The sequence below is a fragment of the Phascolarctos cinereus genome, unplaced genomic scaffold (assembly GCF_003287225.1).
Source record: "Phascolarctos cinereus isolate Bilbo 61053 unplaced genomic scaffold, phaCin_HiC Scaffold_4;HRSCAF=312, whole genome shotgun sequence".
NCBI lineage: Eukaryota > Metazoa > Chordata > Mammalia > Diprotodontia > Phascolarctidae > Phascolarctos > Phascolarctos cinereus.
The window spans coordinates 728,668,133-729,118,856 of record NW_027555847.1 but is presented as its reverse complement, the minus strand read 5'-3'; the positions used below and the strand labels follow the sequence as shown (position 1 = coordinate 729,118,856).

Here is a 450,724-nt window from a genome sequence, read left to right as displayed (position 1 = left end):
GGTCTCAGTGAATCCAAGAACATGGAAGGAAAGAGGAAAAGGTTTAAAAATAATGGTTTGTTGCTTATGGAACAGGCATTCCAGAGAGTACATTAGAAAGGGTGAGCGCTACTAGGGCTGTATCCCAAAGAGTGCATACAAATGGGAAAAGGACCCATATGTACAAAAATATTTACAGCACTGGAAATTGAGGGGATGCCCATCAATTGGGGAATGGCTGAACAAGTTGTGGTATATGAATGTAAGGGAATACTACTGTGCCATAAGAAATGATGAGCAGGCAGATTTCAGATAAACTTGGGAAGACTTACATGAACTGATGCTGAGTGAAATGAGCAGAACCAGGAGAACATTGTACACATGAACAGCAACATTGTGGGATGATCAACTATGATAGACTTAGCTCTTCTCAGCAATGCAATGATTCAAGACAATTCCAAAAGATTCATGATGGAAAATGCAATCCACAGCCAGAGAAATAACTATGGAGTCTGAATGCAGATCAAAGCACACTATTTTCTCTATTTTTTTCCTTTGGTTCTGATTCTTCTTTACAACATAACTAATGTGGAAATATGTTTAATATGATTGTGCATATATAGCCTTATCAAATTACACACTGTCCTGGGGAGGAGAGAGGGAAGGGAGGGAGAAAAGTTTAGAACTCAAAATTCTATAAAAGTGAATGTTGAAAACTAAAAACAAATAAATTTTAAAAAATCTTTAAATGAACATTGAAATTGTCTTTACATGTAATTGGGAAAAATAAAATACTATCAAATTTCAAAAAGGTGAGTACCTTTAAAGTAGTACTTTGTTGGGGTTGGGTTCAAAGGGATAGGAATAAGGGTTAGACTGGCCAGTGGAATACTGGGAACAGAGGTTTTGAATAACAGCAGCAGAGCTTCAGAATCATTGTTAGCAAGGGAATGATGGGTGACAGTGTGGTAATCATTGAGGAATAAGTCTAGGTAGGTTATCATCCATAAATGTTCAGCCTTGGGGTACTGAGTGTTCAGGCAGGACTAGCACCTCTGGTGTGAGGGCTTGCTGAGCCATTTTTGGGGCTGCTCACCCACCTTGGGCGGCCACCTGTCACCCAACTCTCACCTGTGGCTCCAGGAAGCCATAGCATGCATAGCAGCCACACCCCTGTAAAACCAACAGGCCTCAAACTTGTCAGTGAGTTTGGGGATGTCTACCCCAAGCATGTGAAGACTTCCCTCAGCAGAATGGGTGGATAAGAGCAATTTGTTTCAGCAGCCATGAAGGCAGCTGAAGGAGGCACTGTGGAGCACTCAGAGCTCAGTCAGACATGGACAATTCCAAGGGCATCACTGCATCCTGGCCATAGCTAGCTGTCCTGACTTCTGTCCTGCCACTGGACTTCGATGATTCTGGAAGACTGAGAAGGATGACTTTGTGCAGCTCTGCCTCACTTAAATCCAATTCATGTCCAAGTTAAGACGGCACCTTCATGATGATCAGTCCTCTTCAGAAAACAAAGGACAAACAACACTAGTCTCGGAGTTTTAGGCAGCAGTGTGCAGCTGGAAAGTGCGTGGGGAGGGAGGTGTGGAGGATGCCCTGGTGGGGGCCAGACTCTTTCTAGGTTCATTTTTGTTTTATTCCTAACCTAGGCCAAGCTTCTTCTGTCTCTGAGGTTAGGGTTAACCAGTAATAGCCCCACAGAGATTTAAGTGGTGAAATTTAGACCTTTAGGACCTTGCCAAGACAGGGTAGCATGGTAGAAATAATATCTACTGGGGGATCTCTTGATGCGTTGGCTAGGTTAGATCTTTCGCTAACAAGAAAATAATGTCTCCTGAACCTCGATTAGCCTTGATGGCGAAGGCTCAAACCATGTTAGCACTGATGTGGCTTCCTGGTCACCTGACAGTATAAAAGAGGCTAGCCCACATGGGATGTGTCCTTCAGAGCTTCTGAGTGGGTTCAACTATCATCTCCATGAAGAGGATTCTCAGAACTACATCTGGGCTGGCAATACCAGCTACCATTTGGGTATTTTGAATTATATGTCCAATAGATCTGTTAGTCAACATGTCCAAGACGAGAGCTGTCTTCTTTTCCCTCCAAACTTCCCATCATTACTGAAGGCACTACCGACCTCCCAGACACTCAGGTCCCGGCCTCGTTATTACCTTTGACTTCTCTCTTGCACTTCCTATAATCCATCTATTGTCAAGTCTTGCCATTTCCATCTCCATGACATTCCTCGCACATGCAACCTTCTGTTTAGTCACCACGCTGGTGACACCCTCTTCACCTCCACTCGGACTATCACAATGGCCCGTTGGCAGTCTTCTTGTCTAACTTTACCCCATTCATCCTCTACACAACTGTGCCTGAAGCTCAGGTCTGATCATATCACCCTCTTACTCAGCAAACTCTAATGGCTCCCTATTATGTGCAGGAACAAATACAAAATGTTCTAAGACCCTTCACAATCTGGCCCTCTTCTCTCTCCAGTCTCCTGAAAGTTCACTCCCCTCCACACTCTATAATCCAGCAACTCTTGCATTTGTGACGTTTCTCGAACATGACACGCCAGTCCCCAACTCTGCCTTTCCCTGGCTACTCCTCCATGCCAGGGAGGTGCTCCCCTCCTCACCTACAGGCTTCCCTAGCTTCTTGCAGGACAGGCCAAAGTGCACCTTCTTCAGCTCTCTCAGGCCTCTTCCAACCCTTCCTCTCCAACTCACCCCTCAATGCCTTTGCTGAGATTACCTTACATGGATGTATATGTATATCTATACTTATGTGTGTGTGGATAAGATATAGAAAGTAGGTACATAGCTGATTGTATTGTCTCCCCCAATAAAATATTAGCTTTTGAGGGCAAAGACAATGTTTTTGCCTTTCTTTGTATTCCCAAGACTTGGCACAGTGCCTGGCACATGGTGCTTTATAAATATTTGACAGACCGAATGCCCCATAGTGATGAGTCATCATGCCCTGCCCCAATGACAAGATATGCTTCTGTACAGAGATAAGGGAGCCCACACATACTAGAACTACCGCTACATCTGCATCAAGAACCTTTTCCACATTATTACTAACTTTCCATTTATTAACTTTTAAATGATGTTCCAACTCTTTCTTTCCAATCTTGAACTTGTGTGACTGGCCAAATCTGAATCAGGCTTGGCCAATATATTACTGACTCCCAAACACCAGGACCCTTCATCCCTCTACTACCTTTTGTTCTGGGGTGAGTCTGAGCATTTCTGTGTCGTTGAGGAAGCTCCTAATCCCTTTCTCAATTAACAGTCTTCAATGATCAACTATAAATTTAGGGACTTGGGGAGAGAGACCTGAGGAGGTCAAGGGAAAGGAAAAGATATAAAATGACCACTGTGGGAAACTGGATACGGATGTGCTTCACCAGCGCCATGGAGAAACAGTGTAATCTACTTGGAAAAGTTCTGAACTTGAAGCTGACTCAGGTACTGAAGACCTGATTGTGTGCCCAAACAGATGTGTCACCATGGGCAAGTCACTTACTACTCTGCACCTCACTGTCCTCATCTCTAAAATGAAGACAACATCTATAGGTTTTGATAAGGCTAAAGTGCAATAATGCATATATGTAAGAGTGGGGGCCCACCCCGTTTATCACAGAAGCCCAAACATCCCAACTGAATCAATCAAAGGCATATTAGGTATGAATAAATCCTTAATTAATTTGAAAAAAGTCATAGGGTCACTAGATAAAGACATGACACCTCCTAGGAAATATCTTGGTTAAAAATCAAGTTTTTCTGTTGAGCAACATATAAAATCAGCAAACTGTTTCAAAGCCAATTGATTAAGTGGCAAATTCAGGAACTAAGGATGCCAGCCCCTTGAAAGGGATGACTCTTAGGGAGGGGGGAAATTCCCTTCTTCCCTCTCCATTTATAATGTTACTAGGGAGAATTTACTAGCAGGAGACAACACGTCTAGCTTGGAGCAAAGAGCAACATGCTGAGGGCAAATAGATCTCCCAAGGAAACATATCCAGAGATGGACTGGCTGTTATAACCTTGACAACTGCAAAGTTCAGGAGACCCAAGTGTAGACCAGAGGACCTGGTCTACTGAGGACCAACTAGATACCCACCGAGGAAAGTCAGAAAAGGCACTGATTTTCAGGGCCCAGCAAAGCTGCACAAAGGGAGAGAAGAACTTCCAGGAACCAGGAGTGATGAGCTTACCATTTGACATATGTGATTCCTACACATACGTCTCACTTCCATTTTACTCCACATTGGAGTTCAGTCTCCATAGAGAACTTATGAGATCAAGGGCAGAGAATGTCCTAGGTTGGGGGGATTATTTCTGTGACAACTGCTTTTGCTATACCTGCTTAGTCAATGCCCTTTTTAAAAATGTAATTAAGTCTGATAATCCCATCAATGATCAATAGTACTAGAAACTGCAGCCCTCCAAGGTTACTCCTAAAATCCTGAAAGGAAGAGTCAGCCACCTTCTGGGAGACCCAGCTGGACAATGCTCATGGAAGGTGGGAAACAGCCTCAGAAAGGCTGTTATATTTGTAAAGGGCTTTGCAAAATTTAAAACTTTTTTTCTTTTTTTTTCGTGAGGCAATCAGGGTTAAGTGACTTGCCTAGGGTCACACAGCTAGGAAGTGTCAAATGTTCGAGGCTGGATTTGAACTCAGGTCTTCCTGACTCCAAGACCGGTACTCTGTCCACTGCACCACCTAGCTGCCCCCAAAATTCTAAACTTTACATAAATGTCAAGTATTATTGTAAATATTATGATCTGCAAGGTTCTCCTTTAGCTTAATTTTTAAAATATTAGGCTGAACTGCTGAAATTAGCAAAAATTCTTCCCACATTTGTAAGGATTTATTATTCAAAAGACTTCAGATATGAATTCTCTGATGTCGAGTAAGTTGTGTGCTCTGGCAGAATGCTTTCCCACATTCATTGCATTTATAAGGTTTCTCTCCAGTGTGAATTCTCTGATGTACAGTAAGATATGAGCTACAGCGGAAGGCCTTCCCACATTCCTTACATTCATAAGGCTTCTCTCCAGTATGAATCTTCTGATGCAGAGTAAGATGTGAGCTACTTCGAAAGGCTTTTCCACATTCAGGACAACCATAAGGTTTCTCTCCACTATGAATTCTCTGATGTAGAGTAAGGTGTGCACTATGACGGAAGGCCTTCCCACATTCATTACATTTATAAGGTTTCTCTCCACTATGAATTCTCTGATGTACAGAAAGTTGTGAGCTTTGACAGAAGGCCTTTCCACATTCACTACATTCATAGGGTTTCTCTCCAGTGTGAATTCTCAGATGCTGAGTAAGTTGTATACTATTTCGAAAGGCTTTCTTGCACTCATTACATTCATAAGGTTTTTCTCCAGTGTGAATTTTCTGATGTTCAGTAAGGCCAGTTCTTTGGCAAAAAGTCTTCCCACATTCATTACATTCATAAGGTTTCTCTCCAGTATGAATTTTTTGATGTCGAGTAAGTTGTATACTCTGGCAGAAGGCCTTCCCACATTCATTACATTCATAAGGTTTCTCCCCAGTATGAGTTCTTTGATGTACAGTAAGTTCTATGCTCTGTCTAAAAGCCTTCCCACAGTCCTTACATTCATAAGGTTTTTCTCCAGTATGAATTTTCTGATGGACAGTAAACTGTGTATGTGTGCGGAAGGCTTTTCCACATTCACTACATTCATAAGGTTTCTCACCAGTATGAATCTTCTGATGTACAGTAAGGTCTGTGCTACAATGGAAGGCTTTCCCACATTCCTTGCATTCATATGGTTTTTCTCCAGTGTGAATTCTCTGATGTACTGTAAGGTAGGAGCTATAACGGAAGGCCTTGCCACATTCGATACACTCGTAAGGTTTCTCTCCACTATGAATTCTGTGATGTAGAGTAAGTTGTTCCCTCTGACGAAAGGCCTTTCCACATTCATTACATTTATAAGGTTTCTCTCCAGTGTGAATTCTCTGATGTACAGTAAGATATGAGCTACAGCGGAAGGCCTTCCCACATTCCTTACACTCATAAGGCTTCTCTCCAGTATGGACCTTCTGATGCACAGTCAGTTGTGAACTACTTCGGAAGGTCTTCCCACATTCATTACATTCATAAGGTTTCTCTCCACTATGAATTCTGTGATGTAGTGTAAGCTGTTCACTTTGCCGAAAGGCCTTCCCACATTCACTACATTTATAAGGTTTCTCTCCAGTATGAATTCTCTGATGCACAGAAAGTTGTGAGCTCTGGCAGAAGGCCTTGCCACATTCACTACATTCATAAGGTTTCTCTCCACTATGAATTCTTTGATGTAGACTGAGTTGTGAGCTCTGGCTAAAAGCTTTTCCACATTCATTGCATTTATAAGGTTTCTCTCCAGTATGAATTCTCTGATGTACAATAAACTGTGTTCGCTTATGGAAAGTCTTCCCACATTCACTACATTTGTAAGGTTTCTTTCCACTGTGAATTGTCTGATGAACAGTAAGGTCTGTGCCACACTGGAAGACCTTCCCACATTCCTTACACTTGTAAGATTTCTCTCCAGTACGGATGCTCTGATGTTCCGTAAGGTTGGAGCTATAAAGGAAGGCTTGGCCCCATTCAGTACATGCGTATGGTTTCTTGCCACTATGAATTCTGCGATGTAGACTGAGTTGTGAGCTCTGGATAAAAGCCTCTCCACATTCATTGCATTTACAGGATTTCTCTGTGGAACGAATTCTCTGATGTACAACAAACTGTGTTTGCTTGTGGAAGGCCTTCCCACGTTTGTTACATTCATAGCATAGCAGTGCTCTGGTGCAAAGTTTCTGATGTTGAGGAAATCTTGCCTTCTCGGGGAAGGCTTGGCCACATTCACTACACTCACAAAGTTTCTCTCTGGGATGAATCTTGCGATGGCCACTAAATCCTGTTCTCAGACCAAAGACCTGTCCCCATTCGTTACATTCACAAGGTTTTGTTCCCACAGGAAGCATCTGAGGCTGCGTAAGTTGTTTGCTCTCAAAGACGACCTTCCCACATTTATTACATTTTGGAGGTGTCTCTTCAGCTTGAATTCTGTCATGGGAAGAAATGGATGAACTATGGTTAAAGCCTTTCCCACATTCACTGTACTCGTTAGGTTTCTTGTCAGCATTTAATCTAGAATATTAAACAAGGTCTGAATTACAATTTAAGAATTTCCCACATTAATTTTACTTAGAAAAACACCTGCTTAAAGCAGATGATTATCTTTCCCTGGGTCTGAATAGACTTCACAGTTCTTTATCAGGATATCCCATCTATGGACTGCTTCTGATAGATACTCTTGACTACAGAAAAAGGATCTGTCCTAGACTGAAGCTTTTGCTATATTCATTACTCCCACTGATCACTTCACTGGAAGTTCTGATTGGGTGAGTTTCACTTGCCTAGAATGTCTTTCTTTACTGCTCTCTATCTGCTGCCTCTTCAACCTGGTACCACCTTCTGAAGCTTCTTCCAACTTGGAAACCCAGGGCCAATCCCTGGAGAGTTTTTCTTTAGATAATCCTTCTCTAGGAATGACAAGCATCCGAGTTGATTCTTTGGATTCAGGCAGTATCTCAAATTCTGAAATTAAAACAAAACAAAACAAACAATAAGTCTCACTTCCCTGCCAAGAGAAAGGAAAATACAGTTGTATTGCTGAGTTCAAGAAAGAGCAAGAAGGCTGGATCACAGACTGTATGTAGAAGAGTAAGGTGTAAAAAGAGTGGAAAGGGTGAGGGGCAGCTCAGGAAGGGCTTTGGAATATTATTATTATTGTTATTGTTATTACTATCATTATTATTATTATTATTATTATTTTGTGAGGCAATGGGGTGAAGTGACTTGCCCAAGGTCACACAGCTGGCAAGTATCAAGTGTCTGTGGCCAGATTTGAACTCAGGTCCTCCTGAATCCAGGGCCAGCGCTCTAGCCACTGTGCTGTCTAGTCAGACAGAGAATCTCACATTTGGTCCTGAGACTCCAGGCAGCACCTGGAGTCATTTCACCATGAACGCTTCCCAGTAATCTGGCGTAGGCCCTCTTCTCTTCCCTCCCTTCTTTCTCTCTCTTGGAGAACTCTTCAGTTTCTATACATTCACTATCTTCTCTCTCCCGATGGCTCCCAGATCTCTGCATCCTGCCCCAGCCTCCATGGTACCTCACCAGCTTCCCCAGGACGTGCCAAAGACACTTACAAGTCAACATGTCTGCTCCATTACCTTTCACCATCAAACCCGTCTCTCTCCCAAAGTTCCCTGCTACTGTGGAGGGTACCACCACCCTCCAGTCACCCCATCTCCTGCCCCAAAGACTCAGTTTTCAGATCTCCCACCATCTTTTGCTCCCATCCCTGCCTTTCCATTCAGACGGCCACTATCCTAATTCAGGTTCTCTTCACGCTTGCCTGGACCATTGCAATAGCCTCCTAACTGATCTCCTTGCTTCCTCTCCCTGCTGCAGGCCATCCTCCATTCAGCTTTCTCCTCATGTGATTTTCTTAACCCTAAATTCTCCCTGCTTCATAAATTCCTGGTGCCTCCCTTATTGGTCCCAGGATTAAATATAAATTCCTGTGTTTGACATCTAAAGCCTTTCACAGCTTGACCTTTCTAGGCTTACTACACATCATTCCCCTTTATGGATAGGACAGTCTAGGAAATGGACTTTGCCCAACTTCCTCGTTCATAACAATTCATCTCCCACCTCCATGTCTTTGCATCAGCTGTCCCCTACATGCCTGGGATGCATTCCTTCTTCACCTCCCCTGGCACAGCTCTTCATGCCCACCTTCTATCTGAAGCCTTTCTTGATCCCACCTCTCCCCACTTCCCATTATCAGTGCCTTTCCCCCAAAATGACCTTCTATCTACCCAGATGTCTACACTGTCACTCTGAACCAGAGTATAAGCTCCCTGAAAGGAGGGGCTGTTCACTACTTCTTTGTGTTACCAGGACGTAACAGTGGCTGGTGCAGAGTAGGCACCTAACAAATGTTCATTGACTGATGGGATACAGCTGAGAAGGTGTGGTGTAGATGAGTTCTGGAGGGTGTTAAGTACCACACTCACAATCTCAGAGATAACACGGAGCCATTGGATTTGAAGAGGACAGTGACACTGTGGTCTGTGCTTGGAGAAGGACAGTTGGACAGCTGTGTTAATGACAGTCTGAGAAAGGAGAGGGCTGAAGTAGGAACACCAACAGGAGACCACCATTTCAGGCAAAGGGCAATGGTAGTGGAATTACATGTGAAGAGATGTCAAATCTGGGGGAGCTGATGAGGTGGGTGGCTATGAAAGAGCATAAAGAGAAGAGCGCCCAGGTCAGACCCCTGGTTAGGGGTGACCAAGAAGGAATGATCAGGCAGGAGAACCAGACAAGGGCAGAGTCGTGAAAAAGGAGAGGATGCTGCACCCAGGAGGAGGGGGTGGCCAGTGGATGCTGCTGAGAGGTCAAGAGGGACCGGACCCCTGCCAGCAGCCTCTGACTGCAAAGCCCTCCTCCCACCCCTCACCCCTTGCCCAAGAAGCCTCCAGCCCCTGCAAGGGTCAGCTCCAGGCCGTTTCTAAATCCCCCACTTGTTTATGCTCTCTCCCCCAAGTCAGTTGTAATTACTTATCTGTGTATGTTTCTCCCCCAGTAGAGCATAAGCTCCTTGTGGGTAGGAAATTTTTCACTGTTGTCTCTGTATCCCCAGTACCTAGCATAACACCTGGCCCATGGAAAAAGGAATTAAGAGGCCCTTTGAAGAGGGTAAAAGAGGAGAGCGTAAAAGCTGGCTTGAAGCTTAAACTAGGATCCTGGCAACTGATGTCAACACTTCCTGGCAAATAGAGGAAGAAGACGTAGAAGTCTTAGATTGAATGTTCCTGGGCTCAAAGACCCCCGCAGGTGGCCACTGCAGCCATGACACGAAAAGACGCTTGCTCCCTGGATGGAAAGCTATGACAAAAGTAGACAGCAGACTGAAAAGCAGAGATGTCGCCTTGCCAACAAAGGTCTGTATGGTCAAAGCTATGGTTTTTCCCATAGTGACGTATACCCGTGAGAGCTGGACTCTAAGGAAAGCTGAGCGCCGCAGAATCACACTTTTGGATTGTGGCGCTAGAGAAGGCTTTTAAGAGCTCCTTGGACAGCAAAGAGATCAAATCAGTCAATACTTAAAGAAGTTAATTCAGGCTATTCACTGGAAGGTCCAATACTGAAGCTGAAATACTTTGGCCACATAGTGAGAAGATGGGCCTTATTAGAAAAGAGCCTGATGTTGGGAAAGATTGAGGGCAAAAGGAGAAGGGACGGCACAGGAGGAGATGGATGGATGGTGTCATGGAGGCGACGAACGTGAGCTTAGCCTGACCGGGGGAGATGGTGGAGGACGGGAAGGCAGAGTGCTGGGGTCCACGGGGTCACGAAGAGTCAGACACGACTCAACAACAACACAGAAATGATTCACAAATCCTTCCTGAACATAACTGGGTATCAGTTCGATGACGCAGATGGGCAGTACAGCACACAGAGTGTTGGACGTGGAATCAGAGGCCTGAGCTCAAAGCCAGCCTCAGACACTGACTCCATGACCCTCAGCGAATCATGTAACCTCTGTCTGCTTCAGACTCCTCATCCATAAAATGGGATAACAGCCCCAGCTCGGAGGGTTGCTGTGGGGCTCAAACGAGGCACCCTGTGCAAAGGGCTTTGCAAACCCTCAAGGACTGCACAAACACTACCAATCATTATGTTTCAGTGTGAGGTCCTAGCTTTATCCCAACTTAACCCAAGTAAGAATTAGCCTGATGATCCAGCACGTCAAGACTTTGGGATCCTTGCTCAGTTACCCTATGTCTTCACTACCTTCCCCCACTTTCCATCACCCAAAAATCTGATCAACCTGCCAGCCTTGCTTTACCGTCACAGCCCCAGGCCATCAAACACAATCCCTGGGAAACCCCAGTGGAGAAGCTAACTGTTAGATTAACACCCCACCACAAGGGACACCACGCTGACGTCACGCCTTCGGTGGCTCTCAGCCAGGTCTGGCTTTTCCATCTGGTCCCACACGCCTTCAATGCTACTGTCATGGCTACAGCAATCTCCATCTCTGTCACAAGAGCATTCAGAGCACTGCAAAGTGCTTTGTTAGAAGGAGGAAAAGCATATCCACAGACTTCTCCTGAGTGACCCACAGAGAAACCATGACCAAAGAGCACAGCCCTTCCTTGACGAGGCCTTCTGGCTCCATCCTCTCTGCTTCCTGACTCCTTCCAACTGCTCTGTAAAGCCAGGCAGGACTCTGCCCAGGAGGCTGTCAAAGTGTGCGTTCTGCCTCTGGAGATGCCAGCGAAGGATCGCTGGACCCATGGAAGCGGACAGGATCACTGTGACATCACCGGTCCAGACTCCTCCACTCCCCAGCACACACACATGCGAATTCCTAGAAAGATCACGCGCTCGTGACACTGATGTGATGGATGAATGAAGCGATCCTCATCCAATGGAATTCTCTCTTGGTGATTCTCATGGCTCCATGGGTCCAGTGATCTTCGCTGGACATCCTTTTGGACAGTTTGTCAGCACACAGAGCTCACCATATCTCTTCCCAAACCCACAACTGCTCCAGTCTTCCCCGGTTCTACACGTCTCACTCAGGTTTGTAACATCAAAGATACCCTTTACCCTGTTTCTGGCGCACACAATGGCTCGCTTGTCTGATTCTCACTCACTCACCTGCACCGCTGCTCCTGGGGCTATCTCCTCCGGCCATCCAAGGCACATCTCCTCGTTCTAGCTGGCCGACCACGTCTGGTCTGGAAACTGCCAGTCCTGCTTGGGGGAAGTGGGAAAAAGCTGGGAACTCACTATGAGCCCCTTCTCTCTTTGGAACAAAGACAGTATGACAGGCAGACTCAACAGATGGTACCCAGGCCCCCCGATACAGTTCTGTGTTGTGTTCACAGGCAGTGTGGGGTGTGGGTCACTGAGAGAACAGAAGGCCATGAGATCATGAGCCCTCCTTGGGAAGAGCCTGGGGCCCAGGGGAGCCTCCTTACCCAGGCACACCAGGTTCCTGTAGTTCTCCAGCGTCACCTCCCGGTAGAGCTCCTTCTGAGAAGGTTCCAGGTACCCCCACTCCTCTGGGGTGAAGACCACAGCCACGTCCTCGAAGGTCACTGACCCCTGAAATACCAAGGACACCTGCGCTTGCCCCAGAGGCCACCTTCCCTATGGCCCTGGGACAAACAAAGCAAGTGGACCTCACACCATTCTAAGGCAGCTTGGGGGTGCAGAGGATAGCGCTGGACTCCAAGTCAAGAAGATCTGCTTCCGACAAACACTTGTCTGTGATCCTAGACAAATCACTTCATCTCTTTAAGCCTTAGTGGTCTGTAAAATGGGGACAAGGACAGCACCTGCCTTCCACAGTTGTGTGAGGATCAAGCGAAATCACAGGGGTATTGTGCTGACTCAGCATAATGCTTGGTGCGCAGGAGGTGCTTAGACAATGCTTGATTCTTTCCCCCGCCCCCGCCCCCAGTCAGGCTGCAGATGAGGAAGCGGACTCCCCAGCGTGAAGGCCCCAAGGAGTCCGCGTGGCCCAGACCTGCATCAGTGTCTGCGCTACAGCCCCTGCTTCCCCTTCAAGGGGGCCCCACTGGGTAGAAGGCTTTTCCTGACAAGACTAGACAGGCCCTCCATGCCTCTGCCCCTTGGTCTCCCCCCGCCCCAGCAGAGCCGGCTGACCTAGGCCATCTCAAATCCAACACTCCCCCAAAAGAATCCTTTGGGCCAGCTGGCCTCACAGCCTCAGAGGCATCCTCAGCTCCGGGCCCTCCAGTCACATCCGTTCCCTCCTCCCCTCCTCACGCAAGCCTTCAGCCTCTCTTCCCTGGACCGCCGGGTCTCCCTCATCCTTCAAAGGCCCCCTGGGGCCCCTCTTCCCTCAGCTTTCGTCCTCAGTCCTGCTTTTCAAAACCAACCTCCACTCTCCGCTTCCCCTGCTTCCCCCTCTTAGCCCCTAAAGTCAGCCTTGCTTCCATCCTCCCCCCAAATCTTCTGAATCTCTGCTGACCACCCGCCCTCTCCTGCTCCTGAAGGCTCCTCTGTCTCCTTTGTTGGACTCTCCTCCAGGTCTCACCCACTCATGGTGGGCTGCCCCTCGCCTCTGCCCGGAGGGTGGGTCTCCTCTCCCCTCTCTGTGCTGTCCTGCTTGCTGACCTCATCAGTTCCCGGGGGGTCACTTTTCTCACCACTGCATCTCCTGCCCCTAAGTGGCCCTCTTCTATCCCCTGAGCCCCAGGCCCACCTCCCCACTAATCGCCCACTGGACCCCTTTGCCTGGGTGTCAGGGGTGGGATGAAGGGGTGGGTCACAGATGCTGAGGAGGTAGGTGAGCCGGGAGGCCTGGGGTTGGTAAGGACTTTGCTGTGTGCAATGACACGGGTTAAGGAGGGGAGGCTGTGAGCCAGGGGCCAAATTCCTAGAGAAAAAAGCCTGACTAACTTGGGGTTGGTAGATGACTGAAACCAGGATCTGGAGAGGGAGAGATGGACAGAATGAATGGGGGCCCGGAGCGGGCTGGAAGAGGCCTGGCCCATCCAGAACGATGTCCTCCCCTCCCTCTGCTCTGGTGTGACTGGTTCTGGAAAGGCCTCCATGGGGCAGAGTCTGTGCTAGGGGGAGGCAGGTTTCTGTGAATAATACTCTCAGAGCTGGGAGAGGGTCCACCTGATCCCACCGGCCTCCACTTTGGAACAGCTCTCAGGGCGGGGACATCTTAAAGCGGCCTTCCTGTCACTTCCACCTATCCGTTGCTCTAGGGAAAAGACAGAGGCTGCTCACTAAGAACGTCGCCTTCTCAGAGCACATCCCTCAAAGCACTTCTGTGTCTCCCCTTCACCTCCATCCCCCAAATCCATTGGCTGTCACCCTCTTGCTCTCCTCTTCTCCCCATTTGAACAGCTGGAGGTCACCTACAGCAGGGCTCCTCACGCCGCTGCAGTCCAGTCACCTCCTCTGACCCAGCACTTTTTTACTGGAATTTGCCCAGTTCACAGAGCATCCCAAGCCCTTTTCAGTCGTCCCTGGAAGTCGCCATCAGAATTCTCTGTCCGCATACTGCTCCTCTCGACTGTGACTGGCATGAGCTCCGCTTCTCTGGCTCTGATTTGAACGTGTGGCAGAGTCTTTATTTTCCTCACCCAGGCGCACATCCTGCTCCAGAATGGGAGACTGTCAAGGATGGCAGAGCTGGAGGAGACAGCCTGGCTCTTTCCCACAACTACCCCGACTTCCCAATCCAGGAAGAGAGCCAGTCTGAGGAATGATTAGGAAGTCTCAGGAAAAACCACAGCTGCCCACATCTCCAGTCCAGTGTTGTGAATCTGGCCCCCAGGCATGGACCAAGGCAAGGGGAAAAAGGGACGCCTGTGATCCCAGACAGGGGGTGAGGCTTCAGGCCCCGTGTCTCTGGGTCTGCAGAGCCTTCCAGCCAGCTGACAGAGGCCTCGGGTGTGTCAGAGCTCCAGCTAGGGGCAAGCCCGTGGGTGTGTGGAATCAAACTGGTGGCAGGAGCCTGCAAAGTTCAGACCAGGAGGGCAGTGATCAGTCACTGCCCCCGATCAGACAAACCTGGGGCATCAATAGCTTGTCAGTCCCTTTCCTGAACCACCCCTGTGATCTTCAAAGTACACAGTGCTCAATGCCTGGAGAACAGGCAGGACCCCAGAAAATACAGACCAGGGCAACACAAGGCTCCTTCCAGAAGTGCCCAGAGCCTGGCACTAACACAGTGCCCCAATGCAGGAAGTAGGGCTGGCAGATAAGCAGTTCTGGACAGGCCCAAGCTGCAGAGCCAGAAGAACTCTACAACACCCAAAGGCAGAGCCTAGAAGGAGACAGCCAGATGTGAGCTGACCAAGAGCTAGGACCTCGCATCCCTGGGGCGTGAGCAGGTACTTAACAGGTGCTCACTGTCTGACCTGCCTTAAGGTGCAAACAGAAGTTAGATCTGCTGCACAGAGCGGCAGCGACTTGTGAAGAGGGAGAAGGACTGGGGGTTGGGCTAGGCCACCGTCAGGCCAAGGCCGGAGGGGCCTCAGTGTAGACACCTAGATGACAATCAGGAGAGCCAAACAGCCTTACACGATGCCAAGCTTCTGAAAAGGAAGTCCTGGTGTGCCCACAGAACCGGCTACCTGGAGAAAGATGAACATTTACCTAGGCAGAAAATGGAAGGGAACTTGGGAACGGTCATTAGGTGGATGGAGAAGGTGGTGAAGGAAGGCAGGAGTGCCCCTCCAGGTCACCACGTGGACAAGGGGAAGCAGGTCTGGGAACAAGAATTTATCTGGGCCTACTACGTGTCAGGCTTTGGACAAATGACACCTTGTCGAAGAGCTGAGCGCTGGCGCAGCCGGCGATGGCATTGGGCAGGTTCAGGCTTCGTGTTGGCATGAAAGGACACCCTGACGTCCACCAAAAATGTTTGCTTCTCAAAACAGACACATCTTTCCAAGGGCACAGAGCCATTTAATCTCTCTAGACTTTGTCATCAGGACAACTAAACCAGACAAGTTTGAGGCACTAGTTCATACTCTAACATAAGGTCTATGATTGCGCCTGTGTCTGAAATGAAGCATTCTGGAAAGCAAACATTTACTAATGCAAACACTCTTAAAAAAAAGTGAGATACAATGGAATTACTCCAGCAGTTACTGGATGGGAAAAGCTAGGAGCATGCATACTTCTTGGCACAGTAAGAAAAATTTACAAAAAGTCCCCAAGATTTAAGACGTGAAAACCTCAAAAACCCTCCCGGCTTCCTTCAAGTCCCACCGAAAATATCTTTTACCAGAAGCCTTTCCCAATTCCTCTCAATTCTAATGCCTGCTCTCTGTTAAATTACTTCCTATTCATCCTGTCCATAGGTCCTTTGTTCATATTTGTTTGTTTGTTGTCTGCTCATTAGCTTGTGAGCACCCTGAGGGCTGGAATTATCTTTTGCCTTTCTTTGTGCTTAGCACGGTGCCTGGAACATAGCAGGCACTTAATAAATGTTTGTGGATTACTGGTTGATAGAGAAGACAATAAACACATCTTTTACTGACCACAATGTAGTAATTAATACACTCCAGAGAAGGACCATTGAAGAAAGGATTAAAACAAATTGTAGGCTAAATAACACAATCCTAAGAAATTGGTGGGTCCGAGAACAAATCATAGAAATAATAGATATTGACCCAAAAAAATGACAACAATGAGACAACATAATAAAATTTGTGGAACAAATTTCAAAGTTCCAAAATAAATGCCAAAATAAAAGTTCTGAAAATCAAAGCAGAGATTAACAAAACTGAAAGCAATAAAAAAAAAACTCCACTGAATTAAGAAATAAAACCAGACACTGCAGAAAAAACTTTGTAACAAGTATCCTTGATAAAAATCTCATTTGCAAGATACAAGGAATTGATTCAAACTGCTAAGACAAAGAGTCTTTTGCTAAGAGTAATTCCCTAATTGATAAATGGCCAGAGTAAATGAACACAGAGTTTGCAAAGCAAGAAATCAATTTGCAAAGGAATCAACAGCAATATGAAAAAAAAAAACCAAACCCTCCATATCACTAACAATTAGAGAAATGTAGCATAAAGGAACTGTGAGGTTTCACCTCCCACCTATCACGTTGACAAAAATGACAAGAAGCAAACAGGAAAATGGGCCCCTTCCTGTGGCGTTAGGAAAGCAGTGGGCTGATATTCCAGAAATCAGTCTGGAAAACCACCACTAAAGTCTGCTTCCCCTTCAATCCAGCAATACCACTAGACCTGTACTCCCAAGAGATCAAAGAAGGAACCCATATCAAAACAATGTTAGAACAGTTCTGTTTGGGGTGGCAAAGCACAGGAAACAAGGGGATGGCCATCAGTCGGGGCTGCACAAATCATGGTGTCTGAGGGTGATGGAACACCATGGCGCTGTAAGACATGATGAAGCGGATGGTTTCAGAGAACCCTGGGAAGACCTGTATCAACTGATGCAGAACTGGAGCAGAATCCGCAGAACAATTTGTACAGTGACCACACTAAAAGAGAAGCAACTGGGAAGGCCTCCAGGATTGTTCACCGCACAGACCAAGCCCAGTTCCAAGGGAGCAACAATGGTGCGCTGCCCCTCTCCTGACACGGGGGGGCAATGGCCTGAGACTGAAAGACATAGTTTCTAGTAATGGCCACTGAGGGGAATTGTTTTGCTTGACTCTGCACATTTGTTAAATGGTTTTACAAAAGATGTGTGAAACTGCAGGCCAGGGGCAGCTAGGTGGCCACAGTAGATAGAGCACCAGCCCTGGAGCCAGGGGGACCTGAGTTCAAGTCTGGCCTCAAACACTTGACACTAGCTGTGTGCCCCTGGGCAAGTAACTTAACCCTGACTGCCTCACAAAATGAAAGAAAGAAAAAAAGACAGACAGACAGACAGAAAGAAAGAAAGAAACTATAGGCCAGCCAGGCACAAAACTCTTCAGTGCTACTGAACCTGATTAAAATATGTTTGAGTAATGTTTATCAAAATAAGTAAAAATACTATACAACATTAAAAACATTCATCTGTGGTTTTCAAAGTCAATTAGATTCTTTCCTATTTGAATAAGACACCAGAGGTTTACAAGAAATGCTCCTTTGTTGGAAAAAGAATTTTTAATGAAATTGATGACTACAATGGGTATAAAAAGAAACACCTCTGTCCCTTGAGGCCAAAGAGGTTACTTGGGAAAAGAGGATTCTGCTCACCTGGCCGGGTCTTGTCAGGAGCAGCACTGCCATTTCTTCCTCCTCCTCCTCCTCCTCTTCCAGGGACTGGGGAGGGCAGAGTTCTCTGGAGACCAGTCTGGGCAAGAAAAGTACCATCAAGGGAATGGATGCTTCTGGCCTGCCCTGACCACAGGCCCAGGCTACAAATGCTACCACAGCATCCTACCGGGGGAACACAAGCATGGCTGATACGGAGGTGAAATTCAATGTAAAAATGATTGGTGAAACCCCCCAAAAGTCACTGCAAGGAAGCAAGTTCTGCCCTCCAGGAGGTTGGTCCACTGGCCAGAGACATGCCCCCAGAGAAATCTAGACAAGGATTCTGGAGAGCCCAACACTGGGGACAGGAGGTGGTGGCTGAGAGGAGGAGGCCTGAGGAATGGTTTGTGAAGACAGGAAGGCCGGGAACAGGCCCGGACTGGAAAACAGATGAGGGGAAAAGGAGTAACCTAGAACCTGGAACCAGACCACGGAGGCTTTCAACACGGGGCCAGAAACTTCTGATTTTGAACTGCTGAACAGCACATGCACTTTGGGTCTCAGTCCAGCCTCAGACACTTCCTAGCTCAGGGACCCTGGGCAGGGCACTTCAGCCCTGGCTGCCTCAGTGTCCTCATCTGTAAATGGGGATAACAGCACCTGATTCTCAGGGCGTTGTGAGGCTCAAAGGGCGCACACATTATAGGCATTTAGTACAGCGCCCGGCATGGCGAGCCTCCACCAAGGTCCCTAACTGGCCTCGGTCTTCCCTTTCCCGGTCACTGTGGAGGGTACCCCCACCCCCTAGCCCCTCGGGCCGCCCCCCGCCCCAACATGGCGCCATTTCCCCGGCTATCCCCTCCCCCCCTCCCCCCCCCACCACTCCCCGGGTGGGTCCTTGGTCCTGGGCGGGGGGCAGGCCCTCTCTGCCCCGGGCCTCTCCCTGGCCCTGCCCCCCCTGCCCAGCTTCGGGCTTCAGCCTTCTCCCCTCCTTATCCCACCCGGAGCTGGCTCCATCCGCATGTGTTTGCGTGTCCTCGAGGGCAGGAACTCTGCCTCCAGCTCTCTCTCATCCCCTGGGCTCAGCTCAGTGCCCCGGGTAGGCAGTAGGCACTTAAGCAATGCTCCCTCTGCCTGACCAGACTAAGGGTAAGCACTGGAGGGAAGAGGCCGGCTCTGTCCCCTCTCAACGTGGTGCCTTTCTTGGGCGGAGCCTATGGAGCTTGTGGTCCACTTACAGCTGCTGATCTACCGCCCAGCCCCGAAGCTAGAGTAGCAAAGGAAAGGGCGTGGGGGGAGGGGAGGGTCGGCGACGCCGCTGATTGGCTCTAGAGCCTCGCCACCGCCCCCGGCCTGACCAATGGATGCGTCCTCACTCACCCGGCCAGGACAAAGAGCTCTGGCCCCAGCTCCAGCAGAGAAAGAAGGCACGGAGGCGGCGGGAGCGGAAGTGACGTGTTGGGAATCCCGAACAGGAGCCCCGCTCCGAGCCGGGGATGCGGCCGCAAAGCCGCCTGGGAAACGTAGTCCGAGGACGATGCGCATGCTCAGAGTCCTTGCCGGCTTCAGGCTCCTCCCGAGGCCCTGCCCTGTCCCAGCAGGCTCCGCCCAGGGGCAGCCCCCTCCGGGCAGCCTGCTCAAAGTCCCTTATCCAGGCCCCCCAGGCCAGCCTAACCACCGCTGGCCTTTCTTCCTCTTCTAGAGGTTCGGTGCCCCCCCCCCCAGCAGACCTGGGAGGAAGGGGAGCCTTGTCCCTGTACTACCTTGGGGTTAGGAGCAGCATTAGGAGGACCTGAGGGCCACCTCAGGCAGGAGAGGACTCGTTTTCCCGAGTTTAAATCCGGCCTCAGACACTTCCTAGCTGTATGATCCTGGGCAAGTCACTCATCCTGTTTGTCCCTGTTTGGCCCAGTTTCCTCATCTGCAAACTGAGCTGGAGAAGAAAAGAAGACCGCTCCAGTATCTTTGCCAGGAAAACCCCATATGGGGTCACAAAGAATCAGACAGGACTGACCAACACAAACGACAACACTGGGTCTCGCCTGCCTACCTTGTGCTATGCTGTAGGACAGGACAATGATAAAAGGATTTGTTCTATGAAGTCTGGAGTCAGGCAAAGGGCCGCACTTGAGGACTAGAGGGCCACGTGTGGCCTGGAGGGCTCAGGATCCCCACCCCTGACTAGGAGCTATGATAAGGGCCAAGCTCTGTCCTTTCCAGCTGCTGAAGGACCCTGTTCGCAGCCAGGCATGGCATACGGCTTCCTTAGGTCAGTTGTGGATGTGTTCTTACTTGAGTCTGCAGGGGCTGGAACCTGCCCTGGAAAAAGCAGTAGAGAAGATGTGAATGGGGGTTGTGGGCAGGGTTCACGAAGCCAGTTTTACAAGGACCGAATGGTGTGACAACAAAATGGCCAGCCTGAAAAAGACCTGGAGGTTTGGATGACAGACACAGTGAGTCAGAATGTGTTCTGGCAGCAGGTTGGGAGCAGGACCTGCCTGTCCTAACCAATCTCTTCCCTGAGATAGGAAGAGCCACGGAGTCATTGCTGGGCACTTCTGGTAACCACACTTACCAACCTGAGCACAGTCCCCTGGTACACACATTTTCAGCAAACTTAGTCTTTAATTACATCATCAGGATGGAGGTTTGGGGTGCTGGGACCCCAAGACTGCCGTGTGGGCCCTGCCTCAAGGAATTCCACCCAAATCTTCTTTCAGCCAGAGAAAAAGGTTTATTAGAGATAAACCAGATAGACCAGGTGATGCCCATAAGGACTAGTGGGCAAGAGAAAAGCTCAGCATTTAAATGGAGGCCAGTACACTAAAGTAACTTGGGTGACCAGGGAAGGGGCTGGGAAACAGTCTAGGTGAGAATTCCAATTGGAATGTCTAAGAGATTGAATAGACGATGGAGATAGATAATGAGAGGAACTGGGAGGAAGAAATTTGAAAGGCATCTGAATAAGATCAAAAGGTGGGGCTAGGGCTTTCAAAGGGAGATAAGGGGAGTGGATAAGAACCTTTTGAGACCAGAGTAAGAAAAGTTCAAGGGTTTTCTGGGGCCTGTAGACAAATGGGAGCCAGATTCTTTTTAAGACAAGGGGTAAAGGTACATCTGAATAAGAACAAAAAGTAGGGCTAGGGCTTGCAAAGGGAGATGAGGAGCTGGGGACTATAGACAAATGGGAGTCAGATTCCCTTTGTGACAAGGGGTGGAAGATCTCAGCTTGGGCCCATACCCCATGAGATACAGTTGAAATTTTATGGAGTTCTATGGGGAAGGTAAATATTTACGTGTCCAAGAACTTATAGCAGAAGGGGAAACCGTTGTCCAGTTTCCCCCTCTTTGTGACCCCATTTGGGATTTTCTTGGCAAAGACACTGTAGTGGTTTGTCATTTCCTTCTCCAACTCATTTTAAAGATGAGGAAACTGAGGCAAACAGAGTAAAGTGACTTGCCCAGGGTCACACAGCTAATAAGTTTTGGATTTTAACTCAGATCTTCCTCATTGAGGCCCATTGCTCTATCCACTGTGCTACCTAACTGCCCTGCAAATTTGCATACTCAAAAAAGACCCCTGGGAAGCATTAGCTTAGGACAACAGCTAATAGAAAACCCAAGAACAATAAAAATGATATCCCCTAAGGAAACAAACTTAGGCAGGCTACTGATTGAACTACAGAGAGCGCTCACAAAAGACTAATCTTGAGAGGGGAGGTTTACATGTCACCAAGGTAACTTCAGCAAACAAACACCATGAAACCAAAGGCCAAAGCACTACAACAATGATCATCAGTAATCAACATCGAGTCTCCTTGTACCCCAGTAACCCCCTCCCAACACCCACTTGAGCAGCACATTTTGTCTTGAGTCCCAGACGTCCCATGTAGTTGTCTAGTCCCTACAAATATCTTCTCTTGGACAGTCTGGAATAGACATCATTCTCAAGACAGCTATGAAGGGGGCTCTGCTTCTCCAGTTCCAAGTCACAAGCAGAAATTCCTAAATAATTCTAAAATCTTCTAATAACAAGACTTAATACAATTTAGTACAACTCCTAAATTTGGCTTGCCAAACCCAAAACTTCAGAGATTTTCAGTTTTCATATACCTCTTGCTGTTTCTCTCTTGACCTAAAACACTGTGTCTGATATGGAAAACGCTTTCAACACGCTGAAAGAAGAATCTTTAAAAAAAAATGCGTAAGTGCCTGACTTGGAAAATGAATCCTTTTGTTTCTTAAAGCATATATTTCAAAATAGAAAATGTTTCACTATCTTTACAATTATCAGTGCAATTTTATATGTAAAATCCTTAATCGAATTTTGAGAAATTATACTCAAAGCCTGAATTTTCCAGTAGAATCATTTGGAAGCCAATCATATACATATGTATATATCCTAGAAAACAATTTATTCCTGTTGCTTTGTCAAAATTTACTATTCCATTTAGTTAGAAAAGTTTTACATTACATCTTTCTCTTATCACTTTGTCTAGTCCCCCCCCTCCCCCTTAGGAAGATATCATCCCTATATTATAATTTTACCACAAATACAGATTAAAATTGTAAGAGTTTTCATACTTTTATTCTATTACAGTAACTCAGAGATGTTCCAGTATTAATCTATTAGATTTAATATTGTACTTACAAAACTTCTACAATTCATAGCTGTTTATTGAAATTTGCTACAAAAGGAAAACAGAGGGACATAACAATGCCAAGATTGTTCCATCAAGGGCACAGACTGACCTTACATATACCATAATGGGAAAACTCCCTTTCTTCAGTCGTGTCAGTCATGTCCAGCTCCTTGTGATCCTATCTGAGGTTTTCTTGATGAAGATACTGGAGTCCATTCTTTCTTCAGTGTATTTTACTGATGAGGAAACTGAGACAAATAGAATTAAGTGACTTATCCAGTCTATTTGATTCCAGGCATGAGTCATATTTAACAGCCAATCATGTAACAAAGCTCCACATTATTCACAGATTATCAAAAGCCAGGCTCATGATTAACCAGGTAGGAAATTCTCCTGTTCAGAAGGCAACATCATCGTAGGGAAATCGAGTCAAGAATGCCATATGGTAGAGTCCTACCTTAGGGCACACCAAGGTCATCCCTTCAACCCCCCGTAGCAGTCTCAGACTGTAGCAAAAGCCATTTTATAGTTGAATGGTGGACTACTGGCTTCATGGCAATTCAGACAACCATCCCTGAAATCAAAGCAAAACAATATCAAATTATAGTCCCCCAAATTTTTACCTCAGATAGCAAAATTTTACTAATTACAACTTAGGGGCTTGGATAGTATCACTTTTCTCATGTTTCCCTAACAGATACATGTCTTTATCATTCATTTATAAATAACAAATAACCACATTCTGGAGCTCTTCAAATTAAACACACAGTGAATACATGATAGTTGACTCATTAATGTATTGAAGTTATATCTTTAAGCCACCCTATACATTTTCATAATTTTTATAGGTGGCAGCCAAATAATTTTGGATGAAAATTGACTCTTTATTGTATTAAACATATATTTATACGCTGTCACTCTGTACAATATTTTCTTGCTTCTACTCATTTCACTTTGCATCCATTCATGTAAGCCTTTCCAGGTTTTTCTGATAACTGCCTGCTTATCATTTCCTATAGCACAATAGAATTCCATTACATTCCTATATCACAACTTGTTCAGCCATTCCCCAATTGATGGGCATCCCCTCAATTTCCAATTCTTTGCCACCACTGAAAGAGCTGCTATAAATATTTTTGTACGTGTGGGTCCTTTTCTCATTGTTATGATCTCTTTGGGATACAGCCCTAGAAGTGTCATTGCTGGGTCAAAGGCTATGCACATTACCATAGCCCTTTGGGCATAGTTCCCAATTGCTCTCCAAGATGATTGGATCATTTCACAACTCCGCCAATAATGCATTAATGTTCCAATTTTCCCACATCTTCTCCAGCATTTGTCATTTTCTTGTTTTGCCATGTTGGCCAATCCTTCAGAGGGATCTTGAATGCCCTTGTATCAATTCTTCTGATCTGCCTACCATGAGTTCTCCATAAAATACTCTTAGGCAAATATATTTTTGTCATTCAAACAACATGACCATCCCATTGGAGTTGCATTCCCGGAAGTAGATTTTGAATGCTTGGCAGTCCAGCTTGAGAAAAGACCTCAATGTCAAGTACCTTATCCTGCCAGGTGATCTTCAGAATCTTCCTAAAACAATTTAAAAGGAAGTGATTCAGTTTCCTGGCATGGCACTGGTAGACTGTCTAGGTTTCACACGCATAAAACAATGAGGTCAGCACAGCTGCTATGTCCCTGCCTTTCTTCTCACACAGCAAATTCCATTGATAAGGGCAAGTGTAAAAGAAGATGAACCCTATTGGTGATTTTTGATTAACTAATATATGCTAGTGGGTTATTTAGTTTATAAGAGACCATCCTGGGGCATTCTTTCATCAGGATAATATAATTAGTAGGAGATGAGACACAATTTTCAACTCATTTTCCAATTCAGGCCCTCATGACGCAACAATTGAAATTCTCTAAAGTTTCATAGATTAATACTTTCAATAGGATTTGAGCTATTCCGCCTACAATTTTAGTCCTTCCTAAAGTTAATATGAGGATAATTGGGTATTTGATGGAAGAGTTTATGGGACCAGATTGTTGTTCTATTAATCATTACACCTTAAAACAGAAACGTCTTCAGTTGTGGTTTAAAGAAGAGAATGTTAAAATCTCTGGTGTTACCTAAATGGGAAAAGCCAATTTGATTTGGGTTTTTATTGCTACCTGAATGTTGAACATGTCTTAAAAGGCAAACATGTTTTATTAAATAACATAATGTATTCAATAAGCATTGTCTTGAAATTGACTATTCAATGTATTTATACATCCCATTCCAGAACTTTTTGCTACCATTGAAATTATTTTGGCAACACTTAAAGGAATTCAATTGTGCATCAGGGGCCTGATGCATCTTATTAAAAAAAAAAGTGCTGTTAAAAATTCCATAGTAAAATTTCATTCTGCTAGGGGAGGGATGAACAGCTAAAAGAAAATAGCTAGAAAGGAAAATAGCTGAAGTGAAATTTTTTCAGTTGGTTTTAATAAATAGTTGTAATAGGATTAGGTAATTATATAGGCCAAATATAAAATGTAGGTTCCGAATTTTTTCATTTTTCTGTTCTTATTTGAATTTGCCAACCTAAAAATGTAAATTTTCTGGTCTAGTAATGTTCCTATTAGTGCCAGTAAAGGTTTGAGCTAGCTCTCACTGCCTGACCTGGTATTGTCATAACAAACTAGAATTGTACTAAGATTTATTTTGTCAGAGATTAACAGAGAAGGAGATCCCTGCAAGTGACCTGAACTGGAGAAGCAAATCCACTGGAAGCTGCTCTGGAGCCCACTGATTCCAGTCTAGGAGGAGAGATCTCCAGAGGACCCCAGGACTGCATCAGAGGATGTTTCAAAGATTGGACAACTGTATGATGTGGGATTCATCTTCATCATCCTCTCTACAAATGGTTCCTAATCCATGTCTTCCTGAGCCTGAAGTGACTGGAACCTCAAACCTCCCTTTCAGTCTCCCACTCTGGTTTTTGCTCCACCGCTGACGGCAATGACCGATAATTCCTTTGTTCATGGAACTCAACTTACTCTTTATTTTCCTGCACTCCCTGTGCTCCAAATATCTAGATCTGATTGTGTTGTACACAAGGATGTTGCCTCTCATCACCGTAATGGGGAGGATGTTTGCCAAAACTGCTTGAATAGTTTTCATAACTCCAAAGATTTCCAGAACCTGTGTGCAGGGCAGACAGTGCTTGCCTCACTACATGTGAACAAATGCCCTGTGGTCCCTCAATTTTCATGTGTCGTAGGAGGTACCTGTCCCTCATGGTTCTTGGTTAGAGTGTCATCTCAGACGTCTAGTGCATTATGAGTTATTGTTTAATTGAATGGAACACAATCAGTATAAGTTACGCCATTTCCCTCTTAACTAATGTCACCTTTGCCCCTCAGTGAGGGGACTGCCCCCTTCTGGTTTTGTGTTGCCCATGAACTGCCCAACATGCATTTAGATGGTAATGATCCAGACATAGATGGGTCTTTCTGTGGATTGAAGGGGAGAATGAGAAAGTTGATTCATTGAGGACTCCTACTCTATTCCAGTCAGTATCAATCAATTTTATATGGTTCTGGAGAGGTAGTGATTATTTTTCTGCATCCTATGCCCCAAAACTGTGAGCTGCAGATTGCAAGATCACTTGCTTAATTATAGGAAGCTAGCTAGAGGCCCACCACTTTGGGCCTCTGTGTCACGGTGATCAAGCCCAGTGTGGCCCTTACAGTCTGAGACAAATGAAAAACTCAAGAAACATAGCTTCTGGGTAATTAACAATCAATTTATTAATTAGGCTAGCTAGTAATCAATAAATTGATGATCAGTGGTTTCTGTTAGAAAACCAGACTCCCAGACTCCTAATAGAGACACTTAATACTTTAAATACCTTTGTAAAAGGAGATGCTGTGGTAAGTGACAATCACCCTGTTTGGTGGCCTTTTAATGAGGAGGTGAGCCAGAAATCTTTAGCTCCTCCTGCTGAGAACATGGCTTAATCATGAGACTCAGCCACCTCCAGCAGTCTGGACAGAGGAATCCATTTCCTTCCAGACCACTCTGGTTGGTTTTCTCCTTCATAAACTGAGTCATCCTAAATTCTAATGGAGAGGTAAAAGGATAAGGCTGTTCACCTTGGAGCAAGAACTTAACCACCTGCATTCTGTTTACACTCCCCCCCTTATCCTGATTGGGTGGGGTTGGGCCCAAGATTGAGAAGCATGTTCCCTGAAGGTTAGGGACATCTCATCAATGAATGACTGACCTTCTACAGGGGCTGAGCCCAAAATGAGGAAATAAAGGAGAAAAAGCCTTGATCTCAATTTAATAATTGGTTCTTAATATAATAGCAAAATAATTTCCTTCCAATCTGACTTCCAAACTGATCGCTGCACTAAAATTGTTCTCTCCGAAGTTACAATGATCTCTTAGTTGCCCAATCCAACAGCCTTTTCTCAGTCCTCATTCTCCTTTGGCCTCTCTAGCCTTGGACATTCGATCACCCTCTTCTCTTTGATAGATCTCTTCTCTCTGGGTGTTTGGGCCACCCTCCCTGATTCTCCTACCTATCTAACTGCTCCTTCTCAAGTCTCCTTTGCTGGATCTTCATTCAGATCTCACCCTTTAACCATAGGTGTCCCTCAGCATTCCGTCCTGTACCCTCTTCTCCCCCTACACTATTCACTTGATCTCATCAGTTCCCATAGATTCAGTTATTATCTCTATGCTAATGATCCTCAAATCTACCTTTTCAGCCCTGACCTCTCTCCTTACCTCTAGTTTTCCATTTCTAAATGTCTATTGAAAACCTAGAATTGGATAGCCAGTAGACATCTTCAACTCAACATGAGCAAAACTGAACGTTTTCCTCATTTGCCACTACTCTCCTTGGATGCTGCCATCATGGTGCAGGCCCTCATCACCTCAATCCTGGACTACTGCATTAACCTATTGGTGGGTCTGCCTGTCCCAAGTCTCTCCTCAGTTCAGTCCACCCTTCCTTCAGCCACTAAAGTGACTTTCCAAAAGTGCAGGTCTGAGCATGTTACCCTTCTCAGTAAACTCCAGCGACTCCCTATTGCCTCCAAGAGCAAATACAAAGTGTTTTGTTTGGCATTCAGAGCTTTATAACCTAGCTCCCGCCTACTTTTCCAGTCTTCTTATGCCTTACACACTGACACATACTCTTCAGATTAGTGACACAGGCCTCCTGACCATTCCACAAACAAGAAACTCCCTCTCTCAGCTCTGGGGGTTTTCAGTGGCTAGCCTCATGTCTGGAATGCTCCCCCTCCTCCCCTCTGGCTGCTGGCTTTCCTGGCTTCAAGTTCCAACTAAAATCCGACCTTCTACAGGAAGTCTTCCCCAAGCCCTCTTAATTCCATTTATTTTGTACACAACTTGTTTATACATGTTTGTTTGCAGAGCTCCTTGAGGGCAGGGACAGTCTTTGGCCTCTTTTTGCATCCCCAAGGCTTAACACAGTGCCTTGCAGATAGTAGCAGCTTAATACATGTTTATTGATTGATTAATAGCATATCTGGATTGCAGAGTATGTGGAGGGGTATAAAGTGTAATGAGACTCAAAGGTTAAAAGGTGTCAAGTTGTGGGAGCTTGAAATGCGATTTGTATTAAATCCTGCAGGTGACAGTGTTAGAGTTTAGGGCTTACAGGGGCAGATTGGTGTTTAGGAAAATCACTTTGGTGACTCTGTGGAGGAGGAATTAGAGAAACAAGACTTGCACCAGGCAGAGCCACCAGCAAGCTGATGAAACAGTCCAGGCATAAGCTGATGAGGTCCTGCACTAGAGCAGTGGCTATGTAATCATAGAGAAACCAACTCGTAGGAGAGATATTATGGATATAGAAGGGAGATGGAAGAACTAACTGGCTGTGTGGGGTGAGTGTGAGAGGAGTTTAGGATGACACAAAGGTCATGATCTCTGAGTGATACAAAGGAAACTAGTGCCCTCAACAGAAGTGAATATATTTGGAAGACAGGTAGGTTATTTGGAGAAAGATAATGAGTTTTGTCATGAGATTCCAATCCGGTTCAAAATAGTCAATTAGCAGTTTTGTAATGTGAGACTGGGGCTAGATACATTGATGTGGGAATCATCTCCATAGAAATGATAATGATGAGGTTTCTAAAGAAGAAGGCCCTGGACCTCGGGGAATACCCATAGCGTGTTGGCATGATGTGGACAAAGATCTACAAAGGATAGGGAAAAGGGTCAGACACACAGAAGAACCGAGAGAGGAAAACCCAGAAGAGACGGAATGCAAGAAGTGGGTGCAGATATCAAAACTATGAGAGTGTGTGTGTGTGTGTGGGGAGCGTCATTAGATTTGGCAATTAAGAGATTGTCAATAACTTTGGAAGAAACAATTCTGCCTGAGAGATAAGGTCAGAAGTCAGACTGTGTAGATTTGTTGTTCAGCCTGGTTTCCAAAGAAGACCAATGATGTCACGGGATGATGTCTCGTGTGAATGAACTGGTTATAAGTGAGGCAGCACTGCACAAAGTTGTCTGCCTCACATTCTCTTCCAGAGTCATCAAAGTCCAGCAGGGGGACAACAGTGAGGTTCTTGGTGATGGATGACCTTGGCGTCTTCAGTGTCTGACTGGGCTCTATGTGCCCCCCAGCACCTGCTCCAGCCATCTTCACTGCAGTTGGAACAAACTGTTCTCACCCACCCATTCTGCTAGAAGTCTTCACCTGCTTGGGCAAACTGGTTTGAGGCCCGTCAGTTACTTCAGCCTGGTTTAGCCTGTGTGCTGAGATGGTTTTACTGGGGTGTGGTCGCTGGACATGTATAGTTTCTTAGAGCTTCGGGTGAGAGTTGGGCCATAGATAGGTGGTATAGATCCCTCCTCAAACCATTTTGAACTCCAACACCTAAGAAAGGCCTAAAACTTAGATGGGCCAATCAGGAGAGACATTTCAAGCTTAATCTACCATAATGCTTTGTGTGTTCTGGACATACATTGGTGCTCTCTGAGTGCACCCAGAATGCCCCTTCCTGTGTCAACAGCTGAAGCTGACCACCAGCATTCTTCTGTTTATGACCACTAAGGCGCCTTGACCCAGACACTACCTTGAATGACGGCACTTTTTTTATCTTAGTGTTTTATGGACATACGCTATGCTATGCCACGTTAATGGTAAAAGAAACAGATATCCTGGATCTATAATTTCAATTGACACTTTAACACTTCTCCTATCTTATTGTAGTTACAATCTATTCACTTAAGAAACTCCTTTCTCATATCATGGTTAAACGTTTGGAGACTATAATTCCGGCTGGCATAGGCATCCTGAGCCAGGAAGGGAGGGAGGGAGGGGTGACAGGGAATTGCTCTGAATACAAAAATCCTCTTTGTCCATCCTTGGGTTCATTGTCTTACTCATGCATATCTTCATATGCAGGTTCTGCAAGCTTTGAGAGAAAGGGCATTCACAGTGCAGCCTAATTTCCTTTGTCCTTCTGGCAAAGAACTCAGTAAAGGTTGCCAGCAGACACCCAAGGCGGGGCAGCAGCCCTCATAGCCCTTGGCTAGCCCTCCCAGGAGGTGCTGGCCTCCCCGCACACCCCATACATCCCAGTAGGGGCTGTACAATTATCCGACTGTCTTTCTGAAGGCAGATCCAAGTGTCAGCCGTCTCACAGGTAAGGCAGTTGGAGCTTTCCCCGGGGCCGGGCTTCGGAGGGTAGGCACAGCCTTCACTAGCTAGGCACAACAGAGCCTGGTACCCCTTTGCCAAGACTGCTAGTCTGGCCAGGAGGATGGCAGGTGCCTGGGACTCGCATGGGACAACCAGGCAGAAGGGGAGAACTTCCCACTCCCGTGAGAGCCAGGCGCCCTAATCCGGGGGCTGTTCCTCCAATGGGAATCTGCCGCGCGACCAGCACCCCACTTGGAAGTGTGGAGTGAAAGCTCCCTGCGGGCAGGCACCAGTGTCTTCTTCCTCGGTAAAATGGGCCGGGGAAGGAGACGGGAATACACAGCAGGGGCTGAATAGGGGAAGCCTCCAACGTGGGGCTGGGGAGGCAAACACAGTCATGCGCACAGGTATCCGGAGGGTCGACCCCAGGGCGGAGGGCCAGCGTAGGAGCGGTAGGGGTGGTGGAATCCTTCCCCCCCCCGCCCTCCAGCAAGGCAGCACCAGGGACTGTCTGTAGAGCCTTTAATGGAAGCTACCCTTTGGGAGGCTGCCGTGGAACATTCCCATGTGAGGAAAAAAACCTGAGGGGATGCTGTAGGGGAATCTGAGCAGAAAGAGGAATTCCTGGGACTCTACTGACACGCCTGGCCATCGGCTGGGCTCTCCCCCTCCCGGCTCTCAGACCAGTGTTCTTTCCTCTGCCCGCGCTCTCCAAACTACATTTCCCAGAAGACGTTTCGAGCGCGACTTGGGCTCCGAGGTGACGTCACGTCCGTCCCGCCAGTCTGTTCCTTTTCCTGGCCGCTTTGGCTCTGTTCACCCTCAGGTGCCGTCGGAGCCACGCGTCCCTCGGCCCTGGGCTGAGGTGAGTGAGTCCCGGAGGTGGAGGGAGGACGTAGAGCCTAGTTTCGGAGCCTTCGACAGGGTGGGGTGCTGGGGGAGAGGAAAAGGCAGAGGAGGAGCGGGGCACCTGACTACCCGCCTTCCTGCCACGCCCTCAGCCGCATCGCTTCCGCCAGCGGACTCCTTCCTTGCTCCTCCTTGGGAAGGGGGCGTGGCGAAGTATGGCAGCCAATCAGCGGCAACGCTGCTCCTTCGCTGGCCCAGGAGGCGGCACGTGCGCAGAATCTCCTGGGCTCTGACCTCGCCCCCTGCGGGCCCTCTGTCTTCGTGGTCTCCACACGTGGTTTCCACAATTGCGATTGGCCAGTGCCGACAGGGGCGTGGCCGCCCAGTCCCGCCCACTTTGGTTTGAGAAGTGCGGCCTCATGCTCTCATTGCTCTTTTCCATCCCCAGGCTCGTGGCTGAGGCCGAGGGAGGAGATGGCCCCAGGCCCCCCGCCCGCGGCTCCTGCTGCCCCCACCAGGGTGAGTGAAGAAGTGGGGCTCCCCAAGCGGGCAGGCGCTGAACAAGGGTCAAGCGCTTGCCCTGTGCCTCGGGCAGCCGTCGCTGACCTGCGAGGCTCACGGCGGGTGGCCGAGGCGTGTCAGCTGCTGCCTCAGTTTTCTACTCTGTCAGGCCCTAAAGAGATTATGTCTAAGTGCTTGACCCAGGGTCGGTGCTTAAGAAAGGCCTGTTTCCTGACCTTCCTTTGGGTGGGGAGAGGGCTTCCCTGGTCTATTCCCCCCACTGCAGAAGGGGGAGCATTCCTGGGCCTGGCTGCAGGGCTAGGTGCGGGAGGGCACCATGACCAGAGGTCTGAGCCCTGAACTCCCCAGGATTGGGGGGGGTTTGCATTTTCTCCAGGCAGCATGCCCCAACCCCCAGGAACTTGAGGTCAGCCCAGAATTCAAGGAGAATCCCAAATTTGAGAGTGGGGGGTTCTGGTCTTAGGGCCCCTTAACCCTCTTAGAACTAATTAGGGCAGCTAGGTAGTCAGTGAGAATCAGGAACACTCGTGTTCTGGAGTTCAAACCCGGCCTCAGATGCTTACTAGCTGTGTGACCCTGGGTAAGTCACTTTACCCTATTTGCCTCAGTTTCCTTATCTGTAAAATGAGCTGGAGAAGGAAATGACAAACCACTCCAGCATCTTTGCTAAGAACACCCCAAACAGGGTCATGAAGTGTCAGGACGTTGCAACAGCAACAAATTATCGAAGACCCCCCCACCCAAAGAGCTTTTGTGTGTGGGGGTTGTTACCACATTAGACGTACATCCAGCTTCTCACATTCTGCCAACTTCTGACCCCCCCCCCACCTGTTTTGTTTTGGTTTTTTGGCAGTGGATTAAGTGCCTTACCCAGGGTCACACAGCTAGTAAGTGTCTGAGGTTGCATTTGAACTCAGGTCCTCCTGGGCCTGCAGGGCCAGTGCTCTATCCACCTAGGTGCCCCCCCCAACTGGTCTTAGCACCATCCATCCTCCTAGATAGGAGGAAGCTATTTGAATTGATGTGCTTGGGAGGAGGGGGGGGGGATATTACTTATTCTCCTGCCCTCTGGGAGAATCCAGCCTGCCCAGCGACCTGGGGAATCTGGGAGACATTACAAGACCGTCCAGTGGAGCTGGCGGCCAGGGCTCTTGGAGTGTTCCTGAGGAAAATGTCCCTCCTGCCCCCAGGTGAAGCCAAGCCACCTTGAGAACCTGTCCTGGAAGCGAGGAACCTCTTCCAGGGCCAGGAAGCCAAGTGGGTCGGGCCTCTAGAATTGTGTCCATGTCCTGTAAGCCCAGAGTTGTGGGGAACAGCCACGGTTAAGAGGCATGATGTGGGCAACCTGGCAGACATAAGGGGCAGTCAGAGAGCAGGGTGACTTGGGAGGAGCAATGAGGTCGGAGCTGGATTGTGAGGAGACGTAGACAGGGCGTTCTAGGGAGTTGTAAAACCGGGTGCCACCGTGCTAAGCCCTGGGGATGCAGACCCAAGTAGAAAGACAGTGTCTGCCTTCAGGGAGCTTACCATCTAATGTGGAGAGGAATCTGGAGTGAGCATGGGGAGGAAGAGCTGGGCCTTGGGTTAGAAAACAGCAAGGTCACCTGAGGCGTAGCAGGTGCAGCAATGATGTTCTGCAGGATGGGGGGGGCGGAGAGGAACCGGTAAGTGGGGGAGGCTGGAGAATGGAGAGAAGAGGGCAGGATAGTGGGGGAATCTGGGGCACGAGCGGGGTAAAAGACATCATCTCCTCATCTGGGCCAGAGCCAGAGGAGAGAGTAAGGGCCGAGGTTGGTGGTGTGGAGATATGCGGAAGGGAAGGGATGGGGCTGATGGCACAATCTCTTGTGTGAGGTGAGGTCCTTGGCCAGGATGGATGGAGGGGACAGGGTTTGAGCCTCTGTGATGGTGAGGTGACCCACCAGGAGAGTAGATGCCAAGGATTTGTCACATTTTTCTCCCAAAAATCTTTTCATGTATGAGATAAGGAAGCAGGGCCGGACAACAAACAGCCCCTGCAAAGGTGGCTTATCCTGGGCTTAAATTATTTGATCTAATCTAGTGAGATAATGTTTGTTAGGGATAAGTACAACCTTTGAGTCTGACACTTGGGACAAAATGCTCAGCTTTATGAGGAGGAGGACGGCAATGTGTGACTGGACAGAAGATCTGAAAAAGATGGAGGCCCCTGGGGGGTGCCAGAGCGCTGGGCCTGAGTCTGGGAGACCCGAGTTCAAATATGGCCTCAGATACCAGCTCTGTGACCTTGGCCAAGTCTCTTCACTTTCATCTGTCTGTTTGCTCAACTGTAAAGTGGGGATAGTCAATCAGTAAACATTTATTAAGCTTTTACATGCGTACCAGGCGCTATGTGGAGTACTAGGCATACAAAAAGAGGCACAAGACCATCCCTGCCCTCAATGGAGCTTACAGTCTAATGGAGGAAACACTGTGCAAATGACTATCTCCCAAGTGAGCCCCAGACAGGATAAATAGTAAATAATTGAGAAAAGGCACTGGAATGAAGAGGGCTTGGGGCAGGCTTCCTGTGGAAGGTGGGGTTTAGCTGGGAACACCACCTGACACCCAGGGTTGTGAGTGTGAAACAATCCACGGGACACTTGTGAAGTGCTTTGCTAGCCTTCAGACACTGTGTAAATTCTGTCTGTTACCGTCTGGAGGTCTTAGTAGATTAGAGACCGCGTGTCAGCTAAGAGTGGCATGTGGCAGGAGCCAGCAACACCCATACTAGCTCCTCTGGCCTCCTACAAAGTGTCCAGGGCCCGGACACCACCTCCTGAGCACTGTGTGGTCCTGAGTATTGTGTCCGAGAGGATGTGGATACAGTCAAGAAGGCAGGGGAATGCTTGCGGTGGTGGAAGGACTTGAGGAGGAGCTAGAATGGAGAGAAGATGATGTGTACGGCTTTATGTCATGTCTTCGCTGGGCCTGGCACTGTGCTAAGCGAGGGCACAGACTGGTCCTTCTTTCTAGCAGATGACATTCTAATAGGGGAAGCTGGAAAGTGGGTGGGCACTGACATTCTGTAGTGTTGACTTCCAGGGAGCGGAGCTGGAGGGGAGGGAGTTTGGTCCAGAGGGGGGCCCAGGCACCAAGGGCAGCCAGAAGGTGGTGAGACTGGAGCTGAGGCAGGTTGGCCACATCTGGAAAGCCAGCAGAGCCAGGAGGGATGTTCCAGGGGGAGTCACAGAGTGGGGAAGGGCCCACAGAAGAGCTGACTTACACTGCTTTCCAGTCTGTGGAAGAGGAAAATAAGCTTGCTCTGCTTGACCCCGACAGCCAATCAGAAAGCACTTGGGAAGCACCTGCTGTGTGCCCAACACTGTGCTAAGTGCACATGGAGCAGACAAAGAAAGGCAGAAACTGGCTTCTGCCCTTGAGGAGCCAGAGGGCTGCTGGGGGAGCCAGCGTGCAAACAAGTAAGCTCTAGGCAGGATAAATGACTTTATAATCCCGAAAGGGACCAGGAAGGCTTCATACAGAAGGGGAGATGCGAAGGAAGCCAGGGAGTCTAGTCCAGGGGACCGACGGTAACAGTTCCTGGAATGGGGAGGGGGCATTTCCAGTGTCACAGGATCAAAGAACACGTGAGACAGGGGGGTGGTGGAGGAGGGTGGAAAGGAAAGGGGGAAGGTGTAAGGAGCCTGGAAGGGTGGGGGGCTAGATTGTGAAGGGCTTTGAATGCCCATTGGAACTTTCTGTTGGCTTCTGGACCTGATAGGGAGCCCCTGGAGCTGACTTGGATCTGTCCTTTAGGAAGAGGAGTCTGACACGGGAGCAGAGGATGGACTGGATGGAGCTTGTGGCAGGGCGACCACCCAGAAGGTCATGGCAGGAGTCCAGGCCTCACGTGATGAGGACGGTGGGAGCGTCAGAGGAAGGAAGGGGGGGATGGGTACGAGAGGTGTTACAAAATGAAGACTGAGAAGCCATGGTAATAGATTGGACATGGGAGTCGAGGGAGTGACATTGAGGTTTTCAACCTGGGTAAGCGGGAAGATGGCCGTGCCCTTAATCGTAATGAAGGGAAGCAAGTTTCGTTTTGGATATGTTGAGTTCAAGGTGTCTATGGGACCTCTAGTTTGAGATGTCTGGGGGGCAGGAGGAAGCTGGGAGACAGGTTTGGGCAGGAAAAGTAGATATGAGAGTCATGGCGGCCAATGAGATCCCCGAGGGAAATAGTTTAGGGGGAAAACAGAAGAGGGAGAACATCGCTGGTTAGCAGGTATGAACTAGATAAGGTCCAGCATGAGAAACAGGGAGGAGGAAAACCTGAATAAGTTAGTGCCACAGAAACGTAGAAAGCAGAGGGTGATTGATGAGTCCAAGGCTGCAGGTGGAGCAAGAAGAATGAGGACTGAATGGAGACAGCAGTGGAATGGTGGGGTCAGAGGCCACTGTGAGTTAAGAATGGGAGGATGGGACCAGGAAGCCCTTGGAGATGACCTTCTCTGGGAGTTTAGCCCCCCAGAGAGAGGAGAGATGAGGTAATAGTTGGGCTGGGTGGATCAAGTGAGGGTGTCTAGAGGGTGGGGGAGAAGACATGGGCATGTTTGTAGGCGGTAGAGGAGTCAGGAGACAAGGGGAGATTGAAAATGGCAGAGGGGGCAATTTGTTGGAGGAGAGGGGATCCCTGAGCCGGGGGAGGAGCTGGCGTGGTGAAGAGGAGGGCTGCCTCTTCCTGTGCGATGGGGAGAGGGGGAGGGGAGGGGCTGGGCAAGAGCTGTCAATGTGAGGTCAGTGTTGGGGAGGGGACTTTGGGAGCTTGGAGCAAGGATGAGAAAGATAGAGAGTCTTTGAGGGATATATGAAAGGATTGCCTTCAAGAGAAGTAAATGATGTGAAGAAAAGCTTGGTAACCGCTGGGACTGCCGAGTTTTGGAGTGGAGGCCTTCACCACACAGGGAAGCAGGCTGGACTCTTGATTATTGCCCAACCCAGGTCATATGGCCTCTTACGTTGCCCCTGGCCTTAGATTTTGCAGCTTTCTCATCTGTCAGGTGGGGTGACGTCTTCCGTTTCCTGCCTAACAGTTGGCAGTGAAGTACTTCGTCAGCCCAAGGGGGGCTGTTCATGTTCTCCATTTTGTTGCATGGATCTAGTACAAAGAACATTGGCCGGTGGGCACGCCGTACCTGTTTGTCTTGGTCCAGTGCTAATCCCGAACAACATAAGGACTAGTCCCTGTGATTTCCTGCCGATTTACTTCTCTTGCCAGGTCCAGGTGAAGGATAGGCCCTTGGTAACCACAAATGTGTTTGGTGTTTCAGGAATCGGTGACGTTCAAGGATGTGGCCGTGGCCTTTACCCTAGAGGAGTGGAGGCAGCTGGGCCCTTCCCAGAAGGACTTGTACAGGGATGTGATGCTGGAGAACTATAGGAACCTGGTGGGCTTGGGTGAGGATGGCTTTCCGCTGTGATGATGTAGATTCTGCCCAGGGGAGGGGCTTCATCTCCTCACATAGGCAATATGGCAAGGTGTCTTGAGTGCTTTTCAGCTATTCGTTGGCCTATGGAAACAAAAGATTCCTGGAGGTAGGTTGGTGGGCTGCCTGGTAGTATACCAGTCTCCCCAGCCAGGGAAGGGTCTTCATTTTGTACACTGGAACTCGGCCCTGGATGGTATTCTCCCTGAGGCCACCCCTCCCCCACTCTGTTCCCTCAGGTCCAGGATTCTGGTGTGGTGTTCCAGATAGCTGGAGACATAGTAGGCATTTACTAAGCACCCGATATGTGCCAGGCGTGTGCACTGTGTACTGGACATACCGAGAAAGGCACAGAACGCCTGCCTGGTGTCCACATTCTAGATGGGGAATCCCACAGTTTTCTTTCTGAGCCCAGATCCTCTAGGGGGGCCCAGATCTCTATGGGTCCTTGGAAACATTCTTAATGAGCTTCTTTTAGAGGCCTTTTGTCCCAATTCACTGGGTCTGCCTGGATGGCGTTTTTTTTTTTCCAGAAGAGAGAAGGAATTAAAATTGAATTCTGAAGGGGCTCTCTGTCCATAAAACCTTTCCATGTTCAATGAACAGGCCTGGCCATTTCCAAACCATATGTGATCTGCCAGTTGGAGCAAGGGGAAGCCCCTTGGATGCCAGAGGGAGACATCCCCCAGAGGCACTGTGCAGGTGAGTGAGGAGGCGTGGCCACCACCAGCTCGGTTTGCTAGTCTGTGTATCCTTTGTGGGGAAAGTCCTGTTAAAAGAATGGCCTGGCAGCCAGCCACCTTGTTGCTGCCCCTTCAGTGTGCAGTGAGTGAGCCTGTTCCTGCCCCTGCTGCTGCCAGTGCATCCATTGAAGAACAGTCTCTTCTCTCAGAAGAGGTGGCCTTGAGGGATACCTCCTTCCAGGTTTTCAAGGACATGAAGTGTTCCTTAGGAAACTGGAAGGAGGCCTTCAGTGGAGAGATGAGTCAAAAAAGAGCGGGCAGTCCCAAAGAAATCCCAGATGGTGTCCGGAGGCTGGATGTGGGACAGGGGAGGTTGGCCCTGAGAAGTCTAAAGAAGGACGGCTCATTCTCTAAGAGATGCTGACTTGGGTCTGTGTGGGCTGAAGCCCCAGGCAGGGTCAGAGAAGGTGACTTCCTGCTCAGAGGTACTAAGGCAGCAGCTTCTTGACGGTTCTGTTGTCTTCCTGGGGCATGGGTCCGACATGTAACAGAGAAGCCCATTGCTGGTAATTCACATGGGCACAAGGGATGCTGCCATGATGCACCTAGAAGGTCTTGCCAAAGTAACGTTGTCTTGGGTAGCAACTGATGACCCAAGGCTCAAGGTGTTTTCATCCACAAAAGCCTGACTTGGGAAGGAGGAATTGGTGATTAATCACTTAACCCAGCCATGTGCTAAACACTGGGAATACAATTCCAAGCAAAAATAGTCAGGAGAAAAGTGAGCAAAGCTAAAGTTCTGGGCAAGAACTGACCAATCCGAGAAGGATGGAGCCTTCTCTGGGGAGGAGGCTAAAAGTCTTGGAAAATAAGGAGAAGAGATGACGTGGTGGGTCTGGGCCCTTCCTGGCATGGAGATAGTATCTGAGAATGGGGTGGGGATTTCTGGGTTGACATGTACCGAAAGCCTGTAAGGACCTTCTCTTCCTGGTGCCTCTAACCAGAGTGGGGATGGTGAGAATCACCCACGGGTAGCCACCAAGCAGATACCAGTGAGAGACTCAATGGTCAGTGTAGCGAGGTACGTGACTGTGGACGTGTACAGACGCCCAGGAAATGTCTTCTTGCTGAGAAAGGAGGCAGTAGAGAGGTGGCCTGATATCAGCCTCACATACCAGTACCCAAATACATGAGCCTAAATAGCCAGTGAGATGAACCAACTTTGGACTCGGGGATTAAAACCCAGAAGTAGGCTTTGGATCCGAATGGGTCAATCTTAACGGCAAAGGTAAGAGGAGAGGGGCGCAGCATTGTTGGTTAAGGAGGGCTCCTTGTGAGTGAATCCAGGGACCAGGAGGGAGCATTTGGGTGAAGATAAAAGGAAGGAAAAACCAGTAGCTTTGGCATCGGAGGGGTCACTCATTGAAGCAAAGGACCTGAAAAAAGCTGATGTGGGAAGGGAGCAGCAGGGCCCAGAGACAAGCACATGAGTGTTTCATGAGTGCTAAGAACTGGAAGTACACATGACTTCTGGATAGAAAAAGGGAAACAGAAGGAGTCTGGGAAATAGGTCGGAGTATGTGACGACTTCTGGGTTTGTCTTAGTGCTGATCTTGTCCTTCACAAGATGAAGAAGCAAATGAAGGGAAGTTCTCTTTAGGATCTGATTGTTACTAGCAAGTAGATGCTGGTTGACAAATAGTATAGGTATGTTATACACACACTCATATCATCAATGTCTTGCTAAGTGTGCTGAGTCTCTTATGCTGTCCAAACAGACAGGATGGAGAGGTAGACATTAGACAGGGGTGGAAGGTTGTTCCTGGGCCAGGACACCTCAGGTATTGAGGGAGATTCCAGGATGAGCTAACAATAAAGAGGGCACAGTGTTGAAGTCCAGAAGCCCCTCTGTCTTCTTCCAGAAGGTCACCACAGGGGATCCCCCCAAGAAGAGGTCCAGAAGGGTAATGAGAGAAGGTCCAGTGGAAAGGATCACAGACAGAGCAGAGCACAGTTGATGATAGAGACAGGAGGGGATGGGACCATGAATGGAGGGAGGAATTGGCCTTGGCAAGAAAAAGGGCCACTTTTCCAACAGAGATGGGAATGAAGGAGAGACAGGCAAAATGTCATTGGGATGTCAGTAGAGAGTACCAATGGATGGCCTCCATTTTTTCTGTGAAATAAGAAGAGGAAAGGTCTTCATCTAAGAGGATGGAGACAGAGTACTAAGGGATCCTTGTGAGCAGCCATTGTGGTGAGTGGGGGAGAGAATGAATTAGGGAAGAGTAGAAGAGATTGCCTTGCCCCACTGAGGGCCCATTTAAGTTAGAGAACAAAAATTGTCCTGGTTTTGTGACTTCTCTTCCCCCTTTCTTTTTTGGCTGACCAGAACATTTGCTCTTTTTTAAGAAAAAGGAGATGGGCCAATCTCTTTGCCAGAGCAAGGGGTGACAGATGGGTCCCAGGGTTCTTCACTAGTCCTTTTGTATAAGGAAGGCCCGATGGAGGGAATCCAACGGGGTGAACTTCTGGGAGAAGATGGAAGGGCTTCAGAAGCTTTTGGGTGAAGGACCTAGGGATATTTAAGGACAATGTGACCATAATTCAAGTTTTTGAGAGGCATCTTAAGAAAACCAGAAGAAAAAAAATTCTTTTGGAGCAACAGGATTAAGGATCTCAGGAATGAACAATGGAAAAGCATTAGGAAAGCAGAAACAAGCATTTATTAGGCACCTACTGTGTGTGATTCCCCCTCCTTTTCTGTAAACAATGTACGTACTGTCAGCTTTTTCCTGGTGAAGTACTATGCTTTGATGGGCTAGCAAAAAAGAAAACAGGCATACCTGGGAGGAAGAATGGCCTTTCGCTGACCCTCCTACCAGCCTCAGGAGAAGCACTTGTGTGGATATTACCTCCTCCGATCCTCACAACAGCCCCTGAGGCAGGTGCTTTTGTTACTGCTGTTTTACAGGGTTCATACAGTGTCTGAGGATTTGAATTCAGGTCTTCCTGACTCCAGGGCCCCCAGCTGCCTCTGAAATTCATACACTTATGGGCTTTGAGACCGTGGACAAGTCACATAAGCCCCTTTGCCTCAGTGCCTCCTGTGTAAAATGAGCTGGAGAAAGAAATAGCGAACCCCTCTAGTATCCTTGCCAAAAGAACCCCCAAATGGGGTCATGAAGAATCAGACGCAACTGAAATGACGTTTTCAAAGCCTTGTGCGGTGTGTTTGGGGTACAGATAGAGAAGAGGGCCAAACTCTGCTGGGGGAGACGGTACATAAAGGAGGGGCCAGCATTGGAACAAAGGAAGGGCCAGATGGTCCTTGGGTAGACCAGCAAGACAAAAGGTAGCACAGCTGTTGTGTCATGTTCATGGATGTTGTCTTACTCCTGATGGTGCCAAGGACTCTGGGAGCAGAAGCTTTTTTCCTGTGCCTTCAGGGACTGGGTCCTGTAGAAGTCAGGGCTGCCCCACCTGCAGATACAGCTGCAACCAGGATTGCTCCCTGGACAGCGATTTCAGGGATGGGGCTGGAAAGAGGGCTGGTGGTTTGGCAGCAGTGCTGTTTCTGGGACTTTGGGGCCAGGGTCCTAGAGAGGAGGTGGTCTGGCCTGCCTGGTGCCTGACAGTGCCAGGTCTCTCCCTCCCAGGATGCTTTGCTCACTTCTACACATTCAGAAATAGTGTCTGCAGACTATAGGCTCATAAACTTAACTTGGATTTTTGAGAAGATTCTAGAATGGGCACTAATAAGGTGGCCAGTGAGCATATATAGCTAGGGGAGTGGTTCAGTTGAACTGGGACATCTGGCATTGTCTGTGCCAAGCAGCTGGCAGTGCTCGTGATTCTTTACGTGTAGCTCCTGCGGATCCCATGTGACTTCTACTCTTAGATTTCCTCTGATAAAGTGTGCTGCTTTTGCTAAAGGGAAGTCTAGTGAGGTAGAGAGCCTTTGAGCCCAGGAGTCTGCTCCCAGTTTTGCTGCTTGGCAGTGCCACCTTGACAAGAACTCCAACCCCCCTCCCCCCCATTTAGAAAGAGCATCATGGACTTGGTCATCTCATGAGGCTGGTAGGAGGGTCAGTGAAAGGCCATTCTTCCTCCTAGTTATGCCTGTTTTCTTTTTTGCTAGCCCGTCAAAGCATAGTATGTTACTAGGAAAAAGTTGACAGTATGTGCATTGTTTACAGAAAAAGAGGGAAAATCACAAAACTTTATGTGAGAAAAGCTAGTGGATGGCCCTAGGCTAGTTTTAATGTGATTTTCCCTTCTTTTCTATAAATAATGTAAGGCAGATACTAAACAGTGCCATTGCAGCTCAAAAAGAGACTTGAACTTGTTAAGTAAGGAACTTGGGAACCAGAAAACATGAGAGAAAGGGGCAAGGAGCCAGGCAGTCATCAGGAAATATCTGCAGTTGTCATGGGAGTTAATGAAATGGACAGAAAACAAATAATTTCCTTGTTTCCCTCAAGCTGGTGTTTGTGATATTGTGCATTTCTTTCAGATTGGGAAGTGATAGTTGAAGCCAGGGAGCCCACTCCAAAGCTTGACACTACTTTGAAAGGATTCTGGGAGGAAAGAGTGCCGCGGCATCGCCAGCCCCATGTTACCAAGCTGGGAGAAGCCTTAGAATGTGATGCCATGTCAGAGGGAAAGCAGAACAACAAGGATCAGTCGTCTAGGCAAGTAAAAATCACCCCTGAGGAGACTGTCAGTACTGTAAGACTCTACAACAGTTGCAAGTAGGGTGGGAGCTCACTTCTTGGGCCAGTCCTTTTTCTACCAAAGAGATTAGTCATCAGAAAGTCTCCCTAGATGTGCTACTTAGAGAAAATACTTCCAAGTTTATTTAGACTGAGTAAAGATATCTTCACAAATTAGATATTTTCTAATTGTAATTGGGTTGGGAAATCATTGTTAGAGTTTAGACTTTATTTTAGTGTCATACTGGAGAAAGTGTATGGATATAGTAAGTAAAGGGAAAAGCTTTAACTATAACTTACTCATTACTTCCCATCACAGATTTCATGCTGGAATGAAACTTCATAAATGTAACAAATGTGGGAAGGCCTTCTGCTGGCGCAAAGGACTTAATGTACATCAGAAAATTCATAGTGGGGAGAAACCCTATACATGCAATGAATGTGGGAAGGCCTTTCTTCTCAACACACACCTTATTCAACATCAGAGAATTCATAGTGGAGAGAAACCTTTCATATGTAATGAATGTGGGAAGGCCTTCAGGCTTAATGCGCACCTTACTCTACATCAGAGAATTCATAGTGGAGAGAAACCTTATGAATGTAATGAATGTGGAAAGGCATTCTCTCAGAGTTCACAACTTAATCGACATCAAAGCATTCATACTGGAGAGAAAGCTTATAAATGTAATGAATGTGGAAAGGCTTTTAGCCGGAGCACAGGACTTACTAAACATAAGAGAATTCACACTGGAGAGAAACCTTACAAATGTAATGAATGTGAGAAGGCCTTCCGTCGGAATGAACAGCTTATTCGCCACCAGAGAATTCACACTGGAGAGAAACCTTATAAATGTAAAGAATGTGGGAAAGCCTTTCGTCAGAGTTCACAATTTAGTCAGCATAAAAAAATTCATATTGGAGAGAAGCCTTATGAATGTAATGAATGCGGGAAGCTCTTTTTAGAGAAGAAACAACTTACTCGACATCAGAAAATTCATACTGGAGAAAAACCGTATAAGTGTAGTGTATGTGGGAAGGCCTTCCTAGAGAGGAAACAGCTTACCCAACATCAGAGAGTTCACACTGGAGAGAAACCTTATGAATGTCAGGAATGTGGGAAAACCTTCCGCCAGAGCTCACAGTTTAGTCAACATAAAAAAATTCATGCAGTAGGGAAGCCTTATGAATGTAATGAATGTGGGAAGGCCTTCCTAGAGAGGAAACAACTTAGTCGGCATCAGAGAGTTCACACTGGAGAAAAACCTTATATATGTAATCAGTGTGGGAAGGCCTTCAGCTCTAAGTCATACCTTACTGTACACCAGACAATTCATACTGGAGAGAAATCTTATGAATGTAGTAAGTGTGGGAAGGTCTTCTTTCTGAAGATGTACCTTACTCAGCATCAGAGAATTCATGTTGGAGTGAAGCCTTATCAATGTAGTGAATGTGGAAAGACCTTCCTAGACAGGAAACCGCTTAGTCACCACCAGAGGATTCATACAGGAGGAATTACCACCTTATTGTAGCAAATGTGGGAAGACCTTCGTAGAGTGGAAGCAGCTTACTCAACATCAGAGACTTCATAAGTGTAGAGAAACCTTATGAATGTTCTAAATATGGGAAGGTCTGCCTAGAGAGGAAACAGCTTAGTCAATACTTGAGAATTCATAAGTGGAGGGAAACTTTTATGAATATAAGAAGGCCTATCATAAGGGCTCCCAATTTAGTGAATATAAAAATAATTCATGCTTATGAGAAACTTTACGAATGTGGAAAGGCCTTCCTAGAGCAAACATCAGAAAACTCATTGTGGCAAGAAACCTTGTGAATATAACGAATGTGAGATGACTATGAGAGCAAAGAGTTTGATCAGTATCAGATAATTAATACCAAAGAAAAACTATAGAATGGCGTTCTAACAGTGTAGGTCTCATTCAACATTAGATAAATTGTAACTTCTTGAATTGCAAAGCTTTATGAAGATAACAAATGTGAGAAGGATTCCAGCCAGTGCACACAACTGAAATTTAGGCAGTTCAATTAAAGGGGAATTCTAAAGACCTGGTTGGCACACTATGCCCTGGGACCCTGGCTGTTCTTATTGGCCTAGGAAACTTTATCTTACAGTGTAAAAACCTTTCTTGGCTCTGGGGTGGGCCAGATTTGGCCCTTGGGTTGAAGTTTGCCAACCCTTTCTGTAGATGAAGCAAATATCTGCCTAGTTTGCTACAGAGACTTCCCTAAGGCTGCTAATCTGGTTTTAATTACCAGATTTAATTTAAGAGTAACAAAAGTAACAATAGCAGGTATCTCTACATAGCACCTAACTTATTTGATCTTCACAACAACCTTAGGAGGTAGGTGCTAATGCCCTTGTTTTACAGTTGAGGAAACTGAAGCAAATGGGTTAACTGACTTGCCCAAGGTCACATAGCTAATAAGTTCTGAGGTAGGATTTGAACTCAGATCTTCCTCACTGCCGGCTCTTTATATACTGTACCACCTAGGTTTGGCTAGAGTCATGGGAGACTACAGCTTTTGAAGGATTGAAATTGAGGATCATCCAGGGGACAGTGGAGAAGCTTATGATAGACATGAGTAGGTTGTATCCTATTACAAATTATGGGGAAGTGGTTTAAAGGATGTCCTTATTGTATGACCAGGAAAAAAGGAGGGACTGATCAGATAGAGAGCAAGGAATAATCAATAGATAACCTGTTCATTAGTGTTAACTATACAAGTCTAGCCCAGTGAGTGGATCCTTTGTGACTAATTTAGGAGGACATGATCAAGAGGTGTACATGAATAGACCAACACTTTAAAAATAGCATTGGCTATTCCTCCCCCTATTTGCATATCTTGCAAATATGGCCATTCTTAGCACTTAAATGGATTTGTGATCTTATTGAGATATTTTCTCCTGTGAAAGAGAAGCTTATTCATCCTGTAACTCTTGCCCTTAACCTCCTCTAAGTTCACCACAAGGGTCCATCCAATGTGTTGGGATCCTTTTTTGCTTTTATTGATGTTACAAGGATACTGGTGGAGCATGTAGACTGTCACAGGCCATATTTTTTTCATGTGTATTTTTATGATGTCCTTTAGGTTCTCTTTAAATTTTAATGCAGTCTGATTAAATTGCTTAATTTCCAATTTTTAATCTGTGCTTCAAAGGCCTTTTTTTGAATGTAATTTTTGTTGCGTTGTGGTCCTAAAAAGGTACATGTAATATTTCTGATTTTCTTAATTTGTGAGGTTTTTATGCCCTAATACATGGTCAGTTTTTGTGAAGGTGCAATACATAGCTGAGAAATAGATATGCTCTTTTCTTTTCCCATTCGACATTCTCCAGAGGTCTATTATGTCTAACTCTTATAAAATTGTATTAATCGCCTTTATTTTATGTTTAGATTTATCTAGGTCTGAGAGGGGTAAATTAAGGTCCCCACTAACATAGTTTACTATTTCCTCCTGTAACTCATTTAACTTTTCCTTCAAGAATTTGGATGTTATGCCATCTGGTGCATATTGAAATATGGTCAATATTGAAATCAATTCATTTTCTATGGTATCTTTTAACAAAGTATGGTTTCTCTGATTATCTCTTTTAGTTAGGTATATTTTTGCATTTGCTTTGTCTGAGATCATGATTGCTACCCCTGCCTTTTTTTACTTCAGCTGAAGCATAATAGATTCAGCTCCAGCCCCTTATTTTACTGTGAATCTTTCTGTTTCAAGTGTGTCTCTTGTTAACAACATATATTTGCGTGCCTCTTTTACGTTAGATAATTTGCCTCAATCTTCCTCTCCTTTCCCCCTCCTCTCAGTGCACCTCTCTTTCTCATCCTTCCATTCTTTTGACATAATCACAACATAAACTCACACCATGCCCTCTAAGTATGCTCCTTCTAACTGTGCAATGATGATAAAGTTCTTAGGGGATTACAATGCATCATCTTCTCTTATGGGAATGTAAACAGTCTAACTTTGTTAAGTCCTATGTGATTTGACTCATGTTTACCTTTTTGTGCTTCTCTTGAGAATGTTTGAATGTCAGAATTTCTATTTAGCTCCAGTCTTTTCATCAAGAATGCTTGAAAGCTTTCTCTTTCATTAAATATGCATTTTCTGTCCCAGAACATTATATTCAGTTTTGTTGGGTGCGCTATTTTTTGTTGTAATTATAGCTGTTTTGCCTCCTGGAATATCATATTCTAAGCCCTCTAATCCTTTAGTGTGGTAGCTGCTAAATCTTGTGTGTCCTGACTGTGGTTCCAAGGTATTTGGATTGTTTCCGGTTGCTTTCAGTATTTTCTCCTTGATCTGGAAGCTCTGGATTTTGACTGTAATATTTTTGGAAGTTTTCATTTTGGGATCTCTTTCAGGGGTGATCAGTGGATTTCTAAAATTTCTATTTTGCCCTCTGGTTCTGAGATTTTGGGGCAGTTTTCCTCTAAAATTTCATGGAATATGATGTCCAGGCCCCCTTTTTTTTTTAAATCATGGCTTTCAAGTAGTCCAATAATTCTTAAATTATCTCTCCTCTGTTTTCCAGGTGAGTTTTACCTGTAAGATATTTCACATTTCTTCTCTATTTTTTTTAGCCTTTTGACTTTATTTTATTGTTTCTTGATGTCTTATGGAGTCATTACCTTTTATTTGACTAGTTCTAATTTTTAAGGCATTATTTTCTACAGTGAGATTTTGTACCTCTTTTCTTATTTAGCCAGTTGTGATTTGTGTGTTATTTTCTTCAGTAATTTTTGTGCATCTTTTAACAAGCTGTTATTTCTCTTTTCATAATTTTCTTCCACAGGTCTCATTTCTTTTCTCAATTTTTCTTTGCTGTTATTTGATTTTTAAAATCACTTTTTAACTACTTTTGCCCCTTTTCTGTAGGTCTTCTAGGAATTCTCGTTGGACTTATATCTAATCCGCATTTTTCTTTGAGGCTTTGCTTGTATTTGTTTTCAAGTCATTTTTCTTCTAAGTTTGTGTCTTGAGTTTTCCATTCACCTTTCCAATCACTTGTTTGTTTACTCATTTTTATAGCCTATTTCCTGACTGGATTTTATGTTAGAAACAAATTTAGGGTTAGAGTGAGAATTAGAAATGAATTTATCTGTTCCCTCTTGGGATGGTGGTGAGATCTGGCCCAAGTTTCTGTCTTTTATATCCTACTACTTTTCAGTGCAGGCCTGTAAGTTTTCAGTTCTTCCAAGTAGTACATGATTCTGGTAGAGGTCTGGCCACTGCCTTCCTGGTCTGCAGAATTAGGATCAAAGTTGGGAAGCCTAACCTTATTCAGGTAGGGTCTTTGTTTCCCTGCAGCCATGCCTGCTCTTCTCTCTACCCTGGTACAGTGATCTGAACCTGGGTAACGGGGGCAGCCAGGCTGCCAGATGGCCCCGTCCCTGCTCCCAGAGGCTCTCTATGATCTGGCAGTCAGTGCCCTCGCCCTTGACACAGCACTGCTCCTGTTGCTGCTGCCACCATAGCCCCCCCCCCTTGGTGCTGCTTGCAGTGCACGGTTCTCCCAGCCAGCCCCCACCCACGTCTGCAGGCCTCTCTTTCTGCCTTCCTAAGCTCTTCTTAGCTTTCTTGCTCAGAATTGGGTTTGGTGTGTTCCTGGATTTGCTGCAGAGGGGTGTGTGGGTAGAGCTGGGCAGAAGCGCTGGCTTCATTCTGCCCTCTTGGCTTCGCCTCCTCAATGTGCAGCACACCGCTGTGTCCTTCTGAATGTCCTACCTGAGTGATGAGCCTTACTGGTTTTTGAGTGGTTGCAGTGTTTTATGGGCCACAAGCCTGCAACTCCTATGAAATGCTGTTGCTTAAAAAAAGTCGGGCCTTTGTCGTAGGGAGAAGTTTGAGGTTATTAGAAGAACATGGCAATTTCCCAAAGGCATTTGTTCATTTGCAGTGTCTGTCAAAGGTGTATCTACTGCTGGACAATCCGCCCATTATCTATATTGGTTTGGAATGGAAATATTACTTCAAAGATGGACAAAACTCAGAGGAATTTCTCAATATGAAGCCAAAGTTTTTCAGAAAAAATGATATACATTGTATTAACTAAGTAAGATTGAACGCACATAGGTGTGTAGTTCTTGATGGCTGTACTAGGAGCTATTGGATTAGAATCTGGATTATAATTAATCGATTAGGAATGACACCAAAAGGTAAAAAAGCCACTAAAATACCAGCCACACTGGCTAATAAAAGGGTATTTAACAAAAATGACAAACATCCTTCTTAAGGCCTTTTCATGGTCCTACAGTCATAGAAGGCACGTTGGTGACTGAATTCACCAGCAATCTGACACCTTCAAGCACAGTCAGTAGCCACGGCGTAGGGGTGGTGATCCTGAATCGTTTAAAGTGCAAGGCGCTAGAGTTGATGAGTGAACTCATAACATGGCTCGTAACTTTTCATTAGAGAAACCTTGAATCTCAGAGCGTGGCCTGTCCCATGGGAGTGCATCAACTTAGAAACAATCGTTATGAAAAGGGGGGACCTTGAGGCTGTCCACTTCTCCCAGACTCAGCAGCAGATTCATTTGTGTTGGGTCAGAGGCCTGTGGGTTGTTCTGTTGTCCCAGCCAGTTATCCCTTTGGGGCCTTTGTTTATCCAGACTGCGGCTGAGGCTGGTTCTGTCCTGGAGATGGCTTGTTCAGTCTCCTTTACCTGTCCTAGAAGATAAACACTTGTACAAAGGGTGTAAAGCCGTACCAGTTAGGTGGGTGCCCATTGGAGCACTTTGGGTATTCAGAAAACACGAACGCTCTCAAGGAAAGGGTCAAATGACTAGTTCTTAACGTAGATAGCACTTCGTGCTGTTTGCCGTTCTTCTCTTTCCCGGGGTTCATGAGTACTGAAGCTGTTGGGGATATAATGTGAAAAGGCTGCGGTGAAGGGGCTTCGGGGTGGCGCAGTAGGTAGAGCATCGGCCCTGGAGTCAGGAGGACCCAGGTTCAAATCCGGCCTCAGATACGTAACACTTACTAGCAGTGTGACTCTGGGCAGGTCACTTAACCCTAATTGCCTCACCAAAAAAAAAAAAAACGCAAGTTCTGGTGAAGCAGTATCATTGTCACTATGCTACCAATGTTAGAGCTGAAAGTGCTGTGTTTGAAGGTGTGGGTGACAGAATACCACACAGAAGCAGCTTCCAGGCCATCACCGCTCCTTTAGGAGCGATATAAAGAACGGTAAGGTCAGTGGAGTGGTTCTGCTGCGACCCATTTGTCTATCAGAACACGTCCAGGTGAGGTGGGATGGCCTGGCCCCTTCCTCTGAGCTTAGGATTCTCCCTACGAGAGGGTTGGTGGGGCAGTGGGGGTGGCCCTGACAACAGCCCCCAAGACCTTCGTTACTGCTCATTTCAAGGGTGGAGCCCCAGCTAATCTCTCCACTGCTTCCCCTTCATTGTGGACCTAGGCCAGCTCGGCATAACGTTAATGGTGACACGGACAGAGGTCTTCTCTTCTGGTCCAGTTAGGGATAGAAACGGTTGAAGGTGCAGCCCATAGGCAGAGGAGGTGTTGGTAACTAGGGGAGCCTGATCTCAGTCATCTTGTGTGATTTTTACCTTTGGTGTTTTAGTTTCTACAAAACTCGAGGAGAGTCTAGCCATGAGCAGAAAGGCACTGCTTGGAGCTAAGCCTAGCATTTTGTCCCTGAAACTGTAGCATTCTCTGGTGTGACACATTCATGGTCCGCAAAGAGGTGGGGTGCATGGTCACTCTGCCCCTCTCTGCGGGGCCATACCTAGGTCCAGGATTAAAGGCTGCCCACGTAGCACAGGGCCCGAGGTCCCATTCAGCAGGGCTCCAGAGCTGTCCTCTTTAGGAGGTCAGGGCTGGAGGCTGGCACCTCCTGGACTGAGGCAGGCTTTCCCACTGCCTGGGGGTGCTCTTGGCCCTCAGAGGCATCCAGCTGTTTCAGGCCAGTTTTGGCACCAATCTGGGGGGCACATTGTCAGGATGCGTGTCACCGTGGGGAGTGACCCGATAATGGGGAGACAGGGGGTCTGGCAGCCACTGGAGCTGACTTCGGAGCCCCTGCTGACAAACCTACCATACGGGATAATGGTCACCTAACCAACAGAAGCTCGGCTTCCCCTTCTTGTGGCCTGCGCCCTGGGCTCTGCCATCTGTCCTGGATTCCCGGTGGGTCTCCCATGGTTTCCACGGTGACCCGCAGGCGTGCTTGACCACCAGGCTCGCATCTCAAGCCCAATGTCCTAGACATTTTTTTGGCTAGGCAATGGGGTTAAGTGACTTGCCCAGGGCACACAGAACTAGTAAGCGTTATGTATCTGAGGCTGCATTTGAACTTCGGGTCCTCCTGACTCCAGGGCCAGTGCTCTCTCCACTGCGCCACCTAGCTGGCCGTTCTACAATCATTTTAAACTGCTGTACCTAAAACCGAACTCTGTGTTCTGGCTCCACGCGCTTCCCTTAAGGGGGCGGGGCCAGCTCTGGCGGGAGGGTGACGTCATGGGGAGGGGGAAGGGAGGTCCGGAGCAGACCCTGAGGGGCTCATCCCGCTCTCTCGGCAGCCCGGGGTAGCAGACTGGGAGGACAGAGAACCAGGGAAGTCTCAGAGGCTGGCCAATGAGGACGGATGGCTCGGGTCCTTTTGGGCCTCCAGACCCTAGCGATGGGGCGCCCGCAGCGCAAGCGCATCAACCATTCCCTGGCACTACTATTCCCAGAAGGCTTTACCCTTGATTCGATCCCGTGACTTCCGCTTCCTTCCATTTCTCCGGAAGTCGGCAGTTTGTCGCAGGGCTTCTGGAGTCCAAGGAAAGCAGAGCGGGCAGAGAGCGAGGGTTCGGGCTGGGCGTCTGGCCACGCCTCTCCCAGAGGCCTGGTGCACGCATGCGCAAGGTCCCCAGTCCCGTCACCTCCCCTGCCGCCACCGCCTCCAGGCCGCCGTCCGGGATGCCCACTCTCTTCCTGGCCACAGCCCGGGCTGGAGCCCCAGAAGATGCTCCTCGGGGTTCAAGCACTGCAGCCTCTCAGGTGGGCCCGGGACCCGGGGCTTGGAAGGGTTGAGGGAGGAACGTACGGACTGGGAAACTGAGGCAGCACCGGAAGAGAAGTTTCCCGGGCTGAGAGCTCAGCCACGAACTTGTAGAAGGGTCCTTCCCGGAGGTTCCTCCCCATGTGACAGGTGGGGAAACGGAGGCAGCCCAGACAACAAGAGGGTGGAGCCTGAGATCCGAGTAAGGCCGGGGAGCACGTGGGCTGGAGGGGGCCGAGGGTGGGGAAGAGCACCAAGTCTGGCTTCCGGTGTGGGGGCTCCAGGGTTGGGGGGGGGTTAGTGCAAAGGGGGCGGGGCCCGGGGGTGACCCTGCTTTTGCCCTTTGGCCCAATCCTGATGGCCCCCTCCCCCACTCCCACGATGCGGGGGTTGGGGGATTGCAGGGTCAGAGGTTGGTGCAAAGGGGGCCGTGACCCCGGCAGTGACACAGCCTTGCCCCTGTCCCCCAGCAGAAGCTGGTCTGGACTGGCCCGCAGGGCGCCCGCACTGCCCGCGGCCCTGGTCAGCGGTGCTGGGAAGGACTCTGACACTGTCTGGGGGGGTGACCTGGGGGTTGTGAGCTGGCTGTGCGCTCCCGTGGGCCGAGCTTGGGCTCTGGGTGCGAGGCAGTGCCCCGGGCTAGGAGTGAAGGAACCCCGGCTCACTGCCCTCCCCCCACTTCCAAAGTGTTGCCTCATCTGTAAAATGGGCGCAAGGAGCCTTTGAGCTTGCTGCCTGCCTCAGGCGCCTGGGCGGGAAGGACTTTTTTGGCCAGAAGGTGATGCGGAAAGTGGATCTGGAGGAGAATGCGCCTGACCTCCACTTTGTCCAGTTTACTGTCTTATATTTCTTTGCCTTGTGTGTTATCTCCTCCTGCACCCCCCCTTGCCCCATCACTTCAGGATTCCTAAAGACTTTAAATAGTCCAGAAACTCACCCCCTTCTCTTTAGCATCTTTTAAGATCTGTAGTGGTGATGGGGAGATCTGGACCCCTGAAAGGAAAAGCCCTGAACTTTGTGGGAACGTTCAGGGGCTTTTTCTTCCAGGGGTCCAGATCCCCCCAACTGCAACGTTGATTTGTTACCAGACCAAGAAAATACCCTTTCCTTTGGTCTAGCGTGAATGGCCATGCTAAGGAGCCTGCTCTGCCTTTTGTAATAACTTAAGCATCCTCCTTTTATAAATCAATGTGCCTTTTCTGCCCCCAGCCCCATCTTGCCCCAAACTGTTCTGTCTGAAGCATCTTGGTAGCTGAGGCATTCATTGGGAGGCACAGGTGTCCATCCCTGACTGATGGGGAGCGCATAAACTGCAGCAAACCTGCCTGCCCTCTCCTGTGCAGTGACCAGCAGGGTGTCACTGGATAGAAGAGAAGGTAAGGGGAGTGAAGTGTAAGAAGATTGGAAAGGCAGGAGGGGGCCAGGTTATTGAAAGGCTTTGAATGCCAAGCAGAGCATTTTGTGTTTGTTCCTGGAGGCAATAGGGAGCCACTGGAGTTTACTGAGTAGGGAGAGTGATGCGGTCAGACCTGCACTTTGGGAAAATCAGTTTGGAGGCTGAATGGTGGATAGATTGGAGGCGCAAAAGCCTTGAGACAGGTAGATGCCTTCAAAAGTTATTGCCATAGTCCAGGCATGAAATGATGAGGGTCTGCAACAGGGTAGGGGCAGCATCAGAGGAGAGAAGGAGGTGGGTTGGGGAAATGCGACAGAGGTGAAATGGACCAGAGATGCAACGGGCCAGAGGTGAAATCCATCGGAGATGCTGTAGAGATGAAGTGGATCAAAGATGTAGCAGAGGTCCATTGGAAAGGCCTTGAGGCCATGTTGTGTAGGGGGAGGTGAGGGAGTGAAGAATCTAGGATGACTGAGGTTGGGAGCCTCAGGGATTGGGAAGGTGGTGGTGCCCTCTACAGTAATGAGAAAGGTAGGAGGGGGGAGGGCTAAGTCAGTCAGGAAACATTTCTTAAGCACCTCCTATGTGCTGAGCAGTGTGTCAAGCCCTTTGTAACCTTGGGGTTATGAAGAAAGGCAAAAGACAGTCATTGCCATCAGGAGCTCACAACAGCTTGGGGGTAAAGTGAATTCAGTTTTCGATGTATTGAGTTCAAGACGTCTAACAGTACATTCACTTTGAGATATCTAATAGTCAGTTGGAGATGCGAGTCTAGTGCTTAAGAAAGAGGTAAGGGCTGGATAAGTAGATCCGAGAGTCATGCGTGATGATAAATAAATCTGTAGGAGCTGACGAGGTCACTAAACACAGTAGTTTAGAGAGAGAAGAGAAAGGGCCCAGGACAGAGGCTTGTGGCAGTGTTCTGACCCACATGAAGATCTGGACAAAGAAGGAGCAGTCAGGTAGCAGGAGAAGCAGGAGGGAGGGGTGACAGATAGTCACCGGGGAGACGAGGCTGTTCTCTCCCCTTTAGCTGTCCTACCAGCTTCCTCCTCTTACCAGGGCAGTAGAAATTGTGGTCCATTGTGAGTGCGAGTGTCTTTGGTTTTGCAGGCCTCCGTGACGTTCCAGGATGTGGCTGTGGACTTCACCTGGGAGGAGTGGGGGCGGCTCGCCCCTCCTCAGAAGGAGCTGTACCGGGATGTGATGCTGGAGAACTACCAGAACCTGGTGTGCCTGGGTGAGGAGGGCCACCCCTGGGACCAGGATACACGCTGGGGAGGGTATCAAGTGTTGGGCGGGTCTTGGGTGCCCTCGGACGCGAGAGATCCTTGGGACCCAGAGACGGGACACTGATGCTTCCTGACCCCAGGTGCGCCTGGAGCCTGGCAGCCTGATTACGTCAGCCTCCACTCTCTGCCCCATCAGGTCCAAGAACCTCCCCTCTCAGCAGGAAGTGGGTCCCGTGAAGCCATTTTCTCTCTGACCTCTTATCCATTTTGGAAAGGCTGTCACTCAGTGGTCTTTTCTCCTGCCCTTGGGGTCTTCCTGGTGTGCCCCCCTGCTCCTCCAGAGACAGGAGCTAGGATTGACCCCGAGGTGGGAGGCTTTCTGTCCTGAGCCTTTCCCTGTGTCCAATGGACAGGACTGGCTGCGTCCACACCAGAGGTGATTGTCCAGCTGGAACGAGGGGAGGCGCCGTGGAAGCCTAAGGGAGGCGGTCTTGGAATCCATCCTCCAGGTGAGTGATTCGGCCCAGGCGGGAACTTTAGTTTTGGGACCTTCAGGGTGTTGGGACATGTCTCCAGGCTTAAGGAAAGGGGTGCCCCAGGAAGGATAGATGTTCTCTTTCCCCTGTCTTCAAGGCTGAGTACCTGTAGCCATTCTCTCACGTCCCCTTCCTCATCTGCAGATAAATCACATGCTCATCCTGGATGTCTGCTTCCATGCTGCATTCCCATGTTTTTTCTCGACCAGCTTGTGGTCAGTGTGGCCCTTTATGGCTGTCTTTGTTCCGGGCTCTTCCCATAAGCCTTCCCATCCTCCTTTGCATTCTCCAGAGGGTGTGACCAGAGCGCCTGCAGGCCCCCAACCCCACACCCAGTAGGGCACAGGATGAGGGAGTCAGTGGGGATGGTAGCCCCTTGGGGGCTGGCCTTTTCTCCCCAGTGGATTATTATTAAAGGCCATGAATTTCCAATTCATCCATCCCTCTCTCTTCCTTAGCCTCGCACATCTTTACTTTTCTTTATGTAATTGAAATCCATTTCAGTAATTTTATTCTTTCTTTGGTGGCAACGGGAACGTCACAGGTGCGCAGACAGTGTTCTTTCATCTGGGCTTGCAAAGGCATCATCTGCTCCACTTGCTTTAAGTGACTTAGCTGCCGATTCACCTGGATGAGGCCGTCTGAATCTTCTGAACAGAAGCAGCAGGAAGGGAGGCTTTCTCTAACTTAGGCCTCCTTCTTTCCAAGTTGTAGAGAAGAGTTAGTAGTCGCTCAGGTGGATAAGAGGCTTCCAAACCTCAAGCAGAAAAACATCTTGCCGTTTTTGGAAGAGAACGATTTCTTTTCTTTTCCTTCACTCTCTAGAGGTGAGAGTGGTAGAAGTGCCATATTTGTGCGAAAATTTCACCAAGTGAAATCCCAGGGGATTGTAACCCCTCAAACCCACCTGGACCTTTTTTCATTTAGAAAAACATTCCAACCTCCACCTTTCCTCTTCTCACCCTGTCTCTTTGCATTCCCTGCAGAGATGGTCAGTAAATGTTTCTTAAGCACCTACTGTGTGCCAGGCACCGGGCCAAGCGCTGGGTATACAAGAAGAGGTCCCTGCCCTCAAGGAGTGCTTAGCTTGACATTTTTGGCAGAAAAGTCCCCTTTCCTCCCTGATCTTAACACTCATCTCCCACTTAAGTTTGGCCACAGGGTCAGTTGAAGTCCCCGTTTGTTGCGTCAGAATTGGCTGTTTTACTCTTTGGGATTTGTAGAAGGTCCCATGCAGGGGCCCGGATTGTTGGCCTTCGAGATCACCAGAGCTTGGCCAGGGCGGTGTTAGACCAGCCCTTCCTGGGACTTGTTTCCAGTTTGCTGGAAGCCTGAGAGGGCTTTTTCTTTGGATCTCATGGATTAGAACCACTGACCACTCCACGGCAGAATTCTGTCATTATTGGGCCAGGAAATACAGAGGGTCTGTTCAGGAAGATTGATTACTCAGGTCGGAATTGAGGCTTATGTCTGCTCTCTATTGTCAGTGATGGGAGTCCTGCTGGAGGCTCCTTTAGCTTAGACACAAGCAGAGATTTAGACGGGGGAGGCTCCACGGGTCTGGTGATCACACGCAGACGGGCAGCTGTCTGGCTTATCTGCCTGCCAACGCTGGCTTCGGAAGAGTCTGGAGCAGACTTCCCCTCCCCCAGAGGGACCATCGTCTGCGGGTGGCCCGCCGCTGGCCCCGGCGGCCTTCCTCACCCGGCGCCCACCGTGGTCTCCTCGCCGCCTTCTCTTCCCGTTCTGCTCCTTCTTGGTGACCCTCGTAACCTCGTTCTTCTCGGATGTGGTGGTCTGCGCCCATCAGGCTCATTTTGGGCGGATGTTGGGTTCTTTATTTTACTGCCATGTGGTCAGCCCAGTGGCTCCCTGTCACCAAGTCCTTTGTTGGGCCCATTCCTACATTTCCAGCCTTCGCTCCCCTCCCCTCACTGATCCCAGCTCTGACCCACCTGCTGATCTTTGTATGTGGGGACCCCATCTGCTGCCCCATGCCTTTGTCCCGGCTATGCCTCCTGCCTGGAATGCCCCTCCCCCACACCTGGCTCAGGAAATCCTGACTCAGCCACTTGCTGTCTGTGACACTGGGCAAGGCGCTTCATCTCTGCCTCAGTCTTCTCAGCTGTAAAATGGGAGTCCCAGTAACTTACCTGCCAGAGTTGTGAAGCATTTAGCACAGTGCCTGGCACATAGTAGGGTCTTAACAAATACTTGTTCCTTCCCACATCACACTGTATCAGTCTTTTATCTTCTCAGTCAGCCATCAGTGAGCATTTAAGGTCCTACTATGTGCCAGGCACCAAGCTGGGAGCCGCAGAGTTAGCATAGAAAGAATGAGGCACATCCTGGGTCTAGAGAGTGGTGGTGGCAGGGAAGGTCAGAGGAGGTATCTTGTGGAGCATGAGCCTCGGAGGAAGCTAAGGGATGGTGGCGAGGGAAACAGCCAGGGCAAAGACCCGGAAACGGGGAGCCATGTGTACCAGGCAGAGCGATTGGGCATGGAAGGGCGCGAGGTGTAGGGAGGCTCCGGGGGGTGAAGGGCTTTCAGTGTCAAACAGCATTTTGCATTTGGGCCTGGTGCAGTAGGGAGCCTCTGGAGTTTAAGAGCAGGAGGTGACAGGGTCGGTCTGGCGTTTTAGGAGAGTCACTCTGGTGGCTGACTGGCGGATGCACCACAGGGGGCAGAGCCTGGAGGCAGTCAGACCCCCGGCCCCAGCAGCTTCTGCAGTGGTCCAGGAGTGAGGTGATGAGGGCCTGCGCCAGGAGGGAGGTGAGAGAGGAGAGGAGGGGGTGGTGTATTGGGGAGATGACGTTAAGCCAAGAGGAGGAATTGAGAATGACCCCAGGGTTTTGGAGCTCAGCCCCTGGGAGGGTGGTCACCTCTCTGACATTAATAAGGAAGTTGGGAAAGAGGGGAGGGGTCATTGTTGACTGTCGCTTGTAAATGACTGTGTGTTTTCCACTCTTCTTTTAAAATTCATACCTTATTTTTTAAATTAACAAGCATTTTTTTTCTCTCTCTCATTGGAAAGAGAAAGGAAAAACCACATCCTAGTAACACGTGGGTATTGTCAAGCCTGACCATTCCCTGCTGGCCACGCGAGGAAGTGGACTTGTGCCTCAGTGCTGCCCTCCTGGGCGATGCCAAGGTCCATGCATCGGTGACCCTTATGAAGATTTTGTGTAGACAGGACAGTGGGCACACCCGTGTTCTCCGTGACTGTTTCACTGTCCCGGAGGTCCCTCTGTTCCGTCCCCCTCCTCCTTCCTTCTGTCGGCATCCTCCCCTCCTGGGATGGAGGAGGGCTCTCTTTCCACTGGATCCAAACCTGCTGCTTCTCCCCTCTGGGTTCCCTCGAGTGCTGGTCCTGTCTTCCCTGTAGCACCTCAGGGATCGTTGGTCAGGGTCCAAGGGGAGTCATTCGGCCTGGAGAGAGGAGACGGCTCCTCGGCCTGACTCACATGGGTCTCTTCCGTCGGCCTAGTTTGTGGTCCCACCACCATTTTGTCCGTCAGTGCTCCGGATGAGGCTTTGCTTGGCTGTGTTGCCAGGCTTTCTTTGGACTGGTTTTGGGTCCCCCCACCCCACTTTTCTCTGCTTTTTGAGATGCCCCCCCCATCCTTCTTTGTCACGTTTCGCACGAGTTCACATTCTAATCCCTGTTTCCTCCGGCAGCCCCTTCAGTCCATTTGGTAACTGCGTCAGAGGCTGGCTGCCCAGATCGTTCTCTGGATCCTCGTGGCTTTATGCTGGTCAAGCTTTGGTCTCTCTTTGTTGGTTTTGTGTTTCATTTCAGCTTTGAAGCAGCTCTGCATGAGTTGTTGGGTTGTGCGCCACGCCGCCGCCTCCGCCTCCTCCTCCCGATCTTTGGTCTGACTCTTCACAGATCAGGTTTAGCTCGCCCAACGGGAGCGAGTCTCTTCCTGTGACCTTGTTGGCTGCTCCTTTGGTGCCGGCCAATCCTCGTCTCCAGAAAGATGTCGAGATGGAGGCTTCAGTCCCTGGCTGCCTTCATTCCTTGCCACAGCTGTGTTGTCCGGCAGGCCTTCCCCCTTTGTGCCAAAGTCTCCAAGTATCAGTGTCTGTTGATTTGGAGACTCTTCTCCAGGTTTTCCTAGGATTTCACTCAGGAGTTAGGGAAAAAATTAAAGAATTGCTGAGTAGCAATGACAGTATGGTGGAGATAAGATAGCGTACGGTTGTAGTGGACCTAGGTGAATCGCTTTCTCCAGGAATGTTCAGGAGTGTGAGAGTAGGCCTGGAGGAGATGATGGTAGGAATAATCCAGACCTGGAGTTCTGCAGGTTCTACCTGGAGATAAGACAAAGGGCAAAGCATTGTAGGGTGGTAATGTTGTGGTGGGACTGGTCAATTGTAGAGTCAACTGTGCAGGTAGGAGTGAGGCCAGAGAGGGGCAGGTGGCTCAGGAGAACTCAGGGGAGGGGAGACTGAAGGCCATGGTGATGGCAGATGGGTATAGGAGGGGTGAGGCAAAAGGAGAGAAGGTCGTGGTCAGAGGGAGGACTTGCCTCGTTTGGGATCATGGAGGTAGAACAGCTGTGGGGGATGGCCATAACGTGACTGAGTGGACAAAAGATGGAGGTCACGGGAGGTGGGTGAACTGGAAGGCTAGAGTCTGACACGTGTGCTGGAGCTCCGCATGGTTGGGTTAGTGAGGAAGACCATCTGATGCCAAATCTCCTGAGAAGGAGCTGAATAGAGGTGGGTAGAGCAAACCTCAGAGGAGGAGAGCTTCCTGCCTGATGTGGACAGAGGGCCAGTTTGGGGGTGGCATTGGCACTGAGGGAGAGTGCTTTCTCTTCCTCTTCCTCTTTCTGGCCCAGGAATCTGGGAACACGAGGAGAGGAGTAGCTGGTCCTGCGGGCAGGTGCCAGGGCTGCATTGCTTTCTGGGGAGAAAGAACCTGGAATGGTTTACCGTGTGGCTCACAGTAATTTGGGAGGTTTTTTTCCCCCCGTAACTGCCTTGTTTATATGCTTTCAGCATTTATCCTTTGGGAAATATTTCATAATCTTAGAAATTTACATCAATTTATTATAGCTCTTAAATGTTAGGTTTGAGCAGAAATATTCCAAAAAGAGGTTTTTATTGATGTTTTGTTTTTACATCCCCTATATTTCTTACTGCTTTCCTCACCCTACCTCTTTGCAGCGAGTCGGCTCATCATAAAGAAGGAAAAAAAGGGAAAAAACTCTGGCAAAAGCTAATCTCCATCTTGAAAAAGTCAGACGTTGTCTGCAGTCTAAGCAGAGCCTGGAAGAATGCTCGTTGGGTCTGTTATGGGAGAGGTCGATTCCTTTACTTACCGATTGGACCAGAGGCTTTCAAGGGCCTCCTGCCCCCAGTTCTGGGCGTGTCTGGACCCCCACTTCATTGGGTGAGCAGAGGGCAGTGTCTTCTCAGGTCCCTTTGGGGCCAACCCTGTCATCCCCATTTCTCAGCATCCAATTTTGGGAGGCTTTGGGGGGGTCGTTCTTTGCGTTTGCACTGTGCTCATTGTGTATGTTGGTTTCTTGGTTCTACTTACGTCTCTTGTAAAAGTCTTCCTAGACTTCTCAGTATTCAGTACATCGGTTCTTAAAGCGTAGTAATCTTCCATTATGCTCATGGATGGCAATTTGTTTAACTGTTCCCCAGCTGATGAGCATCTACTTTGTTTCCAGCTTTTTCCTACCACAAGTCACTTAACCCTGTCTGCCTCAGTTTCCTCAACTGCAAAATGATGTGGCAAAGGAAATGACAAACCCCTCCAGTTTTTTTGCCAAGAAAACCCCAAATGAGGGGCAGCTAGGTGGTGCAGTGGATAGAGCTCCAACCTCGGAGTTACCTGAGTTCAGATCTGACCTCAGACATTTGACACTAGCTGTGTGACCCTGGGCAAGTCACTTAACCCTGATTGCCTCACCAAAAAGCAAACAAACCAAAAATCGAGTATATGCCTGTGTGCTCTTTGGGTCAAAGGGTATGGCCATCTTAGGTACTTTCTTTGCATTCTTCCAGATTTGCTGGCCAGTCCACCAACAGTGTATTTTTAGTGTGTTTGTTTTTCCATGGTTTCTCCAACATTGACCCTTCCCATTGCCAATGTCTAACCAAAATACTGATGGCAAAGATTCCTCCTGTAAGATTATGGACATGGTTGCTTCTCCCACTCCTTATGATTCCCTTTTATCTTCTTGTCCATTTATTCTTGTTATTACTTGTTGTCTGAAGAAGCCTGCAGGCATCTGGACCTTGTTCTGGTTGAATCAAGCCCAGAAACATTTCAGAGCCTCCAGAAGAGCATTGTAACCACTCCCAAAGAGTCAGGTCTGACCGTTCCAACAGCAGATGAAGAGCGGTCCTTGTTCTGAGGATGAATGACCTCCCATTCCTTAGCCCAGGGCCAGAATTAAATGCTAGAAGGAGAGGGTGTGGAACCTCCTTCGGAAACTTCAGCGGCTTCAGGCTCCTTTTAGAGACAGAATCTGCCTGTTTAACACCAGTGTTCTGCTGGCGAGAAGCAGGAAGGAGGGGAACAACCAGGCACTGTACTAAACACTTGCAAATGTTTGACCTTCAGGACACCCCGGGAAAATGTTCTTATCCCCATTCATTAGTTAAGGAAACTGGGGCAGACAGTTAAGTGACTTGCCCAGGATCATATCTAGTAAGTCTCTGAGGCTGGATCTGAACTTAGGTCTTAGTGGGTGGAGATGTAGCCTGAGGATCGGGAAGACCGGGGTTGAAGTCTCTTCCAGTATATCCTGGGCAAATGACTGGAGCTCAGGTGATCGAAGGCTGTAGGTTGCTAACTGAGTACTAGCCTTTATTGGCTGAGGGAGGGTCCACATTTGTCAGTCCCTGTGGATGGTTGGTTTGTTTTGGTGAGGCAGTGGGGTTAAATGACTTGCCCAGGGTCACACAGCTAGTAAGTGTCAAGCGTTTGAGGCTGGATTTGAACTCGGGTCCTCCTGACTCCAGGGCTGGTGCTCTATCCACTGCGCCACCCCGCCGCCCCTGTCCGTCCCTGTGTTGATGAAAGGTCTAATTCAGACCCTATGCCTAGTCTGTGAGTGCTGATAGTTGCTGAGTACTGGAAAAGGAGTCACCCAGAAGGGACCGGAGGCCTGTGGTGATGTGACCTGTCTACAACTCATGACAAATGAGGACCTTTGAAGAAGAGGTGTAAAGGGTGTCATCAGGAAAGCATGTGGTTAAAAAAAGATGGAGTGGTCACTTAAGGGATCACAGGAGGACCACCTGAGGGCACCACCATCTTCTCACCACGTTAAGAGACAGAGAGGGAAGTCCCAGCATGTTGGCTCTCTGTGCTGAACTTGGGGATGCCATGGAGGGGAGGTCTGTAGGTTGGACACTCTCCAAGGGTCTGGTTTAACCATCCCCAAAGGAAACACCAAATGGGTGAAGAACGATCATTGCTCTGACCTGCAGCCGGATGGACGGCTTATAACGCATCTCCTAACATCCCAAAGCAAGGGAACACTTTTGGCCCCCAGCAAAGATGAGTGTGTATGGGTGTGTGAGTGGCCTGGGGTCTGCATTACTGAAGGGAACATCTGCATTCGTGAGAGCGCAGACCCACTGGAGCATATTCCATTCCTGGGCCAGCTCTTCCCATTTGAGTAGGGCTTTATTCTTCACTCATGTATTCATCCTCACCTTGCAACATTGGGAAACAAATTGCTTCTTAATCAGGTCCTTTTAAAAACGTCATCTGTGGGCCATGTGCTGAGTTTCTTAATCTGGGTTTCAAATGAGCCTGGGCCCCTCTGGAGGACAGAAGAGCGGCCCAGAAATGAATGCAGGCACACGAAGAAAATATCAAAATGCATGCCACAGATATATGTAGTAAAGGGTAGATTAACTGAATGCAGACAAAATTATCGCCTGGGGTGGGTGGAATTAATGCAGGATTGATTAGCAGTGTTTTCTTTCACTTTTTTTAAACTCTTAGTTGTTCATCAATGATGAGGAAGGAGAATTTAGAATAACAGAATCTTGAAATCACGAGGATGGTTGGGTTAACAATGAAGTTTAGCTCATTACTGAATGCAGTAGTCTTGTCTCCATCCACCCAATCTTACTTCTGCTTCATAATCTGGCATCTACCAAACTTTCAGCTTTATTTCCTTTCTTTTTAAATTTTCATTCTTATGCTTTTTTAAAAATATAACCTTTACTTCCAGATAGGTGTCCCTCCCTTACCTACCTCAGGCTTTTCACAGCTATCACTGGGGGAAGATTATGAACAAAACAAGATATAGAAAAGGTCACTAAAAAGAAAGTAGATAGAAAAGTAGAAATCAGAAAACTTGTACATAAGCAAAATACAGGGAGGATAGAAAGGGAAGATATTTAGCGAAATGTCTTTCTATCAGATATCTCTGATTAGGGTCTGATAGCCAAGATATCTAGGAATTTAACACAAAGATTTAAGTCCAAGAGGCATACTCCAGTGGACAAGGGATAAGAGATCAAAGGGTATGAACAAAACCATTAACCGTATCAAAGATGCAAATTATTAATGACTAGAGAGATGCAGATCAAGATGAGTTTCCCAAATTGGTATTACTCTCCTTCACGCCACGTTCCCTTGTTCACTTTGACCAGTCCAGCACCTTCTCTCTCCCAGGTGGTGCCTTTGCAGAAAGAAGTCTCCTTGTCTCTGGTGTTGCACTTCCTCACCTCAAAGAACTGCCACAGTTCAGGTGTTGGCATCTACACAAGACACTTCCCAGGCTCCACACTTCCACTGGCATAGTTAGTTTGCATAAATGTGTGTATACTTATGCATGTTGCATTGTCCTAAGTCAAATGTAAGTTCCTTGAGGGCAGGGGTGGTTTTGTTTTGGCCTTTTGCACATAGTAGGTGCTTTATTGGTGTTTTAATCTAACCTCTGCTGAACTCTTCCCTTATACTTTAGTTTTCTCTTGTGGGTGGGTAGGATAGTATGCAGAAAAGCCACTGGGATTGATGTTAGGAGAGGCTGATGGAGTCCTTTCCATGCTTTCATGAGTATGGTAGCTATGTGATCTTTGGCAACTTGTTTCATCGCCGGGACTCAGTCTTCTTGGCTATAAGATGGTGACCTTGGTTGTTTTCTTTGCTCCTGATTGTGAGTGTATTTAGTCTGCACCCTACCTGACCTGTTGAGCCTTCCCTTGCAGCCAAGAAGAAAACCCAGAAACATCCATACAGACTCTTTCTGATGGGGTTTAGAATGTTCTGGCCTCATCATCTCCCCTCAAAGAGAGGCAGTCTGGGGGTACCCCTCCTCGGCAGACCTTTACTGTCCTTTCCATCGCTCAGGGTTCAGTTCCCTCTTAGCAGGCTCTGACTTCTGTTATGGTTGCTATTGCTTATTCTTCTTAGTTCTGATTTTTTCTGAAAAGCTGAAAGTGGCCCCTGCAGCTTCTATTGAGGTGCCGTTCTTTAAGAAAACATGCGGAACAAGCATGCCTCCTTGTATTGGGATTTGTGGTGCAGTAGCAGAAAGCACAGTGGACCTGCTCTTGTGGTGACCCCAGCTTGGACTGGCGCTGTCCCCTGGTGCCAGTCTCAAAATCTGTAAGGGGCTTCTGTTCCTCATCAGTTAATATGATAACTGACTTATTTACTGCAGAAGTCTGAGGATCATTGTGAAAGGTTTATAAATAACTTGTGACTAATAAAAGTCTTCAGATGGATCCTAGAGCCTGAAGACACTTCAGAGGCAGTCTGGTCTGAGGCCCTTAGTTTAGATGTGAAGAACCGGCTGGGAGTTTAAGGTCACTCATCATGGTGGGATTTGAACTCACATCCTCTGCCCTGAGCCAGTGTTCTTTTTAATGTACTGCACTGCCTCCCTTCTGCATCGATTTTCAAGTCCCTGCTAGTAATGTAGATCAAAACCCATCCATGCCTCTGTCCACTATGGTTGTTAGCCACGTCCTCCCATGAATGCACCATGTAGGGGTTCCTGCCACATGCTGAAGGCCTTCCCTGCTTTCTCTAAAGAATCCCACTGGAGCATTCGGGCCATCTGCCCCTCACTCCTTGCTCTTGATGTATTACCTGGTCATCTTTTCTTCCCGTCCTTAACCGGGCTCTCTGAGTTATTCATGCCCTCCCCTCAGAGAAGGTTTTTCCTCTGATCTGTGTAGATCTTGTATGTACCGGATACACGTTTGCCTCTTCATCAGAATGTGAACTTCCTGAGGGCAGGGACAGCTTGTGAACTGCCTTTGTTTTTATCCCCACTGCTCAGTGCAGTGTCTGTCATGCAGTAGGCACTTACTAGATTCTTGTTGGCTGATTATTGAGTAATATCTTGTTATTCCAAAAACCTTTCCTCATCACAACCCTACAAACATAATGGGTTTTCAGTATTTCTCACTTTTAGTCAGTAAGCATGTTTTCTTTTAAATAGTATCTACTTTTTCCAGTCACGTGTAAAGACAATTTTTAACATTTGTTTTTTAAATAAAATTTTGAGTTCCAGGTTTTCTCCTTTCCTCTCTCCTCCCTAAGATAGTAAGTGATTTGATGTAGGTTACATATTCTGCGTAGTCATGTAAAGCATATCTCCATATTAGTCATGTAGTGAAAGAAGAAACAGACCAAAAGGAAAAAAACCATGAAAAATAACAAAAAAGTGAAAATAGTGTATTTTGATCTGCATTCAGACTCCATAGTTCTTTCTTTGAATGTAGATAGCATTTTCCATCATGAGTCTTTTGGAATTGTCTTAGATCATTATATCGCTGGAAATTGCTGAGTCTCTCATAGTTGATCTTTGCATGATGTGGCTGTTACTGTGTACAACATTCTCCTGGTTCTGCTCACTTTACTCATTATCAGATCATATAAGTCTTTCCAGGTTTTTCTGAAGTCAGCCTGCTCATCATTTCTTATAGCACAATAGTATTCCATTACATTCATATACCACAACTTGCTCAGCCGTTCCCCAGTTGATGAGAATCCCTTCCATTTCCAATTCTTTGCCCCCACAAAAAAGCTGTCAGTGTGCATTTATTGAGCAGCTGCTATGCTGTGCTGGAAATGCAAACAAAGGCAAAAAACATGGTCTCTGTGCTCAGGTAACTCGTGTTTTATGCGTTTCAATCATTTTTCCTGATTGGTGAGACAGAAGACTGGACTATGTGTGCAGCGATAGGAAGAGGGGATATTTTACCTGTTTCTTATTTCTTTCAGTTTGGGAGATTGGGCCTGAAAAGGAGGAGTCAGTTACCAACGTGGGCCTTTCTCTGGAAAAACCATTTTCAGAAAGTTTCATAAATAGTGATGTCTGTGTCTCCAAGTTGGGAGAAACCTGGGTATGTGCTACCAGGTTAGAAAGGCAGCAGAACAATGAAGATACACCTAGAATAGTAAAAAGTACCCCAGAGAGACCTCTTAATGAAGTGAGGGGCCACGACCATACTCATTGTGCTAGAAGTGCACATCTGGGACCAGTTCATTTTCCCCAACAAAGAATATCATTAGGAAATAGTCTCCCTAAATGTGATACATATGGAAGGAGCTTCAGACTATACTCAGCCCTCAGAAACTGTAATAAAATATGCTCAAAAATTTTCCCTAAGTATAATGAGGGTAGGAAGTCCTTCAGTTATAATTCCAACCTTATTGAAAACCATAAACTGCATACCGAAGAAAAGCCTTATGAATGTCATGACTGTGGGAAGGCCTTCCGGTGGAGCTCACATCTTGCTCAACATCAGATAACACATACTGGAGAGAAACCCTATGAATGTAAGGAATGTGGAAAGGCCTTTGGCTTAAGTACAGGACTGACTCGACATCAGAGGATTCACACTGGAGAGAAACCTTATGAATGTAATAAATGTGGGAAAGCCTTCCTTCTGAACACAAACTTTATTGTACATCAGAGAATTCATAGTGGAGAAAAACCTTATGAATGTAATGAATGTGGAAAGGCCTTCAATAGGAGCACCCAACTGACTGTACATCAGAGAATTCACACTGGAGAGAAGCCATATGAATGTAATGAATGCGGGAAGGCCTTCCGACAGAACACAGTTCTTACTGAACATCAAAGGATTCATAGTGGAGAGAAACCCTATGAATGTAATGAATGTGGAAAAGCCTTCCGCCAGAGCTCACAGCTTACTCAACACCAGAGAATTCACACTGGAGAGAAACCTTATGAATGTCAGGAATGTGGGAAGGCCTTTCTTCTGAGCACAACCTTTGCTGTACATCAGAGAATTCACACTGGAGAGAAACCTTATGAATGTAATGAATGTGGGAAGGCCTTCAGCTGGAGCACAGAGCTTGCTGAACACCAGAGGATTCACACTGGTGAGAAACCTTATGAGTGTAATGAATGTGGAAAGGCTTTTTGCCAGAGCTCTCAACTGGCTCGTCATCAGATAATCCACACTGGAGAGAAACCTTATGAATGTCATGAGTGTGGGAAGGCCTTTCTTCTGAGTACAACCTTTGCTATCCATCAAAAAATTCATAGTGGAGAGTAACCTTATGAATATAATAAATATGAAAGAGCCTTCAATTTGAGCAGTGACTTTACTCAACATCAGATTGGATAGTATGTAATTAACTGTGTGAATGTGTGAATGACTTTGAAAGTCATCAACCAGAGCATACAACTGTACATAAGATGTTCCACAGTAGGAAGCTTATTATAAATGAGGAATTATAAATTCCACAGCTAATGCCTTCTCAGTATCGGTTTATACTGGAGAAAGAACATCTTCAGTTAGTGAACAGAGCTTACTCAACATCCTGAATCACAACTTGCACAGCAGATAGGGAAGAAAGCTTTATGAATGTAGTGAACTTGAGAAAGATTTCGGCAAGAGCTAGTTTTTGACTGAAAGTGAATAAATGCAAACGATAAGGAGACCCTATATTGGAAAATCTCTAACTTTTACTGTTCTCCTAACCTTGAGCTTGACCTCAGCCATCTCCTTCTCTTATTTGCCATATTTGCAGCGGCTGATTTTTGCCCGCACACTCTCAGTAAGTTAGGATTTTGTCAGATTAGCTCCATTTCTCCGAATCATGAGCCATTTTCCCCTCCTTCCTTCCATTCCCAGAAGAAAAGATATACTTGCTGTTTGTAAAGCAGATTCTTTTTCTTGATCCATCCTCATCTGCCTGTTCCAGCAAGCATTCCTTTCTTGTGCTTTTTCATAACTGACTCGGGTCTCCTCAGTACTAAGGGGAAAAAGACCATTCCTGCCCCTCTAGTCCATCCAGACTGTTCCATCTCCACTCTCTTCCTTTTTTTGCATCTATCATCTGAACATTTAGCAATTGAGTCTCTATCCCAAACATTTCACAGAATTAGCTCAAGAAATGTAAGACTCTTGGGGGCAGCTAGGTGGCGCAGTGGATAGAGCACTGGCCCTCAGGAGGACTTGAGTTCAAGTCCAGCCTCAGACACATAACACTCACTAGCTGTGTGACTCTGAGCAAGTCACTTAATCCCATTGCCTAGCCAAAAAAAAAAATGTAAGACTGAGCAAGTGGCTGAATGAGAGGTTGTCTAAGCTCTGCTCTCCTCCATCACATGCCAGAATTAAAGAATAGCCAGATAAAACACCACCTAAGAAAAATCATTGGGATAAATAGCAGAAATGCCAATAACAAGAATGATTCAGCAATCCCAAAGGGCTTACAATACAAGGAGTAACTGCTATTCAGTAACACAGAATCTTTTGAAGATGGAAAATGAGAGGGAAAGCACTACTGTAACTACCACAAGGTCTCTCAAATCAGGGAACAAGGAAAAAGGCTTCCAGAATGGTTTCAGAAAGGCAATTTTAAAAAAAAGAATAAGGATGGAAATTAGAGTAGAAATTAGAATTCTCAGAGATATAAAAGACTGACAAGAAATAGGTAACTTAGAGTAAACGGAGATTTTCTTTAGAACTGTTGATTCTCTGAAAAAGAGAAACACAGATCTGGAACCCAAAAGGGAAACAACGGAAGGATTTCAGAACAAAATAAGACTTCTTGTAAGAATATCTAGTTTCTCTAGAAGCCATAGTAACTGACCTTCAAGAAAGGATGCCCCCAAATAATCTGAGAATTAGAGGTTTTTCATAAAATCACAATGAAATAAACTTCCTGAAAACCATCTTTTAGTAAAACAAAGATGAAAACTGCCCCCCCCATACTGAAAATGGAGTCAAGTATGGATCGGTAGAATCCATAGATTGTTACAAGAGAAATTTGAATTTTAGTTTCCCAAGAAATGTTTAAGTCTAGCTTCAGAACTCCAACATTAAACAAAAATTCTTGCAAGCACCCAAGAGGAACCGTATACATTTCTAAGGAAAAGCAAACTGAGTTGCACAAGACCATTTTTTATTCACAAGAAATAACAACAAAAGGAATATAATACTCTGAAAAGCATAACAGATTAGTTTGCACACCCAAGTAACTGTATGCAAAATTGAGTTTGACCATCAGTGAAAAGAGGTTGACTTTAAGCAAAAGAGGGGAATTGGAATTTCCTTCTGGAGAAGCCATGGGTGAGCAAGACATAGGTGTGTCAATTGGTTCACATCCCTATCAAAGAAATTTGATGAGTCAGTGATAGATGGCATGATGTAATGCATAGAAGGTTACATTTGGACTTAAAAGAACTGGGTTAGTCTTCTAACATTTTCTGTATGATCTCAGGAAACTGTGTCCCAGGTAACTTTAATGCTGAGTTTTTCTTTAATTGCTGATCTGCATCCATATAACAAAACACTAAAGAAGTAAAAATTTTTATGTCTACAGAGCTAAAGAAGACTATTTTTTAAAAAAAGATTATATTATTTGTGGCATTTTTCTTGGCCAGTGCCTTGTGGGACTACGGCAGCCCACCTCAGCATTTCTTGTGACATCGACATCTGAATTTCTGCCTGTAGAAGTAAGTCCCAGCAATGGGCGGGGCCCCTTTATAGGTATGGATACATTTATTACTGTATCCTGGAATTGATCCAGGCCATGCCTCATTTTGAGAGATTCACTTCCTAAGAAGGAAAAAAAAACACTTGGATTTTGTGTAATGTATTATAAATCTTTGCATGTTCGGTTGTCTTTGAAGAAGTTCCTAATGACTTGTGAGCTCCTTGCTGGCCTATTAACAGTCCACTAGGTATTTTTCTTCTGTTGTGACTTGTTAGAAGCCATATTGGCTTTGAGCAGTTCCCCTTCTTAGTTCCTCCACACACACATGAAAATGACAGTAGCTTTTTCTATAATCAGGCTCCGGATAATTATTAACATCTGCTCTCTGAGGGCATGCTGCCCAACCTAAGATAACAGCTTCCTTTCAAGATGTCTCATCTTTAAGGTAATTCTAAACACTGGCCCAAGACAGGCCTTCTGTCCAGATAATAGCCACCTGTGTCTAGGACTACTGAGGATGTTGGTTGCAAGCAAGGGCTGAGTTGCCTTAAAGACCAGTTATTTTGGAAAAGACAGACTATAGGCTCAGGTACATGTATCCTGGTCAGTGTGGTCTCCAAGTCTTCAAGGTCAAACCAAAAGGTGAGAACTTGTCTTCAGAAGGTGAGAAATGAAGGCTTTTCTCCAAAAGAAAGAGTAAATCAGGCTCCTATAATGCTGCTGAAGATGCATTGTTGCCAAAGCTCACTTTGAATGACATGAAAGACTAAACCAGGAACCATCATTGGCTTCTGGGGATTATTGAAGGTTGTTGCATTTCAGCAGTCAACATCATTTTGGGACCCAGCTGCCTGCGCTACATCCTTCAATAAATCCAATTTGAATCCTACAGTTATGTGTGGTATTGGGATTTGCTTTTGTGGATTTAGTGGTGTTATTCTAAGAATTCATCCATTTAGAGAGCTCTTGCTGCTAAGTTTTGGGGAGTGAGCAGAAGAGACTGATCACCCCCATCCTTTGAAATTAGAGCCCCACCCAACCCTTTTTTTCAGGTCTATTGAGAGAGCATTTAGGGGTGAATTTAGAAAAGCAGGTCAGACAAAAGGGAAAGATAGGAAAGGTATACAAACTGAATAGTCATCAAACTAGAATTCATATTCTTATTTGAGAATTTAAAAAAAAAACAATTTATTGACTTACACAATAAGCCTTACAACTTTGTACATCTTTAAAATACAATTTGTAACATGTTCTCTTTTTGCTGCATTCACTCATTTTACATTTAGACAGAGTCCATAAGATTTTGACACATTCGCTAATTTTTCAGCAAACCACATTTGTATCACATTGGATATTAAGTGTTCTTTTGAGAAAGTCCATTTTCCCAGGCTTAATCTTGATTTTAGCCCACAGGATTTTAAATAAATTTATTTTTATTTTGAATTTAAACAACAAATAAAATGGGTATTTTCATATGCAAAGTAGAACAGAAAAAGAGGATTGTCCTCAAGCTGTAGATCACTATTATGTACTGTTTGCCTTTTGAGAATAAATTCAACCTTTGGCTTTCAAAGCTGTCCTGTTTATCTGTGCTTCTTGCTTTATATTCTTTGCATTTAAAAAAGATCCTTCCATAACCTTTTTGATTTTTGCTACTCTGTCTCTTCTCCCCTTCACTGCCCCCCCTCCAATTCCTTCATTTATGGATGATTAAAGCACCATCCCCTAGCACCTTTCCAAGTTTATTATACCACCTTTGCCTGGACCAATATCTACTAGAGTCCCTTAACATCTGGGCTGAGCTAGGTCTTTTACCTGAAAAGCTTTGGAACTGTCTTCAAGACTTAATTGGTCATGTGGCTAACAAGATGGAGGATTAAGTATTTTTTTCTAATAATCAGGATCTCAAACCTTTCCAACAAAAGGAGATATACTTAAGAGACAGGCAATATCAGCTGTCTATACTCCAGCTGTCTACATACCAAGAATATGAGATAAAAACCTGAAGGATTAATACAAGCAGCACCAGGACTGTGATGACTGTGACCCACATGACACTTGTTCTGCAACACAGGTCAAGGTCATCTGTGCAGAGGCCCAGTGCCGCTGCTGACACCAAGGCTTTTCCTGTGCCATTGGTGTTCCTTGGCCCACCAGCAAGGGCATCGCCTTCCCTAGGCTCCTCTACTGCAGAGCTTCCCCCTTTTACCTACGGCCTGGAGCAGCCTGATGGGTCTTGCTTCTGGTCCCTCCCAGTCCAGTCCATCCTCTCAGCTGCCATCGTGCTCTCCTTAAAGTGCAGATATGACCGTTGGTGCCTTCCTACTCAACTCGTGCTCCTTGCAACTTCCAGGATCAGATGTCAGCTTCTCTGTTGGGCCTTTAAAGTCTTTCATAATATGCCTTCATCCTATATTTCACTATTTCCATTTGGCACGATTAGCCAGCTCATCTTTTTGGTTCTTCCATTCCCTAGCAAAACAGTACAATCTTTATGGGGGGGGGGGCGGCGGTGTATTTTTACTGAAATAGAAGACTTCCTAGCACTCCTGATGAAAAGAACAGAGCTATGTGGAAACCCTGAAGTTCAAACACAGGAGTTAAACACAAAAAGGGCAGGCGTTCAACACCAAACAAGGACTAGAACAGGGCCAAATAAGAGACAGGATTTTGGAAGGCAAAATGGACAATTATGATTACATAAACTGTTTAGAGAGAGAAGGGAGGGAAACAAAATCTGGAGAGACATTTTCACACGACTAACATAGGATTTATTTCACCTTTTACGTAGTGAGAGATGTTTTTGTTCTTTTTTAATTTGCTCAGTGGGGAGGAGGGAGTAGTAAGAATGATACTGATTTTAAAAATACTTGTTACCTGAAAAAAACAATTGAAATAAAGAATTTATGAGAGAGACAGGAGAGGTGAGAGGGGGAGAGACAGAGATCGCCGTCTTGCTCAGCTCTGATCAAGCAGGCTTAGTTCTCCTCACCCTACGTTTAATCTCACATCGATAGCAGCGTTTTGGGAATCATAAAGAACTGGAAGGAAAGTAGCTGTCTACGAGTCACGGACTATTCGGACCAACGCTGCCAGATGAAGCTAGCGGAACGTTGCTGCGCCGCAAAGGATCCACGTGAAGCCTCCAAAGACACCGAGAAGCCTCGTATGAACCGATGCAGTGAAGCTGGCAGAAACAAGCCACGCAGGGTCCACGACTAAGACTGAAGGCTGGGAGCACGCTGATCACTCGCAGTCCCACACCCACCCCTCACCACATATACATGACCCCACGCGCGCGCGCGCGCGCGCACACACACACACACACACACACACACACACACACGCTCTCTCAACAGGGCAGGGTCGTCAGCCGGCTCGGCAGATCCCCGCCCCACACCAGTTCTACGCCGGGGGGTCTGGGGGACGGGCCTGGCACCAGGCACGGGCACTGAATGGTCAGTGGAGAGCCATCTCCTGGGGCCAGAAGGACCATTTGTACCTGGGGGGGGGGGGGCATCCAGGGGGCGGGACATCCGGGGGCTGACTGGCACCTCCTTTCCCTGCCCCTCCCTGACCACTGCCCGGCCCAGCCCGGCCGGCGCCGCTGCTCGCTCCCTCCCAAACCCTGCCGCAGTGGACGCGGGAGGGAGGCCGGGCCTCGGCGGCCCCCGGGGCCCTGGCTTCGGGCCGATGAAAATCCGAGGGTCGGGCGGCTTTCTCGCGCCTAGGAGTCAGAAATCGCGCCCCGTCTGCAGACTACGTTTCCCAGAAGGCCTTCCTTGCCCACTTTGCTACGTGACTTCCGCCTCCGGAGGCTGTTCCGGAAGTTGGTCCTCAGGCCCCTCCCCTAGGTCCTAGAGTAGGCCACGCGGGGGTCGTGGGCCCGCTGCCCCGGAGGGGGGCCTGTCCTGAGCCAGTTGAGGCGCACGCGCAATGTCCCGGCGCGCACGGCCCCGCCCCTCCTGGAGGGTCGGCGCGCGCGCGCAGGACCTCTAGTCACGCCTCGGCGTCCCTCTGTCCATCTCTCCTTTCCCACGGCCGCCTCCTCGGGCAGCCCTCCCAGATGCCCTCTCTCTTCCTGGCTCGAGGCCAGGCCGAAACCCCAAAGGAGGCAACGGAGGGTCCGAGTGCGAGCATGTCCGCCGCAGGCCCCGAGGTGAGCCCGGGACTGGGGGAGGTGTGCGAGGGGTACAGCTGGGGAAAGTGAGGCAGCGCCGAGCGGGGGGGGGGGCCATCCGGGCGGGTGTGTGAGCTCCGCCCTGAGCGTACAGGAGAACTCTGCCTGGAGGCTCAGCCCCCAGTGACAGGAGAGGAAACTGAGGCGCAGCGCAGGGGCGTGCCTTGCCCGGGGCCCCACAGCCGGCGAGTGTCTGAGGCTGGATTCGAACCCAGGCCCTGCGCGTGTTGAGCGTCGGGGTGCCCCCTGGAGGCCTCTAAGGCACCCGAGGGAAAGGGGGACGCTGAGGCAGGCAGGGATGAGGGATGAGAGATGAGGGATGGGCCCCTCCCCCACTCCTGCAGAGGGGGGGGGTCGGGGACCCCGGGGTGACCCTGCCTCGCCCCCTCCTGCAGAAGCCGGTGCGGTCCGGACTGGCCCGCCCCAGGCAGCGCTGTCTGGGGCGTGAAGGGCAGGGCCGTACGCTCCTGGGGGCCGAGCTTGGGCTCTGGGTGCGAGGTGCCCTGGGCTGGGAGTCGGGGAACCCCGCTCAGTGACTCCCTCCCGCCTCCGAGGCGATGTCTCATCTGCGGAACGGTCGCGGGGAGAGCTGGAAGAGGCAGGCGGGAGCTGGGCTGGACGCGAACCCCGTGCCCAGACGAGGCCCGAGGGCTCCCCCTTGCAGGGCTCCCCGAGCAGACTGAGAGGACGGAGAATGTGGAGCCGGTGAGTCCGATGGAGTGCGAGTGTTTGCGCAGAGGAACCGACACAGCCGGGATCGGGAGGCGGCGGGGGCGCTCCGGCGAAGGCTTCTCCTGCACATGGAGAGCCGGGTCGGGTGCGTTAACGTGCCAACGTCCCCGACCCGTCAGCGTCAAGGTACTCGGACGTGCGGCTTTGTGACAGAGGAGCCGGCCATCTGCGGTTACCGGGAAAGGGCCCTGGATCAGCGCTGACCAGAGAAACAGCGATGGAAGTGGCTCTGGGGCCACCTCGCACCTGGCCCGTTGGCCAAGGGGACGAGCCGGGAGAGGGAGAAATGCGGCGGAGGGTGTGGGGACATTGGACTGCTAGTATCTTGTGGGTGGAGTTGTGCACTGATGCAACCGTTCTGGAGAGAGGCTTGGAGCTAGGGCTATGAAAACGTGCAGACCCTCGCAGCGGGGTGGCCAGAGCACGGCCCTGGAGTCAGGAGGACCCGAGTTCCAATGCGGCCTCAGACCAAACACTTGACACTGACTAGCTGTGTGACCCTGGGCAAGTCACTTCACTCCAATTGCCTAAAAATAAAAATGTGTACACCTTTGACCCAGCAACAGCACTTCTAGGGTTGTATCCCAAAGAGAACATGAAAATGGGAAAAGGACCCACATGTAGAAAAATGTTCATGGCAGCTCTATTTGTGGTGGTACAGAGTTGGGGATGCCCATCAGCTGGGGAATGGCTGGGCAAGTTGTGGTGTATATGAATGTAATGGAACACTGTTGTGCTGTAAGAAGTGATGAGCAGGCAGACTTCAGAAAAACCTGGAAAGACTGGTATGGTCTGATGCTGAGTGAAGTGAGCAGACCCAGGAGATCGGTGTGCATGGTAACAGCCACACTGTGCGATGATCACCTAGGAATGAAGGGGCTCTTCTCAGTCACACAAATTTCCCAGACAACCCCAAAGGATAAGTGGAATACTACCGGCCTCCAGAGGAAGAACTGACATTGTTTGAAGCGGCTCGTTTTCACTCTTTCCTTTTTTTTTCTTTTGTTCAAGTCTTCTTGTACATTTTCACTTAGTTGCAGTGTTTAACCTGCACCATGTTGCTTACTGTCTCCGGTAGGGGGGCCAGGGCAGATAGAATTTGGAACTTAAAACTTTAAAAATGTTTGGGGGGGAGTGCAAGGAGTCACTGGGCTGGCTGCCTGTCCCGGGCTTGTGGGCAGGAAGGACCTTTTGGCCAGATGGTGGGGGTGGGTGCCACCCACTGTGCCGCCTCTGCCCCTGCCCCCTGGACCAGGGCACACGCCTTTGTCTTCCAGGAGTCTGTGACCTTCTGGGACGTGGCTGTTACCTTCACAGAGGAGGAATGGGGGCGCCTGGCTCCTTCTCAGAGGGAGCTGTACTGGGAGGTGATGCTAGAGAACTACCAGAACCTGGAGTGCCTGGGTGAGGACCCTCGGCGGCCCCTAGTCCCAGCCTTGCCTCCCTCCATGAGTGACCACACTGCTTGGCAGTCTCACCCCTCCCCTTGGGCGTCCCGGGATGGGCCTAAGGAGGTCACTGACACCCCTGATGCTTTGCCCTCCCACCTCTCTGTCTCTCAGGGCTCCTCAGCACTGGGCTGCTCTCCTGAGACAGGGGATTGTTCCCTGCCCTCCAAGGCGGCTTTCTGTCCTGAACCCTTGTCTATCTCCCATGGGCAGGACTGGCCACTTCCACACCAGAGATGATTGTCCAGCTGGAGCAAGGGGAGGTGCCATGGAGGCCCGAGGGAGGTGGCCCTGGAATCTGCCCTCCAGGTGAGTGACGCTCCCCTTTCGCTGTCCCGGGAAGGTCCTCCAGGCCCAAAGAAGGGGCCCCACAGGCCCTTGCTTTGGGCTTCTGCTGTGGCCAGGCTCCTGCCTCCCTCCACCAGGTATTAACAAGAGAACAAATGAATGAATGGGTGGATGAACGAATGAACGAGACAGCCTTTATGAAGTGCTCTGTGAGCAGAGCACTGGGCAAACAGAGAACGGGGCAGCACCGGCCAGCTTGCTTCCCTGTCCCCTGCTGACATTGTCCTCTGTGCTTTGTGGCCTGCATGTGGTCAGTCCCTCCTCAGATTCTGCTTTCTTCACACTAGTTCTTTTTTCCTTTTTCCAAGACATTTGTGAAGACTGGGATAGGCGGGTTGAGAAGTGTGTCCTGGGTTCCTGTTTGTTCATAACTCAGTCCTTCCTTGGGCTTACTGGTCTAGGCTTTTCCAGCAAACATTGAAAACCTTCACTAGAGAGGTGGCTAGGTGGCACAGTGGAGTCAAGAGGACCACAGTTCAAATCCGCCTCAGACACTTGACACTTACTAGCTGTGTGACCCTGGGCAAGTCACTTAACTTCATTGCCTCCCAAAGAAAAGCAAAGAAAAGAAAACCCTCGCTAGATCCCATTGTCCTAGGTTCCTCTCTTCTAGCTAAACTCCCCTGCCCTGCCCGCTCTTCTCACCTCTTTGAAGCCTCTGTCTGAGGCTGCCACAGATCCCTCAGATCTGGTGACCTTTCATTAAACCTCCTTGATCCTGACCGGCCGCTGGTCACCCCCACTGGCTACGTCATTCCTGGGGTTTAGTCTGACCACTGTTCCTCCCCCTCCTCCCTTGTTAGACATCGTTCCCACCGCACTTCCTCCCCAGGGTCTCTCAGGGCTCTGTCCAGGCCCTCTCCCTCCGGTCTGTCTCACCTTTGTGGCCTCTGGGCTGAGATCCCCACACTCTGCTGTCCTGCAGCATCACGTCTCCCTCGGCCCATTGGACGTCTCCAGCTGGAGGCCAGAGACACCTCAGACCCAGCCTGAGATCCAGCTTGCTCTCTTTCCCGCTACCCCGTCCCCCCTTCCAGACTTCCCTGCCCCTTCTCCCCTCAGCCCCCCAGGCTGTCCACCAAGGAGAGCCCATCAGTCACCTTCCACCCGGGGTTGCCAAAGCTTGGAATTTGTCCCTGCCCGAGGTCCTTGTGTCTGCTCCCATGGCGTCCCTTCTCTCACATCTGGCGTGTTTTGGTCCCCACCTCAGCTCTCCCTGAATTCCAGCTCATCTCCCACTCATCTGCCAAAATCTTCCTAAACTACACCCCTGGTCACATCCCTCCATAATTTTTTTTTGTGAGGCAGTTGGGGTTAAGTGACTTGCCCAGGGTCACACAGCTAGTAAGTTTCAAGTGTCTGAGGCTGGATTTGAATTCGGGTCCTCCTGACTCCGAGGCCGGAGCTCTATCCACTGCGCTGCCTTGCTGCCCCACGTCTCTCCACACTTGATGGATTCCAGCAGCTCGCCGTTACTTCCAGGCCCAAATACCAGATCCTCTGCTTGGCGAGTAAAGCTCTCACATATGACCCCCCCCCAAGTCTTCTCATACTTTCCTCTCCTTGGTGGACTCTCTGACCTTCCTGCTCCTCCTCGCACATCTCTGCATCCTTGCCCGGGGGAGGTCCCCCAATGGCAGGAATGCTCTTCTTACCTCTCTGGGCTTCCATCTCGAGACTTGGTTCAAGCATCAGTTTTATACCTGAAAGGTAAGAGGTGTCCAGGCCTAGGGGGCTTTAAATTCCAGGCTGAAGAGCTTGTGTTTGGGGTAGGGGAGGAGATGTGGTCAGGTCTGAGTCTTGGCCATGTGGAAGGTCCATTTGAGAGCCTGATGGAGGCCAAGAAGATTACATGGATGGACACAGAGCTAGGGTCGGGGCTCTGCGGCCTTGTCAGCCCATTGGACATGGGGGTGATGACAAGGGTAGAAGCAGAGGGAATCCAGCAACAGAGGGTGGAGGAGCCCTTGGGGATGGGGGAGCCTTCTGGGGATGGTAGCACGGTGGATAGAGAGCTTCCTTCCAAGCCAGGAGGACCTGGGTTAGAGTCTCTCCTCTGTGAAACATTATGAACATCAGTTTGCTTCTCAGGGCTTTAGGCCAGAGGGCCCAAACAGTCAGCCCACCACTGTCCCTCGTGAAAATGTCACTGAGAAATATTTAGCACAGTAAATAAAATGCAGGAAAACACAGCAATATTAATATGTGGTTTTCTAAGTGAACGTGTGGCCCACAGGATCCTTTTGTACTCTTCAGTGGCCCTGTTTCTGGGTGAGTTTGACACCTTTGTTCACCTGCCTTCAGGAAGAATGTCTCTTAACAAAACCACAGGCCTGTCGTGGACATGCTGAGTGTGAGACACCTGCAGGACATCTGGGGGTGGGGGCCACCTGGTGTGTGCTGATGCTGGGCCAGAGGTTAGGAGCAGAAGTGAGGCTGGACACAGGGGTCTGGTGTAGGGGATAGCAGACTCTGGGGGCTTCTGAGCATGACACAAGTGTAGAAGAAGATGGGCATGAGCAGGACCTGGATGGAGAAGGAAGATGAGGCCGTCACTGCAGGAGCAGGAGGGAGGATACTGAGAAAAGACCATGAATTGGGAAACTTGAGGCCTTGGAGTGAGCGATTTCAATTGAATTGGAATTCAGACTGTAAGTTTTTAGAAGTGAGGAAATGGATACAGCAGGTGTAGACAAGTCTCAAAGAGAAGCCAGCAGGTCGGAGAAGAAGCATGGTGTCATGGGACCCAGAGAAGGGGGGTGGGTCACCAGTGTGAAAGGCTGCAGAGAGGTCAGACTGAGGAAAGATGGGCAGACTTGGGGTTTGCAAGATCCCTGGTGACTGGACAGAGGCCAGAAGACAGACTGCAAAGGCTTCAGAAGTGGTCAAGGCCAGCGGGAGGGGAGGCACCAAGGATAGATGCCTTCCTTAGGAGTTTGGTTAAAGAAATGTCATGGTCAGGTCAAGACAAGAGTCTTCAAAGATGCCAGAAACCCGGACATGTCTAGAGGCAGGGGCAAGGAGCCAGTGGAGAAGGAGGGTTTGCAAGGGGAGAGAAGGGAGCAAATAGAGGGGGGAGGTGGAGGGAGGAGAGAGAAGAATGATGGAGGGGAGAGGAGAGGAGAGGAGGAGAAGAAGAGAGGAAAGAGCAGGAGAAGAAAGAAGAGGAGGAGGGAGGGGAGAGGAGGGAAGAGAGGAAAGAAGAGAAGAGGAGGAATGAGGGGAGGGAAGAGGAGAGGAGGAAGTTCACAGGGCAGCCCTTGGTGAGGAGCCAGCAGGGCTTGGGATGCTGGGCACAGGTAGCGGGGTGGGGGGCTTAAGTCTGCCATCCAGGTGAGGAGGGAGAGGGGAAGCAGTAGAGGCAGTGAGGGGAAGCTTGTTCTAGAAGCTGGACAGTGACAGGGCCAGCTAGCGGACAAGAGCTGGAGGGGTGGCCACTGGTCACAGTGACCTTTATGAACCTCTCCTTTGTGCTGGGCATTGTAGGCTTAGGAATACAGAGAAAGGCAGAGGCCCTGTCCCTGCCCTCCAGGAACTCCCATTCTACTGGGAAAGACATTGAGAGCATCTGCCTTGTCCTCTACAAGGGATAGACAGCGGTGATGGAAGCTGACCTTGGCAGGCTCGGCTCTTTACCTTTTTGGGTCCCCTGGACCCCTCTGGCAGTCAGTCCATGAAGCCTGTTTCTATGGAAGAATCCAGTTTCAAAAAAATAATCAAGCTCCTAAATGCATAAAATAGAATTGCAAAGAAAATCAGTTATATTGAAAGTGTTATCAAAAAAAAATCTTTTTTACAGATCACAGGCACCTTTCCTGGTAACTGTGGGGACCTGGGAAGGCTTCCTTGAAATAGTGGCATTGAAATGAAACTTGAAGGAAGCCAGGGATTCTAAGAGGTGGCAGTGATGAGGAAGGGCACGCCAGGCACTGAGGACAGCCAGTGCAAAGGCCTGGAGAGGGGACGTGGGGAATTGTGCCTGCAGGGAGCAACAAGGTGGCCAGTGTGGCTGGATTGTAGAGTGCAGGGGTGGGGAGCAGGGCGTGAAGAGACTGGAAAGGGAGGAAGGGGCTGGGCTATAAAGGGCTGTGAACCAGAGCATTTTCTGTTTGATCCTGGAGGCAGTAGGGAACCACTGGAGTTTATCGAGGGTGTGTGTGTGTGTGTGTGTGTGTGTGATATAGATAAGACTATGCTTTAGGAAAATCACTTTAGAGGCTGAATGGAGGATGGATGGAGTAGGAAGAGGCTGAGGCAGGCAGATTCCCCCAGCGGCCATTGCAGCAGTCCAGGTGTGAGGAGATGAGGGCCTGCACCAGGGTGGGGACGGGGTCAGAAGGGAAAAGGGGTCATATTGGAAAAGATGCTGCAGAGGTGAAGTCAACAGGTACCGTATTGGTTGAAGGGGGTGAGAAATGGTGAATTCAGGAAGATGACAAGGTTGCAAACCTCGATAAGAATGGTGGTGTCAGAGTTGTGCAGAGGGGAGGTTTAGGGGAGAGAATTCAGTTCAGGATACCCAAGAGGCAGTTGCTGATGTAGGACCGGAGCTCAGGAGAGAGTTAGGGCTAGATTTATAGATCTCAGAAGAATCTGCAGAGGGATGATCGTTGAAGCCATGGCAGCTAATGGGATCGCCAAGTGAGGTAGTATAGTGGGAGAAGAGAAGAAAGACCAGCACAGACCCTTGGGAAGTGGCCATGACATGATGGCCGAGCAGCAAAGGGGATTGAGAAGGAGCGGTCAGGCAGGAAGACAAGGATCAAGACTGTGAGGTGTCATGAAACTCTTAAGAGAGAGTGTCTAAGAGAAGATGGTCTATAGTCCAGTAAAGGATTTTCTTTTCAAGAATGAGGGACACCTGGACATATTTGTAAGGTAACCATCAAGCAGACAAGGAGTATTTATGAAGCACCTACTGTGTGCCAGGACCTGAACTAGGTGCAGAGGATACAGGTCCAGAGAATAAAACCATCCCTGCTCAAAAGGACTCTGTAAGAAATACAGGAGTGTAAAAAAGAAAGTGAATACAAATAATCACAAGGGAATTAAATACAAGGTCATTGAGAGTGTTGGGGGGAATCAGGAAAAGGTTCTTGCAGAAGGTGGTACTAGATCTGTGCCTTAAAGGAAAAAAGGGAGCGTATTCCAGGCCTGAGGGAGAGGTGCAAAAGCGTGGAGATGAGAGATGGAGCGTTATGGGTGAAGGACAGAGAGAAGGCCCATTTGGGAGATTGCAGTGGAGGAGGGAAAGCATATGGTGTCAGGCCGGAAAGGGAGAGTAGAGTCAGGTTGTGGGGCTTTAAAAGCAAAACAGAAGACCTTGTATTTGATAGTGGATGCCATAGGAAGCCGCTGGAGTTGGGTGGGGTGAGATGGAAGGGGAGAAGAGGGGGCCGGATCAGGAGAGGAGGGCACCTCTATGTCGGAGATGGGCATAAAGGGGGAGCCAGTGGGAGGGGTGAGATGGAAGGGGAGAAGGGGGGCTCACTGTGGATGGCCTTTATCTTCTCAGTAAGCTGAGAAGAGGTCCTAAGCTCTGAGGGCAAGGTGGAGGGCCGTGTTGGCTTGGGGTGAAGAGAGAAGTTCTGGTCACCAGGAAAATTGTCTTCCCTGTTCTGTCCCTTGGTTATTTCCTACAGATCTTCCCACATTTCTCCGGTCTTCACATTTGTTGTTCCTTGTGGCATAATCATATTTGATTACGTTCTTAGACCAGTTTGTTAAGTTGTCCCTCATTCAATGGCATCTCCTTTCCTTCCAGGAACTTGCTGTAACAAACTCTGAACATTTTTTGTATGTATGAGGTTCTTCGTATTTGGAATATAATTCTACTAGTATTGTTTGGCTAATGGTATTATATGGGACACATCCCTCTTCAGGGATGGGAACTCAGGATCACCCAGGAACGATGCAGAGGCCCAAGGTGGGGGTGAACTGGCTGCAGCCTGTCAAAGAAGGTGTGTGGAAGAACAGGAGTAAAAAATGTCCTCGGGAAAACATGTGCCAGGAAAAGGAGACGGTCAGGGATGGCAGACAGGTAGACAGCCAGAGGGCTCTACTGGTATCCCCAGACTGTGAGGAGAAAAGGGGGAAGAGCCCGCATTTTGCTGGACTGCTTTTGGGGAGAACACAAATGATCCCCCAAGGGGGGCAGGCATGGATGGTTTGTGGTTTGTGTTAGTCTGGGACCTGTGGTCTTCCTGAGTCACAGGGTGTGCGCAGCTTCATGACTTTCACACAAATCCAAATGATTTTTCAGAGCAGTTGCACCAAGAGGGCATCCGTGTGCCTGTCTTCTCCTATCCTCACCATCATGGATCATCCTTGTCTCTTGCCAGTCACTGGTGGTGGCGCGGCAGTCAGTTATCCGTAGGAATGGAGCGTATCCATGGAAGCCTGGCTGTGGGCGCTGCTGGGGCACCTGAGAGCTCTCCCTCTGTCCTCCTCCTTCATCTCGTTGGGCTTTCCAGTTAGCATCTTGGCTTTTCTCTGTACCAGTGCCCAGCTTGCTCCCTCGGCTTGCTCCAGGAGTTCTGGACGCGGCTCACCATCTTCACCTCAACTTATGATCTTACCTTGGGAACTCGAACGTACCTGTTCACATTCTCTCAAACACCTCTGCCTCTTTGGTTCACCAACTTCCTTAACCCCCAGAACCTGCATACACCCTCCGCTACACACCATGGTGGCCCCACCCTTGGTCTCACAAGAGTTTCATTTCGGTGATTAAGAACTGAGATGTATGTCCCACACCAAGCCTCTCTCTCTGCCTCCTTTCCCTTAAAGCTCTTCTTCATCCTCACGATGACTTCCGGTCCTGCCCTTCCTCAACACTCTCCCGACTATCAGCCCTGCCCTGGCTTCACTTTCTTCCTGTCTCAGCCTTGACACCACAGTGGCCAGTGCCATCTCTGAGGAGGCAGGATGACGCACTTGGAATCTGAAGGCCAGCTTTGACCTCCTGATTGATTCTTGTGTTATCGGGTACAAGTCACCGACTTAGCCCACATTTGTAGGCTAATAACTGGCTGGAGTAAGTTTGGGGTGAGAATCACTAGGAAAAATTGTGTGAACTGTAGGTGGCAGCACTAATAATAATGTAATGCCTTAATATTTATAGAGTACTGTTCTGATAACAAAACAAAAAGTTGTTTTATGCATTTGTTCCTTTATTTATTTAATTTCAAATTATCAGCAGTCACTTCCATAAGCTTTCGAGTTTTAAATTTTTCTCCCCCTCCCTCCCCAAGATGGCTTGTAGTCTGATATAGGCTCTACATATACATTCCTATTAAACATATTTTCATATTAGTGGTGTTGTAAGTAAGAATTAGAACCAATAAGAGGAACTACCAGGAAGAGGAAACAAAACTCAACAGAAGAGAAAAAAGATAGCAAATAGTATGCTTTGATCTGCATTCAAACTCCATAGTTCTTTCTCTGGATGTGGATAGCATTTTCTGTCATGAGGCCTCGGAGAGGTCTTAGATCCTTGTATTGCTGAGAAGAGTTAAGTTTATCAATATTAGTCATCACACAATGTGGCTGTTACTATGTACAACATTCTCCTGGTTCTGCTCACTTCATTCTGCATCAGTCCATACAAGTCTTTTCTGAAGTCTGCCTGTTCATCATTTCATATAGCACAGTAGTATTCCATTACATTCATATACCACAACTTGTTCAGCCATTCCCCAATTGATGGGTATCCCCTCAATTTCCAATTCTTTGTCACCACAAAAAGAGCGGCTATAAATATTTTTGTACATGTGCATCCTTTTCCTATTTGTATGATCTCTGTGGGAAGTGCTATTGCTGGGTCAAAGGGTATGCACATTTTTATAGCCCTTTCGACATAGTTCCAAATTGCTCTCCAAAATGGTTGGATCATTTCATGACTCCACCAACAATGCATTAGTGTTCCCACGTCTTCTCTAACATTTATCATTTTCCTGTTTTGTCATGTTGGCCAATCTGATAGGTGTGATGTAGTACCTCAGAGTTGTTTTGATTTGCATTTCTCTAATCAATAGTGCTTTAGAGCATTTTTTCATATGACTATAGATGGCTTTAATTTCTTCATCTAAGAACTGCCTGTTCATATTCTTTGACCATTTATCAATTGGGGAGTGACTTGTATTCTTATAAATTTGGCTTAATTCTCTATATATTTTAGAAATGAGGCCCTTATCGGAGACACTGGGTGTAAAAATTCTTTTCCAGTTTTCTATTCTCTCCTAATGTTGGTTGCATTGGCTTTGTTTGTGCAAAAACTTTTCAATTTAATGTAATCAAAGTTATCCATTTTGCTTTTTTTAATGTTCTCTATCTCCTGTTTGGTCATGAATTCTTCTGCTCCCTATAAATCTGATAGGTAAGCTATTCCTTGCTCTCCCAGTTTGCTTACAGTATCAGCCTTTATATCTAAAACATGAACCCATTCTGACTTTTATTTTGGTATATGGTATGAGATTTTGATCTATGCCTAGGTTCTGCCATACTCTTCCAGTTTTTCCAGCAGTTTTTGTCAAAGAGTGAGTTCTTAAAAGCTAGGGCCTTTGGGTTTATCAAATAATAGATTACTATAGTTATTGACTACTATGTCTTGCATACTTAACCTATTCCACTGATCCACCAGTACCAAGCAGTTTTGATGATTGCTTTATAATATGGTTTAAGATCTGGAATGGCTAGGCCACCTTCCCCTGCATTTCTTTTCATTAGTTCCCTTCATATTCAGGACCTTTTGTTATTCCAAGTGAATATTATTATTTTTTCTAACTCTATAAAATAACTTTTTGGTAGTTTAATTGGTATGGCACTGCATTCGTTCTATCTTTAGAATCACTTTTATTAATTTTTGAAAGGTAAGTGGCATTTTCCCCAAATTACATGTAGTTTTCAACATTGATTTTTAATAAGATTTTTGGTTCCAAATTTTCCTCCCTCCCTCTCGCCTCCCGAAGATGGCAAGCAATAGGCTATACATGAATCACTGTTATTAATGAAGCAATTAGAAAACAATATTATATCTACAGTATATTTTATTTTTTATATTTCTTTCAGATGGAGGGACCAAGGGTTCAGGCAAAATCTTTGCCTGTCTCTAGAAGAATCATCCAAAGAAAGACTCACAGATACTCTCAGAATCTGTCTCTTCAAATTGGGAAAAGCCAGGGAATATGATGCCAAGTTAGAAAGACAGGAGAGCAATGAAGAGAAATATTCTGTACCAGTAAAAGTTACTCAAAGGAGACCTCTAAATGAAGTGAAAAACCATGAATCTGGTCAGTTTGTCCAAAGCTTTAGTTTAGGGCCAATCCTTTTACCACAACAGAAGTTACCAGGAAGGAGTCCCCTTAAATGTGATAAACATTTAAATGACTTCAGGTTGTACTCAGACCTAAGAACATCTATTGAAATATGCTTAAAGGGGACAGTTTGTAAAGATGGTGAATGTGGAAAATCCTTCAGTTATAACTCAGACCTCATTGAACATCAAAGACTATATAAAGGAGAGAAACCTTATATATGCAACAAATGTGGGAAGGTTTTCCAACAGAGCAGAAACCTTACCAAACATCAGAGAACTCACAGTGGAGAGAAACCTTATGAATGTAATCAGTGTGGGAAGGCCTTCAGCCAGAGTGGATACCTTACTAAACATCAGAGAACTCACAGTGGAGAAAAACCTTATGAATGTAATCAATGTGGGAAGGCCTTTTGCTGGAGCTCACAACTTACTCAGCATCAGATAATTCATACTGGAGTGAAACCTCATGAATGTAACGAATGTGGGAAAGCTTTTGGCCGGAGTACAGAACTCACACGACATCAGAAGATTCACAGTGGAGAGAAACCATATGAATGTAAAGAATGTGGGAAGGCCTTCCTTCTGAGAACAAACTTTATAGTACATCAACGAATTCATAGTGGAGAGAAGCCTTATGAATGTAATGAATGTGGGAAGGCCTTTGGCCGGAGTACAGAACTTACTCGACATCAGAGAATTCATAGTGGAGAGAAACCTTATGAATGTAGCAAATGTGGAAAGACCTTCAGGTGGAGAAAACAACTCATTCAACATCAGAGAATTCACACTGGAGAGAAACATTATGAATGTAGTGAATGTGGAAAGACCTTCAGTCAGAATAAAAACCTTACTCAGCATCAGAGAACTCATGGTGGAGAGAAACCTTACGAATGCAATGAATGTGGGAAAGCCTTTCACCGGAGTACAGAACTTACTCGACATCAGAGGATTCATAGTGGAGAGAAGCCATTTAAATGTAATGAGTGTGGGAAAGCCTTCAGACAGAGTAGAAATCTTATTCAACATCAGAGATCTCATAGTGGAGAAAAACCTTATGAATGTAATGAATGTGGGAAGGCCTTTGGCCGGAGTACAGAACTTACCCGACATCAGAGGATCCACAGTGGAGAGAAGCCATATGAATGTAAAGAATGTGGGAAGGCCTTTCTTTTGAGGACAAACTTTACTGTACATCAGAGAATTCACAGTGGAGACAAGCCTTTTGGATGTAATGAATGTGGGAAGGCCTTCAACCAAAGCACACAACTTACTCGACATCAGAGGATTCACAGTGGAGAAAAACCTTACGAATGTAGTAAATGTGAAAAGGCCTTCAGATGGAGAAAACAACTCACTCAGCATCACAGAATACATACAGAAGAGAAACCTCATAAATGTGAATGTGGGAAGGTCTGTTGTCAGAATTCTCAGCTTTCACGTCATCAGAGAAATCACACTGCAGAGAAACCTTATGAATGTCAGGAATGTGGGAAGGCCTTTCTTCTGAGCACCACCTTTGCTATACACCAGAGAATTCATACTGGTGAGAAACCTTATGAATGTAATGAATGTGGGAAGGCTTTCAGCTGGAGCACAGAGCTTACTGAACATCAGAGGATTCACACTGGTGAGAAATGTTATGAATGTAGTGAATGTGGGAAGGCCTTTTGCCAGAGCTCACAACTTACTCGTCATCAGATAATTCACACTGGAAAGAAACCTTATGAATGTAATGAATGTGGAAAGGCCTTCCTTCTGAGCACCACCTTTGCTTTACATCAGAGAATTCATAGTGGAGAGTAAGTAACCTTATAAATAAAGATGCCTTTGAAAACATTAAATCTTCTGAAGTCTTAGTACAAAGAGAGTTTTTAAATATAATGATTGAGAATATGATTTCCTCCAGAGTCAACACCTTATTCAACATCAGTTCACACTGAGGAATTACAAATTTCCAGCTATTCCACAGCAGTTTCTGAACATTAAAAAAAAAAAAACATATTCAAGAGGGTAGCTCTAAGAATGTGATGAACATGAAAAGGATTTTACCCTAGAACTACAATACTAGTGAAAATCAGGGAAAACAAACTTAATGGAAACCCTATAGATGAAGTCCCTGTAAAATTTCTTATTGCAAGACCACTAGAATGTCTCGGAAAAATAATAGAATTAAGGAAGGATGAAAATTTGGGCAGATGCCATAAGTATTGATTAAAAGAATCAGAAAGGCAACGGATAATTTGGAAAACATGGGGAATCTCTCCAGAGAACTCTGAAAGTCTCTCTGGAAAAAAAGACAACAAAACACCTTAAAAATTCTTTTCAGAACAAAATCAAAAGACAGTAAAATTGAAAGAATGCTGACTTCTCTATACAATAAGATGTCTTGACAATAGAATGTATAATGATCATCTGAGTTATAGGTCTTCCAGAAAAAAATGAAATAAAAGTTTGATATTTTAGGAAATCATAGTGAAAATTACCCAGACATCCTGAAAATAGAAGGCAAGGTATAAATAGAAATCATAGATTGCCAAGTAAGTTAAACTAAGTATGACTCCCTGAGAAATGTCTCAATTAAGCTTCAGAATTTCACCATTAGACAAATCTTTTAAACAGGAAACTGAGGAAAAACACTCTAACACACACAACTATATCTTGTTCACAGGAAATGAAGAGAGCAAATTTGAGTATTCTGAAAAACAAAGAAAATTGGTTTGCATCTCAATGTAACATCCAAAAAGTTGAGTTTAGCCACAAATAAAAAAAAGATGGACTTTGATCGAGAGGGGATTTTGAATTGCTTCTTAAGCCAGAGGCAAGCAAGGCAGTATGCATGCAAATTCATCAAATAGAAGAAAGCTAGGATAATAAACCGGTGAGAGTCAGCATAGCATACATAATGCAATTAGAAGTTTAGCCTTGTTGTCAGGGAGAGCTGGGCTCTGGTTGTGCTCTGGCACACACTAATATCTGCACCGTAACAGCCAGTGAGCCGCTTTCCGGCACCCCAAACAGCTGTTTAAAACTGTACATGGCAGAAGTGTTGCAGGCCTGCATCTTTGGTGGGAGGTCCCCACACACTCATCAGATCACAAATGCAGACCAAAAACAGAATAAGCAGTTAAACCAGTGTTTTAATGTTCCTTCTAGAGAGGGCTATTTGGAAACAAACAGACACCACCTTGTGTTTTGTATGGTCTTTTTTTGGGCAGTGCCTTGTGTGACTGCTACAGTCCCCTGCATGCTTCAAGGACTAATAAAGCTGGGATGGGTCAGCTTCCAGTGTGGGATCGACTCCATTGTTTTCTTAATCCTGAAATTACTAGTGCAGTCCACAGTTTGAAAAACTCCCTTCCTAAGTTGAAGAAATATTTGTTAAGTATTATTGGTATTTCCTTTCAAGTAGATGGAGTGCTTATAACCTATTTCAACAGGCTTTTTACCCCTCTGTAACTTTTGCCAGTAACTTTACTGGGAAGCTTTGCACCCTACCCCATCCCAGCTATCTAAGCTCCAGCCCAGGCCAAGATAATGGTAGCTTCTGCCAAGCCCATTCTCAGTACAGTTGTTAGTATCTGTGAGACAAGTGACCCATCACAAGATAGAAGCTACCTACAATGATGACTCAGTGTTTCATTCTTTAATGATGAGAAACTAATATAGTCTGCCCGTCCAGACAATAGCCTCCTGTGTCTAAGGCTACTGAAGGTTCTTGATGTGTGCCAAGGCCCCATTTCACAAACAGACCAACTATGAATTTAGAAGAGGATGCCCATGGACTCAACAGTGTGTCCATTTTCCAGGCACTACCCCTCAAACCTGGAAGATCATATTAATAGGCAAGAAATGCCTGATTTAAAAAATATATATATCGTGAACATAAACACCAAAGAACATTTCTGTATGCACAGTAGAAACACGAGCAGGATTCCTTCTGAAAGCATAAATCTTTTATTTCATGCCAATTGCCTTTACCCGCATTACCCAAGAGGAGTGTCCATGTAGAACATTTCTGGATCCCAACGTCATGGGTAGAGGAAGGGAATCTTCACTTCCCCCACACCATGATCCTAGAGAAGGGAAATTTATTGGGCATCACTAACCTTGGGTGATGCCTTGTAAGTAATTCCACATTTAATAGTTTTGTGATGTAGCATTCTAGGGAATGGAGAGTCCTTAACAGTGTGACTCTTAAGAGAAAAAAAACAGGCTTTTCCGTGTTCCACCCCACCCCCAATCCTAGCTGGAGAAGCAGTAAGGAACTAAAGCTACATCTTAAAGGAAACAGGAAAATTGTACTTAACCTTCAGCTGTTACTGATCTGATGGTGAGTTAGCTCCTAAGCCCCAAAGTGTTTTTATCTGGTAGGAGGACTCCAAAGAGAAGGATGGCACTATAAGCTTTGGGGGTGGGGGTGGAGGTGGAAGGGGCCCCAAGTGAGAGAAGGATTTCCCTGGAGTGTCAACATGTTGCCTTGTTGGTGACCTCAAGTCCCTTTTGAGGCAGGGCCACCTGGGGCAGTGAAATGACTGATGGATTTGGAGCACTGAATTTTTAATTTTAATTTTAGGATCTCAGTTCAAATTAAAACTCTGCCACTTACTATACAAAGGTTTTCTATCGATCGATCTATCTACCTATATCTCCCTCTCTGGGCCTCAGCCTCCTCATCCGTAAATAAGGGTGTTAGACTAGATGACCTTTAAAGTCCCCTCTATTTCTGTGATCCTACAGTGAAGGAAGGAAGCAAACATTGCATGTGCTATGTGCCCAACGCTATGCTACCTGCTTTACAGATACCATCTCATTCGACAGAGTAACCCTGGGAGGGAGGTACTATTATTATCCTCGTCTTACAGTTGAGGAAACTGAGGCAATCAGAGGTTCAGGGACTTGCCCAGGGTCAAACAGCTAGTAAGTGCTTGAGGCTGGATTTGAATTCATGTCTTTCTGACTCCAGGCCCAGAGTTCTGTGCACTGTGCACAGCCCCATCCCCCGCCACCCACTCAGCTGCCTAATGCCTAGTGAGCACTTCACGTGCTGTCTCTCCCTATGGATTCCTGTGAGTATTTTGCTGTCTTTGTTATTTTCTGTAAAATAAAGACTGACCTTTACCTGTATTATTGCGTGTTCCCTTGGATGTTTCGTGGGAATCAGGGACCCTTTTACACACATCTGTGGAAAACTAAGTATGCCCCATAGCAACGTGCATAATGGCCGAAGGGTGGTCTTGTAGCCGTCCCCTCATGCCTGGAACTTCTGGGCCGTCTATGCATTTCCGAATGTTTAGTAAGTGCCAACTGGCTGCAGTTTAACTGGAGCAAAACAATCTGATTTAATACCCCCCCCATCTTACAGAAACAACATTAACATCCTTTTTTTTCAAGTTTCGAGCTCCAAATTCTCTCCCTCTCCCTCTCTCCCCTTCCCCTCTCATTGAGTAGGCAAAACATTTGACACAGCTTATACATGTGCAGTTTCAAGCAAACCAATCTTAACAAGAAGGTTGAGGGTGCGCAGAAACCCCCCAGGCAGCAAACACTTTTCAAAAGCAAAGCTAACGTAGCCGAGGACCCACCAGATTAGTCGAAAACCTACAAACAGCACCTCCTGGGAAATCTCTAGGGGTCACCCCAAGGCCTACAAACGTGCCTAGAAAGTCAGACAGAGAGGCAGCTAAGCCCAGTAGCCTCCGAAGCATCTCCAGCTGAACCCAGGCCGGGCTCACGATGCAAACCACGGTGGGGCAGGGACGGTCCACGCCCTGGACGGCCCGTGCCTTTTTAGGGTTACTGTGAGGATCCAGGAGATGCTATTTGTCAAGCGCTTGGTGCGGCAGCCAGCCCACACCGGGCGTCCGATGAGCGCGTGTTTCCAATCCCGCGGCATGGGGACGGCCGCCCTGCACAATATTAGACGAGTGCCGAGGCTCGCCAGCCTCCTAAGGGGCGGCACCAGCGCCGGGCTGCGGGCAGAATGCTGCTTTTTTGGCCAGTTACCCAGGAAACAGAGGCATGCAAAATGGCCTTCATCCCTTCCCTGCCCCATGCCACTCTGGAGGGGCTACGGAAGATTAAGGGAAATGAAGCCGACCAGGCTGAACACCCATCTCTGGGCCACCTGGAAGCACTGTTAGCTCTTACAATGTTGAACGCGACATCCTTGCCCAATGAGCTTCGTGGGGAGGCACATACAACAGGGGCTTTATCATGCTCTGAAGGGAGCAGGAAACCTCCCTCACTTCGTGGGAGACGTGCCCTAGGGACAAAGGACGGAAGCAGGACTCGGGGACCCGCCCCGCTTCGCTGCGCCCAGCTAAAAAGCCTCGGCAGGCGCCCCCATCCCTGGTCGCTCGCGCCTGCGCGGAGTCCTCGCTCCACCCCCAACCGCCCCCTCCTCTTCGCCTACTCCAAGCGGCTCGCCTCACTGCCCGAACTACATTTCCCATAAGATCTTGCGCAGCTAACGCCTCATCTTGTGAGGGTGGGTGAGCCTCGAACACACATTACTTCCGCTTCCGGCGGCGAGTCTTTGGTGACTGTGGCCTCCTGGGCTCTGCTGCAGCCGCCGCCCCCGGGACCGAGTCCCGCGTCCCGGGACCCGGGTGAGTGAGGGGTCAGGGCCGGGGCTCTGGGCCGGGCGGAGGGGAGCCGAGCCGCGGCGGGCCTGCCTCAGCAGCTTCCGGGGAGGGAGGGAGGCGCAGGTGAAGGTAGAGCCGCGCGTGCGTGATCTGCCCTGGGCCCGCCCCCTCCGCCAGCGGGCGCGCCCATTGGTCAGTCCCCAGGGGCGTGGCCTGGTAGCCAATCAGTGGCGCCTCCTCCAGGGGATGGTCAATTTGTCCCGCCCCCCGCCCCATGGAGGTGGTCACTGCCCTGCTCACGTGCTCCCTGTGGCTCCCCAGTGCCTTAGCCTCCACCTCCCCTAGCTAGGCATTCAAGGCTCCGCAGGCAGGTCGCAGCATCTCCCCTCTGTCCCGAAGGCGGGGCTGCTGCAGGCCCCCCCCTCCCCAGCACCCCCATCCTAAAGCCTCCTCTTCCTTCTGGGCTCAGCTTAGAGACGTCCTGGTGGATAAAGTCCCTCCACCAGCTCTGGGGCAGCCCCTCTGAGCCAGCTTCTGCACACCAGCTGGTCAGCACTGATTGAGCGCCTACTGTGTGCCAGCACTGGCGATGCAGAAGAGGTACAGGGGGCTACCCCCTCCGTGCAGAAGATGCAGGGAGCTGGGGGGGCTCTGGGCCCCAAATACCAGGCAGGCTCTCCCGGTATGTGGAGGTACCCACTCCACCTGGGCTGCCAGACACTACCAACACGTTTGTTGATTGACTGGTTAAGGGTAGGCTGGTCTTCTTTTGTGTCTCCCAGGCCTGCTGCAGAATGAAGAAATGAATGAAGGAAGGAGTGAATGCACAGCCTGCGGTCTCCATCCAGCCTCAGCCCAAGCTGCGCACCCTGGCCCTCTCCTGGCACCCTGGAGGAGAAGGAGGAGGAAGAGGAGGGAATGGCTCCCGGGTCCCCCCAGGTGAGAAGCCCCCTGTGGAGCCTCAGAGGAGGAGGCTGAGGCTGGGAGCATTTGAACCCAAGTGCCCCAGGGAGATGCCCCCTCTCTTCTCCAGCCCAGGCTCAGTACTGAGCTGGCTGCGCAGGGAGGTATGCCAAGAAGCCCCAGTACCCAGAGTACATCCCTTCCTCGCCTCTGCCTCGTGGCCCTGTGTTTCCCTCAGGGCTTAGCTCAGACACCCCTAGATGAGCCTCTTCCTGTTTCTACACGCACACACACACACACACACGCACACACGCACACACTGCTCCTGGTGTTGCCTCTCCTGAAGCTACTGTGCTTGGCCCTGCATGTGTTTGCATGCACACACAGGGCACAGTGGGGCTCCTCGAGGACAGGTGGTCTCCTGGTGTCGTCTCTGACGCCCCAGCCCCAGTGCAGGGCCCGGCTCAGTCAGTGTTAAGGCAGGGCAGGGACGGCTGTGCAGATGAGAAGAATGGCCCGTAGGGGCCGGGCAGGGGCGCCCGCCCCCACAGGGCAAAGGAGGCTCTGGTCTCCCGGAGGATCAGAGCTGCCGCTGAGAGCGCCGGGGTGTGGTCTTTCAGGAGCAGGTGACGTTCAGCGACGTGGCCGTGGACTTTACGGTGGAGGAGTGGGGCCGGCTGGCCCCTGCCCAGAAGGAATTGTACAGGAGCGTGATGCTGGAGAACTACAGGAACCTGGTGTGCCTGGGTAAGGAGGCTGCCCCGGGAGGCCTGAGGGGTGGCAGAGGCCAGGCTCCAGGTGTTACCCTTGCCCCTGCCCTTTGTCTCACATTCGCTGTCCCAGAAGTCCTGGTGCAGAAGCTGAAGACTTCACGGGGGCCTGAGCCTTAGCAGGGAGCGGACGGCCTCCTGAGAGCACGTGCTGAGGGCCCTTGGAAGCCCTGAGACCCCTGGGCCATTTCGGAAAGGGCTGGGGCTGACTGCTCTACTGCTCCCTGCCCCCAGCACATGCTTGTTTCCACTGAGCAGGCCTGGCAGCGTCCAGCCCAGATGTGATTGGTCAGCTGGAGCGAGGAGAAGGACCGTGGAGGGTAGAAGGAAAAGTCCGGAAAGGCCTTTGTGCAGGTGAGTTAGACCAGCAGAGGCGCGAGCCCCTGGAGTCCCAGTCAAGGCGGTCAGTCTGTCAGTGGGTCCAGGGGGCTCTCCTCAGAGCAGCCCAGGCTGGCGAGTGGGTGGCGGGCTCCTAGTAGGTGTCTGCTCCTCTCTTTTTCCCTCTCTCCTCCCTTCCTCCTCCTTCTTTCTCTCCCTCCCTCCCTCCCTCCTCCTCTCTCCCTCCATCCCTCCTTCCTTCCCTCCTTAGCCTCTTGCTCTTTCCATAAGACCTGTTTCCTTGTCCTTCCAGGTCCAGTGGGGGATGGCCCTTTCTCTGGGCCCAGCTGCCTCCTGGCTCACTGTCTTTCACTGTTGTTGTTTTGAATGCATACGTGAATTTTAAGAAAATGTCTTTTGTGCTTCTACATCCTTTTTTGCTCTTTGTCTTTTGTTGACTTGTAAAACTCTCCCATACGCTTCCTGCTCTCCTCCCATGCTGCCATCCCCTGGTGCAGACCCTCATCCCTCAGGCCTGGACTACTGCAGTGGCTGCTGGGGGTCTGCCTGCCTTGGTCTCTCCCCCTCCAGTCCATCCTCCAAAGGGATTTTCCTGAAGCACAAGTCTGATCATGCCACTCCCCTCCTCCGTAAACTCCAGGGGCTCCCTGTGGCCTCCAGGAGCAAATACACAGTGCTCTGTTTGGCGTCCTGAGCCCTTCCTAACCCAGCCCCCTCCTCGTGTCCCCTCAGCCATGCACTTCCATCCGGTGACCCCAAACCCCTCCACGTCTCGGCTCCTGCATTCTCCCTGACTGTCCCCTGCCTGGAACACCCTCCCTCTTCCACCAGGCTTCCTCTAAGTCCCACCTAAGATCCCCCTCGTTCAGGAAGCCTTCCCTGGCCTCTCCTAATACTGGGCCTTCTCTTTGCTGCGGATCTCCTGTTTGTCCTGCCTAGAGCTTGTCTGTACACATTTGTTTGTCCATGGTAAGCTCCTTGAGGGCAGGGCCCTTGTCTTCCTTTGTCTCTCCAGCACTTCTCATCCCCTGATGCAGGGGGCTGGGCAGGGGAGGCCGCTTAGTCCCTGTGGGTCAGCGTTACTGTCCTCCTGTGCGCAGCTTCTGTGCTCTCTGCACCAGCATGCAGATCACACCAGCCTTTCTCTGTCTCTTTGAACACCACGCATCCGTCCATCAGCTCCTGTGGGGAGGCAGGTATCCACCATTCTCACACCCATTCTATGTATGGGTTCTGGGGTGTCATTACTTTGTGTGTCCCTAAAGTGAGGTGTAGCCTTCACAGGCCAGCCCTGCCCGCTCTGGATGAGCCCCCGTATTGGGGCCGCGTCCACCGTGGTCGGACCTTGACACAAGACGGGGGTCTGTGGGCAGTGCCTGTCCTGTTTTCTGCCGGTCTTGCCTTCTTGGTTTTCCTGATGACAGTGTGCTTTGTCTGGCTCTTTGAAGATCCGATTTTGTCATGTGGTGGTGCCTGCTGGCTCTGTCACTGGGGCCCTTTTCCATTGTGGCCCAGGGTGGTGCTCCTATGGCTGGGCATGCCCTGGGTTTTCAGGTTCATGCAGTTCAGCATATTTTGTTAGAGAGGGACCTTTTTCTTTGACCACCTTGGGGTATGGGCCTCCTGTGGGGAATGGCGTTGCTGGGTCAGCGATAGTAACTTTTCTCATGTAATTGCCCTGCGTTTTTTCAGAATTATGGGATCGTTTCACAGCTTTGCCAATGTTAGCATGGGCCGGCCTTCCCAAGGGCCCTTCGTCACTGGCCCTTCCCATCCCGTGTTTGATCGTGTTGTGAAACCTTGGAGTTTTCACTGTTCTTAATAGTGATGCGGGACAGTCTTTCGTAAGACTGACAGTTCTTTTCAAAAACATTTGTTCATGTCCTTCGGACATTTATTTGCCAAGTGGATCGTGGTCTTGTAAATTTTTGTCATTTACTTATATATCTTGAATAATAGATGCTTATCAGAGGTACGTGAAGGAAATATTTTTCCCATTTGTCATTATTTCTAGCAACATTGTCTTTGTGCAAAAGCCTTTTTAAAAAAAACAACTATAGTCATTTATTCATTTATTTATTTATTTATTTTAGGTCCTGAGTGTCAAAATCAGAACTTATTTATTTGAAGAATTTTTGTCAAAGAATTTTTTTAAGTTTTCAACATTCAATTTTATAAAATTTTGAATTCCAAATTTTTTCTCCCTCCCTCTCCTCCCCCTCCCCAAGATAGCATGCAGTCTGACATAAACTATACATGTACAATCATATTAAACATTTCCACATTAGTCATGTTGTGAAAGAAGAATCAGAACAAAAGGGGAAAATCATGAGAAAGAAAAAACAAAAAAAAGAGAAAATAGTCTGCTTCGATCTGCATTCAGACCCCATGGTTCTTTCTCTGTGTGTGGATAGCATTTTCCATCATGAGACTTTTGGAGTTGTCTTAGATCCTTGTATCACTGAGAAGAGCCAAGTCTATCAGAGTCAGTCATCCCACGATGTAGCTCTTAACTGTGTATAGCGTTCTGCTCACTTCACTCTGTGTTCATGCAAGCCTTCCCAGGTTTTTCTGAGAGCATCCTGCTCGTCATTTTTTACAGAACAGTAGTATTCCATTACATTCATACAGCACAACTTGTTCAGCCATCCCCCAGTTGATGGGCATCCTCTCTGTTTCCAATTCTTTGCCACCACAAAAAGAGCTGCTACGAATATTTTTGTACGTGTGGGTCCTTTTCCCATTTGTAGGATCTCTTTGGGATACAGACCTAGAAGTGCTATTGCTGGGTCAAAGGGTATGCACAACTTCATAGGCCTTTGGGCATAGCTCCAAGTTGCTCTCCAGAATGGCTGGATCACTTCACAGCTCTACCAGCAATGCATCAGTGTTCCAATTTCCCACATCCTCTCCAGCATTCATCATTTCCAAAGGCCTTTTGTTTTGTGTTTTGTGATCCTCATCTGTCTGTTGCTTGGTGACGACTAATTATAGTTGTGAAAGCTCTTTCTGCTTGTTTATCTTTAGTATTTTTATGATGTCACCTTCAGAATTTAGATCGACCGTCTCATCATGTCTCAGTGTGTTGTAATAATAATGATAGCTCCCATTTACATAGAACTTTCGGGGTGTTCACGGTGTTCTACACAGACCCTCACAACAAACCTGCTGGGTAAGTGCTGTTAATGTCTTCATTTTACATATGAGGAAGCTGAGGCAGACAGTGGGTAAGTGACTCGCCCAAAGTCACACAGCTAGGAAGCATCTGAGGCCAGATTTGAACCCAGGTCATCCTGATTCTAGGCCCATCTGGCTGCCTCGAGGTTACACAGCATCTCAGGCTGGTTTCCTCCTGTTTTCTGCCAGACTGCCCCTCAGTTCTCCTAGACCTTCTTTTGGTTGAAGGAGTCCTTTCAAGAGGCACTTATTAAGACCTGCTGTGCCAAGCACTGTGCTGAGGACCGTGGACCAGCCCCTGCTCTGAGGGCGCCCTCAGTCTGACGAGAGAGACCACGGCATCTCCCCGCATGCTCCCATGGTGTTAGCACGATGTTGTCAGCAATGTCATTGAACACTTTCAGTGAGGACAAAAATGGCATCATGGTCAGCTACGCCACGCTAGTATGTTATCTAACTTGAAAAGGCTCCAAGCAAAGACCAAAGTGGAGGGAGAGTTGGTGCGTGACTTTTTGTTTGCAGATGATTGTGCACTCAGTGCAGCCTCTGAAGCCGAGATGCCCCTTCCCTTCCCTCAAGATCCAGCTAAGTCCCGCCTCCCTCATGAGCACTTTATCAGTGAGCCCGCACTAGCAGTGCCTCCTCCTCAGAGCGTGGTCCGTCTTCTCTCTACGCATCCTGAACGCACGCACACAGCCCTGCTTCTCTCCGTTGGTGACTGGGAAAGCACGAGAGCATCGTCCATTATCGAGAACCAGTGCAAACACGCCGTCATGGCACTGACCTGCAATGCTGATTAACTTCTCCAGGCAGCCCAATCTTGCCATGATCTTCCACAACCCCTCATGATTGACAGAATTAAAGGTCTTGGTCAGATCCACAATTTTGTATATAGACTCTGTACTGCTTCTGGCATTTCTCTGGGAGTTGTTGGGCAGCAAACACCATATTGGCTGTTCTTGGCCCTTTCTGAAGCCACACTGGCAAAGGATCAGCCTGTTAAGGAGGACCCTGGCAAGAATCATGCCAGATTGTCACAGGACAATGTATTTCCCTTTCCTTTGTACAGGTGAATAATGAAGATACCCTTGAACTCCTGGGAGATAAATCCCTCTTGCCATGTAGCCCAGAACATTTCCGGCAGGTTTGTATGAAGAGTGCACCCCCTGCCTTGGAATAGAATCAGCACCAGACATTTTACATGGGAGGAGCCTGATGGAATGCAGACCCTTTTTTTGTTGGACCTTCAGCTAGGGAGGGATTGACTTCAATCTAAGGTATGCAGTCAGTGGCTTCAGCATTGATTGATGATGGTCTATGGAAGTGTTCAGCCCATCTCTCCAGGATCGTGTCCTTATCACTAATCGACATGGCTCCATCAGCACTGAGCAGTGGAGATGCGCCTGAGGTCCTTGGCCCATGAATAGCCTTTGGGGCATCATAAGAGCATTTTGGATTATTATTATCAGCATAAAACTAAATGCCATCTGCCTTCTTACTGAGCCAAGAGTCCTGCATCTCTCTAAGCTTTCCTTATACTTTTGATAGAGTTAAACTTCTGTAGAGGCAGATGAACTATCCTGCTGGTAAACTCTGTGGAGTTTTCATTTTTCATTTAGCAGTTTCTGAATTTCCTCATCATGTTTGTCAAACCAGTCTTGATGTTTGCAAGTGTTGTGACCCAGATGAGCAGATGCAGTGCTGTCCACCAAATCTCTGGAAGCTGCCCACTCCTTTTCCGCCCAGCTGTGTGTTGGCTCAGCTTTCCCTCCAGGTTAGCAACAAACTGTTCCTGCTCAGAGAAGAGTGCTAATCTGTTGACATTAGTTTGTACTTGATTTTGCTGGTGGGTGATTCTTGGTGGTAATCCTAGCTCTTTTGCCCTCCAGAATGTCATATTCCAAGCCCCCCCCCTTTAATGTAGAAACTGCTAAAGCTTGTGTTATCCTGCTGTGTTTCCACACTACTTGAATTGTGTCTTTCCAGGGGCTTGCAGTACTTTCTCCTTGACCTGGGAACTCTGGAATTAGGCTACAGTATTCCTGGGAGTTTCCTTTGGCGATCTCTTCCAGGAGGTGATCGGTGGATTCTTTCAATGTCCATTTTACCCTCTGGTTCTAGAACATCAAGGCGGTTTTCCTTGATAGTTTCTTCACAGATAACGTCTGGGCTCTTCTTTTGATCATGTGCAGTCTGTCCCCTCTGCCTGGAATGCTCCTCCTCCTCCTCCTCCTCTCTGCCTCTTAGGATCTCTTGTTTTCTCCTACATGAAGCCCTCCCTGATCTCTCCACACCCCACCTAATTTTTGTGCCTCCGCCCCCCCAGCAGAATTTCCCTTGTGCTGGTTTTGCCTTTTCCTCTGTCCATGGTGTCTCCCTCCATAGAACATCAGCTCCTTGGGGGTGTGCGCTGCTTCTTGGTAGCACAGGACCTGGCATGTGGCAGGTGTTGAATAAATACTTGTCGATGGACTGGTTTCGTCTCATGCTCCTTTGTTGTGGTGGTCGCTGAGAGGGGCAGAGAGCAGTTTGTTTTCTTTCTTTGAATCCTTTGGCCTGTTTTTATCCATTTATATTGTACTTGAGAAAATCCTAGGTTAGCTTTTGTTCTTACTCTGTGTTATTCTAGTACATTTCTGGCATTTTCCCTTTATGTCTTTTAATTAATAATTTTTTCATTCTTGCTTGGCTCATCTTAAGGTCGACTCATTGTTTAGTGATCCTTAAAAATGTTGTTGAGTATTTCCAGACTTTCTGCCTCTCCGAGGACAGTGTCCTCTGGTTTTCTGAGGGTGATATCTGCTAGGAGCTCTCACTGCTTCTGGGAAGACCTGATCCCATCTTAGAGCCAGGCAGAGGGCTGGCCAAGAGATCTCCCGAGAACGCCCACAGGACTTGAACTCTTACTTCTCCCAGGACTGCGGCCCACTGTGGGAGGTTTGTACCGAAAGCTGGTGGGCCTCTTCATATTCTTAAGGAGAGGAAGTTTGCCTGGAAATCACAAGAGAAGTGCTCCAAGGAGGAAACAAGAAAAAGATTAGAGAAGGCCATGCTCACTTCTGTGAGGAAGCCATCTCCTTGAGACCTCTGTAACTGAAGTGACGCATTGGATGGCTCAGGGAAATTTAGCACGTTGTACTCTGAGGCCTGCTGGTGTGTACATGCCCGTGCCTCAAGTGGGAGGTCACCCTGGATGGTTGGAGAAGAGAAGAGTGACCCTGCAGCGCCCTCTGTTGACCTGACATCAAGGAGCCCTCTTGTCTTTCCAAGTCGTGTGATAGGACATGGTCTAGATGAAGGCCATCCCTCCTCAGAATCATCGGTCTGACAGCCACTTCCTGACTTTCCTGTGGAGCCCACAACACCCCCAGCGACAAAATCTGTGGCCTCAGAGGTCAGTTGATGAAAGGGCAATGTCTCTTGACAAAAGCAGATGAGTTCCTAATGCAAGGAGGCAAATTTGAGATCAGTAGATAATGTTGAAATCCATGGCTAGAACAGGGTCCTGTCTGAGATATGAGCAAGTCACCTGACTTCCCACGGCCGATATGGCATTGACTGACCTGCTTCCTTACCCCAATGGGAATAGCTTTTTTCAAAAGGAACAAAATAGGTAAAATCAAAAGCTATGTGGTACCTATTTAATACACACTGAGTCATTTAATAGGTACTGAGAGTACCAAGACAAAAGCAAAGCGGCTGCTGCCCTCATTTTCTGCCCCATCCCCTCCAGAAGTCCCCCCGACCCAGGAAAAGCCTAGCGCTCCTCGGGACTGCACCACTCACTTTTCACTGCGCCACTTCCCACCCTGCTGCTGTAAACATTCCCTCCCTTCCTCCTCCCATCCCTTGGCTTTGATAACTGGAATGAAATGAGTACTACCATTAGGAATGCTTCTTGACTTGATTAAATGACTGTTGCTGCTGAAAAGGGCCTGTCAGTGGACTGCTCCGTGGCTTCACTCACGGAGGAAGCTGGGTGTCACAGCCCTGACCTGGAGGCAGGAAGACCTGAGTTCAAATACAGCCTCAGACACGTGCTGGCTCTTTGACCCTGGGCAAGTCACAGCCTTTCACTGCTTCAGTTTCCTTGGAAATAACAGCACCGTTCTCCCAGAATTGTGAGGATCAAGTGTGATGTTTGTAAAGTGCGATGCCAATGTTAGGGCACTGTGTAAATTCTAGTTCTTAATAGTGATTTCGCAGACCAGAACTCCCTTCTCTGACCATTGAGCTCCCTGTATGTGTATGTGGCAACTACCATTTACATAACTCAACAGAGCTGTTCTTCAAAGGAAGATAGAGACCAGCCAACAGAGCTGTGAGAGAGTAGATGTGGTAGTACCAGGTCTTAAACTAGATGATAAGGCTACATGGTACTGTCTAAGAAATGCAAAGTTAGATCAGTGGCATAAAATAGATATACAATACATAGTACTAAATAATTGTAGTAGCCTTGTGTTTGACAAATGTAAAGATTTAAGCTTTTGGGATGAGAATTTATTATTTGGTGAAAAATTGTTGGGAAAACTGGAAAGCAGTCTGCCATTGACCAGTATCTTACACCACTTACCAAGATATGGTCAAAATGGATACACAACCTAGATATAAAGGGAAATAACATCAGAAAATTAGAAGGACATGGAACATATTACCTAGCAGACTTATGGATAAGAGAAGACTTTACAAATAAATACAATAAAGAAAATTGTGAGGTGTGAAGTGGGTAATTTTGATCAGTTAAGTTAAAAAGGTTTTTTACAAATAAATGTGGTCAAGATTAGAAAGAATGCAGAAAATGGAGGGGGGGATTTTATAGACAGTTTCCTAGATAAAGATCTCATTTCTCAACTATATAGAGAACTTTGTCAAATTTATAATAATATGAGTCTTTCCACAAATGAGAAATGGTCAAAGGATATGAACAGGCAGTTTTTGGATAAAGAAATCAAAGTTATATATAGTCATGTAAAAATGCTCTAAATCATTATTGATTAGAGAAATGTAAATTAAAACAACTTTGAGATATTTCAAACCTATCAGATTGGCTAAAATGATAGAAGTGGAAAATGACAAATGTTTGAGGGGATGTAGAAAAATTGGGACATTAATACACTGTTGGTGAAACCATGAACTGACCCAACCATTTTGGAGAGCAACCTGGAATTATGCCCAGAGAGTTATAAAACTGTGTATATACCCTTTGACCCAGAAGTACCACTAGTAGGTCTGCTTCCCAAGGTGATCAGGGAAAAAGGAAAAAGAAAACACTATGTTCTAAAATATTTAAAGCAGCTTTCTTTGTGTTGACAAAGAACTAGAAATTGAGGGAATGCCCATCAATGGGGAATGGCTAAACCAGTTGTGATATATGATTGTGATGGAACGCTACTATGCTATAAGAAATGATGTGCTGATACCACTTCTAGGTCTGTATCCCAAAGAGATCATAAATATGGGAAAAGGATCTGCATATACAAAAATATTTATGGTAGCTCTTTTTGTGGTGGCAAAGAATTGAAATTGAGGGAATGCCCATCAATTGGGGAATGGCTGAACAAGTTGTGGTATGTGAATGTAATGGAATACTATTGTGCTATAAGAAATGATGAGCAGCCGGACTTCAGAAAAACCGGGAAAGACATATCTGATCTGATGCTCAGTGAAGTGAGCAGAACCAGGAGAATATTGTACACAGTAACAGCCACAATGTGCATGACTAACTTTCATAGACTTGGCTTATTTCAGCAATGCAAGGATCTAAGACAGTTCCAAAAGACTCATGATGGAAAATGCCATCCACATCCAGAGAAAGAACTATAGAGTCTGAATGCAGGTTGAAGCATATTATTTGCTTTCTCTTTTTGTTTCTTCTTTCTCATGGTTTTCCCATTGGTTCTAATTCTTCTTTACAATATGACTAATATGAAAATAGATTTAAAATGAATGTAAAAAAAATGATGTGCTGGTTAATTTTAGAAAGACATGGAAAGACTTGCATGAAATAATGAAACAGGACTAAGGAATGTTGTATACAGTAATAGCAATATTGTTCAAAGAATAACTGTGAACAACTTATTTATGTTATTTTGAATATTATAAATACTCAAATCAACTACAAAAGAACTGTGAAGGGAAATGCTATCCACCTCCAGAGAAAGAATTGATAAATAGAAGTATATATAATATGGCTTTATACACACACACACACACACACACACACACACACACACACACACACACACATATATATATCTGTGTCTAATGGTGACCTTCTCTAGTGTGGGGAGGGAGGGAGAAAAAAATAAAACATGCATAGCAGAGAACAAAAGAAAACTCAGAAGGGGGCGCAGAAAAGCAGGGTAGCTTTGAAAACAATGTGTTTGGTATTTATTACATAGGTTGTTTTTTAAGTATACAGTATGAAATGGCAATTCATGGTTCCATCTTGAATCTTCATTTTGTGTTGGCCTGTGTATGTAGAAATGTTTCCTTTTTGTCTTTTTGTACTTAAATTCAGAAATTTTTTTTGAAGGAAAGAGGTGGTCACAAAAAGCCAACCTGGCTTGATGAAGAGCATACTCTCTCTTGTTCTCCACACATTCACTTTTTGACAGGGTTACTGACCCGATGGTGGAGGGAATGCTGCAGATTTGGTTCATTGACATTTTAGCCAAGCAGTGGATGCAGTGTGTCATACTCCTCTCGTGAGATGACCTGGAGGGTCAGATGATAGCACATTTAGATGGGATTCAGGACTGGCTTAGTGACTGGACTCAAAGTACTCATTGAAGCTTCAAGGTCAGGTTAGAGGAAAGCTTCTGGTGTAGCCCCCCAAGATCTGTGCTGGGCCCTGGCTGTTTGACAGTTATTATCAGTGACTTGGATAAAGGCAGATAGCTAGTTTATTAAATTTCCATATAACCCAAAGCTAAGAAAGATAGTTAACACACTGAATGATAGGAAGAGGTCTTGACAGATATTGGGCTGAATCTAATAAAATGAAATTTAAAAGGGCTAAATCTTAAAGTCTTATACTTGGGGCCAAGAATTTAACTTTGCAAGTACAAGCTGTACGAGATGAGAGTTGATAGTACTTTGAGAAAGATCTACGGATTTTGGTCAACTGCATGCTCAATGTGAATGAACACTTGTATGGCAGACAAGAAATCTCACGTGACCTGTAAGAGGCATAGCTTCTGGAGATGCAGAGGTAATGCTCCAACTGTAGTCTGCCTTTGTCATGCCATATCTGGAATATTATGTTTAATTCTGGGCAATGAGCTTCAGCAAGGGTTATGATGCAATGGAGACTGTCCAGTGGAGGACCCATGGTATGAGGAAGAGCATGGCAAGGCCATGCAATAGGGAGACCAAGTAAAGGAGCTAGGGATGCCTCAGCCCAGAGAAAAAAAGACTTGGGAAAGATGAGAACTTTTCAGTGATCTAAAGGCTGCTTTGTAGAGAAGAGGTCAGTTTGTTCCGCTTGAAGTCGGGCATGATCGGGAGCCACTGGGGCTTAGGAAGGCTCTGAGGCTTGATCTTGGGGAAGAGCCCTTATGGTCAGGTTCCAAAGTGGAATTGGCTGCCTGTGGAGGCAGCACAGTGAGTCCCACTTCATCGGGAGTCGTAGAGCAATAACTGAGTGATTGATTGCCCAGGCTGCTTAAAGAGGGGATTTATTTTCAGGTTTGGGTTGGGCAGTATGATGGCTGCAATCTCTTTCATCTCTGAGAAGTCTGTAATTCATGCGTTGAGCCTCCTCTTTTACCTCCTAATGCAAAAAACCTTCTCCTTTTTGTAAGTTTAGCTTTCTTCACCAGCCTCGGCTCATTCCAGACTTTAACAATCCTAACATCACTCTTTCAGGACATTATGATGTTTTTGTATTTTATCTACACCTGGGTAGCATGGTGGATGTGGGCATCTAGGTGGCACCAGAGTGCATAGAGTGCTGGGCCTCAATTCAGGAAGACTCACCTTCTTGAGTTCAGATCAGCCTGAGACACTTACTAGCTGTGTGACCCTGGGTAAGTCACTTAACTCTGCCTCATCTGTAAAAACTGACCTGAAGAAGGAAATAGCAAACTACTGCAGTATCTTTGCCAGGAAAATACTAGATGCAGTCGTAAAGAGTCAGACGCAACTGAGATGACTGAACAACAAAAGCACAGTGGTCAGAGCACCAAATCTGTGTTCAGTCGCTTAACCACTGTCTGCCTCAACTGTAAAGGGGAGTCACAGCAGCACCTCTCTTGGGGGGCTGTTGAGAGGATCAAACTGTGTTTGTAAAGCGTTTAGTACGATGCCTGGCATGTGGTGAGGTGATAGATAAGTGCTTATTCCCTTCCCATTCTCCTTGCATCTGTCTTCCGTGCCTGTCTTCTACTCTTCCCTGAGGGTCCCCGGCTGCTCTGTGCATCCATGGGTCTGTTTGGACAAAGTTCCTTTTTCACGTGGTACCAGATTTAGAACTGGCAGGGAGCTTAGAGCTGTCAAGTTTCATCCCCTCATTCTACAGAGAAGGAGACTGAGGCACGTAGCGATGACGTGACGTTCCTGAGTCACCTGTAGGGTCTGAAGTGCTCTCACCACTTTGCTGCCTTTGTATCAGAAGCGTTTCTTTGTTTTCTGAGAATTTCATTGAGCGTTTTGGGCTGAATTCCCCACCGGGATCTGACTTATCTCCTCTCTGAACCCTTGAAATATGCTCTCCCCAAACTCTGTCTTTCCTCTTGTTCTCTATCTAAACATGCCTAGATAATTATCACTTGGCCATTGCAGAGAAGCAGAAACCCACATTCAGTGCAAGTCACTGCAGCCTTTTCCTAAGTGTTTCCAATTTGTGGAAGAGAGTTCTTTAGCTATTTTTCATAGGAACCAAACCTCAAAAGAATTAATTCTTTACATTATTTTGCTTCATATTATATAATTATTATATTGAACCGATACTGGCCCTCTTTGGAGTTTCCTTTGATTTCCTCTGGTCTGGCCATTTAGAACTATTCAAAACCAGTATATTCACGTGGTAGAGAAGGACTGTGGGGTAACAGAAAGAGCACCTCGCTGCCTCACAAAAGGCTACAGTAAGCTTCTGTGTGAAAAGCTGCTGTGAGCAGGAAGAACACCAGGAGCAGTACGTAGTTATAAAATGACACGATTGTACTGACTCACATGTGTAAGCCTTAAAGGCTGGGAATTGCTTTCTTCACAGCAATATTACAAATATCAGGTTGAATTATTATTGGTTCTGCAGTTTAAAGTTTGACAGTTTTATAATGATGATTTGATGATTGCCACTATTTATATAGCACCTTAAAGTTTATAAAGTCCTTTGCAGCTATCTCATTTTATCCTCACCACAACCCTGGAGGTGGGTGCTGTCATTATGACCATTTCACAGATGAGAAAACTGAGGCAAACAGAGGCTAAGTGACTGAGAGTCACATAGCTAGAGTCACGTGGCTGACACTGGACTTGAAATCAGGTCTTCCTAACTACAGCTCCAGAACTCAAGCCACTGACTTGTCTAGGTGCCTCAGTTTTTCTTGGTGAAGGAAAAAACTACATGTACAACTTTGGGAGCATGGGAATTTATGTTTTTAATTTCTTTCAGATCAGAAGACAAGCAATGGAACCCAGGAGATAACTACAAAACAAGGCCTTTCTATCGAAGAGTCATCCCAAGAAAGAATCAAAAATGACATTTCCTATGTCTCTCAGTTGGGAGAAACTTGGAAGTGTGATGTCGTATTAGAAAGACAGCAGGACAATGAGGAGAAATATTCTGGACGATTAAAAATCACCCAAAGGAAAACTCTCAGTAAAGTGAGAGGCCAAGAATCTAATACATGTGGAAGAAGCTTCAGTTTGGATTCAGTCCTTTTTCCACATCAGAGAGTATCCTTAGGAAAGCATCTCTGTAAACATGATAGACACAGAAAGAGCTTTAGGATATATTCAGACCTAAGAAAACGTAATAGACCTTATTCAAAGAAGATTTTTCCTAAGTATAATGAATGTGAGAAACCTTCCAGTTATAATTCAGACTTGGTTGAATATCAAAGAATCCATGCTGCAGAGAAACCTTATGAATGTAATGAATGTGGGAAGGCCTTCTGCCAGAGTATACAACTTAGAATTCATCAGAGAATTCATACTGGGGAGAAGCCTTATGAATGTAATGAATGCAGGAAGGCTTTCAGCCAGAGCTCACAGCTCATTCAACATCAGAGAATTCATACTGGAGAGAAACTTTATGAATGTAATGAATGTGGGAAAGCCTTCCACTGGAACTCACAGCTTATTCAACATCAGAGAATTCACACCGGAGAGAAGCCTTATAAATGCAATGAATGTGGAAAGGCCTTCCATCAGAGCACAGTACTTATTCAGCATCAGAGAATTCACAGTGGAGAGAAAGCTTATGAATGTCATGAATGTGGGAAGGCCTTCCACTGGAGCACACAACTTACTGTACATAAGAGAATTCACACTGGAGAGAAACCTTATCAGTGTAATGAATGTGAGAAGGCCTTCCGGCGAAGCTCACAGCTCACAGAACATCAAAGAATTCACACTGGTGAGAAACCTTATGAATGTAATCAGTGTGGGAAAACCTTCCGCCAGAGCTCACAGCTGAACCGACATCAGACAATCCATACTGGAGAGAAACCTTACGTATGTAATGAGTGTGGAAAGGGCTTCCACCAGAGTGCAGGGCTTACTCAACATCAGACAGTTCATACTGGAGAGAAGCCTTATGAATGCAATGAATGTGGGAAAGCCTTTAGCCTGAGCACACGACTTGCAGTACATCAGAGAATTCATACTGGTGAGAAACCATATAAATGTAACGAATGTGGGAAAACCTTTCGCCAGAGTGCAGGACTTACTCAGCATCAATCAGTTCATACTGGTGAGAGAGCTTATGAGTGTAATGAGTGTGGGAAAGCCTTCCGACAGAACTCACAGCTTACTCGACATCAGGTAATCCACACTGGAGAGAAACCTTATGAATGTAATGAGTGTGGGAAGACCTTCCGCCAAAGCTCACAGCTTACTCAACATCAAATAATCCATACTGGAGAGAAACCTTATGAATGTAGTGAATGTGGGAAGACCTTCCGTCAAAGCTCACAACTTACTCGGCATCAAATAATACACACAGGAGAAAAGCCTTATGAATGCAATGAATGTGGGAAAGCCTTTCGACGGAGCACAGAACTTACTCGACATCAGACAATTCATACTGGAGAGAAGCCTTATGAATGTAGTGAATGTGGGAAGGCATTCCGCCGTAGCACAGGACTGGCTGAACATCAGAGAATTCATACTGGAGAGAAACCATATAAATGTAATGAAGTGTGGGAAGGCCTTCCGCCTAAGCATTGGACTTACTGAACATCAGAGAAATCATACTGGAGAGAAACCATATGAATGCATTGAATGTGGGAAGTCCTTCACCCTGAGCACACAACTTAATCGACACCAGCGAATTCACACTGGAGAGAAACCTTATGAATGTAATGAATGTGGGAAACCCTTTCGACAGAGAGCTCACCTTACTCAACATCAAACAGTTCATACTGGTGAAAAACCTTATGAATGTAATGAATGTGGAAAGGCCTTTAGCAGAAGCACAGGACTTTCTGAACATCTGAGGATTCATACTGGAGAGAAACCTTATAAATGTAATGACTGTGGAAAGGCCTTCCGATTGAGCACAGGACTGGCTGAACATCAGAGAATACATAGTGGGGAAAAACCATATGCATGTGAGGAATGTGGGAAGGCCTTTAGCCTAAGCAAGCACCTTACTCAGCATTACAGGATTCACACTGAAGAGAAGCCTTATGAAGGCAAAGCTTTAGGAATATAACAAAGTGTGAAGGATATTGGTTAGATTACACACTTTGTGGGAAATTGGATAACTCGAAGTACAGGGAAATCTTATAGATTGATTAAATCCTTGTTTAATTTCCCCCAGTGGCTGCATCTGATCCTTCCCCTCTCAGTCTCCAGCTCCCTCCTTCTTCCAACTCCCCACACTTATAACATAATTTCTGCTCCTAGTTTGCTGAGAATATCGTGGCAGTCTTATTGGAATTTGCTTCTTTAATTCCATTTCTCAATAGCTCTTAGACTTGCCAACTATTCTTTCTTCCTTGCTAGTGTCACCGAAAAGATCTGCCTACTCTTTATTAAAGCCGTTCCTTTGCCTGTGCCTTTGACAGATTGCCTCCTGCTCACTCCATGGTTGTCTTCCAGCAGCCTACTGTTCTCTGACATGTATCTCAAACCCATACATTGGCTGTTTCCTAGCTGACTACAAAACATAGTCAGGTATTCCCAATTTATTGTGTCCCCAGTCATGCTATTATCTCACCTGTTTTCTCCCTTTCATTGCCAAACTCATTTAAAAAGTTGACAATAATAATAATAACTGACATTTGTAGTGTTTTAAAGATTATAGAGTGTTTGTTCTATTGCAAAGCAATTCTTTGATCAACATTGTGAAATCAGTGCCTTGTTATCTGTATTTTACAGATGAGACCATGGAGGCTTTGAAAGGTTCAGTGAACTGCCCATTGTCACACAGCTGTTCTGCCTCCAATTCTTTATCACTCACTATCTCAATGCCATGCAATCCATTTTCTGGCCCAACTCCTTTACTGAAATAGCTTTGACAAGTCACTGATGATTTGATGAGTAAATACAACAGCCTTTTTGTTCAATCCAAATCCTCCTTTACCTCTGTGGACTATTTGACATAGTTATCTGTCCTTTTCTTCTGTATACTTCCTGCATCATTTTCTTTGTGATACCATTCTCTTGGTCAATAGTAATAATAATACATCTAAACTGCCAAGCACTCATCCTACAAGTCGGTAATGCAAGTATTGTTGCTTCCATCTTAGAGCTGGAGAAACTGTTGCACTGAGGAATTAAGCCATTTCCCCACGAGCAAACAGCCTGTGAGTGTCCTGACTCCAAGTCGGGATAATGTAACCTCAGACTGTATTAAGAGAGACAAAAGATTCAGAAATTCAGTCCCTCTGTCCTCTGCCATGGTCCATCCACATCTGGAGTATTGTGTTTAATTTTGGGCACCACAGTTTAGGAAGGACATTGATAAATGGAGTGTCCAGAAAAAAGGAACCAAGATGATGAATGACTTTTGAGTCTTTGAGAGCTAGTTGAATGACTTTTAGTCTATGTCTTACGAGAACTAGTTGAAGGAACTGAGGGTGTTTAATTTGAAGAATATTGAAGAATGACATGATACCTGTCCTCAAGCATGTGAAAGGCTGTCATGTGGAAGAGGCATTCAGTTTATTTTGTTTGGTTCCAGAGGTTGGAATGAAGATGTAAAGAATCAGATGTAGGGCGGATATAAGGAAGAACTTACAATTAGAATAATCTATAGGTAGAATGGATTGCTTTGGGAATTAGTGGTCTTCCCTTCATTAAAAGTCTCCAAGCAGAGACTAGATGACCACCTTTCAAGTACATGATGAAAGGGATTATTTTGGGGTATTGGTTGGACAGATATCTCTGCGGTTCCTTCCAGTTCTGAAGACCTATGATTACACTACGCCCCTCTCTAGAGGTTTCTGACAAAGGTTGGATTCCTCCTGTAGGGTATGATAATAATCGATAGTATTTATATAGTGCCCTACTAAGTGCCAGACATTGTCCTAAGCATTTTACAAATATTATCTTATTTGATCTTCATGACAACCCTGTGAGGGAGATGCTAGGGGCTTGGTGAACAAATGTCTCCTGAAAGAAAAGACCACCTGTCACTGTAAATGACCACATGAAAAATGATTCAATCTCAATCAGATCCTCAGAATAAAGCAATTAGAGATATAAAATGCCATCTATCATCCACCAAACTAACTAGGTCATTTAAAGTGATAAATTCCAATAATGGTGTAGCCAGAGTAATAAGCACACAGTTCCATTGCCTGGTAAGCTGGGGGTGGGTGTTTTCTGCAAAGCTATTTGGCATGAGCTATAAAACCATCCATACCTCTTTGGCCCAGTGACTTGTCTATGAAGACAGTCAACCTTGAGGATATTTGTGATGGGGGGTGGTGAGGTGGGAAGATACCTGCTGCTATAAAATTATTCTTTGAAACACAATTCATGAGAATAAAAACCTGGAAACAACCCATATGTCCAAAGATTAGGGAATCAGCTGGGCAAATTAGTACATGACTGTGACAGTGATGCTATGAAGAACACAGAATTGTGTGGGAAGCCTTTCATAAAGGGAAGTTAGTGAGAAGGAAACAGAATCTGAATAGCAATGCACACACTGCCAACAACTATGTAAATAATAGCACCACCCAGGCAAATGTGCAGAAGCAAAGAGAACTTTTGAGATGCTCTGTGGTAAACATCAAGATGTTTAAAAAATAAACTAAGTTTCACGTGTGAACAGTCATTCTTATATTGAGTATTTTGTTGATACAGTGTAGAATAAAAATTGTTTTCCATTGAAAATGTAATGTTTAATTTGAATAGTCACTATAATACCAGGTTTTCAGAATAAGGTTAAAAATGCTGAGGAAAGGACCCCAGATTGTCTTCACAGTACTGCTGGCAGGCTCCCCTGTTGATATCAATTCAATTTAATGAATATTATTAAGTGCCTTCTACCTGCAAGGCATTATTCTAATCTCAAGGCTTAGCCCAATTCTTTGTGACATTGACTCTGAGGCTACCAGGGAATGCTAAATGTGTGTGTTATGGGGGTTGCCTGGTCCCTGGGCTAGGTGATGATTCATCACCTTGCTTTGTTCCTAGTACCTTCAGTGAGATTCACTCAAGGCTTTCCCCAGCCCCTTTTCTATTAGCATAGGTTCAAGCCCTAGCGATGGACCCAGGGAGGAGCTGGGAACACCCAGTAGGCTGTGGGTATGGAGAAGGAAAAGAAAGGCATGGGGAGACCCAACAAGAGATAGGGGATTTTCTTTAGGAAATGACCATCTTAGGGTTGTTTCCTTCCCTACTGCTTTTAGACATGTCCATGTTCAAAAAGCCCTCCGTTCATCCTTCCATTCCTTTTAAGTATCACTAACCATCTTCAGCTGTCGTCTCTGCCCTTTGTGGCAGAATTCCTTGGTCTACAATAAAAGTGGTGCCTCCACTTTCTCTCGTATTCAATTCTTAACCCTTTACAATCCATCTTCCAACCTCATCATTCCATTGGAATTACTCTGCAAATCTATCAGTCATCTCTTAGTTGCCAAATCCCAAAACCTTTTATCTATCTTCATTCTCCTTGACACTGTGCAGCCTTTTACAGTGTTAATCACCGTCTCCTGGATATTCTCATCTCCTGGTTTTTCTACCTCCCTGAATGCTTCTCAGTCTCCTTTGCTGGATACTTTTGCAGGTCACCGTAGGTGTCCCACAGGTTTCTGTCCTAGTGTCTCTTCTCAATCTACTTCAATCAACTTGGTAATCTCATAACCTCCATGGATTTAATTACTAGCTGTATGCTGATGACTCTACCTATCCTGCCCAAAACTCTGCTAATCTCCAGTATCACATCTCCAACTGCCTTTCAGACATCTTGAACTGGATGTTGAGAAGACAACTTAAAAATCAAATGCCCAAGGCAGAACTCATTACATTTCTCCCTAATCCCTGTCACTTTGACAATGAATGCAAACCAGTAGGAAACCCTATATTTGAGGGAAACCCCTAACTTCTTACCATCCTTTATCCTCAAATTCCTAGCCGTCTGCCATTCCTATTTCACATATTTGTAGCTGCTGATTTTTGCCAATGTATTCTCAGTAAGTTAAGGGTCTCTAACAGGGCCCTATCTCACAAGTTTTCAGCTTCATTAACCACTTTTTACTCCTTCCTTCCATTCACAGAAGAAAAGTGATCTGCTTCTTGCTGAAGCAAATTATTTTTCTTGTTCCCTTGATCCCATCCCCATCTGCATATTCTAGGACTTTACTCCAGTAACCCTTTCTCATGCAGCCCTCACCTATCCCTCCCACTGGCCCTTTCTTACCTATGTACATACTGAAGTCTCCCCAGTGTTAAGGGAAAAAGACTATTCCTGACCTTCCATCCAGTACTGTCCTTTCTCCCTTTCGTTGAAAAAAAAAATTGAAAATTCTTGTCTTTCTACTTTTTTCATATCTTCACACCCAACATCTGAACACCTTGCAATTGAGGTTCTATCGCAACCACTTTAAAAAATTAGCTCTCTCAAAAGTCTAATTTTAAGACTTCAAGCAAATGGCTGAATGTAATATTGTCTAAGCTCAGCTCTCTTCCACCATGTGGCAGAACTAAAGAACAACCAGATATAACACTGTGTAGGGGGAAATCATTAGCATAAGTAGCAGAAAGACAATAATAAAAATGATTCAGTAACCCCAAAGAGACTATAATACAGGGAGTAACTATTGTGCAGTAAAATAAAATAATTTGAAGATTGTAAATGAGGAGAAAGGTAGTACAACTAGTACAAAGTCCCTCAAAATATGAGAACAAGGGAAAGGACCTCTGAAATAGTTTTAGAAGGGCAATTTTTTTTAAAAATTGAAAGAGTTAATAAGGATGGAAATTAATGCAGAAATCTGAAAGATATCCAAAAAGACACCAAGGAATAGGTAACAAAGCATTTGGAGAATTCCTCCAGAACTGCTGATTCTCTGAAAAACTGAACCACAGATCTGGAACTGGAAAGCACAACAATGGAAGGATTCCAGAACAAAGTAAGTCTTCTTGTAAGAATAACTGACTTCTCTGGAAGAAGACAAAATGCCGAACGATAATCTGAGAATTGTAAGTCTTTCATAAAATCATGATAAAATTCCTAAAAATCATCCTTCAGTAAATCAAAGATGAAAACTGCCCCAAACCCCTAAAAATAGAGGGTAAGGCACAAATCAGTAGCATCCATAGGTTGCTAAAAGAGAAATCTGAAGTTTAGCTGCCCCAGAAATGTGCAAGTCAAGCTTCAGAACTTCAACATTAAACAAATATTATAGAAATCATCCAGAAGAAGCATTTTACATTTTCAAAGAAAAGCAATCTAAGTTCCATAAGACCATTCCCTGTTCACAAGAAATGGGGGAAAAAAATGAAATTGATCATCTGAAAAGCAAAGCAGATTAGTTTGAGCCCCAAAATAACATCATGCAAAGTTGAGTTTGACTATCAGTGAAAAAAGGTCAATTTTAAGCAAAAAAAAAAAAAGGGGGATTGGAATTTCTTTCTGAAGAAGCTGGGAGTGAACAAGACATTTGACATGTACACTCATCAAAGAAATTTAAAGAAGGTAAATCCATGACAGGTGGCATAGAATAATGAATAGAAGGCTACCCTAGGAATTTGAAGCCTTCAGTTCAAATCTTGCTTCTGATGATATATTTTTCTGTATGATCATGGGAAAGTCACTTGGTCTGAGTGTCACAGGCAACTGTATCACTAAGGTTTTTGTTTAACTACTGATCTGTATCTTTGGAGGAAGTTCTGTACAGTGATGAAATCACAGGTTAAGGCTAAAAAAAATTGCACATAACAAGAAGACATCAAAAAAGTTTACCTAAAGCTAAAGAAGACTAAAACAAAATAACTGTGGTGGCCTTTTTTCTTAAGTAGTTCCTCGTGGGACTACTATAGCCCACTTCCCCATTTCTTGTGACACTGACATCTGAATTTCTGCCTGTAGAAATAAGTCTAAGTGATGGATTGACCCCTTTATAAGAATGGATACATTTATTACTGTATCCTGGAATTGACTCAGGCAATGCCTCAGTTTGAGAGATTCACTTGTTAAGTAGGAAAAAACACTTGTATTAGTGTAATGAACTAAATAGAAATAAAAATAAAAATATAAACATTTGCATGTTGAGTTTTCTTTGAAGAAGTTCCTAACCACTTGTAACCTCTTAGCCAGCCTATTATTAATGCAATAGGTATTTTTCTTCTTTTGTAACTTGCTAGAAGCCTTATTGGTGCTGAGATGTTCCCCTTCCCATTCCCCTGTTTCTCCCCTGCACACATAAAAATAGCAGTAGCTTTTTCTGTACTCAATCTCAGGATAATTATTAACATCTGCTCTCTGAGGACATGCTTCCCAACCTGAGATAACAACATCTATGTCTCAAGGTGTGTCTCATCTTTAAGGGAATTATGAAAAGTTACCCAAGACGCACCTTCCACCCAGATAATAGCTGTATGTGTCTAAGACTGCTGGGCATGTTGAGTTGCCTTAAAAATCACTCATTTCAGAAAAGACTGGCCATAGGCTCAGCTACATGTATCCTGGTCAGTGGGTGGTCTCCAAGTCTTCGAGGCCAAACTCAAAGGTGAGAACTTGCCTTCGGAAGATGGGAAATGAAGCCTTTTCTCCAGAAGAGAGAGTAAATCAGGCTCCTGTATCACTGCTGAAGAAGCATTGTTGCCAAAGCTCACTGTTGAAAGATAGGAAAGACAGAGCTAGAATGTCATTGACTCTAGGGCATTCTTGAAAGGAGTTGCAGTTCAGCAATCATCATCATTTTGGTGCCCAGCAGCCTGTGCTAAATTCTTCAGTAAATCTCACTTGAATATGTAAGTTATTGTGTAGTGTTGGTTTTTGCTTTTATTTCTTTAGTGGCATGATAGCGATACCACACAACTCATCCTTTTAGAGAGCTTTGGCTGCTATACAGAGGATCAGTAGAACATAAAACCATCTTAAAGGAAGTTTGAAATATTTAAGGCATGCGTGACTCAGGTACTGTGTGGGAACATGCAGTCATTCACCAGTGATATTCAACAATGGACCACATCTTTGCCATTTCATAATGAACTGAAATAATATATTATTAACATAAGAACCCATTGTGATTGTTGATGACCAAAAAAATGATTCCATGAAACAGATGCTGCTTTACCGGCTTGTTTTTGTAGTTGTTTTACAAAAACGCATCTCCCATCTGTACTCAAAGACCATTCAAGATTCCTTGGAAGACAGAAAAAAACCAAAAAGACTCCTACTCAGTAGCCCTCCAGTGGTAAACATTAGAAGAGGCATGGAGCAGAGAGCTAGGCTTGCCCAAGGTGTTTGCCACCATGTAGGAGATTGGTGCAAAATTCAGGTTAAAGAGGGATTTCATGGGGAGATCCTTGTGGGGCTCCGGTCTGTAGAAAACAGCATGATGATTCAACCAAACCCCAGAAGATGGCATAACCTTCTGTATTTTTTTGTCTAAATTTATTTATTTTTAGTTTTCAACATTCACTTCCATAAGATTTTGAGTTTTAAATTTTCTCCCCCTCCCCCACACAGATGGTGTACAATCCAATATAGGCTGTACATATACATACCTGTGTTAAGCATATTTCCCATTAGTCATGATGTAAAGAACAACTAGAACTGATGGGAGGAACCATGAGAATGAAGCAATGAAACAAAACGACAAAGGAAAAGGAGAATAGATAGTCTGCTTCCATCTGTACTCAGATTCTATAGTTCTTTCTCTGGGTGTGGCTATGGCATAACTTTCTGGAAGAAATCTGTAAGACAGTAAGGGAATTTGGGAGAAAAGAAGATCTTTCCCAGATGTGGATTGACACTCTATTGTCTGTCCATCTCTACGTCTGTCTGGGACAGACAATGCAGATGGATGAGTGGGCTCTGAGACTGAACAGTAAGAGGCAAAAGGGCTATGTTGCCTTCAGGAAATCACAATGCTCCTTCAATGACCTTGTTTCTCATGAAAACGAAGATCTGTATTTTTGACATATACATTTGACTGGTGTTGCCATGGAGTAGTGAGAGGTGGAACACCCCTGCATGTGAAGAACTTGGTATGAGCTGTCACATGAAGGGTAATGAACAGGACTAGTTGAAGGAGAGGAGAGGAAGGTGGAATATATTTGACTGAGGGGGGGGGAAGAGAAAGAATTAAATAACCAGATAAGAGCTAAGAAAATTAACCAAAGGGAAACAGGTAACAAACAGGAACTAGGGAAAGAGGTAATAAACAGGTGATGAGAGGGAGAGCCAGAAAGAATAGGGACCACTGTCTGATTATAGATATCTGTGTATATGTATGCATATGTATATATGCATGTATATGCTTGTGTTTGTGTGCATATATATATGCATATGTGCATGCGTGTGTGTGTGTGTGTGTGTGTGAATATATCCACACTTAACTGTAGCCTTCTTTGCAGAGAAGGAGAGGTGGGGGGGGGGGGGGAAGTGCATAACAGAGTACATAAAACCAGCAAAGAAAAGAGGGACAGCTCTGAACACAATGTGTAGTATTTGTTATATAGGCTTTCTTGAAATGGAAATTTATTGCTTTATATTTTGAATCCTCTCTTATGACCTGCTGTGCACATGGCAATGTTTTTTTCTTATTATATATTTAAGTTATAATATTTAAGTTTTTTAAAATTTTATATTTAAGTTTAAAATATCTCTATCAAATTGCTTGACTCCTCAAGGGAGGAGAGTTGCAAAGTGGGGAGGGAATTTGGAATTCAATTTAAAAAAAAATCAATGTTAAAATTTTTACATGTAATTGAGAAATGTTTAACAAAATAAAAAATATATTTAAAAAAAGAGAATTTAGCAGAGAATGACTAAATAATGATGACTTGGGAGAAACTTTGGGAGGAGCAGTGAACTAATTTACTTCCCTTTTTTCTTTGTTTTATTGCTACATGTGTTCGTGGGCATGGTTACAGCAGCAAGCATTTACTAAGTACATGTGTGCTAAGCTCTGTGCTAAAAAACTGGGTCTGCAAAAAAAAAAAAAAAGCAGAGTCCCTGCTCCAAGGAGTTCATAGTTTAATAGAGGAGACAACATGCATGCAACCATATAAAAACCAGATATATACAGGATAAATTGGAGATAATCAGAGAGGGAAGACTCTTCATCAAGCAGGACTCAGAGGAAGTCAGGAGGAGGAGGAGATGAAGAGGGAGAGATCTCCAAGCATGGCAGATAGCCAGTGAAAACACTCAGACTCCAGAGATGGAACATGTTGTGCAAGGAACATCAAGAGACCAGTGGCACTTTGGGGAAGAGGATGTGGAAGACAGGAAGGTTAGGAAGGGCTTTAAATGTCAAAGAGGATTTTACATTTGATCCTACAGGGAGTCGGGAGCCAGTGGGGCCGATTAAATGGTGTGGGGGTGGGGCCATGGTCAGACTTGTTTTAAGAAGATCAGTTTGTCCTGATTCCTTTTCTTCCCGATTCTTACGTCTCTCTGCCAGATTACCCACCATTCATGTCTCACCTCTAGGAAGTGATGGCGAAGTGGAGAGAGTGCTGGACATGGTGTCAGGGAGACCTGAGTTCAAATCCAACCTCAGACACTTACTAGCTGTTTAACTCTGAGCAAGTCACTTAAATTATGTGTCAGTTTCCTCCGCTGTAAAATTGGGATAACAAGAGCTTCTGCCTCCCAGGTTGCTCTAAGGATAAAAATAACACGTGTGAAGTACTTTGTAATGGTTGGTGTCAGTATTGGGCAACGAGGGGGTGCACTTGAAAGTGCTGGACAGGTAGTTAGGCTACCCCAAGTCTGAATTCTGCCTCAGATACTTACTGTTACCAGGGACAGAGGGGACAACACCAACACCTGCCTAACAGCTGGTCTGAGAATCCAGTGAGATTATGTTTGTAAAGTGCTTTGCAAACTTTCAAAGTGCTATAGAAACACTCGCTATTATGCACCACAGGCCTCTGGTGATCCCAGCTTATCTTTGACTACAAATAATGTTGCAAAGAACATTTCTGGATAGGAAGCTTTGCTTTTGATAACACTCTAGGGATCCGTAATTCCTAAAGGGATGAGAGAGGCAGACTGGCCAGGTCACACAAACAGGAGCTGGTTCGAGTAGGAGTGACCACACCACCTGGGAGGTTATGTTTAGACTCATGGCTGGGACTGAGGAAAGAGACCTTTGTGGTCTGGGTGACAGAGGGGAAAGCAGGGAAGCACCTCAGATATAGGGAGGGGAGTCGTGAATCTTCTGGATTTGAGAGGAGTGGGGTGAAGGAATTACAAAGTCACTGTTCTCAGAGCTACATTAAGGAAGCCTTCAGTCCCCAGGCTCTTCTCACATTGGGCTTAGGTGAGGGAGGGGAATACATTGGTGGTCTCCTGAAGGCAGGAGTAGAGGGGGAGGGCTGGGCATTTGGGAGGCCTCAGAGAATGTCAGGTTGCAAAAGTCTCAATCGCCTGCTGTGTGAGGGAGGGAGGTGGCTGGGAACTAGACAGCTTGGGAAATGGGTTAGAACAACCCCCATGGGGAAACTAGACAGGGAAATGCCTTATCTGTAGGGCTTCCACTTAGGTTAAATTCTCCCAAGTGGCTCTGGCTGAATTTGGAAGAATTTGAAGAATTGAAGAATACTGGACTTGGAGTCAGAAAATCTATGTTCAAATCCACATTCTGCCACTGACAACCTGGCTTCACATCATTTAAACTCTTTAGACCTCAGTTTTCTCATCTTTAAAAGGGACTGGACCAGATCTCCAGGGCACTTATAGCTCTGCATTTGTGACAATCCAAGGAATCATGCTTCCCTCCAGTTTGAATTACCTGACAGCCAGTGAGTTCTGTGTTCTGGAAGAAGGCCTTTCCTCAATCGTTACACTGCTACAGTTTCTCACCATTATGCATTCCTCAATGTTGACTAAGTCCTGTTCAACTGCAGGCCAATATTCAATTAATCAACAAGAAGTTATTGGTGGTGGTGGTGGTGGTGGTTTGGATTGGAAACATGTACACAGTGCTTGTAAGGTTTGCTAAGCACTTTACAAATATTATCCATTTTAACTTCACTACAATACTGAGAGGTGGGTGGTAGTATCATGCTCATTTACAGATGAGACAATTGAGACTGATAGAGATTAAATAGTGACTTGCCCAGTGTCAGGTAGTTGGGAAGGTTCAGAGGCCAGATTGGAACTCAGTTTTTCTTGGTGCCAGGTCCAAGGGTCTATCCACTACGCTACCTTGCTGACATTTCCAACCAGCTGCCTACTATTCTTACATTCATTACACTCAAAAGTTTCTCTCAAGGATGCAGGTTTCAATTTCTGTTGAGAGCTCTGGGCTCTTTGGAAGCCTTCCCACATTTGTTAGAGTCATTGGGTTTATCTCTAGCATGAATTTTATTATGTCGAGTCAGCTGGGAGTGCTGGCGGAAGGCCTTCTCACATTCAAAGCATTTATAGGGCTTCTCTCTAGTATGGATTCTCTCATGCCGGCTAAGTTGGGCACTTTGGGGGAAAGACTTCCCACATTCACTACATTCAAAAGGCTTTTTCCCAGTATGTATCATCTGATGGCGAGTAAGGTGTGAACTATGGCGGAAGGTCTTCCCACATTCATTACAGTTATAAGGTTTTTCTCCTGTATGAATTCTCTGATGTTCACTCAGTCCTGTGCTCAGGCGGAAGAACTTGCCACATTCCAAGCATTTATAAGGTTTCTCTCCACTGTGAATCGTCTGATGTACAGTAAGCTGTGTGTTCTGGCGGAAGGCCTTCCCACATTCATCACATCTATAAGGTTTTTCTCCACTATGAATTTTCTGGTGTACGGTAAGTTGTGTGCTCTGTCGGAAGGTCTTCCCACATTCATTACACTCATAAGGTTTCTCTCCAGTATGAATCCTCTGGTGCAGGGTCAGTTGTATACTCTGCCTGAAGGACTTGCCACATTCCTTACATTCATAAGGTTTCTCTCCAGTGTGAATCCTCTGATGTAGAGTAAGTTGTGAGCTATGGCCAAAGGCCTTTCCACACTCAGAACATTCATAAGGTTTCTCTCCAGTATGAATCCTCTGATGTTCACTGAGTCTTGTGCCTAGGCGGAAGGCCTTTCCACATTCATTACATTTATAGGGTTTCTCTCCAGTATGAATTCTCTGATGTTCACTAAGGCTTGTGCCCAAACGGAAGGACTTCCCACACTCATCACACTCATAAGGTTTTTCTCCAGTATGAATTCTCTGGTGTGTAGTAAGTTGTATACTCTGGCGGAACACCTTCCCACACTCACTACATTCATAAGGTTTCTCTCCAGTGTGAATTGTCTGATGTGCAGTAAGTTGTGTACTTTGTCTGAATGCCTTTCCACAAACTTTACATTCGTAAGGTTTCTCTCCAGTATGGATTCTTTGATGTTGAGTAAGCTGTGAACCATGGCGGAAGGCTTTTCCACATTCTTTACATTTATAAGGTCTATCTCCTGTATGAATTCTCTGATGTTGAGTAAGGTGTGAACTATGGCGGAAATTCTTTCCGCATTCATTACATTCATAAGGTTTTTCTCCAGTGTGAATTCTCTGATGTTGAGTGAGATGTGATCCATGGCGGAAGGCTTTCCCACATTCATTACATTTATAAGGTTTCTCTCCAGTATGAATTTTCTGATGTTCAACAAGCCCTGTACTTAGGCGAAACACTTTAGAGCATTCATTACATTTAAAAGGTTTTTCTCCAGTGTGAATTGACTGATGTTGAATAAGGTGTCCTTGCTGATAGAAGGCCTTCCCACACTGACCACACTCATAAGGTCTTTCCCCAGTATGACTTCTCTTATGCTGAATAAGACACATCTTCTGAAAGAAGCCTTTCCCACATTCATTACATACAAAAGGTTTCTCTCCAGTTTTTTCACTTTCATTGTTACTGAAGGATTCCCCGCATTCTTTAAATTTAGATAATGCCTTCTTTGGGCAGATTTTCTTACATTTTCTTAGGTCTGAATACATTCTGAGGTTCTTTCTGTGTATATCATGTTTATGGAGACTCTTTGTGGCTGATTCTCTTTGCTGTGGCAGAAGGGCTGGTTCTGGACTCAAGCTTCGGTAACATTTGTCATGCTTGGGGTTCCTCACTTTACTGGACCTTTTCCTCTGGATACTGGTTTTCTGTCTGGGAGGCTGCTTCTTATCCTTTTGCTGCCTCAATAACCTGGTGTCTTTTGCCTGGTTTTTTCCCAATCTGGACATGGAGGGACTATTCTTGGTGAGTCTTTCCTGGGATGATTCTTGCACAGAAAGACCCAGTTTTGGAGGCGACTCCTTGGTTTCAGACCTAGCTTCCCAGTCTGAAAAAAATAAAAAACATAAATGCTCTTTACTCAGCCAGCTTTACATGTAGTATCCTATTTTCTGTCTCTTCCATCAATAACTAACAATCTTTATGTGACAGAACACTGCTCCTACTTCTGCCCTTTGGGACCAAGAAAAAACAAGTCAAATCATGAACATGAATTGGCAGAACAGGGGGCCACTAATGAATTTTAAGGGATACTAATTAAGGATTAATTTATTTCCAAAAGTTATGATGAAAATATGAGCCATGGAGTGAAGAACAAGGCCTTACTTTGCTATAAATAGCTGTGATCTGAATGGAACAGGGCACCTAGACAGAATACCAGTGAAGTCTGTATGGCTTCGACTCAAGGCATCACAAATGAAGTCTTGTACTTTACAGTGAGCACAGGAAAAGGGACAGCTGAACACAAATGACAAGATCAATCAGCCCAAGAAGGAGGAGAGACAGAAAGGATTACGGGGGAGCAGGCACCTCCCCCCACAGATGCAGGCCGGGCCCTTCTTTGCAATGGTTGGCCTCAGGGCACTGCCTGTGTCACTGAGGGGCTGAGGGTATTGTGCCGGATCACACACCGTATGTGTCAGAGGCAGAGTCTGACCCCACATCTTCCTGGTTCTCCATACACCATGCTGCATGACCTTTCTGACCAGGAGAGGTTTTTTCTACTTGAATTTATTCTATACTTTTCCTTTTTCTTCTTTTTATAATTTATTTGTTTTTAGTTTCCAACATTCACTTCCATAAGATTTTGAGTCCCACATTTTCTCCCTATCTCTCCCCTCCCCTCACCCCAAGATGGTGTGCAATTTGATATAGGCTCTACATATACATTCATATTAAATCTATTTTCACATTAGTCATGTTGTAAAGAAAAATCAGAACCAATGAGGGAAACCACGAGAAAGAAGAAAGAAAAAAAAAGAGAGTGCAAATAACATGCTTCGATCTGCATTCAGACTCCATAGTCCTTTTTCTGGATGTGGACAGCATTCAGGACAGTAGATTTAGGAAAACAAGGCCTTGTCAAGGTCTAAGATTCCTTCTACTTCCTGCCTCTTCATCCCAACCCTCACATAATCCTTCTCTAGCGCAGGCAGAATTGTTGCCTCCCATACCTCCAGGCTCCCACACCTCACTGTCTTTTCAGTTGTGAGCTGAGCCTTCTAGGACCTCACTTGCCTTGAGGCTGGACCTCCACACAAGACCCGGAACAGTTTAACTACCTGGCTCCCTCCAGTCCTCTCTCTAACCACTGAAACTGCTTGGAATCACTCCTGTTTCTCCTCTCTCGATCTCACTCATTCTCAACCACCAGCTGCTATCATACACGTTCTCCATCCCCACAGCTCACGTTCTGTCGTCCACCACAACCCAAGGCCCTCAGTGTCAAGCTCCAGACCTCCCCCGCTTTCCACTGTAACCTATGGACTGCCTGCTCAGCAATGAACATTTTCACTTTAATCCTCTTCCTTTATCCATTTCCATCTTCTGGCACCCAGAAAGCGCCTCCCCTACTCTTGACAATGCTTCCTTTTCACCTTTTCTGGTACCCCCTGACTTGCTGGTCAAGGTGGGGAGGACAGAATCCTCCGTGCTCCCTGGGGCCACTTCCAGATTCTCCCTCCACTACCATACCTAAGTAACCTCTATAATTTGGAGGTTCAGCCAATCTGGATCCTGGTGGCCACACTCTATTACCCCCAGGATTCCCTCCATGAGTCCAGCACCCTGTTTCTAGTCTGTCCACCTCAAATCTTTCCCTCATCACAAAGAACTTCAACACACACACTGATGCTCCCTCAAGTACTTGGCCTTCCCAGTTTGTCAGTCTATTCCACCCCCAAGGCCTGTTTGGCTACACAAAAAGGCAGTCATACCCAAGGTCCTACCATCACCCACCCCAAGCATTCCACTCCCACAGGCAAGAGTTCAGTAATTCCTTTGTCTGATAAGAATCATTTCTCAGTCCATTTCCCCTATGACTTATGACCTGTAACTCTTCTTTGACCTCACCAGGAGCTCCACTCCCCCCACCCGTTTATTCTCAGGCCCCCATTTCTGCACTGGCCACATTCTCCTCTCTTCTGTCTTGTGACCCATTGGGGAGCTGATTCAATTCTATCCTCTCTCCTCCTCTGAGTTCCCTGTCCTATCACTTACCATGCCTTGCTAAATTCCAACCCTAGATTGGTTTCACCATATGCCTCCTTCACTCATACCCACAGGCTACTGCAGGAAGCTAGAGAAAGTCACAGAACCACAATGCCAGGGTCCCACACAAATCAATGCTGAGTCTCATATGGGTGCTCACAGCAGCAAGGACATCCCTCTACTGCCCCACAGTCAATCTGCTATCCCACCCTTCACGGTAGTTGCTCCAAATGTTCTTGTTCCCCTTAAACCTTACCAATGTGCCCCTTTTTATTCCCCTCTCAACTGAGGACCTCATCACATATTTCACTAAAAAAAAAATGAGGCCCCCATCCCCATTCCTCCTTAACTCCCATGGCTCAGACATCTTCCTCCACTCTCTCCTACACTTTACTCCTATCTTACATGAAGAGGGGGCTCGTTTTCCTTGCCAGGGCCCTTGTTCCCTTCCTCTGTAGCAGACTGCACTATCATCCTACTCTGTCTTCAATCTCTCCTGGCTCCCTCCTCACTGCCTACAAACGTGCTCGTATGTCTCCCCCCTCTCAAGCAAAAAACTCACCTGATTCTCTCATCACAACCATCACCCTCTACCTCATCTGCCCTCTGTGACCCTTGAAAAAGCCAGCTACACTCAGGGCATGGGCAAAGATGAGACCTTCTGATGGTCTCTTTAGAGAACCTATGAATTCAACCCAAAATGAACTGGAACAATAACTCTGGCAAGGTAGGAGGACATAAAAAAAAAATCTAAACCATCTGCTCTATAAACTCATTACAACTTTCAGCAGGAAAAGATGGAAAAAGTCAACCAGTCAGTGGCCTATCTAAAAAGCCGTAGAAATGCCAGGACGTGGGCAGACACTGGCAGTCCCAGAAGCCCCCTTGTTCCCCGTGACTGTGAAGCAGACTTCTCTGCCTTCCACAGGAAGAGGACAGACACCATTCCACGATGCTAGGGAAACAAGGCGACTGCCTCCCCATCCCCATCCTCTCTCATATCTTCAGTTCTGTCCTTGTCTAATGGTCACTGCATTGTTGCCTTCACACATGCACATGTTTCTCTCATTCTAAAAACCCATCCCTTGAAACATCCATCCACATTAGGTATCTCCCCTCTCAAAGGCCCATCAAGTGGGGAATGGCTGAATACGTTGTGGTACATGAATGTAATGGAACACGATTGTGCTGTAAGAAATGACAAGTAGGACAATTTCAGAAAGGCCTGGAAAGACTTACATGAACTGATGCTGAGCGAAATGGGCAGAACCAAGAGAACACTGTATACAGGAACAGGAACACTGTATGGTCACCCGTTAATGACTTAGTTCTCCTCAGTAATGCAATTATTCACGACAATTTCAAAGGTCTCAGGATGGGAAATGCTATGCACATCCAGAGAAATAACTGATGGAGTCTGAATGAAGATCGAAACATAATATTTTTCCCTTAATTTTTTCCATGGGTTTTTTTATTTGGGAAGGGTAGTTTTACAACATGACTAATATGTAAGGTGTTTTGCAAGATTGCACATGTATAACCTGTATCAAATTTCTTACTGTCTCAGGGTGAGGGAAGGAAAGAAGGGAGAGAGAGAACTTGGAACTCAAAATTTTATTTTATTTTATTTTATTTGTTTGTTTGGTTTTTTGGGGTTTTTTTGCTAGGCAATGGGGTTAAGTGACTTGCCCAGGGTCACACAGCTAGTTTTATGTGTCTGAGGCTGGATTTGAACTCGGGTACTCCTGAATTCAGGGCCGGTGCTCTAGCCACTGTACCACCTAGCTGCCCCATGGAACTCAAAATTTTTTTTAAAATGTTAAAAATGTTTATGTGTAATTGGGAAAATAGCAAAGTATCATTAAAAACAAAAAAAGACACCTCCCTTCTGCCCCCTCCCTTGTGAGGCTAAACCCCTTGTTAAGGATATCTACAAGTCCCTCCACTTTCTTTCTTTTTAACTTCCTACAGTCTGGCTTCCAATGTCATCATTGCACTGATCTGCTCTCTCCAAAGCTACCAAGGCTCTCTTAACTGCCAATCTAATGGCCTGTTTTTCCATCCTCATTCAGCATGTCCTTAGGCAGCCTCTGACACTGTCATTCCCTGCATTTCCCTGAGCCTGCTGGTACCCTTGTCCTTCTCCCTGCCCGCTCCCTCCTTCTAGATCTCCACGAAGGTCCCACCCACTAACCATAGATTCCCCAGGCTCTGCCCACTTTTCTCCTTCCATACTATTTCACGTGGTGATTCCATCAGCCCCCCAGTCACAATTATTATCTCTGCTAAGGATTCTCAGAATCTACTTATCCAGCCCTAACCTGGCCTCCAGGCTCACATCTCCAGCTCTCCTTGGCCCTCTCAAACTGGATGCTCTACAGACGTCTGAAATGCAGCTCATGGCCCTGCCGCCAGACGCCCCCCTCCCAAACGTCCCTGTTACTGTTGAGGGCACCACCATCCTCCCATTCAGCCAGGCCCACCCAAGGTGCCATCCTCACCTCCTCAATCTCATTCACTCCACTCTATCCAACCAATTGCCAAGGATGGCTGATTTTATCTTCCTAACCTCTTGCACATGTGACTCTTCCTCTCTTCTGAAGTAGCCGGCACTGTGAGTGATGCAGGCCTTTGTTACCTTACACTCACCCCACTACCACAGCCTGTGCACTCTCTACCTGCCTCCAGCCTCTGTCAAACCTCCATTCAGAAATCTGCAGCTCAAACAGATGATCCCCGGCGGTCAGGGCCTTTCCCCTCTTCTGGTGACCCTGGCCTCCTGGATGGCCCTTGAGTGGGACCCTGGGCGTTCTGTCTGTCCAGCCATTCTCCCTCCTTCTCTCCCCATCCTGGCACCCCTGGCTTCCTTCAAGTTCCAGCCAACCTCGCACCTCCCACAAGAAGCCTTTGTGATCTCCCCTCTACTCATTATTATCTGGTACACGGCTTGTCTCCCCATCACACTGGGAACTCCTTGGGAGCAGGGATGGGCCTTTGCCCTTCCGAGTTCCCCAGCACTTAGCACAGTGCTTGGCACATAGCAGGCTCTTTGATACATGCTTACTGACCGACTTACTGACTACAAAACACTCTACAAAAATAAAGACGGATCTAAAGAAAACTATAGAAATATTTGTGCCCTTGGCTAGGCTGTGCCAATATAATAAGAAGGACTGTACCATATATGTTAATTTACTCATTCAGATTTCATACCATTCAAATGACCAAAGGCTGCTATTACACAACTGAAAAGATGATAAATTCCTCTAGATGAATAAAATATCAAGAATCCCCAAAAAAGGGGAAGTTGAGAGGGACAGCAGTGCCAGATCTCAAATTAAAATACAGTGGTCTTCACTAAATTCCTTTAGTATTGGTTAAAACAGAGACAGATGAACACACTCGCACAGCCTGATAAATCCCTTGGGTAGGGCTCACTCTTCACCAGATGCGGCTAGGAGGAACAGAAAGGAGTCTGGCAGGAGTTCACACTACATACCACAACTAATTCCCAGGAGATTTATGGCTTCAATAGGAGAGGACACACTGCAAACAAATCAGGGGGACAGGAAGGGAGTTTTTGCCACCACAGATGAGGGAAGCATTCTTGACCAAATAGAGGACAGAAAAGAACACAGAAGACAAAATGGACAATTTGGATCATATAAGATTGAAAAGCTCATGGACAAACAAAATCAACGTGGGTAAAATTGTAAGAAAAACAGTGAACTAGAAACAGAAATCTTTACTAGTCTCTCTGATTAAGGTCTGATATCCTACATATAGAGGAAACGTTCAAATAGAGAAGCAGGGCCATTCCTGAGATGATAAATGGTCAAATGATGTGAATGGGCAGTGCTCAAGTGGAGAAACCCAAACTATCAAAAACCATAGGAAAATAACTATTAAATAATCTACTCAAGTAACCACATTAAAGGAAATGCACATTAAACAAGTTTGGGGTGTCACCTCACGCCCACCGGACTGCCCAAGATGAGAAAAGGAAGATGATTCTTGCTGGACTGAAGACTCGTTTAAACCTAAACCCCCTGACTCAGTAATTTTGCCCCCAGACTGAATGGGGAAGGACCCCTATCTACAAGAATACTTCCAGCAGCAGGAATCAGAAATGCAGCAGGCCTCCCCCGACTGGGGGTGTGAGTGTGACAGACTGTCACCATGCAGTGAATGTTCCTGTGCCTGAAAATGAGGGAGTCCTGGACACTCAGTGGGCCAAGGCGATGACCATCCACAGGGATGCAGAATGAAGGCTGTTACTCCCTTCTCGACACAGAGCGGTTGGATCCAGGTACAGACTCACACACATCTGTCTCGTTTGTTCGAAGGGCTCCCTTTTTCTTGGTTTTTAATTGGAGAGGCGGGAAGGTTTGGGGGAGAAAGGGTGGGAATTAGTGGTGCAAAAAAAAGAGAGAGACAGAGAGAGGGCCCCTGAAACACGATAAAAACGCACACAATGGAACAGAAGGAAATGCCAGGCAGGATTCCAAGTCACATGGGGAATGTGAGCCATTTTTTGTGTGGTTCTGTGCCCATGAATATACTCTGTCTCTTTGGGGATTCAAGTTCAGAATGAAAAATAAAATTGAAGAGCAAAGAGAATGGTTCTCCCAGTGCCCTGAAATTCCATGTTCTGCTGTTCTACTGGCAACCCTAAAACTCAAGGCTCAGCTTTGTTCCCAAGTTTCATTGAACATAGGTAGACAATGCCTTGGTTCAGAGAGATCTGCACCAGAAGATGAAGCTACGACTAAGTCATTTTCGGGATGTGACTGACTTACTCTGTATCAATCCACACAAATCTCCTCTCTTCCTCTGCATCCTCCCCCTTCATCACTGCTCAATGGCACAGGCACCTCACACCCCAGTATTTTTCCCACCATCCCCCCATGGATGGGCACCCCATCTGTTTTCCATCCTTGGCTGCCCCAGAAGGATTTCTAACACTCTGATGGACCTGGGACCTCTCCCTGCATGGCTGATCTCCCACAAGGATACATCCAGCACGACAACTCCCGGTACAAAGGATATGGGCACTTGAGGAACCTTCTCATGGGATTCCAATTTTTTTTTGTTTGTTTTTCCCTCTTGGTGAGGCCCCATTGGGATTAAGTGACTTGCCCAGGGCCGCACTGCTAGTAAGTGTCAAGTGTCTGCCAAATGGTTTTTTAGGTTGGAAGGACTAGTTCTAAGCTACAGCCTGGGCCTGACTGGACTCATCTCCCCAAAGTTCTCACAAAAGTGACTACATCTGTCTCTGGGATCCTTACAAATACTCTCGGTAAGACATGAATTGCCACTTGTCTTAATCTGTCTTTCTGTGAGTGATTCAGAACATCCTTCTACAGCTGAGAGCCCGCAAATCTTCATTTTAAAATGGCGGGGAATGGGTAGTTCTTGGGAAAAGAAGCTGAAAGGATCTAAGACCGCAGGCTACCCCATTCAAGTTTGGAGCAATCAGAGGCATGCAAGTGAAATGAGCAACGATGCCAGAACAGGACTCAGTGCCGGCCCAGTGTCCAAGGCATGGGGCTGCAGGAGAGGGAACCAGCTGGTTGTGGGAAGGACAGTTGAGGGGGTCTCCCCTGCCCGGGGCGCCCCACTCACCTGCGTGGCTGCCTCCTGGGACATCTGCCTCTGGCCTCCAAGGGGCTTCCCCTCGCTCCAGCTGCTCAATCACGTCAGGCTTGGAAAGGGCAAGTCCTGCTCGGGGAAATGGGGAAGGGGAGCTCAGAGACACGCCCCACTGGAGGGGAGATGGGCCCAGAGCCTTGCAGGGTGCGGGGCCTGGGCTGGGACTTCAGGGGAGACGCCGCAGGGGGGTGCGCCACGGGGAGGCCCCCGCACCAGGGCTCCGAGGAAGGTCCCATCTCCCGGCGACCCGTGCCCTCCCTGTGGCCGGCCCTGCCAAGGAGCAGCGGGGGTCCTCACCCAGGCACACCAGGTTCCCATAGTTCTCCAGCATCACTTGGCGGTACAGCTCCTTCTGAGAGGGCCCCAGGTGCCCCCACTCCTCCGGGCTAAAGGTCACGGCCACGTCTCTGAACGTCACCGGTTTCTGAAACACCAAAGAGTGTGCTGAGCTGGAGAACCCTTTCTTCTGCCCCCAAGAGCTCACTCCACTGAACCGTAGTCATTTCACCTGGGAAATGCCGGCCAAAAAGCACACCTTGCCTGGCCTCCCAGAAGGCTCCCATCCCGGGGCCTGGGGTCAGTGCGGCGTGCTCGGGCCTGGACAGGCGAGGGAGGGCCCACTGAGGGCCCGGAGACTGGAAGGTCCGCCCTGGCTATGCCGCCCACCTCCCCGGGGACCTTCCCTGACCCTCTCGGGACCACGGGGCCTCCCCTCCCCCAGAATGTGGGGCAGCTCTCAAGCCCCGGGCTCCGCGAGAGAAGGGCCACGGGTAGACAGGCGGTCACTCACTCACCAGGGGGGTCCCTGTGGTCTGGAGCATGGGTGCCATGTCCCCCTCCTCCTCTGGGGCCGACTCAGAGCTGAGAATGGAAAGGGAGCCATGAGAAAGCCAGGATCGTGTGCCCACCACCCCGGGGCACCACGGGCAGACCCGGGACAGGCTTATGGATGCCAAGGATGTGGGGGAGGGCGTGGAGAGCGGCCAGGAAGGAGGGGCATGCAGTCTGGCTGGATGTGGCCATGGGAGGCAGGGAAGTGTGGAATGCCCAGGGAAAGGGGGCTAGCCCTGGGGGGCTGAGGGGGCTGGGGTCTCTCCTAAGGCACTGGGGAGCCATAGTGGATGGAAGAGGGGGAGCAGTGTGGGGTGCCCTGAGAAAGGAGGCTGGCCTTGGGGGGGGGTCTCCCCTAAGGCACCGGGGAGCCATTGCAGGTGAAGGAGCCAGACAGTGACTCACACAAAAGCCCGCATCTGGGAGGTCTGTAGCATAGAACTCTCCGTCCTCTAGCGCACCCATTGGACGACCTGAGGCCGTGGGAGCCAATCAGCAGTGTCTCTGCTCCCTGCACCCGCCTATTCTTTGTCCCCTTCGCGAAGCCAGCTAGGTACCTGCACTCCCATTAGGAGGGGCAGGGAAGCAGCGAAGTCGCTGATTGGTTCCTGGGCCCAAGGGCCAGCCAATGAGTGCTCCTCCTCGCGGAGGGACGTCGCTAAGGACGCTGCTAAAGGCGGGGCTAGGTGTCAATCGCCGGTCAAGGCCGGTGATTCTCTAAAGTCCTCCCCCACACCACGCCCACTTTTCCTCTTTGTTGGCCTGGGCAACAGGTGCACAGTGCCCGGGGCCCAACCCGGTTCCCCCCGTCCGCTTGGCTCCGGCCCTGGGCCCGGCTTCCACTTACCCCGGCGCCAGCTCTAAGGCTCGAGCCATGGCGGCGGCTCAGGTTGAAGCAGAACCGAGGCTGCGGGACTCGACCTGGATGGGTGCTGCCAGTTAGGGGGCGGAAGTGCCGTTGCCATGGAGACCTTCCCGGAAACCCGCCCTGAGCTTCTGCGTTCTCCCTTCTGGGAAATGTAGTTTGCAGGCCCCGAGCGTGTCCTGAGAGAATTGTGCGTTTAAGTGGGCAGTTGCTGTTCTGGAGCTCGTCTCTTTCTGTAACTTGGGCTATTCAGAGTCAAAGCGTGTAGTTGAGTCCCTCTAGAACTTCTGGATTGCAGGCTGTGTTAGGCTTGTAGCAAAGACTGTCCTTCCTCTTCCCCACCCCCTCCATGAAGCATTGGGGTATCATTGGTGGTTCAGAGGGAGGTGGAATAGGAATATCCAGCCTCTTACCCAGCCCTTGTCTGCCGGGAGGCCGGGCAGGAGGTCGGAGCCAGAAGCTTGACCCTTAGACATTAGTCTGGGGGTGGAGTAATCAGGTTCAATCTAGCTTCTGGTCATTGTTTCATTCATTGGAGGAGCAGCTCCCCAAGCTTTATATTCAAGGCGTAACTCTCACCGCACCAAATGCCAATACACATAGGAAGTAGCAAAAAGAAAAATATCCAAGTCCATAACAAACTAGAAGTCAGAGAAAGGATACATAGGAGAATATATGCCAGGCTCTGCAGAGTGAAGAAGCTCTCCCGTTGGAGAGAGCTCATCCGAGAGAGAGTCCCAGATGAAGTCTCCAGCGTATCAAGCTGAGGTTTGGGACATGATAGAGACTGCTGGCTCCTCTCATGTCTGCTTCTTCCAGGCATGAGGAATAGCCAGACAAAATGCTCAGAGTCTGATGATGGAGTGCCTTGTTGGTGGAACGTCAAGAAGGCAAATGTTTGAAGAAGTTGTAGAAGGGAGTAAGGTGTAAAAGGATTTGAAAGGGAACGCAAGTTATGAAAGGCTTTGAATGACAAAGAAATCATTTTGCATTTGATCCTGGAGGAGACAGAAAGCCATTGGAGTTTATTGAGTTAGGGGTGGGGGATGTCGGCCATGTGCTTTAGGAAAATCACTGTAGTGACTGAAAAGAAAATGGACTGGAAGGGGAGAGACTGAGGCAGGCAGACCCCCCCCAACCCCACCCCCAAGGAGGTTATTTATTGCAGTAGTCCAGGTGTGAGGTGATGAAGGTCTGCACCAGGGTGGGAAGTGTCAGACAGGGGGAATATTGGAGAGATGCTGCAGAGGTGAGATGGACCAAAGGTGCAGCTGAGGTGAAATGGACCAGAGGTGCTGCAGAGGTGAAATGGTCCAGAGATGGTGCAGAGGTGAAATGGACCAGAGATGCTGCAGAGGTGAAATGGACCAGAGATGCTGCAGAGGTGAAATGGACCAGAGATGCTGCAGAGGTGAAATGGTCCAGAGATGGTGCAGAGGTGAAATGGATCAGAGGTGCAGCTGAGGTGAAATGGACCAGAGATGCTGCAGAGGTGAAATGGACCAGAGGTGCTGCAGAGGTGAAATGGACCAGAGATGCTGCAGAAGTGAAATGGACAGGCCTTGGCAACAGATGTACGAGGAAGGCTAGAGAGAGTGAGGAGTCTAGGATGACTCATAGGTTGAACCCTGAGGCACTGGGAAGATGGGGGTGCATTCTTGTTGTTTTCAGTCATTTCAGTCCTGTCCAACTTTTTGTGGCCCCATTTGGGGTTTTCTTGGCAAGATACTGAAGTGGTTTGCCACTTCCTTTTCTAGCTCATTTTGCAGATGAAGAAACTGAGGCAAGCAAGGTTAATAACTTGTCCAGGGTCATACAGCTAGTAAATGTCTGAGGCCAGATTTGAATGCACAAAGATGAGTCTTCCTGACTCCAGGCCTGGCACTCCATCCACTATGCCACCCATCTGCCCCTGGTGTTGCTCTAGATGGTAACAAAATAACAATAATAGCAATAGCTAACATTTATATGACCTTTACAATGTGGCAGGCATTGTACTAAGTATTTTACAGTTATCTCATTTGATCCTGTCAACAACTCAGTGAGGTGGATGATATTATTATACCCATTTTACAGATGAGGGAACTGAAGGAAACAGAGGTTAAGTGACTTTTCCAAGTCCACACAGCTAGGAAGTGTCTATAGCTGGATTTGAATTCAGGTCTTCCTGACTCCAGGCCAGCACTCTATACACTGTGGTTTCCCCTAGCTGCTATCAGTAATAGGGAAGGTGGCTGGGGGAGAGGGCATCAATGAGAGTTTAGGGGCTAAGAGAACGACTTTAGTTTTGCACACGTTGAGTTTCTGATGTGCACTGGATAGATGTCCAGTTGGAGCTGTCTGAGAGGCAGCTGGAGATGTGAGACTGGAGGTCAGAAGAGAGGTGGGGGCAGGATTGGGAGATCTGAGAATCATCAGCAGAGAGACGTTATTAAATCCGTTGGATTTAGGATTAGAATCAGATTTGGTTTAATCCAAAACCATGGAAGAGAAATGTGTCCTAAAGGGATTGGATGCTTTTCTCCCTACCATAGGCTGAGACTTGTAAGAAAGGCTTTAGGGGGTTGGGCTTCCACAGCAGGATAAGAAATTCCAAGATCTTGTGGCTAGTCCCTCAGCCAATCAGAAAGTGCCCCAGGCATTCTGCAAACAGTGAAATCCTTAAGAAAGGGCCCTGGAGGCTAAACTGGTTGCAACCCATCAGGGTCAAGGACGGGCCTCGACAGGGCAAAGGCTTTTCTCCACTGCACTTGCTTAATAAACTTATTGAATATGAACTGACACACCCATCATTTTTGAACATGAGACGCATGAAGTAGGAGGAGTTAACAGAACATGGAGGAATGTGGGATGGGCTGTCCAGGAAGAGTGTAACTCAGATGAACTAGACCAATCCTAGCCCTGGTGGGTGGAGTATGGATCTTACTATTTTAAAGTTGATTCTACCACTGAATCAGCACCCAGGTACCTGCTTCTCTCTCGAGACGCTTAATAAAGGCTTTCCTTCACTCACTCCTGTATTAGATTTTAGTTTCAGATTTTTCTAACAATTCTGGAAAATGTTCTGAAGCCTACATGTGAATTCTGAGAAGTTTGGTCCCGTGAGGACGACATTCGCTTTTCATCCTGGAAGAAGACAGTCGGCAGTCAGAGCCATAGACCGTGTGTTCCCTGGGCCAGGAATCTGAAAAAGAGACAGAAAGGAACTAAATGGAACAGAGCAAGACCATTAGCAGGAGGAAAATGGCAGGCAGAGACATCTCTGCATGTCTTTGTCATGTGGATTCTCAGACTGGAAGCTGATGACTTGCTTCCCCACTCCTGAACTCCTGGCTGTTTGTTTCCTGTCCCTGGTGAGGGCTTCCTCTCCTCTCTAGGGCTCCTGAACCCCTTTGGTGCTGGTGAGCCAGGGGGCTGAAGGCTGCTGACTCCTCCCCTCTCCTCAGAGTTCTGGGTCTCCAAGGACCTGGAATGGTGGGGGGAGGTATTTGACTCCCACCAATATTCTTCCAGTTGGCGATCTATTGGCTAATAGATTCAATCAGCTGCTTTTAGCAAAGGTGCTTGCTAAGGTGGTATATTAGGAGCAGGTGAAATGAGACATTTAGTCCCAAAAGCCTGGGATGTATTACCCACAAATCCAGTGAAGAGTGGGCTTCACCTTAGAATATAATGGTGGTGGGGAACACACATGAAGAGCATGGGTGGCCAGTGGGTAAACTCACAATCACTGGTTCCTGAAGGTCCTTTCTTGAGGCCAAAGCCAACATTTTTCATTTCAGTTCTTTCTATTTATTTAGTTCAGAGAGTTATATGCCTTGAAGCTATTTCTCTTCTTGTGGCTGTCTTTCTGCACCTTTCTATGTCCCTGTTTGTCCTCGACTGGTCTCTCCCTGCTCCTGGCTGCACATTTTCTCAAACTCTTCTAGTTATTCTGATGCTATGGACCCTGGGGGAGAGCGTAACCCCCTTCTGGGCTTAATGTACCGCTCCCCTCAACTTGCTGCCCTTGGACACAGGCACAAGGGTCCGTGTCCTCAAGGGGCTCCTGAACCTGGAAACACTTAACCGTTTTGGTGCTGGACTGAGTAACTTATAAACTCCTCTGCTTTTGAAAATGCCCAGAGGCATGGTCAGATTATTTGCTTACTCAAACGTGCTCATCACGTCTTGACTCTTCTTGAGATGGCCACCCCCTTGATCTTCCCATGGCTCATGAATGTTTGACTTCCATATGTATGAACTCTGAAATTTCTTTATCAGTCAATAAGCATTTGCTACACAGTACTGTGTGCCAGGCACTGTGCTAAGTGCTGGTAATGCGAGCAGAAGGAATAGTCTCTGCCCTCAAAGAGCTTACATTCTCATGGGGGAAGCCAACACATACAGGAAACTTAAGGGGGGGCACCTAGTGCAGGAGCCCGATGGAGGAGGTCCAGAGAGTAGCCCGGAGGCTCTGGCCGGCCTGGGTACCCTCCTTGAATGAATTCTGGGAGGAGCCATCCAATCAGAGGGGGAAGCCATAGGGCCAGAAGGTGCTTGTGTGAGGCCCAGGGATGGGGTGAGCTACCAGCATGAAGGGGTTTCTGGCGGAGAAGGTCTGGAGTGCACACTAAAGACGAAGGGTTTGTCATCCTTTTATCACTCTCATAATGGCTTGGAGGGATTCCCACCCCTGAGCCAGGAAGGCACTCTTCCTGTGTGACTCTCAGGCTGCAAAGATACACCAGGACATAGAAGGTCTGGGGCCAACCACAGGTGTTTACGAGGAATGTCACTAAATCCCTCAAGTATATTCTTTGCCAGAACAGAAGCCCACCACGTGTAGAGGAGAGGCATTGGTTGTCTGCCTTAGTTCTCGAAGAAGACCAAAATGACATCCCTGTGCTGGGGTCAGGGGGCCCCTGTGCTCTTGTCTGTTTCCTGTCAGCACCCCTTCTATCAGACTGAGTGCTGCATCCACAGACCTCTCCATTGAGGGGTCATCTCTGAGCTGGAAGAAGAGAAGTGTAGGTGTTGTTGGCCCTGACCGTGCTGCCCTCTCCTCTTTTTTGTCCTGCTGTATATAAACCCCCTGCCCTCCACTCCTGATCTCCTGCCTCTTACTCTTCTCCCAAGCTGGGAAGAGCTGTCACTCCCAGGGTCCTGGCAGTCAGCCACGTCTTGCCACAAGTTACTACAATTCCATCTTTCCCTCTGCCTTATGACCCTAGCCCTGTTCATCTTAGGTGACAGGGCATGCACAAAGCTGGTTATGTATGCATTTGAAGCATTATTCTGAGGAGTCCATAGGCTTCACCAGACTGACACCAAAGGGCTCCATGACATGCAAAAAGGTTAAGAATCCCTAAAATTGGAAACTTCCATGACATACTCTCATCATCCCAAGTAGACAGCTAGATTTGCCTTGAGGCAGAGGGGAGTAGAGACCTCAAAAAGAGGTCCATGCCCTGAGCCAGCCCCCAGTGTGCTGACCTGGGCTGGGCCACTATTGCAGGGGAGAAGGAGCTAGCACACACCTGGTGAGTGCAAAGCAGAGGAATCTGCCTGCTGTGGGCACTTGCAGGAAGGCAGTCCCTAGTTTCAGTTTCAGGGCAGAAAGGACAGCTGTATTTTGCAGCCACCAGAGGGTCCACAGGGAGCTAGATCATTGCAGGATGGCATGGCTAGGGGTCCTGGCCCTGGCTCAGGAGTGGAGAGGAGAGCCCGGGGATGCACCTCAGAAAACAGCAGTAAGACTGGCCTGAAGCTTGGGACATCATTCCCCATACCTCAGGACTAGAGCTTGATTACAGTAACAGCTGCTAAAAACAAAATGAGTAAGCAAAGAGGAAGAACTCAACCATACATAGCTACTGTGGGCCAGAGAAGATCTGGGTTCACATTCAGAAGAAGATAATGGAGCTAAAAAAGCCACTTTTTTTTTTTGATGAGGCAATGGGGGTTAAGTGACTTGCCCAGAGTCACATAGCTGGTGAGTGCTATGTGTCTGAGGTTGGATTTAAACTCAGGTCCTCCTGCCTCCTGTGCCACCTGGCTGCCCCACCACTTCTTTTTCAATGAGGAATGTCAAATGATCCCAAGCACAAAAAGTGTTTCTGAAAGAACTTAAAAAAGAACTTAAAAATCAAATAAGAGAGATTGAGGAAAAACTAGAGAAAAAAATAAGAGCAATCCAAGGAAATTATGAAAAGAAAGCCAACCAACTTGAAATAGAGAGCCAAAAACTTTAGGAAGAAAATAATTCCTTGAAAAAGTAGAATTGGGCAAGGGGAAGCTAATGACATTCTAAGACACCAAGAAATAATAAAACAAAATCAAAAGAATGAAAAAATAGAAGAGAACATGAAATATCTCATCAGAAAAACAAGTGATCTGGAGAGATCAAGGGGAAATAATATAAAGAATGGTCACTTATAATTTAAAAAAAAACAATCTTGATACAATCTTACAAGAAATTATCAAGGAAAATTGCCCTGAAGCTCTAGAACAAGAAAGCAAAGCAGAAATAGAAAAAAAAAATCCACTGATCACCACCTGAAAGAGATCCCAGGAGAAAACAAATAGGTATGTCCTAGCCAAGTCTCAAAGCTCCCAGGTTGAGGAGAAAATATTGGAAACAACGAGAGAAAAAAAAACCAATTTAAATATCATGGAGCTACAGTAAAGATTATACAAGACCTAGCAGCAACTATGTTGAAGGACTGTAGTAGGTCTTAGAATACGATATTGAGATATAAATATATATATTTGGCAACTGGGGTCAAGTGACTTGCCCAGGGTCAGACTGCTAGTAAGTGTCAAGTGTTTGATCTGAGGTCGGATTTGAACTCAGGTCCTCCTGACTTCAAGGCTGGTGCTCTATCCACTGCACCACCTAGCTGCCCCTAGAATACTATATTTCACAGCAAAAGAGCTAGGGTTATGACCAGGGTAACTTACCCAGCAAAGCTAAGTATAATCCTGAATGAAAATAAAAATTTACATCTGAAGAAACTGAAAAATTTCACATATTTGGGACAAAAACAGCAGAACATAAGGGAAAATTTGACATGTAACATCTAGGAGAAATATAAAGTAAGCATTAATGACCAATTATAAGAGACTCAATAAGATCAAATTGTTTAGTTCTTATTTGTGAAAATATTATCAATGACTGTCATCATTATTTGGGTAGTTTGAAATAAAGGCTTAGGCTGAGCTGAGTATGACGGGGTGATTCTAAAAACTAAAACTGTATGGAGAGATAAAAAAGGAGTAATTATATCATACAAACGAGGCATAAAAGGAAAAACTGATACAGAAGAAGCTAGTAGGGGAAGGTGGGTAGTTCTGGAACCTTATTCTCATTGGGAATGGGTCAAAGAGGGAACAAACATATATATCTAGAAGGGTATAAAAGTCTCCTAAATTCAGAAAGAAATAAGAGGGCAAAGGGATAAGGGGGAGAGGATAAAGGAGGGACCCTTAGAGGTGTGGGTAGGTTAAGGAACAGGAGAGTAAGGTAGTGAATAGAAGCAGATAAGTGAAGAGGGATAGGTAAAGAAGGATAGTGAGGAAAAACAGGAAGTCAGAAAATACACAACAAATAATTGTAGCTTAGAATATGAACAGGATGAGTTTACCCGCAAAATGAAAAGTGATGACATTAAAATTTTGAATTCACAATATGTTGCTTTCAGGAATTGCTATGAAGATGCAAGATACACACAAAGATAAAATAAAGAGCAGGAGTAGAATGTATTATGTAAAAAAAAGGAGGGGTGGTAATCATGATCTCACACAAAGTTAAAGCTAAAATAGATTTAATCAAAAGAGAAAAATAGGGAAATTACACTGTGTGTCAGCAATATTATTCAATATTGTTTCAGACCATTTATAATAACTAGACAGCATAAAATACCTGCGAGTGGTCCTGTCAAAACAGACACAGGAACTATATTAACATAAACATTAAACACTTATACAAATAAAATCAGATCTAAATAATTTAAATAATATTTATTGTTCACAAGTAGATAAAGCAAATATAATAACAAATGACATTTCTACCAAATCTATTTATTTCATGCCATCCCAATTAAATTACTAAAAATTATCTTACTGAGTAAGAAAAAATAATAACAAAGTTTTTGGAAGAACAAAAGTTTAGGAACTTCAAAGAAACCAGGGGGAAAAGATGTAAAAGAAGCAGATTCAGTAGTATCAGACCTTCAACTGTACTATAAGGTGAGAGCATTGTCGAAGTGTAAAATGGATAATTTTGATTACTTTGAACTTAACATTTCTTGTAAAAATAAAATCTATGCAGCCAAGAATAGAAATAATGCAAACAATTGGTGGAGGCCGGGGCTGGGGGTGGGACAGACACTTTCATAGACAGTCTGTCAGATAGGATGTGACTGGGTTGGAATATTGCCATGGTGTAGGAAATGATGAGCTGGGTGATCTAGAATAACACAGAAAGACTTGGACTTATGAAGGAAGATGCTATCCACCTTTAAAGAAACAAATTACAAGTAAAAATAAGCATAGTATGGTTTTACATATGTGCTTACGAGTGTATTTATGTATATATTTATAGATATCTATATCTATATATTTATGTGTGTGTGTAGATATATATATGTGTGTGTGTGTGTGTGTGTGTGTGTGTGTGTGTGTATATCTCCACACTTAACTGTAGTCTTCTTTAGGGAGGGTGGGGGAGATGGGTGGAAAATAAAGTAAAAAGTGCACAGCAGAGAACAAAAGAAAACCTACAGGGAAGCAAAGAACAGCTGGACAACTTTGAAAACAATATGTAGCATTTATCATACAGGCTTTCCTGAAATGGAAATGTATTGTTTTATACTGAATCCTCTCTTATGTTCTGCTGTTTACATGACAATGTTTTTCTTTTCTCATTTTGTATTGTTTAAAATAAATTTTAAAATAAAAAAAGAAACTAGCAAACTGCAAATCAGAGCCTTATTGTTTTGTTGAGTGTTGAAAGCAATGAAGTTATGAAAGTTAAGAAAGTGATGAAAAAAATGTTACTAATGCAGAGTAAAAGTAAAAGTGTAAAAAAAAAAAAGAAAATCAATTCTGTCCATTTCTCTTGGGTGGGGGAAAGGGCCCCGGGGGGTGGTGAAAAGTGCCCTAAACTGCCTTTACAATGACCTCTACTGGGTCCCCCCCAATATTTTACTGATACTGTTACGTGGCAGCTACACGTGGAACACTTGTCACCATTGTTTATCCTTCAGTGTCAAAGAGGACCAATGACATCATGGGATGATGTATTGACTTGCTCCTGAATTGGATTGAACTTCTGTCTGGGACAAACTAAAAATGAGTTCACAGATGATACTGGAGAGGCACATGGCAGATGTGGACAGGATGTACCATGTATCCAATTGGGGATTTTGAAGAGCAGGAGTAACGTATCAGAGTCGTGTGCAAGGAAAAATAGAAGGGCTGGTCACATGGTAAGAGCAAGGAATGAGGCAGACAGCTAAAGGGCCCCACTGGTGCCCTGGTCATGTTGGCAGAAAACACAGCAGTACTCCAGCAGGCTGGGTGGGGACCCTACAGATGTGTGTTAGAGCCAGCTGAGACTGGTGTTGTTAGAGCTGATTGTTAAACTTTCAGTTTGAGCATTTGCATTTTGGAAATTGGCAAACACTTTAAAACAGGGCTTGACTTATTGTTTTGTGGACTGCCTAAACTAAATGTGATAGAGCAATTATTAATAATGCAAATTAAACTTTAAAGTGTGCTGTGCCATAGTCTGTGGGATTTTAGGGTGGTTTTTGTTAATTTTGAGAGATGGTTGTTAAACATTTACCAGCACACCTCTGGCCCCCTTTATGAGATTTTTAGATGACATGAACAGGAGCCACACAAGATGGGCTAGAATAGATGAGTTGAAATCTTCATTGTTGGAGGGAACTCATGAATGGATTAGATCACAGATCCATTTGAGTTCGTGAATAAATGTCAATAGGTAATATCTTAATGCATTGCTTCTAAAATATGTATTTTTCTATGCATTTTGTTTTGTTTTTACAGTTGGGGTTAAATGACTTGCCCAGGGTCACACAGCTAGTAAGTGCCAAGTGTCTGAGGCTGGATTTGAACTCAGGTCCTCCTGACTCCAAGGCCAGAGCTCTAACCCCTGAACCACCTCGCTGCTTCAATTTATTTTGTTTTTAAATCACTTACATTTTCCACTGTAGCCCTCTCCCCAACCTGTTTGAAGCCATTCCTCTTAAGTTTTTGAAAGGGGAAGAAAATAGAAGTTCTGTAAAGCTAACCAATATTTCTTTCTTTGTGTGTATGGCATTTGGAGTTAAGTGGCTTGCCCAGAGTCACACAGCTAGTAAGTCTTATGTGTCTGAGCCTGGATTTGAACTCAGGTCCTCCTGACTCCAAGGCTGGTGCTCTAGCCACTATGCCACCTAGCTGCCCCAAAACTAACCAATATTACCCAAAAAGTCTGATGTTCTAAGTAGCAACAGCTAGGGCCCTCTGCTTCTGCAAAGAAGGGGCACATGTCTTCTCATACTTTTGAAATGCAGAACATTATTTTGCCATTTAGGTAGTAGGGCCCTTTAAGCCATGGAAAGCAAAAATTGGTGCTTAATCTTGCCCCAGACCTCTTTCCTCCTAAATCTAAACAATAGCGAAATGTACTCTTGCATAGCTCAGCACAGCCCATACCTCCAACGCAAATGGATAAGAAAGCTTGCAATATAATTGCTTTAGATAATTATGTTTATACCAGAGACCAGGACACCTGGTCTGGTTAGTGTGATCTCTGACCTGTAATGATGGGGTGCTTGGGTGCTTGTGCTTGTACTTGTGCCCCAATTTCTCCCTAGTCTCAGAAACAACCACCCCCCAGCCCAAGGACACTGTGCCTAGCAGTTATTCATGCGTGGGCCTCAGCATGACCTTTATCTCTCTTCTTGGTACAGCTACAGAGCTGGGCTGCACAGGCCCCAGCCCTCAGATCATGTCTCTGAAAGCCTCCCAATTCCTTAGTAAGTTCTGGTCTTGTAGAAAGCTTTCCCTTGTTGCAGAGCATTCTCTCATCAAGACAGAAGTTGGGGGTGTCCTTGGTCAGCCCAAGGACTCTTCCTCCTGCCAGACTCCAAAGATCCATACCTTTGTCATCTCCCTCCCTGTCTGGTATACTCCCTGTACTTTCCCATCCATACCCTCAAAGACACCTGCACCTTTGGATTACCTCATCAGTGTTCCTGGCATTTCTTTCCCATGCTCTTTTCCATATAAACCCTAGCTCGACCCCTGATCGGGGCTGCTTGACTTGGGTATGCATACCCCTTGCAGCCAAGCGCTAATAAATCCACATTTTAAATTACATCTGGGTCTTGCTCGCTGATTTCTCGGTACAACACTTTTGGGTGGGGACTACTTTAGTCATAATTTTGCATGAGCTTCAATTATTTTGTTCTGCTTTCTGTTTACATTCTTGTACTCATTGTTTTCCTGGCTTTTCCTTCCCTTTTTCTCTCTGCATTCATTACACTGCTTCTCACAGCTCAGTAATGGTGCATTACACTTCTGTGCAACCACTTGTTTAGCCAGTCTTCAGTCATGGGCGTGTTTCCCCCCAAACTCCCCCCATTCTGAAATTCTTTCTTACAAGGAGGGGCACCACTCCCCTCCCAGTCACCCAGGCTCACAATGCAGATGTCATCTTCAACTCCTCACTCTCATCCTGCCTTATCCAATCTGTTGCCAAGTCCTGTCAATTTTATCTTCATAAAATTTCTTGTAAATGCCCCCTTTTCTCCTCTGACACTTCCCCCACTCTGGTACCAGTCCTCACCACCTCATGCCCAGACAATTGCCATAGCTCCTGGTTGGTTTTTCCCATCCCATCTCTCCCTAGCCTGGTCCATCGTCTGCTCAATTGTCTAACCAATCTTCCAGAAGCACAGGTCTGGCCATATCACCACCTCCCCCACAAGCTCCTTTACTTGATGCTGCAGGATTCAATATAAAATCCATTTTTGTAAAAGTGCCATGGGAGGACAAGAAACGTGCATTCTTTCACGGTCCTGTTTAGAAGGTGCTAGAAATCTTTCAGCTCTAAATTCTCCAATGGCTTATTCAAATATACATTTTCCCTTTTGTTTATGTTAGATATGTTTTAACTCTGAGATAGGGGAACATAAAAGTTGAGGAAGGAAGGTGTTTAGACTGTTCAAGGCCCTTCTCTGAGGTCCAACCTCATAGTTAGTGATGCTATGTTCCATAAGGCCCAGGAGGGCCCAACACAACAGGGAGGAGCTAACAATTTGGGGGCAGGTCTGATTCCAGAAAGGCCTTAGGAGCCCCAAGGAAGGCCCTGGGAAGAGTTAATATGAACTGTTGAAAATATCCAGCCCTCCATACCACTGGTCACATGACCTGGAAGTTATTATTTGATACCTATTTCCTATTTATCTATGTAGATACTGCATATAAATTATAGACTGTAAGAACCTCATAAGCAGGGATTGTTGCATTTTTGTGTCTGTATCCCCAAAACACAGAACAACACCTAGAACAAAGTAGGCACTTAAGAGGCCTGCTATTAATCATCCTCCTTAACTGGAACAAAGTGGCTCCTTGAATTATATCAAAGTGTGCTAATCAACCTGAAAGGTAAAAAATGTGGGACATGCAGCTAGAGCATGTGTCACGGACCCCTTTGGCATCCAGGGAACCCTACAAAACCTTTCTCAGGAGTTCATAAAAACCAAGTTTTTATGAAATTATTTAAAAAATAATAAAACATAGGAAAGCAAAGTAAACCTACTACATTGAAATACAATCCGTGTGTGTGTGTGTATAAAATTTTTTTAAGTTAAGTCACAGACTACAGGTTAAGAACCCCTGAGCTATGAGGCACTTGGTCTGAAAACAGTCAGGGGGTTTGAAGTGAAATGTAAGTTCAATAAGAATCAGCAGTGACCAATGAATCAGCATGATGTGACAGCCAAAACACCTAATACCATCTTGGTCTCTGTTGAGGGGCAGGAAAAAGGGCGATGACAGGCCCACTGTCCTGTCACCAGACCTCCTCTGGTGGATTGTGTTCAGTTCTGGGGACCTGCTGAAGAATGATACTGACAAGGTGGATGGCACTCAAAGGAGGGCAGACAGGATGGTTATTGGCCTTCAGTCTATGACATGAGGATCAACTGAAGTAAGTGGGGGTCATGTTCATCCTGGGAATGTCTCAGGGGATATAACTGTTTTCAAGTATCTGAATGACTATCACATGGAAGAGGGATTAAGTTTATTCTTTTTGGCTACAGAAGGCTGAATAAGCAGTGATGGGCTGGAGCTAGAAAGAAGTTAATTTAGTTTTGATACTAGGAATAACTGTAATAATTTTAGTCACCAGACCTGCCATGAGAAATGGTAGGATCCTCCTCCTGTAAGGTTTTTGAGCAGAGGCTGTTTAAAACATCATAGTGGGGATGCCTTGTGACTGCATTGGAACAGACGGCCCTGAGATCACTTCCAACTCTCAAATTTTGTGCTTCTGTGACCAGATGACCTTAAAAGTTCTTTACAACTTCAAAGCTACAGAAATCCTAACAATCAACCTTTTCTCCAGTTGGAACTATCTCAAGATCAATAAGTTGTTTGGGCTGAGTCTTTTTCACATTCATTATATTCATAAGGATTGTTTCACTAGTATAAATTGATGATAAGAAAGGTATTTCCTCTGCAGAAAAGTTCTCCCTCAATCATTACATTCATAATATTTCTTTCCATTATCAATTTCCTAATATTGAATCAATCCTATTTAAAGGCAGGCTTTGCTACATTCATTAAAATCACAAGATTTCTCTCAAGGATAAATTTCTGATATTGAATAAGATCTCTAGTCTCTTAGGAAGCCTTGTCGCATTCCTTCTATTCAAAAGGTTTCTCTCTAGTATGAATTTTCTGATGTAGATTAAGGTATGTGCTAACACGAAAGCCTTCCCACAGTCATTACATTCATAAGGTTTCTCTCCAGGGTGAACTCTCTGATGTCGTGTAAGCTGTGAACTCTGGCAGAAGGCCTTCCCACATTCGCTACATTTATAAGGTTTCTCTCCAGTATGAACTCGATGATGTCGGGTAAGTTGAATGCTGTGCCTGAAGGCCTTCCCGCATTCATTGCATTCATAAGGTTTCTTTCCAGTGTGAATCATCTGATGTCGAGTAAGGTATGAGCTGTGGAGGAAGGCCTTCCCACATTCACTACACATATAAGGTTTCTCTCTTCTATGAATTGTCTGGTGTACAGTAAGTTGTGTGTTCAGGCGAAAAGTCTTCCCACATTCGTTACACTTATAAGGCTTCTCTCCAGCATGGATTCTCTGATGTTCACTAAATCCTGTGCTCAGGCAGAAGGCCTTACCACACTCATTACATTAAAAAGGTTTCTCTCCAGTATGAATTCTCTGATGAGCTGTAAGTTGTGAACTCTGGTGGAAAGCCTTCCCACATTCATTACACTGATAAGGCTTCTCTCCAGTATGAATTGTCTGATGTGCAATAAGTTGTGTACTATGGCGGAAGGCCTTCCCACATTCATCACATTTATAGGGTTTCTCTCCAGTATGAATTCTCTGATGTTTAGTAAGCTGTGAGCTGCCTTGAAAGGCCTTTCCACATTAATAACACTGATGAGGTTTCTTTCCAGTATGAATCATCTGATGTCAAGTAAGACACGAGCTATAGCGGAAGGCTTTTCCACATTCATTACATTCATAAGGTTTCTCTCCAGTATGAATTTTCTGATGTTCGATAAGTCCTGTGCTCAGGTGAAAAACTTTAAAACATTCATTACATTCATAAGGTTTTTCTCCTGTATGAATTGACTGATGTTGAATAAGATGTCCACTTTGGTGAAAAGACTTCCCACATTGATTATACTCCAAAGGTCTCTCTCCAGTATGACTTCTCTTACACTGAATAAGACACATCCTTTGAAAAAAGCCCTTCCCATATTCATTACATACAGAAGTTTTTTCTCCATTATATATTCTATGATTTTCCATAAGGTCTGTATCATTGCTGAAGAAGTCCCCATATTCTTTAAATTTAGAAAATATTTTCTTTGAGCATATTCTGTTACCTTTATTTAGGGCTGAATATAGCCTGAAATCCTTTTCATGTGCTTCCCACTTATGGAGGCTGTTTCCTACAGGTTCTCTTTGTTGTGGAAAAAGGCCTGGCCATGGACTGATGCTTTTGCCACATTTATTACATTTATGGATTCTTGCTTCATTGGAAGGTTTCCTTTGAGTGACAGTTTTTTGTCTAGTATGTTGCTTTTTATCTTTCTGCTGTCTCTCTCTTTGTTTTTTTGCTAGGCAATGGGGTTAAGTGATTTGCCCAGGGTCACACAGCTAGTAAGTGTTATGTGTCTGAGGCCGGATTTGAACTCAGGTCCTCCTGAATCCAGGGCCAGTGCTCTATCCACTGCACCACCTAGCTGCCCCTCTGCTGTCTCTTTAATCTAGCATCATTTCCCCAGATTTCTCCCAAGCTCGAGACAGAGAGACAATGCCTGGTGAGTGTTTTCTGAAATGTTTCTTCCATATAAAGGCCCCACTGTGGAGATGACTCTTTGGCTTTGGCCCTACGCTTCTGACCCGAAAGAAACAAAAAATGCAAACATCTGCTATTCTTGACATTTTACATGAATTCTCTTATGTTCTGTTTCCTCCTTCAATAAAAACTAAAAATCTTTACATGACGGAACACTGCTCCAACCTCTGCCATCTGTGGTCAAGAAAGACAATATTAATCAACCTGACTTGTGCCAAAGAATGGCAAAATTTGAGAGAGTTTTGTTACCTAAAAGGGTCATTGATTAAGGCTTACTTTACTTCCTAAAGCTATACTGAAAATACAAGCCATGGAGTGAAGAACAAGGCCTTACTTTGATATAAATAGCTGTGATCTGAATGGAACAGGGGACCTAGACAGAATACCAATGAAGTCTGTGTGGCTTCGACTCAAGGCATCACAAATGAAGTCTTGTACTTTACAGTGAGCACAGGAAAAGAGACAGCTGAACACAAATGACAAGATCGATCTGCCCAGGAAGGAGGACAGAGAGAAAGGATTACTGGGGAGCAGGCACACAGATCTCTCTGGTGGTGACCCAGGAACCTCCCCCACAGATGCAGGCTGGGCCCTTCTCTGCAACGTCTCGCCTTAGGGAGGGGCCTTGACCGCAGGACTTGACCTCAGCACGACCTCTCTGACCAGCAGAGCAGATTATGAAAACAAATGAGGATGAGAAGAAATGTCCCAGAATGAGCAGAGTTTATAAAGACAGTCAAGGATGAGAAGCTAGGCCCTCTTCATCTCAGGACTGTCCACGGGCTGTAGAACACCATCTCCAGACTTTTATGTCTCCCCCTTTTCAATCCATCTGGCAAACAGCCACCGGGTGACCGCTTTGCACCCAGAACCCTGATGGTCTGTTCACTCACCAGCCTAGCTGCAGCACGGCAGACGCAGAGGAGCAGAGGGCGGGAGGGCTAGGCCTCCCAGCATCCCTTCCACCACATCCCCATTAGGGCTCTCCCCCACCCCAGCTCTGCCTATGGACCCCGAAGTGGAAGAAGACCAACTTTCTGAGGCAGAACAGATTCTCCAGAGCTCAGCTTGTCAGAAACATTGTCCGAATCTGCCTCCTCCAAATGACTGCTGGTGCTGCTTTCTGGGGCCACCAGGAACAAGGCCAATCCCATCTTCATGCGCGTGAGGCAGCCTTCTTCTTCCCTCTCAATATTCTCCTCCGGCTGAAACCTCCCGCTCCTTGCACAAATGCTGGTCTGGCGTGCTCTCCAGTCCTCCCCAAGTCGGTCACCTTCTTCAGAAAATGCTTTGGCTCGTCTGGGCCTTTGCTGGGGTGTGGTGCTCCAAACTGAGACACGTCTCTCCAGCCAGGGCCTCCCCAGCACAGACCCCGGCTCCGAGGCTGAAGTCACTTTCCAGAAATTCCCTACTTCTGCCAAGGACCCAACACCCTTCTGGCGATGGGGGTTTGCGAGGCAACCTCCTCCTCCACGCCTCACCCTCATCCCACACTCAGTCGCTGCCTCGATGCCCTCTCTCACGTCGCCCCTTCTCAGCTCTCACAAGCTCACCACGCCCAGTGGGTTTTCATACCTTCCTGATCCACTGCCTTGCCTTAAGTCTCTTCCCGTCCTTGTCTCAGCTGCCAAAGGGATTCCCCCAAATCACAAGCCTGACTGCATCATTCTCCTGCACAGTGAAATGACCCCAACTTACTGAGTCCCTTTCCTTGCATCTGTGGACACTGAAAAATCAACCTTTTCAAAAGGACATGGACTGAGCTTCTGAGAGAAGCGTACTCTCCTCTTCCTCCTGATAACCAGGATTCTCAGCTCCTCACCCGCCCCCGCACCACACCTGCACTCTCTCAGCCAGTTCGGCCTTTCTATTTTCATCACCTCCTCCCTCATTTCCTCTGCTACAGCCGTACACTGCATGGTCTTCTAGGCCTTCCCCTCTCCAGCCTCTCCTCCACTATGATTCCAAAGGCATAGATCCGACCAAGTCAAGGCCTCTCTGCTCTTCCACCCAATAAACTGCAGTGCCTTCCTATGCCACCAGAACTGAATGTGAGACAGTCCACATGGCAGCCACAGCCCCTCACCAAAGCTCTCCAGCTTCCTTCACTTCACTCTCCTCCACACATTCCAGGAACCAGAGGCAAGGGCCTCCTCACTGTCCCTAGAATGTGATCTTCATCTCCTGCTTCTGTCTGTCTGTGATGTCTGGAATGCATTCCCTACTCATCCCTGCCTCCTGGGGTCTCTGCCAGAAAAACCTCAGCACAGATCCCACCTTCCCAATTCCCCCCTCCTCCACTCTACGATTCCCTTTGGAATCAGCCCATTTACGCGTAGGGACGTAGCTGTTTGCACATTGCCTCCCCCTTTAGAATGTGAGCTCTCCACACCTCTCTGCATCTCTAGCCTTAGCATGGCGCCTGGCACACAGTAAACACTCATGAGTGCTTGTCCACTCACTGGTGGAGCTGGGCACTGGTGCCATCTTTCTGAAAGCAATAGGGCACGTCACAACATCAGTGGAAGCCCCTGGCAGGAAGGTGTGAGCGCAGCCCAATGTTTCAGACCAGAGCCTAGACACTACCCACGTGCCCAAGGAACAGGGCATGATACAGAAACAGAGGTGCCAGTGAGCACAGCCCGACTTGGTGTGCCTCAAGTTGTATCAGCAGGCATTTGGTAAGAGCCGACTGTGTGCCTGCCAGGCGCTGTCCCACGTGCTGGGGCTACAAAGGAAGGCCAATCAGCCTGGCTCCCAAGAAGCTCACAGCGAGCAAGTGAGCATGGACAAGGAGGAGGTATCAGGGTCGCTTGGAGGTATTCTCAGGCAGGCTGCACCTGTACTAAGGGCATTAGGGAAGGCATCCTGCAGGAGATGAGACGTTAGCAAGGACCTGCAGGGCTGAGGTGAGGTGAGAGAATGCTTCAGGCATGAGGGACTGCAGCAAAACCTCCCAGAGTTGGGGATGGAATGTTCTCTTTGGAACAGCCAGGCAGTCAGCATCACTGGACCATGGGGTACTGAGAGGGCATAAGATGTAAGCAGGCTCAGAAGGTGGGAAGCGTCAGGAGGAAGGGCTTTGAATGCCAAACAAAGGACATTAGACCCGGCCCTGGTGGTGATGGGAGCCCTGGAGTTCACTGATGAGTCTGAGGGCAGGTCAGACCTGCCCTGTGGCGGCTGAGTGGAGGCTGGAGGGAGGAGGGGAGACGCCGAAGGCAGGCAGACCCCAAGAGTTGAGGAGTGGGATGATGAGTCCACTAGGCGGGCGATGCCGAAGCAGCAAAGGGGGCAAGTACAGGAGACGTTACAAAGGAAAACCATTCTGCAACAGGACAGCCACGGGGAGCGAGAGACAGGCATGGGGGATGTCACCTTGCAGGTGAGCCTGGGGAGGGAGGAAGGTGCTGCCCTTGGCAGGAAAAGACATGGTGGGGTGAGGGGAATGAGCCCGCTCTGGACCTGCTCAGCTTCCGGGGACCCCGGGCAGGGAGAGGCTTGAGCCCGGAGGGTGGCAGAGGCTGGGGCAGGAGACACAGCTGGGGGATCACCAGCCCAGGTACGGTCGCTGAATCTAGGGCAGTGAATGACGTCCCCAGGCCCCACACGTCAGTGGAGAGGAGAGGGCCCAGGACAGAGCCTTCAGGCCACCAACACCCCGGGAACAAAGTTCCTACAGGAACACGTCAGAGACTGCCACCGAGGACATGTGGGCACATGCTGGCACAGCCCCAGGCTCAGGGGAGGGAGACCCCACAGGCCAGGGAGCTGCAGGAGAGAGAACCAGCCAGTCGTGGAAAGGACAGTTGAGGGGGTCTCCCCTGCCCGGGGGCGCCCCACTCACCTGCGTGGCTGCCTCCTGGGACATCTGCCTCTGGCCTCCAAGGGGCTTCCCCTCGCTCCAGCTGTTCAATCACGTCAGGTTTGGAAAGGGCAAGTCCTGCTCGGAGAAATGGGGAAGGGGAGCTCAGAGACACGCCCCACTGGAGGGGAGATGGGCCCAGAGCCTTGCAGGGTGCGGGGCCTAGGCTGGGACTTCAGGGGAGACGCCGCAGGGGGGTGCGCCACGGGGAGGCCGCCGCACCAGGGCTCCGAGGAAGGTCCCATCTCCCGGCGACCCGTGCCCTCCCTGTGACCGCCCTGCCAAGGAGCAGCAGGGGTCCTCACCCAGGCACACCAGGTTCCCATAGTTCTCCAGCATCACTTGGCGGTACATCTCCTTCTGAGAGGGCCCCAGGTGCCCCCACTCCTCTGGGCTGAAGGTCACAGCCATGTCTCTGAACATCACTGGTTTCTGAAACACCAAAGACCTTTATGTTTGCTGGCATGCCCTCCTTCCCGAAGCCTTGGAGGGAGGCATTCTGGTGCTCATACCGCCCTCCACATTATGAATCACGCCACAAAGGAAAGGGAACAGCCCTTTATCTGAAATCAAGTAAGCAGGCCGCCAGTCATAGAGTCTGGGAAGGGAAGGGAATCAGCATGCATTATGCACCGACTGTTTGTGGGGCACTGGGCTAAGTGCTTTGCAGAGAAGCTGACAGGCCCTCAGGAGCCCCCAGAAAGGAATGCTCTTGTAACTGCTCTACAGTCTGGGCAAGGCTGGCAGCCAGCAAGGTGCTGGTACAGCCAGGCCTTCAGGCTCCCCTCCACCACTGGCGTCCATCCCTGGGGGCCACAGCCTGACTTAGAAAGCCACAAAGGAACATTATCTAGGCTTACCACATTTTTACTTGTTTGGTCTAATATTTCCCAATTACATTTTGTTCTGGCATGGGTGGCCCTTGGGAGTGCTGATTCAGAGGCAGCATCACCACATATGTATTCACGGTCACCTTTGTCCGTCAGCTCCCCAGGAGAGGGATGGCAGAAGTAGGAGAGGGGAGGCCAGGAGGGTTGGGTAGGGGGGCCAGGGGAGGCCGTGGGAAGGGGCAGAGGAGGTCAGGGGAACCGGGGGAGGGGCCTGGGGAGGCTAGGGGGGGTTAGGGGCATCAAGGGAGGCTGGTGAGGTCAGGGGGTGTTGAGGGGGTCAGAGGGGGCTGGGAGGGCCAGGGGCATCAGGGGAGGGAGTTGAGGGGGTTTAGGGGAGGTCAGGGGAAGTGTGGCTGGGGTGGGGCAGGGGCATCAGGGGCATCTTCTGTAGACTCTGGTCCCTTCTCCTATCACCTACTGCACAGCACTGATGCTGACCTCATAAGCAGTGTGGCCAGTGGCCTTTCCCTCTCCGCCCTCTCTGATCTCCAATCCATCCCTCGGCCGCTGCCAGAAGGATATTTCTCTGGCATGGGGCAGATGACGTCCCTTCTTTGCTCAAGCACCTACAGGTGGCCCTGAGAACCTCTCTTCTTCCACGCACTGACCATTCTCCCTACAAGGCCTGCCCTCCCCTTCCTTCTGTCTTTGGGGTCTATCCTGATCCCCTCCCCCACCAATCATCAGTACTTGGTCCCAGCAGAAGCCATGAATAAGCCCCTTGAGGGTGGGGCTTGCTGGGAGGAGGAAGCCCCCAGCCCCATTTCCCTCAGGCTGACTCACTGCTCCGAGGGCCTGGGGGGGCATTCACCAGCTCCCCTCCTCCTGAGATGAGGCTGCAGCAGCCTGGGGCAACCCTGCCTCAAGTCACTACCCCCCATTCACCAGCTCCAGCGGCCTCCCTCTCACCACCAGGATCAAATACAAAACCTTGTTTGGCCTTTGAAGACCTTCCTAACTTGCCCCCTCCTGTTGGACTCCCCACCACCCCCTCTTCCAGCCACTGCCCCGGCCTTCCTTCACTCCCAGGCTCTGGCAGCCTCTCTGGCTGCAGGCTTGGTTACGCGGCAGCCATTCTAGTGGGGACATCCCTGCCACCAGACACAGAGGGGGCCAAGGCCCCAGTGGACTCAAAAGCCAAACCTCTCTCCTCCTCTCCTGGCCTCCCAGAAGGGGCCCATGCCGGGGCCTGGGGTCAGTGCGGTGTGCTCGGGCCTGGACAGGCGAGGGAGGGCCCACTGAGGGCCTGGAGACTGGGAGGTCTGCCCTAGCTGTGCCACTTACCTCCCCGGGCACCTTCCCTGACCCTCTCGGGACCCCGGGGGCCTCCCCTCCCCCAGAATGTGGGGCAGCTCTCAAGCCCCGGGCTCCGCGAGAGAAGGGCCACGGTGGACAGGCGGTCACTCACTCACCAGGGGGGTCCCCGCGGTCTGGAGCATGGGCGCCATGCCCGCCTCCTCCTCTGGGGCCGACGCAGGGCTGAGAATGGAAAGGGAGCCATGAGAAAGCCAGTATTGTGCCCACCACCCCGGGGTACCGCGGGCAGACCCGGGACAGGCTTGTGGATGCCAAGGATGTGGGAGAGCGTGGGGAGCGTCCAGGAAGGAGGGGCATGCAGTCTGGCTGGATGTGGCCATGGGAGGCAAGGCAGTGTGGGGTGCCCTGGGAAAGAGGGCTGGCCCTGGGGGGCTGGGGTCTCTCCTAAGGCACTGGGGAGCCACAGCAGGTGGAGGAGGGGGAGCAGTGTGGGTGCCCTGGGAGGCTGCTGCTCTCAGGGAGATAGGTCTACAGAACACAGCCTGCTGCCCTCGCCCCGCCCCTCCTCCGCGAGCAGGTGCACCCATTGGCCCGCCTCGGGAGCCAATTAGCGGTGCAACTACTCCCTGGCCCTTCCCACCTGCTCTCCCACAGGAGAGCCGCTGATTGGCTCCTTCACCTCCAAACAATGGGCTGGCTCGCTCGCGGAGGTGATGGAGCTGAGGGAGAGACCGGAGGCGGGGCTAGCAGTCTGACAGCTCAGGTGCGGCTCTCTGCACCCTTCCCCCGCCCACCTTCCTTCCCTGCAGGCTCCCAACTCAGGCTCCCAACTCCCGGGCGCCCGGGTCCAACCCGGTTCCCCCATCCACCCAGCTCTGGCCCTGGGCCCCGGCTCCTTCTTACCCCGACCCCAGGGTTCAATCCCCAGGGACCGACGGCTGAGGACGGAGCAGAACTGAGGCTGTCGCGAACGCGCGCCCACGATGGCTAGGAGCAGAGGGCAGGAAGTGTCTTCGCCGCGGAGATCTAGCCGAAACCCCGCCCGGAGTCTCCACGCGGGCCTTCTGGGAAGTGTAGTCCTGAGGCCCGGGCGGCGTGTGCGCACGCGCGGAGTCCTTGCAATGGGCGGGAACCTGGTGGAATCGGGGCGGGGGGAACAAGCACTCAAGTTCCAGTACCTTTAGGGAAAGGCCTTCCTTCGTGGCAAATCTCCGTCACCCCCCTCTGTGCCTGCTCTTCCGTCTCTCCCTGTCCTGGCTCCCCTTCCCGCGATCCTTCCGCGTTGCCCCAACTCTGGTCCCCGCTCTCGGGGACTCGGAAAGACCGTTCACACCGTCTACACCGCACCCCTTTCCAGCTCATCCTCATTCTCATCGGGCTGGCTTCCAGGGAAGCTATCCGGCCCAGGTTGACCAGAGAGCTCTCGGTGGACTCAGAGAACGCGGTCACGAGAAGCCCCCAGTGGGCTAGGGGCGCGTTGCAAAGGGCCGTGAATGTCAGACGGAGAAGTCAGAGCTCTTCTCCTTTCCTCCTGCAGTAACTGAAGCCGCTGAAGCAGAGGGGAGGGGGCCGCGGCTGGCCAGGCTTGGGGGATTGTCTTGGCAGCCGGGAATGGTGGGAGTCCAGCTGGGAGGCTACTGAGAAAGGCCTGCATGGGCACCATGGCTGCGGGGGGGAACGAATGAAGAAGCATTTATTTAGGGATTGCTCCGATACAAACTAAAACAGGATGCACCTGCCCTCCAGGGGCTCACATTCTAATGGGGGAGGGGGGAGAAAACCGCACACGGAAGGTGTCCACTACTGGTCAGATGGAGAGGTCCCGTGGTCCCTAGGGTACAGCCGCAGATCAGATGGTCGGGAGTCTTTCTTAACATCATTTCCACTGATAAAATAATGTGCATTTCCGATGCTGAACCATTTGTACCGAGGACTTTGGTAAGAGACATTTCAGGGTCTTCCATAGCTGCTGGTGGGGAAGGGGGAATACAGAGGTACTTGCTGGGTTACATCTCTAGGCTACTCCCCAAGATGGATGGCCAAGCCAAACCAGTGATCTGGGGTGGGGGGAGGGGGAGCCACTACTCCAAGGCTCCTCAATTTACCCACCTGTTAGAAGTGAGCATTTGGGGCAGATGTTGACGAGGGTACTGAGTCCCTTCTCTGTGAGGACAGCACTCCACAATGTGGCAGCAGAGGTTAGGATGGAAGCAGGGCTGGTGATCCAGGGGGCATGGGTATTCCTGGGGCTCTGGGATGCAGGGTCTTGGATCTGACATCACTTGTGTTGTCTCAGGAAGCCTTGAAGTCTGAGATATTGCGCCAACATAACTATCAAGACTTGGTAACCGAATTTAAGGAGGGAGAGAGAAGAGAGAAAGACTCAAGCTGTGGTGCCCTCAACAGAAACGAGGTTGGAAAGAGGGGTCGGTCTGGGAAGAGAATGAGGTCTGGTCTAGACATCTGACACACCTAAGGGACAGTGGACTGGAGGAATCGCTTAGGCAAGTGGTGATGCCACGTTCAATAAAGACAGTAGGGATGACAAAGGAATCTGTGGGAGCTCATGGGATGAGAGGGAGGAGGGCAGAGCCTAGGGGGCATGCCACGGGCGAGACATGAGCAGCCACAGTGGGGGCAAGGAAAGCCAGGCAAGAGTGGTCACAAAAAACCGGGAAGTAGAGTATATGCACAAGGGGGATGGTCAGAAGAACGTGGGCTGAGGAAAGCCTGGGGAGCTTACCAAGTAGGGTAATAATCTTGGGAAGAATCATCTTGGCTGAGTGGGGAAGGGGGAGAGGTTAGCCAAAGTGGAGGCGGTGAATCTGCGTGGTTGATTTTCAGGAATTCGGCTGTGACAGGGAGAGGAGATGAAGATGGCAGCCTGAGGAGCTGGCAGGGTTAGGGGAAGGTACACTTTGTTTCTAAGGATGGAGGAGGACTGGGACATCTGTAGGCAGCAGTGAAGGAAAAAATGAAGATTGGGGAGAAAGAAGGAACATTCCAAGGGGATGAGATGAGGGAGAATGAGAGGCAGAGCTGCACAAAGTCAGCCTTGATCTCTCTTCCTGAGTCATCAGAGTCCAGTGACAAGACAAAACTGGATGACTGGTGATGGCCCGGGATGTTCGGCCAAGCTCTAAGCACTCTACGGTGCCTGCTTCAGCCACCTTCAGGGCCCATGAGAACAAACTGTTCATACCTGCCTGTTCTGCCAGCGGGAGCAGTCTTCACGTGCTCGGGGCAGACATCTCCCTAACTCACCAACGGTTTGAGGCCCATCGGTTATCCTCAACCTGGTTTAGCCATCTGCCGAGATGGTTCTGCCAGGGTGTGGCCACACTGCACGTGCTACAGCTTCTTGGAACCACGGGTGAGGTGGCCACCAAAGGTGGATGAATGGCCCTGGAAGGGGCTTGGCAAGCCCGCACACCAGTGGTGCTAGTCGTCCATACACCCCATACACCCCTGACCCTCAGCAGGACTCCAGAGAAGAAAGGTCCAAGGAAACAATGCAGGACTACTGGGGAGTCCCTTCTCTTGGGCTTCTCCATACCACAAACGCCGTGATGCTCAGTCTCCAGACAACACAGGAAACAATCCTTATGCCTTTGTGGAGTTCTGATGGTGAGCTTCTTGAGGGCAAGGGCCATGTCTCTGACTTTCTTTGTATCCCAAGGGCTTAACACAGTGCCCAGCACACAGCCAAGACCAGTTCCTGGGGTAGAAACCAAGGACAGAGGAAACAGGACTTGTGGATGCAGCCCAGACATAACCCGTCAAAGTGAGGTCTGAGGGGCTGATGAGGATGTTTGAGTCTCATGGGCTTCTAAATCCACGTGGAGATGTGGGGAGGGGAATTCCAGGATCTTGGGATCCACGACAGGTGAAAGAGACTTCTGGGGGACAAGAAGGGCCTTGTGTTGCTGAATGTCAGGGCATAAGGTAAGGCCGGGAATGAGGTTTGGGAGGATCTTCGAGGCCAAAGGACAAAGGGGTGAGCAGTAGCCACAAATTTAGGCTGCTGTTTGAGGAAGATTAGACCAGCAGAGTGTGAGGCAGACTGGAGGGGAAAGACGGAGGGCAGGCCAGAAAGGAGATGCTATTCAGCAGTATCACCCAGTTGAGGGAGGGGGACCCACTGTGGGGCACTGGCAGGGATGGGGAGACTCGGTAGCTGATTGGATGTGAAAGGTGAAGGAGAGAGGGTGTTTCTGTGTCCCCAGCACTGAACACAGTCCCTGGCACTTATCAAACGCTCACTAAAGGCTTGACTGGTCCCTAGGCATAAGCTTGATAACTGTCTCTAAAAGTACAAAGGGGTCCTATCCTCGAGTTCCCCAGCTGCTTAGGCCACCTTGTCCCTTCTCCAAGGAGTGAATGAGATTCCTAAAAGAGGGAGCAAGTAGAGAAGAGGACCAAGGGGAGAACCTCAGGGGACAGCGAACTTTGAGTGCATGAAAAAGACAGAACCGGGAAGAAACTAAGAAGGTTCACTGTATGGGAGGAGGAGAGGAAGATAAGCAACCCTCCCAAAGCACCCAACGCACTGAGTGATCAGAAGATCACTGAAGACTCTTTTACAGCAACTTCAGCAAAGGGGTTGAGAAAGAAACCAGGGGTAAAGGATCTAGTTTTGGCTAGTCTGAAGGCAGGTGGGTAGAGGCAGAAACAGAGAGACAGAGTGAGAGACAGAGACACAGAGACACAGAGAGAGACAGAGACACAGAGACAGAAAGAGGGAGACAGAGACACAGAGAGAGAGAGAGAGAGAGGACCTTACTAACGGCCGAAGTAAGGTCCTCCAGGAAGAAGGGCAGGTGATTTGGCTTCAGCAAGGAGGGGGAATACTTCCTCTGTGGTAGAAGGGAAGGTGAAGAGTGAGGATAATGCTTCTGAAGATGCCTGAGGAGTGCTTTTGAGGAAGCAAGTGCCTGTCAGATTCACAGAGAACACAGTAGTAGCTGTCTTTGTCTAAGTTACCTCCTGATGCGGTTGGCAGGCGTCTGAAAACCTGAAAAGAAAAACAGCTGCTGTAGGACACTACACAGGGGATTTCTTTATCCACAGGGTTTTACCTAAGTTTGAATTCTCTAAATTTCAGCGTGTGTCCTGACTGAAATCTTCACATTCATTCACTTTACAAGGCATTGCCACTCAAAAGGCTTCACCGTGAATTCTCTGATGTTGAATAAGATGTTTGCTCAGGCGGAAAGCCTTCCCACACTCATTACACTCGAATGGTTTTTCTCCTGTGTGGATCCTGTGATGGGAAGTAAGAACTGTTCTCCAGCGGAAGGCTTTCCCACATATGCTACACTCATATGGTTTCTCCCCAGTGTGAATCCTGTGATGGGAAGTCAGTCCTGTGATCCAGCGAAAGGCCTTCCCACATTCGTTGCATTCATAAGGTTTCTCTCCAGTGTGGATACTCTGATGTTGAATGAGGTGTGCACTGAGGCGGAAGGCCTTCCCACATTCATTACACTCATACGGCTTCTCTCCAGTATGAATTCTGCGATGGGAAGTAAGTTCTGTTTTCCAGCGGAAGGCCTTCCCACATTGATCACATTCATAAGGTTTCTCTTCAGTGTGAATTCTCTGATGTCGAGTAAGTTGCTTGCTCTCACGGAAGGTCTTCCCACACTCATGACATTCATAAGGTTTTTCTCCAGTATGAATTCTCTGATGCTCAGTAAGTCCTGTGCTCCGACTGAAGGTCTTTCCACATTCATTACATTCATATGGTTTCTCTCCAGTATGAATTCTTTGGTGCCGAGAAAGCTGCTTGCTCTCACGGAAGGTCTTCCCACACTCATTACATTCATAAGGTTTCTCTCCAGTGTGAATTTTCTGATGACGAGAAAGCTGTGTGTTCCGACTGAAGGCCTTTCCACATTCTTTACACTCGTAAGGCTTCTCTCCAGTGTGAATTCTTTGGTGCCTAGAAAGCTGTGAATGGTGTTGGAAGTTCATCCCACACTCATTACATTCATGGGGTTTCTCTCCAGGACAAATCCTGTGACAGGAAGGAAGGAGACAAGCTGTGGTTTAAAGATGTTCTTAACTCATGACTTGTCAGTGTGTACTCTATTCTGTTCAATAAGTTCTGAATTATAATTTCACGGTTGTATTGCAATGGAAAGACTCTGGGACTGGAGCTGGAGGGTCAGGGTTACAATGACCATGGGCTAGCCAACTCATTTCTCGGAGGCTAATTTAAATGGTCTGCAAAATGAGTGGGTAGTGGTGGAATGAACTAGATAATATCGAAGGTTCTAAATCTAGAATTTTCCACTTAAAATATCATTTGTGTGCATAACTGGGCCACATGGTGGCACGTGGAGAAAGCATGAGACTTGAAGTCAGGGAGGCCTGAGTTCAAATTCTGCTTCTGACACTGTTTAGCTGTGGGACCCTGAGAAGTCACTTCACCTCTCTTTGTTTCCTCATCTGTAAAATGGGAACAATCACAGTATCTCCTTCCCAGGGTTGTTGTGAGGCTCAAATGAGAAGATTTGCAAGGGCACTGTCAACCTTAAAGTGGTATGAAATTGTCAATAATAAACAACAATAATTAAATTTTAATTTATCATCATCATAGATCTGAAAAGCCTCTCAAGTTCTTTCTCTAGGCCCCATATTTGTGGAGATCCTTTTCCACTGCTACTGGGGACTGCGGACAAAGGGCTGATCTAAGAGACAAGCTCCCGCCATATCTGTTGGATTTCCTTCAGTTGACTTTGACTTGCCTCCACGGCTTTTCTTCAGTGTGCTTCTGCCTCCCCATGGTGGGAGTGGGTTTGGAAGCATGTTTCAAACTGGAGCCCAAAAGACGATCCCTGGCACGTCCTTCCCGAGACGAGTCTTCAACTGACATTCCCAACTTTGAAGCAGATTCCTTGGCTTCAGCTGTCACCTCACCATCTGAAAACAATAAATTAGATGGCTAGCCAGACAGGCAGACAGGAGATAGAGAAACGGTACTTCCCCCTTCTGGGGAGAAGGGGAATTGCACTTTCCTTCATCTTATGTTCTGTCTTTTCTAATTAGGAACACAATTTTCAAGTTTTGTAGGCTAGAAAAAAATCATGAAAATGCTGTTTTATATCTGCATAGCCATTTGCGGTTCATAAAAACCTTTCCCATGGATCCTTCTGAGATTAGTTATTACTTTTCCCATTGAAGAAGCCAAGTAATCTGCAAATTTATGCCCAAACTGGGACAAAATTCAAGGTCCTGTGATGCTCCCCATCCTGACCGGTGGACTCCTCACATGTCCCATATAATCCAGGTGGCCCCAGCCAGACTTCACATTACTTCTCCTCACCCCCAGCTAATGCTGTCCACTCCAGAACAGAAACCATGTCCTGGAGGACATAACCCTTTTATCTGCCCCAACTCCCTCCCGTCCTGACTGCCAAGTGCCTCAGACTGCAGACCACATCGGTCATCTCAAAAACTTTCTTACAACCAAGAGTGTGCCCTCTTGGGTGCAATCGGTCCTTCTTTTCTAGCTCTGGAAACATAACGGATCAATACCTCTACTACTACTGGAGAGGGTCTGAACCTACTGGCCTATAGCACCACTCCCTTGCCCTTTAACTGCTCACACCCAATTATTCCTCCCTGGTCAGCATCCTCCCCTATAGCTTGCCTGCCTCTATTAGAGTGGGAGTTTCTTCAGGACAAGGACATGCTCCACTTTAGCACTGCGATCCCCCACCCTCAACAGAGGCCTCAGTCTATAGACAAGGGCTGAATGAGTGAGTTTTCATTCATTCCTTCCAAGTTCAGAAAAGGCAGCATTGTTGAATATTAATAATGGGGGACTTGTCTTTTGTATTTATATCTCTAGTGCTTAGCACATAGTAAGCCTTTAGCCTTAATGCATTCCCTTTATCAATTATCTCCAATGAATCCTGTCTACAGCTTGTTTCTACATACTTATTTGTATGTTGTCTCCCCCACTACACTCAGCTCTTTGAGAACAGGCAAAGGGTTTTTTGTTTAGGTTTTTTTGCCTTTCAGCCTTAAACTACCCCCTCCTATTTGTTACCTCTTTCCCCCACTCGTGGAGCCATAGTAAGCATATCAATCATTTCTCCTTTCTTCCATTGACCTAGTTATCTAATTCTTCGCCCTCTTTTTTTCTCCTCAGTCAAGTAAAGTACTATTTTTTCCCTTCAACTTCTTTTGTTAGGTTTTAAATTCATTTTCTGCCCCTTTTTCTAAGAAATCCTCCCCCGCATTCTCTTCCCCTTCAGTCTATTCCAGACTGTTCTTTTAAGTCACGGTTCTTCTACTTTAGTCCTCCTCTAGGCTCCATTTTGTTCATGGGATTAAAGCTCCCAAATTGCCTACTTTGGCTTCCCTCTTTTCAACAAGTCAAGGTTACTGCCTTGGAGATCTCGACTCTGCCCTTTTGGCTGCTGTCTGAAGCATCGCCCATGGTAGAAGCTTCTCTGTGTCCCTGATCATGTACCAATCCACCCCACCATCATGTTCCTTCCCATTCGCCACCAAACGTCCTCGCTACGTCAAGGCCTTCCCATCCTTCTGGATGTCCGTCACCCCCTTGGATGGGCATCAAAAGTCCCCGGGGGCAGGACAAAGGGTCTCTCTAAGCACCAAGTTAGCTGGTTGTGGCCACTGTCCAGGCCCCATCTCCCATCACAGAACCCCTCTCTCCAGCCACGGAATATTATCTTATGCAGTGGGGCCCCTTCTCCCCACTCGACAAGGTCCCTGCCTTCCTTTTCCCACGTCAGTTCCTCTCTTTCCCACCCTGGCCACTCTGCCATAGCCCTTTTACTTCGAGAAGACTAGAGGAGCTCCTTTCTTTTCCTTGTTACAGCACATCACCTGCTCTCCATCTCCCTCCACTCCCACAGATCCCTATAGGCAGAGTCAATTCTCATGACTGGGGAGGACTCTAGTCCTCCCTCTATACTGCACAGAGATGCCTCAGGCCTCCTTCTCTACCATCACGTCAATCACCAGACTCCCAGAAGACCATGATTTAAGAAACAGTCTGGACACTCTATTTCAAGAAATCCTAAATGAACACTGCCCAGGTCTACTAGGGCCAGAGGGCAAAGCAAAGATATAAAGAATCCGCCAATCACCCCCTGAAAGGAAAAGTCTCCAGAATATCACAGCTCAAATCCAGAGCTTTCACATCAAAAGGAAAAACTACTGCAAATATCCAGAAAACAGCAGCTCAGGCACCAAGGACTGACAGTCAGACAGGATCCCATCAGACCTGGCATGCATGAGAGGAGAGCTTGGAATATTCCAAAAGGCAAGAGAGGCTGACAACCAAGAACTTCCATCCTTCAGCATTTCTGAGGAAAAGACAACACTGAGGAGGGGGTGAGAGACAAACACAAGAGTCTAGAGAAAGCCAGAAAAAGGAGCGTGTCTGAGCACTGGAGGAAGCCCCATGACACTGACGCTTAGAAGGGGCAGATGAGGCTGAGATGCCTCAGAACCTGAATGCCTCCCAAGGTGCCTAAGAAGTAAATAAGAAACACAGACATGGAGCTTGGGACAGAAGAGACGTGAGGACAAAAGCAGGAGAATGTTGGTGGACAGGGAAGAATGGGGCAGAACCTGCAACTTCTCATAGCCGGGTTTGAGAGAAGATGGTCCTAACAGGGTTGTGGGGGGCTCCGTCCTACCCTAATGGGGTTGTGGGGGTCATGGGGACCTCCCTCCTACCCCAACAGGGTCGTGGGGGCCTTCGTCCTACCCTGACAGGGTTTTGGGGGCGTCCCTCCTACCCTCATGGGGTTGTGGGTCCCTCCCTCCTACCCTGATAGGGTTGTGGGGGCCTTCCTCCCACCCTCATGGGGCTGTGGGGGTCGTGGGTCCCTCCCTCCTACCCTGACAGCGTTGTGGGGGCCTTCCTCCTACCCTGACGGGGTTGTGGGGGCGTCCCTCCTACCCTCATGGGGTTGTGGGGGTTGTGGGTCCCTCCCTCCTGCCCTGACAGGGTTGTGGGGGCTTCCCTCCTACCCTAATGGAGTAAAGCTAAACAGAGAGGGCAGGAACTCCCCAACGAAAGGGAGAAGAGACAGACTAGATTGAGAGGCAAAAGGAACTGCACATTGCTTACAGGAATCACTTTTAATCCAGAAAGACCTAACCTGATTCAAGACAAAAATTCAGTTCTGGCTTTGCTAACAGATATCAGGGTGGGGAAGAGAAAAAGATGGGGTGGAGTGTTGTCAGGGGCTGCAAGGGGCACCACAGTGTACAGTGCCAGGCCTGGAGACAGGGAAACCTGAGTTCAAATCTGACCCCGGCAAGTGACTTAGCTTCCATTTGCCTCAGTTTCCCCCTCTGTAAAATGGAGAGAACAGTAACAGCACTAAGGTGGCTGTTGTGCCCAGTACCTGGCACACAGTAAGCGTGTGCGATCATCATCACCATCATTAAGATGACAACTGACATTTACCACGTGCTTTCTGCATCTCAAAGCACTTTATGCACCTTGTCCTGCTCGCGCCTCACAGAATCCTGAAGACAGAAGAAGAAACTGAGGCTCAGAAAGGTAGACTGGCTGACGGTCACACGGCACGTGTCAAAGGCAGGACTCAAACCCAGGTAGGTTTGGTTTCAGCCCTGGCACTGGCTCCGACCTGTGGCTGCCCAGCGCTACCCACCCTGGAGTCGCCAGGTTGGTGCCACACGAGGCTCGCCCCCACACCGGATGCTCCCGACCTGGGTTTGATTCACGATGTCTCAGATAACCTCAGGGCTAAACAACATCACGGAGCCTGGCTGTCTGTGCCTGGGAGGCAGATGGCGGCACAAGGCGGGGACCCCAGTAGCTGCATTTTACTGCATTTTTATTTATTTTGTCAAATAGCTCCCAATGATGTTTCCACTGATTTGGGTCACACTGGCCTGCAGGCTGTGCTCGACCCCTCTGGGGTAGAGGAGAGCACTTTGGGCCTGGCATCACAAAGACAGGAGTGCGAATCCTGCCAGCCTTGTGGGCTTCTGGTGAGGGTCACACTATTCCTACAGCCCTCCACCAACCTTGAGTGCTCTCAACATGAGCTCTTGTCATCACTCTGCCTGAAGGGAATGCCAGGGGCTTCTCACTCACCTGCACAGGGGTTCCCTGGGCTGGCCCCCTCGGGCATCCAAGGCACTTCCCCTCGCTCCAACCGGAAGATCACAGGGGGCCTGGAAACTGCCGGTCCTGCTCATTGAAAATGGGAAAGTGCTGGGGGAGGGTGGCCAGCTCGGCCCAGGAGAAGCCCCCTTCAGATCCTGCCTCCTGCACTTTCTAGCTGTGACCATGGTCCAGTCACTTCACCTCCCACCTGCCTCAGCTTCCTCATCTACAAAATGGGGATAACAGCACCAGCCTCCCTGGCTGAGGGTAGGCCCAAACGAGTTACCCAGCTGCTCCACAAATGCCAGCCAGACAGGTGTTCTCTAACTACTTACCATGGGTCAGAGAGCTGAAGACAAAAGCGGCTCCACAGAGGAAGGGGAGCGATGACCCAGAGTGCCCAGGGAGCAGGCCTGCCGTCAAGGCTGGGGGTGCTGTCCCCCAACCCACCCCAGGGCACCCACTCAGGCTCCTCTCGAGCCTCTGGACACCCTGGTCAGGCTGCCGCAGAAGGACGGGCAGTCTGCAGCCTCGGCCCCCACCCCCACCCCATCTCCCGAGTCCAGCCCAGAGGCAGCCCAGCTCCTCACCCAGGCAGGAGCCATTCCCATAAGTCTCCAGCACCGCTTGGTGACACAGCTCCATCAGAGAAGGGACCAGCTGCTGCCACTCCGCCTGTTCCAGAAGGTCCCCGACTCCTGGAAGTCAGAATACACGTGTGCTCGCTAGGCCATCCCTGGGACTGGAGCCAGGGCCCATGGGGCCATGCCCATGCCCCACACCCGCCACGTGGGGGATCCAAGTCAAACATGGTGCAGCGCTGGGGCGATGATGAGAAAAGCGAAGGTGAGCAAGAGGCAGAGAGAGCCGGAGGGAAGGACAGCAGCTCCCCACCCCACCAACCCTAGGGCATCAGCTTCCGTTGGGGGACCCCTGGGCAGGGCTGTCCCTCTCAGGGAGATAGAAGCCTTCTTCCTCTGCCCCCACAACTCCCTTGAGGGGTCCAGTGACCACCTCTTCCCTGGCCTGGCCCCCTAACCTGCACATGCCATCCAGCCTGGCGGTGTCTTTCCTAAGGATGTGGTCAGGCCCAGAAACAGACGATGGGGACGCCCAGCCTGAGCGCCGGGCCTCTCTGTGAGCAGCTCCTGATGACCTTACCCAGCCTGGATGCGTGACCTCTCTATGGGCGGCCCCCCCACCTGGCCTGGCCCGGCCTCTCTATGGGCAGCCCCGATGGCCCCTCTGCCTACACTGGCTGCCCCCACCTTGAGCCTCTGCCCCCTGCTCAGCCCCCTGCAGCTCGGCTCCCCAGCTCATCCTCCCAGCAGAGTGACTGCGGAGATCCAGCGGCCTTCCCCCTCTGTGTTCTCCTTGACTCTGTGCAGCCTGGGCACGGCCACTGCCTCTCTCCTTCTGACTGCCCCTTCTCAGTCCCCTTTGCTGGATCTTCATGCCATCAACCAGTCAGTCAATAAGCATTTCTTGAGGGCCTACTGTGTGCCAGGGACTGCGCTAAGCGCTGGGGATACAAAAAGGCAAGGACAAGCCCTGACCTCAAGGAGCTTCCGATCCAATGGCGAGAGAGAGAACGTGCAAACCAACAGACACACAGCCACCTCTAGACAGGCTCAAGAGGCAGCAATACAGGGAGGGAAGGTGCGAGGGGGCGCCAGAGGACACGGCGCAGGGCTCGGAATCAGAAGGCTCTGCGTCTGCCAGCTGGGGACAAGTCACGCTCCATGAGCTGGAGAAGGACACGATGAGTCAGACACGACTAAGCCACCGAGCCCCGAATCCTGGGGAAGGCTTCCCGTAGGAGGGCATCTTCGGGGGTCGGCAGGGGGCGGCCCCTGCTCCCTTCCCTCTGGACTGGGTGACCTTCCCTGAGCTGAGGCCAGATCTCTCGGCCTCAGGCTATCTGCTAACGCAGTCCTCACCGCTCTGCTCTGTGGTCCCTCCCCACCCTTGCGTCCAGGCGCCCCCTCCTCCCAGCCTCCCTCCCTCCTCACTGCGTCTCCCCCCAGAGCCAAGCCGGTGCCCAGGCCTGTGGATGCACCTCTCTGACCCGCCCCCAGCCTGGCGTGGCCCCTTCCCCTCAGCCCTGGAGGAGGCGCTGGCTGCTGGGGGGTCTGCCTGCCTCAGTCTCTCCCCCTCCAACCCGTCCTCTATGCAGCCACCAAAGCGAGCTTCCTAAAACGTACGTCCGACCCTGTCACTCCCCACTCGGTCAGCTCCGGGGGCTCTGTGGGGACTCCCGGACCACACAAAGTGCTCTGTCTGCCCTTCAAAGCCCCTGCTGCCCCGTGTCCTCTTCAGGCCCGTGAGCACGGCCTCTGGCTACACCCAACTCTGTCTGGCTGACCCTCACTGCTCCCCTGGGGCTCTGGACCTCCCTGGCTCCAGTGGGTCCCAGCTACAAGGCCACCTCCTCCAGGAGGCTGCCCCACCCCCTGGACCTTAGGGCCTTCTCCTGGTTCATTATTTCTCATTTATCCTGCACAGATACACACATGTACACACTGCACGCACACACACCATGCAACCACATGCATACACCACACCCCCTAGACAGATACATACACACACTGCATGCACACACCATGTGTACCACATGCACACATGTGCCTACAGCATACAACACACATGTACACACTGCATGCACACACCACAGGCACACACACCACGCAACCACATGCACACACCCACACCCCCTAGACAGACACATGCACACACGTGTACCACATGCACACACTGCACATATGCACACACTGCATGCACATGTGCATGCAGCATACAACACACACACGTACACACTGCATGCACATACCACAGGCACACACACCATGCAACCACATGCACACACCCACACAACCCAGACACATGCACACTGCATGCACGTGTGTGCACACTGCGCACACACATATGCACACACAACACACACACACACATGTACACACTGCGTGCACACACCCCAGGCACACACACATACATACACTGCACACCACACACATACACACATGTACACACTGCATGGACACACGTGCACACACCACACACCCGAGATAGACACACGCACACACACACATATGCACACAACCACACATCCCACAGGCACACACACACACACCAACACCACACTCACATGGGTGACACCCACACACTCTGCTGGCTCAACAACCAGACTTACTGAATCATGTCTACTCCAGGAACTACTACGGGCACACCCCGCTAGAGCCCGCCGGGGGAAGCCCCCTGGGTCTGGAGTCAGGGCACCTGGGGATCCTACTTTCTGACAATTCCAGGTGAGTCACGGCAGCCTCTCCAGGCTGCCTCAGTTTACCTGACTAGGTGACCTCTGAGTCGGACAGCTCCAGAGACAGAGTGCTGGGCCTGGAGTCAGGAAGACCTGAGTTCAAATCCAGCCTCAGACACTTCCTAACTGTGTGACCCTGGACAGCTCACTTCACCTCTGGTTGCCCTAATCCATTGCAGAAGGACGTGGCAAACCAAATGGGGCCACGAAAAGTTGGACGCAACCAAACAACCGCAAGAGGTCCCTCCTTGGCCCTAGAACTGTGCTCTTATCATTGGTGATCCACACCAGAACTTGGCAAAGCCCCCCAGGTCTGCTCAACATCCAAGAGCCGGGGGTCCCTCACCTCTGTGAGGCAGGCATTCTGAACATGCAATCAGCCCATTCACAACTGAAGAAACTGAGGTTTGGCAGTGACTGGGGGCCAGCTGCCGCCCATCCCCTCAGGGCTGACTCTGTCCAGGGAAGGGCCTCCCACGGACCGGAGTTCCCAGACAGTCCTGCTGGATGAGGGATGATTCTGCCTGCAGACCACCCCATGACCCACGAGGGAGGCCCAGGAGGAAACCAGGGCCCAGCTCAGGCTTCACACACTGGCCCAGCACGGGACTCTTAACGCTGGGCAATGCACCATATGCACTCTTCTTGACCGCCCTGTCTTGGGAGGAGAATCCAGACAGGGCTCCCTGGGGCTCCCCCCAAAGCCTCGAAGGCAGAGGCCCCGGGGGCTCCTTTCCTCTGCTGCCTGTGGGAGAGAGCGCCCCAGAATGTCTGCCCTTACTTGGCTCCAGGGGCTGCAGGAAGAAGCTTCGGAGGCCTCCCTCCCAGGAGGGGGGGTCTGCCTCACTCCACTTTTGCCCAAGACTGTGAGTTGTTCCCTTGGGCCATGCCACACTTCCCCTAAGAAGGCTTTGGTCCCAAGACCTGGGTTTGAATCTTGCTTCTGCTGCTCACTAGATGGGGTCTGAAGGTCCTTCCACTTTTCAATATGATTCTACGATGGCTTTGGTTTCTTGGGGTTCAGCACCCTGAGGGCAGAAATGCCATTTGAGAAAGAAGATCACGTGTACCCGGTGGGCCCCTGCCGTCAGGACACGGACCGTTTACTCTTCTTCTAGGCTCTCTCCTGCTGGGGGATGACAGAGTCCTCAGGATGCCAAGCCGGGGGAGAAAAGGGGAGCATGAGGGGCTGCAGGGAGCTCGGGGGCTACCCCGAGCATAACTCAGCCCATGGCGACAGTTTCACAAGGGACCCGTGGGGCCGCAGGGTGGAGGAAGGGGGCACCCGCCCGATCCCAAATCTCAGCCCCCAGCCAAGCCCCCAGGAGCCTAAAAGACAAACCCAGGCCTAGCCCCTGCCCTCAGGGAGCTTCCCTGATCAGGACTCCATCCACTTCCACAAAGTGACCACTGCACTCCTGCCTCTGCAGGGGAAACCCGGAGAGAAAGGATGTGCCCGGGCCGCCCCACAGCTTCAGGATCCCAGATCCTGAGCCCTCACAGGCAGACATGGAGGCACTTCTGAGGGACGGAGGCACAGAGAGGAACCATCCTGCCACCCTGGGGTGACGAGCAGGCGTGGCCCATCAGAAGGGGCTGGGGCCAGGAGGAGCCCCAGCAGGAATGGGGGGGCAGGGACTGTACCCCCACATAGAAGGATGGGAGAGACAGTGGGAAGCCCCATCAGGTGTGTGAGGGGGCAGGGACTGCACCCCCACACAGGGGAAGGATGAGGGAGTCAGTGGGGAGCCCCAGCAGGTGTGTGAGGGGGGCAGGGACTGCACCCCTATACAGGGGAATAAGGGAGACACAATGGGGAGACCCAGCAGGTGTGTGAGGGGGACAGGGACTGTACCCCCACACAGGGAAAGGATGGAGGAGACAGTGGGGAGCCCCAGCAGGTGGGGGGGGGCAGAGCCTGAGGTCAGAGGTCAAGCAGATTCTCCCGCCCAAGCAGGGACAAAGCTCTGCACGGGGAGAGAGAGGAAAGCCACGCGCAGGGGAGGAGCTAGGTAGCAGACGCGCCGCTGATTGGCTCCTGGTCGCGCCCCCAGATGCTGACCAATGGGCACACCCGCTCATTGATGGGGCGTGGCTCCGACCAGACCATGGAATTGAACTGCGCAGGCGCAAGGCACTCCAAGACGAATCACCTCCCGCCCCCTCCCTCAAGGTTCCGAAACCAGGCGCCGGGAGTCTCGCCCCCTCCGCCCAGTCAGGCCTCGGCCCCACTCACCCCGGTCCAGGACGCAAGGGTCAGACCCTGGTGGCGGCGGCAGCGGCCGAGGACAGAGTGGAACCGAAGTGGCCAAGAGCGAGACGAGGATGGCGGGGGCGGAGGGAGAAGAGGGAAAAGCGGAAGTGATGACACAGGCTTCCACTCTTCTCCCGCCTCCTCAGTTCGAATTTCCAATCCAAGAAAGACTCTCTGATTTCTGGGCCTACCATATCCGTTTCCATGACAACTACGCAAGCGAGGGACGCCTAGCTTTGAAAGGCAAAGACTTCTGGGAAATGTAGTGCCGAGGCTCGGGAGGGCGTGAGCGGGAGTGTGCGCATGCCCAGGATCCTGCATTTCTCCAAGCCTCTGCCTTGAAGGGTGCAGCCTTTGCCTTGGCGCAGCTTGTCTTGAGAGGAGGAGATGTAAATGTATTCAGAGCGTTAACCAAGAAGCCAGCGAGCGTTTAGCAAGCACCTGCTGTTTGCGGGCACTATGCAAAGAATCCTCGGAAGCTGAGAGCCTCTGGCCTGTGGCCGCGGGGATGGACAGTCTGCGGGCGGGGGAGGGGGAACGCTTAGGAGGGTGCTGGCATCAGTAAAGGTTAAGCACCTACTGTGTGCCCCCGCTTGTGCTGAGGCTGGGGGAGGAGCTGGCTCTTAGGAGGGCGTTGGCAGAAGTAAACGTTAAGCACCTACTGTGCACCCTCGCGGTGCTGAGCCTCGGGAGGGGGCTGTACCCCTTTCCACTTGGCAGAGGACCAGTGACATGGTGGGGTCAGTTAGATTAAAGTGAGGCACAGCTGCGCACTCTCTCGTCCAGAGGCATGGAAGTCCAGTGGCAGGCCAGAAGTCAGGATGCCCGGCAATGGCCAGGATGCGGCGGTGACCTTGGCGTCTTTCGTGTCCGACCAAGGTTCGCGCGCTTCAGCCGCCTTCGTGTTCCTGGGAACAACCCCTAATTGCCTTCTGGCTCTTCCATTCCCGGGAGTCTTCCCACACTTGGGGCGGAGGCCTCTAGCTCACCTTGGCTACCCTCACCCTGGTTCAGCCTATCCCAAGCCGGTTCGCAGGGGGCGTGGCCGTCGGAGCGCAGGTGGACAGCGAAGGCGGATGGGAGACCAAGCACCAGAGGTGCGGGCAGTACATTCCGAGGCTGGGGACGCCAATGCAGAAAAGGAACCTCCCCTCCACCCCAAAGAGCTTAGTCTGGTAGGGGAGACCTCACCCAACAGGAGCCAAGGGGGGAGGAGAAGTTCAGTCAGGGCAGCCAGGTGAGAGATGGGGGTCTGAGCTGGCCTCTCCCCAAGTGGAGGGCAGAAGGTAGTGATGAAGAGGGGGCCCAAGGCTGGTAAGATGTCCCGACGCCCAGGTTATCCCAGTCAGGAGCTTTCTGGTGCGTGTGGAGAGGTCAGGCGGAGAAGTCCCTGAACTAGTTATGTTGGCTAGGAAATGTTCGTCCGTTAGCCGGGGGGGGGGGGGGGGGAGTGCAGGAAAGACGGCCTTTTAAGACGTGTTCTCCATCATTAAAGTCTGTACAGTCACAAGACAAAGCCCAGACTGATTTGCCAGCTGTAAATGCTCCCACCGCAAATTTAAAAATCGGCTCCCAGAGCTGATAGGAGCTGCCTCCAGCAGCCCCTGTCATTGCTGGTCAGTCGCGGCTGACTCTTCATGACCCCATGGACCCCAGCAGGCCAGGCCCCCTGTCCGCCACTGTTTCTCTAGGTCTTCCCAAGTTCGTGTTCTTTGTTTCCAATGTATTAGCTATCCACATTTCTCTTTTTACAGGGTTACTAAATTGGAGGGTCAGGGGAAGGCTGTAGATGTTGTTCATCTAGTATTTAAAAATTTAAATCTCTTTTTTACACAGCTTCTGTTTTTATATCATCTTCCTTTCTGGTTCTACCCCTCTTTCTTCCCCCGCCCAGACAGCCACCCCTTGTGAGAAAGATGAAAAAGCAGTTCCACCGAATCAAGCCTCATGCAGTCCTATCCTAGAGTATATGCAGTATTGCCCACTGATAAGTTCACCCCTCTCCAAATCAATCCACATGAATAGAGTAAGCACCCAATATATGCCAGGTGTTGTGCGAGTGTTTGAGGATACAAAGTTATAAAAAAATAGCACTGATCGTTAATCAGTCATCAAGCATTTATGCAGTGCTGGGTGTCTCTGTAATTGTATTGAACCCCCTGAACGACAGATGTGACCCACGGGAGTTGATGAGGTCACCAGGTGAGAAAGTATATAAAGGAAAAAAGGCCTAGGACAGAGCCAGTGCTAGTGAGTATAGCACAGAAGAACCAGCAAAGGAGAGGGAGGATGGTCAGGCAGATGGGAGCAGAACAAAGGGACCACAGAATCACAAAGCTCGGGAAAGAAGAGTGAATCCAGGAGCAGAATGTGGTCAAGAGTATCAAAGGCATTGGAGAGTCAGCAAGGATGATGACTGAGGAAAATCCACTGGACCCAGCAATTAAGAGTCCCCTGGTCATTTTAAGGGGGGCAGTTTCCATCAAATAATGAGTTACAAAGCCCAAGTACTGAGGGAGAAGTAAGCAAAAGCAGAGTAAATGCAGATACAAAGTGTAGATGGCTTTTTTCAAGGAATTTAGCTATGCAGAGGAGAAATAGGATGATACCCAGCAGGGACAGCAGTGCTGAGGAGACCGGTGTGTTTATAGGAAGCAGGGAAGGCACATTTCCTCAACTGTTCTCTGGAGTCAAGATTGGTCATTGTAGTCATGTGGTCTTTAGCTTTGCAGTTCTTTCTGCAGAGTTTGTATTCATGCCAATGGTTTTCCTAGTCTGCTCACTTCCCTCTGCATTGTTCATGTCTCCCCATTCTATGACATTCATATTTTCTTACAATTCAGTAATATTTCATTAATATACAACTAGTGTTGGGTAGGACACACCAAATCAATGGCTTCTACTTTGTTTCCAGGTGTGGTTTGTTTTTTTTTTTGGGGGGGGGCAGGAGGCTAGGTTGTTTTGCTGCCTCAGAAAGTGCTGTTGTATTTTTGGATGGTTGTACATTTCTTTCTGTCCTTCGACCTCTTTTCAGCTAGATTTTGGTGGCACATTTGGCAAAGACTCTTGTATTGTTCTTGTAGAAAATATGGACAAATGAGGGCTAGATGACATTAGAACTGGATAGATTTAGAATTCTCTGAATGTTGGACCTCAGAGAACAGCTATTAATAGTGCAATGTAAGTCTGGAAGCAGATTTCCTTTGGAATGCCTCCGAGATCAGTGGTTGACCCTGTTTAAAAACTACATTTTTAGTGATTTTTTTGTTTTTGTTTTTACATTGCTTACATTCTCCCAGTATCACTTCCCCTCTCCCACCCAGAAGCCATCCAATATGACAAATAATATTTCTGAAGATGAAAAAATCATCAAAACTTATTAATATGTCCGAAAGTCCTAAAAGCATATGCAGCATTCCATAACCATGGAATTCTTACTTCTGCAAAAGAAGGGGACGGTGTCTTCCCATGTGGCACGTTTTTGTTTTTGGTGATTTTTTTGTAACATTTTACAGCTTCGTGGTGGTTCTTTCCATTTACATGGTTGTAGTCATTTGTATTGTTTTAGTTCTGCTGACTTCACTTTACATCAGTTCATTTAAGTCTTTCCATGCTTCTCTGGATTTATCGTATTCATAGTTTCTCATAGTAATATTTCACTGAATTCATGCACAAGTTGTTTAACTATCCCCCAATAAATGGGCAAATTTACTTCATTTCCAGTTCTTTGCTAGAACAAAAAATGCTGTTGTATTTTGGTATTAGCTAGGACTTCCTTTTTTAGCTTGACTTCCTTGGGGTATATGCTTAGTAGTGTAATCTCTGTGTCAAAGGGTAGAGATGGTTCAGTCACTTTAATGATACAGTTCCAAATTGTTTTCTAAAATGGTTGTACTAATAATTCACAGCTTCACCAACAATGCACTAGTGTGCCTACCTTCTCATAGCCCCTCCAAAAAATTTCCATCTTTTTGTCATCTTTGCCAGTGTGCAGGGGGTAAAGTGAAACTGCTGAGTTGTTTTGCTGTTTTCTTATTATTAGTGGCTTGGAGCACTTAATATGGTTAATAGTCTGTTATTCTGTTTTGTTTATGTGTTCGACCACTTATCCATTAGGGGATGGCTTTTGGTTCGTACATATGTATATGTGTATGTGTGTATTCACACTGGCTATGTTTTGGATACCAAATTTTATCCAAGATATTTGATACAAAGATTTTCCCTAATTCCACTGTTTCCCTTCATATCCTAAATTGAGTTGTTCAGTCATTTTTTAGTCACGGCCATCTCTTCATGACCTCATTTGGGGTTTTCTTGGCACAGATACTGTATGGTTTGCCATTTCCTTCTCCAGCTCATTTTACAGGTGAGGAAACCAAGGCAAACAGGGGTAAATGGTTTTCCCAGAGTCACACAGCTAGTAAGTGTCTAAGTCCAAGATTTGAACTCGGGAAGATGAGAGTTCCTGATTCCAGGCCTGGTGCTTTATTCACTGTGCCACCTAGCTGCCCAGATGCATTAAGCAGCTTTTCAACTCCATGCAATCAAAATAACTGATTATCTTTTGTAATGGCCTCTATCCCTGTTGCCTCAAAATGCATCTCTTACCTATAGCTGTGAGCATATGATCTAATTTTTTAAATGGCATGATCTTTAATAATAGGTCATGTATCCACTTATAATTTGTAGAAGATGGTGTAAGGTGCTGGTCTAACCCAAATTTCTGCCAGACTGCTTTTTGGGCTTCCAAGCAGTCATCAGACAGGGGGTCCTACAATTTAATATGTTTTATCAGTGACTTGAACAGAGGTACAAGCGTGTGCTCGCCAAAGCTGCAGATCGCGGGGAGGAGAGATAGCTAACACCCTGGATAATACTCAGGTTGCAGGAAGATCTTGACAAACTAGAAAACAGCTGAATCCAGTAAGATTATATTTAATAAAGACTAATACAAAACTCTTACACTGATTGTGGATACTAGTTTGTCTACCAAAGATCTGGCTCTGTTTACCAAGGTCATCTCCACACATCTGCCTGACCTCTGGCCATTGTGCTCACTGCCCCCCAGCCCCAACATGGTCATGGACTCTGGCAGCTGGGTCTCTTGGCTTCGATAAGCTTTGTCATCCCTTGTCCAGAATATCGGACTCCATGACACTTCCTGGCCATTTTCACACCATGCCACCAGGGGCCTACTTGCCCCTTTCTAGTAGCTCTTCATATGTTGTCTTCCCTCATTAGAAGGTAAGCTTCTGGAGAGCAAGGACTATCTTGTCTGTCTTCTCATCCCCATGCTTAGTCTGGTGCCCAGCACACAGACCATGTTTAATCAGTACTGTCTGTCTGTCTAAGGCCTCACAACTGGGACTGGTTTTCCTTTTCTTTTATTCCCTTCCTTTGGGCCTTCATGTATATCTCCCTGGATATCCTCAGTCTCAGTGTTTAGGTCCTAAGGTTTTGGAAGGGCTGCTGACACAGGAGTCTGTGGGAAGTGGACAGATGTGTAGATCACTCCGTGGGAGAGGACAGTCAGCCTATAAGCATTACTAAGCACCTATTGTGTGCCGGGCAGTTTGCACAGCACTGATATAAAGGCAAAAGAGAACCCATGCTCTCAAGAAGCTCAAAGTATACTCAGGGAGTTAACATGTGCTTGGCATGGTGCCTGGCACATAAACATAATACATTCTTATTGAATTAAAACTGTACAAACAAGATATATGCAGGACAAATTGGAGACAAGAGGGAAGGCGCCAGCATTAAGGGGAGGGGGTTGGGAAAGGCTTCTCATAGAAGACTGGATTTTAGCTGGGACCTGCAGGAAGCTAGGGAAGCCAGGAGGTGAGTCTAAGGAGAGAATATCCAGCCATAGGGGACAGCAAATGAAAATGCACAGAGGCAATGGATGGAATGTTTTGTCTTAGAAACAGCAAGGCCACTGTCACTGAATCACAGAATCCTGGAAAGGTGTGTGGGGTAGGGGGGAGGAGGTGTCGGATTGGGAGGGGCTCTGAATGCCAGGTTTTCACATTTGATCCTAGAGGTGACAGGCACTGGAGTGTGCTGACTAGGAGTGAAATGGTCAGATCTGTACTTTGGGAAGATTAATGTGACCGGTGAGGGGGGGATAGATTGGGGTGGGGAGAGACGAAGCAGGGAGATCAACCAGCAAGGTACACCAGAGTTGTTAGAAAGGCAAAGCCAACTGGACTTGGCAACAGATCATCTATAGGGTGTGAGAATAGAGGGTAACATGTTGGTGGTGATCCCAGATGACTGATAGCATTACCCTCAACATTAAGAGAAATTTGGGGGTGGGGAGGCCCTGGGGGAAGTTAATGTGTTCACTTCGGGGCATGTCAAACCAAGATATCTATAGAACATTTAGTTCAAGGTTTCTAATGGGCAACTGGAGATAAAGACTCCAGGGGCTGGACGAGTGGATGAAGAATACTTCAAGTCATCAGCAGCAGAGAAGATAATTAAAAACATAGGATCCAGCAAAATAGAGGGAGAGAATGGTCAGACAGGGAGGAGAAGCAGGATAGAGTGTCACGGAAGCCCAGAGGTGATGCCAGCATCAAAAGCTACAGGGAGATGAAGGATGAGGACTGAACAAAGAGCATTAGATTTGACAATTAAGAAATCATTGGTAGGTTTGGCAATGGCAGTTTCAGCTTAACAATGAGACCAGAGGGTTTATCTACACTGGGGAAAGATGCAGGACAATGACTATCAGGGACGGGTCAGGCAAGAGTTTTATGAAGATGGTGGAAACATGGGTGTGTGTATAGGCAGAAAGAGGCAGCTAATATGCAGGGAGAGACTGAAGATAAGTTAGAGGGGTACGTGCTAAGAGGAGGCACTGGGCCAGAGAATGGGATCACTTGTGCATGTAGACAGGTTTGCTTTGGCAATGACCACCTTTCATGTGATAAAGGGTGAAGGGAAGGAATAAGCATTTATATACACCTACTATGTGCCAGGCACCAGGCCAAGCACTTTATAAATACCGTCTCATCTGATCCTCACTACCCTGGAAAGTAGGTGCTGTCATTATCCCCACCTTACAGCTAGTGTCCAAGGCTGGATTTGAACTCAAGTTCTTCCTGACTCCGGGCCCAATGATCCACTGCACCACCACCTAGCTGCCTTGGAGGAGGCAGGGGGAGAAGGCACCTGGGCAAGGAGATGAAATGAGGGAAAAAGGAAGCACTCAGTGAATAGCCTCAATTTTTTCAGTGAAATATGAGGCAAGATTCTCAGCTGAGAGGATAGGAGAGGGGAACCATGGGAGGTTTTTAAAGGATAAAGTGTGTTGGAAGAGCCACTGTGGTGAGTGGGTTAATGAGTCGTTTAGGAAGGTGTAGAAGGATTGGTTGGCACAATGAGGATCTGCTTGAGGTTATGTAACATAAAAAGGAGGTTTTCAACTTGACTTAGCCTCTTAAAAGTTCAGACCCATTTTACTCCCTGGTGGCCTGACACTGTTCATAGATGACTGAGACTTGTCCCACTCCTGCTGTATAGGTAGTTTGGGACCACTGAGAATCTCAGGTTTCAGATTATCTGTAAACATCGACTTATCCTTTCTTCCTCTAAATGTGAGATCCTTATTCAGTGACCAAGAAGTAGACACACTACTGGAAAAATAGTCTTGATATCTCCCTATCCATAAAACCAGTGGAAGGTAGTTTTAGCTCAATTGGAAAATGGCCCATAGGCTGTCCTTAGATGCACGTAAGGACATTGGTGGAGTTGGTTTTATCATGTACCCAGGCAATCAGAAGTAGTGGCTCACGCAGGATCTTTGGTCATCTCACATTGTAGTGCCACAATAAATTTGTGAGAAGAGGCTACAACAAGAAACATTGCAGCTTTTGTATCATTTATTGGAAAGGATGAGGAAAGTTCTAAGAAGAACACAGGAAGGCTCTCCAAACTAAATTAACACATACTTGGACACTTGGCGACTTCAGTGAAAGGGGAAAAATGGGTGAACAGGACATAATACCCAGAGGGCAGGAGATTATATGGTAGCAATGAGAAGGTTGCCACATGTTGCAATCAGGGAATTAAGAAAAACTGGAGTACAAGGTGGCATGAAAACAATGGATGAGCAAAAATAAGTAAGGGCTGGTCATGTATTGAATACAAGAGAAAAGCAATCAGACAGCCTCTTGGGCTCTACTCCATCGCTATCAACCCACTGACTAATAAGCAATGTTTGAAGTGCTTACTATGGGCAAGATGCTCTAAGTGCTGGGGACATAAAAAAGACACAGTAGTTTCTGCCCTCAAGGAGCTCACATTCTGGACAAGGAGACAATGTGTACCCACATGAGTACATAAATACAAGATAATTTGGGGGATGAAGCGGGAGAACCAGGAGCTGAGGGCCCGGGAGAAACCGGTGGTATTTGAGCTGAATCTTGATAGAAGTCAGGAACTCCAAGACCCGGAGGTGGAAGGAGTGCATTCCAGACATAAAGACCAATGACGGAACACCATATGTGAATGGTAAGTAGGCCAGTGTGGTTGGACCACAGAGGTGGAGGGGATGAAAGCAGAAGATGACTAAAAAGGCAGGAGTGGGGTAGGTTGTCAAGTGGGAAAGTCTTTATTTGATCCTCAAGGCAAGAGAGCACCATTAAAGCTGGCTGAGGAAGGTGTGAGGTGTCATGACAGGCCCTGAGCTTCAGGGCAGTCACCTGGCTGCTGTGCAGAGAATGGACTAGAGTCAGGCCAGCCAAAGAGGAGCTTGCTGCAACAATCCAGGTGAGAGGTGATGGGAAAATGAACTTGGGTGGGCTCTCCCAAGGGTGAGATCAGAGGTCCAGCTGAGAATTCAAATGACGTTTAGAGCTTATTTTAAAAATGTGGAACTAGACAGCAAGTCACGTATCTCTAAAACTCTTTTGTGTCCCTTGGAAGGCACTATGGAGTAGGGAAAGCCAACTGGCATTTGGAATCAGAGCACCTGGGTTGGAATCCTCACTTCTTTGGACTTTAGCTTCCTCATCCATAAAATGGCAGGCTGCACGGGGCAATCTCGAAGGGCCCCTCTGTGGCCAAGTCTGTGCTTTTTCTTTTTCAAATTAAACATTGTTAGAAACTTAATATCCAACATCAATGTAAATACCCAAACTTGCTAAATAACTATTTTCATTTAAATTTACTTAACTGCATAAAGTACCATAGCCTTTTATCAGTCTCTCCTTATAAGCAACGATCAGGATTCTTTTCCTCCTACGATCACTGCATCATTAATAATGACAGCTGACATTTAGATGGCATTTTAAGGTTTACACAGCATTCTACACATATTATCTCATTTCATTCCCTCAATAGCCCTGGGAGGTAGGTGCTGCTATTATCTCCATTTTATAGTTGAAGAAACTGAGGCAAACTGGGGTAAGTGACTTGCCCCGATCACATAGCTAGGAAGTGTCTGAGGCCAGATTTGAACTCAGGTCTTCCTGACTCCAGGCTCTGTGCTCTATCCACTGCATCATGTAGCTTCCAATTTCCTAGTTGTTTTTAATCTCCTTTATAATATTTTATAAAAGTCTTTCTAGGTTTCTGACGTTAAGATTTTTGCTTCTGAGGAAAGCATTTCCCCAATGAAGACATTCGTTCAATCCATTATGAGTTTTTTGATGAAGAAAAGTTGTGATTTCTGGGGAAAGGTCTTCCCAAATACATTATACTCATAAATTTTCTCATCTGAACACAACATTCCCTGATGTTGTTTGAGACGAGAAGTGTGGTGGAAAATTTCCCACAGTTGCTAGAATCATTTTTTTTCTCCACTGCAAATTTTCTGATGAACATATTTTGAACTCTGATGAAGGTCTTCCCAAATTCAATACATTGATAAGTTTCTCTCCACTATGAATTTTTCTGATACTCATTAAGATGTTTGCTCTCTCATAATCACGATGATAAAAATGTTTCTCCCCTTTCTGAGACTAAGAAAGTTGACCCTGAAAGAAGGCCTTCACACCTTCATAATGTTTCTTTCCAACGTGAATCTCCTGACATGGATTAAATTTTAAACTCTGGTTGAAGACCTCTATATTCATTACACTTAAGACATTTTCCTCTGAAGTTCAGTTTTAAAAAATTCTTTTGGAAAGCCTTCCCATATTCAACACACTAATAAATCTTCTATGTAATACTCTGCTATTCACTTCATTTTTTACTTTCTCAGAAGTTGTTAGCATAACTTATTACATGGACAATGTTTCTTTCTACTATAAATTTTCTGATGCCCAGAAAGTTGTGTGCTTTGGCTGGACTTCCCACCTTCACAGGGTTTTTCTCCAGTATGAATGCCCTAAGGTAAAGAAAGCCTTGATGTCCTCAGATGGAAAGTCTTTCCACATGAATGATTGTTCTGTATGTAAGAATTTTTTAACTGAGAGCAAGGTGTTAACTCTTAAGGAAAGACCTCCTAGATTGATTTCATTTAAAAGATTTCTCTCTAATGTGACATTTCTGATGTCGAGTATGTTGTGTCTTCACACTGAAGGCCTTCCCACACTCATTACATTCATAAGGTTTTTCTCCTGTATGAATTCGCTGATGCTGGGTGAGATGTGAGCTCTGGCGAAAGGCCTTCCCACATTTTTTGCATTCATAAGGTTTTGCTCCTGTGTGAACTCTCTGATGTCGAATAAGTGCTGAGCTCTCCAGGAAAGTCTTCCCACATTCTTTACATTCATAAGGCTTTTCTCCTGTGTGAATTCTCTGGTGTCTAGTGAGCTGTGTCTTCAGACGGAAAGCCTTTTCACATCTGTTACACTCATAAGGCTTCTCTCCACTGTGTATTCTCTGATGTACAATCAGTTGTTTGCTCTCATTGAAGGCCTTCCCACATTCGCTGCAAGCATAAGGTCTCTCCCCTGTGTGAAGTCTCTGATGCACAGTCAGCTGTGCACTACGGCCGAAGGTCTTCTCACATTTGTTACATTTGTATGGCTTCTCTTCAGCGTGAGTCATGTGGTGCTGAACAAGCTGCTTCCTCAGGCGGAAGGCCTTCCCACATTCACAACACTCAAAAGGTTTCTCTCCAACATGAAGTTTTTGATGGTGAATAAGGTCTGGTATCTGGTGGAAGACCTTTTCACATTTATTACATTCATAAGATTTGTCTGTACACTGAATTCTCTGACATACCGGGAATTCTGAGCTCTTACAGGCCTTCCATTCACAAGGCTTCTCTCCAGTATGCGTTTTCTGCTGTTGTTTCTTTAGATTAAATTCTTTGCCACTGGATTCCACACATTCAGAAGGTTTTTCTCCTGTATGGACTGTTTGAGGTTCAGTAAACTGTTTGCACTCATAGACAGTCTTTTCATAGTCACTGGATTCGTGAGCTTTCTTTCTCTTATGAATTCTTTGATGTCGAACAAGTGCTGAGCTCTCCAGGAAAGTCTTCTCACATTCCTTACATTTATAACACTTGTCTCCAATATGAATTTTATGATGTCGAATGAGGTCTGAACTCTGGTGGAAGCCCCTCCCACATTTAATACATTTATAAGGCTTCTCTCCAGTGTGAATTCTCTGATGTCGAATAAGCTGTGAGTTCTGGCGGAAGGTTTTCCCACATTTTTTGCATTCAAAAGGTTTTTCCCCGGTATGAATTCTCTGATGCACAATAAATTTGGAGTTCTCCTGGAAGGACTTCCCACACTCATTACATTCATAAAGTCTTCTTGCAGGACGGATTTTCTGATGCTGGACAAGTTGCTTGTACTCAAGGAAGGTCATTCCGCAGTCATTACATTGATAACGTTTCTCTGAAGCACGAACTTTCTGGTGACGAATAACTTTTTTACTACCTGGAAGGAAGAACAAGGAGGGAATGATTAATGCTGCCTCTCTTCCTCCACTCCCCAAGAACTGCTCACAGGCTTTAAGAGCCTTTCTCCTGCCTGCTCTCTTGGGGTAGGGGAGGAGAATACAGTTTCATTTGTCTTTGCATTAGGGTCCTCGGTATATGTTACATAAAGGTATGACAGCAGATAATACAGTTAAATGAATACAGATTCAAGATTACATTACTTCCAAGAACAGTAATAAAAGGATGAATGTTTGATTTATGAACAAATCCTTACTGCAGTGTAAATGGCTGATGTGAACAAATTAAGGAAAGGAAAGAGAGCATCTACAAAGGGTTAAAGGCTTTAACCGCTTGCAAACATATCCCCCTTGGGGGGGAGGGGAGAGGATAGGATGGAAGGAAGGATGAAAACTAAACAGAACAATAAAGAGAATGGATGTGGGGCTGTGGGCGTGAAGGAGTCCCAAAGTCACCAGGGGCACAGACTTAAGAGAAAGATGAGGAGTGAGCAACAATAAAGACAGGATGGAATCAGCCTCTGATCAACTCACAGCATGGCAGCGTGGCCTCCTGGTGGTGGCTGTCTCAGCCCTTCCCCTTCCACCACCCAGCGAGGCAGCTGGATTCATCTCCCTACAATCTCAGTGACGTCAGGGCAGGGCCTGTCGGACATCCTCTCCTCCAGGACAAACGCAAACTTCCTGAGGCAGACACCGCAACGCCCCCATCATCCGGCTTCCCCTAGGTGGTCACTCCTCACTCTCCACTCCGAGAGAGGACCCTAAGTCCACTCTCCAGCTGGCCCCGAATGCTTTGCATGAATGCCACAGGAGGTAGCCACCCAGCCTGGTCCTGGACGCCGTGCCACTTCCCCTCCCATAACCTTCCTGGATGCCAGGTCATGCTTTTGAATTACATGTAACTTAAAGTCTTTCGTTACAGAAAGATGGCCACTTGGCTCTGTGACCATCTTGTCTTGTGGACTTGATGTCTGGCACCGAGGTGTGAGGCCTGCCACTCACCCCTCTTAAATTCCCTCTCAATTATCCTGGCCCTGTGGCCTGACTCTGTCACCCCTCAGGTCTGCCCTTCCTTCGAGATCTGAGATCTGAGAACCTTCTACTGTGGTGTATTTATTGCAATTGTGGAGAGGAGGGAAATTCTTATCCATTCAACAAATAGAAGAAATTCTAGGAGACAAAGAAGATTAATTAGATTATAGCAAGCTGAAGAGTTTCTGTATGACAAAAAGCAAGGTATCCAGGATAAAAAGGAAAGAAATAGATAGAACGAAAACATTGCTGCCTTAAATATTTCTGCTAAAGGTCTGATTTTCAGACTTCATAGTAACCGAATCAAATTTTAAGAGATCAAATTCCAAAAACCTAAATGGTCAAAACAGGCATTATAAATTATTAATAATAATCTAAAACATTAGTCAAATTCTCCAATAATCAGAGAAGTTAGAATAAAAACAGAATTCTAAGTTGCCACAACATGCTGATGATATAAATAAAGACAGTTAAACATGATAAAAGTGTTGGTAGAGCAGTAGAGGACTAGGCACATCTTTTTGAAAAGCGACATGATAACACATGACTAGTGCTTCAGAACAGACCGTGCCAGAACGGTTCTGCCCCCGGAGTCCATCCAAAAAGTGCTAGCGAAAGGAACCAAGACCTCTGTCTCTCAAGAAGTATTCACAGCAACTTCATGGGAGCTGGTAAGATCAGGACACAAAATCAGAGGCCCACAGTGGGACTAGAATTGAACGACTTTGGCCAGACGGAGCTGGTGCTCTGCCTTCAAAGTGCCATAGAGGCCCAGCAGTGTTGGGGAAATGTGGTGAAGTGACTTGGCTTGAAGGAAGAAGGACAAGGATGATGATATTTTTTAAGAACAGCAGCAACATCCGGAAACATAGGAAAGATCAGAAGGAGATGCAGAAGCAAAAAGTGCATTTACAAACAGAGAGAATGAGCCGACTGATGCAGGTGGAACACGAGGATGGCTGCTAAAGATAAGGCACGTCCTCGACTCTATGAGGGGCACAGGAGGTGCCATCAGCATCCTCGCTGAATGAAAGATGGAGCTCTGGGAAGGCAGCCTCAGCACTTGCCCACGGGCCTGGCGCACTGTGGGGAGGCCTCTCCGTCCCCCACGCTGCCAATGCTTCCCCCAAATGACCAACAGAGCTGCCCCGTCTCCATGAACTCACCTGGAGATGTGCTTTTTGGGTGGTCTCCCCTTGGCGTCCAAGCCGCTTCGCCTCGCTCCAACTGGTCGATCACATCTGGACTGGAGACAGCGAATCCTGGTCATTGAAAATGGAACAATGTGGGGAATGGAAAGCTGCATCAGAATTCCATCCTCCAAGAAAGACACAGTCCTTCCTACTGGGGCGGAAGGGTGGGGCTGTGGCTTACACCACCAGATGTGGCTGCTATGTTGCTGGCTTTGTCTAAGTATGTGACCAGTAGGAGCTCCATGAGACTGGGCTAGGGCTGGCATTTCAGGAAAAGATGAGAGCATTCTTTAAAAAAGCATTCATAAAAGTGTAAGAGAAGAATTCAACCACAGTCCCATCTCTGTGGAGCGAAAGGAGGCCTGCCAGGAAGACCAGAGGATGCTCCGGACTGCCAAAAGATGCTCTACATTGCCTTGCTAGGAAACACAAATGAGTGACTTATGGGGTTGGGCTCAGAAATAAAATCAGTTCTTTTGACTCACCCCTTGCTAAGACAAGGGGAACTTTTTACATATGAGATTAGGCCTGGGACGGTAAGGGAGAATCCTGGACCTGCAGCACCAGTGAGTGGGAAGGCACATTCCCAGACAAGTCAAGCTCCCCGTGTCCAGTGGTACCAAGCAAAACTCATTCCCTTAAGAGGCAGTTCAAATGCCCTGTCCCTTTTTGTCTCATGAAAAGTGAAGGCCTCTGATTTCTGCTCATCAAACAATAATTGTTCATAGCTCCAGACTCCAGCCCCTCAATCACTCATTAGGGAGGAGGCATGGAGTCAGATTCTGACTAGGGGGCAGCCGTCCTTACCTAGGGTGACCATGTTCTGATAGTTCTCCAGCATCACGTCCTTGTATAACTCTTTCTGAGATCGATTCAAGCTTTGCCACTCCTCCCGAGTGAATTCCACAGCCACATCCTGGAATGTGACTGATTCCTGAAACACCAAAAACATCTGTATTTACCCAGGAATCTTCCCACCTGCAGCCCTGGGACAATGGCAGGGAGTATAGGGCATGGGGCTCACAGGAAATGAATGAATGAAAAAGCATTTATTAAGCGCTTACCATGTGCCAAGGACTGTACTAATACATAGTGGGGATACAAAGAGGAAAAAAAGCAAGGCAGTCCTCACCACCAAGAAGCTTCCATTCTAAAGGGGGAATCACACGTATGGGGGAGCAGTGATCTGGTTTGGGAAAGAATGGGGACCATGGCTAAAGAGAGCCACTAGCTGGCTGACTGACCTGCCCTTTCCAGCAACAAAGGGGGCAGGCTTCTGTAGCAGAGAGGACGGTCAGAAGATGACCAGGGAAATGCAAAGCGCTGCTGGGGCCAGCTAGGAAAGGAAGGCCACGCATGTCAGTGAGGGGGGCTCCCCAGTGAGGACAGCCCTCATGGCACCAGGCTGGGAGTTTCAGATCCCCGAGGGCAGGCAGCTGGAGGTCAGGTGTAGGGCGGATGACCATGATTCAAAGGCATTCTAAGCCAAATGCTTTTTGAGAATATCCTGTGTGGCCAAGGTTGTCCTGGGTTCTGAATCACACAACAGTGAGGCCATTAGTGGCTCAGATAGACAAGTTCGGTTTGGGTGTCCTGCATCGCAGACTTCCTCAACAGAGGGAATTTCTGGCGGTACCTCCCGCCTGGGCTGACAACTCACCTGCTGACTTGCAGGCTGAGAGAACTGTCTGGGGCTCTAAGCAATGACTCAGCCTTGCTTCCACAGACACGAGGCCCCCAACTCGTAAGCCAGACTTAGTAACTAAGGATAATAAAGCTCCATCAGGTAGATGCTGCAAGTAGTCATTATTCCCATTTTACAGATGGGAAAACTGTCTGAATTCACTGCATCAGACTCACACGGAGATACATTTCCACACTAAGGACTGCGTAATAAAAATGATGTCACTGTGAACAAATGAATGAATGTCACAGCATTTAGGGGCTTACTACATACCAAGCACTGTGCTAAGCTCCCAGAGGTTTTTTCTATGCCCATCATAAATTGCTAAGTGGAACTTTATAGAAATAGTTAAAATCATAGTAATATTCATTTGGAGAAGTGCGACAATATCACCTAAACGAATTTATTTATTCAGTAAGATTTACCAATTTATTACCCAGGGATTAGTTTATACAGCTAGGAAAAAACAGTAACAAATTTATCTGGAAGAAGTGAAGATTAAGGATCTCAAGGGAAACATTCAAGAAAAGTGGGAAAAGAGGCCCCGCTGTAACCAGATGTCAAACTATGCTACAAAACAATAGTCACCAAAGCGGAGAGGCTGGACAGCGGAAACAACCGGGATGGGGGCCTGCAGCCTCGGGGCTACACGCCGCCTTCTAGGTCCTTGGGGGCAGCCTTTTGACTGAGTCCAAGTTTCATAGAACAGGTCCTTTTATTAATTTTATTCATTTATTAATGATTTGTTGAATTTAATTTATTATTACTATTACCCTTTTATTAAGTAATTTTGTCATTTTTATTAAGGGGATCTGTTCTGCGAAGTTTGGATTCCATCAAAGGGCCACACTTGTGTGGCCTTGAGGCCGCAGTTTCCCACCCCAGAATCAGGCATACGACCTACGGAAGAAATGGGCAGAATTGCATAGACTGTGATGAGCCCCCAAGCCCCAGCAATCAGGGCAAAGACTTGCCATTCAACAGAAAGGCTGAGAAAACTGGAAAGCACCATCTCCCTGGATGGGTCTGTGCCTTGTCCATAAAGGGTCCCATCAGAAACCAGGAGAGGAGCCAGGCGGGACATCTGGGTTTCACAGCTGCAGAAGGAGGAAGAGCTGGGGACCACATGAGGCATCCCAGAAGACGACATGACGGGCACAACCCAAACCAGTGTAGTTAAAATCCCAGAGGAAACATATCTGGGAGGGCCCCTGGGAGGAGGTTTCCCTGGGAAGGGCCTCACTTGCCAGCTTCATAAGGAACAGATCCAAATGTGGAAGTACAAGGTCCATTCCTCAACAGATCAACGGTCGAAGGACATGAGGAGGCAGAACCCAAAAGAAGAACCCACACTATCAACAACCCCATAAAAATGGCCCAATCGCCATTTGTTAACAGCTCTGAGACGCCGCCTCACGATCATCAGATGACCAAAAGAAGATGGCAGCTGGTGGAAGGTGGATGGAAGGGGCGGAAGCGTGTGCATTGTCGGGGGAGCTGTGAATCGGTCTAGCCATTCCAGTGAGCAACCTGGACTGCACCCAAAACCGTGAAACTGCACACGCCGGGGTACGCTGCAAGGTCTGCGCCCCAAAGGGATCAGCAAAGGCAGGAAGCAATCCCAACAGATGAAAATTCTGATGGAACGGAGACCAAGGCAGAACCACCAAGGGCTTCTGTCCCACTTCCCTATTCTCAAATCTACTAATCCAGCCCTAACCTCTCTCAGAGGAAGACCCGAGTTCAAATCCAACCTCAGACACTTACTACCAGTGTGACTCTGGGAAGGCATTAAGCTCTGTTTGCCTCAGTTTCCTCAGTAACAGCAGCATGTACCTCACAGGATCAAAGGAGACACTTGTAAGGAGCACAGGGCCTGGCATATGACAGGTATTTTATTACTATTTTTCCATCCTTCTCCCCTCCACTGACCTGCAATCTCACATCCCCTCTGCCTATTACCTCACACCTAGTGCTCACAAGCCTCTCAAAGCTGGGCTCATCCTCTCCCTCTTCGGCAGTCCCTGACTGTCCAGGGCACCCCCAGCCCCCAGGCATCATCCCGGACTCCTCACTGCCGCGCCCACCCACACTGCTGACCCCTCCTCTCCTCTGACCCTGACCCTCCGGTACAGCCCCTCACTCCTCTCACCTGGACTGTGGTGGTCGCTGCTGGGGTCTACCTGCCTCGGTCTCTCCCCTCCAATCCAACCTCCTCCATTCAGCCTCCTAGGCGATCTCCCCAAGCACAGGTCTGACCATGTCTCCCCCCACTCCAGGGGCTCCTGTGGCTTCTAGGACGGAGCCCATGCTCCCGTCTGCACTTCAGAGCCCCTCATCACCCAGCCCCCCCATTCCATCTGACCCAGGGACCCCGGGCGGCCCCCAGGCCTGCGGGCTCCCTCTCCTGCAGCAGGGGCCTTTGCTGGTTTGCTCAACACGTGGACCTTCCCTTTGAGGTCACCTCCGGGTTCCCTGGTGGGATGTCACATGCACCTCATTAGGACATGTTTCTCCCCCGTTACACTGTGAGGTCCTTTGTCTCTGTGTCCCCGGCACTCGGCACACAGTAACTACTTAATTAATGTTCGGAGGCCGGTCCAGGCCCCCCACTACCAGGACCCCTCCCCTCGCTTATCTGCCATTCACTCTGGATCTATGTCAGGCACACAGTCGTGGGCACGTGGTCTCCCGTGTTAGAATGTGACGGCAAGATCCGGTTTTTTGTCTCTCCGCACCCCCAGGCACAGAACGGGGGAGCAGAAAAGAGGGGCACGAGGCCCGGTGTCAGCCAGCTATTGTTGGCTCTGTTCAGCCCGGGCAAATGCCGTTCTCTAGGAAAGAGAACCCCCTGCATGCCCCGCTCGGGAAGTTCCTGTCACACATGACTGAAGTGCCTCTCTGCAAGGGCAAAGCCACTGTCCCTGCCCTCAAGGGCTTACGGTCTATCCGGGAAACAACACAGAAACAAGTGAATGAGGGAGCATGGAGCGGAAGGGGAGGTGTACCTGCGCGAGCCCTAAGTCTCCGTTTCCACTGTGGCCCAGTTCCGGGACGTGGGAGGGGTGGACCTACCTCCTTGGGCTGCGATGGCAGCTCTCACTCACCTTGCAGGTGCTGGCTTCCCGCCGCACGGGGGCCATGCTCTTCCCTGACACTCCCACTACAGGGCAAGGGCTGAGGGGTCCTCAAGAGTAGAGCTGGGGAGGAAATGGGAAGCGTGAGAAGCCACAGCCACACCCCAGAAACCTGTCAGGGCCTCCCTGCTGACACGGGGATCTAACGGGTGGGCCATTTAAAGGATGCCATTCAACTCCACAAGCATTCCTAGAGACCTCCTGCGTCAGAGACCCTGGGCAGGGGAAAAGGCTGGGAAGAAGAATCCCTTTCCTCAAGGAGCTGACAAGGTCCTGGAGAATAGGACATAAGCAGATACACTGTAATTGACAGAAAGAATGCTAAAAATGCAGGAGTGAGAGCTCCAGGCAAGCTTCCAAGAGGAGGTGGCGCCTGAAACAAACTTCCAAGAGGACCCCAGGGCAAAGTCCTGGCAGACGCTGTGCAGCCTCGGTCCCATCGGGGGCTCTTTCAGCCTATTTCTCATCTCTGGAGTGCAGCTGGGGCTGGGACCCAGTGAGATAATGTTTGTCAAAGGCTTGGCAAAGCTCACAGCTCTACAGAAATGCTGGCTAGTGCTCCGGGCCTCGATGGGGGACAGAGCCCCAGGTGGGAGGACCTCTGCTTTGTCTGGAACAAGTTGTCAGAACGTGAGCTCACAAGCGATGAGGCAGACCAGCTCCCCAAAACTGCCCCTTGGAAATGGCTAGGAGAGGACCACACTGGGGGGCCAAGACCTGTGGACAGTCATACAGTACCCAACCTATTCCTCACCCCTGAGCAAACTCACACCTGTCAGCACCCCCCATGCTAGGGGTCCTACTTAAAAGCCCCAGCCCCCCTTCCACTGTGCCCAGGGACAACCCTCTTGCTTTCATCTTCAATCCTCTCCTTTCCCACCGTGCATCTTTGGGCTCCCTCCAGGCGCCTCGGCCTCTCCAACCGCCCCTGCTGTCGCTGGCTGCGCTTTCACTCGATCCCCTCAACGGGCTGGTCAAGGTGGGGGAGTTGGGGTGTTTCTGCTGTCTGTGACCTCTTCCACATTCTCTCTCCTAGGAGGGTCACTCTATTCACTGATTCTCTACCAACAACACACACACACACACACACACACACACACACACACACACACACACACCCCACGGGTCATTCCCTCAAACACTCTCATCTCCCATCACCTAGTCCTCCTCCCCACCCCGGGGCATCCCCCACAAATGGTCCACCTGCAAATTTCCAAAGTCTGAAATTCCCTTCACTGATACAATCTACTGTCATCCCCATATCCGCCCAGTCACCCCCTCTACCTACTACTGACTGTTTCCAAATCCGGGCCCTCCTCCCCATGTTACCCCATTTTCTCTCTCTGGCCAGGGTGGCCCCTTATCACCTCGTGCCTGGACTGTGCACCGGCTTTCCAGAAGGTCAGTCGGTCTCCCCTCTCTGAGGCAGGGGGATTCTTAGCTGTCCCCGTGATTTACTGAAGTCCAGGTCAGACCCCGGCCCATCCATAAACTCCTCTCTCTGCCTCCCTGGTCTTGTCACACCTTATTCCCAGGACCCAGTGCCTCTGGCCTCTCTCCGTTCCTGGTATATGATGGGCCATCTTCCACGCCGACTCTTCACCAGCGGCTCCCCATGGCCACCATCCTCCCCTTCCTCTGCTCCCTCTTCCGGCTTCCCTCAAGGCCCAGCTAAGACCCTGCCAGCCGCCCCCCAGCACCTCCCCTCCTCAATGCTCTCCAGTTTATTCTGGGTGTCTGGTCTGCACAGTCCTCGCGTGTTTTCTCCACTGGGCCGTGAGCTCCTGGAGAGCAGCGGCTGTTCTCGCCCTTTTCCGCTGTTGCTGTGCTCGGCAGGTACCTGGCACGGGGGCGCTTCATAATGTGTGCCAGCTGCAATCCTGCGGGTCAAGCAGACCCAGCCTAACGCCTCACATGTCTTCACCACGGACAGTGGCCCAGGCTCCTGTTACCCGCACCTGTCCGGGGGGGGGGAATGCAGAGGAGGGATGCTGCTGGGCACCAAGCACCCCATGTGGCTCCAGACCCCCAGACCCCAGCGGGGCCCCGCGGCTGGCAGCCACCCATCTTCTTCACCCGTTGGGCCCGAAGCCCTGGAGCCCCCTCTGCAGGAGACACCTGGAGACACGGGCTGTGGCCTGGAGAAGGCTGACCCTCTGTTTGTTGGCTCCCCTTCTGCCCCTGCTTTGGTTGGTGTCCCCAGAAATCACCTATCATTCATTTTTACTTTTCACCCTCTGTGTACACATGACTGCTTCCCATTACGACACAGCATCTCTAGCCTTCGGGTCTTTGCCTAGGCTGCAAGCCACGCCTGGGACACCAAGCTCTCCTTACTGGACCCAGTCCTTAGAGGCTTCCCACCAAAGGAGTCCCATTCACCCAGGACTTGGAATTTCCTCTAATCTACTCCTTTATGGGCCTCTGAGAGGGAAAGTAGAAAGAAAACTCCCTGAGGGCAGGGCGGGTGCCCAGCAGACACTTACCTTGGGAAGAGTAAAACACTAGGGAGGTGGCTGCGCAAGCGCAGACCTCTCCAGCCTACAAAAAAGAAGAGGGCGGGTGCAGATGGAGAGAGCTGATTGGCTCGAGGCCTGCACCGCTCCCCCAAGTCTGACCAATGGGCGCAGAGGAAGACTGCGCACGTGCCAATCTCAGACCAGCGCCCAGCCCCGCCCACTGATTGCTAGGAAGTCCCCAAAGCCCTGGCAGGGCAGCCGCCCAGCGCTCCGGCCGCCTCCAGCTTCCGCTCACTCTGGCCCGGGGTGCACTGCACGCCTCTGCTCGCGGGGTAGCTGGGGGCAAAGGTAGCTGAGAGCCTGGTCACGTGGAGGAAAGCATCAGGACAGGAAGTGACGTTCGGGGGGCGGCCAAGGCCTTCTGGGAAACGTAGTCTAGTGCTGCCAGAGCCATTCACGGGCTCTGCCTCTTTCCCCCTCAGCGCCCGGCCTTGTGCTCATGCTCAGCCTCCTTTTCCCCACCCCCCTCCCCTTCTCCTGGGCTCTTCCTACATGTTCCCGGACCCTCTGTTCCTTTGCAAGGCTAGCCGACTCCCGGCCCAGCATCCTAGCCATGAATGAGCAACGGTGCAGGGCGTGCATGCAAAGAGACTCTGGGGCGTTGGAGAGCTGCTGGTCCTTGTGGCTGGCTCCTCTTCCTGGGCTCAAGACGCACCCTTGACTTTGACCTTGACCTTGGCGCCCATCAGGACGTGGGGCTTGACCCCCTCTTCCCCCAGCCCCCGGCTGGACCCTAGGGAGGGTAGCAGCAGGAGTCCTGGCCCAAAGGGGTCTTCCACCCCTTTGCTCTCTCCAGAATGGTCCCCAGGGATGACAAAGAAGACAGTGACCATGCCCAGAGAGGGGATTGAACAGCTGGTCAGAAAAAGATGCCGGGGCCCCCTTTGCTAGCACAGGGCATTTGGCAACTCTATTGCCAACAGGCAAACCAGTTCCACTTGCAGTTTCAGGGCAGAGAGGTGCAGTCACCAGGGAGCAGGAGCCCTACATAGTTCAGGACCAAAGCGTACACCAAGGTGCCAATGACCAGAACTGTCCCAGGATCACACCACCTTCAAAAACTGCAGGTCCCCCAGAAAGCAGAAAGATGAAAATCAGAAGACCAGACCTGATATTCTTACTCCCACTGAGCAGAGCCCAATATTATCATGAATTCCAAAGTCAAGAAACGGGCTGGAAAAATGCACAAACAACAAAAAAAGAACCTGACCATAAAAACTACTATAGGGACAGGGAAGCTCAAGACACAAACTCATAAGTAGATAACTTGAAAACATCTACAAGGAAAACCTCAAAGAAAAATGCAGATTGGATACAAGCCAAACAAGAATTACTAGAAGAGCTAAAACCCTTTTCAAAAGATTTTAAAATTCAAATAAGAGCAGTAGAGGGAAAATTGGAGTAAAAATGAGGGCTATACATTATGAAAAGAGAATAAAAACTTGGTAAGGCAGACATAAATATATACTGAGGAAAATAACTCCTTGAAAAACAAAATTGGCTTAAAGAGAGGCACAAAACCTCACTGAATAAAATAGACATTGAGAAAAAAATAAAACAGTAGAAAAAAACTGAAAATCTAGAAGAAAATGTGAAGTATCTTAGGAAAAACAACCTGGAACATAGACTGAGGAGAGATCATTTAGAATTGCTGGACTGGCTAAAAGCCACAATAAAAAAAAAAAAAGAGCCAAGACATCATTTTTTCAAGAAATTGTAAAGGAAAACTGCCCAGATATCAAAGAATCAGAGGACAAAATAGAAATTGAAAGAATCTACCAATTACCTCTGGAAAGAGGTCCCAAAATGAAAACTCCCAGGAATATTACAGCCTCGCAGAGCTGCCTGATCAAAGAGAAAATGCCGAAAGCAGCCAGAAAAAAAAAAAAATTCAAATACCATGAAGCCACAGTAAGGATCATGCAAGATTTGGCAGCTACCACTATAAAGAAGAACTGTATGAGACACTGCTCCCTAGTTGACATAACATTGTTGCAAGTCCTTTTTCTTTTCCAGAAGACTTTCTCTTGTAGAGAATGGTCATGTACAAATAATCCTGCAGTTTATCAGCAACTCTATTGCCTCCTTTTCCTGTTTTGCTAGTTTGTGGGTCAGTACCAATTATTTGCCCTTATTATGGCATTCTGTTACAGTCATACACAAAACTTATGCCCTTCAATTCCACACTTAGTAATTAGTCTCACAATGTTAGGTTTGTTTGTTTTTTTAAAAACAATTCCCAAGGTGGTCACCGTTCAAGCCAAAATGATACTTAGCTCACAGAACAGGTATCAGGTCAGTGACACACACAGAACTAATACAACAAGCAAAACTACGTTAGAGTGAATAAAGAAATCGAATATGGCTGTAGCTTGAGGGGAGCTAAGTGTTTTGGCAATGTCCGTGATCTGGTGAGTGTCTCCTGTGTGTCTTTCTCAGGTGTCTGTGCATGTCCTCTTTGGCCATTTCCCAAGTGAGTGCCCCAGGTGTGCCCTGACACCTAGCAGGGCACCCTTATTCCTCTTTGGCCATCATCCATCTTTTAGGTCACTTGTGGAGATGCCCTAGATAACATTGCTGAAGCCTGCTAGGGATGATACTTCATAACATTTAGTAAAACCTGACAAGATCTAATCAGATTTATCTTCCCATAATTATCTCCTGTGGTAAAAACCGTTTCAGACCTTATGGAACTAACCTTATAGACAGCAGAGGCAAAGGAAGAACATCAAAGTAGGCTGCCCAGTAAGGTACCTTGCTGAGCAGTTCACAGTGCTTGAGCATTGCAATAACAAGAATCTATCTGCCTGTCTGTCTGTCTGTCCATCCATCCGTCCATCTATCTGTCTGTCTATCTGTCTGTCTGTTCATCTATGTGTCTATGTATATACATGTATAAGATATATTATATTACATAATTATATACAATATAAACATTACATAAAAATATAAAAATTACAGTTTTACCAGCCATGGTTGGAGAGATTTGCTATGAAAGGAAGAAGGTGGAATGTGGCTATAACAACATTAAGATTGTTCCTCCAGGCCTAAGCCTAAGGATATAGACTGGCTGAACATAGGTTTAACAGGATAAAGCAGTCTTACGTGTCTTTGATTTCAGGTAAGAGTCATAATTATCTAAGCACGTAACAAAGTTTCACATTCTTCACCAGGTATCATAGTCAGGCTCAGGATTAAGCAGATGGGAAACATCCTTGTTCAAAAAGGAAATAACGGGGAAACTGAAGCAAGAGACTCCTGCCACTACTCTGTAAGGCCATTTTCTCAACAGACATCCACTTGCGGCCATTCTTAGATCACACTCACCTGGGACAGCATATGGCATTTCCCCCAAATGGTGCATTACTGACTTTGTGACCATTCAGACAAGTGTGCCTGAATTAAAACTCAGAACCTGTCAAGTTACAGTCCCAAGAGATTGTACCTCAAATAGCAAATTTCATTCATCATCACTTAGGGCTAGGCACAGTTGTTATTATTTCTCTCACGTTATTGCAATAACAGTTAACAATTGTTTGCCAAACCTTTCCAAAAAAATAATTACTCAACATCCTTGTCTTTTCTTTTTTTCTAATTAAAACTCATCTGGTGTAAAAAAAAAAAACCACAACCACTAGAAATTAATCATCACATTCTGGAATTGCACATAAATAGTGGATATATGATAGTTCATTCAAACCCAGAAAGAGAAAAAAACCCACATCACTGGCTACTTGCTGCAGGTTTCCAGGCTAACGTTCATCTGTTTGGGTATCATCTATTGATCCCCTAAGGCAAAACTAATTCTTGAAGACTGGAGTCTGTTGAATTTGAACTTCCTATTAAAGTTGTCCGCTCACCTGGGATTGGGCGAGGAAGCTTCAACATCCTTGTGCTGACATTTTTGGAGCTAGCTCGGATAGTTTGGGAGGTTTTGGTACTTCCGTAGTGGTGTGATCTGGGGAGATGTTTGGACACTCCTTTGCGGTCCGTTCTCTATTCTTTACCCAGGAAGGGCCTCCGATCCCTCGCAGATTCAACCTTACTGCTCCTCAGGGCCGCTGCTCCCTTTCGATGGCAGCACTCCTCTCTGCCGTGGCTCAGTGACAAGGAAATGGGTCTGCAGTTATTTTAAGTGGAACTTCTCTTTCCGGCTCTTCTTGCTGGGATTTCTATTACTACATAGAAATGGTGATGGTTTATGTGGGCTTATTTTATATGCTGCAACTTTGTTAAAGTTGTTGTTTCATCTAGCTTTTGAGTTGAACTGCCAGCATTCTCTAAATACACCATCATATCATCCACAAAGTGATAGGTTTTTTCCTCATTGCCTATTCCTATTCCTTTCATTTTTCTTGTTTGCTTGTTATAGCTAGCATTTCTTTTTTTAAAAATTTTTAAAATTTTTTTTATGTTTTGGTGAGGCAGTTGGGGTTAAGTGACTTGCCCAGAGTCACACAGCTAGCGAGTGTCATGTGTGTGAGACCGGATTTGAACTCAGGTCCTCCTGACTCCAAGGCCAGAGCTCTATCCACTGCGCCACCTAGCTACCCCCATAGCTAGCATTTCTAAGATAATATTTAATAACAGTGGTGATAATGGACATCTTGCTCCATGCCTGATAAATTGGAAAGCATTCTAGTTAATCCCAGCTTAGTGGTGAAGTGGATAGAGCTTCAGGCTGGAGTCAGAAAGACTCATCTTTCTGAGTTCAAATTTGGCCTCAGACACTTACTAGCTGTGTGACCCTGGGCAAGTCACTTAACCCTGTTTGCCTCAGTTTCCTCATCTGTAAAATGAGCTGGAAAGGAAATGGCAGACCACTCCAGTATCTTTGCCAAGAAAACCCAAAAAATGGGGTCAAGAAGAGTGGGACATGACTGAAAACAAGTAAACAACAAATAGATATTGTTTGCCTTTGGTTTTCAGCTGATACTACTGATCATTTTAAGGAAGGCTCCATTAAGAAGGGATTTTGTATCTTATCAGTAGTTTCTCCTGCATCATTTGACATAATCATCTTATTTTTGTTGTTTTTGTGATTGGTATAGTCAGTTATGCTGATAGTTTTCCTACTATTGACCCAGCCCCGTATTCCTGGCATAAATCCCGCCTGGCCATAGTGCATGATCCTGGTGATACAGTACTGTAATCTCCTTGCTAGCGTTTATTTAAACTTCTTGCACCAATATTCTTTGGGGAGATTAGCCTAGAGTTTCTTTCTCTCTTTTTGCTCTCCATGGTTTAGGTATGAAAACCATATTGGTGTCATAAAAAGAATTTGATAGGACTTCTTCTTTACCTGTTTGTTCCAATAGTTTATATAGTATTGGAGTTAATTGTTCCTTGAAGATTTGATAGAACTCACTCAGAAATCCATCTTGAGGATTATTTTATAGGGAGTTCATCTATGGCTTGTTCAATTTCATTTTCTAAGGAAGGGTTATTTAAGTATTTTATTTCCTGTTCTGTTAATCTGGGCAAAAAAAAATTATATTTTTCTAAGTACTTATCCATTTCACTTCAATTGTCAGTTTTGCTGGCATATAATTGGTCAAAATAGCTCCCAATAATTGTTCTCATTTCATCATCATTCTTGGCAAATTCATCATTTTCATTTCTGATACTGGTAATTTGGTTTTTTCTTTCTTCTTTTAAAAATCAAATTAACCAGGGGGTTATCTATTTATTATTTCCCTCCTCCCCTATAAAACCAGCTCCCAGTTTTATTAGCTCAATTTTTTTTTTGCTTTCATGTTTATTAATTTCTCCCTTAAAATTCAGGATTTCCATTTTTGTCTTTACCTGGATATTTTTTCTTTTTTTTTTTAGTTACATATCCAATTTATTGATCTGCTCTTTTTCCCTTTTAGTGATGTATACACTTAGTGATGTAAATTTTCCCTAAGTATTGATTTGGCTGTGAATTTTGCTATGTTGTTTAATTGTGTCATTATCTTTCATGGAATTATTTCTACGAGTTATTTTTTTGACCCACTCACTCTTTTTAGGAATAGAGTATTAATTTTCCAATTAACTTTTAATCTGTGCTTCCATAGCCCTTTATTGAATGTAATTTTTATTGTGATCTGAAAGGGGTGCATTTAATACTTCCACTTTTCTGCATTTATTTGTGAGGTTTTTATGCCCTAATATGTGATCACTTTTTGTGAATGTGCCATGTATCACTGAGAAAAAGGCATACCCCTTCATATTCCCCCTCAAATTTTCTCCAGAGATCTATCACATCTAACCTTTCTAAAATTATATTAACTTCCTTAGCTTCTTTCTTATTCATTTTATAGTAAAGTTTATCTAGTTCTGTGAGAGGTGATTGAGATCCCCCACTACTGTAGTTTTACTATTTCCTCCTGTGACTCATTTAACTTTTCCTTTAAGAGTTTGGATGTGAATGCCATTTAGTGCATATGTGTTCAGTATTGATATTATTTCATTGCCTATGGTACCTTTTAGCAACATGTAGTTTCCCTACTTATCCTTCTTATTTTGGTCTATTTTTGCTTTTGTGTGGTATGAGATCATGATTGCTGCCCCTGCTTTTGGTTTTTCCTTCAGCTGTTGCAGGATAGATTCTGTGCAGCTCCTTTCTTAAAATCTGTGTTTTTCTATTTCAAGTGTGTTTCTTGAAAGCAACATATTGTTGGATTCTGGTTTCTAATCCATTCTTCTGTCTGCTTCTGTTTAAGGGTGAGTTTATCCCATTCACAGTGATGATTACTGTGTATTTCCATCTATCTTATTTTCTTTTGTTATCTTTCTCTTTTTTTATGCTATCCCTCCTCAAAAGTGTCTTGCTTCTCACCACTGTCATCCTTAATTTGCCCTCTTTTCAGCCCCCTCCCCATTTCTCTTATTGTCTTTGAGCATGTACCTAATAAGGTCTTTGCAAAACCAACACTTACTATTTATAAAATATTCAAAAGATATTTTAAAAACTTGCTGCCCAATGTGTCTGCTGCTTGAGGGACACCAGCTTAACAAAGTTGGGGCTGCACAGGTGGCTGATTGGCTCCCACCAAACAAGGCCACAATTCCAGCAGAATCGCACAACCTGGCGGCATGTTGGTCAGGCATTGGGGGGGGGGGAGCCTAGGTTTGAGAGAGCAGAAGCACCAACACCAGTCTGCAGCTTGCTCCTCCAGCATGGACTTTAGCCACAAAGCAACATCTCTTTCCATGCGGCGAGAAATTGATGAGAAAAGACCCAGACTTTACAGAGACAGTTCTGCTGGTCCCCAAGCTTATACGCAGCAAACCCGGCTTGGACCTTGGCAGCAGGTACCTCCATAGAGGGTCCACTCTCTGGACTTACCCCGCCAGGAGAAAAGGATACAGTGTGTTCCCCAATTTCAGAGTCTCGGGCTTTCCAAAACTTTGTAGCACTGTCTCCTTGGGATGAAGCCCTCTCAGCCCTATCCTCTAACTCTGCTGGGACTCCCAAGCTTGCCTACAACTCATCACTTCTCAGGGTTATCAGAGATATTCTCACTTCCCTGGCTCACTTCCAACATGTGTCTCTACCACTCCAACTCTGGTTAGTAAAGAAGGGAGAGTGGATGTGGAGGAGAGACGCAGCTAGAGGAGGGTGAGAAAAATTATTAATAATTAGAGTTAGCCCTGTGAGGCCCATGCAACTTGCCTGACTCTCTTTAAATTAATACAGGAGAGGCAGGGATTTGGACCTGGGCTGGGTTGCTGTAAGGGAAGAGATAACTTTGGTAATGTAAGAAATAGAAGATATCAATAAAAGCTTATATTTAAAAAAATATTAACAACCACATGAAAAACTGTTCCTAATCAATAATAATGAGGAAAAGCCAATGAAAGTTCCAAGGTTTCACCTCTGATCAGAAAATTGGCAAAGATGACAAAAGATGGCAAATAGTCAAAACTGAAAGGGACTTGGAAAGACAGGAATTTTAATTCCCCATTGGAGTTCAGAATTGGTCCAGCCATTTGGGAAAATAATTTGGAATTATACTTTTAAAAGGTAACTCAAATGTGCACACTGTCTAACCCCTAACTTCCACTTCTAGGCATGTATGCCAAGGAGACTGAAGACAGAAAGAGTCTGTCAAGATATCCATCGTAGCATTTTTTGTAGAATCAAGGAACTGGAAACAAAATACTTTGGGGATCCCTGTAGCTGTCCATTGACTGGGGGATAGCTAAAGTGTAGGATATAAATGTAATGAATATTACTATGCTATGAGAAACAGAGAATATGAAGAATTCAATGAAACACTGGAGAGATATTTTTAGGAATGAAGTCAGAGTAAGCAGAACGAGGAAGACTCTATAGATGATGACAAACAATGTAAGGGAAAATAACAGTAAAATGAACATGAATGCTGTTCTTATAATAATCAAGTTTGGCCCCAGAGTTTAAGAAATGTCCCTCTCTCTTTAATGCAGAGGTAGCTATGAGTGTGCAATGTTGCCCACAATGTCAGATACTGTTCACAAGTTGAGTGGTTTTGCTGAATTTTTTTCTTTTCCCTTTTAAAGCTAAGTATGGAAAACTCTGGTATACATTTGAATGAATGTGATGTAAAAATGAAAGCTATCCATTTTTATAAGTTTTAAAATCTGATCAGATAAACATTTTTAAATTATTACAAAATTTTAGTAGGAAGGAGTCTTTAAAAACTCTAAACAGTGGTCATCCAGAACAATTAAAATACTCACAAATAATGAAGATTAATCATATATGCCCCCAAACCCTAAAATCCCATTACTCTTTGTTGTACAAAATGTATGCTCTGATTAACAAGATAATAATCAAAATGTTATTTTTACACCTGTGTTCCTTCTGGACCATGGGCTAGCGGGGCATTTTTCTGGATTTTGTTGCCAGCGCTATTGTTCTTATTTAGTATTTGTTTTTACTTACGTTATTATTTACAAAGCTCTGTACTAAGTCACGCTCTCTTCCCTCTAAATTATGATGACTTCATCGCCTCTCATGGGTTTCATTCTCATCTCCATCAAAAGCACCTAGTCTCTTCCTGACCTCTAGTCTCACATCACTTCCTGCTAATTGGAAAGGCAGCAGGCATCTCAAACTCAGCATGTTCAATGATCCCCTTCCCTCCTCGGCTCAATTTCCCTACTACAGTTATCCCTTCCACATCATGGGGGTTGGGGTGCTACACCGCATGACCTGATAAATCCCAATAAAACTTTTTGGCCCTACCTTCGTACCAGAGAAGTCTGGATTGTTATGGTATTAAAAGATAAAATATGTTGATATTATACCACACTATACATATATTTTATGCATTTCTAAACTTTTCTGTTCTCTACTGGCCTTCGCGTATTGCCTGAAGCTTCTGCAAACTCCCCCAAAATTCTCATTTAATTTCTTCTGCTGACCGAGGATGTATCGAAACCGCGATACAGAAAGTCACAATGTGGCCGAGATAACCGCGAGGCTAAAGGCTCGGGCATCTTTGCAGCCGCCGGGTCTCCAGCCTTGGAATCAGCCCGAAATCTTCACTCTCCACCATCTCACTCAGCCAGCCAGTGTCCAGGTTTCGCCAGTTCTACCTCTACATCTCGCCTTCCGCCCACTTTTTACATAAAGGGCGCCACCCGAGCTAGTTCAGTCAGCCTGTGTGACCCCTTGCGCAGCCCATCGAAACAGTCCAGTCCCCTCGGCCCGAGTGCGTCCCCTCTAAGCCAGCCTCTGAACCGAAGCCATAGCGATCAGCCGGACGGCGCGCCTGCACACTCTGCTCCAGCAGAACCTGCCGCTGCTCTTGGGCATCTGAATCCGAGCTTGCCATCCGCCTAGCTTCCAGTTGTATTGTACTCTGTACCTTCCACTCATCTCTCATCTCCACACCATGCCTGGAATGCTCCTCACAGCTTCTGAGAGTCACCACTTCCTTCCTTCCTTCCTTCCTGTCTTGGCAATTGGGGTTAAGTGACTTGCCCAGGTCACACAGCTACTAAGTGTCAAGCCTCTGGTCTGCATCAGGATTTGAACTCAGGTCTTCCTGACTCCAAGGCCAGTGCTCTATCCACTGTGCCACCTAGCTGCCCCTCTAGTTTCTTTCAAAGCGCACCTCAAATTTCCCCTCCTATGTGAGATCTTTCTTGATCCTTACAACTGCTAGTGCCCCCTCCACCCCACTAATTCCCTAATATTTATTTTGTGTATCTCTTTTACACACACGTACACACACACGCATTTCCTCTGCCAGAATGCATAGTCTCTGAGGGTAGGGACTGCTCCATTTTTGTCTCTGCATCTTCAGTGCACTTCGTGATCCAGGCCTCCTTTCTGTCCTTGCACACAACACCCATTTCCCAACTGCAGACATTTCCCCTGGCTGGCCTCCACGCCTGGAAAGTTCTCTTTCCTTATCTCCACCTCCCGGTTTCCTCCAGGTACCACTACAGTGCTGGCTTGTACAGGGATCCCTCTTCATTCTGGTACTTTCTCTCCATGGCTTATTTTGTGCACAGTGACCATTGGACTATGAGCTCTTTGAGAGCTGGGATTTTCACCTTCCTCTCTATGCTCAGCGCTTACCACAGTGCCTGACACATAGTAGGTGGTAGTAAATCTCATTACTTTGAATTGCTAGGCATTCAGTAACTAATTAGGAAGGCCTGGGTGACGTCTGAGAGAGGATGGCCGTCTTTGTTGGGCAAGTGATGTGGTGGACGTCCGAGCTATGCTGCAATCATAGGTTACCTTGGGAGAGGAGGAAATGAATGGAAGCTTCATTGCCTCTGGTTTCCTTTCAGGCAGTCTCTCTCTCCAAGACAGTGGAGGGGTGGTTTGTATGGGCTGAAGTAGGATCAAGTGTTTTAGGTCAAGGGTGGGCCCAGTGTGAGAAGTCTAGGCTGGACAGATTATTATGACGATCATGTGATAGGATCCCCCACACTTCTCTCTCTTGCACCAGTGAAGGACCATCCACCAAATGGCTCCAGTATTTACACGTCCCAGTTCCTAACACCCAAGGACGGCTTAGTGTACCTGTCAGCTGGACGGTCACAGAAAACTCCAGCCACGTGGGCCTTTGTCACCAACACAGAGGCTCCAAACCCCTGCCTGAGTTGTCGATTCAAGAGGTCTTTAGAGAAGGCTCAGGGCAGTTGATTCCTCTGTCCAAGTCTCATAAAAATGTGATATGTAAATTACATAAGGAAATTATATGAGTATTTTAGAAGTGCAAGACCCATTTCTTCAGAGATAGATAGGTATTTCTAAAAAGAGCAGCCCAAATTATCAACAAGCACCTGAAATAAATTTCAATTTATCTGATAATCAAAGAAATACTTTGATTTCAAATAAAATCAAAGAAATTAAAACTCAGAAATAAAACTTTACTTCTATTAGTAGTAGTAAACTTATGTGTAGCAAGTGTACTGAGACTTATAAAGCACTTTCATATTCTTGGTGTTGAAAGGGACCTCAGACTCCATTCATTCCACCCCTATCTGAACACAAATATTCCCTACAACAGATCTGACTAGTGGTGATCCAGCTTTTGGCTGAAGACCTCCTGTGAACTCTAGGGTTTCAACTCACATGCATCAGGTATGAAAGGATGTCAAAAGATACATTTGCAAATGTTGGAGTGGCTATGGGAAAGACAGTCTCACTAAGGACCCATTAATGGAGCTGTGAACTATTTCAATTATTCTGGAAAACAATTTGGAATTATACTAAGAAAGTCACTAAACTCTATATAACCTTTAACCCCAAAGAGGTCATGGACAGAGGAAAATGTTCCATGCATACAAAAAATTCATGATACTTTTGTGGTGTCCAAGAACTAGAAACACATTGGGTGTTCATTAATTAGGGAATGGCTATATAAATTATGGTATGTGAATATAATGGAATATTATTATACCATAAGAAATGATGAATGTGAAAAATTCAGAGAAAAATGGGCTAGGGCTGGGCTATGAGGCAATATCATGCCAGTCCACACAGGTAATAACAAAGACCTCTCCTGAGGAGGTCACAGTGGGAAACAAGAGTAAAGATGTGAGAATATGGGGGTAAAATTGATAAGACAGGGAAACGTGTGTGTGTGTGTGTGTGTGTGTGTGTGTGTGTGTGTGTGTGTGTGTGTGAGAGAGAGAGAGAGAGAGAGAGAGACAACAGAGGGAAGAGCAAAAAGGACCCTAGAGGATGAGGACTGGAACATGGAGACCGGAATATGTCCAATAGATCTAGTGAAGTCATGTGCCCTGGAGGCAGCAGGTGCTAAGCTCACCTGAGATAACCTTGTCCTCCCTCCATTTGGCACCAAACAGCTCCAGCTGCCGCCTCTAGAGAATCCACCTGCAAAACCCAAAAGAGCCCCAACCCCCCTTCTCCCAGAATTACAGGGTGCCATATTCAGGAAGGCGTCTTCTTCCTTTCCTTAGCATGAAGACTACGCAAGTAATGTAGTCCCCACAAGTTGCTGCAGCCATTGTTGTCAATGACGCTTCACAGGACAGCTTGGCATCCGTGGAAAAGTCTTGCCCGTGGCCAGTCCAAACTCACACCCTCATCCAGGTCTTAGCCTTCCTGCACTTGCCTCTCAGAGCCTCGGTTCACCTCCTATTAACCCCACATGTCCCTCTCTACTAAGGTGACATTCTTGATCCTCCTAGGAACTGGGCTCCTCCAGCTGAAGTCTATTGAATCTAAGATTTCAATATTTTCTATATTCTATATGCTGCTGAGAAAGAAGGCAAAAGAGCAGAAATAAAGCAGGTATCCATCCATTGGAGAATAGCTAGACAAACTGTGGCATATGAATGTGAAGGAATATTGTATAGTAGCAAGTGACAGATGTGAAGAATTTCCAGATGTTTGTCCAGCCTTGGTCCCTTCTCTGGGTTCCAGTCCTACAATCATCACATGGCTATTGGACATTTCCCACTGGATGTCCCAGAGGCATCCCAAATGCAACATTTCCAAAAAAGCCTGTCAAACCCTACCCTCTTCCAAATGTCCCTGCTCATATCAAAGGCATCACCATCACTCTAATAGCCCTGTCTAGTCTAGTTCAAAACCTCAGTATTTTCCTCTATCCCCCAATCAGTTGCCAAATAGAGTCAATTCTGTCTTTTTATTTCAAATCAATATCGTTCATTTCACCCACATGGCCATGTCCTTAGTTCAGGCATTCCTCATCTCTCTTCCAGATCACACCATTCCCCTTTGAACAAGCTTCAGTGGATCCCCACTGCCTCTAGAACACATACAGACTCCACAGTTCACAGGCTACCCTCTTCTGCCTTTCCCCCCTTATTATAGAGTATCCCACTTCATCCACTGTGGTCCAGCCCAACTGGCCTTGGTGTTTCTCCCACAAGCCACCCTATCCTGCTCCTTTCTCCGTGCACTGGCTGAACCCCAAGCCTAGAATGTTGTCCTGCATCCCGTTCTGCCTCTCAGAATCCCAGCTGAACTCCAAGTTCAATTCCAGAACCACCTCACCCATGAAACCTTCCTCATGTTTCCCCCTCTCCACCTCCAAAGCTGCTGCCAACCCCAGACACTTCCTTTCTATTTACATTCTGCATATTTTGTATATAGGGTTTCCTCCAATAGACTGTAAGCTCCTGGAGGGCAGGGATTTATCAGTTTAGTCTTTGTATCCTCTGAGTCTAGCACAGTGCCTGGCATACAGTAGGGGCTTAACAGAAGCCTGTTGATTGATTTCAGAAAAACAAGAAAGGTTTGCTACAAACCAATGCAGAATGAAAACAGAACATACAAAGTGAATGCATTTATCATGAAAGGAATGTGGGCACCAAGTAAATGGAGAACTGCGGAACCAATGACGAGCATTCTGGGGGCCTTTCCTGGCAGGTTTGTCTCTTCTTGGTCAATCTAACAGGGCTGGATGAGATTCCTAACAGGGAGAGTACAGGGGAAAGAGAAGGTGGGGCAAAGGTAGAACCTTGGAGACTGTTCAACCTAAGGAATCATCAGAGGAAAGAAGACAGAGAAGGGTCAGGTAAAGACCCAGAATTAAGTGTGATGCATCTGAAGCTGGAGGAGAAAGTACAAAAGAGTACGAGGTGGTGAAAAGAGGTGACTGATTCACAGAGGGAAAAGAGGGAATTAAAACGACAAGAGGCCATTATGTTTGGTGAGTATGAGTCACTGATGACTTCCAGGGAAGCAGGCTCAGCAGAAGACGTGGCTTAGAAACAAGGGGTAAGTGGGCCAAGTGTGGCTTTTTTTTTTTAGCACTGGTGACATGTGACCTTGTTTGTAAGCAGCTTGGAAGGAGCCAATGGAAGAGATGATGGCTGGAATGTGGTCCTAGAGGGGGACTAGGTGAAGTGTGGAGGCAGGGAATTTTGGATTTGTGAGGAATCCTCTGTGCCCAGAATCCTGATTCTGAGAATACTGAGTAGAGTGAGAGCGCCAAGTTCTAATCAGATTGTCCCAATTTACTATAGTTAATGTAATTGTAATGGAATATTATTGTACGGTACAGATTAATTCTGAGGCAGTCAGGGAAACACAGGAAGCCTTGCATGAATCTGTGCAGAGCAAAAGAAGCAAGATGGAAATAATAGCACAACACAAGGATGACAACAATGGAAATGAAAAGATCACAAAAAGGAAGCTGCACTCTGAGAAGTGAAAAAACCAGTGAAGACCTAGGAGATCACGACACAGAACTTCTCTCAGCTGAAAGCTCATGGACTGTCTCAGGATACCTTACAGACTGTCGGATATGGTCCATATTTGTTTAATTGTTTGTTTTTTTCACAAAGAAGGGTTTCATCTAGAAAGAAGGAGAGGGAATTTACGATGACATAAAAACAAAAAGAATCAAAAAATACATTAAAAAATAAAATGAAAGTAGCCAAAAAAATGGAACAGGTAAAAAAAAAAGATAACCACAATTTTCTCAGTGAAGTCTACTCTCAATATGAGAAACAGGAGAAAGAAGTAGCTGGAAACTTGAGAGAGAAAAAGGTTTATGACAGCTACTAAGAAAACATAGGCAGGAATTTGCTTTATCTATAACTTTCCCCACTAAATTGAATTCTGCAAATATTGAGTACGCTCTAGATAAAATCCTTCTCACATTCATTATCTTCGTAAGGCTTCACCAATCAAAGGCTATACTCCAGCATGAATTATCTGAGGACAAATAAGTTCTGTTCTCTGGAAGTAAGGCCTTTTCACATTTTTTACAGATCTAAGGTTTCTCTCTAATGTGAACTGTCTGATGTGTAGTAAGTTCTGTTCTCTGGCAGAAGGCCTTCCCACATTCTTTACATTCATAGGGTTTCCTTCCATTGTGAATTCTCTGATGTCGAGAAAGTTGTGAACTATCACGGAAAGCCTTCCCACAGTCATGACATTCATAAGGTTTCTCTCCAGTATGAATTCTCTGATGTAGAGTAAGTTGTGAACTCTGGCTGAAAGCCTTCCCACAGTCAAAACATTCATAAGGTTTCTCTCCAGTGTGAATCCTCTGATGCAGAGTAAGCTGTGAGCTCCGGCTAAAAGATTTCCCACATTCAAAACATTCATAAGGTTTCTCTCCAGTATGAATTCTCTGATGTTGAGTAAGAATTGTGAAGCGACTAAAGGCCTTCCCACATTCAAAACATTCATAGGGTTTCTCTCCAGTGTGAATTCTCTGATGTCGAATAAGCTGTGAGCTCTCATGGAAGGCCTTCCCACATTCTTTACATTCATAAGGTTTGTCTCCATTATGAATTGCCTTATGCCTACTAAGTCCTGTACTCCAGCTGAAGGATTTCCCACATTCATTACATTCATAAGGCTTTTCTCCTGTATGGATTCTCTGATGTTGAGTAAGAATTGTGAAGCGACTGAAGGCCTTCCCACATTCGTTACATTCATAAGGTTTCTCTCCTGTATGAATTCTATGATGTAGAGTAAGTTGTGAGCTCTGGCTGAAAGCTTTCCCACATTCATTACATTTATAAGGCCTCTCTCCAGTATGAATTCTCTGGTGTTCAGTAAGTATTGTGAAACAACTGAAGGCCTTCCCACAGTCATTACATTCATAAGGCTTCACTCCAGTATGAACACTCTGATGTAGAGTAAGTTGTGAGCTCTGACTGAATGCCTTCCCACATTCTTTGCATTCATAAGGTTTCTCCCCAGTATGAATTCTCTGATGTAGAGTAAGTTGTGAGCTCTGACTGAAGGCTTTCCCACATTCTTTGCACTCATAAGGTTTCTCTCCAGTATGAATTCTCTGATGTACAGTAAGTTGTGACTTCTGGCTAAAAGCCTTTCCACATTCATTGCATTCATAAGGTTTTTCTCCAGTATGAATTCTCTGATGTCGTGTAAGTTGTGAGCTCCCATGGTAGGCCTTCCCACACTCAAAGCATTCATAAGGTTTTTCCCCAGTGTGAATTCTTTGATGTCGGGTAAGGTCTATGATCTGGGTGAAGGCCTTTCCACATTCCTTACATTCATAAGGTTTTTCTCCAGTATGAATTCTTTGATGTCGGGTAAGATCTGTGACTCGGGTAAAAGCCTTCCCACATTCACTACATTCATAAGGTCTCTCTCCAGTATGAGTTGTCTGATGTTGAATAAGTCCTGTGGTCCGTCTAAAGGCCTTCCCACATATCTTACATTCATAAGGTTTCTCTCCAGTATGAATTCTCATATGTTCAATAAGTTGTGAGCGCTGGCGAAAGGGCTTCCCACATTCAGTACATTTACGGGGTTTCTCTCCAGTGTGAATTCTGTAATGGGAAGTAATAAATGAACTGGAGTTAAAAAGCTTTCTCATTCACTACACTGGGGAGATTTCTCTTAAGTATGTATAGTACAATAACCAATAGGATCTAAACACAACTCACCCTAACTTAGAAAATAACTTCACTGAGTCTCTGCATCTGAAACTCTTTTATCTGGGTATCCCATATATCTTTCCCACAGAGACTCTTCCTTGTGGAAAAAGACTGACCCTCCATGGAAGCTTCTACCAGACTTAGTGCTTTCATGGCCTCTCACTTTAATGGCACTTTTCCTCAGGGTGTTTTTTACTTGCCTAGAATGTTTTTCCACATTTCTCTGCCACCTCTTTAACTGGGAGTCACATTCTGAGGTTTCTCCCAACTTGAAGACATAGGGAAGTTCCTTTGTCAGTGTTTCCAACGACGATTCCTCCACCAAAATGGCAATCTTTGAAGTTGGCTCCTTGGTTTCAGATGCTACCTCCAAGTCTGAAAGAAATAAAATGAGTCAAGAACCCTGCTTCTCTGAGAAACCATGTCTGCATAGTCTTTTGGAATTTACCAAAAACTTTCACACTCATTATCCTTTGCCAAATGAGGAAAGTGAGGTTTAGAATGATTTGCTGACCTGCCAAAGGTCACAATGCCAATGTCAAAGCTGAGTCCAGGGAACTGGACTTTGGCCCTTAAGCTCCATACACTTCTCATTAGAGTACACTGCCCCTCTCCACAAAGCAGCGTATTTATCCTGTGTTTCTGTGAAATGCAGAGGTAGGATCAAAGAGTGGAAACTACAGGGGAACCCCTTTCGGCTTAATCGAAGGACCTGTATTCCAACAATAAGTCCTGTTCATTCTATGGGCTGGACAAGATCTGAGACCATTTAGTCCAGGGATTCTTAACCATGTAGAGTCCATGGAGTCAAGGAAGAATATGACATCTTTGTTTTCAGTAAGCTCTAAACCAGACTTAGCATTTCCTTCAGTTATTAAAAAAAAACTAAACAACTATCTCAGGATATGTTCATGGGCTTCACTAAGCTACCCAAGGGGTCTAGGATACAAAAAAAAAAGTCTTCAAAGTCCCTGACCCAGCCAGTGCCCTCACTGCTCAAATGAGGAAACCAAGTTCAAGGGGGGGCTAAATGACCTGCTGAAGGTCATGGGACTCAAACTTGGGAAGAGTAACTTCCCTCCCATTGGGAGGCAAGAATCTGGAAATACGTGAGCAGAGGTTGGACGGCCGTCGGTTCAAGGGAACATTACAAGGATTCTTGCACAGGATGTGAGGTGACATGGGGCTGTTCCTCAGTGTCCTTCTGATTTCAAATCTCTAAGACTTCAAACCCTCCTTATTCCTCATAAAGGCAAAGCTAAGGGTTAGAATGACAGGAGTAATAAGGGGCTTAGTTAGCTCTTTTTCTCCCTTGCCTCCAGGCCCCAGTTGCCTCCAGGCTCTTTTCTGAGCCAAACTCCCACCTGCTCTCTGCACTCAGTCAGTCAATAAACATTTATTAAGCACCATCGTGTGCCAGGCGCCATGGTAAGCAATGGGGATACAAATGTAACTGAAAAGACAGTTTCTGCTCTCAAACAGCTGAAGAAGGTGAAAAGAGGGTTAGGAAGAGGGGGAGATGGAGGAGGGGGAAAGGAGAGTAAAGGCTGGTCCCAGTGGAAGGGCCCAGTAGACCAGGTCTGCAGCCAGGAGGGCAGCCTGCAGAGGAGTGGGCCAGGCTCGCCCACACAACGCACGCCCCAATGCACTAAGATAACTGGTGGACTTCACTGAAAGAAGATAGAGAATGGGGTCGTTGCCACTGAACCTGAGGCAGAAACCATGCGGATATTCAAAGACAGGAAGAGGGTGAAATTTACAGCAAGACCATCAAACCTGCATTCAATCTTTTTTTTTAATATAAATTTATTTCTTTTTAGTTTTCAATATTCACTTCCACAAGTTTTTGAGTTCCAAATTTCTCACCCCTCCCCCCACCCCAAGATGGCATGCATTCTGAATACCCCTTCCCCTGGTCTGCCTTCTCTTCTATCTCTCCCCCCTCCCTTCTCTTATCCCCTTCCCCTTCTATTTTCCTGTAGAGCAGGACAGACTTCTGTACCCCATTTCCTGTATTTCTTATTTCCCAGTTGCATGTGAAAACATTTTTTTTAAAACATGTGTTTTTAAAACTTTGAGTTCCAAATTTTCTCCCTTCCTCCCTCCCCACCCACCCTCATTGAAAAGGCAAGCAACTCAATATAGGTTGTACATGTGCAGTTATGCAAAACACTTCCTTAGTAGACATGTTGTGAAAAACTAACTCTATTTCCCTTAATCCTATCCTGCCCTCCCATTTATTCTATTCTTTCTTTTGACCCTGTCCCTCCTCAGAAGTATTTGCTTCTGATTACCCTCTTTCCCAATCTGCCCTCCTCTCTATCACCCCCTGCTCTCTTGTCCCCTTCTCCCCCTATTTTCCTGTAGGGTAAGACAGATTTCCATACCCAATTGAATGTGTATGTTATTCTCTCCTTAAGCCAAATCCTATGAGAATAAGATTCCCTCATTCCCTCTCACCTTCCCCTGTTTCCCCTCCACTGTGAGAGACTTTTCTTTTGTTTTTTTTTTTTGTGAGATAATTTACCCCATTCTACCTCTCCCTTTCTTCTCTGAGTATCATCCTCTCTCATCCCTTAATTTTATTCTCCAGATATGACCCCTTAATCTTCAACTCACCCTGTGCCCTCTATCTATATATACATACATACATTTTTTTTTCCTTCAACTACCCTAATACTGACAAAGTTCTCATGAGTTACAAATATCATCTTTCCATGCAGGAATGTAAACAGTTCAATCTTAATAAGTCTCTTATGATTTCTCTTTCCTGTTTACCTCTTCATGTTCCACTGGAGTCCTGTATTTGAAAGTCAAATTTTCTGTTTAGCTCTGGTCTTTTCATCAGGAATGCTTGAAAGTCCTCTATTTCACTGAATGACCATTTTTTCCCCTGAAGGATTATACTCAGTTTTGCTGGGTAGGTGATTCTTGGTTGTAATCCTATCTCCTTTGCCCTCCGGAATATTATATTCCATGCCCTGCGGTCCTTTAATGTAGAAGCTGCTAAATCTTGTGTTATCCTGATTGTGTTTCCACAGTACTTGAATTGTTTCCTTCTGGCAGCTTGTAATATTTTCTCCTTGACCTGGGAACTCTGGAATTTGGCTACAATATTCCTAGGAGTTTTCCTTTGGGGATCTCTTTCAGGAGGAGATCTGTGGATTCTTTCAATTTCTATTTTGCCCTCTGGTTCTAAAATATCAGGGCAGTTTTCCTTGATAATTTCTTGAAAGATGATGTCTAGGCTCTTTTTTTGATCATGGCTTTCAGATAGTCCAATAATTTTTAAATTCTCTCTCCTGGATCTATTTTCCAGGTCAGTTGTTTTTCCAATGAGATATTTCACATTGTTTTCTAATTTTTCATTCTTTTGGATTTGTTTTACAGTGTCTTGATTTCTCATAAAGTCACTGTTTTCCAATTGCTCTATTCTAATTTTTAAGGAAGTATTTTCTTCAGTAATCTTTTGGACTTCCTTTTCCATTTGGCCAATTTTTTCTCTCATTGGCTTTTTGGACCTCTTTTGCCATTTGGGTTAGGCTGTTTTTAAGGTGTTATTTTCTTCAGTATTTTTTTGGGTCTCCTTTAGCAAGCTGTTGACTTGTTTTTCATGATTTTCTTGCATCACTCTCATTTCTCTTCCCAGTTTTTCCTCTACTTCCCTTACTTGCTTCTCAAAATCCCTTTTGAGCTCTTCCAAGGCCTGGGACTGATTCATATTTTTCTTGGAGGCTTTGGATGTAGGAGCTTTGACTTTGTTGTCTTCTTCTGGTTGTATATTTTGATCTTCTTTTTCACCAAAGTAAGATAATATAGTCTGACTCTTTTTGTGCTGCTTGCTCATGATCCCAGCCAATTACTTGAGTTTTAAACTCTTTTAAGGTAAGAGTCTGCTTCCAATGTGGAGAGTGTACTGTCCCAAGCTTCAGGGGTTTGTGTAGCTGTTTTCAGAGATACTTGTAGGGACCTGTAAATTTTCAGTTCTTCCAAGGTGGTATGATAAGGGGCGAGATGTTTACTCCTTTCCTGGCCTGTGATCACAAGTATTCCTTTCTGTCCCGTAACTGTGAGGAGGGGTTCCTCTCCACGGCCACTACAAGCTCCACCACGCCAGCACTCCTCCTCAACCCAGCACTGCCGCCCAGAACTGTGACCTAGATCCACACACGGGCAAAGCAAGAGATTCCTGCCTCAGCACTGGCAAAGAGATCCCTGCAATCCCTCTCTGATCAGCCACTGGATTCCCCCTCAGTCTGTGGGCCGGAAGCTCGGAAGCAGCTGCCCCCAGGGCCAGCTCTTGGGGAATGGAGCTGACCCCGCCTTCCTCTCTGACCGACAGAAACAGACTTTTCCCACTGACCTTCTAAGTTGTCTTTGGCATTTGTGGATTGAGGAGTCTGGAAATCTCCACAGCTGCCCGCGATTCAGTCCTCTGAGGCCTGCTCCAGGTTTGCTGCGGCCTGCGCGCCCACGCTGCGCTGCACTGCGCTCCCAGCCCGCATGATACACCTTTCTGATCAATCATCCAGGTTGTCTTGGCCTGGAAATTTGTTTCACTCTGTCTTTTTGTGGGTTCTGCTGCTTCAGAATTTGTTTAGAGCCATTTTTTATGAGTATTTGGAGGGGTTTGGGGGAGAGCTCAAGCAAGACACTGCTTTCACTCTGCCATCTTGGCTCCGCTCCCCCTGCATTCAATCTCTGGGGACAACTAGAATGTATTTTTGAAGGGAAGGTTACTGAACACCTAGACAAGAAAGTCAGCATTTTTCCTTTAAAAACACAAAACATGACAAAACATGGGAGCATTCATGTTAGAAGACATATGAGGAAAGAGGGCACATTAATGCATCATTGGGGTTGGCAGCTGAGCCAACCATTCTGGAAAGCAGCATGGAACTAAGCTAAGTGACTAAAATATCCAGACTCCTTGGCAGCAAGGCGGCTCCGTAGGTAGAGCACTAGGCCTGGAGGAACAAAGACGCAAGTTCAAATCCAGCCTCAGACACTTCCTAGCTGTGTGATCCTGGGGAAGTCACTCAACATCTGCCTCATTTTCCTCAACTGTAAAACAGGGATGATCATAACAGCACCTTGCACCCAGGGTTGTTGTGAGGATCAAATGAGTTAATATTTGTAAACCTACAGCCTCCAGTGTGCAGAAACAAATGCCCAAAGTTAGGCCACAAACAGAAGGAAGCAGAGGTCCTGACCCAGACTGCTCCTCATGAAAATGACAGAGGTTTGGGACTGTGGAATGAAGCCCGTTAATGGAAGGACTATACACAGGTCTACCCAAAAGAAACAGGGTACATAAGAAGCACTGTATATGAAGAAGTTATACAAGTATACAATGATTTTTGTTGTTGGGTCATTTTTTCAGGCAGCAGCCCATGCAATGATTACAACAGAAATGGAAAGAAGTGGCACCACAAAACAATGAGAACAGAATGCTGCAAGAATGACTAACTGAACAAAAAAGCATTTATTAAGCACCAAGTGTGTACCAAGTGCTTCCCTGAGCACTGGAAGTTCACAAGGAGCTCCAAAGGAGTTCCCACTCTAACGAGGTTTCTCTCAGGGGATCTTGCAGGCAAGAACATGAGAGCTATGGACAGTGAATGGCAAGATCAGCAGAGAGGGAGCGATAGAGCAGATCAGGGAATGGGTAAGCTGGGTAACTGAGGGGTCATTGTTCACCACAGAAATGGAATTCATCAAGTGCAAGGGCAGGCTTGGGGTGAAGGCGGCCTGACTGTGGATCAGACACTAAATTCCTTGGGTAGTGACAGAGAATGACCCAAGGGTGGGCAAAGAGTGGTCCCCAGGAACAGGCTCGGGGGAAGACTCAGAAAGGAGTGACAGGGAGGGCAGGCAAGAAGCAGCCGACTTCTCTGGGGCTAAGGTATCGCACAGGGGGCCAGGCTTCCTTGGTTGAATCTGGATGCCTGGGAGAAAGGCTGACTGCCAAGAATGACTTGTTAGTAGAAGAGGACAGGCCTCCGGACTTTACAGACAGCAGTCAGGCTGGCCCAGGCCTTCTCATACCCAACCAGCCATTGTCCCATTAACGAGTCCCGGAGGTGGGAGGGACCCACTCTTTGCTCTGCTGACGTCCTCCTTAGGGTGCCCTTCCTAAACTGCGGGAACCAAAGCTGTGTTCAGGCCACGGCAGACATCAGAGGGAGGGCTTGCTCACTGCAGGAAGCTGTGCCTCAAAGGCAGGGTCTAGGTAGCTTTCGGAGCTCCTCCTACGAGGGGCACTGGTGTGCATGCCCAGGGCTTCTCCGGACCAGCGGCCGTCTAATCATGGCGCCTCCATGTATGAGACCTGATGTTTCTCCCTTTGTGATTTCACCTTCTAATTCTCTGAACTGTCAAAATGGCTTCTGGTCTTCAAGCTGTCACCCAGTAGGCCTGCAATCTCTCTTGGATCATCTGCAAATCTCATTAAGTCCTTTGCTTCTTGTCCAAGGCCTGGTCACCAACAATACACAGTACCAATACTGGGGCAGTGTGATGGAAACCTCGGTCCAAGGCAACACCCACCCACCAAGGACTGCTCCTGTCATCTGGCCCTCTGATGGCTTCAGAATACATCCAACTGTCCTGTCCTCCAGCACATGGCACGAGAGACATGACAGGGATGTTTGTGAACACTCAGATGAACTAGGTGGGTCCTCCCCAGGGGCGTTGTAGCCCAGCAGGGGCCAAGGGAGTCGGGCTTTGGTCACTCCCGGTCTTGGCCCATCTTCAACCTCTCCCTGCCCACTGGCTCCTTCCCCACAGCCTTAAACATGCCCACATCTCCCGACCCCGCCATCCCCTCAAACTACCATGCCACGCCTCTCCTCCCTTTATGAACCGAATTCTTTGTCTACACCGTCTATGCTCCTGCCTCATCTGCTCTCTTCTCACTCACTACTCAGCCTGTTGCAGACTGGCCTCTGATCGCATCATTTGACTGGAACCATTCTCTCCAAAATGGCCAACTGTTGTGGGCCTGGAACTAGGGAAGCATAAATTAGCTCCTCAGTCCTCCCAGAGCATCAGCCAGTGATGCAGACTCGAGGCAGGTGGGGATAACTGACCCCACATGGACTGATCTGGGACCCTCCCGTAGGCCCCTTGGGCAAGGGAGAGATGGTTATTAAGACTCTGGGCCAGGAGCTCTTGGGATCCCTGGGAACCTCTTTGAAAAGGACCCTGCGTTTCCTTGGTCAGGGAAGCCCAGAGGCAGAAGCCTAGATGAGGAAGAGCACTCCAGGCATGGGGACAATGGAGAAAATGTGGGGAGTCAGGGGATGGAGCAGACAGGAGGCGGTGTCACTGACTGGAAGAGCTCATATCAGTGGGTGAGGTCTAGGAGAACTGGAGAGGTCGGAGGGGGCTGGCTTCTCAAGGCTTTGAACACCAAACACAGGGTTGGCTCTTTGATCCTGGAGTCGATAAGGGAGTGATGAAGTCTACTGATGAGGTGGAGGAGTTATGAGGTCAGACCTGCACTACTGGCAGGTGAGTGGAGGATGAACTGGAAGGGGAGATGTGCGGCAGGCAGACCCCTCCACCCCACCCAGCAGCTGCTGCAGCAGCCGAGGTGCAAGGTGATGAGGTCTGCCCCAGGGAGGTGGCAGTGTCAGAGAATAGATGAGAGATGTCGAAAAGGTAGGAACGACAAGACTTGGTACAGAGAGGTCGATTGGTGGAACTGAGTACCTAGTACACAAAAGCAAATTATCTAGTTCTCCAGATCAGATAAACAGAATACCCATCGACTGGGGTAAGCACTGGCTATTTGGCAAAAGCAGCTGGGAAAACAGGATAGCAGCCAAAGAAATCAGATCTGACCAACGTTTCACACCATAAACCAAAATGAGCTGCAAAGGAATATGTGACCAACGTGTAAACTGCCATGTCACAAACAAACTAGAGGCACATGGAAAAAACCATCAGACACAGACCTGAAAAGTTCATGACCAGACAAGGAACAGCAAAGAAGACAAAGCATGTGCACAAACGAATCCCATTAACAGGGGGAAGTTTCTCTGATGAAGGTTGGTCTCCAAACACGTGTAAGCATCTGGTTCAGGATGTGGCGGACAGAGTACTAGCCCAGAGCTGAGGACCTGAGTTCAAATTTGGCCTCAGACACGGCCTCGCGACTTGACCCTGGCCCAGCCATTTAGCCTGCTGGAGGAGCCACGCGTGGGCGCCACCATTCTGCAAAACTACATGGCGTGACACACAAGAAGGGACCGAGCAGTGCATGCCCCTCGGCCTAGCTGGGCCACTGCTACCTGTGCCCAAAATGGCCCAAGGAACAAGGAGAAGGTCTCCTGTGAACAAAAATACGACGGCAGCTCTTCTGAGGGCGAGGTCCCTGCACTGGCCTTCGCCGCGTGCTCTCCACCAAGAATGACCCACTGCCTCCCAGGTTTCTTCACGTGTACTGTTGTTGTGAGGTCATTTTTCAGTCGTGTCCAACTCTTCCTGACCCCATTTGGGATTTTCTAGGCAAAGATACTGGAGGTGTTTGTCATTTTATTCTCTGGTTCATTTTACAGACACGGAAACTGAGGCAAACAGGGTGAAGTGACTAGCCCAGGGTCACACAGCTAGTAAGTGCCTGAGGCTGGATTTGAACTCAGGAGATGAGTCTTCCTGACTCCAGGCTTGGCGCTGTGTGCACTGTGGCGCCCCCTGGTGGCCCCATCTCTAACTGTGCCCTCTTAATATACAAAGCAGCCCCATCTTCCCCTTTGACTTATCGGGTTTTGTGGGAATCAGGCACACACCCCCAGAGCCACACTCCCATCATGATCTCGCCCCTCCATCCTCAGTGATGCCCTCCAGGCCATCTGGCTTCTGGTGCTGCCCACAATCGGGGAATCTGCGTCCTGGCAACCGCGGCCACTGGCCTCGCCAATGACTCCTCTCTTGGGGCCACGGGGCATCTCCAGCCTGCTGGACACGTCCCAGCGTTGTCCCCTGTCGGATGCTCCCTCCACTCCATTCTCACCTGAATCCCTAGGAATCCCCTGAAGTGGCTGGGTGTATGCAAATCTGCTCGTGTAACACTAAAAACTGAGTAAAAGGTAGTCATCAGTTCTCACCCAATGGAAACACACAGGGCAACTGAATAATTTGTCCATGTCTGGAGAATTCCTCATTCACTTCTGTCCACATCGTTCTCCAGCTTCTTCTGACACAGCCCCTCCGTCCTCCTCCTCCTCCTGGGGCCACAAGGAGAAAACCGTGACTGCAGACAGCCTGGGCTAAGCATCTCCATGCCTTTGGACCAGACAGGCCTCCGAGGCTGTTCCTCAAAAACGCTCCAACACCCCTTAGAGCTTTGAGGAGAACGGCAAAGTGCTACAGATGGCCCAGGGACTGACAGCGAGTGCGGACCTGCACACGTGTGTGTACATATACACACACACTCACGCACACAGAGGTGGCTGCATCCGCACAGCCATGATAGCACAGCTGTCTCTGAGGCAGACAGACAAGGGAAGAGGAGGCTTCCGAGGGCCGGACAGACCTGTGGAGCTCAGGGCAGCTGCCCGGCCAAGCCTGTGAGCATTCTCCCCATGAATGACAGATCCACCGAGCTACTGATGGCTCAAAGGACGGCTCACCTGCACTTGGCATCTGGGGGACATCCCCCCCTGGCATCCAAGGGGCTTCTCCTCTCTCCAGCTGGCAGATCACCTCTGGCTTGGAAAGGGCCAGGCCTGTTCATGGAAAAGATCTGCCATCAGAGAGTCCCCAAAGAGCTCCAACCCAGCCCCTTGGGAATGCCTCAGGACCCCCAAAGGTGCTCCAGGTCTGGTGCCTGGAAGGGGTTCATGGGGCAGGGCCTTGATGGGTTCAGGTGCCTGGGTGAGAACCTTGGAGTGGGGGAGGGGCAAGCAAATGCCAGATGCAGGCAGCCACACCCCTCACCTGGGAACAGGTGGCCAGGTGAGCCAGGAAAGGAGGGGCAATCTGGGGGGCCAGACCCTTCCCCCCAGCTCATTCTAAGAGAGGGCAGATCCTGGGGGGCAGGGACCCTCACCCAGGCAGGCCAAGTGCCCAAAGTTCTCCAGCATCACCTCCCGGTACAGCTCCTTCTGGGGAGTGGCCAGGCGCCCCCACTCCTCGGGGGTGAAGGTCACTGCCACGTCCTGGAAGGTCACAGAGCCCTGGAAGACCAAGCACACACCAGCTGAGGTGGGTCCTCGGGTGACCTCAGGGGTTCCCCCCAGGCACTGTCCATCCCTCTGTCCGTCCGTCAGTCTGTCCAGGAGGTCTGTGCTGAATCCGGCAAATCCCAAAAACAAGGACCTCAGAGCCAGCCCGTGGGCACACCCCCATTTCACAGACGGGAGACTGAGCCCAGCCACAGCTGAACCCAACGCTGCAGTTGCCTACGAGCCTCGAAGTCTACAGCGCAACCACGTGGCGCCCCAAGGGGAGGCGGGGCTGGAGGCCGGCACCCAAGGCGCCCCCTGCTGGCCGGCTCACTCACCTCGGGCCCGGGGGCCATGCCTCCCTCCTCTCCAGGAGAGTAGAGCTGGGTACTCCAGGGGAGTAGAGCTGGGTACTCCAGGGGCGGGGCTGGGGAGGGAAAGAAAACTGTGAGCACATGTAGGTATGGGGGTGTGGCCCCGGGCAGCCACGCCCCATACACGTCCTCAGGGATAGAGCCCTTGGGCGGTAAGCGAGAAATCTGCGCATGAGCAACCAGCCTCCGGCCCCGACCCTGACAACCAGCGGCAGGGGCGGCCGTGCCGCTGATTGGTTTCCTAGCCTCACACCCTTTCTACCGAACCAATCAACACGTCCGCTTCCTTTGTCTTCTCCCCCCATTCCCCGGAGAATCCCGCCCCCCGCCTCCTCCTGCCTCAGCTCGGCCCCCAGCTCTCGCTCACCCGGCCCCGGACTTGGGGTTCGGACCCCGGCGACGGTGGTAGCTGAAGGAACGGAATTGAGGCGGCCACGAGCCTGCGCCCAGGACGGAGGGGCGGAAGTTACGTGTATACGGGCAGGGAGTGTTCCGGCACCGGAACCGCACCGGAAGGCCGGCAGCCGCGCTCTCAAGGCCTTCTGGGAAATGTAGTCCAGAGGCTCAGAGGGCAGGAGTGGGGCGAGCTGCTGGGCTCTGGACCTCCGCTCGCGCGGGGACACCCCCCCCCCCACTCAAGGGAGAGGAGCAGGAACGGGAAGGAATGGGAACGAGCTCCTTCGAGCGCCGCCCACCCACTCCCTCGGAGGTGGGGCTCCTTGCTGGGGAGGGGCCCGCCTCTGGCTCACACAAGCCCTGCACACAGCAGGAGCCTAAGCAGTGCTTGCTGGCTCTGACTTCCCAGCGAACCTGGACGGAAAGCGGCGCTTCCTGCAATGCCCGGGGGCCGAGGCGTGGCCAGCAAGCATTGAGTAAGCGCCTGCTGTGTGCCGAGCTCCGCCGCCCCGGGTAGGCTCCGGAGGTTCGCCAAGGCTGCTTGGCTGACCGTGAGGGGAGGCGGCCTTTGGTACCGAGCGAACTTTTCCTAGAACCCCGCGGGAGCGGCAGGGATCTTCAAGCGTCATTTACGCTCATCACTCTTTGGAGCTGCGACAGCAATCAGACCCTCAGCCAGGGCTACACAGGTCTTCCTTCTACTCTAGCCACGCTCTCCCCTTTTGCCCATCTTGACGCCTGGAGGGGCCAGTTCGGCCCTACAGTGTCCTCTTGAGTCCCTTGCCCCCGGTCCTATGTAAGGTCGAGTCCTGCAAAGGCTCAGCCCGGGAGCGCTCCCACCGCGGGGAGCCGAGGGGGAGAAATTCACACAAGTGATCCATTGCAGATCACCCCCAGTCCTGCTCGGCGTCCTCCCCTGCCCCTCATCTCAGAGCCTTGCCTTGTGCGTCACTAAAAACTCTGCCCGGTCTAGGGGAGCTCCCTCTCTTCCCCCCTTCCCCATCTCACCCCATCTCACAGGATAGCCTCGGTCCCTGGCTCCTCCATCAGCCACCTCAAGAGGAAAGGAGGCAGTCCTCCTGGCCAAGCAAACCCCTCTACCTGCAAACGCCACCCCATTCCGCCCACCTCTCACCTGTCTTCACTCCCCCGGACTTGCCATCCAGGAGTCCTCACTTGTTCCTTCCATCCCTGCTTTCATCCCTTATTTCTTCTGCCTTTTCTGACTAAACCCCATGAAAAGGTCACCCGTTGTGGGTACCTCCACTTGCTTTCCTCTCACTCTCTGGATTCTCTGTCATCTGGCTTCCGACCTTCTTATCCAACCCAAACTGCCCTCTCCAACGGCCAAATCCTCTTTTCTCAGTCGTCATCCTTCTTGACCTCTCTGCAGCCTCAAACACTGCCCACTCCCCTCCTCTTGATAGTCATGTCCAGCTAAGTTTTTGAGACAACTCTCTCCTGGTTCTCCTTCCTACCTGAAAGCTCCTTCTCATTCTCCTTTGCTGGATCTCCATCTAGGCCACACCCTCTAACCACAGGGTCCCTCAGGGTTCATCCTAGACCCTCTTCTCTTCTTCCTTTATGCTGCTTCACTTGGGGATCTCATCCGCTTCCATGGGTTTAATGATCATGCCTGTGCCAATGATTCTCATATCTACCTTTCCTGCTCCAACTCTGCTGACCTCCAGTCTTGCATCTCCAACTGCCTTTCAAACATCTTGAACTGGACATCCAGTAAACCTCTTAAACTAAACAAGTCCAAAACACAATTCATTATCTTTCCCCCTAACTACCTCCCTTTCCCTATTAGAGAAGATGGCAATACCATCGTCCCAGTGCCCAAGACTCACAACCTAGAAGTTATCCTGGACTCCTCACTATCTCTCACTCCTCATATCCAATATGGTGCCAAGGCTATTGATTTCACCTTTATATCATTTGTTGAATACTACCCCCACATCTCTTCTGAGATACTGCCCCTACTGTGGGGCAGACCTTCATCACCTCACACCTGGACTGTTGCAATAGCTGCCTGCCTCAGTCTCTCCCCACTCCAACCCATCCTCCATTGAGCCACTAAAGAGATTTTCCTAAAGCACAGGTCTGACCATGTCCACTGTCCTACTCAGTAAACTCTGGTGGTTCCCTATCAATTATTGTGACCAGCAGTTCCAGAGGATTGCTGATGAGGCATGCTAACTGCTACCTCTTGACAAAGTGGATGGATTCTGGGAACAGAATGAGACATGAAAAGGTTTTTAGACATGGCCAACATGAGAACTTGTCTTGCTTGACTAAATATTCTTTTTAAAAGGATTTTTTTTCCAATGGCAAGGTGTGGGTGGGAGGGAGAGTGTGATAATTTTGGTTTTAAGAAATAAATGTCATGATGTTGCAGTTATAAATGATAGGACTTCAACATTTAGTCATTTAGGCTAAGTAGTCCTAATGACCTCCTAAATCATTCTGACCACGTCCATCACTTAAATGATTGTAGCTCTAGATTGGATGGGACAACTGAAATAGCTTTGAGCCAACATTCAATCCTGGGGTCTCCAATTGCCAATTCAAATGCACAGCCAATTTCTGGTCCTGATAAGCAAATCCCCTTCAAGTCTGGTATCATATTGTGTTTGTTTGAGTAAATATCCTAATCTAATACAATTTCCTGGGACTAAAAAAAATCTTGACACTTGTCTAAAATTTGGAAGGGAAAATTTTGAGCTGCTTAGGTGGAAACTTTACTGAATTCACTGTAATGGTAGTGTTTTAAGATTATACTTTGGAGGCTTGTGGGTACTGAAGGGTCATTTGTTATCTGGAGTTTGCCAATTTTTAATATTGTTCTTTTTAATATAAATTTGAAATTCATAAAGTATTTCTTGTGAGAAATGATTCATTTGGACCCCTACTGGGTCCAGTGTTGAGATATAGATCAGGACAACTGGAGATGGCCCAGGATGCAGCAGGAGACCTTGGCTTTTTTAAGCTAAGGTCGTTAACAGGTCTCATTTTGACTGAGGCAACTCCCAATCAGTGATTAAGGTTAGGTAAGAAATGAGGCAGAGAATGGCCTCTTTGACCTAGTCCCAGCCTCCAACCAACACCCACTTCCCTCAGGCTTCACTTGGATTTTTTTTTTTTCATTCTGTTCCCTCAAGGGTCCTTGAGTCTGAGGGGCAGGACACTTTTCGGGACTTGGGGATTTGGTTTCCCTGTCCAGTTGCCTGACTTATCAATTTAATTTTTCAACTTACTTTCAACAACTTGCATCTTTGCACTAACAAGCCAGAAAGCCAAATATGGGCAGAGAAATTCTATTTTTGTTTATTGGGAAACTAAAGTATAGCTTAAAAATTAAATAGATTTCTTTTGCACTCCCATGTATTTTCTTTTTACACATTTACAAACAACCCTCTGAGGATGGCTGTAAAGGCTTTGCCAAACTGCCAGAGAGGTTCAGAAACCAATAAGAACCCCTGCTGTATGTCAGGTACGGGGAGGGGAACAATGAGGCTGTCAAGGTCGACTGGTCTTATCATTGAGGGATTTAAAGGCTAAACAGGCTCCTGGATTGGGCCTTCAAGGTGATAAGGAGCATGTAGGAGTGCCTGCTCAGACCAGAACTTCAAGAATAGATGGAGATGTAATGGAGACAGGGACAGCCATGAGGAGATGAGGGGAATTAGGCCACAGAGGTGCCTAGGGCTGGCACAAGAGTAGTGGCCCTCATACAGGTGGAGAGAGGAGTGCATGGCCGCAGGAGAGCTGGGTGAGGCAGGACTGACCAGATCTGGCACTTGGGGGCTTAGACAGAGGGAGAGCTGTGGGTTGGGACCCCTCGAGATTGGAATGATGGCAGCATCTTTGACAGAAATAGCTGAGCTCAGAAGAAGTGAGAGGTGGGAGCAAGTTAACATCTAGAGATGACTGCAATGACAAAAGGCAGGAATAACGCTTTTGTAGAGGCATGTTAGAGGTTTATATGCTGCCCATCCTTTAATGGTTTCAGAGGGTGCAGTGTTCACACCAAATGGCAACATTTAATGCAGAAAAGACACTGAAGGCCATCAGTCTTGGATGTGAAAAAAGTCTGGATCATGGATTAATTCTATTGAACCATTGATACTTTGACTCAATGTAACATTAAGTATTTTTAAAAATGCTTGCTGTGTGCCAGCGCACACCAAAACAGTCCCTACCCAGACGGAGCTAACATTCAAATGTGGGAGACATGAGTACAACATAAATACCAAATTGATGGGAGACAGCCATAGAGGGGAACGTGCTGGGGCTGGGGGACCAAGAATGGCCCTTTAGTGGATCCTTAAAGGAAATCGGGGTAAGAGTCAGGGGATGGTAGGCAAAGCCTTCCCAGCCTGAGAAGAAGGCAGTTTAAGGTGTGGGGACAAAAGATACTGTGTTTAAGGAACAGCAAGTAGTGCTTCGAGGGGAGTCAAGTATAAGAAGATCAGAAAGGCAGGAAGGAGTCAGGTTGTGGAGAACTGTAAAGGTCAAACGGAGGACTTTACATCTGGTCTCAGAGGAAATGGGGACTCACTAGGGAGCAGATACTCCCCAGTATCCCTAGTCGATCCTCACACCTGTGCTTTGGTGGGTGTGGAGGGTGGACTGGTATAGAGACCTGGGATGATGCAACAAAATACAAGACTGTTGCAATAATCCAGGAGGAAGGTGAGGAGGACCTGAACAAGATGGTGGCCAAAGGGGACAAATACCAGAGTTGTGGAGAAAGAAATGCCAAGTTTGGCAAGGTAGGAGACAAGGAATGATGCCAGACTGCAAGCCTAGGTGTCCTCCGTGGCAATGGAGATGTCTGGAAGACGGCAGACGTCCACGTAAGGAGGGTGGGTACCAGGGCAGGGGCATACTTGGACTAGTGGGACCAAGAAACCTCTTTACTGCCATAACAGTCACCACCACATTTCTATGCCTTCTCCCCCAACACCAATGAGATAAAAATAATGAAAAATCCTTAGATGTTCTGAATCTAGAGGTCATTGTAAAAAGGGAAAGGGGCCCAGCCCAACGGCTGCTTGAGGTCACCCTGTGCCTAAAGCAGGCTAGTTACCCAAACAGGGCTGAGGGAGATTCCCAACAGAGAGACAGTAAGGAAAAGAAGAAAGAGTCCAGGACAAAATCTTGGAGAATAATCTCTTTAATGAGTATGAGAAGAAAAACCAAGACACAACAAAGACAGAGAAGGTACAGTTAAAGATGAGGAGGAAAAATTGCAATGATCTAGAGAGAAAGGACAGGGGACTTCATGTCAATACTTAATTGTTTAAAGAAGAGAAAGGAGAATAAGGTTTCTTTCTTGCATGAATTCTTTGATGTACAATAAGTTGGGATCTCTGACTGAAGGCCTTCCCACATTCATGACATTCATAAGGTTTCTCTCCAGAATGAATTCTTTGATGGACAGTAAGTTGTGACCTCTGGCTAAAGGCCTTTCCACACTCATTACATTCATAAGGTTTCTCCCCCGTATGAATTCTCTGATGCCGCGTGAGATCTGTTGTCCGGATGAAGGCCTTTCCACATTCATTGCATTCATAAGGTTTCTCTCCAGTATGTATTTTCTGATGTACAGTAAGCTGTGATCTCTGCCTGAAGGCCTTGCCACAGTCATTGCAGTCAAAAGGTTTCTCTCCAGTATGAATTCTCCAGTGGAGAGTAAGCTGTGAGCTTCCATGGAAGGCCTTTCCACATTCAAAACACTCAAAACGTTTCTCTCCAATATGAATTCTCTCTTGTAGAGTAAGTTGTGATGTCCCACTGAAGGGCTTCTCACATTCTAAATATTCTAAAGTTTTCTCTCGGCTATGAATTCTCTTATGTAGAGTAAGACGTTTTCTCACGCTGAAGGTCTTTCCACATTCATTACATTCAAAAGGTTTCTCTCCAGTATGAATTCTCTTATGTAGAGTAAGACTTGTCTTCAAACGGAAAGCCTTCCCACATTCACTACATTCATAAGGTTTCTCTCCTGTATGAATTCTTTGATGTACAATTAGATGTGAGCTATGGCTGAAAGGCTTTCCACACTCATTACATTCATAAGGTTTCTCTCCTGTATGAGTAGCCTGATGTTGAATAAGTCCTGAGCTACTTCTGAAAGCCTTTGCACATTCATTACATTCATAAGGCTTCTCTCCAGTATGAATTCTTTTATGTACAATAAGTTGTGAGCTCTTGCTAAAGGCTTTCCCACATTCACTACATTCATAAGGCTTTTCTCCAGTATGAATTCTCTGATGTACAGTAAGTCGTGAGCTTCTACTAAAGGCCTTCCCACATTCGTTACATTCATAAGGTTTCTCTCCAGTGTGAATTCTCTGATGTTCATTAAGGCTTGACCTCTGGTGAAAAGCTTTCCCACATTCCTTGCATTCATAAGGTTTCTCTCCAGTATGAATTCTCTGGTGTTGAGTAAGATGTGAGCTCCAGTGGAAAGCTTTCCCACATTCAAAACATTCATAAGGTTTCTCTCTGGTATGAAGTTTCTGATGTCGAGTAAGATCTGTCCTTAAACTGAAGCCCTTTCCACACTGATCACATTCATAAGGTCTCTCTCCAGTATGAGTTGTCTGATGCTGAATAAGTCCTGTTTTCACAATGAAGGCCTTCCCACATTCACTACATTCATAAGGTCTTTCTCCTGTATGAAGTCTCTGATGTTGAGTCAGGTGTGATCGCTGATTAAAGGCCTTCAAACACTCACTGCACTCATAAGGTTTCTCTCTGGTATGAATTCTCTGATGTCGAGTAAGACCTGTTCTCACACTGAAGGTCTTCCCACATTCATTACATTCATGAAGTTTCTTGCTAGTATGGATTTTCTGATGTACAGTAAGTTGTGAGCTCTTGTGGAAAGCTTTCTCATATTCATTACATTTATAGGACTTCTCAGAAGTATGAATTCTGTGAAGGGAATGAACTGTGGTTAAAAGCTTTCAGACATTTATTAAAACATTCACTTATGTATCCTGGATTATAACTCAATTATGGCAAATATTCATTAGTCTTGGAAAATAGTTACTTTGAGCAGATTCTGTTGCACTTGCAAAGGCTTAAACTGTACTCTTTTTTAAATGAAATTTTTATATCGTTTTAAATTACTGGTGTTGTTTTTCTTCACCTTTGTTTCCCACTGTATCCCTTCCAATCTGCTTCCCAGAGAACCATCTCTCATAATAAAGAAAAAAAATTCCATAAAACTAATCAATATATCTAAAGATTCAGATGCAGTGTTCCACACTTATGATCCTCCACCTCTGTAAAGAAATGGGGAGAGATTGATCTCAATAATGATTTCTCTGGGAACCACGGTCATGTAGCTTCTTCCCTAGAGACTCTTCATTGAGGGAAGAGAATTGTCCATAGACTATGGCTTCAGACATACTTTTGATTTTTCCTTAGGAGAAAGGAATATTGGGATATTTAATTTCCTAGAACACCTCTCTTGGGATGCCTCTTCTTTAGCCTTTGTGGAAGCATACAAAGGCACTCTGGGTTCCCGCTTTTAGACACAGTAAGAAATCCTAGTTTCTCAGGGCCTCACCTAAAGCCTTTGGACTCATCTGGTAAGCCTTTTCAATACTTAGTCAAATGCCAAGGAGACAATGTCCTAGCATGAAAGTCCTAACCAGTTTCTAAAGCAGAGATTCTTAGCCTTTTTTTTTGTATGTTAGACCCCTGTAGTAGTCTGGGCAAGCCTAAGAACCTCTTCTCGGAATCATGTTTTTAAATGCACAAAATAAAATACCTAGGACTGCAAAGGAAATCAATGATATTAGAACACAGTTATCAATATATTTTTAAAAACAAGTTCACAGATGCCAGGTTAGGAACTCTGTTCAAAAAAGAAATTATTATAAGTCAAAGTTCAGGGAAGAACTCTGATCCCTCTGGAGAAGACTTACAGGGGTGACCTGATAAGGGCAGGCACTCCTTTGACTCATCCAGATAAAGGCAGTCCTCTTTCTCCCTCTCTTTTATTATCATCATTATTATTATTTTATTTGTGAGGCAATTGTGGTTAAGTGACTTGTCCACTTGTCAAGTGTCTGAGGTCAGATTTGAACTCAGGTCCTCCTGACTCCAGGGCTAGTGCTCTATCCACTATGTCACCTAGCTGCCCCTCCCTTCCCCACTCTTGACTGGACTGAATACATTAAGAAAATGACTCCCCAGGCTCCAGGGACACTTCAAGTTAGGATACTACTATCTGATGCATTAAAGACTGTTACCTATACTCTCTTTGCTTATAAAATTAACTGTGAAATTGTTTTTATTTCTGAATACTTTAAATATAAAAAGACCTTGCTTGGGGATGGAGAATTTCAATTAAAATCGTGGCATTTGAATCTCCCTTCAAGCATAACTATGTTGTTATGCATATGCATACACACACACACACACCCCTCAGAGTACTGAGTTTTCCTCCTTCATACCTGGCATCATGTTCTAAAGCTTCTTCCCACCTGGATGCACAGAGATGATCCCTTTTGGGCTGTTCCAGGGCTGATTTTTCCACAAAAGTACCAAGCTTTGTAGCTGGCTCTTTGGCATCAGGCCCTGTCCCCCAGTCTGGAAAAAAAAAAGTATAAAAATTCCTTTCTCCCCAGCTGGAAGAAAGGTAACTTCTACTTTCTCAGGCCCATCTTCTGAATCCTGAACAAGAAATAAGATGGCCAGAAGTTATATAGTTAACAAGCATTTGTTAAGTACCTACTATATGCCAGGCAGTGTGTTAAGTGCTGAGGATACAAATAGAGGCAAAAGGGCCCGTCTCTAGCCTCAAGGCACGCCTGGACTAACTGGGAAGGCAAAAGGCACAGGGCAATGAGCAAACAAGATACAGAGAAGATGAACGGGGAAGGGAACTGAGATTAAGGAGGTCGACCTTGCAGAAGGTTGGACTGCATAGTTTCAGAGTTGCTTGTAAATTGTAAAAAATGTTCAGACTAATGTTCTGATTTGCCCTTTTGGGGGAACTGGTTATTCTTTGCAAAATGAGAAAACCAAGGCTTAGAGTGCTTTGGGGGCTGACCCCATGTCACCTAAGACCTCACAACTTGAGGTCAGGCATGCCCACCACTGCAGCCACCATGACGTGACACCGAGCAGCCTCTTATGGCTGAGGCCCAGGTCTGCTTAGGCTGACAGAGTCCAGGTCTTTCTCTTCTTAAACCGTCCAATCCAGTCAAAACTACTTTAATTACTGACATTTAAAAGCACCCATCAGAATGAAAGGAAAACAAAATACAGTCACTGGTCACTGAGTCGACTGGGGCTCAGAAGAGACTTCAGTCAGCCTTCCAGCCCCCAAGCCACTAGGTGTAGAGAGCACAGGGCCCTGGTCAGCCAAGAGGCAGAGCTGAAGACAGGACAGGCCTCTAAGAGCCACCAGCTCCAGGAGCCCACATAGGCTCACATTCTTTATTTGGTGGAATTCCAAAATGCAGCGTGAAGAACCAGTGGTGGAGGCCACAGAAGTCCACTGTCCCAGCAATGAGCCCTGAACAGTGGTAGGGCTGGAAGGAGCCTGAGGGTGGGTAGGCAGGGGTGTGTGCATGCCGTGCGTGGGGCTGTGTGTACATGTGGTATGTGGCGTGTGTGTGCATGTGTGTGGGGTGTGTGTGTGCATGTGTTCACGTGCATGTACACTGTCCATGTGAGATGTGTATGTCCACACGATTGGTCTGAATTTGGCTCTTGGGCAGCAGAGGCATGAATATCTCTCTAGAACCTGGCCCATCCCTTTTCAAAGGAGACTTTGAGCCTGCCTGGTGGGAAGCCAGACAAGGGATCCCAAGGGTGTCCATTCAGTATTCCTCTGAGAGGGGCACTGCACTACACTTTTATCTGCTCTTTTAAATACTGCTGGTCTAGGGACATAATTTTTAGGTCAGGCAGCTTTCCTAGTCACCAGCTGGCTGAGGTTGCACAAGACTAGACCAGCCAGAGGCCTTCTCCACCACCCTTGGCTTCCTTCTCCGACCCTCCATTTGAGGAAGACTCCACACTATCAATTCAAACCAGGACCAGCTCATGAGGCCCCAAACTAGCTCCTCTCTCTCCCCCCACAAGAAGAGACACAGAAGTTGGGTGGCCGTCAATATGAGAGCACAGTCCACAGCCTCTCCTATCCAGCAGGCTAGCTCTGAGATTCTCTGATTGTAAAGCTTTGGAGTCCACCATCTGAGCATTAGAAAAGGGTAGTAGCCGATGGACAGGAGCACACCCTCCTCTACAGCCTCTGCTTCTTCTCAGATTCCCTAGCCTCCTCCTCGTGCGTTCCTGAATTAAGAACCTCAGCACATTTTATGAAAAAGCAGATTGTTCATATATTTCAATGAATACAGACTGAAGTGAATCATTTCCAAGCAGAGGAATGAAAGGATGAGCCTTGAGGGGTGAGCAGCAATACTTTATTGCAGAGTTTAAAATTAAAAACAATGCCTACATAAACTACATGCCTTTGACAGCCTGCATAGATCACCTCCTAACGGACGCTGGAGACAGGGAGAGGGAAGGCAGACCAGTTGGGGTGGGGGGCGGGCAGAGGGGAAGATGTGGGAGTGGAGGCAAAGGGTGCACAACTGAATGAGTCAGGGAAGAAGGAGGAGCCTTGGGGAAGAGTGCACAACCACCAGGAATGGGCAGCAGGCCTGCCAGCAGCATCCTAACCCACCCCTCTTCTCAATCTGCCCACCTGAGGGCTCCCAGCCCGGGGAGGTGCCAGCTGGCCCTAAAGGCCAAAGTCCGAGTTCTCCTGGCAGACATGCCAGGACTCCAATGGCTGGAGGGCCGACTGGTGGAGCCCCACGACCGGACAAGGGCAGAAGCAGCACTGATTTCCCCCGAAGGGAAGGGAGGCAGAAGAGAAGCTACGGGCCTGTAAGGGACTTTAGTGCCTGCAGCATTTCTCCCCGGGTCCTCAAAGAAGTGGCTGAGGACTGCCTTGAGAAGGAAGCCAGTGTGGATTCGCCAGGAGCACACCACTCTTGTCCCTCTGTCACAGGGCTCTGAGCCCTGCAGCTCAGGGCCCTCCTGCATGGTTTCAGCTAACACCCCCTGGGTAGGCACCACAGGGAGCACTTCCGCTGACTTTAAACTAAGCTGGGAAGAATGTCAAGGTAAAAAGACGAGGGAGATGAGGCTGAAATGCCTTCACTCTGAAAAGGACACTGGGGTCAACAGTGTGACAGGGGAGCTGATGCCAGGGTACCCTGCACCAAGAGACGTAGGGGAGCAGAACGACAAAGGTGATATGTCCTGATCAGGCCTCGCCTTCCCTCGGGCATCCCAGTTCAGGAAGGAAACTGACGAAGTGGAGTGCCCAGAGGAGAGTCACCAGGAGGGCAAAGGGCCTTGGGAGCGCGTCGTATGAGATCTGACTGCAGGAAGTGGGGATTTTACAGAGGATTTAGGGGAAATGTGACAGCTGTTCCAATATTTAAAAAGCCACTGTGAAAGACAGGGTTTGTACCTGGTCTTCTTGGGCCAGAGAATGAGGTTAGATGCAGTGGGGGAGTCAGAGAGCAGAGGGAAGCTTGATGCAAGCTGTGGGACCTGAGCAAGAGTGGGAGTGGTCACTGAGGAGGTGAAGGGGCCCTTGCCACCTGGAGGGCTTCAAGCAGAGGATGGCAGGGCCGTGCTACATTTATCTGACCATTCTGTGTCACCTGAGATCTGACCCCAGTGCTCTAACCTGTGGAGGGCTCTGGGAGCCAGACTGTCATCTGATGAATCCACCGTTCCCTCTTTGTATCATGTGCCCCTCTGATCTGCTGATCACTGCCATCGTCAGCATTACTGACAACATTATTTGAGACCCGAGGGTACCCCACTGCAGAGTTCCTACACACTGACCCCGTCTCCTGATGACTGATCACTCTCTGGGCTGGGTCACTGAATCAGTCTCAAAACACCCGCCTGTACCATGAATGAGTCCATAACTCCCCATGTTCTCTACAAAGAGAGGCCACAAGAAGACCTAGTGCACGCAGGTTCCAGAAAAGCATTCCCTGATCTGCCCATCTGGAGGGAATATAATTCTACAGATGCCTGGGAAGCTTCCAGGACAGCCGCCTAGCTGACCATTTAAAAAGTCCCGCCCCAAGGAATGAACAACAGAGCTTCTGGTTGGTGTGACTCTCTGGCCCAGGTTTCCTTCACCCACTCACCTGCATAGCCACTCTGGGGGATGTCTCCCTCTGGCAACCTAGGGGTTTCCCCTCTCTCCAACTGGCAGATCACATCTGGCTTGGAAATAGCAAGGCCTGTTAGGTGAAAACATAAAAGACTTATGAAAACAGAGCCTCCTCGGGATTGTTTTAATCCCTTCCCCCTTCTGGAAGAACAAGGTTCTGCTGGAAAGGCCTAGAGGAAGATGCAAAGGTTACTGAAGGATACCCTAGATAATGTGCCTGAAGTGGGGTGGGGGGCAGAGGGGAGGGTGGGGGGGGTGTATGGAGGACTGGGCCTCAGAGCAGATCCTGGATCGGAAAGAAGCTTGGTCCCTGCTAAGAGGACGGGGACTGTGATGTATTTAGATTCTTGGGACGATGAGGGTGAATCCTGGGCCCGGTGGAGGGGCAAGCAGTCAGATTTCAGAGGCACAAAGCAAAGACCCTTCATCCTTTCACCTGAGAACAGGTGTGGGGCAGGCCAAGAAGCCTCTCTCCAGAGCACCCAAAGAACAGGCGTCTCTGGACATCAGACAAGAACAGCCTAAGAAGCCTGGCGCCATCTACTCAGGAAACAAAGCCCTCTTGGGCCGAATGCAGGGCTGGGGCAGCTGCCATCCTCACCCAGGCACACCAGGTTCTGGTAGTTCTCCAGCATCACATCCCGGTACAGCTCCTTCTGAAGAGGGCGCAGGTGCCCCCACTCCTCTGCGGTGAAGTCCACGGCCACGTCATTGAAGGTCACCGATTCCTGAAAAACAAGTACATGTGTGCTCACCGGGGACCATCCCCTGATGACCAGGGGAGGAGCGGGGAAAGCTGCTGGGGATCGTAGGGAGTTCTTCCTGCCGAGTTCAGGATTCAGGGTGTCCCAGGACAATCTTTTCTAGAGCTCTGTCTGAGGCCCAGGTTGTCTCGACTCAGAATCATGCCACAAAATGAGAATCTGAATAGCCTGTTCTTATGTGGCTCCTCTTGGTTATACTTAACTCCCAGCAGCTCAGTGTAAACATTCATTACCTCCATCGTACAGAAGAGAAAACAGAATCGCAGGCTCTACGCACCACCTGGCCCAGGCTGCATGGGAACAACACTCCTGTCTACATCATCCCCAACACATGCTCAGCCGCCTCATGAGGGGTGACCTGCTAGGAGCTCAAACACCCCACTCCACAATGAGACGGCTCAATTTGTGAGGACAGTATTCCTTACCAGTCAAAATGTGCTTCTCTGTGACTCCTGGAGCCAAGCAGTCATCGTGTCCCCTTCCACCCTCCACCAGTCTTTCTTCTCCAGGATGTGCGTCCCAGGTCCTTGAGCTGATGCTCTGGAGGCCCCACCCTGTCCTGGCTGCCCCCTCATTCATGAGCCCCCCATGCCCAGGACCAAACAGAGAAGTCCAGAGGTGGTCTGACCAGGGCAGAGGCCAGAAGAGCTGTTACTCCCCAGTCATGGACACCACGCCCTCTGGCCCTATTGCTGCCTCATCCTGCTTTTGTATCATGTGAGTCTGCGATCTACTAAGACCTCTCAGTCTTTCAGCCCTCCCCATTTCCTGACACACCGCCATCACCTCGCACTTAACACTAATAACAGTAGTATTTATATTGTGTTTTCAAGTTTGCAAAGCACTTTACAGAGTAGAGCCAAGAAGACAGACAGGTCTGTGGACACAGGGGTCCGGGGTCAAAGACTGTGCTCCAGGACAAGCCTTACCCAATTCAGGGTGCCAGGACAGGTGCCAACCAGCAGTCTGGTGGCTCGCTGCCCAATTCCAGAGCAGCCTGAGGAAAGGACCTGCACCCAGGGGTACCTGGGTGCCAGTGTAAGAGGCAGTCATGGGCCCTAGGCTGTGTACTGATGGAAGACTCCACGCCAGGAGTCCTGTATTCTGGGCTCAGGCCCTGGGGTGCTCTGGAGGAGCAGAGGACAAGGGGAGAGGGCAGTCAGGACAGGGCAGGGCCTCCTGAGCATCAGCTGGAGGACCTGGGGTGTGCATTATGGAAAGGAGGAGACTCTGAGAACATGAGAGCAGTTTAAGAGCCTTCAGGAGGGTCTCACTTCCAGCCTCACTTCCTAGTCCAGACTGAAGCCCTCGAGGAATAGTAGGGTAGGAACCCCACACTGAAGTGAAGCCTCTGAACCAGAGAACCTCCCAGCTGGCTGGTCCAGCAGCAGTCCACTGGCACTCTAAACACGGCAAGTCCACAGGCCTGTTGCTCAGACCCAAACCCAGGTCAGGAACTTGTAGAGCTCAGACTGAGGGGTAAGTCATCAGATTTGTTCTGGATCAGACAAGTTTGGGAGCACTGAAAGCTTGCAGGTGAACAACCTGCTGGATCGTAGAACAACACATTTAATACCCAAGAAAGCAGTACGAGGACCAGCCCTGATATTCCCTCCAGAAGTGCACAGAGCCTAGCCCTAATATGAAGTCTAAAGTCAGGGAGTAGGGTGGAAGAATGAGAAAACGAAACAAAAAAAGAATTGCAATATAAAACAGGGGTACGCAAGACACACATCCAGGAGAGAATGACTCCAAAACAGCCACAAGCCAAGTCTCAAAGGAAAACAGCTTGGGCACAAATTCAACTAGAATTCCTAGACGAGATGAAGCAAGAATTCTTTTTAAAAATTCAAAAATATTTTCACAAATTGAATAGTGCTGGAGGAGAAGGAAAAGAAATGGGAACTCTGGGAAGAAAGAATTGGAAAGGGAACAGTTTGGTAAAAGAGGTACCAGCAAACTTTGTCCAAGCAAGGGTAAAATCTCATGGCAAAAACAACTGAACTAGAAAACAGATCAAGGAAAGAAAGCTTCAGGGTATCTGGGCTGCCTGAAAGCTGTAATCAAAGAGAGAACTACAAGGGCTCAAGGGCTGGGCCTGGAGTCAGGAAGACTTGCCTTCCAGTCCAGCCTCCGCTACTCGCCATCAGTGTGGCCCAAATCACAGCACCACTGCCAGCCTCAGTCTTCTTAGCTCTAAAATGGGGATTAGAGCTGCACCTCCCTCCCAGAGCTGTGAGGATGCTTCAATAACCATAAAGCATTTCACGAACCTATGCATTATTCCTATCAAAATGACAGGGAAAAAAATCACTGTCCCCAAAAGGACAACTCTGGGGCCCATTTTGGCCAAAGTCCAGACCTTGGGCTGAGCCAGCATCCAACGGGGAGATGAGACAGAGGTGGGAGGGGGAGATGGAGTTGGGGCGGAGGATGAGACAGAGGGGGGAGAGGGGCTCTTTGTGGGCAGCAGGGAAGCTCCCAGCTGATGGGGGTCATGGGGCCAGTTCTTGGCTGGGCGTGGGAAGGGGTCAGCTTGGGGTGGGACCTCTGCAGGGCGAGGCTGGATCTGTGCTCCTAACCCTCCTCCAGGGTGGGGGGCGGGCATCTCCTCCTCTCGCAGCCCCTCCCCACCAGCTCGGGGTCCTAGGGGGATGCCCGAGGGGCAGCCGCCCAGCCTAAGCCAGCAGGGAGCTTGGACGTGGGGGGTCTTCCCCAGCCCCGCTTCCTCCGTGACCAACCACCTCCCACCTCTAGGCCCGCCAGGGCCTCAGTTTACCTAGCAGGCTCACCTGGAGGGCATGGGCCGGTGCGGATCCGGGGGCCATGTCTGCCCCGTACTGAAGGTAAAGGAGGGAGAGGGGACTGCCACGCCCCCGGAGGAGCAGAACCCCAGGGCAGGTCCTCGCGGTGGCTCCTGATTGGCGCCCAGGCTGCCCCACCCCCTTCGGCCTGGCCAATGAGCGCGCCCACTGGCAGGAGAGCGTGGCTGTAGACGCACCTTGAAGACTGCGCACGTGTGGCTCCCTCGGAGCCGGCGCCCCTCCCCCTCCCCCGCTCCAGAAGCACGTGCCTCGCGCCTTGGCTCCACCCTCTCTTCAGTTTGCCCGGCTTCCGGCTCTGGTCCTCATTCACCCCAGGCCTAGACACGAGGGCTCGGTCCGCGGCTGTAGCCAAGGACGCAGCCGAATCCTTCTAGAGGAGGATGGAAGTGACGTAGCACCACGGAAGCCGTGCAGCCCTCGCCACACACCCCCACCGGAAGCCAGGTGAGTTGGCACAGCCTTCTGGGAAACGTAGTCCGGAGGCTCAAGCGACATGTGCGCATGCCTGAAGTCCCTCCAGGCTGGGTGAAAGCGCCACCTTCTCCGGGAAGCCCACCTGGATTCCCCCATTTCCCTTATCTCCCTCACAGACACCCCTCCCGCCCCCAGTCTATAGAGGCAGCTGACTGGCGTATTGGATAGAGCCAAGTTGTGAGGATAAGACGAAAGAACAGTCCGAAGCGCGCCTGGCACAGAGAGGCGCTTAATCAAAGTCCGTTCCCCGCCCCCACCCCAAGGGGCTCTGCTCAGCCACCCTGGGCACCCCGGCAGACCCCCCGGGGCCTGATGCGTCCCCGCCCTGGCTCGCCGGCCCCGCCCCTTTCTTCTGGAGGCTTGTGGATTACATCTTGCTCATTTCCAGCCTGCTGGAGGGGGAGGAGGTGCGGACCCCTCTGAGAACAAGGGGGCCGAGGGCCTGAAGCGGGTGCCAGGGTCCCCATTGCACCCAGGGCCGCAGCCGGAGGTCCTGCCCTCCCTCTGGCCGCGGGACTGCGGTGACTGGAGTCAGGGCATCTCACTAATCCTCTGAAAACGAAGGACAGACAGGGAGCCCCCCATCCCCCACAGTGTGGAGGTGTGGGGGGAGGGGCCGACAAGGCCCCGGCTAAAGAAAGAGCAAAGAGGGCTCCCATTTCATCCCCATGGGCCCGGGGAACCGAAGACCCTCTCAGCAGAGACCCTCTCCCCATCTTTCTCCCCTTGTCTCACTGGGGGCTGGTGCTCCCGGAGACGGAGGCTGCCCACCTGTGGTGCTAGGTACATGAGCCTGAGCCTGGACCTCTGGGGCTTCTGTCCCTGCGCAGGTCCTGACTGGTCTGCAATCCTGAGCAGGAAGTCTTTGGTTTCAGAGCACAATACTCCATCCCCGGGGAATGTTTGCTGGCAGGACCAGCCCTATGCCTGGAATTCTCTCCCTTCCCACCTCCTGCGTCCTTTAGTCCTCCACTAACACTTCACCTTCTAAGGAGGCCCTTCCCAATGCCCCCCCCATTAATGCCAGTGCCTTCAAGCTCCTAATTATCTCCACTTTATCCTGTCCATGTCCTGTTTACACAGCTGCTCACGTATTATCTCCTTTATCACTCGGTGAAGTCCTTGAGAGCAGAGACTGCAACTTGCCTTTTATTGTTCCCCCCCCCATGTAGTGCACCCTATCGGCATGAGTAGTGACTTAATAAGTGTTTGTAACTTGACTTGTGAACTCAGAATGGTGGTATGCAGACAGGCACAAGTGATACTTCCTGTGACTGACCATACCATTCCTCCGAAAAGGTGACCACCAAGATGATGAGCCAGGCAGAGCCGGTGGTTCAGAAGATATGGACCCCGCATGGTGCGCATCTACTCAGTGTCCCATACAGTGCTGGCACGTTTGAAGTACCAACCTCCTGGACACTAATGTTCTCGTATCTTGTTTGAAGGGCTTGTCAATGTGCTGTAGAGGCAGCTAGGTGGTGCAGCAGTGGATAGACCTTGGGACTTGGAATCAGAAGGACTCATCTTCATGAGTTCAAATGAGGCCTCAGACACTTACTAGCTGTGTGACCCTGGGCAAGTCATTTCACCCTGCTTACCTCCGTTTCCTCATCTGTCAAATGAGCTGGAGAAGGAAATGGCAAAGCACTCCAGTATGTTTGCCAAGGAAACCTCAAATGGGGTCCTGAAGAGGAGGACACAACTAAAACAACTCAACATTATAACCCTAACTCAATCCTAAAAGATCAATGCCAAGGGATGTTCAGACTGTCAACCAATTGCACTCACTTCACACACCAGCGAAGTTATGCTTAAGATTCTGCCAGTTGGGCTTCAGCAATATGTGAACCAAGAACTGCCAGAAGAGCAGGCTGGTTTTCAAAGAGGCAGAGAAACTAGAGACCAAATTGCTGATATTCACTGGGTTATGGAAAAAGCAAAGGAGCTCCAGAAAAGAAAAAAAAAACATGTTTGATTGACTGCTCTAAAGCCTTTGATTGTGTGGATCACAACAAAAAAGATGGGAGCACCACATCATCTTACTTGCCTCCTGAGGAAGCTGTATGGGGGCCAAGAACCAAAGTGGAATACCTGATGAGTTTGATTGGGAAAAGGGTACAACAAGGCTGTATACTGTCACCTTATTCATTTACCTGAGCCCAGTTTTTCTTAGTGGTGTTGGAATGTAGCCAGGGTGCAGTTTTCTCTCTCCCTTCCCTGTACTTTACCACACAAGAAGGAGAGTCACTCAGAACCTCAAGATGGGGAAGATTGGTAATAGGGGTTCCAGGAACACTCAATCCCAGCCTAGGACTGGTCAGCCCACTGACCACTTTTCCTTAGTCACAGGTGCTGATGTCTGGGTGACCAGATATGAGATGGCCTGTGGGTCATGCCAGATGAAGGCTCTTTGCATCAAAAATATTCCTGTTGTGCCAACAATTCCATGGCCAGGGATATGGGAAGTGGGCCCTAGAAGTAAAAATCCATCCCCTGTGGTTTTCCCTCATGTTTATTCAGAGCCCCATTGTGTGGTTTCTAGTTTCCTCTTTGGTCAACAGTTCAGCTCCTTATGGAAGAAAATGGGGGAGGAAATGGGCAACCCTACCATTTGAATGTCTGCAGATTCACTTTATTGAATTATCAAAATCTCTGGGCTACAGATAGTTTCGGTGTGCAGAGACCAACTGAGCCAATGTCCATGCCACAGCAAACATTGTAGTGTGAAAGTGAATATTGATTTTTGTTTTGTATAATTGATTTTAGTCTGTAAGTGACTTTATTCTGTAACCATATTCTGTATTCTAAACCTCTTTTCTGTCTCCATGTGAAGAAGCTCATGACTTCAAAGGTTAAACCTCTCTCTATCTAATTAAATGCCAAAGGCTCAAGCTTTCCTGCAGTCGCTGGCAGTTGCATAAAAACCTCTATTTTAGGGGTTCAGTACTGTCATAAACCATTATCTTATCACCAGCTTCAAGGTTTGTATGTTATTTTTGAGAACTGGACTCACTGACCTTGTCTGCCTTTTAGGCTCGTTTTTAGTCAATTGAAAAAGGATGGCTTTATCTGGTCCCCAGGCACCAGCCTGCCTACATTCCTGGGTCCCTATCAGTGACGTCAGGATACAGCTGGGAGCCATAAACATGCACAAAAGCACTCATTCCTTAGAGACAGAGGGGTAGTCCCAATCCCACATGCACACGTGCCTGGCTTCCTTAATGTAACCAATGACAATCCCTCACACCGATGATGCTGGCTAATCGTCTTCTCTTTGTCCTGCTTTTTGTTCCGTGCTTATAAAAATATGTTGCATCTTCAATTCAGGGTCTTTTTGAGGCTGTCAAGAGACCTGTTTTATTGGTGGGTTGTTTTGCTCAGAGAAGCTCACCTCGATTTATCTTTTTGTTAAATATCATATGCTGAGAGTTGGTGGTGGGGGGTGGGATGTAGCAAGGAGAAACCTCCTCCCCAGACCCCTTGGGGAAAAACCTCTCCCCTCTTCTGGGCTCAAGTGGAATGTTTGTCTGCTAAAGGAGAGTTTCTCTGTCAGGGATTCTGTGACTATGGATAAGTTCTCCACAGTCAGATCTTCTCTGGGCAAGACAGTAATTTGGGATTCATTTTGTATGTTTTATGTTTGTTTTGAGTCTTTCTACTTAATAGCTAAAGCTACTGAATTTGGAAATTAGAGAGAGACAGAGAGAAAGGAGACAGAGAGAGACAGAGACAGAGACAGAGAGAGAGAGAGACAGAAACGGAGACAGAGAGCAGGCTGGTTTCCAGCAGACTGCCTCTTCCTGTTAAGGAGGGTCCCTCAAAGCAGAATGGGGGCCAAAGTAACCAACTTTAAGTGTGCCCTCACTTAATTAGGAATTCCCTAATTCCTGTATCCCTAGTGGAATCTCGGTGCTTCTCCAGTCTGGCAGTATTGAGGATTTTTTTACCCTAGCTGGTGATCCGTTAGAGACCGCAACATAAACCAAATGAATTGCCATAAATCTGATCTTCCTTTGCATTTGTGCATACGGGTGGCAGGGCTCGGGAAGCGCGATCGCCTGGTCTCCACGACATCTAGTGGCGAAAGTGAAAATACCAGCACGTTTATGTTGGTAGAAAATGACTCTCGGGTTTTTGCTTCGAGTTGTGTCACCCATTAAAATTATATCCTGGGTTCCTGGGCTGAGGACAGGACTTACTGATGGCGGCAGCTGGCACTGAGCAGGGCTCTGGAGAGCCTTGGCAGGAGGCCTGCCTGGACCTGGAGCGCTCACCTGGCCGGGAAATGGGAGCCAGGGCAGGTGGCTCCTACAGGTGATGCCCGCCCTTTGCTTGATTCTTGGACCACGTGTGTGAAGCCGCCCCTTCACAGCCTCGGAGCAGCCCCCAAAGTCGTTTTCCACCTTCATTTGGTTGGGATTTGAACCAGCAAATGATTTCTTTACCTTCACACAGAGGATCTGGACGTTTTCAGAAGACTGGTCGCTGAAACTTTGCTCTCCTGCAAACGCGTGCTTGTCTGTCCTTGTCTTTCTGGGTGGGCCTTTTGTCTTTTTGTGTGCTTCAGAATTTTATTTTTATAATGGGAGCTAAGAGCAGCACAACCAGTCTGCCCACAATAGTCTCCCTTGGCAAGACTCCCTGGAGTCTGGGATAAAGCTACCCCCTGAGCCAGGCATGGCAAGAAACTAACGCTTATGTTTTGTGGTGGTTGGTTTAAAATGACAACTAATTCAGGTGGCGAATCGCTGGGGCCGAGGTCCAGCTCCTTGAAAGATTTAAGGCTAGTTATAGTAAATAAAACCCCAAGGCAGCCGGAACATTGGTGTCCTAGAGCTGTCCAAGGGCAGCTGCTTGTCTCCCCTGCGTTACCTTCTTCCCCTGCTCCCTGGACTCCCTATCTCTTGGTCCTCGATTTCCTTTCCAGCCTGCTCTGACCCCTTCCTCTCTGGTCCTTCCCTCACTTCTTCACCTTGACCCCAGTAGCCCACCTTGTCTGCTTCATCCCCCGCCGCTCCAGCTCAAGTAAGCGCCCCGAGATTCCCAAGCATCTGTGCCGGCTTTAGCTCCTTCACCCCCTCCCTCTCCTCTGCTGGTCTCTGCATCTTCTTCCTACTCACCCTCGGCCTCAGCGGAGTCTGGGAAACTCTGGGAAAATCACTTCATCCAATGAACTTGTGCAGTGATTCTCTGAGAACGCAAAGAACGTTAAGCTGTTAGCTAGAATGCGAAACCATCCTCCTACTGTGCAGAGGTGTGTAAATACCCGAGGCCTTTCCCCAGGTTGGGGTCTTTGGGCATGGGAGAGTAACCATGGTGCCCTTTTCAGAGGTGTCCTCCACTATTCTCCAGCCCGTAATGACACTGTTCCTGAAGTGACTTCTCTCTATTTTGCAAAGCTTTTTATCAAACAAAGCTGTGGGGCTTGGAAATCCCTCGATATCCAATACCGCAAGCCCTAAGGAGCTAAAAACACTAGTGCTACACTGAGCACTCTGGTCCCCACTGCCTGGAAGCAGGGAGGTTACATGACCTGCCCCCCCTTCTCTGGCACCCTAAGGGGGAGATGGGCTGGAGCAGAGATGTTGGCTCCCTTCTGTGTCAATGAAGCAGGTGGTCCCAAGACCCTCTTCAGGTCCGGGGCCTCTGCACCCATTCCATTTTGACCATTTGGTAGTTAGACTAGCCTTTGGGAAAGAAACATTTATTATGTGCCTACTATGTGCAGAGCACTGAGCTAAACATCTTACAGACAGGATTTCATCAGATCTGAAGCTGGCGCTGTTGTCCCCATTGAAGTGACTGGTCCAGGGCACACAGCTAGTGTCTCGGAGTAGATATGAACTCAGATCTCTCTGCCTCTAGGCCCTATGCTCTGTGCATAAGCAAACATACATAGCAACTTTTCCTAGACATGTATATCACATTCCACAGCCATAGTTCTCTCCTCTCGAGTCACTAATCACTAGCATTTACATAGCACTAAAAGGTGGGGAGCTGATGCCCATGAATGGCCAAAGGATGTTGGGGTGGTGAGCCTGACTGATGATGTCGCAGGTTATCCTACAGATCTGCTTTGGGCCCACAACACTCTTTGGGACCTGTTTTTATTGATATATTTTGTTTTTACATCTCCATGGTTCTCCCCAGTGCCCTCCTCCTCTGCCTCCCAGATAGCCATGCCATATAACAAATAATATTTTTATAAGACAATAAAAGGAAAAAACCAACAAAACTGATGAACAAATCAGGTATCAGTCTGAAAATGCATCATAGACAACTTAGAGAACTCCCATCTCTGCAAAAAGGTAGTGTGCAAGTGCCTTCTCAAGTCCTTTTAAACTATGCTTGTTCTCAGAAATTTTACAACATTCCCTTTTAAAAATGTTTGTGTCATGATTCTTTCTGTTTACATTGTCATCATTATCACTGTGAATCTTGTTTTCTTGGCTCTGCTGACTTCCCCTGCATCAGTTCATGTAGATCATTCCAGGCTTCTCCAAATCCATCATGCACATCACTTCTTACAGCACAACAATATTCCATTGCATTCATGGACCACGACTGGTTTAGCCATTCCTCAGTTGATGGACATCTACTTTGTTGCTATAAATATTTAGGTGTGTAGTATGGGGTCTTTCTTCTTATTGACAACCTTCTTGGGTATAAGCTTCATAATGGAAACTGGATCAAAGAGGATGCTATTGTAGTCACTTTATTTGCATAACCCCAAATTGCTTCCCAAAATGGTGGTACTGACTCACAGATCTACCAACAATGTATTAGCGCACCTGTCTTCCCACAACTCCTCCAACCTTGACCCAGACTGACATCTTTGATCCTCTGTCAATTTGCTGGGTGTGAAGTGAAACCTCAGGAGGGTTTTGATTTGCATTTATATTGTTTGTGACTTGGAGCATTTTTTCATGTGGCTATTTACTATCTGTGTGACCCTGGGCAAGTCACAAATTCTGTCTGCCTCAACTTCTCATCTGTAAAATGGGGATCATAATACCGTCTACCTCCCAAAGTTGCTGTAAGCATAAAGGAAGATATTTATGAGCACTCTGCCAATCTGAACACATTGTAAAAATGCTATTAACGTTATGATTATTAACAAGGTCAAAAACCTCACACCAGCAATGAGCTCATATTTCAATTTCACTTCTCTGTTCACAAGAAATATGAGGCAAGTAATGGGAAGTTGTGTTGAATCATTTCACAAATGAAAAATGAGACAGGTTGAGGCTAAGGGGTCTGCCTCTGGTCCCCATGCTAGTTAGGACAACAGCCGTGCATGTGACTAGTATTTACAAAGTGCTTATTACATGCCAGGCACTATGACAGGTGCTCTGGATAAAAATAAAGACAAACACATGGGTCTGCACCCAAGTGCCCACTCAGGAGGGAGACCACGTGCAAACCACCATGGACTGGAAAACAGTAACGTTCAGACAAATGTTTCACTCACTTCTCTAACTTCATTTTTTTCCAGCTCCCAGCTAATTCTTAATGTTCTCCAATCCCATTTTCTCAGCATGGAGTAAGCAAACAGAAACATAAGACAAACCTTTATGACTGTCCACACAATGTTTTGTTTTCTTTTAAATAGAAAGGAAAACGAGGATACAGGAAAGCACTTAGAGATGAAAAAAACAAGCCAACTTGACAGCAAATGCTATGAATATAAACATAGCAGGAGAGAATAGGGGAGACATTTAGGAACTTCCCTAGATCCTCGAGGAGTCGGCTGCCTTAATCTGCTTCAGTGTGAGCTGTGTTCCAAGGTGCCTGTAGGGACCCTATGGCCCACAACGATCTCCCCTGCTCTTGTCTGTCCAACATCCCTTTGGCCCTCTACTGCCCCTCTCTTCATGTGAGTTTGACACCACCTGGCTCATTCCCAGATCCCGCTCCTTCCTCCCATTCTGCCCTCCCAAAGACACCACCCATTCCTGCGTCCACCATAGCCACTGTCCAAAGTTCTTACAATTAGGGTTAGGGTTAATTCTTGAACAATAAATCCTTGGAACCAATCAATTCTCAAATCCATTTCACAAAGGTGGTGTGGGCCAGAGATTACCATTCACAAAAACCTGTATGTTTCTTGTACATTTCTCAAAGATGCCCTTAATCTGCATTTCATCTAAACTTATGCAGCTCTTACAGATATGGCAAAGTTGGCATGTGTGTGATCAACTGTGCGGTTTGTCTGTTCTCAAAGAGGACCATGACATCAGGGAGATGAAGACATGACTTGCGATTGACTTAGATTTGAATGAGAGAGGGCTATGCAAGTCACCAGCCTCACTTTGTCCTCTAGAGCCATCTGGGTCCAGTGGCCAGATATCAATCAGGATGACTGAAGATGGCCCAGGAAGCAATACATCCTTAGCAAAGTGATTTTTGGTCACATCAGCTCTGATCTTTCACAAGTTTTTTGGTGTCCTCTTTTTCAGGCAATGGCAGACATTAACTCAGCATTTTATATTTTCCCTTATAGAGATGGTGAAGTACTGTCTTCATTCCTCTCTGGGCTGCACCCCCCCCACTCAACAACGATGGATTGGCTGGCTCCTCCAAGGACCCCCATTCTAAGAGCCCCCAGCCCAGCCCAGGCATTTCATTCTTCTCCAGGCTGCTGGACTCCCAAATCACCAGGATGTTCTCTACAATGTGGTCACAGACAAAATGGCTTGTTGGGGGAGGGGGGAATGCATGATCTAGACAGTCCTCTTCACCCTAAATTCACATGTCAGAGGGCACTTCATTCACACAGGAGTCATCTTAGCTCTGAGTGTTGCCTTTCCCTCCTATACCAGTCTGCCTCTAAATTATACAGACCATTCTGATTAACCTCTCTGACAAGGATACAAAATGGAATGATCACTTCATTTAAGTGAGCAGACTAAAGTAACTTGGACTGAGACACCAAGGAAAGGAAGCTTTTCCTTGGAGCCAGGGCTCAGCAGGCACCAAAGAGGGAAACTCTGGGTAGCCCATGACCCATTAAAAAGGCTCTCACTTCTACAGATTCAACTTAGTGTAAAGTGTACATGCCACAGGACACTTTACTACATTCAATTCAAAGCTGTGGACAAGTTCACTCACCTGGGTAGTGAACTCTCCAGGGATGTACACACTGATAATGAGGTTGACACACACATTGCCAGAGCTAGCTCAGTGTTTGGGAGGGTCCAAAGGAAAGTGTGGGAGAGAAGAGGGATTAGGCTGACTACCAAACTGAAGGTCTACAGAGCCAGTGTGCTGACCTCATTGTGCATGCCTGTGAAACCTGGATAGTCTACAAGCACCATGCCAGGAAACAGAATCGCTTCCATGTGAATTGTCTTAGGAAGATTCTGAAGATCACCTGGCAGGAGAAGGTGCCAGGCACTGAGGTCCTTTCTTGAACTGAACTGCCAAGCATTCAAACCCTGCTTCAGAAAGCACGACTCAGATGGGCTTGCCATGCTGTTCAAGTGCAAAACATAAGCTTGCCCAAAAGACTATTTTATGAAGAACTCACACAGGGCAGAAGAAGCAATGCAAGGACGCTGTCGAGGTCTCTCTGAAGGACTTGGGAATTGATTGTGTGACATGGGAGACACTTGCACAGGACCACCCAGCATGACATGCCCACATCAGAGAAGTTGCTGTGCTCTATGAGCAAAGCAGAATTGAAATAGCTCAAAGAAATGCAGGATGCGCAAATTTAGAGAATCCACCCAAATGTTCCCATGGACTATTTGTGCCCAAACTGCGGTAGAACGTTCTGAGCTTGTATTGGCCTGATCGGCCACAGTCAGACGCCCTAAAACTAGACTCTAACATAGTGATGTCATTTGGGTCCTCTTTGAAAACGAGGGACCACAACCAGTTAGGCACCAGCTGTACCCAGAGAATGGGGACAGATGAGGTATGCCATGTGTAGCTGGGCCTTGAGCCTTGTCTCTGCAGAACTTTTATTTGGCACATGGACATGGTCGATAACTTCACTTTGTTGTTCAGTCATTTTTCAGTCCTGTCCAACTCTCCGTGACCCCATTTGGGGTTTTCTCAGCAAAGATACTGAAGTGGTTTGCCATTTCTTTTCTAGCTGAGAAAAATGAGATAAGAAAACAGGCAAACTGGGTGAAATGACTTGCCCAGGGTCACACAGTTAGCATCTGAGGCTGGATTTGAACTCAGGAAGATGAGTCTTCCTGACTCTAGGCCCAACAGTCTATCCCCTGCACCACCTAGCTGCTCCTCACTTCTGTATAAAATATATGCCATTGCAAATGAAGTGCTGTGCCCCACCTGAGGGGGTAAAAGGTCATTATTACCCCAGGGGTAATGAGAACCCTGAAGAAGGACCTGACATTGGGGTTTGGACTGAAAAGTATAGCTACAAATGCATCCATGGCTCTAGGGAAAGTCGCCACAAGCCACAGAAAGAATCCAAAAGCCTCCTTCATCCAGGCACAGCCACTGAACATGGGGGTTTCCCAAAGCTGTCCTGGGCCCTCTTGGCTTCTCTTTACACGTTTCACTTGGTGAATCTCATCAGCTCCTATGAATACAGATGATTCCCAGCTCTATATAGCTAAGAGTGGGCCTGAAACTACCCAACTCCCATACCTTGACTATGTGAAAATACATTCCAACCATCAAAAGCCCTTAGACCAAGTATGAAAGGCCTCTGAAAGTCATTCAGGAGGTCCATTACAATGAGCTTGGGAATTCCATCACACCCTCTGGGCCAGCATGCATTCACTGGGGGACTAACCTCAAATCTGCTATCTTGCAGACCTTTTTCGTTCTCCCCCCTCACTGTTCATTTTCCCTGAGATTGCTTCCATACATTTATACCATATAGAGCTTATGTGTATTTATTTACTGTTGCCTTCCCCATTAGAATGGGAGCTCCTTGACGGTGGCAACCATCTTTTTTCTCTCCTCGTGTGACCAGGGAACAGCACAATGCTTGGCACATAGTAAGTACTTAGAAAATGCTAGGGAGACCTAAAGTGATAGCTGAAGGTTTGAAAATTACTCTGTAGGCGAGAGACACAATGAAGAATTGAAATGTCGCATGATTTGAGCCTGGCAGCTGGGGAACCTTGGACTCTAGGGACCTGTAGGGCAGCTGTGATAACCCAACCAGGCAAGAATCAGGATAAGCCCAACCATGAGCTGAGTCTGAAGAGTGTCACTGGTCCTCATGACAAATCTGCAGAAGTCTACAGGTATTAACCCCACTTTACAGCCACGGAAGCAGACTGAGATGCTGTGACTCGTCTGGTCACCAAACTAGTAGATATTGAAGTGAAGGCACGAACCTAGACCTGTCTGACCCCGGGGCGAGAGCACTGCTTCTGCCGCGTGCCATTTCTGCGTACAAGGGTGGCAAAAATGGGAATTAAGAGAAAGAAGCCAGTGCAAGGGAGATTTTCATCATAGAATGGACAGGACTTGGTGAAGGATAGTTTAAAAACCAGCATTGATACCAAGGTTTTGAAAACAGGAGGTGAGCTGAGCGGCAGCACATATCACCACTGGAAGAGGTCCGAGGTCTGGTCAGCTCAGTTTTGGAGGGAAAGGGTCAATCACTTTGAGGACACATTTGAAAGCTTGGGAATAAGTTAAGATCCTAGTCAGTCTAAATAAATAATAAGTATTTATTAAGCATCTACTGGGGGCAGCCAGGTGGCACAGTGGATAGAGCACCGGCCCTGGATTCAGGAGGACTTGAGTTCAAATCTGGCCTCACACACATAACACTTACTAGCTGTGTGACCCTAGGCAAGTCACTTAACCCCATTGCCTAGCCAAAAAAACTCCAAAAAAAGGCACACCTACTATGTGCCAGGCAGTCTGGTAAGTGCTGGGGATACAAAATGAGGCAAAAGACAGTCCTTGCCCTCAAGGACCTCATGGTCTAATGGGGAAGGCCAAAGGCAAACAACTGTGTGTAAAGAAGCTATACACCATACAGGTTAATAGAAAAGAATGAATGGAGCCAAAGCACGGGAATGAAGAGCGGCTGGGGAGGGCGGGCTGGGAAAGGCTTCCCGGAGAAGGCAGGATGTCAGCTCCCAGAAGGGCACCAGGGGCCCAAGGAGGCACTGGTTCCGCTCATGCCTCACGTTTATTATCTACGGGACCCTGAGCCTCAGCACCACAAGATGGAGACATTGTTGTGAGGCTCAAACAGGATCAGAGACATGGCCTTTGAGACCTTAGCCCACTAAAGAACCATGAGTTATTATAACCATCATGGAAATGAGGTAGAAAGAAACCATCCATGGGAACATCCACATCACTGGCTGTGGAAAAAGATGAGAAACCCTCAAAGACACAGAACAGGAACAGGCCGTTGGCATGAAGAAGTCAGACGACCACCGGGGGCAAGTCAGCCCCTCAGACTCAGTTTCCTCCTCTGTAAAGGGGGATGAGAATACTCGCACTTCATCTCAAAGGTGGAGGAATGTGCTTGGAAACCTTAAAGTACTTTTAAACTATGAGTTGTTGTTGTTATTGACCAAGAGAGTGGAGTGTCCTCAAAGACAAAGATGGACAGAATACTCAAGGGGAAACACTACTCCAGTTTCTGACATTTTAGACATAAAGGAGCATAAAGATCGAAAAGGAGGACGCTGCATCTGTCGCTAAGGAGGCCACTGGGGAGCTCTGGAGGAGCACTTTCAGGAAGGCGTGTGAGACACGAACTCAGCTTCAAAGCATGGAAAGAAATGAGGACAGAATGAACGAGATGGAGACAGACATTTAATGTCTGTGAGGAGAGAGATGGGTGGTAGCTGGCTGGTGCAGAAGGTCCAAGCCCACAAGTTGGGCTGTTTTCTAATTCCTTTTTTTTTTTTTGGCTAGGCAATGGGGTTAAGTGACTTGCCCAAGGTCATATAGCTAGTAAGTGTTATGTGTCAGAGGCAAGATTTGAACTCAGGTCCTCCTGAATTCAGGGCCGGTGCTGTATCCACTGCGCCACCTAGCTGCCCCCTGGGCTATTTTCTAGTACTGCAAAGATGTAGGCATGTTTGCAGACAGCCAAAGGCATGAGACTGAATGATGCCAAAGGTAGGTCCTGAAGAGGTCCATTGGGTGGGAATTCTGCAAAAACACAGGAGAAATTTTCACCAAAGTGTAGAGATGGCTCTTCCTCAGTGACAGGAAGGAATAAGAATGGATGACAATTCACAGAATTTTTCAGGAAAGAGATTAAGACAGCAAATGCCAACTGGCTATCCCCAGATTTCTCAGCAAATTAGGAATCCAAGTGTTTTATGTGGGAGGAAGGTGGCTGATGAGAGAAGAGGTTTTAGGAGCTTTTATGGGTGATTAGGCAAGGATTTACTTACTCACAGAATTTCAGTTTGAATTCCCTAATTTTCAGTTAAGGGGCTGTGGCTAAAATCCTTACATTCACAATACTTTTCTCTAATATGGATTATTTGACGTTCAATAAATTCCATGATCTTGATGAAAGAATGTCTACATTAATTAAATTTATAACCTCCCCTATCATGAACTGATGTTTGCTGGGAAAAAAACAAAACACCATTCCCTACATCATTACATTCACAAACTACATCTCCCCAAGACTCATCTGATATTGACTCAGTCCTATTTTTTGTTAGAAGACTTTCTCACATTCATAAGGTTTTCTTCATTAGGAATCCTCTGGTGTTCAGTAAATCCTATGCTCTGGTAGAAAGCCTTCCCACATTTACATTGCTAAGGATCATAACCACTATGGATTCTCTGATGTCGAGTAAGTTGTGCCCTCTGACCAAAGGCCTTCCCACATTCACTACATTCATAAGGTTTTTGTCCAGTATGAATCCTTTGATGTACCGTAAGCTGAGACCTCTGTCGAAAGGCCTTCCCACATTCTTTACATTCATAGGGTTTCTCTCCAGTGTGAATTCTCTGGTGTTCAGTAAGTCCTCGGCTCAAGCGGAAGGCTTTTCCACATTCGCTGCATTTGTAAGGTTTCTCTCCAGTATGAATCTTCTGATGCAGAGTCAGCTGTGAGCTCTGTCGAAAGGCCTTCCCACATTCTTTACATTCATAAGGTTTCTCTCCAGTGTGAATTCTCTGGTGTACACTAAGGCCTCTGTTCCTGTAAAAGGCCTTCCCACATTCAGCACATTCATAAGGCTTCTCTCCAGTGTGAATTCTCTTATGTAGAGTTAGTCCAGTGCTCTGGTAGAAGGTCTTCCTACATTCACTGCACTCATAAGGCTTCTCTCCAGTGTGCATTCTCTGATGAAGAGTCAGCTGTGACCTCTGTCGGAATGCTTTTCCACATTCACTACACGCATAAGGTTTCTCTCCACTATGAATTCTCTGATGGACAGTAAGATACGTCCTCCAGCGGAAGACATTCCCACACTCGCTACATTCATAAGGCTTCTCTCCAGTGTGAATTCTCTGGTGTTGAATAAGCATTGAGCTCCGGTAAAAGGACTTCCCACATTCACCGCATTCATAAGGTTTCTCTCCACTGTGTATTCTCTGATGTACAGTAAGGTGTGTTTTCCTTCGGAAGGCCTTTCTACATTGATCACATTCATAAGGTTTCTCTCCACTATGAATTCTCTGATGTACATTAAGTTCTGCCCTCCTTCGGAAGGCCTTCCCACAAGCCTTACATTCATAAGGCTTCTCTCCAGTATGAATTCTCTGATGTTCAGTAAGCTGGGCCCTCTGGGGGAATGCCTTCCCACATTCGTCACATTCATAAAGTTTCTCTTTAGTGTGTATCCTATGATTTTCAACAAGACCTGCATTACAAATTAGGGATTTCTCATATTCATTATACTTTGACAATATCTTCTTTGAGAACATCCTATAACATTTTCTTAGCTCTGTATACAGTCTGAAGTTTTGTCTATGTGTATCCCACTTATGGACACCCTTTCCTACAAAAAATGTCTGTTGTGGTAAAAGACCTGCCCTCAGACTAAAACTCTTGCCATATTTCTTATATTCGTGGCCTCTCGGTTTACTGGAAGGTTTCTTCTGGGTGAGTTTTATTTGTTTAGAATATCTGTCCTCATCACTCCGCTGCTTCTCTACCCTGGCATCCCATCCCCAGGCTTTTCCCAACATGGAGACAAAAGGAACATCCCTTGTGTGTCTTCCTACAGATGAGTCTTCTGGGGAGAGGCCAAACTTTGGAGATGACTTCCTGGTTCCTGGGCCAGTCTTCTGATCTGAAAGACATTTTTAAAAAATATAAGTATCTGGTTTCTGTATCGTAACCATTTCTGTCTCTTGTGACCTCTATCAAGAAAAAAAAATACTTAAAAGACAGGACAAGTACCACCACATCATGTCTGAGGCTCTGTCGTGAGGGAAGTGCTTTGTAACCCTTAAGACACCACACAAATGTGTATTATTGTAGTCATGTATTTAGTAAAAACCTGACCTCATTAGCTTTTCCCCCAAACCCTTCCCTCTCCCCTCCCAGTCACCCAAGCTTCCTAACAAGGTGTCAGCCCTTCACTCTCACTCATCACCCATATGCAATTTGTTGCCCAGATCTGCAAATTCTACCTGCTTATATACCCCCCCTCCCCTAACGCTGCCCCCACCCTGGTGCAAGCCCTTATCACCTCATGCCTGGACTGCTGAAACAGCAGCTGGGGAGGGGGAGGAGGGGGTCTACCTGCCTCAGTCTCTCCCCACTCCAGATGATCCTGCATTCAACCACTAAAGTGATTTTTCTAAAAGGCAGGTCTGACCATGGTAGCCCCCCACCCCACTCAATAAACTCCACTGACTCCCCATTGCTTCCAGAATCAAACAGAAATTCTTCTCTTTGAAAGCTGGGAAACGAACTGTTTACGGCAAATGTCTCTAATACAGGTCTAATTTCTCAAATCTATAGAGAACTGAGTCAAATTGATAAGAATACAAGCCATTCCCCAATTGATAATTGGTTAAAGGATATGAACAGGCAGTTTCTGATGAAGAAATCGAAGTTATCTATAGTCATCTGAAGAAATGCTCTAAATCACTATTAATTAGAGAAATGAAAATCAAAACAATTCTGAGGTACTGGCAGGTGTGACAAAAAAGGCAAATGATGAATGCTGAAGAGGATGTGGGAAAATCGGGACACTAATGCATTGCTGGTGGAGTTGTGAAATGATCCAACCATTCTGGAGAGCAATCTGGAACTATGCCCAAAGGGCTATACAAAACTGTGCATACACTTTGACCCAGCAATAGCACTTCTAGGGCTGAATCCCAAAGAGATCATACAAATGGGAAAAGGACCCACATATACAAAAATAATTATAGCAGCTCTTTTTGTGGTGGTAAAGAATTGGAAATTGAGAGGATGCCCATCAATTGGAGAGTGGCTGAACAAGTTGTGGTATATAAATGTAATGGAATACTATTGTGCTATAAGAAATGACGATCAGGCAGACTTTAGAAAAACCTGGAAAGACTTGTATGAACTGATACAGAGTGAAGTAAGCAGAACCAGGAGAATGTTGTACACAATAACAGCCACATTGTGTGATGACTAATTTTGACAGACTTAATCCTTCCCAGTAATACAAGGATCTAAGACAATCCAAAAGAGTCATGATGAAAAATGCTATCCACATCCAGAGAAGAGAACTATGGAGTTGGAATGCAGATTAAAGCACACTATTTTCATTTTCTTTGTTTTTCTTGTATTTTTTCCCTTTTGTCCTGTTTCTTCTTTCAAAACACAATATGGAGGTACATTTTACACGACTGCACATATACAACCTGTATCAAATTACTTACCATCTTAGGGAGGGGAGGGGGAGGGAGAAAATTTGGAACTCAAAATTTTATATAAAAAATGAATGTTAAAAATTGTTGTTACATGTAATTGAAAAAAAAATTTAAAAAAAAAAGAAAATCTTCTGATTGACCTTTACAGCACTTTCTCCCACACCCCTTCCTGCTTTTCAGTCTTCTCCCGGCTCCCTGGCCCCCTTGGGCTCTGCAGTCCCCTCACACTGACCCCTGTGCTCTCCTTCACACCATCCCAGCTCCCTGGCCTCCCTGGGCTCTGCAGGCCCCTCACGCTGACCCCTGCGCTCTCCCTCACAGCACCCCGGCTCCCTGGCCCAGGCAGTTTTATTGGCCATCCCCTGAGCCTGGAATGCTCTGCCCTCATCTTGGCCCCTGATTTCCCTCAAGTCAGAGGTGAGGCCCCACCTTCTACAAGAACCCTTTCCCAGTCCTCCTTAATCTTAATGCCTTCCTGCTAGGGTTATCTCCAGTTTCTCTGGTCTTTAGCTGTTTGTGTGCATTAGACTGTGAGCTCCTTGAGGGCAGGGGCTGCCTTTGGTCCTTCCTTGTATCCCCCATGGTTAGCACAGTGCCTGGCATCCAGCAGATGCTTAATAAATGCTGACTGCCTCAACACTGATACTCCCAACAGCCCCGGAGGGCACTCTACAAACGAGACAAGTCTGGCTCACATTGACCACATGACGCCCCATGTCACACTGCTCCTCCATGGAAGACGGGGACAGGAATGGGGTCTCCTGATCCCAATTCCAGGGACCTTCCCAGTGTACTGCTGTGCCTCTCTGGAAAGGGCAAAGTTAGTCTGGACAGTTTCAAAAAGCAGAGCCAGGATAAGTGGGCAGACGCTGTTGGCTCATCATAAACCATGAAGGTCCAAAATCACTCACAAAATCACCAAACATAAAGAGACCTTGCGTCTATGCAACCACTTAATTTTAGAGGTGAGAGAGAGCGAGGTTCAAAATGCAAATAGTCTGTCCAAGGTCACTCTACAAATGAGCAGCAGAGTACGCCTCTGTACTGCACTGTGAGCCACCTGCCAAAGGGTGGGGTGGCTGCCCCAGGCCCTGGCCTGAATTGTGGTCCTATAGTATTCCAGTATGGCCTGACAAGGCACTGACCGGCCTCCTTCCCTCTGGATGCTGGCACATTAGATCTGGGGATTCCCCATCACACTGTCTAGGTCTGGGGGCCCAAAACCCTATGATCCTTTTCTCAAGATCTGCTGTGTTTGTAGGACAATCTTGGACCCTCAACACAGACTGGTCAGCCTTTGTGCAGTTTCATTCCTTCAATCTTCCCTAGGGCAGTCAGAAGGGGAGGGACGGGGTAAGGACACCCTCGGAAGGTTGGATGACAAATAAGGGCCATAATGTGGCTGACATGGGCAGGGAGCAGGGGATGGACAGAGGAGGGCGGGCTTTCAGGAGAGGATCAAGGAATAAGGAAAAAAGATCAGCATGAACCGAAGCTGGTCGGGGAAAGGAAGGTTCCAAAGGAATAAGGGAAGACAGGACAGGAACAGAGGCTTCCCTCATAGCCCTATCTTCTCTGCAGAGATCCCTGGTCTGGACAGGAGAGCCAATAGAGGACAATGGGAGAACAGAGCTAAGGGGAGTTAGGGGCAGGCCAGAGGACTTAGGCGGCCAGATGAGCTCAAGGCCCCCACTCAGGTGAGCCATGTAACAGGAAATCCTGAAATAACTGGCAGATGTGGTGCTAAGCCACTACCCAAGTCTCTGAAAGACCGTGCCAAAAAGGAGAGGAATTCCAGGAAGAGTAAGGGCACGATCTTTGGAAAAGCAAAGAGAGGGGAGTGAGCACATCAGAGTCCAGTAGGACAAGATTCTAGACTAGATGGTCAGGCAGACAGTCAGGGAACACCCAGAGAGAATTCCAAAAGGTGATTCCCAAGAGCCAACTTGGCTTTGTCCCAAGCGGATTTATTTTTGACAGAGTTGCTGGGCTGACAGATTGGGGGACCAGAGAAGGAGTAGACCTCAAATTTAGGGCAGCATCTGAAAGAGGCTCTTATGCTATTTTTGGACAAGGATGGAGAGAAGGGGATGAGACATTAGTGCAATCAGAGGGACCAGGCCTCACAGAATGGGCCTGGTCACAACGGCCCTGACTAATCTGACACTTGAGGAAGGAGAAACATCCACCTTGGTCCACGGTCCTGTCCTGTTATTTAACATGGTTATCAATGACTTTCATGGTAAAAGGCACATTCACCAAAGGCTGCAAGGGAAGGAGAGGATGACGCAGTCAGAAGGTACAAAGATCTTGACAGGGCCAAAACTGACAAGATGAAATTTGCTGAAATACTCAAAGATGAAATTTAATCGGACGAGGCGCCATCAGATAGCAGCTGTTCTGAAGAAGACCTGAGGGTGCAAGGACTGCGAGGTTCACCCACACCAGGTGTGCAATGAGGCTGCCAAGAAGGGCATGACAGCGGCTGCATTAGGAGGTGAGGAGAGCAGACGGCTCGGGCTGCGTTAGGAGGGTGAGATCATCAGAAGGGCGAGACGGCTGCTGTGTTAGGAGGGCAGAGGATCGCCAGGAAGGAGGCGAGAGGATGCTGGGGCACCGTGCGCACTCTGGGCGCCATGACTGCCCCACAGGGTCAGGAGGGCAGCGAGGCTGGTGGAAGGACTGGGGAGGAGTCAAGGGGGAGTGAGCATGACAACCATGTGTGAGGGGAATTAAATCCCTGCTTTGGCAAAAACAGGAGCAACTTGGGCCTGGAGTCGGGGAAATCTGCTCATAATCTGAGCTGTCCCCAGAGTGGAACAGGTGGGTGGCCCCCAGAGGTGGCAGGTGCCTCCCCCCCACTTCAAACAGAAGAAAGAAGGGACCATGCATTTATTAAGTGCCTAGTGTGTGCTAGGCACTGTGAGAAGCACTTAACAAGTATTATCTCCTCGGAGCCTCCCCACAACCCTGGGGGACAGCTGCTGTTATGATCCCATTTTACAGGTGAGGAAATTGAGGCTGACAGAAGCAAAATGACTTGCCCAGGGTCAGCCGGCTAGCCAGCGTCTGAAGCTGGATGTGAACTCAGGTCTCCTGACTCCAGGCGCCAATAAGCCGGCTCGCTAACAATACGCATCCTGTCAGACTCGGCCAACATGGTGGTCCGTTTGGCCAACCTGCTTTGCGTCCCCCCTTTCTCACTCTGGTAGAAGGGATGGCCACCTAGGTCAGGGACGTGGGAAGGACTCCTTCAAGGTAAAAGTGACGCAGAGACAAAGGAGAGTCATAAATTTTTTTTTATGACAAAATGGGAAGACAATGAATGACCAGAATCCAAAGATTCCCAGAGACCAAAACTATAAAAGATCCTACCAGCGGCATGGCCTCGTGAGGAGGCACTGGTCCTAAATGGGAGGGATCTCTGGCGGGTGCCGCAAGAACCCAGAACCCACACAAATGCATTCTTCAAACACCACGAGAATGAAGTGGAGGCAGAAGTGACTGAGATGAATCGAGGGCCGGGAGAAAAGGGGAGCGCCTCCCAAGGTATCTTCCCACGCAGGAAGACGCCCCCAGCGCAAAGCTGAGCAGCCTGTGCACCCAGTGGGAGACATCACGTGGGGAACAGGGTGCAGAGAGGCCTGAGAGACTTGTCTGAACAGATGCAGAGGGGAGGGAGTGGAAGCAGTAGAACAATGTGCACAGATCAGCTCGGATCAAAGCTGGGACTACAGCATCCAAGAGGAGGATGAAGGTGGCTGTGTCAGGCCACAGGGACTCTTCCCGCTGGGAGCACAGGGTGGAGGGGCCCTGAAGCACTTTTTTCTAAATTTACAGATGAGACCAGGAGGAAGGTGAGAAGGAAACAGACCAGGGACAGGGAAGCTCTGAAAATGACAGGTGGAAGTGATGCAGTACCTATGTCCCAGCTTCATGTAGGGGAAGGCTGAATCCAGACAGCCCCCACCCAACAGAATGACTCACCTGCCCAGAGGCTTCCAGGGTCCTTTCCCCCTGGCCTCCAGGGTGCTTCCCCTCGCTCCAGCTGGCCGATCACATCGGGTTTGGAAACTGCAAGTCCTGCTCAGAGGAAACAGGACAGGGCTGGGAACCGTCCCCTGTGAATTCAATACCAGCCCCCAGACGCTTCTATCTGCCCCACACCCTGCTAACAGAACCCTTCACAACATCATGAGAAAACCTTGGACCAAAGGGGACAAAGAATGGGGGAGGGACAGGCGTAGGGACCAGGCAAGCAAGTGGCCAGTTTGCAGCTGTAAAGCATGCAGGGGCATGGCACGGGTAGGTCAGCAGAAACCGTGCTAAATGTGGGGCCAGGGACCTTGGCTCAAAACCTGTCTGTGCCTTGGAGGATGTGTGTGAGGGACTGGAAGGGGAGGTGCACTCCAGGGGTGGGGGGCAGCCAGAGAAACAGCCCAGGGTCTGGCAGACCTGAGAACAGCCAGGAGGCTTGGAGGAAGGCCTTTCCCCCTCTTTTTAATTCTGTTTTTCCTTTTTCATTCAAAAGGTTGGTCTGCTGGGGAGGGAAGGAAAGGGATATATTCAAAAGTGAAGAGGATACACATAACAGATATCAGAAAAAAGTATTAAATACAACAAAGTGGGGGGTGGGCCCAGCTGATCACTAGGCTCTGTTCCAGTGTGAAATTTAGAATCCTCTAACCACTCCCTGGAGAACAAGCAGCACCAGTGCCCTGGAGCTTGGCCCCAAAGGACCAGAATCATCTTGGGTCTCACAGGAACGGGCCCAACACTCCAGGCACCTTAACAGCATTCACTAGACCCTCCTCCGGCTAAGCCTGGGTCCCAGGGGAGCCTCCTTACCCAGGTACACCAGGTTCCCATAGTTCTCCAGCATCACCTCCCGGTACAGCTCCTTCTGGAGAGGGTCCAGGTGCCCCCACTCATCCCGGGAGAAGTCCACAGCCACGTCCTTGAATGTCACCAACTCCTGAAAGATGATACCTGTGCTTGCCCAGGGAGCATCCTTCCAATGGCCCCAGGGGGGACGGGGAAGCCAGAAGGAAGCCTAGGGAGCCATGTTCACAGCCCCAGAAGCTCCAGAGAGCTCCAAGGCAAACCCTTAATGAGAATCAAGACTTCAGAAACGTAATGGCAGCTCATGTTTACACTGCACTGGTTGACTTACAAAAAGTCCCCTTTCCCCAACAACCCCCCCTTCAGAGACAAACCCCCTCCATCCACAAGAGGCACCACCAGGGTCAGGCCTCTAACCCAGGCTGACCCCAAGTCACAAAGTCTCACCACGATGCCCCCAAGGTGTGTGTGTGTGGGAGGGGTCTGACCCACCTACCAATCAGAGGGCAGGAAGACTGGTGTGCCCACAGTGGGCTTCTCTCCAGCCACCCTCTCCTGCTGCCAACCCTCCTCTGGACCCTCATTTTCCCCGGCAGAACCCTCAGTCCCAGATGAGCATACACCCAGAGGCTGGATCGAGGTGGTATTAAGTTGCCCTTCTGCCCAAAGCCTCCTCCTCCTCCTCCTCCTCCTCCACTCATCCAGGACCTGACTCTAGGACTCTTCATCACCATAGACTCTTCACTCAACCAAACTTGCTCTTTGCAGAGGTACCGATATCTCTTAACTCAGTGGCCTTTCTCCACACTCCTCCTTGACCGCTCTGCAGCCTGACACTGTCAATCAATCGATTCGGGGGGGGGGGGTGCTGACAATGTGAGTGTCAGTGACAAAAGCACCCAAATCTACCATTTCAACTTGGACTTAATGGAGAGTGCCAGGGGTCATGCACTCATTAGTCAGAAATGTAGAACTTCAACACCTTAGAAAATAATTTGCAAGAACCACTGCTTAACATCAAGGAAGATGGTAATTTACTGAATTAAAATATATAACCAGTGGACAAGGGGGATGACAGGTGAGCCTAGCCAATAACACCCTTCTTCCATCTGGATGGGCAGTATTCTCCGGCCCGTCAGCCCATCAAACCAAGTACCATCAGATGAAGCGAGCTTAGAGGCAACCTTCAAATCACCAGTGCACCACACGGCACTGAGCCCAAATCTCCAAAAGCGAGGAAACCCACTTCATTACTGCTCTCATTCAAACAGCATTATTAATGATCATTTGTGCGGGAGCAAAAAGGAGGGCGTCCCATTAACAAATATGATTTTCCACATATTTCTTCTTTAATTACCCATTTTAAAATTCTGTTTCTGTGCACATTTTTGAGTGCACACAATTAATAGTACAGTAAATATTCTTGGGTTGGGAGTGTGCTCAAAAATGTTTTACAGAAGGGGGGCCCAGTCACCCCATACCTTCCATTCCCACATTCTTCACTCAATACTCCAGATGACATCCTGGAGATTATCAGCACACCAGTCATCCTGCCCCAGACACTTACTTCCAGTTAGAGACAACGCAGTCATCACTGGATATTAAAAAACAAACAGGATTCCAAAGACACGGCCCACGTCCCAGGGGCCCCTCACTAGCCCATCCCCCCCCATTCACTGACTCGTCTCTAGGTCACACAGTCCAGGGAGATCCCCCAAAGGCCTTCCCCAGAAGTTCTCGACTTCCCTATTATTTTCAGCGAGCATTTTTATTCTTAGCATATGAGCAACAGCTGTTAAGTCATTTATGGCTTGGGTGGTGATGCCTGGCATAGCTTTGTTCCACAGGTTATGAGGCTCAAGGATCAGACAAAGGGGAGAGAGAAAGCCCTTTGCTGTCCCAGTATCAGCCCTCAGGAGCTTGACGTGATGAAAAGTGTAAAAGGAAAGCTGGTTAGGGGCTGTGCCACAGGGAGGCTGGGTCCCCTCCTAGAGGGAGAGGCTGGGGCTGCTAGGAGCCCATGGGACACTGTCCAGCTCCCAGGGCCATAAAGGGCACAACTCCCCTTACCAGACAGCCAAGAACTGGAAACAAAGTAGGCACCCAGTGACAGGCACAGCTGACAAACTGTAGATGATTGTGAGGGAATGTTAGCAGGCCATAAGAAATAAGGACCGTGTTCAAGCTACCACCCACTTTTGTAGATGAGCGCTCTATCAATCCAAGTGCACTGGAAGTATTTCCTGCTGTTTGTTGCAAGAATGTGGAGAATTGCCAGTCACTGCACCAATAAGCCAGCGCAGGACACAGGCATGTCAGGTAAGAGGGAGACTCACACCATCAGGAGGTGGTGGACATGCGTGTGTCTCACAATTCCACAGCGCCATATGCAACTTGTCCTCCAGAGCCACGTTACCCAGAGAGATCAGGAAAGAAGTCTATTTCTTTAAAAAGGAAGATGCTCAAATTATTCCATGTGTTATTTAACACAGACATTTCCATAAGACCAAAGTTCACTTCGGTTGATGAGGCTCCATGCTTCATTTAGGATAAAGGGAAGGGGATGGGCTCTGGGACAATCCAAAGTCATATGGATTTTATTCGGCAAATGTCAACAGATCAGGGAGAAAGAGGAAAGATCCAAAGAAGATGGCCCATACGCTCGAAAGAGCCATCACGCAGAAAGTTAAATGTAATGATGGATGTAAGGACCAAAAAGGAGTCAATCATGTTCTCCCCAAAGTTCACTCTGGATACCTTATTATACCACCTTTGCTCTCCTTAGAACAAAAAGCTCATCACCCCATAGAGGTGAACAAGGGAACAAATGAATGGGGTAGGGGGTGGGGGTGGGTAGAATTCTCTGCGGGGCCCTGCACTAGGGGAGGCACCTCTACCCCTAAGGGCCTCAGTTCAAATCCTGACTCTGCTGCTTAATGTAAGTTTGGCCTCCTGCCCAGTCACTTCTCTTTGGGCCTCAGTTTCCCCTTCTGTAAAATGAGGTGAACTAGATGATTTCTAGGACTTCATCTGTGGTTAATGATGGGCTTAGGAATGAGCCTGGTTCACACCTCACCTGGTGGGCTCCGGGCGGCAGGGACCCTGGGGCCATCGCGGCTGCGTCCTCCTCTTCCTCTTCTTCCTTCTCTTCTTCCTCCTCCTTCTCCTCTTTTTTCTCCTCCTCCTCGTCTGCTCTGGGGGGAAGGGGAAGCCTGAGAGGGGCCGTCCCGGCCCCCGCCTCGGGGAGGCAGAGCTACCCTGGGGAGCCCAGGAGGCCAAGGTTGGAGCATCGACCTTGACAGCTGAGAGCCAGCTGGGCGTGGGGGCAGGGAGACACTCCGCTAGAGCTGCACGTGTCCATACTGGCGAGGGGGCGGGGTCAGCCCTAATCCCACCCCCGGGAGCTGTCCAATAAGAGCATGCGACTGGGAAAGAGGCGTGCCGGGGCGGGGGAAAAAACTAGGCAGGCTCAGAGACGATTCGCTCTGTGCCTCTAACTTGCGGGGCCTCGAGGTGATACTTGATTGGTCCCGGGCCTCCCGGCCTGACCAATGAATGCGTGGGGGGCGGTACGAAGTACGGCTCCTCTTCTCCAGGTCCCTCCCCTGAGTTTCTGGACCCCGGTACCGACTCACCCGGCTCAGGACGTGGGGACACAGGGCTCGGGGTCAGTGGAGCAGCAGCGGCCGAGGACGAAGGGAGCGGAAGCAGCCGCTAGCGCTCTCAGGAGCGGCAGGAACGGATGTGACGGAACAGCCCAGGGACGGGCCCGCAAAGCCTTCTGGGAAATGTAGGCAGGCGATGGGGCGGTGACTGCGCATGCCCGGAGGCCCGCGGCTCTGCTGGGGGAAGGGAGGGGCCTTCGCTCCCGCTTGTCCGCTGCTGGTGCTCATGCGCCTGCGCCCTCCATCCCCGCCCCCAAGCGAGGAACCCTTAAAAGTCCCGAGGTGCCTCTGGCATCCGGCGGCAGCTCCATGCAGCAGCGCAAGGCATTTATTATGCACTTGTTCATTCATTGTGTCAACACAGATTAAGCACCGAGGATGCAGAAAAAAGCACCAGAGAGTACCTGCCCTCCAAGAGCTCGCAGTGTAATGGGGGAAACCGCGTGCACACCGGTCTGGTATAGACGCGGTTTTACCGCGACCGTCTCTAGCCGGACCATGCTGGGAGCCGCGCACAGCGGCCTAGGGACCCGAGGGCCAGTAATCGAGTGGGGCCATTCATCAGTTTAGGGGGAGGCACGTTCTTCTAGCTGAAGTAAAAGCCCGGGTTCTATTCCTAAACCCCAAGCGAGGAAGGAAGGCGGATGACAGATAATCGTTTAGTGACTTCCCACGAGAACCCAGCAATGCTGGAGTCAAGTCTGGGGGTCGCGACCACCTCCCCTAGGGTGCGGAGCCAGAGTTCTGGGACCGGAGCAGGTTCTGCGATCTTTGATTCGCTTCACTCAAGGTCCAGCGCTTGTGACCGTTTTCTCACAATTAGTCAGTTAACACAATTAGATTAGTCAGTTTAAGCCGCATCGTAAGGCAACTCTTGGAAAACTAAAGTATTAGTATATTCATAACACACATCGATTAATAAGAAAATTATTAATTCCTTCCTCGGTACACAGCAGATGATGTACAGAATAAATGGAAGATAATTAACAGAGAGAAGGCTGGAAAAGTAAGAGGGTCTGGGGAGGTTTTTGTTCACTCGTGCCAGTCCCTTTGTGACCCAGTGGACTATCGAACACCAGCCCCTTCTGTCCTCCATCTCCCTGAGTCCCTCCAAGCTCATGCTTGCTGCCTCCACGACACCATCCATCCATCTCCTCCTCTGCTGTCCCCTTTTCCCTTTGCCCTCAATCTTTCCCAGAGTCAGGGTCTTTTCCAATGAGTCCCGTCTTCTCATTATGTGACCAAAGTATTTAAGTTTCAGCTTCAGTATTTGACCTTCCAACGAATAGGCTGAATTCATTTCTTTAAGTATTGACTGATTTGACCTCCTTGCTGTCCCAGGGACTCTCAAAAGTCTTCTCCAGCACCACAAGTCAAAAGCATTGACTCTGCAGCTCTCAGCTTTCCTTGTTAGTGGAAAAAAACATAGCTTTGACTCTATGGACCTTTGTCAGCAAGGTGATGTCTCTGCTTTTCAGTTCATCGTCCAGATTTGCCATAGCTTTCCATCCAGCGTCCTTTAATGTCGTGGCTGCAGTCACCAGTTTCAGGGATCTTTGAGCCCAAGAACATTCAATCAAAGACTTCTACTTCTCCCTCTATTTGCCAGGAAGTGTTGAGACCAGTCGCCAAGAACCTGGATTTTTTCTTTTTGATGTTAAGCTTCAAGCCAGCTTTTACACTCTCCTTTTTTACTCTCCTCAAGAGGCTTCTTAATTCCTTTTCACTTTCTGCTTTCAGAGTGGTATCCTCTGCATGTCTGTGATTGTTGATATTTCTCCCAGCAAACTCAATTCCACCTTTGTATTCATCCAACTGTGTGATTAAGGAAGAAAAATGTGGTTCAGATTCACTCCTACAAAAAGACACACTCCTAGAGAGAGAGTGAAGGTAGCTTTAATTAAGATTATAACATAGGTATAGAAAAGCTAGATTTACAGCAACATACAATTAACACTACGACTATAGTCAGGCTAAGAATACAAAGGATAGCAATCATATAAGAAAACATCAATTCAGGGAAGCACCACCACCTGAAATCCAAGCTGGGGATTCCCGGGGCACAGCTTTCAGGGTCCCGATTGGGAAAGTCCTGGGCAGAGCATCCTCTCCATGGGTGAGAATCCAAAGATGGCTTTCCCAATGGGGATTTAAATAGGGCCTCTCACCAAGAAGGCCCCGTGCCCGAGGTGTCCCATGATTCTAGTAGATTTTTCAGTTGGCCAAGTTCCTGGACCAGGTAAAACATCTTAAAATACTAATTAACTTGATATGTTCTGATGAACCGGCCAGGTTCCCAGAGCACATCTCCCGGGAACTGGCTAAATTCTCAGGTAAACATAGATAATCACACCCTGGCTTATAGCCCGAAATTTAGAGTCATACAGGGAACATGGAAGATCTTTCCTTATAAGATTTATCCATCACCAACCTGGCATTTTGCATGGTATACTCTGGATATAAGTTTAAAAAGTGGCAATATACAATCTTGTCATACTCCTTTCCCAACCTTAAACCAATTCGTTGTTCCATGTTTGGTTCTTGAGCCTTATACAGCTGGGATTTTAGTTGGGACTTAGAGGAAGACAAGGAGGTCAGTGAGTAGTCAGATGAGAGGAGAGTGTTCCAGGCACGGGGGAGAGCCAGAGAAAACGTCTAAGGCTGAGAGACGGTGCACCTTGTCCGTGGAACAGCCAAACCAGCGTCACTGGATTGAAGACTACGTTAGGGAGTAAGGTGTAATACGACCAGAAAGGTGGGAAGGGGGCCAGGTTATGAACGGCTTCAAATGCCAAACAGAAGGTTTCATATTTGCTCCCGGAAGCAATAGGGAGCTGCTGAGGTTTATTGAGTAGGGGAATGACGTAATCAGACCTGTGCTTAGGAAAATCATTTTGGTGGCTGAATAGAGGATAGATGGGAAAGGGGAGAGACTGGAGGCAGGCAGACGCCCTGGCAGCTATCGCCATAGTCGAGGGTCTGCAGCAGGAGGGCGTCAGGGTCAGAGGAGAGAAGGGGGTGATTGGAAAGGTGGTGCAGGGGGTGAAATTGACAGATTTTGGCAACAGATCGGATATGGGGGAGGGGTTGGGGAAAGGGAGAAATCACATTGGGAACAGGCTGCAGAGAAGCCCGAGAGACTTGTCTGAACAGACGCAGAGGGGAGGGAGCAAACGCTGAGAACAATGTGGACGGATCCGCTTGGATCAAAGCTGGGACTGCAGCGTCCAAGAGAAGGATGAAGGAGGCCGTCACAAGGACCCTTACCACTGGCCTCCAATGGGAGCACAGGGAGGCAAGGACAGGGAGGTGTTGGAAATAACCTCTGGTGCCCAAATAGACACAGTAAGTTAGACAGACTCAGGATGAGTGAAGCAGCGCAACCTTTAATATGCTTCCTGCAGGAAGTGGGTGTAGAACTCGCAATGAGCACACACACACTACAGAAGGGAGAGCAAACCTTATGTGCCTGTTCCCTGCTGCAAGTCCCTCCTCACTGACTTTCACTGGTAGAAGTCATCACAGGTCACAGACTTCCCCAAACGCCCACCACATGTTCCCCTTGGTATGTTCTCTCCCTTCTTCATACATTGTATGTTCAGAAAATGGCATCTGAACCCTGCTCATAGGTGGAGAATCTAGTATTCATGAGCCTATTAAGCATGCACACTTTAAGTATAGCTTAACCTTTGTGCTACTTTCAGCTTCTTTAATCAAACAACCAGTTTCACCCAAGTTTAGCTGGTTCTTGAAGCTCCTCCCCCAGAGCTACTTTTCTCTCCATTTATATGGAAATATAATCATTTCTTACTTCTCACAGAGGACCCCCCACCCAAGTATTTTTTTTTCCAAATTGATGGATGAGATCAGAAGGAAGGTCTGAAGGAAACACAGACCAGAGACAGGGAAGCTCTGAAAATGACAGGTTGAAATGAGGGAATACCTAAGTTCCAGCCTCATGTAGGTAAAGGCAGGTGCTGGATCCAGGCAGCCTCCACCCCACAGAATGATTCATCTGCCCAGCAGCTTCCAGAGTCCTCTCCCCCTGGCTTCCCCTCGCTCCAGCTGGCCGATGACATCGGGTTTGGAAGCTGTGAGTCCTGCTCAGAGGAAACAGGACAGGGCTGGGAACTGTCCGCTCTGAATTCAATCCCAGCACTTTTCCAAGGATTTGGGCAATCCCATCAATCAGTCATGTCCTTCAGAGACTGATCTACAGGGGCTGAGCCCTAAATAAGGAGATAGAGGGGGAAAAAACCTGCATCCTAGTTTAATAATTCGTTATTAATATAATAGCAAAATAATAATTTCTCACTCTTCTGTTAATCTAGCAGTTCATATTTTTGTAAGTATTCTTCCATTTCGCTTAAATTGTTAAAGCTAGTGGCATATAATAGGACAAAATGACTCCTGATGGTTCCTTTGATTTCATCTTCTTTAGTAGTCTAGTCACCCTTTTCATTTTTGATACTGGCTATTTAGTTTTCTTCTCTCTTTTTAAAAATCATATTAACCAATGGTTTATCTATCTTGTAGTGTTTTTTCCCCACAAAACAAACTCATAGTTTTATTGATTAATTCAATGTGAGAGAAATTATTATTAATAACCAATAATTTGAGGACATCCAGGATTCTCCCCTTCTTTCAAAGTCCTGATTTTAAAAGTTAAGTCTCTTAATGGTTATTGCTGACAATGAAATTGGACTGGGACCCTCCCTGAAGGACAGCCATTGTGCTCTGCTCAGGCATGGTGGCTTCATACAGTCTTTGACTAGATGGCCCAAAGCCATCAGAGTTAATTGTCACTCCTCTTCCAAAAGAGCCTATCAGCCTTGAGCCACTGCAAGATGGTTATTGGTCTAATAGAGAAGGCCAAATTACCATTAATGATGTGCTGGTCTTATTAATAAAATGAAACTGTCTCTTGAACCTTTTTAATCACCACACATGGTTTTGTTACATTCAATTCTATTAATCTTACCTTTAGTTTTTAGGATTTTCAATTTGGTGTTTAATTGGGAGTATTTAATTTGTTCTTTTTCTATTTTTTTTAATTGCATGCTCAATTCATTGATCTGCTCTTTATTTTATTGATGTAAGTATTTAGAATTATGAATATGCCTCTGATTCCTGCTTTTGCTGCATGCCATAGGTTTGAGTATGTCATCTTATTCTTATCATTCTCTTTAATAAAAATATTTCTTGTTTCTATAACTTATTCTTTAACTCATTTCTTCAAGGTTAGGTTATTCAGTCTCCAATTAATTTTTAATCTATGTTTTCATGGTTCCTTACTAAATATATTTTTTGCATTATGATCTGAAAAGGGATACATTTAATATTTCTGCTTTTCTGCATTTAACTATAAAATTTGTGACTAATATATGGTCAATTTTTGTAAATGAGTTTGGTTTTGAACATATTGGGCTTAAGATGTCTACTGGCATCCAGTTAGAGACGTCTGAGTCGGAGATAAGAGACTGGAGGTCAGCAGAGAGATTGAAGCAGGAAAGTAGATTTGAGAATTATCAGCATAGAGATGGTCATTCAATCCATAGAAGGGATGAGATCACACCAAGTGAAAGTGAAGCAGGAGAGAGGAGAAAAGACCCAGGAGAGAGCCCTGAGGCACACCAGTGGTTGTCAGAGAGGTAGGAGGAGAACCAGGAGGAAAGGGTACCCTGAAAACCTGGAGAGGAGAGAGGCTGACGGTGTCCAAGGCTGCAGTGAGGTCAAGGAGATTACGTAACAGATTGGTGAGGCAGCTAGGTGATGCAGTGGACAGGGTCCTGGGCCTAGTGTCAAGAAGACTCACCTTTGAGAGTTCAAATCTCATTTCAGATACTTACTAGCTGTGTGACCCTGGGCAAGTCACTTCACCCAGTTTGCCTCAGTTTCCTCATCTGTAAAATGAGCTGGGAAAGGAAATGGCAAATGATATTGTGACATTGAGGCTCATCTATGATTTCATTTGCACATCAAATACAGGTAGGGAAATGCCTTCCATTATGCAGATTAGTTATTTCATTTGTGGACTAGTTGCCTGGGAGTACTGAGAGGATGTAAGTGACTTGCCCAGGGTCACACAGCCCCCATGTGTTCTAGGCACTCACATACTTGTACAGGAGGAATCTGGGAATTGGACACGTCACTTAATAACATTAACAGCAACAATCATGATAATTGTTCCCTCACATCCAACTCTTTGTGACCCCAGAGAGAAATGATTACTTCTGTCTTATATTAATAATCAATTCATAAATTAGGAGGGGGCAGAGCCAAGATGGCGGAGTAAAAGCAGTGACTTGCTTGAGCTGTCCCCCCAACCCCTCCAAATACCTGTAAAAAAATGGCTCTAAACAAATTCTAGAGAAGCAGAACGCACAAAAAGACAGAGTGAAACAAATTTACAGCCCAAGACAGCCTGGATGGTTGATCAGAAAGGTACATCGTGATGAGCGGGAAGAGGAGCACAGTTTGGTGTGTGCATGCAGGCTACAGCGAACCTGGAGCATGCCTCAGAGGACTGAATCGCGGGCAGCTGTGGCAATTTCCAGACTTCTTAATCCACAAACGCCAAAGACAACAAAGGTCAGTGGGAAGAGTCTGTTTCTGGTGGTGAGAGAGAAGCTCAGGATCCCAGCCCCATTCCCTGAGCGTGGCGCCAGGACAGTGGCTGCTTCCTGAGCTTCCAGCCCACAGACTGAGGGGGAATTGAGTGGGTTATCGGAGGGGGATTGCAGGGATCTCTCTGCTGGTGCAGGATTCTTTTGCTTTGGCTGTGCTTGGATCTGGGTCACAGTTCTGGGTGGTGGTCCTGGGGTGAGGAGGAGCGCTGGTGTGGGGGAGCTCGTAGTGGCTGTGAAGAGAAAACCCTCCTCCCAGTTCCAACACAGAAAAGACTGCTTGAGGTAACTCATAGACCAGAGCACAGGCCAGTAAAGGAGTAAACACCTCACCCATTATCATTCTACCTTGGAAGAACTGAAAATTTACAGGTCCCTAGAAGTATCTCTGAAAACAGCTGTACAAACCCCTGAAGCTTGGGACTGTACATTCTCCACATTGGAACCAGACTCTTAGCTTAACAAAGAGTTTAACACTCAAGTAATTGGCCGGGATCATGAGCAAGCAGCACAAAAAGAGTCAGACTATATTATCTTACTTTGGTGACAAAGAAGATCAAAACATACAACCAGAAGAAGACCACAGGGTCAAAGCTCCTACATCCAAAGCCTCCCAACAAAAATATGAATCAGTCCCAGGCCTTGGAGGAGCTTAAAAGGGATTTTGAGAAGCAAGTAAGAGAAGTAGAGGAAAAACTGGGAAGAGAAATGAGAGTGATGCAAGAAAATCATGAAAAACAAGTCAACAGCTTGCTAAAGGAGACCCAAAAAAATACTGAAGAAATAACACCTTAAAAAACAGCCTAACCCAAATGGCAAAAGAGGTCCAAAAAGCCAATGAGGAGAAGAATCCCCTAAAAAGCAAAACTGGCTAATTAATGACTTAGCACCAGGAGTTTTTTTCAGGAGCGTGTAAGTTTTTCAGTCTCTAGTGGGTATTGTTGATGGATGAGATTACCCAAATCCCTGGGGTAGATGTCCTTCCATCCTGGGTGGGACAGTCACACAACCAGTGAAGTTAGAAAGGATTTAATCTAAGGTGAATTCCGGCCCATTGTGTGCCTCTCCAGCAGGTCTGGGCAGGGGGTAGATCCTTTTATCTAGATTACCAAAAATGGAGTGATACGAGTATAGAGATAGACCAAGACTGAGTGATCAGACCCCCAGCCTCTCATTCGAACAGGTCCACCTCTCATTAGAATATTCATCCTCATTAATTTTTAATTTTTTAACTATTTATTTATTTATTTTTAGTTTTCAACATTCACTTCCATAAGATTTTGAGTTTTAAAATTTCTCCCTCTCCTTCTCCTCCCCCCTCCCCAAGATGGCATGCAATCTGATATAGGCTCTACTTATACATTCATATTAAGAACTGATGGCAGAAATCACAAGAATGAAGCAACAAAACAAAACAACCAAAGGAAAAGGAGAGCAAATAGTCTGCTTCCATCTGCATTCAGACTCTGTGGTTCTTTCTCTGGATGTGGATGGCATTTTCCATCCTGAGTCTTTTGGAGTTGTCTTAGATCCTTGTATTGCTGAGAAGAGCCAAATCCATCAAGTCAGTCATAGCACAGTGTGGCTGTTGCTGTGTACAACATACTCCTGGGTCTGCTCACTTCACTCAGCATCAGACCATACAAGTCTTTCCAGGTTTTTCTGAAGTCTGCCTGCTCATCACTTCTTATAGCACAATAGTATTCCATTACATTCATATACTACAGCTTGCTCAGCCATTCCCCAGCTGATGGGCATCCTCTCAATTTCCAATTCTTTGCCACCACAAAAAGAGCTGCTATGAATATTTTTGTGCATGTGGGTCCTTTTCCCATTTGTATGATCTCTTTGGGATACAGCCCTAGAAGTGCTGTTGCTGGGTCAAAGGGTACGCACAATTGTATAGTGGGCTGGATGTTTGCATAAAGGCTATCTTTGCTAGGACCGGATTGGGTTTAGTTGTCTCTAGCTGGAAGGCTCGGCCAAAGTGGGCTTTGGGAGGTGCCCTGTTAGGGTCATCCAGCCTTTGGGGTAGCTGAAGGAGACTGATTTTTTGGCCCCACATTCAGATTACTGGCCAAGGTGCTGCAGTTAAAGAGGGTACAATGAAATTAACTGCGCTTCTTCTCCTGGGGATCCCGACTGAATACATAAAGAAGATAAGCTATATAGACATATGTGTATGAATTGGAAATACAAAAGTTGAGGGGGTTTTGTTGTTGTTGCTTGTGTTTCTGTCTCTGCGTGTTTGTGTTCCCCATGGGCAATACCATGTCCAAAGAGGGCTTTGTTCCCCCTAAAGGGACTGCCGCGGGCCGAATTTTACAGCTGTAAGGCCCTGAAACCTGCAGATCTATGGGACTGGTGAAGACGTGCATTTCAACTTGATTTATAGATCTCCAGCCTAGGCTAAGAAGGGATTTTCAGCGCTGCTAAGTTGCTGGTCTTTTTGTGTTTCTATGTTTCTCGGTGCCTTGTCAGCTAATTTAAGTTTTTAGAAAGATTTTGTTCTTTCCTTTGCATTTCTGAACTGTGGTCAAATTTTTTCCAACCCCCCCAACCCCCCACCCCATGACTGGTTTCTTGTTTTACAGCTAGGGAAGAAGGTCATTTCACTGATTATAGAGAAACAGGCTTGGAGGCTGTGTCAGCGAAAGTGGCAAGGCTTGCTCTTTAGAATTGGACTGGCACTTAACACTTTCCTGGATCATGAGAAAGGAGAAAGTTGTGTGTGTGTGTGTGTGTGTGTGTGTACCAGAACACAACCAAAAAATAATTGAGTTTGATTGGAATATCTAGTTTAGTATGTAGGGAATCATACAAGTTAAAATTAAGCATTGATCCATGTATGTGTAACTTTTGAATTTATGTGTGTACCTTGAAATTGGAAATTTTGCTATAAATTATGTGAGACTTCTATTCATTTTATCATAGATTTATGTATTTGAATTTCAAGAAATGTCTTGCTCCTTATCCATACAAGAGGAGCTTATTTCTGAAGTAACTTGAAAATGTTTTGTTGCTACTTTTTGTGAATAATATAGCAGAACCTGACTACTACTTGAATAGACCAAGTTTTGAAAGCTGTTAAAGAATTTTGTAAGTGCTAAAAGCATCTTAAAGGATTTTTGGTGCTTCCATTTCTTAGCAAATAACAGAAATGCTAGTAATTCAACAGTTTAAATGTTATAGACATATTAATAGCCAACATTTGCACCTTAAGAATAAAATTGTTTGGGGCAGCTAGGTGGCGCAGTGGATAGAGCACTGGCACTGGAGTCAGGAGGACCTGAGTTCAAATCAGACATGACACTTACTAGCTGTGTGATCCTGGGCAAGTCACTTAACCCAACTGCCTAGCCCCCCCCCCGAAAAATTCTTTAATAGATCATTAGTTTTGTTTAATACCATTGTATACTAAGATTTTTAAGGAGACTTTAAGGAGTGAACAAAGTAATGTGTGGCATAAGGGAAGAATCTGGAGGTAATAAGGAAGGTGTGGGTCTTTTTATAAAAGACATTTTAAGTGTGTTGACAGAAAGGTTTGAGAAAGTTTTGGCTTTAAGAGGAAGGTTGTGTGAAATGTCACATGCTTATTTTAGTGGGAACTACAGTAGCAAAAATTGCTGCTTGACTTGTAAGTATATAGGAAGAAATCAGAGAGAGCTATAAGTAAATTGATAAGCTATGGGTTCTTTCTGAGATTGTGGAACCTGGATTTGAATTCGATTAAAACCTGCTCTTAAGTAGAATAATTGGGGTAGATTGAAACCTAGTATCAGATTGCCACATTTGCAATCTTTGGCAGTGGATTTGCTGGAAATAATGGACCCCATAATATGAAATGTTTGGAATAACTAGCATTTGTGTAAAATATAACACTTCAGAATTTAAATTATAACTCAAGATTCTGTGTAATACCATTTGGAACACAGATCCAGGTGTAAATGAATTCTTTCTGGTCACATTTTAAGTGAAATGTCATCTCTTCTAATTTGATGTTGAAGATAAGTCAGAATTTATTACACTATTTGGCACTAAAACAAATTGGGAGAATATATCAATCTGACATTTGTTAGCTGGGTGAGCTTAAACAAGTTACCTCATGTCTTTTTGCCTCACTCTGCTTCACATTGTATAGTGCTTAACACAATGCTTGACATAGGGCAAACAGTATATGAATGTTAATTATTATTAGTTCCTTAATTAGATCTGATTGCTTCATACTTGATAACTGTATATGGGGTTTTAGATGTGATGAATATACAATGGCACTAGTGATGAGATGCCTGATTTTCTATGTAAGGTAATTTAGAAATGCATTCAGCTGGATTGAGGTCAACTGATCAGTAATGGGTTTGTTTCAAGTTTCAAATACGCAATATTGTTTACGGTTTGTTATGTTTCCAAATGTTTTACATTGTGTAAATTGGTAAATTATTGTATGGTGGAAAATTGTTTAAAACCAGTTATGCTATTTTATCTGCCTTGCTAACCCTCTAGGTCCTCAAGTGCGGTCCTGTGACTGAATCCAAAGAATGCTGCTTCTGCTGTGGCCAAGGTCCTGCCCACACCTGTCCCCTGCCGGGCCACACCCCTTTCCGTTTTCTCTTCCTCCTCTTTTCCCACTGTCACAAACATGAAAACCCCTGCACGGTCTGAGAATTCTTCTGGTTCCACGGGCACGTTCATTTCTCTTGTAACCAATCTGGTGATGCTGCCTTGCCTGCAGACAGGGTCCGTGCGGGGCCTTTGGCATTTGAGAGTGTCACTGACCCTTTTTATTAATTATTGCCAGCATGATTAATAAAATGATTAATTAGCCAGAAACTTTTTACATATCACACCCACTTGGGGTTTCTCAGCACAGGTGCTGGAGCAGTCTGTCATTTCCTTCCCCATATAATTTTACAGATGAGGAAACTGAAAGGACAGGGTGAAGTAACTTGTCCAGGGTCACACAGCTAGTAAGTGTCTGAGCCCAGGTCTGCTTTCAGGGGCAGGGCTCTATCCAGTGTACCACCTAGCTACCCAATAACAACTAGCATTTATACAGAGTTTTAGGGTTAGTGCTTTACAAATATGTGATCTTTATGTCAACCCTGGGAGCTATTATCCCCATTTTATAGTTCAGAAAACTGAGGCAAGCAGAAGTTAAGTGACTTGCCCAGGGTCAAAAAGTATCTGAGGCAGGATCTGAACCTAAGTCCTTTGCTCTATCTACTGTACTACCTAGCTCTCTGGGTCTCAGTTTCCCAATCTGTAATATGAAGTTGGCCCAGATGGCCTCTGGGGTCTAGTTCCCGCAAGCCTATAGGTGTTCTGAGGTTGGCTAGGGTCTGGAAGGTGACCAGGCCAGCAAGGCGAACTCCCGGATGCAGAACAAGAGACAGTCCCCAGGGGGCGCAGTTCCTACCGCTAAGGACAAGCGCACAAGGCACGGCGGCCCAGCTTGGACTACGTTTCCCAGGATGCCACTCGGCGATTAGACTCACTCGCCGTGGAGCCCGAGGGAAGACCGGAAGAAAGCCTCCAACTAGTGCGTCACGTCCGCTTTCGGCTTCGCTTCAAGTCTCAGGCACCCGGTCCGCCTCGGTTCGGCTCCGAGCTCAGCCGCTGCCACCTAGCCCGAGGCTTGCATCCCAAGCCAGGGTGAGTGGGGAGCCAGAAACTTGGCCGGGCGGGGCGGGAGGTCAGACGTAGGGCCCTAGAGTCTGGGTCAAGGGAAGATGGGGGGAGGGGAGGTTGCCGCTGAAGCGCATGTGCGGGAGGAGGGGAGGGAGCAGGGAGCATGCGCCGCCCAGCAGCCGCCCCGCCCGCGTAGTCGGGTGCGTCCATTGGCCATCTCGGTGGGGGCGTGGCCTGGCGTCCTTCGCGCGGCGTAGCCTACCTTAGGGAGCCGCCCCGCCCTGCAGCCTTCAGGCGCCGCCCTGCGGGGGCGGGGGACGGCACGGGGAGCCTCCTGCACCTGCCGCGGCTGCGCATTTAGAGTGTGGCTGGAGGCTGAGTTCCCCCTCCCTTTGGCCTTTTGGAGAGAGGCCCTCCCCCTCTAAGTGTGACTTCCCCTTCTAATACCGGCCCTTTGACAGCCCCTCCCCCCACCGTTGACGACGGCTGTTTGGTCATGTGACCTATTCTCGGGAATCCTCCTCTTCCCTCCTCTCCATTCCCTCCCTCTCCCTCCCCCATTTCCTCTTTCGCCTTCTCTGTCCCTTTAACCATAATGATAATAGCTAACATTTACATAGCACTTACTAGGTTGGGCTGTGCTTTCCCATGATCATCTCGTTGTATCCTCACTCCTGCTGTGGGAGGCAGGTGCTGTTTTACCCACATTTACAGGTGAGGACAGGGAGATAGAGAGGGGTTAAGTGGCCTGCACAGGGTCACCCAGCCAGTATGTGTCTGAGGCTCCATTTGAACTCTGGTCTTCCTGTTTCCCTGTGTTTCAGAATCCTTAAAGGCTTACCATATTTCGCTGCATAATCGTCACCACTGCATAATCTTCAGTCCAAAAATTGGTATATAACCTTTCATCGCCTAATCATCACATGGTATAATTCTGTTCTCCATGCTGCTTAAAAGGTAAGCAGAGCAGCAATGTGTTCACCAGTGGCGTATGGATATGCATTTATCTCGGGAGCATTGTGAGCCAGGAGCCTAGAATTCTCAGCATGGGGGCCTTGTCAGTATATTTCTGAAAGCTGACGTGTGTGGGTTGTTTAGAATGCTTCAGTACTGCACCCAGAAAAGAGCCAGAGGTTCGAGGGGAGCGGGTGAAGCTGCCGTGAGTAAGTCGCATGCTTTGGGAAGACCGGCATCTTCCTGTGCTGGCTAAACGGTACGGTTCGTCTACCAGCGGCACGTTAACATCGTAAGCACTTCTTTCTGACTATGGGTAAATATAGGAATTATTCTGCGGGCTTCAAGCTGAAAGTGATTGTGTTTGCTGAGCAGCATGGAAACAGAGCTGCAGAAAGACAGTTTTCAGTGAGTGAAAAGTTGGTGCGAGACTGGCGGAAACAAAAAGACAAGCTAGAAAACACGAACCTTTCTAGACGGGCTTTTAGAGGGCCTAAAACGGGCAAGTTTCCCCAAATCGATGAAGAAGTGTTTGTGTACGTCAACGAAATGCGTAACAGTGGCTACCGAATATCATATGAGATGTTGCAAATGAAGGCCCGGGAGGTAGCGCGCAAACACAACATTCTTACCACTCAGTTTAAGGAGAGTCGTGGCTGGGTCATGAGGTTCCTGCGACGATGCAATCTGTCTGTGCGAAGGAGAGCCACCGTATGCCAAAAGCTGCCACCTGATTACGCTGACAAGGTTGAACGCTTTCATCCATTTGCCTTGCACATGCACCAGCAAACTTCATATTCAGTTTTAACATGTTCGCAAGCATTTTGTGCATCCTAGTCTTGCACCAAAGACAGTTTGGTAATACATGATTTTTAAGTAATACTGGCACAAACTTTTAAATTTTTAAAAGAGAGCTTCACATAATGGTCGTACCCCACGTTATTTTGTCATAAAATCTGCGATGATCATGTGGTGAAATACGGTAGCTCAGTGCTCTTGCTCTGCCAGTTAGGGTTTTTTAATTTATTTACATTCTCTGCCTCCCTGAAGAATACTAGCTTTTCTATTTATTGAAAGCACTGCATCTCTTTTGGCTTTGTAATTGCTTGTGCCTTTTTGTGTGGAAGCTGCTTAATAAATGTTTATTGAGTTGGGGGCAGTGCAGACCCCAGATGCTCCCCTGAGAAGGAAGGAGGGTTTCTTTTTTGTGGGGTCTGTGGGTCTGTGAACTGGAGGACCCAGCCAGAGCCCTCTTCATAGTTTGATTTTCTTCCCAGCTGTGCCTCCTGAGAACGCTGCTCTTCCCTGGGAAGAAATTCCTCAAAGAAGAGACAATGGCCCCTGTGTTCCTGACTTCTCGGGCCTGCCAGGTGAGTGGGAATTAACTTCTTGAAATGCCATTTCTTTTCCATGTGCAAACCCCCCAAAACTGAGGCTCTTGTGTGGAGGAAGAAAGACCTCATAGAGCATTTCACTCAACCCTCTCATTCTATAATAGTGAAAACTGAGGTCTTGAGAGAGGATTTGCTAATAACTGCTGGCATTCTCTAGTACTTTACAGATATTTTGTCAGCTTGTCCTCACAGCCACTCTGGGAGGGAGATGCTGTTATGATCCCCATTTTATGGATGAGGAGCCTGAGGCAAGCAGATTAAGTGACTTGCCCTCAGTCCACCAGCTAGTCAGTGTCTGAGATGGGATTCTGACTCCAGGCACTGTGCCACTTTGCCACCAGTTGTGGCAGGACATGACCACCCAATGATCTCCTTTGGAGATGCTGTCCCCTGGCCTCGGGGACCTTTCTTCATTTGTAACATTTGCTCACTTGTCTGGCAAGGCTCTCACGGCTCCTCTCTGCTCACTCCTGAACTTGAAGGTTTCATCGGGTGTAAAAGTTGTCTGCCTTCAGTGGTGGCTTGTCCCTTTGTACTTGAAGGTGCACCAAACACTTTGCTCACAAAAGCTTGTTCATAGTACAAGCAGTCGTAGTCCCATTTTGAAGATGTGGAGACAGAGGCTGGCAGAGGATGCTGCCAGTAGTAACTGCTTGAGCCAGGTCTCCAAGTAGAGAAAACAGTCTATTTCTAACTGTCCCCAATCTTTCCCTTTACTAAGCCAAGACTAGAGGAGACCAAGAGTAACTCAGTAATGCAGGGTGTCCCAAAAGGCTTAGTGCAGTTTTAAGCTTTAGTAACTTCAGAAGTGTAAATGCTGCAAACTCACCCCAAAATAGGAAGAGTTAACTACTTGACGTTTTAAAATTCAACATAGCCAACTGTCTTTTGTCATGCATTGCTTAGAGTGATTTTCTAATTTAGACAATAAACATGTAAGCCCTTACTATGTGCCAGGCACTGTCCTAAGTGCTGGGGTTACAAAAAAAAGAGAAAGATAGTTCTGACCCTCAAGGGGCTTACAGTCTAATGAGGGAAGGAAGCTGGAAAGGAGGAACAGGTGGTGAAAGATGGTACCTGGCTTAGAGACTTGAGGGAGAAGGAAGGGATGGGCGGCCTGAGGGCCCCAAGAGGAGTTTGGGGAGGAGCCCTTGGCTCTGCCCACCGGTCAGAGGGCGCTGATGAAGTGTGAGGATCATGAGGCTCTTTGGGACACAATGGACAAGTCCATTATCCCTGTTTGGCTTTACTTTCTTTCATTTGAAGTCAAGATGCTAGAGGGAATTAGATCAACTCGACAGTGTCTTCTCTGCTTTTGAATCCCTGCCATCAGGCATGTTCTGTTACCAGTCAGCCCTTGGCAAACTGTACCCCTCCACCGCCACCCTCCTCTCTGTTCCTGATAAACACCACCAGAGGAAGCCACACAGCCCTGTGTCTCACTGCTTCCTAGGGATCCACTGACTTCTTGCTGATTAACTTACTGTTGTACTCTCTAGCTGTTTCAGACCTCAGGCCTCCCTCTCAGATCTTACTGTATGTTGGCTCCTTCCCAACCACTCACAAGTATGCCATATGCCCATGTCTCCTCCATCCTGAAAAAAACCTCACCTGATCCATCCATCCTTGCTGTTATCCTGTATCTCTTCTGTACTTTGTGCCTAAAGTCTGAAAATGCAGGCTGTCTACAGCTGGAGCCTCCACTTCCTTTCCTCTTACTCTCTTCTAAACCACTGACAGTTTGGCCTCTGACCTCATCATTCCACTGAAACTGATCTCCCGAAGTTACCAATGATCTCTTAGTTACCAAATCCAGTGGCCTTTTCTCAGTCCTCATTCTCCTTGGTCTCTCTGCAGCCTTGGACACTGCTGATCACTCCCCCTTGACACTCTCTTCTCTCTCCTGATTCTCCTCCTGCCCATCTGACCCTTCCTCTCTCTCCCTTGCAGATCCTTTTTCAGATCACCTCTTCTAACCATAGGTATCCCTCAGGGCTTTTCTTGGGGCCTCTTCTTTTCTCCCTACATGCTACTTCACTTGGTGACCTCATCAACCTCCATGGATTTAAGCTCTCTGCTGACCTCCGATTTCTAAGTACCTTTTAGACATTTGGAACTGGGAGTTCAGGAGACATCTTAAACTAAACATGTCCAAAACAGAACCCATGATTTTTCTCCCTAAACCCTCTTCTGTCCCACCTTCACAGTCACTGTCAAGGGCACCCCCATCCTCCTGGTCCCTCAGTTGCATAACCTTGGAGTTATCCTAAACTCTCCTCTCTCTCACTCCCCAGATCCAGTTTAGTGGCAAGGCCCGTTGATTTCACCTCTGCAGCATCTCTGGTCCATTTCGCCTCTGCAGCATCTCTGGTCCCTTTCGCCTCTGCAGCACCTCTGGTCCCTTTCACCTCTGCAGCATCTCTGATCCCTTTCACCTCTGCTGCATCTCTGGTCCATTTCGCCTCTGCAGCACCTCTGGTCCCTTTCGCCTCTGCAGCACCTCTGGTCCCTTTCGCCTCTGCAGCATCTCTGATCCCTTTCGCCTCTGCTGCATCTCTGGTCCATTTCGCCTCTGCAGCATCTCTGGTCCCTTTCGCCTCTGCAGCATCTCTGGTCCCTTTCGCCTCTGCAGCATCTCTGGTCCCTTTCGCCTCTGCAGCATCTCTGGTCCCTTTCGCCTCTGCAGCATCTCTGGTCCCTTTCGCCTCTGCAGCATCTCCAGTATGCCTCCTTCTCTTCTCTGACACTTCCCCAGCCCTGGTGCAGCCCCCTCTTCACCTCATGCCTGGACTGTGGCAATAGCTACTGGCCGGTCTGACTGCTTCGGGTCTCTCCCCACTCTAGTACGTCCTCCATTCAATCACCAAAGTGATCTTTGGTAGCCCCTTCCTCCTTTTCTGGTGATCTTATTCCTTGTTCCCTGACACATACTCTGATCCAGTAACCTCTCCTGGTTGTCCCTTGAACAAGACCCTCTATCTTTTGGCTCTGGGCATTCTCTCTGCGCAGCCCCCATTCCTGTGTCAACAGATTTTTGAATGTAATCCAGACTGGACCATGCCACAGTCACTCTTAGGTCAGGCTCTTTCGTGGATGGTGCAGGCATTCTTGGGTCCTGCGGGAATAGCCTCTGAGTTGATTGTCTCACCGTGGGGTACATTGCTGGGTTTGGTTCACTTAGCTCATACAGGGAACGGATCAGGAGCAAGTCAGGCAAGGTAATGGCTGGCTCTCAGCTGTCTGGGAAACAGGGCGCTAAGCACCTGGGGTGAGATCATCCAGAGCGCAAAGAGTTGTTGTTATGCTGAGCTCTGGGCACAGCCTGCTTGCTGGGCCTTTGTTCCGGGAAATGGGGCACCTCCACATGTCGTGACACCTAGAATACTCTTCCTCCCCATCTCTGCCTTCCGGCTTCCCTGGCTTCCTTCGAGTCCCCCCTAAAATCCCACCTTCCACAGGACGCTTTTCCCAATTCCTCTTAATTCTTGTGCTTTCCCTTTCACTTGTTTCCTAATTATCCTGCACATATTTGTTTGCATGTTGTCTCCCCTGTTAGATTGTGAGCTCCTCTCATCTCTTTTTGAATTCCCAGCACTTAGCACAGGCCTTGACACATAGTAGGCTCTTTATAAATGCTGACTGACTGAACCAGGAAACAGTCTCTGCACGAGGAGCCTCCTTTTCTCTCCACTTTTATGCTCCAGAGCCCTTTATCTTTATCTTCCCTGCCCCCCACACTCTCCTCCTTTACTTGGCCTTGTCCAAGAAGTAGCTCTTTCTTTTTTTTAAAAAAATTTTTATTTTTAAATTTTTTTTTCCATATGCTTTTGAGTTGAAAATTTTTCTCCCTTTTTCTCCCCCCACCCTCCCCAAGACGGCGCACAATCTGACATAGGCTTTACATTTACATACCCATTAAACATATTTTCACATTAGTGAAGTTGTAAGTAAAAATTAAAACCAATAGGAGGAACCATCAGAAAGAGGAAACAAAACTCAACAGAAGGTAAAAATAAGTGAGAGTGATTCAACTTCCATAGTTCTTTCTTTGGGTGTAGACAGCATTTTCCATCCTGAGGCCTCTGGAGATGTCTTAGATCCTCGTAATGCTGAGAAGCGTTCAGTTTAACATTCTTAGTCATTGCATAACATGGCTGCTATTGTGTACAAAGTCCCCTTGGTTCTGCTCACTTCACTCAGCATCAGACCATATAAGTCTTCCCAGGTTTTTCTGAAGTAGCTCTTTCCTTGCAGAGGCTATCCCCTCGTACTCTTGATCTAACTCTTCCCATCTCTTCCAGGAGCTTGCTCCCTCAGTCATTTCTCTTCTCTGTGTCATCATCTGTCTCTCCTCAGCTGGTGATATCTTCCCCACCAGCTGCATGTAAGCCCAGGTCTCTGTCATGCTGAAGACCCTCACTTGTCCCTGCCGTCCCCTCATGCCTCAGGAAAAGTCTTACAACTGTTGCATGATGTAGCAACAAACAAAAATCACAATCCCCACATACAGAGTTCTGCAGATTCACAGAATGAGGAACATTTCACAAAATTTGCGAAAGATCACTCCCTGCTCAGGACTCACTAGGTGCTTCATTTGGTGCGCAAACATCCTTTCCTAATCCATGACAAAAGAAAAGACAAAGGCAGAGAAAATGGGCTTCCCATCTCAGGCAGAAACCTGGTACACACTGAGCATCCCAGACCGTGGAAATCCCTCTCCACTTGTCCCGTGAGGATATCAGCTGGGATGTTAACCTGGGATCGTGCTCGCTTTGAGAGAAGAAAGCCCTGTAACTGTTGTCCTCTTATTAACCTCGTTTTACAGCTGAGGGAAGCTGAGTGGCTGGCCCAGGCCCATGCAGCACTCTGTCCACTGAGCCATTCTTGTGACCTCATTGGCCATCTCCACGCAGATGACTCCCACATCTGTAGGCCTAGTTCTTTTTTTTCTTTCAATTTTAAACATTTTTATTTAAAGTTTTGAGGTCTAAATTCTATTCTTTCCTCCCCTCTTCTCTCCTTTCCCTAGGACAGTAAGCAATCGGATATAGGTTATGCATGTACAGTTATGTATAACATTTCCATATTAGTCATTTTGTATAAGAAGACTCGAATAAAATGAAAAAAAATGAAGGAAAGAAAGTGACAAATAGCACTCCTCAGTCTGTATTCAAACAACGTCGGTTCTTTCTCTGGAGACAGATACTTGGCTTCATCACGAGTTCCTTGGGATTGTCTTGGATCATTGTGTTGCTGAGAAGAGCTGAGTCATTCCCAATTTGTTGTTGTTACCATGTACAGTGTTCTGGTTCTGTTCACTGTACTCCACATCAGTTCTTGCAAGTCTTTCCAGGTTTTTCAGAAATCATCTTGCTTGTCATTTCCTACAGCACAATAATATTCTGTCATAATCACAAACCAACTTGTTCAGCCATTCCCCAACGGATGGGCATCCCTTTGATTTCCAATTCTTGGCCACTACAAAAAGAGCTGCTATAAATATTTTTGTACAAATAGGTCGTTTTTCTTTTTTTGAGTTTCTTTGGGATATTACTGAGTCAGAGGACATGCACTGCGTGGGCTAGTTCTGTTCTGCTAGGCACCAGTTTGTATCACCAAAGGCCTATTGGATATTTCAAACTAGATGTGCCAGGGGTATCTCAGACTCAGCCTCTCTGCAGTTTTTAATACCATCTGTCTCCTTTTCTTCTCTTCTGTTCACGGACACTGTTTTCTCCTGCTTCTCCTCCTGCCTCTCTGACCTCTCTTTGGCCTTGCCCACTTACTTTGGGGGTCTTGGGGCCCCCTTGCTGTTCCTTGAGTGCTCTGTCTCCTAAGTCAGTTCCTGGAGCTCTTTCCCCCCTCATCTCCTCACCTACTTCTCTCCCTCCTCATCTTCTCACCTACTTCTCTCCCTCCTCATCTCCTCACCTACTTCTCTCTCTCTCCTCATCTCCTCACCTCCCTCTCTCCCTCCTCATCTCCTCACCTCCCTCTCTCCCCCATCTGTCCTCACCTCCCTCTTTCCCCCCATTTCCTCACCTCCCCCCTCATCTCAGCCTCCTGGTCTGCCTGCCCTCCTTCAAGACTTAGCTCATTTCTCTTTTTTTTTTTTTTTGGTGAGGTGGTTGGAGTTAAGTGACTTGCCCAAGTCACACAGCTAGTAAGTGTCAAGTGTCTGAGGCCAGATTTGAACTCGGGTCGTCCTGACTCCAAGGCTGGAGCTCTATCCACTGTGCCACCCACCTGTCCCCTCGTTTCTCATTCCCAGTTTTGCAGGAGGCTTTCCCACCCCAGTTCCCCTCTCTCCTCAATGCGTAATGCCTCCCCTCTGAGATTACCTGCACTTATACTTTCTACATCTTGTCTGTACGTAGTGGTTTATATGCGGGCTGCCCCAAGGTGATCTCCTTGAGGGCAGACACTATGTGTCTTTGTGGCCCTGGTGCTTACTACAATGCTAGGCACACCTTAGGAACTTGTCCAGTGTCAGACTTGGCTTTCTTGGATGCGTGGATTGGGTGAGAATCACTCCCATAACCCCTGCCAGTTTCCCTTTCCTCCCACCTCCATCGTGGGAATAATCCTTGGGTAAGCACAACTGTTTATGTCCTTTCAGGAGTCAGTGACCTTCAGGGATGTGGCCGTGGACTTCACCCAGGAGGAGTGGGGACTCCTGGGCCCTGACCAGAAGGAGCTTTACCGGGAGGTCATGCTGGAGAACTATTGGAACCTGGTCTGCCTGGGTAAGGAGGCTCCCTTGGGACCCACGTTCTGTCCTTGCCACCTCTCCTTAAAGGTAAAGCTCAGTGAGACTCTTGAGCACCAAGTAATGGTTATTTGGCCCAGAGAAATAAGAGGTTGGTCACTGGAGAGAAACACAGGCTCATAGATTTGTAACTGGAAGGGGCCTTGAAGGCCTCATTGTAAAGGGGATGATTTGCCTCGAGGACAGAGAGCTAGTGAGCTGTGCACAGTCCTGTAGCCTGAGGGCTGCAGGGCGGAGACACTGGATGGCATTTTCTGGTCATGGTGCTCTGCTGGCATCCTGTTCACCCTGGGGCACTGCCCCAGAGCTGCTCCCTGTCCACAAGGCATCACCTGGAGTAGTGACAATTTTCCTCTGTTTGTCCCATGTGCTCATTTCTTTTCTGAACCCAAATCCGTTCTGTGGCACATTTTCCCATACTTCTGAGTAACCCAGTTCAGTGTCTCCTTCAGAGTTGATGGGCCTTGTCCTCACCATCATCCTCCCGGCGCCCTCTGGGCCTTTGGTACAGGGCCATGGTGTCCAGCAGAGAGGCAGGTGGGACTGATTGTGAGCTACCTGTGGGGCTCTTTCCCATTTCCCATGAACAGGACTTGCAGTTTCCACACCGGAGGTGATCGCCCGGCTGGAGCAGGTGAAGCACCATGGGTGCCAGAGGGAGATGTCCCAGGGAGCAGCCACCGTGTGGGTGAGTGAGGCGCCACCAGCAGTGTGTGAGCTAGTGTTGCTGGGGTCTGACTGGGAGCGGCTCCTCCGGGCCTGCAGACTTGGGGAGAGGTGTGCGCCGGGTGATTTTGCAGGCCTCTGTGCCCTGTTTGTCAGGCCTCAGGAGAGCAGGGAGCGCTCTCTTCTATCTTTGCTTGCATTTAGTTCATTCTTAGCTGCCATTTATTCAGTTTCAATCAGTCAGCAAGTTGAAGCACCTACTGTGTGCTAGGCACACCTGAGAATACAGGCGCAAAGAACAAAACATTTCCTCCTTTTAATAACCCTGCTTTCACATGGGAAAGAAGAGAAGGACATGTGAAAATACAGACAGCATCTAGTGTGAAGAAATACAAATCTATACAAACCGGTAATTTGGGAGAGAGGGCAGCAGCCATTAGGGGATTAGGAAAGGCTTCATGAAGAAAATGGTGCTTGAGTTTCATTTTATAGGAGAGGAATTTTCTGAGGCAGCGGTAAGGAGGAAATTCATTCCAGGCATGTGGACCAGCCAGAGTAGAGGGATGGAGTGTTATGTGGGAGGAGGGCCAGTTCAGCCGGATTGTGGAGTCAGATGTGAAGGATGTCAGAGGTAGAAACAGCAAGTGACTGGATGTGGGGGCTGGGGGAGACAAGGAGTCCTGGGATGTGCTGAGGTTCCAAACGCAGGAGATGGGGAAGGTGGTGGTGCCTTCAGTTAGGAGGAGTCAAGGCTGGAAGGGGGAGGTGTTTGGGGGAAGATGACAATTTGGGTGTGTGGAGCGTAAGCTATCTCTATTACTGATGCCAGTCACGTTTAAGGACTCAACTCCTGCCTTTTCCTGTGTATAGCTGGTTTGTACACAGTCGCTTACCTGTTGTCTTCCCCATTAGGCTGAGCTTTGACCATTCCTTGATGAATGGTCCCCACCTTGGTTTCTAGTGTTTTGCTACCGCAAGGATGTGGGGTAAGCATGTGGTGGTACATATTGGAACTTTGGATCTGCCTTTGACTTCCTGGGTGTCCGTGCTCCATGTTGGAGTCACTGGGTCCAAGAGTAGGACAGTTGAGTCACTTTTCCTTTGCATTGGGAATAATGTATTTGAAAACCAGAACTTTGGACCACTTCCTGGCCCTCCCAGAGGGTATTGCCGGACAGCTCCTACCACTGAATGAAGGGATGAACAAAGGCTCCTCTGGGAGCCTCCATTCCAGTTGGGCAAGGTGACGCTGACCCTTTGGTTACCAAAGCTGGGTAACGTCTTTGAGGCAAAAACAGGAAACGAGCAGCATAGAAAACAAGGAAGTGGAAACAAAGGTGCCCGCCGATTGGAGAACACCTGCAAAGATGATGGTTCATGCATCACAGGGAGTAGAAGGGTGATGTAAGGGAAATCTGCAAAGCTTGTCTGACCTGATGCAGAGTGAGGTTCAGAACCGAGGAGCAGTGCTCACAGCCAGCACCAGAATGTGAAGGGAACGCCTTGGGAAGACTTGGTGACGTGCCTGCCATGACTCCAGGGGACCTTAGTGGCTCTGCACAGTCCCCAGGTCAGCGAGGTGGGAGAATGTACAGACGCTGTCAGAAAGGTGGGACCCCCGAGGGCTGGGGAGATGTCACCAAAAGAAAGAAAAGAGCATCAATGACCCTGGAAGAAATACAGAAGAGCAGGAGGGAGTTCAGGAGAGCGCACAGCAGGGCTGCTCGCTCTGCATGGTTTACTTGGCTCCTCACTGAAGTGCCAGCAATCAGAATGCTCAATCAGGGCCTCATTTGTAGCAGTTGCTGATTTCTGTGACCTAATGCACTCGCCCTGGATGTGTCCCAGTCAGCCCTCTGGAGCCAGTGCACCCTGGCGGACGGGGAGGTCAGCGCTGGTGTTGTCATATCACCTTTAATATACACTGCGGAGAGCCGAGCGGTGCATCACAGGCTTTCACAGCTTCCTCTGCAGTGCTCTCTTTCTCCTCTCTTTGCATGTGGAAATGTTTGTGTTTGTTGAAGTTTGTCACGTTCATGAGAGAAAGAAGATTTAAAACCAAAGGGAGCTACACTCTCTTTTCCCCCGTAACCAGCCCGTTCTGCAGAGGACAATCCCCCTCTTTCCAGGAACCCCGGTTCACAAGCTCAGAGTTTTCCCAGACTCTTTGATCTGGCCCAGGCCCCACCCGATAACAAATCCATTCCCAAGTCTTGTTTTTTCTGCCTCTATCCCATTTCTTCTTTGCTAACCATGCTTGGTTCAGACCCTCATACTCTCTTGCCTAGCCTTGGCCTCCATGCTTCAGTGTCTCCATCCTTGGCATAGAGGCCACATTGAAGCCACGGGTGAGGCAAGAACCCAAGCACTCAGGGACATGGGTCAGGCAGGTGATTCCTCCTGGATGTGCCGGCATGAGCCTGCGCCTGCGCCACCCTGTGGTCCCACCGTGCTGAAGGTGGATGGTAGACTGTGTCCCCAGGGCAGAGCCCAGATCTCTGTTTTTGTTGTTTCTGGGCAGGTTCTCAGGGACTCGGTCAGCAAGTGGACTTGACCATGACCCTTCTCAGCTGCAGAAGCATCGGGGTTGGAAAGTTGGACAATCTTGTCTACCAGAATTAACTGCAGTTTGCTTATCTGATTATGGTCAGTGGAGCTTTGCTTCCTCACCTAAATGAAGCTGACTAAACCAGGTGTTGAGTACATAGGAACTTCTCGGTACACAGGAGAGTCAGTCCGTGGGTAGACCTGGAATCACTTGTGTCCCCTGACAGCCTGGCATTCCTCATGGAGGATGACTGTGTCCCCACCACACAACACACACACACACTCACAAACTTTCAGTGGGTCCTCTAGGATGAAACCCAAGGTCCTCAAGCCAGAATGTGAAGCCCTCCACAGTCTGTTTTCCACAGGTCTGGTCCAGTAAAACTGATCTCGTGTCCATTCTGCTTACATGCCACTGCATTGTCCACAGGGCCTGGAATGCCCTCCCCCCTTCACCTCCCCTAATTTGCATCCTTAGCATCCATCAAAGCAGATTCTCTTCCTCTGGAAAATTCTTTTATCTTTTGTTTTATTGCCTGTCTTCTTACCACCTCCCAACCAATACTGATCGTTACCATTTTTTGTCAGTTTTACCAATTGCAGGGTATGAGGTGAAACTTCAGGATGGTTTTGATTTTTATTTCTTATAGCACTAACAATTTGGAGCATTCTTCTTGTGGCTGTGAATATCTTGGTGAGGCAGTGGGGCGAAGTGACTTGCCCAGGGTCACACAGCTAGTAGGTAACATGTGGGCCAAACTTGAGGACCTAGAGGGCCACATCGCAGGTTCCCCCTCTCTGAGTGGAGTGTGGTGTGAGGTGACCTAAGCCCAGTTTCAGCCAGACTGCTTTCTAGTTCTCCCAGCAGTTTTTAGCAAATAGAGAATTTTTCCTAAGGAACTTAGGTTTATGTTACTGAATTCCATTGTTTCAGATTCTCCTTTGTCTGGCCTTTTGCACTGATGTGGCTATTTTGGGTGGGTGGATGGGGTTGTATTTTTTATTCAGCCGTCAGATGAGGGTTTATGTCACATGAGCATTCGTGCTGTGTCCATTTACCAGTCCGGTGGACTAAGATGCCCTCACACAAAACCTCCTGAATGAGGAATAAGAATGCTCCAACTTCTGTGTAGTCTAGCATGAAACTGAACAATAAACATCTCAAATAATTGTCATCCTAAAGCACGTTTCTTGGAAAGAATACAGCATGAGTAAACTCCTGCTAGATTATTTCTAGATAAAACACTAGTAAAACAGTTTTCTTAAAAATTAAATAATGAGGGGCAAGTAGGTGGCACATTGGATAGAGCGCTGGCCCTGGCGTCAGGAGGTCCACTAGCTGTGTGACCCTGGGCAAGTCACTTAACGCCATTGCCTAGCAAAAATAAAAACAGAAAATTAAATAAGGAAAAACTACACCAGTTATGTGCAGTCCGAGTGAATGAGGCAGAGTATCCAGTTCTTAGCTTTTCTGTCAGCAAGAAGTGAGGGTCTGCCCATCATTTGGCCCTTGAGGTGCTCCCGGTGGGGCAGGTAGGCAGAGGGTGGCAAGTGCGCCCCAGCTGTGTCCATCTGTTTCCTTCTCTTGCTGTAGCAGCCATTCTGTGGTCTTTTCAGCAGAGCTTGGTGTTCGAGAGCAATGCTCTGGCCATTCGATGGAGGCTCCCTCTGAAGTGCCCCAGCTTGCTCTCCCGGCTCAGCCGGCCCCCAGTTCTTTGGTGTTTGGCTGCTCTTGGATCAGAGGGGATGAATGTAGTTCCACTTGAGGCCTTCCTTTGTGTTTCCTCTTGTCTGTGCCATCTCTAGAACCACAATCTAATGACCTCTTCTTTGCCTCTTGACTTTTCAGCTCCTCTCCCCAAATTTCCTGAAGATGTAAATGCATCCACTTCTTCCTTTACTTTTTTCTTTTTCTTTTGTTAGGCAGTGGGGTTAAGTAACCTGCCCGGGGTCACACAGCTAGTAAGTGTTATGTGTCTGAGGCTGAATTTGAACTCAAGTCCTCCTGAATTCAGGGCTGGTGCTCTATCCACTGCACCACCTAGCTGACCCCCCTTTATTTCTTCTTTCACCTCATCTTTGATCATTACTTTTCCTTCTTTGACCTCTGGAATAATTTCTTCAGGAAGGATGGGGTTCTTTTCTGTGCTTGCATATTGTATCTAGTACCTAGTACACAGTCCCAGATGACTTTGGAAGAGATCTACCTCCCTGTGTTCTGCCTGAACTTGTCTCTGATGTGGAACATGTGGCCACTTTACACTGACAGGCTGGTGACCTATGTGATTCTGTTGCTTTTTCAGTCAATACCAGATGATTTTGGTGACTTGTTCAGTTATGTCCAACTCTTCGTGACCCCATGGACCACAGCCCACCAGGTCCTTCTGTCCTCCACTGTCTCTTAAAGTCCAAGTTCAAGTTCATTGTTTCCAAGATAGCTTTCCACCTATGTCATCCTCTGCCATCCCCTTCTCCTTCTGCCCTCAATCTTTCCCAGCATCATTTCCAGTGAATCTTGTCTTCTCATTATGTGGCCACAGTATTTCAGCTTTAGCTTCAGTATTTGACCTTGCAGTGAAAAGCCTGAATGTATTTCTCTAAGTAGTGACTGATTTGATCTCTTTGCTGTCCAAGGAACTCTCATAAGCCTTCCCTAGCACTACAATTCAAAACTGTCATTCTGCAGTGCTCAGTTTTCCTTAGAGTCCAACTCTCACAGCCATACATCACTATGGGAAAAACCATAGCTTTGACTATACAGACCTTTGTCAGCAAGGTGATGTCTCTGCTTTTCAGTCTGCTGTATACTTTTTTTTTCCTTTTTGGTGAGGCAGTTGAGGTTAAGTGACTTGCCCAGGGTCACACAGCTAGTAAATGTTATGTGTCTGAGGTTAGATTGGAACTCAGGTACTCCTGATTCCAAGGCTGGAGCTCTATCTACTGTGCCACCTAGCTGCCCCTGCTGTCCACTTTTGTCATAACTTTCCATCTGGGGAGTGTCTTTTAATTACATGGCTTCAGTGGCCATCTTTGGGGATCTTTGAGCCCAAGGATAGAAAAATCTAACACTTCTACTTTCTCCCTCTATTTGCCAGGGAGTGTTGACACCAGTTGCCAAGATCTAGTTTTTTTTTTATATTAAGCTTCAAGCCAGCTTTTACACTCTCCTCTTTCACCCTCAAGAGGTTTCTGAATTCCTCTTCACTTTCTGCCCACCAGAGCGATGTCATCTGCATATCTGAGATTGTTGATATTTCTCCCAACAAACTTAATTCCAGCTTTGGATTCATCCAGCCTGGTGTTTTGAATGATGTACAAACAAGGTGACAGTGTGCGGCCTTGTCATCCTCCTTCCCCAGGCTGAAGCCGCTCAGTGGTTCCGTGTTTGGTTCTGACTTGCTTTGTGACCTGCCTACAAGCTCCTCAGGAGACAAGTGAGGTGATCTGGCACTGCCATCCCTTCGGTGACGGCTGCCTTGCAATACGGTCTGAGGGCAGGAAATGCTGTTCCCCCTTTGTTCCAACTTCTTTTCATCTTGATTCTGAATCTTCTGTTCCAAATGAATGTTATTATTTCATGAAGTTCTATAAGTATCCCTTTGATAACTTGGTTAATATAGCATGAAAAGTATAAGTTAACTTGGCTAGTATTGTCGTTTTTATGACGTTGGCACCATCCAGGCACGGGCCCTGGATGTGCCTTCAGCTGTTTGGGTTGTCCTTTATTTCTGTAAGGAGCTCTGTGTAATTAAATCTATATGCTCTTTTGTGTGCTTTGGTAGAGTGATTCCCCAGATATTTGATGCGCTGTATAGTTATTTGGAGTGGAATTTCTCCCTCTATTATTGCTCCTTGGGTTTTATTGTTATTAGAATGTAGAAGTGCTCTTGATGTTTGAGGATTTTATTTGTAGCCTGAAACTCTGCGGAAGCTGTTAGTTGCTTCAGTCAGTATCTTTGCTGATTCCCTGGGGTTTTTCAAGTAAACCTTCATACTGTCAGCCAGTAGAGAATTTTTTTTTCTCTTCTCCACCCATCTTTATGCCTTTCTGAAGTCCTTGCCTCTGGTCAGGATCCAGGCGTACCCTTCTCAGGTTTTCGGTTTGTTACCCAATACTTTGTTGTTCTTGGCTCTGCTTTCTTGACACCTGGCACCATCCTGTGGGCCCATGTGAATCGCTAGGAATGTCTTTAGACTTCTCCTGTCCAAAGTACCCTTGCCCATGCAGCCTCACGTCCTGGCAGGCTGGCCCCCCAGGCCAAAGAGGGGTTCATTCCTCTTGTGGCTGCCTTACTGAATGGCACCACGCTCCTGATGTCACAGTCCTCCTCAGGAACAAGCCTGACTGAATCATTTCGGCAGGACTTTCTCTCCCGGGCTCCTGACGTACCTTCTTTGTCTTCCCTCCCCCCAGCCCCCTCCTCCTTTTCAGCTCCCTCTCATCATGAGAACGGTGGCTCCTTGGGGCAAAGATGGTCTTTCTTCCTGTTTTGGTTTGTCTTCCTTGCACCTGGCACACAGTAAGCATTTAATAGATGCTTGGTGGCTGCCTGGCAGCAGTAAGTAGTGGTCACCTCCTATGACTGAGCTTGGGAGGCCCCTGACGTCTTGGATCCCGCCCAAAGAAGGCAGCTGATGGCCTGTTATGAAGACACTGTTGACTCCGCGCCTTGGTGCTTCTCTTGAGGAGGGGCCCACCTGGATTCTCCCCACCATCCTATGGGGTGTGGTCATCAGAAGTCAGGTTTCTTCAGTAAGGCCTGGTTTGGTTGCACCCTCTGTGCTCAGCCTGTGGGAGAGGTCTTCATTCTCTCACCTGGAGGTCCCTGTGAGCCGCCATTTTTCCTTCTAAGCCTCTCCTGATACTGGCCAGCACTCCCTTATTTCTTCTAAAAAATAGGTGGGCTTTTGGTTGATATCTTCTGTTTTTACACTGCTCTCGTTCTTTCCAGAAAGGCTATCCCTTAGTGTTTTTTAAGAGGAAGAAGAGAAAAACAATTCAGTTAAACTGATGAACATGTCAAAAGTCCGACATGACTTGTACTGTTCCACCTCGGGCCCCTGTCACGTTCCTCTGGGGGGGAATGAAGGGGGACGTACCTTCTCAAAGCTCCTTGACGTGGTTCTCGGCGCTCTCAGCTTCCCTTTTTGGTGGGTTTGTGGCTGTTCCCTCATGTCTCCTGGCATCTGTTCATAAGTGAAGCTCTTCTTCCAGAGGACGGGCGCCCTAACAGGGAGGCCTGGCAGGCCTCGGTTCAGACCTCCCTCAGATAGGTTCTAGGACTGTGGCCCTGGAGACCAGTCCAGTCAGTTCTGACTCCTAAAACGGGGCTTTGTGCTGGGCATCCTGCCATGGACCCTTCTTGGAGGCTTGTTTGTAAATCACAAAATAAAATATTAGGATTTCAAAGGATACCTGTGAGATTGGAAAAAAAAATATGAAGATAAATTTTTAGCTCCCAGATTAAGAACCTCCCTTCTGCTCTCAGTTGTGGTGTTCAAAGGAGATCATGTCTGTAAAATACATTGTAAATCTTAAACTGTAGGACTGTCGGGTGTTACTGCATCACAGTGTTTTGTGGAAGATATTTTGTAAACTGTAACACTCCAGGGGTGAAAGGAGAGGGAATAAACATTTATTAAGTGTTACTGTGTGAGGGGCATTGTGCCTAGTGCTTTGTAAATATCTCATTTGAACCTCACAACCCAGGGAAGCAGGTGTTACTGTGATTCCCATTTTACAGTTCAGGAAATCAAGGCAGACGGTGTGAGTTCCCCGAGGTCACAGAGCTGGTGTCTGAGGCTGGATTTTGAACTGAGGTCTTCCTGACCCTGCATGGTGGTGCCCCTAGTGATCTACAGACATTTGTAGTTATTATCCCTGTTATTCCATGATGAAATATCAGTCAGGGACACTTGGAGTGACCTTCGTGGCTCTGGGGTATGAGGCCAAGTTCGCCTGTTCATTCTGCCTCTTTTGCTTTTGTCTTTTCCTCATCCTGATCCTAAATTGGGGTTCTCTCAGATAGAGAAGACTCGGAGCACTTGATAACTAACCATTCTCATGTATTTGAGGGCGGAGCGGGGGGGGGGGGAGGTGGAGAGAGCCCAGGCTCTGGCTGCCTGGTGCTCCTGGACCAGGCACTTCACCTTAGTATCCTCTCCTGTCAGAGAAAGGGGCCGGGCCAGATGATGTCCGAGGCCCTCCTGGCTCCAGGCCTGGGATCCTGAGATCTCTAGTGTCTCATACACTTTGAGGGGAAGAGTGACCCTCCTGGGCTGCCATCCCAGGCTGCTGGAAAGGTGGGGGGGCACAGTAACCAAAGGGAATTTTGATGTCAGGAGGTTTGGGGCCAGGCCAGATATGTCCGGGACTGGAGTTCAGCAGAGTGGATACCTGCATTTGGGATCCTAACCAGGTGCTGATACCAGGCCTGACGGTCATGTGAGTGGCTGCCATCCCCATTGCTCCGTTACATCCCCGACTCTATGAGTCAGCAAATGAGGAGAAGCATTTTTATGAATGTCTCAGGCAGGCTGAGCTGGCTTTGTCCGCTGTCCCCTGGAGAGTACGTGTTGGACCCTGGCACTGGAAAGCATTCCATGCAGACCTCTGCTGTTGTTGGGAGAGAGAAGGAAAAGGACACCATTTTAACCTTCAGCTACTGGGAGCTGTCAGGGATGGAAAGGAAGGGGAAGGATGGGAGGTCACAGTGAGGCCGCCGGACCATGGGGGAGGTCCAGGTAGGATGGGCATTAAAGACAAAGGGACTGGGGGGAGGAAAGAGGAGCTAAACATTTGTTGAGTGCACATGATGGCTGTAGTCCATGCTGAGCCGTGGGCAGAGGGAGCTTTGTCCAGTTTAGGCTGGACAGCAGGAACTTTGTAAGAAAGAGCACTGCTCCAGGCTAGAGAGGTGGTGGTGGCAAGGCTGGGCCATCCTGAGGGTGTGATGTTGTACTGTGCTCAACACTTTACAGATGTGACCATGTTTGATTCTTACAACAATCCTGGGAGGTAGATGCGATTATCATTCCTGTTTTACAACTGAGGAAATTAAGGCAGACAGAGTCAGTAAATGTTTAATAAATATCTACTATGAACCAGGCACTGTGCTAAGCACTAAGTATACGAAAAGCCAAAGACAGACTGAATGACTTGCCCAGGGTCTCCCAGCTAATGTCTGAGGCCGGATTTGAACTTGGGTCTTCTTGCTTCCAGGCCCTTTGACTCATAGGCTTTGCCTGTGACACTCAAGATGCTTCCCAGCTAGGTTGGGTTGGGCTCTGTGGTCACAGAGATTAGCTTTGCATCCCCAAGGGGAAGAGAGCTAAGTGCACATCCCAGGGCACAGACAGGTCTTACTTCCATCAAGTCAGGTGTTTCAAAGTCGCTGGCCAAAAAGACCTTTAAAATAGCCTGAACTCTAATACCAACACCCTGGGGCCACTGGAGTTTATTGAATAAGGGGGAGACATAGTCAGACTTTCCTTTTAGGAAAATTACTTTACTGGAATTGGGGAAGACTTGAGGCAGGCAGACCCAACTGCAGGCTCTTGCAGTAATCAAGTATGAGATGATGAGGGCCTGTCCTTGGGTGGGTGGTGGTGTCAGAGGAGAGCTGGGACAGTGGTGAGGAGATGTTGCAAAGGTGAAATCAGTAGGCCTTGGTAGCAGATTAGTAAATGATGTGGAGAAATCCAGGATGACTACTAGGCTGGAAGGAACTGGGAAGATGGTGTCGCCCTCAGGAGTATTAGGGGAGTGGAATGAGTAAGCAAGGGGTATGTGAGCAGAGAATGCTGCAGGAGAGAACTAATGAATGTTGATGAAAACAGTTGAACTAAAATGTTACATAGGCCGTTTTTTTTATTATGGCTGAATTGGATTTATGCCACAGATTACAAGGATGGTTCAGCTTGATATAACCAGAATAATTAATCACATTAATACCAAAAATCTATAGAATTTTATCAGAAATATAACCTTTAACGACATAGCACAAATGTTAAAAATTCTTTTAAAAAAACACGTAGTAATTGAAAGACCTTTGCTTAATTTAATCCACAGCATTTATCTACAATTGAGAGCTAATATTATTTGTAATATAGAAACACTGGGCAATTTGCCAGTAAGATCTGCAGAGAAGCCAAGGATGCACCATATCTTCACTCTTCCTTGATCTACCATTAGAAATACTGGCAATGGCAGCAAAGCAAGAAAAATAAATCGAGGGAATGCGCATTGCTAAAATGGACTTAGAAAGTCAGTTTTCTTGGTGGAGAGGACACAGAAGACAGAACTTTGTTATATAATGGGGCATCGGGATATTTACAAGATTTTTTTTTGTCTTGTAGGTTGGGAAAGTATGTTTGAAACCAAGGTATCAATTCTAACACCAGAACAGTCATCCCAGAAGAGACTCACAAGAGATGGTCTTTGTGCTTCCAACTTGGAGGAATCTTGGAAATATGACTCCTGGATACAGAAACAGCAGAGAGATCATGAGGAATTTCCTCAGCAAGTAAAAGTCACTCAAAAGAAACCTTCCCGTGATGTCAGTGGTCATAAATATAATAAACTCGATAGTAGTATCAGTCTACAACCAGTCATTTTGCCACAAGAAAAAATATCTGTTGAAAAGGATTTCTGTAAATGTGATACACACAGAGAGAACTTTAGACTGTATACACATTTGTTAAAATGCAATAAAATGTACCCAAAGAAGATATTTTCTATGTGTACCGAATGTGGGAAATCCTTCAGGTATAATTTAACTCCTATTGAAAATCAGAGAATATGTACTAAAGCAAAAGAGTATAAATGTAACGAATGTGAGAAGGCCTTCTGCTGGAGATCACAGCTTATTAAACATCAAGCAATTCATACTGGAGAGAAGCCTTATGTGTGTCAGGAATGTGGGAAGGCCTTCCGGCAGAGCTCACACCTTACTCAGCATAAGACAATTCATACTGGAGAGAAACCTTATGAATGTGATGGGTGTGGGAAGACCTTTCGCCAGAGGAAGGGGCTTACTGAACATCAGAAGATTCACACTGGAGAGAAACCCTATGAATGTAATGAATGTGGCAAAGCCTTTCGCCAGAGGAAGGGGCTTACTGAACATCAGAAGATTCACACTGGAGAAAAACCCTATGTATGTAATGAATGTGGGAAAGCTTTTAGTCAGAGGACAGATTTTATTCGACACCAGAGAATTCACACTGGAGAGAAGCCTTACAAATGCAATGAATGTGGGAAAGCTTTCTCCCAGAGGAAAGGACTTACTGAACATAATAAAATTCACACTGGAGAGAAACCTTATGACTGTAATGAGTGTGGGAAAGCCTTCAGTCAGAAAACAGATCTCGTTCGACACCAGAGAATTCACACTGGAGAGAAGCCTTACAAATGCAGTGAATGTGGTAAAGCCTTCTCCCAGAGGACAGGACTTACTGATCATCAGAACATTCATACTGGAGAGAAAGTTTATAAGTGTAATGAATGTGGGAAGTGTTTCCGCCAGAACAGAGGACTTTCTGAACATCGGAAAATTCATAGTGGAAGGAAAGTTTGTGAACGTAATTAATGTCTGAAGTCAAAGTTTACTCAACATTAGACAATTCGCACTGGAGAGAACCCTTATGAATACAGAGGATTTATTTGATACCAGAGAAAAGCCATAGAGATGTCATGGTATGGGGTGGCCTTATACTGGAGCATACAGTTGGTCAACACCAGAGACATCTGGTCAACATCTTTACTTCCAGTCAAGCTGGGTTCTTTATTCTCCTCCTACGTAACATTCTATCTCCCATTTCCATCAATTTACACCACTTGTAATGCTTTCCCTCCTCATTTCTCTTGTAATCCCTGCTTGCTTTCAAGGCTTGGTTCAAGTGCCATCTTACTCCATAACCACTTCCCAGTTTCCCCATTTATTGGCCCCTACCCATCCCAAGAAATTTGGTGTGTATTTTGTCCATATTTGAGACTTATTTAGCACATACATATTGTTTTCCTCCAGAAGCAGGAAGTGCTTACAAGGCAGGAATCATCTTGTTTTTGTCTATATCCTCAGGACCTAGCAAGTGCTTGGAAGATATAAAGTGCTTAATAAATGCTTGAATTGGATTGAATATTTGAGAGAGGGCTTCCCTCCAGGGAAAACAGTGTCACAGAATGTCTGAGTTCTTTGGGACCTCATCAACCAAGCAGTCCATATACCAATGGAATCTATTCTAACATAGCCAATAAGTAGTCATCCAATTTCCACTTAACTGCCAAGGAGTGGGGACCCGTTCCCTCTCATGACAGTTCAACCCACTTATGGACACCTTTAATTTTTAGCTAGTTTTTTTTCTGACATCAGCCAAAATTAGCTTCTTTGCCTCTTCCATCTATGACTCCTGGTCCTTTCTCTGAGATCAAAGAGAAATCTAATCTTTCCTTCACATGAGAGCCCTTCAGGCACTTGAAGACCCCTATCATACCTCCCCCTTCCCCAGTCTTCTCTTCTCCAGGCCAAATACCCACTTCCTTGAGCTAATCTTCCTAGGACATGGACTCTAGCCCTTTACCATTCCCTCCTCTGGACACTCTCCTTCATAAAACGTGGCACTCTGAACACAGTAACCCAGATGTGGTCCAATTATGGCAGAGTACAGTAGGGCTGTCATTTCTGCCATTCCAGGAAGCTATGCCTCTCTTAAAGCAGCCCAAGATAGCGGTAGCTTTTGAGGCCTTCATATCACACTACTGATTCATAGGAGTTTGTAGTTCACTGAAACTCCCAATATTTTTTCATAACTGCCGTCTTGCTGTGTCTCCCCATCTTATACTTGTGAAGTTACTCTTTTTGTATCCAAGTGCAAGATTTACTATTGATTCCTATTGCATTTCATCTTATTAGATCCAGTGCTCTAGCCTGCCAAGATCCTTTTGAATCCTGACTCAGTCATCCACTGTATTGTATTAACTATCCCTCCCAAGTTGGTATCATCAACAAACCATCTCTGCCTTTATCTGAGTCTTTGATAAGAATGTTGACCAGCACAGGGCCAAACACACATCCTTGAGGTACTCCATTAAAGACCTCTCACCATGTTAACATTAAACCACTAACAACCACTCAAGTCCAACTCATCCAACCGATTCTTAACCCATCCGATGGTATTGTCATGTAATTAATATCCCTCTATATTTTTCATAAGAATTTTATGGAATATTTTATCAAAAGCCTTGCCAAAATCTAGGCAAACTATATCTACAACATTGTCATCTATTAGTTTATTCTGCCCCCTCCACCTATTGGAAATGAGGATAGTCTGCCATGATGTATTTTTTTTTTTTTGCTAGGCAGTGGGGCTAAGTGACTTGGCCCAGGGTCACACAGCTAGTGAGTGTTATGCATCTGGGGCTGGATTTGAACTCAGGTCCTCCTGACTCCACTGCACCACCCCACTGCCCTGATGTTTTCCTGATGTATTCTTGAGCTCTTTGTAATCACTGCTGACTATGTCTTTAATGGTCTGTTCTAGAATTTTCCGAGAAACTGAAGTCAAGCTCTCTGGTTCATAGTTTGTATCTGTTTTCTTCCCAGAACCCTTTGAAAGTTAGGATATCATTTGTCCTCCAATTCAGTGGCTCCTTGATCTCTCAACATCACATCCACAGTGCTCTCAGTATTTATGGATGTGGTTTATCTGAGCCCAATCACTTCAATTCATCAAGGTCAACTAGATGTTCTCTTCCAGTCTCCTTTTGTTGGATGTCAGCTCCCTGTGAATCTTTGTTCTGTCTTCAGGTGCAAAGGTCATTCTTCTTAGCCAAACCAGAATTTTTGAGCAGCTGCTCTCTCCGTGGTCAGTTACCGTTCTCCACAGTAGATGGTGCCATCTGTTTCCTACCATATTGTGGTTTGCCTGAGTACTTTAGTTCAGTAAAGGATCCCTCTTGTTTTGATAATACTTGGCTTGTAAATGCAGTCGTGGCATCTATACACGTGAGAGTAAAATTGTGTTGTGGGTGTAAGCCCGAGGCCTTGGCTGCCTTCTGCTTTCTGCTTTCTGTGAGCACAGACCAGTGGTCAACAAATCTGAGAAGTAAACGTTTCCAGCTCTGAGAGTACCCCTCGTGAGTTCGGGAAGTGAAGTTTCTGATGGTGCTAGCTGCTCAGAAGGAAGCAGTTACCCACGGTTGTACCATTTATCCCATAAGGAACCCAAACACTGCCTTCCACCTCCCCATCACTAGGAGAATACTGCAGCTAATGTGACTAAGGAAGCCCTGCCCTGGCTGGCCAATAGAGTAGCTCAGATAACGTGATTCTGAGATGAAATGGCAATGTCTGTTCCACCAGTCCAAAAGCGTTGTATCTGCCTTTCAGTGGAGTGTGAATGTGGTTATTTTGTGAATGCTTGCCTTTTAATCTGTTTTATCCGAAGCATTTTCTGTGGTGGAGTAAATAAAAAGCTGTCCTATAACTCATCCCCGTTTTGTACATGAAGTCCTTTGGGGGGGGGGTGCGGAGATTCTAGACATAAACTCTACCTAAGCTTTGCTGTAGAGATTTCCTTGGAGTTTCACTAGGACTGAGGGCAACCCAAACCCGAGAAGGAGAGACAGCCTAATTCCTCTCTGGGGTGAACCTTGGGAAGTCAGAGCCAGAGGTCCTTGGGAGAAGGGGCTCTCTGAACCTGGTGTCCTCTCTGTAACGGATCTCAGAAAGGGGGTCTTTGTAGCCTGCAACAATGTGCTGATGCACACCCTCCTGTAGATGGTATCTGGAGGTAAAGTGGTTCCTTGTGTCTCCTCACTGCCCCACCTACCGGCCAGTCCAAGACTTCAGGCTCTGCTGCTTGCTTGTGGCAGGTGACTGGGGGACTTAGAGCTGCCCTCGGTGCTAAGACCCAATCCACTCCCTGCCTGCCATCTCTTCCACCATTTTTAAGGGATCTCAAAGACCTTTCAGCCCAACTGCCCCCTTTTATAAATGAAGAAGAGGAGGCATAGGCGTAGCCTTGCTTCGGGGTCACAGAACTAGAAAGTGTCGGAAATGTGATTTGCCTCTGACTCCAGCACCTGATCCACTCCCCCAAAGGCACCGCAGTGCCTAGCCAGCCAACAGAGGTCCCACTCAAAACCTTAGGAAGAGCTTCTCTCTTTTCAGCTTTCCAGAGACCTCGGCTGGCTTCAAAGGAAAACAAGAACAGTGACAGCCCACATTTACATCACTTGGAGGTTTGCAGAATGAGGTCAGTCTGTATTTTATAAAAATTATATATATACACATGTACATATATATATGCACACATATATATATGTATGTATGTAAGTATGTATATATAGTGTCACTAACCCTTACAACAGCTTTGTGAGGAGGGTGCTGTCATCTCCATTTTACAAATGAGGAAACTGAGACTGAGAGGTTAAATGACATTCCCTGCCTAGGATCACAAAGCTAGTTAAGTGTCTGAAGACAGATTTGAACTCAGGTCTTTTGACTCCAAGTATAGCACTCTATGCATTGTGCCACCCAAGCTGCCTCTACGGAACAATCTGCAGTAAAGCTCATTATGTCCTATTCACTTGGCCCGGTATCTTCTTTCCTGCATGTGGAGCTCAGCCTATCAGAAACCCCATTCTTGTAGAGGACCCTCCCCACCTATGACTAGGAGAATCGGACCATTGAAAAGTCCTAAGTGACAACAATGTCCCTTTGTAAGAGGGAGCTAGATGGTGTGGTGAGGCAGGAAGATAAGCCCAGATCAAGCCTTGTGACACTAGCTGAGTGAACCCGGGCAAATAAGTCACTTCGCCTCAGTTTCCTCATTTGTAAAAAAGGGGAAATAGTAGCCCCTACCTCCCAGCTTGTTCTAAGAATCAAAGAGATATTTGTAAAATGCTTTGGAACCATAATGTGTTGGGTAAGTGCTAGCTCTCACTCTGTTAGAGGAGGCGTGAGCAGCCACAAAACATACCTTTCGGATGAGTCGCGATAGTCACGCGTGGTGTGGCCAATACGTGCTTTTCCCTGGTGATTCCAGACTGGTTAGGCAAATGCATTTCCTTCCCACTGGTGCTAAGCCTGGCTTCCCCGGTGCCGGAATCCCCATTTGTGGCTGGTTTTCTTTGTGACAATTACTTCCGTAGGTGAGATTCCTCTGAATGCTGTGGTTTGAAGGCCAGAGATGTCAGTGCGTGTTCCCATTAGGGTTTCATGGGTAGAGTAGAAGATGTACTTGTTTTAGGCAGACTGGGCCAGGGGGAGAAGGCTGTCCTCAGCTTTGAGTTGGTCCAGAGGACCGAGGCTCCTTTCTCCCCCTCAGTTGGGATGATCACAGCAGGCCCAGATGGAATCCGAGTGAGGGAGAATCTGATACTTCCAGAAGTGTGTCTAGGCCCTGATGCCCCTCGATGCGGAATTCACCTCTGATTAGGTGGCTCAGCAAACTAGAAAGCCACACCTAGGAGCTTTAAATAGAAGGAGATGTGGAGGCAGTTGTAGAAGAAGAACCACAGGCCTGCAAAACTGGGGTGGGAAGGAGAAGGGGGATGGGCTCCTTTAACTCCCTTTAACTCCCTTCCCCTCCGGCGCTGGTTTCCATGGGGATGTAATCTATCAGAGCACAGCTGCCGCCCCGAACAACTTCCGCCTTCCGTCAGAGCCACTGGGTCATGAGGAGACCCTGCATCCAGTGGGGAGTGGAGACACACTCCAGACAAAGGCTAGTCCTGGAGCTCGAGGGTCGGCTAGGAGGGGAACAGGTTCTGTGAGCCCAAGGGGCAGTTCTGGCAAAGACGACATACCCTAGGCGGCTGTTGGAGGATGGACTGTAGGCCGGGAAGCCGATCTGAGTCACTTGCCTCTTGCAGTATCCCCCACACATGCCTCACTACCATCTTGCTCTCTGTGAGATTACTCAGACACTGGTAGCATCTAGATTTGTGCGTGAGAGACAGCCCAGGCTTATGGAGGGAATATAACTACTGGTGTTAGGGTGCCATCTTGGCCTTTGCCACGAGCCAAGTGCACTGGCGTGATTGTTAATGACTGGCAGCCTGGTGGGAACTCGTGAGTTAGAGTTAGGGGTGTAGACCCAGGGCCATTATTCTTAGCCCCCTGAGTAGGAACCATTCTTGGGATCTGAGCCTTAAGGGGGCGTGTAAGAAGGGCACAGGAGGGTTCCAGGGGAAATGGGGCCTGTTACGCTCATGAGAATTCCTATAGTCCTCTATGCATTTGCAGGAACTTATTAGAGCAGAGGAGGGGAACCTGCAGCCTCGAGGTCACATGTGGCCCTCTAGGTCCTCAAGGGCAGCCCTTTGACTGAATCCATACTTCAGAGAACACATTTTTTTTTACGCCCTTTATGTTTTTATTTTTAGGCAATTGGGGTTAAGTGACTTGCCCAGGGTCACACAGCTAGTAAGTGTCAAGTGTTTGGTCTGAGGCCGGATTTGAACTCAGGTCCCCCTGACTTCAGGGCCAGTGCTCTATCCACTGTGCCACCTAGCTGCCGCGAGAACACATTTTTATTAAGGGGATTTGTTCTGTAAAGTTTGGATTCAGTCAAAGGGCTGCCCTTGAGGACCTAGAGGGCCACAGCTTCCCCATCCCTGGGTGAGAGAGGCTCCCTCCTGGAAGCTTGTTCTTGGATGCCTGGTTTGCTGGGATCTACTGGACAAAATATCTTGTTTTTTCCTCTTTCTTCTTTTCTTTTAGATTTCAGATTCCTCCCACCCTGAGCCATTCATGGTTCAACAGCCTAGGTCTCTGGCCCTAGCTGAATGCTGGGCTCTTCCTCAGGCTCCACCAAGCGCTGCACATCTCCACCGCCCCACGTGGCGTCCTGGTGGCCTGTCCTGCTCCCTCACTTCCTCAGTTTTCTGGCCTGGCACCAGCAGGTCGGGACCTGTTTTCCCTGGCACTGCCTGGTCAGGGCCCATTTTCCCTGGCAGCTGCCAGTCAGGCCTGTTTTCCCTGGCACTGCCTGGGCAGGGCCCATTTTCCCTGGCACCAACTGGTCAGTGCTCTGCAACAATGGTATTTCCAGGTTGGAGTCCCAGGCAGGTTTTGTTTCTGAAAGGCTCTGACCACTCTGGCTGTTGAGACCCAAGCAAAATGCTGCAGCTTGGCTGCACTGGAGAGACAGGGGGATGGGCACCGGGATGGGCTGTGATGATGTGTCACGACCTTGGCCAGCTAGCACAGCCTCGCCGTGTCCTAGTAAGGGGGTCTGAGAAAATCCGTAGGGTGCCAGCGAGGAGACTCAAATAGAGGCGTCAGAGAGAAATGAATCGATGTAGGGAAAGTACTTGCCAAGGAGGCACTGAAAGTTTAATGGATGTTCTATTTGACGGAGCGCACATCTCTCTTACCCTCAGCTCTACAACCATGTTTCAGTGTGCTGTAAAATTTTCCTTCTTCAATAATCCCACGAGCTGTGATGTGAGAATGACCAGGCCTGAAGTTAGGAGGGGACTCCATCAGTCCGGGCATTTTTCTAAGCAGAGAAGTGCTGAGACAACAGTGGGTATAGGTTTTTCCTCCGACAGAAGGGGCCTCAGAGGCTCTCTGGTTTGGCCAGGCTCCTTCCCCATGCCTTCTGATGCCATCCTGTTTCCCCCGACCTTGGGCTTCTCTGTGCCTACACAAGCTCTTCTTGCTGTGGCACTGGCTGCCCTGCCTTCCCCCTCCCTGGCCACTGCAGCGGGAGAATGCTGCCACTGATGGGTAAGTAAAGCTCCACCCTAAACCTCCCATGCAGTTGTTCATCTTAGGCTGTACCATCTTCTCTAGGACAGAACTCTTCCTTGAAGGCAGGGAGGCCCTAAATAGAGGTTTGTTTGGGTTGAGCCAGCCCCGGAGTTGGGGCAGGAGGAGATTTCTGGCCCATGAGCCTGGGAGGGGCCAATCCTTCCCACTCTTCTCTTTCCTTCCCGGCTCCATCTCCTGAGGACTCTGCCCCTCCCGCCACCAGGAGCAGGAGCCCAGAAGAGGTGGGGGTGGAAGAGGTGGGGGTGGCCACAGTGTTCCTGAGGGCCAGAGCCTAGCTGGTGAGTGGGAGAGCCTTCCCGAAATGGGGTTTCCTTGCCTTGTTCCCATCTCCTCCCCATCACCCCTGCACTTCATGTCATGTACTAAAACTCAGAGTAGGGAAGCCCTGGGTTTGAATCCCACCCCAGAGGCTTATGAGCTGTGTGGCCCTAGGCAAGGCCTCTCTGGGCTTCCTCAGTTTCTTCATCTAAGAAAAGAGGAGATTGGGCTCGGTGCTCTCCAAGGCCTTTCCACTCTGAATCCCTAAGTCCCCTAACTCAAAAGCTGGACGGCACCCAGGAGTCAGAGAGAATCCTACGGGGCTCAGTGCTCTGAACTGGCCACGCTTAAGAAGCAGGGGAGGCAGGAATGAGTCTGTATCTCAGGCCTCCCCGGGAGCTCCTCCCCTCCCAGGGCTGGCCGTCCTTGGAGGTGCCAGGTGCTCCCTCGCCAGGAGTCTCTATATTCATGCGGATCTTGGCTTATCTCCGTTCCCAGCCGGTGATGACAGTAAGCATGAAGATGACAGCGGTGCAGCAACGATGGCCAGTGTTGATGAAGAAGGCGTGCCAAGTGGCCTCACCTCGGAGATCTCATCTGGTCCTCACAACAGCCCCGGGGGGTAGGCACCATTGTTACCTGCATTTTCAGGCGTGTCTGACTCCTTGTACCCCCATTTGGGGTTTCCTCGGCCAAGATACTGCAGTGGTTTACCATCTCCGTCTCTGATACAGATGAGGAAACTGAGGCAAACAGGGTGCAGTGACTTGCCCAGAGGCACAGCTAGCAAGTGCCTGAGGCCAATTTTGAACTCAGGTCTTCCTGACTCCAGGCACGGTGTTCTGTGCACTCTAGCTACCCCAACTTACAAGCTTCATGAGGGCCCTGTTTGGTCTTTGGGCCCAGGTACCCAGCACTGTGTATAGCCCGTAACAGTTACTTAATAAATGCTTAATTGGTTGATTGAAGCAGAGGCTGGCAAGCACACAGCAGGTTCATCAATGCTTGTTCGTTGATTGGTTGCGGCAGGCACTTAGCTGGTGCTTAATAAGTGGTGTTGATTGAGGCAAAAGCTGTGAAGGCCCATAGGAGCAGGAGCCTTGTCCCAGTGTGCCGGTGACCTGGGGTTCCCCAGGGCTGCCTTCCAGACAGCATGAGCTGTGCTCGAGCACACAGCTCTTGTTCACGTCCACATCCTCCAAAGGGCTCCAGCCACCACACTGCCCACCCTCTTTTGGCTCTTCGTGGCCAGATCAGGCCTGGGCTGCTCCTCCCCCTCCTTCCCCGGGGCTCTTGCCTCTAAAAAGCCCAGGCCTATGTGTGGCCCCTGTGGGGCCCTCCTTTGCCCAGGGTGACTTACAACTTGAATTCTTCAGTGGCTCTGGTAGCCCTTGACGCACGGTCACCTGGAATCAACAGAAGATTGAGGTGAAAGAGGTGTGGGCCTCTGTCTCAGAGAAGGCTGGGGTCCCTCAAAGCCTTGCTCAGCTTCCTCTGCCAGTCCCTCCCGGGCCCAGCCTTGGACCAGGCACGGTGAGCTGACCGTATGGCTCAGCTCTCTGGACAGACAGACCGCCACTGCCCATCCAGCTGCACATCCTCTTCCTTTCTGGTCTGATCTGAGGGACATCCCCCAAAAGCGCTGCTCAGAAGCCTAGAGGAGCGCATTGTCTCAGGGGTGCGGGGAGAGTGATGTGAGGAGGTCAGCAAGGACCTCCTGAGCTCCTGAGCTTCCTCCAGGGCCCTCCCGGGCATTTCTCACACAGCTCCCAAGGGCCTCTCACTCACCCTCCTCTCTTCTCCCACTACCATCCTATGGAGCAAAACGAAGCCGCTCCCTGCTCAGATTCTGCAGAAGCCCGGCACTCGGGGTCTCGGGCCTCACTCACGAAGAGGCCTTGTGCAGTGTCCTGGCTCTTGATGCGATGTGTGCCATATTGCCAACCAGCAGGCTGGCTGGCAGACGTCATCTGTCGGGTTTGGATTCTGCCTCGGACGAGTCAGGTGCCTTTCTCGTATGGCTTCGTAGGCTCATTAAGGCGTGGATTTAGAGTGGGAAGGTCCCTAAACTGAGGCCAATGGAAGTGGGGACTTGGCCCAAGCCGCACAGGTGTGAAGTATCAGAGGCAGGCTCTGGACTCGGTTCTTCTGACTCCGGAAGCCGCGCTCCTTTCCCTGGAGCAGATCACTAATAGGAAAAGATCAGTCACCGGAACCGTCTCTTTGGTTTTGTGTCTCACTGTGAAAACTGACCAACGTGATTAAAAGTGGGAACAGCAAACACTGGAGAGATTGCAGGAAAACTAAGCAATACACTGGTTTTTGTTTTTAAGACTTTTTATTTTATTTTGATTTTTTGGTTTTCAACATTCACTTTTATAAGATTTTGAGTTCCACATTTTTCTCCCTCCCTCTCTCTCTCTCTCTCTCCTCCTCCCCTCCCCCTCCACAAGACAACGAGAAATCTGATGTAGGCTATACTTGTACAATCATGTTAATCGTATTTCTACATTAGTCATGTTGTGAAAGAAGAATCAGAACAAAAGGGGAAAACCATGAGAAAGAAAAAACAAAACAAGTGAAAATAGTATGCTTTGATCTGCATTTGGACTCTGTGGTTTTTCCTCTGGCTGTGGATAGCATTTTCAAAGCACCATGAGTCTTTTGGAGTTGTCTTAGATCCTTGCATTGATGAAAAGAGTCTATGAAAGTTAGTCATTGAACAATATGGCTGCTACTATGTACAATGTTCTGGTTCTTCTCACTTCACTCAGCATCAGTTCATGCAAGTCTTACCAGATTCTTTTGAAGTCTGCCTGCTTTCTTATGAAACAGTGTTTCTTATGGAACAATAATATTCCATGACATTCACATGCCACGATTTGTTCAGCCATTTCCCAACTGATGGGCATCAATTTCCGATTCTTTTAGGCAATACACTGTTGGTGGACCTGTGAATTGGTTCTTCTATTCTGGAAAGTAAAACTGGGCTAGAACCTAAGAAAAGCCATGGACAAAGGGATGAGAAATTTGATTTCCTTAAAGACCCCGACTCAAATTCTAATCAGTATTAATCAGATTATTATGATTTTATAAAGGGACAGTGATTGTTAGAAATTATTTTAACTATGATCAATTGTTAACCCATATTTTGTATAAGTCACATAGGAAGATAGATACTAATAGAGGGGCCTTGAAACAGGCCTCAAGCTTTAATGCTTGCTACCAGCCATGGAGCTTATTTGCACAATCACAAGACTATGGGGACCACTGACCTGGGCACTTCTGATCTTGTTTTGCCCAAACTCTGTGACTCAGCTGAGTGTGATCGAGGGAAGTCCCCCAGTTTCCCTTTAAATGTCACTTGGAGCCTGCGACATCTGCTTGCGTCAAGCTTTAGGAGTAGTTCATCCATCCTGTGACCACCTGGGCAGCAGAAACGTTCCCTGCCTTGTCCAGTTTGTAGCCCTGTTGATACACTATTTTGCTTGTCTTAACCCGTGTATTATGTGCCAACTAATGGAGATTCTGTAATACTGTCTACATATGTAAATAGCCTATAAAAATCAGACCCTGGGAGGAGGGTGCACCTCAGACCTTGAGGAGGGTCTGAGGTCCTCTTCACTGAAGGGGGCCAGGTCCCTTTGATAAAGTTTTTTGGCTTGGAGCTCTGCCTCAGTCTCTCTTTTGGGTATTCAGGGGGATTTTTTTTCCCCACAGTGGCAAAGAGCAGGAACCATTCGCTTTGTTAGAGGAAAGAGATATGTCAATGAAGATCACTGAGCCAGGAGCAAGCATCGGAGTGCTAGAAAAGGGAGTTGTTTGCTCATCCCCATTGACTCAGCGATGCCAGTGCTGGGAGAGGGAGCGTACCACAAAGTGAGCCACACCTCATCAGATGTGGTCAGTGTGTTACAAAGGGGGTTCACTGGAGGGCCAGGAGGCAGTGAGAAATGACAACCAGGGATTTCTTTAAGTATCAATTAAACTTTTTAAAAGAAGGATCACGTACTAGCTGTGTGATCCTGGACAAGTCACTTAACCCCGATTGCCTCGCTGAAAAGCAAAAACAAAAACAAAAACAAAAAAGGATCAATGCTACAGCGTCACATATGACATTGCTCTGAGAAAGCGGATGCGAGCTCACCCAGATCTGTGAGACGTTCTCAGGCTTGCCCTGACTCTTGGGCATCAAGCCCCAGTTAGACTCTCCTTCGTTTGTTCTCTCCTTCCACCCCCACAATCCTACAGCCTGGATGAGCTGAGAAGCTGAATTAACACTGAGCAGCACTACCTTTGTGCCATTCTCTGTTCCCAATTCGTTCATCTCAGGCAGTGGTTGTAGGCACAGACAGTCATAAAACAACATTTGTTATGAACCTACAGAGTAGTCCAAGTTTGGCTCACTCCCACCATCCTCTGCCTTGGCTCCTACCCATGAATGGAGGTGGAGAAAAATCACACAGGCTGGGCTAGCCAGATCCACTTCCTCCGCTGAGGTCCTTCCACACCTCCCTGATTAACTCTTATCCCCTCCACTGTGGCTCTTCTGGATGACCTTTTCGTCCCTCCTCAGACCTCCCACTGCCTCTCAGCTGAGAACCTTGCCTCATGTTTTGAGGCCATTTGGTGAGATCTCTCTCTCCTCTCCCCTTCATCTCCTATCACCGAGATGCCCTCTCCTCCTTCACCCCTGTCTCACATGAAGAGGTGGCCCTTCTCCTCCTTTCCAAAGCAAACTCACCCACCTGTACAAGTCCCACCTCCTCCTACAGGTTGTCCCTTCTGTCATCCCCACGCTTTCATACACTTTGAATCTCTCCCTGTCTCTTGGCTGCTGCCTACAGACACACTCATGTGTTCCCCAGCCTCTAAAAGCCCTTACTTGATCCTTCCATTCCCATTAGAATCTGATTTTTCTTCTCCCTTTCATGGTCCAGCTCCATGAGAAGATCATCTACAATAGGTACCTCCACGTTGCTGTGTTCTCTGCCTTCCAACCTCTCATTAAACTGAAGCCATTCTCAACCTTGGGGGAGGCAGAGGGAGCCCAGCTCCAGGCAAAGAAAAGGGAGGGATCAGAATTCCAAGGAGGGCTAAGCACTCTCGCTCAAAGACTTCCTGCTTCTGGCCAGCCCACTCTGGGAGGCTCCCCCTAATCCCAAGAGCACCCCCCTGTCCAGCCCCGGAGGCCCCAATGATCATGAGCCTTCCCTCTTCTCCCAGTGCAGTCCCAACAGTTTCTCAGTTATTGGGATCAAGGCTGTTAACTGTGGGTCTACCCATAAGCTCTGTACTGGGCTGTTCTCTCTTATTCCACCCTCGCTTGGTGACCTCATCTGTTTGCATGGGTTTAATGATCATTTCTGTGCCAATAATCTGGCCCTAGTCTGTCTCTGGAATTTCAGTCCAGTGTCACCAACTGCCTACTAGAAATTCTGACCTGGTTGTCCCACAGGTGTCTCCAAGTCAACGTATCCAAGATGGAACTCGATTATCTTTGCCTCCAAGCCCACCTCTTCCCACCCAACTTCACTGTTTCTGTTGAGGACATCACAATCTTTGTGGCCAGCCAAATTCAAACCCTTCAGATGTTCTTGACCCCTGACCCTCACTCACCTCCAGTCAGCTGCCAAATACCATCATTGCTCCTTTTATGAGACCTCCAGCATTTGTCCCTCCTCTGGTTCAGCCCCTCTGTCACTGAAGCGGTCTTCCTAAAGTCCAGTCCAGACCAGGTCACCCCTCTATTCAATTAACTCTGCCCCAGCACTTGCAGGATCAGATAGAAGCCCTTTGCTTTGACATTTAAAGTCCTTTATAACCTGTCTCCAGTTTTTATTAGGATTTCCTTCTTTCTCTGCACACTGCAGTCCGGCCAAACTGGCCTTTTTGCTATTCTCATACATAAGCCTCCATCTCCCACCTCTGTGCCATTACACATACTGCCCCCTGTCTGCCTTCCTCCTCACTTCTGCTGCTCAGTTCGAGCACCACCATGACACCTTTCCTGTTCCCCAACTGCTACTGATGTTAAGCCCAAATCAGCTTGTTTTTGATGTAACACTCTATGTGGTTAGCTTGGCTGACCTTGGTGAGACCACAGCTCCCCAAAGGCAGGGCACGAGTCATCTTGGCCTTGTGTCCCAGCGCCTTGAGCATTGCCTGCCACACATCAGAGCTGCTTCATCAATGCTTCTTCATTGATTGGGCCTGTTCCTTCTTTGATCCCCCTCTTTTCCCCAATATAACTAGAACAAAACCCATTTGTGGCCTTGAGTTTCCTTAAAAGTCTCTGCTTATTTTCAGCATTAGCAGTCAAGCCACTGTTCTTTTAAAAATATTTCTTGTTGCTTTTCTTATATTACTGTAACTTCCCAGTCCAGTGAATTAGAGATTGGAAGCTCGAAAAAAAATGGATAAGCTCCAGTAGCTCACTTTCAAGTCAAGACTTAATAGAAAGACATACATGAAGACCTGGGAGCACCTCTGCTCCTATCATCTATGAACCAGGCCCACCCTGGCCAAGGAGACAAAATGAAGGAGGGGAATCAGGGGAAGCCAGCTTTCAGTGATTGCTAGAAGGTGGAAGGAGTGAGAGAGGAAAGGAGTTAGGATGAAGGCGAGTTTGTTACAGCCTATGGAACAGGCGTTCCAGAGGGTACAGGTCAAGTGGTGGATGGCATTTGGTGGGGCCTTTGGGGTGGCAGGATCAAGGGGGTGGGAATCAGGAGAAGAGCTCTTCTCCTTTCAGCAGCAGTCCTGGAAGTGCGATTATTGATCCAAAGGGAAAAACGTTTCTTAGCTCATGTTGGACACTGCCATGTTGCTTTCCAAAGAAGCGGCCCCAATCCCAGCTTGTCTGACCAGCAATTCTTTTGTTCATTTTTAACTGACTGATACTTGAATGGCTGTTTTCATTTGGACCTCAGTCGCTGCTAGAATTTTGGAATAGCTTTCCAGTGATTTATCGACAATTTGTGCTTCTTCTTTCGAAAGCTGCCCATTCACATTTAGGGACCAGTTCACATTTAGGGAATTTGACCTTGCTGCTGCTTACCTGTAGACTATGCATGTCTGATTTTTAGCAGAAATATTTCCAGGAGAAATTATTTCCCAATCAGCTTCTTTCCTTTACCTTTGTTGGACAGGTTTTTTAAAGAGAAAACTCAGATCCTTCTGTTCTGTTTCCTATAGTTCCATCTATCTCCTGAATGGATTAAAAATTCTCTGTGCTCCAAAATGATGATGTCAATACCATCCTTTTTTCTTTTAAATTTGTAAACATTTCTTTAATTACATTTTCTTTGCTGTGAACTTAAGCATCATCAAGAAAAAGTGAATATTGCAAGAGGATTATGTATGCAACTGAACTTTAATTGTTTATAGCTTTTTTTTTTGTTCATTTGTTTGTTTTGCTTTTTTTTTGTTTGCTAGCAATGAGGTGAAGTGACTTGCCCAGGGCCACACAGCTAGTAAGTGTCAATGTCTGAGGCCACGATTTGAACTCATTTTTTTCCCTTGCTGGATTGTATTCAAATTTCTTTTTATAAACCTTTAGCTTTCACCTTTTGTAACTGTATATTCCAAGATCTCTTATTTAAAATAGAAGCTTCCAGGTCTTGTGTGATCCTTAAAAATAAAACAAAAACAAACCCTTGGATTTAGTCAAAGGGCAGTACCCACTGACCTGGAAGGCCACATGTGGCCTTGAGGTCCCAGGTTCCCCACCCCTGGTGTAAGGAGATTAGAAAGGTAGAAGGAGACTAGGTTATGAAGAACTCTGGACCTTCTTCCCACACCTTCTCAGCTGAGAATCTTGCCTCATATTTTATGGGGAAAATGGGGCCACTGGCCCAGAGTTCTCTATTTTCCTTGCTTCCTCATATCATCCACGTGCTTTTGGCCACTGTCTCTTCATTCACCCTCTTCTCACATGGAGAGATGTCCTCACTCCTTACCAAGGCCTACCGCTCCCCCTGCACAAGTGATCTCATTCCATCCCATTTCTTCCAGCAGATTGCTCCCTCTGTCATCCCCACTCTCTCTTATTTCAAATCTCTCCCTCTACTGGTTCATTTACTATTGTCTACAAACATGCCCATGTCTTCCTAATCCTCAAAAAACTCCCCACTTGATCGTCCCCCCCCCCTCCAGCTATCATCCTGTATCTCTTCTGCCCTTTGTAGCTAAACTCAAAAAGGCCCAACTGTAACAGGTGCCTCCACTTTCCCTCCTTAGCCCCTTACAATCTGACTTTGCACCTCACGGTTCCACCCAAACTACACTCTGAATTGTCCAGCCACTAATGAGCCCAAAAGCTGTTTTCATCGTCAGTCGGTGGAACCATTCTCTCCTCTCTGAGTCACTGCCCAGGGCAGCGGCATGACATCCCTCCCCAGAAATGGCTCAGTGAGTGGGCGGGTAAAGGCATCGGGAGATGCCTGGTGCAGGTGACAAGCAAACAGCTGTGGCTGAGCTAAGGCTGGGGCCACCAGTGTGCCTTCTTTTAGGGGCAGTTGCTTAATGTCATCTAACACAATCCCCACCCCCCACCCTTTAAGGATGCACCATGGAGAAGGAAATCCACCATGGGAAGAAATCTTCTCTCTTGCAGATAATCCCACATTTCTATGGCACTTTCCAGATTTTTGAAGCACTTTTTTCCCTGTTTAGGGAGCAGAAGTGTTATTACCCCCATTCTACAGATGAGGAACCTGAGGCCCAAAGGGGTTGCCCAGCTAGTCAGTATGAGAGCTAAGACTGACCCTCAGAGCTTCTAACTGACCACCTTCTTCATTACCCTTGGTTCTCCAGCTGCTTTTTAAAAAAAATCAGCACTGCCTCCTCAGCTTGCCTGCAGATCTTAAACATTAGTAGCATTATTTCCATGAGAAGCTGGGTGAGGGAGAGGAAGAGTCCATGAAGTTCTTTCTCTGCTGCTGACCCAGAGCAAGACCCTGGACAAATCCCTTCCCTTCTTTGAGTACCACTTCCCCGTTGATAGAGATGATTGGGCCGGTTGGCTCTTTCAGGACTGAAGTTTATAAAAACTTTACCTGAGTCATGTACAAACTGTGGTAAGCATGCTTACATCATAGCTAGTATATTAAGTTAGGTCAAATGTCTTATGCCATTGTTATATTTTAATGTACTGTGAAGGGCATGGGAAGGTGCACAGTGGGCATGAGCCGGCTGCCACACATTACAAGCAAGTTAATAGGAAGAAGCCGAGCAAATGAAGACATCAGAGGTGAACATATGAGCAGAGAGGGCAATGGGCTGGGCCCATGGTGAGTCTTGGTGATGACTGTTGGATGCTAGGCATGGCCCACTGGGACTCTCCGCGTGCCAAGATGACACCCCCTGTCACCCTTTGGCGACCTTCTGGGAAGAGAGGAATGAGAAGTAGACAAGCTGTGTGTTGGAGATGTGTTGTGACAGCTCAGAATACCCACAATGCCACGGTCAGACATCCGAGGGAGCATTTGTATCACAGGAGTTTGGTCCATTACCCTCTCTTGCATAAACACATGTAGCCTAGCATTAGTGTGGGACAGCAAAGACAGCGCGTGGCTTGGACTCAGGAAGGGCTATGTTTGAATGCCCCCTCTTGGCACTTCCTAGCCGTGAGACCTGGTACAAGTCACTTTAACTCTGTGTAACTTACATGGGACCCAGCTGTGTTCTGTAAGGGGCTAGGCTGGCTGAACTCAATGGACTGCACGCTGGTCATCTGCAAAATAAGCTAGAGAAGGAAATGGCAAACCACTGCAGTGTGTTGGCCAAGAAAACCCCAAACAGGGTCATGAATTGGACACGACTGAAACACTCAAAAACAAATTTACTCAGGTGGTATAGTGAAAACAGCCCTCCTCACCCCCTAAAAGTCTGGGACATTCTCATACCGGAGGTCTCAGGGTTACAGAGCACGTGTCAAAGGGGTAACTCAGAAACTCCTGGCTGGTGAAAGTCCTTTTCTCCCATTTGTGGGGAGCTCAAGAAATCTCCCTTAGGCAGAGTGTAGCTTCTTCCCTGTGCTCCTTATGGGGCCATGAATCTGCCTTCCCACATTGCATCCTCTGTCTTGTTGGTTCCTGACATAGTCAACTGTGGCCAGCTATTGCCATCTTGAGGGGTGATATTAAGTGCTGATGGGAAGAGAGAAAGTCCAAAATCCCTCGGACCCTTCAAAGCACCCAAGGTCCTTCTCCAGCCAAGGGGGGAGTGGAGGGGGAGATAGAGTTCTAGAGCTCTCCTACCATGGCCCAAGTGGTTCCTTTCCAGGGGTTTTGCTAGAATGCTCTCTTGGGCTTACTCTTGCTCCAGACTCTAGAATATTTGGGATTCTGATTTGGTCTTCTATTTTATAAATGATTAGGCAGTGTCTATATTTCCTAAGCCAATTGGAACACTTCCCCCCATCGCTCTAGATCATCCAAGACTTTTCCCACATTTGATCTAAATTCTCTGATGAATTGGTTGATGAAGATTTTTTCTTACCTCCCTAAGGTACCAGGGCAACTTATCACTCCAAGTGGGGTGGGCTGACCTGTTTGAGTGATTCTATCACGCACTCCCATTTGTTTTAGCCACCTTGCTCCAGGACTATCCCCAATATGGCATAGAGGATGTTGAGGCTCTGATGGCCTCAAGTATACTCATGGCACAGTGAAAATGCTCTGGGCTGCCCCTATTTAACTGTTTGGCCTCATACTGGGCCTGCTGCCAGAGGTCGTGGTAGTGGTGATGACAATGATGATGGTGGTGAGTGGTGGTGATGATGGGGTTGGGGATGGTGGTAATGATGGTGATGAGTGGTGGTCATGATGGAGACGGTGATGACAATGGTGATGATGGTGGTGGTCATGATGGTGATGATATTGGTGGTGGTGGTAATGATGGGAATTAGGATGGTGGTGAGTGATGGTGATGATGGTGATGATGATGATGGTGGTGGTGGTAATGATGATGGTGGGGATGATGGTGAGGATCACTTCAGCTGTGCAGGGCCGGGAGGGAGGGCTTGCTTAAGATCAAAGGGGTTGCCAGAGGCCTAGCAGGAGCATGTCACTCCCCATGTGACAGATGGGGTAACTGAGGTCCATGGAAGAGTAGGGGGGCCCCCCATGCTCTTGCCGGCCTCTTCCCTCTTCTCTGCTCAAGCCCGGGGGAGGCCACACGGGGGTGGGGTTCAGGCGGGCCAGGCAGAAGCCTCACTTCCGGCCTCCCCCAAAACTTCCTGCTCCCACTTGCCCCATCCTTCTGCCACCCTGGTGCTCAGCCAGGTGAGTAGGGGGCCGAAGGGCCAGAAGGCCTCGAGGGAGGCCCTCTTGGGGGTCAGAGGGGACTGGGAGGAGGAGGGAACTCCTGCCGGGGGGGGGCGCCACCCGCCTCCGGCCTGGTCCTCTGTGCTTCCCCCTTCCACCCAGCTCTGGTTCCCAGCGCTGTCTCAAGCCTCGGCTAAGGCCGAGAGAGTGGGGAGGCGCGAGCCAGACAGGGCACATGCGCAGACGGCCCCTGCGAACTACATTTCCCAGAAGGCAGCGCGGCACGCTAGCTCCTAGAGTCTTTGCCCCCATCCTCTGCCTAGGTAAGAGCTGGGGCTGCTGAGGGCAGAGGAGACAGGCCCGAGTCTCTGGGGCAGGGCGGGGGGGGGAGGGCAGCTTCCCTCAGCTTTAACCAAGCATGCACAGTGCAGGCTGAGCCCCCCCACGCATGAGCCCTGGGCATGCTCCTGCCCTGTTCCTAAGGCCCGCACGCGTAGCAACGTCAGGGAAGCCCCTGCAGGCCAATGTGACCCCCTCCTCCCCTTGGAGCCCGAGGCCCCTCCGCCCCCCCAGACCCTTGTCCAGCCTCGGACCTTCCCTGTGCGCCCATTCCCCGCCCCTACAGCCAAGCGTGGACCCCATAGTCTGCCCGGACACTGGCCAGAGAAGGAGGGTCGTCCCAGCCCTGGTCCATCCACCGCTGGACATCCTGGTGACCAGCCCTGCCCATCCCCAAGCAGAAGGGGCCTGGAGGAGGAGGAGGAGATGGCCCCCGTGTTCCCGGCAGCCAGTGCCCACCAGGTAAGGGGGCCTTCCAGGGTGGCTCCGTGGCTCTCCCGTGGCCCTCACTAGGCTCCTGGGGACAGCCATGGTGGCCTGTGTCCAGAGCAGGAAGGGCCCCGAGAGGTCACTTGGTTGGAAGGAAGAAGACCTGGAGACACTGGGGAGGAAGGCCTGGGCTGGGCCTCCAGCTTGGGCTGTGTCCACTGTGCCCCCGGCCCCCGAGGCGATGCCCTCTCTATATGACTCACACTCAACATCCCTACTTTGCGGGGCCCCCCGGGTTCAGGACTGGGCTACAGTCTGAGCCCCACAAAGGGAGCCTTGGGAGATGGGGAGTCCTTCTTTTGGTGGGTGTGGTCTTTAGGGGGCTGCGGGGACCCTGACCCTATGTCAGGCAGGCCCCCTGATGGAGGATGCCTCCAAAGAGCTCCCAATATTGATTCTGGGGAAGGACTTTCCTGGCAGATACTTCCAGGAAATGCCAGAGACCATCCCTGTCTGTGGGCCCCTTGGGCTTGGGGCTATTGTTATCCCCTTTTTAAAGATGAGAAGACTGAGGCTCAGAGGTAACATGCCTGCCCAGGCATTGGTAATGAGGGGCAGGGGGGAGGAGAAGGAATGCTTGATGGCCTGCCTGGGTGGGGGGAGGGGAGAGCCCCAAGGCAGGACACAGGCCGGGGCAGCTGCTCCTCTGCCTTGGGGCAGGACCCCTCAGGAGGCACCTCCTGGGAACCCCAAGCGTCCTGAGCCCCTGCAGGTGCCCTCCCTATGTTCTGGCCATCTGCACTTGTCCTCCTTGGCCTGAGAGAGTGGAAGGTCCCAGTGGGTCAGAGGCATGCCTGGAATCCAGATCCAGGAATCAGCCCACTCTGCCGTCCCTCACAGCCGAGCGGGGATCAGTGGGAAGGGTCGTCCACCTGTCCAGCTCCCTTCCTGAGCAGCCATGTGTCCTGGATCTTGTAGGGCTCTGTGACGTTCGGGGACGTGGCCGTGGACTTCTCTCAGGATGAGTGGGGGCACCTGGACCCTGCTCAGAAGGAGCTGTACCGTGAGGTGATGCTGGAGAACTATGGGAACCTGGTGTGCCTGGGTAAGGAGGCTCCCCTGGGACGCGGCCTCTGCTCCCCACAGGGCTGGGCTTCCACCCTGAGTCCGTGCCATGGGGGGGCTGGAGGAGTGGGCAGAGGAGCCCACAGGTCCTTCCTCCCTGGGTGGCCTCAGGGCCTCAGACAGCTGGGCACCCTGGGCTCAGGTCTCTGTGCCCTGCTCAGGCCCCACAGACCCAAGAATCTTCCTCCAGTTCCAGGGCAGTTGAACCACCTGAAGCCTTGAATGACTCCCAGGCTTTGAATGGGGCCCAGGTCCAGGCCCCAAGAATGAGATGTCTCTCTGAGTCCAAGGCCAGCCCAGACCCCTGGATGGGGTCCTGCCAGGTGCTGGGCCTGCCCCCTGCCAGGGCCTGGCACAGACTAGCTCTGCTGAAGTGTTGAAGCTGTCAGTGCCCACCTGTCCTGAGAGGGGGCCTGGGGATGGGCGGCTGAGGTCTTCTCTGGCCGCAGCCCTTTCCATTTCCCCTGAGCAGGACTCGCAGTTTCCAGACCTCATGTGATCGAGCAGTTGGAGCGAGGGGAAGCGCCTTGGCTGCCACGGGGAGCTGTCCCAAGGAGCTGTGATCTAGGTGAGTGAGCACCCCCAGCAGCTGCTGCGCGGCCGGCTCTTCTTATGCCTACAGCTGACCTCATGGAGTCTCCCATCCACCCTGGGAGGTCAGTGCTACAGGGGTTATTATCTCCATTTCACAGATGGGGAAACTGAGGCTTAGGCATTCAGGGACATTAGCAGGTTAGCAGCTAGAAAGTGGGTGAGGTGGGCTTTGAATCAGGACCTCTTGACTGTCCTGTGCCCTCTCCATCATGCCCCGCTGCCTCCCATGGGGAAATACTTTAAATATGTGGGAGGGGGCTGCCTGTGCCAGACCCCCAGGATATAGTGGTGAATGAGATGAGCTCCTTCATAGACCTTCATCTGATTCTGAGAATGCTCGAATATCGATAATTTTGTCCTGTGTGTCCTGCTGGGCTCAGAGAGAGGCCCTTCAAGTGGACCGATCTTTTTGCTCACCTTCTCTTGGGGTTCCCATAATCTCTGCAGTACTTTCCTTGTCTCAATTCCATGGACAGTTTATTATTCATTTGGTCCCTCTCTTAATGTGAATGTTAACTTTATTTTTTATTATTTTTCTTCTTAGTTATTAAGGATTTCTTTTTCTTCCCATTGGGAGGGGGAAAAAAAAGGAAACAAATATACAAAGCCCATTCTCCAGTTGGCTTTGTCTGAAAGTGTGTGCCTCATTCTGAGCAGTAGTCCATCACCTCTGGGTGGGTCTCAGTTTGGAATCATGTCTGATCAGAGTTCTTGGATCTTTCAAAGTAGTTTGATGTCAGTGTTGATATCCTGGTATAAAGTGATACCCTACTTCTGCTTGCTTCAGACCTCATTAGTCCATACAAATCTTCCCAGGCTTCTTTGACACTTTGTCTTTCTTCTTTTTTTAGATAACAGTAGTATTCTTTCACACTCATCTTCCATCATTTTTTTTTTCAGCCATTTCCAGTGGGTGGCTACCCACACAAGTTTCAATTCTTTGCTACCAAAAAAAAAAGCTATTATAAATATTTGTACATGTGGGTCCTTTTCACTTCTCTTTGATCTTTTCGCATGCATGGGCCTATCACTGGTTCACAGGATATGCACAGTTTAGTAACATTTAGGGTGTAGTTCCAAATTATTTCCCCATGGCTGCTAGTTCTCAGCTGTACCACAATGGACTCGTGTGACTCTTTTTCTACAGATTTTTCCAGATTTGTCATTTTCCTGTATGTTAACTTTAAATAAAAGGACCTGTTCCTTTTCAAGGAAGATAGTCACCTTCAGTCTGTGTTTAAATAGAGTCTGTCTGAAACTGCTTGATTCTTGTATATGCAGTCAGCTTGATGAAGCAGTTTGTAGCTCATATTTTATAATTATCAAACAAGATACATTTCAAAAACAATTAAATGGCCAGTTTTCAGTGATGGTTTTGAATCATCCAACGGAACAATAATAATGTGTGGTCATTTCCTTGAAAAAAATGTCAGGTTAATAAGACATTCTGTTTTTCAACTAGTCATGGGTTCTGACTTCCTGAAGAATAAATAATCCCTTCTCTTTCGATCTGGTCATCAATATAAGGGAGGCCAAGACACTGTTACAGTTCTAACCCTTCATTTCTGCAGCACGTTGTAGAGCATGTGCTGGAGGCTCTCGGGCTTCCTCAGCTCCCTAATACCGCCTAGCTGAAATAGAAGTCCTGCATTTGGCATTCCGAGCTCTTCAGTCTTTAATGCCATCCTTCCATCATCGTGTTCTTACATCCTCCAAGCTCTTCGGTCTTTAATGCCATCCTTCCATCATCGTGTTCTTACATCCTCCAAGCTCTTCGGTCTTTAATGCCATCCTTCCATCATCATGTTCTTACATCCTTCGAGCTCTTCGGTCTTTAATGCCATCCTTCCATCATCGTGTTCTTACATCTTCCAAACGCCATGACGCAGTTCCTGGCCTGATTGCTGTTTCTCACGCAGGAAACTTCATCTCTGGACTGAGCAGTTTTTCTGACTGCTCCATATGCCCAGAAAGCTCTCCCTTCTTGACCTCTACCTCTTGGCTTCCCAGCCATATATTTCTGCTTACCTGCATGTTGTCTCCTTCATTAGAATGTGAGATTTATTTCTTCATTCTTATGTCAAGTACCAGTTGGACATTGGGTGAACATTCAGGTCTCCATTGACCCTGGCATTCCATCTGATGGTAGACAGCCATAAATACTGATAGATTTGTTATTTATATGGAGCTCAGAGTGGATTCTATCTAGCTTCCAATTGCCTTTTCCTGTTCTGCCCGTTAGAAATTAGCACAGTTAGAATGCTCCAGGCACCAGGTAGAGACACAGGAGAATTGGAGTTGGAGTCAAAGGACTTACCCTGAAGCATTTACTGATGTGACTGAGGCACGTCATTAAATTACTCTGACCCTCAACTTCTTCATTTGCAAAGTAAAGTATCTTGTTTCCCTACCCCAAAATAATGTTAATAATAATTTATATTCACACGTACTAACACATCCTCACATAGAAATCTTCTGAAGCTTGGTAATAGTTTCCTTCACAGCTCTTTTCCCAATGTAAGCTTATGTTACTGGTGGGTTGTTTTTCTCATTCATTTCAAGTGTAGTAATCTTGGTGGAGGACACAGATGAGAGTAGGAGATGAGAGGATACTTACGTGTTTTATTTCTTTCAGATTGGATGACTAGGCCTGAAATCAAGGAGTCATCTTTAAAGCCGAGCTTCTCTTCGGAAGACTCATCCCAGGAAAGATTTATAAGGGATAGTGCCTATGTCTTCAGTTTGGAAGAAGCTTGTGAATTTGATGCCAATTCAGAAAGACAGCAGAGCAGTAAAGAAAAACTTTTCCAGCAAGTGAAAATGATCCAAAACAAATCTCCAGATGAAGTGAAAGGCAGGGAATATGATAAAAATAACAGATCCTTCATATCAGGGCTAGCACTTTTTCCATCACAGAGAGTAAGCATAGGAAGAAGACTCTATGAATTTGATGTTTATAGAAAAAGCTTAAGTGCATGTTCAGACTTAAAACAATATGATAATAGAACTTCCTCCAAAAATAAGATTGTTTTTAAGCATAATGAACTTAATTACTTCTTAAGTTACAATTCAGATCTTACTGAAACTGATAGAATACATTCTAGAGGGAAATCTCATGAATGCAGTGAATGTGGCAAGGTCTTCCATCAGAGCTCAGAGCTTGTTCAACACCAGAGAATTCATACTGGAGAAAAACCTTATAAGTGTAATGAATGTGGGAAATTCTTCTGCAGAAGCAGAAATCTTATTCTCCATCAGAAAATTCACACTGGAGAGAAACCATATGAATGTAAAGAATGTGGGAAATTCTTCCGCCAAAGTGCACACCTTAGTGTGCATCAGAAGAGTCACACTGGAGAGAAACCTTATGAGTGTAAAGAATGTGGGAAGGCCTTCACTCGGAGTAGGAACCTTATTCTTCATCAGAAAATTCACACTGGAGATATACCATATGGATGCAGCAAATGTGGGAAGGCTTTCTGCCAAAGCACAGAACTTATTCTCTATCAGAGAATTCACATTGGAGAGAAACCATATAAATGTAATGAATGTGGAAAGTTGTTCCACCAGAGTGCACATCTTGTAGTACATCAAAAAAGTCACACTGGAGAGAGGCCTTTTCAGTGTAATGAATGTGGGAAGGCTTTCTGCAGAAGCATAGAACTTACTCTCCATCAGAGAATTCACACTGGAGAAAAACCACATAAATGTAATGGATGTGGGAAATTTTTCCGCCAGAATTCACATCTTATTGTACATCAGAGAAGTCATACTGGAGAGAAGCCTTATGAATGTAAGGAATGTGGGAAGGCTTTCCACCAGAGTTCACACCTTACTCAACATCAGAGAATTCATAGTGGAGAAAAGCCATATGAGTGTGATCAATGTGGGAAAGTCTTCCTCCAGAGAGCAAAGCTTACTGAACATCAGTCAATTCACACTGGATATAAGCCTCACAAATGTAATGAATGTGGGAAAGCTTTCCAACTGAGCTCACAACTTATTATACATCAGAGAATTCATCTAGGAGAAAAACCCTTTAAATGTAATGAATGTGGGAAGGTCTTTAATCGGAAAAAAAACCTTAAGATACACCAGAGAATTCATACTGGAGAGAAACCATATAAATGTAACAAATGTGAAAAGGCTTTCTGCCAGAGCGTAAACCTTATTCAACATCAGAGAATTCATACTGGAGAGAAACCTTATGCATGTAGTGGATGTGGGAAGGCCTTTGTCCAGAGTAGAAGTCTTACTCTTCATCAGAAGATTCATACTGGAGGGACACCATATGAATATGGGAAATCTTTCTTTCAAAGCACAGAAGTTACTCTCCACCAGAGAACCCACACTGGAGAGAAACCTTATAAATGTAATGAATGTGGGAAGTTCTTTCACAGAAGTACACATCTTGCTGCACATAAGAGGAGTCATATTGGAAAGAAGGCTTATGAATGTAAGGAATGTGGAAAGGCATTCCAGTTGAGCTCACGACTTAGTATGCATCAGAGAATTCATCTTGGAGAAAAACCATATAAGTGTAATGAATGTGGGAAATTCTTCCGACAAAATGCACATCTTAATTCACATCAGAGAATTCATACTGGAGAAAAACCACATAAATGTAACAAATGTGAAAGGGCCTTCCGCCAGAGCTCAGACCTTACTCAACATCAGAGAATTCATTCTGGAGGAGAGAAGTCTTATGAATGCAGTGAGTGTGGGAAAGTCTTTGTCCGGAGCAGAAGTCTTATTCTACATCTGAAGATTCACAATAGAGAAACACGATATGAATGTCATGAATGTGGGAAGACTTTCTGCCGAAATGCAGAACTTACTCTCCACCAGAGAATTCACACTGGAGAGAAACCTTATAAGTGTAATGAATGTGGGAAATTCTTCCGCCAGACTGCACATCTCACTGCACATCAGAGAAGTCATACTGGAGAGAAGCCTTATGATTGTAAGGAATGTGGAAAGGCATTCAGAATGAGTTCACAACTTATTCTCCATCGGAGAATTCATCTTGGAGAAAAGCCTTATAAATGTAATGAATGTGGGAAGTTCTTCCGCCAGAAGCCACATCTTATTGCACACCAGACAATTCATACTAGAGGGAAACCTAATGAACAGGGAAAGGAATTTGACCAGAGCTCAAATCTTATTCAAGCATCAGATTAACTCATACTTGAAAGATACTGTATAAATGTGGGAAGGCGTTTCAGAGCCCAGAGCTTCTCTCTGACATCAGCCAACTCATTCTGGAGAGAAACTTTATAAATATATTGAAGGTTAGTAGGCATTCCATCTGAGCTGACAATTAGTGTGCCTCATAGTACTTATGTTAGGGGAAATTCTTTAAAATGTAATAAATGTGGAAAGGTCTGCTGGAGAGAAAACCGTAATGTACATTAGAAAACTCACAGGGGATAGGGATAGGGACTAGATATGTTGCTTCATTGACCCAGGAACCTCCCAGATGAGGAAACACTGTCTACGAAGACTTTGTGCCTTCTCTACAACATATAATCTTAGATTGTTACTTGGGAAAACCAAGTGATGTCCCCAGATTAACACAATTATTTATTAGTGGTGGTATTTGCAACCAAGTCTTCCTCAGTTTGAAACAAGCTCTTTCCATAATGCCACATTTGCCTTTTAAGAATTGCTAATGGTGCTGTCTTACACATGTAATGATTATGGGAAGGCATTTTGCCTAAGCTTAAAATTTAGCGTATACCAGAGAATTTATCTTGGGGGGAAAAAAAACCCTTAAAAATATAATGAATGTCTTTAGGTTTTTGATAAAAGAGGAAACCTTAATGTACATCAGGTAATTCATTCTGGAGAGAAACCTGAATTCGTTGAATGTGAAAATGCTTTCTGCTAGAACACAGAATTTACACTCCAAATAATTCACATTAGAAAGACAATGTGTAATGAGTGTGGGAAAGTCTTCACGGTTATGCTTATAGTTTATTCAACCTCAGATGTTTCATACTAGATAGAAATTTTATGAATGTAATGAGCATCAGCAGTTTTTCCCTCAGAGCACATACTTTATTTTACATCAGATAATTGTAACTAGAGAACAACAGAATATGAGAAGTCCTTTCAACTGAGAATATTTTACTCAATATAAGAGTTCACATTGGAGAGAAACTTAATGAGTAATTATTGAGGGAAGATTTTTCCTCCAAATGCCTTACTCTTCACCCATCTATACAGGAGAGAGAAAACACTTTCTTTTAATCAATATAGAAAACCCTTCAAAGCACAGATCTTGTTCAGTCATTTCAGTCATGTCTTAACTCTGGGTGATCCCATTTGAGGTTTTCTTGGTAAAGATACTGGAATGATTTGCCGTTTCCTTCTCTAGCTCTTTTTTTTTTTAACAGATGAAGAACTAAGGCAAACAGGGTTAAGTGATTTGCCCAGGGCCACACAGCTAGTAAGTGTCTTGAGGCCAAATTCTAACTCAGGAAGATAAGTCTTCCATATTCCAAGCCAGTGTGCCATCTGGCTGCCCTATAGATCTTACTGTGAATCAAAAATTCCTATTGTAGAGAAGACTTATGAATGGGAAACTTTATGAATGTAATGAATAGTTTAGGTTTAGATGGAAAATGTACATTGTTTGATGGGCTAAGTAAGACAATACTGATGCATTATTGGGAGAACTATGAATTGGTCCAACTATTTTAGAAAGCAATTTGAAATGAGTCAAAAATTTATTAAACTTCTGATCTAGTCTTACCATTTCTAGGCATATATTCCCAAAAGGTCAGAGATATAGAGAGCCTCTATGTATAAAAATGTTGTAGCAAAGAATTGTAAATGAAGCAGGTATCTACCAATTGTGAAATTACCAAGTTGTGGTACGTGAATGAAATGGAATATTGAGCATAATAAATTTGGAGAAAGCTAGGAAGACTTGTATGAACTAATGGAAAGTGAAGTGAACGGAACCAGGAAACCATTTTACACAATGATCACAATAATTTAAAATCAAACAACTGTAAAAGATAGCATTTCTCAAAGCAATAACCAGTCATGGCTTCAGAAAGCTGGAGATGAAGTATGCCACCCATCCCTTGTCAGAGGTGTGATAGACATAGGTATACAGTGAGAAATTCATCTTTAGAGTAGACAGTATGTTCATTTTGCTAAACTATATCTGTTATGAGGAAAGGCTTCTGTTTAAGTTGGTATGAATTTGTAATGAAAGAAAATTTTTTTTGTGTGTTTTTGTTTTTTGTTTTTGCTAGGCAGTGGGGTTAAGTGACTTGCCCAGAGTCACACAGCTAGTAAGTGTTATGTGTATGAGGCCAGATTTGAACTCAGGTCCTCCTGAATCCAGGACTGGTGCTCTATCCACTGTGCCACCTAGCTGCCCTGGAAGAAGTTTTTAAAAAATGAATTGTGAAAACATTTAAAGAGTCCTCTGCCCACAAAAAAAATTTTTAAAGCAATTTTGTTACTACCGTGTTAAATTTTATATGTGCTTTAAAGAAGCTATGTTAACAGAAGTTAATGGTCCTTATACAATCGCCTTTTTTGTTTTTGTAATGAAATATTTTGTAAAGATTATTAAATTCAAAATAAAAATAATTAATTTAAAGAAAAATACAAAATGAATGTAAAGAATGTGAAGATTTCAGCCAGAGTACACTCTACTGAAAACACAGGGAATCTGAATGAGTAAAAACCCTCTAGAGGAAGCAGATTCTTGCTTGATTTCCCACAGCATTGGTTTCAGTTAATTTCCTCTCATGTTCCTTAATCAATGGTCCATAAACATTAATTAAGTGCATACTGTGTGCCAAACATGGGGCTGTGAAGAAAGTTAATTGACAGTCCTTGCCCTGGAGGAACTCACATAATGTAATGGCAGCAATATGCAAGCCACTGTATATATATATACAGTGTATATATATATACAAACTATATATATATATATATATATATATATATATATATATATATATATATATACATGTCTGTATGTAGGTATATATACAAACATATAGGATAGAGAGGAAGTGACTAACAGTAAGGTATTGGATTCAAGAGAGATTGGGAAAGGCTTCTTGTGGAAGGGGGGATTGTAGCTGAGACTTGAAGGAAGCTAAGAAATGGAGATGAGGGAGACAATTTCGGGGTGGGGGGACATCCTGAGAAAGCACCATTCCATGAGGTCGATTGTCTTGTTTGTGAAACAGCAAGGAGGACATCGTCACTGGAGTGAAGAGTGCAGGGGTGTGTAAGGTGTACAACTGTGAAGGTGGGATAGGAGCTAGGTCATAGAAAGGTCTGAATGAATACCATATGATTTTGTTTTTGATCCTGGAGGCAATATGGAGCCACTGGAGTATTGAGTGGGAAGGTGACATGCTAAGACCTGTGCTTTAGGAAAATGGCTGGAGGATGGGCTGGACTGGGGAGGACCTTGAGGCAGGCAGACTCACCAGCAGGCTATTGCAACAGTCCAGGCATTAGGAAAATGAGGGCCTACAGCAAAGTGTGTCGGAGGAGAGAATGGGACGTTCTCGGAAGACATTATGAAGGTGAAATTGACAGATTGGAACAGATTGGATATGGGGAACTGAGAGTGAGAAGTTGAGAAGCACACCTAGGTTGTGAGCCAGGGCACTGGGAGAACAGTAGTGCTTACAACAGCAATAGGGAAGTTTGGAAAGGGAGATAATCTGTGGTGGCCATGTAGAGTTCACAGTGGGTATGAAATCTAGTCTGAGGTGTCGCAGGCATTTGGAGGTGTGACACCATAAGGCAGGAGAGAGGTTGGGGCTGGATAAGTAGATTTGAGGATCATCTGCATAAAGATAATTGAATTCTTGGGAGCTGATGAGAACACCAAGCAAAGTAGTACTGAGGGAGAACAGAAGAGGGCCCAGGACAGAGCCCTAGGGGATACCTATATTAGTGGGCATGACCTGGGTGAAGATCCAGCAAAGAAGGATGACGGAGGAGTCAGGTAGGAGGCGCAGAGAGAGTCGTGTCCTGAGAACCTGGAGAAGAGAATAAAGAGGTTGGACAGCGGCGTCAGGCTGAGGAGGGCCAAGCAAGGACCACTGGATCTGACGATTAGGACACTACTGGTGACTTTGGAGAGAGGGCTTTTGGTGAATGCTGAGGGCAGAGGCCAGACTGTAAGGAGCTGAGAAGATGAGAGAAGGAAACATGCAGGGGCCCATTCCAGATGGCTTTTGGGGTTTTTTTGAGGAACGTAACCACAAAAGGCAGAAGAGACAAGGGATGACAGTGGGAATGGAAGGACCAAGTGAAGGGGTTTTTTTGTACAGATGGGGAGACACGGACATGTTTGTAGACAGCAGGGAAGCGGCCAGTAGACAGTTCTGCTCTGTTCCTTTCACTTATTTCTTAATACCTTTTTCTGCTGATAGGGGCCAGGCCTTGCAGGTCTATGCTTTGGAGTTTCCTTTTTTTGTGTAGTGAAGAGGCTCATAAATCATGCCAAACCTGTTATTTTACCACTACCAAAATGAGTTCTGAATCCAAAGACAAAATGACATCTGGAGTTACCTCATACGTCTTGGTCAGTTTTCCCCAAATTTCAGCCTTTCCAGAGTAGAAGACATCTATGACCATCTGTTTATGCTAAACAAGTCTGTTGTGTCCTTCCTGGTTCTGACGGTTCCACTGTTATTCACGGAGGTGGCTGGGTTCAGAGCAGCAAAGGAGGGAAAAGCTTTGCTTTGTCCTTTCTGTCTATTTGTAAGGCTATGGAGTAGTGAGCCACACTCCACTTGGGCAATGACCATGGCTGTGAAAATTGCACACCTGTCTGTGGCCACATTGTCCCCTTGGGGCCAAAAGTTGTAGAACATTTTTTTGGCTATGCCAGAGAATTGCACAATACATGGTCCACTTGTAACTCATATCAGAGGTGGCATGTCGTATGTGAGGAACACTGCCTGCAATAATGAATGCACAGCAGCTCTGCTGCTCTGAACTCTGAGGAACAGAACATGACCCTCCGTTCAGGGACTCGATTGCCTGAAATGTCATCGTTGTGTCATTGAACTCAACTTTATCTACTCACACCCTACCAGCTCCTCAGCCTCCTCTCTCCTCTGACTGGAGGGTGGGAAAGAGGAGCACTGAACTCTTCCCAACATTTTTTGTTATAGGGGCTGGATCTAGACTCCAACAAACTTTCCATTTTCTCTCTGCAGCTCTGATGGGTTCAGGTAGCACAGTGACGCCCCCTTGCCAGGTTTTCTCTGTTGGCACCCCCCTTTCCAACTGTGTCACATTCCCCCATTAGATTGTAAGCTCCTTTAGGACAGCCCTCAGCCCTCAGCACAATGCCTGGCCCATAACACATGCTTAATCAATGTTTATTGAATTGCATGTTGGAGAGGTAAGCAGGGACCATATCAGGGAAGGCCTAAAATTGTATGTTTTCTCCTAGAAGTAAAATTTATGTTTTCTCCTAGAAGTAAAATGGAAACAAAGATTTGTCAGTAGGGGAACAGTAGAGTCAGACCTGCACCTATGAAAGATTACTTCATCAGCTTTGTGCACAATGAATTGGAGACAGATGAAATAGAAATAGCAGTTAGGGGGCTATTAAAATAGTCCAGGCAAGGGCCTGAATTTGACCCTTGTGAGTTAAGAGATGGAGGGGGCAGAGCCAAGATGGCAGAATAAAGTGAACGTTTTCACTGAGCTCTCCCCACATTCCTCTTTAAGCGATTTTAAGAAGTGCATCAAATCAGATGCTAAGAGGGATGACCGGCAAACATTGGCAGTGAGTCATTTTTCCAGCTCAATGCAGCTTACAGTCAATGAGCATCTGGTTGGGGCCATCAAAGCAGTACCAGTGGTGGGTTGTGGAAGCAGTGGTGGCAGGAGCACTCAGCACCCAGGAGATTGAATACCTGGTCAGAAAGATATCACAGGGGAACTCTGTGCTAGCCCTAGCACAGGACCAGACACCATCTGGCAATTCCAGTACCCGTCACCGAGTTCTAGGTGGCACTTTCAGGTAGAGAGGCATTCCTGTGCTCACAAGGGAGCAAGGACCCTACCTAGGTATGGGTCACAGTCCCAGGGCAGAGAGAAGTTGAGGCTAGGAAGCAGGGGCCCCATCTGTGAAATAACCAGAGCACAGACCAGTAGGGCAGTAACTAGAACTCTCCCTGGATCACACAACCTTGGAAGCACAGAGTATTTATAAGACATAGACCTAGCTGTGAAAACAAAAGGACATAAAAGCCTGAAGCTTAGGCCAGTCACCTCCCCCACCTCCCTTGGAGCTAAAAAGAGCCCAACTCTAACATAAAGTCCGAAGTCAAGAAATGGGCTGGGAAAATGAGCAAACAACAACAAAAAACCTGAATATAAAAAGCCATTACGGTGACAGGGACTCTTAAGACACACTGAGAAGACAATGACTTGAAAACATCTACAAGCAAAGCCTCAAAGAAAAATGCAGATTGGATATAAGCTGAACAAGAATTTTTTTTAGCATTCTTTTTTTCTAAGATTTTGAGTTTCAATTTTTCTCCCTCTCCCCTCCCCAAGATAGCAAGCAACCTGATATAGGTTATATATGTGCAAGCATATATATTTTCATATTACTCATGTTGTGATAGAAGAAACAGAACAAAAGGGAAAATCCACAAAAAAAAAAAGAAAGAAAGAAAATGGTATGCTTCGATCTGCATTCAGACTCCACAGTTCTTTCTCTGGATGTGGATAAGCATTTTCCATTATGAGTCTTTTGGAACTGTCCTGGATGGTTGTATTGCTGAGAAGAGCAAATCATAGTTGATCATTGCACAATGTTGCTGTTACTGTGTACAATTGAACAAGAGTTTCTAGAACTAAAGAGATTTTTAAAATAAAGTTTAAAAAAGATTACAAAATTAAAAGAGCCATAGAGGAAGAATTGAGGAAAGAAATAGAAAAATTCAAGAAAATTATGAAAAGAGAATTAATAACTTGGTAAAAGAGACACAAAAATACTGAATAACTCCTTAAAATTCAGAATTGGCCAATGGCAAGAGATATGAAACCTCACTAAAGAAAATAATTCCTTAAAAGTTAGAATTTGTCAAATGGGAGCTGATGATTCCATGACATTTGACATCAAGAAACAATAAAACAAAGTCAAAAGACAAAAAAAAGGTAAAATATCTGAAAAAAAAAACAACTGACTTGAAAAATAGTTTGAAGAGTGATAACTGAAGAATTATTGGACTACCTGAAAGCTATGGATTTAAAAAATAATCTATACATCAAATTTCAAGGAATTATAAGGGAAAATTCCCCTAAAAACTTAAAGCTAGAGGGTAAAATAGAAGTGGAAAGAATCCACTGATCACCTCACACAAAATATTCCAAAGTGAAAACTCCCAGGAATATTGTAGCCAAATTCCAGTGCTCCCAGATCAAGAAGAAAAAATACTGCCAGAAACCTGAAACAAACAATTCAAATGTCATGGAGCCATAGTCAGGATCACACAAGACTTAGCAGGTAACACTTTAAGGAGTAGAGGGCTTTGAATGTTTTTCCAAAAGGCAAAGTGCTAGGATTACAATCCAGAATAGTTTATGTAGGGGAAGCTAGGTGGTGCAGTGGATAGAGCACCGGCCCTGGAGTCAGGAGGACCTGAGTTTAAATCCAGCCTCAGACACCTAACACTTACTAGCTGTATGACTCTGGGCAAGTCACTTAACCCCAGTTGCCTCACCAAAAAATAAAATAACTTACCTAGATGAATTGAGTGCAATCCTTTCTTGTTGTTCAGTCATTTTCACTCATGTCTGACTCTGTGAATCAGACCATCGGGGGTTTTCTTGGCAAAGATCCTAGAGTGGTTTGCCATTTCCTTCTCCAGCTCATTTTACAGAAGAAGAAATTGAGGCAGATAGGGTTAAGTGACTTGCCCAGGGTCACACAGCTAGTAAGTATGTGAGGCCCAAACCATGATGTGACACTAGACAGTGTCAGAAACGACCTAGAAGGGAGCGCCTAGAATGAATACCTTGGAAGCTTTGATTGTGTGAGGGACACAGAGAAGTCATGAATCAGAGAATGGAGGTCTAGAGTGGACAGAGAGGATGGATGATGAAAAGAGTAAGAAATGCTTTTTGGAAAAGAGCACAAAAACCCCTGAAATTTAAAAAACTAATGAATAGGACTGTTTGAAGGGCGGAGAGGAATGGGGAAAATCTATTTGACTGAGAGAAAATAAAGGGGAGGAAGAATTCTAAAACCAGATAAAAGCAGGAGAGAAAAAGTACTCATAAAACACGAAGATGAAAGGGTAACAAGGGAGAGGAAGAGAGCCCACAAGAAAAGGGCCAGCATGAAGAAAAAGATTAACTTATAGGAACTGGAGACTTTATAGCAGAAGAGGAGAAAATCATAACTTGAAAAAACAATATTAGAAACAGATGGAAGAAAATATAAACCCAACACTTAACTTTAAATGAAGAAGAGCAACAGATTGGATAAGAAAACAAAACCTTACAATTTGTTCCTTACAAGAAATACATTTAAAAACAGAGGCATGCACAAAATAAAACTGAGGGGATAGAAAAAAAATTTACCATGTATTGAATGAATCCAAAAACCAGGCATTACATTCATTATTACACACAATGAAACATTCCAAAAATAAATAGGGATAAACAAGGAGACTATATCATGCTGAAAGCAACCAGACACAACAAACCAATATCAGTAGTGAACTTGTATGCTCCAGATGCCATAGCATACAAATTCATAAAGGAAACATGATCTAAGCCACAAGAAGACATGCATTTTCCCTTTTGCTTCTTTGTAAGATTTACCTGATGCAGATTTTAGGAATGTTGAAGTCTCTTGTCACTACTGTGTAGTAGCCTAAATACAGGAACGAAGCAAGGGTGCTCACTCTCCCCATTGTTATTTGATATATTTATGAAAATGCTGGCAACAGCAATCAGACAAGAAAAAGAAATGAACGGAATAAAGACAGGCAAAAAGAAGGTAAACTATTCCTGCTTCCCGATGATATGATGGTTTGCTTGGAAAATCCCAGAGATTCAGCAAAAAGGCTAACTTGAGGCAGTTAATAGCTTCAATAAAATTATAAGTTACACACAGTAGTGACAAGAGACTGCAAGATTCCTATCTGTTTTGGATAAATTTAACAAAAATAATCAAAAGGGAAAATATGGAATGAAATCAATTGCTAGAAAACTAGCAAAACTAGTTAAAGACTTGTGGCAAAAAAAAAATATGTCTATGTATGTATGTATGTATATATTTCTCAGCACATGTGACTTCTACAAAAGTTGACCATGGAGGGCACAGAGATATTGCCAACAAATTTTAAAAGGCAGAAATAGTTATATATTCTTTGTAGACCATAACATAATAGAAATAGAAACTGGTTCAGGTACTAAAAACAAAAGATACAAACCCATGTGTAGACCAAACAGTGAAATCCTAAATATTAAGTGAGTCAAAGAATAAATTATAAAAAGAATTTGAGATTTTGTAAGAGAAAATGATGACGATGAAACAACACACTAAAATTTCTGAGATGCAACTAAAGCAGTCCTCAGTGAAAATCACATCTTTACAAACGTACATTAACAACATTGAAAATGAGAGGATTAATGAACTGAATATGCATTTAAAATTTTTGTTTGTTTTAGGCAATTGGGGTGAAGTGACTTGCCCAGGGTCACACAGCTAGTAAGTATTAAGTATTTGGTCTGAGGTCAGATTTGAACTCAGGTCCTTCTGACTTCAGGGCCGGTGCTCTATCCACTGCACCACGTAGCTGTCCCCATTTAAAATTTTTTAAATCAACAAATAAATCTAAAATAAGTACAAGGGAAGAGATGTTAAAAATTAGAGGGTAAATAGATTAATTAGAAACAAAATCATAGAAATGTTCAATTAAACTAAAAGCTAGTTCTTTGAAAAGTAATAAAAGTAATAATTCCTTAGCTACTCTGATAAAAACAAAATCAACAAAATAAAATAAGCAAGGCAAAATCACAGGAAAACCTGAAGAAATAAAAAGAATAATCAGAACATTTTGTGCACATGCTAACAAGACTGGGAACACAAAAGAAACAGAGGAATTCTGTCAAAAATACAAACTACCCCAACTATCAGTAGATCAGATGGAATTCTTTTTTTTTTTTATTTTGGGGGCACTTGGGGTTAAGTGACTTGCCCAGGCTCACACAGCTACTGTCAAGTGTTTGGTCTGAGGCCAGATTTGAACTTAGGTCCTCCTGACTCAAGGGCTTGTGCTCTATCCACTGTGCCCCCTAGCTGCCCCTGATCAGGTGGAATTCTTAAATGACACAATCTCAGAAAGGAAATAGATCTAGTTACAAAGGAACTACCACAGGAAAAATTTGGTCCTGATGGATTCACAGAAGAATTCTATCAAACTTTTTTTTTTTTGGCTAGGCAATGGGGTTAAGTGACTTGCCCAGGGTGACACAGCTAGTGAGTGTTATGTGTCTGAGGCCGGATTTGAACTCAGCTCCTCCTGACTCCAGGGATGGCACTCTATCCACTCTATCAAACTTTTAAAAAACAGTTAGTGTCCATACCTCATAAATTATTCTAAAAAATTGAGAAATATTCTACCAGAATCCTTTTATGGGACAAATATAGTCCCTAATGCCTAAGCCAGGGAAAGATAAAACATATCACACTATAGGCCTATATCATTAATAGTCATTGACTCAAAAATTTTAAACAGAATGCTACAGATTATAGCGTTTAATAAAACAATTTGCTATGACCAAGTGGGATTTATATGAGGAATGCGAGGATAGTTCAAATTAGGAAAACAATTAACATAATGTTTAAAACCAAAACATACCAAATCACATGATCATCTCAATAGATGCAGAAAAATCTTTGATGAAGGACGACGATCTTTTATGCTGAAAACCGCAACCAGTACAGCACAGAGGGATTTATTTTAATACCATAAAAAGCATTTCTCTAAAACCAAAAACAAGCATCATCCAGAATGGGGATACACTAGAAGGGGGTGGGGGGGCCTGCGGCCTCGAGGCTGCATGTGGCCCTCTAGGTCCTTGGGGGAAGCCCACTGACTCAATCCAAACTTCACAGAACAAATCCTTTTATGAGGGGGATTTGTTCTGTGAAGTTCAGACTCAGGCAAAGGGCCGCACTTGAGGACCTAAAGGCCCACATGTGGCCTGGAGGCCACAGGCCCCCACCCCTGCACTAGAACTTATTCCAATGAATACAGGAGTAAAGCAAGGGTGCTCACTCCCCCAGTATTATTTACTCTATTTATGGAAATGCTGGCAATCACAAGACAAGAAAAAGAAATCAAAGGAATAAAGGCAGGCAAAAAGGAGCAAACTGTTCCTGCTTCCGGATGATATGATGGTTCTCTTGGAAATCCCAGGGAATCAGCAACGAGGCTAACGGACACAGTAGCTTCAGTAAAGCTGTAAGCTGCAAAACAGACCCTCAAAAATCAACATCATTTCTACATAGTAATTGCAGAACACAAGAAGCAACAAGAGAAAGGGAAATCCCATTCTAAATAACTTGTTTTTATTGTTCGGTCATGTCTGACTCTTCATGACCCAGTCTGGGGTTTTCTTGACAAAGATATTGCAGTGGTTTGCCATTTCGTTCTCCAGCTCATTTTACAGATAAGGGAACTGAGGCAAACAGGGTGAAATGACTTGCCCAGGGTCACACAGCTAGTAAGTGTCTTAGGCCAGATTTGAACTAAGGAAGATGAATCTCCAGGCCCGGTGCTCTATGTACTATGGCGCCCCCCGGCTGCCCGCTACATAACTACAAAATGAATAAGCTATCTGGAGATCAACCTGCCAAAGCACACAAAAGACTTACATAGATGTAATTATGAAGTGCTCCTCATAGAAATAAATTTAAGTAGGTGGAGGCCATGACAACATAATGAAAATGATGCCAAAATTATCTTATGCTTTTAATGCAATGCCAATCAAATTGCCGGAGAGATACTTTAAAAAACTTGATAAAATAATAAAATTTATTTGGCAAAATGAAAGATCAAGAATAACAAGGGAAATTATGAAAATAAGTAAGGTTAAAGGGCAAGTAGCATGTCTAGATCTCAAACTGTATTACAGAACCATCTGACATTGGTTGTAGAATAGAGAGACACCTCAATGGAACAGATCATACAAGAGAGATTCAGAAAAAATGAGACTCAGTAACCTAGTGTTTGATAGAGTTGGAAACATGAATTACCTTGGGGAACTCCCTATTTGATAAAAACTGTCAGGAAAAGTAGAAAGTAGTACAGCAGAAACTGGACTTAGATTAACACCTTATACTACCATTCACAATACATTAAATGAAGATGCAATCTGAATATCAAAGATCATTTTATAAAAAAATTAGAAGAAAAACAGATCATATGCCTTTCATAGCATTGGGTAGGAAACGTTTTCTTAGCCAAACAAGAGATAGAAGCAATTACAAGAAATAAAACAGAAAGCGTAGATTACTCGAATAGACAACATTAATGCATCTTGAATAAGAAGGGAAGTGTTTGGATTGGAAAAGAACCGTTGTATCAAATTCTCCTGAAAAGGGTTTGGTATCCCAAAATAGTGAATCATATATACATATATAGTCATATGTCATTATATACAACACACATATGATATATCACACACACATACACACATAACTAATAGCCACTCCCCATAGAAAAATGGTCAAAGGATATGAGCAAATAGTTCTCAGAAGAACGGCCCTGCAAAGTATTCACAACCCCATGGAAAAATGCTCCAAATCACCAATAAAAAGGGAAGTGCAAATTAAAACAATTTTGAGGTTCTACTTCATACTCTACAAACTGGCAAAAGTCACAAAAAGTGGCACTAGTCAATGCTGGAAGGATTATGGAAGGGTAGGCACACTTACACATTGCTGGTGGAGCTATCAAATTAAACAACCTTTTGGAAAGCGACTTGGTACTGTAGGCTGTCTGCAGTAATGGGCAGAAGAACTGGGGAGGGTGGGGGGAGGATGATGAGCCCTGTTTTGGACTTGTTTAGTTTTAAATGTCTGCAGGACATCCAGTGTGAGCTACCACTAACCAAGAAAACAACTAATTGAAATGGATGGGAAACCTTTTTACATTTAAATGAATTGATTTTAATGGGGAAAAAAATAGCACCTGAAGCAGGAAGGCCTAAACCATGGGATTATGCAGGTGGGAGGAGTTGGCCATCAGTGGTAGGCCAGGGCTCATGCGCGCTCTCCCGCTCTCGCTCTCTCTCTCTCTCTCTCTCTCTCTCTCTCTCTCTCTCTCTCTCTCTCTCTCTCTCTCTCTCTCTCTCTCTCTCTCTCTCTCTCTCTCTCTCTCTCTCTCCTCTCTCTTCTCTGTCTTTCTCTGTCTCTGTCTCTCTCTCCCTCCTCTCTCTCTCTCTCTCTCTCTCTCTCTCTCTCTCTCTCTCTCTCTCTCTCTCTCTCTCTCTCTCTCTCTCTCTCTCTTTAGATCTTACCATGCCTGCATCGAGGTGGCTCAGTGGATAGAGCACTGTGCCTGGAGTCAGGAAGAGCTGAGTTCAAATGAGGCCTCACTCACGAGCTTTGTGATCGTGGGCAAGTCACTTAAGCTCAGTTTGCCTTAATCCACTGGAGAAGGAAATTGCAAACCACTCCAGTGTCTTTGCCAGGAAAACTCCATGGACAGTGTGGTCCACGGGGTCACCAAGCATCAGCACGACTGAATGCCTGAATGCGATGCTTCCTGCTAGCTACCTTCCTATAACTCTCTTCCCCTTCTCAGCTAATCTCCTGGAGGAAGCCATTTGGACCTAGTACCTCTAGGTCCTACCCTCTCACCTTCTTCTAAACCTTCCGCAGTCTGGCTTCTAACCTCATTATTTGACTGAGATTGCCCCTCTGAAGTGACCCACGAACAAGCCGCCCGTCCAGCGGCCTTTTCTCAGTCCTCGTTTTCCTCGATCTCTCTGCATTTGGCTCTGCAGATCACCCATTCTCCTTCATCCTCCCTCTTCGGTGATCCTGCTTCTCCTTGGTTCTCCTGCCTGTCTGGCTGCTCATTCAGTCTCTTCTCTCCATCTTCATCCCTATCAATGCTCCTTAAACTTAGGTATGCCCCAAGGCTCTGTCCTGGCTCCTCTCTTCCCTACATACTTTGTTACTTAGTGACCTCCTCAGCTCCCATGAGTTCAATTTTAATCCTGTGGTCTGTATATCCAAGCCTAGTGTCTCTCCTGACCTCCATTCTCCCCACTCCATCTGCCCTTTGTCTATTTATGCCTGGATGCCACATCGTGGCCTGCAATCCAACACTCCTCCCACCTTGCCAAGCTTCCTCTGTCTGTGGGGGCCACCATTATCATCCTCCCAGCTGCTCAGACTTGACACTTTACTGTCCTCAGCTCTCTTCACCCTCCCTCACCAAGGTGTGCAATCAGCTGCCAAGTTACCCATAGCAATCTCTCATGTCCTCTTCTCCTCATTCCTACAGCCACCAGGAAAGTCAGGCCCTCCTTACCTGTCACCTGAACTATTCCAATAGCCCCCGAATGGTTCTCTCTACCTCAACTCTCTTTCTTCCTTCCAATCCGTTCTCCACTCAGTTCCCAAAGTGATGTTTCTGAAGCTCATGTCACTGTCCTGCCCTCAAAACTCCAGTGGTTCCCTCCCACCTTTAAGATAAAATACAGACTCCTTTGTTTGGAATTCAAAGTCCTTTATACTTTGGCTCAAGCCTTAGAAAGCTATGTTTATTAATTACTCCTGTTCTTCACAGATTTTACATCTTTTTTTTAAAATTAGGCAATGGGATTAAGTGACTTGTCCAGGGTCACACAGCTACTGAGTGTTATGCATCTGAGGCTGGATTTGAACTCAGGTTCTCCTGACTCCAGGGCCACAGCTCTAGCCACTGCACCACCTAGCTGCCTCCCAGATTTTACATCTTAATCAAATTGACTAATTTGTTTTTCCCCACAGATGGAATCATTTTAGATCACAAGCTCACCATTTATCAACAATGTGATGTGGGAGCCAAAAAAAAATGACTACAGTCTTGGGGTATGTTAAGGGCAGAGCTTCCACGAATGGGAAAATAAGCCTCGCTGCACTCTGCCCTTATTAGAACTGCTCTAGAATGCCGTGGTCACGTCTGGGAGACACCATTTTAGAAGGACATTGAAAAGCCGGACAGCTTTAGGAATTGAGCAAAGAGGCTGGAAAGGGCCTTGGTGTCTTCTTCCACTGGAGGCTCACTTAAAGGAAATGGCCACGTTGGCAGGGAGGAAGTCTTCGTTCATTTGAAGGGGAGCTCGCAGGAAGGGTTAGCCCCCAGGGCAAATCTCAAAGAGGCCAGTTGTGTTGGGTATCTGGGAAAACTTACTAAGAATGAGAACTCTTCACTAGAACTTCTGCCCCCAGAGGCGCTTCCCCATGGGAAATCTTCAAGCTGAGGCTGTTGTCATTGTGGGGCCCTTTCAGTCCTGTCTGACTCTCTGTGACCCATTGAGGGTTTTCTTGAAAGAAGTACTTGGGTGGTTGGCCATTTCCTTTTCCAGCTCATTTTACAGATGAGTAAACTGAGGCAAATGGGTAAGTGACTTGCCCAGGGTCACCCAGCTAGCACAGATGTGAGGTTGGACTTGAATTCGGGTCTTCCTGACTTCAGGCCCAGTGCTCTATTCACTGTGCCACCCAGCTGCCTGGTCCATTTGTCAGGGGCTCAGTAATAGTGATCTTTTGGGTTGGACTGGAAGACCCCTGAAGTCCCTTCCAGCTGTGTTCAGCTTGTTGCCTACAATGCTCCTTCTCCTCCTTCAAGCTCCCTGGCTCCCTTCTTGAGAAAACTGTTTCTTAGCGCAGTGGACAAAGCACTGGCCTTGAAGTCAGGAGGACCAGAGTTCAAATCCAGCCTCAGACCAAACACTTGATATGTACCAGCTGTGTGACCCTGGGCAACTCGCTTAACCCCAATTGCCAAAAGGAAAGAAAGAAAACTGCCTTTTATTTGCCTCCTGTCCCAATCAATTTTCCAAATCTGGTTTCTGCCTTCACAAAGTCTTCCATTCGGCCTCTGTCCGCACACACCACCGCAAGGCTGTCTCAGGCTCTCACCCATCCTCCACGCAGCTGCCCAGATTGTTTTCCTAAAGAACAACCTGTTCAGCAGGTCAGCACCCGCTAATCCCCCAAACTGCAGGGTCCCCCTCTTGTCTCCGGGATCCCTCACCATTCTTCTCAAAGGGTCTCCGCGGACTCCACAGCCGGCTGCAGCCCGCACAGAGACCCGACTCTCCTCTGCGCTGGGTGTGCCCTGGGCCGGGAATCCTGGCGCTCTCCCCTTCCCTTTGGCGGCGCCCACGCCCATCCCACTCCCCGAGCTCCATCACACCTTCTTGTACCTTGCAGGTGCCTAGGTATTTACCTGCTGTCTCTGGCCCTTAGAAGGTAAACGCCCCAAGGGCAGGGGCTGTTGCTGTGACTTGGCCTTTCTTTGTGTCCCTAGCACTTGGCACAGTTCCTGGCACAGAGCAAGTGCTTATTAAAATGTGCGTGGACCGACCCATGGTTTTATTCCAAGAGAATGTGAGCCCCCCGGAGGCAAGCCATGTTTCGTTTCGTCCCTGAGATCTGAGCACCCGGCGTCTGGGAGGAGCAGAGGACAGCGGGCTGGATCTGGACTCGGGAAGGCCTGCATTCCAATCCTGCCTCAGACACTTGGCTGTGTGACCCTGCGCGAGTCACTTCTGCTCTCAGCGTGTTTCCTCATTTGTAAAACGAGACGGGTAGTAACAGCTCCCACCTCATCGGGTTAAGACAAATGAGATTGGGGCCGCTGGGGGAACAGAGCTCCGGTCCCGGAGTCAGGAGGACCTAAGTTTGAATCTGGCCTCAGACACCTGACACTCACTAGCTGTGTGACCCTGCCTGAGTCACTTAACCCCACTGCCTCGAGATTACACACGATGTGCACCAATGTTACTGCCTTGCACACTCTCCAAGAACCACAAATACTTTTTTGGAGCTGGGTTAGGAAGGACTGTCACGCGGTGACAGCAGGGGGTGATGGACCCCTCCCCACCCCCCGCCAGACCCTGGGGTGGAGGCCGCGATCTCCCTCGGAGGAGATCCGGGCCCGTGGGACCCGGGTCAGTCCCGCAGTAGCAGCCCGGGGTCACCCGGGACGGGGCAGGAGAGAAAGGGCCAAGAGGACGCCGCACCGGGGCCACCTCGTGGTGACTCAGTTTCCTCATCTATCAAAAGGGGGCAGTTGGGGAAGCGTGTCTGCTCGGGAGGAGTCAGCGCGTCCTCTTACCCCGCCCCCGCCAGGCCAGCCTCGGCATAGGACTACAGCTCCCAGCACGACTTTCGCGACCCCGCCCCGGTTGCCATGGAGACGAGTCCATCGGTCCCGGGATAAGACGTGGGCGTCGTGCCGTGTGTACGTCATTTCCACTTCTGCCCTCCGAGACCTCCGCATTGGGGTCCACCTCAGCTCTGCTCCGTCCTCAGTCTGTACCGGGGTCCGGCCGACTCGAGCTGGGGTGAGTGGCGGCCGGGGGCCAGGGGGCCTGAGCCTGGGGGCCGGGAGGCGGCTAATGGGGCGTGGGGCTCCCAGTGGCTGGTTTCGAACTCCGGGGGGCTGGTCCCGAGGGGAGGGGCTGACGCATGAGTCGAGCATGCGCAGTCCGCCTCTGAGCCCTTGCGGCCCCGCCCCTCCTGCGAATAGGCGCACCCATTGGTCTTCCCGGGAGGGGCGCGGTCTGCGAGCCAATCAGAAGCGCCGCCGCTCCCAGGTGCTCCTCCCGCCCTTGGACAGGAGCCAGCTGCCCCGGTCACTGCCCTCTCCCCGCCACGTTCAGGGGCTCCCCAGGACCTCTGGCGCCAGGGCTCTGTTCATCGGCCAAGAACATGGGGCTGGCGCCCGCTCCGGCAGGGGCAGCCCCATTCCCGCGAGGCCACCCGTGATTGGCAGCGGGCCAGATTCCCGGCCTTTCTCGGGGTTCGGTGCAGGGCCCCCTCTTCCAGATTCCCCCGCCGCCTGCCCCTGGGGGGCTCTGGAAAAGCAGAAGCCTCCCGAGGGCAGAGGCTGCGCCCCCTTTTCTCCGGTCCTGGAGAACCTCGTATGCAGAGGTGGGCGCTGCCCGGAGCGCAGCAGTGGCCGTAATTAATATTAATTAGGTCCCCAGCCTTGATGCTAATTTGATTGGGCCGCAGCCCGGCTCAGCGGGGAGCCTGGTCTCACGCTCGCCTTCCCCCCCCTGCAGCGCAGCCTTCTGACCCTTCTTCCCCGAGGTCGGAGCTTGCTGGACAGCGCGATGGCGCCTGTGCCCCGGACAGCCTCAGCCTCGCAGGTGAGTCCATGTCTAGACCCCGGGAAGGTGAGGCCTCCCCAGGGGGTGTCCCCTCTCGCCTTAGGGTTGGCCGAAGGAAGGTCATCAGGGCCCGAGCCCGAGGGCAGCACAGAGAGGTGCTGGGGTCAGGCAGCGTCAGACTCGCCTGGTGTCTGACCTGGGCCACACAGACCGTCTGGTGTCTCCTCCCTCCCTCCTGGGCAAGGCGCTTTTTGGTGACCAGGCAGTCCTTAACTGATCCCTAACCAAAGAGAAAAGGGTCCAGAACCTCAGGGGGTCTGCGATTTCTCCTTGTGCACTGAGCTTTTCTCCTCCATGAGATGGCTTGGGGGGGACCTAGTACAAAGTGTGGACCCTAGTAGGGGAGGGGGCAGGGCTGCCCCCAGACTGTGGCCTCTGCCCTTTGTCCCCTCCCCCCCACCTGAAGGAGTCAGGAACCTCCTAGGGAGCCGAGGCCAGGGCCGAGGTCTCACTCCTGGAGATGAGCTGAGTGCCAACACCCCAGGGAGGAGGAGGGGGATGGCGCCTGGAGGTTTGGCTGCCGGCTCCTGCCAGACTGGTCCAGGCCTGGAGCTGCTGAAGAGCGGTGGTCTCCCAAAGCCCGACTAGGACGGGGGTCCCTTTCCCTGAAGCTGAAGCACCGAATTAGTGGCGGGTCCCTGGTGCCCAGAATGGCTTATAGGCAGCCATTCAGCCACATTTGTAAAGCACCCACTCCTGTGCTAAGTGCCAGGCCCCTGCCCTCCCGGGGCTCCCACTCTAATGGGGGAGACAGCGGGCAGACAACCCTGTCCAGATGAGTTCTAGACAGGATAAACTGGTGATTATTGGCAGAGAAGGCACTGGAATTAAGTGGGGTTAGGCAAGGCTTAGAGAAGGTGCCATTTCAGCTGAGATGTCAGGTAAGCCCGGCTATGGAGATGATGAGGACGAAGAGCGCTCTGGCGCTTGGGAGGCGGAGGGCCTTGTTTGGGGAATGCAGGAGACCAAGGTCACTGGGTTACAGAGCAGAAAAGCCTGGGGGCAAGACGGAGCCTCTGGAGGTGATCTGTGAGGGGTGATGTGGTCAGACCTGGGCTTCAGGGTGACCGCTGGTGGCTGAGTGGAGGCCAGGCAGACCCCCGGCAGATGATGAGGGTCTGTGCCAGGGTGGGGGCAGCGTCAGAGGAAAGGGGCGCATTCCAGAGCAGGTAGAAAGGTAGAAGTGACTGGGAGTGACCACTGATTGGATGCAGGTGTTTCGGTTTGGGGGGTGAGGTGAACAATTGGGGATGACACCTTGGTTTCAAGCCTTGGTGCCTGGGAGGATGACGGGAAGTTAGGAAGAGGTCCTATTTGCAGGAGGTGGGGAGGGGAAGGAGGACACAGGGACCGGGAGCCAGGCTCTGAGTTTGCTGAGGAAGGGAAGGGAGGGTCCTGGGGCGCCCAGGGGTCAGTGGACAGTGGCTACCAGGCCCTGGAGCAGCCAGTCCGGATGGGCCCAGTGATCTCCAAGGAGGAGAGGTGGCTGGGGCGGGGAGGCTGGGAGGCAAGGGGAGCCAGGCACAGCGAAGGTGCAGCTAGTGTGGAGGTGGTGGCCAGAGCAGAGCGATAGATGAAAGCGGGTATGCTCCCTGGCGGGTGGGGCTGGCGGCTGTAGAGGGGGACGTCATGGGGGTCAGGGAGCAGTCGGTGGGGGATGGAGAGCAGGGCTTCGGAATCTCTGGGTTCAGTATGTAGTCATTCGGGCAGGTGACCGTGGTCTGCAGGGCTTCGGCCTGGGATGGAGCAGACCTGGGGTGCTGAGCAGCTGTGGAGGTGGGATGCCTGTGTAGCTATAGCTGGATGAAGGAGGGGCTCCCTTGCCCTCCCTCATGAGCTCTGTCTCCTTTGGCACTGTGCCTGCCCAAGCTGTGCCCTGGGCCCGGGATGCCCTGCCCTGCTGGCTGACCTCCCCAGCGTGCCTATCCTGGGCCCCTTGTGGTTCTTGCTCTGGGCTTCCTCGAGGTCATCTGGGGGTAGTCAGCCATGCACATGGCACTGTGCTCCTTGGGGTAGGGCATGTTTGTTTGGTCTGTGTATTTGCAGTTCATGGCACATGGTGCCTGCTCAGCGGTCTGGATCAGAGGGCCCAGGTGGCCTGTACGGGTGGCTTCTTCCATCTCGCCACGACCCTCTGCCTCCCAAGCCAAGGATGCCTCTCCTGCCTCTTCCTCCTTGGCTGTAGCTGCCCGGCTGGTTAGCGTGGGGAGGGAGTCTGGAATTTCTGTCAGCGGGGGCCAGGCCAAAGCCATAGCTTCCTCTACTTTCAAACCCGGAGGAGAAACCCGAAAGCAACAGCTCTTCACCGGGGTCTGCGGGCAGGAGCTGTGCACTGGAGCTCCATCCCTGTGCTCCATCCCAGCGCTGCTTTCCTCTGGGATGCCCCACTCTTGCTGTCGCTGCTACGGTCACGGGAATGTGTGGCTGACCTCTGGTTAGAGGACGGTCAGAGCTGCTGGCCTGCCTGTGCCAGGCAGAGGCTCAGCTGCGGGTGAGGCCTACCGTCATCAGTGCACTTCAGTTGGTCTGAAAGTGCAGGAAGTAAGAAGTTTCGAAGATTTCCAAATTTCTTGTGTTCCCAGTATAGAATTGTATTTGGTCATTAATGAGAATAAGGTTGGGGAAGGGAGTGAACACTGACTAAGCATCTGGTACATGGACTGTGCTCGGTACTTTGAGCGTGTAACTTCTGGGGAGCTCCCAGTAGCCCTAGAGGCAGGCACTAGAATTAGCCCCTGCTTTATAGTTGGGGATACTGAGGCAGGCAGGTTGAGTAACTTGCCCACGGTCATCTGGCTGGTACAGATCAGAACACAGCTCTCCCTGATTCTAGGGCCCTGGCTGCTTCACAGGGTTGGGCTTTACAGCTACAATTTGATCAGGGCTTCGCTCGCCAGGCTTCCCTCAGAGAGGGTCCTAGAGCACTGCCAGGGTCCCACAGTCCATAGTAATCAGTGTCGATTAAGAAACCAAGATTTAGGGAGAGCCTGGTGCTGTTTGCTCTGGCTGGAGCATCTCCAGCGTGCTGGCGGACGGCTGCCTCCCTTCTGCTCCATAGAGACGGGGGTTTGCGGGCCAGCTACTACACGCATTAGCGCCTTGCCTTACCTAGGCTCACTTGTCTGGTCAGCAGAATGGGCATGGTAAGGAGTACTGCACTTCCTGGATCTCAGGGTCGTTGGGTGGTGGTGCCTCAAAAGCCATTGTTTTATTGTTGAACTGAGGCACACAGTGGGTCTGAATTGGCATCTGGTTTAACTGAGGCACACACTGGGTCCTCAGAGACAGAACTTCAAACACCCCTGAACCCCAAGCACCAAGCATCGCACCCCGCCTGTCCGACGTCTGTGGATGAGCACATTTGACCTTGGTGTTTCAGGAGTCGGTGACCTTCCAGGACGTGGCCGTGGACTTCACCCCTGAGGAGTGGGGGCGGCTGGGCCCCGCCCAGAAGGAGCTCTACCAGGAGGTGATGCTGGAGAACTATCGGAACCTGGTGTGCCTGGGTGAGGAGGGGGTGCCCCTGGGGCCCGGGATCGGGGTGGGGCTTTGCCCCATCTCAGTGAACGCTGCAGGTGTCTGCCCAGTTATGTCCCATGTAGAGACGTCTGATGCAGGGTGTTGGGGCTCCCCAGGAGTGGCCTGGCTTTGTCACCCGGACACTGGACGCTCCATTTGTGGCATGGTTCTGGAGCATGTGTGTCCCTTGCTTTCTTTCTGCTCACGTGCTCCATATGTCCCTTTGGCAGGGACTAGGTCAAGAGGACACATTTTCTCTTTGAGTCAGAATCTTCCCAGGGTACCCTCCTCCCCTTCCCTCGCACACAATGGAGAGCATGTGTCAGAGGACCTTTGTTCCATCTTCTGGCCCTGTCTTCAGGTCCCCTTTTCCCAAAAGAGACAGGGCTAGGATTTGGCTGGGGCTTGGCTCTCTGTCCCCAAGCTTTTCTTGTTTCCCGTGACAGGACTCAGTGTTTCCAAACCAGCTTTGATCTCCCGGCTGGAGCGCGGGGAAGCACCGTGGAGGCCCGAGGGCGGCGGCCATGGAGCTGGCTGTGCAGGTGAGTGTTGGCGGTTCTCGAATGGCCGCCCCTTCTCTAGAAGGGCAAAGGCAGCTGTTGTGAGCTCCCTCGGGGAGCCCCCCCCCGCTTCAGCACCTTGGTTTGCCGACCCCTCTTCCAGTTCAAAGAGCAAGGAGCCCCGGGGGCAGACCTTCTGTGTGCCCTGCCCTGGCCTCTTATTCTTTTTCAGTATGAATGTTTACTTCGTCCCAGTAATGCAGAAATATCCTGTTTGTGCCCTTCTGCTCCCCCTATTGTGTGTCCCATGGTTCAGGCTGCCCCCAGGCCTGGTTTTTCATAAGGAATGGCAGTGCAGGAGGTGGGATGTTCAGCCATGACCTCCCCCAGCGCCAGATCCGCGGGCTGTTTTACCTTTCACTGTTTGAAGCAGGGCTGCCATTCAGACTTGTTGGGAGAGGCTTTCGTTTCCTTTCCCCAGTGCCCCTCATCCTTGTCCCTGTCTATGTTAGGGTCAAGACCGGACAGCAGCACAGGTCAGGCACAAATGGTCTACGCAAACATCTGGAGCGCAGATGTCTCTAAATTTGTGCATCTCACGTTTGTTTTGAGCTACTGCAAGTCTGCTTTGCTCATAGAGCGCAGCGCCTTCTTTGATGAGGGCACACCAGGCTGGACAGTACTGGGCCACTGTCTCCTCTGTCTCGCCATTGATTCTCACGTTCTTGAGAGCATCCTTGTATCAGTCCTTCTGACCACCATGTGAGGGCTTGTCCCATGTGAGTTCTCTACAATAGTCTGTTAGGCAAGCCCACATTTATCATTCAGACAACATGGCCAGCCCATCAGAGTCGTGCTCTCTGAAGCCCGGTTTGAGTGCTTGGCAGTTCAGCTCTACAAAGGACCTCATTGTCTGGCACCTTCTCCTGCCAGTCGTCTTCAGAATCTTCCTGAGACCATTCACATGGAAGTGATTCCATGTCCAGGTATGGCCCTGGTGGACTCCCCAGGGTTCACAGGCATACAACAAAGAGGTCAGCGCAGCAGCTCTGTAGACCTTCAGTTTGACAGGTAGTCTGATCCCTCTCCTCTCCTACCCTGTCCTTTGGAGCCTCCCAAACACTGAGCTAGCTCTGGCAATGCATGCCTCAACGTCATTATCAGCAGATAGAGGTAGTCCAGCTCCCCAGCCGTGCCAGGCTAGATTCAGACAGTACAGTAATGTTTTCTCCTAAATCCCACAGTCAGATAAACGTTTCTTAGAAGACAGAACTGGGACTAGACCCATAACTGAATAGAAAGGGAACTGAGCTAGCTCCATGTTACAGTCACAAGATGAAATCGTTGTGGTTCCCTCACATCCTACAGTTAACTACTTGCTGTCCTAATCCTCCCAGTTCCTCCAGTTTCCTCCCTTTTGATTTGTGGGGGAGTGGGCAGCTTATCGCCCCCATGGATCAGTTATCTGTATACCAAATCTGTGTGGTTTTTCATAAATTCATTATCAGAATTACATAAATCAGGTTTCAGATTGAACTACTTGGCTCACAATGGACCAGTTTTGAGAAGGGAGATTTACATATCACCAAGAAACCAAGAAAACTTAAACGTTAACATAAGCACCATGAAACAAAATACCACAGCAATACAATAAGGATCATCAGTATTAATTAATATCAAGTCTCCTTGGATCCTGGTAACCCACTCCAAATGTCCATTTAATCAGCACATTTTGAGGCCCAGATGTCCCGGGCAGTTGTCTGGTCCCTGGAAATCTTCTCTTGGACATTCTGGAATAGGCCTCATTCACAAGACAGCTCTGAAAGGGCTGCTGTTTCTCTAGTTTCAAATAACTTTTAGAGATTACAGAATTAAAATCTGCCAGTAACAAGACTTAATCCAATTTAGTACAGTCTCATAAATTTGGTTCTCCAATCCTGAAACTTCAGAGAATTTCAATTTTTATATACCACTTGTTTTTTATCTTTACCTAAACTTTATATCTGATTTAAGAAGCTAAAAAAAATTCATGAGGGTCTAAATGAACTCTCCTGTCTTTTTAAAATTATCAGACAAATACTTCAAAAGTGGGGAAATAATATCATTTTCTTTACAATTACCAATACGACTTTGTACATAAAATCCTTAATGCAGTTTTGGGAACTTACTTCTAAAACATAATGAAAGCCAGAATTTCTATGTTAGGTACATTTGGAAGCCAGTCATATACATAGACATGTATATGTACGTATATGTATACCTATATATTTCTTAGAGAAAATAGTCTAATCCTCTTGTTTTTTCAATATTTACTATTCCATTTAATTAGAAAACTTTTACATTACATCTGTATCTTGTTACTTTGTCTAATTCTCCATTTAGGAGGATATCATCATGATATTATAATTTGACCACAAATACAGATTAAATTATTAAAATTATAAGATTTTTCACACTTGCATCCTATTATAGTAATGAGATGTTTCCACATCAGTCTATTAATTAGTAGATCTAGTATTGTACTTAAAAAATTTCTACTGCTCAACCTACCCTGATTATAGAAATTTGCTATGAAAGAAAAAGGAGGGATATAGTTTTATAACAGTATCAAGACTTGTCCCCTAAGGGGCATCTAGTTGGTGCAGTGTGTAGAGTCCTGGCCCTGGAGTGAGGAAGACCTGAGTTCCAATCCAGTCTTAGACCCGACACTTGACATTGACACTTACTAGCTGTATGACCCTTGGTAAGTCACTTAATCCCAAATGACTTGCCAAAAATAAAAAAAAAAGACATGTCCCCTCAAGGGGACAGACTAACCTGACAGAAACCTTAATGGGGAAAAAACTCCTTCACCTCTGTTTAATTCCAGGCATGAATTGTATCTGACAGCCAATCATGTAGTCACAGGGTATCAAAAACAAATCAGAGAATTAACCAGGTGGGAAAATTTCCTGTTTAAAAGGAAACAGCATAATGGGTAAACTGAATCAGTAGGTTCCTACCTTAGGCTGTGCCAGGGTCGTCCCCAAAACTTTTCCTAGGGACAGATCTCTACCTTTAGCTATTCCCAGCCTGTAGCACATGCCATTTTCTACTATTGGCTTCATAACAATTCAGACAACCATCCCTATAAAACAAAACAATAGTAAATTATAATCCCCAAAGTTTTTACCTCAAATAGCAAAATTTCACTAATCGCAGCTTAGAACTTAGATATTATTAATTTTCTCATGTTTCCCTAACAGTTAATATTTCTTTTGTCCTTATTTATAAATTAAAATTAACCACATTCTGGGGTTTCAGACATTGCAAATTCCTGATAGTTGACTCATGTTAATGTATTGAAGTTATGTCTTTAAATCACCCTGTACATTGTCATAATTTTCCTAAGTGATAGCCAAAGTTTTTCAGATGAAAACTCTTTATCATAGTAAACTTATTATCTGTTTTAAAACAAAATATTCTCCATTAAATATTTACATTTTGCAACGTCTGTTTTATCACATTCTTTTAACAGCTCAATTTATAATCTAACAGCCTCTAGATAAAAAAAGTTGTTTGTTTAACAGTATTTCTGATCCAATGTCTCTCAAATTTCAAAATATAAGAGAATTTAGAAATACTAATAACATATACAAGATCATGTATTTAAAACATGAAATAAAGCTTATACCAGTTAGATTACATCAATTCAGCTGAATGCATTTCCAAATTAATCCGATATAAAAATCACTAATCTTATTATGCTTGGTATTTTATACTAATAACATCTAAAACCCACTTTAGAGTTTTCAAGTATGGCATAATTACTTTCAATTAAACAAATAACAATGATAATAATAATTAACATATAGTTCTTACCATGTGCTAGGCATTGTGTTAAGCACTTCATAATCACAATAACATCTGATCCTCACAGCAATCCTGGGAGATGGATACCGTTGTTATTTTCCTTTTTACAGGCCAGGAAACTGAGGCAAACAGAGAAAAGATAACTTAAGGTCACACAGCTAATTCCTTTCTGAGATGGAAATGTAACTCAGGTTTCCCTGCATTTTTCCAGTATTTTTTTTCCAGCACCTTTATTTGGGAGCTAGCTCAGAGATGAGAGGGGTTAATAAGGTCAGGACAGGGTTCTCTGATTTAAACAATCTTTTCTCTTTTCATTGTCAAGGAAGGGTTAAGTCCAAGTAAATTTAAGCTGCAAATCACAAGGTTTTTTTCCCCCCTTCACCTGGGCTTGCTTTCAAACTAGCTGCCTTCATTACACTAAAACAATAGCTCCATCATTCTGCAGGGGGGTAAATGATCTGTGTTATTTACCCTTAAAACTTTTACGGAATTAAATTCTTATTTTTCCTTAAAACAAATTCTATGGAGTAGTACCCCAAAACTCACTAAGATATTTCAACATATGTTGCTAAGTGAAAATGATTAATCTCCAAATCCCTTAATGATTAATCTCTAATCTCCAAACCTCTAAAATCTGCTAAGATGTTTTTTTAGCAGTTCTACACACTTTAATCATCTGACTTTATTTCTGTATTTCCAGTGTGGCTGAAATGACAGGAAAAAAAGTATCTTGCAAGTTTTTTCTTTTTAACTTAATCTCCCGCTGAAAGCCTAAAGTGGGAGTTAGTTCGGCTTACTGGGACAACGGCTTCAAATATGAAACTTCATTCATCTTTTCCAGCATTCCCAACTCTTTGTCTGCAGCTTTTTAGTGGTCATTCTGACTGGCTGTATTTTCCATCTAAAAATCTTTCAAAGTAACAGAATCCACAAACATTAAACAAGACACAGGACAAAATTTTTTTCTGGAAAGACAGAAAAAACAATCAGACAAACTCATACTTGCTAGACTTAATTTTTTCACTTTGCAGTAGTGAAAAGAGCCAAATTAGAGCCGACAGAAATTAACCCATTAAATCACCTGCAGATTTGTGTCAGGTGTCCTGTAATTCAATTGTGCGCTGTCTAGTCATTCCCGCAAAATTACTGGGGGCACCCCCTGGTACCAGGCTACCAAAAACCTATCCAGGGGGAACCCACAGGTAGCTTATTACTGCTGGAGCCCTTCTTCCTTTACAAACCTGGGGGAAAACTTACAAAAAAGCCTGTGCAGTCAGGAGGACCTGAGTTCAAATCCAGCCTCAGACATTTAACACTTATTAGCTGTGTGACCCTGGACAAGTCATTTAACCCCAATTACCTCGCCAAAAAAAAAAAAGCCTAATGACCCCAAGCCCTGGCCCAGACTTACTCTCAGCCTAAACCACCCCAATCCCGGGGCAAAAAAGGGAATTTATGACTTTTCAGGAAGCATTTATTTTCTCTAAAAATAAGAAGAGCAAAATCCTTGCATTTCATTCCTTCTCTATGTTGACCTGAAAGTATTTTTTTGTCTTTTATTACCATGGAAGAAGCAGGTGAGCTTTCAATGTATTTGTCAATGACTCTTTGGGAAAGTCACTATATCAGTCTGGTTTTTTTTGTTTGTTTTTTTGCTTAGGCAGTTGGGGTTAAGTGACTTGCCCAGAGTCACACAGCTAGTGAGTATCAGGTGTCTGTGGCCAGATTTGAACTCAGGTCCTCCTGATTCCAAGGCCGGAGTTCTATCTACTGCATCACCTAGCTGCCCTCAGTCTGGTTTTCGGTCTTTTTGCAATGTGTAGTAACTGATGTACAGCCACCAATAACCAGGTATACACGGTACTTGGGGTTAATAAAATATGTGACATCACATTTTAAGGTATGTGAAACATGGTCTTATAACCACTATAAAGCATTAGGTTTCATTTTCATTACTTATATTTTTTAAAACATTTTTTTCTTGATGGAATATGCAAAACATCTGAAAAAATACAGTAGAGTAATATGGAAATATGTTCTGCATGACCGTGCATGTGTAGTCTATCACAAATTGGTTGGTTTCACAAGGAGAGGGATGGGAGGGAGAGAATTTAGAACTCAAAATTTTTAAAAACACATATTAAAAATTGCTTTTACGTGTAATTGAGAGAACATTTTTGAAAACATCAGAGGATAGAGAAGATATTTACAGCTTTTATTTCTTCCAGATCGGGGGATGAGGCACGAGATCAAGGAGTCGGCCCCAAAGCTGATCCTCTCTATCGAAGAATCATCTGGGGAAAGACTCACAAGGAATGATTCCTGTGTTTCCAAGTTGGCAGAAGTCTGGGGATGGGATTCCAGGTTAGACAAGCAGCAGAACAGTGAAGGAGCATGTGCTAAAGAAGTAGAGGTCAAACCTCCCAGTAAGGTGAGAGGCCACGACTGTAATAAATATAGTAAAAGTTTTAGTCTAGGACCGGTCCTTTTCCCACAGCAGCGAGGATCCATAAACAAGAATCTCGATAAATATGTTACACATAGGAAGAGCTTCAGACTGTATTCAGACCTAAAAAAATGCAATAGAATCTCCTCAAAGAAAATACTTTCTAAATTTAAAGAATGTGGGAAGTCCTTTAATTATAATTCAGACGTTATTGAAAATCATCGAATGCTTGCTGGAGAGAAGAAACCTTACGTATGTAATGAATGTGGAAAGGTGTTCCGACAGAGCACACATCTTATTCTACATCAGAGAATTCACACTGGAGAGAAACCTTATGAATGTAGTGAATGTGGAAAGGCCTTCCGCCTGAGCACAAGACTTATTGAGCATCAAAGAATCCATACTGGAGAGAAACCTTATGAATGTAATGAATGTGGAAAGGCCTTCCCCCAGAGCTCAAAGCTTACTCGACATCAGAGAATCCATACCGGAGAGAAACCTTATGAGTGTCGTGAATGTGGGAAAGCCTTCTGTCAGAGAACAGGACTTACTCAACATCAGAGAATTCATACAGGAGAGAAACCTTATGAATGTCATGAATGTGGGAAGGCCTTTCGCCAGAGAACAGGACTTAGTCGACATCAGACAATTCATACAGGAGATAAACCTTATGAATGTAATGAATGTGGGAAGGCCTTCCGCCAGAGAAAAGGACTTACTCAACATCAGACAATTCATACAGGAGAGAAACCTTATAAATGTAATGAATGTGGGAAGGCATTCCGTGATAGCTCACAGCTCATTCGACATCATAGAATACATACTGGAGAGAAACCTTATGAATGTCATGAATGTGGGAAGGCCTTTGCACGAAGCACAGAACTTACTGTACATCAGACAATTCATACTGGAGAGAAACCCTATAAGTGTAATGAATGTGGAAAAGCCTTCCGACAGAGTTCACAGCTCACTCAACATCAGACAATTCATACTGGAGAAAAGCCTTATAAATGTAATGAATGTGGGAAGGCCTTCCGCCTGAGCACAGGTCTTATGGAGCATCAGAGACTTCATACTGGAGATAAACCTTATGAATGTGGTGAATGTGGGAAGGCCTTCCGCCATAGCTCACAACTTACTAGGCATCAGATGATACATACGGGAAAGAAACCTTATGAATGCAATGAATGTGGAAAGTCCTTCCCCCAGAGCTCACAGCTTACTCAACATCAGATAATTCATGCTGGGGGGAAACCTTACAAGTGTAATGAATGTGGAAAGGTCTTCTGCCAGAGCTCACAACTTACTCAGCATCAGATAATTCATACTGGGGAGAAACCTTATGAATGTAATAAATGTGGGAAAGCCTTCCCCCAGAGCTCACAGCTGACTCGTCATAAGAGAATACATACTGGGGAGAAACCTTATGAATGTAGTGAATGTGGAAAAGCATTCCGCTTGGGGACACAACTTGCAGTGCATCAGACAATTCACACTGGAGAGAAACCTTATAAATGTAATGAATGTGGGAAGGCCTTCCGCCTGAGCAAAGGACTTATGGAGCATCAGAGACTTCATACTGGAGATAAACCTTATGAATGTAATGAATGTGGCAAGGCCTTCCGCCATAGATCACACCTTACTCGACATCAGTTGATTCATACTGGAAAGAAATCTTATGAGTGTAATGAATGTGGAAAGTCCTTCCCCCAGAGCTCACAGCTGACTCAACATCAGACAGTTCATACTGGGGAGAGACCTTATGAGTGTGGGAAGGCCTTCAGATGGAGCACAGGGCTTAGTGGGCGTCAGGGTATTCATGCAGGAGAAAAGCCTTACGAACTCGGGGAGCCCTTTCATCATAGTTCACACCTTAGTCAACAGTGGAGGATCCAAACGGGAGAGAAACTTTGTGAATGTAATGATTGAGGGAAAGCTTGCCTCCAGAGTAAATACCTCACTCAGTATCTGTTCATACAGGAGAAAAGAACCTGATGAATGAGGAGAGATCTTGCACCATAGTACAGTCACTGACCATCAGGTTATTTCTTGCTGGAGAGAAGGTTATGAATAGAATGAATAGGAAAAGGATTTTAGCCAGAGCTACTGAACTAGTTCAGAACAGAGCTAGTGCAGAGTTTACTGAACATTAGAGAAATCAAACTAAAGGAAAACCCTATAGATCAGAGGTTCTTCCCTTTTTTGGTGTTGTGTACCACTTTGGCAGTCTACTGAAGTCAATGGACATCTTAGAACTATGCTTTTAAATGCATAAAATATATGGGATTACAAAGGAAATGAATTATATTGGAATGCAGTTATGACAATGTTTTTTTTTTAAGTTCGTGGACCTCAGGTTAAGAACCCTCAATATAGATGAAGCAGATACATATTAATTCCCTTTAGTAGTTGTTTCAAGCTATTTCCTCTCAAGACCCCAGGCGCCTCCCTCCTTGATCCCTATAGGTTAGTGGTGACTTGAGTCTGAGAAAATGTAGTCTTAAGCAAATGCTTGTCAGTCTGAGGCCTAAGACCCCAAACCACCTCCTCTTCCCATTCCTTGCATAAATCCCTTACCTCCTGGTGTAAATAGTGCCTGGGGCTCTGCAGAGAGCATTCCTATGTTGTTCTACTGCAGTCCCTTCTCCCCCAAGCTAATGGGGTTCCCTGCTATGCTGTATCCTCTACAATCACCAGCTGGGCCACAGGGATTTCCCAACTCCACTGCCATCCTTGAACCTGATCGAAGCTTCCCAAGTGAGACACCTCCTACAGTAGCAACCCCGGGTCACACCAAGTCAAGTTTTTGAGCGCCAACCTTTCTATTGCTCTCATTCCTTTTTGAGGAATAGACTTTTAAGGTGTTATCAAAAACAAAAATGACTGGTCAAAACTTTCCATAGCAGTATTCTTTGTAATAAAAAAAATACATGGAGAGTTAAAAAAAAAATACATGGAGCAGTGGCTAGAGCACCAGCCCTGGAGTGAGGAGGATCTGAGTGCAAATCCGGCCTCTGACACATAGCACTCACTAGCTGTGTGACTCTGGGCAAGTCACTTAACCCCATTTGCCTCACATAAAAAAAAATGTATGGAAGAAACATCAGTGGCAGCTGTAGAGGCAGGTTATAAATAATTATTCTGTTAAATTCCATTAGTTTAATGGAATATTAGACTGTGATTGAGAGAAACAAATTTGAGGAATATGAAAATCTGGAAAGGCCTCTGTAGAATAAAACAAAGCAGGAACTAGAGGGGCCGTTATAATGTGACTTCAAGGAATGGGAATGAATGGAGAGTCTTGAGAGAGACTCGAAGGGGAGTAATGAAAAGATCGTCATTTCATGCTTTGGAATTCATTTATTTCAGCATTAGTTGCTGTAAAGCCTGGCTTGTTGTGCTCATGTTTGTACTACTGAGGTTATAAGTCAGAGAAAATGATGGCTCTAATAGGAGCTCACACCCAGCATCTCTGCTCTGTTAACATTCTCAGCAGCAGCACCCATTCACCTCTGACTAGTTTCTCTCCTTCTTTCTTAAAGCTAATTTCTCTTGATTTCAGTTCCAGCTCCTACTGTCTGTGAAAGACCTCCAGCAATCCTGTGCTCTCCCTCAATGCTTCATGTTCATTCTCTCCCTTAAACCTTGCTTCTTCCCAGCTGCCTACCCAAATGCCCAGGTCTGTGTAGGACTTTAAAAAAAACCCTTCTATCCCATCTAGTTAGCTCCCTTTTGTTCTGTTTTTCTCTTCACTGACAAACTTAATAAAGAATGATGTTTACACCCATTTCCAGTTCACCACCATCCACCATCTCAGTGCTTTTCAGTTAGATTTCTGCATCAACTGTAATTGGTCTCTAAAAAACCACCAGTGACATTTGAAATATAAAGATCCTTGTTTCAATCCTCATCCTTCTCTTTGTCTTCTGAATGTCTGACACTTGACTAACCTTTCACAGAATCCCAGGTTTTCTGAGTTGTAATGGACCTTCGTGGCTTTTGAGTCTAACCCATCCCCAAAAAGGAATCCTCTAAAATGGTGTCAACTCAAAAAGAAGCAAAGGCCTCTGAATCGTAGGTAAAGATCCCTGCAGGCTGCATGTTGACTTAGAAAGCCACATATTAATGTTATCTATGTTTTATTGTATTTTCATTTTCTTTGTTAAATATTTCCCAATTACATTTTATTGTAACACGAGAGTGTTGTGGGCCATGTGCTTGACATCTCTATGACTTTGCCCAAGGAATGGTCAGAAAGCCTCTGCTTGCTGCCTGGTTAGCTTAGTAACTGGGTGCCACGATGCAAACGCAGTCTTCTAGGCATGGGTCAAGTGCAGTGAGCCACTGCCTCGCATCTTGACACTCTCCTGGGGCAGTCTCCGGCCATCTCCATGTCTCGTGCCGTGTTCCACTGCAGACTCATTGAACTTGCAGTGCACGGAAACGTCCTGACCCTTTCAGAACAATGACTGCCTTGCCCCCCTTACACTATTGGAGTTGATTCTTTTGTACTAAAGTGTGTGTGTGTGTGTGTGTGTGTGTGTGTGTGTGTGTGTGCATGCATGCACACACACCCCTATGAAATTGCATCTCATTAGATTGAACCCATTGTTCCAGTGTGTTGGCCATCTCTCCCCACTGTGTGTCATCTGAAAATTTGTCAGATGTACCATCTGTGCCTTGGCCCTTGCCACTGATATAAATATTGAGCAGTCCAGGAGCAAGCATCAGTCCCAGTGGTAAACTCCCCTGGAAACTTCCTGCCGTGATGAACCGCTAACTTAACAAGCATCCTCGAGTCCAGCCGTCCCAGTCAGATGACCCGTGCGTTCTCCCGTTATCTACTTTGTTCTCCAAGATGGCGGGGCCCCTGCACAGCTGCACCAGCAGTGTCCTTGTGTGCCTGTCACGGCTCCTCAAGCTGACTGATCGTCTTGGCTGCTGTTCTGAGTGTGAAATGTGACATGGCTGGGAGGGAACTTAACCCCCCAAGAACAGCACCGAGCTCTTGTTTTAATCTCCCTATGTGGCTTTCATCTTTACACTGGATTTTTTTTCTCCTGCCTTTTCCAGTCCAAAGATGATTCTCCTTGGTCCACCAAATAAAGTATGAATTGCGTGATTTCCTTTTTTGTCTCATTTAACCTGAGAAATGGACTGCTCCTTATTTGGTCTGCCTCTTTCCTACAGTCCATCCTACATGTACGTGACCCCTTGTCTGATCTTGGTTCTTAGCATTTGTTGCCATACTCCATTGATTCTGAGCTTCATGTTCTCCTTCTCTTTCTGTGTTCTGAACATTTCCTTTTAAAATCAGAGGCCTAATGAGCTCCCTGTGAAATACGCACCATTCTTTTTAAACAAGTCCCCCTTTGCTTTGTTGGAATTGTTTTTCCTGTCTTAAGTTTTCATTCGTGAATGCTTCCTCTCCTCCTGAGCTCTTTTCCCTTGCACTACTTTAGGAGATGGGATTTTACACAGCCTTTCTCTGAAATCTGCCCTCTCAAAGCCTCAGTTGGTGACTGTGGATTATGTCTGCCTGTCCTCCCTCCCCAAGACTCCTGGCATTTGTTTCAGTCAGCAGCACCTCACCCTGGTGAGCACCCTGGCCCAGCAGCAATCCCTATTGCTTCCCCTACTTTTTGGTGGAAGAAACGTTCATTCAAGCCAGCCACGACGTTGTTGGCTGCTCTGCTTTTGACAGGTCAAGATGTCTGGGAAGTGGAATCCCTCGCTGCTCTATGATGCTTCCCTGCCAGTCTTGCAGTCTGTTCTTCAGGTAGACTTGTTTTCTCTTTTTGTTCAGATGTTCTGTAGCATGCTTCTGTTCACTTTAGCCAAAAGTTCATCATGGTCTTCCCCCGTGTTTTTACCCATCTTGTGCTTTGGGATTGGGTTTGCCTTCCAGGGCCATATTCTGGGGATGTGTCCATCCTGGCAGGGATGCCTCTAAAATTAGGTTTGCCTGCTTTCTCCAGGAACTCTACTTTGCTTTGCCCATCCTTGGCTACTTTTGAGACCTCTTTTGTTGTTCCTGTCCTAGATTTTTGTTGTGTTTGGATTTGTGCAGTTCTTCCCATCCGTTAGCTGGCAAGCATTTATTAAATGCCTAATTTCTGTGTGGTAGCTGCTCTGTTTGCATTTGGATTGTTAGAGATGCACGATTCCTTTTGAGTTTAAAGCCCTTTGGATCAGATTTGCGGGGTGCCGGGCAGTGTGTCCCTGGCCAGGAGCTCCTCCTGAATTTTAAGCCCTGGTCCAGAAGCACAAATCCTTTTCTCAGATGCCGTCTTCTTATCCAACTCCTTCACTGCCCATATTTGCCCTTCCACTCGGAGTCCATTGTATGCAGCAGTCAGGAAGAATCTGAAGAATCACCGTTTTCCCTTCGACTTTGCCTTCCATTGCTTAGTGTTCCAGGGCATCCCCAAAGCCCGCAGTTCTTGAAGAAGCTGGCTGGGAACAAGAGGCCTACTGGGGAGCATGGTGGGTCATTGGGAGCAGTGTGGTGGAATGGGTGGAGTTGTGGAATCTTGTGCTCTAGAAGACCCGGCATCACACACCTCCTCAGACACTTGTGTGATCCTGGGCAAGCCACTTCACCCTCTCTCAGCCTCGTTTTCTTCATTTGTAAAATAGACGCTGACCCCTGTCTCCCAGGGTCTTTGTGAGGCTCAAAGGAGGTTACATCAGGTGCTTTATAAATGTCACATATTGTGTCTCCCCCACACACCCCCATGAGTGGAATTTGTCAGTATTTTTACTTCCATGTCATCCCAGACCCTCCATAAATTGGAGTTTCAGTCTGCCCATTGGAAGACTGCCGAGAACCCTTCCTTGATCTTTTGTTGTGGAATGAGGTGGGGAGTGGCACTCACTGAGAAGCTAGCCATGGGCGTTCCTTGGCCAAGAAGCAGAGCCATCCATCCCCTGCCTGATTTCCAGATTGAGGCTGCTTCAGACTAGAGTTGAAGGGCGTTCTCGGGCCCAGGTAGTTTGATGTCCTCATTTTACAGGACAGGAAGCTGCCTCCCGGGGAGTGTGGGGGCTGCCCTTGGCCAGACAGCTTTAGCCATTGCAGCCAGGATTCGAATCCTGTGTTGCTGGGGCCAAACCTGAATTATTACTGTGATATCTCTCAGCTCACCTCTTCTCACTGCTACAAATAAAAACTGCCTTTCACATCCCTGGAGGGTGGGTTAGTTTACTTCTCTAGATGAAGGATTCCAGCCTTCCTGGGGATGTTTATATGTTAACTCAGATGAATTTGTAGTGGGAAATGTTCAAGAAGGTTGCAGTTTGGGGCCAGATATCCCTGGGTGTACAAGCCACACAGATTTAATACTATCATTGCATTGTTGATGACACCTGAAAAGCAGGCAGGTGACACCTTCACGAAGATGTCCAACTACGAATTTAGGAGATTTTCACTTGGCCATCCCCTTGAAGGCCTGCGCTATCTCACCTTCCTTGGCTTTCACCTTCCTTGGCTTTCAGCCTCTAGAGAGGGTGGTGTCACTATTATCTTGATAGAAAGGTAGCTGCCCCCAACAGAAGCATGGAGCCTCTGGCAGAGTTACAGGTGTAGAGGTCTGCAGAGGATGCTCAGAATTGTTTCTTCCTCTGCCTTGGTCTAATAAAAATGTCATCCAAATTAGACAGGAATGGGTGGAAATTTCTATAGATGTGGTCAGAGGATGTGGAAAGACAGTTCTTGGAAGAAGAAGCAGCCAAAATGATGAATAGCCACCCAAATAATTGTAACAATCAGAAAGGCAGACTTCAACACCTTTGGGTGTGAGATGCCACCTTCTACCCACTAGGTGGACAGAGTTTGTAAAAGATGATGAAATCTTGCTGGTGGTACTGGAGAAGCACGCTGCTACATTGATGATGGAGGTCCAAAATGGCGTGATATTTTTGAAAAGCAATATGGCATCATGCAACATTAACTACCAAATGGTCATAGACTGGCTTCTGATATGCCTGGGACCTAACAACTCTAGGGGTATTGTTGGGGGTGAGGGGTGAGAGGACCCTACTGGGTAAAAACATTCCTGGAGCACTAGAAACCGTACTTCTGTCCAAGAACTAGGGAATGGCAAAGCCAATCATCCCCTGTGAAGGTAAGAGGGATATTATTGGGCCATAAGAAGTGACATCTGTGAAGCATTCAAAGCGATGTGGAAATCCTTACATGCAACAGGGCAATGAATGAAGAAAGCAGAATCGGGATAATAAACGCTGATTGTAAATGACTGTGACAGCAGCAACATCCAGAAAAACATGGAAAAATGTTCAGAAGTAGATGCAGGCCAAGAGGATGACACTTGTCACTGTGGCCTACTCAGAGTTGGCACCATCACCGCAAATCAGGGGAGAATAAATTGTGATTGTTTTCCCTTGTGTTTTGACAAGTTTGTTTTCTTGATGGTTGTTAAATTTAGAATAAACATTTTTAGTAATGCTGTATCTTTGGTTTTTAAAAATCCATTATTGAATGTGTTGAACATTATAGCTCATAGGCAGCCAGGTGGTGCAGTGGATAGAATGCTGGGCCTACAGTCAGGAAGACATAAGGTCAAATCTGAACTCAAACACTCCCTAGCTGTGTGACTTTGGGCAAGTCTCTTAACCTCTGTCAACCCCAGTTTCCTCAACTGTAAAATATGGATAATAACATCTACTTCACAGAGTTGTTGTGAGACTCTAATGAGATAATGTTTGTAAAATGCAAAGGCCAGTGTTAGAAATAGGCTTGACACGAAAAATTTAGTATCAAGAAAATTTATTATAAAGAAAGTCCAGAGGATTTAGACGTTTCTGGCCAGAAGCGGGCTCCACCCCTCTTCAGGAGGGATGGGCCCTGAGTGCAAGGGAAAGTGTGCTTTTATGCAGTTGAATTCGGGGCGGGGGAAACCTCCCAGGCCGGAATTGGTCCAACCCTTCCCAGGTTACACCTTTCCTTACATGTTTCCCCTTGATATGCTCAAGTATGTTCCCCCTCCCTTGGTCATATGTCCCATGACTCGTTAATGAGGCTCTAATTTTATGCGGGGTGTGTCAGATAATAGTAATGAAGTTCATCAAGCAGGCACACTAATATTTTTCAGGTGTCCTCAGGTTGACCCTAACTGGTCTGAGCTGGCTCGACCCCTATCTTGATTTTGGGGTCTTCTTGGAACAATCCACTTACTTCCTATTGGTCAAGCCCAGCCCACCTACAGTGTGCCACCTCCTGGGACCTTTGTTCTTTAAATCTCTGCATTATTCTACCTGTGGAAACATAAACCCTTCTAATTCTAACAGCCAGTTCCTGGCACACAGTAGGTTCTTAATAAATGTGTATTCCTTTCCCTATTTCCCTTTGTTTTTGGACATAAAAACCTTAAAAAATAAATGCAAAAAAGCAGAAATACACCCATCTTTTACTGACCACAATGTCATAAAAATTATATTAAGTGAAGGGCTTTATAAAAGTATTTTAAAAATTGACTAGCAATTACATGATTGGTGCACGGAAGAACAAATCATAGAAGTGATAGATGACTTCATTAAAGATGACAAAAATAAGACAATTTACCAGAATTTTTGGGATACAACCAAAACAGTCCTTATGGGAAATTTTATATTTCTAAAAACTTTCATTAACAAAAAGAAAACAGTGAGTTGTGAATGATACCGAGAATACCAGAAGGCCAACACATTTTAAAAACCCAGTTAAATATTAAATTGAAATTCTGAAAATCAAAGAAAATATTAACAAAACTCAAAACCATTAATAAAACTAGTTTTTAAAAATAAGATCATTAGCTAATTTGATTAAAAAGAAGAGAAGGGAGGGCAGCTAGGTGGTGCAGTGGATAGAGCTCTGGCCTTGCAGTCAGGAAGACCTGAGTTCAAATCCAGCTTCAGATACTTAACACTTACTACCTGTGTGACCCTGGGCAAGTCACTTAACCCTGATTGCCTCACCAAAAAAGCTAAAAAAACCCCAGGAAAACCAAATAATTAACAGTATCAAAAATGAAAAAGGAATTCACAAAAAGTAAAAAAAAAATCAAAAAGAAGAAATAATGGATGTCATTAGGAGCTCTTTTGCCTGACTTTATGCCAATAAAATAAGCAAGAAATGTTTACAGAAATACAAAATACACAGATTAAGTTTTGGAAGCCATTTGAATCTGTGCCCCCAAAGTCACTAAACTGATTATCCGTTGGCCCACTAATGACACTACTAGGTCTTTATCCCAAAGATGTTGAAGAAAAGGAAAGTGATCTTCAAAAATATAGCAGCTTTTTTTTTTTGTAGTGGCAAAGAATGTGAAACTAAGGGAGTACCCACCAACTGAGGAATGGCTGAATGAAACATGGCGTGCTGATGTAATAATAGCGTGCTATTGTGCCATAGAAAATGAAAAGGATGGTTTCAAAGAAACCTGGGAAGACTTGTGTGAACTGATACAGAGTGAAGTAAGCAGAACCAGGAAAACAATTTATATGGTAACAGCATCATAAAGCAACTTTCAGCAGGTGTATGTGGGGGTGGGGTAGGGAGAATCACCAAGAAAAGATAATGTAGAGAGAGAAGTAAGCCAGATACCACTCATAAGGGACCCCCAGAATTAGTGGGCATGACCTGGAGGATCAGCAAAGGAGACAAAAGGGTTAGGTAGGAAGGGAATCAGGAGTAAGCAGGGCCAGGAAACCTGGAACAGAGTATCAGAGAGAAGAGGGTGACCAACAGTGCCTAAGGATGCAAAGAGGCCTAGAAGGATGAAGCCCTTAGATTTGGGGACTTGGAAAATTTGAAGGAAGTTTCCTTCGAATGAGGAGGTTAGAATCTGTCTCGGCAGAGAGATAAGGGTCTCCTTTAGGAGAGGAGCAGAAAGCATCAGTTGCAAATGCCTTTCTCTAGGACTTTACTAATCCAGGGCAGGGAACTTGTGGCCTTCTAGATCCTTAAAGGAGGGCCTTTTGACTGAATCCCAATTTTACCAAACAAACCCCTTTTAGTAAGACATGTTTATATACGTGATACAGTTATGAATATTTATATATTTATAAATAATAAAAAGGATGTATTAAAAGATAAAAAGCTGAGCAGGCAGAGGCACAACTGTCACAAAAAAGGGGGACCCAGGCTTTTGGGGTGACAGTGTGTTGGCACAGAAGCTACCATTGCCGAAGTCTTCCAGCCACAGATCCCAAGGCAGGAATCCCACTTCTTTCTTCCCTGAATTCTTTCAGGTGGGGGGGCTGAAGTCTTTTCCTCTGGGCCAGGGGTGGGGAGGGCAGTCAGGTGACAGTTGCTATTCAGGGTTGTACTTGATGGGAATACAATGGATATGTAGCAGCTGAGGTGGGGGTGGGGACATCTGAGAAGAGAGAGAGAGCTAACACTGAGGTGTTTTGTCTCTGGCCAGGAGCTCAGAGCTAATAAAAAGAAAAGAATTACAGACTTCTTGGTACTAATTCCCAGAGTGGAGGAGTGTTTATAATAGGAAAATGCATCTGAGTCAGCAGTAGGGAAAGGGCAAATAGGAATGGATGCACAACCCTGATAACCATGCCAGCCTTTAACACGGCTACACTTTTATTCTCTATGTGTCAGAAGATTGTAGTGACTTTCTCTGAACACAAAGAGCAGCAGGTCTCACGTTTCTTAGTGGCATTGGCTGCCATCTTGAAACAGCAAAACAGGATTCTTAGCAGCTCCACGGGCCTCTCTCGACCCACGTGTTCAAAGTCATCATGCAGTGCTTTCATGGCAGACAGACAGCAAGCATTTATTAAGCACTTACTGTATGCTAAGCACTGTGCTAAGGGATACAAATATAAGCAAAAAGAAAGTGCCTATCCTCAAGGAGCTTACATTCTAACGAAAGAAGACCACACAAAAGAGAGCTAAAAATGTAGTGGGGAAGAGAAGGATGCCTACGGGTGCATGGCAGCAAAGTCCAGAGAAGGGAATGAAGGATGACTGGCCTGGGCTTCCCCTCAAAGTAGAGGCCAGAGTAGCAGTAACCATCAGGCACCACCAGCTGCTTCCTGGTATCTTTCATGGCACAGCTCCAACTGCAGCATTATCTCAATAAGCAGGTGCCTTTTGGGGATGGAATGTTAGACTTCACTGACTGTTTCTTGGTTTGCATCATTTTAACCAGCCATCTGCTCTCACTGCCATACATTTACAGACAACTGAGGCAAGAAGGTGGTTTCAGTGAAACAAGGTACTAATGTATGCAGGCAACCCACTGGCTGATGGCAATCCCTTGTGGCAAGCTCCTTATGACACTTCCATTTGAATGTGGCCCAGTCACTGGGACATCACATGTGGCTTTTTTTCCCTAGGTCTCTGGCTTTGGTGTCATGTGACTTTTGGAAGTGAGCGTTCACATCCATGTAGGTCTTCCCTGGTGGACATGGCACTCATCGAAATGTCAGCAGATTGTCAGTCTACACTTTCACTTAGCTCCACACACAGTCTTCAAATTTTTCAGTAACAGCTCATTTCAAAGCCAAAAATTCCAGCTTGTGAACGGCATAGCAAGTCTCATTGCCCCTAAGTCGTCTGCTGGCAAATTGATTTGGTTTATTGTCCCAATCAGCCTCCCTTATCTGCAGGAGGAGGATTCTGTGGCTCTGCAAAGTCTGAGCCACAAAATTTTAATCTGTAACAAGAGTCACTAAGACAGAGCTCCAGGCATGTTCAATTTGTTAGGGATACCAGTAGTCCCCTATTAATTGGGCCCAAGACCTTTCTCAGAGTCAGAGACCCCTCCCCTTAGGTGCCAGCTACTCTTATACACTTGGGAAACCATAGAAATAGGTGTTACAATTCACAGAACTGTCAGTTCCAGAAATGGGGAAATCTTATGGTTGGCTAAGGGAAATGTCCATAAATCGTAACCACTTTGTCAACAGAACTTTCACAGGTCATCAACAGAGGTCAGCTCAGCAGAGACTTTCCAAAGGTCATGAAACCCCTTCAACATTTTGGGGCCTTCCACGATTCATAAACCCTAGTGTTTGAACAACTGTATTCTTGGGACCAAGGAAGTTGTGGGTTTGAAGTAAAGGCCGCAAAGGAATGAATGGATGGTAGTGATTCGTAGGGGTGAGGGACATGGCACTAGTGAGTGAACCTTACTACAGCCCATTACAGGGTGGGAGAGGGCAGTGAAGCAATTACATTCTTATTACATTTCTAACTGATGATAGCCACACCCACTGACCCAGAGATTCCACTAAAGATAAACACTAATTAAGTCAATGACAAAACAGAAAGGCTCTACACACAACAAAATATTGATAGCAGCACTTTCTGTAGTAGCCAAAACCAAACAAAAACAAATAAACCCCCCCCAGATTTCCAACAATGGGGAACGGCTATAAAGCTGTGGTACATGAATGTAATGGACTACATCTGTGCTCTAAGACACAATGAAAGTAGGACAGTGTGAGCAGGTTGAATTTATTATATGCTTTTTAAAAAGCAGCTACACATGGGAGACTTAGGATTGCCCATAGGCCCATCTTCTTCTGATCTGCTTTGTATATGGAAAGGCTCATTTTGGGGAAGTGTTTAAGCTCAGAATAAAATAGAATTTTAAATTATTATGATAAAGACAGAGAGGTGAGGGAAGAGTTGAAGTGAAGTGACACAAAATGAAACAAACTAGGTAAACAGAATAATTGAACTGAATGCTGTGAAATGATGGTCGATTCTGGCCTCAGATATAATAGTAGCTCCGTTGTATATATGACTTCAAAGCATTTTACAAAAACCACCTCACTCAAGCCTTACAACAACCCTCATTTTACAGGGGAGGAAACGGAAGGCCCCGTCACAGAACCTCCAGGGATCTGAGGCAGGGCTTGAATTCAGGTCTCTCTGACTCCAAATCCATGTACCTATGAGAAAGCACTTCTGTGCAGAGGAATGATTGGGGGGCAGCTAGGTGGCACAGTGGATAGAGCTCTGGCCTTGGAGTCAGGAGGAACTGAGTTCTTGACACTCACTAGGTGTGTGACTCTGGACAAGTCACTTAACCCCAAATGCATCACCAAAAAAAAAAAGCAGAGGAATGATTGGGGTGGGGTGAGGGAGGGGAAAGCAACAAAACTGTATGGAACACAGGGAGCCTCAGACTTTTTGATATTTTGGTCTATAGCTGAGCTGCTTTTGTTCCTCTCATCACTCGTCAGGCAGAAAGGCTTTCTGGGATGGGCGGGGGAAGAATTCCTTGGGAAAAGTGATGTACAAACTAAAGGTTTCAATAAAAATTATTTTAAAAGAATGAGATGCTTTATCAAATGCTTTACTAAAAAAGTAGGTAAATGGTATCTCCAACATTGCCCTGATCTACCAGTTTGGTAATTCCACCCAGGATCATCAGTCTGGCATGACTTGCCCTGGATGAAGCTGTGATGGCTTGTAATCTTTGCTTCCCTCGGTATTCACTACCCATCTCTTTAAATCTGTTCAAAAATTTCCCCAAGAACCAACCTTACTGGCCTATAGGTGCACACTTGTGCATTTCTTATATTGTTTTTGGAAGCCAGACTTTCCTCTTTCTTTAGTTTTATAACATCTCCTGTTCCTAAGTCTTTCAACTCTGTCTCTTGGTATTAATCACACCTGCTAGTTCTTTATTGAGCCTTACAGAGGATCTGGGCCAACTGAATTACCCAAGGACTGAGAGGTGCTCTTTTCCCACACCCACTTTTTATCACCCACTTCTATAAGCCCTTTGTGTTCTGACCTTTCCAATCCAAGGGCCAAGCAGCATTAGAATCCTCCCTTGTCGGTCTTTAATATCCCATCCTTGCCAAGATTCTACCTCTTCCTTGACTATCTTCTTTCCTTCAATATGTCTTAAGAAAAAACAATAAACCAAAGACACAAACCCTTTTCTATTATTCCTCACGTCTACTTCCTGGCTTCCTTCAAGTCTCATCTAGAGCTCTACATTCTACAAGAAGCCTTTCCTGATCTCCCTTAAGGGCGGTGCCTTCCTTCTGACCTTCTCTCTAATCTATCTGATCCACAGTTTATTTATACCTAATTGTTTGCAGGTAGGTTTCCCCTATCACACTGTGTGCTCCTTCAGGGCAGGAATGTTGTTTTGCATTTCTTTCCATCTCCAGTTTTTTGCACAGTGCCTAATACCAGTTTTGTCCAGTTGTGTCCAACTCTTCATGAGCCCATGGACTTGTTTTCTTGGCAAAGGTACTGGAGTGAGTTGCCATTTCCTCCTCATTTTACAGATGAGGAACTGAGGCAAATAGGAATTAAGTGACTTGCCCAGGGTCACACAATTAGTGTCTTGAGGTCAGATCTTCCTGACTCCAGGCCCCTGCTCTATCCACTGCTCCACCTAGCATACTGCAGGCACTTAAATGCTTGACTTGGCCGCTTTCCTCACTAGGCTTAGCTTATCCTCAATTTTTGCACATTGGAAATTATTCCTACTAGGCTATGCCATGGTTTTGTGACCCTTATCTATTACCTGCCCTTGCTTATATCTTCTGTACATATCTTTTACAAATCTAAGGTGCCACGTTCTGAAAACATTAGTGTCGTCTAATAACTCCTGCTTTATTAGAATTGTTGCCCTTTTGTGCCCTGAGGAATTTCATTCTTGAGTTTCCCAATCCCCTCCTAAGCTTGCTCCCCTGGTAGAATTTTAGGTCACGAGAAGCTACCTATCCTTCAACACTTTGAAACGTTCTCCTAAAACCCAGGATGAAAGTCAGAGAATGCCTCACTTTCTTTTCTTTCTCAGTCTCTCCTGTGATGTCTCTACTTGTGTAACTTTGGGCAGCCAATCTCCTGTCCTTTCCCAGCCTCACTTTCCTCAACTTATATGTAAACATCAGGGGGTGGAGCACATGGCCTCCAAGGTCCTTTCCAGCCCACAATCCAACATGAAGGGAGCAGAGTTTTAGGAGGCAGTGATCACTTCCCCCCAAGGTTCCAATCATTTCTAACACGGTAACCAATTTCTTCTTCTTGATGATTAAAAACTGGTACTTTTTGAAGAACAAAATAATCGTCAAAGTGGGTAAAGAAATTATAATTCATATATATGTATTATATATTATTTATTATATAAATTATAGGCTTCCTTGCTTTTGGTAGAAAGCATTCTAGCAAATGTCTGGATAACTGAAGTTCCATATCACTCAAACAATCTTACCTATGTGGGAGGATTATAATGAGTTTCCTGCACTTGCTTATTTTCTTCTTTTTCCAGGTGCTCTACTGTAGGCTTCACCAGGGAATATCACCTGTTTCTCCATCCACTGATCTTCATTCAAATGCTCTAGACTCTTAATCTAGAGTCAATGAATTAATTTGAAAAATATTTTGATACCTGTATTTCAGTGTTTTCTTTGAAACCCTACGTATTTTATATGTTAAAAAAAATTATTCTGAAGAAGATACCACAAGGTTCATTAGACTGCTAAAGGGAAGTCTGACAAAAAATGTTCAAAACCTCTGCTCTGTATGGTCCACAGCATTTCCTGATGAAAAAAAAAATGACTTCTCTTCCTCCATCCACTGATCTTCATCTGTGTAAGTGAAAAAACATGTAAGCATTTACTGTGTGCCCAGCAATGTGCCAGAAATGAGATAAATCTAACAGAAACACAGACAAGAGGAAAAACATAGAACTGAACCACCGAAGCATTTAGATCTGAAAGACTGTCCTCTGAATGGGAACACAATACTCACCTCTCTCAAAATCACATGGTACCTTTATAAAACCACACCACAAATCAGGGTACAAAGAAATGAAAAATGTAAAAAATAAATGCTAGATGTGACCTTACGGATAAGAATAGATTAAAAAGAGTAACACACACACAGAGTACAAACAAGAAAAACTGACCTAAACAGGCACTTAACAATGACATCTCAAGTATCAAATGGATCAAAGAATGAATCACAGTAATAGTCATATGAAAGAGGATAACAATAAGACAAAACACTAGAATTTCTGAGAAGCAGTTAAAGTAGTCCTCAGAGAAAAAGTATATCCTGACAACATACAGTAAAAAATGGAAAAAGAGAGGATTAGTGAACTGAATATGTAATTAATAAAATTAGAAAACAAATAAACACCAAAAAGGCATAAATTCAGAAAGTAAAAAGACTACAGAACTGATAAACAAAACTACAAACTGGTTCCTTAAAAAAAAAAAAACTAATAAACTGGATAAACTTTTTACATCACCAGGTGAGAGGGAGGAAAATTAAATTAACGATAAAAAAACAAACACTATGAAATCACAACAAAGAATATTAATTTGAAAGGTTTCTCTTCAATACTAATTCTCTGGTGCAGGCTTCTGCGTTAGCCAAAGGCCTCCCCACATTAATTGCAGTTGTGGGGTTTCCCTTCAGTATTTTGTGACAGAAAACACAGGATATCTGAAGGTAAAAATCTTCATTTGTCATAAACATACTCTCCAGTATGACTGCTCTGATGTTGATTACATCCTGTGTTGCAACAGGAGGCCTGCCCACACTCATAAAGCTTTTTTTAATCTAGTACAAATTCACTAAAGTTTAATAAGCTTTGTTTTCCTATTAAAGTACTTTGCACACTGATTGTACTGATAAGGTTTCTTACTCCAATATAAATTATCTAGATGTTGAATAAAGTATTTCCCCTAAACATAAAGTTTATCATCACTCATTACATTCATAAGGTTTCTCTTCAGTGTGAGTCTTCTGGTGTCTAGTAAGATCCGCTCTCTGCCTATAGGCCTTCCCACATTCATTACATTTATAAGGTTTGGCTCCAGTATGAATTCTCAGATGTCGGGTAAGCTGTGTTCTCACACGAAAGGCCTTCCCACATTCACCACATGAATATGGTTTGGCTCCAGTATGTATTCTCTGATGTCGAGTAAGCTGTGTTCTCACACGAAAGGCCTTCCCACATTCATTACATGCATAAGGCTTCTCTCCAGTATGAATTCTCTGATGATAAATTAATTCTGCACTCTCCCAGAAGGCCTTCCCACATTCATGACAGTCATAAGGTTTCTCTCCAGCATGAATTCTATGGTGTCGAATAAGTTCTACCCTTTGGGGGAAGGCCTTTCCACATTCATGACATTCATAAGGTTTGTCGCCAGTATGAATTCTCAAATGTTGACTAAGTGTTGCCCTTCGGGAAAATGCTTTCCCACATTCATGGCATTCATATGGTTTCTCTCCAGTATGAATTCTTTGATGGTAAGTAAGAGCTGAACTGGTGGTGAAAGCCTTACCACACTCATTACATTCATATGGTTTCTCTCCAGTATGATTTCTTTGATGCAGTGTGAGCTCTGCACTTTGTCGGAAGGCTTTTCCACAATCAAGACATTCATAAGGTTTCTCTCCTGTGTGTATTTTCTGATGTCGAGTAAGTTCTGAGCTCTGGCAGAAGGCCTTCCCACATTCATGACATTTATAGGGTTTCTCTCCATTATGTATTCTCTGATGTTGAGTAAGCTTTCCACTCACACGAAATGCCTTGCCACATTCATTACATTCATAAGGCTTCTCCCCAGTATGAATTCGCTGATGTCGGGAAAGCTGTTCACTCAAACGGAAGGCCTTCCCACATTCATTACATTTATAAGGTTTCTCTCCAGTATGAATTCTCTGATGATAAATTAATTCTGCATTCTGCCAGAAAGCTTTCCCACATTCATGACATTCATAAGGCTTCTCTCCAGTGTGAACTCTCTGGTGTTGGTTAAGCTGTGCAATCAGACGGAAGGCCTTTCCACATTCAGGACATTCAAAAGGTTTTTCTCCAGTATGGATTCTCCGATGTTGGGTAAGCTGTGAACTCTGCCAGAAGGCCTTCCCACATTCATGACATTCATAATGTTTCTCACCGGTGTGAACTCTCTGATGATAACTTAGTCCTGTTCTCTGGCGGAAAGCTTTCCCACATTCATGACATTCATATGGTTTCTCTCCAGTGTGAACTTTCCGATGATAACTTAATCCTGTCCTCTGGCGGAAAGCCTTCCCACATTCAGGACAGACATAAGGTTTCTCTCCAGTATGAACTCTCTGGTGATAAATCAGACCTTTCTTCTCACGGAAAGACTTTCCACATTCATTGCATTTGTATGGTTTCTCTCCAGTATGAATTGTCTGATGGCAAGTAAGATGTGCACTCAAGCGGAAAACCTTGCCACATTCATTACATTCATATGGTTTCTCCCCAGTATGAATTGTCTGATGACGAATAAGGTGGGCACTCTGGCGGAACACTTTCCCACATTCATTGCATTCATAAGGTTTCTCCCCTGTATGAATTGTCTGATGTCGAGTAAGCTGTGTGTTGAGGCGGAAAACCTTTCCACATTCATTACATGCATAAGGTTTCTCCCCAGTATGAATTCTCTGATGTTCAATAAGGTGTATACCCAGAAAGAAAGCTTTCCCACATTCATTACAAATATAAGGTTTATCTCCAATATGAGCTACCTGATGGGAATTACTGGATGGGCTGCTACTGAAGGCTTTCCCACAGTCATGATATCCATATGTTTGTTCTGCAGGATATAGTCTATGATATTCAATAAAGTCTAATTTAGAACTGAAGGATTTCCCATACTCATTATACTTAGAAAATATTTTCTTAGAGCAGATTCTATTACATGAATTTAAGTCTGAATACAGACTGATATTCTCTCTGCCTGTATGACAATCTTGGAGACTCTCTCCTACACACGCTCTTTGCTGTGGGAAAGTGGCTGGCCCAAGACTGAAGCTTCTGCCATAAGTGTTGCATTCTTGGCCTTGTGCTTTACTGGGAGTGTTCCTTTGGATGATTTTTCCCGGCTGAGAATGTGTCTCCTTGTTGCTCTGCTGTTTCTTTAACCCTGTATCATATCCCCAGGCCGCTCTGAAGTTGCAGACTAAGGAACCAGGCCATCCTGTGAATCTTTTCTGAGATGATGTTTCCATAGAGATGTCCAGCTTTGGAACTGATTCCTTGGCTTCAGGCCTAGCCTTCCAATCTGAAAGAAAGAAAAGTGTAAACAACCCCATGTATTCACTACCTTACACTTACAGCTTTCTTGCTTCTCTAGGAAAATAAAACCAATGGTTTAACCTCAACAGGAAAAACAAATAACACCACCTTAAGCTTGTTGTAGACATTTATAATTTGTATAATCATCATTCACACTGATTCTCAAAACCCCATGTGAGATAGGTGGGTTATTACATTTTATAAATGAAGAAACTCAGGTTCAGAGTGACGTGTAGATGTCCCTAAGGTGCCACAACGAATGATTGGCAGAAACAGAAGTGGAGTTTAAATCTCCTCTTCCATCCTAATGGATCTACCCAAGGAACTGAAATGAGTGTGGATAAATACTGAAATAAGACTGAAGGGTCATCAACGACAAATAACATTGAGAAGATTCCTGAATTGATTGGGAGGCATGGGCTAGCCAGGCCTGCCCTTTAGTTTCCAGGAAAAACTAAGATAATAAGATTCTAAATGCTCCTTATTCCCAATAAACACATTTCTGAGCCTGAGGAAGGCAATAAAAGAACAGAGCTAATTCATACTGTTTCTTTTCCCTCAGATTCTCCTCTGAGGTTTTCTCTTTCATTTCCTTTTGTAGAAATCCAGGCTCCTGTTACACACAATAGAGAACCCAGTATATGACAAAAAAAGAGGACACAGCTGCAGACAGTATGTTTACAGGAACACAAATTAATTATTGATTTCATTCCAAATGTCTCAGGGAAACAGCATGAAGGAATGAAAAGAACACTGCCCTTGGGGTCTGAATATGTGGGTTGAAATCCCAGCTCTCAGGTCTGTTACCTATGTGACCCTGGGCAAATCACACAATCTCCCTAAGGCTTAGTTTCCTCATAAATGAGGAATAAGGGAATTAGACTACATGATGTCTGAAGTTCCTTTCAGCTTCAGATATATAATCCTATTATCTCACAATCAAAGAATTCAAGTTGGAAGGGACCTCATGTGGAAGAAAAAGTCTTCTCTGCATTTGTTATCTGCCAAGACAAAGGACCCCTAAGCCAAGGACACTGACAACACTTAGAAGTCACCGACCTGAAAAAGAAATGTGGCTATAACCCCAAAAGTGGCCTCCACTGAAGAGGAACCTAACATTCCCCGAGGCAGCCCGGTCCAATTTGGGAAAACTTGGATGTAGTGACAGGATGAATGGCAGGCTGCCGTGACTCACGTACTCGGACAGTCACTCCGTGGGACGACATCTCCCCCTGCCATCCGAGGTGCTTCACCTCGCTCCAGCTGGTAGATCACATCCGGCTTTGAAGCTGCCAATCCTGTTCAATGGAAATGGAAGGGCTGTTGACAGGGCCAATCTGTAATGCATTCCTATCTTCTCTACTGTCAGGGAAGGCCCACCACAGAGATAAATCAGGGCATTGTGGTCCTGGGAGATGTGAAGAAAGGGGTCACAGAACAGATCTAGCCTTAGTTTATTGGAACAGCTCCCTCAGAGAGTGCAAAAATTTCATGGCCATGGGAACTAAGATTCCAGGCATGACTCTGGACCTCAGGGAACCACTGGTAGGGAAGGCAGAATCTCAAGGGCAACACAAGCGAGCAGCTAGATTCCAGTTTCCAAGCAAAGATCCCCCACAGACGGAAGCTCTCTGAGAGCAGGAACTGGGTCTTTACTTTCCTTTTGGGAACAGGTGACATAAAAGTTTTAGAAATCTTTGGTTTTGCCTGCTAAATTAAATTCACTCACCATTCAAGCCACCACATAGCATTTCCCAAAGGAAGAATCAGACCCTTGCTGGGACAGTCAGAATCCCAAGAAGGGCCTGGGTCCTTACCCAGGCAGACCAGGTTCTGGTAGTTCTCCAGCATCACCTCCCGGTACAGCTCCTTCTGGGCGGGGCCCAGCTGCCCCCACTCCTCTGGGGTGAAGTTCACAGCCACATCCCTGAAAGTCACCGAGCTCTGAAACACCAGACATGTAGGTGCTCACCCAGGGACCAAACCTCATTTGGTGACAGAGACATGTTCTGTGGTCAGATGATTTGGTTTCCAAACCTGCCTGAGTGACACAGGATGAGTCACTTTAATCTTGTCGGGCCCCAGGCCCCCCATCTCTATAATTTAGAGGGCTGTATTAAAGAACCATCGAGGAGGTCCTTTCCACCTCCAGATCCATGATCTGATGACACTGTACTACACGGGCCACTTCTGACAGTGTTCAGGCTAGAGGGAGTCTAGGGTGTCACAAGGCAGACTCAGGGCAACCCAAGCTCTCTGCCACATCCCAGGGTTTAGTGAGCCAGATGTTCTGGGGCAGACCACGGACAGCAGGATCTAATTCTGAGCCCCACTGGGCAAGGAGTATGTAAGGACCCCCCTAGGCCACAAGACACCTCTATGCCGTAGCCTCAGGGGGTTGCCTACAGCTCTGTGGTGAACAGATGCTGCAACCTGTGGTACACAAGAAGTGAACATGTGCATTGAACGTACTATCAGAAAAAGGAAAACAAAACTTCACAGTGTCAAGTCAAAGAAAATTTCCTAACAGAGCTGTCCAAAACCAGACAGGTGACCGCAGGAAGCAGTTGTTCTTTCTGACTTCCACGTCCAGCACTCTCCCCACCCTGCCGCCTGGCTGCTAGGCTCTCAATATTGTCAAATGAGGAATAGGCCCTGCCTTCAAGAAGCAAACATTCAGGAAAAAATATGTATATAGAAAAGCTTTTTATGCATCTACTGATTTAACCACATGATTTTTGTCTTTTTTGTTATTAATATAGTGAATGACACTTATAGTTTTCCTAATACTGAACCAGCGCTACATTTCTGGCATAAATCCAACCTGGTCATAGTGTATAATCTTTGTGATATGTTGCTACAGTCTCCTTGCTAATACTTTATTCAAAATTTCTGCCTCAAAATTCATTAGTAACTAAGCCCTGGAATCAGAGATATTGGTCTATGATTTCCTTTCTCCATTTTGACTCTTCCTGGTTTACATATTAAGACCAGTCAATCAATAAACTCTTATTAAGTGCTTCCTGAGTGTCAGGCGCTGTGCTAAGCACTGGGGATACAGAAGGAAACAGAAGACAGTCCATGCCCTCAAGGAGCTCATAACCCAATGGACAACACAAGTAAACAACTCCATACAATCTACAGAGAGGACACAAAGGACATAACTAAAAGAGGGAATATGCTGCAATTAGGAGGGGTTGGAAAAGACTTCTGTAGAAGAGGGATTTTAGTTGGAAGCCAGGGAAGGCAGCAGATGGAGAGAGAGCATTCCAGGCTGGGGCCTGGAGCTGAGAGATGGAGGGCCTTGTTTGTGGGACAGCGGAGAGGCCAATAGCACTGGATGGAAGAGTATGGAGTGGAGAGTAAGGTGTAAGAAGACTGGAAAGGCAGGAGGGGCCGGGTCATGAAGAACTCTGAATGCCAGAGTATTTTGTATTTGAATCTGAAGGCAACTGGGAGTCACTGTAGTTTACTGAGTGAGGGGGCATGTGTGTGATGTGATCAGATCTGTACTTTAGGAAAATCACTTTGGTGGCTGAATGGAGGCTGGACTGGAACGGGGAGAGGCTTGAGCCAGGCAGACACCCCCTCCCCACCGCTGTAGTATTGCCATGGTCCAGCCTTGAGGCGATAAGAGTTTGCACCAGGAGAGCGGAGAAGGGGGCACACTGGAGATGGTGCAGAGGTGAAATGGACAGGCTTTGGCAACAGACTGGATATGGGGCGGGGGGGCTGGGAGAGAGAGAGAATGAGGAGTCCTGGATGACTCTTAGGTTGGGAGCCCAAGGGACTATGAGGATGGGAGTGCCCTCTACAGTGATAGGAAAGATAGGAGGGGAAGGTTTTGGGGAAATGATACTGAGTTTGGTTTAGGTCACACTAAGTTTAAGGTGTCAACTGGACAACCAATTCAAGATGTCTGGAAGGCAGTTGCATATGTGAAATTGGTGATCAGCACAGAGACTGAGCAGGACAGGTAGAGTTGAGAATTATTATTAGCAGAGAAATGGTAATTAAATCTATGGGAGCTGATTCTGGACAAGTCACTTAACCCCAACTGCCTCACCAAAAAAAAAAAATGAAAGAAAAAGAAACAAAAGAGCAGTCTCTAGGGGAGCTAAGCTTAGCAGCAGATGACTTTCACCCTATGGACTTGTCAGAGCTTTTGAAGAAATAAAATTTATCTCAGCTCCTGGAATATATAATCATGATGCTGTTTCTTCCCTGGACAGCAACAATCCAGCAGCAAGAAATGGTCCTCAGCACAGTGCTAGCTGCCAAGGGCAGAGTCCAGGCCCTGGGGGGGAAGGGTGTTCTCCTGACACTCCCGGCTCATCTGACCAGTTCTCACTTGTCTCTTCACCTCAAGGTGGCGTCAGAACTCCCCAAGATGAACCAGGGCACCTACACCTCAGGACGGTTCCATCTCGGGGTCCCCCGGCTCATCATCATACGTGGACTCTTACTTTTACTTTGTACGATGCTGCCAGACTCAAACCTGGACTCATGGTCAAAGGAAGTTTAGTTCTGCCCCATGAAGAAAACACAGTATATACTCTGAAATATTTGAAATGACAGAGTTTAAAGAAAATGAAATCAGGTCTCATGCAAGCTGAAACCGGAGGTGTCCTGGCCGGGCCAAAGAGGCATAAAACAGCAGATTCTGAAATAGGACATGGTCTTACATGTATAGGTACGTGAAAACTTAGGAAAGCTGAACTGAGGAGGGCTCTAACCAAAAGTGAGCTCCCGTTCACCAATCAGAGGAGATGGCCCACATGCAGATATCAGCAGACCACACAAAATGTATTTTGTCATGTGACCAAACGCAGCTGGGCTTGTGCTACTGGCCCAGTCCAGGCCTGAACCTGAGTGTTCTGTGACGGTCTCACACCACAAAGGCACCGCTGACCGTTTTTTGCTGGCTAGGCCCAATTCTTGATTTGTAACTTTAACGGAAGTCTGCAGCTTGAGGAAATTGCTAAGAATTATAGGGAAGCCCCGGAAGAGCATCCAAGTCCAAGACATTCTGTGCCAAACCCAGGACACTTGGTGAAGAGAGAAGCTGATCAGGAAACTATCCTCAAAGCAGCCGTTTGGCCTAACTAATAGGGTAAGGCTGAAGGACTCTGGTTATTCACTGTAACAGGACCAATACACTAACACTGCCAGAAGCCATCGCACACAATCTGTGCGAAACAAATCCCTGTAGATGAGCGTGCCCAAGGTCTACAGGGGCAAAGACTGACTTTCCCTACCACGTCATCTCAAATGCGCTTGAAGTAAATCATGTCCTTTGGCCGACCAATGACCGAAAAACACCGGCTGGGATTCTTGAGCTGTGATTTTGAGGAGACAAAGGCCCACAGAAAACCCTGAACTTGAGACTCAAGATCTGAGGGACCCCAATGAGGGACCCACGGAGCCAGCTGTCCCCAGAGGCTACATTATTATGAGATCTATTTGCATCCCTCTCAAATTGAAGCTTAGTGGATTTGACTGCCTTGGTAAAGGAAAGAGTTAACAAGGGTGTGTGTGTGGGGGGGAGGCGTGGACCTGTTGCCTCTCATCCCTCTTTTCCTCAGTCTCTTTTCCTGTAAAATAAGGGCTAGGCTAGCTGACCCACACAGTCCTTTCCAGCTCTAAATCTATTATGAAGCAATCATTTCCAATCTTCTGTAAGATGACTTCTCAGGTCCTTTCCAGCTTGGCACCAAAGCTTCTCCAAGGGGCACGATTTCGTGAATTACTGCCTTTGAGACAGCAGGTATCTGCACCTCGAGGACCCTGCTGCCACTTACCTGGTGGGCCGTGGCTGTCAGGAACACAAGGGCCATTCCTGACTCCAGGACGCTCACTCCTCTTGGGAAGGGCAGTCTATAGCAGGCAGGTCTGAGGAGGAAAAATCATCAATGAATGGGGTTTGTCCAGCCATGAGGCTTCCTGATATGCTGGCTACCTATGCCCACATACCATAAGGTACTGTGCTAAGGCATTGAGAATACAGTCAATCAAACAATAAACATTTATTACATGCCTAACATGTGCCAGGCACTGTGCTAGTACAAACAGAGGCAAAAGATAGTGCCTGCCCTCAAAGAGCTTACAATCCAACTGGGGACAACAAACATGCACAAACTATACACAGGACAAATAGGAAATAATTCACAGAAGGAAGGTATTAGAATGAAGGGAGGGTAGCAAAGGCTTCCTGCAGAAGGTGAGATTTGAGAGGAGGCCAGGGAAGGCAGTAAGTGGAGATGTGGAGGGAGAATATTGCAGGCAGGGGACAGCCAGAGGGAATGCCTGGAGGAGAGACCAGCCAGGAGGCAGGTGCCAAGGACTGGAGAGTATGTGGTGGGGAGTAAAGGGTAGGAGGGGGCCAGGTTACAAAGGGCGATAGGGAGCCCCTGGGATCACTCTGGATGGACCAGAGTGGGGGGAGACCTGAGAAGGCAGACTCCCCTGCCCCCCCAGCAACTAATGCAACATTCTAGCCGTGAGGTAATAAGGGCCTGCACCAAGGTGGGGGCAGGGTCAGAGGAGAGAAGCAGACATGTTGGAGAGATGTTGTAGAGGTGAAAGTGACAGGCCTTGGCACCATATTGGTATGGGGGATGACAGTGAGGAAACCAGGATGACATGTAAATTGGGAGCCTAGGGGATTGGGAGGATGGTGTTATCCTCAATAAAAATAGAGAAGGCAGGAGGAGGGGAAGGTTTAGGGGGAAAGACAATGACTTCTGTTTTAGGCATGTTGAGTTTAAGATGTCTACTGGTCATCTAGTTCGAGAGGTCTAAAAAGCCATTAGAGATGTGAGATTAGGCACAGGTAGAGAGAGATGGGAACAGGAAAGGTAGATTTGAGAATCATTAACATAGGGATGTTAATTAAATTCATGGGAGCTGATAAGATGACTAAGTGAAGTAAGAAAAGAGAAGAGAGCCCAGGACAGACTCCTGAGGAACACCTAAAGTGGGAGGGCTCGATCTGCATGAGGATCCAGCAAAGGAGACAAGAGGAACAGTCAAGTAGATAGGAGGACAACCAGGAGAAAATGGTATCCTCAAAACCTAGGGAAGAGAGTATCAGGGTTAGAGGGCAGGGACGGTCTTTTGCCTCTTTTTGTAGCCCCAGTGCTTGGCATGGTGCCTGACACATAGCAGGTGCTTAATAAATGCTGACTGATTAACAACGTTAAAGAATGCAGAGGTCAAGAAGACTGAGGATTGAGAAAAGGCCACTGGTAACTGGTAACTTTGGAGAAAGCAGCTGCGTGGACTGATGAGGTTGGAAGCCTAAGTGTGAGGGGTTTAAGACAACGAGAGGAGAGACAGTGGAAGCATCTCGGCCTTTTTGGGGTTTATCTACAAAGGGCAGAAGAGACACAGGACAGTTATCAGGGATGGAAGGATCAAGGGGGCATTTTTTCTGTGAGGGAACAGAAAATAGTTCAGAATTCAAAGACAAAATAGAAACTGTCCCATCCCTCAAGAGCCTTAGACTAAGCTGGGAGATTTTCCATGCTGGAGAAAAGTGATACAGCACAAGGGAGTCAGAAGAGGTCTGGGCTCCAATCACAATTCGCGCCTAAGGGCATGAACTTAATTACAAGGGACCCAAGCTTCCTTAACTGGGAAATAAGACTACGAGCTCCACAACCAATCATCAAGCTGCATCCAACAGGCAGGATGATCCGGCTGGGGCTGCAAAGCAAGGCAAAGGCAGTCCTGGGGGCCAGCCACAGTCAGGAAGCCTGACTAGCCTCACAGGGGAGAGTAAGAGCAGACAAGCAGAAAGAGCACCAAGAAGGAGCAGGGTCATGAAAATTCAGAGGCGAGAAGACGTCAGAGGTGGCAAAGAAGAGACTGAGGGTAGTCTCACCAAGGGCAGTTCCACTTAAATGACAAAGCTGCAGTCCAAACTGCAGAGGCCTTCAGACCAGCGGACAGAAGGGAAGAAGGCTTTCTCAGAGTTTAGCCAGGAAGGGGAGAGCTATGGGACAACATCTAGCAGATCCAGTGGGATCCAGTGAGGGTTTCTCACAAATAAGATAGACATAGGCAAGCGCTGGCTGACAGGGAGATGCTGAAGATTAGTGAAAGAAAGAGAATGATGGAGGAAGGCAGTATGTCAGAGAAGACAGGAGGGGATGGGCTCAAAAGTGAATGCTGAAGAGTTTGGCCTTGGTCAGAAACTGGACTAAAAGAGGAGGAGGTGATCAATAATACTCTGTGAGATGAGAAGAGAAAGTTCTATGAGAGCAGGGAAGTGTGAGGTGAGGTAAGGGCTCAGTTGAGGGGATAGATGAGATAAGGCACCCGCCACACTGGGCAAACCACAGAGCACTACACAAGGTCAACTCGACACAGGCAGAGAAGTACAGAAAGAGCTCCAGGGGGAAGAACCCTGACCAAAGGGGTGCTGCCCCAAGCTGAGGCTTGAAGGAATATCAGAACTGGGAGAGGAATGCATTGCAGCAAGGGGGATGGACTTCACGAATGAAGAAAGGAGATCAGGAACCCCCAGGGCTAGCATGCCACGCCGTCTGGCCACATCACTGGCTTGTGTGACAAAGCTGGCTTTAGAGAGCGTTACTGCCCCCTGAGGAGTCTGCATTTTATCCTCCAGCCCAGTGGCCGTCCAACTTGTTAAATCACAAACCCCAGCAGGAATTTCTGAACCTGGACACAATGTGTGTTTTATTTGCTTCTTTACAAAAACTACTGTACTAGTTATAGACATTATAAAACCTAAGAAAAATCGAAATTTAGAGGAAATAATATGTGATCCCTGAGTAAATAGGGAGCCAATCGAGTTTATCAATTAATCAATATACATCTATTAAGTGCCTACTATGTGCCAGACACTCCTCAAGGACCCCACAATCTAATGGAAGACAAACACGCACACAATCACATACAAAGCAAACGATACGCAGGAGACACAGGAGAAAATTAACAGAAGGAAGGTACTGAATTAAGGGGGTTAGGGAAGGCTTCCTGCTGAAGGTGAGATCTCAGCTGGGATTTCGGGGAAGTCAGGGAGGCCTGAATGGAGGAGGATGAGTGTTCTAGGCAGGGGAGATGGCCAAAGAAAATGCCCAGAGATGGAGGGTCTCGTGGGTAGAACAGCCAGAAGGCCGATGACACTGGATCAAATGGTACCAGTAGGGGCCAGAGGTGTAACAAGACTGGAAATGGAAGCGGGCACTGGGCTCTGAATGCCAAACAGAGCATTTCACATTTGACCTTGGAAGCAGCATGGAGCTCTTGGAGTTTATGGAGTAGGAGGGTGACAAGATCAGCAGGGAGGGACCTAGTCAAACCTGAGCATTGTGAATGTCCCTTTGGTAGCTGGTGGACACTAGTGAAGTGGAGAAACAGGAGGGAAGGACCAAATCAGAGACCACTACAGGACTCCATGGGGCAAAGCCCTGAATGTGGCTGGTGGCTGTGAGTGGACAAGAGGGAAGAGGCGAAAGATGCCAAGGAGATGTCCGAGCCAAGATGCTGCAATTGGCTGAACTCCAGGGAGGAGAAGGGCCTGAAGACGCCCAGGGCTACAGAGGAATTGGGAAGGGTGTTTGTGAGCCCTGGCCCTGCCAGGTGCTCTCTCCCTATCCCTGTCCACCCACTGCAGCCACCAGGTGGTCTGAGGCCATGGGGGGAGGGAGAAATCTTTCCCAATGGTCCCTGTACAGCAAAAACCTTCCTCTCGCCCAAAAGGGGGGCTGCTGGGGGCTCAAACAGCATGGGAGGGTGCTGGGGGATAAGGGCAGGAGCTTGTATGGGAGACAACCCCCAGGAAGACCAGGGAGCTTCTCCCCTCCTTAGGTGACAGTTCACCTCGAGGTCAGGCCTCAGCCCTCACTTTAGGCTAGAACTGGAGGCCTCTGGAGGGCAGGGGGAAGTCAGACTGTGCTTTGTTCACTAAGATGGCCTGGGCACTTGTGTGGACCACTGTGCATTGGCATGAGGAGGTCAGGGCCATCCCAGGACCCCCGGAGGGAGGGGAGGAGGAAGTGGGGGAGAAAGAGAAGGAAGTGGGGGGTGAAGGAAATGGGAGGGGAGAAAAAAGGGGGGGGGAGGAAAGTGGGGAGAAGGAAGTGGTGGAGAGAGAGGGAAGGGGGAGAAGGAAGTGGGGGGGTGGAGGAAGGGAAGAAGGGGGAGAGAGAAGGAAAAGGGGGGAGGGGGAGAAGGAAGTGGGGAGGGAGAACAAAGCGAGGGAGGGGGGAAGGATGGGTCCCAAGCAGGAGGTGCGAGGAGACTGGAGTGGAGGGGTCGGCCCGCCCCTGGATGGGGGAGGGGGCAGCAAAGAATTGTCCGCAAGGCCCCCCCAAGGCTGGGGGTGGGGGAGGGGATGACAGAAAGAGAAACCGAGGCTGAAGTTCCGGGGCGGGGCGAGGGCGAGGTGAAGGGGAGGGGTCTAGGGAGGGGGCAGTGAGCGGGACCTCCGAGGTGGAGGTCTTGGGGCACGAGGCCCCTGAGGGTCCGGGCCGGCTCTCACTCACCCAGAGGACCCTCCTCAGAGGTGGCCTGGAAGGGTCAGGCAGCGGGACCTCAGGATGCGGAACAGCAAACGGAAGTGACGCAAGAGGCGCCCTCCACCCAGGCCGGCCCCTCGTCGGTAATGTCTCACGGGAAATGTAGTCCGGCGACCAGGGCGGCTTGTGCGCAGGCAGGGAAAAAAATCCTTTGGTCCCGCCCCAGGATCACGTGGACGTCCAGGCCCTGCCCCCCTCTGGAGGCAGCCACGCCCCCTGGCCAAGGTCTTCCTGACTTGGAGCTGGAGGCCCCCTGGCGGCGGCTTCCTGTCCTTCCTGACCTATAACCTAGGATTCCCGCTCCAAGAGGCTGGTGGGCCCTCAGTGAGCAGGCCCTGGGCTGGAAACACGCTGTTTGCCCTCTGTGGGGAGGGGGAAGGGAGCCAGGAGACAGCCGGGCTGGGCCGAAGTCAGGGGGCGCCAAGTTCAAATCCAGCCTCAGACCCAGATGACCTGAGCCGGGCACCTCACCACTGCCTGCCTCAGTTTCCCCCCGGAGTCATGAGGAGCAGATGAGAATCTTTCTAAAGCGCCAAGGCCCAGAGCGAGAGCTCAGCAAAGTTAGCTGTTATTATTTATTATTATTACTGCTATTGTCTTAAACCCGCGAAGCTCTAGGTGCAGTTGGACCTTATCGTGACTCAGTTTACCTCCAGAGTCCGTCTCTTGGGGGACAGAGGAGACTATCCAGTTTTTCTGGCAGCGAAGGAAGCTGGGATTCAGGGCACTCTCAGAGGCCTCCAGCAATGGCAGGATGGTGGGATCTACAAAGGGCTTCTCCACCCAAGGAGGACTGCCGCCTTCTCACCCTTTCCTCCCTTGCCCAGCCACCCTGGCTTGCCCGGGACACTGCCATCCGCCATGTTGCCATCGTGGCCCACGCTCTGTCCCTCCCCATCCTCCGCCTTCAAGTCTTCTCTCAGGCCCCGCGCTGGACACGCTTCCTGGTCCCTGCAGCTGCTGGGCAGGGGATAGATCTAACCTTGCGGTCCCCAGACCGTGGATCCAGAAGAGCCAGACCAAACCATGAACCTTCACCTTTTCAGTTATGTGTGGAGGCCATAGACCATAGCTCTAAGGAGGATGCTCAGGCCTCCCCAGAGGGCTCCGCCACCCACAGCACCTTTGCTTCAGCATGTGGTACCTGGCCGTTTGCATGGTTACAATCGCTAGACATTATATAGCAGCTTAAGGTTTGCAAAGCGCTTTACAGATATCTTATTTGATCCTTACAATGACCCTGGGAGACAGGTACTAGTATCCCCATTTTACAATCGAGGAAACTGAGGCAAAATTTCCTTCATAGTTTGTTAAAGTGTAGGCCTTCTGATGTTGATATTGCTTTACTTGTCTTTTGCTGTTATTCATATTTGCATGGGTTCCGTGGCCACGCACAAACATCTGGGACAAGTGCATTTAATGTGTCCTATGTGTCATTTAGACCCCCAGTTAACGAAGCAGCCTGTGGGTGATGCTTTATGCTGTTGTAGGGCTACTGCATATGTACGCCTCCTGTGAATGTCATTGGAGATAATCACTGCAGTGTTGGGTTAATCACTCTTGTTCTGTTAAGTGCTGGTGTTTATTTTCATGTTCTCTTGTCCCAAGTGTCAATGTAATTGATTTTACAAGGGACTGCAAGATCTCTGGTTCTGGGGAAGAGTGTTCTTGAGCGTTGGTGGAAGCGTCTGCCGGGTGGTGGAGAGGACATGCTTATTTTCTTGAGCTTCTGGAGAGCCATTGCTGAGAGCTCACACCCGCACCTACTGAGGGCAGAGGAAAGACTGAGAGAAGCTCTGATAATGTGAGGAAGGCTGTGAAGAGGCAGTGGGGGTCAGGCTGTCCATGCAGCCTCCACACACCGGTCTCCCCCGCATGGCCTTCCATAGAGCTGAGCCGCCACACAGGGCTTGTGCCAACTGAGAAAGCAGTCTCCAGGACCCCATCCCAGCCCTGTCAGGGACCACTCAGAGGAGCAATAGTCCCCGATGAACAGAGCTGACAAGGGCAGTTGCCAGGCACACGGTAGCAGAATCACAGTGGAGAGGTCAGCATAGTCCTCCAGAACCAGAGGGAGCACGAAGTGTGTCCTTCTGAACTTCCCAAAGGTGTAGATCCAAGATGGGGATTCCATTTCTCGTTTCCCATCCCTGTGAGGGACATGCAGTCATCTCAAGATTCTTGGAAGTTCATTTCATGTTTTTGATCACCTGGTTTCTAAAAGGTGGTGTTAAGACAGGACATTGAGAGCATGTATATGTTTTGCTTGCTCAAACATATCTGGCAAAGCAGGGCAATGCATGAGTATAACATATACCAGAGAGATAGAAACAAATGAGAGAGACAAGGGAGGAAGAGGGACAGGGGGAAGAAGGGAGGGAGAAAGGGAGAGAGAGAAAGAAGGGGAGAGCAGAAAGCCTTCTCAAACCCAGCCCTGTTTGGCCATCAGGCTGGTTTTACTCTCTTTCAATAAAGAACCCAGCACATTTGCTGAGTGACATCTGGAATGTGTCTGGCCAGTTCAGGGCTAATTTTTTGCTTAGAGCTGGAGTCTGCTTCTAGGGTTTGGGGGGGATGCTGAGCAGATGCCCTTACCTCAGGTGTTCACAGCCCAGAGCAGCCTGCTTGGGAAAGCTTTTCTTCTCTCTGAGGCAAGGTCTCTGGGGCCTAGGACAGGGCCTCACTCTTTTGCTCCTCAGCGGGCCCCTATTATGTCCCCAGTTTCTGGTTCAAAAGATAAGGATATTTTAGTCACTATTTTCATAATTCTTAATTGCTTTCCAAAATGGCTGTACATTTCACGGCTCCACCAGCAACAGTGTCCCTATCGTTCCACAACCCCTCCAACGTTGACTACTGCCATTTCTTGTCATCTTTGCCAATTTTCAGGGGGTGAGGTGAAACCTCGGGGTTTGGGTTTGCGTTCCTATTATGTGATTTGGAACACTGGGGAATAGCTATTAATCACACACACACACACACACATGCACACACATGCACACATACACACACACACACACACAGATTGTTTCTACATCTTGGATACCATCTTTGAACAGGGCAAACCAAGGACTGGGTTCCTCTTCTGTTTGTGGTCATCTTCTCCAAGGAGCTGCCAATAAAGTTCACCTGACGGCCCCAGGATCTCCTTATCTCTCACAAGGATGTCAGCAAGGCCAGGAACATCCCCGTCAGAGTCACTGTTTGCTTATCTGGGCTGAAAAAAAGAAACCCAGCAGAAGAGGCCTTATGAAACCGACTCACAAGGCTTGCCAGGATGAGCCCCTGCTCCCTTCACGGGGACACCCAGGGAGATGCAACCTACACCTGCGGGATGGTAAAGGAGAGAGTGCCGCGGGGTGGAGTCAACCTTTGAAGTCTGCTAAGTCCGTGGTTGTGCCTCAGGGGCCAAAGCGGCGGTTTCACCAGAGGGCCAAGTGTCATGCAGGTGGTCGGCAGGGAGGCAGGGTGGTGATGGCCCACTACACTCTGCCCGCAGGTAGATATCTGGGCTCCCTCGGCAAGTCAAGTGTGGGCCACTGGGGGCATCTGTCGATTTCCAAAGCCAGAAAATTTTGGGGGCAGACTCCGGTGTTGCACTTGCAAGACCCCCCCAGCCAGTGTCTTGCAGTAAGGAGTCACAAGCCCACATGACGCAGTTCTTAATGGCCTGCCAAATGCCATTTTAAAGGATCTCAAGTGGGCCATTCTGCTGAGATTAGACACCGCCAGTGAGTCAGTAAAAAAGCACTTATTAACAACGACAGGGAGCATGTATATGGTGCTTGGAGGTTTGCAGAGCACTTGACATTTTCTCCTTATCTGACCTTCACAACACCTCTAAGGTAGGTGCTGTTCTTATCGACATTTTACAGATGGAGAGACTGAGGCACACAATAGCTAAGTGGCCTGGGTCATGTGGCTAGCATCCAAGTTCTGCCAAGCTGCCTGCCATGTGCCAGGCACGGTGCTAAGTGCTGGGGACACAAAGGCAAAGACGGTCGGGCCACAGTCTCCCGGGCAAGAGAACCAGGGATAAACGAGAGCTCCCTTTCGAGGAGGGGGGTGGGAAGGTGCTGGGAGGAGCGGCTGTATCCGTGCCCTAAAGCCAAAGAGCCAAGACACAGATGAGGAGAGACTTCTGAGCAAGGGCAGCCAGCGAAAGCACCTCGGGTCGGGACCCGGAGGGTTGGATGGGAAGGAGTGAGGAGGCCAGCGCCCTTGGATCACGGACCACACGGGAGAAGGGAGGCAGCAAGGGGCCAGGTCAGCAAGAGACGATGTCGCCTGTGATCCTGCAGGTAACTGAGTGGAGGCTAGAGTGGGGGTGAACGAGGTGGACTGACCCGTCAGACTGCAGGAAGATCACTCTGATGGCTGACTGGAGGTGGAGGGGAGGGGGAAAGAGACCTGAGGTGGTGAGGGCACTGGCATCATGGCATTGCCGCAGGAGAGACTTCACAGAGCAGATCTGACGGGACTTGGCGGGAGACGGACGTGGGGGCAAGAATGAGGAGTTGAGGACGACACTCAGATTGGAAGCCTGGGTGACCAGCGGCATGGCGGTGCCTTCAACAGTAATGGGGAAGTGAGGAAGAGGGCAGGGTTTGGGGGAAAACACACGAATTCAGTTTTGGACACAGAGCACGTAAGATGTCTGTGGGACACCCAGCTCAAGACACCAAATACAGGCAGTTGAAGACGCAAGCCTGGAAGTTGGGGGATTTTTGTGAGGGCTCCTGTCTGTCACAGCTGGTAGGTCTGGAGATGAGGGGTAAAACTCCTAGAAGAGTTTATCATCAAAACAGAGTAGGTTCACAACACAGAAATAAACCAGCCTAACAGTATAGTGTTTGATAAAGCCAAAGGCATCAACTCCTGGATTGAGGGCTCACTATGTGACAAAAACCGAAAATCAGTCTGGCAGGAGCTGCATTTAGACCAAACTCTGACACCATATACTACAAGAATCTCTGGAGGGATGTAATATCTCAATATTAAAAGTCACATCACAAAGAATTCAGAGAAATGAAGGACCTCTTGCAGCTCTGGACTAGGGAAGAACTCTTGACCAAGCAAGAGAGTAAGAGTATCACAATGGAAAAAATGAATAATAATTGATTATATGAAACTAAAAAGCTTTTGCACAAATTCAGAGAACTCAGAAAAAAGTATCTGCAGCAGGTTTCTCTGATGAAGGTTTAATATCAGTCATACAAGGAAGTGATTAACATATATGAGAATAAAAAACCATTCCCCCACATATAAATGTTGAAAGGACAGGAGCAGACTAATCTCGAGGTTATCAACAAGGAAATAAACTAAGGGCCAGCACCTTGGCCTGCTCAGCTTGGCAAAGATGGCAGAAATGCTAAATGGCAACAGTTAGGAGAAGAGGCACACTGCTGCCACACGGTCAGAGCCACGAACTGGCCCAGCGTTTTGGGGTAGCTGTGTTACTGGGCCCCAAAAGTCATCACACTGTATGCTGACCCAGCAATACCATTGTTAGGTACGTACCTCAAAAGGATCAAAGAAGGAAAGGACTCAAATGCTCAAAAATATTTACAGCAGCAATTTTTTAAGTAGCAAAAACTGGAATAAAGTGGGTATCCATCAATTGGGGAAAAGCTGAACAAATTATGCCACATGAATGCCATAGTCTAAGAACTGTAGGCTACGAAATGATAAAAGGGATGGATCCAGAGAAATAGGGAAGAATTGGTATGAACCAATGTCACAATTTACCCACTGACAACACGGTAAAGGAAAAGTTATGAAATAACTGAAATCAGTGCTGCCGCCCAACATGACTCCAGACAGCCAGCGGTGAATCCCGCTGTCCACCTCTTGGCAGATTGGTGATAGATGAGAAAGCAAAGTGCACGTTACTGGAGCTGGGAAGTGCGTGTGCATTTGAAGCGCTGAACTAAATTCTCTGCTACACGAGAGGCTTTAACTTCTTGGATGAGCTGCAGTCCCTAACATCAAAGAAAAAGGAAAGCATCCAAAAACATTAGCCAAGAATAATGACAAGTTGTTCATTTTTGCAGGATGCCTCCCACATGGATCAAAGAGACTTAGAATCAACATGAGTTTTCCGATGTGGATCAAGACGTGGCGGTGACTAGAATCCTGCGTCCGATGCCATGGTGCGCTTTCTATCCCATGCGAGTTTTCTGATGTCCAGGGTGGTGGGTGTGCCAGTGGCAGGCCCTCCCGTGTTCCCGGCACCCTGAGGCTTCTCTCCGGGGTGAATCCTCCGATGGATGCGAAGCGATTCATGGCATTGGGAGCTTCTTACAGTTGTGGACTCTCTGATGTCGGACAAGCCGTTTATTTTTGCAGAACGTCCTGCTGAGTTCAACACATCGAAAGAGTCTCACTTCGGCGTGGAGTGTCCTATGTCGACCAAGGCCTGAGCTGAAGTAGAAGTCCTTCCCACATTTGTTGCACTCACACTGTGTGGCTGCAGGATTTCCACATTCAATATATCTGTGGGATTCCTCTCCAGTGTCAGTTCTGTGACAGGAAAAAACAGTTGAGTTGGGGGTTAGAGGGTTTCCCACATGCACTATTTCATAAGGTTCCTCTGTGGTACAGATTCTGTTTTTCATGAAGCGTCTTCCTTCATTCATCCAACCTTCTTTTGAGCAGATTACATTTGCAAAGTCCTGAAGAGAGTCTGATGCCTTCTCTGGCCCAGGTCTGGCCCTGCCACTCTCTTGCTCCAAAAGCTTCAGAGGCTTCCTATTGCCTCTCGGACAGATACAGACTCTTTTGTTTGGCATTCGAGGTCTTCATAGTATGGCTGGAGCTTCTCTCTCCCTCTAGGCTGACGACATCCCTACAGACTACCCTTGGGTCTCCTTCATGTCCCCATGTGCCACACTCCACAAGCATTAACCATGTAGCAGTCACTGTGCTCAGCTGTGGAGACGTGAAGACAAAAGTCCCCCCTTCCCACAGATACACACACACTCACACATGGCATATGGTAATTGAGTACAAGGTGACTTAGTAGGGAAAGAACCAATGAGTGGGATGCGGGTAAAGGGAAGGCCTCATGCCAGAGGGGGTTCTTGCACCAAACCCTCTTCCTGTGAGAGAGCTTCCCTGATTTCCTGCACCCTCGTAGTGCCTGGCACACAGTAGGCAACTAATAAAAGCTTGCTGATTGTCTGATTAAATGGTACATGTCTGAACACAAGGAACAGGAAAACCAACCTAGAAGGGAAGGGTTTGAAAGGGTTGGAAGGATGGGGGGATAGGAAAGCCCCCTGAAAAGCCAGGCTGGGGCTAATGAGCTCTAAGAAGCATCCAGTCCTCAGACCACTCCTGGATCTGACTCCATGTGAGACTCTGGACAGTGACCAATGAGCAGACAGACCTAGGACCCCAAGAACTGACCCATGTCAAACTGGACATTCTGGAGATCACAAAAGAGCCCGGGGTCAGAGACCCCCGGGAAGACTGGGCTGCACTGATGGGGGGAGATGAGCAGAACCCAGAGGGCCATGTGTATGAGAACAGCGACACTGTGGGAATGGACAATTCTTAAAGGCTTAAGAACAGGTCACCTCAATGACCAGCCAAGATTCCAGAGGGCCGAGGAGGAAGAAGGTCACCCACCTGCGGGCAGACCTTGACAAGGTCAGACCCAGCAGGAGTGCTCTGGACAGTGTGGGAGCGCTGGCGGCGGGGGACAGATTTTAAACTAGAGCGAGCTGGCATCAGGGTGTCATCGATGGGGCAGGTGCCTGAGAAGGGGGAGCGGCTGGGATCCAAGCCACTGGAACCCCCGGGCTCTGAGCTTTGGACAGCCGGTCATCCACGGCCACCACAGTCACTGCACCAGCTGCAAAGCCTGAGTGGATGACATAGCGGCATCAGGAGAGTGAGAGGCCAGCCTGAAGGTCAACGAATGGAGCCCGGGAGGGAGCGCTCAGTGGGGTGTGTGGAAAGACCCCCCGGGGCCTCTCCCTGCTCCACGTGGTCATCACACCGGGAGCCCAGGGGAGGGACAAGGAGGCTGAGGGCAGACCCACGCAGGGTCACGAGTGGAGTGGGGTCATCAGCCCCGGCAGAGAGTGTCGGAGCTGTGCCGGGGACTACCAAGTTGGAACTGAAGGGGGGGGCCACCCAGCCGGGACCCCCTTCCCTGGGTCAAGCTCAGACTCCTCATCCCCTGCTGGGAGGTGGGGAGGGCCCTAGGACTCCTTCTCCTGGGGCAGGGTCCAGGTAGGAGGGCAGATCTCCTTGGTCCCCCCATCCCCATCCCCATCCCCTGCTGGGAGGGGGGGAGGGCCCTGCGACAGGGCCCGGGTGGGGGGACAGACCAACTTGGGCCCCGCATCTCAATGCCCCGGTGGGAGGTGGGGGGGGCAGACCTCCTTGGCCCCACCCCCTCACCCAGGCAGGCCAGGTGCCCGAAGTTCTCCAGCATCACCTCTCAGTACAACTGCTTCTGGGGGCCCAGGAACCCCGAAGGGTCACCATGACGAAGGGGATGGGGGGAGGCGGCCCGGGCCCCCCCCCCGCCCCCGTCACCTGGTGAACCATGGTGGCCCTGGGGCTGGTTCCAGAGAGCTTGGGGGGATAGACCGGAACGGCCGGCAAAGCCTCATGGGAAATGTAGTGCTGTGGCCGGGGTGCGCATGCCCAGGAAGCTCTCAGCGGCCGTGGGCCAAAGGGGGGCTGACGTTACACTCTGCCGCCTCCCCCCCCCCCCCCCGTAGACTGGGTAGGGGGGCTCCCGGGTCTGGAGCAGGGAGGGACTGGTGGCAGCCAGCTTGGGCTCAAGCTGGTAGAGAGAGTACAGGAGACACTGTGACACTCGAAAACTTGGGCAAGTCCCCCCCCCCCCCCCCCCCCCGTCTCAGTGTGTTCCTTGAACCCTGCCAGGACAGTTCTACAGACGGGTTAGGGACAGTGACAGTGGGCCTCGCCCTCCAGCTCCACCCTCTCCAAGGGGCCTTTGCGGATCCTCCAGCGGCCCCAAGTAGTGAGTGAGATAGAGAGAAGAGAGAGAGAGAGAGAGAGAGAGAGAGAGAGAGAGAGAGAGAGAGAGAGAGAGAGTGTGTGTGTGTGTGTGTGTGTGTGTGTGTGTGTGTGTGTGTGGTGGGGGATGAATGACAGGGCCGCCTTGAGTGCCGGGGTAAGGGTGCTTATGCTGGCCACACCTTGGAAATACCTGGAAGGAGGCCAGCCTTTGTGACTCCTTGAGAGCCCCCTTTCCCTGGGCCATTCTAATGTCACCATCGGACAGGCCAAAAACCAGCCAGGGGTTGGGGCACGTGGACAACTTAGGGGCTCAGACACCAGGAATTTGGAGGTCTTCATTTTATATGTATGTATGTGTATCTATATCTATATCTATATATATCTATCTATCTATATATAGTATGTATGTATGTACATATGTATGTATGTATGTATGTATGTATGTATGTATGGTTTCCCCAAAAAAACTCTCCACAGTACCATAATCAGGTTTTATAATTAAATATAACAACATGTAAATGGAAAACAACCATTTAAAATCCCAGCCTGCATAACCATCAACGTTCAGCTACACAGGTAAAATCAAAACATATAAGTACCCAGACAGTATTTAGAGTTGTTCTCTTTTAAAGGGGCAACAACCTTAAGAAGACAGTTCCCAAACCTCCCCACTCATGTCCCCCTCTGCTCACTTCCCCTCCCACCAGCGCTCACACTTGCTGCCCTTCCCCACGTGCATTTTTCCCTTCCAGGGAAGCCTCCACACTTTTGTGCAGAGACTCAGCCACACAGGCTGCTCCCTCCCCTCATGCAATACATGGGCTGTTTTCAGTTTCTCATAATTCCAGAGCACTACACTGGCAGCCTTAGGTTAATTTGGAACGGGAAAGTCATTAAACTCATATGGCATAGAACATGTCACTGGCTGTTTAACCATTATAAATTCTTTTGATTAGCATAAAGCATACCTGGGAAAAGTCCCTAAGTAAATGGCCCCTCATTTAGGCCAGAAGATTGAAGAAATATACCCTAAAACGGCCTGAGAACATGGTGTTTTATCTGTGGGTTAGTAGAAGGGTAAACGGAGATGATTTGGTGGTGGGGGCAATTTTCCATGGAGTCAATAAGAGTTGGTGGTACAGGGAGCCAGCGACCCATTTATTTATCCATAAATCTAGGGAGAATCTGCCCTAGAAAACCAGACATTAAGTGGCATATTATCAAGGTATAGGTGAAACCTTTTTGGTAGGTAACACAGTTCCATAAACATTCATTAAGACCAGCTCCATAGAGAGGTAGTGTGATGGCTAGAGAGCCGTCTGTCAAGCCAGGTAGGCCTGGATTTGAGTCCTGCGTTGGACAAACGCAGCCCTAGGGAACCTGGTCAAGTGCCGGGACCTCTCAGTGCTTGGGGAAACTTCCTATAAGACTCCAGGGTGCAGAGAAGAACCCAACCTGCACAAAGGAGGGGGTTTCCTTGCCCTCTTAACCCCCAGGCCCTGTGCCCTGGCTTGTATCAAGCTCTCTGCCAAGTGCCAAAGAGAGAGAAATCTTAATTAAGACACAATCCCTGCTTTTATAGAGCTTAGGATCTCAGAGGTAGAGTTTTTAAAAAATAGATTTTATTGATATAGTTTTTACATTGTCTGCATTTCCCACTCTATTCCTCCCATCACATTCTGCTCCAGCACGTATCAGAAAGTCTCCGGCCTTACGACACAGTATTTCAGAGCCACACCCTCGAACTTCTGCAGAGGCGTTGGGGAGCCGTCTTCTCATCTCTGCTCTTTGGGGCCAGGTAGAGTCCTTTCCAATTCACAGCATTCCATTGGGATGGCTTTCCAGTTGTTCTTCCCATTTTAATGTGGGAATCATGGCCATGGTTTTCTTGGCTCCAACTCAGTTCATGGAGAGCTTTCCAGGGTCCTGTATTCATCACGGGTGTTGTTTCTTACAGGATGTAAGATTCCATTATGTTCTCTTGCCAGTTTGTATAGCCATTCCCCAGTGGATAGACACCTACTTTGTTTTCAGTTCTTTGTTACCATGAAAAGTGCTGCTATAAGTATTTTTGTACGTCTGTCTGTCACTGACTGCCTCGGGTTACAGGCCTAGCAGCAAAATCTCAGAGTCAAAGGGTGTGGTCATTTTAGTCACGATATGATTCCAGATTGCTTTCCACTATGGTTGCACTGATTCACCACTTCACCAACAGTGCATCAGTGTGACCATCTTTCCACCAACTCTCCAGCAACAATTATTCCCACCTTTTGTCATCTTTGCCAATTTGCTGGGTGTGAGCTAAAGCTTCAGGGCTGTTGTGATTTGTATTTCTCTTATAATTAGTGATTTGGGGTATTCTTTCATATGGACATTAAAAATCTGCAACTCTCCGCAGAAATGCTTGTTCACATCCTTTGATCATTTAGGTAGGTATAACTCTAATACAAAAGTACCAAATGCTGTGTAAGGTATGAGTTGGGTAAAAGGCTGTTAGTTGACAGGGGAATTAAGGAAGATTTAAAGGATGTTGCAAAATCAGAGTTTAGCCTCAAAGGAGTTGCAGGAATCCAGCAGGTAGAGACAGAAAGAGAACATCCTGGAATACGTGGAGAGTATGAGACACGGCTAGAAGGCGGACTTGACAGCCACCCGGCGGGACCAGATAGCTGCCTGGGACACACACTGCAAACTCATTTCCTGGTCTATAATGTGGCAATAATGGCCACAGTGGGATCATATGCACAAGGAAGGCCATTGGTGTGATCTCTGGCAGTCAGTGAACAAGCATCAGTGAAGCGCCCCCTGTGGGCCCTGCGCTCCAGAAGCTCCCTAACAGAGACAACACGCAAACCCTCTACCTACGGGACAGACGGGAGGCACTCGCATTTCGGGCCTGGAAAAGGCTTCCTGGGGCACTTCTGTTCTCCCCGGGCTTTCAGAAGTCCCCAGCGGGCTCAGCAATCACATTGGCCAGTGCTTTCAGGAGCCAAGGCTGTAGTCCAGCTGGGTCAGTGTTCTGAACTCAAAGGCAACAAGGTGCTCTTGTTCCATCCTTCCCCATCTTGGTTACGGCTCCGTTTTCAGGAAGGCCACCCTCCTCAGCAGAGGTCAGGGCCCTGAGCAGCCCTGCCTTCTCTCTGGCCTCAGCTCTCGTCATCACCCCTGCCCTCCCCAAGCTCAGGGCCAGTGCCTCCTCTCAGCCTTCTTTTGTCCTTCACTTCTCGCTTGTTCATTCAGAGTTTCAGCACTGAACGCAAGTCTGACGGGTCACATCACACTCCTACACAAAGCCTTATGGCTCAGTTACCATCCATGCCAGACTCCATGCCAAGGCCGGCAGGCAGGAAACAAGCATTTATTAAGCACCTACTCTGTGCCTGGCACTGTGCAAAGCGCTTTCCAAATACTTTCTCATTTTAATAATCACGACCACCCCAGGAGGTAGGAGCTGTTGTTTTTACAGTTGAGGAAACTGAGGCAGTCAGACTTAAGCCACTTTCCCTAGGTCGCACAGATCTAGGTGTGTGAGGCTGACTGAAACTCGGGTCCTCCTGGGACAGTGCTGGACCTGCCGGCAGGAAGACCAGGGTTTGAAGCCTGCCTCAGTTTCCTCTACTATAAAATGGAGACACCTACTTCACAGGGCTGCAGTGAAGCTCGGCGAGGCACTTTCAAAAGAGCAAAGTGCTAACAGTACAGAGTAGCTGCTGGCAGAATGATGTCCCTAGGAGACATCTCTACACATCCAGGCACAGCAGTCTCTCTCTCTCTCTTTCCCAGTTTGTCCTGTGTCCTCCATTGCTACTGTCCCAAACGTCCCCACTCCTTGGGAGGGCATCACCGCTTGTGCAGGCTGCCAGGTTCTTGAGCTCAGCGTACCATCCTCAATTCTCCCCACTCACCCACCACTGCCTCAGCCCTCACCTCCTCTCTCCTGGATGATGACAATCCTTGCCTGAAATGTCCTTCCTCCCTGCTGCCCTGACCACATCACGCCCCTGCTTGGCCTCTAGGTTCAAAGACAAACCCTTTTATTTGGCTTTTAAAGCCCTTCCCCACCTCTTTCTCTCATTGCTGCTTGACGTCCTCCCCGGTTTCTCTACGGCCCCCTTACAGACGCCTTCCCTTCCCTCAGGAGTGGCTCGAGCACCACCAGGTGCCCTCCCAGTGTACCTGCAGCTAGTGCTTTGTGGTTATTTTTAAATACTCGTAGGGTGCTGAGGATGGCAGCTCTTTGTGAATGTGGCTTCGTTTTTTGTCTTTGTATCCCCAGGGCCTAGAACGGGTCCTGGACGTGCTGCGTGCCTTGTAAGATGCTGTCATTGGTGATATTTGTGCTGCTACCAGTCCTTGCTTCTCCTGCACATTTCTGCTTGGCGAATTCCCTGTGTCCTGTGTTGGCCTCTTCAAACAAAGAGCATTTTCTTTCTGCATCTTGGGCACCTCTTCTCCTGTAGAGTTTTAATCCTAGAAATGTCTGTCCCTACTACCACCTCCTTGCAGTCATGCAGGCTCACAATTTCTCCTCCTCAGCTCTTTTTTCTCCTACACTCCCAACATCCCAGCAGTCACATGGTCACCACGTGATGTGGGCCTCACTACCTCCCCACCTCTCTCACTACCACTGCCACAGCTTCCCCATCACACTCTGTCTGCATCGAGTCTCCGTCCTCCCCACAAAGAGAGCTCACCTTCCTCAAACCAAGATTTTGACCATGTCTGTGGCCAGAATGTCTCCTGTCTAACCCCTAACTGACTGCCTCCAGCCAATCTTTCCAGGCACAGCACATCGCCTCTCCTCAGGACAGACTCCAAAAGGGCTTTCTTGTGGTCCCATCTCTCGGGTCTGTGTCCTCCCCCACCCCCTCTACCAGGAATCCCCAGCTCGCTTCAAAGCCCTGTCCAAATGCTGCCTCTCTGCCCACACTTGGCTCTGCAGAGATTTATTTTAGACTCACTCATTGGTGGTAAGAACTGGGCATGTTTTGCTTTGGTCTCTATGTCCCTTGTACTTAGCCCCACCCTAGAACACATTGGGCAGGTAATAAACGCTTGTTGAATGGATGGAAGATGGACTAGAGGGGGAAGAAAGTGGATGAGGGAAGACCCTGAAATAGGCAGGTGAGTTAAGAATAAAAGCCCAGTAGCAGCAGGGAGAGAGAAGGAGAGTGACAGAAGAGAGAACATGAAGGGAAAATCCATAGGCCGTGGTAATAGATTAGATACTAGTGGCAAGGGACAAAGAGGAATTTAAAATGGCACCAAGAAAAGATTAGACAAGGAAGAATCAGACACAAATGCATTCAATTTGATTCCTGAGAAGTGGAACATGAATAAACAAGAACAAATTACTTGGGGGGAAAACCTCCCTGTGTGAAAAAGAATTGCTGGGAAAAATAAGAAAGCAGTTTGGCAGAAATGAGCTCTAGATCAACATCTTACACCACACACCAAAACCAACTCAAAGTGGATCTGCCACCCAAATATCCAAACTCACACCATACAAGATTCAGAACAGAGTGAGATCAGGTAGCTGCCCCAGCTACGGCTAACTGAGGAGGCGAATCTTTAGCCAAACATCATCAAGCATCTCTAGTAAGGGTCTGATGTCCAAAACACCCTCCTTTCTACTCCACTCCACTCGGGCCAGGAAGGGTCAGATGTGACCAGCCGACAACCAACCACAAGCCCAAAACACATGGGGAGCTGACGAAAACACAAAACCAAGAGCCATTCCCCCCTCGATGTGGTGAAATGACGGGGACCGACCCTACGAAAGACCGTGTCAAATCACGAGTGCCAATCAAGCCAACACTCCAGTTCAACTAGGAAACTGGTAAGGAGGATGGACAGGCACGCTAACCCACGGTCAGGGCGGCTAGTGACAGGCCCGACCATTCTAGAAAGCCATTTGGAAGTAAGCTAGCGCAAGCAGCAGTTACTGGAATCGTCCATCCCCTTGACTCAGAGATCCCACGGCGAAGGAAGTCAAAGAGAAAAAAAAAGCTCCCATGTGTACCAAAAGGTTTATTGACACTTTTTGTAGTAGCAAAGAATTGGAAACAAAACCCCCATTAATCAGAGGAATGGCTAAACAAAGAATACTACTGCACCGAAACAATAATAAACATGAAGAATTCAGAGAAGTATGAGGTGGATGAAATAATCGGACACAAAGTGAATAGAACAACAACAAAAAAAGAGCACAGTGATCACAACAATGTAAACAGAAGGGAACAAGGCACCCCCAGAAATCAACACTGAAATCTGCACAACTAGATGACCAAGCTTGGTCCCAAAGAAGAGAGATGTGTCTCCTTCCACCTCTGTGGAGGTAACAGACTATGGGAACGGACTCTGCATACTGTCACATGAACTCGTTTTGCTGCAAGGGAAGGCTCTCCAGAGCAGGAGGCAGGGGAGAGATGTATTTAGGAATGAAGGTATTACAGCAGCAATTATTAATTTAAAAATTTAAAAATAAAAACAACAAAGTTTTCAAACATAGGACAGCATGAATCGGGATACCAGTGACAGGAAATCAAACAAAAGCCATGAATGATTCTGATTTTGTGTGTGTGTGTGTGTGTGTGTGTGTGTGTGTGTGGTCACTTCCTAACGATGACACGGAAGCCTTGGGATTGAATGAAATTCCAAAACCTTGGGGGATGGCAAAAGGAGGAATCTGCAAAGGAGAGAGAAGTGACGGATGCTGTGAGCAGAAGGAGAAGAGAGAATCTAAGACAAAAAGAGCATGGCCAAAGGAGACGAAAGATGAAGACCAGGGAAACAGCCCTTGGGACAGACAATTCAGAGGGCACTTTTAACATGATACAGAAGATTCAGTGCAGGTCTTGGGAGAAAACAGATTTCGGGGAGTTCAGAATACACAGGGTGACATCAGCAACTTTTACAAGAAGTGTGGCAATGAGACAGGCCTGCTGTCCAATGGGAGATGGAGGGCTGGAAGGCCACCCTTTCATTCCTTTGTTTTTGAAGTCCCTGTAGGCCAATGGGATGAGACTGGAAAAAGACATTAAAGGTTCATGAAAGCCGGGAGTGTGTTAGGGTCAGGTCCTGGTGAAACTGGGCAGGAAGGATGGATCAAAGGCTTGAGCAAGCTCCTTAGACAGAAGGGAGAAGACTTGAAGACCTGAGAATTTTCAAAAGCGAAGTGGAAAGAGTGCCTCTCAGATCACCAGCTCTTTTCTGGGGATCTGGGTAATCCGAGCCTAGGGCAGAGAGGGCAGGGAAATGAGAGAAGAAAAGGTTTGGAAAAACCAAGGCCTCAGACTAGGATGAATGTATGCTTCATCTATGGGCTGCATTTTGGTTGAAATCTAATTCTCAATGAAGTGTACCCCCTGAAATCTGGCTTACATTCATTGCATTCATAAGGTTTTGCCTTGCAAGGCGCCTCTGCAGGATGGATCGTGACCGTCAGCAGCCATGGGCTCTCCCCACCGCCCTCACTCAGAGTTTGTTTCCAGTGTGCACGACCTGATGTCGGCTGAGGTGTGTGCTCCGGCGGAAGGCCCTCCCGCAGTGATGGCATTCGTAAGGTTTTTCTCCCGTGTGAATTCGGTGATGGGAAATGAGAGAGGAAATGTGATTGAAGGTTTTCCCACAGTCATTGCACTCGTATGGTCTTTCACCTGTGTGAATTCTGGAGTGGAACGTGAGTGAAGAGCTGTGGTAGAAGGCCTTGCCGCAGATGCTGCACTCATAGGGCTTCTCTCCGGTGTGAATCCTGTAATGGGAGGTAAGGGAAGAAAAGTGGTTGAAGGCCTTGCCACATTCATTACATTCATAGGGTCTCTCTCCAGTGTGAATCCTGTGATGGGAAGTAAGGGAAGAGCTGTGGTTGAAGGCCTTGCCGCATTCATGACACTTATAAGGTTTCTCTCCGGTGTGAATCCTCTGGTGTCGCGTCAGCTGCGCGCTCTGGCGGAAGGCCCTTCCACACTCGCTGCACTCGTAAGGTTTCTCCCCGGTGTGAATGGTCTGGTGCTCGATGAGGTGCGTGCTCCGGCAGAAGGCCTTCCCGCACTCATTACACTCATACGGCCTCTCTCCTGTGTGCGTCCTCTGATGGGAGTTGAGAGAGGAGACATGGTGGAAGGCCCTCCCGCACTCAGGACACTCATACGGCCTCTCTTCGGTACGAGGCCTCTGACTTGGGAATTTCTCTCTCGTGTGAACAGTCTGGTGGAAGGCCTTCCCAAGCTCATGACACCCACAAGGTTCCTCTTCGGGATGCCTTTGCTGATACTCAGAAAGACCTGAAGTGCAACTGAAGGAGTTTCCACATTCCTTCTGCTTGGAAAGTATCTTCTTGGGGCAGATTCCACCACCTTTACTGAGGTCTGAACACAGGCTGAGAGTCCTTCTGTGTATATCACATTTATAGAGAGTCTCGACCACGGAGACCTGCTGCTGGGGAAGCAGGGCAGACTCAGTTCTGAAGCTGTCACCAGACCTCCTGCATTCCTCCTCGAGCTCTTCCCTGGGAGGCATCCTCTGGGGGGCTCTCGTCTGCCTGATCTGCTCCATCTCTCCTCCAGCACCCCTTCCCCAGTCCTCTCCTATGACAGAAACATGAGGACCGTGGCCTGGGAGTTGCCCCGTGGCAGGGTCCAGCTTTGGAGTGGGCTCCTTGGTTCCTGGCCCAGTTTCAGAATCTGAAACAAAGAAAAATATGTCAGTATCCCCTCCTCCCTTCGCTGTATTTAGCCCTGTCTTCTGCCTCCCCTCTCAAGAAAAATGACGGTCAGACTTAGTAACAGAGTGAACAATCATGCTTCCTTAGGTCTCTGAAGGCACTTATAGCACATAAAGACCTTCCATGCTCACCCTCACAACTTTCAAAGGTAGCTGCTCAGCTATTACATTTTCCAAATGAGGAAACTGGGGGCTCAATGTAAGTTATGACTTGCTTAAGGTCCCCACTGGTAAAGGGTCATAATGGGTGGAGTCAGGAATGCCTGGGTTCGAATCCTTCCTCAGGTACAAATTACCTGGGTGTCTGTGGGCAAGGACCTCAGCCTCTTCTCAGCTGTAGTCCCCTCCTGCTGAGATGGGGATAATTAACAGGGTCCACCTCCCAGGGCTGTTGAAAGGATCAGACGGGTGCTACATAAATGTGACCAATGAGTATTATTATTTTATAGCAATAATGACGTCGTGGTTGTCACCACCACTGCTGCCGCCATTCAGCATTCCCAAAGCTGGGACCAGACCCATGGTCTTCCGATTCCCAGGCCACACAGCCCTTTCTCCTGTACCCCAATGGCTCTTGAAAAGGGAGAATCCCTCCTCTGGGATGTTCCAGCAGAATGGAGGCCCAGAGAGGAAACTCAAGGGGCCACCTTCATTTCAACATCAACAACAACTACTCCGATAATCTGACTAGCCCCAAATCAGGTCACTTCTCAGACAGAGTTCTACAATGGAAGAGATAGAAGGCCCCTCTGAGGACGGTAAGAAAACAGAAGCAAAGAGGGGTCCTCAGACGTGCCCAGGATCACTAGCAGAGGCAGCACTTGAACCTGGATCTCCCAACTTCCACCCCAGTGGTCTTGTGGCCACACCACGTTGCCCTCCCCCCCATGGAGAAACTCATTTAGAGAGTGAGTGGACAGTCACCAAGGAGGTCCCTCATTCCTCAGCCTTTGGTAATCTGGCTTCCAGCCTCTCCATTCAGCTGAGATTCCACTCTCTCCTGTCTTTCCCCCCTCTCCTCTTCTCTCCCCTCATCTTTCTCCCCCTCCTTTCCCTCTCTCTTTTCGCACCTAACTGTTGCTTCTCTGTGGATGCTGGGAGTCCCCCTAGACTTAGCCCTGGCTACTTTTCGCTTTCTACATCATCTCTCAGTTATTTCATCAGCCAGCCTGACTGTGCCCCTCTGTGCTTGACTACGTCCCCCTCTGTCACAGGCCTGCACCCCGCTGGCTGGCCATGGCCATTGTAGCCTTCAGACCCGGGACCACACCAACACTGTTCCCTTCCCTGCTGCTGCCCCCTCCCCAAGCTATGGCTCTTCCAGTTTGCCCATCTCAGGCGCTCTCGGTCCAGCCTGGACGTCCCCTGCAGCTCCAGCCTCCTCCCAGGCGCTCTCGGTCCAGCCTGGACGTCCCCCGCGGCTCCGGCCTCCTCCTGAGAGCTCGCTGTGCCCTCAGCTGCCCAGCCTTTGCTTTGTTCTCTCATGCTCTTCTCTCCTCAGTTTCCTCTCCTCTTGGCAAGGGTGCCTCAGATTATCTGTAGGTTCTTTCTCTTGGAGAGGTCATCAGCTCCCACGGGTTCAGGTACCATCTTGATGCAGATGATTCAGATTTGTAGAGCACAGAAGCACTGATCAGAATGCCGGACTCGGGACCAGGAAGATCCAGGTTCAAATCCTGCTTCTGATACTGGCTCATATAAGCACCAGCAAGTGACAGAACTGCTGTGCCTCAGTCTCCTCATCTGTAAAATGAGGGACTGGACCAGACAGCCTGCTCTCTAGTATCTCTTCTCAGCCTCGGTGACGTAGATCATTGCCTGCCTTCTGCGTTATCAACGGTCACTTCTGGATATCCAACAGGCCCAAGACTGAAACCAGTGTCTATCCCTTAAATCTGTCTATGTGGGCCATCCTCTCAGTGCCTCAGACTCATATCCTCAAAGTCACGGGGCAGCTGGGTGGTGCAGTGGGTAGAGCACCGGCCCTGGAGTCAGAGGACCTGAGTTCAAATCTGCCCTCAGACACCTACTAGCTGGGTGACCCTGGGCAAGTCACTTAATCCTGATCGCCTCCAACCCCCCCCCAACATAAAAACTTCCCTTTTCCACATCCCCACTATCCAATTCTACCAGCATCACTTCTCACAGACGTCTCCTCTTTTCCACTGATGTAATCAACACCCTAGTGGGACTTCTTAGTGACCTCCACCACTAGGATGGCTTCTCTGCCCCCCCCACGCTGCTGGGCCCTGAACTCCATACTCCGTGGCTCACTTCTACACATTCAGAGAAGTCATTCTCTGAACCCCAATCTGCACTGGTGGGCCGGGTCCCCATAGGACAGCTGGCTCCTTGTCTCCTCAGGACTCTGTGGGTAACCCCGAGATGTTTTTCCCCGAATTCATGAGCCCTGATTGGTGTACTCCCCCCTCAATTGATTATTAGTTGATAAAAATTAAGCTGCTAGGTTTAACCAGCTTTTAGGAGAGAGTATTTACGAAGGTGATGCGGTATAAAACATTATGCCAAACAAAGCGGGCACCGTCCCATAAAAGCACTCAGAATCCAGAAGAAAACAGCGGGTTGTGTGGCCAAGCTCTTTTCTGCCCTTAGCGGAGCCCTGGAATGGTCCTTTCTGGGCAGGGGTCCTCATTAGCGCCCAATGCAGGCACTACTCTCAGCTATTCCAAGGACACTGCTGAGACGGCTGCAGGAGTCCAAACTCTTCTATTTGTTCCAAGTTAACAAGGTTAACCTTGGGTTAAGGGGGAAAGGGGCAGAGCAGGTAGCTGGAGGTTTTCCTTCTCTGCCTTCAAGTGAATCTCCCTCAGGGGCTCCGCTGGACATCTCTCTCCTCTGAGATGGCCGGCCTCTCAAATGCCCTGATTCTGAACTCACTGCTATATTATCTTCCCCCCACAAGGAGTGCCCGAGTCTCTTGTGCCGATCCCAATAAACTTCCTGGGTAGAGTCATTTCATTTCATCTGATGGCTTTCATTCATGGGCAACTAGGTGGCGCCATAGTGCATAGAGCCCCGGGCCTTCCCGAGTTCAAATCTGGCCTGATACTTAACTGGCTTACTAGTGACCCTGGGCAAGTCATTTGACCCTGTTTGCATTAGTTTCCTCATTGTTAAAATGAGGTGGAGAAGGAAATGGCCAACCACTCCAGTATCTTTGCCAAGAAAACCCCAAATGGGGTCTCAAAGAGCTGGACATGACTGAAAAACAACTCAGTAAAAATGGTTTTCATCCGTTCCAAAATGACTAAGGATTTCTATGCACCTCGTTTAACACCTTTGATTGATCAAGTCAATAAAAGTTTGATCCCCTGTTAAAAGTGTCGCATTTTGTCAGCTGCTCTAAGTGGGGCGTGGTTACTGATTAGTTCCACTGATGCCCCCTCAACTCTTTAAATCTGAAACGCATCACCTTGGACTTCTCAGATGCTGGACCCTAGGTCCAGCCCCAATATGAATCGATATCTGGCCTTAACCAATCGATGCTAGCTCCTGGCTCCTCCTTCCTGGCTTTGAAACAAGAGAAACTCTGAGCTGTAGAGGGCCCCCGTGACCACAAGCACATGTCCTGCCTAGGCATCCCATGTCTGGGATAAGACCACCCTATTTCTGTGTCTTCTTTCCTCTGATACTTAAAAGGAAGCCAGGTGTTCCAGTAGATAAGACAATGGGTCTGGAGTCAGGAGGACCTGAGTTCAAATCTAGCCTCAATGCTGCCTGCCTCAGTTTCCTCGAATGTAAAATGGGGATCATAAGAGCATCTCCCTCACAGGGTTGTTGTGAGGATCAAATGATAATGTTTGTAAAGTGCTTAGCACAGGGCCTGGCATATAGTGGGTAGGTCAAAACTGCTCCTTCCCTTCCCTGTCACAGCCTGAAAAGGGTGGAGGCCTTTGGTCTGAGAGGCTGCATCTCCCAATGTCAAGAAAGGCAGCAGCAGGGGAAACCCCCCATCTGTGCCTTCAATCACTGCCATAGGGGTACCTGAGCATCCAGGGAGGTGCTGGCCTCAGAGAGAAGCCAGGGAAAAGGAAATTTAGATTGGCATTTGGGCTCAGCAGGGTGAAATGTGAAAAGACTCCAACAGCTTTCCAAAAGCTGTTTAATATCCAATAAGGTTCGGACACTAGCCTCCCAAATGAACTGCTTAATTCTGTTCTGATCATCCTGTAATATACAGGGTATAATGTGTGTGTGTGTGTGTGTGTATGTGCGTGCACACGTGCACATTCAGCATTTCCTTCTCTGAGTGGGAATAAAGAATCTCTTCCATACGACTGTCTCCCTAGACTACGGACAAAAGTAACTCTTTTTTTTCTGCCTTTTTGGCTAGGCAGTGGGGTTAAGTGACTTGCCCAGGGTCACACAGCTAGTAACTGTCAAGTGTCTGAGGTCAGATTTGAACTCGGGTCCTCCTGACTCCAAGGCCAGAGCTCGATCCACTGCGCCACCTAGCTGCCCCCACCAAAAGTAACTCTTCAGGAAACAGTAGGCCAAGGAAGGGAGGGACTGAGCCCAGTCCCCTACAAATGACCTTGGCACACAACTACAGGGCTGGCGACAAAGCGGAAGAGGGTGCCCCGAGCTCCTCAGAGTGCCGATGAGGCTGCTTCTAGTCACTGTGTGAGATGAAAACCACCCACTGAACAAACCAGACTAGACAGAGAGGCAACAGAGGCCTCTATTAGTACAGACACTACAGACTAATGAACCAGGACCCAGAACCGAATACAAAGAGAGGAGGGGCAAGGGACAAAAGGTCAAAGGGCAGGAGCAGGCGGTTTTTAGACAAAGCAGCCAAAGCTGTCTAGGTGGAATGGAAAACGCTCCCAATCACCAGTGATTAGAGAAATGCAAATCAAAACAACCCTGAGCTACTATCACACACCTACCAGACTGGCCCACAGGACAGATGAGGAACATGCTGGGAAGACGCGGGAAAACTAGAACACTACCGCATTGCCGGTAGAGTTGTGAGCTGATCCAACCATTCTGGAGAGCCCTTTGGAACTCTGCCCAAAGGGCTACAAAACCACGCATATCCTTTGGCCAAGCAATATCACTACTAGGTCTGCATCCCAAAGAGATGATAAACAAAAAGGAAAAGGACCTATGTGTACAAAACTATTTATAGCAGCCCTTGGAAACTGAAGGGATGTCCATCAATTAGAGAATGGCTGAACAAACTGTATATAATTGTGGTGGAATACTATCATGCTATAAGAAACAATGAGCATGGGGCAGCTAGGTGGTGCAGTGGATAGAGCACAGGCCCTAGAGGACCTGAGTTCAAATTTGGCCTCAGACACTTGACGCTTACTCACTGTGTGACCCTGGGCAAGTCACTTAACCCCAATTGCTTCGCCAAAAAAAAAAAAGTAAAGAAAAGAAAAGAAAAAAGAAATAACGAGAAGGATGCTCTCAGAAAATCCTAGAAAAACCTACAAGAATTGAAACAAAATGCAATGAGCAGAACCAGGAGAACATTGTATACAGTAACAGCAACATTATGTGATGATCTGCTGTGAATGACTTAGCTCTTCTCAGCAACACAATGATCCAAGACAGTTCGGAAAGACTTAGGATGAAAAGGTGCTGGCCAGCTCCAGAGAAAGAATCGGTAGAGCTGGAAGGAAGATCAAAGATACTTTTTCTTTACTTTCTTTCTTTATTTACTGGTCTATGTTTTCTTTCACATATGAATTACATGGAAACGTATTTTGCACAACTATACATGTATTATAAACTATGTCAAACTGCTTGCCTTCTCAATGACGGGGGAGTGGATTTCAAACCCTAATGGCACTTCAATGAAATCACAAAGCCAGACCAATAAAAACAAATGAATTAATAATGCCAAACATCTGTGTATCATCACCAAAATGGAGAAAAGCCCAGCTGGGACAAGGTGCCATCCCTCATTTCAGAGGACAAATCTTGCACAAGTAACTAACGAGCTGGCGAGCCAGTGCAAGAGCCATACAGGACCCAAGGGCAGCACCAGCTCCGTGGGACTGTCCAGGGATGTTCTCTAGGGCTACCACTGCACCTCACAGTGGGGCTCCCATGGCAAGAGGCTCTTCCAGCTGTGGCCTGGAGCTCAGCAGAGAACCCAGGACTGTTCCCTCACCCTCCTATGCCAGGCAATCTGCCTCTCCTGATGCAGACTAGATTTACTTAGCTTTTCAGGGGTAACAATGGACTCTGAGCAGTAGAGTGATTCAGACATATCCAAAAAATATGGAGAGACAGTAGAACAAACAAGAGAGCAAAGTTTTTCAAAATGGAAAGAAGACTTCTTATCTTTACAAACCAAAAGAGACAGAAGAAAGAGCATGATTATATGATCTGGGAATTACTGTGTTCCATAAAAATGAAGTAAAAATGAAGAAGTTACTAAAATTAATCTATATTATTTAATCCTATTAATACTATTCAAATTACAGTATCAGAGAACATAACAAAATTCACATGAAGGGAAATAAAAGGTCAAGAACATCAAGGGAAAGAGTGTGTTTGTGTGTGGGGGGGATGAAAATGGTCTGGCATTACCAAAAACAGTATTTATCAAAATCTTCTAGGGCAGCCAGGCAGCACAGTGGATAGAGCACCCGCCCTGCAGTCAGGAGGACCTGAGTTTAAATCCGGCCTCAGACACTTGACACCAGCTGTGTAACCCTGGCAAGTCCCTTAACCCCAACTGCCTCGCCTCACCCCCCCCCAACAAAAATCCAACTTTTGAGTACTAGGCAAAAAAACTGAAAAGCTGATCGCTATAACTGATTACATAAGAAAATCTGAATAGTAGACTGGTCTTCAGTAACCTCAACAACATCAAACACAAGGAAAAGTCATTCACCTTAAGAACTGTCGAGAAAGCGGGAGAGCTGTTAGGCAGGTAAGAGGTTTGGTCCAGCTGCTTGCAACACATAACACAGTAAATGCCAAATGGAAAAACAATGTAGCTACAATAGGTACACTATTCAAAGGTTACTAGAAACTAGAAACTATTATCTACCACAGCATGGGATGAATTCGCAACAAGATGGGACACACAGGATTATAAAAGATGAAACAGACCGGCTAGGACGACCTAAAAAGCTTTTGCCCACAGAATAAAGCTTTTGCAGACAGAATAAGATATGGGCTAGAGAAAAAAACAAACAAAACTTTTGACAAAGTCTCTCCTACAAAAATCTAACATCCCAAATAACTAACAAGTGGCAACTGCAAAGGTAAGAGTGAATCGGTCTCCAAAAACAAAGATGCAAATGCTCAAGTGCCGCCAGAAAACGTGCTGCTGAGAACTGCTCCTGACTGGGGAAACGCAGCCAAAAGCAGCTCAGCCACACGCAAAGATGGTCAGAAGCACACGCTCACTTCACCGCTGGCAGAGCTCTGCATGGTCCCAAACATTCTGGCAAACGAGGGGCCTCATGCAACCATCTCTGCCTCCCAACTCAGCAATCCCTCCACCCAGAAAGTTACCAAAAACAAGAAACAAGAACGTTCCCGGAGCGTCGAATGCCTGAGTCTGCTGGGCTCGGGGAGTCTGCCATCTCACCGCTAAGACACGAGGCACAGACGTCAAACAGCAAGGGATGCGAGGCGAATCACACTGTGGAAAATGAGCTACGGTGCGGGTTCAGAAAAAACGGGGAGCCCTCTTCGCTCCCTCTGGTTCATTCGTGCATCGAGGTCCTCATGCTCAGGCATGCCCGGCTGCTCTTGCACCAAACATTCTCTTCAGGTTTCTGAGAATCTGCTACGTCATTCGTCATGAATTAACCCTAATCCTCATTGCTCGCTCTCCTTCGTTCCCTCTCAGACTCCCTTTCACTCTTGCCTGTTAGAATACAAGCTCCCTGAGAGGAGGGAGTCTCTAGCGCGCTGCTTGTATCCTGGGCTCTACGCTCTGGCCTGGCATAGAAAAAGTTCTCAACGCACACTCCACCCATGCCCCATTCTCTTGGCACATAATCTTCCACCCTCCTTACCACGGAAGCCCTCCCTCTTCAGCCCTCCTCCATTCATTTCTCATCTCTAAGAATTCGGGTTCCTTCCTTAAGACAGTGTCTCTTCTGCTGCCACCAGGGATCCTAACGAGTGAGTCTAGGGTCTTCTTTGCTGACCTCATCTGACACTGTTGTCCACTCCCTACCCTCAGCCGGGGCCCTGAGGAGCTGGTCTACGCTGTTCTCCTGCCCCATCTCACCCTTCCTGCCAGACACAGTTACCTGCATCTGCTGTGTTTACAGCCACATACAGGTGCAGCCCCCTCATGCCTGGACCACCACAGTAGCTTTAAGGGAGGTAGGGCTCTGCCTGCTCCACCACAGTGGGCTGTATCACCTCCTTATTCAGTGATCTCATTCCAGTTCTATGGCCTACGGGATCAACACACTGGTGGGTATTTAAAGCACAGATAAATTTTACCCACAACAATTTACAAAACATAGCTCTGAGGGTTATTGCTTTCTAAGGTAGTTTGAGATCTAGTAATGCTAAGGCCCCTTCTTTCCTACTTAATTTTCATGACTCTCCTTGTTCTTCCAGGATATTTTTCTACGTCCATAGAGTAATCATATTCTGCACTGCCATTTTTATTACGTTGGCATGGGTCAAGCATGAACGATGAATTAAAATAACGAAAAATCATTGAAGTCTTGCTTAGTTCCTGTTCCATAGAGACAAAAGAGCCCAGAGATTAGAGCTGGCCAAAAAGCCAGGAAGCCCTGTGTTCAAGTCCCACTTCTGACACACTCTGGCACTTTCACCCTGGCCCAGTCACTTAGCCTCTGTCCTCAAGGTGACTTCTCACCCGCCCCTCCCACCCCTAAGGAGCTTTATCGTCCACCTCAGGCTCAAGCAGGCCCCTGTGCCGGGGAGGGGGACTGAAGGTGTTGGATCTAGACTAGCAGAGGAAATCCCTCCATGGGAATCCCAGGTCTGCAACAAGAGGAGAGAAAATGCCGCACTTCCCTCCATTAAATGGGGGGCTATGGGGGGCTGGGGCGGGTCACAGACCATCCAAAGCGATCAATGCCCTCCCCGGCTTGGCTGAACCTCACTTCTGGTGCTCAGTCTCGGTTACAAGGGAAGGCTCACGGGGATGGCGAGAGGGGAGAAGGCATTTGGGAATGAAGGTGATGTCACGAGCCAAAAGCAACAATAAAACTTACTAAAATATAAAATGGGGGGCAGGGCCGGGATGGGCGAGATGGCCACTCCAGGCATGGCGCAGGGAAGCTATAGAGAATCAGCAAACTACGTGCATGTGGTTTTTTTGTCTTTTTAAATAACATAATGCCAACAATAATAACAGCTAGCATTCACACAGTGCTTTAAGGTTGGCGAAGCACTTCACAAATATGATCTGATTCTATCCTCACAACTGCTCTGGGAGGGAGGTGCTGTGACTGCCCTCATTTTGCAGATAAGGAAACCGGGGGAGACAGAAACAAACGGGAAGAAAAGATCCAAAGGACAGACAGAAGCGCACACAAAGCCAACCTACACAGAGGAGAACAGGGAGAGTAATGGAAGGATGCCCATCATGGAAAAGGTAACCTGCCCCAACGGCGGAGGAGAAGGCCCCGGGCTCCACCAGGCATGGATGTGCCAACAAGGCCCTGGCCTGGGGCGGGAGCTGGCTGAGCACATGCAGGGGATATCCCCCAGCAACCAGCTGAGCACCGGGGGGGGGGGGCATCACTCACCCAGACAGGCGCTTCCTGGGACGTCGCCCTCCGGCATCCAAGGAGCTTCCCCTCGTTCCAGCTGGTCAATCACCTCTGGTTTGGAGGCTGCAAGTCCTGCTTGGGGAGATGGGAAAGTGCTGGAGCCCCCAGCCCCCTCAGAATCCAATCCCAGCCCCCTTCACTTCCAGGAACATAGGCACAGAGAGAGGCCTGACAGACGCTGGGAGAGATGGGGTGAGAGGTCCTTTGGACCCTAGGAAGAGGTTAGAGTAGAGGTGAGCTTGGAAAGCATATTAATTTGACCTCCTCCACTGTAAGAGGATGGGAACCACTCTTACCTTTAGGCACGTGCACTGGGATTTCAGGGGAGATTCATGGGGTCTTACAATCAAGCTACCAGTTTCCAGTTTGTGAAAGGAAAGCCATGTCACCTAAGAACTGACGGTACCTATTAGTACCCTACCTTTTGGTTATGAAAGGATTGGTTTTCAGAGACCAGAGATTTTGAGACAGCCCCTAACATTTCTTAAGGGGTAGCCAGGACCCTCCCACAGGCAAATGCTGAGTCTCATGGGAGCCCTCCTTACCCAGGCACACCAGGTTCCTGTAATTTTCCAGTATGACATCCCTGTACAAGTCCTTCTGAGAGGGGTCCAGGTGCCTCCACTCCTCCTGGGTGAAGTCCACAGCCACATCATTGAATGTCACTGATTCCTGAAATAGCAACGACTTTTGTGCTTACCCAGGGACTGTCCCATAGGGGGATCTGGGAGAAGTGAAATTTGCACAAATTGTAGGGTTTTCATCGTTTTAGCTTAGGCATACTCTACATCAGAGATGCAGTAAGTGCCTACTGTGTGCCTTAGTTTGTACTAGAGGCTGACTCACATAATAAAATGATAACTAAACGTACAGAGCAGTTTTTGGTTTACAAAGTCATTTTTCTGTGACAGCCCCAGGAGGCAAGTGAGAAAGTATTGATTACCCCATTTTCCAGAAATGACAGTGAATCTAAGAAGAGCTAAGGGAAATTCTCATGGCCCTGGAGTTAGCCAGTAACAGAGCCAGGCTTTGAGATTCTAGCCCAGGGCTTCTTCCAAGCTGCCTCTGCTTCAGTGAAGCCAGTCCAGCCTTCCTACTGGGTGTGCTTTACAAGGGTTTCTCTGGGCTGCCTGTTTCCATGCTGGGGATCATTTCTATCTGGGTCTTCACTTCCCATCTGCCAGTTCCACACCTTATTCCTTTCCCCCCCCTCAGAAGTCCAACCTAATGTCAGGCCAGCATTTCTTCACTGTCCCAAACTTGAAGCACCAAACGAGGCCCAAACTAAGAACAATAACAAAAATAGCTAACATTTATGTAGAGCTTGAAGACCTGTGCAGCATTTTACATGTTACCCTGTTAGTCCTAAAAAGAGAAAGTGAAAATCCTAACCCCGGTTTTTCAGCTGAAGGACAGACTGAAGTCCTTAGGAAAACAACCGGAGCCCATCGCAGCTTTTCTGCTATCTTTCTCTGAACACAACTGGAATTTAACACTTGGGCCAACTCCCACGGGATGTCAAACAACACAAGAAAGTACAAGATTAACAAATATTAGAGAAAAAAAAAGAAAAAACCAAGTATCAGACAGTCTTGGTCTTCTTCCTACCTGCCTCATGGAGGCAACCTAATGGTGAAGTGCTTAAACCAGTGGAAGAGAAGGCAGGAAGACCCGGGTTCAGATCTTGACTCCCTTAGTGACTTTCTCAGCACTTAGCACAGGGCTGACACAGAGGAGGCTCTTAATGCTTATGGACTGTCTTACTGGCTCTGTGCCTCAGTTCCCTCATCTGGAAAAGGTGGATAATAAAGGCATTTCCCTGCCAGGGTTGCTGTGAGAGCTTTGTAAACCTCAAAGTGCTCTAGAAATGGTAGCTCTTTTCACTGATTACTTATTACTCTCTAGGCTAGGCTTTGAGGGGCCAGGAGGAGGAGAGAAGGCAGCTCAGGCACGGGCAGACTCTTCCTCTCTTTGAGCCTCTGCCGCCCCAGTACAGAGTGGGGGTGCTGAGGACTTCCACGCCCGAGTTCCCACCACACAGAGGCCTACCACCGAGGACAGCGATTTGGTGTCTCTTCTGCATCCTTCCCAGCATGCCTTGGGCCGAGCTCAGCATCAAACTGCAGCCTCCAGAGATGCCTGGGCCAGTGCGGGAAGCTGGCTAGAGAAGGGCAAGGTCCCAGGCAAGCAGGAAGGGGAGCAGAATGGGGGAAAGGGCTGGCTTTGGGGCAAGAGGGCCGGGGGGGGGGGACTTATTATCTGCCATGATACTGATAACAGCCCACACGCACCTGCGGCTGCCCAAAGTGATGGGCTGGACTGGAAGGCATCGGGTCCTCGAGCCTCACTGCTCCGGCCCCTGGGCTCCTCCTCTTTCTCCTCCCCTCTCCCCCTCTCTCCCAGCCTCGGGGCCCCTCCCCCTGCCTCCCACCCCCAGCCCTGGGACCCCTCCTTCTCTTTACCCTCCCCCTAGCTCCCCACCCCCGGCCCTGGGACCCCTCCTCTTCTTCCTCCCCACCCCTTGTCCCCGGCTCACCTGGCAGGCTCTCGCCGTCAGGAGCACCGGGGCCATGGCCTCCTCTTCCTCACCCTCTCCCGCAGCAGGAGGCCGGGGGCTTCCGAAGGCAAATCTGGGGAACAGACCGCACCCCTGAGGAGGGCGGGAGTGGTCGGCCCTTCAAGTCCCCTCCCCCAAGAGGGGGGCAGGGCCGGGTTTCGGCCGTCCTGGGGGGGATCTCGGAGGAGGGGGGGTCGAAGCATGCTCACGCTCCAGGAGCTCCCCCTTCCTCTCTCCCGGCGGGGGTGGGGGGGTCAGAGCTGGGCCGGACACGCCCCCGCCCCCTCGCCTACTGTTCTCCCCTTAGGGAATTGAGGTGTTACTCGGGTCCGGCAAAAAAAGATACTTACTTTGGGGGGTGCGCCGAATCCTCAGGTTTTAATTAGATGGGGGGGGCAGAAGAGATCGGAGAGAAGGGAATGGGGAGGGAGGAGCCTGGAGCCCCTCGCGGAGGCCCCAGAGAAAGGGCGGCGCTGATTGGCTCGGAGGCCACTGGGAGGTGCTGATTGGCTCGGAAGCCACTGGGCGACCAATGGGGGAGTGACTCGCCAAGGGGGCAGGGCGCGAACTGCGCAGGCGCGCTACCGTCCGCCCGGCGCATTGCTTTCCCTCTCTGCACCCCCTTCCTCGCCCTGACACTACGAAAACCGGAGCCGGTGACCTAGCATCCCACCCTGGCTCAGGCCGCCCTCGGACCCGCACTCACTCTGGTCCCGTACCGGGGCTCAGGCTGCGGCGACGGCGGCGGCCGAGGACAGAGTTGAGCTGAGGCGGCCGCGAGTGCAAAGGGCGACGAGAATCCGGGAGGGAGCGGAAGTAACGTGTCCATGGCAACCGCGACGGAACTCGGCCCAGAATCTGCCGACACGCCGAACAGCCTTTTGGGAAGTGTAGTTCGGAGACCCGGGCGGTCTGTCGCGCATGCCTAGATCCTCTGCCGGGCGAGAGCGGTGGGAGGCGGGGTTCTTCTCCAGCACATAATTCTGCTCCTGCCCCGCCCCTTGCTTCGGGAGCCTAGGCTGGGGCTGCTCTCCCTCTAGCTCCCTCCCTGCGTCCTGGGAGCGCTGAAGCTGTTTTTAAAAATTCAAATGTTAAAAAATAAAGTAAAATAAAATTCGGGCGCACGCCAGCTCGGGGGCCGTAGAAGGCGGGATAAGAGCCCCTGGGGGCCGCGGGTCCAACCCCCTCGTTTGACTGAGGAGGAGCCTCAGTGAACGGAACTAGCCTGAGTCTGGCGCCTCGCATTGCGCCACTAGTTGTGAACAAGCCCGGGCGCTCTCCTGCATCCTCCACCCGATGATGGGAGGCCCAGGCCGGGGTCCTGCCTAGGGCAGCCGAGGCTGGGGTTGGGGCGCAGTCCAAGCCAGGGGCCTGCCCTCGAAGGCCAGTGTTCTCGGCAGGAGCTGACCCCTCCCCTCCCCCCGGTCTCCCGGGAGGACGTGTAACTGGCTTGGGGGCGGGGCTTCACAAGAGGGGTCCCTTAGGGGGACACTCCCCTCCCCAACCCGGGACAAGAGGCGAGCCTCGGAGCCCGGGGCCTGGAGGGGCCGCGAGGCGCTGGCCGCGGTGCTGCCGGCAGCTCCCGATAGCACCTCTCGAGACCCTAGCTCGGACCCCGGCGGTCCGGAGCTGAGGCATGCCCAGCGAGCCTTGGTTAGCGGGATCTCTAGCCCGACCATGCTGGGAGCGGCGCAAAGCGGCCTACGGACCCGAGGACCAGTAATCGAGTGGGGCCATTCATCAGTTTAGGGGGGAGGCACGTTCTCCTAGCTGAAGTAAAAGCCCGGGTTCTATTCCTAAACCCCAAGCGGGGAAGGAAGGCGGATGACAGATAATCGTTTGGTGGCTTCCCACGAGAACCCAGCAATGCTGGAGTCAAGTCTGGGGGTCGCGACCACCTCCCCTAGGGTAGGGAGCCAGAGTTCTGGGACCGGAGCAGGTTCTGCGATCTTTGATTCGCTTCACTCAAGGTCCAGCGCTTGTGACCGTTTTCTCACAATTAATCAGTTAACACAATTAGATTAGTCAGTTTAAGCCGCATCAAGGCAACTCTTTTTTTTTTTTAGAAATTATGTTGAAACATAGTTATCAACTTTTTTTATTTTTGTTTTTATTTTTTATTTTTTACTAGGCAGTGGGGTTAAGTGACTTGCCCAGGGTCACACAGCTAGTAAGTGTTATGTGTCTGAGGTCGGATTTGAACTCAGGTCCTCCTGACTTCAGGGCCGGTGCTCTATACACTGCGCCACCTAGCTGCCCCAAGGCAACTCTTGAGAAAACTAAATTATTAGTATATTCATGGCACATATGTCGGTTAATACAAACATCATAATTCCATACCCTTAATGAGCTTTTGTCATTCATTCAAATCCTTAATAACACAGATCCCTGGGGCACTCCGCTGGAGACCCTTCCCAGCTGCCCTCCAACCACTTCTAGCCATTCATCCAGTCCCCTCTAAGCGACCCCTGCCCATCCCTCCACAATGTGCTAAATGCCCTCCGAAGAATAGGGAACCACTTCCTTTTCTGCATCAGTCAGTGGGTCCACAGGCTGGTCAAGGGTTTATTCTGTGCCAGGCCCTGCACTGGGCCTTGGGCCTTAGGATGGGGTAGGGGCACTTTTTAGCTCTTGATGGGAATTCTAGGATTGAGTGCCAGGGAAGGTCAAACACTTCTGTTGCCAACAGCAGCATCCATGGGACACACTAGCAGTTACTACGTTTGGATTCGGAGCCTGGAAGACCCACGTTCAAATCTGGTCTCGGGCACTTACTGGCTGGGTGACCTGGGGCACTTCAGTCTCCTCTTCTGTAAACTGGGGGTCACACCAGCACTCCCAAAGATATTGTGAGGATCAAAGCGCTTAGCACAGTGCCTGGCACACAGGGGCTGAATCAATCCATGCTTGCTCATTTCCTTCCTTCCTTCATATCCAGTGAACTCCAGTGGCTTCCTATTGCCTCCAGGACTATTTCAGGATCAAATCCTCCAGCTTTCAAAGCCCTTCCAAGCTGGGCCCACTGTACCTTTCTAGTATTCTCATACCTAACTTCTTCTGCCTTGCCATGCTCCGGGGTTGCTAGCCTTGCTATTCTACCAGCTGGTGGGGCTGTGATTGGCCACCCCCAGACCCAGAACTCCCCCTCCCTCCTCACCTGGGCCTCCCTGTCTGAGCCGTGGTGGTGGCCCATGGAACCTTTGATCTTCTCTAAGATTAGCTCCTGTTTACTGCAGTCACATCTGGTCGTGATTGTGCCATGTTGTCTCCCCCATGAGACTGAGCTCCTTAACGGCCTCGCCCACTGCCCAGAACACAGAAGTGCTTCCTGAATGCTTGATTTGACTGTATGGGACTCCTCTTAGCCCTTCATCAGCCAACTGCCAGTCATCCACAGGGGAAGGGAGCAAGCATTTATTAAGCACCTACTATGTGCTGGGCATGCTGCTAAGTGCTTTACAAATATCTCATTTGGTCCTCACGACAACCTTGGGAGGCAGGGCTATTATTTCCAAATGATAGAGGAGGAAACTGAGGCAAGCAGGATGAAATGACTTGCTTAGGGTTACCCTGCTACTAAGTGTCTGTGTTCAGATTTGAGCTCAGATCTTCACAGTACTAAGGGATTGCCGTAGCTCTGGTGCCACCTGCCTGTGGGCCAGGACATCTGCATCCGTTTCAGTCTCCCGGGGCCAACTATTTATTCAAAGTGGCCTAGTGCTGTTGGCCACTTTTGGCAGGCTGCACCCCATGTCAGTGGATGGTTGCCACTCCAAGCTGCAGCTCTGCTGCTGACCCGCTGTCTTGAGACTGCTTCAGAGCCAGACTTTCAGATTCTGGAGGGGGGCCCCTGGTTTTAAGTGATCATCACTCCCCCAGGAGAAGACTGCTCCCAGGTTCTCCTGTGTATATAGATGTATAGAGGGCATCTGGGTGCAGGACAGGAGCTAGTTTGGATCAGCCAGGGCCATCACTGGTCCACATCTGTCCACCCATCAGTCTTCAGAGGCTTTGTGGGTTTGAAGACAACTTTGCATTTCTTGCCCTTATGCTTTTGGGTTTCTTCAATCATGTGTGCTCGAGTGAGGCCACTGGGTGATTTAATAATAGTAAAATCATTTCTGCAATAACACCACCAAGGTGTTAGAGGTATCTTCAGAGATGTGGCTGAGCCAGGAATGCCTCTCTCTTTTTGGAGTATTCTGGGCCCAAAAGCTGAGCAGATGCAGCACAGCCTGACCTGAACCTCAGTCACTGTCAGCAGAGAGCAACGGTGACAGCCAGTGCCCAGACAAAACTGTCCTGGTAGCCAGGCCTCCAAGAAACCAGTTGCCCTGGCCCTCCTGCTCTCCCTTCCTCCCGGCATGCTTCCCCTGCTGCTCTGTGCACTGCTAGGCAGGCAGCTTGAGAGGAGGGAGGCTGGGGCCTCCAGCTTCTACAGATCGACTTGCCCCAGTTTCCAGACTCTGGCAGCCCCCAGCCTCTTCCCCACTGTGAGAGTGGATGATTCTGCGTGCTTTGCAGCCGATACTGGAGCACTGGAGCCCATGAGGGCGCACTTCCTGAGGACTGTGTAGCAAAGAGGACCTTTGGGATCAATCCCCAGCGCTCAGCCCAAGGCCCTGGCACCAGGAGTCCAGATGCATGGGAACTCAGGGACTTTCTGCAGCCTCTATCTTTTGGTTCCTTGACATTAGGTGGCTTTGGGGCTTGGGCCCAGCAGGGGGCGCCGCGGGACTACCCTGGGTGAGTCATGGTGGGCTATCACAGCTGATAACTGTGACACCAACTGCGTCCTGAGTCAGAAGGTGCCCCGGGTGTTCATGGATGTCCCAGAGTCACTCCATGACACACCCCACCCCACCATATGTTTCAGACTTTTACTGGAGGGGCCCTGTACTTAGAGAACTAATATTTGCATGAAACAACCCTCCATCTGCACGGGAAGTGGGGTGGATATGAGCAGCGTCAGCCCCATTGCAGAGCCCTGGGAAGCAGAGCATCTATGTCATGTCTTGGACTCCTCTTCTCCTCATGCTCTTTACTCTCTGCAAAGGTGAGGGAACAGACTCCCCGGGCTCTTGGGGAGGAGAAGGGGCGAGCTGGGCATGAAGGCCCCATCTCCATTCTTGATATGTGTTCCTCCTCTTGGTTTCAGGGGCCAGTTCTCAGACCGTGGTGACTCAGGAGCCATCTCTGAGTGTGATCCCAGGAGGAACAGTCAGCATGACCTGCAGCTCCAGCACAGGGGCCGTCACCTCTGGGCACTATCCCTACTGGTACTTGCAGAAACCCAGCCAGCCTCCCAGGACACTCATCTATGATACCAGCAATCTTGTATCAGGGGTCCCTGCCCAGTTCTCAGGGTCCCTCCTTGGGGACAAAGCTGCCCTCACCATCAAGGGGGCCCAGCCTGAGGATGAGGCTATTACTATAACTTGTGGTACAGTGGTGCTAGGCACAGTGAGAGACTCAGATAAGGAACTGAGACAAAAACCCGTTATAACCCAGAATGGGTCCAGCTGCTGAAGGTAACAGAGCTCTCTATGGTGCCCAGCTTCCTGGCACAACAAGGGATAGTTACATTCTCTCTAAGATCCTGCTTCCTGGGCTACATGCACTCCTGGGCCATGTCTAGGAACAGGACCCCAAGGCTATGTTCCCAGAGGAGCAGGGTCTACTCCACCTACAGAGCCTTCCTCGAGATACATTTCTTAGTGGGGCAGCTAGGTGGTGCATTGGATAGAGCACTGGCCCTGGAGTCAGGAGGACCTGAGTTCAAATCCGACCTCAGACACATAACACTCACTAGCTGTGTGACTCTGGGCAAGTCACTTAACCCCAATTGCCTTACCAAAAAAAAAAAAAGCAACATAAACAGAGATACATTTCTTGGTCTCCCTGCCCATGCCAGTGGGGGAGGGCCTTCAATATGGCTGCTGTACCAGCTTCCAAAATATCTAGCATGGTGTTGCTGTCTCATACAGCCTGGATATCTTTTATCTAGGAGCTTTAGACTGCAGGTACTCACTCTGCTCTGTGAAGGAGTGGCCATTGCTTGCTAGGAAGGTAGTCATCTTTGGGGTGGGGAGGAGGGAAGGAGACTGGGCTAGTGATGGTGTGCCCCTCCCCAAAGGGAGAAGCAACAGAAGGAATCCTTGACAAGCAGGAGGCCAGCTTGGAAAGTGACATGTTGAATTGATGATATGCATTAAAGGAAAAGTCGGCTATACAGAATAGGGATTTGAGGGTTAATGTATTCTCATCTACCCTCCCGGACTACAGTGTAGATGGAAATGCTTGTTTTATTTGAAGTTAATTGTTTTCAGATAAAAAAATTAAACTGAGAAATCACCCAGTCATGTATCCTGCAAAGTGAAGAAATGCATAATACAGAACATAAATATGCTCCAATAAAACACACACACTCTCACACACACAAACCATCATCCCGAAAAGCAAAGATTTTCTTGTCTCTGGGATATATCATCAGGAGAGGTCCCAGACTGTTCTCTGGAGTGCATGAATAATAGCTAATTACTGGACATTTTTTATATGACAGGGACATAAGTACCCGAGCTTTCTTAGTGCAAAAAAATTTAAAGTCAAAGCCAACAAAACAAAACTAATGCATGCCCTATTGGAAATCCTCTGTCTTCCTATCTAACACACTGTCCTCTGCCCCTCCCTCCCACCTCCCCATCCAGGCCCTCATCCTCTCATACCTGGACTATGGCCATCACTACTGGGCCATCTGCCTGCCTCAAGTTTCCCCACTCCAGTCCATCTCCCACTCAACCATTAATGTGATTTTCCTAAAGTGCCCATTGGACCACATCACTGCCCAACTCAATAGCCACCTATGGCTCTTTATCACTTCCAAAGTCAAATACTAAATCCTTTGGCTTTGAAAGCCCTTCACAACCTTGTCCTTTCTGAACTTTCCCGTCTCCTTATACAATGTTTTCCTCCACACACTCAATGATCCAGTATACTGGCCTTCTTGCTCTCCTGTCTCTCAGTTCCTTGACTAGACACTGGCTTTCCCCTCAGCCACATTGCCTGAAATTCTTTCCATCCCTCACTTCCATGACCTGGCCTTTTCTTTTTCTTTTTTCTTTTGGTTTAGGCAATGGGATTAAATGACTTGCCCAGGGTCACACAGCTAGTGAGTGTTATGCATCTGAGGCTGGATTTGAACTCAGGTCCTTCTGAATCCAGGGCTGTTGCTCTATCCACTGTGCCACCTAGCTGCCCTATGACCTGGCTTTTTCAAATGTTAGTTCAAATCTCACCTTCTGCAAATGGACCTTCCCAGTGCCCCTCCATGCTGGTGTCTTCCCTTTGTGATTTTCCTCCCTAGAACCTCCCATTTACTTGGCATATGTCTCGTAAATGAAATGGCAGAGGGAGCACCTCTGACAGCTTCTCTCCTTGTGCAGAGGGTGGAAGCATGCTCCCAGGAGATGCATGACGATGTTAGTAACCTGTAGCTCAAAGCCCACGGGTAGAAGACTCCTCATTGGCTGAGACTGATTAATCAATACTCCTTGTCTGCACGAGGCAAAAATGGCGAGAGCTTGGGAAAAGGGAGGTCCTGGTCCTCTGGCCTCTAGCTTCCAGAGAGAAGATACCCAGTTCCAAATTCTCTTCAGGTCCCTGAAGAGAGGGAAAGAGCCAAGGTGTAGAAGAGCCAGCGTCTTGATCAGATTGATACCCCAGAGACTTCAGAGAATGCCCTCTGAGTAAGGTCTGGGACTCTTTCTCTCCAGGTTGAGTTGAGATATCTCACTCCTGGCAGGAGAGTAGTACAGCTTATTCACTCTGTACATCGTCTGGTAAACGTCTGGTACGTCTAAATACCTTCTCTGATTTAGGTTTGCTATCACCTGGGATAATGGATGGATTTGCCATTTGCCACGTGTGTCATTGGGGCAGCTAGATGGCACAGTGGGTAGAGCCATGGGGGCCTGGAGTCAGAAGGACCTGAGTTCAAATCCAGCTTCACTTAACCCCATTTGCCTTAGTTTTCTCCTCTGTAAAATGAGCTGGAGAAGGAAATGGCAAACGACTCCAGCATCGTTGCCAGGAAAAGCCCAAATGGGGCCACGAAGAGTCAGACACGATTGAAAAATGACCGAACAACAATGAGCGTGTTCATTGTGGAACCGACATTTAGTGGAAAGGAAGTCAAGCCTTGGATACGTAGCTTGGGGTACTCCTTTCCTGTTAAGAAATAGGAGTTCGGAATGCGGCTTTGACAACTAGGCCAACGATATTAAAGGCCGCCTGTTGTTGCTGTCATTTCACTTGCGTCCGACTCCTCTCACTGGATTCAGTCAAGGGCCGCCCTAGAGGACCTAGACGGTCCCCACCCCTGCTCAGGTCTCTCTGAGCGTCACGTCCAGACAGCCTCCTGTGGACACACAACCTGGAGCAACCAAACGCACCCACGCACATCGCCCCTTACGTGTGTAAGGAAGCGCTTTGCACAGACAATGGAGAATGCACCCACGCTCTACACTGGCCAGCAGTGCGGAGAGTGGGCGCGGCTTCCCAAAGCCTCCCGCAGCCGCCGCCGCGTGCCTGCATCCCGATGGCTGTTTGGGTCCTTTGCTGCAGGTGCCTGGTAACAGACAACATGGAAAAGGCAGTGGCCTCGGCTCTTGACGTCCGCATTCAGTCTTTCCTCTTCCAGGCGAAAGAATCGGAGCCTTTTTGGCCTTGTGGGGTTTCAAAGGCCAGGAGATGGAGATGGAGGAATATGAGAGTCAGAGTCCAGGCCGGGTTTTATAGGCAGCCCAGCATCAGTGCCTCCAGGAGAAATAATGACTTTAGGAGGGACCTTTCTGCCAAGGCAAATCGAGGCAAGAAGTGTTTATTAAGCACTCACTGTCAGGCAGTGGATACAGCACCAGGCCTGGAGTCAGGATGGCCTGAGTTTAAATCTGGCGTCAGACACTTCCTGGCTTCGTGACCTTGGGCAAGTCACTTCACCCTGTTTTCCTCAGTTTCCTCATCTGTAAAATGAGGATCCTGGAAAAGGAAATGGCAAACCAGGCCAGCATCTCTGCCGAGAAAACCCCAAATGGGGTCACAAAGAGAAGGACGCTGAAAATGACTAAACTCCAACAGTGAGTGCCAGGCAAGGTACTAAGGCCTGAAGACACAGATAGAAGGGAAGACAGTCCCTGCTCTCAGAGACAGTGCATCCTAACGAGGGAAGACACCACAAACAGGGAGCTGAGGACAGGTGACATGGCACAGAAGAACCTAACGTCAGAAGCAGAGCCGGGAGGGCAGGGCACACCGGCTGGCCTGTGTCCCTCCAGAAATGGAGGTGTCAGGAGCGAGTCAGCCATGGGAAAAGTGGGGTTGGCCTCATGGAAGGAAGTTCGAGGCTGAAGGAGGTTTGAGGCTGGCAGCTGCGGAGGCAAAGTCCAGACGGTCAGAAGTAGAGCCCGGATGGGAACGATTGGCCAGCCTGGGTCCCTCCCCAAAATGCAGGCCCAGGCCAATTCTTCAGGTGCGGCCACATTTTCAGGGGCACCTGGTGGGACCCATGTTGTGTTGGAACTGAGGTGAGTGGGCCCCTGAGGTATTAGGGGGAAGTATGTGTTCATCTGCTCTTGATTTGATGTCTTTGAAGCAACTGTCTCTTTCCAAAAGCTCACTGATATTAAGTGGAGCCTTGAGCTCATGGTAACAGACAAGAGACCCCGGAAGCCTTCCCTTCCATAGAGAGACCGCCAAAGCCTTCTCTTCCGTAGAATACTAAGGAGCAGATGCAGCTAGCCGGGTTCTTGGGAGAGAGGCCAGAGCACACTCGATGCAATCACCTCCCTCACTGGAGTGTGGGCTCTTTGAGGGCAGGGGCTATTGTTTGCCTTTCTTGGTGTCTGGAACATTTAGTACAAACCTGGCCTGTAGTAAGCCCTTAATAAATGTTTGTTAACTTGAATTGATTTGACTTTCTTCCAAATGATAATGAATACAATCCTGTGATGATTTAATATCATGAGCATAAATAAGGTTAAATTTGAGTTGGCACATGTCCAGTCCAACTTACTGTATCCCCACCCAGCGTACATCTTTCCATGTTAGCCACAAAAAAAGGATGAGATGTTTGCTCAGATGCAGGAAAACGGTTCTTCTAGTATTCCTCTGGTTTATTCAACTCTTTTCAAAATAGGAGATCAGGTTAGAGGGGCATGACCACCATCCAGCCCAGTGGCTCATCGTATTCGCCATTATCATAGCCAATCATTTGCCAGCCACCTCTCTAGCGAACCATCCCAGTCTTTCCCAGGAATTAACACCAAGCTTCACAATCGATATTTTGGAGACTGTTCTCTTCCCAGTGTTCAAAATCAGGGTGAGGTTTATCATCTCCAGTGCTTTGATACCTCCCCTGTGCTCAGAAATGACATCTCCTAGGGGCTTTTCATCTGGGCTGTTTACTGCAAATTCATCAACGGTAAACAGGTACCATCTTGGATGTTGCAAACCCATGGGGGGGGTGTTCTTTGCTATAGTTTTATTTTTGTGAATGGATTTTTTCCAATTAGCAAGCATTTATTTTCTCTCCCTCTCTTTACCTCACTCCTTTGTAAAAAACATGCATAGTCAAAGAAAACAAATTCCCACACTAGCCATAACCAAAAATGTGGGTCTCATTCTGCATATTTAGTGTGTCCCCTCCCTGTCAGGAAGTGCTTTTGCTAATCCATTTTCCAGCTTCTGTTCTCTCTTGGGTGTGGCCACCCCATCTTGCATTTTTGTTGCTACTAGCCCCATGAGCCCTTGGTATAGTGTTCATTTTCAGTTCTTCTGAGATGGTTGTATGATCTCACAACCACACAACATTTGCAGATTACTGATAATGAGTGGGAGAAGTCCGGCTTATTAAAGGAACTTTGCAATTCCCCAACATGTCCCAGTGCCCTCTTTACTCTTTGCCCAAGATGAATGTCACAACGGACCAGCTCTCGAATGGGTCCATTCAAATGAATGGCTGGCTGTTCTTGATCCTGCTGGCCTTTCCTCTGTGGATAGTTGGGTAGCCCTCTTTGGAGGAGTTATGGATTCTTTCCAGGAGGCTTGTGATATTCTGAGACTTGGTGCAGCCAAGCACAATATTCTCCACCACCAGGAGAATCTGTAGGGCTTTACCACCTCAACATCTTCAACCTAGAAAGCTATCAATCACAGTGCCTGGCACACAGTAGGTGCTTCATCCATGCCTGATGACTTGACATAGACTTCGGACTGTGCTAGATCTTCTCCGCTGGGGCTGAACACTTTTGGCAAGCATACACCTCCCAGTCTCACATCTTCCTCCATGTTTATGATCAGACATTCATAGGAGTTCTGCGCAATATGAATAATGATTGGTAAGTGCTTTCTTCTCGTAGGTCACATTCACATGGTCTCACCCAGTGTGAATTCTCAGGTACCAAGTGAGAGGGGATCTTTGGCTGAAAGCCTCCCCATAATCACTACATTCCTATGGCTCCTCCCTAGTGTGGATCTTCTGAACTTCACTAAGACTCAGGCTTTGGAAAAATCTTTCCAGATTTGAGACATTCATAAGGTTCCTCCCCAGTGTGGATTTTCTGATGAATTGTGATTTTTTTTTTCTCCCAGCCTGGTTCAGCTCATGACTCTCTGATTCAGTCTGGACCCCCTCTCCCTCCAGAGGCCTTCTTCATGCTATGGTGCCATCCCCTCTTTAGTGTCCTTCTCTGATTGGCAGGTTTGTCCCTGGACCTCTATTTGAGGAAGCATCAATGCCAGCCATACTCACTCCCAACCTGGTTCAACCCCTGACTCCCTGGATTCTTTCTGGACCTTGCCCCTCAAGGGTACATCCTACCCTCCCCCCCACCCTTTCAGCTTCCTTTTACATGTGGTCTCCTCCATTAGAAGGCAAGCTCCTTGAGGGCCTAACTAACCTTTTTGATTATATTTTATTTTGGCACATAGTAAACACTTAATGCGCTATAAACCTATCATCTCTTAGAGGCGGCTGGGGGGCACAGTGGGTAGAGTGTTGGGCTTGGAGTCAGGAAGGGTTGTGTTCAAATCTGGCCTTAGATACTTACTAGTTGGGTTACCCTGGGCAAGTCACGTGACCTCTGTTTGCCTCAGTTTCTTTAACTGTAAAATGAAAATAATAGCACCTACTTGCAGGGTTGTTGTGAGGATCATGTGAAATCACACTTGTAAAAGTGCTTAGCACAGGGCCAGGAACATAGGAGGCAGCATATAAATACTTATTCCCTTCCCCACTCCCTTCATAGAAATCCTTTCAGATTCAGTGCATTTATAAGGTTGCTCTTCCGTGTAGATTCTCTGATGTTAAGGGAGTTGTTTATTCATGTAAAATGCCTTACCACATTCACTTCAAATGTTTCACACTAATATGAAATATTTCATGTTTCCTGAACTGGTGTGGACATCCTCACATTAATCACATTCAAAATTTTCCTCCTTGGCATGCATTTTCAGGTGTTGAATGAGGTCTGAGACCTGACAAAAGTGTCCTTATGGATAGATAGAGAGATAGAGAGATAGAGAGATAGATAGATAGATATAGAAAGACAGACAGATAGATAGCTAGACAGATAGAGGTATGGATATAGATATTGCTTTCCGAAGGTTCCTCTGGAATGTGAACTTTCTGGTGTGCAGTAAGGCATAATCTCAGGTAGAGAGCCTAACCATATTCACTGCATCATAAGATGTCTCTATAATACAAGTTCTACAATGGGCAGTAAAGTATAACATTCATAGTTTTTCCCCATTATGAAGTCTCCGATGTCTAGGAAGTTCATTCTTTTCACACAACTGACTTCCTACACTTATAAGATTCACATGACTTCTTCCTGTTTTGACTTTTTTATGTTGAGTCAGAAGTTCTCACAGAAGGAATCCCTACATTTATTACATTCATAATATTTCTCTTTGGAATGGATTTGCTAATGCCAAATAAGACATGTGCTCCAATAGAAAGCCTTCTCTAATTCATCACATTCATGGGTTTCTTCTCCAGTGTGAATCCTGTGACAGGAAGGAATGGATGGATTGGTGTTAAAGACTTTCCCACCTTCATTATATTCTCTGTGACAATTCTATGATGCTATTTCCAGTTGTAACTGAAAGCTGTCCTATGTTCATCCCAACTTGAAAATAACTTCTGTGAGCAGATATGACTATATTTACAAAGGACTGAATAGTGTCTGATCCTCTTTCTAGGTTTATTACATGTAGTTAGAATAGATTAGCCTTAGATGAAACCTTGGCCATATTTACTGGATTCATGGCCTTCATGCTTTATTGGGAGTCTTCCTACAGGTGATTTTCACTTACTTAGACTGTTTCTCCTCTTTGCTCTGCTACTTCCAATCTTCTCCCAACGTAGAGACACAGGGGCCATCCCTTAGGAGTCTGTCCTGGGAAAACATGAAAACATGGCTTTTTGCTTTTAGGCCTTGTCTCCCAACCTGAAATACAAGATACACACATTTCCTGTTCTCGTATTGAATACTTCATGCAATCAGTTGCTTCCTCCTTTAAGAAAAACGATGGGCAACTTTACAAGGTTAAAACAAATATTAATAACAAACATTTCTATAAAGAATGATTCTGGACAATAAGGAATCATGGAATCCTAGCAGGAGGCCTGGAAGAGATCTGGGAGATCATTTGGTCCACTTTCCTTATTTTCTGGTATGGAAACTCAGACCAGAGAAATTAGGGTGTCGTATCTTTGAAGTTATTTCTCTATTTTATTTGCATTTTCCTTTTTGCTAGAATATAACAGCATATAGTAGGTTCTGTTAATTCTTTTTCTTACACTGTGATTTTGCCTTGTTCATTTGCTCTTTTGTTGATTTAATTTTCTGCCCTCTTTTTAATCAGGTTGGCTAAAGGTTTATCAATTTTGTTAGTTTTTTAAAAGAAGTAATTTTGGGGGCAGCTAGGTGGCTCAGTGGATAGAGCACTGGCTCTGGAGTCAGGAGTACCTGAGTTCAAATCCAGTCTCAGACACATAACACTCATTAGCTGTGTGACTCTGGGCAAGTCACTTAACCCCAATTGCCTCAGCAAAACAAAACAAAACAAAAACAAAAAAAAACCCAAAGAAGTAATTTTGTTTCTCATTTTTGTAGTTTCTTTCACTTATAATTTCTCAATTTCTCCTCTAATTTTTGATATCTCCTATTTTGTGCTTATTTGGGGATCATTTGGCTTTCTAGACTTTAAAAATATATATTCAGTTCATTCATCCTCTCCATTTCTTTTTCATAAATAGTATTTTTATTTATTTACTTTTTAAAGCACAGAGACTTTTATCCTTTTGTTCAGATCCAAATTCTCTCCCTCCCCCTAAAAGCTTCCCATACTAATAAGAAGTCAGGAAAAACAAAAGTTATGAATATCTATAATCATGCAAACAAATTTGTGTTAGCCATGTTCTGATAAAAAAAAAAGAAAAAAGAGAAAGAGAAAAGAAATATGACTCAGTTTGCTCTTTGATTTCAGCAGTTTTCTATCTGGAGGCAGATAGTATGTTTCATCATGAGTCCTTTGGAATTGTGGTAAATCATTGAGTTGATCAAAGTTACTAAGTCTTTCACTTATACTGCATTCAGAAGGTTTCTCTGTAGTGTGAATTGTCTGGTGTGCAGTAAAACATTCTATTCTTTTGATTATCTTACAATATTGATGTTACTGAATAAATTGTTCTCCTGGTTCTGCTTACTTTACTTTGCATCACTTCACGTAAGTCGTTGCAGATTTTTATAAAACCATCCCCTTCATCATTTCTTATAGCACTATAGTATTCCATCACATTCATATACCACACTTCATTCAGCCATTCCCAATTGATGGGCATGCCCTCAGTTTCTAACTCTTTGCTACTGCAAAAAGAGCTGCTATAAACATGTTTGAAAATGTAAGTCCATTTCCTTTTTCTTTGTTCTGTTTGGGAATATGCCTCTAGTAGCGGTTTTGTGAGGTCAAAAAGCATGCACCATTTGATAGTTTTTTGGGGGCATAGTTCCAAATTGCTTCCCGAATAGTTGGACCAGTTCATAGTTCCACCAATAGTATATTAGCGTGCCTATTTTCCCATATCTCCTCCAGCATTTGCCATTTTCCTTTTTTGTCATCTTGATCAATCTGATAGGTGTGAGATTATATCTTACAGTTGTCTCAATTTGCATTTCTCTAATTTTTAGTGATTTATAGCATTTTATATGGTTATTGACAGTTTTTATTTATTCCTCTGAAAACTGGTTATTTATGTCCTTTGCCCATTTATCAATTAGGGAATGGCGCTCATTCTTGTAGATTTGACTCAGTTCCCTATATATTTTAGAAATGAGATCTTTATCAGAGAAATTTGTTGCAAAAATTCTTCTCAGTTTCCTGTTTTTCTTCTAATTTTAGTTGTATTGGTTCTGTTAGTACAAAAACTTTTAAATTTTATATAATCAAAATTATCCATTTTACTTCCTGTGAACACCTCTGTCTCTCATTTGGTCAAGAAATCTTTTCCTATTCATAGATCTGACAGGTAATTTCTTCTCTGCTCCACTACTTTGCTTATGATATCACCCTTTATGTCTAAATCATGCAACCATAATCTTCTCTTTTTTGATTTTGTTAGTGTGTGTTTGGGGGATATAATAATTCTCAGAAATTTTTGGTATGTTGTTTTCATCATTATTTTATTTTACATAATTAATTCAAAAACATTTATTTATTTATTTTTCCAATTAACAATTATTTTCTTTCTCATCCTGTCTCTTCCCTCACTTCCTCTCAACCCCTGCTTAATGGAAAAACAGAAAAACAAAACCCTTGTGAAAATATTCATAATTAAATAAAACAAATTCCCACACTGGCCACATAAAACATATATGTTTCTGCTTTTTGAGTCTATCACTTCTCTGTCAGGAGAGGGGTAGAATCCTTTGTTATTCATCTTCTAGAATCATCTTTCACATAATTATTGATAGTTTCTATGATTTGTTCATTAATCCACCCATTATTTATAATTTCATTGTTAAGTCTCCATTTACATCTTTGCCTTTTGTTAGTGCTCCCTAAACTGATTATACTTTTTATTGCATCATGGTTTGTAAAGGATATTTAGTATTTCCATCCATTTTCATGTATTTACAATATCTCTGTTATAAGCTATGGTGTTAAATGACTTGCCCAAGGTCACACAGCTAGTAAGTTGGTCACTTTTTTTGTAAAAAGTTTCATGTGGTACTGATAAATATGTATATTCTTTAGCAGTTCCTTTTAATATAAAAAATGATAAATTAATTAATCAATAAACATTTATTAAACCTCTACTACTGCTAGGCACTGTGCTAAGTGCTGGAGATACAAAAAGAGGTGAAAGACAGTCCCTGCCCTCAGGATACTTATAATCTAATGGGGGAGACAATATGCAAACAAAGACATATACATACAACATACATACATACATACATACATACATACATACATATATGTGTATGTGTGTATATGCATATATACACATATGTACAGGATAAATAGAAAGTAATTAACAGAGGGAAGGCACTGGAGTTAAGACGGGGTGGTGAAGGCTTCTTGTAGAAGGTGGGATTTTAGTTGGGATTCAAAGAAAGCCAAGGAGGACAATAGTTTAAGTGGAGGAAGGAAAGTATTCCAGGCATGGGGGCCAGGCAGAGAAAGTGCCCAGAGCCAAGAAATGGAGTATCTTGTCCATGGAACATCCAGGAGGCCAATGTCAATGGATCAAAGAGTAGGTAGTAGGGAGTAAAGTGTAAGAAGACTAGAAAGGTAGCAGGGGCTTAGGTTATCATGGGCTTTGACTGCCAAAGTGTTTTGTATTTGATCCTGGAAGCAAAAGGAAGCCACTGAAGTTTATTGAGTAGGGAATGGGGTGGGGTGACAATCAGATCTGTGCTTTAGTTAAATTACTTCAAAGGCTGAATGGAGGAGGGCCTGGAGTGGGGAAGAGACTTTAAGTGGGCAGACCCACCACCAAGTTATGGCAGTAATTAAGGCATGCTCTAGAGCAGCGTCAGAGTAGAGACGGGGGCATATTCAAGAAACATTGCAAAGGTGAATTCAACAGGCCTTTGCAACAGATTGGATATGGGGGAAGGGTGAAAGATAACGAGGAATACAAGATCCTGGGTAGTGAGCCTGAGGGACCAGGAGATGGTGTTGCCCTCTATAGTAATAGGGAAGGTGGAAGGGGGATGGTTTAGAAGGAAAGATCATGAGTTCTGTTTTGGACATAGTGAGTGTAAGGTGTCTACTGGACATCCAGTTTGAGATGTCTGAAAGGCTGTTGGAGATGCAAGATTAGAGGTCAGCAGAGAGATTAGGGGGAGAAAAGTAGACTTGAGAATCATCAGCATAAAAATGGTCATTAAATCCACGGGAGCTGATGAGACCACCAAGTAAAACAGCATAGAGGGAGAAGAGAAGATGGCCCCTAACAGAGCCCTGAGGGACGCCTAAGGAGAAGGATCCAGCAAAGGAGCAAAGGACTATTCAGAGAGGTGGGAAGAAAACCAGGAGGAAGGGGTGTTCCAAAAATCTAGAGAGAAGAGAATATCAGGGAGGAGAGAGTGACGAACAGCAGCAAAGGCTACAGACAGGTCAAGGAGAATAAGGACTGAGAAAAGGCCACTGGGGTTGGCAAATAAGAGACCACTGGTGACTTTGGAGAGCCATTGTGGTGGAATGATGAGGTTGGAAGCCAGATTGTGAGGAGCTAAGAAGAGTCTCAGGAGGGAAAGTGGAGGCACCAACTGTCTGGCCTTTTCAGGGAGCTTAGCTACAAAGGACAGAAGAAAAGCAGGATGATGGGGGGGGATCGATGATCAAGTGCATTTTTTTCAGGATGAGGGAGACCTGGGCATGTTGGAAGGAAGGGAATGAGCCAGTAGAGAGGGAGAGACTGAAAACGGATGACACAGTGGGGATGACAGAGGAGGTAATCTGCTGGAGATGGGATGGAACTGGATCACTTGGACAAGTAGAGGGCTGCTCTTGGTCAAGAGTAAAGGCCGCTTCATCACGGGAGGATGACAATAACCCACATTTGAAGCTTCAAAGTTTCCAAAGCGTTTTATTAACATTATTTCATCGAATCCTCCCAACATCCCTTGGAGGTGGGGGCTGTTATTATCTTCTTTTTCCAGATGAGGAACCTGAGGCAGACAAAGGGAAGTGACTTGCCCAAGGTCACACGGCTATGCAGTGTCTGAGGCTGGTTTTGAACGCAGGTGTTCCTGACTCCAATTCTAGAACTCCACTCACTATGCCACCATTTCTTCAAGTTTCTTACATTTTGTATTTTCCCTTTTGGCTATCTTTCTCTTAGATTCATCCAAAAACTAAATAACTCATCCAAGGTCACACACCTAATCAGTAACATCCGCTTCCAATCTGCACCTGAAGTTTACCCCAATGGGCACTTCTGCTCACCAGGGCGACTAGAAGGAAATGAATTCACTAGATACAGAAATATTTAAGCAGAGGGTGAATGACTATCAATTAGAGATGGCATTGGGTGGTAAAATGGCCTAGACTGCCACTTAGCTTCCCAGCAACTCTAAGAGTCGGCACATATAAATCCTTCTCGTTCATCACAGATGCACTATTAGAGGTAGGAAGAAGAAAAATGAAAGCATAGGGGCAGCTGGGTGGCGCAGTGGATAGAGCACCGGCCCTGGAGTCAGGAGGACCTGAGCTCAAATCTGGCCTCACACACATAACACTCACTAGCTGTGTGACTCTGGGGGCAAGTCATTTAACCCCAATAGACTCACCAAAAAAAAAAAAATGAAAGTGTAATGGAGGATTGGCTCCCTCTCACACTGAGCAAGCTTAAAGCTGAGAGTGCATGGCCAGTGTAGTGGAGGACTGGCCAATGAGTTCAGTCCTTAGAAGCATGCAAAGTACTTAGCTGATGCATTTCCCACGTGGAATTTGAAGACTGCAGACATTCTGTATCTGGTTTGGGCGGGCCAACCACATGGCAGATAGGAGCCTCTTTGACCGGCTACATAGCCAGAACTAGGTGGCATTACATAGGTATTAGCTGTGCCAAACCTGCTTCTTTTGGGTCTGTCTTCCTGCCAGGTGATGTTCTGCTTGAAGAAGGAGGATGCTGGAAGGGGAGAGGCCTCAGGCCCTCCCACCTGGAGGGGACACCTGGCCTGTGAATACGTTCTTTCATTTTAGGGGAAGGAGGTTCTAAGATCTTGTGACTCCCAAAGGCAGATAGATGGACCCAGCAGGACTGACAAGACGGGAGTCTGTGCTGACGTCTGCAGCTAGTCCGTTGAGGTCCCAGAGTGACCTCTAGAGCCAGCCCAGCAGTAACAGACAGGGACTCATCCGGCAACGACGCATCGTTTAGACGCGATCTTCGCCACGTGAAAACCACATTGGGCGTGGGCTCCCTCTCCCGGGGATTGTGTGGCATAGGGGAGAGTGTGCAGCCTCCCTTCACCCCTGCCAGGTGGATGGGAGAGAGAGTGTTTAATCACTTCTATTCTTGCAATATCTTCGAGGAAATGCCACTGTGTAAAAGCTGGCTCATGTTAATTGGTTAAGTGGACTTGGGGTGCTAGTCACTAGCATTAACGTGGGGGCTCGAGCTGATGGCAGCAGGGAAGAGGCAGGGACTGACTCGTGTCTCTGTATCTCCAACAACAGCACAGTGCCCAGCACACAGTAGGCACTTTAATCAATGCTTTTGTGGTTGCCCTCTGCATGGAACAAGTAAAAGATTGTGCCTGTCATCAGTGCGTGTCCTGGCCAGCTCTCCCACCTTGCTTTGCAAGCCCAGTGAGGACAGGAAGAGATGCTGACCCCTGCTTGCCACACAGCCCACTGACCACCGCAGATGATGTACTCATCACTACCTCCTCCCTGGGCTATTTCAGCAGCTCCCCCCCTGGACTCCTTGCTCTAATCTCTGTCCCGGCCTGGGTCTGGCCCCATCACTCTTCTTCTCCAAAAGCTTCAGTGGCTCCCTACCGCCCTTTGGACAGATACAGACTCTTCTGTTTGGCATTCAAGGCCTTCACAGTATGGCTCAAGCTTCTCTCTCCATCTAGGCTGACAACTTCCCTACAAACTGCCCTTGGGTCTCCTTGATGTCCCCATGTGCCATACTCCATCTCCTCATTTCCAAAGCTGTCCACCACACTTAGAGAGCCTTCCCTGCTCGTCTCTACTTCTTAGATCCCTATCACTTCTATCAAACATATTTAACATTTTTATTTCACTTGTTTTATACACAGTATGTGTGTGGGGGGAAGTGCTTCTGCCAATGAACTTGTCCATCCCTGCTTTCTGTGAGACAAAAGTGACTTTTCAATGGAAGAATGGTTCATAACAGCAGCTTTCAGCCCTCCAAGCGTGAGCCTCAGCTGAATCTCAGCCCTTCCCAGCAGGGATGCTATGGCCATTGGGCCACCTGAGGGACATCTTTACCACAGTTTTAAAAGGGCATCAGGAGCCCGATTTGGAAGGAAGCACAACACTGGGAGACAGGGGTGCCTTCCTCTGCCCAAGACTCTGGGGATCTGCGGTGGCATCTGTCTTGCTTTGTCCCCTGGCCATTCAATAGGTGCTAAATGTTCTGCAGTTCACTGGCAGAGGTCTCCTTCTCTGGACAGAGTTTGGGAGAAACCAACAGCCAGAGGGGATATCTGAGGGGCAGCTATCGAGTCAAAGTCTGAGTTCAATGCTACGAGGCAAGCCAGGTCTCTAAGCTGGTGGCTTTGCCCTCTGTGAAACTGCCCAGGTACTGCCCCAGCCCCGAAGGGGAGATCAGGGCTGAGTGGAAGGATGGAGATGGGCTGAAGCACTGTCTGGGCTTATGGAGGCTGCGGGAAGAGGCTGACCCAGGATGATATGGCCAGGACAGGCTGATTCACCCGAAGGCATAGTGGTCAGGGAGAGATGCAGGCAAACTGGCTGGAGTGAAGCAGGACAGCGACCCTTGGCCAGGGCCAGAAGAGTGGCTGGCCAGCCAGGAACGGGCAAGGGCAGATTCTGGAGACCCCTGAGCTCAGGAAGGATGTGCTGACCTTCTGTGCTGTGAATGGGGTGAAGGGCTTGAGGCTTCCTGATGCTGGGCAGATGGAGAGGACAGCTGCACTACAGTGAAGATCTGAGAGGCTTTCTCTAGCCAGGCCCCTGCCCTCATTTGGACCTGGCCCCCTCTGCTGAGAAGGAGCTGCCCCAAAGGTTGGGGCACCCTCCTCCTTGGAGGGCTCCTCCAAGGCAGCAGGAGGGATCTTCCCCAGGCTGCTGGCCTTTGGGCCTTGCCTCTTCACTCTGAGCATTGTTCTCAGCCTTGCCAGGGCACAGGTCTTTGAGATCGGATGTCTGAAAAGTGCAGAGAGCTGCTATGGGGGTGCGCTGGGGGGGGACGACGACTCTGCTTCTTTCTCGTGTTGTTCCTTGAATGATCACAGACTGCAAGGTCAGCCGCTTCCTCTTCTCCTACCTGATGGGTTTTCCTGGAGCCCTTTGGTGAAGGGGCGGTTGCCAATGTTTGCCTGTTATCGTCTGGTATATGGACACAGGGAGGAATTCTGTCTCAGGGAGCACATAAACCCAAAACACACCACAGGGAAACTTCAGTGTGTCACTGGCTCTAACAATGTGGAACCAAGGCTGGCATTTGGGCAACTCATTTAAAATGGCCAGTCTGTATTTGGCAGAAATGTTAGGAGGTGGTTTCAGTTTGTGGAAAGTAACAACTGTGGACATTTACGGCTCCCTGGCGATGGGACTGTGGAAATGAATGGACGTTCACCAGGGCATTTCAGCCTTGCCTAGGGCCATCTACCAGGAATTGTGTAGCTCATAATTTCAGAGCCACACTGGTCATCCACACAATCTCCTTGGCCTTTTCATTCAATCATTCATTATCTCACTTTAGCCAGACGAACAGCCTCCTTTCTCCCTTGGAAATCACTATCTCAATTCCTCTTTTATGGCAATGTCTCCAGAGCTCTCGAGTTTTTCCATGGACCTTGGTATCACTCTCAGCCCTCTCTTCCAACTCCAGGGGTCTCAAGGTCTCAGGGGCTGCAGGCATGGAGGGGATGTTCATTGGGGTGGCTCAACTACAGAAAGGATCCATAAAAGGTTTGGCCAGAGACCCCAGGAGTCCAAACCCTATGGGGAGGCAGAATCAGAGCCAGGAGAAATGGAGGCCAATGTCCCGGCATGAGGTGAGGTAGAGAGGTGTAGCCCACCCTTGTCCCTGGAGGACCACTCTCTCCTGACATGCTCTTGGATGCCTTGTAAGTGAGCTTGTCTCCAAACCCTTGGAGTAGTATCCTTCCAAGCTTTGGAAGAAAGTAAGCTAATGTAAGAACAGGACTGAAGGGTAGGATTTATCACCGGGGGGAGAATTTTGAGGATCTCCCCAGGAAGAAGAGAAGAGGGAGATGGTGGACATTCTCTCCACATATAGATTAGCAGTAACATCTGCATTTCCCTTCCCTGACCCCAGGCCTCCAAGGTGAAGGTTAAAAGGGACAATGGTAGGGTATAAGGCTGCATTCTCCTCCCGGCTCCCCTTGTCTGCTCAGGTGGCCAGAATGCCTCGGGCCATTTTTGTATTCTTTGTTGCACTGCTTGCCAGGGCCAGAGAATTCAATGCCAACTGGTCAGCTTCCTAGTCATCTTTTTGAAAGCAAAATGGCAATGCACCTTCATTAAGAGATTAAAAAACTGCTCATGTCCTTTGACTCAATGATTTGACCACTTGAAGAGTATGCTAAGGATGTTATACAAAGAAAAAGTGATACCTCTTTATAAAAAAAAATTTAGTAGAAATCTAAAATAAAACTATAAAACGTTTCTACCTTTGCTGGAAAGACTTTTTTTTTTTTTAAAGTGAGGCAATTGGGGTTAAGTTGTAATGCAGAACATTATTTTACCATTTAGGTAGTAGAACCCTTTAGGCCATGGAAAACTCCAAATTCCTTAGCAAGACCCTTATCTGGCTGCTCAGGCCACAGCCCTCAGATCATATCTCTGGAAGCCTCCATTGTGAGAAAGTTTGCACAGCATTATCATATCTACACAGAGGGAGAAGGGTGTCCTTGAAAAACCTTGCCAGACTTCAAAGATCCATCCCCCTCCCTGTCCTGTATACTCCCTATATAAACCCTAGCTCAACCCCTGATGGGTGCTGCTTGATTTGGATGTGAATATCCCTGGCAGCCACTAAAGTCCACAATTTAAAATTAGCTTGGGTCGTCAACTCGCTCATTTCTCGGTATAACATTTTGGAGGCCCCAGCGAGATAGCAGCGTACCGTGTCGCTGCAGAGACCCACCTGGAGAGGACATCGGCCTCGGGAGGGGGAATTGTTCTGTTCTGACTTCTAGGGGAGCCGGCCCCTGATGATGTTCCAGGGCCCCAGGACTCAGGACTAGGAGAAGCCTCCCTCCCCGACTCCGACTGTACCTCATTTCGGCCCTCGTGGACCTGGTAACCCTCTGGAGGTAAATGTTTGCAAACCTGTTTTCTGGTGGGGAACGAGTGCCAGACGTGGCAGAGCACCTAATTAGTGCCTCAATCCCCCAGGCACCCCGAGACGTCGGGACTATGCCTGTATCTGGTTCCTGGTACCCGGTTTCTGGTTCCTGGTTTCTGTCTTAGTTCTGTTGGGCCCGTGTCTCGTTCCTGGTTTCTGTCTCAGTGTTGGTCTATTAGTTTATATGTGTAGAGATTGTGTTTTTAAGAGATTCTGTTTTGCAATCATCTGCCTGAAGCCACCTCTGTTTCATACTGAAAGACAGGTGTCAGACTGGATTGCAGACAGTTTTCTCCAGACTTCCATTGGGAGGATGTGTTAGTGTTCAGGCTCTTATTGTTTGTCTGTGTCTGTGTTCTGCAATAATGGGGGGATACGGCCAGTACATCATTTCCCTCCCTTTTGGGTTGTTTGCAGCCAGAGCCAAAGGCTGCAGCAGGACTCTGAAAAGTTGCCTTCATTCTCCCCCTCTCCCTCCCCAGGTAACAGCAGCTTCAAAGCAGTGCGTGGATGGGAGAGGGAAAGAGAGAAGAATACTTTATTATTTAGGTTATATGGTTGGTAGAGGGCAAGTTGGGAAGGATTTTTGAAGTGTCAGGTCAGAATTAGAAAGGAATGAGATATGTACAGGTTTTAAGGGGATTTTAAATCATTAGAAAGAAAGGCAAGGAAGTTTAAGCATGTAGGAGAGAGGAGTGTGTGTAGAAAATTTGAAGGGAATATGATTTAGTTGCATGGTGTGACTGGAGGTTTTGAAAGTGAGAAGGTTTTGGGACTTTTGCATGAGTAATAGTTTCTCTCTCTCTGCATTCTAACTCTGGCCAAGTTTGAGTGTGGAGACAAAGAGAAAAGTTCTTGTGTACCAGAACATAGACAAATGGTTTATATGCTGAGGACTGGCTTGCTGGGTTTAGTTGATATTTTCCCACGAGCCCCAGCTCATCCAAATTGGTAAATATGTGAGGTTTTCAATTTCAGCATTTGTTACACTGTTTTGCACTTAGGTACATTGAAGGAAACTCAGACGAGTGGATTGTTTTGAGTGCACAGTGAGGGCAGTTTGAGGAGAGATGGAGGGAATTATGTCCACCCACCTTTCAGGCTAGATCCCCGGGTGGGTTCTTTTAAAGACTGGTCATTATGGGAAAGAAAAAGCAATCAGAATACTGGTCCAGTACATTTCTAAGCTTAACAAGGGTATTGCATTTGGGAATATATTTTTGTCTACCCTCCAAAAACTAAATAAATAGGGGAGAATGAATGGGTTAGAATAAACTTCCAAATTTTATTTGCTTTTAAGAGGAAGTTTCACCTATAATTCTTATCAAATCTGTGTAAACGTTTTCTGTGTTGTGAAATTCCTGAGTAAATGAGAATTCTTGAGATAAAAATTGAGTAAATTTTTAAAGGTTTGATAATATTTGTTATTGTGGTAATGTTCTTATTATAAAAACTGAATTTTTTTCTGTTTTTGACTAAGGAAATTTGATGTCTAGGAATTCTGTAACAACTAGGAATTTAGTTTGTTATGGTACTTTGGGAAGTTATTTATGTTACTTGAGGACATTTTACATCAACTTAGTTTTAATGAATTCCATTTTTAAAGGTTTATTTTTACTTTAAGGTAGAAAGGAAAGATATCTATCACCTTAAAAATTCTCTTCATGAAAGTTTAGTGATTATTCCTTCTAACATCAGGATAAACTGTAAGCTTTTTTAGAAAGGGAAATACTTTTTACAAAGTAATGTTTTGCAAAATCTTTTTGTATGATTTTTAGAAGGCCTACTAAATTTCCATTTGCAAGCTAATTTGTTGCAATAATTTAATACTGATAACAATTATGTCTTAATCCACTGTGAATTTTCTAAGTTTCATTCCTATGTAAAGTGTGTCCTTGAATTGGCCTTAAATGGGTGCTTTCAGAGAAACAGAGTCAATGGTTCCTGCTTCAGGTAGCATAAGAAAGGGCACTGGTCTCAAGAATGTAGGTTTGAAAGTTCAATGCCCCACTCTAAGTTTTTAAGGGGTGGACGTAGAAGTGAAAAAGATAGGACAGCTAAAACATCTTAGCAGATTCTGGAAGTTTTTGAGATTGATCATTAAGGAGTTTTTAAACACCTCCTTACAATCTTGTCACTCCTTTCCCCCACTTCCTCCCCTTGAGTCAAGAGGGTATCTCTGTGTGGGGATCCCAAACAGCGCTGGGTTTCTCTATTAACCCCTTTCAGCCCAGATCAGATTAGGAAGAGAGTGTTTTACCCCCTCTCCCCTGCCCGCAAAATTCACCTTCCCCCACCTGGCTATAGGAAGGAAGGGGAGGGGTAGCAGCTACAGCCTGGAAGTATCTTCCAGCACACAGCCATGGGGAGTAAAAGGGGATGGGTCAAGGTAAAGAAGCCAGTCTATAGGGATGGAGTGGCCCCAGGAGACTGTTGGACCTGGTGAAAGGGTCTAGAAAGAAGAAAGATTTTTTTATTGGGTCAATTGTATTAGTTATGTTGCTGGAAGGGCAATTTCTTTTATAATCTAGAATGTTAAATTAATTGTGTCTTCAAAAAAAAAAAGGAGTCAATTTGGCTGTTGGGGCATTTTATATGATCCTGTTTTGTAACATTTCCTTTTAAATATTGTAATTCAAGGAAGTATAAGATTTTCAAATTTTGTCTCTATTGAAAGGGAATTTTCAGTTGAAATTGTTTTGTTATAATTTATAAAATTTGTGAGATTGTTAACTAAGTTTTGGGGTTATTGTTTTAATATCAAAACCTAAGATTGTTAATTGATTACTTGTGTGTGAAAAGGAGGGGCACATGGCAATTCCCCTTATTTTGTAAACTTACCAGGATCCCTGGAAACTATGGGGGGGGGCAAGGTCATCTGCCCTTAAAAAAAAAAGTGCAGCTTCCATATGTTTGTTTGACATGTGGCATGGGAAGGAATTTTCTTAATTGAATGGGTTGTAAATTCAATAGAGCGGAGGGTGTCAAAGTGTCAGTTGAAATTATAGACCAAGATATCTGTGTTTCTTTTACCATTAACATGACATAGCATAGTCTATGTCCATAAGATACCGAGATAAGAAAAGTCCCATTGTTCTGGAGAGTGTTTGGTCCCAGACATCTTGGGCTCAGTGATAACACACAGAAAGAATGTTGGTCAGTTCTATCTGGTCCTGGAAAGGGGTGTTTTTGGTTCACTTGAAAAAAAAAAAGAATTAGTTCAGGTTTTTGGCCCTTATTGGGGTTCAATTGATTATACTCACCTCAAGATGTTCCCATTGTTTAAAGGAATTATGAGAGCAGTAGTATTTTTCTGTGATCAGTCTCTTACTATTACCAATGTGAGATTAAATTCTTATTATCAGGATTTGTGATTTTATGGGACAGACATTTACTATTGTTTTGAGCTTTGATTACCAGGGTACTTGTCTGAGTTGTCATAAAGCCAATAGTAGAATGGCATGTGCTGCAGGCTGATAACTGATAAAGGTGGAAGTCTGTCCTGGGAAGACTTTTGAGGACAACCTTGGACACAGCCTAGATAGGATCTTCCTGACTCTATTTCCCAATTGTGCTATTTCCTTTTGACAAGGGAAATCCCCACCTGATTAATCCCAGGCCCTGCTTTTAACATCCAGTGACTACGCGATTACCTATCAGATATGACTCATGCCTGGAATCAAATGGAGCTAAGGAAGTTCTTTCCTTCTGATATGATATATGACCCTGTCCCTCTGGAACATCCCTGTGTTACCGTAATAGGATGCAAGTACATTCATGGCCACATAATAATAATATAGGGATAACATCCCCCTAAGGAGGAAATGTTTACACACAATAATAGGACAAAGGTGTAATGTGATAGATGTCTAATTAAATAGGATAGCAAATTTTGAGAAAAGCAATAGGATTAGACTGATATGATTGGCTTCCAAGATGTATCTATCATGGCAATCCAAGCTTTAAGCATGTTTAGGTAGGAAGATCACAGTTTTGGATTTTTACACTAAGCCAGAGAAGCAGAGCTCCCTTTTTGAACTGCCTATGAATTAAACCGATTGTACATGAGCAAGGAACTTAATGTTAGTTAATATAGGTAATACTGATTGTATTGATTTGTATGATTCCTGTCTAAGGTTTTCTTTGTTACCCTGATTACATGTAAATCTCTCTTTTCCAAACTAGTCTATTGTGAGCTCTCTGATTGGTTTAATCTGTACCTGACTTAATGTAATTATGCAATTTTGCGAATTATGAGTAAACTTTGTTGTATTGTTTGAACCTAGTCCTGTGTGACTGGGAAAACTGAACTATCTCTATGTGCCTTTAACTAAAGACTTATGAGGGATTCTGGAATACTTAGGAATTCAGTTTCCTTAATACTACTCTGGAATTTGTGTTATTTAAGAACTTTTGTACCAATTTAGTGAGGTTTTATGAACAAGAGTAGAAATGCATGCAAGCATTTTAGGGCTCATTTTGGAAATGTTCCTTAGGCAATGTGACATCTTAGGGTACTATAGAACTGGGACTTGTGTTCTGTGTGTGTTCCTATATGAGTTAAGTTCTTTACAATTCAGGGGTTTGTGAGAATGTTATTTTGTTATTTGGGTAATATCATACTTGTTTAAAGTTGTGTTACAATTAATAATGTTAAAAGGGAAATGGCTTGTGGTTTATCTTGTCCATGTCATCAGAGAAACATGGCATGACTGAAACATTTAAGATCCTATATGCACTGTGTTAAAATGGATTCTTTCATATATCTATGTATGTATTGGGGCCTGTGGATTAATGTAAGGTATGCATATTGTTGTTTGCTCTTGTTTACTATTTAGTGGGGGTTGGCAGTATGGGTCCGGCTCTTACGGCAGTCCTCTTCCTTGGATGATTCCTTTGCCAAAAACTAAAAGGGGGGAGTAGGAACTCAGGGCAGATGGCACTAATTCTTCCTTAACCAAGTTCCTGCAGGGACTCCAGAAAGAAAACACAGAGGACTCTTCTAAAATCTGTCCAGGACACCTACCAGTCTCTACCTGTCAGCCTGTACCCGCTTTCAGCCCAGGAGACCCAGTCTTGGTCAAGAAGTACACTGCCTCTGGCCTGGAACCTAAGTGGAAAGGTCCCTACACCATGATCCTGACCACTCCAACAGCCATAAAGGTGGACTCTATCCCTGTCTGGCTTCATCATTCACGAGTAAAGGCAGCCGCTTCATCTACCAGTCCTGAGAAATGGGAAACGATACCTGGTCCAGATCCCCTCAAGTTGCGTCACTCCCGAACATCCCCTTCCTAACCTTTTCCCTTGTTTTTTTAATCCTTTGCATTGGACATCCTAATCCCCATGCTCCTTTGCCAAAACCTCAGATGGGTCATCAAATCTAGGGGCGCTAACCCCGAATACACCCTCACTATGTCTGACTGCCTACCTGGACCCCAAGGCCCTGGTGCCCTCTTCAATGTTCCAAAACCACCGTGCTCTGGCATCCCTTCCAAACCCTTTCTCTGCCAGGGGGTTAAGGGTATGTCAGCCTCCTGAGTACTTTGACCTGACAGCATCTTTTACCCTCATGGCCAACTCTACTCATGTGACTCTTGTTATCCCTAATCAACAGTCCCTCCAGTGGCTCACACCCCAGACCTGGGGTTTGTATGCCTGTAAGGGGGGAGAAGAAGGAGTGCTCCTCACTGTGTATAAACAGGTCCCTGAGAGGTCCCCTTTGCCCATCGGTCCCCTAGGAGGACTGGCCCACCCACCTGAAATTCCTCCCAATCCTCTGACCCCCACTAGGATCCCCTCCGACCGGCTCAGCACCCCTCAGCCACCTAAGATTCTTCCCGATCCTCTGGCTCCTAGTAGGACCCCTCAGGCTGATCCCCTCACCCCTCAATTATAAGACCGCTCCAAGCCATCCATAGCATTGTCAACTCCACCAGGCCTGACCTAGGACCTAGCTGCTGGCTGTGTATGGATGCACCACCCCCATACAATGTGGGAGTGGCAGTTAATGGTTCTGTTTCCCATAGCCCAGACTCGGAGAATTGTCGGTGGGAACAACCTAAGTTGACCCTGGGGAATGTCCAAGGAAAAGGTACCTGTCTTACCTCATCCACCACATCCCTGAAAACTTCTCCTTACTCTCCTGTCTGTAATAGTACTGTGGTTGTTCCCCAGTCCTCCTCTTTTTTTTATTCAGCGCCATCCGGCACTTGGTGGGCCTGTCTGGATGGGATCACACAGTGTGTCTCCGCTGCAGTGTTCCTAAAAGAATCTGAGCCTCTATGTATATTAGTCTCCATTATCCCCAGGGTCTCCCTTCTTCAGGGCCCGGAGGGTTGGGAGTACTTCAGTCATGAGGGCAGTGTGTCCTACTGAAGCAAGCGAACCGTTCCCCTCCTCATCCCTATCCTCAGTGGGGTTGGGGTTAGTGGGATCAACTGCTGTGGGTACCGCTGCCCTAGTCCGAGGAGAGGCCAGTTACCAGGAACTTAGTGCTCAGGTCAACGTAGACCTGTCATCTGGAGCACTCTATATCCCAACTGGAGAGACAGGTCAACTCCTTGGCAGAGATGGTTCTGCAGAACCAGAGGGGTTTGGACTTATTGTTTCTCAGGCAAGGCCCCTAGGGGAGGCCTGCTGTTTCTATACCAATAACTCAGGTGTAGTTCAGGAGAGCCTTTCCCTAGTATGGAAAAATATTGCAGACAGGCAGAGGGAACGAGAAGGGAACGAAAATTGGTACCAGAGCCTGTTTCAGACTTCCCCATGGTTAACCATTCTTATTTCTGCCTTAGCCGGGCCTTTGCTCCTCCTTACTATAGCCCTAATTCTTGACCCTTGTCTAGTTAATTGGCTCCTTGACTTTGTTAGATCCTGTATTAATTTAGTTAAGTTACTGTTGGTTAGAGGTCCCCGTTATCAGACCCTGGTGTCTGCCTTCTTTGCACCCTATAATGAGGCAGCCCCCACCACGTCAAGGGTTTGAAGTGGTACACAAAAGAAGTGGGGAATGTAATGTAGAACATTATTTTACCATTTAGGTAGTAGAACCCTTTAGGCCATGGAAAACTCCAAATTCTTTAGCAAGACCCTTATCTGGCTGCTCAGGCTCCAGCCCTCAGATCATATCTCTGGAAACCTCCAATTCCTTAGCAAGACCCTTATCTGGCTGCTCAGGCCACAGCCCTCAGATCATATCTCTGGAAGCCTCCATTGTGAGAAAGTTTGCACAGCATTATCATATCTACACAGAGGGAGAAGGGTGTCCTTGACCAGCCCCCAAAAAACCTCTTCCTCTTGCCAGACTTCAAAGATCCATCCCCCTCCCTGTCCTGTATACTCCCTATATAAACCCTAGCTCAACCCCTGATGGGTGCTGCTTGATTTGGATGTGAATATCCCTGGCAGCCGCGCGCTAATAAAGTCCACAATTTAAAATTAACCTGGGTGGTCAACTCGCTCATTTCTCGGTATAACAAAGTGACTTGCCCATAGTCACACAGCTAGGAAGTATTATGTGTCTGAGGCCAGATTTGAACTCAGGTCCTCCTGACTCCAGGGCCAGTGCTCTATCCACTGAGCAACCTAACTGCCCCAAGAAAGGCTTTTTTAAGAATGGCCCTAGCCACAGTCTGAGCTTGCTTCCCAAAGACCAGCCTAGCTAAACACAAAGAGTCTCCTCACTACTAGAGAGCCTGGCTTCTTGGTGATGAAGTCTCTGGCCACAGCAGCTTATGCAATATACAAGATGGCCCTAAGTCCTGTGTGTCCCCACCCCACCCTAGGCCTTGGTTATATTGATGATGGCTGAGCAGTGGAAAGGGACACAGAGAGGGCAGTTACTGAGAAGTGCCCCATTTTCAGACCATCTATGAACTTTAACTGTTAATATTCTACATGTGAAATGTTTTTGCAGTAACCAGCAGATAGACATATTCTGGAGTAGAGGACTCATATCAAACTTGACATACTCTCTTTAATAAAACTAGAAGAAAGATAGTAAGGCTAATAAAGTAAGTGGTTTTTTATACTATGCCCAAAGCCCAAAAGCATGGGGGAAAAAATGTCATACTCTGCAATTTGGGCACGAGCCTGCTAGAGACTATTTGTTAATTAAACTAAGAGAAAATTCCAAAGAGGCAGTGGTCCTTTGGCTTTGAAAATCTCTCCCTAGCAGAAATGCTTAGGATTAGTAGAGTTTAAGTAATCAAAACATCTTTTTCTTCCATGTTAAATGGTATAAAGCCTTGGCTTCCAGCATCTGGTAGAAGCCATGATGGATATATAAATCTTTACTGTTTGTGACTTTTAGGATACTATAATGATATCATTGCATTTTGTAAGATAATATAGTCCTGATTCCTGATACCTGATTTTTGTGAGAATATGACCATACTGCCATCTAAGTATGGAATTTAAAAATTGGAGAGAACGTTGGGGGCTGTAGACGAAATGCCAGATATTCTTTAACAACCTGTGGCTTTCCAATTCTCTTCTTGCTCTAGGAGGACAGCTAGAGACCTGACTAGCACCTAAGTTTTCTTGCTGCCTCAGAGAGATAAGTGAGATTTAATCGGACACTTTGGGAATAAGCCAATGTTGTAATTTCATCCTGGAATGTATATAAGGACCTAGAAAGATACCACTACAATTAGAACATGCTATTGTCCTTATTTTAGGAGTCTAACTGAATCAACTCTAGGTAGATTGGGAGAGCCTGAAGTCATTTCTACACTAGATGACCATATGAGAACTCTCCTCTTCTCATTAAAGAGTGGGACCCTCCAAAAGGACAGAATCTAGAATTTCTTAGATGATCATCTGGGGCAATACACAACAACCTCAGTCATCAATGTTGGTCTGACAGTTTAAGTAAAGACTTAAGAATTGCTTATGACTTATGGGACTGTGTAGTTATACCTGCAGTTTCTGAGGGTGGGAATGCAGCCACATACATAGCACTTTCTGCAGGTTTGGCTCCGCTGATAAGAGTCTGGACCCTGAAATGGGAACCCTGGAAAGGATGTATATGGGGCTGAGTATTCCAAGCTAGTGTGTGGGAGATCAAACCATTGAGAAACCTCATTTGTGCATAACTTCTGGAGAATGGTCAGACACTTTTTTTTTTTGGTGAGGCAAGTGGGGTTAAGTGACTTGCCCAGGGTTACACAGCTAGTAAGTGTTATGTGTCTGAGGCCAGATTTGAACTCAGGTCCTCCTGACTCCGGGGCCAATGCTCTACCCACTGCGTCACCCAGCTGCCCCAAATGGTCAGACACTTGAGAGGGAACAGGGGAAATAGCGGTCTTTCTGACCTCGGATATCATCCAGTTGCAGCATGAAAAAGGGAGAGAGGGAGAAGCTATAATTGTAGTTTATGATCACATCTGTTTGGCTGAGAAAAGTCTATAAAGTGCACTCTTTAGAGAAGTGTTAGAGTTGTTTGGGGACAATTACAATAAAATCCAAATATCAAGTTTGCAATAACAGCAAGTGCTTTACAAATGGGTAATTTTGTGGTTTTCCAAGAACCCTGTCTCATCTTTTTAGCACCAGTATTCTACCAACGAAAGACAAACTATCAGAATAGACAGAGGGTCCGTGGGCATCAGAAAGACGTATGCTGACTCTGTGATCCTGGGTGCATCACGGAAATCCTCACTGCTCCAGGCAACGCTTTCAAAGGAGAAGCGATTGGCGTGCCTGCTCACCAGCATCAGGGCAAGCATTTCCTCACCAAGTGTTCCCTCCTCTCACAAACCCACAAATCCACGGGGCAGCTAGGTGGCGCAGTGGAGAGAGCACCAGCCCTGGAGTCAGGAGGACCTGAGTTCAAATCAGGCCTCAGACCAAACACTTGTCACTCACTAGCTGTGTGACCCTGGGCAAATCACTTAACCCCAGTTGCCTAAACAAAACAAAAAAACCCCAACAAAACCACAGATCCAGACCAATGAATTTTTTTTTAGTAATGCCAAATGTCTGTGGAATGTGACCACAATGAAGAAAAGTATGGCTGGCATGAAGGCACCATTCCTCATTTCCAAGGAGGAAGCACGTACAAGAAGTAGCTCAAAGTGCTGACGAGGCAGCCCAGGAGACACACAGGACCCTGATGTGGCACCATCTGCACGGGGCTGCATCGGATGTTCTCTGGTGTATTACTGGGCTCCCCAGAGTGTGGCTCCCAGGACAAAATGCGCCTCCAGCTGCGGCCTGGACCTGAGCAGAGGGCCCAGGACGGTTATCTCACCATCTCAGGCCAGACAGTGTGCTTCTCCTACTGTTGACTAAGATTTACTTAGGTGGTTTTTTTTGTTGTTGTTTTCTATTTTGTTTTGCTTCAGTGATAGCAGAGGTTAAGAGTACGATGGTTCATACAGAATGAAAACAATGTAGGGAAGGCAGAACAAACAATGGAACAACATTTTTGTAAAAGGAAAAACTAGAAGAGGACTTCACACTTTTACAAACCAAGAGAAAGGAAAGAGCTTGATGAGATGATCTGGGAATTACTGGGGTTCCATAAAATACAAAGAATACAGAGACTGAATCCCAAGAAATTCCCAGAAATGATACAGGAAAGTAGAGTGCAAACTGTCAGAATCCACAAGGTAGTACCAGAGAGGAATCCTAAGTTTAATTCAACCAGAAGAGTAGTCAACAAATTCTAGAGTTTCACCAATTAAAATAACAAAATGCATTAAAAATCTAGGAATCACTCCCATGAAGATACACACAGGAGTTAAATACAACAATTTTTGTGAAAATAAAATAAATAGGTGGAAAGATATTCAACGTCCCTAGGGAAGCTTTGAATTCTCATCCTAATGTAGTCAAATGATGATGCTACTAAAATTAATCCATATATTTAAAGCTATACTATTAAAATTACTTCACAGCATCAGAGAACATGGCAAAATTCACATGGAGAAAAAAGGTCAAGAACATTAAGAGAAAAAGTTGGGGGAACAGGTCTGATATTACCTAAAAAAGCAATTGTCAAAACTTTTTGGTGCTGAGGGAAAAAAGTGAAAAGCTGATCAATGTAACAAACTATTAGCAAGGAAAGTTGGATAGTAGTCTGGTTTAAACACACACACACACACACACACACACACACCCTCAGGGACACAAAGTAACAGGAAAAGAACTCATTATCCAGTCTGATTGTTGGGAAAAGTGGATAGCAGATAAGGAAGGAAATAGGTTTAGCTCAGCTTTTTGTAACATGTAACACAATGAATTCCAAATGGATAAACCAGGTAAATATAAGTCACACTATTAAAAAGTTGTTAGAGAATGGAAAGGAACATCTCTCACAATTATGTATGAATTTGAAACCAGGCATGATAAAGATTTTAAAATATGAAACAGAATACTCTGATTACATAAAAACAAAAGGCTTTTTGCACAAAATAAAATGCAACTACAACAAGATGAAAAGACATAAATTAAGAGGAAAATCTTTTTGTAAAATCTTTCCTATAAAAACCTGACACAAAATTGCAAGATTCCCCATTGTTTCTGTCCCCTCTCCAAAAGGAACGCAAATTACCAACTACCACTTAAATATGTGCTGAAAATAACTGATAAATTAAAGTGGCCCTGAAATCAACATATGATGAAAGATGAAAAAGTTGGGAGATGGGAAAACAATATGTGCTGAAAATAACTGATAAATTAAAGTGGCCCTGAAATCAACATATGATGAAAGATGAAAAAGTTGGGAGATGGGAAAACAGTATTTCACTGCTGGCAGAGTTCTGAGCTGTTGCAAATATTTTGGGAAACAATTTGGAATCATGAAAGACAAATTATAAAACTGTTCATACATTCTGACTCAGCAACCTGACTACTGAGTTTATACCTCTGAGTAAGTTATTAAAAATAGAAAAGAAAATATAAAAATATTCACAGCAGCACAATTTCCCCCCAAATTAATAGAGAATGTCTTGAGAGCCTACTATATTATGTTAGGGCCCGCAGAAGGAACATGATGTAGTCTTTGGGGTTAAGGAGTTTACAGTCTGGTCGGAGAGACAAGATGAACAGTCATGAAATAGCAATAAATACAAGAATGTTCCTTAATGTGTGGAAAATATTGTAGGACAGCATTAGTTCAGGAGACTTGGGCAGCTAGGGGGTGCAGTGGATAAAGTGCCAGGGCTGAAGTCAGAAGGTTTATCTTCATGAGTTCAAATCTGACCTCAGATACTTGTTCGTCCTTCATGCTCGAAGAGGACCAGAACGACATCTCAATGTCTGGGCTCATGCCCAGTGTGTCCGACTGTGGCTGATCATATCGATACATGTGCAGAAGGCTGTCTGGATGGAAGCCCCACTTGCTGCAGGCAGCAGGCTGGGGTTAGGTAGAGTGATCAATCTTCTCTAGCCCTTTTCTCACACCAGGAGTGAACAGCGTGGTTCTTAAGAATGCTGCTCAGACACCCAGGGGGCTTCTGAATTCCACCAAGGCTTCAGTCCGATGAGAAGATGGCCCGATGGCCCAGCCACCTGTGCACATGGAGGGTGTGACTACAGCTGTCTGTGTATTCACATTTGCTGCTTCATCACAGCTGGCTGTCACAGGAATTCAAGGTAGGTAACACAGCAGCACAGTAAAACAATAAGCAATGAAAGAGTAAAATAGTGGAATTGTTGTCTGTCTTTTGTTTTTGAAGAGGATCAATGACATCACACGGTGATGTCTTGACTCATGTGAATTGGATTTAAGTGACACAGGATTACACAAAATCATCGGCCGCACTCTCTTCTAGTCACTGGAGTCCAGTGGCAGGACAAAAGTCAGGACGCCTGGTGATGGCTCAGGATGGCAAGGATGACCTTGGCCTCTCCGTGTCTGACCAAGCTGGTTCTGGGCAGTCTTCACTTGTGTCTGGTCAAAATGGTGGCAGTGGCTTGACCCACACAGCACATACTCTTCCAAAGGACATTTTTGCTGTTCCAGACTAGCTTGTCTGCCCTGTGGGTGGCAGTTAGTACTTTTGGGGGATGGTAGGTCTCCTCTGCAGAGGTTGGCCACCTGGACAACGGCTATGGGGGCAGGCTGGAAGCAGGACAGGTGGTCTGGGAGGCACTGATACTCCTGGGTCTCCCGGGCTTACCTACCCAGTGGTGGCTTTCTCCACAAATTGTCCCCCTCAAAGATGACTTTAGAGGGTTAAGGGCCGAGCTGTTTCTCTCTGAAAAAAGAGGACCTGGCTTCAGTCCCTTGCCCCCTTTTCATATCGATTGTGCCCTGCCAAGTCCCAGCCTTGGACCACTCCCCCATCTGCTGCCTTTGCTCCTACACACAGGCTACTGAACAAAGGTGGAGAAAATCATGCACCTGATCTGTTGGGAGCACTTCAAATCTTCGTACAACCTCAACTGCTGGACAGTCCTTTCCTTATGCACCCTCTGCTGCCGGGCAATCCTACTACATCTCCCTAATTAACCGGCTATCCCACTCACCACGGGCTCTTCTAACCTCTTCATCCCACCTTGAACCTCCCATGGATCCACTTTCCCCTATCCTCTTGGCTAAGAACCTTACCTCATATTTCAATTAAAAAATCAAAGCCATTTGCTGTGAGCTCTGCCTTCTGTCCTCATCTTGCATTACCTAGATGCCTTGGCCACATTACCTCCTTCACCCTTCTCACAAGAAATGGCCCTTCTCCTTGCTAAGACGAACCCATCTACATTCATAAATGATTCCATTCCATCCCATCTTCTCCCGTCATTCCCCTTTCACTTCTTTTAAATCTCTCCCTGTCTCGACTCCTTCCCCACTGTCTACCAACATGCCCATGTCTCCCCTTATCCTGAAAAAAACCCTCATTAGATCCTTCTATCTCAGCTCTTATCCCATATCTCTCCTACCTTTTGTGGATACACTCCTTAAAAAGGCCAGCTACAAAAAGTGCCTCAGCTTCCTCTCCTCAGTCTCTGAGCTCTTGACAATCTGGTTCCAACCTAACCACTCAACCAAAACTACTCTCTCCTACCAATGATCTCTCAATCTTCATTCCCCTTGACTGCAGACTTTGATACCGTTCATCACTCCTCAATGTTCTCTTCTCCCTGAGTTTTTGGGGTACCCCTATCTCCTGCTTTCCTCCTACCTTGTCCAACCATTCCTTCTCAGTCTCCTTCACTGGATCCTCCTCCACATCTCACACTTTAGCTGTAGATGTTCCTCAGTGTTCTGTCCTGATTCCTCATCTCTTCTCCCTCTATACTACTTCACCTCAACTCTCATGGATTTAATTATCCTTAGCAATTAGGATTTTTTAATTAATTAAAATAATTTAATTTTAATTCTCCATGCTGATAATTCTCAAATCTACCTTTCCTGCCTCAAACTCCCTGCTGACCCCCAATCTCTCATCTCCAACTGACTTTTATATATCTCAAACTGGATGTCCAGTAGACATCTTAAAGTCAATGTCCAAGACTGATTGTCTCCCGCCCCGCCCCAGTACTCCCCTCCTCCAACATTCTCTATTACTGTCAAGAGCACCACTCTCTAGGTTCCAACCTAGGAGTCATCTTGGATCCCTTACTATCAGCCTCCCATATCCAATCTGTTGCCAAGGCCTCCTACTCAGTCAACTCCAGTGGTTCCCTACCACCTCCAGGATCAAATGTAAAACACTCAATCCGGCAGTCAAAGCCCTTCATAGCCTAGCCCCTCCTCCTACTTTTCTAGTCTTCTTGCACATAATATCCACCCCTCCCATTTATTCTTCAATCTAGTGACAATGACCTATTTGCTGTTCTTCAAATAAGACCCCATCTCTAGGCTCTGCCCATTTTCTCTGGCTGTCTCCCATTCCTAGAACACTCTCCCTAATCCACTCTGATTACTGACCTACATGGTTTCCTTTAAGTCCCAAACTAAAACCCCACCTTCTATTAGAAACTTTTACTAACGTCCCTACAATTCTAGAGCCTTACCTCCATTGATTATTTCCAGTTGTTTTCATATTATTTCCACCATTAGACAGTGAGCTCCTTGAGGGCAGGGACTGTCTTTTGACCTTCTATATATCCCTGAAGCTTGGTGCTTGGTACAGTGCACAACAGGTACTTAATAAATGCTTATCAACTGACTGACCTATAAGTGAACTCCCCCTTTCAGAAGTAGCAGACTTAGCTCACAGGTAAACTCTCTTTATGATTCACATATTCACTCTTTTTTTTTTTAAAGGCAATTGGGGTTAAGTGACTTGCCCAGGGTCACACAGCTAGTAAGTGTCAAGAGTTTGGTCTGAGGCTGGATTTGAACTCAGGTCCTCCTGACTTCAGGGCCAGTGCTCTGTCCACTGTGCCACCTAGCTGCCTCTCACATATTCACTCTTGACCAGCTCCTCTTCTTCCTCTCTCAGAAAGCACTGTGTATATCATCTCCTGTTGTCAATCTATCTGGTATTTGTGAATGAACCAGTGGATCAGGTAATTCAGAGAGAACAGAATTTTCCCTGGCTCTGACTCCTAATCCTCTGACTTCTTGGCACAGGCCATGTCTGAGTCAGGGTGGTCAGATAGTTCAGACTCGATAATGGAAGGAAATGAGACACTCATAGACTAACAGTTAGAAAAAGGTTTACTTCACCTGAGCAATGGAAAAGGTGCTCGGCATGCATACAGGTGGCTTAGGTAGATGCAGGCTGCAGGCTTCCCTTCTTTCCATAGAGAAACCCATCTGGTCAGCAAGGCAGGGTGTGGTGACTCCCTTTGAGGGGCAGCGATGCCTCCCAGGCTGGCCTCTCTTAAGGCATTTGGTGACTGGGAAGCTGTGACTCTCCTGGGCCCCTCAAGGCCTTTTAAGAACTAGCCTATCCTGGGTGGAATAAAGCCTGAGGAGAAAGTGCTTAGAGCCTGTTTTGTTAGTGCCTTCAAAGTGTCCTTATTTTTATTCTCTGTATTCACCTCAAAAATCAGAAGAACCTTTGAGTTTCTAATTGAGGGCAAGAGCTGTCTTTCTTTTTTCATATTTGCATTTCCAGCTCTTAGCACAGTGCCTGGTACACAGTTGGTGTTTAATACATGCTAACTAACTAAACTACACCTTTTAAGTAATTTATATCCCATTTGGTCAATAGGCTGATCTACTGTGGCTGCTCCCAGCAAGACCTCGGCAGAGAAATAAAAGATATGCACTGTTATACCAGATAACACAATACATCAATGATGTGTGACAGGTGGCAATTAAAAGTGAAGCAAAGACGCAGGTCAGCAGCAAGGACAGACACCTGCACATG

General features: G+C 47.2%; 9 protein-coding genes and 1 long non-coding RNA gene across 21 annotated transcripts; 5 read left to right on the top strand and 5 right to left on the bottom strand.

Annotated features, from left to right (window-relative positions):
- Positions 1-706: 706 nt before the first annotated feature.
- Positions 707-18,597, bottom strand: LOC110201795 (uncharacterized). The gene is made up of 5 exons (XM_078151871.1): positions 17,827-18,597; positions 12,091-12,217; positions 11,768-11,863; positions 7,444-7,624; positions 707-7,090 (listed from the first exon to the last, which is right to left on the bottom strand). The coding sequence occupies exons 1-5, from the start codon at positions 17,941-17,943 to the stop codon at positions 4,891-4,893; spliced, it is 2,721 nt and encodes a 906-aa protein (XP_078007997.1). The 5' UTR covers positions 17,944-18,597; the 3' UTR covers positions 707-4,890.
- A 12,330-nt stretch (positions 18,598-30,927) lies between these two features.
- On the top strand, positions 30,928-88,282 carry LOC110201746 (uncharacterized). 3 transcript variants are annotated; one of them, XM_078151879.1, is made up of 8 exons: positions 30,928-31,013; positions 31,446-31,516; positions 36,811-36,937; positions 37,573-37,668; positions 42,166-42,343; positions 42,684-43,737; positions 66,272-66,908; positions 85,703-88,282. In XM_078151879.1, the coding sequence occupies exons 2-8, from the start codon at positions 31,472-31,474 to the stop codon at positions 87,301-87,303; spliced, it is 3,738 nt and encodes a 1,245-aa protein (XP_078008005.1). In that variant the 5' UTR covers positions 30,928-31,013; positions 31,446-31,471; the 3' UTR covers positions 87,304-88,282. The 3 variants fall into 3 exon arrangements, with proteins under 3 accessions (XP_078008005.1, XP_020833258.1, XP_020833259.1); XM_020977599.2 differs by lacking the exons at positions 30,928-31,013; positions 31,446-31,516; positions 36,811-36,937; ... (2 more) ...; positions 42,684-43,737; positions 66,272-66,908 and adding exons at positions 73,552-73,635; positions 75,666-75,792; positions 76,050-76,145 and having other exon boundaries at positions 85,254-88,282; XM_020977600.2 differs by lacking the exons at positions 30,928-31,013; positions 31,446-31,516; positions 36,811-36,937; ... (2 more) ...; positions 42,684-43,737; positions 66,272-66,908 and adding exons at positions 73,562-73,635; positions 76,050-76,145 and having other exon boundaries at positions 85,254-88,282.
- Positions 88,283-92,359: 4,077 nt separating this feature from the next.
- Positions 92,360-115,163, top strand: LOC110201739 (uncharacterized). Its single transcript, XM_020977590.2, is given in 5 exon segments — positions 92,360-93,023; positions 93,608-93,734; positions 94,016-94,111; positions 106,890-108,637; positions 108,639-115,163. Coding segments are annotated over 5 exon segments (2,604 nt in total). The 5' UTR covers positions 92,360-92,906; the 3' UTR covers positions 109,155-115,163.
- A 4,521-nt stretch (positions 115,164-119,684) lies between these two features.
- LOC110201743 (uncharacterized) lies at positions 119,685-159,537 on the bottom strand. Its single transcript, XM_078151861.1, is given in 26 exon segments — positions 119,685-120,340; positions 120,343-122,388; positions 130,176-130,271; positions 130,500-130,626; positions 130,997-131,263; positions 131,439-131,506; positions 131,591-131,715; positions 131,813-131,965; positions 134,974-135,082; positions 136,307-136,387; positions 136,469-136,640; positions 145,746-147,269; positions 148,545-148,924; positions 149,973-150,001; positions 150,281-150,378; positions 150,655-150,838; positions 150,976-151,153; positions 151,358-151,453; positions 151,681-151,807; positions 153,409-153,480; positions 153,678-154,241; positions 154,455-154,655; positions 154,741-154,988; positions 155,632-155,738; positions 158,506-158,536; positions 158,694-159,537. Coding segments are annotated over 26 exon segments (7,953 nt in total). The 5' UTR covers positions 159,499-159,537; the 3' UTR covers positions 119,685-120,275.
- Positions 159,538-160,135: 598 nt separating this feature from the next.
- On the bottom strand, positions 160,136-170,400 carry LOC110201805 (zinc finger protein 69 homolog). Of its 3 annotated transcripts, XR_002322576.2 has the most exons (5): positions 170,206-170,398; positions 165,244-165,351; positions 164,642-164,737; positions 163,985-164,046; positions 160,470-163,869 (listed from the first exon to the last, which is right to left on the bottom strand). XR_002322576.2 is itself a non-coding variant. In XM_078151912.1 (4 exons), the coding sequence occupies exons 2-4, from the start codon at positions 165,296-165,298 to the stop codon at positions 160,256-160,258; spliced, it is 345 nt and encodes a 114-aa protein (XP_078008038.1). In that variant the 5' UTR covers positions 165,299-165,351; positions 170,206-170,400; the 3' UTR covers positions 160,136-160,255. The 3 variants fall into 3 exon arrangements, 1 of the variants encoding a protein (XP_078008038.1); XM_078151912.1 differs by lacking the exons at positions 160,470-163,869; positions 163,985-164,046 and adding an exon at positions 160,136-160,449 and having other exon boundaries at positions 170,206-170,400; XR_013485631.1 differs by having other exon boundaries at positions 160,470-164,046; positions 170,206-170,393.
- A 7,694-nt stretch (positions 170,401-178,094) lies between these two features.
- Positions 178,095-236,668, bottom strand: LOC110201794 (uncharacterized). Of its 3 annotated transcripts, XM_078151890.1 has the most exons (9): positions 235,256-235,447; positions 232,301-232,427; positions 231,674-231,769; positions 227,936-228,071; positions 224,839-226,403; positions 224,374-224,380; positions 206,893-208,429; positions 181,734-181,878; positions 178,095-181,328 (listed from the first exon to the last, which is right to left on the bottom strand). In XM_078151890.1, exons 1-9 carry the CDS (start codon positions 235,289-235,291, stop codon positions 180,691-180,693), a joined length of 4,287 nt encoding a protein of 1,428 aa, XP_078008016.1. In that variant the 5' UTR covers positions 235,292-235,447; the 3' UTR covers positions 178,095-180,690. The 3 variants fall into 3 exon arrangements, with proteins under 3 accessions (XP_078008016.1, XP_020833354.2, XP_078008015.1); XM_020977695.2 differs by lacking the exons at positions 178,095-181,328; positions 181,734-181,878; positions 224,374-224,380; ... (3 more) ...; positions 232,301-232,427; positions 235,256-235,447 and adding exons at positions 208,714-208,888; positions 218,152-218,247; positions 218,571-218,697; positions 219,024-219,112; positions 219,427-219,649 and having other exon boundaries at positions 206,196-208,405; XM_078151889.1 differs by lacking the exons at positions 178,095-181,328; positions 181,734-181,878; positions 206,893-208,429; positions 224,374-224,380; positions 235,256-235,447 and adding an exon at positions 236,534-236,668 and having other exon boundaries at positions 224,622-226,403.
- On the top strand, positions 235,649-238,738 carry LOC144456635 (uncharacterized). The gene is made up of 2 exons (XR_013485645.1): positions 235,649-235,732; positions 237,062-238,738. It is a non-coding gene; the product is annotated as an uncharacterized LOC144456635 (long non-coding RNA).
- Positions 238,739-283,037: 44,299 nt separating this feature from the next.
- Positions 283,038-324,050, top strand: LOC110201735 (uncharacterized). Of its 2 annotated transcripts, XM_020977579.2 has the most exons (5): positions 313,948-314,276; positions 314,579-314,754; positions 315,700-315,826; positions 316,319-316,414; positions 319,076-324,050. In XM_020977579.2, the coding sequence occupies exons 1-5, from the start codon at positions 314,189-314,191 to the stop codon at positions 321,619-321,621; spliced, it is 3,033 nt and encodes a 1,010-aa protein (XP_020833238.1). In that variant the 5' UTR covers positions 313,948-314,188; the 3' UTR covers positions 321,622-324,050. The 2 variants fall into 2 exon arrangements, with proteins under 2 accessions (XP_078007996.1, XP_020833238.1); XM_078151870.1 differs by lacking the exons at positions 313,948-314,276; positions 314,579-314,754; positions 315,700-315,826; positions 316,319-316,414 and adding exons at positions 283,038-283,116; positions 294,000-295,187 and having other exon boundaries at positions 319,610-324,044.
- Positions 324,051-338,937: 14,887 nt separating this feature from the next.
- LOC110201742 (uncharacterized) lies at positions 338,938-355,315 on the top strand. Of its 2 annotated transcripts, XM_020977597.2 has the most exons (5): positions 338,938-339,045; positions 339,769-339,855; positions 343,256-343,382; positions 343,842-343,937; positions 349,976-355,315. In XM_020977597.2, the coding sequence occupies exons 2-5, from the start codon at positions 339,820-339,822 to the stop codon at positions 352,120-352,122; spliced, it is 2,406 nt and encodes an 801-aa protein (XP_020833256.1). In that variant the 5' UTR covers positions 338,938-339,045; positions 339,769-339,819; the 3' UTR covers positions 352,123-355,315. The 2 variants fall into 2 exon arrangements, with proteins under 2 accessions (XP_020833256.1, XP_078008004.1); XM_078151878.1 differs by lacking the exons at positions 338,938-339,045; positions 339,769-339,855 and having other exon boundaries at positions 343,257-343,345.
- A 10,973-nt stretch (positions 355,316-366,288) lies between these two features.
- LOC110201738 (uncharacterized) lies at positions 366,289-412,266 on the bottom strand. 4 transcript variants are annotated; one of them, XM_078151875.1, is made up of 6 exons: positions 411,555-412,266; positions 410,828-410,941; positions 408,837-408,963; positions 408,268-408,366; positions 397,285-398,487; positions 366,289-369,765 (listed from the first exon to the last, which is right to left on the bottom strand). In XM_078151875.1, the coding sequence occupies exons 1-6, from the start codon at positions 411,675-411,677 to the stop codon at positions 367,898-367,900; spliced, it is 3,534 nt and encodes a 1,177-aa protein (XP_078008001.1). In that variant the 5' UTR covers positions 411,678-412,266; the 3' UTR covers positions 366,289-367,897. The 4 variants fall into 4 exon arrangements, with proteins under 4 accessions (XP_078008001.1, XP_020833244.1, XP_078007998.1 ...); XM_020977585.2 differs by lacking the exons at positions 397,285-398,487; positions 408,268-408,366; positions 408,837-408,963; positions 410,828-410,941; positions 411,555-412,266 and adding exons at positions 371,453-371,551; positions 372,071-372,197; positions 376,055-376,145; positions 380,768-383,017; positions 383,396-385,845 and having other exon boundaries at positions 366,289-370,239; XM_078151872.1 differs by lacking the exons at positions 397,285-398,487; positions 408,268-408,366; positions 408,837-408,963; positions 410,828-410,941; positions 411,555-412,266 and adding exons at positions 371,453-371,551; positions 372,071-372,197; positions 376,055-376,145; positions 380,768-383,252 and having other exon boundaries at positions 366,289-370,239.
- Positions 412,267-450,724: the final 38,458 nt, after the last annotated feature.

Coding starts and splice junctions, on each gene's coding strand:
- LOC110201795 (XM_078151871.1), bottom strand. CDS start 17,943: ATGGTACTTTTCTTGCCCAGACTGGTCTCCAGAGAACTCTGCCCTCCC. Junction 11,864..12,090: donor CAGGAACCTGGTGTGCCTGG/GTAAGGAGGCTC, acceptor TCCCCCAAGCAG/GACTGGCAGTTTCCAGACCA. Junction 7,091..7,443: donor AGTAAAGAAAGACATTCTAG/GCAAGTGAAACT, acceptor TTCCCATGACAG/AATTCAAGCTGAAGAGACAC.
- LOC110201746 (XM_078151879.1), top strand. CDS start 31,472: ATGGCCCCAGGCCCCCCGCCCGCGGCTCCTGCTGCCCCCACCAGG. Junction 36,938..37,572: donor TAGGAACCTGGTGGGCTTGG/GTGAGGATGGCT, acceptor TTCAATGAACAG/GCCTGGCCATTTCCAAACCA. Junction 42,344..42,683: donor AACAAGGATCAGTCGTCTAG/GCAAGTAAAAAT, acceptor TTCCCATCACAG/ATTTCATGCTGGAATGAAAC.
- LOC110201805 (XM_078151912.1), bottom strand. CDS start 165,298: ATGGAGCTGTGTCACCAAGCGGTGCTGGAGACTTATGGGAATGGCTCC. Junction 164,738..165,243: donor TGGGAATGGCTCCTGCCTGG/GTGAGGAGCTGG, acceptor TTCAATGAGCAG/GACCGGCAGTTTCCAGGCCC. Junction 160,450..164,641: donor CCCAGGGAACCCCTGTGCAG/GTGAGTGAGAAG, acceptor TATTGTTTTCAG/ATGGTGAGGTGACAGCTGAA.
- LOC110201794 (XM_078151890.1), bottom strand. CDS start 235,291: ATGGCCCCCGGATCCGCACCGGCCCATGCCCTCCAG. Junction 181,879..206,892: donor AACTTACTACACATCAGACA/GTTCACATTAGA, acceptor ATTGTGCATCAG/AGAATTCATACCGGGGAAAA. Junction 181,329..181,733: donor TGGGAGGGGCTTCCACCAGA/GTTCAGACCTCA, acceptor ACCAGATACCAG/ACCTTATTCACCATCAAAAA.
- LOC110201735 (XM_078151870.1), top strand. CDS start 294,011: ATGTTTGAAACCAAGGTATCAATTCTAACACCAGAACAGTCATCCCAG. Junction 295,188..319,609: donor GAACAGAGGACTTTCTGAAC/ATCGGAAAATTC, acceptor AGCTTGTTCAAC/ACCAGAGAATTCATACTGGA.
- LOC110201742 (XM_020977597.2), top strand. CDS start 339,820: ATGGCGCCTGTGCCCCGGACAGCCTCAGCCTCGCAG. Junction 339,856..343,255: donor GGACAGCCTCAGCCTCGCAG/GTGAGTCCATGT, acceptor TTGGTGTTTCAG/GAGTCGGTGACCTTCCAGGA. Junction 343,383..343,841: donor TCGGAACCTGGTGTGCCTGG/GTGAGGAGGGGG, acceptor TTCCCGTGACAG/GACTCAGTGTTTCCAAACCA.
- LOC110201738 (XM_078151875.1), bottom strand. CDS start 411,677: ATGGACACGTTACTTCCGCTCCCTCCCGGATTCTCGTCGCCCTTTGCA. Junction 398,488..408,267: donor CCCAGGAAGCGCCTGTCTGG/GTGAGTGATGCC, acceptor TCTTTGTTTCAG/ATTCTGAAACTGGGCCAGGA. Junction 369,766..397,284: donor CGTGCACACTGGAAACAAAC/TCTGAGTGAGGG, acceptor CTGCAGAACAAA/CATATGGATATCATGACTGT.